The 487,587-nt window shown below is 35.8% G+C and overlaps 3 protein-coding genes and 1 long non-coding RNA gene across 13 annotated transcripts; 1 reads left to right on the forward strand and 3 right to left on the reverse strand.

The window, feature by feature from the left end:
* The first annotated feature begins 134,367 nt into the window (after positions 1–134,367).
* On the forward strand, positions 134,368–482,715 carry LOC102555656 (uncharacterized). Its single transcript, NR_190574.1, is given in 16 exon segments — positions 134,368–135,047; positions 165,834–165,974; positions 268,803–268,908; positions 270,513–270,589; positions 279,371–279,494; positions 281,208–281,347; positions 366,665–366,769; positions 368,385–368,461; positions 377,475–377,598; positions 379,317–379,456; positions 425,421–425,538; positions 458,326–458,427; positions 460,085–460,161; positions 468,950–469,073; positions 470,795–470,934; positions 482,657–482,715. It is a non-coding gene; the product is annotated as an uncharacterized LOC102555656 (long non-coding RNA).
* Positions 222,249–283,459, reverse strand: Tgap1l11 (GTPase activating protein testicular GAP1 like 11). 4 transcript variants are annotated; one of them, NM_001401967.1, is given in 30 exon segments: positions 222,249–223,081; positions 223,774–224,011; positions 225,370–225,556; positions 226,612–226,721; positions 229,185–229,343; positions 230,584–230,726; positions 235,922–236,159; positions 238,988–239,174; positions 240,302–240,411; positions 242,807–242,965; positions 244,218–244,360; positions 249,776–250,010; positions 257,577–257,763; positions 259,383–259,492; positions 261,887–262,045; positions 263,226–263,368; positions 264,297–264,555; positions 265,994–266,183; positions 266,572–266,681; positions 267,647–267,808; positions 268,216–268,394; positions 270,500–270,682; positions 271,251–271,314; positions 272,902–272,979; positions 277,440–277,521; positions 278,099–278,140; positions 279,391–279,540; positions 281,145–281,324; positions 282,621–282,677; positions 283,311–283,459. In NM_001401967.1, coding segments are annotated over 27 exon segments (4,134 nt in total). In that variant the 5' UTR covers positions 281,288–281,324; positions 282,621–282,677; positions 283,311–283,459; the 3' UTR covers positions 222,249–223,081; positions 223,774–223,789.
* Tgap1l3 (GTPase activating protein testicular GAP1 like 3) lies at positions 323,989–385,579 on the reverse strand. Of its 3 annotated transcripts, none has more exons than XM_087637225.1 (30): positions 381,419–381,526; positions 380,729–380,785; positions 379,254–379,433; positions 377,495–377,644; positions 376,199–376,240; positions 375,546–375,627; positions 370,759–370,836; positions 369,107–369,170; positions 368,372–368,554; positions 366,077–366,255; positions 365,508–365,669; positions 364,433–364,542; positions 363,856–364,045; positions 362,160–362,418; positions 361,091–361,233; positions 359,750–359,908; positions 357,244–357,353; positions 355,438–355,624; positions 353,556–353,790; positions 348,097–348,239; positions 346,680–346,838; positions 344,198–344,307; positions 342,885–343,071; positions 339,307–339,544; positions 333,701–333,843; positions 332,303–332,461; positions 329,753–329,862; positions 328,491–328,677; positions 324,965–325,181; positions 323,989–324,239 (listed from the first exon to the last, which is right to left on the reverse strand). In XM_087637225.1, the coding sequence occupies exons 3-29, from the start codon at positions 379,394–379,396 to the stop codon at positions 324,981–324,983; spliced, it is 4,113 nt and encodes a 1,370-aa protein (XP_087493351.1). In that variant the 5' UTR covers positions 379,397–379,433; positions 380,729–380,785; positions 381,419–381,526; the 3' UTR covers positions 323,989–324,239; positions 324,965–324,980. The 3 variants fall into 3 exon arrangements, with proteins under 3 accessions (XP_087493351.1, XP_087493338.1, XP_087493344.1); XM_087637212.1 differs by lacking the exon at positions 381,419–381,526 and adding an exon at positions 385,465–385,579 and having other exon boundaries at positions 323,990–324,242; XM_087637218.1 differs by having other exon boundaries at positions 323,992–324,242; positions 381,419–381,508.
* Positions 413,824–476,564, reverse strand: Tgap1l8 (GTPase activating protein testicular GAP1 like 8). Of its 5 annotated transcripts, none has more exons than XM_087637234.1 (30): positions 476,453–476,564; positions 471,998–472,054; positions 470,732–470,911; positions 468,970–469,119; positions 467,675–467,716; positions 467,004–467,085; positions 462,471–462,548; positions 460,803–460,866; positions 460,072–460,254; positions 457,738–457,916; positions 457,166–457,327; positions 456,093–456,202; positions 455,515–455,704; positions 453,829–454,087; positions 452,766–452,908; positions 451,424–451,582; positions 448,852–448,961; positions 447,057–447,243; positions 443,534–443,768; positions 437,980–438,122; positions 436,559–436,717; positions 434,077–434,186; positions 432,763–432,949; positions 429,180–429,417; positions 423,561–423,703; positions 422,160–422,318; positions 419,599–419,708; positions 418,337–418,523; positions 414,806–415,022; positions 413,824–414,077 (listed from the first exon to the last, which is right to left on the reverse strand). In XM_087637234.1, exons 3-29 carry the CDS (start codon positions 470,872–470,874, stop codon positions 414,822–414,824), a joined length of 4,113 nt encoding a protein of 1,370 aa, XP_087493360.1. In that variant the 5' UTR covers positions 470,875–470,911; positions 471,998–472,054; positions 476,453–476,564; the 3' UTR covers positions 413,824–414,077; positions 414,806–414,821. The 5 variants fall into 5 exon arrangements, with proteins under 5 accessions (XP_087493360.1, XP_087493365.1, XP_087493355.1 ...); XM_087637239.1 differs by having other exon boundaries at positions 413,824–414,074; positions 476,453–476,560; XM_087637229.1 differs by lacking the exon at positions 476,453–476,564 and adding an exon at positions 472,757–472,869.
* Positions 482,716–487,587: the final 4,872 nt, after the last annotated feature.

Here is a 487,587-nt window from a genome sequence, read left to right on the forward strand (position 1 = left end):
GGGAATGAAGAAGTCAAAGTATCACTATTTATAAATGAAATGATAGTATACTTAAGTGACCACAAAAATTCCAACAGAGAACTCTTAAACCTGATAAACAAATTCAGCAAAATGGCAGGATATAAAATTAACTCAAACAAACTAGTTGCCTTCCTCTTCTCAAAGGATAAACTGGTTGATAAAGAAATTAGGGAAACAACATGCTTCACAATAGTCACAAATAATATAAAATAGCTTGGTGTGACTCTAACCAAGCAAGTGAAAGATCTGTATGACAAAAATTTCAAGTCTCTGAAGAAAGAAATTGAAAAGAAATTCAGAAGATGGAAAGATCTCCTCAGATCATTGACTGGTAGGATTAATATAGTAAAAATGGCCATCTTGCCAAAAGCAATCTACAGATTCAATGTAATCCCTATCAAAATTCCAACTCAATTCTTCATAGATTAGATATTACCATTTGCAAATTCATGTGGAATAACAAAAAACAGTGAAAATTATCCGCAGCAATAAAACTAGAGGGGTATCACCATCCCTGACTTCAAACTGTATTACAGAGCAATCATGACAAAAACTGTATGGTATTGATATAAAGACAGGCAGGTAAATCAAGTGAATAGAATTGAAGACCCAGAAATGAACCCACACGCCTAAGGCCACTTGATCTTTAACAAAGGAGCTAAAATTATCCAGGGGAAAAATTATAGGATTTTCAACAAATGGTGCTTATTCAGCTGATAGTCATCATGTAGAAGAATGCAAATTGATCCATTCTTATCTCCTTGAACAAAACTCAAGTACACGTGGATCAAGGGCCTTCACATAAATCTAGATACACTCAAACTAATAGAAGAGAAAGGGGAAGAACCTTGAACTCATGGGAAATGGGGAAAATTTCCTGAATAGAACACCAATGGCTTATGCTCTAAGGTCGACAATAGACAGGTGGGACCTCATAAAATTGTGAACCTTCTGTAAGGCAAAGGATATTCTCAATAGAACAAAACGGCAACCAAAAGATAAGGAAAAGATCTTTTCCAATTCTAAGTCCAATAGAAGGCTAATATACAGTATATACAAAGATCTCAAAAAGTTAGTTTCCAGAAAACCAAATAACCCTATTCAAGATGGGGTACAAAGCTAAACAAAGAATTCTCCACTGAGGAATATTGAATGGCTAAGAAGTACCTAAGGAAGTGTTCAACATCCTTAGTCATCAGGATAACCCTGAGATTATACCTCACACCATTCAAAATGGCTAAGATCAAAATTCAGGTAAAAACAGATGCTGGCTATGATGTGGAAATAGAGAAATACTACTCCATTGTTGGTGGGATTGCAAGCTGGTACAACCACTCTGGAAATCAGTCTGGAGCTTCCTCAGAAATTTGCACATAGTTCTACCTGAGGACCACTCCTGGGCATACACCCAAAAGATGCTCCAACATAAAACAAGGACACATACTCCAGTATGTTGATAGCAGCCTTATTTATTATAGCTAGAAACTCAAAAGAACCCAGATGTCCTTCAACAGAGGAATGAATTCAGAAAATGTGGTACATTTACACAATGGAGTACTATTCAGCTATTAAAAACAGAGACTTTGTAAAATTCTTAGGTAAATGGATGAAACTAGAAAATAGAGTCTTGCATGAGGTAACCCAATCACAAAAGAACACACGTGGTATAAATTCACTGATAAGTGAATATTAGCCCAAAATCTTGGAAAACCCAAGGTACAATTCACAAACTACATGAAGCTCAAACAGAAAGATGACCAAAGTTTGAGTGCTTCATTCTTTCCTAGAAGGGGAAAAATACTCAAAAGAGGAAATACAGAAACAAAATGTTGAGCAGAGACTGAAGGAAAGGCTATATAGAGGCTTTCCCACCTGGGGACTGATCCCATATACAGTCACCAAACCCAGACACTATTGCAGATGCCAAGAATGCATGGTGACAGGAGCCTAATATTGTTGTCTCCTGAGTGTCTCCTCTGCCATAACCTGACAAATTTATAGGCTGATCTCACAGTCAACCATTGGACTGAGAATGTGGACCCCAATGAAGGAATTAGAGAAAGGACTGAAGGACCTGAAGGGTTTTGCAACCCCATAGGAAAAACAATATCAACGAACCAGACACCCCAGAGCTCCCAAGTACTAAACTACCAACTAAAGATCACATGTGGAGTGCCTCATGGCTCCAGCTGAATATGTAGCAGAGGATGGTCTTGTGGGGCATCAATGGGAGGAGAGGCCCTCAGTCCTGTGAAGGCTAGATGCCTCCTTGTAGAGAAATGCCAGGGTGGGGAGGGGGAAGGAGTGAGTGGGTAGGGGAGCACCTTCATAAAAGCTGGAGGAGGAAAAAGGGGTTTACTAGAGGGGAAACTGATAAAGGGTATAATATTTGAAATTTAGAAAACAAAAATATCTAATAAAAATAAAGAAAAATTAAAAAGAAAGTGTTAAAAAAAGTCTGTTTTGGTTATTAGGTAAATATGACTCCTCTCTTTTTTGTCCTAGGTTTCCTTTAGAGATTTAATTTTGTGCTCACATTTCTGTCCATCTCTCCCTGTTTTCTGATTCTTGTTATTTGGTTTAGAAAAATCTTCTTAAATGGCTACAACCAAACACAAGAATTATATAGAATTTCAGAGTAGACATGTTTATTCTAAAAGTGCAGTAACAGTAAAGACATTGGGCTTCTATCTTCCCTTTTCTCTGTGTAGTTTCTGATTCTCTTTGTCATTACATGCCAGACTTGGAGAAAATAAGAGGGCTATTCTTTTTTCAAATCTATCTTTTCCCTCAAATCCTATTAAGCAACTTTGCTGGAATCACAACTTCAGTGATTCTTAAGATCTTTCCATATGTTGCCGGATGTAGATCGCTCCTGAGAGACACAGCCAGAATACAGCAAATACAGAGGCGAATGCCAGCAGCAAACCACTGAGCTGAGAATAGGTCCCCCGTTGAAGGAATCAGAGAAAGAACTGGAAGAGCTTGAAGGGGCTCGAGACCCCAAAAGTACAACAATGCCAAGCAACCAGAGCTTCCAGGGACTAAGCCACTACCTAAAGACTATATATGGACTGACCCTGGACTCTGACCCCATAGGTAGCAATGAATATCCTAGTAAGAGCACCAGTGCAAGGGGAAGCCCTGGGTCCTGCTAAGACTGAACCCCCAGTGAACTAGACTATGGGTGGAGGGCGGCAATGGGGGGAGGGTTGGGAGGGGAACACCCATAAGGAAGGGGAGGGGGGAGGGGGATTTTGCCCGGAAACCGGGAAAGGGAATAACACTTGAAATGTATATAAGAAATACTCAAGTTAATAAAAAAAAAAAAAAAGATCTTTCCATATGTTGAATCTATAGTCTTAGCTTTGTAGATCAACTACATCAGCTTAAGTTTTTTATAATGCTACAAAACAAACAAACAAACAAAAACATTTGCACATGTGATGCTTATGTTGTTCCATAACTTTCTTACTATACAATTGGACTAAAAATAATAAATAACTTTTGCAAACATACTTACTCTCAAACCAATTGTTAAACAAACCTTAAATATACGGTGTATAATATATGAATGTGTCAACTATTGATTATGGTGCAGGTAATTTTGAACACTTAGTGATAATTCAATAAAAATGATATTTTATGAAATATTTGAATAGAAGTTTTTATATTGGAATAGTCTTAAAATAGTAGGGCCATATTTTACAAATTTTATGAAATGGGCTATTCAAATTAATAACTTATCATGAGCTGCACACTATAGCATCATAAATAATCACTCCCAAACTTTATCTGTCTTTACTATTTTTATGGAGTTCATAGGCATAAAGAATTCATAAAATCTAGAATCCAGGGAGTGAAAATCTGGTCTGGTATTATTTTTAACTGGTAATCAAATGAATTTGTAATAATCCACATAAATAAGGTGAACTCCAAATAGCTGTACAAAAATATATTAAGTTGAAAAATAATTATATATTTGCATATAATACAAATAGATTATACAGAAAAGGCTAATATAATTAAGTAAAATGCTAAGAAGGTCATTAGTCAGCAGTTGCTCTGAATGCAAGAATTTTTATTTTAACTAGAATGTAAAGTATTTTATCTAATGGATGTAGGAAGATGCTTGATTCCCTCTCTCCTCCTTCACACACACACTATGTAGTACTTTGATTTAGTTCATATTCCTTTTTATTTCCCCAGTTTTATACTATAAATATTTATTTATAGTTCATTTAAAGATTATAATTTAATTATAATATTTATCCTGCCATTTTCTCCCTCCAAGTACAACCATGTGTCCCTCCCTACCATTCTTCAAAATCATGACCTCTCTTTCACTGTTTGTTATTGCACACACACACAAACACACAAACACACACACACACACACACACACACACACTCCTAAATATAACTTGATCAATTTATGGAGTGTTTCTTGTATGAACGTTTTCAGGATCACTGTTTAGTATTGGAGAGCCTACTGGTGTACTCTTTTCTGAAGAGTACCACCTCACTTGCTCCCAGATTTCCTCAGTTGTCTATAGATATTATGTAAGGTTAAAGTTTTATGTACTTTCACTGTGTAGTTTGGAAAGGTCATTGATGTTGGTTATGTACAAACATGAGATTGAGTGTTTATGCTGGTTAGATTATATGAGTGTTGCTTTTGATAGGAGCAGGCAGAATCTCAAACAAATGCCTTTTTCATCTGGCTCTGAAAATTGCTTACATCCTGACTTCTGCTATGTGTCTGGAATCTTAGATTGCAAGAGTTGTTTCTAGATGTTTCAAGAGGAACTGGGAGCTCAAACTCTCCATTGTGTTTGATCAGATTTTTCTGTAATGGTCTCAGAATTAAAAGCAAAATTTCTGGTTAAAGAATAAAGAGTACACTTACACATGAAAATTAGTCACAGTAATACATTCCTGAAATGATGACCTTCTAACCTCACCCATAAACTCCAAACTGCTAATTAAATAAATAGATTTAAGTCACAATGAACACATGTTACATAAAAATAAAATCCAAGGTAGAAATATGGCTTAAATAGAAAAACAAGTTACCAAAGTACTCAGTATGAATGCATTGATAGACCATGTATTTTATAAAATGTGAAGCTTTAACTGAATATTTTGTTTAATCAAGAATTCCAAACACTTCCTGCATTCACTTTGACCTAATTCCTCATTCATGTGCATAAAGTATCCCTTTCATTTTAATTATTCATGTCCCAAAGTGCTATATGTATAGAATTCCTTATGTGCAAATCAGAAAAAATTATAGTTCTATTTCCTCTGCAATAATACATTTTACTTTCATATTATTAGCAATTTAATCACAGTCAAGGATTGTTTTTGTTTATTTTTTAATTTAGATGTCCTGTTAATATATATATATATATATCATAATAATTCTGCTTTGAAAAAAGAGTTATTTTTCTAACCTACAGTACCAAATGATTAATGTTGATTTTTTGTAATATATGTTTCTAATCTCAGAATTTGGAATGTTGATTTTTTGTAATATATGTTTCTAATCTCAGTTTTGTAATATATGTTTCTAATCTCAAATTCTGAGATTAAAAACATATATTACAAAACATATTAGAAACATATATATGAAAATAGACACAGAAATAAAGAAAATATGGAAAGTTACCTGATTTAAGTCAGAGTATCAAGGTGGAATTCACCTGCCCTTGGGTATGGAATTGACAATATGGTATCTCCTTCATTAGACATCGTTTAGGTGCAAAATGAAATAATTACACAGATTTCTCTTTAAATTATTTTTCGTTTAATTTTTTCCAGTCTACCTGAAACCTACCTAAAAAGGTTCTACCAAGGGGTTGGGGATTTAGCTCAGTGGTAGAGCGCTTGCCTAGGAAGCGCAAGGCCCTGGGTTCGGTCCCCAGCTCCGAAAAAAAGAAAAAGGAAAAAAAAAGGTTCTACCAAAAATATTATCATCAAAGCTATGCCTGCTGTGTCTTTATATCATTGTGTTTATCCACATCCATAATTCATAATCTAAATATATAAATAAAAGACAAAACAAAGAAAAATAAAGTTGATACAGTGTCAAAGATCCCTCAGAGCCTGGTATTGAAACAGTGCATTTTGCTTTTTATGATTCTATTGTCACAAACACATATTGTCAAACCTGTCTTAGTCATTTTTTAAAATATAAAATATTACATTACCTTTATTTTAGTAGGTGAAAAGTCAAGATATTATGTTTACTCATCTTGACCATACATGGTGGTATAAATAAGAATTAATGTTAAGCATTTGGGACACTAAGGCTCATGGTTAGCACCTACTACATTGCTCGGCTGCTGTCCTGTACTTTTCATTCAATGCATGTTTTATTATCCATCAAACATGGTCACTGTTGCCATTCTACCACATTCAGTGCTGTGAAACTCCTTATGAACATGTGAAACAAATTGAAAGATGACATTTAAAAATGTGGTATAGAATTTTTTTTCAAAAAGTTTACGAGTAAATATTTCAAGGTTATTATAGTGCATGTTCAGCTTTGAATGAAGTGTTGAAGTATCATATAAAAGAGGAAAAGGCTGAATAGACAGTTGAATTAGCTCCTTCGAGATCTGTTAAACATATTTATTCATAGATCCAGTATTTTACACAGAACAGTTTAGTAAAAAAAAAAAGGAAAGAAATCAACCTTCATGTCAGAAAAAGATAATAAAAAGCTAAATTTCTGTGCGAGGGACTGCATACATCTGTATCAAAATTTGAAAATTACTGAAGAGCTACAGAACCATATGTTTATAGCTATATAAAATCCATTACAAATGTCTTTTGAAATAAACATAAAGTTAATGATACTCAAATTTGCTCAGAAATAAAATAGTAAGAAATTTGTTGTGCTACACATGTTTGTAGATTAATGATTTTATATAATATTTCCTTAGTTTATATTTTTACAATTAACTTTTTAAATTAAAAGTAAAATAATGATTTTCATTTCACATGATGAATAGCAATACACAAAGGGTAGGAGACTTCAGTATTCCACTGTCCCCAAAAGTCATAACCCAGACAAAAACTCAACACTTAGATATGGAACTAACTGACATAAGTCAAAGAGATCTAACAAATAATTCCAGAGCATCTCACAAATACAAAATATTATACTTCCTTCTCAGCATCTCATGGAACTTTTGTCAAAATTGACCACATGCTTACACCAAAGATTTTTTTCAAAAGATACAAGAAACTTGAAATAATGCCCGGCATCCTATCTGACCACCATGAATTAAAAAATGCCACAACAGAAATAACAGAAATATTATAAAATATTGGGAAATGAAAAACTTACTACTGAATGACTTATGGGTCAAACTGAGATTGAAAGCTTTCTACAATATAATTAAAATGAATACACCACATAAACAAATTCATGGAAAGCAAGGCAGATGTAAAAGGACTGACTAGCATCTTGAAAACTTCTAAAACAAAAGAATAATTCATATGTCAAAGAGGTAGATTGCATGAAATAATTAAATTCAGTGGTTATATCTATAAAATATCTAAAATTAAAGTGAATCAATGAAAGAGAGACTTGACTGAAAAACTCAATAAGACTGAAAAATTTTATCCAAATTAACTAAAAGGCAAAGAAAGAAGATCCAAATTAACAAATTAGAAATGAAAGGGGGAAATAATAGCGGATACCAAAGAAATCTATAGCATCATGTTATAATTTAAAATCTGATACTAAATCAGGTTAGAAAAATCGAAGAAGATGGATAATGTTCTTAAGGCATAAAACACAAAAAAGTTAAGTCTAGACTAGATTAGCAATGTAAACACACCTATTATTTTTAGTGAAATTGAAGTCATAATTAAAAACTTCCCAACCAAAAAAACAAACAACTAAAAATCTCAGGGCCATATGGTTTTCACTGAAAATTTCCCCAGTCTTTCAACAAAGAATTAATACCAATATTCATCAAATTGTTCTAGAATAATATCGACCCATGACTTTAATGTGGTCACACTTACCTTATATTCACTCCACATAAAGAAATAACAGATAAAGAACAATTTCATTTATGAACATAGATGTATAAAATTTCAATAAAATACTTGTAAACCAAATTTAATATCCTTTCAAAAAGATCATCTCCTATAACAAGAAGTCTTTCACTCCAGAGATGGACTAATGATTCTATATATGTAAGCTGATAAATTTAACTAGCTCCATAAGCAAACTGAAAGACAGAAACTACAAGATCATCATAAGATGCAGAAAAGGCATCTTATTTGACAAAATGCAACACCCTCATGACAAAAGTCCTGGAAAAATTAGAGATACAAGGGACATATTTCAGAATAATAAAGCCAGTTACATGAACCCCATAGCATTCAAGAACTTAAATGGGGATAAAATCAAAGCATTTCTCTAAAGTCAGGAACAAGAAAACGTTGTCAATGTTCTCTATACCTATTCAGTATAGTGCCTGAAGTCTTAGCTCATTAGCATTAAGATAACTAAGGAGATCATGAGGAAACCAATCAGAAAGGATGAAGTGAAAGTATCTTTATTTGTATATAATGTGATAACATTCATAAAAGACTCCTAAAACTCCACTAGGAAACTCTTAGAACTGATAGACACATTCACAAAAGTAGCTAAATATCAAAATATCTCACAAAAATCATTAGCCTTCTTATATACAAGTGACAAACAGACCGATAAAGAAATAAGAAAATGGCACCTTTCATAACATCATCAAAAAAGTAAACAAAAGAACTTTGGATAACTCTAACCAATCAAATGAAAGACTTGTATCATAAACGCTTCAAGTCTTCAAAGAAAGAAAAGTAAGAAAATATCAGAAGACGGAAAGGTCTCCAATGCACATGGATTGATAAGCTTAATATAGTAAAAACAAAACAAAAATTGGTGACAACCAAAAGTAATCTGATTCAGTAATTACAATACACAACAAAATTCCAATATAATTCTTCATATCTCTTAAAAGGATAGTTTTATCTTTATATGGAAATATACACACCAGGCTAGTTAAACACGATACTCAATAATAAAAGAATTGCAGGCGGTATCCCCAACCTAAAATTTTAGCACAGATATATACTAAGAAAGCTAGCATGCAGTTGGCACAAATACAGATACATTGATCCCTGGAATTGATGTGAATCTCAGACATAGATCCACACATATATGGACTTAATTCAAAGGGAGTATTTTCAATAAATTGTGCTGGTCAACTGGATGGTTCCATGTAAAATACAAATATATCCAAAATATGAGCCTGCACAGTACTCAAATCCAAATTGAGCAATGACATGAATGTAACATCAAATACATACAGTGAACCTGATAGAAGAGGAAGTTTGGAAATTACCTAGAAGTTATTGGCACAAAAAGTGGCTCTTGGAACAGAATACCATTGGCATAGAGACTAAGAACAATAATTACTAAGTGAGACTTCATGAAACGGAAAAACTTCTGAACAATTCAAAACATACCATTATTAGTACCAAATGCTAGCCTACAGAACATAGAAAGTTTGTTTTATCATTTCACATCTGACTGAGAGCTTATATTGAAAATACACAAATAACTCACAAGAAAGTAGATATAAATAAAACAAATAACCAAATCAAAAATGGAACACGAGCCTAAATAGAATTCCCAAAGGTGGAAACTGAGGAACACATTAAGCAGATCAACATCCTTAGTCATCAGTAATCTACTCAGAGATTTCTTTTCATTTTAAATTCCCATTGATTTATTTATTTATTCATATTACATTATGATTGCAGCTCTCTTCTCCTCTCAGTCCCCCTAACATAGCTGTTCCTCTCATGACCTTTTCTTCTTTTTCCCTGATAAGGGGGAAACCGGCCAGGGGGCACCAACCCAAGCTGGCACATCAAGTCACTGCAAGACTAGGGGCATCCTCTCCTGTTGAGGCCAGACAAGTCAGCCCAGTTCCAGGAAAAGAATTCACAGGCAGGCGACAACGTCAAAGAAAACTTCTGCTTCTGTTGTTGGGAGACCTGCATGAAGACCAGGCTGCACAACTGCTTCATATATAGGGGGATGTGGTGGGCTAGGTCCAGCCCATGCTTGCTCTTGGAAGGTGCCTCAGTCTCTGGGAGCCCAAAGTGTGCACGTTAGACCCTATCCCCTTGAGGTCCCTCAGTCCTTATCAGAACTCTTCCACAAGACTCCTGAGCTCCTTCTAGTGTTTGACTGTGAGTCTCTACTTCTGTTTCAGTTAGCTACTGTGTAGACTCTTAACTTATACATGTCAACATTTCTAAACCAATTAAAAGTTGTAAAACCGAGAGGCTATAAGGTAAGAAAATGGAGCAAGAGGAACAATCACCAATTTGTGGGAACAAAAATTTGCACAGACATTATATAAATCCCTATATAAATCACTATTTAAATCAGGCACTACATAGATCCATAACACCATCTTCCTCAAGATCCAGCTACAGCTTGGCTGTATATTCAAAGAGTGCTTCATCTTACTACAAAGACACTTGCTTAACCACATTCATTTTTGCTCTATTAATAATAGCTCAAAACTATAAAATACTAGATGTGTCTCAATGGAAGGAAGGGTAAAGAAACCGTGTTGCATTTACAAAATGAAATACTTCTCAGCCACAAAAATAAATAGATAGTAGATAAATGAGAGATAGAGCAATCGATGATAGATAGAAAGATAGATAGATAGAGAGAGAGATAGATAGATAGGCAGACAGTTGATAGAAAAAATGGTGCCATATAATTTGCCATAAATTATTGAAACATAAAATTATCTATTCATGTAAAACTATTTTTTTCTCTTCCTGAAGAGGCTTGCAACAACATAAGAACAACAATGTGAACCAACCAGAGCTTCCAGGGACTAAACCACTACCCAAAGACTGTACATGGACTGACCCAGGGCTCCAAATGCATATGTAGCAGAAGATGGCCTTGTTGGGCACCAACGGAAGAAGAAGCCCTTGGTCCTGCCAAGGTTGGACTCCTAGTAGAGGGGAAGGTTGGGGTGTGGGGTGGGAAGGTGGGTTGGACTGGGAGGGGAACACCCTTATAGAAGAAGGAAAGGGAATGTGATAGGGGTCTTATGTTGGGGAGACCAGGAAAGGGAATAACATTTGAAATATAAATTAAAAATTCCAACAAAAAATCTGCTTGTGCAGAGTCTGCTCAGAGATATGGGAAGCAGAGAGCCAGGAGCCAGACTTGCTCATAGCCCAGGCAAATAATGCTCATAGCTGGGACACAGCTTTACTCCAACAATTGCTGGGTTGCTGTGTCAGACTTGGCAAAAAAATTGTCTTGAATGAAGCAACATACATCCATAAAAATAAATATCATGAGACCCTCCAGAATGTACCAGAGACCTAGGAGTTGAGAGAATCTCAGGAGTCAAGGGGGTTACCCTAGATGAAAGGCTTTAAAATGGGTTGATGGAACTTGTTGAGCCCACCTCCAACAGAAAGACACTACATCAAGTGAGGGACACGGTTACCATCCCTCAGGCAATACTCTTACCCATAATTTTTCCTGTCTAAAAGAACTACTGAGATAGAAAAGGAGAAGAGCCTGAGAAATGAAGGTCCAAAAACAGGTCCAAAAGTAGGATCCAGCTCAAGGGGAGGCCCCAAGACCTGACCATTACTTAAGTTATAGGGTGCTCACAACAATGGACCTATCCTTACGGCTCTCCAAAAGCCCCACAAGCAGCTGAAATAGTCAGATAATAGTCAGATGCAGATATGTGCACCCAACCAAGGAACAGAAGCTGCTCACTGTTCTGGTTGAATTATAGAAAAGTTGGAGGAAGCTGAAGAGGAGGGCTACCCTGTAGGAGGACCAGCCATCTCAATTTACCTGGACTCCCGAGTTCTCTCAGACACTGGATCACCAACCAGGCAGCATACACCAGCTGAGATGAAGCCCCCAAAATATATACAGCAAAGGACTTCTAGGTCTGCGTTCAGTCAGAGACGATGCACCTAACACTCAAGAGACTGGAGGCTCCAGGAAGTTTAGAGGTCTGGTGGGGTGGTGTGGTGGAACATCCTCGTGGAGACAGGGTGGTGGGGAGGAGGTTCCGGAATATTGAACAGTTGCAGGTTGGACGGAGAGGGGAATAAAATCTGTGTGTAAAAATAAATTTAAAAACAAAAGAATAATGACACTATAATCCACAGATACAGAGAGGCTAAGTAACAGGAGGGTTCGAAAGCTGATTAACTGGTTTTCCTGGAAAGAATAAGAATAGAGTTTGTGTGTGTCTGGGGGCAAATGGAAATGTGAACCAGAGGGATCAGAAGGAGAAAAAGAACACAGAGAGTGATGATTAGGATAGAGAGCATTTAGGGAGAGATATGGAAGCCTAGCACAGTGCAAACTTCCGGAACCTATGAAGGTGATCTCAGGAAGGACTCCTAAAAACGGAGGATACAGAGTCTGAAGTAGCTAACTTTGGTAACCTGACAAGAATCCAAGGGGTCAGACAAGAGACATCAACCTAACCACAATACTTTCAACCCAACATTTCCCACCGGTAAGATGTGCAGGTGCAATGCCTCAGAGCACATGAGAGCGCCCAACCAATGACAGGTCTGCCAGGGACCATCCTTAGCATTGGAGAAGGGTACTGAGAAAAGCGGTGTCTCTGAATGGTGAAAACAAAGAACTCGAAGTCAAATTGTGCCTTAGTCAATATGCATATTAGAATTGTTTATAAAATACTATTAATATTTTGCAAATAGTACCAAGAATCCTTAATGCTTAAGGCATGATTCAATATTCTATGTCAACTGATAGCTAATGTCATGAATAAATGTCACACATTCCTTCTTATAAGAATAAGTGAGTAGGGAAAGGCGGATTATAATCACTAATTTAATGTTTTCCACATATGGAATAATTGATACTTACTCTTCATCTCTTCCATATGTTTTTGGTTGTGAACATATCTTTTAATGCTTGGGCCATCTCTCCAGTCCTTCTCCTTCATCTTTATGTATTTCTGTTTTTTCTTCTGTTCTTAATTCTTTTGTCAGTTACCTGTCCAAAGTGACAAAACTTTTCCTAACAACTTACATCAGTTTTGAAATGGATTCATCTGAACACTGGCTTTTCTTAAAAATATGCTGCTAAAATTCTCTCATGATATGCTTAAGATTGAGCTCATATCAAAATATTGATATTTTTGGATGTTCTTTGGTGTCCCACTATTAATTGAGAAGTATGAGGCAGTTTTATGATAGCTAATTATTAGTCAATTGCACTTTACAAGCTTTATTACAAAACATTTAATTTTGTAACAGATCTGTGGTTCAGAGCCTCAACCCTCATTTCAAAACCAATACAATATTAGATAATATCTCCCAAGATATTTTACAGTGTACGTACAAGTTCACACTAAGAAAGAAAAATCTCCAGAACCTATAAATGAAAAGGAAACTCAAACACACAACATTTAACAGTTATTAAATTCAAACAGTGAAGCTAGGGATTATCGTCAGTCCTGAACCCTGGGCTTCTTTCAACAATACCCAGGGAGGAAGGAGGTGAAAATGAATCTACAAAAACGTGTGTGCCCTGAAGGGGTAAGGACAGAGAACTGAAGCAAACTGACCTCCTCAAGACTTGGGTAGCTTACAAACCACTTCAAAAAATTGGAAAATATGGGATGTCTCTGAAACTCAAGTAAATGGAAGCTTCCTACCAAAGTAGCACAACTATAAATGAGTTAGTGTCAGATTAAAAAAACAAAGCAACAAAAAGCTGAATGAATTCTTGAAGAAGGAAAAAGGCAAAAGGAAACAAAAAATAAGTTTTAATTACAGAAATTATACCTTCAGGGAAAATATGCTTAAAGGGTACTTGCATATTTTTTTCTGTTTAGGAAAAATAGATATATGGACATAAAATACAATTGTTAAAAAGAGGTAATTAGTTAATAAACAGACTAATATTTTCAAAAGATTCTTTTAAACCTGTGGATAAAGTATGCACATTAACAGCAGAAATATTTGGCAATATATTTTAATATTATACATTGTGAAAATTTGAACTCATCATGATGTCACATGCCATAATAAAACTTAGGAGGCAGAGGCAAAATGATTTTTGTAAGTTTCAAGTGAATCACTAGGAAATTTTGGAATCATGTCTCAAAAAGTATATGTAAATAGTTGATTATTGAACAACAGCAGGTGGTCAGTCCAGAATATATGCATACAAGTAAAATTACACTGAATGAGACTTAATATTTTAAAATATGTATGTATACACATATAAATGTTAGTATGAAAAAAAACAATTAGTTAAAAATGTTTATGGATATGAAAGAGCACAAAGATGGCTACACCAGGACAGCTAAAGGGGGGCAGGAAATGAATGACTAATATATAATTATATTTAACCTCCAAAATAAAGAAGTAACTTTAAAAAGAATCTAGAAATCTATTTCTTAGTCACAATTTTATTTTGTTTATTATTGCTAAAGAATGTAGTATTTTAAAACCACTTATAAATATCAATAAATCGTTGCCAAAAATTATGAAAATATCCTTAATTTTAAAAGGTAACTAAATCCATAAACATTATACAGAACCTATCGAAACAGGATAAAATTAATTCTAAGCTTGCCAACAAGGCTGACTCTCCAAAATATAAGAGTCGTGACAAAACTTCAAATCTATACAATTTAAAAAGTAAGAAAACAAAACAATGCTTTAATATTTGAACCTTTGCCTAGCATTCATAAAACCCTGGATTAAGCCTCAGACATGAAATCTTATAGGCATGTATGGGAGCACACACACACACACACACACACACACACACACAGAGACACACACACACACGCACACATAGACACACACACACAGACACACACACAGACACACACACAGAGACACACACACACACACCACTCACACACACACTTTAAAATTAATTAAATTCCTTCTAAAACATAAAAATTTTGATTCTTTTTTTGGACTCACTCAGGTGGCCAACTGCAGAGAATAATTCCCCAACTCCTATTATCAATTAGTATCCAACTGTGTCTGAATTAGGGAACAGGACTCCTTAATTCTTATCTTATCCATGCTAGATTTTTGAGGTACAATTCTTTTGCAGACACAGTATTTACAATTGCAGCTTGGGTGAGATCTTCACAGCAATCCTCATGTCTTTCCAAGTAGATAAACAACTTTTAAAACTCAGTTCTCTATCTTCTTGTTCTTATATTATTTCTACTGCCTCTTCCCCAGTGTTCCCCAAACCTTAAACAGGAAAGGACAAATGTCTTGTTTAGGGCTTACATCAGCCATCAGTCTGTATTTATTTCTATTCATTAGACATAGGTAAGAATCCTTTGTCTATGAATATATGAATATGCCTGTGAATAGGCAACTTTATATTATGTCCACCTAGAGGAGTGAAAGTATTAAGTTTTGTTATAGGTCCTCTGACCTCTTTGCCTATGGGTTTTTTACTTTATTTACACTAGCATGCATAGACTCCCTTCTTTGGAGAAGGTCTCAAATTCAATCATAAAATAGCTCATCCGTCCCCATTATTGCTGGGCTCACAGGTATGGATATTCTGCGAGCCTGGTTGCTATTGTATGTCAAAGTGTTTACAGTTGAAAGAGTTTTGAAAATTCATAACGTTATGGAAAAATCAGGCTGATGATTGGACTAACATTCTGTGAATCGTCCAGTCCATGTAAAAACCCACAAGACTGTCATTTGTTTTGGTCAAATGTTTGCACAAGAGTCTGAAAAACCTGGATGGTCTGTTTGAGATGGATTTCCATATATTTTACTTGTGGAGGCCATGTGTACATCGATCAACCTAGCTTACATTTAGCATCCCTCTTCCTAAAGGGCTGAGTGTAGTGATATTGAACTGCAGTTTAGTCTATGTCTTCATAGAAACATTTCAAAATTTTGTGATTGTAAAATTATCTGCATTGGTAGTACTTTATTTTTGTTATGTAAATTTAATTTCTTATACAACTCCCTCAAGTTTTATTCACTAAATAAAGAATACAAAATTTTTGCACAGTTTGATTGAAGGTTAATGCAAATTTTGTGAAAAAATTCAAAAGTGTCAAGTATTGTAGACTTGGAAGTACGATGAGTAGAAGGGATGGTATTTATTTCTAAGAGTCTGGAAGCTTTGGTTCTTTAAACAGTCAGGCATTTCGTCATGTAATAATAAGTGTGGAATTAATATTTTGAGTAATCTTTAAGTCACATTTTCTAATTTAGTCAGTTTTGGAGAATATTATATTTTACTATTATGTGTTAATTTTGGCCAGACTTTCAGCATTTTGATGCTTGTAGATGAGGATATTCATTCCTTTTTCATTCTTCTATTTTCTTTTATAAATTTGTTTTTCCTTGCGGTATTCTTATGGCCCTTTTCGGATTTCTCAGGTTTACAAGGCTTCTGATACACAACATATTGTAGTCTGTGCTTGTATCTGTCAATGTTCATACTTACAAGGGATTGTTTATATCTAATAATGGTTTACTTCTTTTTTCAGTTTCACATAAATCAAAAAAGTAGTTCAACTGCATGATATTTTCTGATATGGGGATGGATTTATGAATAGTTCACATTGAGAAAAAGGCCTATATTGTGTAAGCTTGTACCCACCCAACTGTCATACCTTATTGGTGAAATAATAGCATAAATAGTGTTTAATTGTCATATATATATTTTTTTAACGAGACCAATTTATTCTGCTATTGATTTCAAGATCAACTTTTCATCTAGCCAGGAAACATAGCAATACCATTTTCATATTTTCATATGCAGTGTCTCTTAACGGTCATAATTTGTATGTCCTTCCTTTAATAAGGTAATATGTGTAATCTATCAAAGAATTGTTTTTCTCCCAACAGCACAAATTCTGAGAGCATGAAAAAAGCATTTGAATATATTTTATGTTTGTGATAATACTGCACTATGAATCTAGAGACCAGCCAGTGAGCTGTAAAGAAGCAATTAATTGTGTAGAAAAGATATAGAAAAAAAGGTATATCATTGTTTCATTTCCCTAATTGTTCTGAGGGCAACTTATCCTGACAGCAGCTTCCAAATGAATTCCCAGGCATTGTCTATCCACCCACGCCCCCACGCCCTGGTCAACTTCAGGGAGGTCTAGAAAGTATTTGCTGTTGTTTCCAAATTCTCTCCTTTTTATTTTATTTTTTAATTTTACTTTACGTTTTTGTTTTAGTGAGACAGAATTTTCATAGCCTAAACTTGTAAAGAAAAGGGAGGCTCGGAAGGGAGATGATATGTTCACATACCCATAACACACACTTATTGCATCTGATAATCTTCATATTGGACTCAAACAAAATGAGGTTAGGAGATTGATGCAGGACTTGGGAAGTTAGTAGGGACCAGAAACCTGATCTCCCATATGCCAGTTTTGCTTCCCAAGTGGATGGATGGGTTTTGTCCTTGGTTCCTGCTGTCTTCTCAATTGTTACGCACTTCCCTTTTAGGGCTGGTGCTTTCCTATCCCTTCCATTCTTTCTTTGTAATTCATGGAAGAATGCTCCTGAGATCCATGATGGACAAGAAAGCAGGTACCTCAAAATGACATGAATGTTCCACAAAAACCTCAGGTCTCCCGAAGTGACCACTGTATCACTAGTTTAAAATCGCATGTTCTGTTAACTAGAAGCAGCATTATTTTTCTTTCTGTTGTTGGTTTTTTTATTTAATTTTGATTTAAGTTCTGCTTTATTGAGAAGTTACTTTTTTTTTACATTCAATCCTGCATTTAATACCTTTTTTTTTTTTATTAACTTGAGTATTTCTTATATACATTTCGAGTGTTATTCCCATTCCCGGTTTCCAGGCAAACATCCCCCTCCCCCCTCCCCTTCCTTATGGGTGTTCCCCTCCCAACCCTCCCCCCATTGCCGCCCTCCCCCCATAGACTAGTTCACTGGGGGTTCAGTCTTAGCAGGACCCAGGGCTTCCGCTTCCACTGGTGCTCTTACTAGGATATTCATTGCTACCTATGGGGTCAGAGTCCAGGGTCAGTCCATGTATAGTCTTTAGGTAGTGGCTTAGTCCCTGGAAGCTCTGGTTGCTTGGCATTGTTGTACTTTTGGGGTCTCGAGCCCCTTCAAGCTCTTCCAGTTCTTTCTCTGATTCCTTCAATAGGGGACCTATTCTCAGTTCAGTGGTTTGCTGCTGGCATTCGCCTCTGTATTTGCTGTATTCTGGCTGTGTCTCTCAGGAGAGATCTACATCCAGCTCCTGTCGGTCTGCACTTCTTTGCTTCATCCATCTTGTCTAATTGGGTGGCTGTATATGTATGGGCCACATGTGGGGCAGGCTCTAAATGGGTGTTCCTTAAGTCTCTGTTTTAATCTTTGCCTCTCCCTTCCCTGCCAAGGGTATTCTTTTTCCTCATTTAAAGAAGGAGTGAAGCATTCACATTTTGATCATCCGTCTTGAGTTTCGTTTGTTCTAGGGATCTAGGGTAATTCAAGCATTTGGGCTAATAGCCACTTATCAATGAGTGCATACCATGTATGTCTTTCTGTGATTGGGTTAGCTCACTCAGGATGATATTTTCAAGTTCCAACCATTTGCCTACGAATTTCATAAAGTCGTTGTTTTTGATAGCTGAGTAATATTCCATTGTGTAGATGTACCACATTTTCTGTATCCATTCCTCTGTTGAAGGGCATCTGGGTTCTTTCCATTTTCTGGCTATTATAAATAAGGCTGCGATGAACATAGTGGAGCACGTGTCTCTTTTATATGTTGAGGCATCTTTTGGGTATATGCCCAAGAGAGGTATAGCTGGATCCTCAGGCAGTTCAATGTCCAATTTTCTGAGGAACCTCCAGACTGATTTCCAGAATGGTTGTACCAGTCTGCAATCCCACCAACAATGGAGGAGTGTTCCTCTTTCTCCACATCCTCGCCAGCATCTGCTGTCACCTGAGTTTTTGATCTTAGCCAATCGCACTGGTGTGAGGTGAAATCTCAGGGTTGTTTTGATTTGCATTTCCCTTATGACTAAAGATGTTGAACATTTCTTTAGGTGTTTCTCAGCCATTCGGCATTCCTCAGCTGTGAATTCTTTGTTTAGCTCTGAACCCCATTTTTTAATAGGGTTATTTGTTTCCCTGCGGTCTAACTTCTTGAGTTCTTTGTATATTTTGGATATAAGGCCTCTATCTGTTGTAGGATTGGTAAAGATCTTTTCCCAATCTGTTGGTTGCCATTTTGTCCTAACCACAGTGTCCTTTGCCTTACAGAAGCTTTGCAGTTTTATGAGATCCCATTTGTCGATTCTTGATCTTAGAGCATAAGCCATTGGTGTTTTGTTCAGGAAATTTTTTCCAGTGCCCATGTGTTCCAGATGCTTCCCTAGTTTTTTTCTATTAGTTTAAGTGTGTCTGGTTTGATGTGGAGGTCCTTGATCCACTTGGACTTAAGCTTTGTACAGGGTGATAAGCATGGATCGATCTGCATTCTTCTACATGTTGCCCTCCAGTTGAACCAGCACCATTTGCTGAAAATGCTATCTTTTTTTCCATTGGATGGTTTTGGCTCCTTTGTCAAAAATCAAGTGACCATAGGTGTGTGGGTTCATTTCTGGGTCTTCAATTCTATTCCATTGGTCTATCTGTCTGTCCCTGTACCAATACCATGCAGTTTTTATCACTATTGCTCTGTAATACTGCTTGAGTTCAGGGATAGTGATTCCCCCTGAAGTCCTTTTATTGTTGAGGATAGCTTTAGCTATCCTGGGTTTTTTGTTATTCCAGATGAATTTGCAAATTGTTCTGTCTAACTCTTTGAAGAATTGGATTGGTATTTTGATGGGGATTTCATTGAATCTGTAGATTGCTTTTGGTAAAATGGCCATTTTTACTATATTAATCCTGCCAATCCATGAGCATGGGAGATCTTTCCATCTTCTGAGGTCTTCTTCAATTTCTTTCCTCAGTGTCTTGAAGTTCTTATTGTACAGATCTTTTACTTGCTTGGTTAAAGTCACACCGAGGTACTTTATATTATTTGGGTCTATTATGAAGGGTGTCGTTTCCCTAATTTCTTTCTCGGCTTGTTTCTCTTTTGTATAGAGGAAGGCTACTGATTTATTTGAGTTAATTTTATACCCAGCCACTTTGCTGAAGTTGTTTATCAGCTTTAGTAGTTCACTGGTGGAACTTTTGGGATCACTTAAATATACTATCATGTCATCTGCAAATAGTGATATTTTGACCTCTTCTTTTCCGATCTGTATCCCTTTGATCTCCTTTTGTTGTCTGATTGCTCTGGCTAGAACTTCAAGAACTATATTGAATAAGTAGGGAGAGAGTGGGCAGCCTTGTCTAGTCCCTGATTTTAGTGGGATTGCTTCAAGTTTCTCTCCATTTAGTTTAATGTTAGCAACTGGTTTGCTGTATATGGCTTTTACTATGTTTAGGTATGGGCCTTGAATTCCTATTCTTTCCAGGACTTTTATCATGAAGGGGTGTTGAATTTTGTCAAATGCTTTCTCAGCATCTAATGAAATGATCATGTGGTTCTGTTCTTTCAGTTTGTTTATATAATGGATCACGTTGATGGTTTTCCGTATATTAAACCATCCCTGCATGCCTGGGATGAAGCCTACTTGATCATGGTGGATGATTGTTTTGATGTGCTCTTGAATTCGGTTTGCCAGAATTTTATTGAGTATTTTTGCGTCGATATTCATAAGGGAAATTGGTCTGAAGTTCTCTTTCTTTCTTGTGTCTTTGTGTGGTTTAGGTATAAGAGTAATTGTGGCTTCGTAGAAGGAATTCGGTAGGGCTCCATCTGTTTCAATTTTGTGGAATAGTTTGGATAATATTGGTATGAGGTCTTCTATGAAGGTTTGATAGAATTCTGCACTAAACCCGTCTGGACCTGGGCTCTTTTTGGTTGGGAGACCTTTAATGACTGCTTCTATTTCCTTAGGAGTTATGGGGTTGTTTAACTGGTTTATCTGTTCCTGATTTAACCTCGATACCTGGTATCTGTCTAGGAAATTGTCCATTTCCTGAAGATTTTCAAATTTTGTTGAATATAGGTTTTTATAGTAAGATCTGATGATTTTTTGAATTTCCTCTGAATCTGTAGTTATGTCTCCCTTTTCATTTCTGATTTTGTTAATTTGGACGCACTCTCTGTGTCCTCTCGTCAGTCTGGCTAAGGGTTTATCTATCTTGTTGATTTTCTCAAAGAACCAACTTTTGGTTCTGTTGATTTTTCTATGGTCCTTTTTGTTTCTACTTGGTTGATTTCAGCTCTGAGTTTGATTATTTCCTGCCTTCTACTCCTCCTGGGTGTATTTGCTTCTTTTTGTTCTAGAGCTTTTAGGTGTGCTGTCAAGCTGCTGACATATGCTCTTTCCTGTTTCTTTCTGCAGGCACTCAGCGCTATGAGTTTTCCTCTTAGCACAGATTTCATTGTGTCCTATAAGTTTGGGTATGTTGTATCTTCATTTTCATTAAATTCTAAAGTTCTTAATTTCTTTCTTTATTTCTTCCTTGACCAGGTTATCATTGAGTAGAGCATTGTTCAATTTCCACGTTTATGTGGGCATTCTTCCCTTATTTGTATTGAAGACCAGTTTTAGGCCGTGGTGGTCCGATAGCACGCATGGGATTATTTCTATCTTTCTATACCTGTTGAGGCCCGTTTTTTGACCAATTATATGGTCAATTTTGGAGAAAGTACCATGAGGAGCTGAGAAGAAGGTATATCCTTTTGCTTTAGGATAGAATGTTCTATAAATATCTGTTAAGTCCATTTGGCTCATGACTTCTCTTAGTCTGTCGACATCACTGTTTAATTTCTGTTTCGATGATCTGTCCATTGATGAGAGTGGGGTGTTGAAATCTCCCACTATTATTGTGTGAGGTGCAATGTGTGTTTTGAGCTTTAGTAAGGTTTCTTTTACGTATGTAGGTGCCCTTGTATTTGGGGCATAGATATTTAGGATTGAGAGTTCATCTCGGTGGATTTTTCCTTTGATGAATATGAAGTGTCCTTCCTTATCTTTTTTGATGACTTTTAGTTGGAAATTGATTTTATTTGATATTAGAATGGCTACTCCAGCTTGCTTCTTCTGACCATTTGCTTGGAAAGTTGTTTTCCAGCCTTTCACTCTGAGGTAGTGTCTGTCTTTGTCTCTGAGGTGTGTTTCCTGTAGGCAGCAGAATGCAGGGTCCTCGTTGCGTATCCAGTTTGTTAATCTCTGTCTTTTTAGTGGGGAGTTGAGGCCATTGATATTGAGAGATATTAAGGAATAGTGATTATTGTTTCCATTTATATTTATATTTGGATGTGAGGTTATGTTTGTGTGCTTTCATTCTCTTTGTTTTGTTGCCAAGACGATTAGTTTCTTGCTTCTTCTAGGGTATAGCTTGCCTCCTTATGTTGGGCTTTACCATTTATTATCCTTTGTAGTGCTGGATTTGTAGAAAGATATTGTGTAAATTTGGTTTTGTCATGGAATATCTTGGTTTCTCCATCAATGTTAATTGAGAGTTTTGCTGGATACAGTAACCTGGGCTGGCATTTGTGTTCTCTTAGGGTCTGTATGACATCAGTCCAGGATCTTCTGGCCTTCATAGTTTCTGGCGAGAAGTCTGGTGTGATTCTGATAGGTCTCCCTTTATATGTTACTTGACCTTTTTCCCTTACTGCTTTTAATATTCTTTCTTTATTTTGTGCGTTTGGTGTTTTGACAATTATGTGACGGGAGGTGTTTCTTTTCTGGTCCAATCTATTTGGAGTTCTGTAGGCTTCTTGTATGCCTATGGGTATCTCTTTTTTTAGGTTAGGGAAGTTTTCTTCTAATATTTTGTTGAAGATATTTACTGGTCCTTTGAGCTGGGAGTCTTCACTCTCTTCTATACCTATTATCCTTAGGTTTGATCTTCTCATTGTGTCCTGGATTTCCTGTATGTTTTGGACCAGTAGCTTTTTCCGCTTTACATTATCTTTGACAGTTGAGTCAATGATTTCTATGGAATCTTCTGCTCCTGAGATTCTCTCTTCCATCTCTTGTATTCTGTTGGTGAAGCTTGTATCTACAGCTCCTTGTCTCTTCTTTTGATTTTCTATATCCAGGGTTGTTTCCATGTGTTCGTTCTTGATTGCTTCTATTTCCATTTTTAATTCCTTCATCTGTTTGATTGTGTTTTCCTGGAATTCTTTCAGGGATTTTTGCGATTCCTCTCTGTAGGCTTCTACTTGTTTATTAATGTTTTCCTGTGTTTCCCTAAGTGTGTTCATGTCTTTCTTGAAGTCCTCCAGCATCATGATCAAATATGATTCTGAAACTAGATCTTGCTTTTCTGGTGTGTTTGAATATTCCATGTTTGTTTTGGTGGGAGAATTGGGCTCCGATGATGGCATGTAGTCTTGGTTTCTGTTGCTTGGGTTCCTGCGCTTGCCTCTCGCCATCAGATTATCTCTAGTGTTACTTTGTTCTGCGATTTCTGACAGTGGCTAGACTGTCCTATAAGCCTGTGTGTCAGGAGTGCTGTAGACCTGTTTTCCTCTCTTTCAGTCAGTTATGAGGACAGAGTGTTCTGCTTTCGGGCGTGTAGTTTTTCCTCTCTATAGGTCTTCAGCTGTTCCTGTGGGCCTGTGTCTTGAGTTCACCAGGCAGCTTTCTTGTAGCAGAAAATTTGGTCTTACCTGTGGTCCCGAGGCTCAGGTTCGCTCGTGGGGTGCTGCCCAGGGGCTCTCTGCCCCGGCAGCAACCAGGAAGACCTGTGCCGCCCCTTCCAGGAGCTTCAGTGCACCAGGGTTCCAGATGGTCTTTGGCTTTTTCCTCTGGCGTCGGAGATGTGTGTGCAGGGAGCAGTCTCTTCTGGTTTCCCAGGCTTGTCTGCCTCTCTGAAGGTTTAGCTCTCCCTCCCACGGGATTTGGGTGCAGAGAACTGTTTATCCGGTCTGTTTCTTTCCGGTTCCGGTGGTGTCTCAGGCAGGTGTCCTGCTGCTCCTTGGCCCTCCCCCACGGGAGCCCAGAGGCCTTATACAGTTTCCTCTTGGGCCAGGGATGTGGGCAGGGGTGAGCAGTGTTGTTGGTCTCTTCCGCTCTGCAGCCTCAGGAGTGCCCACCTGACCAGGCGGTTGGGTCTCTCTCTCACCGGGTCTCGAGTAGTTACTTTTTTAATTGCCTATTTCCTGCATCTATTTCATTAATGTCAAGTTTAAAATATCGATAAAAGTTAAACTTTCAGTAAGATGCTGTTAACTGTTAAAAATAAATTCAATGTACTTAATAAACTGTATTTTAATTTTAACTAATTATGACCCAGGTGTTTTTCATTAAATAAATATGATAGTCACAGTAACATTTGATCAAACCTATATATGAGGAAACATACAAATTATTATTTATTTTGAGCCACTTTTGTGAGTGAAATACAGAAATTCTTGATAGACAGTATTTGAAATAATATTTTAGCTACATGTCTGTAAACTCATGCTCTTTTATACATGTATTGTTGATACATGCAAATTATAATTGAGTCAACTTATGTATGTTTTATAACATATATAAAAAAGAATACATTGTAATTTCAATGAAAGTAAAATTCAAAACCCAGATTATAGCATTTTTCAATATTAAGGCAGAAATAAATCAAATTATTATCCTTTTATAACTATTTTCATATCTACAATTGCATATAATTCTTTCCTACTAATATTTTAAGAATATATTTTTGCACAGAGTTCTTTTAAATCTCATTTTGCCTGAAGTATTTAAATATTTCCTGACTAATGATAAACATTTTTAATTGACTCCTTTTGGTCTGAAGTTAATACTTTGAGAAAACAATCTCACCTTTAAGTGTTAAGTACAGAGTAAATTCTGTTAGCTATAGTTGATTAATATTATCCGTTATTTTGTCATTTTTTATTTTTGAATATGCATGTATGCTAAACTAACCATTTTAAGGATATTGCATTTTTCTGCAGTTCTTAATATTTTTATATAACACTTCTTAAAATACCAAAACTCATTAAAACTCTTGTCTATATTTAAGATACTTTGAATATTTGCCAAACCAAAAGGTTCCACAATCAGAGCCTTTCTAAGTTTAATTCCATCCTACTACATAATGTAAATGTTTCTAGTGCAAACGGGTGCTTCCTCCTGTGAGTTTTTCCAAAGGTTAAGAAACTAATTAAAACAAGTATGCAATTTCAAAAGAAAGTCGTGCATTCCATTGCAGATTTTGTCATTTATTATAGTCGTCTTCTCTCTTCCTTCAGTATAAACAAACCTTAATGTCTTGTTTTATAATCTTTAATTTCAATGATTGCAATGCTCTGAAACTTAGAATCCTAAAAAAGTGGATGTTTCTATTAACTAGGTTGTTTTGAAAGTTCCAAGTGATTTTGAACAAAAAGTTTAAATTTGGAGATTCATTAATATTTAATGTCCACGCAGGTTGTTCATAAGCTTATTAGCCGATTTTCTAGTTTATTAATTTTAGTTAGGAGTTGTAGGTGTATTTTTGACAATAGTAGCCTCGATTTTAATAGTTGAAGCTTACGGTTTCACATTTATATAGTACTACATCTAATTTTCAGTATGTTATTGTTCTCGAGGAATCTTAGTTTACAAAAAAGGGGGGTATACATGCTGATGAAATTTGACCAGTGTTAACTAATTGTGTTCTTCAAGGCAAGGACGTTTTCCTTCAAGATCATACATTTTACCTGAGTTTTCAGAGGTATTTATAGTAATAGAAAATGGTTCATAACTGCAGAAAGAACATTCAGGATTTGCTCTATGGACATCCACAACAGTATTGAGCTATTATTGGAATTAACCTGCAATCTCTTTGTAGAAAATGTAATAGAACCTATTAGATAAATAGCAACTTATTCTGCTAAAGGCACCAAATGTTTACAGGTACACTGTGTGTGCAGATGTTAATGGGAGTGTTAAACAGTAATTTTATTGTTGTTGTTGTTGTTGTTGTTGTTGTTTTCTTCATCTTTATTAACTTGGGCATTTCTTTACATTTCCATTGTTAATCCCTTTTCCATTTTCCAGGCCAATATCCCCCTAACTCCTCCCCTTCCCCTTCTATATGGGTGTTCCCCTCCCCATCCTCCCCCCATTACCGCCCTCCCCCCAACAATCACGTTCACTGGGGGTTCAGTCTTGGCAGGACCCAGGGCTTCCCCTTCCACTGGTGCTCTTACTAGGATATTCATTGCTACCTATGAGGTTGGAGTCCAGGGTCAGTCCATGCATAGTCTTTGGGTAGTGGCTTAGTCCCTGGAAGCTCTGGTTGGTTGGCATTGTTGTTCATATGGGATCTCGAGCCCCTTCAAGTAATTTTAATTGTAAGTAGCATTAAGATGTACCATGTTGGTCTGCATGAAAGAAAAGAATGGTTCCGTCTTCCTGAAGAACCTATGACAACCTATACCTGCAGAGATTTTGGGATCTAGCACACCTTTTGGGATCCGCCTCCTCTATGTTTGAGGAAAAACTTGTTTTTCCCGGGAGCATAATGCCATTAACCTAGATCTAGTGTCCCCGAATTGTTTGGGGATCTCTGTAAACTTGAAACTCCTCTTTCTGCCATTCTTTATTCTGGGCAATTGTTTCTTCTGAGATTTTCTTTGCCATATCTAAATTAAAAATCTCTGAAACTGCAGATTTTGCCCCACTTCTTCTATTAGGAACTGCATCAATTTCCCATCGGAAAAAGCTGAATACACAGTACCTCAGGGAACAACTGCTTTGAAGACAAAATATCTGAAGATGTGAATAATGTAGCTTTAGCTAGACCATAATCTACAATAACTAGCACACGGAAAGCATGCTTGCCATAGGAAAGCATAGCGTAGCATCATGAAGCTCCTTGAGAAGAGACATGTCTAAATTACCAACCCCTGTGAACAACATGAATTTGGATTCACAGCTTTAACATCTGTGACAAAACACATCTCAGTTCTTTAAAGGGTGATTTTAAATTAAAATATAATATCTTTTCCCCATCTTTCTTCTCCCTCAAATTCATGAACTCTTCTTTTTAATGGTTATTTTTTCATTGAAACACACAACATAAAAAGATATAAACTCTCACCCCATCTCTCTTCTTCTCTTAGCCACAAACACGCACACACACACACACACACACACACACACACACACACACACACACACACACAATATACTGAGTCCATTTAGAGCTAAACACTTGGGATTGAATAACTAAATAACCAGCATATCCCTGAGGAAGACTGATTTTTCTTCCTCACTGGACTTCAAATGATAATAGTTTCTTCTTCAAGGGTAGAGGCCATGTTGACTTGTCAGCTGGTGTTATCACTGTTTATATATTGTTAGGTAGCCATCGTGCAGAAATTTCTTGGGTAGAGTTTTCCTGTCAAAGCTAGAAGGAACAATCTCACAGTTAAATGATGTTCCATATAAATAAAAACGTTTTACAGAAGAATATTTAACTACATTTTCCACAGCAGTTCACTTTGAACAATAGTCCTAAGTATAATTTCACTTTGGTGACTGGAGGTTTTAAAATAGATGTACATTCATCACCAACCAATTATATAATCAGTGATGTCTCTGGATTTGTCGGTTAGGTAACAAATGTCAGTAAATATTTTGGGCAAATTGCATGTGAAAATCAACTTTCTTAAGAAACAAACATTTGGTAGTTAAGCAAGTACTTTCCCCTTTAAAAAACAACTTATGTTTACTAGTACTTTCAAGTTTATTTTAAATTAAAGCAATTTTGTCTAATTAAAATTTCTGTCATATGGAAGCTAGACTTTCTGGCCACTCTGTCTATGCCTTGCATAGTTTCCCCAAACTCTGTCTCATATTTCCTTTCTCTCATTACTCAGGGTCTTCACATACCTTAGAAGCCCTTAGGCCACTGAACAAGGTTGTTTAGCAAGGAGCTTGCAGAAGCAACACCAGCACTACGTAGTGTTCCTGAAACACTCAAGTTGAACCAGATTGCTTGCTTGACGAGCTAACAAATTCAGCCTTACTTGGGCCAATTCTAGAGCACCTCACATGTAAAATTAAGAACACGACATATGAAAATAGTATCAAGGCTGCTTTTCAGTCTGTAGTTATGCTGAAATTATAAAGCAGTTCATTATCAAACATTTCCATGTATAACTAGCTATTAACACTGGGTAAATGCAATTTATTAAATCCATAGTTACTTAGTGTTGTAGTTATTAATAAAGGTACCTTATTAAAGTAAAATTTATGCAGAAGAGGAGTATAAGATAGGTTAAGAGGGGCTGGAGAGATGGCTCAATGGATAAGAGCACTAGCTGCAGATATCCTGAGTTCAATTCCCAGCAAACACTTGGTAGCACACAGCCATCTGTAATGGAGTCTGATGCCTTCTTCTGGTGTGGCTGAAGACAGGAAGAGTGTATTCACATACATAAAAAATGAATATTAAAAAGTAGTTTAAAGGAGTCTGCCTTCCACCTTTTTATATCTCCTTTTTGCTCCTGAATCTTCTTTTTTCTTCTGATAGCTTCGATTCCCTTAGGAAAACTTTCTTTCCATGTAACTAATGTGCCAGGGCAATTATCAAATCCTTTTCTTCAGCTCTGTCTCATAATATCAATGAGTTGATCTTGTAATATTTATTCATAATGGTATCTTCTGTTTTCTATTTAAAGAATTCTCTGCTTTTCCACAGTGTGCAACATTTTTCCTAAACTGAAAATATCACTGTGCTGTCATTTAATTTATTCTATAACAATTTCTCTGATGCAAGTAGATTCAATGGCTATCCATCTACCACCTTGTTGTACGAGATGTTTTCTCCATCTCCATGTAACATGCAACAATATTGAATATTGCATCTTAGCTATTGAAATTATCTATCAAATATATTACAAATAAACAGATATCAGGTGGACAAATTGTAATAAAGATGTTTTAAAATTAATCAATCATCAAAAAGTTAATTTTGTGATTTGATAAAATATTTTTTAATAATTTTATTTTTCTTAGATATTTTCTGAATTTATTTTCCAAATGTTATCCCTTTTCCCCCTCTCCCATACCCCCTACCCCTTTCCCCTGGTTCTGTGAGAATGCTCCCACTCCCAACCACCCATTCCAAACTCTATGCCCAGGTATTGGGGAAACAAGCCTTCACAGGACCAAGGAATTTTCCTCCCATTGATGCTGGACAATGCCATCCTCTGCCACATATGTGGCTGGAGTCATTGGTCCCTCCATGTGTAATCATTGATTGGTGGTTTAGTCCCTGGGAGTTCTGGTGCGGTGTGGTTGGTTAATATTATTGTTCTTCCTATGGTGTTGCAACCAACTTCATCTCCTTCAGTCTTTTCTCTAACTCCTCTATTGTGTCTCCTTTTTCAGTCCAATGGTTAGCTGCAAGCATTCTCGTCTGTATCAGTAAAGCTCTGTCTGGCAGAGCCTCTCAGGATACAGCCATATCTCGCTCCTGTCAACAAGCACTTTTTGGCACCAGCAGTAGTGATTGGGTTTGGTGGCTGCATATGGGAAGGATCCCCAGGTGGTACAGTCTCTGGATGACCTTTTCTCCAGTCTCTGCTTCACTCTTTGTCTCTGCATTTCCACCCATGATTATTTTATTCTCCCTTCTAGGAAGGAATGAAGCATCCACATTTTCGTCTTCCTTCTTCTTGGGGTTCATGTGATCTGTGATTTTTTTTCTTAGGTGAATCTTTTGTGCTAATATCCACTAATCAGTGAGTACATACCATTTGCATTCTTTTGTAACTGGGTTACCTCACTTGGGATGATATTTTCAATTCCAACCATTTGCCTAAGAATTTCATGAAGTCATTGTTTTTCATAGCTTAGTAGTATTCCTTGGAGTAAACATACTACATTTTCTGTATCCATTCCTCTGCGGAAGGACATGAGGGATCTTTCCAGTATCTGACTATTACAAATAAGTCTGCTATGAAATTAGTGGAACATGTGTCCTTGTTATATGTTGGAGCATCATTTCTGTATTTGTCCAGGAGTGGTTTATCTGATCTTGACTTAATTTTGGTTCCTGGTATCTATCTAGAAAATTGTCCATTTCCTTCAGATTTTCCAGTTTTGTTAAGTATAGACTTTGGTAGTAGGATCTGACTTTTTTTTTTTAGTTTCCTCTGTTTCTGTTGTTATGTCTCCCTATTCTTTTCTGATTTTGTTTATTTGGATATCGTCTCTCTACCTTCTGGTTAGTCTGGCTAAGGATTTATCTGTCTTGTTGATTTTCTCAAAGAACCAGCTCCTAGTTTTGTTGATTCTTTGTATAGTTCTTTCTGTTTCTACTTGGTTGATTTTAGCTCTGAGTTTGATTATTTTCTGATGTCCACTTCTCTTGTGTGAATTTAATTCTTTTGGTTCTAGAATTGTCAGTCATGCTCTCAAGTTGTTACTTTATGCTCTCTCCATTTTTTTTTAGTCACTCAGAGCTTTGAGTTTTCCTCTCAGCAGTGCTTTCATTGTATCCCATTAGTTCGGGTTTGTCATGCCTGGTTTTCATTAAATTCTAAAAGGTAGTCATTTCTTCCTTGACCAAGTTGTCATTGAGTAGAGTGTTCTTCAGCTTCCAAGCATGTGTGAGCTTTCTGATGCTTTTGTTGTTATTTAAGACCAGCCTTAGTCTATGGTCCAGAATGCATGGAATTATTTCAATCTCCTTGTATATATTAAGGCCTGTTTTGTGACCAATTATATGGACAGTTTTTGAGAAGGTACCATGAGGTGCTGAGAAGAAGGTACATTCTTTTGTTTTAGGATGAAATATTCTATAGATATGTTAAGTCCATTTGGTTCATAATGTCTGTTAGTTTCACTGTGTCTTCATTTAGTTTCTGTTTCTATGATCTGTCCATTGATGAGAGTGGTGTATTGAAGTATCCTTCTACTATTGCCTGTGGTATAATGTATGGTTTGAGCTTTAGTAAAGTTGCTTTTATGAATGTGGGTGCCCTTGCATTTGGAGCATAAATGTTCGAAATCGAGCATTTATCTTGGTAGATTTTTCCACTGATGGGTAAAAAGTGTTCATCCTTATCTTTTTGGATAACTTTTTGTTGAAAGTCAATTTTATTTGATCTTAAAATGGCTTGTTCCTAAGGATCATTTCCTTGTAATATTGTTTTCTAGCCTTTTAATCTTGGGTATTGTCTTCATTTGTCACAGAGATATGTTTCCTGGGTGCAGCAAAATGCTGGGTCTTGTTCATGTATGCAGTCTGATAGCCTCTGTCTTTTTATTGGGCAATTGAGTCTATTGATTTTAAGAGATATTAAGATACAGTGATTCTTTCCTGTTATTTTTTATGTTAGAGGTGGATCTATGCTTGTGTAGCTGTCTTCTTTGGGGTTAGTTGCATGAAGATTACTTTCTTGCTTTTTCTAGGGTGTAGTTTCCCTCTTTGTATTGTAGTTTTTCATCTATTACCTTTTGTATGGCTGTATTTGTAGAAGGTTTGTGTCGTTTCGGGTTTGTCATGGAATATCTTGGTTTCTCTATCTATGGTAACTGAGAGTTTTGCTGAATATAGTAGCCTGGGCTGTCATTTGTCTTCTCTTAGGGTCTGTATGACATCTGTCCAGGATCTTCTAGCTTTCATAGTCTCTGGTGAGAAGTCTGGTGGAATTCTGTTAAGTCTGCCCTTATATGTTATTTGACTTTTTTCCCTTACTGTTTTTAATATTCTTTCTTAGTTTTCTATATTCAGTGTTTTGACTATTATGTGTCGGGAGGAATCTCTTTTCTGGTCCAATCTGTTTGGAGTTCTGTAGGTTTCTTGTATGTTTATGGGCATCTCTTTCTTTAGGTTAGAGAAGTTTTCTTCTATAATTTTGTTGAAGATATTTACTGGCCCTTTAAGTGGGAATGCTTCATTCTCTTCTATAACTATTATTCTCAGATTTGGTCTTTGCATTGTGTCCTGGATTTTCTTTTGCTTTTTTCGTTTTCTTTGACTATTGTGTCAATGTTTTCTATGGAATATTCTGCTCCTGAGATTCTCTCTTCAATCTCTTGTATTAGCTTGGTGATGCTTGAATCTATGACTCCTGATCTCTTTCCTAGCTTTCCTATCTCCAGGGTTGTCTCCCTTCTTGATTTCTTTATTGTTTCTATTTCCATTTTCAGATCCTGGATGGTTTTGTTCAATTCCTTCACCTATTTGGTTGTGCTTTCCTGAATTGTTTAAGGGGTTTTTGTGTTTTCCTCTCCAAGGGCTTCTACCTGTTTTCCAGTATTGTCCTGTATTTCTTTAATGGAGTTATTTATGTTCTTCTTAAAGTCCTCATCATCTTCATGAGATGTGATTTTTAAATCCAAACTTGCTTTTCCAGTTTGTTGGGATATCCAGTATTTGTTGTTGTGTAAGAACTGGGTTCTGATGATGCCAAGTATTCTTGGTTTCTGTTGCTTAGATACCTGTGCTTGCCTCTCTGAATCTGGTTATCTCTGATGTTAGTTGGTCTTGCTGTCTCTGACTGAAGCTTGTTTCTCCTATGGGCTTCTGAGCCTGTGAGCTTTTGTGTTGTGAACCTGTGATCTTGGAATGAGAGCGATCCTGGCAGACCAGCTTTCTCTTGGCAAGTTTTTGGATTTGAGTGCTGTGGGACAGCCCCTGGGTGCAGATGGAGTCCTGAAGGTCTTGTCCTAGGCTACTTTGTGGTTCCTGCTCCCTGTGTGCTCCTGACGTGTCTCTCCTTGGACAGTCCATGGGGAGAAAGTGGGAAGAAAGTGGTGTCACTCCTATGGGCTGTGGACTTAGGAGACAGAGTGCTCCTTGCAAACCAGTTCTCCATGAGCAGATTTGTGTCTGAGGACTGTGGAACACTCCTGGCTCTGGGTGCAGATAGAGAATGGATGGCAACTTGATAAAATATTAAGTATTTATTCTTATAATTAATTCACAACGATGATTTTCTAGTAGTAAATGTTCATTTATGTGTATTTAATTCTTTTTGTTGGTTATTTTTATTTATTTTCATTTCTAATGTTATTTGCCTTCTTTATTTCCTCTCTGTAAACTTCTTATACCATCACCCCTCCCCTCAACTTCTATGAGGGTGCTCCCTAACCCACTAAGGAATCCTGCCTTACTGCCCTAGCATTTCCCTATACTAGGGCATTGAGCCTCCATAGGACCAAGGGCCTCCCTTCCCATTGATGCCAAATAAGGAAATCTTCTCCTACATATGACTCTAGAGCCATGTGTTATCTTTGGTTGGTGGTTTAGTTCCTGGGGTGTCTTATTGTTTGATATGTTTTTCTTCCTATGGGTTGCAAACCCCTTCTGCTCCTTCAGTCCTTCCCCTAATGCCTCCATTGGGGTCCCCATGCTCAGTCAGATGGTTGGCTTCATATATCTGCCTCTTTATTGGTCAGGCTCTGGCAAAGCCTCTCAGGAGACAGTTATATTAATCTCCTGTCAGCAAGCACTTCATGGCATCAGCAATAGTTTCTGAGTTTGGTGTTAGCTGATGGGATGAATCCCTAGTTCAGAACATCTCTGGATGCCCTTTCCTTCAGTCTTTTTTCTACACTCTGTCCCTGAATTTCTGTTAGACAGGAGCCATTCTGAATTAAGCAAACTAAGATTGCTGGGCAATCTTACTTACTTATTTACTACTATATCTTTTCTTAAATGTTGGTTGTTGTTGTTTAGTCAAGATTGTGTTTCTGTGAGTAATTCTAGCTGTCCCAGAATTTACTTTGCTAACTATACTGACACTGATCTCTCAGAACTCCACCTGCCTCTGCTTCCTTAGTGCTGGGATTAAAGTATTTGTCCCCATGCCTGGCTTTATTAGTATTTCTAACTGAAGTTTTAGAATTTATATTTAGAATTATAGGGTTTAAACCCCAGTGCATGCAAGTATTTTGCAGTAAATGACAATGAATTAGTGTGGCATCAAGTTTTGTTGGAGTATTATATGATAATATCTAAATGTTTATTGACTACTATTAATTAAAAATAATGCAAAAATCATTCTTACTTTAACTAGGGGTTACAATAGCCAGGAGTATAACAGTCTAAGAGAATTTAATGGTTAAGAAAATTGCTTCTTTGTAGAGCCAAGGAGATGGCTCCGTAGGTGAAGCACTTACAGTGCAAAGACCAGAGTTCAGATTCCCAAAACCTCTGCAAGCATTTGCGTGGGTTTGCTTGGTCCCTTGTAATAAGAACTCAGAAGGCAAAGACAGATGGTATCAGCTACCAGGATTAAATTCACTAAGATAGCCCTTCATTCAACTGAAAAATACTGACTCTATTAATAAGGTTGGGAGAAATCAAGGAAAATACTTACATCATTAGCCTTATACACATATGTATACATTAGCATATGCATCTTTCCCACAAATGTCCCCATACTAATGCAAACAAGCAGATACATCCATAGTACACACACGCATATGTCATTCTCTTTGTAATTCTTTAATGAAACCCAGAGATTAAGCATGAAAAATACTCTACTAAAATCATCAACCACCCTAAAGAAAACAAGAACAGGAGAGTCTAGAGTATGAGGACAGATTGAATGAACATCTTTAAAGAAAGCAAGAAGTAAGAAACCAAGTCTGGAGAAGAAGAGAGGAGGAAGAAGAGGAGGAGCAAGGAAAGAGAAAAATGAAGATTAAGAACATTAATCCACTCTAAATTGCGAAATATCCTAGCATCTACTAAAATTCAATACGAAAATTGGCGATAGTTTTTTCAGATAATAACTCATGTTTTATTTGTTTTTTAAAAGAAACATTTAAACACCAAACTTCATAAATCTAATCTGGCAATGTTTTGGTCTCCTGAAATATTCTGCCTAGAAAGGTTAAAGAAATGGCATGACTTACTAAACCTATCAAGCTATATCATCCTCCGACTGGTGCTAAAATAGAATAACAGTTCTGTCTAGTGAACTGAGCGTATTTGTAGGGACACAGATGGTGTTTTTATCTCATTTTTCTACTAAGAGTATGACATTGTAAGTGAAAGGAGTATATGAAAATGAAGCATTGGCTAGGTAGATGGTGTTGAAGATCTGAATTTGGTTTGAGAGTCTTGGCAGAGATTAGACACTTCTCACATAGCCCAGGAAGAATGGTTCTGGCAGGAGCTGGTGATCTAATTAAAAGCATTGGCAGCAAAAACAAGGATAAAAGGCAGTGTAAAAAAAAGAAGGTATACAGTTAAGAATCAAAACTCTGTAAAAACTGTCAGTTGAATAGAAAAAGAAGAGGAAAAGAAACGACAAATGCTTGTGAAGAGGTAACTGTCATTTCAGACATTTACACAATCCATATTATTAAGTAAAATCATGTCATTCTTCACTAATGCATTTATTCTATTTAATTAAAACATACCAACATTTTGGTGAGCGCATAGAGATTCATAAGAAAGGAACAAAACATTAATATGAAGGGCATTTACAGATTGACATATAAATGATTTTTTTTAATGTCCCAAGTTTTAGGAAGAGTAGGATTTCTTAGCAAGAACTGTCTGCCACATCTGAAGACTTGAGTTCTATCTCCAAAATCCAAATGGCAAAATTAGGGAGTTTCAAATTTCTTTCTGAATCTGAATTCTGCATGCTTTCCATAAAATAAAATACACACACACACACACACACACACACACACACACACTGCACACACACACACACACTGCACACACACACACACAAAACTATATACACATGTGCATACTTTAAATAAAATAATGTACCATATTAGAATAAAAGAGCTTTGGTCATGTCATTAATATTACTGTATGATATTTAGAACATTCATACTTATTTCAATTTAGTTTTCCACACAGTCTATATTCTGTAACACATTTACTATGTAAATATGGGTATTTTTCTTATAGAGTCAGAGAAAAAATAACAGGTAACTTTTACCTAGAATTTATAGAGATATCTTTAAAATGTTGGCTTTTTTATTTTCTATTTTCTTTTTTTTTTTCAGAGCTGAGGACTGAACCCAGGGCCTTGCGCTTGCTAGGCAAGTGCTCTACCACTGAGCTAAATCCCCAACCCTGGCCTTTTTATTTTCAAAGACCTGTTTTTCTCAAATATAAATGTAAGCACTATTTCTCTTTTCATGAAGGGTAGATATAAACTATCTATGTAATCTGACACTGTTGACATGCCCAGCATACCTCACTGTAACTGACTCCTTGTAGAGCTGCTTGGTATCACAACTCCTGGAGTGACTCCGCATTCAGCCTTCTTATATGTTGTGCATCAAGCACATTCTATACGCTCGTTTACAGATCTGACTGGAATACTTGGAACGTGACTATTGTCTGAACACTGAATCTCAGAGGGTGACCTAGTTAGAATGTGAAGAACCCTTCACACTGGTCAACTTCAAATTCATCTTACAAGATCATACAAGAACCATGACTCACAGCATCACCGATTCCTGTGAGTTGCTCCGAAACTGCTCCTAGAGCTGTTAGGCTGTGCCAGGCACCATCTCTATGCCCACTTTATACATATAAATAATAAACTTTACCCTTCCCATCCAAAAAAAGAAAAAAAAAGAAAAAAGGAAGAAACTGTTCCTTCATATACTTTTGAATTTTTTAAGCATAGAGTTGATTCCTGACAATGCAGTTAGTTGGTTTTGGAGAAGAGATTTGTCTTTGTTTCTAAGTCTATCTTGTTTGTCCAATAATTCTTGAATTATTGGAATAATCAAGAATCAATAGTCAATCATCAATAATCTTTGAATTCATATTCAAGCTTGATTTAATTATTGTTTTATAATACCCCACATTGATTGATACAGATATATTCATGCGGAGAAATTATGTCACCTAAATAAATGAGCAGGGCACTTATAATTCACCTTTATCTGAGCAGGAAAAATTGGAAATTTTTAAATACTTTTGCCCTGCTGAAGGAGTAAAATTGGTCCTGTGGTACTTGGATAAAAGTGGAGCTCTGTGGAGTTCAATTATTCACTGTTTAATTAAGAATTCCTAGATTTTCTAGGTATTTAAGTTTCTCTTCCAGTTGTTTTGTTTTATTTATTTATTTATTTATTTATTTATTTATTTATTTATTTATTTATTTTACTTCTCTCATGCATCCTCTCATTATTAGTCTCCTTACATTTCCTGTTTCCTTTTTTGGTGTGTGTGTGTGTGTGTGTGTGTGTGTGTGTGTGTGTGTGCGCGCGCGCGCGCGCGCGCACATTTGTGTGTGTATGTGCGTGGGTTGCTGTCTTATTTTTGTTTTAATTCTTGGGCTGAGATACTTCTCAAGGAATTTCAAACAGACTCCCATAGGATTTTCTGTTTGATTAACTTTCACTTTGTGTTTATATTATATATTTATTTGATTCCCACATAATATTTCATCACTATCCTGAAAGTTGGAATGTTTATTTAAATCTCTTCCAGCTTTACTTTATGTCACTTGACGAGTTACACATTTATTAGATTATTATTATACTTAACTACTGGAGTTACAGTCACAGAAGCAAAATTTGATGATTTTATTTTTTTAAAAGTTTAGTCAGAGTTTATTTCACTCTATTATTCTTTCCCCTTCTGCTCTTTCCTCTCCCATTCACATCTGTTAGCCCTCCAATGCCCCTTTTCCCCATCTCTGTGCTTTTATTTTGTTTTCTGAACTACTGAGTTTACCCGGAACGTTTGTGTCATGAATTTGTAAGGATCCATTGGAGACTGTGCCATGTCTGTCTCTGCCTCCAGAATCCATTAGTTGCCAAAAGTTCAGCAGGAAGAGTTAAGGCTCCATGAACTCATCCCTAATGCACTGACAGCTGTGACCAGGCCTAATTGTGTGCACACCCAGCACAGGCAGCTTCCATTGCTGTGGAATTAAATCACAATGGCTTTGCCATTTGCTGGTTATCAATGTGGTTCATAACTATTAGAGATAATAGTTTCCCTCCATTGATAGATTTGCATAACTTCTATTGTTGTAGCTTAAGAACCTAGACCCCATTAACAGTAATCTCTGTAGTTTTCCCAGCATCCTGTTGCATACACTGGGTCTTTACTACTACAGTGCACATGGGAGGTGCGACTGGACATTACACAGAGAAGCAGCAGTATTCAGCTAGATTACACAATGTCTTTATCACCTGATCTGTAGATGATGTGATGAATTATGTGATTTAATTTAGATTTTTTCCATAAAATTAGGTCAGTTGTATACAAGATTTGCCAATTGTGAGCAGATTACAAACAATGCTAAAAAAGAAAAGAACAAATAATGATTATCACTAAGAAATTTAAATGTTTATTATGTTTCCTAATCATTATTTATAGTAGCTTAACATCAAAAGCATATTTCCTATATGCCTTATGCAGACTGAAGCACCCTCATTAATTCATGCACTATTTATTCAAGAACTTTCCTCTCATACAATAAAGGACCGCCAGAGTTATTATGAATATAAAGAGGTATATAGATACGTTTCTGTGTAATTCATACAGTCAAGTCAAGTAGTTTACTTAATTAATTATTAATTTTAATGCAATAGATAATGAATATGGAGTTGAAAGATATATGAATAACAGTATATTATTAACTCATTCATGAACAAAAGGTTAAGGCCCTATCAAGTAATACGCAGTACTGTAAATTAACTTCCAATCAGTAAGACTTCTTCAAATGGATAGAGCGATGATGAACCGTTTTAAGCATGTACATGAAATCAGAGAATTCTAATAAAATAATTTGAATCAATAATATTTTAAAAATAATAATAAGCTGCTATTATCAACTGAGCAGAAACATTGCCAAATTTCAAATGCATTCATGATTAGAAAACTACATTAGGTTTCTTATGTATTAAAATAACTAAGTACTTATTTGTAAGCACAGTAATTGTTCTTATTAATGTAAATAGATAATTGCTTTCTGAACATAGAGGAAGACTCTAGAATATGTTAGAAAGTATTAATTATATATTTATTTTTAAATAGAAAAATAATACAATAAATAATTTGTAGCATCACACGCTATTGAAAATTCATTTAAATTATATATTTGAACATTGGACTTTTATTAAATGTAAGTTCTACTTAATAGAATTATGTAACATTTATTAGATGTAGAAATTACATCTAATAAATGTTATATATAAATTGAATTAGCTGGGTGGTGGTGGCACATACCTTTCCCTTGGGAGATAAAGGCTGAAGGATTTCTGAGTTCAACGCAAGACTTGCCTACATGCTGAGTTCCAGGACAATCAGGGCTGTAGAGAGAAAACTTGTCTCAGAAAAGCATTCATAAATAAATAAATAAGCAAATAAATAAAATTAATTGTGTCAATTTATATGTTAAATAATCTTTAACTGACATTAAAATTTTAGGTAACCAGGAAAACATAGTCTTATGGCACTAATAGTTTTTAAATTGACAGAAAATATATTAGGTAAAAATAAAATAAAAACACTTTTATTTAATATTACTTTTCTGTTTTTTTTTTGTTTTTTTTTTGTCATACATATTTATTCCTTAAATCTTAAAAGAAGTCACACTATAAAGAGGTAGCAATGCCTCTCACAGATACCACTACTATTTAAATAAAGGGCCAATAACTGTGTATGGAGATCCTTTTTTTTTTTTATTAACTTGAGTATTTCTTATATACATTTCAATTGTTATTCCCTTTCCCGGTTTCCGTGCAAACATCCCCCTCCCCCCTCCCCTTCCTTATGGGTGTTCTCCTCCCAACCCTCCCCCCATTGCCGCCCTCCCTCCATAGTCTAGTTCACTGGGGGTTCAGTCTTAGCAGGACCCAGGGCTTCCTCTTCCACTGGTGCTCTTACTAGGATATTCATTGCTACCTATGGGGTCAGAGTCCAGGGTCAGTCCATGTATAGTCTTTAGGTAGTGGCTTAGTCCCTGGAAGCTCTGGTTGCTTGACATTGTTGTACTTTTGGGGTCTCGAGCACCTTCAAGCTCTTCCAGTTCTTTCTCTGATTCCTTCAACGGGGGACCTATTCTCAGTTCAGTGGTTTGCTGCTGGCATTCGCCTCTGTATTTGCTGTATTCTGGCTGTGTCTCTCAGGAGCGATCTACATCCGGCTCCTGTCGGTCTGCACTTCTTTGCTTCATCCATCTTGTCTAATTGGGTGGCTGTATATGTATGGGCCACATGTGGGGCAGGCTCTGAATGGGTGTTCCTTCAGTCTCTGTTTTAATCTTTGCCTCTCCCTTCCCTGCCAAGGGTATTCTTTTTCCTCATTTAAAGAAGGAGTGAAGCATTCACATTTTGATCATCCGTCTTGAGTTTCGTTTGTTCTAGGGATCTAGGGTAATTCAAGCATTTGGGCTAATAGCCACTTATCAATGAGTGCATACCATGTATGTCTTACTGTGATTGGGTTAGCTCACTCAGGATGATATTTTCCAGTTCCAACCATTTGCCTACGAATTTCATAAACTCATTGTTTTTGATAGCTGAGTAATATTCCATTGTGTAGATGTACCACATTTTCTGTATCCATTCCTCTGTTGAAGGGCATCTGGGTTCTTTCCAGTTTCTGGCTATTATAAATAAGGCTGCGATGAACATATTGGTATATTTTATGAGTATTAGTATTTTGCCTCCATGTATTATAAATACCATGTGCATTCCTGGTGTTCATGTTTACAAGAATAAGGTGTTATATAGCATGTGGAACTGTATTTGAAAATGTTGGTGAGTTGCCATGTGGATGCTGATGACTGAACACAGATCATCTACAAGGGTATCACATGCTCCAAAATACTCAGCAATCTTTCTATCTACTTTTCCATGTTTTTTGTTTTAACTTTGGTATTTGTGTATATGCCTATGGATGTACATGTGTGCATGCATGTGTATAGAAACTATCTCCCAAACATAGGTGTTCTTCACAATATCCAACAACCTTTCTTTGTTCTTTGAGGAAAGATCTCTTGGTGGGTTGTGTGGATTCCCACTTGGGCTAGTCTGGCTGTTGAAAGAGCTAAAGACAGCCTGGAGTCTCCATCTTCTACTAAAGACAGTTCCATCAGGCATCGTCCTGAGTGTTATTTTCCAAAGGCTCTGGGCTTCATCTTGAGCACCAAGCACTTTACTAATTTAATGATCTCCTCATTCCCACTCATCTCAGTTTTTATCGTTCAAATAGATCTTACTAATTTCATATTTTACATGAATGGATATAATGTTTACAGGTACAGATGGATTTGTAGACATTAGGTTTAAGTGAGCAAGTTAATAGTAAAACAATTGTACAAAGAAGATGAGATTAGGAACTTGTAAATCCTGATGAGATGTACCCATGACAAACTCTCTTAGGTTTTTAAACTAAGTAGTTGATCTTTCTGCCTTATGTTATATAGACCTCTTTGTTTTCTTATACTGAGGATGATTCTAGACTACCATAGGTCTCTGGCTCCTTTCCTCAAAGGAAAGAAAAACATGAAGCAAACGATTTTAAATATATTCCAGGAATTCAAGCAGCATGTAAAACCTGACAAATCCCCATGGATATTAAAGGCTGTTTTGAATTAATATATGCATGGAAATTGAGTTGCTACAGCTGAGATAAAAGTGATTCCAGAGGCGCATTAAAGAGAAATGAATTGGAATGAAACTTTTAAAAAGGATTCTCTTCTCTGTTCTCCATGCTCACCCTGATGTGCTTTACTGAATTCCTACAGATACTATCAATGCAGCACTAAACCTGTGTGTGGAGGACAAGCAAAAGATAGTATTTAATGACCACATATCCTCAGGCCCTCTCTGTCACAGCTCCTTAAGTGGAGCTTCAAGACTACTGGATGCATGTGGTGCAAGCATTCTTCCTGGCTGCTCCTCAGTTGAAATGATAACCAAGTTTAATGTTTTCTTCTTCCACATGGGCCATATTGGCCTCCTTAGAACTATCCAGAGAGACAGACTGGACATTTTTCTAACATTTAAAAGAAATGGCCAAGAAACCACTTTCTAGAGCTCACCTCTCAACTCTTTAGATAGAATTTAGTCAAATTGATGACTCTTAGTCATCATACTAATAGTACACATACATCAATACTAGGGAAAATATGAGCACTGTAAATATTTGCATTTTTTAATTGTGAAAGAAAAAGAAAGGAAACATTATTTGTACACATAATCATTTAAATAAACACTACAAAGTTTACTCATCATGAACCAGTTGTCTTTGCTTCGCTGTGTCCTACTCCAATTTCAGGTTCTTGGAATTATTTGGTTAACTGTAAGCTTAGCTTGTCTCCTTATAGAATGTCAAAAATACTGCCCTGTGTTAGATATCTCTGAAATATTTATTTTTGACCATTCACAGATCTCACACACAGCAGGTATTTCTATCTGGCTGGTTGTGGTTAATTTCTGTTTCTAAGAATTTTTGTCCTATGTCCTCTTATGATTTCATCTGAGACAGCACTGGAGAACTGGACTCTACAAATTTTCCTGACTTTCTGCTACTAACACTTATTTAGCAGAGTGAAATTGAAAAATGTTACAAACCTGGGATAAATGAATGTGTTAGTAATACAAACTAAACAACACTGTGGCTCCCATTGCCGCATTTTAAATATCACAGGCCTGGAGATTAGATCTTTCCAGTATTTGAAAATCATACTCTGTTTCAACAAAGAAATCACACCCAGTCAATTTCAAAATCTTAACACATGGCTTTGCTATTTCATTTTTATCTTGCTTGTTAATGTAAAGAAAATATCAACCAACTTTCATGTCAAAACCACACTTGCTGCTCTGCTGGAACCAGAAGTTGTCTAATGAGTGTGTGTCAGAACTTGCCACCCTCAAATATGCCGTTCTGCATATTGACTATTTTGAGAAAGAGAAGATGCAATAAAACATTATTTCATCTTCTCTAAATAAGCAAGAGATAAAATTCTCCCATACAATTCTTTCTTCTTTCCTTAAACAGAATAAAAGTGACAATCTTACCTTAAGGACAAGAATTGAAAGTTGAAATGCTCTGTATAGAAAGTACAACTGCTTTCTTAACCTCACCTTAACTCGCAATATCTACAATCAAAGTGCTCTTTCTCATATTTCTTTTCCTAAGGCAAATTTCCCTGGGAATTAAGTTTTTTTCTCAAATAAATATTTAACTGTTCATGCATAAATAATCTTCACAAAGGTATTCTGAAGATATCTTAGCAAAGATGATCCACTGAACATGTTCTAATACATCTTTTCATATTTTTTCTCTTAAAATTACCTGTAATCGCTTCATGATCTGTTCATTGCATTGTGAGTATATAGGCACATACACATATGCATATGTACATATCATGCTTAATAAGCATTTACATTCGTAATTACCTTTAGAAGAATCATACTCTAAGTCTGAAAAGAAAGAGATTCCATCCTCTTTCTCTCTGGTGCATGTTTGTATTTTCAATTCCAGTCACACAGAAAACTATTGTGTGCTAATGTTTAAGAGATGCACAAATTATTCTTGCTAACCATGTACTTTGTTTAAAAAGGTGGCTTATCCCTACTTTTGTCTTTTTTGGTCTTCATATGGTCTGTGAGTTTTATTGTTCTACTAAAAAAGGTGAAGAAAATAAGCACAAAAGGTACAGGGATCGATCAAGTGATCTGGGAGTGAGAGAGGGGAAAAGAAAATGGAGGTAGGATCACATGCAGGAGGAGCTAGGGGAGAAGCACATAGGGTCAGGAATTTTAATGGAGCTGTATAGTAGTAGAGGAGAGGAACTGGGGTAGCTAGATGCTGGGAACACAAAAAGTCCCCAGGAACCAACAAGGAGGACATTAGCCAAAATACCCAATGAAGGGGAAATGGAATTTCTAGAGATAATATGGAGTGGAACAAAATGGACCCTGGTTGAGGGATAGGGCCAACCACCCATCTCAAAAATATGAATTCAGAACTGCTCCTGTCAAAAGGAAATACAATGGCAAAGAGTGGAGCAAAGACTGAAGAAAAGGCTATCCGGAGACTGCCTGTGATATTTTATAAATGCTTGGCCCAGGGAGTGGTACTATTAGAAGGTATGGCCTTGTTGAAGTAAAAGTGTCACTGTGGGCATGGGCTTAAGGCACTCATCTTAACTACTCAGAAGTGTGTCTTCCGCTAGGAGCCTTCAGTTGAAATGTAGAACTCTCAGTTCCTCATGCACCATGCCTTTCTAGATGCTCCCATGATCCTGCTTTGGTGCTACTAGACTGACCCTCTGCATCTGTAAGGCAGACTCAATTAAATGTTGTCTTTCGTAAGACTTGGCTTGGTCACGGTGTGTGCTCACGGCAGTAAAACACTAACTAAAACAGAAGTTGGTACCAGGGACTAGAGTATTTCTGTAATAGACCCAACCATGCTTTTGTTTGGAAGAATGTGGATTTGGGGACTTTGGATTTGGAAAGCAGTGGAATGCTTTAAATGGGGCTTAAGAGGCTCTTCTAGAAGGAATATAATAGACTTTGTTACTAAGAGTGATTTGAACTGTTCAAATGTGGCCCAAGACAATTCAGTGGAGAAGAATTTCACTATGTGGCCTAAAGACTGTTTTTGTGGTATTTGGGGGGAAATGTGGCTGCTTTTTGCCATTGTCTGGAGAGGCTGCCTGAGGCTAAAGTGAAGAGACTCAGGTTTCTTGCTTTGAGAAAGGACATTTCAAAACACCACAATGTAAATTCGGTTGTGTGATTAATAAAATGCACTCTTATGAAGAGCTTATAATGAAAAGGAACAAGCTGAGAAAGAAAAAATACAAAACATATAGTTCCAGTACTAAAGATACACCAGAAAGTAAAATAGAGCTGAATCCTGTGTTCAAGGATATTAAATTGAATCAAGAGAGTAGTGATTTGGGGTAAGCTCCTACCCAGGTAAGTTAAGATCTACACATGGTGATGCACACCAGGGCACAGGCATGCAGATCACTGACCTGGGAGAGAGCAAGTTCTAGGTGAAAAAAAGCTCAAATTGAGGTGTGGTGATACACACTTTTAATTCTAGGAGACAGGCATGCAGATTTCTGAGTTCAAGGTCAAGATCCAGGATAGCCATGCTTAGGCAGTGAAAAAACTAGAAAACTAACAAACAAACAAACAAACAAAAACTGGTGATAATGAAATAGAACAAGAGGCCATGTTGTAGCCCCAGCAAGTAGCGAAACTCAGAAGCTTAGGCCATGTAGCTATCACTTTATAGTCAAGAGGAGAAGGAGACTAATGGGAAAACTGAGTCTGGTTAGCTACAGCTAAGAAATTAGTGGTGATTAAGAAAAGACAAGCATCATTGAAGTGAAATCTTCTGAGAAGTGTTTTCTGAGAGCAAAAAGAAGCTGTGTTCCAGAGATAGCCACGGTTGTACCTCCTGCAGCATCTGTACTTAGTAATGTGTAAGAGTCACTGAAGTAGAACTGGTTTTGAAGGCATGAAGAGGTCGTGAAGAACAGCTAAGGCTTGACACTATGAGAGGCCATGAAAGGCCATTGGTGAAAGTGCAGCCTCAGTTGTCATTGATAACCCAGGACTGAAGGGGTCATGCAAAGGAGTTGAGGCTTGACACCACAAAAAGAGCCTATAAGAGGCTATTGGTCAAGCCTAGTTGCAGTAGAAGACCACATTGTATTAGAAATGACAGTACCATTGGTTGACCACTAGAACAGCAGTGGCAGTGGACACCAGCCCTTTGGAGAATCCCAGAAGATCATGTGTAGATCCCAGAAAATGGAAAAAGAAAATGTAACATTGAAATTTCCTTGGAGACACCAAGATGTTCTAGATGCCAGAGCCGTGGGTTCTCTGCTGAGGAAAGCTGCCAAGGAGGAAGAAGTTTGTTGTGTCAATAAAGAGGCAAAAGGAGTTGGAGAACTTAATACTGCTTTGCCATCAGCCTTGGAGATGCAGCCTTTGGAGTTTGCCCAGATGGTTTCCTGTCTTGTTTTATGGACTACACTCTCAGTGATTGGATGGATCTCAGAGGAGACTTTGAACTATGGACTTTTAATGGTGAGACTGCTGTAGAGTATTGGGCTTTGAAAGTTAGACTTAATGCACTTTTTTTTTAATGCTAAGGCTAGATATGTCACCCATAGACTTACATGTTTGAAATCAATGGGGGTCAGGGAGTGGAATGTGATTGTTTGTATATGCTTGACTGAGGGAGTGGCACTCTTAGGAGGTGTGACCTTGTTGGAGTAAAAGTGTCACTGTGGGCGTGGGCTTAAGACGCTCATCCCACCTGCCCAGAAGTGAGTCTTCCACTAGGAGCCTTCACATGAAATGTAGAACTCTCAGCTTCTCCTGCACCATGCCTGACCTGATGCTTCCATGTTTCTGCCTTGATGGTACTGGACAGAACCTCTGAATCTGTAAGTCAGCCCCAATTAAATGCTGTCTTTTATAATACTTGCCTTGTTCATGGTATCTGTTCACAGCAGTAAAAACCTAAGACATTGCCCCACTTAGGAATCCATCCCATCTGCAGATAAAATATTCACACACTACTGCTGATGCCAAGAGGTTTGCTGACAAAAGCCTGATATAGCTGTCTCCAGAGAGGTTCTACCAGAGGTATAGATGTTCCCAGCCAACCACTGAACTAAGCACAAGGACCCCAACGGAGAAGTTAAAGGAAGGACTGAAGGACCTGAAGGGAACTACAACCCCATAGGAAGAAGAACAGTATCAACCAATCAGACCCACAAAGCTCCCAGGGACCAAACCACCAATCAAAGTGTACACATGGATCCAGTTGTATGTGTAACACAGGACTGCCTTATCTGGCATCAATGGGAGGGCAGTTCCTTGGTCCTGTGGAGACTTGATGACCCAGCATAGGGGAATGCTAGGGCAGTGAGGTGGGAGTGAGTAAGTGGATGGGGAAGAACCCTCATAAAGTAGAGGGAGGAGAGATGGGATAGGAGGTTTGGGAAGGGGAAACCAGGAAAGGAGATAACATTTGAAATGTAAATAAAATAACCAATAAAAAACAAAAACAAAGCAAAACAAAATGTTGCCTATCTTCCTTTAAAGGTTTAAACATGAAGTATAGTCCAGAAGATTTAGGCATAGTTCTCCAAAAAACTGTGACATAGCTGGGTGGATAGGGTCTCCTGGTTCTTCCTTTCTCCTTTCTATGTGCAAATTGTTACAACTGTAGTTATTTGAGCATTAATGGCCTTTAGTTACAATGCCTGATGTTCAGAAAGACATGAGCAAAAGCTCTATTCTCTATGGTTATTAACTGTAATTTTTGTCATGCATGGTCATTTACCAGATTATTTTTCAAGGAGAGAAGATTAAATTCCTAAATTATAATGGCTGCTTTACTATTCATTTATAAATCAAATCAGTAATGAGCATCTCAAGAGTTATTTTAATAATATCAAAATATAAGATGAAGAATTTAGAAAGCAGAAATTTTAACATTTTATCAGCTAATAAAATCACTTAGATGGCTAGTACACTTTGTATTTTTTAAATACTTTTCAGTTGTAAATACATTAGAAAGCATGGGATAGAGGTGTAATTCAGCAACAGAGAGCTTGTTTAGTATGTGAGGAACTATGGGAATTATCCACAATACCATAACTAATTAATTAATTAGCTAATAATTAAGGAAAAATGCATTCTGAATCTCCCTCTCAATTACAGAATGGGTTCACCATCATCAAGAGCAACAGGACAGATCCTTTTTCATCTAATCATTTCATGAAAAAGTAGATTTCTTCTTTATGTGTAGATTTTGTGCCCATACAGAAAAGATAAACACATCTCTGGGTCTACCAATCACTACAAAAATTCGTACCAGAAATATTCGTACCAGAGCTGCTATGAACACAGTGGAGCACATGTCCTTGTTGTATGAAAAAAGTCCTTCGGGTATATACCCAGGAGTGGTATTTCTGATAAAGCTGGTTCTTGAGGTAAAACTATTCCCAGTTCTCTGAGAAAATGTCAGATTGATTCCAGAGTAGTGGGCATTTCTAGGATGAGAGTTGAGATGTGGGAGGATGGGAATAACCATCGCTGAAACTCCTAGAAGTAGAAATATGGAACCTGAAGAAGTCACCTCCTGTAGCCAGGAAGGACCACAAGTGGAGGGATAAGGGCACCAACCTACTCATAAACCTTTGACCTCAAATTTGTCCTATATACAAAATATGTAGGAACAAATATGGAACACAGATGGAGGGATTGGCCAACCAATAACTAACCCAACTTGAGACCCATGCCTGATACTACTAATGACGGTTTGTTATGCTTACAGACCAGAACCTAACATAAAGCTATTCTGACAAGCTTCAGTCAGGAGCTGACTGAAACAGATGCAGAGACACATAGCAACACAGCAGATACAGCTTGGGGACTCTTATGGAAGAGTTATGGGAATGATTGAGGGTCCCCAAAGGGATACAAATTCCACAGGAAGATCAATAAGGTAAATTCACCTGAACTCTTGAGGTTTCTGTCTCAGATATTGAACCAGCAACCAAAGACCATACAATGGCTGAACCTAGGCATTCAGAACATCCTAGCAGATGTGCAGCTAAGTTATCATGTGGGTCCTCCAACAGCTGGAGCAGATGCAGTTCCTGAAGCTGTTGGCTGCCTGTGGATCCTGTTCCCCTAACTGGGCTGACTTGTCTGGTCTCAGCAGGAAAGGATGTACTTAATCCTGCAGAGAGTTGATGTGCTATAGTGTGGGTATTCCACCCTTCCAGAGAAGAAGAGTGGGGGGTGGGGTGAAGAAGGAAATAAATTAATGAAAAAAAAAAGAGGAATGCAAGATGGGAATTAACAAATCCCATAATGCAATAATGAAACTTATTACTTTGAATATTGTTTTTAATAAAGAAACAAATGTATCCAGCTTTTTCTTAAAACAGGACACAACATAATTTGAATTGTGCATAATTATCACTAAGGACAAAGTATGTATTATTGGAAAATGACATTTAATAATGTGGGTTCTACCACAAATTGAGTATTAGAAAAAAAGAGTTTTATTAATGTGTGTTTACATGTAAAAGGATGGATTGTGTGCGTGAATATATGTGTGAAGACACATGCAAGTTTGCATTATGTATATTTAATGTAATTTTTTAAAATTTCATGTCTGTGACCTTGATTAGGATTTTTCCAGATCTCAAGGCAATGGTTAGCGTCATTTAATTGCAACTTCTTCTATCTTTCCTGAAGATGATATGAGGCTTTCTGATATTTACAACCTGTCAACATGTTCCCATTTGGTAAGACAATTTTTCTTTTGCTTTATTTGCTTCTTCGAAAACTGAGTTCTACAACAGGAATGTTCATTCTTTTCTCAATCATATGTTTTGCAACTTAAATCTAGTGGAATCTGAGCAAAGAAAATTAGAGTTAAACAAAGTCCTACAAGGTTTCCACTTGCCCTTTTATGAGAATGCTATTTCTAGCAGGATAAGAGTTCTTCTCTCGCATCCTTCCTATATCCTGTTAATTTGTATCGTTAACATAATGACTTCCCATCACCATACCAGTGTGAAGAAAACACTTTGCGTTGCTGAATAACAGATGAGTACAAGCAGCTAAGATGCTTTCTGTACATGACAGTAATAGCGAACTTAAGGCTTTAACAGAAAAACTTGGTCATGACAGTATGTCCAAGTATCTTCTTGGTAATTTTAAAAGTCATGTGGCTATTAATATTTGCAGTATAATATTTTTATATAAGAACATTATCATTTTATACTTACAATTCATCTATTGATGAGAAAGAATCAAGAGTTTTTTTTTTTTTAACTAATGCCTGACAATTCTGCTATTGTTGAATTTCAGTATTTCTAAATTTGGCATAAAGTTTTTTAACTTTTGAAATCTACCATTATCTAATTTTTGTTTACTCTATGTGAAGAGAAAAATTATTACTTTTTCATAGAATCTCACCTAAGGTAATATTTGGAGAGAGGATAAATAGGATTCAGTGAACAGTGATAGTATACTTTCATAGTTAGACTTGCATACTTAATGGATCTGACATCTTCACTGATCTTCACATCGTTGAAAGAGGTGAGACACAGAATTTCCCTAGGTACCTTGGCTGGTTCTAGTTGCTCCCATTGACTTCTGCAGAGGCCTAGTTGTTTCTGCTGGATTGTGCCACTGCTGCTGATTTTTGTTTGGTATCCTGACACTAATGAACTGGACTGCTGCTATTCTGACAAATGGAAGTTGGAATCACCCTAAGGAACTACTTCTAAACAGCCCACATCCACTGTCCTATTTATCATCCTTTCTCCCCTACCTTTGGATGGCGGGCTAGAAGGGGGTTGGAATCATTTAAGAACCCTTATTAAAAGAAAGTTTAATAAAATTAAGCCTTCATATTTATTATTAAACTTAGTATAGATAGGGAAACTTCTATATTAGAAGTTCTGACAAGGAAAATATACTTTTGACTGGTAAGAAGAATAATTACTAGATTTGCATTATTGAATTAACATGAATGATGACATATTTGAAAATTAGTTGGATTTAAAACAATAACTATAGTCTAAAAACAATAACTTTTTCAATGATAAAAGAAGATTAAACAAAATGAAGTCTGCAATATTAAAGATATAAAGACACACTGGAGATCGACTACCCCAAATGTACAAAGGATAACTATGATAATGAAGGCTCAGATACAAGTATGTTTGACTTATGATAAAAACTCAATTTCTTTTACTATTCTCCACAGACATGTATTTAGTATAATTTCTAATTTGAGAATATAGAATGGAGTCTTCTTTCCTGACTTTTCTTCTGAAAATGTCTCCACGGAACAAAAATAGGTTCCAGAGAGAGCAGTACTAACTTTGATAGTGACACAAAAATAGATTAATGTAAGCTTTTGATTCACAACTGTTCTAATTATTAGGAATACAGCTGAACCATCATGACCATTAGACTTCACAGTGACCTATCTTTCCGAAAGTTTTCCTTAAGTTATAGGACAGCAAGAATTCCTCAGGTGAAAATTTTCAGAGGACTGGTTTTGTGGCTTTTTGGACCCCTACCAGTCATTGGTAGTCTTTAACTGTATTATGTTGTCCCAGAGTTGGTACATCATACACATTCTGGCAGGTGCGAAGTGGAAATTTCTGGCCCTGTTGGAGATCCAGTTGTGTCATTTGAGGTTTTTCTCTCCTTTCTTTCTTTCTTTCTTTCTTTCTTTCTTTCTTTCTTTCTTTTTTTTGGGGGGGGGAAATGTCTTATGAGATGTTATGGTGAGAACAGAGACATGATGTTTTTCTAGAGCCTCCCTGGTGAAAAAGGGCATGTAATGTTTTACTGGAGGTGATGCTTGAAAGGACATGTGATGTTCGGAAAGAGTATAAGTGCAATGTAACAGAAAATGGACAATGTTCTTACAATGGTTCACCTTGCAGCATTGACTGGTCTTTGGTGATCTTTGATTTTTATGATTTTTTTTTTTTTAGATAGAAACACACCAAAGAACTTCTTTTTGTATTCTGGCTGCTTAGGTGGATCCTCACAAGTTCTTCCGGATCAAGCCACTGCTGTTCATTCGTGTTTGGTGTTTGCTGAGTGGACTGGATTCCCACTGCTGACTTGTGTTTGGTATTTTCCGGTAGACTGGATTGCTGACAATGAAGATTGTAATCTCCCCAAAGAACTATTTCTAAACAGTTTACAAATCCTGTGTCCTATTAACCTTTCTTTTGCTATATCTCTGGTGATGGTGGGCTAGAAGAAAGGTTGAAGCATTAAAGAACCAAAATTAGAAAAGGTTGTGGAAAATCTAAGCAAACACAGATGTTACATATCAACAATTGTAACAAATGTTAAAAATAAAATATTTATTATGCTTTACACTCTAAGTTTTATTCCAGTCTAAGCACTGAGAAACAAAAATAAATTTTTATTTATTTTCCACTCAAATAATTATTGAAAACTTGACCAGAGTCTATATATAATGTATGATATATATAGTAACATAATTATATATAATATTATATATACATTTTCATAAATTATAAATATTTATGCTTACATTTAAATATTTATGTAAATATACAATTTTTGAACTTCAAAATACATATATTTGAAAGCATCAAACTAGAAGAACTTAGTACTTATTATTTAAACAAATAATATATAAGAATTTTTTGGAATAATTTAAGGAATTTTGTTTCACATAGAAATCCATAACAATTCAAAATACAAACATATTATCAAATAAAAGAAATCAATCATGAATTGCCATTTAGAAAGACAAAAGTATTATCAAGGAGAAATAAAAATGTCACATTATATGAATAGTAAAAAAAATAAAAAAACATTTTGTGCAGAAACAATAGCACAAAGAGTAGTTGCAGGTTTCTTTATAAGACTTAACACACCAAATGCCCTGGTTAGTGTTAATAAATAGGGACAATAAGGACTTGCTGGAAATCACACCCACACATTGAGAACTGGTTATCAAAATTGAAATTGAAAGACACAAAAATCTCTAAGAACAGCAAAATGTTCATTCATTGAAGAGATATTTCCACAGTAATGACCCTGTGTCAGCCACTCCCCCAGGTTCTGGAAAGGGTTTGTTAAAGTGAATAAAAGAACACTTAAAAGACAGAAAATCTGATTATCTTACCCTTGCTTTCTATTTCTTATGAAAACTGAAGAGATAAGATAGTTTGAGAGGCTTAGGGCTGCACGTTAAGATTATCATAAAATTTCTTCCCAAAGTCAAATGTATTAATGTAGAACCTGACATGTGGTTAAAGCCAAGCAAATACAGAGAGAAAGCTATCCACCAATATGTCAGGTACTTTGGAACTTCTGTGTTGAAAAGCACAGACTCCTCTCATGTTCCTCCTTTGCTTTAAGCCAGACTAAGCTTAATTGCACATGAACATGTCAATCATTCAGTCTGACTTCCTAAAAGCAGATGATACATAAGATTTCAAGATTAAGTACAGAAGAGTAAAAGCAAATGATGCTGCTTTCTGTTCATTTAAATTCCATTTCACTGAATTATGGCAAGCTATGTGAATCTGTCCAGTGATTGTTTAAAATTACATTCATGAAACCCAGATCTGAGAAGCGACTCAAGGACTGAGAACAGAGGGAAGACCAACTTTTTTGCTCCAAAGAACTGCCTGGTGGACTCAGGACTCACAAAGGCAAAATTGCTCTGGGACCTGGCACTTCTGGTTTCTATCTTGAGCCCCAACCTTACTGATCCTGGCCCATAGCTCCTTGCTCCCAAACCCTGTGGGAGAGAGAGCTCACCACCCAGACAGGTAGGCATTCCTGAGACTGCAGGGCAGGACAGACCACTAGTACTGCCCACTACTCCCCACCCCTGCACACATACCTGGCCCAGTAAGAAACCTTATAAGGCCTCTAGGAACAGGAAGATAGGGGCACTAATCTCTGCAGTCCAGACACCGCCAAGATCTGAAGGGACACAGTCAAAGAGCTCCCTGCACCCAAATCAAATGGGAGGAAAAGCTATACCTTCAGAGGAGCAGACATGTCTGGGAAGCCAGAGGAGACCACTCTCTGCCACATTCCTGACTCTAGAGGAAAAAGCCTAGCACCATCTGGGACCCCTGTGCACAGGGTCCCGAGTGAAGGCGGGACAGGCCCTTCCCCTTGCTGCCCTCATGGAAAGCTGAAACCCGGATCTGAGAAGCGACTCCAGTCCTGAGACCAGAGGCAAGACCAACTTTTCTGCTCCAGGTGACCTGCCTGGTGCACTCAGTACACACTCACACAGGAGCACCTGAAGACCAGAAGACAGGAACGACTACACGCCTGAAAGCAGAACACTCTGTTCCCATAACTGGCTGAAAGAGAACAGGAAAACAGGTCTACAACACTCCTGACACAAAGGCCTAACCACTGTCAGAAATAGCAGAACAAGGTTAATACCAGAGACAATGTGATGACAAGAGGCAAGTGCAGGAGCCCAAGCAACAGGAACCAAGGCTACATGGCATCATTGGAGACCAATTCTCCCACCAAAGCAAACACTGAATATCCAAACACACCAGAAAAGCAAAATCTAGATTTAAAATCACAGTTGATCATGATGATGGAGGACTTAAAGAAAGACATAAAGAACTCCTTTACAGAAATGCAGTAAAACACAAATAAACAAGCAGAAGCCTATGGAGAGGAAATGCAAAAATCCCCGAAAGAATTACAGGAAAAAACAATCATACAGGTGAAGGAATTAAAAATGGAAATAGAAGCAATAAAGAAGGCACAAAGGGAGACAACGCTGGATACAGAAAACCAAAGGAAGAGACAAGGAGCCGTAGATAGAAGCATCACCAACAGAATGCAAGAGATAGAGAATATCTCAGGAGCAGAAGAGTCCATAGAAATCATTGACACAACTGTCAAAGATAATGTAAAACAGAAAAAGATACTGGCCCAAAACATACAGGAAATCCAGGACACAATGAGAAGATCAAACCTAAGGATAATACTTATAGAAAAGGGTGAAGACTCCAACTCAAAGGACCAGTAAATATCTTCAACAAAATCATAGAAGAAAACTTCCCTAACCTAAAGAAAGAGATGCCCATAAACATACAAGAAGCCTACAGAACTCCAAATAGATTGGACCAGAAAAGAAACTCCCCCCGTCACATAATAGTCAAAACACAAAATGCACAAAACAAAGAAAGAATATTAAAAGCAATAAGGGAAAAAGGTCAAGGAACATATAAAGGCAGACCTATCAGAATTACACCCGACTTCTCACAAGAGAATATGAAAGTTAGAAGATCCTGGACTGATGTCGTACAGACTCTAATAGAACACAAATGCCAGCCCAGGTTACTGTATCCAGCAAAGCTCTCAATTAACATTGATGGAGAAACCAAGATATTCCATGACAAAACCAAATTTACACAATATCTTTCTACAAATCCAGCACTACAAAGGATAATAAATGGTCAAGCCCAACACAAGGAGGCAATGTACAACCTAGAAAAAGCAAGAAACTAATCGTTTTGCAACAAAACAAAGAGAAGACAAGCACAAACATAATCTCACATCCAAACACGAATATAACAGGAAACACCAATCACTATTCCTTAATATCTCTTTACATCAATGGACTCAATTCCCCAATAAAAAGTCACAGATTAACAAACTGGATGCGCAATGAGGACCCAACATTTTGTTGCTACCGAAAACACACCTCAGAGACAAAGACACTACCTCAGAGTAAAAGGCTGGGAAACAACTTTCAAAGCATATGGTCTGAAGAAGCAAGCTGGAGTAGCCATTCTAATATCGAATAAAATCGATTTTCAACCAAAAGTCATCAAAAAAGATAACAAAGGACCGTTCACATTCATCAAAGGAAAAATCGACCAAGATGAACTCTCAATCCTAAATATCTATGCTCCAAATACAAGGAAACACAATCACCTACATATATAAAACAAACCTTACTAAAGATCAAAGCACCCATTGCACCTCACACAATAATAGTAGGAGATTTCAACACCCCACTCTCATCAGTGGACAGATCATGGAAAAAGAAATTAAACAGAGACATAGACAGACTAAGCGAAGTCATCAAACAAATGGATTTAACATATATTTATAGAACATTCTATCCTAAAACAAAAAAGATATACCTTCTCACCACCTCATGGTACTTTCTCCAAAATTGACCATATAATTGATCATAAAACAGGCCTCAAAAGGTAGAGAAAGATAAAAATAATCCTATTTGTCCTATCAGACCACCACAGGCTAAAGCTGGTCTTCAATAACAGTAAGGAAAGAATGACCACATATACATGGAAGTTGAATAATTCTCTACTCAATGATAAACTGGTCAAGGAAGAAATAAAGAAAGAAATTAAAGACTGTTTAGAATTTAATGAAAATGAAGGTACAACATACCCAAACTTATGGGACACAATGAAAGCTGCGCTAAGAGGAAAATTCATAGCGCTGAGTGCCTGCAGAAAGAAACAGGAGAGAGCATATGTCAGCAGCTTGACAGCACACCTAAAAGCTCCATGATAATCACACACGTGCTAATTAATGTAATCAGCCACATGCTTGTACATATGTACCAAACAAAAATGCTCTGAGAACTAAACAGTCCCCTTAAACAACAAAATATTCTGTACCATTTTGCAAACTTAGGACTCAGATAATACAAACTAGATACTCTCTTACCCTTGATAGCTTAAGTCAGTATATTTCTATCCAACTACCCATTTTTTCTTTTTTTTCAATGCTAGAAACTGACAACTTAATTGTGGCTAGAATTTTTTTCATATATTCTCTCATTTTTTGTAATTCACACATGTTTATAAAGATCTGAAACTGGAAAAGTTTTACAAAATCCTCTCTGTAAACTACAAAACAAGTAAATTTATTAGAAAATATTCAACTCCATGGCTTCCCTTAGTTGTAGAAATACAGAGATAAATGGTAAATAGAATTGTCTCTATATTCAAAAACATGACATCCCATATATAAAGATGTAGCTGGATCCACATTCAGGATGAGTCCCTGATCATAAATATTTCCTTAACCTCATATATGAACGTCAAGAATTTTTGTGGAGGAAAGTGACGAAATAATAATGTGGAAATCTTGCAAGACTATAAAACAAAAGCTGAATGAAAAAAAGGATAATATCAAAAAAGAAGGTGGGAATAAAATGAAGTGGAGAGAAAGAATCAAGTGATTATCATAAACCCATTGGTTCACTTAATGCGAGTCTCTTCAGTGTTCTCTTCAGAGCAAGCTTGACATCCTTATTTCTGAGAATGGGATGAAGCCTACCCATTTCTTTTAGTAAAAATTAACATGTAAACCAAGAGGAGTAGTTAAGAGCACTTATTGATCTTTAATAGAACTCTGATTAAGTTCCCAGCACTGACATTATGTCTACAATAAAACACCAGTTTCAGAACAGCAAATAGCCTTTTCTAGCTTCTCTTTTCACAAGCCATATATGTGATACATATACAAACATGCAGGTAAATACTGATTCTAGTTTAATAAAGAAAAAAGGAAGAAATGAAGGAAGGAAAGAAGGAAGGAAAGAAAGGAAGGGAAGGAAGGGAGGAAAGGAAGGAGAGAAGAAAGGAAGAAAGAAAGGAAGAGAAAGAAAGAGTAAGGGAGGCTGAAAGAAAGGAAAAAGAGAAAGTAAAAGGAAAGAAGAAGGAAGGCAGGAAGGAAAAAAGGAAAAAGAAAGAAACAGGAAAGAAGGATAGAAGGAAAGAAGAAAGGGAAAGGAAAAAGGAAGGAAGAAGCAAGGAAGGAAGAGAGAAAAAAGAAATAGAAAAAAGAAAGAAGGAAAGGAAATAGAAAAAAGAAAAGGAAGAAAGAAAGAGGAGGGAAGTAAAAAAGGAAAGAAGAAAGAAATATAAAGAAGAAAGGAAGGAAGAAGGAAAGAAGGAAGAGGAAAGAAGGAATGAAAGAAAGAAAGGAAGAAAGAGAAGGAAGGAAAAAGAAAGAGAAAGAAGGAAGAAGGAAGGAAGAAAGGAAGACATACAGAGAGAGAGAGGGAGGGAGGGAGAGAGAGAGTGAGCAAGCATATTGCAAACAAGGAAGTAAACAAGTAAGCAAGCTGTTTTGTAAAGCTCGTGTCAGTAAAGTTCAAATGGTCTAAGATATGCTGCTTTCCTCTGTGGTCATTTCTTTTAAATACTTTTTGTCATTCATTATAAGTTTTCATCTTTTAATTTTAGGGCCATTGGCATTTTCAGACATTTAGTAGCAAACTCAGTCCTTTGATCTATAACTCAGGTTGTAGCAATAAACAAATAACAAAGGAGAATAAATAGATAAATTTTTTAAAAGGAATTTCCCAATTTTTTTAAGACTTGTAAATTTTAACCTAATAAGCACAAAGCCCATGCAGGAATATTGAATAACTTTAAAAAAAGAAAAATGGGATTATATAGGCCATTTCATACACTTATAAAAGTAGTAAGTCTATTACGAGTTTTTGTTTTATTATACTTATATGTTGGATACAATTATCAAAAATATATACTTTTCTAGAAAAACACAAATAATTCGGAATTCGTATAAAGCCAATAAAATTTAATAGATCAAAAATAAGTTTTGAGTAAATTTTAAAATTAATCAATAATTTATTTTTTCTGTTATTGTAGAAAATGGTTATATTTGTAGCCCCTGATGGCCTACAGCTCACAATGTACACCAGATCCCCTAACTCTGTCTCCCCAGTCCTTGGATTAAATGTTGATCCCACTACACTCAGTTGTTCGTAAGGTTTTTTTTTTTTTCCATCTTTTTCACTTGGGTATTTCTTATTTACATTTCGGTTGTTATTCCCTTTCACTGTTTCCAGGCCAACATCACTCTAACCCCTCCACCTCCCCTTCTATATCGATGTTCCCCTCCCCGTCCTTCCCCCATTACCACCCTCCCCCCAACAATCACGTTCGCTGGGGGTTCAGTCTTGGCAGGACCAAGGGCTTCCCCTTCCACTGGTGCTCTTACTAGGCTATTCATTGCTACCTATGTGGTTGGAGCCCAGGGTCAGTCCATGTGTAGTCTTTGGGTAGTTGCTTAGTCCCTGGAAGCTCTGGTTGGTTGGCATTGTTGTTCTGATAGGGTCTCAAGCCCCTTCAAGCTCTTCCAGTCCTTTCTAAGATTCCTTTAACGGGGGTCCCATTCTCAGTTCAGTGGTTTAATAATGGCATTTGCCTATGTATTTCCTGTATTCTGGCTGTGTCTCTCAGGAAAGATCTACATCTGGTTCCTGTCAGCATGCACTTCTTTGCTTCATCCTTCTTATCTAGTTTGGGCCACATGTGGGGCAGGCTCTGAATGGGTGTTGCTTCTGCCTCTGTTCTAAACTTTGCCTCCCTATGCCTGCCAAGGGTATTCTTGTTCCCCTTTTAAAGAAGGAGTGAAGCTTTCACATTTTAGTCATTTTTCTTGAGTTTCATGTGTTCTGTGCATCTAGGGTAATTTGAGCATTTGGACTAATATCCACTTATCAATGAGTGCATACCATGTGTGTTTTCCTGGGATTGGGTTCCTCACTCAGGATGATATTTTCCAGTTCCACCCATTGGTCTATGAATTTTGTAAAGTCATTGTTTTTGATAGCTGAGTAGTATTCCATTGTGTAGATGTACCATATTTTCTGTGTCCATCCCTCTGTTGAAGGGCATCTGGGTTCTTTCCAGCTTCTGGCTATTATAAATAAGGCTGCTATGAACATAGTGGAGCATGTGTCTTTTTTATATGGTGGAGCATTTTTGGATATATGCCCAAAAGAGGTATAGCTGGATCCTCAGGCAGTTCAATGTCCAATTTTCTGAGGATCCTCCAGACTGATTTCCAGAATGGTTGTACCAGTCTGCAATCCCACCAAAAATGGAGGATTGTTCCTCTTTCTCCACATCCTTGCCAGCATTTACTGTCACCTGAGTTTTTGATCTTAGCCATTCTCATTGGTGTGAGTTGATATCTCAGGGTTGTTTTGATTTGCATTTCCTTTATGACTAAAGATGTTGAACATTTCTTTAGGTGTTTCTCAGACATTTGGCATTCCTCAGCTGTGAATTCTTTGTTTAGCTCTGAACCCAATTTTTAATAGGGTTATTTGTTTCCCTGTAGTGAACTTCAATCTGCTGAAGAAAGAATTTGAAGAAGATCTCAGAAGATGGAAAGATCTCCCATGCTCATGGATTGGCAGGATTAATATAGTAAAAATGGCCATTTTACCAAAAGAGATCTACAGATTCAATGAAATCCCCATCAAAATACCAATCCAATTCTTCAAAGAGTTAGACAGAACAATTTGCAAATTCATCTGAACTAACAAAAAACCCAGGATAGCTAAAAAATATCCTCAGCAATAAAAGGGCTTCCGGGGGAATCACTATCCCTGACCTCAAGCAGTATTAAAGAGCATTAGTGATAAAAACTGCATGGTATTGGTACAGAGACAGACAGATAGACCAATGGAATAGAATTGAAGACCCAGAAATGAACCCACACACCTATGGTCACTTGATTTTTGACAAAGGAGCCAAAAACCATCCAATGGAAAAAAATAGCATTTTCAGCAAATGGTGCTTGTTCAACTGGAGGTCAGCATGTAGAAGAATGCATATTGATCCATGCTTATCACCCTGTACAAAGCTTAAGTCCAAGTGGATCAAGGACCTCCACAACAAACCAGATACACTGAAACTAATAGAAGAACAAGTGGGGAAGAATCTTGAACACATGGGCACTGGAGAAAATTTCCTGAACAAAACACCAATGTCTTATGCTCTAAGATCAAGAATTGACAAATGGGTTCTCATAAAACTGCAAAGCTTCTGTAAGTCAAAGGACACTGTTGTTAGGACCAAACGGCAACCATCAGATTGGGAAAAGATTTTTTCCAATCCTACTACTGATAGAGGGCTTATATCCAAAATATACAAAGAACTCAGGAAGTAAGGTATTTTAAGACAGAGGCATTAAGGCCTTAAAATTTGTTTTGTGATCCAAAAGGGGCAGTTTGTAAGTAAAAGCAATTTTTTAAATCATTTATTTGATTTTTTAATCTCCAAAAATAAAGTTTTCTAGAAATATTATTCAAGAAATAAAGAAAAATAAGAAGGAAGTGAAAGAAGCAAGGAAGGGAGGAATTGTCTATAAGCCAGAGTAGAAATTGGAAAAAATAATACTATTAGCTTTTGCTGAGAGTCTGTCAATACCTATACATAGTATATCACATATCTTACAATTTATTCCACATACCTTTGCCCAGGGGATACATATAAAATATCAATTTCAGTTGCATTTTGCAAGATGTCATTTCCTCATTCCTACATAAGCCATTTGATTATAGACTATCTTCTATTCTGTTTTTCTTAACATAAACTTAACGAACATTTTATGTTAATAAAGAGTTATTTGCAACATAAATGATATCTATCCTGAAATTTATCTTTTATACTGTAGCTAACACAGCTTCATACAGCTTAAAATAGCTTCACCCTAAATAAATAGGAGCTATTGAAGGGATACAAATAAGTGATTATTAATTGTTCAAAAAAGATCCATTTACTTTATTTTCCGTGTCCTACTTGCAGAAAATAGTAAAGAAATTAGAACATTGTTGAACATATGTCTTACCAATAATGTATTCTTTATCTGGGATATTATGTATCTAGGAACTAATAAGTCTTATAATGCCAAAATGGAATATTGAAGACAATTCATAGACAATACAAAGTTTCTATAAAAATGTATCAAGCAAAAAACATTGCTATGGTGCTATGGGGGTTGTGATAAGTATATTAAATTGGCAAAATTTCAGGAATATTTAATTAGAATGGCTGCCAAAGTAATTATAATATTATGGATTCAATGCACTTAAACACTAGCTCCGACCTGGTTTTTCTCCCAAGCTATTTCTGATCCTTTTTCTATTTACCAAGTCCTTATTCTAAAGGCTTCCAATTAGTGTTTTGATGAGATAAACAGACAGACTGCAATATTATAGAAAAGCTGAATTTACTTTCTTCATTCACAAAGGAAAGGAATAGATCGACCCTTTACTTTTGACTGCTCATATTTTCAAGAAAGGAATTTATTTCTATACAGTAATGCATCTGTTCTTAAAATTACTCTTATACAAAATAATCTTTAATAATTCTAAGTTCTACATATCCATTCCTGCATCAAATTTTTATGTGACTATCCATTCACATGGATATTTAAGGAAAATACTTCATGTTTCAATAAACGACATTATCCATTGGCATTGGGCTTATTCTACTCTTGATTCCTGACAGATAAAACTGCTATGCAGGTCATAAAAATACTATTAGAAAAAATTGTAATTTTGTTTTTGCATATGATTACCCATATATGTAAATGAAGCCACACCAAGTTGTATGTTTGCTCAAGAAGGCTACAGTCTTATTGATTTCCAGTTTTGTCTTTAGTTTGGCTAATGAATCAGTACTCCTCGAATTGTTTATCAGTTTTCCCCCCCCAAATTCCCTTAAATGTTATAATCTGTTGTCATCACTCTTGTCAGAAACCAGATCTTGAATATAAAATTGCACACTAGATGCTTGAGTCAGAAGGGGAACCTGGAAGCTTCACCTCTAGTGGCTAGAATTGATAGAACTAATAAATGCAGTATACACTGCTGTAAGAAAACATAATCAACCTATCCAACTGGGAACCCTGAAAGCCAGGCTTCCTCCTACCATGTACCTGAGGATGAGTTGATCACTTGATTCTCCTATAAAGATTAGAAGTCTGTGCCACCACACACTGTTTTATGGGATGCTTTGGACCAACCCCAGGTTTCTATAAATGCTGTCATTGATATATTAATCTACAGCCATAACCTTGGTCATATATGTGTGTGTGTGTGTGCATGATCATATATATATTATATATAAATTATATATAATTTACATACTATACAAATATTTAATAATCATGATGATGATAATAATTATTATTATTTCAAAGAAAAATTCCTGAAGGAAAGATTACTCTCTGGCTTCATGATAAAAAGCTCACAGCATTTATATCGTAGCTGAAATCATCTAGAAACTTGTATCCCCCAATTTATTATTTAATTAGTGTGATTTTTCACTCCTGTTTTGTAGATGTTAACATCTATGTACAATCAAACCGTTGTCAGCTTCTAATTAATGCAGTCAGGTTAACAGAGCAAAATGATCTATTGTGTCTTGGATGGAAATTTTTAAAATAATTTTCTAATCTTGTTATGCTGTAATTACCAACTACTAGCCATGGCATGTCAACAAGATGCAACGTGAACCTTCTGCTAATTCTGCAGCAATGGTGTTGGTGTGCCTCGCTGACCTTTTCAACAGTCTTCTCTGTCAGTGTTTCCTAAACCATTTCTACACAGACATAAAGAATAAACAACAAAAGGTCATTGTTGGAGGCTATTTTTGATAAATGATTAAAGGAAAGAAGTATTATTTCTTCTGCATTTTATACATGATATTTTTTAATTTAAACTTTTCTCATGATTTTTTATTATGTGAAATGCTAATTACATTTACAGAATAACAGCAGCATTCTGTCGAAGCCCTGGGGTCAGCTGCTATAACTTTTGTCTTTGATGGGTTATACGCTGTCCTTGAATCCTACAGACATGAAGATATAAATTTTTATAGTATAATTTTGGAAGTAATGTTTCCAAAATAGTATTTTTTAATAAATCTGTATCAAGGCAAGATGAATTATCTTGATATGTTTTTAAGAGAGCAATGTAATATTATCTTGCTGGCAAATTATAAAATACCTGGATATTTCACATACTTACAAAATATATTCCTACAAAATTCTAAAAACAGGAATCCTGTAAATTTTGAATATCTGCCAACTCAGAGATACTCACTTTATCTGAGAATTATTGTATTATGGAAAAGAAAATGACATAAACTTCAACTCATACAAAACTACTTTCATTTGAAGACCAAAAGAGTTATACCTGAATACAATAATTCTTATATACAAATACACACTTATATACTTTCATATGTGTATTTTATTTGTGTTTATATAATGTTCTTTTCTTCATTTTCTTTGGATTTTAATATCTCAGCATTTTATATGTGGCATATTTTATATACAGATTGAATTTTTTACAATTTCAACATTGACCTTTGTTAAGTTTAAAAACAATTTCAGTGCAATCCCTATCGAAATCCCAATATGATTCTTCAAAGATATCAAAAGAGGAATTCTCAAATTCATCTGGAAGAGCAAAAATCCCAAACTAGCAAAACCAATTCTTAACAATAAAAAAAACTTCTGGGGGAATCACCATCCCTGACCTCAATCCATACTACAGAAAAATAGTAATAAAAACTCCAGCATATTCATACAGAGAAAGACAAGTTGACCAATGGAATTGAATTGAAGAGCCAGAATTAATACCACATACTTAACAAACACTTAATTTTTAACAAAGAGGCCAAAAATATGCAATGGAAAAAAAGAAAGCATCTTCAATAAATGGTGCTGTTCTAACTGACAGTCTGTATGTAGATAAATGAAAATAGAACCATATTTATCACCTTACACAAGCTCAAGTCCCAGCAGATCAGTGACCTCAACACAAAAACAGATAGATTTCATCTAATAGAAGAGAAAGTAGGAAAGAGCCTTGAACTCATTGGCACGGGGAAATTTCCTAAACAGAACTCCAATGGTTCACACCCTGATAAATGGGACCTTATGAAACTGGAAAAGTTCTGTAAGGCAAAGGACATAGTCAATAGGACAAATGGGCAACCTACAGATTGAGAAAAATTCTTCACTAACCCCACATTCTATGGAAGACTAATATCCAAAATATATAAAGAACTCAAGAAGCTAAGCACCAAAAATGCAAACAAACCAGTCAAAAAATGGGTGTAGAACTAAACAGAGAATTCACAGGAGAGGAAACTTGAATGACTGAGAAGCGCCTAAAGAATCTTTCTAAGTCCTTAGTGATCAGCAAAATTCAAATCAAAATGACCCTGAGATTCCACCTTATACCAATGAGAATGGCTAAGATCAAAACCTCAGCTGACAGCACATGCTGGTGAGGATGTGGAAAAAGAGGAACACTCTTCCATTGCTGGTGGGATTGCAAACTGGTACAACCACTCTGGAAATCAATCAGGATGTTCCTTATAAAATTTGATATAGATCAACCTGAAGACCCAGATAACCACTCTTGTGTATATACCCAAAAGATGTTCCACCATGCCAGAAGGGTCTGTTTTCCACTATGTTCATAGCAGCCTTATTTGTGATATCCAGAAGGTAGAAACAACTGAGATATCCCACAACACAAGAATGGATACAGAAAATGTTGTTCATTTACTAAATGGAATATTACTCAACTCTTAAGTATGAGCACAGCATGAGTTTTGCAGGCAAATGGAAGGAACTAGCAAATATCATCCTGAGTGAGGAAACTCAAATTCAAGAGTACATGCATGGTATGTACTCACTAGTAAGTGAATATTATCAAAAAATAAAAAAAGTACATAAAACCCAAGATACATTAAACAAAACTCAAGAAGCTTAAAAAGCCAGATGGTCCATGTGAGGATTCCTCAATCCCACTTGGGAATGCAAACACCAATCACCGGAGAGGCAAAGGAGGGAAGGACCTGGTGGGAAAGGGGACAAGGAGGAGAAGAGGGAAACATGATCAGGTATTCAGTAGGGATAACAGGACTGAAGACCTGAGGGCCAGCAGCAGAATGAATGGAAACAGGCAAACTCAGGAGGTAAGAGATAGGTGGACCCTCCAAAATGTACCAGAGACTTGTAAGGTAAGAATCTCAGAACTTAAAGGGAAAGACCTTGATGAAATGACCTAGAGTGGGAAGAGGGAACTTATAGAGTCCTTTCCTGTAGAAAGACAGGGCATCAGTGGTGGGCTGTGGTTGGTATGTCACATTCCAAAACGCTGACCCAGAATTTTCCTGTCTGAAAGATTTGCAGGGAAAAAATGGAGATGTGCGTGAGGAGGTCCAGTACAGGCCCAAATTGAGATCCAGCTCAAGAGGAGGTCCCAAGGCCTGACAATTACTGAGGCCATGGAGCACTCACCAAAAGGAGGCTATAATGACTGCCCTCTGAAAGATGCAACAAGCAGCTGAAAGAGTCAGAGGCAGATATTTATACCCAACCAATGGACAGAAGCTAGTAACTCCTGTGGTTGAATTAGGGAAAAGCTGGAAGAAGCTGAGGAGAAGGGCAACCCTGTAGGAGGACCAACAATCTCAACTAATCTTCACCCCTGAGTTTTCTCAAATACTGGATCACCAACCAGGTAGCATACACCAGCTGATACGCCACTCCCAACACATGTACATCAGAGGGCTTCTGGGTCTGGGCTCAGTCAAAGAAGATGCTCCTAATACTAAAGAGTCTTGAAACTCTTTAGTTTCAAGGGAATGTGGTCTGGTAGGGTAGGGGTAGAGAGGTGAGGTCATCCTCCTGGAAGTAGGAGTGGGCAGGAGGGAAGTATGGGACGTGGAACAATTAGAGGTTGGACCGGGATGGGGATAAGGTCTGGACTATAAAAAACCAAAAAGATTAAAGAAAAGAGGAAAATAAATTGCAGACTAGAGTGACTAACAGCAGAACTCTCCTTTTGTTGAAGGTAGTGAGACCTGAGGATGCTCTGATAGGTCCATAGTAGAGAGCATGATGTATGGTGGTACAGTAGATGATCTCAAAAATATACTAGGACCAAACTGTATAATGACTTGTAACTCAAAGAAAAACCCTTGGCTTCCTAACACTGGCATTTTTACAGGTTTCTCACACTGTTTCTTAGGATAACAGAGGGGATGCTCTGTTAACTGTAAAGGGGGAACAGGGAAGATAGAGAGTCTTAAGGGCACATCTGAACAAGTAAGGTCATTTAGGGTGTAAGAATTATCCCCGGTCATATGTGTGTGCAGAGGAAGTTCCAAAGAGTACTGATCTGGGGACTTCCCATTATTTAGTGGTAGCAAACAAGAAAGAGAAATTGCCTTATCTATTACAGGAAACAACTCAATAAAGCAGTAGCCACTAATTTTAAAACTTTGCTCTAATTTAAAAGATATTTCAAATTCTCAGCTTTCCCAGCTCCTTGCTTGCTTGGATGCTGCCAAATTTCCAGCCTTGATGAAAATAGACTGAACCTCTGAACTTGTAAACCAGCCCGGATTAAATGTGTGGCTCTGTAAAAGTTGCCTTGGTCATGATGTGTCCTTGTAGCAATGGAAACTGTAACTAAAACAAGGGTGAAGAATTAAACACTTTCTACAAAATAAATAATAATAATAATAATAACAATAATAATAAAGATACCTTCAGCCTAGCATGTGAATGTCAATCTTTCCACAGCTGCATCAATTATTCTAAAAAGGCACAGAATAGCCTCAGTTAGATTAAAATGTAACTTTTTCAGGGAGGACAAATAACTGAGAAAATAATAATGTCTAGTAATTTGGGAAATTAGGAAAAATCAGATGGTAAATAGTGCTCTAAATGGTACATCTTCATACATTTTTGAAGTTTAAACAAGAAAACTAGATTGTTCATTCAAAATTAAGACATCTTTTGTGCCATAATAATAGCCTTAATGTCAATGCTTGTTGATTTAAAACAAAGGATAACCAATAGCTTTAACAACTTGCACAACAACTGAATGAAAAGTAATTCTGACCACAATTTACTTTTAAAATTTTTGATACTGTTCTATGTGATTTATCCAACATTAAAAGATTTACACCTTGAAAGTTAATTTAACTTTTTCGGCTCCCCCAGTTACCTTCTCTAGTAGTATATATTCTATTAAATTTCCACTGCATAAATAGTAGCAGAAGTACTGTATGTAGCTTTTTCTGTGTGAGATTATTTTAAAGTCAACCTGCTTGGCCCTGTTGGTTTTTGCTTTCTCCACCTTTAGAACCCTACTGCTAACTGTTTACCATATAAAAGATGGTGCTATCCAATAAATGGCGGTCTTCTTGCTTTGTTTTTATACTTCATTAACCACCAAGAAAGCAGCAGGAGCAGTCTGAAGTTCCTGGATCTAACTAGCTTCTGAATGGCCTTATATTTATACATACTTAGGTGAAGGTGTCTCTCCTCTGAAGAAAGCAATTATGTAACCCAAAGATCAGTAACTGGTAGGTTAACCCCTTGCATTAGAGAACTCAATGTGAAATGGCTTTTAGGTCTCCACGTGCCTTTTGTTTACGAACTTGATCTCTAACATGTATTTCCCTGTGTTAAGTTTACCTAAGGTAAGGTATTCAGCATGAATGCTTATTCCGTATAGTGTCTGGTTCTTTTGTGTTATACTCTTTTTACATAATTGGCATTTCCAACAACAGAGAGTATGCAATATATTGTGTGGACTAAATACTGACATTTAAAGAAATGAAAACTCTGTTTGGAGATGTCTCAGATAAAGAAACCTAAGTTAATTTTCAAGAGTTTTGAATTTCAAATGTAATTTAGAATTTAAATTACTAAGTAAGTTATGCAATATTCTCAATTAGATGGAAACCATAGTTGTTACTGGAAAACAAAATAATCACTCAGCATAGTGAAGTCATGGCTATTAAAGGAGAATCTGCATCCATTGAGCTACTAAATCAGCACATTTCCTAGGATTTTTTATGAACATCTGCCCTTATACTCACAGATAAGTGTAGCTGTTGCCCCTTAAAATGGAAACTTCCTTTGCAGAGCAAATGCAGAATACTACAGAAAAGCACAAAATCAAAATGGAGAGTTGTGGAGCCCAGTGCCAATGGATATATCTACAGAAATTTTCAACACCTAAATCTCCCAAAACATTGGGAAAAAGAGGATAGAAAGATTAAGAAACACATGATCAGGTAGTTTGCTGTGAGATTTTTCTTAGTAATGGCAAAAGTTATAAAGTCTCACTAATCTGACTATCTGAATCTGAACTGTGAGCAATACACGTGAGTATTTGAAAATAATGGGAATGTCAACAAGGCCTTAACCCTTCAAAGAACTATAGGCAACTAAAGAAAACTAGGAGTGGGAGAGTTTGGCTTTTTCAAGGAAGTGTCTACCAATTAATTCTTCAATGCAAAATGGTCGGACCTGAAAGTAAATATTACATTCCAGTAGCATTATGTACACCTCAGGTTTTATGTATGCATATATGTGTGTATATATAAATATATTCAAATGCATGTACATTGATAACAGTTAATGAAAGAGAGAGGCCATCCATATGAAGGAAAAGAGTATATGGTATATGTGAGCATTTGCAGGGACAGAATGAAGAGATATTATTAAACTATAAATGCAATTTTTTAAAAGTAAAAAAGAATGTTTAATTAAATGGTTGCCAACCCATGAGTCATAGTCTCTTTGAGGTCACATATCATTTATCTTGCATATCAGGCATTTACAATGCAATTCATAACACTAGAAAACACAGTTGGAAAGTAGCAAGGGAATGAATGATTTTATACTTAGAGGTCACCACAGCATAAGCAACTGTTTGAAGAAAGACATTGATACCAAAATTTTGATATCACAATAACTCGCAGATGACTGTTGGTTTGGGGAGCACTGTGCAAGAATTAAGAACTTTGGATATGGAAAAACCACAGAGTGTTCAAAGCCTAGTGTACTCTACTGAGAAATACCCAAATAATGCTGAGAGCAGTAGAAATTGTGAGGTTTCAGAAAAAAAAAATGCTTGTGATTCCCTTAAAATGACTTTGTCAGGTATGTTTGATATTTTGAACTTAGAAACTATGGTCAGCTAGGGTAGAAGGTATGATAAGGACTAACATGAAACCCACAGAATTGAGGTAAAACACTGAACGCATTTCATCAGGTCAGTACAGTGAAGCTGTAGTCCAGACGTAGTAGTGCTGTGCCTCGTACTGGCAGCTGAACTTGGTAATGACTTATCATCTCAAGGTGGTGAAGGCATGAATGGAAAGCAGATGAGGCTGGCACCGGGACAGGCCAGTGAAAGGCACTGGGACCTCAGATGTGCCACATAATTGAAGGGTTCACGGAGAGATATTGAAAATTGTCACCATGTGGAAGACCAAAGACCCTGAAGGGCTGCTTACCGAAAGCTACTGTTCAGAGAGTCCCCATTGTTTCAGAGGTGAATCTTGGCATATTGGCAGTGCTATAATCACGAGATACAGCTAAGGACAGCAGTGACTTCAGAGACTGAGCTTGCCTGGGCAATCAGATATATCCATATGCTGTGGCAGTTCCTCTGGGGCCTGGAAGATCCTGAGTCCTGGAAGCTAGGCACTGAGCTTTTACCCTTTTGGACTTTGGGTGTCCTTCCAAGTGATTGGACTATGTCCTGTGTCTACTTCTTAATGTAAGAAAATACTTAAATTATATTTGGTTTTATAAAAGCCCACAGTTTTAAGACTTAACTTTTACAATGATTGTATATTTGAGAAATTTTGGTAAATTCAAATGCACAGTTCTTTGAAAAAGATTCTGGATATTCTAAAGAAATGGAATTTTTTATTGGATATTTTTATTTACATTTCAAATGTTCTTTTTAGTGAGTTTATTTTTCCTTTTAAAAGGGCCTTATTTGCTTTTTGTTTTATTAATTTTTCATATATTTCATCTGAAAAACAGTTTCCCTCCAAGTCCAACATCCACCCATAACACTTCCTCTCCCAGATCTACATCTTCTCCAATGAGGGCTTTTAAATTTAGAGGATTTTACATGTAATATTAATATACAACTTTGGAGGCAAATGAGAAAGAAACGATTATAGTTAAAGAGTGATCTGTTTTTGTTTTAAGTTGGAAATGGTTAAGCCATGCTGGAAAATACTAGTTTCATAAAGGTAGCATAAGCTGAAATCATTTAGAAAGAAGGAAACGCAATTGAGAAAATACTCTCGACAAAATTGACCTGTGGGAAAGCATGTGCGGCATTTTCTTGATCATGGATCCTGTTGGTGGGACAGCTCATTTGTGGTAGTGCTACTCCTGGGAAAGTCGTTCTAGATGGAATAAGGAAACAGGCTGAGCAAAACATGGAGAGCGAGCCCATGAGCAACACTTCACCATGGCTTCTTTTTCAAGAGTTGCCTCCAGATCCCTGCCTTTTTTGAGTTCCTCTCCTGACCCCCTTAGTTATGTAATATGATCTGAGAGTTATAAAGTGAAATGTTTCCTTTGTACCCCAAGTTACTTTGGGCACAGTATTTTATCACAATTGAACTAACTATAAGGAAAACACTACAAACCCCCCATGATTTTAAAGGATGGATCTTTTTGTGTATTTTAATAAGCCTATGATCCCCAGCATATGACTATTGAAATTACGAACTTGGTTTCACTACTCACATTTGTAACTGAAAGGTGGAAATGACATTTAAATGTATTGCAAAGCTGTAGAGATGAAGAGCCATATGAATTATGTAAAAACAGAGTAAAGCTTTGGAGGAAGGAAGAAGGAAGTTTCAGGAAAGGTTATTAGAATAAGTGTTACCAAGAGTCAATTTGGGCAAATAAAGGGGGAAAATTAAGGTCACAGTGAGGGATGTCAGAAAGACTTTCACTGGTATCAGTTAAAAGAACAAGAAAATGATTGCAATGATATTGTGTAGGGACAGTTTTATAAACTGTGCAAAAAAATATGTCTTCAGGGTGCATTAATAATAGTGCAAATAAATTTGTGGAAATAGTAAAAATAAGGTTTGTGAGGATTTAGTCATTGTTACATGAAAGATGAACCATTTATCCACAGCTTAATTTTAAACGAAGCAAACAATTTTTTTCTCCATCATCAAATGTGTGAGAATATGGTATTCGTACACCTGTGTATGTATGTTTATAAATATTTGGTGCATGTGGAGTAAGTGGAGGCTAAAGGTTGACATCAAGAACTTTCTTTAATTTCTCTTTCAGTCCTTTCTTTGAGGAAAAAATCAAATTAACTCAGAGTTCGCTCTTTAGCTCTTTAAGCCAACTCACTCTATGGATTATTTGTGTCTACGTATCAGGGTTGACATGACAGTGTGCGTTTGTGTGTATGTGTATGTGTTTCCATATTTTTTCTACCTAAAACTATACTGTTATCTAATATATTGTTCTTGTACTTAAAATGTACTCAAAATTACCTTTAGCAATATTGACTTCATATTATCTTAATAGAGCTGTATTAGTCAATATGATATATATTTTACTGGCTACATAAAGACAGTGCCTGCCTTGCATGCTTTCTAGAAAGTCTCAAAGTCTTTTCTGCCTCTTTTCATAGTCTCTTGTTTCCCCCGGGGTGAGAACATTTCTCATCATTTCAATATGAAGTCACTTGCTCTCTAGCCATGAATTGTTAAGATTAAGTCAAATATACTTGATTCAATATGAGAAGGATATTTCCTCTGTAAAAATAAATTGAAAATTAACAGCATAATATCCAAAGTTGATGTTAGGCAGAAAGAAAAAATTAATCATTTGCTTTATCAATATTCATTACTGTTCCTTGAACATTCTTTGAGTGAAAGGTAAAATTACATTTTTCATAAAATAGATATATATTGTTTAGAGTTGTGGTTTAGGAATCAAGAACTATAGTAACAATATATTTTAATGTATAATTTCAGGAAATGAGAAATTTGGTTTGAAGGAAGTAATCAAAGTGATAGACCTATTGTTTCAAAAAATGAATGAACAAAATAAAATAATGGCTGAAGGAACTCCACATGACTCCCTCATGTAAAGGCCATTGCTCAGCACATTAAGATTATGTACAAGTGAGGAATTAGTAATATTTCTTCCTGTTGTGTGATACCTGGCAAGGACAGGAGTCAGAGACTGAAAGAGGTTCCCAAGGAAACAGCATTTTCTTTAATTTAGACTACAACTAAATTTCAGAAATTATTAGTAAGCAATATGAGAAATGTGAATATTAAAATATAATAAGATTCCTGATTATGGCTACTAGAATCCCTCCATTTACTCATTTCTTTTATTTCTAATATTTATTCAATCTTTGTCTTTTTTTGGTTGTGGTTTGGTTTTTTATTTATTCACTTATTTTCAGTTTTTTTTAAATTATTTAATACTTAATAATAATTCTTTGGATTCCGGGAAAACATCCCCCTCCCCCCTCCCCTTCCTTATGGGTGTTCCCCTCCCAACCCTCCCCCCATTGCCGCACTCCCCCAAACAGTCTAGTTCACTGGGGGTTCAGTCTTAGCGGGACCCAGAGCTTCCCCTTCCACTGGTGCTCTTACTAGGATATTCATTGCTACCTAGGTCAGAGGTCAGAGTCCAGGGTCAGTCCATGTATAGTCTTTAGGTAGTGGCTTAGTCCCTGGAAGCTCTGGTTGCTTGGCATTGTTGTACATATGGGGTCTCAAGCCCCTTCAAGCTCTTCCAGTTCTTTCTCTGATTCCTTCAACGGGGGTCCTATTCTCAGTTCAGTGGTTTGCTGCTGGCATTCGCCTCTGTATTTGCTGTATTCTGGCTGTGTCTCTCAGGAGCGATCTACATCTGGCTCCTGTCGGTCTGCACTTCTTTGCTTCATCCATCTTGTTTAATTGGGTGGCTGTATATGCATGGGCCACATGTGGGGCAGGCTCTGAATGGGAGTTTCTTCAGTCTCTGTTTTAATCTTTGCCTCTCTCTTAATGCCAAGGGTATTCTTGTTCCCCTTTTAGAGAAGGAGTGAAGCATTTACATTTTGATCATCCGTCTTGAGTTTCATTTGTTCTAGGCATCTAGGGTAATTCAAGCATTTGGGCTAATAGCCACTTATCAATGAGTGCATACCATGTATGTCTTTCTGTGATTGGGTTAGCTCACTCAGGATGATATTTTCCAGTTCCAACCATTTGCCTACGAATTTCATAAACTCGTTGTTTTTGATAGCTGAGTAATATTCCATTGTGTAGATGTACCACATTTTCTGTATCCATTCCTCTGTTGAAGGGCATCTGGGTTCTTTCCAGCTTCTGGCTATTATAAATGAGGCTGCGATGAACATAGTGGAGCATGTGTCTTTTTTATATGGTGGGGCATCTTTTGGGTATATGCCCAAGAGAGGTATAGCTGGATCCTCGGGCAGTTCAATGTCCAATTTTCTGAGGAACCTCCAAACTGATTTCCAGAATGGTTGTACCAGTCTGCAATCCCACCAACAATGGAGGAGTGTTCCTATTTCTCCGCATCCTCGCCAACATCTGCTGTCACCTGAGTTTTGGATCTTAGCCATTCTCACTGGTGTGAGGTGAAATATCAGGGTTGTTTTGATTTGCATTTCCCTTATGACTAAAGATGTTGAACATTTCTTTAGGTGATTCTCAGCCATTCGGCATTCCTCAGCTGTGAATTCTTTGTTTAGCTCTGAACCCCATTTTTTAATAGGGTTATTTGTCTCCCTGCGGTCTAACTTCTTGAGTTCTTTGTATATTTTGGATATAAGCCCTCTATCTGTTGTAGGATTGGTAAAGATCTTTTCCCAATCTGTTGGTTGCCGATTTGTCCTAACCACAGTGTCCTTTGCCTTACAGAAGCTTTGCAGTTTTATGAGATCCCATTTGTCGATTCTGGATCTTAGAGCATAAGCCCTTGGTGTTTTGTTCAGGAAATTTTTTCCAGTGCCCATGTTTTCCAGATGCTTCCCTAGTTTTTCTTCTATTAGTTTGAGTGTATCAGGTTTGATGTGGAGGTCCTTGATCCACTTGGACTTAAGCTTTGTATAGGGTGATAAGCATGGATCGATCTGCATTCTTCTACATGTTGACCTCCAGTTGAACCAGCACCATATGCTGAAAATGCTATCTTTTTTCCATTGGATGGTTTTGGCTCCTTTGTCAAAAATCAAGTGACCATAGGTGTGTGGGTTCATTTCCGGGTCTTCAATTCTATTCCATTGGTCTATCTGTCTGTCTCTGTAACAATACCATGCAGTTTTTACCACTATTGCTCTGTAATACTTCTTGAGTTCAGGGATAGTGATTCCCCCTGAAGTCCTTTTATTGTTGAGGATAGCTTTAGCTATCCTGGGTTTTTTGTTATTCCAGATGAATTTGCAAATTGTTCTGTCTAACTCTTTGAAGAATTGGATTGGTATTTTGATGGGGATTGCATTGAATCTGTAGATTGCTTTTGGTAAAATGGCCATTTTTACTATATTAATCCTGCCAATCCATGAGCATGGGAGATCTTTCCATCTTCTGAGGGCTTCTTCAATTTCTTTCCTCAGTGTCTTGAAGTTCTTATTGTACAGATCTTTTACTTGCTTGGTTAAAGTTACACCGAGGTACTTTATATTATTTGGGTCTATTATGAAGGGTGTCGTTTCCCTAATTTATTTCTCGGCTTGTTTCTCTTTTGTATAGAGGAAGGCAACTGATTTATTTGAGATAATTTTATACCCAGTCACTTTGCTGAAGTTGTTTATCAACTTTAGTAGTTCTCTGGTGGAACTTTTGGGATCACTTAAATATACTATCATGTCATCTGCAAATAGTGATATTTTGACCTCTTATTTTCCGATCTGTATCCCCTTGATCTCCTTTTGTTGTCTGATTGCTCTGGCTAGAACTTCAAGAACTATATTGAATAAGTAGGGAGAGAGTGGGCAGCCTTGTCCTGTCCCTGATTTTAGTGGGATTGCTTCAAGTTTCTCTCCATTTAGTTTAATGTTAGCAACTGGTTTGCTGTATATGGCTTTTACTATGTTTAGGTATGGGCCTTGAATTCCTATTCTTTCCAGGACTTTTATCATGAAGGGGTGTTGAATTTTGTCAAATGCTTTCTCAGCATCCAATGAAATGATCATGTGGTTCTGTTCTTTCAGTTTGTTTATATAATGGATCACGTTGATGGTTTTCCGTATATTAAACCATCCCTGCATGCCTGGGATGAAGCCTACTTGATCATGGTGGATGATTGTTTTGATGTGCTCTTGAATTCGGTTTGCCAGAATTTTATTGTGTATTTTTGCATCGATGTTCATAAGGGAAATTGGTCTGAAGTTCTCTTTCTATCTTGTGTCTTTGTGTGGTTTAGGTATAAGAGTAATTGTGACTTCATAGAAGGAATTCGGTAAGGCTCCATCTGTTTCAATTTTGTGGAATAGTTTGGATAATATTGGTATGACGTCTTCTATGAAGGTTTGATAGAATTCTGCACTAAACCTGTCTGGACCTGCGCTCTTTTTGGTTGGGAGACCTTTAATGACTGCTTCTATTTCCTTAGGAGTTATGGGGTTGTTTAACTAGTTTATCTGTTCCTGATTTATCTTCGGTACCTGATATTTGTCTAGGAAATTGTCCATTTCCTGTAGATTTTCAAGTTTTGTTGTATATAGGCTTTTATAGTAAGATCTGATAATTTTTTGAATTTCCTCTGAATCTGCAGTTATGTCTCCCTTTTCATTTCTGATTTTGTTAATTTGGACACACTCTCTGGGTCCTCTCATTAGTCTGGCTAAGGGTTGATCTATCTTGTTGATTTTCTCAAAGAACCAACTTTTGGTTCTGTTGATTCTTTCTATGGTCCTTTTTGTTTCTACTTGGTTGATTTCAGCTCTGAGTTTGATTATTTTCTGCCTTCTACTCCTCCTAGGTGTATTTGCTTCTTTTTGCTCTAGAGCTTTTAGGTGTGGTGTCAAGCTGCTGACATATGCTCTTTCCTGTTTCTTTCTGCAGGCACACAGCGCTATGAGTTTTCCTCTTAGCACAGCTTTCATTGTGTCCCATAAGTTTGGGTATGTTGTACCTTCATTTTCATTAAATTCTAAGGAGTCTTTAATTTCTTTCTTTATTTCTTCCTTGACCAGGTTATCGTTGAGGAGAGCATTGTTCAACTTCCACGTATATGTGGGCATTCTTCCCTTATTGTTATTGAAGACCAGTTTTAGGCCGTGGTGGTCTGATAGCACGCATGGGATTATTTCTATCTTTCTGTACCTGTTGAGGCCCGTTTTTTGACCAACTATATGGTCAATTTTGGAGAAAGTACCATGAGCAGCTGAGAAGAAAGTATATCCTTTTGCTTTAGGATAGAATGTTCTATAAATATCTGTTAAGTCCATTTGGCTCATGACTTCTCTTAGTCTGTCTACGTCTCTGTGTAATTTCTGTTTCCATGATCTGTCCATTGATGAGAGTGGGGTGTTGAAAACCCCCCCCTATTATTGTGTGAGGTGCAATGTGTGTTTTGAGCTTTAGTAAGGTTTCTTTTACGTATGTCGGTGCCCTTTTATTTGGGGCATAGATATTTAGGATTGAGAGTTCATCTTGGTGGATTTTTCCTTTGATGAATATGAAGTGTCCTTCCTTATCTTTTTTGATGACTTTTAGTTGGAAATTGATTTTATTTGATATTAGAATGGCTACTCCAGCTTGCTTCTTCTGACCATTTGCTTGGAAAGTTGTTTTCCAGCCTTTCACTCTGAGGTAGTGTCTGTCTTTGTCTCTGAGGTGTGTTTCCTGTAGCAGCAGAATGCAGGGTCGTCGTTGCGTATCCAGTTTGTTAATCTATGTCTTTTTATTGGGGAGTTGAGGCCATTGATGTTGAGAGATATTAAGGAATAGTGATTATTGCTTCCTGTTATATTCATATTTGGATGTGAGGTTATGTTTGTGTGCTTTTCTTCTCTTTGTTTTGTTGCCAAGACGATTAGTTTCTTGCTTCTTCTAGGGTATAGCTTGCCTCCTTATGTTGGGCTTTACCCTTTATTATCGTTTGTAGTGCTGGATTTGTAGAAAGATATTGTGTAAATTTGGTTTTGTCATGGAATATCTTGGTTTCTCCATCTATGTTAATTGAGAGTTTTGCAGGATACAGTAACCTGGGCTGGCACTTGTGTTCTCTTAGGGTCTGTATGACATCTGTCCAGGATCTTCTGGCCTTCATAGTTTCTGGCGAGAAGTCTGGTGTGATTCTGATAGGTCTCCCTTTATATGTTACTTGACCTTTTTCCCTTACTGCTTTTAATATTCTTTCTTTATTTTGTGCGTTTGGTGTTTTGACTATTATGTGACGGGAGGTGTTTCTTTTCTGGTCCAATCTATTTGGAGTTCTGTAGGCTTCTTGTATGCCTATGGGTATCTCTTTTTTTAGGTTACGGAAGTTTTCTTCTATGATTTTGTTGAAGATATTTACTGGTCCTTTGAGCTGGGAGTCTTCACTCTCTTCTATACCTATTATCCTTAGGTTTGATTTTCTCATTGAGTCCTGGATTTCCTGTATGTTTTGGACCAGTAGCTTTTTCTGCTTTACATTATCTTTGACAGTTGAGTCAATGATTTCTAAGGAATCTTCTGCTCCTGATATTCTCTCTTCCATCTCTTGTATTCTGTTGGTGAAGCTTCTATCTACAGCTCCTTGTCTCTTCTTTGATTTTCTATATCCAGGGTTGTTTCCATGTGTTCTTTCTTGATTGCTTCTATTTCCATTTTTAATTCCTTCAACTGTTTTATTGTGTTTTCCTGGAATTCTTTCAGGGATTTTTGTGTCTCCTCTCTATGGGTTTCTACTTGTTTATTTATGTTTTCCTGGAATTCTTTCAGGCATTTTTGTGATTCCTCTCTGTAGGCTTCTACTTGTTCTCTAAGGGAGTTCTTCACGTCTTACTTGAAGTCCTCCAGCATCATGATCAAATATGATTTTGAAACTAGATCTTGCTTTTCTGGTGTGTTTGGATATTCCATGCTTATTTTGGTGGGAGAATTGGGCTCCGATGATGCCATATAGTCTTGGTTTCTGTTGCTTGGGTTCCTGTGCTTGCCTCTCGCCATCAGATTATCTCTAGTGTTACTTTGTTCTGCTATTTCTGACAGTGGCTAGACTGTCCTATAAGCCTGTGTGTCAGGAGTGCTGTAGACCTGTTTTCCTGTTTTCTTTCAGCCAGTTATGGGGACAGAGTGTTCTGCTTTCGGTCGTGTAGTTTTTCCTATCTACAGGTCTTCAGCTGTTCCTGTGGGCCTGTGTCTTGAGTTCACCAGGCAGGTCACTTGCAGGGGAAAAGTTGGTCCTACCTGAGGTTCCGAGGCTCAAGTGTGCTCGTGGGGTACTGCCTAAGTCCTATCCGAGGCGGCAGCAACCGAGAAGATCTGCGCCGCTCTTTCCAGGAGCCTCCGTGCACCAGGGTTCCAGATGGCGTTTGGTGTTTTCCTCTGGCGTCTGGATGTGCGCAGAGTGCAGTCTCTTATGGTTTCCCAGGCGTGTCTGCCTCTCTGTAGGTTTAGCTCTCCCTTCCACGGGATTTGGGTGCAGAGGACTGTTTATCCGGTCTGTTTCCTTCAGGTTCTGGCGGTGTCTCAGGCGCAGGGTTCCTGCAGCTCCTGGGCCCTCCCCTACGGGAACCCAGAGCCCAGTGGCCTTATACAGTTTCCTCTTGGGCCAGGGATGTGGGCAGGGGTGGGCAGTGTTGGTGGTCTCCTCCGCTCTGTAGCCTCAGGAGTGCCCACCTGACCAGGCGGTGAGGTCTCTCTCCCACGGGGTTTGGGGGCAGAGAGCTGCTGCGGGCTGGGTTCCGCGGGTGTGGGACTTCTGGTAAACACAGGAAGTGCCTGGTCCTAGAGGAATTTTGCCTCTGTGTGTCCTGAGTTCACCAGGCAGGTTTCTTGCAGGGGAAAAGTTGGTCCTACCTGAGGTTCCGAGGCTCAAGTGTGCTCGTGGGGTACTGCCTAAGTCCTCTCCGCGGCGACAGCAACCGAGAAGATCTGCGCCGCTCTTTCCGGGAGCCTCCGTCTCACTTTATATTCTGCTCATTGCGCCCTTCCTCGTCACTCCCTCCCATAATACATTCCCCCATCCCCTATCACCCACACCTCCTCTTCCTTAGAGGATGGTGTGTCCCATGGGTAACCTCTCACCCGGGCACTTCAATTCTTTATGAGGCTAGTTACTTCCTCTCCCACTGAGACCAGACAAGGAAACCCAGCTAAAAGAATATATCCCACGTATAGGGAATAGCTTCTAATAGTCCCTGCTCCAATTTTTGGAGTCCACTTTAAGACCAAGGTGTACATATGCTATATATGTTCAGGGAAGCCTAAGTCCAGCCTGTGTATGCTCTATGGTTGGTGGTTCAGATTCTGAGAGCCTAAAGAGTCTAAGTTAGTTGACTCTCTTGATCTTCCCGTGGAGTTTCTATCCCTTCAGAGATGGCAATCCTTCTTCCTAGTCTTCCATAAGAGTCCCCAAGCTCCATCCACTATTTGGGTTTGGGTCTCTATCTGTCAGCTGCTGGGTGGAGCCTCTCAGAGGACATGTTCCTGTCTGCAAGCATGACAGAGTATCTCTAATAGTGTTAGGGATTTATGCTTGCCTGTGGGACAGGTTTCAATTTGGACACGGTATTGATTGGCCATTCCCTCATTGTCTGCTCCATTCCCCGTGCTTGCTTTTCTTGTAGACACATAAATTTGGGGTTGAAAGTTTTGTGATAGGTTGGTATTTCTCTTACTACCCTGGAGTTCCTGACTTGCTATAGGAGGTGGCCTTTACAAATACCATATTTTCAAAGTAGTGAGTCAGAGCTAAGGACACCTTCATTGATTCTTGGGTGTTTCTCATATCCCATATCTTTGACACTTCCTGGAGATTCACTCGACCTCCTCAAATATATCAGCTGCAGATTTTAATTCATTCTCATGGTCATTTTGATGAGATATAGAAATTTTGTCTTGAAGCTGATTTTAAATATTATTGATAATAATCTCAACTTCTTTTTGTCTTTGTCATTTTTTCCTTTTATAAGAAAAACATTAGTTTATATATTGTGTTGTATTTTACTGGTCTTATTTGAAACATCTATGAAGACTTCTGTTATGTCTATAATGACTATTTCAAACTAAGTTTACATAATTGTGAGTATATTGAGAATCATTTTGAGTGAAAACGTACAATGTTTTAAACCTGACAGAAACATGTAATGTGTAAATATGAAAGTGTGGTGCTTTCTAATACCATAGCCAGTAGCTAAGAGGGTTATTTGATGTATATCAATTAAAATTAATCAAGTAATAAAATAATTGTTCGACACACCATCCTTAATTATGCCACATATTCTTACTGATTGTGAACTGAACAAATATTTTTACCACAGATGGCTGTATTGCATACCACATCTCTAGAGCCTCAATATTTTATAACTTTCATTGAATATTGTTCTGTGTGGATATTTCTGACTCTTTCAACTCATATCTGTTAGTGTTATTACAGAGTTGTTTAATAACATTACCTAAAAGGACCAGGCATAAAGCTGGTCACATCTCACCATTTTAGGGTATATTTCCATGCTTGCAGGCACATGATAGGTTAGTACTGGCATCCATAGTATCCCTGAGCTGTGAAAGGTGTCCCTGGGATCAGGAATTCTCATTTTTCATCATGAACACAAATGAATCTTATTTAAATGATGTTATTGTTCTCTGTGTTAAAGTATGAGAATATGTATTTCACAGGAAACACAACACAGATGAAACATTCATTCAGGTCATGTTTCCAAAACAAAAAAAAATGCCAATAGAATATATTTCAAGGTTTAAGAAGAAAAACCACATGATCATCTCTATAAATATAAAGTAACACTTCAATGGTGAATATAAGTGCTATGTATATTTTGTCTTGCTTTTCCAAACACACTGATTAAAGCATGTTCAATGCTATCTCTTCAAAGAACATATTTACTTTTCATTGTATGTGTATTAGTACACTGGGTACATGTACAGCACGAGAGAGAGAGAGAGAGAGAGAGAGAGAGAGAGAGAGAGAGAGAGAGAGAATGAATTTTCATGTCTTAGTGAGAATATGGTTATTGGAGAACAACTTTTGTGAATTCTGTGAATTTGTTCTTTTATCTTAACAAGAAAATGTCACTTTTATTTTTGCCCTATTGTGTTATCCAGGCTTATTTACTTAGTTATATACATGCCCTCTCCCAGTACCCCTCACAAAGTCCCTCCCCCATCACCCTTCTCTTCTTCACTGAAAGTATGGGGACCCCAGGGTATTCCCCCACCTTGGTACATCAAGTCTAATTTAGACACGACATCTTCCACTGAGTCCATCAAGGCATCAATGTTGCGGAACAGATTCCACAGTCCAGACTACAACTTTAATGATAGCCATTACTATGGGGGGACCCACGTGGAGATTGAGCTTTATGTCCACTACATATGCAGTGAGGCCTGGGCCTAGCTAGTATATGCTCTTTGGTTGGTGGCTCTGTCTCTGAGAGATTTCAGGGGTTGATTCAGTTGGTCTTCCTGTGGGGTTCCTATCCACTTCAGGACATTCTGAGGGAATGTTCTACATCTGATCCCATTTTGCCTTAGAAAACCTGAAAATAGATGAGTATCAATACACTTATTTTTTTTTATTTGTTTTAAATGATTCAATGTCTCAGGCTTGCACTGAAGCACTCTTACCTATTGATTAATCTTGCCTGACACTCACCACTATTTCTCAGGATGGTAGAAGAAAGGAAGTAATCTAAGTAGTTTTCAATACAAATCATTTTCTACACAGAAGATTGTAGAAAGAGGATGCTATTTATAGTTCTTAGCATGCAACAAGCCATGGAAGTTTTCCATATGATAAAATCACATTCTAACTATAGAGTTATGAAGGGAAGGATCTATTTCAATTTGGGCAGTGCAATGAGTATTCTTTAAACTTTAGATAACTGCTTAATTTATCTTAAACCTAGTATCCTCATTTGTAAGGTAATGATAATATTGTCTTTGTAATTGATCTATAATACTTAAAGAAGGTAATGAATTCAAATCATGTAGAAACTGCTCTGCTACTAGTAAGATATATGCAATAAGATTCAGTCTACATTTGGGCAAACAACAATTTTTTAAATTGGAATATTTATAAAGTCTTTATTGCTAAAACAATCACTCACGATTTGTATATGTTTTATTTGAACACATGATTTTCTAGCAAATATAAAAAAATCATTTTTTGAGTGATGTAAAGTTTTTGGGAATAAAATATTTGGGAATTAGAAAGAAGCAGGTTATGCCATACCTTGGTTTGAGCCTGTTTGACAGGTAAATCAGGTACTCCTTAATCCTACCAAGGTCATTTCTTCATTTCTGCTTTGTACTTGGCATTTGGGCTTACAAGCCACCCTTTGAAGTTATACATGCACCTTCTTCTTGATAGATCTTAAGCTTCTTTTAAACTGTTCTGAAGTTTGGGCAACATTTCTAATCAGCAAAGAATTTTTTTTTCCCGAACAGTGTGCTTTTCCCACTCATTTCACAGGCTTCCTAATATACTATAAAGGGAGAATGAAATGCTTTTCATGTGTATTATTCATGAGAAGACTTACTTAAATTGACAGAGTTTTGAAAATTCCATCTTTTCTTAAATGATGTTTTCAGGGAAAGAAAAAGAGATATTGGTTCAAATGATGACTTCCACTATTATACAAAGCAAAAGAAATCACAAATGAACATGCTCATACCGGCAGCCACACAAAATAAGTACACACAAGCACACACATGCATACAGACCCCCTGTAACATATGCACACACTACCAGCAACACTTTTACATATATGTACATTTAAACTGTAAAACACACATGAACTCATACATAATTATGTGCATGCACAGGCAATTAAATTTTTCCCGTAAAAATAAAAGATGTCGAATTTTCCAATAATGTTAATATTAACTTAGAAACAATGAATAACTCTCGTGTTTTCTTTGTCAATGTGCCTTGGAACATTGATAACAGCAAACAATTCCTCAAAATGTCATCTTTGAACTGAGTTTTAGGCTATAAGTCATTATTAATGTAGGTTTTGTTTCAATTACTTAAGTATCCAGAAGAGAATACCAGCAAACACTCAAGATTGTATTAAAAATATAGAGTAAAATTAAAATCTGATCTTAGCATATACATGTCTATCAACTTTGATACTGTGTGGCAAGTCAAAACTAATTACCTTTAATTACTTCTGTTAATTTCTACTGAAAGAATTGTAACATTTTGAAATCTGAGCAACTGTATCACAAGATATTTTTTCTCATAGTCTTGTCAATATTTGTTAATAAGTCATTATATAGGTCAATCAGGGACCAATACAAGTTAATGTTTTTTTAAATTGTACTCATTTAGAAATGATGCACCTAACACACACACACACACACACACACACACACACACACACACATATATATATATATATGTATATATATATGATCATGAAAAATGGAAAATTCAATAATGTATGTCAAGTTTTATTTTATTAATATATTATTTTTATATTCACATTTTCAGGTAATATTTTTTGAGAATTGCCATACATATATTGACCAGTCATTTTATTCCCTTATCACCATTTTATATGTAATCTTTTATGAGTGCACATATCTATGATCAAACCACAGGGAATGCAGAGGCAACAACATTAGAAGTTCAACATCAGCCTGGGCTACATGAGGGTCACAGGGCAAACCTGTGCTCTAAATACCTTGTGTCAATAATAAATTTAAAAAGTAGACCAATGAAAATCAAGAGATTTTATACTTATTCCCTATTGTCTTAGTATCTTGCAATGAACTATGAAAAATCCATTTAGTAAGCAAATGAAAGTTAAACAGTAGCATATAAATGTTTGTTAAATTGTATGTGATCTACTAGTATGTGAAAAGTTTGTTCAATCATTAAAAGTAACATGAACAATGCTAGGAATGCAGAAGTTGGAGCCCTGTTCTTGTTGTATGGACTCAGAGTATAGTAACAACTGCTTTATCTGCTTAGGGCAAAGAAGTGATCTAGTGTGAACTTAACAAACTTTTGACTTTCTTTTCTAACTCTCAAGGAAACTTGCATTAACTACCTTAATTTCTTTGACTTCCTAGTAACTACATTGAAGGATATCTATTTATTCTTTTATATTCCAGTGGAATTTTTTTTCTTTCTTTCTTGAGGTAGAAGTATTATGGGTGTGTCCACGGGGAAAGCCCAGATTCAGGAAAATTGAACTTACTCCATAAGCCTCAATACCATACTCGGTCATATAAATGTGGGTGTGCATACTCAAAATCTTCAGGGATGAATCATTTTTTATCTTTCTACGGAAGTTTAAACTGACTATATTCAACAGTAAAATCAACTAAGCACATGTTTGTTAATTTCAGTATTCTTTCCACTTATCTCTAATCATTAGAGAAAGAAGGAGACCTATTCCTTATCCTGCCAATAATGTAAGTAAAACTACAAATTCAGTACAGTCCAATGTCAACAAAAGTATGCTTGCTTATTGACAAACTGATAGCAAAGCAAGTGTGTTTATTCAAACACTGATTCTTGTACGGTTCAATAAAAACTAAACGTATCAACAATGAACATAATCCTCTTAAGTTGCTTGATAATAGCTTCTGACATTGACATTTGTGGTCTCATAACCTCTCTTCCTGAAGATTCCAACAAGCTTGGCAATGTTTCTCAAGCATACTCTAAATGGCAAAGCAAACAAAGGGATTACTATAACACATTCAAAATAAATATGCTTAACACTACACAAGTGTACATGATAGAAAGCAAAGAAGTAGTTGCATCCAATTGAAACTACATTAAAAATTTAGGTGAACAGGATTATCCACTCTGGACTGTGGCCAATAGAAGGAAAAAGTATTCAGATTTAGCACAAAGAAATAATGTTTAAATAGTAAGAGCTAACCCAGAACATAAATTTTAGTTATTAAAATCCCTCTGTTGATTCAAGTCTCTGCAGACCACTATTAGACATGCTGATTTCTGTAAGCCTGAGCCCTTTCTCCCACTTCATCTCCATCCATCTGGACCTCCAGTACTGGGGGCGAATCTTTCCTACTATCAATTTCAGTCTTTCCTCTCAGGCCATCTCATTCCTTTATGACTCCTAGAGGACTGACAAAACCATTGTATACTAGGAAGCTAGTATAGTTTTCTTTGGAAAACAACCAAAAGTGCACAAGCTATAAATAATTGTAGAACAGTAAATCAAAGGAGGTGTGCAAATACACATAGCAACAAAGTGTAGGAATCACTAAACAGTGTTCACTTAACTTTCAATATTAATATTCTCAATTCCCTAATGAAAACACAAGACTGGCATAGCAGATTACAAAACAGGATCTGCATATCTGGGGCAGTCAAGAAACATGGAACACATATCATAGTCAAGAACAGATGTCACCTTAAATTACATGGATAGAAAAAGCTTTTCCAGTGAAACCACGAAGGAAGCAAGTATAAATATTTGAATATCTGTCAGAATAGTCTTCAAACCAAAATTATTGGTAAAGCCAGCAAACAACACTAAAGGAAAAATCTACCAAAGGTGTTATAATCCTAAACATTAATGTTTCAAATACAAGGCCACAAAAGATAAAAAAAACTACTACACTAGCTAAAATTACATAGTGTACCTCACAAAATGGATGATTTTATTATCACATACTCACCAATTCTCAAATCATAAAATCAAAAAGTAAACACCAATATGATGAATTTAATTAAAATCTTAAATCAGAAAGACATAGTATACATCTATAGTATATTCCACCTAAACACTAAGGAATATGCTATCTTCTCAGTAGGCATGCTACTTTCACGAAAACTGGCCACCTACTAGACATAAATCAAGACTCCACAGACTTAAAAAACTGAAAATTTCAACTGGTATCTTATCTGACCACCATGATTTATAGCAAGATATCAGCAAGAACAGAGACAACACAATGCATCCAAATTCATGGAAGCTGAACAACTCTTTCCAAATAAGAACAAGTTAAGAAAGAAATTAAGATTTGGAGTTGAATGAAATGAATATGAAACATAAGAAAGCATGCAGGACACAATGAAGGTAGTTCTATAAAGCAAGGTCAGACTTTGTTACTTTCAAAAAATCAAACATGTGTGTTCCAGTTTCATAATTATAGAGAGATACATATTAATGTATTGCAATATAACTCTTACCATTACTTCTCCACTTTCCTTTCAAGAAAGATTGATTTTTAATTTTTGTTATGAGCATTCTGCTTGCATTTGTGTCTATGTAATGCAGATATTCTACTTCCCATGGATGTCAGAAAAGAGTGCTAAATACCCTAGGACTTTTGCTATAGAATGTTTTAGGCCACCATGTGGCTATTGGAGATCAATCCTCACTCTTCTCAAGAGCAATCAGTTTACTTAGCCACTGAGCCAACCATCCAGCTTTCACATCCATGCACTTTTGATGATTCATGTCTTTAATATTTGTGTCTATCCTCTCTCTTCTCTCTTTGTCTCTCTGTCTTTGTCTCTTTCTGTGTGTCTCCCTTTCACTGTCATTTTGTTTTTTAGCCTATCTCTGTCTCTCTCCATTTCTCTGTCACTGTCTCTGCATGTCTCTCTGTCTCTTTTGTTACTGTCTCTTTTTCTTGTCTCTGTCTCTGTCTCTGTTTCTCTCTGTCTCTCTCTCTCTCTGTGTTTGTGTGTGTGTAGTGTGTGTATAGACACACACATACATGCACATGTACAGGTGTTTATACATGCAGATGCAGTACTTGTGTAGATTGCCATAGCTAATATAAGATCACATTCAACATTCAGTCCATATCCGACAGTCCCTTTTTACAAAATTCCTTTCTATTCAGTGACTCTATTTCACCTCCATGATGTTCCTTCAGTATTTGAAGGAATGATACAGATGTCTTGATCAGGGATAAGCAACCAAAAGATACATAGTCAGGAGAGTCATGTAGACTTGTTTAGGCATTTTAGAAGATGATAAAATCAAAATTCTATGCTGAAAGACACAGAGAAGAGTGGGATAATAGATCTATGATAGAAATATAATATACAATGTTTAATTGATAAATTCCTACTGTGATAACTTCTTGCAGTAATTATCGTCCATCTGTGGGATGACATAAGGCCACCTACTCTTTTGAGAGAAGCATTATATCATGTAGACTCCTATGAGCTTATTATCAATGTATTATAATTCATAAAGCCATCTAAGGCTAAATAAATCTTAGGGATATTATAAAACTGGCAACATAATGAAATGACTTACAAGAAGTTACTATAAATGGTTTTCAGTACAGGAAGAAAATACGAAGAATTTTATTAGTGAAACTCTCTGGCTAGTATACATCTTATATTTTGTGTCACTTCTTAAAAATAATGATCTTGAAAGGTTCTTTTCTTCTTTTGACACAGTTACAAGATTAAGTTCAATTTTTGACACAGAAAAACAGTAATTTTGTCTTCTGTAGTTTGAAGAAATTAAAAACGGAACACTAATGAAAATATACATTAATTTGTGGGCTAAAATAACTATGTCTTAGCCACAGTGGGCTATTTAAATCTGACAAATTTCAAGCTGGTTGTTATTGTACAGTTATGGCAAAAACATCTTTTATAACATAACCTTTTTTGCCAATTCTTTATTACAAACTATTGTAATACATAACACAAGCAAAAAATAACCTTTCTTAGATTTTTTTATAATTGTTATGGAAATATATTGACATGAAAATATGTCAACATCATTGATAAAAATAATCAAGTGATTAAATTAAATTGTCAAGGACAGAAGACATGTATAAAACATAATCTACCCCCAAACAGTAGCCAGCCTATTATTTCATAGTTTGTAAAATCTAATTAGGTCATGGCACACTTTCTGTCCTGTGAGTGACATAAATCTATGCTATGCAAAGATTCTGCTGTGAACAGATGGCATGAAAGTGAAATTTGAATTATTATTGTCAAATAGAATATTTGTATTAACAGAATGAAATTTTCTATTGTAATTAATGACATATGAATAAATACAGGTGCTATTGTAGTCACGTCACCCAAAAATAATTATATATTACAATAAATAGGGCTTTAGGCTATGTTGGTCCAAAACATATATAGTAGTATACTTCAAGTATATCATTACCAGTATCACTGGCATATTATGGATGATGGTTATTGTTGTGATTATGAAAAGATAAAGAGTGGGGGGGATGTTCTATAGAGGTATAATGAGGTATGAGTCAAGGGGTGCCTATGTGGGCCCATGTTGAGGCATATTTTCCCCCTGAGGGACCAGCCATACGATGGGACATTATAGAATAGTGTTTATTCAGGGCATGAGGAGGTGGTCCTATTCGAAGTTCAGTTGTTTGCTGCTAGCATTTGCATCTGTACTTGACATGTTCTAGCTGTGTCTCTGAGGAGAGATCTATATCCCGTTCCTGTCAGCATGCACTTCTTTGCTTCATCCGGCTTATCTAGTTTTGATGGCTGTATATATATGGGTCAAATGTGGGGCAGGAACTTAATGGCTGTTCCTTCAGTCTCTGCTCTAAACTTTGCCTCCCTATCTCCTCCTATGGATATTTTTGTTCCCCTTTAAGGAGTGAAGCATGCGCATTTTTGTCATCCTTCTACTTGAGCTTCATGTGGAACATGGATTGCATATTGGGCAATTTAAGCTTTTGGGCTAATCCACTTTTCAGTGAGTACATACCATGTGTGTTTTTCCTCACTCAGGATGATATTTTCTAGTTCATTCCACTTGCCTATGAATTATATAAAGTCATTGTTTTTGATAGCTGAGTACATTATGTCGATGTACCACATTTTCTGTATCTATTCCTCTCTTGAAGGGCATCTGGGTTCTTTCCAGCTTCATAAATAAGGCTGCTATGAATTTAGTGGAGCATGTGTCTTTGTTATATGTTGCGGCATCTTTTGGGTATATGCCCAAGAGAGGTATAGCTGGGTCCTCAGGTAGTTCAATGTCCAATTTTCTGAGGAACCTCCAGACTGATTTTCAGAGTGGCTCTACCAGTTTGCAATCCCACCAACAATGGAGGAGTGTTCCTCTTTCTTCACATCCTTGCCAGCATCTGCTGTCACCTCAGTATTTTTTAAAATTTTTTGTTAGATATATTTCTTTAGTTACATTTCAAATGTTATTCCCCTTCCTGGCTCCTGTCCATAATAAGGAATTCCCTCCCCTTCCCCTCCTCCATATCAGTGTCCCCCTATACATCCCCCTTATTGCCCCCCTATATTCCCCTGCACTGGGGGGATCCAATCCTGTCAGAACCAAGGGCTTCCCCTTCCCCTGGTGCCCCAACAAGGCTATTCTCTGCTACATATGCAACAATGCCAACCAGACAGAGCTTCCTGGGACTAAACCACTACCGAAAGACTATGCATGGACTGACAGACAGAGGGCTCCAACTGAGTTTTTTATCTTAGCCATTCTGACTGGTGTGACGTAGAATCTCAGGGTTGTTTTGATTTGCATTTCCCTGATGACTAAGGATGTTGAACATTTCTTTAGGTGCTTCTTAGCCATTTGATATTCTTCAGCTGTGAATTTTTTGTTTAGCTCTGTGCCCCCATTTTTTATATGGTTATTTGGATTTTTGGAGTCTAACTTCTTGAGTTCTTTGTACATTTTGGATATTAGCACACTATTGGATCTATTGCTCTAGCTAGAACTTCAAGAACTATATTGAATAAGTAGGGAGAGAGTGGGCAGTCTTGTCTAGTACCTGATTTTTGTGGGGTTTCTTCAAGTTTTCTCCATTTATTTTGATGTCAGCTACTGGTTTGCTGTATATGGCTTTTACTACGTTTAGGTACGGGCCTTGAATTCCTGTTCTTTCCAGGACAATGATCATGAAGGTGTGTTGAATTTTGTCAAATGCTTTCTCTGCATCTAATGAAATGATCACGTGGTTTTGAGATTGTTTATATTGTGGTTTATGTTAATGAATATCCATATATTGAACCATCCTTGCATAACTGGGATGAAGCCTACGTGATCATGATGGATGATCATTATGATGTGTTCTTTGATTCAGTTTGCAAGAATTTTATTGAGTATTTTTGCATTGATATTCATAAGAGAAATTTGTCTGAAGTTCTCTTTCTTTGTTGGGCCTTTGTGTGGTTTAGGTGTGATTGTAATTCATAGATTGAATTTATTAGTGCTCCATCTGTTTCTATTTTGTGGAATACTTGGGACAGTATTGGTATTAGGTCTTCTATGAAGGTCTGATAGAATTCTGCACTAAACCCACCTGGTCCTGGGCTCTTTTTGGTTGGAAGACTTTTAATAACTGTTTCTATTTTTTAGGAGTTATGGGGGTATTTAGATGGTTTATCTTTTCCTGATTTAACTTTGGTACATTTTGTTTGTCTGAAAATTGTCCATTTCCTCCAGATTTTCAAGTTTGGTTGAATATAGGCTTTTGCAATAGGATCTGATGATTTTTCGAATTTCCTCAGATTCTGTTGTTATGTTTCCCTTTTCATTTCTTATTTTGTTAATTTGAATATTCTCTCTGTGCCTTCTGATTAGTCTGGCTAAGGGTTTATCTCTCGTTGATTTTCTCAAAGAACCAGCTTTTGGTTTTGTTGATTCTTTGTATAGTCCTTTTTGTTTCTACTTGGTTGATTTTAGCCCTGAGTTTGATTATTTCCTGCCTTCTACTCCTCTTGATTGTATTTGCTTCTTTATGTTCTAGAGTTTTTAGGTGTGCTGTAAAACCGCTGATATATGGACTCTCCTGTTTCTTTTGGCAGGCACTCAGAGATATGAGTTTTACTCTTAGCACCTTTTTAATTATGTCCCATAAGTTTCAGTATGTTGTGCCTTCATTTTCACTAAATTCTAAAAAAATTATTTATTTTTTCCTTGACCAAATTATCGTTTATTGGAGCATTGTTCAGCTTCTATGTTTATTTGGGCTTACTTTTGTTTTTGTTAAATTTGAATGCCTTCCTTAGTGTGTGGTGATCTGATAGGATTGATGGAATTATTTCAATGTTCTTGGATCTGTTGAGGCCTATTTTTTTGAGTTATGTTTTAAAATTTCATTCATTTACAATGAAGTGTAAATGTTGGCAATAGAGTAGAAAGAAATACATATTTAAAGAATGAGCATATTTAAATCTGTAGCAGATTGTTTCTTCCATGTAGTTGCCTTAGTTTTATATGAATATGTGTAGGGTATGGGTACCTATTGAACTGATGGACTCTCTTTTCTTCTGCTTATGCTATGACATAGTGGAAATTACATCTGATGTTCATCGGAGCTGTCCCTACCTTCATGTTTTCATTCTTTGCACAACAGGGTCTAGGCAGGATACACTTAACAATGTATTTTTAGGTTCCTGAGACATTTTCTTAATACTTCCCCATGTGTAATGAATATTTTAAGTGGTTTGTGTTTTTCAAGCTCATTGGGAGTTTGTAGTACAATTAAAATTTTTTTCTGTAACTGATTAAAATGAGCATGACTAAACCATACCTGATATAAAGTCTTAATACACATTTTCCTTTTTAAAGATATTAAAATTAGTGTTTGATAATTTGTGAAAATGGCCCAGAAACTAACAGGATAATTTGAAATATGTTATCCTTACTTAATAAAGTTTCATCTAGCTGAGATTTATACAATTCTTCTTGGCCATCTCTCTTCCATATCTCTCTCTCCCCCCCCTCTCTATGTATGTGTTTGTTTGTCTGTCTGTGTGTGTGTGTGTGTGTGTGTGTGTTTGTGTGTTTGTGCACACATTCATTGACTCTAAACATTATCTCTGAACATTTGAACTTTAAACTGTGTGTTCCAAAAGGTCTTTGAATTATCTGCTGTTGCACACATTTTAATATGTAAGGCAGAAGGCTTCTAAAAACTCCAAGAGTTTCACAAACATGGAAACAACAGTTAAATTGTTCTTATACGTAGCTGTTTCCCTTCATCACCAAGAAGAAAGCAGGATTTGCTTAGCTTCAGCAGATGCCCTCTTCTATATTCAATCCATTCAGGTGAGAAATAGGTTTGAGAATGAACCAATATGGGGTACAGAGAAAGTATTCAAAAGAAAAAAATGGCTTTGCCCAACTACTATTCTATCTCTCATTTCTCATTCTAGGTAATTCTGAACATCTTCTTCAGACTCAGTTTTAGTTTTCTGATATTGATTGGAAAAGTTACCTAAAAATAGCATTGTATGGACACAAATATATCACAAAAGAAAAACCAGAACTACAACCTCTGTTTTTTATTAAAGAAATAAAGAATTTTGGTTTGTATTGACTTGGAAATAGCTAGACATTTTAATCAAAGTATAAGTCTACAGTGAAATGTGTACATTGTCAAAGCTTAGAAAGATTTCTAGAAGAATAAGCAAATTCAGAACCATAAAACTGAGTAAGTTTCTCTCTTACATCAAGAGAATATATTTGCATGCACAAGCTGTGTTATCATAAAGATCTCCTTTAAATAGTAATTTCTTTTAGTTTATTTATTTTTTCCTTTTATCTTTTATTGGATATTTTCTTTATTTACATTTGAAATGCTACCCCCTTTCACAGTTTCCCCTCCAATAATCCCCTATAGCACCCAACCTCAACCTACTTCTTTAAGTGTGCTCTCCCAACCACTCACCAACTCATTCCCTCCTTTCTCCCACCTTGGCATTCCCCTATACTGAGGCATCAAGCCTTCACAGGACAAAGGACCTCTCCTTCCACTGATGCCCAACAAGGCCATACTCTGCTCCATGTGCAGCTGGAGCCACCAGTCTCTTCAGGTATATTCTTTTGTTGGTGGTTTAGACACTGGAAAATGTAGGGAGTGTCTGGTTGGTTTATATTTTTGCTCTTCATATGGGATTGCAAATCCCTTCAGCATTTTCAACCTTGCCATAAAGTTCTTTCACTTCCTTTTTTAAAATGAAACCAAATTATTTTATATTATTTGTGATTATGGTGAAGGGTGTCATTTCCCTAAATTCTTTCTCAGCCTGTTTATCCTTTGAGTAGAGGAAGGCTATTGATTGAGTTAATTTTATAACCAGCCACTTCATTGAAATTGTTTATCAGGTTTAGAATTTCTCTGGTGGAATTTTGGGGTCACTTAAGTATACTCTCATATCATCTGCAAGTAGTGATATTTTGTCCTCTTTCTTTCCAATGTATTCCTTTGACCTCCTTTTGCTCTGTATTGTTCGGGCTTGGACTTCGAATACTACATTGAATAGGTATGGAGAGAGAGGACAGCCTTGTCTAGTCCTTAATTTTAGTGGGATTGCTTCAAGTTTCTCTCCCTTTAGTTTGATATTAACTACTGGTTTGCTGAATATTGTTTTTACTAGGTGAGAAGTCTGGTGTGGTTCTGACAGATCTGCCTTCATATGTTATTTGACTTTTTTCCCTTTCTGCTTTTAATATTCTTTTTTTTGTGCATTCGGTGTTTATTATGTGACAGGAGGAATTTCTCTTCTGGTCCAATCTATTTGGAGTTCTGTAGGCTTCTTGTATTTTTATGGGCATTTTTTTCTCTAGGCTAGGGAAGTTTTCTTCTATAATTTTGTTGAAGATATTTACTGGCCCTTTAATTTGGGAATCTTTACTCTCTTCTATTCCTATTGTCTGTAGGTTTTGTCTTTTCATTTTGCCCTGGATTTCCTGGATATTTTGAGTTAGGAGCCTTGTCCATTTTGGATTTTCTTTGTCTGTTGTTTCAATGTTTTCTGTGGTATCTTCTACCACTGAAATTCTTCTTTGTCTTGTGTTCTGTTGGCGATGCTTGCATCTATGAATTCTGATCTCTTTTCTTGCTTTTCTCTCTCCATGCTTGTCTCCTTTTGTGGTTTCTATTTGTTTCTATTTCCATTTTTAGATCCTGGATTTTTTTATTTCCTTAACCTTTTTTTTGTATTTTTCTATAATTCTTTAAGGGATTTTTGTGTTTCTTCTTTAAGAACTTCTACCTGCTTGCCTATGTTCTCCTGTATTTCTATGAGGGCATTATATTTGTCTTCCTAATGTCCCCTATCATCATTAGTAGATGTGATTTAAAGTCCCAAACTTGCTTTTTCCAATGTGAAATGCTGTCCAGGAATTGCTGTTGTGGGAGAACTGTGTTCTGATAATGCCAAGTTTCCTTAGTTTCTTTTGCTAATGTTCTTCTCCTTGCCTCCTGCCATCTGGTTGACTCTAGTGCTACCTGATCTTCCTGTCTCTGACTGGAACTTGTTGCTCCTGTTATCCTGGTTGTGTCAGAACTCTTCAGAGTCCAGCTGCCTCTGTGATTCTGGGATCCTGTGATCCTGAGATCCTGGGTATGTCAGAGCTCCTGGAAGTCAAGCTTTTTTAGAGTGTTTAAGGAATAGGTGGGGTGTCAGAGCCTTGGGTTTTCTCTGGGCACTTGTGCAAGCTGGAAGGAACCCATGCCTCTGTCTGAGCGGGGGATTCTGTTTCCCTGATTCCTGTTAGATTTCCAGTTATGCTAGGTGTTGGGAAAGATGTGGCCTCAACTGTGATCTTGAGTGTGTCAGAGCTCCAGTGCTCCTGATTATGTCCTGTCTCTTGGGGGTCAAGATTCCTTTGTATTCCTGTGACCCTGGGTGTTCCAGAGTGCCTGGGAGTCAGGCTAATTTTGTGTATTTTAAGAGTAGATGCAGATCCAGCACCGAAGGTCTGCTCTGAGTCCAGGTGCAGACCAGAAAGAACCCATGCCACTGGTTGGGCAGAAGTTCCAGGGTCCCGGGATCCTGGGGGACCCAGTTACTCTGGGTGTTGGGCAGATGTTGTGGCCTCTCCTATGCTGGTTTCAGAGCACCTGGGAGTCAGGTTTCCTCTGAGAGTTGTGGGATTAGGTGGGGAGCCAGCACCAAAGTTCCGTTCAGGGCACTGTTTCAGACTGGAGCTGTTGATTTATTTTTTACTTATTCACTTTTCATCCAGCATCCTCCCTCCCCTGTGTTCAACCCCTCCCACAAACCATCAATCATACCCCTCTCTTCTTCTCTTATGGAAGAATAAGAGGGTTTCAGGCCCCAAACAGAATCGAAACCCCAGAGGAAAACCAACAGAACCAACTAACCTGGATTCTTGGGGCTCTCAGTGTCTGAACCACCAATCTAAGAACGTATACAGGCTGGACCTAGACTTTCACAAATAAATGTAGCAGACAAGAAGTTTGATCTTCATGTGGGTGCCCAATAACTAAGTAGTAATTTCTTAATCTCAAAGGGCTACTGGCAAATGGATGGAACTAGAAAATATCATCCTGAGTGAGGTAACTCAGACCAAAAAGGACATGCATGGTATGCCAAAAATTATAAAATACAGATTTCCTAGGATATGACCTACAGACTGTAACAGCTGTAACAAACAGAAATACCTAAGTGAGCAGGCTTCAATCCCACTTATAAGGGGGAATGAAATAATTATGGGAGGCAGAGTAATGGATGTATCTGGGTGGGAAAGGGGAGAGGAGGGAAAAGGAGAACAGGATCAGATGCAGGGGGTAGCAGACAGGAGGGAAGCCTAGAGGGCCAAGAGAATGAATGGAAATAAGGAGTCTTGGGCAGTGGGAAATGGGGTGGCCCTCTAAAAAGTACCAGAAACCTTGGAAGTGAGACACTCCCAAGACTCACTGGGTTGGGTGATCTTAGCCAAAATTCCCAACATTGGGGAAAGGGATCTGCAAGAATTGACCTCTAGTAGTTAGACAGAACCTCAAATGGAGGGACTGGGTTACTAACCCGCTGTCAATATTCCTGACCCAGAATTGTTACCATCTAAAAGAACAGCAGGGTCAAAAATGGAGAATAGATTGAAGGAAAGGAAGTCCAATGACCGGCCCAACTTGGGAGCCACAATATGGGGACAAGTGGCCCCATGGACTGACTACTATGCTATGATATGTTTACAGACAAGAGCCTAGCATGGCTGTCCTCTAACATGCCCTACCAGCAACTGACTGAGACAGAAGCAGATACTTGCACTCAACCATTGGACTGAAGTTGGAGACCTCTGTGATTGAATGGAAATGTAGTTGCAAGGGTTGGGAGTGGGGGAATTCTTAGGAAGCTTCAGGTACATGGGATGCGGGAGACTCTCTGGAATCAATGAGCATGACTCTATTTAGAATGGCCAGAAGTGGGGATATGGAACCTAAAAAAAAAACACTTCCAATAAGCAAACAGTACCTCCAGTGGAGGAGTGGTGACACCAATCCACCTATAAAACTTTTGACCCAAAATTGGTCCTCCATAAGTAAATATATATATATTTACTTATATATATATATATGTATGTATATATATATGTATATATGTATGTATATATGTATATGTATGTATATATGTATGTATATATGTATATGTATATTCATAATAAGCCTTTAATACATTTTTACAACATTTAACTTTTGTTATTATTTTATTTATTTATTTATTATTGAGTACATGCACATATAGAGAAAATAATTACCATCTTATTGAAACATCATTCTATTTTAAGAGTATTAAAGCACTATATTCTTAGATGTGTTTAACATTAAGTGTCTTTACTGTCCTTTTCTAAATTTTGTAACTAATTTTCACAACAAGCAGTTCCCAGGGGAAAAATGAAAAATGCTTACTGCTGTAAGCAAAATTGAAATGAGTACAATATGTACTTCATGGTGGATATTTCAAGATCACTGGTATCTTTTTGTATAGAGAATGAATACTGATCTAAACAGGTTCAGCTAACTTTGTGTCCTTCAACATTATTTACATGGTCTGTTATTCTTTCAAATACTGTAAGACTTTCTGACTAGAAGTGTTTTTTAACTAATTCTATTTTTCTTTTACTGAATTTGGGTAAATTCATTTCTTATTCAAGGATAGAACTAACTGATTCTTCATGTCTCTAAGTTTCTTCTAGTCATCTTGGGTCTTAACATCTGCATGGGTCTCTGATACGGAGCACATTTCAAGCCACTCATATATTTTCTTTCAGAGACATAGTCAAGGCCAGCTCTCCTTTCTCTTATTCATTCAGATACTCTTCACAGATATCAAAATAATCCAGCCTCTCTAGATTTCATAATTATGGAAATAATCATATGCATGAGGCTATATATTTTTTCCATCTAATCCTGAAATAAATTCTTTGGTGTCTGCTAATTTCTCTACTTTAAAAGAAAGAAACTTTCACATGAGAAAGGTGTCCATGTGTTTGTGCATAATGTACCACTCTTAAAAACAAATCATACCATATTTTTACTGGATAAGCAAAAGTTCTTGGAGAAATTTGGAGGGGAATGTCTTAAAAACTAATTGAAAAATGAGAATGATTCTTGATGCCCATATGTCAAACCTATCTAACATATTTAGCAAAGTATTTCTCTCTAACTCTCTCCATTCATTTTTTTAAGATGTCACTGTCTTTTAATGCATGAATTAAATAAAATAAATTGAATAAACCAAATAGATTTGGAACATATGTCATATATGTCATATTATGGAAAGCTGCCTGGGTATCCAAGTATAAGGGACACTAGCTTCACTAGCAAACATTTCACAGTAATTGACAGAAACTTGACAATGAAAGTAAAATATCTGTGTCACATTTACACAAAGGCACTTTTTAAGGCAATTGAAATGTGAAGTCTGAAATTGAATTATAGTAATCTGTGGAGAAGATTAAATTAACAGCAGGATTTCTTTCACTTTTATTGAAAACTGTGTACACAAAGCCTGAGAGCACCCTAATTTTTGTATCTACATCTTTTCATTTCATTGCTGACTTTTTCTACTAAAGAGGGACCCAGCAGCAGGTTCATAGTTTTCCTCCCTGTATTATAGCATTAACAGGCTTTCTTCATATTAAATTTATCCTTGTTTTCTTGTAATTTCAGTTTTGATTAAGAGGTTCTTTCTTTCTCATCTAATTTGCAAAGTCCTGATCCTTGGTTTTATCTTCTTGACTTAGAATCACACACACACACACACACACACACACACACACACACACACACACACACACGCTCTTCACATTCTAATTTATATACTTTTTTATCTTAGCAGGTAATTTGTTTGTCTCTGGAGAAAGATAAGTTATGTTACCTTGATTTTGATAACAGAAGTTGATAGACTAAGTTACTTTGATTTAAGCCACCATCTGAATTGTAATCCAGAGAAGACACTTTAAAATAATTTGATCAAATTACAAACTCAAATTTACATGTGGGAAAATCTGCACTTTATTCAAGCCAGGAAGTATTCATTCATTCTGAGAAAGTCCTTCTGTGTACTTGAGAGTGGGTAGAAGAGCATTTTCCTCAGAAATCTGTGGACAATGAAATCAGATAATTTGTGGATGCTGGGAAGATAACTTATATGGTCCAAGTAATACTGCTTCATTTGATGAAAGACTTGTAAAAGTAATATAATGGTTATTTTGATAAATGTACCAAGGATAGTCACGGATAACTCTAGGCAATTACCAATAATATTGGTCATTCTCAGTATTTGTGTAATGTACTTTTCCTTAAGAAAATAATGTAATCAGCTAAATTTACTATCATAGTATTTTCTTGTGTACTTTAATGACATATCATAATAGTCATGGTTATTCTTCTGAACTAAGTGTGCATTGTCCATCTGAAAAAGGGTTTAGGAAATGGTATCAAGTTAATCTTTAAAAACAGTTTAAAATTTTATACGTTTTACTCATTGCAATACTTCTGCATTGCCTTGACAGAATCTCCATTCAGCAGCAAAAAATATTTCATTTTTATATTAAATATCACTATAAACCTAACTCATAATCTATTTAAAAATTTTTACTACACCTCACATGAAGATTGTGAAATATATGTTCTTTATTTTAAAATATTTGAAAAGTATATAACATGTTTTAAAAACATTGCCACTTAGTACTAATTTAATAAGAAAAAGCATAGACATGCATTAATGTTCTACATTGTTAAGGATAATATGGAAAACATACAGCGTGACGGTCTACACAACCTGGAAAATAGCCCAGGATACTTTATATTTTCTTCACTATATTAAACAAAAACATGTAAGTACAATCTGGGCTATAGAAGACCATGCTTCAAAGTAAGTAACCAACTGAATGATTAAGTAATTACATACATGAAAAAATATCAGAAAGAGAGAGATATCAACTGATCTTAGAAATAAGGAAACAACTATACTTGGTAACAGATTTTCTTATTTGAATATAGCAGACATTCTTTAAGTTTTAAAAAATGAAGGGATATTTATTATTTTGTGCAGTCAAACTGTTGAAAGATAAAGTCATAAGCTGCTCTCAAAATGACCAATAATCAGATTCTTCTCTTAATTTGTTGTCTAATGATGGGAAGAGTTCTAAGTAGAAGATAAAGTACATCAATACTTATATGTATCATATGATACATAACTCCTGTAGTTGGTTAGGGCTAACAGCCTCTGACTTTTTCTTGTTGAGTAGGAACTTCCTTTCTTTTCAAATGTGCCTATATTAGCCAGAAGAATAAAAGTCAGAGTTTTTCTTGGTAAGAAAAGAGTTGGCAAAGTATTGTTTTGCAGTCATTCATTTTAACATGTAATTTTAGTTTGAAAATTATCCTAAACTGATAATTTCACATAAATGTGGATGCACATGTACTATTTTTAACTACAGAGAAAAACTCTAATTCTACAGAAGTAGACAGTTAATTTTCCCATTTTTATCAATATACACCTTATAAGTGACAACATTAACAAAGATTATTACAGGTATGGATCAGTGTACATGGCCGACATTTATTTTTCTTTTTTGATTGAATATTTTAATGCTAGGTACAGTCAACTTCCCCTGGCATTCTATTTCAATTCTTATAATGCACTTGATTCCTCAGAACTTGTCTTTTGTACTCTTTTATATAACACAGAGTCAACATTATTTGCTTCTTTTTCCCACAAAGGGTGAGAGAAATTTTATTTTCCAGTAGAAAAACAACCAATTTGTCACCTTCTTGTAAACATAGGTCAGTATGAGAATGTTATTTTGATTAGTCTTCTAAAAACACCACTTTAAAAATCAGTTTTTAAAAGTTATTTTTCTGTTACAAAGTATGAAAGTAGGAGTCGGGTCTCCCTCCAATCGCTAGGTTAACCGTTTTGCTCGCCCTGCCTCCATTATCCTCTTAAGGACTGGGTTTTAAACAGCCTACTAATATGCTTGCCCGGCAGAGCTTCATTTTTCTTTAGAATTCAGTTCTAAAGGCAGAACTTGAGTTTCAACACTGAACAATGGACACTTGATGGTCGGCACAGATAATAGTGCCCAGGCAAGATTTGAAGGACTTTACCATGTCTCTCTATGTCCCCTTTAACCCAGAACCTGACAAGCAAGTTTCAGAGAGGAAAACACAGACATAAATGGGGTCAGGAAAGGTGAGCTACTGACTAGCCCAAGTATTCAGAAAATGAGTAATCAATGAGAAAAACACTGGTTTTGTAGCTTCAGAGATACACAGTTTCTTAAGGCACTAATGTGATTTTCTTACAACACACACATGGTTTTATGAATAATTGAATGCCAAACAGTAGAGATATTGTCATATTCAAATCAACCATGCTTTCACATAACAGTATAGTAACAACCTGGAAATGAGCTTTGCAATATTGTTAAAATTTGACATATAATTCTTTAAGTCATCCTAATTTAGTATGTAATCAAAATGTCTTTACGAACTCTCATGGTACTCCTTTGCAAGTTTTGAAACTGAGAGCTTCAGTGAATACTATGGTTTTTACTTTATTTTATTTTTTTATTGGCTGTTTCATTTATTTATATTTCAAATATTATTGCCCTTCCTGGTTTCCACCTCCACAAACCCCATCCCTCCTCCTCCTGCCTCCTTCCTCACTGTTTCTATGAGGGTGCTCACCCACCCACCCACCCACTCACCTACCCAGTCCAGTTTTACTGCCCTAGCATTCGCTACACTGGGGCATTGAACCTCCACCAGACCAAAGGCCTCCCCTCCCATTGATGCCAGTTAAAGCAGTCAATTCTCTGCTACATATGGAGCTAAAGCCAGGGATCTCTCTATATGTACTCTTTGCTTATGATTAATCCTTGGGAGCTCGGGGGGTTATTGTGGGTTGATATTGTTTTTCTTCTCATGAAGTTGCCAATTCCTTCAGCTCCTTCACTTCTTCCCATAAATCCTCCCTTTGGGTCCCCGTGCTAAGCATGATGGTTGCCTTAAATATCCATCTGCCTCTGTATTGGTCAGGTTCTGGCAGAGCCTCTCAGGAGACAGCCATGACAAGGCTTGTCTTCTTAAGTCATTTGTTCAGGTGAAGTTTAACTTCCCTGTAAGCTTGATTCTGCTATTGTCAAAGGTAGCTATTATATTTTGAACCAGTATCATCAACCAAAGGTGATAAAGAAGAAAACACACACAGACAGACAGACAGACTGACAGACAGACTGACAGACAGACACACATACACAGTTTTACAAACTAATTCTTGCCTCTTTAACATTGCGGATATCTCTTACGAAATCCAAATAATTCCATTAAAGGTAGATATACAGTATAAACTAGTATAAACACTAACAGACTGGGTAAAAATATAGTCACAAAACATTTATTTAGTCTCTTATTCTCTCTCTCTCTTTCTCTCTCTCTCTCTCTCTCTCTCTCTCTCTCTCTCTCTCTCTCTCTGTGTGTGTGTGTGTGTGTCCTCTCTTTCTCTCTCTTTGTTTTGCACTACTTTTTCTTAATCCATTTTCTCAAGAATTATTCCCGCATGTTTATTTCCTCTAATGATACTTGTTCTCAAGTGAATAGATCCAGAAAGGAGACCTATTGCATATAATAATGAAACTCCCATACATATATTAGCTCAATACAACACTCTCAATTGCTTTGTTTGGAAAGGGAGGCGTTGCTTTTAAAATTATCTTCAACACTCTCATCACTGTCCATATGAAACCAACACTGCTTCATTGCTTTGTCTCCTCCATGCTTTTCAGCCTTCACCTTGTCAATAAGAGGCATGATTGAATTCATTCTTGTTTCTGGAAAGAGTACCTTGTCAATACCTGTGATTTGACATTACTAACAAGTGGTGAAGAAGAAAGCTAATTTTTCTATTATCCTATAGCTCTCTTACTTAAAACTACTCCTATACCAATGAGTGATTTTAGTTCCAACAATTTGCTGAGTATATGCTGCGAGAGTCTGAAAAGTATGTTCTAGATTATTATTGTAGGTAAGACTTGACCTTAGACTGAGGAGATCATAGCACTGTCCTTAGGTCTGAAAAAGTATAAGATATCTCAATCATGAATTAAACCATCTAGAGTCTGAGTACTGAAGAAACACCTTCCTATATGTCAAGAATGACAGATCCCTCTGTGACTGTAACATTTTACGGTTGTAATAGCATAAACCCTTTTTGAAAATAGACCCAATATGAAAATATCCAAGTGTTTGATGATTTGCATTTTGGCATTGGCATTTTCTCAAATTCTTGGGTAGAAGGAATGGACAACAGATGAAGCTCCCATCATGTTGTTTGATATTTGACAACTGTTCCCTGACTAAAAAACACCTCCAGAATTTCTATGAGTAAGCTTTTTATGGATTTCAGTTTAGGTTGTACATTCATTGTTTGCTGATTTGTTTTGCTTTTCCAGTGATGACGAAGTTTTAGATAACATTTTTGAAGTTTTCTAAAAAAATGAATTTATTATTAATTTTGTGTGTCTCTTTCACTATTTTCCTTCATGCAAAGAAAGTATCTTTTATAAATACCATCAAGATGTTTTTATTTTGTTTGTTTGCCTGAATGAATTTATATGTATCAAATGTATACCTCCTAGCTGCTGAGGTAATAATAGGGCATCCCAATTCCTTGGACCTAAGTTCCAGGCTTTGTGAACTGCCTGTTATGAGTGTTGGAACTGAGCCCAGTTCCTCTGCAATATAGCATGTCCTCTTAATCACTGAGCTATTTCTCCAGGCTCTCCATTAAGGTAAGTTTAAATTGCAATTATACAGTTAACATGTGATTTCACAGAACTGTTTATCAAAGAATCTTAAATCCATTGAAACATTGCCGAATTAAGATTTGCTATTCAAGGGCTCATAGAGGTTAGTCAATTCACTCAGTCTTAGCTCAAATTCAAACATTTAAGATCAGTGGAGGATGAAACAGAGGGAGAAAAGGATATGATTATATTTTAGTTAAAAAATAATGATTAGCTCATAAAACATATGAACCTGAGAAAAACAAACAAACAAAGAGAAAACAAATAAGAGGTAAAAGAAACAGCAGATGTGATGCCCAAAGTAAATTCTGAAACAATATGAAATGTAAATTGGATCCTTAAGCTAATTGCACATACAAATTCTCTATCTTTCATTTTATAAATTTTAAGATATTTACTTTTCTTCTTTTTTATGTGTTCAGATTCTATACATGTTTATGTCAGATAAAACTGCAATTATTAATAAAATATCTGAAATCACTTCTTTTTTTTTTTTTGGTTCTTTTTTTTTTTTTTTTTTTGGTTCTTTTTTTTCCGGAGCTGGGGACCGAACCCAGGGCCTTGCGCTTCCTAGGTAAGCGCTCTACCACTGAGCTAAATCCCCAGCCCCTGAAATCACTTCTAAATATGTATTTAGAAACGATTTCACTAGACCAAAAATTGTGTATATTTTCCTTAGGGTTCATTTTTTCTATTATTACATTTTAAAAACAATACCACTAAACTGTTAGTTTTAGTGTCATTCGGCATCTAATTTATCCCTATTTATTTATTTTATTTATTTCTATATATAACATAGATATCTATTATGATGATAGCATTAATAATTAGCATGTACACACCTTATACATTATCCAGTGCTACATATTTTGTTAGCAAACAATACGACATAAGATGATCTAAGGATTTCTGAGTTTGACAGCAGTACCTAGAAATTTTTGTGTTAAACAGGAAAGACTACCCAGGTTCTGAGAGTATTTCCATAGATGCTACAGTATAAATAATATTTATAAGGTTGTCTATAACTCATTTAATCTAAGAAATACAAGTTGGTCTAGAATAGACAGAGGGACAAGAAGAAGAAGAAGAAGAAGAAGAAGAAGAAGAAGAAGAAGAAGGAGGAGGAGGAGGAGGAGGAGGAGGAGGAGGAGGAGGAGGAGGAGGAGGAGGAGAAGGAGGAGGAGGAGGAGGAGGAGGAGGAGGTGGAGGAGGAGGAGGAGGAAGAGGAGGAGGAAGAGAAGGAGGAGGAGGAGGAGGAAGAGAAGAAGAAGAGGAGGAGGAGGAGGAAGAGGAAGAGGAAGAGGAAGAGGGGAAGAAGAAGAGGAAGTAAAGCCATCTAATGGCTACAGATGGAAACTCCCTTTGCAATGCACACAAAATAATTGGAACATTCTGATCCTGGCTTTCAATATCTATAGGGCATTTTCCTTGAAGTGACACTCTGCCTTCTAAACATATTTGTCTCATGATTTTTCTTTCTTGGTGTCTCTCTTGTAACACTGCTTCCAGGACAAACATTCTGAACGTTATAAGACTGCTAAGAACATCTTTAATCTGAAATTGACCAAATGATATACTCCATCACAAAGAAGCAGGATATATGAACTAGCAATTATACCTATGATATTTATCCTTAAAGAATTAGAACCAGTGTTCAAGTATAGTCTTTAGATTGATTGCCATAAAAGCTTAAAAATGAAATAAAATAAACATCTTTGGCAGGTGTACGAGGAAAAAAACTGCAACCCTGCTTACTCACACCATGGAGGACCTTTCGCCAGTGAGAAGTCACCATGTGTTTGCTGTATTTACACCATGGAGGACATTTCATCAGGGTTCAGTTAACATATGTCTTCGTGAAAGATGTCTTGAAGAAGTAGAAAAAGCCAATCTATAAGCTCATAAAACATATGACTATATTTATATGAGACTTTCAAATTGATTATGTTACAGAGATTATAACCTCCCAGGGATGAGTACTGTTAAGCAGATAGTTGCAACTCTGATGAAACAGCATTATGAGTTGTGTTATAGGAATATTCAATTTCATTTACACTTAAAATTTCATATAATTAACATACATGAAGATGCAGACAGTTGCTCAAACATTTATTTATGACTAGTCATCAGAAATTCTCGGCTACCCTAGTGTGATAATGTGTTACACCTTTCTTAGATGATATTACTCTTGAACAAAGCTTAATGAAAGCATACAAACTTTTTGATTATGAGTTCTTAGGGCTGTATGTTAATTCAACATCTTATAATCAAATGACTGCACAAAGTAATAAATTATTTTTATTGATTGTTGTTGGAGAGTTATTTAGGCTGTATGACCACAGTATAGTTTCAAAGATTATTTGCAAAATAGAAACTGTAACAAAACACAATATGTTAACTTAAATATTTAAACACTTAAATACTTGGGCCATTCAGTTATCCAGGCCAATACATTTCATGGTGGTTTGAGTCATATTTTCACATATATGCTCCTTTTTTCTTCCAGATTGTTATGGCCTTTGGACTAGGGACAGATTTGGCCAAATAGGCCCTTGAATATTTAAGAGCTGATGCTTGGCTTGTCACATCTGCCAGTGTCCTTGGCATGATAATAGCCATGCCCTCTGCAATCCATCTGCCATACTATTTGAGAAAACAAGAAAAGAAACTGAGCCAAACAAGGGTGAAGCAGACTTAGACCAAATGAACATCAGGAATACCATACTGAGAGAAAGAAGAGAGAGAGAGAGAGAGAGAGAGAGAGAGAGAGAGAGAGAGAGAGAGAGAGAGAGAGAGGGAGGGGGAGGGAGGGGGAGAGGGAGAGGGAGGAGGGAGGGAGGAGGGAGGGAGGGAGAGAGAGAGGAAATGAAATGAAATAGTCATAAGAGCTATGTGGAAGGAGGGAACTGGGGCCAGGGCCAGGAGGTGAGAAGGAGAATGGAAGGTTCAGGTTCAGGTGTGGGGAAGGAAGGAAAAATGGGTAGATGGTGGTGGAATAAATGGAAATCTGTGCCTGAGGGGCATGAGGAGGTGGGGGCATCTCTTGAGATAAGGAATCTGAAATCAGGGATGCACCCCAGAATTAATGTGAGTGACTTTAGCTGTTACTCAATATTGACATTATGGAACCTCAAGGGGCCACCTCCTGTAGACAGACAGGAACCCTCGTGGAGTAATAGAGACATCAAACACCAACCAACCCACAAAACTTTCTACCCCAAATTCATCTTGTCTACATGTAATGTAGGCAAGAGGGTTGGAGCAGAGACTAAGGGAATGGCCAACCAACAACCTGACAGCCATCTCATGGGCAAGCAAAATTCCATGATGCTTGATATTGGAACAAGTTGTCCTCTGAAAGGCTACACCCAGCAACTGACTCAGACATAAACAAATACCTACAGCTGAACAGTGAGTGGTGTTAGTGGATTCTTATGAAAGAATACGAGGAAGGATGTTGGTCTGGAAGGGGATAGGAACTCCACAGGAAGACCAATGGTGCCGACTAACCTGGATCCTTGGGACTCTCTGAGATTGAACTACCAACAAAAGAATATACATGGGCAGGACCTATGCCTTTCTGCACATATATAGCAGATGTGCAGTTTGGTCTTCATGTGGCTCCAAAACTACTGAAACGGGGGCTATCCCAAAATTTGTTACCTATCCATGGGATATGTTCTAGCTGGGATGCGTTGTCTGGCCTCAAAGAAAGAGGAACTACTTAGCTTCTCAGAAACCTGAAGTGATGGGGGAGAGGGGGATAAACAGGGGATGAGGAGAGGAAGAAAAGAGGAAGGTGGACAAGGGAAGGGTTGTAGGAGGGAGTGACTGGGAGGGGCAATGAGCAGGATATAAAATGAATATTTAAAGATAAATAAATAAAATTAAGCAAAAATTCAGAGTGTTTCAAAGAAATTAAATATGGTCACAGATGGAAAGTATATTTTCATTTCAAGAAGATTTAATAGCAACTTACATCTTGCAGGTGTAAGATTATCTATCATAAGCCCTGGAATTTGAGTTACAGACAGTTGTGAGAGTTGTTAAATGGTTGCTGGGAAATGAACCGGGGTTCTCTGGAAGAGCAGCCAGTGCTCCTAACTGCTGAGCCAGTTACATACTTATTTTGGTCTAAATCTGTCTATCCTTGTATAACCCACAAAGAAAACAAAACAAAACAGAACAAAAATATTTGTCGTTTTGTGGTCTGAACTGGTAACAGTAAATATCCATTTAATAAGGAAAAACATACACTAAATGAGTGCTCACTTCGTTTTATCTCTGTTCCTCTTGAAGACCTACTGAGGTGATTTTATTTGTCTCTTCAAGATTTAGTGCTACTATGTGTTCATTGCTTATAGAATTGTGTTGAATACTTTTGTGTTAACTTATACTATTCTTATAGGACACTTCTTTTCAATTCTTGATTGAATGAAAACAGGCAATTATTTTGTAACAAATGGTAGCAATTTTATCCATGAATTAAAAAAAAATTTCTGGCTTTGTCTTGACATAATTTACTGTTGAGAAATTCTAAATTTATAATGTTAATAAATATATAAAAAAACTAATCCCTATTAAAATATTCTTTTAAATTGTAGGCTGCAAAAGTGTTGACCCAGCAAAATATTTAAAAATAATCAAGATTAGAATCCTTCACCTTAAATAATGTTTTATTAATAACCAGAGTTTGATCATTTTTAATCATATTAAAGGGCTGAGAATGTTTCAAGTGCTTTACCACAACTGAAATGTATAAAATTTTGTACAACACTAATTTGGAATTGTGCTTCTCTGTAAAAAAATAAAAGGAAGTTTTGATAATGAATAAGTAATAATGCTATTTTTTATAAATAGTTAAATATCCTTCAAAACAATCTTGGAGAAAAGGCATGTACATGGACAGGATTAGGCTGGCTGATATAAGATGCGACATTTTAACACAGGAAAAAGTAAAAAAAAAATCTTAAAAGAGCCGTGTCCTCTACAGGGAGAAAGAGGAGTGCACACACATTTGACTACCACCCAATAAAGTGTTGAGACTTAAATACTGAGCAAATGCCTATCCTGAGGTAAGTCCAGAATAATGACACAGGGGTTAGGTCATAGAAGCCCATGTCATGATCTGAGATTCATTACAGGTGCAATGGAAATAAACTGAAGACTATGAAATGAGAAAATTCGATTATTTTATTTACTCTAAAACCTTTATGCTTTCTCTGGTGGTAAATGGTTGAAATAGAGCAGGAGAGGAAGAACTCTGATCACCCAGATCACCAGCCAGTGATGAGCAACCAAGACTGAGGGAACATCTAATTCATAAAGTGTCGCTGAAATAAAATCGCAATGGAGAAATCTTTTTGTTGTTGTTTTGTTGTTGGCTTTGTTTTTTTTTAATATTGAACATTATAATATATTTGATGTAATAAACAATAGCAACACTTACTCCTTACAGAGCAAGAGTGAACCAATTAAAAGATAAACTAAAACTTAATGCTTCTAACATCTGAGGGTTCGCATCTTGGTCTTGCAATGACACAGGCAGGTGGCACATTGCTAAGCTTTATTGTGTTTACTGTCCATATTCAGTTCGGCTCAGCACAAACGGTGAAGAGTTTGAAGAAATATGAAGAGCTCTGAATTCTATCATGTGACAGACTGTTTAACTCGGAGTAAATGTATCCTTCCAATACTCCTCCCTATCCCCTCAACCACTAGTTCCTTCTCTCTGTCTGCTTTCTATAACTATTTTATTCCTTCTTCTAAGTGAAATTCAAGCAGTCTTGCTTGGGCTTTCCTGCTTTAGTTTCATTGTATATGCATATCCTGTACTTTATGGCTAATATCCACATATCTTTAGTTTTAATGTTCTTTCCCACAATTTTAACTTTAACTATTTAATAACAGGAATTCATTTTCTCAGCTCCACAAAGTGGAAGGAGCGAGCGAACTGCCATAGGATTCACATACACACTGTGACAACCATTCTTTCTGTAGACACACATGCATGCGAGCACGCATGCACACACACACACACACACACACACACACGTTTAAAATGTTAAGTATTAGAATTTAAATAATAAATTTGAACTGGGTACAAAAAATTATAATACAAATCACACTTTAGATATATTTGGAAGAATTCCCCAAAACTTGTATTTCTGAAGTTAATCAAAACATACATTGATGAAAGGTATTGTTAACACAATTTATCAGCTTCACACCGGTGTTATGTTATATGCATTCACATAATTATATTGGTTTACTGATTATTATACTTTATAATTATTATTAGCTAAACATGTAGTTGCATACACTGATTATATTTGCAAAACTAACTTTAGAATATAGAAATAAAATTACCATTAACTCTATCAGAAGGAACATTTATTACCAAAGCATAAGCAATAGTTTTGTCCCTGGATTGAGAAATAAGCAGATGAAATGCTAGTGTCTGCAATAAAGTAAGACATCCTAAAGTACACATCATATCTAGACTATTATATAACAATAAACTTTATTCAGTACAGTAAAATAATTGAATTAGTCTCAAGTTACAGAGTGTTAAGGACCTCAGTTCAGAGACTTTATCCGAAGACATTCAGCAGAATCTCATAGTTCACTTTGCTTAAAGTTCAGGTTATTTCCTACAGGTGCAAGTGATTCAACTTAGTATGAAAGTAAACCCTCAGGGGTTGGCTGTTCCCGTAAAGGAGGGAAATGTAGAGTCAATCTCAACCAGGAGATTAAAATAAATTGCTTAGACTATATTCCCATGAAATGGCATTTGAGTCCCTATCACACTGAATTTCATAATAGGGAAGTGAGTAAGGTATATTATCTAGCTAAGCAGTTTAGAGTATCTCTATTAGCAATTTTGACAGATGGATGTGTACACATTCATTTTTTTCAGCATGATTAATCTAATTTAAATTTCATACTTATTTCTTGGAAACACATGAAAATGTATATGCTATTAATAAAAATATACTTTCCTGTGAACCTGAGCCTTCTTATATACTGACAAAAACAATGACTTTCTTTGTAAAGAGCTACATAAATTTCCCCCAGAGTCTGAAATATTTTATTTTTATTCTTTTTTCATTTTAAAGTGCCTTTATTGTTTGTATTTGTTTACTTTATTCTTTTTAAAAGTTTTATTAGATGTATTTCTTTACTTACATTTCAGATGTTATTCTCCTTCCTGGTTTCCTGTCCATAAGTACCCATCCCCTCCCTTTCTCCTCCCCCATACGGTTCTTACCCCCATACATCCCCTTTACTGCCCCCCTTATTCCCCTGCACTGGGGGTCCAACCTTGGCAAGACCAAGGGCTTTCCCTTCCACTGGTGCCCCAACAAGTCTATTCTCTGCTACATATGCAATTGGAGTCTCGGGTCAGTCCATGTATAGTTTTTCGGTAGTGGTTTAGTCCCTGGAAGCTCTGGTTGGTTGGCATTGTTGTTTTTATGGGATTGTAAGCTCCTTCCACTCTTTCAATACTTCCTCTAATTCCCCCCAAGGGGGTCCTATTCTCACTTCAGTGGTTTGCTTATTTTTCTTCTTAATATAAAATTATTAAATTGATGATAATCTCATCAGTTTTGTTAATGAAACTACCAAACTTTCATTGAGAAATTCAGGATCACAAGGTTATTAGTGATATTTAGGTAGTTCTATGGATTTGAGACACAAAAAGTGGTTTGAATCCACACATTCTCCCTATCATTTATCTATCTATCTATCTATCTATCTATCTATCTATCTATTCATCATTCATTTAATTTACATCTTGATCATAGCCCCCTCCTCTCCTCCCAATTCCATTCTATCATCCCTCTCTTTCGATTCACCCCTCCCCTTCTCAGGGAAGGGAAAAACACCCATACCAACCTGCCCTGGCACCTCAAGTCACATTAGGACTAAGTGCATCCTTACTGTTGCCAGACAAGGCAGCCCAGCTAGAGGAAAGGGAGCCGAAGCCTGGCAACAGAGTGTGAGTCATAGACGGTTCCTCCTCCAATTTTAAGGGAACCCACATGAAGATCAAGCTGCACATTTGTGTAGGGGGTCTAGGTCCAGATCATGCATGTTCTTTGGTTGGTGGTCCAGGGTCTGTCAGCCCCCATGGGCCCAGGCTTGTTGACTCTGTAGATCTTCATATGGTGTTCTTGACCCTTTCTGCTCCCTCAATCATTCCCAAGACTCCCTGAGCTCTGTGTCTGTTTCCATCAGCTGCTGGATAAAGCCTCTGAGATGGCTGTTATACTAGGCTCCTCTCTTTCTGGGTCTAGGTTACCTCAATACGGTATTTTCTAATTACATACATACTAAAAATTTCATGATATCTTTGTTCTTCATATCTGAATAATATTCCATTGTGTAAATAAAAAGAACAATACAAGAACCATCATGTCTTTCTTTAAACTTATTATCTCTTTGAGCACAAGCCTTGGCCCAGCATTAAGTTTCTTGGTATTCTTTTTCTCTTCAAACTATAAAGTTTGTATTTTCTCCCTACCTTCCCCCATTGCTCTTTTTCATGGTAAATGCACATAAGCGGAATCACTAATAATCACAAGGTGTAGTCAACATTTGACTGTCTTGAAACAACTTCTGCTAATGAATGAAATAAATCCAATTCTCTGAAATTTTGACTCAGACAGATTCTTAGGATGAGAGCAAAAAGTACATTCTGCACCAAAATAAAAGAAGAGTGGTCTCTAGCAGAGTTACTAACATTTGTCCTTCTGAAACCTTTTGGGTTGGCTCTCCACAGTCCCCACTGCTCTCAGCACTACTGTCTTCCAAGCTCCTGCAAGGATGAACTATTAAGCCTCACAGCTTTCAATCAATTTTCTAGTCCAAAGTCCTAAAGTCCCCCAAAAGCAACATGGTCATGCCTGTCACAGAAATACACCACTCTCTAGTATCAACCTCTGTATTACTTACTGTTCTATTGCTATGAAGAGACACCGTGACCAAGGTAACTTATAAAGGAAGTATTTAATTGGGGGCTTTGTCAAAGCTAGAGGGCGAGCACATGACCAACACAGGAGTAAACATGGCTGCATGCAGGCAGGCATGTCACTGAAGCAGTAGTAGTTAAGCACTTATGACTTATCCACAAATTCTCCCATTTTCCCATCGTAGGTTACACTTCTAGTAGTAGATGGTCAAAACAAAATGAACTCTACTGAATCTCTGGAGGTTCTTTGGCTCAAAAAGTTAATGCAAGACAGCTAGCTCTGTGCATTAACCACTGTGTCTTTCTCCTGTGATGCTCTGGGTTACTGATGCTCACAAGACCATGTGTCTTTTTCTAGAAACACTGAATTACTTTCTCTTCTCATGCTAGTCTCTCTTTTTTCTAATGCCTAATGTTTATTTTACCATGATTATAATTCAGATATATAATTGGGTTAAAACAAATGAATATTTATTTATGTCATCAGCTTATATCCAAACTGCACATATATGGTTTCGTTATAGTGCCTTCAAAGTGAAGTACAACTAATCTGACCTATATATTCATATCAAAGTAAAACTAAATAGGAAGAAATACTGTTAAACATCACATGCTTTATTGTACCTATTTTATAACTATACTTGGTTAAAGATCGCATCTTGTTTCTATGTGTACACATGAACACTTGAGGATCAAGTACCAACTTTGAAAAGAAATTTTATACGTTGGATTGTAATGATGTTTGTCATCATTTCGGTGTTTCATCATGTATAAATGATTCCAAAATAGTTATTACTAAACTTATTGTTATAATATTGATCACATTTTTAGAGATTAATTTTCAAATCTGCTAATCAATAGTAGATTAGTAATGCCTTTGGAGATGATTTTCTTCTCTGTAGCTGAAATAATTTCACCATGCTGCATCTTGGTGGCTCTCTTTGTTAAATGGACATTCACAGCTATTTGAATGCATAAATTGATAACTGAAGATGTATTCCTTTTCTCAATGACTGATTCATGAGGCAGCTTTGGAACCCCTGGGATATCACACTGAACTAATGAATTTTTCATTAGAGATCCTATTATAAACGTTTTATCTCCTGAGCAAATACCTAAGTGAAAATCTAACATTCACTGAGCAGCCTACTGTTCGTTCTTATGTTAATGAGGAGGCTAATTGCAAATTTCCCTAGGTAATCTCAATGTCAATTATTCATGAACTTCTGACAACCAATATGACATTTCTGAATGACAGCTCTCAATTCTTTTGCTTACAAGTTCAAAAATATGTGCAGGTATTTTATAGATCATTAAACATTAAGGTTACTAGAAATGTGGTTTAAGAGCAAAAATTCAATTCTGAAATTAGAAAATACAAAGTGTTGCTTTTGAATTTATTTGTAGCTAACAGTTTGAAACAAAAGTTGCTTCAAGGGAAAATTGAAAACATTTTTTCTGACTTTCCATAATTATGTTATTGTGTTAGTACACTCGGGTAAGAAGCATGCATTTTTCAAGAGGATTCTACCTGATTGAGGTAGATAATTATGCCCTTTCTTTCTTGAATAATAAGTAAGATTAAATTGCAATGTAAATTAATATGAGATCACTAAGTGCATTGTGAAGCCATGATATTCTCATATCTCTAGTCACGTGTGGTTCTTTTAGTATCTTTTTCTCTTTGCTACTTGTGATCACTTTCCTCTTGGTCAATGATTCCTGATCTTCCTTTAAGCTGAGGAACTTAACATCACTGGTAGTATGGTTGATACATGGCAGCATTGTGTATTTGCATCTCTGAAAAGGCAATTTCTTTGTGAATATCCCTGGAGTTTCTCGGTTCCAAAGCATATTTTAATTATTCAATGGTTTAGAGGCTTTCAGGCATTGAATTCAAAATATGTCCTCTACACTTCTGTATTTTGATGAATAACATTTTTCACTTTTTACAGAAATATATTAGTGAGGAGATATTTTCTTGTCTTTCTGATATCTGTTTCCAGAAGTCCTGTAATTCAAACATTTGTCAATTAATCTGAGCTTAGAGCCCATAACATATTTTTTGAAAAGTGATTATAGCATGTATTATTAAGTTGTGAAAAGTTTCCTATGAAAGCTATCTAAGGAGAAAAGTGGAAAGATCATAAATGCGGAAAGGGACAAATTCTTCTCTAAGTGCAGAAAAACAAAGATTTTAGTAAGGGAAAAATTCTACTCTTCTCTTTGTCCTCAGTACTTATAGATCTTTCAGAATACATGATTACATGTTACAAAGTTCATCACAAGTTCATACAAAAATACCAAATCAGAAGTTGAAATAGAAGTTTACAACAGAGAATGCTTATATGCATATCCATTAGCATAATTATCTGGCTAAACATCCATCACCTGTCTCAGTTCCACAGGTTCACTGAAGGTTTAAAACTATAAGTAAATTCTTAGTGAAGTTTTGTATAAATAAACACAGTCAATATTTTTCTTTTTTTTCTTTTATTGGATATTTTCTTTATTTACATTTAAAATGTTATCCCCTTTCCAAGTATCCCCTCCAGAAACCCCTTGTCCCATCACTCCTCCCCCTGCTTCTATGAGGGTGCCCCCCACCCACATACTCCATCCTGCCTCCCTGCCCTGGCATTCTTCTATGCTGGGGCATCGAGGAGCCTTCACAGGACCAAGGACCTCTCCTCCCATTGATGCCAGACAAGGCCCATCCTCTGCTACATATGGGTCTGGAGCCATGGGTCCCTCCATGTGTATTCTTTGGTTGTTGGTCTAGTCCCTGAGAGCTCTGGGGTGTCTGGTTGTTTGACATTATTGTTCCTCCTATGGGGTTGAATAATATTTTAAAGTAGGTTAAAGCACAGGAAGAAATATTAAACATATTAATATAAATTGCATTGCCAATGATACAAATGAATAAATAAAGGATACAAGAAAGAGAAAATAGTCATGGAGCATCAATTTCTTCTTTAGTCAAACAATATTCCATGACCACCATGAATTCATCTTTATGGAACTTCCTCACAGCTTAGTGTGTATAATATTTCCTTTCTACTATTTTACAAAAAGCAGAAAATGCATATTCAACATTAAGACACATACTAAATGCATTTTGTTTTATAAATACTTTTTACAAATATTCTCTGTCTGTGGAGTTTAGAGAATAAAATAAATAGAAGAGCAGACAGAATAAATATGATTTTTTCCTTTGATGGTCATTTTTATTTTTAAAACCTTCTTTGAGTGGCTGGAGAGATGGGTCAACGACTAAGAACTTTAGCTGCCCTTCTAAAAATTTCAAGTTATTTCTTGTCCACATTGTACAGAGCAGCCATCTTTATCTTCAGTTCTAGGGTATCTGGCACATGCATCATTTATAGCCTTTGTGAACATCACATATGCAAGCAGTACACACATATATATTAAAGAATTATAATGAAAAAATCTGGTGTTCATTGGTATACTGTTATAATAATATGTTTTAATCTTACCAGAAATATAATTGTATATAAAAATCTTTTTCTCTTAAAAGTCATTTATTCACATCTTGATAATCTCTTCGGCATCCAGGTTTCATGGCCAAGATGTATGTATGTATATATATATATATATTTTTTTTTCCAACTTTGGTATAGGATTAAAAGTTTTTTCAAATACCTATGAAACTTCTGTATCCATCATGTTCTGTTCTTCTATTACTACTACTACTACTACTACTACTACTACTACTACTACTACTACTATTACTTTTATTTTTTACAGTCTAGACATTATTCCCAAGTCCTCCCTCCCACAGTTCCTCATCCCATCCCTTCTCCCCCTGACTCCCCCACCCCTGGAAGGTCTCCCTACTCCCTGGGGCCTCAAGCCTTTCAGGGTTAGGCTCATCTTCTCTTACTGATGACAGATCAGGCAGTCCTAATCTATGTTCTTAGCTGTAGTAAACATTTTCTTTGGCAGTATCTATGTCCTTCTCAAGGGTTATGTAGAGAGAAACATTGCTCATTTGACAGTTCTACTATGCTTGCTTCTATTTGATTCCAATAAAGGAATTACAAGGCTTTCTATGTGAAGTTTTCTGTTTATTTTATTTTTGTGCAAAAGCATGAGGATAGAAAATAATATTGAAGACTGTAAATTAAAATGTTTCTTTTCTTGACCTTCGTTATAACTGAGAAAACAAGGAAAGGAAAGTACAGTAGAGGCAGATAAATTATTCAGACCTACTTGAAATAATTTCAGTCAACTAAACCAGCACACATACCAAAAAATTGCCTGTGATGTTATAACCAATTGTATATGTGTTCCATTGCCATTCATATTCCTGAATCCTGCAAACATTTAAGCATTGTGGGGATAGGCAGTTTTTGCTGATACAAACAATTTCACTTCAGTTACACTGAAGACAAATTTCATCAGATCCTATGCTTCAGTAGATGATTCACAAACTAAGTCTCGATAGCCCTGAGACCTAAGATAGAAACACACACACACACACACACACACACACACACACACACACACACACACACACACAAAATCTATGAAATGGTATTATGCTCCACTCATACACCAGAGCGAAGCATGATCAATCATCAGCAGAGAACTTTTGTCCAGCAACTGATAGAAGTAGATGTAGAGACTCACAGCCAAGTGACATCATAAGAACATCATATGACAGTCAAGGACATCATAAGAACAAGGTCCTCACAATTATTAATCAAACAGTGCTCATAGGAGCTCACAGAGACTGAACCAAAAATCAGGGAGACCACTGAGGATATGAGATAGGTCCTCTTCATATGTGTGTTTTTCTATATCTGGTGTGTGTGTGTATGTGTGTGTGTGTGTTGTGTATGTGTGTATTTTTGTATGTGTGTGTATGTGTTTATATTTGTGTGTATATATATGTAGTATGTGTTTGTATGTGGTATATGTAGTATGTTTGTGTGTGTGGTATGTGTGAATGTGCATGTGTATGTATGTGGTATGGTGTGTGTGTGTGTGTATGTATGTGTGTGTATGTGTTGTGTGGTGTGTGTGGTATGGTGTAGTATGTGCATGTGTGTGTGTTTGTGTGTTTGTGTGTGTGCGTTTGTGTGTGTGTGTTTTATGGTTGTATAGCTTGGTGGTGGTGTGAGACTATTAACAGAGGGTGCAAGGGGGTTTCTCTGACTCTTTAGTCTGCTTTGGGAACCCATTTCCTCCTAGTCCTCTAGCCTTAATGTGAGAGTAGATGTCTAATCTTACTGTAACTTGTTATACCATGTTAAGTTTATACCCCTGGGAGGCCTCTGTATTATGAAGGGAAAGGATCTGAGGTCAGATTGGGTTCCACGGAGGGAGTATAAACTGATGTTGGGGTACAAGATAAGAGAGAATAGATTTTTAAAACTGGGAAATGAAGCAGAAACAATAAAAACTACAAGTAAAATCCATCTTTACTTAGTTCATTTGTTAAACAACATTCACTATTCAGTGAAATTAATTTCTATGTTACCTACATTAAAAGGTTTGGGATTTTGCATCCACATCATGCATGGTGTTTTTGAGCATTTTTTGAGCATTCAGACAAATTTTCTTATAATAAAGATTTCTTGTCATTTTTAAAACTGGCTATGCTAATATACATGAAGGGACAAAAGAAAAGCAACCCCAACTTTCTATTTGAGGATGAACACTCTTGTAGCCCATTTGAATCGTGATGTAAGGATGCTGCAGTAGCTAGTATGTTACGTATGACTTCATCTCTCACACCAGGAAGACTATGATTCAGGTCTTCCCTGCATATGATCATTTATAAACTGTATCTCAGTAAATTTATATTGGTTGACTGTATGAATTATGCCATCCCATCTCATCATTCCTCCCTGTCTGTACCTGTGTTTGCAGCTTAACTGGTTATTATTTTGCACTGTTTGCCCAGACATCCAACTGCTTGCAACTGGCTTCCCTGTGGGTAGACTGATACATCACCCTATGTCTGCTTGTCTCAATGTTGTACTGTAAATTTTTCCAACTGCTCATTAATAATTCCCAGAGCTTTGTGGAATTTAACCTTTGGCATAGAACCACAGATTTAATTACCTCACTCTTCACATTAATGGTCTTCCAGGGAGTGCTCACTGACCAGAGTGCTACAAGGTTGCGCACTTTTCAGTTTGTATACATTAAGTAGATTTACAGAACTCTGTGGCTGCCCTGATAAGTAATCAACATGTAGTCACTCTATATTTTATGACAATAAAATAAAATATCACACTAAATGTGGTTATAGAGAGAAAGATTAGACAACTTCCCATTCTAATTTCTCTATTTGGAAACTAAAATGTGTACTTATATGCATGCAAATGCATTCACACATGCACACTTTCTTACTGTGTTGCATTGTCAGTGAGTAAATACTGCAACATGTGTGTGTATGTGTGTGTGTGTGTGTGCGCGCACATGCGCAGGCACACACACACGTGCCTATTCTTGTATGTGTGTGTTTGTGCATATGTTTTGTTGTTGTTGTTTTCTAGGTTGTTTTTTGCGGTAAAAATCATTGTTTGAGGACAAGAAGAACCAGGTTCTGAGGAAAGGTAATGCTGTCTTATCTCTATTAAATGTTGTTTCTGTTCTCCTTTCTTAGAGGAAATGAAGCATCCACATTTTGGTCTTCTATCTTCTTGACTTCATATGATCTGTGAATTTTTTCTTAGGTATTCCAAGTTTATCAGTAAGTGTGTACCATGTTTATTCTTTTGGGACTCTGTTACCATACTCAGGATGATATTTTCTAGTTTCATCCATTTTCCTAAGAATTTCATATAGTCATTGATTTTAATAGCTGAGTAGTACACCATTGTGAAAATGTACCACATTTTCCGTATCCCTTCCAAAGTTGAAGGACATCTGGTTTCTTTCCAGCTTCTGGTTATTATAAATAAGGCTACTATGAACATCGTGGAGCATGTATCTTTGTTGTATGTTGGAGTAACATTTGGGTATATGCCCAGGAATGGTATAGCTGGATCCTCAGGTAGTGTAATGTCCAATTTTCTCTGCAACCTCCAGACTGTCTTCCAGAGTAGTTGTACCAGCTTGCTATGCTACCAACAATGGAGGACTGTTCCTCTTTCTCCAGATCCTTGCCAGCATCTGTTGTCACATGAGATTTTGGTCTTAGGCATTCTGACTGGTGTGAGGTGGAATCTCAGGGTTGTTTTGATTTGCATTGCCCTGATGACTAAGGATGTTGAACATTTCTTTAGGTGCTTCTCAGCCATTAGGTATTTCTCAGTTGAGAATTCTTTGTTTAGCTTTATACCCCAGTTTTTTATACGATTATTTGATTCTCTGGGGGTCTCAATTCTTAAGTTCTTTGTTAGATATTAGACCTCTATCGGATGTAGGATAGGTAAAAACCTTTTCCCAATCAGGAGAACAAAATAATCATGGCAGGATATACAAGGACAAAGAATGAAGTGGGGACTGAAGAAAAGGTCATCCAGAGACTGCCCCACCTGGGGATCCATCCCATATGCAGCCACCAAACCCAGTCACTATTGCTGATGCTAGGAAGTGCTTGCTGATAGGAGCTAGTTATGGGTGTCTCCTGAGAGGCTCTGAAAGAGCCTTACTGATACAGATGAGGATGGTTGCAGCTAACCATTGGACTGAACAAACGGACTCCAAGCAGGAGTTAAAGAAAAGACTGAAGGAGCTGAAAGAGTTTGCATCCCCATAGGAAGAACAGCAATACCAACCAACCACACCCTGCCAGAGCTCCCATGGACTAAACCACCAACCAATGAGTACACATGTAGGCACCTATGACTCCAGCCACATATGTAGCAGAGGATGGCATTGTCCATCATCAATAGGAAAGAAAGCCCTCGGTCCTGTGAAGGCTCATTTCTTCAATGTAGGGGAATGTCAGAGCACTGAGGTTGTAGTGGGTGGGTGGTGGTAATGGAGCATTCTCAAGGAAGCAGGGTGAGGGCAGAGGGTGTGTGGGAGAGGGAGAAAAGAGGATAACATTTGAAATGTAAATACATAAAATATCCAAGAAAAATAAAATTAAATGTTGCTTCTGTTTCTCTATTTTCTTTTCTAAGCAAGTGTCATTTGTCAAATTGTTTCTGTGGTGTTAAAGAACCTTTAACACTTTTAACAATGGATCTGTGTTACATTAGCCTTATTAGTTCTGTAAAATAAGCCTGTATTCTTGTATTTTAGCAGCTTGGTTCAAGGATGGGGCCACATTGACCTCAATTTAAGTGTTGGCTCTGGTGCTCAAATGTTTTGTGGCCTTGGAAAATGTTCCTATTTTTTTTTATGTTTCCTCACCTAAGTAATTGAGGTTCTTATAATAGTAATCTTCACACTGGGTAACCCTGAAGGAAGCATGAAGGCAATAGAAGGGAAACACAGCCAGGAAACAATTTCCTGATACTGACTCCCCTTGAAGTACTCATACCTAAAATTAGTCCAGTTACTTAATTTCCTCTTATCCACCTTAAAAGAGAATTTAATACACCTCACCTCTTTGGAATCTTACCCTGTCATATTGCTCCGAGGTATAGAATCTGCAGGTCATTAAAAGAGTCAGTGGGAAATACCGCTGCCCCCTTTGATTAAAGCCCCGCATGTGGCCATATTCATCTTATTAAGTGAGGCATTTCACTATGCCTTCACTTTAAGTTATTTAATGATTTATTTGAATGGGAATGTATGTATAGATTTGAAATATTATATCATAGCAGATCATACTATAAAGCCAACTACTTTATAGCCAACCTACTTCCTTGAAATTTAGAGAGTATTCATTCAATTTTAGTACAAAATTTTGCTTCAAAAACGTGTGTTACAGTGGTTGACACTCAAACATAAGAACAGAATTTTTTGGAAAGATTTCTAATGACATTATATTAATTTTAGTTATAGATATGTGTATACATCTATGTAGACATTGAACATTAGTGTGCATATCCTTGGAGGCTCCTCTTGTTATTGGACCTCAGGATTTGGAGTTACGGATGACTGTAAGCCATCGGATAATCTAGGGACTTATTTCAGTTCTTTTACAGGAGAAGTAAAGGTTGTTAAACACTGAACATCTTTTTAGCCACTTAATAACACTTAACAAGAAAATTAAAGCATATAGTTATTAATCACTAACTAGTTTGTCATTTATGTTTAAAGTACTGATTATTATTGTATGCCATGATACTTACACTTAATTATACATTTTATTATAAAAATGGCAACTCCTGTTTAGCTCTCTCAAAGATTTTCTGTTATGGTATGTAAGTGCATTTCCAGGGCAGAAGCCAGACTCTGAAGATCCTAATGTCCTGTGGTCTCTTGTTCCATTAGAAAAGTAGTCAGGGGAGTTGATGGTGAATAAGGAATTACTTGAATTACTAGAATGCCATCAGCTACACTACAAAACTTCTTTCAGAATAGAAATAGGAGGCTTGTGTTTACATGGGAGAAGTAAAAAGTCAAGGAATGAGAGTACACAGCATATTACTACTCCCAAAGCAGGTGTCACAGTCTGGTGGGAATGTCTTTATTTCCTTTATAGAATGATCATTTATAAGACTTGTAATTTTAGAATTTAAGCGATTGGAAGAAAGAACAGCTCCGGAAAGAAAAACAGAGAGAGAGATGAGTAAGTTAACCATTAATTATACACTTCTCTTATATGGTGCTGTGATGCTTTGTATATACTTGGCCCAGGGAGTGGCAGAATAAGAAGGTGGGCCCTGTTGGAGTAGGTATGTCACTGTGCATGTCAGCTTTAAGACCCTCATCCTTGCTCCTGGAAGCAAGTATTCTGCTAGCAGCCTTAAGTTTAAGATATACAGCTCTCAGCTCCTCCTGCACTATGCCTGTCTGGATGCTGTCCTGTTCCTGCCTTGATGAAAAGTGAACCTCTGAACCTGTAAGTCAAGTCCAATTAAATGTTGTTCTTTTAAGAATTGCCTTGGTCTGACCCTGAACTCTGACCTCATAGGTAGCAATGAATATCCTAGTAAGAGCACCAGTGGAAGGGGAAGCCCTGGGTCCTGCTAAGACTGAACCCCCAGTGAACTAGATTGTTGGGGGGAGGGTGGCAAGGGGGGGGAGGATGGGGAGGGGAACACCCATAAAGAAGGGGAGGGGGATGCTTGCCAGGAAACCGGGAAAGGGAATAACACTCGAAATGTATATAAAAAATACTCAAGTTAATAAAAAAAAAAAAGAATTGCCTTGGTCATGGTGTCTTTTCACAGCAATAAAACTTTAACTAAGATAGGTTCCATGCATACAAATTGAATAACATGAAGTGCCTGTGACTACAGGCTTTCCCACCCACTCATAAGTTCCTTGAAATGATAAGTCTTAAAAATAATGATATTTATGAATACATGCTTATGTCATAAACTTGGACTAGTTCATAACTTAATTGTCCTGTTTATTCTATCCTATGTCCCACCACATGGCTGGCTACCTTGTCCTCAGTTTCATGTTACCATCTTCCTCTCTGTCAAGGCAAATTTCACAGTGCCTGATTCAATTCCAGAATTCTATCTCTGTGCCAGATATCCCACATTCCAATCCTCCCTCCTCAGCTTGTTGGCCCTAGGCTTGTATTGACAGGTGAATGGTTTTACACAGTGCACAAGAGATATATTAAATTTCCCCTTTTAGTTCAATGAAAGCCTCTTTCTTTTACAATAATAAACTATATACAATAATGACAATTATGAAAACTATCAAGGAAACCTTACTTTCACAATGTCCAGTCCATATTAATTTGGCAACTTCTGAGAAACCAGCAGCTTTCAAAGGGACTAGAGCATAATATTGAATTTTTAAGATAAAGATACAATACCTTAAAAAGAGTTGATACATAGTATATTGTAACTAAGTGTAACCTTGCTTTGTATCAGTAGACAAGGATACATACCAATGTATCCAGTTATAATCTTAGTTTTGTATAAGTTTACAATGCTCTTTACCAATTTAAGTTTTTTGGCTAGTAATAATAGCTTTACCATTTAAGAGTAGATTCAGTAACCTTTATTCTTATATTATTGCTATATACCTTTCCCTTTTCATCCCTTTACTCCCTTTCCTTTTCCCTAACACTAGAAAGCAGAGAAAGCAGGATAGAGGAAAGAAAAAGGAGAAAAGTAAATCCCTGAAACTAACTTCCTTATTTTTCTCCCTCCTTGATCAAGACCATAGTAACTTGTAACCACCCTCTTTAAATGATGACAAGCCTCCATCATTCATTGAACAACCAAAAACCATCCATCCCATCTCTTGGGAATAGGGGTATCACTCTTTTACAAATGCTTCTTCCTGATTTGGGGCAACATTCGCCTTTGGGGTGCCTACAAACAATTGAGATGCTGGTCAGTCTTAAGAAAGCTAACTGTAGCACTTGCTGTCAGTTTCTATATGCTCTGTATGAGAAAGTTAAAGGCTTAACTGAGACAGCCTATGAAGCCAGATGACCTAGCTAGCTGTTTTGAAGCTGTCCTGAAAGCAAGATTTGTTAAAAGACCTAATGAGGTAGTATGAAGTTGGATGAAGCAAGATGCTAGAATAAATATGTCTCAGAGTATCAGTATACTTCTACCATTCTCAAGACTTTTTAAGGCTCCTTTTCTGGTTATTTTTCTCTGTCAACATTCAGGTAATACTCAATGTTAAATTAATATATGTATAGAATGTGTAGTATAAACAATTTAGCCAAGATGATTCTCTGCTTTCTGCTTAAGGAGACAAGTTATGTCTTTATAAGTTAGTTTGGAATATATAAACAAACTGCAATATAAATTTCTATTTATGCCTTTTGAGAGGATAGCATAAGTCTTGAGAATTCTGTAGCCGACAATATTTATTGGTTATGCTTACCTGAATTCAAGGCTGGAGACACTTTCATGTCTCAGTCAGGCAATAATTTTTCTATTTGACATTTTGGTTCTATTTAATACATTTTAGAATTTATTTTACTCAAGATTATGTTCATTTCCTAGGTGCTGTATAAATACAATTTGAAGTGGCCAAGTTGGATCCCAGGAATCTTGAGAAATTGTTATATTTGCCTCTGTATTCATTAAGCATTTACTTTTAATCTCATATATTTATAAATTTAATTTTGCTCTCCTTTACAGCAGTTTGCCAAAACATCCGTTTTCATTGTTGTTTTATTTTATTTTTGTTTGCTTGTTTTTCTTCATATCTTTAAATGTCTTGTTTAATATCTTTGGCTCTTATATTTTGGTTATTGTATATCAGCTATAGACTACCATTTTGCAGTCTTGTTAGCCATACTAGCAAGGTGCTAGTATGACTTCTGGTCTTTTTTCCTCTGTCTCTAATTATCTTCCTCCCTTTTATTTATACTTTTTCCAATTTTATTCCAAGGCTTCTCTCCAATTTGATCTTTTTTCCTTTTATGTATCTCTACCATTTTAGTATTTTCATTCTAATTTAAAAACTTTTATACATTTTCTTCTAAGGTATTTTCTGGATTTTTTTTTCCTTTTTCTTGTCTCTCGAAAATGCATTTCCTTGAGAAGGCATAAGAAGTCATCAGAGTCTCGAGATTAAAACAAGGATTATCAATGTAATTGTAGCCCTAAGTAGTAATGTGTCTTTCTCTTTGGTTTCTATCTTTAAGCCATTTCAAAAGGCACTGTATAGTACCCAACAGCTCTGCATCACTATGCCTCTTATGTCTATATTTCTTATTTCTTTAAATGTATTTATCTCTCTGAGGACTTAATTTTACCAATTTAAACCAGTTTCTATGACTATTTATATAGTTTCTTTTCTCTATTATTGTTTTTCTTTTTAATAACTTACAAGCTCAGACATTTGGGGCTTTCAGGACTTGGCCTACTTTACCTATAGATCTTTCTACTGTCAGTAGTTGGCATCTCTCTTCCACTCAGCTAGCACATTGTCCTGGCTGCTATCTCCTTGCTCTGGTCTTCTCAGTTCTGACTCTAGGTAGTTGTAGACTTGTCCTGCATGGACCCAAGTTTGGTCTTTCTCTATCATGTTTTTTCTTAACTTTTCTCTGGAACCCTGCACTACTTAGAAGAAACTGTAGCTACTGAAACTTCGGGCTCTGGTTGATAGTACTGGAAGTTCTAGCCAGAGCAATTAGGCAACAAAAGGAAATCAAAGGCATACCAATTAGAAAGGAGAAAGTCAAGATATCACTCATTGCAGATGATACAATAGTGACCCAAAAAATTCATGAGAGATAAACAACTTCAGCAAAGTGGCTGGATACAAAATTAACTCAAACAAATCAGTAGCCTTCCTTTACTCAAAGTATAAACAGGCTGAGAAAGAAATTAGGGGCACCAGTGGAAGGGGAAGCCCTGGGTCCTGCCAAGGTTGAACCCCCAGTGCAGGGGAATATGGGGTGAAGTAAGGGTGATGTATAGGGGCAATACCGTATGGGGAGGGGGAGGGGAGAGAATGGGGGCTTATGGACAGGAAACCAGGAAGGGTAATAATAATATTTGAAATGTAAGTAAAGGGATATATCTAATAAAAAATTTAAAAAAAGAAATTAGGGGAAATGACATTTCACAATAGTCATAAATTATATTCAATATATTGGTGTGATGCTAAGCAAGCAAGTGAAAGATCTGTATGACAAAAACTTCAAGTCTCTGAAGAAAGAAATTGAAGACTTCAGAAGATAGAAAGATCTCCTATGCTCATGGATCAGCAGGATTAACATAGTGAAAACAGCCATCTTACCAAAAGCAATCAACAGATTCAGTGCAATTCCCACCAAAATTCCAAAGAGACTGAACTTCAGCCTCTACATGCTGCCCCTCTGCAGATTTGTTTGTAAAGTGGTAGGTTTCTCTTAAAGGAGCTGCACCTGGGAAATACACTTTAGGAACCTGCTCTGTTTCTGAGGAGTGCTTGATATGCCTTCCACACCTGGAACTTTTCAGGATCTAAGCCTGGTTCTTTTTTTTTTTTTTTTTTTTTTTATTAACTTGAGTATTTCTTATATACATTTCGAGTGTTATTCCCTTTCCCGGTTTCCGGGCAAACTTCCCCCTAATCCCTCCCCCTCCCCTTCGTTATGGGTGTTCCCCTCCCCATCCTCCCCCCATTGCCGCCCTCCCCCCAACAGTCTAGTTCACTGGGGGTTCAGTCTTAGCAGGACCCAGGGCTTCCCCTTCCACTGGTGCTCTTACTAGGATATTCATTGCTACCTATGAGGTCAGAGTCCAGGGTCAGTCTTTAGGTAGTGGCTTAGTCCCTGGAAGCTCTGGTTGCTTGACATTGTTGTACATATGGGGTCTCGAGCCCCTTCAAGCTCTTCCAGTTCTTTCTCTGATTCCTTCAACGGGGGTCCTATTCTCAGTTCAGTGGTTTGCTGCTGGCATTCGCCTCTGTATTTGCTGTATTCTGGCTGTGTCTCTCAGGAGCGATCTACATCCGGCTCCTGTCGGTCTGCACTTCTTTGCTTCATCCATCTTGTCTAATTGGATGGCTGTATATGTATGGGCCACATATGGGGCAGGCTCTGAATGGTTGTTCCTTCTGTGTCTGTTTTAATCTTTGCCTCTCTATTCCCTGCCAAGGGTATTCTTGTTCCCCTTTTAAAGAAGGAGTGAAGCATTCACATTTTGATCATCCGTCTTGAGTTTCATTTGTTCTAGGCTTCTAGGGTAATTCAAGCATTTGGGCTAATAGCCACTTATCAATGAGTGCATACCATGTGTGTTTTTCTGTGATTGGATTACCTCACTCACGATGATATTTTCCAAGAAAGTGTACTAATGCAATAGGTAATAGAGCTGATTTCAAAATCTACTAATCAAAACAAACTCATTTTGGGATTCATATTATAAAGATTTTCAATATTTATACAAAAATATTTGCATTGTGGAGGGATTCCTCGTTGCTGGACCAGAAGAGTATGCCAGCATTGTCTTCCCAAAGTGAATTATACCACCAAGTGTTGGATCCTTACTAGATCACCATTATTTACTTGAATCAGTTGTTGAAATTAGAAATTTCTGATAGGAGGCAGTTGATTCACTCACTTCACCTTCAATAATACACTGTAATTAAGTGATTACAAAATGAATTAGGAAATCAAATATACGTAAGGTAGTCAAGTTGAGGAATAATTAAAAAATTTGTAGTTTACCTATCAATCAATGCTACGTTTCAACAACAAAATACAGAAGGTCAGAGCTATAATACATTCATGTCTGCCAAATTTCAGGCTGAATAATTACTGATTAATAGAATAAAAGCAATGCAATACTATGGAAACTCAACAGGAAGAACAAACTATTGTGTTATTCTTAGTCTATGGCCAACTAATTATGTGTTTTGGTTAATCTATTCAATTTGTGGTTAGAACTAAAATTGTTGGTATCAAAATATACAACTGTCTCGAATAGTGTCTCGAATTCACTATTAAACTTCTTTTATACAGTGGCAGATAACCAAGATAATACTACCTTTATTTTGTTAAAAATTTACTTTAGTGTGTGTGAGTGCTTGTTGTGCATTTATATGTATACGTGTGTTCAAATATATGTGTGTGCACATGCTTGTATGACATTTGTGTGTGCATGTGTGTGCAGATTCATTTATTTGTATGATATTGACATGTATTTGTTCAAATGAACGTATAGATGCACATATGTGTATATAGTTGCATTTGTATATGTTATGGGCATGTATTTGTACATGTGAAATGCATACAGGCATGTTTGGTGTAATTGTATATACATGTGTGTGTGGGGGTGTGTGTGTATGTGTGTGTGTGTGTGTGTTTATGTGTATGCATGTGAGAGTCATTTCACTTTGGATTTCTTACTTGATTACTCTCTACCTTGTTCATAGATACACCATGTCTTGAAAATAAGAGTTCAACATTTAGAAAGAGTTGAGAGATGCAGCTTACCCAGGGTCTGGAGTGCTGGGATTGCACTTGGCTGTCTTCTATGTATGATTTTAACAAGTGTTCTGAAGGTCAAGTTTGGTTTCATTCTTGGTCAGGGAAACGAACCATTTTCCAAGTCTCTGAATAACAATCTTTGAAACCAATACCAAGTGGTCAAACATAGTAATAGATACAGGATTACGACTGAAATTATTAATGAGAAAGAACATCAAGGACCTAACTATATTTATATTTTGCCAATTAGTTAAAATACTGATATAAATTTTAATATGATCCTGAGTTAGGTTGCAGATTAGGTGTTTTCATGTGATGCATTCAGGAGTATAAGTAGTTTTTAGGAATAACTGAAGTTTCTAAGTAAATATTAATTTTTACGTGTTAGCTAAAATATTATAACTACCAGTATGTCATAAATCCATCAAATGTGTCTTGAAAAATAACATTGCTTCATTATTTTAAATAGTACTTAAATCTTATTTTTTAATTTAAACAAATTACCAGTTTAAACTTTATGTAGTCTTGATGTTTCCCTTTGGTGATTTTTATATAATTATTTCAAGCATACTCCTCTCTTAGTATTAAATATACTTGTTGCAAGTACCACTTTATTTCACTCTTTGAACCCAACACGTATATTCCAGCTTCACTATTCTATGCTTTTACTTGCAATCTGGGCTGAGACTAAATTAGAACTATTCTTCAAATTTTCAAAATGCATTTCTTCCCAGGTGGTATGGTATTCTCTTAAGACCTGGGTAGAGCGGCAGCCTCCTGCAGGTCCACGTCAATCACTGTTGCATCAAGTTAAATAAACAGTACTATTTTTACACTGCAGATTCCAGTGCATTGCTTTGTTAAATTATGATACTCAGTAGGTGAGCAATATTAAAGGTCTTTTCAATTTACACTGAGTTTATTGATACATAATCCTATCATATATCTGAGTATCTGTTTAATATTTCCCTTAGGTGAAAAGACTCTTTTTCCTAAGCAAATAGATAATGCAAATCATTTTAATTGCTTCCTATACAGAGAAATCTGTTCCTCTTACTAGCCTAATTGGTAAAATGAAAGCTGTCCTAATTACATTATGTTTACAAACCTCTGCCTAACCTGGCATTCAGATGGAAATCTTTATTTAGTATCAAGAGAAAACAATAGCAAATGTTTCTTAATTGCAAAGACATATAGTAGTGTATTTCAGAATCTGGATCTCTAAAGGAGTCTCCAGTATTGTTGCAAATATGGTATTCAAACTTCTGTTATGGTTAAATATTTTCCCAGAAAATTGAAATCTCGGAAAATTGTAGAGTATTCAGAAGAATCTTAAGAAAGATCTGCGAGAGAGAAGAAAAGAAGCATTAATTTTTGTACATTTTTAAAACATTGACTTGATATCAGTCCACTGAAATGACTTACCCTTCCCCAACATAAACAGGAAATAAAATTGTAGATTATATAAAAACAAACCACAACCAAAAAAACAATCAAACATACAAACAAACAAAAAGCATTGTCTAGGTAAACAAAAAAGAATCACCTTTGACCAGAAATGCTGTCAATATTTAGACTGGAAAATTTTGTTTATTCCCAAGATGATGGTAAAGAAACCAATTGAGAAATAAACATAGGGCAAAACCTCTCCCTTCTTCTAATCCACACGTACACTTAACTGAGAGGCTAATAGCACAAGCATTTTAGGTGTTCACAGGGGTGACCACTGTAGTACTCAAGACACAATATGTAGCTAGGTGTTATTCTTTTGACACATTCACGTTTAGTATTTATTATAATTCAGATAAATGATATTTATTTCTGTATAGAGACAATTGCATCAAAGAGTAGGTCACATATGACACGATTAGAACCTAGTAAAACGGCCAGTCATATAAGAATATTATTAGTCATGATTCAGATGCAACATAGGAACAGAAAGAAATATGAAAGAAAACAGTGATATTTTATTTAAAAGAAATGATTACAGGAAAGAGAGATACTTCAGTCAAGTGCTTACTGTTCAAGAATGAACACATAAGATCAAATTTTATATTTACACAAAAAACAAATCTAAGCTGGTAATCCATCTGTAAGTCTCCTGTCGACAAATAAGAATTTATGTACAAGAATGCCTGAGATTTTCTTACCATCCAGTCTACCCAAATTGTCATGCTCCAAGTTCAGTAAGAGTGTTTTTAACAAAATAAAAGTGATGGGACATAAACACAGGTGCTTACACAGTTTCATTATATATGCATTTAAATATGTATAAATATAGACAATTAAATATGTATATACAACACACACAGGAACACACATAAATGATGAAGAAAGTATTTAATATCCTTCATTCTTTTAAGAATTTCTCAGAAATATGTGAAAAACCTAAAAATCATTTTCAGAAACTATTTCAGCCAGAAATTTATGAAAGAATGAAGCTTTATGTAAACATGAAATATCATTATACTTAATCTGGAAATTTTTGCATGATATTTACTATGGACAAAAATTACATTTTTGGTTCTGCAGTTCTGCTTTAAAATGTTGCATGCTTATGACTGAATGCTAATCAGTTTCTAAAACGTATCATTTGCAAGCAGTTCAAGTACTCTTCGTAGTTTATTATGTTTGGCAATACTCCATAGCATGATTTTCTAAAGAAATTCAATATCCTGATGAAAATGTCTGCAGCAACAACAATGACAATATTCTTATGAGATGTACAAAGAATCTTTATAAGTAGAATAGATAAGAAATTGAACACTGCTGACAAGACATCCATCTTCAATGTCAGATATGATTAGTTGTCCATTGCTGCCGCATTGAAGGTTGCCGAGAGCATAAACTTACGTTAAAATACTAGCAAAAAGCTTTTAGGGTGTCTGAATCTGAGAATTATAGAATTATCTAGACTCTCTGGTCTCATATAATATGATAAAAAGAAAATACATCTGCTTGGCTGACATGTCATTTTAAGCTCAACAGGGTAAATGAATTTATCTTTGCTCTGGAAAAATAGGAAGGTTTCTATGGATTTGGATTTTCCTAATGAGTCTTGCATCCTCTTATTACATTTTCATGTGCAAAAACATAATTAATGCCATCAATTGTCCCAATATCAATTTTAAATTGATTAATTAATTAACATCCCAAATGTTTCTCCCTGTCCCCCGTCTTAGACTACTTATCCCATTTCACCCACACTCTGCCTCACATTTGATGGGGTAGACACTCCCCTTACTTCTCCATTCTGCCAATCAAGTTTGGGCATGATTAGGCACATCATCTTCTGCTGAGGCCATATATGGCAGCCCTGTGTTACATATGTGTTGTAGGTCTCGGAACAGCATATGTGTTGTAGGTCTCGGAACAGCATATGTATGCTCTTTGGTTGGTGTCTCAGTCCCTGGTAACTCCAACGAGTCCAGGTTGGTTGACACTGTTGGTGTTCCTGTGGGGTTGCCAATTAGAATGACTGAGATATAAAAACACTTATATATGCATATGTGTTAGGTAATAACATGAATTTTCCTAGAAAAATAACTCCTTGAGATGAGAAAATAACCTGAGAAAATTACTGAAAGTTTGAATAAACTTAAGGTCTTCATCACTGGGAACTAAACCCATAATAAACTTTGAGAGAATTTAGTCAGACTTAACCACAGAGATGATAATTAACCCTGAGCCAGGAAGGAAATGGCTCAGGACTCATTAAAATTTTAACACCTTGATTTTTTTTCAATGTTAGAGTTCACAGAAAAGATGTGCTGTAGAATACAGCTGAGCCTATAGATGAACTTACAGCTACTGCTCTGAAGAGAACACTGATATGCTGCAAACATTCAGTTAAATTCATATTTAGAATTTGTAAGTAAATGAAGTACTTATTTACAGAAAATGTTCAATATTCTTCAGCATTATTCAGCAATTAAGTGTCATGTTATTCTAATAAAAACATTTAAGTATTAATAAAATTAAACATAGCACTTAAAATAGCTTTTATTTCAAGAGCAGATCTTAATTTTCCACACCAAGTAAATGGCACAGCTCATACAATGTATTTTGTGATTCTCATTTTTATAGACACAGGAGGATACAAAAATTAAAATAAAATACAGCAAAATATAATGAACATTTGTAAAGTAAGGAACTCAGATACTGGAGCAATTCATGCATTATTCTAATTCATTCCACTGGGGGAACTCAGAAGAAACTTGTTCATTCAATACAGCTGAATGGTAGAAATACTGAGATAAAATCACTTATTAACTCACTAATATCACTCTCACTTTCTTAGCAATGAGACAAACTTGTAGAGGTTCTGACACGTAAATATATAAACAATTTAAAATCCCAAATGAAATATCATTGCAATAACAGCTAGTTTTTTTTTTTAAAGCATAAAACCTGACCACCATAGCCCTCCATCTTTTGCAGGCTCTCCATCAAAGGGTGAGACCTATTTCTTTCCCAAATCTCAGTGTTCAATCTTGCATGCTATTAAGACTTACTTCATTCAATTATGAAGAACAAGCTAAATTAAATTTTCCAGCCTACTTATCAAATGTTTGAAATTTTAACTATTGCTAAATTGCTGTGAATGTCTCATGTGGTGAAGTCATTGTGTGTGTGAGTGTGTGTGTGTGTGTGTGTGTGTGTGTGTGCATACGTACATCTGTGTGTCAGAGACATAGGGAAAGAGAGAGATTTTCAGAGAGGAAAAGGTTGGGAAAAAGAGATACACAGAGAAAAGAAAAATATAAGGGAAAAAGAGAGACTGAGAGAGAAAATAGTATAATCCAGAGAATACAGCTAAAAGCATGTTCCTATTCAGGTTCTGTGTATTTTCTAATGACAGCAACTGAATGAACACCCAAAATAGTAATGAGACACATTAGAAAAATTTAGAATCCAAGTATTTAGTGTATTTCATTAGCAGCTCTTGGTAATAGGGATAATTGCTTGGAAAAGTACTAAGTGTTCTGATATAGTATCGTTGAAAACTGCATTTGTTTGCCAAAATCACAATGTGGGCAATATTTTGTAATTGATCACTTTGTCTTACCCTACTTCTAAGTGTTTTAGAAGTAAGCACTCCAGGACTACTGAAGGACTGTGCCTTATTTAGTTCCATGTAAGTCAATATACGGGATTATTAAATATTTGATACCACAAAATTGTTATTTTGCCTTCAGAATACTAAAATATAAATTTCAACCATACACATGCCATTTTAGAAAACAGGGATTTTTGTAACAACCTTCCTTCAGAGTGAGATAATTTGGCTATATATCCAGTCTGCTGTTGTCATAGAATTAACTTACATAGACCTGAAGCTGTTCACTGAAATCAATACATGTCCAACCATGAGAATGAAACTGTCATTATTATTCTACATGTTAAGTGGTAGTATCTGGTCCCTTAAACTGACTGGAAGCAGAATGCACCAGTCAGTATGAGCAGCACCATATGCATGTGAAGAACACAACAGACTTTAGTGTTTGCACAGGAAAGGTGTCACAGGGAGACACAAATGTTCTTATCTGAGCCTAATCAGATGACCCAACCATACAAGTATGTACAGTCTGACCTTGACATAAATCTTTCATATGTGGCATGTGATTGCATTATTGACATTTGTAGCAAATTATGCAGAAAATATACGTATATGAATTTAAGTGTGTTTTCTGCGACTTACTTTTCAAGGCCAACATCTTTGGTTTTAAGAGTTGTAGCCTTTATTTCCTAACTTGTGTCTCTGATTAAACTGACTAAACTGGTAACGTTGAGGGGAACGTCAAAGAGAATAAATTTCATATCTTTATTTGATTTTTATGACCTGTCTTTGGCTTCAACCTTGGCTGGGAAAGCAGTAACAGAAGTGGTGGCAGTCACCACAGAGGAACAGCCTCAAATACAGGTTGAACATTCAAGAAGGCCTTGACTTTTTCAGCAAGTGGGAAGGGTTTCTCAGTCGCTACAAACAATGCCTGGACCTTTTTGTGTCCGCTGATGATAGAGTATGATACTGAGGGAATAGCCGAGCAAACAATTGGGTGAAAAACGCTGGCGAGAAAATAGGACACTCTTTATGAAGTGAGAGTGAAAAGTGCGATGTCTTCTGTGTTAGAATTGCTTTTGCCTAACATTAGGTCATTGGCCCAAAATTGAAAGGGCAAAGGATATTCATCAATGTGACTTTACTGGCTTCCAGTTTTTCTCCAGATTTTATCTCATGGATATCATTCAGCGGTTTCCCTGGAGATTATAATCGTGATGTCTAAAGCTTAGAGAGAAAGGTTTTCTCAGGCCCTTAGACCAGTGCTCTGGGCTGGCGGAGTGACATCATATGGAGCAACGGCACCAGCACTAGTGACAGTTGGCTCTCTACCGGCCAGCATTGTTTTCCTAACTTTGGTGAAATCCTCCTTGATAAACAAAATCAAAGCTCACATTCCCCCGATATGAGGCTCCAGTTTCCCAGACGGCCTTGCTGTCTCAACAATCATCCTCATAAGAGTCGCATCGTCTTTAAACCCTTCGTGGCAATCCCTGATGCCTAGGAAAGACACCAAGACCTGTAAGTCCAACTACTTCCTTACTTCGTTATAGAATCTGAAAATATGGGCTCCAAGCAGATCCTGCAGATCTGAATGTGTTTGAATGTCTCTGAGAGAGAAGGCCATGATGTTGATGGATTAGTTCAATATCTTAATATTAGTCTAGGTTAAGTAATTCTGATTTAGTTATTAGAAATTGGATTGGAGGCTATCTAACATCTAGTTACCTTAATATCAATTGCATATATTTAATGATATATTTATAATATGCGGGAAGCCCAAAAGAATGTAAGAGGAAGTGCATGCATGCATCAAGCCATTAAGACAGAAATCAAGAATCCTCATTACTTTTTACAGACCAAATTTAATTTTATTCTCTATTTATTTATTTGGCATGAGTAAGAAGAATGTTAAACAATAATGTGATGAAAATTGGCCAAATGCATGTCATTCCCAAACATAATTGCTTAAAATATTTAGCAAATATTCCATTTGATAGAAGATGATCTAAAAGCTTGTTACTTCTTTGCATGCCATGCATGATTACCAAATGTTTCATAGAAGCAGGTCCATCAAAGTGTAGCTGCTTTGAAAAACATTGAAATTAATTTCTTCTTGCATTGATGAAAACTAAAACATTTAATTACTGAGATTGTTAAAATGATATGTATCATAGTGTATGGAAATCAGTACTAAATTTCTTAGCAATGACAAATATTTAAAATATACTTAGTTAATTAATTCTTAGTAGTGAGCAGACATCTAATGCATTTGTAGTAATCTGGTTAGAAAAAAAAATCTGTGTTTAAAGTGACCTCTTCCAAGAGTAGCCGTTATAACTGTCTAGGAATGAAGGGAACATAAAGAAAACTATGTTATTTTTAATATGATAAATTATTTCCTCTACATAAGATACTTTTGTTGATTTATGTATACATAATATACAGATATAAAATATTAATATCACAAAATCTGCAAACTAAATTCTCTCTCTCTTGATCTCTATGAAATATAGCATGTGCTATGACTGTTAATTACTTTTCTTACTATTTATTGCATGATGCATTGATATGTTGACATTCGAGCTACACAGAGTACTGATTTATATCAGTGTTTTATTGAAGTTAGCCAGTTGCATATAATACCCTTACTATATATTGTGAACGATTTCCAAAGGTAAACTGCCAGAGGGTTATCTGCTATTTTAGTATTAACTTTGTTTATGAGTAAGCATATAAATATTAAATATCGACATAATTTCTTCAATAAACCTTATTTCAATATTCTTTTCCTGATGTTTACAAGTGTTGTTTCACTACTTAAATATAAATATATGTAAATGAATCAATTGCACAAAAAATGATTCCTCTAAGCATGGAATGAGAAAGCTCTTTACGGTTCTGCCTCGTTTCCTCTTCCTCCTCCTCTTCACTTGCTTCACTTTCTCTTCCTCCTCCTCTTCACTTGCTTCTTTTCCTCTTCCTCCTCCTCTTCACTTGCTTCGTTTCCTCTTCCTCCTCCTCTTCACTTGCTTCTTTTCCTCTTCCTCCTCCTCTTCACTTGCTTCTTTTCCTCTTCCTCCTCATCTTCACTTGCTTCTTTTCCTCTTCCATTTTTTAAAAGACAGGATTCTTTGTGTACCCCTGGTTGTCCTGAATATTGCTCTGGAGATCAGGCTGGCCTGAAACTCAAACTGAAACTCTCCCTTGTGTTGGTATTAAAGGCATGCCTGGGTAGAAAGCAGTTTGCTTCTCAGCATGATGTGGGAAATAGATTTCACAGGACAGGAAAATTAATTTAACATGCTTAATTGGACAAGAAAACAATAATAGAGATTTCAAAGTATAAAGTGTTCTGGGAATTAAAGCTACTAGCATTTACTAATCTTCATACCTATGAACTGCTGTATATTCCGTAGAGAACATTGTAAGACTGATGATTTCACAACAATAGTTAGAATGACTGTGAGTCAGTTTATGAGGAAAGCAATATATATTATAAACGGAAGTAGATTTCAAAGATCTGAGACCATTACCAATGTGTCCATGAGATAACATTGAATATATTTAGTCAGATAAGCCTTATCACAAAATTAACATTAAACCTCAGGTACCTTTTTTTTTTTTTAGCTGAACAATCTATGATGTGCAAGCGTAGAATTACCTTAAAGCATAGAATTATCCAAGTAAATGTACACCATTCTATTTAAAAATCTTCAAAACCATAAAAGGACTCTTTAATAGGAAGATGACGAGCATCAGATCATAGAATCAACTACTAAAATTAAGAGAGTTTTAGATATGACTCGTGGTTTACAGACACTGTTGAAAAGCTCTGAAACTGGAAAACTGGCAAGATGAAGTATATTAGGATGTACCACCTGGAAAATCTCATACGAACTGTTACAATTGCACCGTTATTTGAAAACTTTATGATTTTTGAATCACAGTGCAGGAAGCACAGATGGAGGAAATGATAAGAAGGCAAATTCTCCCTCTTGAAGCAGCTTAAGTTCACCCATCACACGGTTTTCTAATGTATACGAGCACACTCTAGGCAGTGAAGGCAGCCGCTCGGCTCTCAGTGATAAGTGCTGCGATTTTGTGTATCATTTCATCTCATTTTGGATGTTGGCAGGATGTAATAATTTGATAATAAATGGAAACATCTTTAAGCACATAGTTGGAGGCAAACAGCAATTGCTCGTCTTCCATGTTTATTGCATTTACTCCATTTATCGTTGCACTTGTAATCAAGGAGACAGACAGCAACTGATGAAGCCGGGGCCAAAATAACAGCACACTGCAGAAAGTATTGGGGTGTTTAAACAAATCAGAATGTATTTAAATGTTAGTGCTCCCAAAAAAGTATTTAAAACTCATTCATTGGTAAATTAGAAAAATCTAGTGAAAATATGAAATCAAATAGAAATTTTTCTCCAAATATGCTGAGTAAATTCTCATATTTACTGTAATTGGTCTATGAAATATGCTTCTCACTGAATATAGAGGCTGCAAAACAGCTTTATGCATTTCTTTAAAATGCAAAGTGATGGAACTAGACAGTATTAAGGAGAAAGTCACTTGAATCAGAATAAATAATAATCCCAATTATTGGCCTCACTCAGAGTTTTATGTTTTGTTAGGGCTGTTTTCTGCCATACTGAAATGTATTGCTTTTCCTGGTTCTGGTACAGAAAGCCAATTTACATAAAAACACATTGTGCTTAATTGAGCAGCTAATTATATGAAAATGACTGTCAGTCAGGCAATAGTAATTGGCTATTTTCAAAGTAAACAATGGTTTAGTGAATTTCACTACCTTTTTTCATTGTGGTTTTTCCCTGAACACAATTCCATAATTGCTCTCTATATATTTGATGCATATTCAAGATATACTCATCACATGGTATGAAGATTAAAAGAAAATTTAACATATTTGGCTGAATTATAGTTAATTAATAATAGACATCACTACATGTAACATCATTATAATAGACACTTTTCAGATATATTCATTTTTACACCAGCACTTGGTGGTGCCCTAATATAAATTTCTTGCATTATACAGAGATTAACACAGACACCCACAACTGGAAAATGTGCAGACAGGAAGAGATTTTGAAGATCTCAGTCCTATATAGATTGCCTTCACTGATCAATCCCCTCCCTTTGGGGCTCAGGGATCCATGAGGAAAACAATTAAAAAGACTGTAAGAGTCAAAGATGATGGATAAGTCCAAGGAAACAGTATCTTCAAGACACAATAGCACTGATGGACATGTGAACTACAGAGGTTTATACCTGCACAGCTTCAAGACACATACTGTTCAATACTGAGAGGACAGAGTGGATATGGGGTCCTGCCCGTAACCATGAAGCTATGTACAATTGATACACATTGGGAGAAGGAAAAAATAATGCTTCTCTATGGCAGTGACTCTGGAAAATTGCCAATTAAACTTCAGCAGCGTCTTCATATCCAGAAGCAGTTGGTCAGCACAAAGAAGATTCTACATATTTGTGTGTGATTGTAGGAGATGAGGGCTTTTTGTTTGTTTGTTTTGGTAATTTTTTGGATTGTCTTTTACTATATTCATTTTTGTTTTTGAAAAGAGCAAGTGCAAGAGAGCGAGATTGAGCTAGAGCAAGAAAGGGAGAGCGAGCAAGAGCAAGAAAGGGAGAACGAGCGAGAGCAAGAGAGAGTTGTATCGAAAGAGAGAGAGAGAGACAGAGAGAGAGAGAGAGGAGAGACAGAGAGAGACAGAGAAAGAGTCAGAGAGAGACAGAGACAGAGGCAGAGAGAGTTAGAGAGAGTGCTTTGGGGTTTTAGGGACCTACAAAGGTGGTTCTGGGAGGAGAAAATCTGGAAATTGTCAGACAGTTAAATGTTATCAAAATATACAGCATGAAAAAAGTTTTCTAATGCAAATAACTTAAAATAACTTTAAAACTACAAACTACTTGCTTTTTTTCTCGATCTTTATTAAATTGGGTATTTCTTACTTACATTTCAATTGTTATTTCATTTCCCGGTTTCCAGGCAAACATCCCCCTAACTCCTCCCCCTCCCCTTCTATATGGGTGTTCCCCCCCCCATCCTCCCCCCATTACCACCCTCCCCCCAACAATCACATTCACTGGGGGTTCAGTTTTGGCAGGACCAAGGGCTTCCCCTTCCACTGGTGCTCTTACTAGGATATTCATTGCTACCTATGCAGTTGGAGCCCAGGGTCAGTCCATGTATAGTCTTTGGGTAGTGGCTTAGTCCCTGGAAGCTCTGGTTGCTTGGCATTGTTGTTCATATCGGGTCTCCAGCCCCTTCAAGCTCTTCCAGTCCTTTCTCTGATTCCTTCAACAGGGTTCCTGTTCTCAGTTCAGTGGTTTGCTGCTGGCATTCGCCTCTGTATTTGCCTTATTCTGGCTGTGTCTCTCAGGAGAGATCTACATCCGGTTCCTGTCGGCCTGCACTTCTTTGCTTCATCCATCTTATCTAGTTTGGTGGCTGTATATGTGTGGACCACATGTGGGGCAGGCTCTGAATGGGTGTTCCTTTAGCCTCTGTCCTAAACTTTGCCTCCCTATTCCCTCCCAAGGCTATTCTTGTTTCCCTTTTAAAGAAGGAGTGAAGCCTTCGCATTTTGGTCATCCTTCTTGAGTTTCAAGTGTTCTGTGCATCTAGGATAATTTGAGCATTTGGGCTAATACCCACTTATCAATGAATGCATGCCATGTGTGTTTTTCTGTGATTTGGGTAGTGGTTTAGTCCCTGGGAGCTCTGGTTGGTTGGCATTGTTGTTCTTATAGGGTTGCAAGCCCCTCCAGCTCTTTCAATCTTTTCTTTAATTCCTCCAAAGGGGTCCCGTTCTCAGTTCAATGGTTTGCTGCTAAGCATTTGCCTCTGTATTTGACATGCTTTGGCTCTGTTTCTCAGGAGACATCCATATCCAGTTCCTGTCAGCATGTCTTTCTTAGCATCATCAATTTTATCAAGTTTGGTGGCTGAACATATATGGACCGTATGTGGGGCAGGCTCTGAATAGTCGTTCCTTCAGTCTCTGCTCCAAACTTTGTCTGCGTATTTCCTCTTATGGATATTTTTGTTCTTCCTTTAACAGACTGATGCTTCCTCACTTTGTTCATCCTTGCTTTGCATGGTCTGTGTATTGTACCTTGGGTGATTCAAGTTGTAGAGCTAATACCCACTTATCAGTGAGTGCATGCAATGTGTGTTTTTCTGTGTTTGCTTAAGTCACTCAGGATGATATTTTCCAGTTCCATCCATTTGCCTATGAATTTCATGAAGTCATTGTTTTTGATAGCTGAGTAATATTCCATTGTGTAAATGTATCACATTTTCTGTATCCATTCCTCTGTTGAAGGGCATCTGGGTTCTTCCCAGCTTCTGGCTATTATAAATAAGGCTGCTATGAACATAGTGGTGTATGTGTCTTTGTGGTATGTCATTTTACTTTCTTCAACCAATGATTATGTTAATTCTTCTTAGTCGGAGATGAACAGTAGAAATTATTTGTTGATTTTCACATGTCATCATAAGACCTTATCTCTATTATAATTTTTAAAAGTAAAATAGTATTTAGTTAGTCTGCTTTTATGGAGGAGTTTCAGCATAACCTTGGACATTTAGAGACGAAAGATTTTACTGTCACTTTCAGTTTCAAAACGTGATCCCATGTCTTTTATAGCCAGACATATAACAATAACAGGGAGGCAGCATGATATTGGTGCAATAGCTGAGGGATTACACGTATCTAAAAGCAATAGGCAGAGATAGAGGTAGGGGTAGAGGTAGAGAGATACAGGTTGTGGTAGAAAGAGAGGGGCGTGGATATGGATAGGTACATGTAGGACTTAGATTTAATAGATGGATGGATGGATGGATGGATGGAAGGATGGACGGATGAGTGGGTAGATGTATGTATGTATGTATGTATGTATGTATGTATGTATAGATGGATGGATGGACAGATAGCGAAAGCTAAAGAAAAATGGGAGTGGCATGGACTTTTCAACAGTCAAAGCTTGCCCCCAGTGACAAACTTCCTCTGCAAGATAATAACACAAGTCCTTTCCAAAATGTTCTCCAAATTAGAAATAAAGCATTCAAATATATAAGCCTGTGTAGTCTCTACTTTTCAATTACATTTTTCTTTTAGTACTTAGTGATACCTATCAATACAGATGACAGAGATATAGACATAGATATAGATAACTATCACAATGTTGGAAACGATCCAAAACAGTGTCTTATGAATTTGGCTCCTATATCAAAGTGTGTACCCAGCACAGCCAGGATATGTTGCTGATTCTCACTGCTGAAGGAAAAGGCATTGAGACAATAGGACAGGGTGTCCTTAACACCATATTCCAGCTTATAGTTTAATTACTAAACGCAATAAAACTGATTGTTACCTTTTTAATATAACTCAAGAACAAGCCATTTAAAAGCGAAATTTGCACAGCTCTACAAGATGTTCTAAGTGCCATTCTTCTATGGGAATTGTGACTAACTCTTCTTCTATTTCCACTCTTTAGGGTAGTGATAGAAGAATGGGAAGCCAGGCAAGGATGAATTACACACATCCTTTTCTGTTTTCATACTCCAATTCGTTGTCCTTGAGGGCATATATGAACTTGCTAGGATTTTTCTACCCACATTTTAAGCCTATGAGTCCCTGATTATGTTACTTGTGAAGGGTGTTCTCCCATATCTTCTCTAGACAGTAGCTGTCAGAACAATTTTTCCTCTAGACAAATTCCTGAGACAAGATTTTGGTATGTTTTCAGTTGCATAATCTTGAGGGCAGCAGGAAACTTTTGCCTTTTTATCTTGCCAAAGGCTGAGAGGACCCCTGCAACATACTGAAGCTGACAGCCTGGACAGCCTGGCCTCTATTTATTGTATTAAAGGTAATGCCTTATTTTTATTAGGGTATACAGAAAATAAGTAGATGAAATTAGTAAACAAAACTCAGTATAAAATGGATGAAGGTACTTAATGGCTTCATGAACAGATTTTTGCATCAATCATGTGTGTGCGTGTGTGTGTGTGTGTATACATTCACCTACCTGTAATTTTTAGTGTACTATGACACAGTGAATTGCTTGAATGTGAATGGTGTAGCATGAAATTACTGTTCATTATAGTTATGAAAGAAAATAAATAGGGAAAATAAAGCCATCTACTGGACTTATTATTAAATTAATGATAAATTTAAAGATATCTAAATCTTTTTCAAAATATTGCTCCCACTGTCATGAAATAATACTTATCTCAGGTTAGATCATTTCCAAAATTTCCGATGAAGTGTCACTTTAATGAGTTAATTTACCCTCTCTTAGACAAGTAATTCCTATTTTTGTACCTCATAACACATTATTTCAGCCTTACTGAAAATCCCACACGTTTTGTAAACACTGAGATCTAGTGATGTTTAAACAAGCCACTTACCTTCCTGATACAGATAGCAAACACTAACTGACTCCTGAAATGATTATGAAAATAGACTATTAAAAATAGACTATTTCTTGAGTGTCTCAAAAGTTTAAACTATTACCGAATGTTTGAAATTAATAGTGATTTGATTTTTTAATCCCAAAAATTCAAGAACTGTAAGAAAAGGTTAATATGTTGAAAATTACAATGTTGTTCAAATAATACTTGGAAAAAGAAAATATTCTCAATGAAAAACCAATTATGAAAAAAAAGAAAAGAAAAACCAAATACAGAGAATTGACTGTAAAAAAATAAGAATAATAAACAACATGGAATCTCAAGTGAAAATTATGCTAATGTGCAATATATACAATGAGACTTCTGATGTGAGATTGAAATAGAGAAAATAATTTATGCATCAAATATACCCTCAAAGGATGAGTTCTTGTAAACTTAGTGGCATTTCTGGGTGTGCCTACTTGTGAACAGATGAAATAGAGACATTTGTACTCTTACTTGTTATAAATAGGAAAAAGCTTTATTTCTCCCATGCCCTTAAAATAGATGTATTTTATTCATAAAAGAATTATAAAAAACTAAAAGCAATAACTCTAATACCATCCAAATGGCTTACCTTAAATACTTTCTGTTTATGGTTCTTTAGGTGATTGATAATATTATTTACATCTTTGGTAAAGTTTTCTTTGTTTCTGCAAAAATTGCTATAATTTCTCAGTCACTGATCTGTAGAATTATTACATTTTCTCTTGAAACTTTGGATTGAACTTTTCCATCTGAAAATTTTAAGGATTTTTGTGTGTAAAAGTTTCAAAGATTTGTTTATGCAATATATTCTAGTATATCAGCCAATTAATTCTACTGAGCTCTGCAAGGATATCTGAAACATTTAAATTCAGCTTCAAAAGGAATAGGGCCACTGTTCTCTTAAGATCCTCAATACCGGTAGTTAATTTATATTTGTTACACCTCCTATTATTCAAAAACTCTTAACCTTTGCTAATTTTCTTTAGACATTATTTTAAATAGACCAACTTACACTTCATATATACTACAAACTTCATATATCTTATTTTTGTTTTGTTTGGCTTTTGTTTCTGTGTTTTAAAATAAAGAAAATTATATGCTGCAGACTCTTAACAATTTTTCTTGGGTATTTTTATCATAGAAATTGACATCATCAAATATTTTAATAGAGTATGTTTTTAAATGTGGAAAATGCTGAATACATTAGCAGTATTTCAAAGCAATTAACTGAGGAAACATAGCAACCAAAGCACTCCATTATGTAATCACCCTGCCATTCAGAGCTGATTTGTATGGAGGAATGACATCAGATTCCAGCTGAGGAAATGAAGATAGAGGAGGCATGGACTGATAAAGCGCCATCTTATTACAGTGTAATTTTGTAAATAATGAGACTCTCATCAGCCTCATTAAAAATTAAAATCATTTTGTAGGTATTGAACAGTATTGCCTGTATCCATGACAGGGACCAGAGGGAAAATTATCAGTTACCTTTTACAATAATTTGTCAGGGAAAAATCTAAACTGACATGTATGATGCCATGCACAATGGGATTGGTAGATAACATCCTCTAAATAAGAAAAAATTGCAATTAATTATTGCCAAAACTTCAAGGGATTGAGTTATTCATGTGGCCTATACATGGTAACTGAAGAAGTAATTTTAAATGCGGTGAGCATCAAAAGATTGGAGCATATATATTTATATTAACTAAAAAATCTGTCATCACAATATGCTATATTATTCTTCTCGATTCATTAATCTAAGTTTTCCATTTATTGTAAAGATATTTCAAACAATTGAACATATGAACATAGTTAGAAAAGAGTTACTTGCTGTTACTATAAGAAAATTGGTCTAAAAATTGAAAATTGGCAAATTTAAAGGATGTCAAAATTTTGATTCATAAAGTATACAGCTTTGGATTACCTACTTGTCTAGTCATTCTATAGTTTATCATAAGTTTTAGCATTTTTTCTTTACTATCACCATGGTTATGTTGAATTGAATATTCGTCACTACTAGGGCATGTCTACTTACACCCATGCCTAAATATCAAGGATGTGTCTTAAATATAGTTCAAATTCTTATGGTATATTTTGTTCATTTAACAAACTATGCCTTTCTAGGCTGTTGTAAAAGGATAGTGGAGAGTGATATGTAGTAAGATATCAGGTCCATCTGAGACATAATTGAAAGAATATAAACAATCATTACCTTTCAAAGAACAGGAACTAATGCATGAAGAAAAAAGATAATCCAAAACATCTGATGATTTCTTCTTAAACACTCATTATCATAAACCATTCCTCTTTACATTAAAATTAATTCAATCGAATGCCAATATGATGTTTTCAATATTTTATTACTCTTTCCTTCTCCCTGATTGCTTCTTCCTTTGAAGATAAAAGAGGCATTTTAATTAGGATGCAATGGGAATAAATTTGGAATTAGCATATGATGGTATTCAATAAAAGCAGCTTTAATTATAACCTTTTTCCTGTTTATCTCACAGATTCAAGGGGAAAACATCACAGGCAAAATAAGTGTTCTTTTAAATATTACATTTAATTATATAATGCCTAAGACTTTATTTTGATGTGGAAGTACCTCTTAAGTTTTAATAAAAGCCATAAGTTTTCTAGACAAGAAGAAATACACAAATATTTAGAAACTACTCATTGTCTTACTTGAGAGAATGAATCTCTACCCTAATATAGACAAGATATCCTACTTTATAAAATTCCTAAAATTAGTCAATGCTTCAGATAGGCACTTTGACAAATTAAAATCCCACGATCAAGATGATTGTGAATGCTCTATAAGAACAACAATACCAACCAGTCAGAGCTCCAGGGAGTAAACTACTAAAGAGTACACATAGACAGACCCATTGCTCCAGCTGCACATGTAGCAGAGGATGGCCTTGTTGGGTACCAATGGGAAGAGAAGCCCTTGGTCTGCCAAGGTTGGACTCTCCAGTGTAGGCGAATGTCAGAACATGAAGCTGGATTGGTTGGGGAGAGGGAACACCCTCATAGAAGAAGGGATAGCAGGAATGGACTATGTGGCTTATGGATGGGAAACTGGGAAAGGGAATAACATTTGAAATGTAAATAAAAATATAAAGAGAAAAAAGAGATGAACATGAATCTCATAATTGAGTCTGTTTATCTAATGACTTAATGAAGTTTCTGCTGACTGAGCAATAAGATATAGACATCTTTTTCTTGATTTTCATTCAAATAATAATAAAGAGAAATCAACAGTTTCTTCTAATTTCAGAATAACTCAAGAAGTTTTTCACAATTTTAAGAAATTGTTAGCTTATTTGCATTTACTATGTGAAATTATTTTTATTAGGATATATATAATGCTAAGTTTATACTTAAAAATAATTTTTATTTGTATATAGAAAGCAACTCTGTATTATATTCATATTTTCATTTCCAAGTCTATGTAAACATCTAGAATCTTATCTCCAATTTAATTTTTCTTTATATTGGTCTCCAAAAAGCTTTATGAATATTCTTTTGTATTTTGTTATGGTGCATCTTATGATTACTTAATAGTTGTAGAGGGAAGTGTTTAACAATTAAACAATGAGAGATGGCACAGTGGTTAAGAGCATCCTCTGATATTCCAGAGGATCCAGGATTTTCATCATTGTCCAGGACACATATGGCAACACACAACACTGTCAACACTAGTTCCAGGGGATGTGTTGCTTTCTTCTGACCTCCACAAATTTTTCAAAAACATGGTGTTCACTCATACATTCAGTACAAACACTTGCACACACAGAAATATTATAAACACATTTTTTGATTTTATAGTTATATTTTTTCTGAAAATATTTTAGCAACTGCCTTATAAATGCACATGCCAAATACAGTAATATAAACTTAGATCTATGAAGCAATATATACCAATGACTCACTATTCTATTGAACTAATTTACGAATGTTGGATTTAGTTTCATTCATTATGGGATTAAAATTTAGGAGGTACTCCTGACACAAAAAAATGTGATGTTTCTAGGGATTCTCGTTTGGTAATTGCTTAGTATGGTAGCTGAAATGTCAAAAGCCTTAAGTAAAAGCAGTAAAAAGAATACAAATTCAATATTATGAAAAGAATATTGGAAGCAGAGAAAGGAATTCAAATTCAGTAGATGAGTAGTATTCCATTGTGTAGATGTACCACATTTTCTGTATCCATTCCTCTGTTGAGGGACATTTGGGTTCTTTTCAGCGTTAGGCTATTATAAATAAGGCTGGTAGGAACATAGCGGAGCATGTGTCCTTGTTATATGTTGGGGCATCATTTAAGCCCTTGGTCCTGCCAAGGTTGGACCCCCAGTGTAGGGAAATGTCAGGCCAGTGAGGCAGAAGAGATGGGTGGTTGGGTGGAGGAACACCCTCATAAAAGAAGAGGAAGAGGGGATGTGATAGAAGGTTTATGGATAGAATAATAGGAAAGGAGATAACAATTGAAATGCAAATAAAAATATACAATGAAAAAGAAGAAGCTCAAGAAGAAGGATAACCAAAGTGTGGATGGTTCAGTCCTTAGAAGGGGGAAGAAAAATGTTAGTAGAAAAAAAACAGTTCACCAGATGAAAATAAGCTGTAAAACTAAATCTAGGAAAGGTTTTCATAAGAAATCTTCTGGAGTACATGTTTCATGTATGTATGTTTAGTTTTTAAACTTAAAACTAATAGATTTTATTCATATCAACTTAAGACATAATTATCCAATATCTTCCATTATTTTTGCATGTCAAATATTATATAACACAGGTTTCATGTATTTATGCATATACACATAGATAACCTTTTAATAAATAAGAGATATATCAATTGATATAAAATGATAAATATATAGATAATAGACATACAGATAATAGAAGGGGACAATGTAGGTAGAGGTGAGATCATATGACAATGTTGTCCATGAGTGGATAGAATGCATTTTTACTTATGTTCTGTTAGCATGCCTGAAAATAATAAAGAGTTAATTTGTGAAATTATAAGTTTACAGCATTGTGGGAGAAACTATTCTCTCTAAGTAACCATTTTCATTTCTCCTTCATTTTGCCAGATATTAGTTAGAATTTCATCATTGTAAGGTAATATCTGTGTTTGTACCTCATCAATTTGCTACTTAGCTCCAAACTCTGATCTGTCTCAGAGACAGAGAGAGAGAGAGAGAGAGAGAGAGAGAGAGAGAGAGAGAGACTGTTTGAGTCTTTTGTACAAGTACAAGATGGGGGAGGGCAGCACATGACAGAGTCAACTGCTCATTTCAATCCCAGGAAGCAGAGAAATGATGGTTTAGAGTCATACATTTCCCTTCAATGATGTACCTCAATAACTTAAAACCATCTTATGAAGATTCACTTCCAAAATGCTTGGAAAACCTAAGCGTTACACCACTCTGGGAACTTAAGTGGCACTCAGGCTTTCAATTAAGGTGTTCAGGTATTCTAAGATACTTCATAGAAAAAACGAAAATGACAAAGAGTTCATGAGATAATCTGACCTAAATTAGTCAGAGATAATTTCAGCCAACCTCTTGAACATTTATAACATCAATTTTTACAATCCTGTTAAACAATAATATTTAAGAACTCCATAGTATAGTGATGTATTGAATAATATTTGTTTTTAATCAATCAAAACCAGGAAAATAAGATACCTGTTAAACATGTAACAGATATCATATGAAAATGTGAATCGGCTGCCGCCGCAGAGAGCTCATGGGCAGCACCCCGCGAGCGAACTTGAGCCTCCAGACCACAGGTAAGACCAACTTTTCTGCTGCAAGAGACCTGCCTGGTGAACTCAGGACACACAGAGGCAGAATTCCTCTAGGACCAAGCACCTCCTGTGTTTACCGGGAGTCCCACACCCGCGGATCACGGCCCGCAGCAGCTCTCTGCTCCCAGACCCCTTGGGAGAGAGACCCCATATAATTGGTCAAAAAACAGGCCTCAACAGGTACAGAAAGATAGAAATAATCCCATGCGTACTATAGGACCACCACGGCCTAAAACTGGTCTTCAATAACAATAAGGGAAGAATGCCCACATATACGTGGAAATTGAACAATGCTCTACTCAATGATAACCTGGTCAAGGAAGAAATAAAGAAAGAAATTAAAGGCTTTTTAGAATTTAATGAAAATGAAGATACAACATACCCAAACTTATGGGACACAATGAAAGCTGTGCTAAGAGGAAAACTCATAACGCTGAGTTCCTGCAGAAAGAAACAGGAAAGAGCATATGTCAGCAGCTTGACAGCACACCTAAAAGCTCTAGAACAAAAAGAAGAAAATACACCCAGGAGGAATAGAGGCAGGGAATAATCAAACTCAGAGCTGAAATCAACCAAGTAGAAACAAAAAGGACCATAGAAAGAATCAACAGAACCAAAAGTTGGTTCTTTGAGAAAATCAACAAGATAGATAAACCCTTAGCCAGACTAACGAGAGGAAACAGAGAGTGTGTCCAAATTAACAAAATCAGAAATGAAAAGGGAGACATAACTACAGATTCAGAGGAAATTCAAAAAATCATCAGATCTTACTATAAAAGCCTCTATTCAACAAAACTTGAAAATCTACAGGAAATGGACAATTTCCTAGACAAATACCAGGTACCGAAGTTAAATCAGGAACAGATAAACCAGTTAAACAACCCCATAACTCCTAAGGAAATAGAAGCAGTCATTAAAGGTCTCCCAACCAAAAAGAGCCCAGGTCCAGACGGGTTTAGTGCAGAATTCTATCAAACCTTCATAGAAGACGTCATACCAATATTATCCAAACTATTCCACAAAATTGAAACAGATGGATCACTACCGAATTCCTTCTACGAAGGCACAATTACTCTTATACCTAAACCATACAAAGACCCAACAAAAAAAGAGAACTTCAGACCAATTTCCCTTATGAATATCGATGCAAAAATACTCTATAAAATTCTGGCAATCCAAATCCAAGAGCACATCAAAACAACCATCCACCATGATCAAGTAGGCTTCATCCCAGGCATGCAGGGATGGTTTAATATACGGAAAACCATCAACGTGATCCATTATATAAACAAACTGAAAGAACAAAACCACATGATCATTTCATTAGATGCTGAGAAAGCATTTGACAAAATTCAACACCCCTTCATGATAAAAGTCCTGGAAAGAATAGGAATTCAAGACCCATACCTAAACATAGTAAAAGCCATATACAGCAAACCAGTTGCTAACATTAAACTAAATGGAGAGAAACTTGAAGCAATCCCACTAAAATCAGGGACTAGACAAGGCTGCCCACTCTCTCCCTACTTATTCAATATAGTTCTTGAAGTTCTAGCCAGAGCAATCAGACAACAAAGGAGGTCAAGGGGATACAGATTGGAAAAGAAGAAGTCAAAATATCACTATTTGCAGATGATATGATAGTATATTTAAGTGATCCCAAAAGTTCCACCAGAGAACTACTAAAGCTGATAAACAACTTTAGCAAACTGGCTGGGTATAAAATTAACTCAAATAAATCAGTAGCCTTCCTCTACACAAAAGAGAACAAGCCAAGAAAGAAATTAGGGAAACGACACCCTTCATAATAGACCCAAATAATATAAAGTACCTCGGTGTGACTTTAACCAAGCAAGTAAAAGATCTGTACAATAAGAACTTCAAGACACTGAAGAAAGAAATTGAAGAAGACCTCAGAAGATGGAAAGATCTCCCATGCTCATGTATTGGCAGGATTAATATAGTAAAAATGGTCATTTTACCAAAAGCGATCTACAGATTCAATGCAATCCCCATCAAAATACGAATCCAATTCTTCAAAGAGTTAGACAGAACAATTTGCAAATTCATCTGGAATAACAAAAAACCCAGGATATCTAAAACTATCCTCAACAATAAAAGGACTTCAGGGGGAATCACTATCCCTGAACTCAAGCAGTATTACAGAGCAATAGTGATAAAAACTGCATGGTATTGGTACAGAGACAGACAGATAGACCAATGGAATAGAATTGAAGGCCCAGAAATGAACCCACACACCTATGGTCACTTGATTTTTGACAAAAGAGCCAAAACCATCCAATGGAAAAAAGATAGCATTTTCAGCAAATGGTGCTGGTTCAACTGGAGGGCAACATGTAGAAGAATGCAGATCGATCCATCCTTATCACCCTGTACAAAGCTTAAGTCCAAGTGGATCAAGGACCTCCACATCAAACCAGACACACTCAAACTAATAGAAGAAAAACTAGGGAAGCATCTGGAACACATGGGCACTGGAAAAAATTTCCTGAACAAAACACCAATGGCTTATGCTCTAAGATCAAGAATCGACAAATGGGATCTCATAAAACTGCAAAGCTTCTGTAAGGCAAAGGACACTGTGATTAGGACAAAACGGCAACCAACAGATTGGGAAAAGATCTTTACCAATCCTACAACAGATAGAGGCGTTATATCCAAAATATACAAAAAAACTCAAGAAGTTAGACTGCAGGGAAACAAATAACCCTATTAAAAAATGGGGTTCAGAACTAAACAAAGAATTCACAGCTGAGGAATGCCGAATGGCTGAGAAACACCTAAAGAAATGTTCAACATCTTTAGTCATAAGGGAAATGCAAATCAAAACAACCCTGAGATTTCACCTCACACCAGTGAGAATGGCTAAGATCAAAAACTCAGGTGACAGCAGATGCTGGCGAGGATGCGGAGAAACAGGGATACTCCTCCATTGTTGGTGGGATTGCAGACTGGTACAACCATTCTGGAAATCAGTCTGGAGGTTCCTCAGAAAATTGGACATTGAACTGCCTGAGGATCCAGCTATACCTCTTTTGGGCATATACCCACATGATGCCCCAACATATAAAAAAGACACGTGCTCCACTATGTTCATCGCAGCCTTATTTATAATAGCCAGAAGCTAGAAAGAACCCAGATGCCCTTCAACAGAGGAATGGATACGGAAAATGTGGTACATCTACACAATGGAATATTACTCAGCTATCAAAAACAACGGCTTTATGAAATTCGTAGGCAAATGGTTGGAACTGGAAAATAACATTCTGAGTGAGCCTACCCAATCACAGAAAGACATACTTGGTATGCCTTCATTGATAAGTGGCTATTAGCCCAAATGCTTGAATTACCCTAGATGTCTAGAACAAATGAAACTCAAGACAGATGATCAAAATGTGAATGTTTCATGCCTTCTTTAAAAGGGGAACAAGAATACCCTTGGCAGGGAAGAGAGAGGAAAAGATTAAAACAGAGACTGAAGTAACACCCATTCAGAGCCTGCCCCACATGTAGCCCATACATATACAGCCACCCAATTAGACAAGATGGATGAAGCAAAGAAGTGCAGACCGACAGGAGCCGGATGTAGATCTCTCCTGAGAGACACAGCCAGAATACAGCAAATACAGAGGCAAATGCCAGCAGCAAACCACTGAACTGAGAATAGGTCCCCCGTTGAAGGAATCAGAGAAAGAACTGGAAGAGCTTGAAGGGGCTCGAGACCCCATATGTACAACAATGCCAAGCAACCAGAGCTTCCAGGGACTAAGCCACTACCTAAAGACTATACATGGACTGACCGTGGACTCTGACCTCATAGGTAGCAATGAATGTCCTAGTAAGAGCACCAGTGGAAGGGGAAGCCCTGGCTCCTGCTAAGACTGAACCCCCAGTGAACTAGACTGTTGGGGGGAGGGCGGCAATGGGGGGAGGGTTGGGAGGGGAACACCCATAAAGAAGGGGAGGGGGGAGGGTGATGTTTGCCCGGAAACCAGGAAAGGGAATAACACTCGAAATGTATATAAGAAATACTCAAGTTAATAAAAAAAAAAAAAAAAAAAGTCTTCATGAACAACTTGCCATGGTACTTGGAGAGGAGTTTTTTTTTGTTTCTTTGTTTGTTTGTTTTCTATATCAATTGATTTTGAAAATCTAGAAGGCATGTTGCCCTAATCTGTCTCTGTCTCTGTCTCTGTCTCTGTCTCTGTCTCTGTCTCTGTCTCTCTCTCTCTCTCTCTCTCTCTCTCTCTGTGTGTGTGTATGTGTCTTCCTAATGCAGTCACACACTGAAAAAAAAGACATGAGAAACAACTTGAAGAAACAAAAAAGACTTACTTAACCATAGAAACCTAATAAAACATCAAACTGAATCTTAACAAACTGATACCCAAATTAATTTATAACCATCATAACAGATGCTAAGTGATTTCACTAAAATGGTGAGTAGGTAAATACACATAATAAAGTTTCCCTGACAAAAAAATCCTAGAGAAGATAAGGAATTTGGGCACTGAAAAATTCCCTAGAGTAATAGAGACCTAAAGATGCATAAATAACATTTAGTACAGGTGGAAACAGGCCACTTCACACACCCCAAGAAGCACCATGAAAAGAAAAATGGGAGAAAGCGGAAATCCTATGTACCTTCTAAGACAACCTGAACCAAGACAGTGTACTCATGAGAGGTACAATCAGTGTGGTATGTGTGTTGTGCGTGATATCGTTATGAGGGGTGTGCTTGTGTGATGAGTTTGATGGGAGATATAGGTGGGAATGTGTGTGTGATGAGTGTGAAGGTGTGATATATGTGAGGCGTGTGATGGGTGTGATGGGTATGAGGTGTATGAGGGGTATGATGGGTGTGATGGGTGAGATAGGTGTGGTAAGTGTGAGATATGTGATAGGTGGGAAGGGTATGAGGGATGAATTCAGTGTGGTGGGTGAGAAGGGTATGAGGGATATGATGGGTTGGATGGGTGTGACAGGTGTGAGGGGTGTAAGGGCTGTGATAAGTGAGAAGATGGGTGTAATGCTTATGAGGGTAAGATGGGTGTGAGAGATGAGATAGGTGTGAGGGGTGAGATGTGTGTGATGGGTATGAGTGGTGTGAGGGGTGAGGTGTATGTGATGCATTTGAGCGGTGAGATATGTGTGTGTGCGTGTGTGTGCGTGTGTGTGCGTGTGTGTGTGTGTTTGTGTTTGATGGGTGTAATGTGTTTGAGGGTTGTGATGGGTGTGAGGGTTGACATGTGTGTGATGGGTGTGAAGTGTGTGATGGAAGTGATGGGTTCAATGGGAGAGAGACTTGTGGCGGATGTGACATGTGGGAGAGGTGTAAGGAGTGTGATAAGTGAGAAGATGGGTGTGGTGGGTATGAGGGGTATGAGGGATGTAATAGGTATGATGGGTGTGATGGTGTGAGGGGTATGAGGGATGTAATAGGTATGATGGGTGCAATGAGCACCTAAAGACAAGAAGTGGCAAAAGACAAGTCTTATTTAAAGGATCTATGACTATAAAATCGTCAGATATGTGAGGAATCTTTGTGATTCTGATTAAATAACTCAGAATAATTTTAATAAATCCACATATATAGATATTATGGACAATTAGGTGAAAGGTAAAGGCAGATCTTTGAAGTAGAAAGAGAAAAGCAATGTTTATATATGTTTATATAGTAATTTCTATTAGGATATAACGATTTATTTCTCAGAAAAGATGTTTTAGGTGAAAAGGGAGTGAATAATTTGATCAGAAAATTAAGAAAACCCAGCAACGAGCAACTTTTCAAGGCCTGAGCATTAATACTGTGTAATCCTATATGAATCAAAACTTGACACATCCCAAGAGAGCCAAAACTTATCAGTACTAAAGTGACACTGAGAAAATGACTGAAGAAGCCTTTCAAGTGGAAATTGCAAGGTTCTAAAGAGCAGCGGAAAGGTAAAGAAAAAAAAAGTTGTTCTAGTGGTAAATATACAGTGAAATAAATGTTATGCTATTCTTCCAGTGGTGTGTAAATCACCTATCACATATAACTCAAAATAAAAATGAATAAAGATATCTCAAATATTATCATGAAAACACAGTGCAAAGAGAAATGATTTTCAATAGCAATGACACAATATTTTATAGCAGTAAAATTGAGAGTGAGGGATTTGATTTAGATTATCAGCTTAAGAGAAAGAGTTACAAACATAAGATTAAAAAGACAAAGCACGAGACACTAAAAATCTATGCACCAAATGTACAGTGAACCAAACAAGGTACAAAGAGTGCTAAAGCAGAAGGACTCTGAACAAATTAGAACTTTATCGGATATAGCATGAATGGACTACAACAAAACAGATAAATAATAAAATGAATAAATTATCTGTAAAACAATGAGTAGTTTATGACTCATTTGCTGTACTTGAGAATAATTAGTATTTTGTCTTAGTGTTTGTCTCGAAGATTAAGGCAACGAGCTGTAGAGATACCACAGCTATCATCTGAGAACATGAGTACATTCCCCAGCACCACATATCATTTTACAGACTTCTATAACTCCAGCCCAAGAGATTAAAATCTCTATGCTGACATCTGTAGGCACCAGATTCACACATGGTGCACACACACACACATATACATCCAGGCAAAAGTTTTATACACAACTGAGAAATCTAACAAAGACAACCTGTAAAAAAAATGCTAAAATTTCAGTTTTGCAGACTCTCTCTCCCTCCCTCCCTCCCTCCCTCCCTCCCTCCCTCCCTCCCTCCCTCTCTCTCTCTCTCTCTCTCTCTCTCTCTCTCTCTCTTTCTCTCTCTCTCTCTCTCTCTCTCTCTCTCTCTCTCACACACACACACACACACACACACACACACACACACACACAATATCCAGGATTGTGAGTTAAAGGGAAGGCATAGACTCTGTGTTACATGGCCTCCTAGGAGATCTATAAGAAATAAATTTGGTTTAGATTGTTCTTTCAAAGTGAAAGTGCAATACATTTCACGATTGTCTCCTTTTCTAATAAATAAATTGTGTTGTGAAATATTAATGTAACTCCCCAGATGTTTCACAGATCGCAAGATCTAGAAACATTTTGAGTTCCCTACTGTAATTCTCTTAGAAACTACAAACGTTTCCCAGAGTTCAATTTTACAGTGGGGAAGTACATAATGAGGACACACGTGACAAATTGGACAACTCATATTCTGGTTATGATACCTTTTGAAATAATTTCTCAATTTTTTGGCATCAACCTATTAATGTGTGTTTTTCAGAGATCATTTTTAAAATATTGAAAACTAAAGCATGCTGCTTGGATTACTTTTGGAATCATGATTTTGTCATTTACTGAAACTATGGTATGAAATTTTCTGATCACCTTTATAAATCATCTTTGTGGCTTAATAGAGCTAAAACTGGGAAGAACTGAAGTTAGGTTCCTACACTGCCTCTCCTGAGAACTTTGCACACTATTACCAGGAGCATCTCATTGTACGAAATGATTCTATTTCCTGAGTATTGTTCAAAGTTTTAATAACTTAAATGAATTAACCAGCTTTCAAAGGTCACTTTTCCAATAAATGGCAAATAAAAAAGGTTAATAAAATGATTCACAGACATGTATTGTTACCTACAAGGGTTATTTTGTCTGACATCTATATGTGCATAATTATTGCCAAGCTGTAAAATCATAGAAAAAAAGCTTTCTCCTTTTTTCCCAGTCAGCAGAGCAAAGATTACACCTAATGTGGCATTTTCACAGAGTTGAGAGCAAGCTCTCTCATAAAATGTGCAGCTGATCTGCTGGAGAAGTGGTGTGACTGCTGGTAGATTTTTTTCTTCTTTTTTAGTTTAGTTTTCATATAGACATCTAAAAGAAAATAAAAACTTTAGAATGATTTTCAATTTTTTGAAAGTGGGTTTAGCCTACAGCTCATGATGGTATATTGCAATCAGGACACGACTTTCAAAGAAAAATTAAACAAATATCAGCATGATTCTTATCAGAGATAAATACAATATAAACCTAATATTCAAATAAAAGTACAAGAAATAATATTTTGCTTGTTTGTTTTCCACTGGGGTAACACCTGGGTGTTTGAATTAGTAATGAGGTTAGCTACATTGACTGTAGTGGATGGACATTAGTAAGTGCTTGGATTTTAAATGTTCTTAAATTTTAAATTAGAAATTTGGAAAATTTACAACACCATGTCTTCCTTAGGATATTACTGCTGTGAACAGACACCATGTACAAGGCAATTCTTACAAAGGACATTTAATTGGGCCTGGCTTACAGGTTCAAAGGTTTAATCAATCCAGTATCATCAAGGTGGGCACATGGCAGCATCCAGGCAGGCATGGTGCAGGAAGAGCTGAGAGTTCTACATCTTCACCTGAAGGAGCCAAGAACATCCTCAGACAGCTAGGAGAAAGGTCTCAAAACATACCTGCAGAGTGACACACTTCCTCTAACAAGGCTATACTTTCTAATAGTGCCACTCCCTGGGACAAGCATATTCAAAACATGAAATTGTGGGGTTTTTGGTGTGGTGGTAATTGTAAATTTTATTTTTCTTGGATATTTTATGCATTTACATTTCAAATGTTATCCCCTTTTCCCCATCTCACATATACATTCCCATCTCCCTTTGCTTCTATGAGGATGCTCTAACTCCCCCCCGCCCCCCGCCCACTCCACCCTGAACACTATGGCATTAACCTACATTGGGGAAATGAGCCTTCACAGACCAAGGACATTTCCTCATATTGATGTTGGACAGTGCCATTCTCTGTTACATTTGTGACTGGAATCATGGGTCCCTCCATGTGTACTCAGTGGTTAGTGGTTTAGTTCCTGGGAGCTCTGGTAGTGTCTGGTTGGTTGTTGTTCTTCCTATGGTGTTGCAAATTCCTTCAAGTCCTTTAGTCTTTTCTCTATCTCCTGCATTGGGATACCCTCGTTCAGTCCAAAGGATAGCTGCAACCACGCTCGTCTGTATCAGTAAGGCTCTTGCAGGGCCTCTCTAAAGACACCCATATCTGGCTCCTGTCAGCAAGCGCTTCTTGGTATCAGCAATAGTGAGAAGTTTTGGTGGCTGCATATAGGATGGATTACCAGGTATGGTAATCTCTGGATGATCTTTTCTTCAGTCCCTACTCCACTCTTTGTCCCTGTATTTCCTCCCATGATTATTTTGTTATCTCGTTTAAGAAGGAATGAAATGTCCATATTTTTGTCTTCCATCTTCTTGCGCTTCATATGATCTGTGAAGTTTTTCTTAGGTATTCCAAGCTTTGGGGCTATTATCCACTTATCAATGAGTGTATACCATGTGTTGTGTTTTATGACTGGGTACCTTACTCAGGATGATATTTTCTAGTTCTATCCATTTGCCTAAGAATTTCATGAAGTCATTGTTATTAATAGTTGAGTGGTACTCTATTGTGTAGATGTACCACATGATCTGAATTCATTCCTCTGTTGAAGGGCATCTAGGCTCTTTCCAGCTTCTGGCTATTATACATATGGCTCCTATAGACATTTATGTCCTTGTTATACGTTGGAGCATCGTTTGAGAATATGTCCAAGAGTGGTATAGCTGAGTCCTCAGGTAATGCAATGTCCAATTTTCTGAGCAGCCTCTAGACTGATTTCCAGAGTGGTAGTACCAGCTTGCAATTCCACCCAAAATAGGGAGTGTTTCTTTTTCTCCATATCATCACCGGGATCTATTGTAATCTGAGTTTTTTTTTTTTATCTTAGCCATTCTGACTGGTATAAGGTGGTATCTCAGGGTTGTTTTGATTTGCATTTCCTTGATGACTAAGGATGTTGAACTTTTCTATAGGTGCTTCTCAGCCATTCTGTATTCCAGCATTCCTCAGTTGAGAATTCTTTGTTTAGCTCTGTACCCCATTTTTTAATACTATTGTTTGATTCTCTGGAGTTTAACCTCTTGAGTTCTCTCTCTCTCTCTCTCTCTCTCTCTCTCTCTCTCTCTCTCTCTCTCTCTCTCTCCCTCCCTCCCTCCCTCCCTCCCTCCCTCTCTCCCTCTCATATATGTATGATATAGTAAAGATCTTTTCCGAATTTGTTAGTTGCCCTTTTGTCCTTTGCCTTTTGCAATTTTATGAGGTCTCATTTGTCAATTCTTGACCTTATAGCATAAACTTTTAGTGTTCTTTTCAGAAAATTTTCTCTTGTGCCTCTGTGTTCGAGGCTCTTCCCCACCTTCTCTTCTATTAGTTTCAGTGTGTCTCTTTTGATGTGCAGTTCTTTGATATTGGAAGATTTTAGCTCCATTGTGAGAGATCAAGTGACCATAGGTGTGTGGGTTCAAATCTGGGTCTTCCATTCAATTCCATTGATCTATCTGCCTGTCTCTGTACCAAAACCATGCAAGTTTTTAAACATAATTGCTCTGTAATACAGCTTGAAGTCAGGGATGGTAATTCCTCCTGAAGTTCTTCTATTGTTGAGAGTAGTTAAGCTATCTGGCACTTTTGCTTTGAATTTCCAAATGAATTTGCAAATTGCTCTTTCTAATTCTAAGAATTGATTTGGAATTTAGATGTAAATTGCATTGAACAAGTAGATTGCTTTTGGCAAGATGGCCATTTCTGCTATATTCATACTGCCAATCCATGAATATGGGAAAACTTTCCATTTTCTGTGATTTTCTTGGTTCTTTCTTCAGAGACTTAAGTTCCTGTCATACAACTCTTCCAACTGCTTGGTAGAGTCACACCAAGATATTTTGCACTATTTGTGGATATTGTGAAGGGTGCTATTTCCTTAATTTCTTCCTCAGCCTGTTTAGCCTTTAAGTAGATGAAGGCTATTGATTTGCTTGAGGTAATTTTATATCTAGCCACTTTGCTGAAGTTGTTTATCAGCTGTCAGAGTTCTCTGGTGGAATTTTGGGGGTCATTTAAATACATTATCATAACATCTGCAAATAGTAATATTTTGACTTCTTCCTTTCCAAATTGTATCACTTTGACCTCTTTTTGTTGTCTAATTGCTCTGAGGATGTCAAGTACTATACGGAATAGGTAGGGGGAGAGTTGGCAGCCTTGTCTAGCCTGATTTTAGTGAGATTGTTTCACATTTCTCTCCATTTGATTTGATGTTGGCTACTGGATTGTGGTATATTGCCATTACTATATTTAGGTATGGCCATGATTTCCTGATCTTTCCAAGGCTTTTATCTTGAAGGGGTATTAAATTTTTGTCAAATGCCTTCTCAGCATGTAATGATGTTGAGTTTCTTTTCTCCTTGAATTTGTTTATATAGTGAATTGCATTGATGTATTTTCATATATTGAACCATCATGCATCTCTCAGATGAAGCTTACTTGATCAGGGCAAATGATTATTTTGATATGTTCCTGGATTCAGTTTGGAAGAATTTATTTCATTGAGTACTTTTGTATCAATATTCATGAGGGAAATTGGTCTGAAGTCCTCTTTCTTTATAGGGTCTTTGTGTAGTTTAGGTTTACGTGTAATTGTGGCCTCGAAGAATGAATTGGGTAGTGTTCCTTCTGTTTCCATTTTGTGGAATAGTTTGACGAGTATTGGTCTTAGTTCTTCTTTGAAGGTCTGATAGAATTCTGCACTAAACCCATCTGTTTCTGGCTTTTTTTTTTTTTTTTTTTTTTTTTTTGATTGGGAGACTTTCAATGACTGCATCTATTACTTAAGCAGTTGTGGGAGTGTTTACATTGTTTATCCAGTCCTAATTCAAGATTGGTATTAGTAACTGTCTAGAAAATTGTCCATTTCCTCCACATTTTGCAGTATGGTTATATATAGGCTTTCTTAGTAGGATCTGGTAATTTCTTTGAATTTCCTTACTTTGTGTTGTTATGCCTCTTTCATTTCTGATTTTCTTAATTTTGTTAATGTTTCTGTTCCCCTTGGTGGATCTGACTAAGGGATTATCTGTCTTGTTGATTTTCTCAGAGAACCAACTACTGGGTTTGTTGAATCTTTGTATGGATTTTTTGTTTCTACTGGGTTTATTTCAGCTCTGAGTTTGATTATTTCCTGCTGTCTACTCCTCTTGAGAGAATTTGCTTCTGTTTGTTCTAGAGGTTTTAGGTGTGCTGTCAAGCTCTTAATGTATGCTTTCTCCAATTTCTTTTTGGTGGCACTCAGAACTATGAGTTTTCCCTTAGCATTGTTTTTTGTTTTGTTTTTTTGTTTGTTTGTTTGTTTTGGGGGGTTTTTGTATTCTGTAAGTTCAAGTATGGTATGCCTTTATTTTATTAAATACTAAAAAGTCTAAAAAGTCTTTAATTTCTTTTTTATTTCTTCATTGACCACATTGTCATTGAGTAGTGTTGTTCAGCTTCTATGTGTACTCGGGCTATTTGTTGTTTTAGTTGTTTTTGAAGACTAGCCTTGTCCGTGGTGAACTGATAGGATGCATGCAATTATTTCAATCTCCTTGTATCTATTGATGACTGTTCTGTGCCTAAATATATGGTAAATTTTTGAGACAGTAACATGAGGTATTGCAAAAAAGAAATATTCTTTTGTTTTAGGATGATATGTTCTATAGATATTTGTTAAATCCATTTGGTTCATAACTTCTGTTAGTTTCACTGTGTCTCTGGTTAGTTTCTGTTTCCATGGTCTGCCTATTGATGAGAGTGGGGTGTTAAAGTCTCCTAATATTACTGTCTATTGTGCAATGTATGCTTTGAGCTTTAGTAAAGTTTCTTTTGTAAGTGTACATTTGGTGCACAGATGCTCAGAATTGAGATTTCATCTTGTTACCTATTTCATTTGATGTATTTGAAGTGTCCTTTCTTATTTTCTTTGATAACTTTTGGTTGAAAGTCGATTTTATTTGATATTAGAATGGCTACTTCAGTTTGTTCTTGAGGCCATTTGCTTGGAAATTTTTACCCAGCCTTTTTCTCTGAGGTAGTGCTGTTTTTGTCACTGAGGTGCATTTCCTGTATGAAGCAAAATGCTTGGTCCTGTTTTTGTTTCCAGGCTGTTAACCTATTTTTTTTAATTGAGGAATTCAGTCCCTTCATATTAAGAGTTTTTAAGGAATAGTGATTGCTGTTTCCTGCGGTTTTTGTTTGTTTGCTGTTTTTTATTTTTGTTTTTTTGTTTGTTTGTTTTTTGTTAGAGGTGAAATTATGTTTGTGTGACTCGCTTCTTTCACTTTGGTTGCAAGATCTTTGTCTTGCCTTTTCTAGGGTTTGTTTCCCCCTGTCTGTTGGAGTTTTGCATCTATTATCCTCTGTGAGTCTGCATTTGTGGAAAGGTATTTTGTAAATTTGGTTTTGTCATGGAATATCTTGGTTGCTCATCTATGGAAATTGAGAGTTTGCTGGCTCTAGTAGCTTGGAATGTATTTGTCTTCTTTTAGGGTCCGTATGACATCTGTCCAGGATCTTCTGGCTTTCATAGATTCTGGTGAGGAGTTCAGTGTAATTCTGATAAGTCTGCCTTTATATGTTATTTAACCATTTTCCCTTACAGCTTTTAATATTCTTTCGTGTGTGTGTGTGTGTGTGTGTGTGTGTGTGTGTGTGTGTATGTGTATTCAGTATTTTGACTGTTATGTGATGGGAGGAATTTCTTTTCTGGTCCAATCTGTTTGTAGTTCTATAGGCTTTTAGTATGTTCATGGGCATGGGTATATCTTTAGGTTATGGAATTTTTCCTCTATAATTTTGTTGAAGATATTTACTGTCCCTTTAATTTGGGAAGCTTTGTTTTCTTCTACACCTATTATTCTTAGAATTGGTCTTCTCATTGTGTCCTGGATTTCCTGGATGTGTTCGGTTAGGAGCTTTATGCTTTTTGAATTTTCTTTGACTATGGTGTAAATGTTTTATATAGTGTCTTCTGCCTCTAAGATTCTCTCTTCAATCTCTTGTATTTTGTTGGTGACGCTTGTGTCTATAACTCCTGATCTTATTCCTAGGTTTTCTATCTCCAGGATTATCTCGATTTGTGATTTCTTTATTGTTTCTATTTCCATTTTTAGACCCTGGATGTTTTCTTCAATTCTTTCACCTGTTTGGTTGTGTTTTCCTGTAATTCTTTAAGTGATTTTTGTGTTTCCTCTTTAAGAACTTCTACTTATCTACTTGTATTCTCCTGCATTTCTTTAAGGGAGTTATTTATATCTTTCTTAAAGTCCTCTATCATCACCATGAGATGTGATTTTAAATTCAAGTCTTGTTTTTCTAGTGTGTTGAGATATCCAGAATTTGCTGTGGTTGGAGAACTGGTTTCTGATGATGCCAAGTTGTCTTGGTTTCTGTTGCTTATGTTCTTGAGCTTGCCTCTTGCCATCTGGTTATCTCTGATATTAGTTGCTCTTGCTGTCTCTGACTGGAGCTTTTACCTCCTGTGGGCCTGTGAGCCTGTGAGCCTGTGAGCCTGTGAGCCTGTGAGCCTGTGGGCCTGTGAGCCTGTGAGCCTGTGTACTTTGCAGTGAGAGTGCTTCTGGCAGACCAGCCCTCTGCAGTCAGATTTTGTGTCTGAGGGCTGTGGGATGATCCCAGCTCTGGGTGCAGATGGAGACTGAATGTGACAACTGTGTTTTTTAAGTAACAAAGTTTTATTAGCTCTTCAACAGTGTCATACAATGTATCATGATGATATGAAGAGCCCACATCTACCTCCAGTTCCTCTCACCAGCCCTACCTTGTCCCTCACAGTACTCTTAATTTCTAACTTCATATTCTTTTATTTATTTCCATTTTTCTTTATTACTGCTTCATTTTAAAGAGACTGTCAGCTGTCTGGAAACATATTTCTTAGTGTTCTGGCTCTTAAAATATTATTATGCCTATGTTCTTTGCTATTCTCGGAGCCTCAGAAGAAGGCATTGCATTGTAGTATATTAATTTGAGATGAAAATCTATGATCAGATGATGTGTACATTTTGACCAATTGTGATTTTTTTAAATGATTTCTTTCTACAATAAGATTCTTGGATGAGAGTTAAAAACAATATTATCTGTGTATAGTAAGAATGCAGTTAGAGATTTTTACAGGTTAAAGAAATAGGTAGCAATTTTTTTCCTACATTCAACAACCAAACAAGGTATAGACAATTGGATAAAGTTATTACACCAATTTTGAATTCCCTCCTAACAAGCAGGCCATCATCAGGTAGAAATATAAGTATTTTAAAAGTACTTTTTAAAATGGTTTGACTTGCTTGTCATTGCTGTGGTCTGTAGGCTTTATTGCAGCCTAGAACTATACATTGTTCTTTGCCATTGAAAGCTTTCAGAGCTCCTACAAATATCTTGGAATCTATCTCTCAGTGTAGAGGCTTTCTGTCATTTTCAACTCAGTTGCACCAAGTCCTTTGTTGATGTTGGTGCAGCACTATAAAACTATGTAATGTCCTCAGAAATAGAGTGTAAGGGTAGGGCATTAACCTATACTGTTTCTGGGGTCTGCTACACTCAACTGATCAGTAATTCAAAGTCCAGTCTCCCATTCCTGCCATGGAGATTTGTCTATATGTTTGAGGGAAAAGTATTATCATCAGAATTGCTTACTTCAATTATACAATTAAACTATAATATATATATATATTACATATATATCCTTATCCCTTTGTATATCTTTAGTGTTATTCATCCCTCATCGTTTTCTCTCTCTTTGTGTGATACCCATTCTTTCATCAATTGTTAAGTCTTCTTTACCCAATTTTGTGCTAATTTTACCCCTCTCTGTCACCCTGATGTTTGGGTGAACCTAGAAATTTATTCATTTGTTTAAGACAAATTTGTAATTTGAAGGAATATACATCTGTGGTGTGTGTTGTAATTCTTCCCTATTCAACTCTGAATCTATTAATTTGGGTCGGGTATTTCTTTCTTTTGATTATCTAGATCAAAAACCTGGTATGTGCTTCTTCAAAGAACAACCTCTTTGACCTGCTGATTTTTCCCCCTTTGACTCTATTCCATTAACTTCTACTCTGACTTTTATTATAAATTGCAGTTGTGGGGGGAGCTTGGGTTTCTTGTTTTCCAAATTCTTGAGCTGCATTATTAAATAATCTAGTTGTGCTCTTTCTCATTTTTGATGTTGGTGCAGCACTATAAAATTCTCACTTGGGCTTGCTCATTGTCTACAAGAATTTTTATTGTGTTGTAGTTCGAATTTCATACAGTCTCAAGAATTCTTTGCTTTCCTTTTCAGTGCCCTCTTGGAATCATTTGTCCATTTGTAATATGTTGTTTAATATCCATGAAAGTGATCTTACAATAGGTATGATTGATGATAATATTAAGTTTTATTGCTTATCTTCAGACAGGATACATGGAGTTATTTTAATTTCTGGAATTTGTTTAGATTTCTTTGTGGTCCAGGACATGGTGTACTTTAGAGACTATTGCATGCTCTATTAAGTACAAAGAATATTCCTTATGTTTGGATGGAATAGTGTAAAATATTCATTAGACCATCGGATGATTGAAATCATTTGATTTTCAAGTTTTTCTGTATTTCTCTTGAGATGACATTCTTGTTGGACAAAGTGGGGTACTAGAATTACCTACTATCAGGGAATGAGAAATAATCTGTGCCCTTAAATTCAATGAGATGAAAATCAAAGATGGTACCAAAATGCATTATTGAATATAAGTCAGAATTTAAGTTATATGTTTGGCACGCATTTCAAGAATACTATTAAGAAAAATGGGAATGAAAGCAGAGACAGCTGGAGAATGCTATACATGCTAATTTGTTGTTCCTAATAATGAGCCAATTAAAACAGAGATTATAAGAAAGCAGAATCCATGATTTTTAATGATTTATAAATGTACTGGATTGACTAATATTTATATTTTAAAATATCAATAATAATTTTTTCTTTCATCAACACTCTTTCAAAGAAATAGCACCAAACATAAAATGAATGTACATACTCAAAATGTTCAAAATTTGACTTCACTTTCAGTTGGCTTGACTTGGTGGCAGCAGCAGCAGCAGCAGCAGTGACAGCGGTGGCCATAATCCAATATTCAACATCCAGCATCACAATTCATCAAAGCATAAGAAAACAATGTCACTTGCTTGACAGAATGGTACAGATTGTGGGGTAAGAACCAGACTAGAAATGAGAATGAACAAGACTTTGGTGAAAATTAATGCTGAGAAGTTATTAATAGCAGAGTTTTAGTTGGCTTTTATTTTTTTGTTTGAATGTTTGGTTGCTTGCTTTTCTTTTGTTTGACAACATACAGTCTCAAGACTGACCTCCAAATCACTGGACAGTTAGAAACGGACATTGAATATCCATTTTTCTTGCTTGTACTTCACAAGTACCAGGGTCACAAGTATGTATCACCACACCATTGCATACTTTAGCTTCATACTTTAAACCATAGTTTAATTTGGTAAAATACCCATATTAGCAAGCCATTTAAATAATTATTTTTGGATTAAATGTGATATCATTTATTATTCATTATTTTTTTCAAAATGTATGTTTTTAAAATATCTTTGGTTATCAGAATTTTAGACTTCCTGAGCTTAAGCCAATCATCAGTATGTTGCAAATACATAGTTCTCTAGGTGGATATCATAAAAAGCATTTTATGTTTGTTCTTTTCAGCATATTTCCTAGTGTGCCCACACTGTCATCTATCTACAGTTTTCACAGTGCTATTTCTTGTTCTGGTGCTACCCTGTTAAGAAAAATCTCTGTTTTCCTTCCCATCTCATCACTAAGCTCTAAGCACAGAAAAGTCACTGCCTGTGACTTTTCCCCATTTGGAGACTTTGTGTTGGTCAATTCTGGCCACTCCTGCATTATCCTTGTTTATAGCTATTCTTCATATATGTCATTATTTTTATTATTATCGTCATCATTTTATGTTTCTTGCCAATGAAGAACAGTGTACTTAAGAAAGAACTAAAGTTTATATATAACTACTTTTGTCCCTAATTGTACTCCTGTGAAAACATATGGGAACATTGTCAGCAGTGTTATTTTGAATACAAAATATCAGCTCAATTGCTTTGAGTGGAAAATCACTGCTCATTATATGTGTGTATGTGTTTGTAACCAGCAGTTTTCTTGGGTACATTGACTAATAGCACTAATAACCATAACGACAGCAAGTGTATACAAGACAGTTTTAAAAAGAAGGAAATGCAGTGTGGCCATTCTCAAAGTTCTATCTTCTACCATTTACAATCATTTTGGAAAGAAGATGAAACCAGGCAAAGAGAGTTCAGAGTGATAAGTTAGAATGCATTAAAAAGGTGGAAAGCATATGTTTAAATTCCAGTCTTATAATTAAAAAATAATTTAACTACTGACATATATTCTTCTATTTTATAATTTAAACAGGAAAAAATTGGTTCATTAAAACATTTAGAAATACAAAATGTAGATTTATTTTTAAATTTAATAAACTTATGTTATATGTTTAAGATATTTAATATGTATATTGAATTATAAAACTCTGGAAATTTCTGAAAATAGGTTTTTACTAGTAAATTGTAGATTATATATATATATATATATATATATATATATACATATATATATATATGTGTGTGTGTGTGTTGATTACTGAAGAAAAGTTCATTGTTGAAAACTGACTTGAAATTAAATATTGAAAATTTCACTTATTATATTCTAATAAATATCCACAGGAAAATGCTACAGGACCATTACCTGACATAAAATGCAGGCAAGGAAAACCCTAAAATCCTTAATCAGAAATATATATTTTATTTATGTATATTGGATTGCATATTTCATTTTTCTGTTTAAATATGAATCCTTTAACATCAATTTCATACTTATTCAAAATAACTCTGTTAATTGCCAAATCTCGTGTTATAAGGACAAGTCACAAAGCATAGTGCAGAATTATGATGCTTGGCCCCTGGTGATTCTGTTCCTACTAAAATGTGAATCAATTTGTAGAGGAAGACAGATTTTTGCTAATTTCTTTTTAACCATGAATGGGATCTAAATCTTTAAGAGGTGTTAGAACTTGAGAAACCTCAGGGTTTTATTTGCATTATTATGAGATTGCTCTTACATCAAGTTAACTCATTTTAATAAACCTTGAAAGCCCAGTTAACCAAAAGAGGAGATTTGTCCAGTTTTTGTACATTCTAAACTCTTTTCTTTAAAGACCAAAGCCATCTTTACTTCTGTGATTCAACGATGCTCTGACCAGGATATTGTACTGATGAATACTGTAAGGACATAACTTCTTTACAGTTCTGCAACCTGAGTACAGTGGACAGCAGTGACCAAGAGCTTAGTTGGAACATGGCTTCCCCATAATAAACTGAAAAGGGTGGTTTCATGTCTTTCCTATTACTACTCACATGCTTGGCATTATATGGCAGGAGAGGTTTACTTTGGACACCCAAAGGTTCACATTCAAAAGTCCACATATTAATTGTTCTTAAATGTATTATACTAAGTGACTATCACCTTCATTCTTGTATATAATTCATTGGACCATATTTTTTCTTTATTTTTCTGTCTTACCCTATTTCCCACTCTCAAACATTGGATAATCTTCCACAGTTGTCTTCTTTCTACACAAATTTATAGTTTTAGGACATAACTATATTACATATTATAGGAAAGATGTCTCTGATTTTTGCTTATTTAGCCTCATAATCTCAATATATATACATTTTTATACAAACATATAATTACATTTGCCTTATGACTAATGAACTCCATCATATTTGTGTGTGTTTGTGTTTGTATGTGTATGAAAGAGAAACAAAGACAAAGGAGAAAGACAGAGACACATTTTCCTTTTGCTTTTTCATCTGTTCCTTTTTTCCCAGTTGAATTCATAATGGTGATATTAGAATAACATCAACATAAACATGGATAGAGCAGAAACTTTTCCTAGCTTTATGATTTTCAAAATGTTATTTTTATTTATCTCTAAGATTATGTTAAAAGACTCATTTCTACCCCTATTATCAACATATCAAATTCATATAACAATATTCTCATTAAAGTTTCATCCTAATATTATGCAGTCATGTCTTACTATATTCTTTATCTTTAGAAAAGAAGCAGATCCCATATAAGATATACATCCAAACTAAATTATTTTACAATTTGCAAATGCATAGTATTTGGGGAGGTCTATAAAATCTTTTCATTTTAACTCTTTAAAAATTACTTCTTTCCATTGCTCTCGGCCTTTGGGCTAAGATCAAGTGCAAAATTACTACTTTCCAAATCTATTACAGATTTTTAATGCAATTGAATATGCATGAAAGTGAACAGAGAAAAGAAGCCATTACACTGAACCAGAATTAGAATAAGATGGGCATAGTAAAGACTAAATGGGAAAATCAGATATTCACATTCATATAATTTCATTAACATTTGAATTTCATTTATAATGGACCTAGTGCAGTTTTCTTAGTTCTTTTGTTTTAATATAAAAGAAGTTCACTTCAGGTTTTTATATTCCCTAGTCACTTCAACTTTATGAGAAAAACAATCAAATGTATTTTAATACTTTTTTTTTACGTTTTAGATTATGTGTGTGTGCATGTGTGTGTCCACAAGAATGCAGGTACCTGCTTAGGCCAAAAGTTGTTGCTTTTCTGGAGCTGTAGTTCTAAGCCACTGTAAGACTCCTGATGTCAATGCTGGGAGCTAAAGAGGGATCTCCTGCAAGAAGAGAATGTTCTAATTACCCAGTCACCTCTCTATCCCACCTCAAACATATTCTTTATTTGAACTCATGAGCCCAATGTTTCAAAGTTCATACAGAAAAACCTGGTCAGTAAATCTTGTTTAAAGATAAGTGTGTACATGTGCTGGAGAGATAGCTCAGCCATTCAAAGCTAGGCTGTGATAAATAAGAAAACATTCTCAGATACAGTATTCACATTCAGAGCATCAATAGCTAAAGATTGAGATTTCTCCTAGGTATGTGTTTTGCTTCAGAATTTAGTATTTTTTTCCTTTTTTTATCCTATAGATAAAAACAATGAATGAGAAACAATTTCTATATGCTTTCTTCAAGTTTCTATATTTATCCATGTTAGGAACTGTAGTGGAGTACATAAGGAGTATAGATGACAACTTGTATAGTTTTGTTGTGTGCATTCAACAGAATGACATAAATTGTTAGGCTTGGTTGCAAGTGTCCTTACCCACTAAGCCAGCTCATTGACCTAGATTTTACTGTTTAAATACCTTTGTTACACTTTTTTTTCTTTCTATATTTACTACCAGTGAACTGTGTGCATATTTTTATTATTTAATGCAACATTAAAAATTAATTTATGTCTCTTTACAAACACACAAACACAGATACTACACTAAATAAATATATATTACACTTTAGTATATTATTCTTTAAAACGATGACATAGATACAAAAAGGAATGGAATAAATTTCAGAGACAAGCTACTAGGTAAATGGAAGAGCTGAATATTGAATTAAACTCAGTGCTTAGGAATGCCCTGAGTACCTTCAGAACCAGCCCTCTAACAATGGAGAATACTGACAAATTGAATGTCTGTCAGTTATTGCTCTTAGAATGATCAAGAAGCATAATAAAATAATAGAAAATTGTTATCAAATAAGAAAAATTACACTTTGCAATTTAGTCCATAAATAAAGTTTAATAATTCTATAAATATGCTTTAAATCTAGAGAAAATGGATTTGCTAGCATTTTACATAATATAGTGGAGACAGAACAGAGAGAATATAATTGTGGTGACATAAGTCACGAGAAAAAGTTATGTGTTTTTTTTTGTTTTGTTTTGTTTTTTTCCTGTGTTATCAGAAGCAATCTAGGAAAGACTACTGCATCCAAATACATTTTCTAGAGATGGCCCACCCTTTTGCATTGGTTGCAGTTGCTGAGTTCTAAGATGCAGAGTGCTTGGTGTCTTCATCCAAGTACTGTTCTTCCTGCACAAATGTCTTTCTCTTCGGTGTTACATAGCTTAATGATTCCTGGGCACCATATTGGGCAAATCCCCTGCAGATCAACATGATGGTGAACTTTTGTAAATAAATGCTGTTTAGATGAATTAATGACTTTATACAGTTTCTTATTTGATTCAAATAATTTTAAGAAGAAAATCTCATGAGATAGTTTCAATCATTTTGCGAGAAAGATGTAACAAAGTTGGGACGAAGAGTAGAATGTAAGCTACCATGTGGTTATTGGGAATTGAATCCAGAACCTCTGAAGATCAGTCAGTAAGTGCTCTTAACCACTGAGTCAAGCTTCAGAAAAAAAGATGCAAGTCTCTTGAAGCAGACTTCTTGAAGCAGCTTGCTGATAAGTAGGAGCATGAGAAAGAAGTGCTCTAGAAAGCCATCGAGAAGAACAACAACTTCAGCAAAATGGCAGACAAGAAACTGACCCACAAAATGGAGGCTCACAAAGAGAACTGGGAGGTGCAAACGGCAGACAAGCTGGAGCCTTTGCATGGAAGAGGTGCACTAGAACAAAGAATCCAAAGATCCTGCAGACAAGACGGAGCCTGGGAGGCTGACTATTTGTTCCGAGAACTGACTTTCTCCCTGACTCCGTCCTAAATATCCAAAGACTGTACTGGCTAGTGTCGTTTACTTTTTCCCTCCTGATAAATGTTTTGAAAGCTGATATTGCACCATATAAGTAGATCAGACTATGAGATGTTTTAAAGGCTCAAGGGGATAAACTGAAAGTGTTTTGCTCTTTTTAAAAATAAGTGTTGGTCTTTCTAACATAGCTATTTTTCTCGTTGCATCTTTTCCACTCTGGTGCACTCGGTGTGCTGGGTTAATGGCTAGTACTGTATTGACTGTGGAAGATGTTTGTGAAGAGTATGTAGTGGCTTCGTCCAACTTGTTAGATGCTGAATATTCGTTCACTTTGCGATCCCAATTCTGTTCCCAATCTCGCCAGACGCTACTGAACTTGAATGGTTAATAAACTGCACAGTGCTTTTAAAAAAAAGGGTGGAATGTGCCCCCTTCTTGTCGATTACTAGGTAAAAGTTGCATAATAAGGAAAACAATAAGTCTTCAGAATTACACTAATGAAAGAATTAGACTTGTGACAAATTTGTGATCAAGGAAAATGATTCTAGGTCAAGTCCAAGGATGAATTCACAGGTGTGCACTATGATAAAATAAAACCATGTGAAAATGTTACTTTGAAATTATAATATGCTTATAGAATGAATCACTGCTTTGAACTTACTATGAACACCCTTCTGTAACTCCCCTTTTATGTAACATCTTATCTATAAGGAAATCTGCTAAAGAACTTTTTGTCTAAGAGGATATATAAAAGGCCAATGAAGAGAAATAAATTGGTCACAAATTGGGGCCACTGCCCCATCTATCAACATATATATGAAAATATCTGTTTGGCTATATGTATGAACATGTATATGTATATAAATATATATGTGAATGTATTCACCTATGCATGTACACTTATGGAGATGAGACAAGTGGTCATGCCCAACAAGCATGTGTTAGGTGAATAAGTGTGTATATGTGTGTGTGTGTGTGTGTGTGTGTGTGTGTGTGTGTGTGTGTGTGTCTGTGCGTGATGTCTGTGTAAATGATTTTCTTTCTTTTCCATTCTTTCCGCTCCCCTTACCTTTCCTCTCCAGTTCAGGAAAAGTTAAGTAACATCTCACCTGGCAGCAAGAGGTCCCTGAGCCAGAGAGATTAAAGTCCTGGCAATTAAGTCTTTTTTTTTTTTTTCATCTTAATTCCCTGCTGTTGTCAGCAGGAACTCATTACTAGAAACCAGTAGCATTTAGCTACAGAATAGTAAGTAACAAGTGTTTATTAGCACAATATAGTAAGAGAAAAATAACCAGTGCTTATTAATACAATATAGTAAGAAAAGTGAACCTGCACTTACTAGAATAAACAGTAGTTTCCAGAGACCATCAGCTTCTGGACCTCACAATAAGATAGAGTTACAAAGCCAGAGATTATCAGTCTTTGACCTTGCTCAAGTGCTGTGTCCCACCTAATGCCATTCATTCTAAAGGCTAAGTCAGGCCCTCAGCTCAGTGTGTAGGGTAAAAATTGCAAGCTCAATATTATGAGTTCAACAAAGCCAGCAACAATAGACATGCCAAAGTGAATGCAAAACCCACAAAGCTTTAGCCTTACACAAAGAATTTCAGGCAACTAAGGAATCCTGAGTGTGAGAGAATAATGTTCTCCAAGAAAGAGTATAGCAATTGGTTGTCATATACCAAACGCTCAGACATAAGGGCATATACAGAAGTGGTACAGGTCAGACTGAGCACAATATGTTTGGAATATGTGTGTAGGTACATAAGCATATGCATTATATATTGTATACATATATATTACACATACATATCATATTACATATACATGTATGCTTATAGCAAAAATGAGAACAAACACAGGCCATGAATTTAATAGAAAAAGGATTCATGTACAGTAGTTTTGGGGATAAGTAACTGAAATGGAAAATGATGTAATTATAATTGCAAAAATAAAAGAAATACTATAAATTAGCAGTAACTAATATAACTTTTCTCGCTTTCTCCCGTCCTTCCCTTCCTCCCTCCTTTCCTCCTTCATTCCCTCTTCCTTCTTTCCCTTTCTTTTCTCCCTCCCTCCCTTCTTCCTTCTCTTCCTTCTTGCTTTCCTGTCATTCCTCTACCCTTCTTTTCCAGTCCCTTCTCTTCCCTTCCTTTTCTTTTCTTCTCTTCCCTGCTACTCCATTCCCCCCCAAAAAATAATTAAAATAATAGTACTGATAAGTGGATATTAGCCCAAAAGCTCGATTACCCAAGATACAATCCATAGACAACATAAAGCTCATGATGCTTCAGTCCTCCTTAAAAGGGGGAACAAAAATATCCATAGGAGAGGAAATGGAGACAAAGTTTGGAGCAGAGATTGAGGAATGGTCATTCAGAGCCTGTCCCACCTGGGTATCAAGCCCATATATATACAGCCACCAAAACTAGACAATATTGATGAAGCCAGAAAGTGCATGCTAACAGGAGCCTGATATAGCTGTCTCCTGAGAGGATCAGTCAGAGCATGTCAAATACAGAGGTGAATGTTAGTAGCAAACCATTGAACTGAGAAAGGGTCCCCATTGGAGGAATTAGAGAAAAGATTGAAGAAGCTGAAGGACTCGCAACCCCATAAGTCCAACCATACCAATGAACCAGAGCTCCCTGGGACTAAACCACTACCCAAAGACTACACATGGACAGATCCATGGCACCAGCTGCATATATAGCAGAGTATGGTCTTGTTGGACACCAATGTGAGAAGAAACCCTTGGTCCTGCCAAAGCTGGAACCCCCAGTGTAGTGAAATGTCAAGGTCGGGAGGCAGGGAGGAGTGTGGTTCGAGAGGGGGAAACACACTTATAGAAGAAAGAGGGGGATGGAATAGGGGGTTTACAAATGTGAAACCAGGAAAGGAAATAACAGTTGCAGTGTAAATAAAAAAATCCATTAAAAAACAGTATTTACTGGACACAATGAGACCATTTTATTTTTACCATTAAAAACAGTAATAGTAATAAGTCTTATTAAATACTTATAAATAAGAACAGTACTTTATAAGCTTTTTAGAACTATTAGCTTTTAGCATCTGTCTAATGGAAAGAGAGTCTTCTTTTCCCCCTCTGGTAAAGTAGTAGAGTTCAAAGAGTTGTCATTTGAATATCTCTCTGTAATTTACTACAACGGGTTTTATAGGATGTGTTTGATCAGCTGTATTGGATGGTGGGCGAGGAGAAGATAGAAAATAAAGTTTAAAATGTTATTTTATGTGAGAACATAAAGAGATTTTGATGTTATAATATGCAAATAAACTTTCCTTGAACATAAAAGGCAGTAAAGTATGTAGCAGAAATATGACTCACTCATATTGATCCTCCAAAACATATTTGGAATTAAGGTGCAGACAGGTATGGTAGGAGTTACTAATTTGACAGCAATCGAGGGGTCTTTAATTTTTGGTGACCTGCCACAAATGAATAATGAAGGAAGAGAAGGTAAAACTATTAGCACATGTTGTAAAGGTTGATAATGTAAATAATGAGAATGAAAGGTTTTCTTAGTCTTGTTGTATTGAAATTGCCATGGATGGTAAACCTGAGAAGCCAGCCACTGTACTTTGGAAGCATGATTCCCATAATGTTGGGATTAGGGTTCTCATAGTATTTGTGTACAGTTATTTTATATTTTAGTGAATTCATAAAAAACAGTTTTCTAAGAGTGATGTCAATTTCAAAATATTAGGGCTGGAGATATGGGTGTGTGAGTAAAGGAGATGCTCTGGTGATGCAGAGTTCAGCTCCGTGCACTACAATCACACACAACCATATGCAACTCAGCTTGACAGAATCCAGTGCTGTGCCTGGATCTTTGTGGTTGCTCCTTAACGAATCATTGCTTATGTGTACCCTTGTGTCCAGCATTAATTGCTCCCTTGAAACCTCAAATTCAACATATTTTATCTTTGTTAAAAAGGTGAATTTTTTTCATTTAAGTTGAAATTTTTGTACACTGAAAATCATCTGTTTTTATTCATTGTGTATGTGTCTACCTTCTAGTCTGCTTGTGTACTGCATGCATGCAGTGCCTGTGAAAGCGCGATGGTGGTATCAGGCACCCTAGTTTGTCAACTACCACAGTTTGTGAGCAAAAGCAGGTGTAAAACAGAACACTGACCCACTGAAAGAGCCTCCAGCTCTCCTCAGTGCTTAACTCCATTTTCTTTTATTTTTAAGGTCACTAGAAGAAATTTAGAAAACCTTACATTATTATATTTTTGTGTGATTTACTAAATAAATATCAAAACTGAAATTTCCCAAGTGTTAGCATAACATTTTCTTACATTTTTATATAAAATTACTTGAGTACCTCTCAATGACTCCCTGGCATGTAGCTCCACTCTGTCAGGACTACCTTCCAAAAAAAAGAAAAGAAAGAAAAGGAAAAGAAAAAAAGAAAGGAAGGAAGGAAGACAAGGAAGGAAGGAAGAAAGAAACAAAGAAAGAAACAAGGAAAGAAAGAGAAAAGTGCAGTATCTCCAAGGACCATAGTGCTCTATGATAAGCATCTATTGTTTTATATACAATCCTTCCATTTCTGATGATTTCAGACATTTGCAGTTATTGCCCCAGACTCTAGCACAATTTGTAACACAATTGTACAAAACTCCAGCATGGAAACCTCTGAAACTCCCTATCTTCTCTAAGATTTTCATTCCCTCAATGCCATAAGAGCTACATGTGTGAGATGCCCTGCTACACAGAAACCAAATGGTCATCTCCTATAAAATATAGAAAAACTGCAGCTGGGGATGGAAAAGACACAGCTTGCTCAGTTTTCCTGAGTCTACTCCTTGAAAGTCTTAAACTGGCTTTTACACAACACAATGGTGGTAGCCATTGTATAAAGTCATGTTTGTTTATTTTTCTTAAGGTTTTCCTTTCCCACTTGGGGCTCCCATATCATGTAAAGCTCACACTGAAAAAAAATCTCTGTGAAGTGCCCTTGATAAAGGATATTTTTAATAGGATCCAAAAAATAGACCTAACAAAATAGTTATTTTTATATTTATATTGAAAAATTTTAAACCAGTATCTGTCACCACTTGCAAGTCAGAGAAAATGCTTACTAAAACTGGCATTTAAGTCGACAATTGGATAGGAAAGTAGAGATGACTTGGTGTTTGAACACACTGAGAAAAAGTTTCAGCTCAGGTTAGACATTTTAAATATAAAAAATAATGATTAGATAGAATAGACAGCAGACATAGCAAAACAAACACATGAGTGCATATGTGTACACACACACACACACACACACACACAACTATTAGTGCAGTTCTGGCAAAATAAAAAAAAGGAAAGAAAGAAAGGAACAAGATGAAATATGCCTTTAGGGTTTGGGTTTTTACGAGAATCCGATGTACACAAAAGTGTGTTCTGTATCTACGTATGTTTCTTTGTCTTTTTTTTTCTTGTTTCATTATTTTGTTCTATTTCTCTTTGTTTGACATTGATTTATTGCATTATATTTTATTTCATTTGATCGTTTCTTTGATGTCTGTTTGTTTCTAATGAGACAGAAAGGATGTGAATCCAGATGGGAATGGGGAGGGAATAAATTGGCGGAGTAAGGAAGAAGCAAAACATTAATCAGAATATATCACCTAAAAATTTCATTTTCAGTAAAAGAAATAAAGGAAGAAAAATACAAATAAAGTTTTATTTTATTATGGGACATTGCCATAAATGGCAGTTGCAACACCATAATATTGTGACTACAGGAATTTGGAAAATAGGAATAAATCTGGATGGTCACTGGGAAATGAGAGAGGCCAGGCATTTAAAGTGATGCAGTGACTTATAGCATTCATTACACATAGCACTCTATGCAGGGGAAGAGCTGTGTAAGCTTACACTATATCTCTAAGAAATTTGAATTTAAACAGAATGAAGACAGTAAATAGTTGTAGGCTTTCCCTCACCTCTGAGAAAGAATGGATGTGTTTTTGAAATTTCTAAGGAACCTAACTTTTTGTTACAGTCCCCCATCCTAGTCTGCCTTCCCCCATTTCTCCTCCACCCATGTCTTCAAAACGATGTCCCATCCCATTCCACCTCACCCTTCAAGGCCTCCCTCAAGTCTCTGTGGTTAGGGAAGTCTTCTCCCACTGAGGGTAAACCAGACAGTCCTCTGCAGCATATGTCTCATATCAGCCAGTGTATGCTGCCTGGTTGGTGACACGGTGTCTGAGAGATCTCACGGGTCTGGGTTAGATGAGACTGCTGGTCTTTCTATGGGGATGCCATTCTTCACAGCTTCTTCCAGCTTTCCCCAAATTTAACCACTGGGTCCCCTGACTTCAGTCCATCAGTTGGGTGTGAGTATCTGCATATGTTTGAGTCAGCTTTTTGTCAGGCCTCTCTTGGACGACAGCTATGCTAGGCTCCTGTCTGTAAGCACATTATAGCATCAGTAATAATATCAGGCATTGGAGTCTCCCCTTGAGATGAATCCCAAGTTGGGCCAGTCACTGGACCTCCTTTCCTTAAGACTCTTCTCTATTTATGTCCCTGTAGTTCTTTCAGACAGGAACAATTTTGGGTGACATTTTTTGAGTGTGAGATGGCAACAACATCGCTCCACTTGATGTCCCTGTCGTTCTACTGGAGGTAGACTCTTTGATTTCACTCAGCCCACTGCTGGGCATATCATCTGGGGTCCCTCTCTTTGAGTCCCTCTATGAAGATATTTGGGAAATAGCTGCTCACTTTCCTGAGAGTTAGCATTCACTATAATAATAATGATGTATTTAGATATTTTGAAAAGTGTGTGTTTTAAAGTATCCCAATTTCATTTGAAGCATGTTCTTATAAATAAATGTAAAACTAGAATGATTTTTCATGTTTAATTATAATTAGTACATGAATCAGTTCTTTGTGCCTGTTATGTCTTCCTAGGTAGCAGAAACAGTATACTTTTTTCTGTCACTAGAGTATTAACGCAGAGCAATTTAAAAGAAACTTAGGAGATAAATAAGCAAGTGTGGACATAGAGAAGCTGTGTTAGTAACTTTGAAAGTTTCAGACAGAAAGAAAAAAATTGAAATAAAGTTACATTAATGACATCTTTTACCATAGCTACTGAGAGAAGAAAACATGATGTGAAAATGTTCCTACTTAAGAGATTTAGTATCAAGTAAGATATATTGTTGAATCTATTCCTCATAGCAAGACTCCTTGTAGATGTATTATAAAGTGTACACAACAAAGACTATCATTATATTATGTAATATATAATACATTATATACTATGATATAATTATATTCTAAAACACTTTAATATCAAGGGCTGTATCTAGGTTATATGGTGCTTTCAGTGAGAGCAAAAGGACTTAACTTCAGGTCCCTAATATGCACATAAAAAAGACAGGTATGGCTGTGTCTGACTGTGATACCTACACTCTCCAGGGGGACAAAGGAGAACACTAATCTCTGTTCTTGAACAAGAAAACTTAACTGGTGGGCTCCAGTGTTTAGTAATCGTATCTTAAGTGTAATATAGAGAACAGCTGAGGAAGAAGATGACATGGACTTATGATCAACATACCTACACATATATCTATGTATGCTAACTTGCATGAGCAAAAAATATAAGATGTATGCAATTTAGCAACATACAGGTTAGTATATACATACATTTAAATAATTTTTCACACATATACATATATAATTATATAATATACATATACATGTATATATACATATAAAATACTCATTGTATTTTCCACCACAAGTAATTGTTTCACATCAATAAAAAAGACTGATAAAGTAAGTCTCCTTAGAGTAATTTAATCATTAGTAACCCAGGATTATATCATTTTGTAATCTTAATTGGCTTACTTCAATAAATAAATATTTTCATTATCATGAAGAGTAAGTAAAGAAATGTTCAACATCCTTAGTCATCTGGGAAATGCAAATCAAAATAACCCTGAGATTCCACCTCACTGCAAAAAGATTGGCTAAGATCAAAAACTCAGGTGAAAACAGATGCTGGCAAGGATGTAGAGAAAGAAGAACACTTCTCCATTGTTGGTAGGATTGCAAACTGGTACAACCACTCTGGAAATCAGTCTAGAGGTTCCTCAGAAAATTGGACATTGCACTACCTGAGGACCCATCTATATACCACTCCTGGCATATACCCAAAAGTTGCTCCAATGTACAACAAAGACACAGATCCACAATGTTCATAGAAGCCTTATTTATAATAGCCAGAAGCTGGAAAGAACTCAAATGTCCTTCAATAGAGGAGTGGATACAGAAAAAGTGGTATAACCACACAATGGAGTACTACTCAGCTATTAAAACAATGATTTCATAAAATTCATAGTCAAATGGGTAGAATTAGACAATATCATGCTGAATGAGGTAACCCAATCACAAAAAAACCCACAAATAGTATGCACTCATTGATAAGTGGATAGTAGCTCAAAAGTTCAGATAACCCAACATACAATCCATAGAACACATGAAGCTCAAAAAGAATGACAAAAGTGCAGATTCTTCAGTTCTTCTTAGAAGGGGGAACAAAAATATTTGCAGGAGAAAATATGGAGACAATTTTTGCTGCAGAGAATGAAGGAATGGCCATTCAGAGCCTGCCCAACCTGGGGATCCAGCCCATATACATAACAGTCATCAAAACTACAATATTGATTAAGCCAAGAAGTGCATGCTGACCAGAGCCTGATATGGCTGTCTCCTGAAAGGCTCAGTCAGAGCATGACAAATATTGAGGGGAATGCTAGCAGTCAACGATTGAACTGAGAATGGAGTCCCCATTAGAGGTGTTAGAGAAAGGATTGAAGGAGCTGAAGGGGGTTGCAAACCCATAACTGCAAAAATACCAACCACCTGGAGCTCCCAGGGACAAAACCATCACCCAAAAGAATACACATGGACAGATCCATAGCTTCTGCTACATATGTAGCAGAGGATTGGCCTTGTTGAGCAACAATGGGAGGAGAAGCCCTTGGTCCTGCCAATGCTAGACCCCCTGTTGTAGTGAAATGTCAGGGCACAGAGTTGGGAAGGGGTGGGTTGGATGGGAGAACATCCTCATAGAAGAAATGGGAGAGCACATGGGATAGGGGCTTTATGGAGGGAAACTGCGAAAGGGAATAACATTTGAAATGTACATTAAAAAATCCAATAAAAAAGAATAAATGCAAAATATTGAGCACACAGAGAAAGCATTTTAGATGGGGAAGTCATCTGCATTCCACATTTTGTATAAATAAATATTCAAATAAGGAAAAAAGGAAAAAAAAAGAAAGATCTAAGGAGAGTTTACTTGCTGGAAACAAATAAAAAATGCATATGATCAACAAAAAATATAAACATTTGTCTCCCTAGAAAAATAAGATTTAAAAACAGGAAATTATGCACCATTGTAGATAATATGTTGAAACAAAATAAATGACATTTGCTAGGGCTGTGGTTTCCAGAATTTGTGATTTTATTGCCACTCATATTTGGCATCTCTTTAATTGCTTAAATGTAGGGCCTACCTTTTACTCTTACTTTTGTATGTTTATTTTCCTCTATAGTACAGCATTTTCAAATATATATTAGAATATAAATATATATATATAAAATTCTGCTCTCAAGGTGGTACACTACTGAGACAGACAACTAGTAACAGAACAGAAGTGGCCTTGTTATATACATGTTTTATATATATATATATATATACAGGGTACATTTTCATAAGAGACTTGTATAACTTAAAATAAAATCTTTGTTGGTAAAGATGTCTTCCTACTCAAGCAGTTTATAAGGGATGGGCAGAAAGAAAAGTACCTGAAGCAAGACAGGAATGAAGAGGGGATTGAGGGGGATGGACACAGGGATAAAACCATTGCTAAACACATTTTGTTCACAGTTTCATATAGCTATCTAACTGTAATTTTAAAACTATTCTACAAAATTCTAGAATTTACCATCAGTAAAGAATAAGATCAAGCAGTTGTTCAACCCCCTTGGTTCTTGTTTCCTCAGCAGTGCAAGATCAAGCAGAGCAATTTGTTTCCTCTCTTTTTCCTGCTCTTCTTTGGAATGAACATAGTTTGGTCTATGCACTCAGACTTAGAAATTTCACAGGAACATCTCAGAGATTATAAATGTCTTCTATGATCAAAATTGTCTTTTAAGCTCCTCAGTACAGTTCTTGCTTGGCTACACCAAAACAAGGCCACTTCTGTTACTGGTTGGCTGTCTCAGTAGTATATCACCTTGAGAGTAGAGCTTCACTGCTACTGCAGTTTCTAAGTTGAGTTCTGAATAAAATCTGTTACCTGAAAGTCACAATAAATACTTTCAGTGACGCATAAAATGAATGTAAAATACTGATATGAGAAATATACCTTATAGAGTTCAAAATAGGTCATTTTTCTTTTTTACCTCTGAGACTGGTAGGTATCATTCCTAACACATCACAGTGGGAAAATAGAGATGCCAATGATTCCCAATGAAATCCTGCTCTCTCGGAAAGATGTCTTTCTACAGGAGTGGCAATTTACAACTCTCATGTACTCTATGATTTAATTTCATTATTTCAAACATGTATACTGTTCGTTGCTTTGACAATATTTGGCTATTTCGACTATTTAAGGGTAATCTATTAAAGTTCATACCTGAGCACCTGAAAGTAATTAAATTGATTTGTCAATATTGCAAGCATCGAGTTTGAAGTTTAACCTCCGAGGACAGCTCTTACAATGTTCTGGATTTGGTATTTTATATTGAAAAAAAATTTATGACTGGAAAGAAGGACTAGTAATAGATTAGGTATTTAATAGTATTTAATAAATAAGATAATACTAGATAATCAGTACTTCATACAGCTTTGAAGAGGACCAAAATTCAGCTCCAGAACCTGTGTTAAATGGCTCACAACTGCCTGAAATCCCATCTGTAGGACATCTATCACAGTTCATTTTTCTTGTATCCATACATAGCTGTACCTAGTTTATAGAGTGACAGAAAGACGTGCAAAAATGTAATTAAGAGAAAAACAAATCTTAACATAAAAATCAAAATCCAGCAAAAATTAATACCTACAGAATTTTAAAATGGCTTTCTTTTGATTTCTCTATCTCAACTATATATTGATAAAATAATAAAGAATTATCTTAAAAAGAAATCATTGTTGTGATCATAGAGTATATATCTTAACAAAATACTGCATGCTCCATTTACATAATAGCATTAAAATTCTCACAATATAAATATATTTAGGTTTTGTAGAGTAAAAGTGTTAGTCTAATTATGAAATGAGCAATGTGTTGAACAGGTTTCCCATGGTTTTCTCTTAAAGTTCTGGGAATTTTTAAAGGTCAGCAACCAGCTGGCTTGTCATTTGATACACAGGTGACTTGAAATAAATCAAAACAAGAATTGGAAAATATTTTTAAATGAGAATTGTGCAGTGGAAATCCAACAGAGAAGCCTTTATGGCTTTAGGTCCCAGAAAATATAAGGGGAGGTAAATGTTTTGAAAAACATCTGTAGGGTGCTCAAAGGTAATACAGTGCCAAAATATAATTTGTAAAATATGACACAAAAGATTTATGTAGCATTCATAATGTAGCCCTTTATCTTATGAGCAATTACCCAATGCCTAGGGCAGTTCTGTAAAAGGCCTAAGTCCACATAATGGGACCCCTGTTGTGCTTTTTGAGAAGAGAAATCTCCTAGCACTATGAAATAAAGGGACAAAGCCTTTTCACTTGGAACCTTGAAAATATCTAACTTGGTAGATTAGTTTTGACTCTTTTTTTCTGGGCCTGTCACCATGGGTGCCAAGATTTGAAAAGACCTCTAGTATACTGATTTAAGAATATATAACCACATCAATGTTCAGGGTGTCAGACACCTAGAAGCAGCTCTTCTTCAATTGAAAGGAGAAAAATGAGACTGAATTTATCATATTGTAATACAAATGCAAGTGTCAAGGAGTTGAACTATTTAAACTAAAGCACTGAAATCAGAGAGTTCTCAGTTAAATAGTCTATGTAATATTCTTACTTACCCTTGTGTGAACGTTGGTGTGTACATTGGTGTATACATGTGTATACATGGATGCAGGAGCTGTGGAGGCCAGAGGAGGATGTCAGGTCCCTTGGAGCTGAATGTTAGGTAGTTGTGAGTTGCAAGATATGGGTTCTGGAAACTCAAGTGGTTCTCTGAAAGAGCAGGAAATGCTTTTAATTGTGAAGTCATTTTTCCCTTCTTTAGACATGATTGAAATTTATCTATGTTGGGCCATTCTATGAGTCATTTCAAAATTCATGCTACTTAAGTTTCAGGACTGTTAATTCTAGGAAAAAATATATATCTGTATATACGTAGACACACACACACACACACACACACACACACAGAGTTACTTTAATTACTTGTCTTTCCCTAGGCAATCCACATTACATAGCTGGAAACCATACCATCTTAGAGTCAAGTCATTCCTTTTAGTCTGTGAACTGACAAGAAAAATTTCAACACCCTCACTTGAAATTGTTGTTTTCTCTAGTGACGAACACAAAGAACATAGAATAAACATATGTCATAACTTTTTTCCTATTCAATTGGTCAGTCACACAAGAAATGACTTCTGTCAGAATTATGTTGGGTTCAGTCACTCATTTAATTTTAAGAAAAACATTCCTCAAATATGTGAATTGAGAATAATTTTCAAGAGTTGAATTTTCTTTAATGTGCTTATTTGAATTGCAGTACTTCATAATTGTATTGATGTCCGGTGAATAAAAGGTTTGATATTATCAGAAAATTAGGAACTTGTACTTATTAATACTATGCACAGTGTTGATTTTTAATATTTATTACTAATGACAAATATTTTGTCATTTTCCTTTTCAGTCTTCAATAGACTTATGATGGTAAAACATTTTGATGGAATGTGCCCATTACATAGTTAGTACTAATGCAAAAGTACTTAATAAGACTTATGATAGTGAAATATTTTAATGGAATACTGCCATTACATAGTTAAGTCCTAATACCTACTACTGATTTGCAAATAATTCTGTGCTAAGTGCATCTAAATTTGTAGAAACATTAAGTAGTAGTTGCCTCATAATGTCAGAAAAATCCCTTCTTTATTCCAAGGTTTTATTCCATCCACCTGCAACAAAAATCTGGTGCCATTTTTCATTAATATTTTCAATCATCAAATTAAGTAAAGCAATGCCATGAATTGGACTAATCGGTGCTCCTTAGTGCAGGATATATATGGTTATGAGTGTGTGTTAAACATCATAATATTTTAACATATGATTATAATTTATTTATATATATATAAAAAAGTTTATCAAACATTTCTAATTTTTCATAATATTTGCATGGTGTATCAATATTTCATGTAATTTTAATGAGCATGTAGTAACATTTGACAATAACAAACAGTCAACAAGCTCAGTTGTCCGATGATACAATGGAGAGAATGGTATATCAGAGAGCCAAGGAGATGATAGTATTCACACTTTACTTTGCCTTGCTGGTTTATAGTTCAGTAAGTAGTTCCATTTTCCTGCTTATTTTGTGAGTTGTTAATTGAAGGTCTCACACTCTGATGTCCACTAAAAGATAACATATTAGCAAACATTACAAGAGAATCTACATAAAGTTATATTAAATGATAATTCAGCATGGAATTACAATTGAAGTTTTTAAAATGGAGGGTTTTTTTTTTCATATGGAAATAACTGGGAAGTTAATTATACAGCTTCCAGAAGAGTAGAATCTCCAAAGGAAGTATTTTACCTGAAAGTAAAGATATGATAAATATTTCAAACTCTAGTTTACTGGAGCCATACAAAAATATTTGTCATTCATTAAATATGAAAAATAATCTAACTTAACATAAACTCAGAAATTTTTAAATTCAAACAAATATGCCCATTGTTGATTCTTCTCATCTGCTTATTTCTTCCTGTTCTCCCTTCTATTCTGGTTGATGTCATCTGGATAATATCTTTCTTTGGTCCATGCAAATTCTGCTATTCTCCTGCCTCTGACATTTATCTCTTCCCCCTTTTATTTCTTTCCTTTTTTCATCTCTTTTTGTCTTCTATTCTGTTCAGTCATTCTTTCATTCTGACCTTCCTTCTACCTATTTACTAAAATATTATGGTTTTGAATTTCCTATCCTCCCATGTAAATCCACTATGCTGAGATCACAGTCATGCCCCAAAATGCCTATCTTGAGCCACCAACAACTGAGTCACATCCCAGGATCCTGGTTTGTTGCTTAACAATACAAGAGCCTTTCTTATTCATAGTGTGTGGAATATCTAGTGTTAATATATGATGTTCACAGTATGTCATTGATACGTATTCGCTTCCAAGAGTAAGCATAGAACACAATCCAAAGGAAGAGTAAAGATTAATAGAGAGAAAGAGTCACCACAGAAAATGATATGGTAAAGGACTACTGCTCCTCCTGGAATATATTTAAATTTAAAAAGAAACAAAGCTTTTTTTCTTCTGGATAAAGGATATGGTAAAAATTATCAGTCCATCTTTTACAGTCTTGTTTTTCTTTACTCAAGAAAAGAAACCAAAGTTTATGGTGTTTATAGATTTGTGCAGTGCACATGAGTAAGCACTCTGATTCCCTTGGGATTATGGGCGATCTGACAGTATAGGTTATTCTTTTCTGCAGTATGCTTTCTCTTTTTCAGCTGCATTGTGAATAAATTATGACTCTAGCTTATCTACTTCACTCTTCACCGACTTTCCTTTCAGAGAACAATTTTGATCACAGGTGATTTCTGTCATTCTTAAAAAGCACAACAATAGCAAAAGAAAACAAAGAGTCCAATGTCTACATCCTGTGAATATTCTTCAGAAATACTTGTATGTAAGGTGATTTCCCCATTTAGTGTGGTCATCATTTTAGTAAGTACAGGTAACAATACTCGAAGCATGGAAACAACATGACTTGATCATATATTAAAAGATTGTGACATTTACAATGTTTTGCGGGTATTATTATTTTGTAACTATTTATACTAGCATTTATCCTTCAGATAAGAATAGAATAGAATAGAGTAGAATAGAATAGAATAGAATAGAATAGAATAGAATAGAATAGAATAGAATAGAATAGAATAGAACTTGTCACATGGGGGCTATTAATGTCAAATGAAATGGATATTAATGGGACCCACACATCAAATCTGAGCACTCAGGAGAAAGAAGTGGGCAGATCTCTGTGTATTCAAGGTCAGCCTATTAGTTCAAGGAAAACATAGGCTAGACAAAGAAACTGTTTTGAAAAACAGTATCTATCAACCAATCCAGCCCTACAGAGGATCTTGGAAGGAAAACTCCAACACAAGAAAGATACAGACACCAAAGAAAAGACAAGAAATTAAGGATCTCACAACAAAGCCAAAAGGAGAGAACCACAAGTACATAAAGTCACCTAAAAAAAACAAATATAACAGGAACACGCAGTCATCTGTCTTTAATGTCTCTCAATATTAATTGACTCAACTCACCTATTAAAAGACATAAACTAACAGACAGGATATGAAACAAGATCATTGCTGAATAAAAGGAAGATACTTCAATAACAAAGACAGCAACTATCAGAGAGTAAAAGGATGGAAAAAAGGTCTTACAAGCAATTAGTCCCAAGAAGCTGGCATTGCCATCTCAATATCCAATAAAATAGAATTTCAACCAAAAATTATCAAGTGGAATGAGGAAGGACACTTCACATTTGTCAAAGTGAAAATCCACCAGAAGAAAGTCTAAATTCTGAACATCCTTGTCCTAAAGACAAGGACATTCACATTCATAGAAGAAACTTTACTAAAGCTCAAAACACACATTAAATACCACACAATAATAGTGGGAGATTTCAACACTTCGCTCACTCCAATGGACGTCATTGAAACAGAAACTAAACAGAGACACAGTGAAACTAATAGAGTTTATGAACCCAATGTGTTTAACAGATACCTAAAGAACATTTTACCCTAAAACAAAAGTATATACCTTCTTTTCAGCACCTCATTTACCTTCTCCAAAGTTGACCATACAATTAGTCACAAAACAACCCTCAACCGATACAAGAAGATTGAAATAATGCCATGCTTCCTATCAGACTCCATAGCCTAAAGCTGTTCTCCAACAACAGCAAAAGCAACAGAAAACCACACATATATGTGGAAAATGAACAACTTTCTACTCAGTACTAATTTGGTCGAGGATGACATGAAGAAAGAAATTAAAAAATTCGTGGAATTTAATGAACATGTTGACACATCATACCCAAACCTATAGGCCACAATGAAAGCAGCACTAAGAGGAAAATTCATACCTCTAAGTGTACTGTTAAAGAAACTAGAGAGATCTTACATGAACAACTTACTGAATGGCTGAAAAGTACATAAAGAAATGCTCAACATCCTTAGTCTTCAAGGAAATACAAATCAAAACAACCCTGAGATTTCACCTTACACCAGTCAGAATGGCTAAGATAAAAAGTTCAGGTGACAGTAGATGCTGCCAAGGATTTAGAGAAAGAGGAACACTCCTCCATTATTGGGATTGCAAACTGATACAACCACTCTTGAAATCAGTCTGGAGGTTCCTCAGAAAATTGGACATTGAATTACCTGAAGACATAGCTATACCACTCCTGAGCATATACCCCAAAGATGCTCCAACATACAAAAAAGGCACATGCTCCACTAAGTTAATAGCAGCCATTTATAATAGCCAGAAGCTAGAAACAAACCAGATGCCCTTCAACAGAGGAATGGATAGAGAAAATGTGGTAAATCTACACAAAGTTGTACTACTCAGCTATCAAAAACAATGACTTCATGGAATTCATAGGCAAATAAATTGAACTAGAAAATATCATCCTGAGTGAGTTAACGTAATCACAGAAAAGCACACGTGGCATGTACTCACTGATAAGTGTTTATTAGCCCAAAAGCTCTAATTACCCAAGATACAATCCACAAACCACATGAAGCTCAAGAAGAAGGATGACCAAAGTGCAGATTCTTCAGTCCTTCTTAGAAGAGAGAACAAAAAATATTCACAGGAGGGGATATGCAAGCAAAGTTTGGGGCAGAGACTGAAGGAATGGCCATTCAGAGCCTGCTGCACTTGTGGCATATATATATATATACATATATATACATGTATATATATGTATATATATATATATGTGTGTGTGTGTGTGTGTGTGTGTGTGTGTGTGTGTGTGTGTGTGTGTGTGTTTGTATACAGTCCTCAGAACATACAAGATCAACAAGCTGAAGGGCCCAAGTAAGGATGCCTCGGTCCCACTTGCTGGGGAGATGAAAACAAACACAAGGGGGGAGGGAGTGAGAGACAGGAGAGGGGGAGAAGGGAACATGATCTGGTATTGTGTGTGTGTATGTGGGGGGGGGAGGAGGAATGAAGCCCTGAAGGCCAGCAGATTGAATGCAAACAGGTAACCTTAGGAGGAAAGATGTTGGGAGGACCCTCCAGAATGTATGAGACTCTGGAGGTAAGAATCTCTCCAGATTCATAGAGGGGAACCCTAGATGAAATGCTGTACAGTGGGGAGAGGGAACTGGTAAAGCCCACCTCCAGCAGAAAGACAGGGCATAAAGTAAGGGATGAGGTTGCTACCCTATAGCCAAAGCTCTGATGCATAACTTTTCCTGTCTGAAAGAATTTCATGGATGGAAATGGAGAAAAAAACCTGAAGAAAAGAAGGTCCAGCAACAGGCCCAAAGTGGGATCTAGCTCAAGGGAAGTCCCCAAGGCCTGACACCGTTACTGAGGCTATAGGGTGCTCACAAAAGGGCCTATCATGACTGCCCTCCAAAAGACCCAACAAGCAGCTGAAAGAGTCAGAGGCAGATATAGGCACCCAACCAATGAACAAAAGCTGCTGACTCCTTTGAGAAGGAGGGTGACCCTATTGTCTCAACTGATCTGGACATCCCTCTGAGATCTCTCAAAAACTCATAACCAACCAGGCAGCATACACCAGCTGAGACAAGGCCTCCAACACATATACAGCAGAGGACTCCTTGATTTGCATTCAGTCAGAAAAGATTCACCTAACCCTCAAGAGACTGGAGATCCCTGGGAGTTTATAGGTCTGGTAGGGTGCATGGGGTGGGTACATCCTCATGGAGACAGGCGGTTGGGGTGGAGGTGTGGGATCTGGAATAGTTGGAGGGTGAACTGGGAGGGGAATAAGAACTGGAGTGTAAAAATAAATAAACAAACAATTAATATAAAAACAAAAATTATCTCATATACAATTATTAAAGAATTAGCCCCCCATTTAGACTCTTTGTGTTTGGAGATCCTATTTTCAAGATAAAACATATTATCTGAAAAATTAAATACAATCAACTGTGAGCTCATAGGAGGAGAGATTTGGGATACTGAGAATGAAACATTAGGAGTACTTTTGGACAAAAGATTATGTGAGAACAGTGACAATATTAATATCTGCAAGCCAAGTATAAAGAATTCGGAAATACACAGATAAGTTGAACTTGTACTGTCCAGAATGGAATACTCTCAGCTGATTAAGTCTCGGTTTCAAGGTGTTTGTTAAACAGTTCTGATAGACTAATGAATGTTAAGCAGAAAAACTGGACTGAACAGCTCCTAATAAATTTTACTTGTTAGTTTGTATTTTGTTGCTGTTGTTGTATCAGTTCCTACATGACAGGAGAGAATTACCTTTTACTGAGAATTGACAACCAGCACCTGAAATGGTGGATTAGGAATGACGCCTACTCCATAAGCCCAACTACATTTGAGTTTGATTCTTGGGACCCAAAGAAAGGTGGAAGAAGAGAACTGACCAAATAATTGTCCTCTAACCTATCATATCATAGTATGAGTGTACACACAACACAATGTTACACACCACACACACACACACACACACACAAACATACACAGCATAACAATAAGAGTTAAAAATTAAAATTAAGGCAAATATTACTGAAAATACAGGAAAACAAAATCAGAATATGTTTCTAAAGATGTAATTCCAATTACTCAAAATGAGACCGAGGCACTTGAAATGTTTCAATGAGGTTCATTTTGCTCATTGTATGACACCATAAATATCCATCTTAGACAATGCACAGTACCAGCTTCTAATCCTCTTGAGTTCCAATGTTTGTTCATGATAAAACATTGTAAAAGCAAAATCTGGACCAATGATAGTTTATCACATGAATATACATTCTACCATGCCCAGCCACTTCTATTCTATCCCCAGGACCTACAGTAGAGTAAATAACTGTTTTAGCAGGCTATGTTTTGACCTCCAGACTTGCACTTGTAGAATTAGTATCTTACACATAACATACATACATACATACATACATACATACATACATAAACAGAAAATATCAAGTCTAGGGAAAAGTGGCTTTACATTATATCCAGGGCCAGTTCAAAATGAAAATCTGGGCCCCATGTTTTAAGCACACTGGCATTTCGATATGGCAGCAGTTGATAAATATCTTGCTTTTGGTGGTGAAGGTTTTGTATGGAGTTCCATATAGAAAATCCATATCTGTAAAGTGAAAAGACAGCCGTTTCAAGCATACTCAGTAAAGGATGTCATCAATGGTTTTGTTTTTGTGGTATTTTATTTTATTTTATTTTATTTTTCTAAGTGTATGCCTTTTTTCAGGCTAGAGTTTCTAACCTGGTGATGATTGCTGCCCATCATTTTCTGTCCTTTCTCATTAGTATGGTTTTCCTGCAAAACATTTCCAGATAAACAAGGAAAAGTTCCATTCCTTTTCACAAAGGACGATACTATCCAGGGAATGCTAGGATCCAACTAGCTCTTATTTCTATGTAGGTTGTATGTATGAGTACTACAGAAAACACTTCATCAGCAGTCAGCTCTGTGTTATATAAATATGATAGACACTAGATTATATATAACACCATATTCGTGTACATTCTGTACTTTTGATAGAATAACTCAGCTTCTACAGTTTATTCCTTTTTAATATTTAATGGTTTTAAAATTCTAAAAAGTCATAATTTTAATTTTAATATTGAATTTATTAGTTGAATATATTATATAATTTGAACATTTAATCTTCCTTTTCTAATGCCTCTCATGACCACTTTCTTCTGTCCCATCCATGACACCTAATTTGAAGATTTATTTTTTTATTTTTTCCCCAGTTAATCCAGTCTGTGTTCACAATGGGTTTTAGAAGGAAAGCCTACTCTTATATGCAATTTACCTACTAGTCAAGATATCATTAACAGAAATTTTGTCTCTCACCCAGGAGGTATTAAAGCTGTGCTAGCACCACTAATCAAGAATCTTTCTTGTCAGAGCTTTTACAGGACTTGAGGCAATTCAGTTGGTTAGACATTCTTCTCTCCCTCTCATTCCTAGCTGATTATATAAATTTGCAAATGGTTCTTCTGACTCTTGAAAGCTTCAGTAATTTCATGAGTCTTGTGAGTTCTTAACTTTTAACTTTTACTGAATCTCAATCCATGATAGAAAGTTTCAATCCAGAAACAATTGTTACAGGATACAGGTACATCTCCTGACCTTACCTGGTATAAAGATGGCAGAAAACAATTCTTTGCATAAAAAAGTTACTTTAAAAGGAAGCCCTGTCGGTACAGGGATTTACCTTGAGTGCTGACAATCCAGCTGTAGGACACTATGCTCAGTTATTATTATACCAGTTATTATTATCTAATTCTTTATTATTTTCAGGCACACAACATTAAACACACACCAGTTATAAAATGGTATGCACTAGTTCTGTGGAAAGAAATACAATACTTCATAATGACCTTAAATTTCAATTCTAATCCCATTACAAGTGCTAGTCAGAGACCTTGTAATTATGTTGGTATGCTTTGTCTTTCAGGATATTTCTCTTAAGACGTTCCTCCTCCCGGTTGAAGGAAAGAAAACAAATCTCATAAAAAATTAGACTGGCAAATGCAATCCCAGGAAATAAAACTTACTAGCCAGATCACTCTACCCAAAAAGTGGTTGTTTTCATTTCTATCTTCCTAGATTGTTTCTGGGGAAAATGGCTATATTGTAAGCTTCCTGAATGTGATGCAAAAACATAGTTAAAACCATTGTTTTAATTTATATGACATTTTTTTCTAAAAGGTGAAGTATTGTATGTTCATTGCTTTGAGCATCTTTAACATTGGATTCTCAACCAAATAAACTATAAACAATAAAAAATAAGTGCTGTTCTAGAACTACAAAATATATTTGCATATCTGAGACCCTTAGTATGTTTTATAAAAAGGTCAACCTGCTTGCTTGTTTGATGTTTGTTCTATTATAATTGATTTTCTCTTTTTTGTTTAAAATTATTTCTCTTGTATAACAAGTTTTTGGGTACATACATAACTACACTATATTATTATAACAAGACTTTTCAAAATACTATTTAATTTAGTTGTGTGTACTATTGTCTATTTTTCTATTTGCAAAGTTGGCTATTTTCTATAAACTTTTAATTTTCTACCATTTAGAAATCAAACTTCTAATTTTCATATTATAAAGTATGAATTCATTGATATAAATTCTCTTTAAAAGCTTTATATAGCATGACTGCAATGCTATTGATAGAGTGCGATTTCAAATGACTTCTTAGTATTATAAAATATCTCACAGATATTTGCAATTCTTTACTACAAATATGGGTTTATGTTAATCTATTTTGATTTGATTTTGTGTCCCAGTGTTCACTCTGTTTTATTTCTCTTTATTTTAAAATTATAGTATTTTCAATACGTTTTTTTGCAGGAATTAATTGTCTATCATTAGGAACATGAGACAAAGAGAATTATCCATGTGCAGTAAGCTAGTTCTTACTGTCTATAAAATTCAAAGTTAAACATATACACACTTCAGATAGAGAACACCTTGAAGCTGCATGTCTGAATTCAAATGATAATTGAATTTCATGGGCTTTAACTTTTTCTTGGACGATGACTATTTCATATTCAGAATAATAATTATAAAGTAAATGAAATAATTACCTAAGCTAAGCACAAATTGATTTAATTCCCTTTTGGCTTAAATGAACATACCAGTATACACATAAGACTGTATAATAAGAAAATTACTTTGGATAAAGGAAATATTAAAATAGAATGGTATTATAATTCAAAATAAGAAAATTAGAATGGTTTTTAATAATTAACTCATATTCTGATGTTCTTAACTTTTGTGTATGATAGACTTTAAGATTAAAAATTGCACAAAGATGTTTTAGTAGCTTTCCTTGCTGAATTTTTTTATAATAGATGATAATGAAAAAGTAAATCAGGGGAAAAATAAATAAGATTAAAACATTTTACCACCTTATAAATTACATTTGTTTTATTAAAGTCCCACACACATAATGCTACTATTTTAAGTATCAGTTCTTCAATATCTACCCTTCCTCAAGAGCTCATACTTTCTGTCCTATGCCACCTGAACTTATCATGATGCACAGAGAATATCGGTTTGTGTCCACATGCATTCTAATTTGTTCCTTTTGTACTCCTTTTTGTTTTTGTGCATGTGAAGTTAGAGGGTTACTCTTCCTTTTCAGCTGTCGGTGATGAATTAGCTCTGAAACCACAACATGTTCTTGTAAAAGATCATAAGGTTTTCTATTTGGATACTGGGTGAATAGTGTCATCTAAAATGAATCAACAAAGGAAACAGATGTTTGAATGTGATACACCAACATTGTGGTTTAGGTTTAGAAACCTAAACTGTATAAGTGAAGAGGATAGCTCAATGGTACAGTCCTCACAAAGGATAATGAGCATCTTCAGTTCAGATTCAAGTACTCAAAAACAAAAAATAAAAATAAAAATAGAAATAAAAAATAAAAAAATAAAAAGCCGGGGTTGGGGATTTAGCTCAGTGGTAGAGCGCTTGCCTAGCAAGCACAAGGCCCTGGGTTCGGTCCCCAGCTCCGAAAAAAAGAAAAGAAAAGAAAAAAAATATATATATATAAAATAAAAAGCCAACTGACTTTAACCCACTCACTGGAAGAACATGGAGGCAGGTAAATACATGGAACTTCTTAGCTATCCAGTCTAAACACAAACTGAGAGCTTATTCAATGAGAGATCATTTATGGAAATGCATGGAACATTGTGAAAGGGGAATGGAAAGATGACAAGAGCCAGAGAATCAGTGAGATTTCTTTGAGACTGTGTCTCCTACAGATACCAAAGAAAATCTCACAAACATTACTGGACAGATGTGAGCTAACCAAGGAGCACAACAATGAACATTACAATGTTTGAGGACAGCACAAGAAGCTTCAATAATACACAAAGAACTATAGGCAACCTAGGAATATTGGGAGTAGGAGAAGTGGTCTTGCTCAAAAAAGAGCACACCAATTGATTGCCAATACTAAAGGTCATTCAGCCCTGAAAGCATTCACACAAGTAACATAAGATCTCTGAACTGGTTAAATACACACACACACACACACACACACACACACACACACACACACACACACAACAATTAGTGTAAAAGGAGTCCATGCATTTGAGTAGGGGTATACATAAGGGCTGGAAGAAGGTTAGTGAAGGAAGTAAGATTTTAATTATAATCTTAAAGCAACAACAGCAAAAAGGATTAATAAATAAATAATATGGAAGATGACAGAAGAAGAAACCTTATATCAATCTCTAACCTCAAGTGTGGGAATCTGCATGCACACACACAATGTATGAATATCATAAGAAAGAACATTTTTTTGATTGGGCTGAGAAAGCATTTGACAAAATTCAACACCCCTTCATGATAAAAGTCCTGGAAAGAATAGGAATTCAAGGCCCATACCTAAACATAGTAAAAGCCATATACAGCAAACCAGTTGCTAACATTAAACTAAATGGAGAGAAACTTGAAGCAATCCCACTAAAATCAGGGACTAGACAAGACAAGGCTGCCCACTCTCTCCCTACTTATTCAATATAGTTCTTGAAGTTCTAGCCAGAGCAACCAGACAACAAAAGGAGGTCAAAGGGATACAAATTGGAAAGAAAAGTCAAAATATCACTATTTGCAGATGATATGATAGTATATTTCAGTGACCCCAAAAGTTCCACCAAAGAACTACTACGCCTGAGAAAAAACTTCAGCAAAGAGGCTTGGTGTAAAATTAACTCAAACAAATCAGTTAACCTTCGCCTAATTCAAGGATAAAAAGGCTGAGAAAGAAATTAGGGGAACAACACCATTCCTAATAGTCCCAAATAATATAAAATATCTTAGTGTGACTTTAAACAAGGAAGTGAAAGATCTGTATGATACGAAATTCAAGTCTTTGAAGAAATAAATTGAAGATCTCAGGAGGTGGAAAGATCTCCTATGTTAATGGATTGGCAGCATTAATATAGTAAAAATAGCCATGTTGCCAAAAGCGATGTACAGATTTAATGCAATCCCCATCAAAATTTCCATCCAAATCTTCATAGATATAGAAAGAAAAATTTGCAAATTCATAGGGAATAACAAAAACACAGGATAGCTAAAACTATCCTCAACAATAAAAGGACTTCTGGGGGAATCACCGTCCCTAACATCAAGCAGTATTACAGAGAAATACTGATAAAAACTTTATGGCATTAGTACGGAGACAGGCAGATCAGTAGAAGAAAATTGAAGACCGAGAAATGAACCACACACTTGATTTTTGATAAAGGAGCCAAAACCATCGAATGGAAAAAAGATAGCATTTTCAAAAAATTGTGCTGATTCAAGTGGGGGTTAGCAAGTAGAAGAATACAAATCAATCCTTTTTTTTTTTGTTCTTGTTTTGCTTATTTGTGGTTTTTTTTATTATTAACTTGAGTATTTCTTATATACATTTCGAGTGTTATTCCCTTTCCCCGAGCAAACATCACCCTCCCCCCTCCCCTTCCTTATGGGTGTTCCCCTCCCAACCCTCCCCCCATTGCCGCCCTCCCCCCACCAGTCTAGTTCACTGGGGGTTCAGTCTTGGCAGGACCCAGGGCTTCCCCTTCCACTGGTGCTCTTACTAGGATATTCATTGCTACCTACGAGGTCAGAGTCCAGGGTCAGTCCATGTATAGTCTTTAGGTAGTGGCTTAGTCCCAGGAAGCTCTGGTTGCTTGGCATTGTTGTACATATGGGGTCTCAAGCCCCTTCAAGCTCTTCCAGTTCTTTCTCTGATTCCTTCAACAGGGGTCCTATTCTCAGTTCAGTGGTTTGCTGCTGGCTTTCGCCTCTGTATTTGCTGTATTCTGGCTGTGTCTCTCAGGAGCGATCTACATCTGGCTCCTGTCGGTCTGTACTTCTTTGCTTCATCCATCTTGTCTAATTGGGTGGCTGTATATGTATGGGCCACATGTGGGGCAGGCTCTGAATGGGTGTTCCTTCAGTCTCTGTTTTAATCTTTGCCTCTCTCTTCCCTGCCAAGGGTATTCTTGTTCCCCTTTTATTTATTTTTTTTTTAGCTCTTTTTTTTTTTAATTTTTTATCCTTTTATTTTATTTATTTTTTTTTTATTAACTTGAGTATTTCTTATATACATTTCGAGTGTTATTCCCTTTCCCGGTTTCCGGGCAAACATACCCCTCCCCCCTCCCCTTCCTTATGGGTGTCCCCCTCCCAACCCTCCCCCCATTGCCACCCTCCCCCCATAGACTAGTTCACGGGGGGTTCAGTCTTAGCAGGACCCAGGGCTTCCCCTTCCACTGGTGCTCTTACTAGGATATTCATTGCTACCTATGGGGTCAGAGTCCAGGGTCAGTCCATGTATAGTCTTTAGGTAGTGGCTTAGTCCCTGGAAGCTCTGGTTGCTTGGCATTGTTGTACTTTTGGGGTCTCGAGCCCCTTCAAGCTCTTCCAGTTCTTTCTCTGATTCCTTCAATAGGGGACCTATTCTCAGTTCAGTGGTTTGCTGCTGGCATTCGCCTCTGTATTTGCTGTATTCTGGCTGTGTCTCTCAGGAGCGATCTACATCCGGCTCCTGTTGGTCTGCACTTCTTTGCTTCATCCATCTTGTCTAATTGGGTGGCTGTATATGTATGGGCCACATGTGGGGCAGGCTCTGAATGGGTGTTCCTTCAGTCTCTGTTTTAATCTTTGCCTCTCCCTTCCCTGCCAAGGGTATTCTTTTTCCTCATTTAAAGAAGGAGTGAAGCATTCACATTTTGATCATCCGTCTTGAGTTTCGTTTGTTCTAGGGATCTAGGGTAATTCAAGCATTTGGGCTAATAGCCACTTATCAATGAGTGCATACCATGTATGTCTTTCTGTGATTGGGTTAGCTCACTCAGGATGATATTTTCCAGTTCCAACCATTTGCCTACGAATTTCATAAACTCGTTGTTTTTGATAGCTGAGTAATATTCCATTGTGTAGATGTACCACATTTTCTGTATCCATTCCTCTGTTGGAGGGCATCTGGGTTCTTTCCATTTTCTGGCTATTATAAATAAGGCTGCGATGAACATAGTGGAGCACGTGTCTCTTTTATATGTTGAGGCATCTTTTGGGTATATGCCCAAGAGAGGTATAGCTGGATCCTCAGGCAGTTCAAAGTCCAATTTTCTGAGGAACCTCCAGACTGATTTCCAGAATGGTTTTACTAGTCTGCAATCCCACCAACAATGGAGGAGTGTTCCTCTTTCTCCACATCCTCGCCAGCATCTGCTGTCACCTGAGTTTTTGATCTTAGCCAATCGCACTGGTGTGAGGTGAAATCTCAGGGTTGTTTTGATTTGCATTTCCCTTATGACTAAAGATGTTGAACATTTCTTTAGGTGTTTCTCAGCCATTCGGCATTCCTCAGCTGTGAATTCTTTGTTTAGCTCTGAACCCCATTTTTTAATAGGGTTATTTGTTTCCCTGCGGTCTAACATCTTGAGTTCTTTGTATATTTTGGATATAAGGCCTCTATCTGTTGTAGGATTGGTAAAGATCTTTTCCCAATCTGTTGGTGGCCGTTTTGTCCTAAGCACAGTGTCCTTTGCCTTACAGAAGCTTTGCAGTTTTATGAGATCCCATTTGTCGATTCTTGATCTTAGAGCATAAGCCATTGGTGTTTTGTTCAGGAAATTTTTTCCAGTGCCCATGTGTTCCAGATGCTTCCCTAGTTTTTCTTCTATTAGTTTGAGTGTGTCTGGTTTGATGTGGAGGTCCTTGATCCACTTGGACTTAAGCTTTGTACAGGGTGATAAGCATGGATCGATCTGCATTCTTCTACATGTTGACCTCCAGTTGAACCAGCACCATTTGCTGAAAATGCTATCTTTTTTCCATTGGATGGTTTTGGCTCCTTTGTCAAAAATCAAGTGACCATAGGTGTGTGGGTTCATTTCTGGGTCTTCAATTCTATTCCATTGGTCTATCTGTCTGTCTCTGTACCAATACCATGCAGTTTTTATCACTATTGCTCTGTAATACTGCTTGAGTTCAGGGATAGTGATTCCCCCTGAAGTCCTTTTATTGTTGAGGATAGCTTTAGCTATCCTGGGTTTTTTGTTATTCCAGATGAATTTGCAAATTGTTCTGTCTAACTCTTTGAAGAATTGGATTGGTATTTTGATGGGGATTGCATTGAATCTGTAAATTGCTTTTGGTAAAATGGCCATTTTTACTATATTAATCCTGCCAATCCATGAGCATGGGAGATCTTTCCATCTTCTGAGGTCTTCTTCAATTTCTTTCTTCAGAGTCTTGAAGTTCTTATTGTACAGATCTTTTACTTGCTTGGTTAAAATCACACCGAGGTACTTTATATTATTTGGGTCTATTATGAAGGGTGTCGTTTCCCTAATTTCTTTCTCGGCTTGTTTCTCTTTTGTATAGAGGAAGGCTACTGATTTATTTGAGTTAATTTTATACCCAGCCACTTTGCTGAAGTTGTTTATCAGCTTTAGTAGATCTCTGGTGGAACTTTTGGGATCACTTAAATATACTATCATGTCATCTGCAAATAGTGATATTTTGACCTCTTCTTTTCCGATCTGTAGCCCCTTGATCTCCTTTTGTTGTCTGATTGCTCTGGCTAGAACTTCAAGAACTATATTGAATAAGTAGGGAGAGAGTGGGCAGCCTTGTCTAGTCCCTGATTTTAGTGGGATTGCTTCAAGTTTCTCTCCATTTAGTTTAATGTTAGCAACTGGTTTGCTGTATATGGCTTTTACTATGTTCAGGTATGGGCCTTGAATTCCTATTCTTTCCAGGACTTTTATCATGAAGGGGTGTTGAATTTTGTCAAATGCTTTCTCAGCATCTAATGAAATGATCATGTGGTTCTGTTCTTTCAGTTTGTTTATATAATGGATCACGTTGATGGTTTTCCGTATATTAAACCATCCCTGCATGCCTGGGATGAAGCCTACTTGATCATGGTGGATGATTGTTTTGATGTGCTCTTGAATTCGGTTTGCCAGAATTTTATTGAGTATTTTTGCGTCGATATTCATAAGGGAAATTGGTCTGAAGTTCTCTTTCTTTGTTGTATCTTTGTGTGGTTTAGGTATAAGAGTAATTGTGGCTTCATAGAAGGAATTCGGTAGGGCTCCATCTGTTTCAATTTTGTGGAATAGTTTGGATAATATTGGTATGAGGTCTTCTATGAAGGTTTGATAGAATTCTGCACTAAACCCGTCTGGACCTGGACTCTTTTTGGTTGGGAGACCTTTAATGACTGCTTCTATTTCCTTAGGAGTTATGGGGTTGTTTAACTGGTTTATCTGTTCCTGATTTAACTTCGATACCTGGTATCTGTCTAGGAAATTGTCCATTTCCTGAAGATTTTCAAATTTTGTTGAATATAGGTTTTTATAGTAAGATCTGATGATTTTTTGAATTTCCTCTGAATCTGTAGTTATGTCTCCCTTTTCATTTCTGATTTTGTTAATTTGGACGCACTCTCTGTGTCCTCTCGTTAGTCTGGCTAAGGGTTTATCTATCTTGTTGATTTTCTCAAAGAACCAACTTTTGGTTCTGTTGATTCTTTCTATGGTCCTTTTTGTTTCTACTTGGTTGATTTCAGCTCTGAGTTTGATTATTTCCTGCCTTCTGCTCCTCCTGGGTGTATTTGCTTCTTTTTGTTCTAGAGCTTTTAGGTGTGCTGTCAAGCTGCTGACATATGCTCCTTCCTGTTTCTTTCTGCAGGCACTCAGCGCTATGAGTTTTCCTCTTAGCACAGCTTTCATTGTGTCCCATAAGTTTGAGTATGTTGTATCTTCATTTTCATTAAATTCTAAAAAGTTTTTAATTTCTTTCTTTATTTCTTCCTTGACCAGGTTATCATTGAGTAGAGCATTGTTCAATTTCCAAGTATATGTGGGCATTCTTCCCTTATTGTTATTGAAGACCAGTTTTAGGCCGTGGTGGTCCGATAGCACGCATGGGATTATTTCTATCTTTCTGTACCTGTTGAGGCCCGTTTTTTGACCAATTATATGGTCAATTTTGGAGAAAGTACCATGAGGAGCTGAGAAGAAGGTATATCCTTTTGCTTTAGGATAGAATGTTCTATAAATATCCGTTAAGTCCATTTGGCTCATGACTTCTCTTAGTCTGTCGACATCACTGTTTAATTTCTGTTTCCATGATCTGTCCATTGATGAGAGTGGGGTGTTGAAATCTCCCACTATTATTGTGTGAGGTGCAATGTGTGTTTTGAGCTTTAGTAGGGTTTCTTTTACGTATGTAGGTGCCCTTGTATTTGGGGCATAGATATTTAGGATTGAGAGTTCATCTTGGTGGATTTTTCCTTTGATGAATATGAAGTGTCCTTCCTTATCTTTTTTGATGACTTTTAGTTGGAAATTGATTTTATTTGATATTAGAATGGCTACTCCAGCTTGCTTCTTCTGACCATTTGCTTGGAAAGTTGTTTTCCAGCCTTTCACTCTGAGGTAGTGTCTGTCTTTGTCTCTGAGGTGTGTTTCCTGTAGGCAGCAGAATGCAGGGTCCTCGTTGCGTATCCAGTTTCTTAATCTATGTCTTTTTATTGGGGAGTTGAGGCCATTGATATTGAGAGATATTAAGGAATAGTGATTATTGTTTCCCTTTATATTCATATTTGGATGTGAGGTTATGTTTGTGTGCTTTCATTCTCTTTGTTTTGTTGCCAAGACGATTAGTTTCTTGCTCCTTCTAGGGTATAGCTTGCCTCCTTATGGTGGGCTTTACCATTTATTATCCTTTGTAGTGCTGGATTTGTAGAAAGATATTGTGTAAATTTGGTTTTGTCATGGAATATCTTGGTTTCTCCATCAATGTTAATTGCGAGTTTTGCTGGATACAGTAACCTGGGCTGGCATTTGTGTTCTCTTAGGGTCTGTATGACATCAGTCCAGGATCTTCTGGCCTTCATAGTTTCTGGCGAGAAGTCTGGTGTGATTCTGATAGGTCTCCCTTTATATGTTACTTGACCTTTTTCCCTTACTGCTTTTAATATTCTTTCTTTATTTTGTGCGTTTGGTGTTTTGACAATTATGTGACGGGAGGTGTTTCTTTTCTGGTCCAATCTATTTGGAGTTCTGTAGGCTTCTTGTATGTCTATGGGTATCTCTTTTTTTAGGTTAGGGAAGTTTTCTTCTATGATTTTGTTGAAGATATTTACTGGTCCTTTGAGCTGGGAGTCTTCACTCTCTTCTATACCTATTATCCTTAGGTTTGATCTTCTCATTGAGTCCTGGATTTCCTGTATGTTTTGGACCAGTAGCTTTTTCCGCTTTACATTATCTTTGACAGTTGAGTCAATGATTTCTATGGAATCTTCTGCTCCTGAGATTCTCTCTTCCATCTCTTGTATTCTGTTGGTGAAGCTTGTATCTACAGCTCCTTGTCTCTTCTTTTGGTTTTCTATATCCAGGGTTGTTTCCATGTGTTCTTTCTTGATTGCTTCTATTTCCATTTTTAATTCCTTCAACTGTTTGATTGTGTTTTCCTGGAATTCTTTCAGGGATTTTTGCGATTCCTCTCTGTAGGTTTCTACTTGTTTATTAATGTTTTCCTGTGTTTCCCTAAGTGTGTTCATGTCTTTCTTGAAGTCCTCCAGCATCATGATCAAATATGATTTTGAAACTAAATCTTGCTTTTCTGGTGTGTTTGGATATTCCATGTTTGTTTTGGTGGGAGAATTGGGCTCCGATGATGCATTGTAGTCTTGGTTTCTGTTGCTTGGGTTCCTACGCTTGCCTCTCGCCATCAGATTATCTCTAGTGTTACTTTGTTCTGCTATTTCTGACAGTGGCTAGACTGTCCTATAAGCCTGTGTGTCAGGAGTGCTGTAGACCTGTTTTCCTCTCTTTCAGTCAGTTATGGGGACAGAGTGTTCTGCTTTCGGGTGTGTAGTTTTTCCTCTCTACAGGTCTTCAGCTGTTCCTGTTGGCCTGTGTCTTGAGTTCACCAGGCAGCTTTCTTGCAGCAGAAAATTTGGTCTTACCTGTGGTCCTGAGGCTCAAGTACGCTCGTGGGGTGCTGCCCAGGGGCTCTCTGCAGCGGCAGCAACCAGGAAGACCTGTGCCGCCCCTTCCGGGAGCTTCAGTGCACCAGGGTTCCAGATGGTCTTTGGCTTTTTCCTCTGGCGTCCGAGATGTGTGTGCAGGGAGCAGTCTCTTCTGGTTTCCCAGGCTTGTCTGCCTCTCTGAAGGTTTAGCTCTCCCTCCCACGGGGTTTGGGTGCAGAGAACTGTTTATCTGGTCTGTTTCTTTCAGGTTCCGGTGGTGTCTCAGGCCGGTGTCCTGCCGCTCCTGGGCCCTCCCCCACGGGAGCCCAGAGGCCTTATACAGTTTCCTCTTGGGCCAGGGATGTGGGCAGGGGTGAGCAGTGTTGGTGGTCTCTTCCGCTCTGCAGCCTCAGGAGTGCCCACCTGACCAGGCGGTTGGGTCTCTCTCTCACCGGGTCTGGGAGCAGAGAGCTGCTGCGGGCCGGGATCCACGGGTGTGGGACTTCCGGTAAACACAGAATGTGCCCGGTCTTAGAGAAATTCTGCTTCCATGTGTCCCAAGCTCACCAGGCAGCTTTCTTGCAGCAGAAAATTTGGTCTTACCTGTGGTCCCGAGGCTCAGGTTCGCTCGTGGGGTGCTGCCCAGGGGCTCTCTGCAGCGGCAGCAACCAGGAAGACCTGTGCCGCCCCTTCCGGGAACATCAGTGCACCAGGGTTCCAGATGGTCTTTGGCTTTTTCCTCTGGCGTCCGAGATGTGTGTGCAGGGAGCAATCTCTTCTGGTTTCCCAGGCTTGTCTGCCTCTCTGAAGGTTTAGCTCTCCCTCCCACGGGATTTGGGTGCAGAGAACTGTTTATCCGGTCTGTTTCTTTCAGGTTCCGGTGGTGTTTCAGGCCGTTGTCCTGCCGCTCCTGGGCCCTCCCCCACGGGAGCCCAGAGGCCTTATACAGTTTCCTCTTGGGCCAGGGATGTGGGCAGGGGTGAGCAGTGTTGGTGGTCTCTTCCGCTCTGCAGCCTCAGGAGTGCCCACCTGACCAGGCGGTTGGGTCTCTCTCTCACCGGTCTGGGAGCAGAGAGCTGCTGCGGGCCGGGATCCTTGTTCCCCCTTTAAAGAAGGCGTGAAGCATTCACATTTTGATCATCCATCTTGAGTTTCATTTGTTCTAGGCATCTAGGGTAATTCAAGCATTTGGGCTAATAGCCACTTATCAATGAATGCATACCATGTATGTCTTTCTGTGATTGGGTTAGCTCACTCAGGATGATATTTTCCAGTTCCAACCATTTGCCTACGAATTTCATAAAGTCGTTGTTTTTGATAACTGAGTAATATTCCATTGTGTAGATGTACCACATTTTCTGTATCCATTACTCTGTTGAAGGGCATCTGGGTTCTTTCCAGCTTCTAGCTATTATAAATAAGGCTGCGATGAACATAATGGAGCACGTGTCTTTTTTATATGGTGGGGCATCTTTTGGGTATATGCCCAAGAGAGGTATAGCTCGATCCTCAGGCAGTTCAATGTCCAATTTTCTGAGGAACCTCCAGACTGATTTCCAGAATGGTTGTACCAGTCTGTAACCCCACCAACAATGGAGGAGTGTTCCTCTTTCTCCTCATCCAAGCAAGCATTTGTTGTCACCTGAGTTTTTGATCTTAGCCATTCTCACTGGTGTGAGGTGAAATCTCAGGTTTGTTTTGATTTGCATTTCCCTTATGACTAAAGATGTTGAACATTTCTTTAGGTGTTTCTCAGCCATTCGGCATTCCTCAGCTGTGAATTCTTTGTTTAGCTCTGAACCCCATTTTTTAATAGGGTTATTTGTCTCCCTGCGGTCTAACTTTTTGAGTTCTTTGTATATTTTGGATATAAGCCCTCTATCTATTGTAGGATTGGTAAAGATCTTTTCCCAATCTGTTGGTTGCTGTTTTGTCTTAACCACAGTATCCTTTGCCTTACAGAAGCTTTGCAGTTTTATGAGATCCCATTTGTCAATTCTTGATCTTAGAGCATAAGCCATTGGTGTTTTGTTCAGGAAATTTTTCCCAGTGCCCATGCGTTCCAGATGCTTCCCTAGTTTTTCTTCTATTAGTTTGAGTGTGTCTGGTTTGATGTGGAGGTCCTTGATCCACTTGGACTTAAGCTTTGTACAGGGTGCTAAGCATGGATCGATCTGCATTCTTCTACATGTTGACCTCCAGTTGAACCAGCACCTTTTGCTGAAAATGCTATCTTTTTTCCATTGGATGGTTTTGGCTCCTTTGTCAAAAATCAAGAGACCATAGGTGTGTGGGTTCATTTCTGGGTCTTCAATTCTATTCCATTGTTCTGTCTGTCTCTGTACCAATACCATGCAGTTTTTATCACTATTGCTCTGTAATACTGCTTGAGTTCAGGGATAGTGATTCCCCCTGAAGTCCTTTTATTGTTGAGGATAGTTTTAGCTATCCTGGGTTTTTTGTTATTCCAGATGAATTTGCAAATTGTTCTGTCTAACTCTTTGAAGAATTGGATTGGTATTTTGATGGGGATTGCATTGAATCTGTAGATCGCTTTTGGTAAAATGGCCATTTTTACTAAATTAATCCTGCCAATCCATGAGCATGGGAGATCTTTCCAACTTCTGAGGTCTTCTTCAATTTCCTTCTTCAGTGTCTTGAAGTTCTTATTGTACAGATCTTTTACTTGCTTGGTTAAAGTCACACCGAGGTACTTTATATTATTTGGGTCTATTATGAAGGGTGTCGTTTCCCTAATTTCTTTTCGGCTTGTTTCTCTTTTGTGTAGAGGAAGGCTACTTATTTATTTGAGTTAATTTTATACCCAGCCACTTTGCTGAAGTTATTTATCAGCTTTAGTAGTTCTTAACACCCTGTACAAAGCATAGGTTCAAGTGAATCAAGGACCTTCTCATCAAATCATATAACCTCAAACTAATAGAAGAGAAAGAGCGGAAGACTCTCAAATGGGCCTAATCAGTCACAAAACAGGCCTGAACAGATGCAGGAAAATAGAAATAATCCTATGCTTCCTATCAGATCACTGTGGACTGAAGGTTCCATGAGGTGCTAAGAAGAAAGTATATCCTTTTGTTTTAGGATAGAATGTTCTATACATATCTGTTGTATCCATTTGTTTCATAATTTCTGTTAGCTTCTCTATGTCTTTGTTTAATTTCTGTTTCCATAATCTCTCCATTAATGAAAGTGGGGTGTTGTAATGAACCACTATTATTGTGTGAGGTGCAATGTGTGTTTTGAGCTTTAATAAGGTGTCTTTTATGAATGTAGGTATCTGTGCATTTGGAGTATAGATATTTAGGATTGAGAGTTCATTATGGTGGATTTTTCCTTTGATGAATATAAAGTGTCCTTCCTTTTTTGCTGACTTTTGGTTGAAAGTCAATTTTATTCAATATCAGAAAGGCAACTCCAGATTGTTTCTTTGGATCATTTGATGGAAAGTTGTTTTCCAGCCTTTTACTCTGAGGTAGTGTCTGCCTTTGTCACTGATGTGTGTTTCTTTATGCAGCAAAATGCTGGGTCCTCTTTACATATCCATTCTGTTACTCTATGTCTTTTTATTGGGGAATTGAGCCCATTGATATTGAGAGTTATTAAGGAATACTGATTGTCACTTCCTATTATTTTCATTGTTAGATGTGGAATCATGCTTGTGTTTCTCTCTTTTAGTTTATTACAATGAGATTATAATCTTGCCTGTTGTATGGCATAGTTTCTCTCTTTGTGTTGGAGTTTTCCATCTATTATCCATTGTTGGGCTGGTTTTCTAGAAAGATATTGTAAAAATTTGGTTTTGTAATGTAATATCTTGGTTTCTCGCTGAACGTTAGTTTGAGAATTTTTCTGCATATACTAGAATGGGCTTGCATTTCTGTTCTCTTAGGGTCTGTATGACATCTGTCCAAGATTTTCTGGCTTTCATAGTCTCCGGTGAGACATCTATTGAAATTCTTATAGATTTGCCTTATATGTCACTTGATCTTTTTTCCTTAGTGCTTTTAATATTCTTTCTTTGTTTTGTGCTTTTTGGTGTTTTGACTATTAAGTGACAGGAGAAATTTCTCTTCTGGTCCAATCTATTTGGAGCTCTCTATGCTTCTTATATGTTTATAGGCATCTCTTTCTTTAGGTTAGGGAAGTTTTCATCTATAATTCTGTTGAATATATTTATTGGCCCTTTAAGGTGGGAGTCTTTATTCTCTTCTTTTCTCTTTTTCATTTTTTAAAGATGTATTTATTTTATTTATATGAATATGCTGTCACTACCTTCTGAAACACCAGAAGAGGGCGTTGGATCCCATAACAAATGGTTGTGAGCCACCATGTGGTTGCTGGGTCTTGAACTCAGGAACTCTGGAAGAGCAGTCAGTGCTCTTAACCTCTGAGCCATCTCTCCAGGCCTTCACTCTCTTCTGTACCTATTATCCTTACATTTGATCTTCCTATTATGTCCTAGATTTCCTGGATATATTCAGTTAAGAACTTTCTGTGTTTTACACTATCTTTGACAGTTGTAATGGTGTTTTCTATGGTATCTTCTTCCACTGACATTATCTATTCTATTACATGCATTCTGTTGGTGATGCTTATACCTCTGACTCATGATCTCTTTAGTTTTCTATCTTCAGGGTTATTTCCCTTTGTGCTTTCTTTATTGTTTCCATTTCCATTTTTAAATCCTGGACTGTTTTGTTCAACTATATCACCCATTTGGTTGTATTTCTCATAATTCTTTCAGGAATTTTTATGTATCCTCTTTAAGGGTTTCTACTTCATATTTGTGTTGTCATGCATTTCTTTAAGGGAATTATTTACGTCTCTCTTAAAGTCTTCCGTCATTATCATAAAATGTGATTTTAAATCTAAATCTTGCTTTCCTGGTGTGTTTGGATATCCAGTACTTTCTTTGGTTGGAAAACTGGGCTCTGATGATGCCTACTAGCCTTGGTTTCTGTTGCTTAGGATCCTATGCTTGCCTCTTGCCATTGGGTTGTCTCTGGTGTCAACGCCTCTTGCTGTCTCTGACAGTGGCTTGACCCTCCTGTAGGCCTCTGTGTTAGCACTCCTATAGAACTGTTTTCCTGTCTTCTTTCAGCCCTTTCTGGGAATAGGTGCTCTGCTCTCAGGTGTGTAGGCATTCCTTGTGATTGTCTTTCAGCTCTTGGGGCAGGCATGAATCAGGTGGGTATTGCCCCTGACTACTCTTTGTCCCTTGCACCCAGGGGGAACAGCTGGCATTAGGCACTTTCCTCTTGGGTCAGGAATGTGGGCAGAGGATTGTCTCCTTTGATTTCTCAGGAGTTTTTATACCTCTGAAGGTCCAGCTCTCTCCACCATAGAATTTGGGTGCAGGGAGCTGTTTGACTGGTTCAGTTGAGTTCAGCTCTGGGTGCAGGCCAGAATAATCAAAAATCAATCAAAAAATCAAATTTTTTTAATTTATATTTCAAGGGTTGTTCCCTCTCCTGGGTCCCTGTCCATAAGCCACCTATCTTACCTCCCATCCCCTTCTTCTATTAGGGTGGTCCCCCTGCCCATCTACCCCTTTATATCCCCACTAACATTCACCTTCACTGGGGATGGGGGAGTCCAGCCTTGGCAGGACCAAGGTCTTCTCCTCCCATTGGTGTCCAACAAGACCATTCTCTTCTAAATATGAAGCTGGAGCCATGGGCCTGTCCATCTGTAGTCTTTGAGTAAAGGTTTAGTCCCTAGAAACTCTGGTTTATTTGAATTGTTGTTCTTATAGGGTTGAAAGCCCCTTCAGTTGCCTCACTCCTTTCTCTAATTCCTCCAAAGAGGATCCTTTTCTCATTCCAACGTTTGGCTGCTAGCATTCAGCTCTGTATTTGACAGACTTCAGCTGAGCCTCTCAGTACACAGCTATATCAGACTCCTGTCAGCATGCACTTCTTGGCTTCATCAATATTATGTAGTTTTGGTGGCTAAACATATATACCCAGGTGAAGCAGGATCTGAATGGCTATTCCTTCAGTCTCTGCTACAAATTTTGGTTCCATATCCCATCCTGTGAATGTTTTTGTTCTCACTTTTAAGAAGTACTAAACAGAGGGTTGGGGATTTAGCTCAGTGGTAGAGCGCTTGCCTAGCAAGCGCAAGGCCCTGGGTTCAGTCCCCAGCTCCGGAAGAAAAAAAAAGAAAAAAGAAAAAAGAAAAAAGAAGTACTAAACAGTCTATACTTTGGTCGTTATTCTTCTTGAGCTTCATGTGGTCTGTACATTATATTTTGGGTAATTTGAAATTTTCAGATATTATCAATTTATCAGTGAGTAAATATCATGTGTGATTTTTGGTGATTCAGTTACCTCACCCAGGATGATATTTTCTAGTTACATCCATTTGCCTATGAATTTCATGAAGTCATTGTTTATGAGAGCTGAATATTACCACATTGTGTAGATGTTCCACATTTTCTATATACATTGCACTGTTGATGGGCATCTAGTTTCCTTCCTGCTTTTGGCACTTATATCTAAGGCTGCTATAAACATAGTGGACCATGTGTCCTTGTTGTATGTTAGAGCATCATTTCAGGGACATGCCCAAAATGGGTATAGTTGGGTATTCAGTTAATACAATATCTAATTTTCTGAGGAATCTCTAGACTGATTTTCAGAGTGGTTGTACCAGCTTGCAATCCCACCAACAACAGAGGAGTGTTCCTCTATCTCCACATCGTTGTCAACATCTTTTGTCTCCTGGGTTTTTTATCTCAGTCACTCTAATTGGTATGAGGAGGAATCACAGGGTTGTTTTGATTTGCATTAACCTGATGACTAAAAACATTGAACATTCATTTGGGTACTTCTCAGCCATTTGATATTGCTCAGCTGAAAATGTTTTACTTAGCTCTGTACCTATTTTTTAATAGGGTTATTTGGCTCTCTGGAGTCTAACTTCTTAGATTCTTTGGATATTAGTGTTATTTCAAATATAGGATTGGTAAAGATCTTTTTCTGAACTGTTTGTTGTCATTTTATCCTAATGACAGTGTCCTTTGCCTTAACAGAAGCTTTGCAGTTTCCCGAGGTCCCATTTGTCGATTCCTGATCTTAGAGCATAAGCCATTGTTTTGTTCAGGAAATTTTCTCCAGTGCCTATGTGTTTGAGTCTCTTCCACAATTTTTCTTCTATTAGTTTGAGTGTATCTGGTTTTATGTCCTTGATCCACTTAGACTTAAGCTTTGTATAGGGCTATAAGAATTTCTCGATTTTTCATTCTTCTACATGCTGACCTCCAGTTGAACCAGTACTATTTGTTGTTCAACCAGGTGCTTTTGATCCTTTGTCAAAGATCAAGTGACCATAGGTGTATGGGTTCAATTCTGGGTCTTTAATTTTGTTCCACTGATCTACGTATCTGTCTCTGTAAAGTAATATATAGTTTTTATCGCTATCGCTCTGTAATATTGCTTCAGGTCAGAGATGGTGATTTTCCCAGAAGTGTTTTTTATTATTCAGGATAGTTTTAGCTATATTGGGTATTTTGGTATTCCAAATGAATTTTCAATTTGCTCTTCCTAACTCTATGAATAATTGAGTTGGAATTTTGATAGGGATCACATTAAATCCGTATATTGCTTTTGTCAAAATGGCCATTTTTACTATATTAATCCTGCCAATCCATGAGCATGGGAATTCTTTCCAATTTCTGAGATCTTCTTCAAATTCTTTCTTCAGAGACTTGAAGTTCTTCTCATACAGATCTTTCACATGCTTTGTTAGAGTTACACTGAGGTATATTATATTATTTAGGACTATTTTGAGGTGTGATATTTCCTTAATTTCTGTCTCAGCCTGTTTATCCTTTTTGTAGAGGAAAGTTACTGATTTGTTTGATTTAATTTTATACCCAGCCACTTTGTTGAAGTTGGTTATCAGTCTTGGTAATTCTAAGGTGAACATTTGGAGTGATTTAAGTATAGTATTATATCATCTAAACATAGTGATATTTTGACTCCTTCCTTTCAAATTTGTATCCTTTTGATCTCCTTTTGTTGTCTGATTGCTCTGGCTAAGACTTTGAGTAGTATATTCGAATAAGTAGGGAGAAAATGGAAAATGGGCAGCCTTGTCTAGTCCCTGGTTTGGTGGGATTGCTTTAAGTTTCTGTCCATTCATTTTGATGTTGACTACTGGTTTGCTCTATATTGCCTTTAATATGTTTAGGACTTTTTGTGATTCTGTGGTCCTGAGATCCTGGGTGTGTCAGAGCTCCTTGGAATCAAGTATCCTCAAGTGCTGGAAGAATAGATAAGGAGCCAGATCCCTGGGCTCACTCCAGTCACTGGAGCAATGTGGGAGTAACTTGTTCCTCTGGCTGAGCAGGGTTCTGTGTTTCCCTGATTTCTGTGTGGTTCAAGTTATGCTGGATATTGGGAAAAATGTTGTGGCCTCAAATGTAATCTTGAGTTTATCAGAGCTCCAGTGTTCCTGGTTGTGTGAGAACTCCTGTGCGTCAAGCTTCCTTTGTGATCCTGGGATCCTGGGATCCTGTAAACTTCAGAGGCTCTGGGAGTTGGGTTCCCTCTGGGAGTTGTAATAATGGACGCAGAACCAGCAGGCCAGATGTCCTCTGTGTCCAGGTTCAGGCCATGTTCAGCTGTTCCATTGGCTGGGCAGGAGTTCCTATGTCTGTAGGTCCTGGGGGATCCAGTTCCTCGGGGTGTTGGATTACATGTTTGGGCCTCTCTTGTCATCCTGTTCATTTCACAGCACCTGGGAGTCAGGCTTCCTCTGGCCATTGTAAGGGTTGGAGCAGAGTCAATGTTCCCAGGTCTGCTCTTGTGGCAGGTCAAACTGTGAGTCTAGCCATGTCAGATCACCTGGGCTTTGAGATTCCTCTAGGTGTTGTGGGACAGGGTGCAGATCCAGCACACTATGTCTGCTCATTGCCAGCTTATTCCCAATATTTAGGATATGGAAACAGTGTAATTGTTTTTAAACTGATGCACAGACAAAATTGTGATACATATATACTGTAGAAGTCCATTCAATTGTAAAAAACCTGAAACGACACTTGAAAGTAAATTGATAGACCAACAAAATAGCCATTGTTTTAAGTTGGTAAAATTGGTATCCCAAACACATAAAGGCAAATACTGAATATTCCCTCTCATCTATGATTGTTAGCTCCAAATCTTACATGTAAACATAAAAGAAGGAAAACTGGAGGAGTCAAAAAAATAAGAGACTATTTCATATGGTGTAGAGATTCTAGAGAGGGAAACAGCAAGAGAAGTGATAAGAAGCATAAACATCATGTTCGTCTTTTATTTACAGAAATTACATATATTATACATAATTATATATATATATAATTACACACACACACAAACCTACTCACATACACAAAGAGACACATAGAGAAACTAACAGAAGTTATGAACAAATGGATTTAACAGATATTTATATAACATTTCATCCTAACATGAAAGAATATACCTTTTTCTCAGTCCCTCATGGAATCCTCTAGAAAATTGATCATAGAGTCAGTCACAAATTAGTCCTCAATAGATACAAGAAGATTGAAATAATCCTATGCATCCTACAGATAACCACAGAATGAGGCTTGTCTTCAATAACAATATAAACAACAGAAATCCCACTTATACATGACAGTTGAACAACATTCTACTCTACATTCTAATAATTTGGACAAGGAAGAAATTAGAAACAAATTAAAGACTATTTAAAATTTAATGAAAATGAAGGCACAACATACCCAAACTTATGGGACAAAATGGAAGCAATGCTAAGAGGAATACTAATAGATCAGAGTATCTCCAAAAAGAAACTAGAGAAAGCATACCCTACCAGGTTGAGAGCACACCTAATGGCTCTAGAACAAAAAGAAGCAAATATACACAAGAGAAGTAGAAGGCAGGAAAAAATCAATTTCAGGGCTGAAATCAACAAAGCAGAAACAAAAAGAACTATTCAAAGAATCAACAAATCCTGGACTGATTCTTTAAGAAAATGAACAAGATAGATAAACCCTTAGCCAGACTAACCAGAGGGCACAGAGAGTGTATCCAAATTAACAAATCTATAAATCAAAAGAGAGACAAAGCAACAGAATCTGATGAAATTCCAAAAAATTACTAGATCCTACTACAAAAGCCTATATTCAAAATAACTGGAAAATTTGGATGAAATGGACAATTATTCTAGACAGATACCAGGTACCAAAATTAAATTGGGATCAGACAGGCCATCTAAACAGTCCCACAACTCCTAACCACATAGAAGCAGTCATTAAAAGTGACAGTCAAAAAAAGTTCAGGACCACATAAGTTAATGTAGAATTCTATGAGACATTCATAGGAGACCTCATACCAATACTGTCCAACTATTCCACAAACAGAAGGAACATTACCCAATTCTTTCTATGAAACCCAGTTACGCTTATACTTAAACCACACAAGGACTCAACAAACAGATCTTTAGACCAATTTTCCTCTGAATATCGATGCAAAAATACTCAATAAAAATTCTAGCAAACTAAATCCAAGAACACATGAAAATGATCACCCATAATGACTAAGTAGGATTCATTCCATGGATGCAGGGATGGTTCAATATAGGGAAACCTATTAACTTAATCTACTATAAACAAATGCAAAGAAAAAACAAACAATATGATCATCTTACTAGTTGCTCAGAAATTTGACAAATTTCAATACGTCTGCATGATAAAAGTATTGGAAACATCAGGAATACAAGCCCCATGCATAAACATAGTAAAGACAATATACACCAACCAGTACCTAACATCAAACTAAATGGAGAGAAACTTGAAGCAATCCCCATAATACCAAGGACGAGAAAAGGTTGCCCTCTCTCTCTCCCTACTTATTCAATATAGTACTCGAAGTCCTAGCCAGAGCAGTCAGACAACAGTAGGAGGTCAAATGAATACAAATTGGAAAGGAAAAATTCAAAATATCATTATTTGCAAAAGATTAATAATATACTTAAGTGACTCTGAAAGTTCCACCTGAGAAGAACTAAGCCTGATAATAAACTTCAGTAAAGTGCCTGTGTATAAAATGAACTCAAACAGATCAGTAGCCTTCTTCTGCTCAAAGAATAAACAGGCTGAGAAAGAAATTAGGGAAATTACACCCATCAAAATAGCCACAAAGTACACAAATTACCTCTGTGTTACACTAACCAAGCAAGTGAAAGTCTGGATAACAAGAATTTCAAGTCTCTGAAGAAAGAAATTGAAGAAGATCTCAGAAGATGGAAAGACTGTCTATGCTCATGGATTGAGTATAGTAACAATGGCCATTTTGCCAAATGCAATCTACAGATTCAATGCAATCCCCATCAAAATTCCAATTCATTTCTTAATAGAGTTATTAGAAAGAGCAATTTGCAAATTCATTTGGAATAACAAAAGCCTCAGGATAGTGAAAAGTATCCTCAATAATAAAAGAGCTTCTGGGGAATCACCATCCCTGAATTCAAGCAGTATTACAGAGCAATAGTGATAAAAAATAAATGGTATTGGTACAGAGACAGGCAGGTAGATCAGTGCAATAGAACTGAAGACCCAGGAAGGAACCTGCACACCCATCGTCACTTGATTTTTGACAATTGAGCCAAAACCATCCAGTAGAAAAATGATAGCATTTTCAACAAATGGTACTGGTTCAACTGGAGATCAGCATATGGAAGATTGCAAATCAATACATTCTTATTGATATATATAAAGCTCAAGTTCAAGTGGATCAAAGATCTCCACATCAAACCAGATACACTCAAAGTAATAGAAGAAAAAATGGGGAAGGTCTCCGTGGATATGAGTACTGGAAAAATTTCCTGAACAAAACACCAATGGCTTATGCTCTAAGATCAATAATCGACAAATGAGACCTCATAAAACTGCAAAGGTTCTGTAAGGCAAAAGACACTGTTATTAGGACTAAATGGCAACCATCAGATTGGGAAAAGATCTTTACCAATCCTACATCTGATAGAGGATTAATATTCAATATATATAAAGAACTTGTACTCTAAAGATCCAAATAACCATACTGAAAATTGGTATAGAACTAAACAGAATTCTCTAATTAGGAATATCGAATTTCTGAGAAGTACCTAATGAAATGTTCAACATGAAATTCATAGGCAAAAGAAAAAACTAGAAAATATCATAGTGAGTAAGGTAACTCAATAACAAAAATACACACATAGTTTATACTCAATGATAAGTGGATATTATCCAAAAAAATCAAATTACGCAAAATTCAATCCACATTATGTCCACATACAGTAACATGAAGATGAAGAAGTAGAACAACACAAGTGAAAATGCTTTAGTCCTTCTTAAAACGTGGGACAAAAGTATTCATAGGAGGATATATGGAGACAAAGATTGGAGCAGAAACTGAAGGAAAGACCATTCAGATCCTGTCCTACCTGGGATGTAGCCCATATATACACAGTCATCAAAACTAGACAATATTGAAGCCAAGGAGTACATGCTGACAGGAACCTGATATTGCTGTCTCTGAGAGGCTCAGCCAAAGCATAACAAATACAGAGGTGAATCCTAGCTGTAAACCATTGAACTGAGAACAGGGTCCACATTGGAGGAGTTATAGAAAGTACTGAAGGAGGTGAAGTGCCGTGCAAACCTGTAAGAGCAACAATACCAATGAACCAGAGCTTACAGCGACTAAATCACTACCCAGAGACTATACAGACCCATGGCTCCATTGCATATGTAGCAGATGATGGCCTTGTGGGGCACCAATGGGAGGAAAAGACCTTTTTCCTGCCACAGCTGGACCCTGCAGTATAGGGGAATTTCAGGGCAGGGAGATGATATGGGGGGATGGTTGGGGAGGGGGAAATCCTTATAGATTTAGTGGAGCGAGATGGGATAGGTGGCTTAAGGACACAAACTGGGAAAGGGTATAACAGTTGAAATGTAAATAAAAAATATCCAATAAAAAAGTTTATAATTCTCATCCTAGTAAGAGCACCAGTGGAAGGGGAAGCCCTGGGTCCTGCTAAGACTGAACCCCCAGTGAACTAGACTGTTGGGGGGAGGGCGGCAATGGGGGGGGAGGGTTGGGAGGGGAACACCCATAAGGAAGGGGAGGGGGGAGGGGGATGTTAATAAAAAGTTAATAAAAAAAGTTTATAATTCTCTCCCTAAATTATATTTTGATTTTAACTTGCATTACCATCTGAAAATCATCCTATCAAATCTAGAACATCTTCCTTAATGCTTAACATCTTAAATTGGATTATGAGCCTATAACACTTCTTTAACCACATCAGAACTATGAAATTGAATTATATATTATCTGAATATATAAGTAGCCCAAGTATGTATCCTCCAAAAATTATATAATTGGTACAGACAACTACTGCCTTGATAGTGGTCCTTAATTCTCATAAAGTTGGAGCATCTGTCTTTAGCCTTCTGGCCCAGAACCACCTAACAGATATTAAGTGAAGCATAACTTATGACTGGTTAATTTACCTTGTCTTGGCAGAGCTAAGTGTGGTGAGGAAGGAATGTGTGGATGGATTGGGTAGCTCCCTCATAGATGCAGGGTAGAGATGTAGGGATAGGGGGCTTTTGCAGAGATGAAACTGGGAAGGGAGATAGCATTTGAAATTTAAGTATATAAAATAATATATATATATATATTTTATCCTGTATTTGCATGCATCAAAAACTCAGTGCTTGAATGAAGTTCTGACTGGATATGTCTGAAAGCCTGGCTGAAACAAGTTCATCAGGAATCAGCAGCTATTCCTGAGGCTGTTATGAAACAAGTCTCTAGAAACAGCATCAGGAGACAGAGTCAGGCAGGAAGTCTCAACAGTAGGTCTTTTCAGCATCCCCAAGGATGTGTCTTGCCAGAGTAGCAACTTGGTGCTTCTTTCTGCAATATAAAAATCTTACAACCAAAATTTTAGTTATATAAAGATATTCCTATGGATTATACAAAGTACACAGAGCAGTTAAGTATGAATTTTTGCTCCCTGTTTGAGAAGATGAAAGACAACCGTCTCTCTATGAGTTAATTTGATCACTAACCAAATGTAGTAGATCACCATTCATGCTATGTGAAAGACGGCATAATAAATCATAAGGATTCTGTAACCAATATAATTTATTGCATAGTTTTTGCTGAAGTTTTGGCTAGAAACATTTTTTGTGTGTCCAAGCCAGTTTTATGGCTGCTTTTCTGTGAAGGAATCAGGAAAACATGTTACCTGTCCTATTTGGTCTTCTTGAATTTTTCTTTCCTGTTTGTAGTCAAAACCTTCAGGGAGTCTTGCCATATCTTATCTAATCTAATCTATTTTTGGGAGAGATCCAAAGCCTTGTCTTATTTTCTGTTAACACAAATACTGAACCTCTTTCTCAAAATAGCATGCACTTGGCCCAGCAACACAAAATCTTCAAAAGTATAGACTGATTCATATTACAGCCTCCTGTATTTTGGCTTGCTCTATTATCACCTATCTCATAGAAGATTTGTAATACCATAACCACCAAACTTAAAACCATCTGTGTTTTGGAAATTAAAACAATTTAAAGCAATCCTAAACAAATTATTATCTGTTGAGAAAGCAGTCCTCCAAATTACTTAGTGTTTCCCCCTGAGCTTATTTGTAGATCAAAGGCCTGAATTGTTTTATATAGCCATACATAGTTAAAAACAAGAAATTTTCATTCATTCTCCCCTTTGGGAATTAATATTTTTGTGGAGATATAAATATATACTATATCACCTTCCTCTTTATATGAATTGAATTAATATCTTTTTCTACTTAATTTCAATTAAGTGTCTTCTATTAACAATGTAAGCCTATTCTGAAGCTGACAGTGTCCTATGCAATGATAAGCAAGCCTTGGATTCCTGTGGGACTCTTTTTTAAAGAACCCAAGTTTTTGCTATATGATAAAGTCGTAAATTTCCATCAATTCTTCCATTCCTGTATTTTATTTAGACTTGTTCTCAGTGTCCTGCCTTCTCCTCAGCAGGAACTACCTGATATTTGCTGCCTGCCTTCTCCCAGCAGGAGCTTTTAAGTTGCACAACATAAGCTTTTGCAGAAGCTGAGAGTGGTTGAATCACTAGCCCACTGCTCATATCTCTGGGTCGACCTGGGTGTGTCCCAGCCTTAAGGCATGAACCCCAGAATTATTCACGCCAACCTAGCACAGTCTTTGTGGTCCCAGTCCAAAACTCGTGCTGCTAGGGCAAAACTCCTGCAGCTCTGCTAGTAATCCAATTCTTCCCACCCCTTAATCTCAAGGCACAGGTCGTGTTTTACATTCGGGAATATCCAATTAATTTCTAAGAGTGAGTTATTACTTACACATTGAACACCATCTGTTGCTGTACCCAGTAAATCCTGCCCAAGTGATCCCAAAAGTTGAGGGGCTGAGGCACATTCCTCCTACCCACTCCAATGCTTTATATTCTGAAATGAAAGATACATACAAACAGCCTATATTTTTATATGCCTTTAACATCTCAATGGCGAGACCACTTCCTAACCTCCAAGTGCCTAAACTGTCCCCCTGTGATATCCCCACGTTATTACTTGCTAAAGTCTATATTTGTCTTTGTTGCCCTGGACCACATTGGGCAGCCCCTCCTGGGCCGGCTTTTCCACTGTCTCTTCCATGTCAGCTGCTTCTCTGTCCTGAACCTCTCTCCACTGCCTCTGTCCTGGTGAGTCTCCATGCCTCCTTCCTCCCTGGTCCTTTTTCTAAGCATCCTAAACCTGCTGCCTCTGTGTGCCCTGCCTAGACCCTGGCTATCAACATCTTTATTTACCAATCAGAAGCAACTGAGACAGGGTTCCTCATGCATAATTTCAGGACACTACAATAAGGATGAGAATAAAACAGCTACTATAACAATTTGTATAGAGTTTGTCTGAGAACAATTTTCCGGAAATCAGAAAGAGATACATGTTAAAGCATTAGAATCATAGAAAACAACAAGTAGGCACATAATAATCAAAGAGAAACTGAAGAGAGAATTGAAAATACAAGCATTTATGAAAGAAAAAATCCAAGTCACATATAAGGCTGACTACATTAGAACATCACCTGAATTTTCAATTGACATTCTAAAATATAGTTGGGCCTGGATCAACATTCTCTATGTTGTCAAAGAATACAGATGCTATTCTTGACTTTATTACTGAGCCAAAGTATCATTCATATCAACCAAAGAGGAGGAACATTACATAGTGTAGTCACCAGTAAGCCATTTCTCATCAAGAATCTTGTCCTACAAAAGGAAAACAGCAGTCTGAAGATAAGGTACATCTGGAAGAGGAAAAAATGATAAATGACCTTGTAGTCATTCATCAAAAAGGGGGAAAGTATATGGCAACAAAATAAAAAAGACTCATATATACTGCTCATTAATAACTCTAAGCATTAACTGTCTCAAACAAATAGTATACACACTATCAGTTTGGATACAAAAAGGGGTTCCATCTTTCTCTTGCATCAAAAAATTACACTTGTTTTAGATACAATTGCAAATACTTGTTATGATGCAATTGCCTACATTTCTTTGTGTAGGTTTCAGGTCCCATTTAGTTTTACATGTTCCTTGGTGTTGTCGTTGTTCAGTTAATGTTTTGGAAGTCGTGTTGGTGAGAGTTTATATGTGAGGTCACAGGATCATGTTAGAAGACTGGGAGGAAAGTGAGTAAAAAAAAAATCAATTCTTTAGTATTTTTTTCTCCTAACAACATCAAAAGTGTGATAAATTTTATCAAGCTTTAAAAGGATAGAATCATAATGGTATTATAGGGTGGTCTAGATTTTTCACTATATAAATCTTACTGATTTATGTGAATGGGGGAATCTTTCCAATATGTGATAACTCTTCAATTTATAAGATTTTTTTGTTGTTGTCTTGGGTTGTATTTTCTCTCTCTTTTTGTTCTTTCGTTTTTGGTTTCTTTTTTTTTTCCCCGCGCCCCAGTTTCTTTTTTTTTTTTTTAATCAAAAGCTATTTTACTTCTTGGTTAGAATTTCCCCAAGACACTGAATACTTTTGAAGTTTACTGTGAATGATGGTGTTTCATTGATTTACCTTTCAGCAAGTCTGTGATTTTTATAAAGAAAGAATACTCACTTTGTGTGATAATTTTGTATGTTGCTACATATTGAGTTTACAAGATATATGAGCATTTTACGGAATATTTAGGGTCACTTAAGTTTACTATCAAAGAATCTTCAAAAAGAGAACTTTGGCTACTTCAGTACTAATGTGTGTCCCCCCGGCCTCATTCAGGTGTAATATTTTCCTACTTTTTTACAAGTGCTGTATGAAACAAGAGTCCATTGAGTATGAACTAAGATGTGCACAGCAAGCCATTGGTTTCATAATAGTTGATAAGTACCTAGAGGAAGGGCAAGACCCTCTGTAAGGAAACTCTATGTGATAGAATGATTATCATCCTTGCAGAAATAATACCATCATTGCTAATGTTCTTCACTTAAATCAGGTTGGAAAGCATTCTCTTATTACTTGAAATTTCAACTTTTAACATTGCACACTATAGTCAATAAAGGCTAATTTCAGATGTGGAAAGAAGAAAAATGCGTAGCCAAAAATGAAGGAATTGTATATTTATATTTCATTTATATTATACTAGGAAAATGAATTTATCTTGTCATAGAGGAGTGAAATTGTGTGACTTAGAAAAGTGAAAGGACCTCCATGGATGGTCCTGAAGAGAAATGACAAGGCATAAAATGAACTTTAAAGGGGTACTTTGGAATAACATTTTTCTGAGAAAGCAAACAAAAGACCCAGAACAATGTTTAATTCTGTGGAAAAAAATACATTTAAGTATATTAAAAAAGCAGTTGTATACAATTGAACTGTTAGTGTCACTCATTGCACCTATATTGTTATCTTGCCATACTAGTTATTGTCATATTTCATAGGTGCTCAAGGTGGGTACAACTATCAATTGTTTCCCTAACATGCCAACCTGCATAATGTTTTATCTACCTTAGAAACTTGACTTAAAGATAGACATATCCAGCTAGAATCAGTTAACTGCTGATACATCCCTGTAAGATTTATTTGGCACAGGCACTCAAGCCCCCAACCTTGTCAGGAATCCAAGTGCTAACTAAAGCATCATACTTTGGGAAAAGTCACTTGAAATACTTTAACAATTGGAAGAATTTCTCTCAAAAGGATTGAAATCATGACTAGTACGAAAAAATCTAGTCAGATGTATGGGGCTACTGAGGTCATAAACATTAATGTTTATCACATAAATTTATTGTCACCGAGTTCCTTACAGCATTCTAAATATTAGTCTTATATCCACCAATAAGTGGGGCCATCATCCATCGTCAAAGAAGCTTCTTTGTACAGAAAATGGGGACCATTCCAGAAAACAAAATCTGGACACAATGAAGAAATAAGTGCACTGTGGAAAGTCTAGCACCAGTGAATTTATGTACATTATGGCTAAACTCTCTGTAGCCAGGAACATTGTAGAAGAGTGGTTACTGTAAAAGCCAGCATATTTGAAAGTCTGTTTTGAAATTGCCTTTCATAAAAATGGGTGGAAAACCACGACAGGAGTGTCAATGAAGTATTAAGACAATGGTTAAAATTTCATGTTTCAAAGTTATGTGCAGCTAAAGGTTACTGCCAGAATATTTATTTTTCCAGCAAATATCTGCATATGGGTTGTCTAATATACACTGAACATCATGAAAACCATATTTACAAACACAGAAAACAGTCTCAACTTGTATTCATATTTTTAGACACACACATTTATATACATATATATATATATATATATATATATATATATAACAATATTCAAATGAATTTGAGATTGCAGGGACTGAAGGGAGAAAATTCAGCCTGCAGTACTATAATTCAATTTTCAATAAAAATGAAAAATTAGTAGTAAAAAATGAAAACATTTTGAACTAGTAATAACGGGAGTTCAGGAGGGACAAAGAAAAAATAATTTTGGAAATTATCAATTACTTTACTGGAGGTTTTCTCTAAGATTTCCATATCTCCAATGTATTAAAGACCCTTCAGAGATAGACAAACCATGAATAAAGAATATTTCACGTTGAGGTCTCAGATTATGAAGATACAACAAATATGCTGTATGCTTCTGTGCATATCTGTGTATGTAATGCAGCTTTGAGCTTATTGAAGTTTAAGAGTCTCCAGCATTACTCTCTCTCTCTCTCTCTCTCTCTCTCTCTCTCTCTCTCTCTCTCTCTCTCTCTCTCTCTCGCTCTCTCATTCCCCCGCCCCTTGGTCACAATGTCTCTTTTTATCATTACTGAACAACATGTCAGGAAAATCTGGTCAAATACCTTCTGTTAATTTCTGTCGCCAACTCTGATTTCCATCCCGGTAGAAGCTTCTGGTCTAGAGATGCTGGTGCTACAATACCCAGTTTTGCTTGTTTTTTTAATGTATGTTTTTATGACCCAAATTCATGTCACAAAGGCTGTATCTCAATTCCTAAAGCACTTATGCTTTCAGGTCATTTTGTGTATTCTAAAAACCATGATCCACATCTAGTTCTATCAAGTGTTATGATTAATTTTTATTGTTACTGGAATATTATTTAGTTTTTTATGGCACAGAATTCGAGGCATAACTCTAAGAGATTTTTAATGTCATTAGCTTCTGGCCATACTTTGGTAACTGAGGTGTGAAAACTAGTACTAGAAGTGGGCTATAGAGGCTGAGACTGAAAAATGCCATTTTCCAAAGACTATAGAGAATCATGAACAAGGCACACTGTAGTGTAAGCAATAACACAATTTAATAAAATTTATTATAATATCAAACAATATATAAACTACAGCATAATAAGAATAATTAGGGAAACTATTTGTAACTAATATGGTGAAATATAAAGCAGAAGTAGGATCTTGTAATAATATCTTCTGTTATGATTTAGTGGGTGGTAGACAGGAACATGAAAATAGAATGACCTTAGAATGTCTTCAGTCATCCTCTACCACTTATATGTGGTGGTTGTTCTGCTCTGTCCTGCTGAATGAAACAAAAAATGTCATTGTTAGACAAATATTCTCAGATGATAGATTCATGTTACTTCAGATACTGGTAATATTTCAATATATTTTCTTAACTCTATACAAAGAATTACTTGAGTTATCAATGGATATTTATGTGTGTTACTACATAATGATCACGTGTGTTTTAGCCTCTATCATTCTTCACATATGTTTTGTAGTGAATCCAGTGCAATTTAATATTTGTACTAAAGCTAGCTAATCGTTTGGCAAGTTTGTCTGTCATAGGAAATTAAAAAAATTAGTATTTTTGCAATAGGTTAATTGAGCATGTTGACAGTGGTGCAGGGCTTAAGTATGTAGAATGTGTAATGGATATATAAATCAAATAATGTTTCTAAATGATCTTATCAAAAATAATAATTTCATATGGATGATATCCCCTATGACTTAAGGACCATGAGAAGAAAGACAATATTGTGGGATTCTTATAGGTGCTAAATACTCAGTCATACATAACTGTATGTATGTAGATGTACATAAGTATGTGAGTATATATATATATATGCATAATTTAATGAAATTGTTTTTAAAAAATTTCCCATACTCTAATTTTGTTCCCCAATGCTGCTATGAGATTTACAAATTTATGAAATCAGGGAATGATATCATCCTTCCATTCATTTGTTGATTAACTAAATTTTGGCTTACCTATAGGACCTTCCTCTTACAGGATAGTATATGAGATATCTAATTCTTCATCATCATCACAGGTTTTCCCATTGTGGTCACCTATGACTTGTTTCATAATAGGCGATTTTCCTTCAGAATTTATGAAATCTGCATATGTCTTTAGTCCATCAGACCTTTTGTCAATGTCGATACAATATTTATTATCATTTTCAAATATTTGATTATAATTGTCAATCATGACTTGCATAAGAGATATCTGTAATACACAAGGCAAATTCAAGAGTGTCATTTCACATAGTTTGAAATTTAAAAATTAAATCAAAATTATGAGAAAAATAACAATTGCCATAAACAGGAATCCATGAAATGAAGACTCTGAAATGGAGACTCTAAGTTCTTTACATTTTACCAAAACTTGTTAAAGTTTCATACAGATTGCAAGGCGTAGAAGGACTACTCAACCAAAGCAACATTTCAGAACTGACATGCTGCCAAAAACTGTGAGTGAATCAAATTGATGACAGTGGTTTGTTGAATTTTTGGGGCTGTATGTGGTTTCGTTGTGATGAATTGAAAGGGATGCCACTCTAATTCCAGGCATGGCAATACACACTTTTTGACAGATTTCTGGTGGTTTAAGTCCCTTGGCCCCCCTGATGGACGTATGACAATGCTTAGATTAGGGTTACAAAATACAGGTGCCCAATTTCAATGTACTTTCCCTGCTACAGGTTTACTTCCCATGATAAGGGCCATCAGGTCTCAGCTTCCTGTTTGATTGTCCTGCCTTTCCACAGCCATGCTCCTCTGTCATGACATTGAAGGACTATACTCCCTCAACATTTCTAAGTCTCTAAGAAACACTTCAATGAGATTTTCTGGTCATTGTTGTTTTATTTTTTATTTGCTATTTTATTTATTTATATTTCAGAAATTATCCCCCTTCAAGTTTCCTTCCACAAACCCTGTCTCTCCACTCTGGTCTCTATAACTGTGTTCCCATACTGGCCCACCTATACGTCCCTCAACACCCAAGCATTTCCATACCCTGGGTCATCAAGACTCCATAGGACTAAGGGGCTCCCCTCCCAGTGATGCCCAATAAGGCAATCCTCTGCCTTATCAAAAGTAAATTATGAGTGTTGTTCAATTAATTTATATAGCTGTTATATGACCAGCAATTCACTTGATGTGAATATTAAATAATATACTATTCTCACTACTATGAAATATAACTATTCTAAACTCCAAAATAGGACTACACTGGAAAAAACAAACAAACAAACAAAAAAAGGAAATCAAGATTTTTATGAACTTCATTCTAGTCTTTTGTGACTACCATTATACGGGAAACATATTGTTGGCCACAATCAATATCTAAGAAGAAAAAAAGAAAGAACAAAGAAATAATGAAATTATTCACTTACTTTGAACTACATTAACAATCTCCCTTTCCAAATCGTTCTGAAATAGATCAATACATATTCCACCCCACTCCAGAAAAAAATGCAACCCTAGGTTTTCCTTTTACATAAATGATCTTTCCAAAGTGTTCCTAATTCTTGCATCACAATGAGAGTTTTGTTCCCAAAGGCAAAAATCAGATCCTCTTACCTTTTTTGACATATCACTCCCAAACAATGAACCCCTTCTAGTCCGATCCCAAAACGCATAAGGAGCTATGCGGATAGATAATCTCTTACTGTTTAAATTATTCATGGATGAGTCTTTGATTATTACTAATACAGAAATGAGATGGTTTAGTACACTAAAATTTTCTTGTGGGATCCTTAGTAAAAGTCTAAACAAAGAAAAAGGAGAATTTTATGTTAGACAGTCTGAAAACTAATGTTAGTTACAAAACTAACTGCACAGAAAAAAACATGGTAAATATTGTGTAGACCATATCATAATACAATCAGAATTCAAAAGTAAGGATATATAGCTAGAGTATTACATAAAATATTTTCTGAAATCATATATTTTTATTTTAAAACTATGTATGAATTTCTGAATAATAGTTGTATGACTGCAAATGGCAAAAGCCAGAGGAAGGTGTTAGGATCACTGGTACTAGAATGAATGAAGATTATTGTAAATCATGTGTGTTCTGTGTATGAAAACATCCAGTGTTATTAAACAGCCAACCATCTTTCTAGCGCCCATGGAGATACATTTTATATCTAAAGTAGTATGAATCCATGTAACACACTTGTGACAATCTAGAACCTATGGAGCTGAAATAAAACCGGTGAACCTACACAATTCAGTTGTAAAAGCTTCTGCTTCAAGCAAGGCAGATGCAGGGCTCCTGGGTAGCAGTGGGAGCTCAAAGCTCTTGTTACATATGAAATCAGTCTATGGAGTATCACACAGGAAAGTAATTCAAAGAAGTCAAGCTATACCTGTCCCAGACTTCTCTAGGTAGTTATAGTTGAGAAAGAAGAATTCAGTAATAGCTTCATGTTCTAATCAATTACATATTTTTAACAGGTGGAATATTCACAATACCATGGCAACAATACTGGTATGCCAAGAATCCACTGGTAGTATATGCACATACTTTTAATTTATCTCACTCTAGGCTGACATGCACTCAATGTGTTACGTAGACTGTCTTTTAAACCATGACAGTTATAAGGGAGAAGACTGCCAAGTAGGATTACATCCATGATTCTATCATCTAGCTTGAGAAATGAACATGTTTAAAAAGTGGCAATGCATGTCTGGGCTAAGGAAACCTCTTGGCATGAGAGATCATTCCAGCCAATAATCCTGTAAACACAAGCCTATGTACCTTACAAAAGGACTGCTTCTATATTGGTGCAGTTCCCCACATACTTGCTCTATCATTACCTTTGGATGACAGTAATTCTTCCAGCCACAGTCCCTTCATCCATGACGCTAAGCCACTTTTCATATAAATCAGATGTCAGCAAGCTTCCATCTATGTTTTTAATAAAGTCCTTTTTAATGAAAATAAAACAGAAAAGTAATGGGCAATGTACATTGTTGAAAGTACTTGATAAACATTTTTGTTTAATATGAGCAGTTAAGGCCAGTGATTCCCAACTTGTGTGTCATAATCTTTTTTGGGGGTCACATATCATGTATCATCCTTATCAGATATTCTATCCATTTATCATTATAACTCATATCAGCAAAATTTTAATTGTGAAGAGCAGAAAATGATGTAATTGTTAAGAGTCACCAAGCCATGAGGAAATATATTAGTGTTACACTATTAGGGTGGCTGAGAATCACTGGTTGAGAATGTATTTCCATAGAAATTTCCCAAACTGTCATCTAGCCAGAATCTTGGCTCAAACATGGAACCTATATGCAGGATCATGTGTTTTCTTACCTAAGACTAGAAGCAAAGAAACAAAGTCCTGTAGCAAAGAAATAAACCTACTCTTTGTTCAAATTGCTTCTCCTGGATTAAATTCCATACCACAACTTGCAACCATAGATCTGCACTCCACTCCCCATCCCAAAACTCTCTCTGCCTGGAAGGAAGCCAGCACCTATGTGGAACATCAAGACAGGAGACTATCATATCTGCCCTCTGAGAGGCTTTACACAGAGGCTGAATGAAATAGGATATGAAGAGCCACAGTCAATCATTGGATCCTATAGATCAATCAAGAACTTGTGTGGAAGGAATGTGGGAAGGATTCCATGTGATGAAGGAGATAGGCACTCCATAGAAAGAGCTATAGAATCAAATAACCAGGACCACTGGGAGGTATCAAAGGCTGAACTACCAACCAAAAACACCACAGAAGCTGCACCATGACATACAGCACATTTATAATCAAATGTAAAGCTTAATCTCCATGTGAGGCCCCCAACATGTGTCACAGGTGCTCTCTGTAAGCTGTTGACTGTGAAAAACCTTCCCCAACTGGCCTCAAGTGGAGAAGATGTGCTAACCCTGAAGAGGGTTGGAGTGCCAACGTGGGAGTATAACCCATGGGGCCCTATTCGGCTCAGAGAAGGAGAGAAACTCTGTGAGGGGAGAAGAGGTAGAGGGCAGCATACAAGAATTAAAGTGAAAAAACAAATAATTGTAGATGATGATGATGATGATGATGATGATGATGATGATGATGATGATGATGATGATGGTGGTGGTAGTAACTAATAATAAAATCACAAACCAAATAAACCAAAGTCCTATTCTTTGAAAGAGGCAAGTATCAAAAAATGGCAGCACTAGATATAACCTCATCGTGATTGTATAATTTATGAATCTGTATTTTAGCTCACACAGAGTAAAGCTGTAATATATGTGTACACCTATGCTTACAGACCCAGCAGGAATAGTGGTTAAGTTTCTTCCTTGTTTTCCATGAGAGAAGGTCTCAGAGTTTCATATCTTTTTCTTAAAATCTGTAAATATTCATCTATTTAAATTGAGTTGTAAGCTTCAGCTTGTTTGAAGAACAGGAAGTGTCTTTGTTTCTCAAATACCACAATGAACTTTCTTATTGTTCTTAGGCTAGCAAGTCATAAAAATGGAAGAATCCCAGGTCCTCTTGTACCTGGAAATTGCTTTGAATGCACATGGCTAAGTTCAGTCACTGATCATAACTTTTCTCCCCATGATATGGTCCCAGGTTTCTGGCAATGAAGACCAGACACACTTGGCAAACTCAAGGACCAAGGAGCAATCATTTTGTACCTTTGCCTAATGTTAATAAGCATAGTTAATCCCAGAGCATTATCTTTTCTCTTGATGTCTAGGCCATAGATCCACAGTCTTCTGAGAGGCTAACTCAGATCATGGCCCAAACAAGAATAAAACAAAGATATTTGCTCTAGAGTCACTGCAGCTCCCTGACAAATTAAGAATGCTAGACAAGTTAAAAGTAGGTTAGGTTAATTCTTGACTGTTTGACATGGAATTGGGATGGCAATATCTGGCAAACGTGAAAGTGCTGGATTATTTTCTGATTGAGAAGGAAAACAATTTCATATATCTACTGGACAGAGATCAATATCCAACCTGGATAGCCTATTGTAGGTCAGTGGGAGACTAGCCATTTTGAACAGTTATTTGTGAGGGATATTTTTGGAAAGTATTATTTAAGGAAGGCATTGTGTAAAACACACTTTTATCATTATTATAACTTAGCTTTTACTTGACGTGGTATAGTCAGAGGTGAAATCAGTTTGAACATTTGTTAACGGCAAACTAAAGCCCTTCTCATATATGAGGAAGTTAGCTTCCAACAGAAGTTGTTCACAAGTGTCCTTGTGATGAATCTTTGGGTTTGTCAGACTTTTACCTACCATACTTCTTATCAAGAGGGAGTGGGTCCAAAGTTCCAGGAACCAGTCATTTCATTTAATCTCAAGGACAGAAAGCACATATGCATTTCTTGAGGGATGCTTAATGCTGTTGATTCAAAAACCTGCCTTACCTTGAAAACGGATGCTATATCTAGGACGCTTTCTACATTCCAGTCAATGCATTGTTCACTGTCAATCCTATTCCTTAAGGACAAGTGTGAATTTTCATGTATAATTTTGAATAAATCATCTGATTCTTGCCCTTTTTTGGCAATTATGGACAACATATCCTGTGTAAGATAAGGATAAGCTTTCATTATTAGAGATCCACACATCTGAAGCACAACTATGTCTTGTATTGTGAACCTGAACAAAGGAAAGTTGGATGCAGAAATATAACAGAGAGGAACAAAGAAGACATTGAACTTTTTTCTGTTTTAGCTTCCAAATATATTTTCTTGCCTATTCCTTTGTTTCCACAATTTGAAATATCATGTTTTTCTTTTTGGACTTTTGGTCCACAAAACATTTTGGTGAATGGTCCTCTATTGCATTTTGTTTCCCCCTAAGATAATTTTCTCATGCTTGCCATTCGAAGTTACTATTGGGACATTTCCTTTACAGAGATCAAACCACTATTTTACATCCTGTCTGTCCTGGCCTCTATTATGAATCCTAACTTTTGTGTTTTTAAGAGATTTTTTTCAGTACATTTCTGAGATTTTCATTTCCTTTTTTTCAGTTCTTATTTACTAGTATGTCTAAAGATACTGTCACATTTTATAACCCAAGCATACTTCAAACGTTCTTCCACAAATTTTCTCTATAAAAATGAATAACATTCAAGACTTACTTCATTGTCAATTAATTATTTGTTAAAAATATGGTTACCAGAAAATTCTGCTCTAGAATACCTAATAAATTGGCAGTAATGCTCATGTTTCTGGAAGATAAATTTGTTCACAAGGAGCATAAATTAGTAGCACAGCTATAGTTCTAAAATAGATGCTGGAGAGAAAATATAAGTTTCCAAAGAAGTTTACTACCTCATTTAAAAAAGATTAAGCCATATTAGGTGGCATTTAAATATAGTCTGCCATGATCAAAGATGTTAATACTTATCAAATACAGTATGTATACATAATACATTGATAATGTAAAATAAGTCTGTAGAAATATTAATTTAAAAGTTTGAGTAATCTCATAGGAAATGATACTAAGTTATTGACTCCAGAGAAATATGGAGTCATAAAAAAAGCTGGAAGACTTGACATTTGGGCAATCAGCAGGGCACTTCCAGGACCCATTTCCTCCCAGAAGCTAGTCAGTTTGGATCTCTTATGCAAACTGTGCAAAACATGGGAAGACTATTTTCTTTTTTCTTACAATTACATGATTCAAAATACTGTGGAACTTATTTCTATTTTAACATGATCTTACACTCATGGATAGGTTATCTAAACCTTCAACAGTTTGATTGAATAACTTTCTCTGAACAATGGCGATGTAGAAACCCAAAATGATACTCACAAATATTAGACCAGACACCTTTTTTTCTTCAAAAATACTCCTAAGAGTTTTTCCAAACAAGAATTTCTTTGTTGTTTGTGGTGGATTTATGGAAGGTCCTGGTGGGCTGGCACATACACTACTGCCTTGTTGTTTCTCTGAATCTAAGAAAGAAGGGAAATCATTATTGTAGCTGAACTCACTGAGCCCTAGCATACTGTTTCATTGTATAGCCTCCAAATCAGAAAGAGATACCTGTTAATGTACTAGAAGCATAGAAAACATCAAGTAGTCACGTAATAGTCAAAACTAACAAAAAGGAGGAAATACAAACTATGAAGGAAAAAGATCAAGTCACACATAAAGCTGACCACATTAGACAAACACCTGAATTTCAATGGAAATTCTAACATTTAGGTGGGCCTGGATCAATGTTCAACATGTTCTCCTAGAATACAGACACTTGCCTACACTTTACTACTGAGCAAAAGTATCATTTATAACAACAAAAGAAGAGAAACATTTTATAGTGTAATCACCAGTAAGCCATTTCTCTTCAGTGATCTTGGTCTACAAAAGGGAAATAGCAAACTGAAGATAAGGCATACACCCAAGAGGAGAGAAATGATAAATAATCCTGTAGTCATTTATCAAACAAGGGGGAAATATATGGCAACAACAAAATAACAAAGACCGATAAATACTGCTAATTAATAACTCTAAGCATTAACTGTCTCAAGCCAATAATATACTGAGTATCATTTTGGATAAGAAAACAGTTTCCATCTTTCTCCTGCATCCAAAAATTACACTTGTTTTAGAGAAAATTGCATACCCTTGTCCAGGAAGTAATTACCTACATTTTTTGCATAGTTTTGAGGTCCTATTTACTTAGTTTTTCATGTTCATGGTGTTGTCCTTGTTCACTTAATGTTTTCAAAGTCAAGATTTTGAGCTGTGGGGGTGAGGTCAAGGGAACATGGTAGAAGACTGGGAGGAATGTTAGTAAAAAAAAACTCCATTCTATAATATTTGTTCTCTTCATAACATAACAAATCTTACAAGTTTTACCAATCTTTAAAAGGAGAGAATCATAATGTTATTTTAGGCTTTTTCCTATATAAATCTGCTGTTTCATGAGCATGGGGATATATTTAAATTATCTTTTTGGTTGCATCTTTTTTCTTTTTTTCTTTTGCCCTTCGTTTTATGTTCATAAAAGTCTTTTACTCAGTGGTTAGAGTTTCCCCAAAGTAACATAATACTTCAGAAGTTTACTGTGTATGATAGTGTATCATTGATTTAACTTTCAACAAGTTTGTGACTTTTACAAAGAAATAGTACTCACTTTGTGTGATAATTCATATGTTGATAGTTTTTGAAAGAGTTTACAAGAAATATGCTTATTTGTATTTAATATTTAGACTCACTTATGTTTACTATACCATAATCTTCAAAAGGAGATACTTTGACTTCTGCATTTCTAATGTGTATCCCCTTGCCCTTAATCAATTGCAATGTTTTCCCACAATATTACAATCCAGTACAAAACATAAGTCCAGTGAGTATGAACAAATATGAGCACAGCAAGCCATTGGTTCCAAAATAGTTCATAAGTACCGAGATGATGGGCAGCACACACTGGAAGGAAAGTCTAGGTGATAGAATGATTATCAACATTGCAGAATTAAGGCAGCCATTGTTAAATGTTCTTAACTCAGTATGGAAAGCATTCTCTTATTACTTGAAATTTCAACTGCTAACATTTCATACTATAGTCAATAAAGACTAATTTCAGATGTGGAAAGAAGAAAAATAAGTAGACAAAAATGAAGGAATTATATCTTTATATTTCATTTATTTTCTATTATACTAGGAAAATGAATTTATCTTGTGAGAGAGGAGTGAAATTTTGTGACTTGGACAAGTCAAAGTCCTGTACAGATAATTCTAAAGAGAAATAACTAGGAATAAAATATTGAACTATAAAGAGGTATGTGGAATTGCATTGTGTGTGAGAAAACAAATGAAAGACCCAGGACAATATTCAATTATGTGGTAATGAAAATACATTTAAATCTAATCAAAGAGCAGTTGTTTACAACTGACTTGTTAGTATCACGTATTACACCTATACTGATATCTTTCCATACTGGTTATTTTCATACTTTAGAGAGGCTATATGTAGATACAACTTTCATTATTTCCCTAACATATCAACCTGCCTACTATTTTATCTACCTTTGAAACATGACTTAAAGTTAAAATCTTCTAAGACATATCCTGCTACAATCATTTGACCGCTGAGACACCTCTGTAAGATTTATTTGGCAACATGCTCTCAGACAGGAAATCCAAACTTGACATGAATCCAAGTGCTACCTAAAGCATCCATATTTTGTGGAAACTCATATCAAATATTTTAACAATTAGAAGAATTTCCCTCAACAGGATTAAAATCAAGGGTGGTGCTAGAAATCTTGCCAAATTTATGGAGGCTAGACTAGCCATAAACCTTAAAATTTACTACATTAATTTACTAAATCAGCCAAGTTCTTTACAGCATTCTAAATACTAGTCTTATGTCCACAAATAAGTACATGTACATTATAGCTAATTCTCTATAGCTCAGGGAACATTGTAAGAGAGGGATTACAAAGTCTGTAAGAGACAGCATAGTGGAAAGTCTGTTTTGAAATTGCCTCTCAGAAATATAATGGAAAAACCACGATGATAGCAATATCAATGCAGATATTAAATTTATGGTCAATCCTTATGTCAAATTTCATCGGTCAAATTTCATACGGGCAGCTAATGGGTAGCAGAATATCAAATTTTCCAGCAATGATCTGCATATAGATTATCTAGTACACACTGTTTCTCTTGGAAGCAATATTAACAAATACAAGAAAGTGGACTCTTGATGCATCCATATTTTTAATGATAAAAATATATAAATAAACACATAAAATATATCTAAGTGAGTTTGAGAGTGATATGAATGTGATGGAATGAATGGAGAAAAGTCAGGCTACATTGTTATAATTCAATTTTCAATAAAATTTTAAAATAATAATAAATTAAAACTTTTTTAACTTATACTTATGGGAGTTCAGAAGGGAGAAAGAACCAGTCATTTTGGAAATTACCAATTACTTTACTCTAAGGTTTTTCGCTAATATTTCCATATCTCAGATTTGTATTAGGGATCCTTTTGAGATACAAAAACCATGAATAAAGACCATTCACGTTAAGGTCTCAGGTTATGAAGAAAGATAAAACAAGTATACTGTATGTTTCTGTGTTGTGCATTACTGAGTGTATGTAATACATGTAGCTTTGTGGGTTTGTGTGCGTGTGTGTGTGTGTGTGTAAAACACGTGCAGATCACATCACTCGCAGTATATTTAGAGCCTTAAACTTATTTACATTTGAGGAGAGCCTCCAGTGTTGTGCACTCTCTCGGTCTCTGTCTCTGTCTCTCTCTCTGTCTCTGTCTCTCTGTCTCTGTCTGTCTCTGTCTGTCTCTGTCTCTCTCTGTCTCTGTCTCTCTCTGTCTCTCTCTGTCTCTGTCTCTGTCCCTCTCTCTCTCTCTCTCTCTCTCTCTCTCTCTCTCTCTCTCTCTCTGTTACAACATCTTTTTATCATTACTGAACAATATGTCTGGAATATCTGACCAAAAAGCTTCTGTTATTTACTGTCTCCAACTGCCATCTGCTTTCAGATAGAAGCTTTGGTCTCAATGCTTATAAGTCAATATCTAGTCTTGTTTGTTTCTTAAAGTAAGTTTTGATGACCCAAATTCATGTCACAAAGCCAGCATCTTAATAGCTTAAGACACTGGACTATCATTTCAAGTCATCTTGTATAATCTAAAAACCATGACCCACCTCTAATTTCATTATGTGTGATGATTAATTTTGATTGTTAATGAAATTATATTGGGAACTTTGTACTGTATTGGACTCAAGGCAAAACTCTATGGTATTAATCAATGTCATTATCTTCTGGCCATACTTTGGTAACTGAGGTAGGAAAACTAATACGATAATACTGGGCTGTAGAGGTAGAGACTAAAATATGACATTTTCCAAAGACTATGGAGAACCATGAACAAGGCACATTGGAGTGTAAGCAGTAACCCATTTTAATAACATTTTTATAATAGCAAACAATGTAATATACAGCATAAAATAAGTGTAATGTTTGAAAACTATTTGTAACTAATATGGTGAAACATAAAACTGAATTAATAACTTGTAATAATTTCCTCAGCTGTGATAAAGTGGGAGGAAGAAGGGAACATTAAAATTGAATGACGTTAGACATTCTTAAGTCATCCTCTATCATTTATATTTGGTAGTTGTTCTGTTTTGTCATGCTAAATGTAACACAAAATGTCATTGTTAGATAAATATTCTCAGATTATAGGTTCACCTCACCTCAGATAAGAATAATATTTTTGGTATAGTTTCTTCTTTTAATTAATTTATTTACATTATTAGATATATTTTTGCTTATATATTACAAATGGTATTCCCTTTCCCAGTTTCCTGTCCATAAGCCCACATCCCCTACCACTTGTTATTACTTGAGTTAACAATGTATTTGAATATAAGTGTTGCTACCTCTTAATCAGGTGTGTTTTAATCTCTATCATTCTTCACATAGGTTTTGTAGCATTTCCTGTCCAATTTAATATTTATACCAATGCTAAGAACTTGGCAAGATTGTCTCTCATAGGATATTAAACATATATTAGTAGTTTTTTACAAGTATAATAAAGATGGTTTACATTGGTGCGGGCTTTAATATTGCAGAATGTTTAATGGACTTTTAAGTCAAATAAGAATTTCTAAATGACCTTATAAAAAATAATAATTTCATATACAAATACTACTCTGTGACTTAAGGACCATGGAAAGAAAAATGGGAATTAAACAGAAAATATTGTTGGATTCTCTAAATAAAGAGAGTGTCATACATTCCTGTATGTATCACGATTTATGTAAATGTAAGTTTATATATATTATGTATATTTATGTATATATATATTTGTATGTCTATAGAAGAATATCTTTCAGTATAATTTAATGAAGGTGCAATTTAGAAGCTTTACCCATATTAAAATATTTATTATTTTTTTCTTTCTTTTTTTTCTGAGCTGGTGACCGAACCCAGGGCCTTGCACTTGCTAGGCAAGCGCTCTACCACTGAGCTAAATTCACAACCCCATATTAAAATATTATTTTGTGTATTATTGTGTGTCTCAATGCTCCTCTGATATTTACAAATTTATGAAAACAGGGAATGATATCATACTTCCATACATTTGATGACAAAATAAATCTTTCCATACCTGTAGGACCTTTCTTTTTCAGAGCAGCATATGAAATATTGAAATTTTCATCATTATCACAGGATTTCCAATTGTTTCCAACTTTGAATTCTTCCTTAATAGGTGATTTGTCAGAAGACTTTATGGAATATGTAGAGGTCTTTAATCCATCAGGTCTTTTGTCAACGTGTTTACAATATGTTGGATAATTTCCAAATATTAGCAGATGTTTGTCAATCATAATTTGTATAATAGACATCTGTAATACCATGAGGCAAAAACAAGATTGTCATTTCACATAGGTAACAAAATAGAAATTAAAGCGAAGTCCAAAAATATGAGAAAAATAAGTTACCACAAACAGATAGGAACTGATGAAATGAAGTGTCTGAAATAGACTCTAAGTTCTTGATTATGAAAAGTGTTAAAATATCAAATAGATTGCAAGGAATTGAGAACAACATTTCAAAAATGATATGCTGACAAAAACTATGAATGAATCAATTTAATTACTGATGTTTGTTGAATTATTTGGGGTGGTTGTTTTGTTGTGATGGTTTGAATGGGATGCCATTCTAGTTCCAGGCATGGCAATACAAACTTTGTGACAAATTTCTGCTGGTGTAAGTCCTTGGCCCTCCTTGTGAAAGTATGCCACTGCTTAGAATTTGGAGTCACAAAATATAGGTGCCTATTTTCAATATACTGTCTCTGCTTCATGTTTGCTTCCAAAGTTAAGAGCCAGGACTTACTTCTCATTTTGTTGTCCTTCCTTTCTGAAGCCATGCTCCTCTGTGATGTCAGTAAAGAACTATAATCCCTCTGTATTTCTAAGTCCCAAATAAACACTTACTTCAATAAGTTTCCCTGTTCATGATGTTTTACTTTTTATTGTTTTTTTATGTAATTACATTTCATACATTATCCCCCTATTTTCCCCTCCACAAACTCTGTATCTCTATCCCTCCCTCTATGACTGTGCTCCCTCACTTGTCCACCCACTCCTGCATCAACACCCAAGCATTTCTGTACCCTGGGTCATCAAGGAATAAGGGACTCCCCTCCCAGGGATGCCCAATAAGGCAAACTTCTGCTACATATCCAGCTCGAACATTGGGTTCCCCTATGTGCAGTCTTCAGTTGGTGTTTTATCTCCTGATATTTTATCGAGGCAATAGAGAGGTGACTGAGAGAAGAAGTTGGTGAGAAGAGGGAATCTTAATTGAGAAAATTCCTCCATCAGATTGACCTGTTGTATAGGGAAGTCTAACATATATTGTCCTGATTAACCTTGGAATTCATAGGGCCCAGATCTCCAGGATGGTACCACCCCTGAGCTATTAATCAGAAAAATAAAGATACGAGGTACAAGGCAAGAGGCAGAACTCCTTCTCAGCTTCTACTTCAGTTCTTGCCTCTAGTTTCCTGCACTGCTTCATTTTGGGCCCTGATATTTCTTGTAGTTAACTGGTATCTGCAAGTCTATCACACAGTCTAACCTGTCTTGCATAATTTGTTTTCATCAGTGTTTGGTCACAGCAGAAGTAGAAAATTATATTCCTTCTAAATTGTGTAACAGTGATGAGTTACTTTTCTTCTGAGACGATGGCTTAGGTTATGTCAACCCTACACATGCCATATGTTTCTTCCCAACATGCACCTAAGTTTATGTTTGAACTGTGCTGCACAGGATAGGAAAGAAATGATTCTTCGGAAAATCACAGTCACATGACTGTCTTATTTTATATGCAGATTGTACCGAATAGTTTTACTTCATTGTTTTCATACTTGATCATGCAAAAGAATATATTTGAAAAGAATTGTCCATAAAGGAAGAATCATTAATAGCCATTTCATACATTATACCCTTTTGTCCAAACAGCTTTACTTGATCTGTACATTGAAATAAGTCACTGGTCTGCTTCAAATCCTCTGGACTTTTCTACATCCTCAATACTGGAACTCCCCAGACATTCCTCTCCTTCTATATCGTAGTATCTTTTTGTTTCTTTAATCATTGTGCTGCTTCAGCTTTGAATCTGCAGGATCACCCCTTTTTCAGCTCTATTTGCAGGATCTAGATCCCCTTCACACATGTAGCAGATGCAAAGCTTGATCTCAGATACGTTATCTGACTATTGGTGTGGGCACTGGCACTGAGTCTGTTGTCTAGCAATGGATTGCTTTCTTGTAGCTGGGCTGCTTTGTCAGGCTTCACAGGGAGGAGATGCACTTATTCATGTTGTGAGTTTATGTATGAGAGTGAGTTGGTGTGCATGGAAGATATATGCTACTGAGATAAAGGAGAATGGAGGAAAGAAGTCATTGTGAGGATGGAAAGTAGAGGAAGGGAATGCAATCAGAATATAGAGTAAATAATTAGTAGAAAATATTAATGTATGTGGGGTTATAATAAAACAAATAGCTTCATTAAACCTGAGGAACACAAAGTTGTACTTAAAATAGGTTAGTTATAAAATAATGGAAAGTATACAAAATAACATACACCAATTCTTCACACACACGTATATATATATGTGTGTATATATATATACTTATTTATGTGTACACGTATGTGCATATGTGTATATATGTAAATAAATAATGTATATATATAAAATGTTCTTTCATATGACCAGCAATTCACTTTATGTGAATATTTAGTAATATGATTGTCTCATCAATATGAAACACAACTATTATATACTCCAAAAATAGGGCTAGACTGAAAAAAAATCGAACCATAGGTAATTATGATTTTTTTAAACTTCACTCTAGTCTTCTTTGACTACCATTATACGTGAAACATATTGTTGGCCACAATCAATATCTAAGAAATAATGAAAGAAACAAGAAAGAAAGAAAGAAACAAGAATGAAAGAACAAAGAAAATGAAATTATCCACTTACTTTGAACTACATCTCCCTTCCCAAATCTTCCTGATATAGATCAATATATATTCCACTCCAGTCTAGAAGAATGCAGTCCTAGGTTTTCCTTTTACAGAAATGACCTTTCAAAGTGTTCCTAAATCTTGCTTCACAATGAGTATTTTGTTTCCAAAGGTAAAAAATCAGATCCCCTTACCTTTCTTGAGATGTCCTGCAAAAACGATGAGTTCCTTGTAGTCTCATCCCTTAGCAGATAAGGAGCTATGCGGAGAGCTAATCTGTCACTGTCTAAATTATTCATGGATGAATCTTTTATTATTGCTAATACAGAAATGAGATGGTTTAGTAGTATAAGGTTTTCTGTTGGGATCTTTAGTAAAAGACTAAACAAAGAAAAAGAATTTTATGTTAGACCATCTGAAATGAAATGTTAGTTACATAACACACTACAGAAGAAAAAGTAGATATTTTGCAGATCAATTCATAGTATAATCAGAATTCAAAAGAAAGAGTATATAGCTAGAGTATTATTTTAATATTTTCTGAAATCACTTTTCTGTGTGAAATCACTGGAAAATAGTTTAAAATTGAGTTTGAATATCTGTGTACTAGATGTATGACTGCTACCTACAGAAACAAGAGGAAGGTGTTAGGATCACTGGTATTAGAGTGAATGAAGATTGTTGCAAACAATGTGTATTCTATGTATGAAAACATCCAGTGTTACTAAATGCCAAGCCATCTTTCCAGCCACCATGGAGACCCACTTAATATCTAATGTATTATGAATCCATGTAACAGTCTTGTGACACTCTAGAAAATAAGGAGAAGAAATAACACTAGTGACAAGACACAGTGCAGTTATGTGAGCTTCTGCTACAGGCAAGGCAGAGATGCAGTGTAACTGGTTAGCAAGTGGAACTCAAAGCTCCTGTTACAAACCATATCACTCTATGGAGAAACGCACAGGAAAATGATTCCAAGAAGTCAAGGCTATCCCTGACCTAGGGGGAGCTTTAGTTCCCTGGGAACTATAAGTATAGCTATACTTCCCTGGGGAGTTATAGTTCAGAAAGAAGAATTCAGTAATAGTTTCATGTTCTAATCAATGACATATATTTAACATGTGAAATATTCACAAAATTATGGTAATAATACTAGGATACAAATAGCCTACAGGTATTCTACACACAGAGTTCTATTAATTTGCCTTACACAGGGATTAAATCAATACTCTAGATTGACCTTCACATATGTGTTACATAAGCTGACTTCTAAACCATGACAGTTACAAACAAGGACGACTCTGGGAGGGATTACAGACATGGTTCAACCCTCTAGTTTGTGAAATGAAAATGTTTAAAAGCTGGCAATACAAGTCTGAACTAAGGTATCCTCTTGTCCTGGGAGATCATTCCAGCTAATAATCCTGTAATCACAAGCCTATGTACCTTACAAAAGCACTGCTTCTATATTGGTGCAGTTCCCCACATGCTTACTCTATCATTACCTTTGGATGGCAATAAGCTTTTCAATCACAGTTCCTTCATCTAGGACGCTAAGCCAATTTACATATAAATCAGATGTCAGCAAGCTTCCATCAATGCTTCTAATAAAGTCCTTTTTTAATGAAAATAAAACCAAAAAAAGTAATGGTCAATGTAGATTGTTGAAAGTACTTGATAAACATTTTTGTTTAAGACTAGCAGTTAGGTCCAGTGATCCTCAACTTGTGTGTCATAATCCATTTGGTGGTTCACATATTATAAATACTCCATATTAGATATTATATCCATTTTTCAATATATTTCATATCATTAGAAAAATTTTAATTATAAAACGAGCATCAAAATGGTGTGGCGGCTAAGAATCACCAAACCATGAGGAAATATGTTAGTGTTACAGTATTAGGATGGATTAGAATCATTGGTTGTGACTGGACTTCCATAAAAGTTTCCCAATCTCTCATCTGGACAGAATCTTGGTTCAAACATGGAACCTATATGCAGCATTTTGTGTTTTCTTACCTAAGACTAGAATCAAAAAACAGAATCCTAGTTGCTGCAGCAATGGAATAAACCTAGTCTATGTTCATTTTTGCTTTCCTGGCTTATCGTCAACACCACTACCTGCAATCATAGATCTACACTCCACTTCCCCATTCCAAAGGTCTGTCTGCCTTGAATAGGTCCTGCTCCTATGTGGAACTTCCGATCAGGAGCCTATCATACCTGCCCTCTGAGAAGCTCCACCCAGCAGCTGACAGCAGTAGGATGGGAAGAGCCACATCCAATATTTGAATCTCATGGATCAATCATGGACTTGTGTGAAAGGAATGCAGGAAGGATTGCATGCTATGACAGAGATAGGAACTCAGTACAAAGAGCTACAAAATCAAGTAACCAGGAACCCTGGGAGCTATCAAAGCCTAAACTACCAACCAAAAATGCTACACAAACTGCAGCATGAACTATGGCAAATTTATAGCAAATGTAAAGCTTATTCTTTATGTGGATTCCCCCAACATGTTGAAAAGAGGATATCCATAAGCTGTTGACTGTGAAAACCCTTCCCCAACTGGCCTCAGGGAGAGAAGTTGTGCTAACCCTGAAGAGAGTTGATGTACCAGAAAGGGAAGATAACACAGGGGCCCCAACCTGCTTGGAGAAAGATAGAAACTCTGCGGGGGAGAAGTGGTGCGGGGCAGAATACAAGATAGACAATGAACAAATAAATTAGTATAAAATATAATAAAATGATAGCAACTAATAAATCAAAACAAAACAAAACCAAAGTCCTCTTCTTGGAAATAGGAAACTATCAAACAATGGCAGCATCAGAAGTTACCTCATCCTGATTGTATAGTTGGTGAGTCTGTACTTTTAGCTCTCACAGAGTAAAGCTGTAAAATACACACACACCTCTGCTAGTGGTCAAGTTTCTTATTTGTTTTCCATGTGAGAAGGTCCCAGTTTCATATCTTTTTCTTAAAATTTGGAAATATTCAACTATTTGAATTAAGTTGGAGACTTTAGATCGTTTGAAGAACGGAAAGTTACTTTGTTCATGATATAGCACAATGAGGTTTGTGTTGTACTAAGAAAATAATGAAAATGGAAGAATTCCAGGTATTCTTGTACCTGTAAATTGCTTTGAATACACATTGCAACCTTCAGTCACTGATCCTAACTTTCTCCCCATGATGTGGTCCCAGGTTTCTGGCAATGAGAACTAGACACACTTGGCAAGTTCAGGGCAAAGGAGGGATCAATAGGTACCTTTGCCTAATGTTATTAAGCATAGTTAATCCCAGAGCATTATCTTTTCTCTTGATGTATGGTCCATAGCTCCACTATCTTCTGAGAGGCAAACTCAGATCATTGCCCAAACAATAATAAAATAATGTTAATGGCTCTCTAGTCACTGCAACTCACTGGCAAGTTAAGACTGGTAGACAAGTTAAAAGTAGGTTAGGCTAACTCTTGACTATTTGACATGGAATCAGAATCGCAGTATCTGGCAAAAGTGAAAGTGCAGGTTTATTTTTGATTGAGAAGGAAAACAACTTCATGTATCTACTGGACACGGAGTAATATCCAAATTCTATATCCTTTTGTGCATCAGTGATTGACTAGTTATTTTTAACTGTTATTATGTTAGGATATTCTTGGTATTACTTGACATGTATTTTGTAGAACACACTTTTACCGCTATTATTACTTGTTCAGCTATTACTTCAAAAGGAATGGTCAGAGTTGAAGTCAGTGGGAACTTTTGCAATGCCACACTAAATCCCTTCTGACCTATAAGGAAGTTAACCTCCAAGAGAAGCTGTTCACCAGTGTCTTTGTGCTGAATCATTGCGTTTGTCAGACTTTTACCAACCAGGACTCTTATCAAGATGTCATGTGTCCATAATTCCAGGAACCAGTCATCATCATGTAGTGTCAAGGACATAAAGCACATATGCATCCTAGAGGGATGCTTAATGCTTTTGATGGCAAACCTTCCTTACCATTAAAACGGATGCTATAATTATTACACTTTCTTGATTCCAATTTATGTATTGTTCACTGTCAATCTTATTCCTCAAGGACCAGTGTGAATTTTCAGGTATAATCTTGAAGATGTCATCTGAGTCTTGCCCTTTTTCGGCAATTATGGACAACATATCCTGTGTAGGATAAGCATAAACTTGCATTATTAGAGATCAACACATCTGAAGCACAAATATGTCTTGTATTGTAAACCTGAGCAAAGGATCGTTGGAGAGCTATAACAGAGAGGAATGAAGAGGACATTGTACGTTTTTTTGTTTTAGCTTCCAACTATCTTTTCTTCCCTAATCCTTTGTTTCCACAATTTGAAAAATCATGGTTTTTTTTTTTTTTTTTTTGGACGTCTGTTCCACAAAACATTTTTGTGAATGTTCCTCAATTACTCTTTGTTTCCCTCTAAGATAACTTTCTCAGGTTTGCCATTCGAAGTCAATCTTGGGATATTTCCATTACAGAGATCAAACAAATATTTTACTTCCTGTCTGTCCTGGCCTCTATTATGAATCCTAACTTGTGTTTTTAACAAAGCTTTTCTTCAGTACATTTCTGAGACTTTCATTTCCTTTTTGTCAGTTCTTATTTTCAACTATGTCTAAAGATACTGTCACATACACTAACCTAAGCATACTTTAATCGTTCTTCTATAATTTTATTCTATAAAAATGAATACCATTCAAGATTTACTTCATTTTCAATTAATTATATGATTACAATTATGCTTACTAGAAAATTGTGCTCTAGGGTACCTAAGAAATAGACAGTAATGTTCATGTTTCTTATCAGATAAATTTGATCACAAACATCATAAATTACTAGTACAGCTATAGTGCTAAAATAGATGCTGGAAAGTAAAGATATGTTTCCAAAGAAGTTTAATACCTCATTGAAAATATATTAAGCCATATTAGGTGGCATTTAAATATAGTCCACTAGGTCCAAAGATGTTAATACATATCAAGTACAGTGTGTATATCTAATTCGCTGATAATGTAAAGTAAAAATCTATAGATATTTTTAATTTAAAAGATTGAGTAATCTCAGAGGCTATATTATGCGAGACTCCAGAGAAATATGGAGTCTTAAAGAAGTTGGAAGACGTTACATTTGGGCAAGCAGTGGGACACTTCCATAAACCCATTTCCTCCCACAAGCTGAAGGTTGTGGATCTTTGATACAATCTGTGCAAAACATGGGAAGACTATTTCCTTTTTTCTTACAAGTACATGATTCAAAATACAGTGAAACTTCTTTCTATTTTAACATGATCTTACACTCATGGATAAGTTATCTAAGCCTTCAACAGTTTGATTGAATAACTTTCTCAGAACAATGTTTTTGTTTGATGTAGAAACCCAAAATGATACTCACAAATATTAGACCAGACACCTTTTCGTCTTCAAAAATACTTCTAAGAGCTTTGCCAAACAAGCATTTCTTTGTTGTTTGTGGTGGATTTATGGAAGGTCCTGGTGGGCTGGCACATACACTACTGCCTTGTTGTTTCTCTGAATCTAAGAAAGAAGGGAAATCATTGTTGTAACTGAACTCACTGAGTCCTAGCACACCGTTTTCATTGTATAGCCTCCAAATCAGAAAGAGATACCTGTTAACGTACTAGAAGCATAGACAACATCAGGTAGTCACATAATAATCGAAGACTAACAAAAAGGAGAAAAATAAAAACTATGAAGGAAAAATGCTATGTCACATATAAAGCTGACCGCATTAGACTAACACCTGAATTTCAATGGATATTCTAACATTTAGGTGGACTGGATCAATGTTTAACATGTTGTCACAAAATACAGATACTAGCCTACACTTTATTACTGAGCAAATGTATCATTCATAACAACAAAAGAGGAAAAACATTACATAGTTTAAATATCAGTAATTCATTTCTCTTCAGTGATCTTGGTCTACAAATGGGAAATAGCAGAGTGAAGATAAGGTATACACCCAAGAGGACAGAAATGATAAAAATGTGTAGTCATTCATCAAACAAGGGGAAAATATATGGCAACAACAAAATAACAAAGACCCATAAATACTGCTAATTAAAAACTCTAAGCATTAACCGTCTCCAAACAATAATATACAGACTATCAGTTTGGAAAAGAAAACAGGTTCTATTTTTCTCCTGCACCCAAAAATTACACTTGTTTTAGATAAAATTGCATACACTTGTTCAGGAAAAATTTCCCTATATTTCTTTGTATAGGTTTGAGGTCCCATTTAGTTTTTCATGTTCATTGGTGTTGTCCTTTTTCATTTAATGTTTTCAAAGTCATGTGATGAGGCTTTGTGGGTGTGGTGAAGGAACATAACAGAAGACTGGGAAGAAAGTGAGTAAAAAAAAATATCAGTTCTATAACATTTTTACTCCTAATAAAGAGTGTTACAATTTTACCAGTCTTTAAAGGGATGGTGTTATAGGACAGTCTAGTTTTTACTATATAAATCTTACTGATTCATGAGCATGGGGAAATATTTCCATTTTGATATCACTTCAATTCGTAATATTTTTGTAGTGTTTTTTTGAGTTGCTTCTTTTTTCTTCTTTCATTTTTTTCTTTTTTGCTTTTTTTCAAATCATAAAAGTCTGTTACTTAATGGTTAGAGTTTCCCTCAAGTAACATAATACTTTTGAAATTTACTGTGTATGATGGCATTCCATTAATTTCACTTTCAGCAAATTTGTGTCTTTTATAAAGAAAGAGTACTCACTTTGTGTGATAATTTTGTATGTTGACAGTTTCTGAAATAGTTTACAAGAAATAAGAGTATTCATATGGAATATTTAGACTCACTTATGTTTACTATCACATAATCTTCAAAAGGAGATACTTTGTCTTCTGCATTTCTAATGTGTGCCCCCTCCTCCTCATTCAATTTTAATATTTTCCCACTATATTACAAATGAGTCCATTGAGCATGACCAAATATGAGCACAGCAAGCCATTAGTCCCAAAATAGTTCATAAGTATCTAGATGATGGACAGCAAAAACTGTAAGGAAGTTCTAGGTGATAGAATGATTATCAACATTGCATAATTAAGGCAGTCACTATTAAATGTTCTTAACGTGGTATAGAAAGCTTTTTCTTTTTACTTGAAATTTCAACTTTTAACATTTCACACTATAGTCAATAATGGCTAATTTCAGATGTAGAAAGAAGAAAAATACGTAGCCAAAAATGAAGGTATTGTATATTTATATTTCATTTATTTTATATTATACTAGGAATATGAATTTATCTTGTCAGAGAAGAGTGAAATTGTGTGACTTGGATAAGTCAAAGGACCTGTACAGAAAATTCTAAAGAGAAATAACAAGGCATAAAATGTAATACTATGAAGATGTATAAATAATAAGTTTTTGTCTGAGAAAACAAATGAAATACACAGAACTATGTTCAATTATGTGGTAATGAAAATACATTTAAGTCTAATCAAAGAACAGTTGTTTACAACTGACCTGTTAGTTTCAAGTATTCCACCTATACCAATATCTTTCTATATTGGTTATTGTCATACTTTATTGAGGTTATAGATAGGTACAAGTATCATTACTTCCCTAACATCTCAACCTGCCTACTATTTTATTTACCTTTGAAACTTGACTTAAATCTAAAATCTTCTAAGACATATCCAGCTACAATCAGTTGACTGCTGAGACATCTCAAAGAATTTTGGCAACAGGCTCTCAAGCTCCCACCTTGACAGGAATCCAAGTGCTACCTAAAGCATCCATATTTTGTGGAAAGTCATATCAAATATTTTAACAATTGGAAGAATTTATCTCAGCAGGATTGAAATCATGGGTGGTGCTAGAAATCTTACCAGATTTATGGAGCTAGACTAGCCATAAACCTTAAAATTTATTACATTAATTTACTATATCAGCCAAGTTCCTTACGGCATTCTAAATATTAGTCTTATATCCACAAATAAGTGGAGCCTCTGTTCTTCATCAGAGAAGCCTCTTTGTACATAAAATAGTAACATTCTAGAAAACAAACCTGGATACAGTGAAGAGATAAGTGCACTGTAGAAAAGGTAGCATCAGTGAATATATGTACTTTATCACTAAATTCTATATGGCTCAGGGAACATTGTGGGAGAGGCGTTACAAAGACTGTAAGAGCCAGCATACTGGAAAGTCTGTTTTGATGTTGCCTCTAACAAAAATAATGGCAAAACCACAATGATAGCAATAACAATGCAGATATTAAAGCTATGGTCAAATTTCATATGTCACATTTCATAGGTCAAATTTCATATAGGCAGCTAATGATGACTGACAGAATATTAAATTTAACAGCAATGATCTGGATATAGATTGTCTAATACACACTCTACTTCTTGGAAGCCATATTAAGAAACAAGAAAATGGATTCAAGTAGTATTCATACTTTCACAGATAAAATATATAAATACACACGTAAAAAGATATTGACATGAGTTTGAGAGTGTAGTGAATGTGATGAAATGAAATAAGAAAAGTCAGACTACAGTACTATAATTCAAGTTGAAATAAAATTTTAAAATAATAATAAAAACTTTTGGATTTATACCTACAGTAGTTCAGAGGGAACAAGAAACAGTAATTGTGGAAATTACCATTTACTTTAATCTAAGGTTTTCTCTAATATTTTCATATGTCAAATTTGCATTAGGGACACTTTTGAGATAGACAAACCATGAACAAAGACTATTACATGTTAAGGTCTTATGATATGAAGAAAGATAAAACAAGTACGCTGTATATTTCTGTGCATTTCTGAGTGCATGTAATACATGCAGCTTTGGGGGTTTGTGTGTCTGTGTGTGTATGTGTGTGTGTGTGTGTGTGTGTGTGTTTAAAACACTTGAAGATCACATCACTCGTACTATATTTAGAGCTTTAAGCTTATTTACATTTGAAGAGAGCCTCCAGTATTGCTCTCTCTCTCTCTCTCTCTCTCTCTCTCTCTCTCTCTCTCTCTCTCTCTCTCTCTCTGCCACAAGGTCTGTTTTTATCATCACTGAACAATATGTAAGGAATATCTGTCCAAAAATCTTCTGTTCATTACTGTCTCCAATTGCAATCTGCTTTCAGATAGAAGCTTTGGTCTAGAGATGCTTATACATCAATACCTAGTTCTGTTTGTTCCTTAAAGTAACTTTTGATGACCCAAATTCATGTCACAAGCCAGCATCTTAATAGCTTTAGACACTGGACTATCATTTCAAGTCATTTTGTATAATCTAAAAACCATGATCTACCTCTAATTTCGTCATGTGTGATGATTAATTTTGATTGTTAATGGAATTTTATTGAGAACTTTGTATTGTATGGGAATCGAGGCAAAACTCTGAGGGACTATTCAATGTCATTAGCTTCTGGCTATAATTTAGGAACTGAGGTGGGAAAACTAGTACTGTAACTTGGCTGTAGAGGTAGAGACTGAAAAATGCCAATTTCCAAAGACTATGGAGAACCATGAGCAAGGCACATTGGAGTGGAAGCAGGACCCATTTTAATAACATTTTTTATAGTAGCAAACAATGTGTATATACAGCATAAAATACGTATAATGATTGAAAACTGTAACTAATACTGTGAAATATAAAACTGAAGTAATAACTTGTAATAATTTCCTCAGCTATGATAAAGTGGGAGTAAGAAGGGAATATTAAAATCGAATGACTTTAGATATTCTTATATTTTTGGTTGTGAGCCTAGCCTTTAACGGCTGAGCCATCTCTCCAGCCCGACTTTAGATATTCTTAAGTCATGCTCTACCACTTATGTGGGGCAGTTATTCTGTTTCGTCATGCTAAATGAAACATATAATTTCATAGTTAGACAAACATTCTTAGATGATAGATTCACCTCAACTCAGATTAGAATAATATTTCAGTATATTTTCTTTTTTAATTAATGTATTTATTTATTTTATTAGATATATTTCTTTACTTACAATTCAAATGGTATTACCTTTCCCGGTTTCCTGTCCATGAGCACCCCATCTACTCCCCCTCCCCGATTAGAATGTTTGGTTAATTCAGAACAGTCGTGGACACAGAAGAAAACCGCAGGTACTGGCAACGAATTGTTCCTATATTCCTGTGTCCAGAGGCACTGTGCAGTTTCCTCTTGGACCAGGGATGTGGGCAGAGGTCTGCAGAAGTGGCAGTCTGTCCTGAGGTCTCGGGATGTCTGCACTTCTGGGTGTTCAGCTCTCTTCCCCATGGAATTTGGGTCTTTGTATATTTTCTTAACATTGTGCAAAGAATTGGCTGAGTTAACAATGTATTTCAATATAATAGTTAATACCTGTTAATCAGGAGAGTTTTAACCTCTTTATCATTCTTCACATAGGTCTTGTAGCAGATCCTATCCAATTTAATATTTATACTAATGCTAAGCACTTGGCAAGGTTGTCTCTCATAGGAAATTAAACAAATATTAGTAGTTTTTTTTACTAGGATAACAAAGTATCTTGACATTGGTGCAGGGTTTAATGTTGCAGAATGTTAAATGGACTTTTAAGTCTAATCATTATTTCTAAATGATCGTATTAAAAATAAAATTTCATATGCAAAAACTCCTCTGTTACTGAAGGACCATGGGAAGAAAAAGGGGGAAATAAGCAGAAAATATCGTTGGATCCTCTAAATAGTTTGTCAAACATTCCTTTTTGTATCGAGATGTATATAAATATATGTTTATATATATATGAACATTTATGTATATGTACATATTTGTATGTCTATAGAAGCACATATTAAAGTATAATTTAATTAAAGTCCTGTTTAAAAGCTTTACCCATATTCTAATATTTTTATTTCTCAATGCTACTCTGATATTTACAAATTTATGAAAACATGGAATGATATCATCCTACCATACATTTTATTACTAAATAAAGTTTTTCATACCTGTAGAATCTTCCTTTTTCAGAGCAGCATATGAAATATTTAATTTTCCATCATTCCAGGATTTCTCATTGTGTCCACCTATGGCTTCTTTTATAATAGGTGATTTGTCAGCAGACTTTATAGAATCTGTAGAGGCTTTTAGTCCATCCACTCTTTTGTCAATTTGTTTAAAATATGTTTTATTACTTCCAAATATTAACAGATAGTTGTCAATCATGATTTTTATAAGAGATGTCTGTAATACGACAAGGCAAAAACAAGAGATTCATTTCACATAGGTTACAAAATAGAAATTTAAATTAAAATCCATAAATATGAGAATAATAACAGTTGCCACAAAGAGATAGGAACCCATGAAGTATAGTGTCTGAAATGACAACTTTAAGGTCTTTAAATTTATCAAAATTGTTAAAATATCATATAGACTGCAAGGAATAGAAGAACTTTCAGAAATGATATGCTGACAAAAACTGTGAATGAATCAAATTAATGACTGATGTTTTTTGACTTTTGGGGGGGTGGTTTTGTGATGTTTTGTATGGGGTGTTATTCTACTTCCAGGCATGGCAATATCCTCTTTGTGACAAAATTTCTGTTGGTCTAAGTCCTTGTCCCTCCTGGTGAAAGTATGCCACTTTCACAAATCACAAATTACAGGCGCCTATTTCCAAAGTACTTTTCCTGCTACACATTTGCTTCTGAAGAAGAGAGCTATCAGGACTTACTTCCCATTTTGTTGTCCTTCCTTTCTGCAGCCATGCTCCTCTGTAATGCCAGTAGAGGACTATACTCCCTCTGTATTTCTAAGTCCCAAATAAACACTTACTTCAATAAGTTTCTTTGGTCATGTTGTTGTATTTTTTATTGTTTATTTAATTCATTACATTTCATATATTAGAGTCCTTCCTATTTTCCTCTCCTCAAACTCTGTATCTCCTTCCCCTGCCTCCATGACTGTGCTCCCTCACTCACCCACCCACTCCTGCCTCAACACCCAAGCTTTTCCGTACCATGGGTCTTCAAGACTCCACAGGACTAAGGGGCTCCCCTCCCAGGGATGCCCAACAAGACAATCTTCTGCTACATATCCAGCTGGAGTCATGGGTTCCTCCATGTGCACTTTTAATTGGTGTTTTAGCTCCTGGTATTTTATCAAGGCAATACAAGGGAGACTGAGAGAAGAAGTTGAGGAGAAGAGAGAATCTGAATTGAGAAAATGCGTCCATCTGATTGACTTATTGTGTAAGGAAGTTTAAATTATATTGTCCTCATTAACCTTGGATTTCATGGGGCCCAGATATCCAGGATGGTGCCACCCTTGAGCTATTAGCCAGAAAAATAAAGACGTGATGTACAAGGCAGTAGGCAGAACTCCTTCTCAGCTTCTACTTCAGTTCTTGCCTCCAGGTTCCTACCCTGCTTCATTTTGGGCCCTGACATTTCCCAGTAGTTAACTGGTAACTGCAAGTCTATCCCAGAGTGTAACCTGTCTTGCATAATTTGTTTTCATCAGTGTTTCATCACAGCAATAATAGAAAATTATGACACTTCTTAAATTGAGTAACACTGATGAGTTATTTTTCTTCTGAGATGATGGCTTAGGTTAAGTCAATTCTACTCATCACATGTTTCTTCCCAACAGGCACCTAAGTTTATGTTTGAGCTGTCCTGCACAGGATAGGAAAGAAATGATTCTTAGGAACAGTTGCCTTATTTTATATGCAGATTGGACTGAATAGTTTTACTTCATTGTTTTCATACTAGACCATGCAAAGGAATATATTCGAAAAGAATTACCAATAAAGGAAGAATCATTGAAAGCTATTAAGAGTGAAAAATGTATTTATTGCTTCACTTGGAGCTAACATGCAATTTGATACAGGCTTGCATTTTAGGTTTCCAGTAGCTTGGTAATAGAAAGTAACTTAAAAATGTATGATTTTAGTACAAGCCAAGTAGAGCCCTGGATGAGAAGCCTATTCAAGCTGTCCCTTAAGGACACTTCATATTCATCAAAGGAAAAATCAACCAAGATGAACTCTCAATCCTAAATATCTATGCCCCAAATTAAAGGGCACCTACATACGTAAAAGAAACCTTACTAAAGCTCAAAACACACATTGCACCTCACACAATAATAGTGGGAGATTTCAACACCCCACTCTCATCAATGGACAGATCATGGAAACAGAAATTATACAGTGATGTAGACAGACTAAGAGAAGTCATGAGCCAAATGGACTTAACGGATATTTATAGAACATTCTATCCTAAAGCAAAAGGATATACCTTCTTCTCAGCTCCTCATGGTACTTTCTCCAAAATTGACCATATAATTGGTCAAAAAACGGGCCTCAACAGGTACAGAAAGATAGAAATAATCCCATGCGTGCTATCGGACCACCACGGCCTAAAACTGGTCTTCAATAACAATAAGGGAAGAATGCCCACATATACGTGGAAATTGAACAATGCTCTACTCAATGATAACCTGGTCAAGGAAGAAATAAAGAAAGAAATTAAAAACTTTTTAGAATTTAATGAAAATGAAGATACAACATACTCAAACTTATGGGACACAATGAAAGCTGTGCTAAGAGGAAAACTCATAGCGCTGAGTGCCTGCAGAAAGAAACAGGAAAGAGCATATGTCAGCAGCTTGACAGCACACCTAAAAGCTCTAGAACAAAAAGAAGCAAATACACCCAGGAGGAGTAGAAGGCAGGAAATAATCAAACTCAGAGCTGAAATCAACCAAGTAGAAACAAAAAGGACCATAGAAAGAATCAACAGAACCAAAAGTTGGTTCTTTGAGAAAATCAACAAGATAGATAAACCCTTAGCCAGACTAACGAGAGGACACAGAGAGTGTGTCCAAATTAACAAAATCAGAAATGAAAAGGGAGACATAACTACAGATTCGGAGGAAATTCAAAAAATCATCAGATCTTACTATAAAAACCTATATTCAACAAAATTTGAAAATCTTCAGGAAATGGACAATTTCCTAGACAGATACCAGGTATCGAAGTTAAATCAGGAACAGATAAACCAGTTAAACAACCCCATAACTCCTAAGGAAATAGAAGCAGTCATTAAAGGTCTCCCAACCAAAAAGAGCCCAGGTCCAGACGGGTTTAGTGCAGAATTCTATCAAACCTTCATAGAAGACCTCATACCAATATTATCCAAACTATTCCACAAAATTGAAACAGATGGAGCCCTACCGAATTCCTTCTATGAAGCCACAATTACTCTTATACCTAAACCACACAAAGACACAACAAAGAAAGAGAACTTCAGACCAATTTCCCTTATGAATATCGACGCAAAAATACTCAATAAAATTCTGGCAAACCGAATTCAAGAGCACATCAAAACAATCATCCACCATGATCAAGTAGGCTTCATCCCAGGCATGCAGGGATGGTTTAATATACGGAAAACCATCAACGTGATCCATTATATAAACAAACTGAAAGAACAGAACCACATGATCATTTCATTAGATGCTGAGAAAGCATTTGACAAAATTCAACACCCCTTCATGATAAAAGCCCTGGAAAGAATAGGAATTCAAGGCCCATACCTAAACATAGTAAAAGCCATATACAGCAAACCAGTTGCTAACATTAAACTAAATGGAGAGAAACTTGAAGCAATCCCACTAAAATCAGGGACTAGACAAGGCTGCCCACTCTCTCCCTACTTATTCAATATAGTTCTTGAAGTTCTAGCCAGAGCAATCAGACAACAAAAGGAGATCAAAGGGATACAGATCGGAAAAGAAGAGGTCAAAATATCACTATTTGCAGATGACATGATAGTATATTTAAGTGATCCCAAAAGTTCCACCAGAGAACTACTAAAGCTGATAAACAACTTCAGCAAAGTGGCTGGGTATAAAATTAACTCAAATAAATCAGTTGCCTTCCTCTATACAAAAGAGAAACAAGCCGAGAAAGAAATTAGGGAAACGACACCCTTCATAATAGACCCAAATAATATAAAGTACCTCGGTGTGACTTTAACCAAGCAAGTAAAAGATCTGTACAATAAGAACTTCAAGACACTGAGGAAAGAAATTGAAGAAGACCTCAGAAGATGGAAAGATCTCCCATGCTCATGGATTGGCAGGATTAATATGGTAAAAATGGCCATTTTACCAAAAGCAATCTACAGATTCAATGCAATCCCCATCAAAATACCAATCCAATTCTTCAAAGAGTTAGACAGAACAATTAGCAAATTCATCTGGAATAACAAAAAACCCAGGATAGCTAAAGCTATCCTCAACAATAAAAGGACTTCAGGGGGAATCACTATCCCTGAACTCAAGCAGTATTACAGAGCAATAGTGATAAAAACTGCATGGTATTGGTACAGAGACAGACAGATAGACCAATGGAATAGAATTGAAGACCCAGAAATGAACCCACACACCTATGGTCACTTGATTTTTGACAAAGGAGCCAAAACCATCCAATGGAAAAAAGATAGCATTTTCAGCAAATGGTGCTGGTTCAACTGGAGGGCAACATGTAGAAGAATGCAGATCGATCCATCCTTATCACCCTGTACAAAGCTTAAGTCCAAGTGGATCAAGGACCTCCACATCAAACCAGACACACTCAAACTAATAGAAGAAAAACTAGGGAAGCATCTGGAACACATGGGCACTGGAAAAAATTTCCTGAACAAAACACCAATGGCTTATGCTCTAAGATCAAGAATCGACAAATGGGATCTCATAAAACTGCAAAGCTTCTGTAAGGCAAAGGACACTGTGGTTAGGACAAAACGGCAACCAACAGATTGGGAAAAGATCTTTACCAATCCTACAACAGATAGAGGCCTTATTTCCAAAATATACAAAGAACTCAAGAAGTTAGACCGCAGGGAAACAAATAACCCTATTAAAAAATGGGGTTCAGAGCTAAACAAAGAATTCACAGCTGAGGAATGCCGAATGGCTGAGAAACACCTAAAGAAATGTTCAACATCTTTAGTCATAAGGGAAATGCAAATCAAAACAACCCTGAGATTTCACCTCACACCAGTGCGATTGGCTAAGATCAAAAACTCAGGTGACAGCAGATGCTGGCGAGGATGTGGAGAAAGAGGAACACTCCTCCATTGTTGGTGGGATTGCAGACTGGTAAAACCATTCTGGAAATCAGTCTGGAGGTTCCTCAGAAAATTGGACATTGAACTGCCTGATGATCCAGCTATACCTCTCTTGGGCATATACCCAAAAGATGCCTCAACATATAAAAGAGACACGTGCTCCACTATGTTCATCGCAGCCTTATTTATAATAGCCAGAAGCTGGAAAGAACCCAGATGCCCTTCAACAGAGGAATGGATACAGAAAATGTGGTACATCTACACAATGGAATATTACTCAGCTATCAAAAACAACGAGTTTATGAAATTCGTAGGCAAATGGTTGGAACTGGAAAATATCATCCTGAGTGAGCTAACCCAATCACAGAAAGACATACATGGTATGCACTCATTGATAAGTGGCTATTAGCCCAAATGCTTGAATTACCCTAGATCCCTAGAACAAACGAAACTCAAGACGGATGATCAAAATGTGAATGCTTCACTCCTTCTTTAAATGAGGAAAAAGAATACCCTTGGCAGGGAAGAGAGAGGCAAAGATTAAAACAGAGACTGAAGGAACACCCATTCAGAGCCTGCCCCACATGTGGCCCATACATATACAGCCACCCAATTAGACAAGATGGATGAAGCAAAGAAGTGCAGACCGACAGGAGCCGGATGTAGATCGCTCCTGAGAGACACAGCCAGAATACAGCAAATATAGAGGCGAATGCCAGCAGCAAACCACTGAACTGAGAATAGGTCCCCTATTGAAGGAATCAGAGAAAGAACTGGAAGAGCTTGAAGGGGCTCGAGACCCCAAAAGTACAACAATGCCAAGCAAACAGAGCTTCCAGGGACTAAGCCACTACCTAAAGACTATACATGGACTGACCCTGGACTCTGACCCCATAGGTAGCAATGAATATCCTAGTAAGAGCACCAGTGGAAGGGGAAGCCCTGGGTCCTGCTAAGACTGAACCCACAGTGAACTAGTCTATGGGGGGAGGGCGGCAATGGGGGGAGGGTTGGGAGGGGAACACCCATAAGGAAGGGGAGGGGGGAGGGGGATGTTTGCCCGGAAACCGGGAAAGGGAATAACACTCGAAATGTATATAAGAAATACTCAAGTTAATAAAAAATTATAAGCCCGTGGGGGAAAAAAAAAAAAAAAAGAATATCCTCCTCCGTCTTATGGAACATCACTATGTCTTCCTTCCTGTTGACCTAATCCCTGGAAACTACTAGTTAAAATATACCTTGCTTTCTTTCATTTTTTTACCTATATGGTCTTTTACCCTATTCAAAGTATATATCCTTTATTGATTCGCTGACAATTTCTCAATGTGCTTTCAAGTAACTCTCATTTCATTTTTCAGTCCTTCATTATATCCTTTGCTAAAGTCCTCCATACTCTGTACTCCATATGTAATTTCCAAAATTAAAAATTAAATAACATTTAAGTTAAAAATAAATATCAAACTAAAAATAAAAAGCATTTTTAAAAATGTAGTATGGGAGGTATTGGCCCATAAGCTTTTGTTCAAACAGCTTTACTTGAAATGTACATTGAAATAAGTCACTGGTCTGGTTCAAGCCCTTGGGTTTTTCTATATCCCCAATACTGGAACTTCCCAGACATGCCTCTCCTTTTATATCCTGGTATCTTGTTGTTTCCTTTAATAATTGTGATCCTTCAGGATTGAATCTGCAGAATCACCCCTTCATAAACTCCAGTTGCAGGATCTAGGTCCCTACACATATGTAGCAGATGTACAGCTAGACCTCACGTAGGTTGCCTAACTGTTGGTGTGGGCACTGGCTCTGACTCTGTTTTTTAGCATGGATTTTCTTCTTATAGCTGGGCTGCCATGCTTGGCTTTAGAGGGAGGAGATGCACTTATTCCCATTCTGAATTGAAGTATGAGAATGAGTTGGTGTCCATAAAAGTTGTATCCTACTGAGAGAAAAAAAGAATGAAGGAAGGAAAGTGTTGTGAAGATGGGACTTGGAGGAAGGGAATGCAATCAAAATATAGAGTAAAAAAGTAGTGAAAAATATTACTTTATATGAGTTTACAATAAAATTACTAACTACATTAAACCTGAGAAACACAAAAATGGTCCTAAAATAGGATATTGAAACATATACAACATATACATCAATGCTTCATATATATATATATATATATGTATATATATACATATATATGTACACAAATATATATGTACACTTAAATGTATAAATATATTTATATAAAATGTGCTTTCATATGACCATCAATTCACTTAATATGAATATTTAATAATATAATAGTCTCACTAATATTAAACACAATTATATATTCCAGAAATAGTGCTACACTGGAAAAAAGCAATCAAAACCTAGGCAATCAGATTTTTTTAAACTTCTCTATAGTCTTCTTTGACTACCATTATACGAGAAACCTAGTATTGTCAACAATCAATATCTCAAAGGAAAGAAAGAACAAAGAAAGAATGAAATTATCCACTAACTTTGAACTACATCTCCCTTCCCAAATCTTCCTGATATAGATCAATACATATTCCACTCCAGTCTAGAAGATGCAGTCCTAGGTTTTCCTTTTACAGAAATGACCTTTCAAAGTGTTCCTAAATCTTGCTTCACAATGAGTATTTTGTTTCCAAAGGCAAAAATCAGATCCTCTTACCTTTCTTGAGATATCCTGCAAAAACGGTGAGTTCCTTGTAGTCTCATCCCTTAGCAGATAAGGAGCTATGCGGAGAGCTAATTTGTCACTGTCTAAATTATTCATGGATGAATCTTTTATTATTGCTAATACAGAAATGAGATGGTTTACTAGTATAAGGTTTTCTGTTGGAATCTTTAGTAATAGGCTAAACATAGAAAAAAGAATTTTATGTTAGATCATCTAAAATGTCATGTTAGTTACAAAACTAACTATAGACAAAAGAAGTTAGATATTTTGTAGACCAACTCATAGTATAATCAGAATTCAAAAGAAAAAAGAATATATAGCTACAGTATTAGATTTAAATATTTTCTGAAATCATTTTTCTGTATGAAATCATTGGAAAATATTTTAAAACTAAGTTTGGATATCTGTGTACTAGATGTATGACTACTACCTACAGAAAAAAAAGAGGAGGTGTTAGGATCAGTGGTAGAAATGCAGGCCGACAGGTACTGGATGTAGATCTCTCCTGAGAGACATAGCCAGAATACAGCAAATACAAAGGCGAATGCCAGCAGCAAACCACTGAACTGAGAATGAGACCCCCGTTGAAGGAATCAGAGAAAGGAGTGGAAGAGCTTGAAGGGACTCAAGACCTCATATGAACAACAATGCCAAGCAACCAGAGCTTCCAGGGACTATGCCACTACACAAACATTAGACATGGACTGACCCTGGACTCTGACCTCATAGGTAGCAATGGATATCCTAGTAAGATCACCAGTGGAAGGGGAAGCCCATGGTCCTGCTAAGACTGAACCCCAGTGAACATGATTGTTGGGGGAGGGCAGTAATGGGGGGAGGATGGGAAGGGGAACACCCATAAATAATTGGAGGGGCAGGGGGATGTTGGTCCGGAAACCAGGAAAGGGAATAACACTCGAAATGTGAATAAGAAATAGTCAAGTTAATAAAATAAAAAAGATAAAAAAAGAAAAAAAATGAGAAAAAAAGATAGAGTGAATGAAGATTTTTGCAAATCATGTGTATTCTGTGTATGAAAACATCCAGTGTCACTAAATGCCAAACCATCTTTCCAGCCACCATGGAGACACACTTAATATCTAATGTATTATGAATCCCTGTAACACTCCTGTGAGACTCTAGAAAATAAGGAGAAGAAATAACACTAGTGACACTACACAATGCAGTTATGAAAGCTTCTGCAACAGACAAGGCAGAGATGCAGTGTAACTGGTTAGCAAGTGGAGCTCAAAGCTCCTGTTACAAACCATATCATTCTATGGAGAAACAGACAAGAAAATGATTCAAAGAAGTCAAAGCTATACCTGACCTAGACTTCCCTAGGTAGTTATAGTTGAGAAAGAAGAATTCAATAATAGCTTCATGTTCTTATCAATGATATATATTTAACATGTGAAATATTCACAAAATCGTGGTAATAATACTAAGATACAAATAACTGACAGGCATTATGGACACATAGTTCTATTAATTTGTCTATACAGGAACTAAACCAATAGTCTAAGTTGACCTGCACACAATGTGTTACATAGGCTGACTTCTAAACCATGACAGTTATAAATAAGGAGGACTCTGGGAGGGATAACAGACATGGTTCAACCCTCTAGTTTGTGAAAGGAACATGTTGATAAAGTGGCAATACAAATCTGAGCTAAGGTATCCTCTTGGCCTGGGAGATCATTCCAGCTAATAATCCTGTATTCACAAGCCTATGTACCTTACAAAAGCACTGCTTCTACATTGGTGCAGTTCCCCACATGCTTACTCTATCATTACCTTTGGATGGCAATAAGCTTTTCAATCACAGTTTCTTCATCTAGGACACTAAGCCATTTTTCATATAAATCAGATGTCAGCAAGCTTCCATCAATGCTTCTAATAAAGTCCTTTTTTAATGAAAATAAAACCAAAAAAGTTAATGGTCAATGTATATTGTTGAAAGTACTTGATAAACATTTTTGTTTAAGACTAAAAGTTAGGTCCAGTGATTCTTAACTTGTGTGTCATAATCCTTTTGGGGGTTCACATATTATATATACTCCATATTAGATATTATATCCATTTTTCAATATACTTCATATCATTAGAAAAATTTTAATTATAAAAAGAGCATCAAAATGGTGTGGCGGCTAAGAACCACCAAACCATGAGGAAATATATTAGTGTTACAGTATTAGGATGGCTTAGAAACAGTGGTTGTGACTGGACTTCCATAAAATTTTCGCAAACTGTCATCTGGCCAGAAACTTGGCTCAAACATGGAACCTATATGAAAGATCTTGTGTTTTCTTACCGAACACTAGAATAAAAATTCTGCCTCCTAGTTGCTGTAGCAATGAAATAAGCATACTCTATGTTCAATTTGGCTCTCCTGGTTCTCATCATACCACTACTTACAATCATAGATGTAAACTCTACTTCAAAGCCCAAAGTTGTCTGCCTTGAAGAAAGTCAACTCCTTTGTGGAACAACGAGTCAGGGGCCTATCTTAACTGCCCTCTGAAAAGGTCCATCAAGATGCTTCACTGAAATAGGATGTAAAGAGCCACTGCCAATCTATGAATCTTATGGATCAATCATGGACTTGTGTGAAAGAAATGTAGGAAGAATTCCAAGCAATGAAGGAGATAGGAACTCCAAACTAAGAGATAGGGAATCAAATGACTGTGAACCGTGGGGGCTATCAAAGACTGAAATACCCACCAAAAACACTACAGGAACTGCAGCATGACCAACAGCTAATTTATAGCAAATGTAAAGCTTGGTCTCCTTGTAGATCCCTCAACATGTGGAGCAGAAGCTATCCATAAGCTGATGACTGTGAAAACCCTTCCCCAACTGGCCACAGGGAGAAGTTGTGCTCACCCTGAAGAGAGTTGATGTGCCAGGAAGGGAAGATAACACAGGGGCCCCAACCTGCTTGGAGAAAGATAGAAACTCTGCAAGGGAGAAGTGGTGCGGGGCAGAATACAAGATAGACAGTGAACGAGTAAATTAGTATAAAATATAATGAAATGATAGCAGCTATTAAATCAAAACAAAACAAAACCAAAGTCCTCTTCTTGGAAATAGGAAACTATCAAACAATGGCAGCATCAGAAGTTACCTCATCCTGATTGTATAGTTGGTGAGTCTGTACTTTTAGCTCTCACAGAGTAAAGCTGTAAAATACACACACACCTCTGCTAATGGTCAAGTTTCTTATTTGTTTTCCATGTGAGAAGGTCCCAGTTTCATATCTTTTTCTTAAAATTTGGAAATATTCAACTATTTGAATTAAGTTGGAGACTTTAGATCGTTTGAAGAATGGAAAGTTACTTTGTTCATGATAGAGCACAATGAGGTTTGTGTTGTACTAAGAAAATAATGAAAATGGAAGAATTCCAGGTATTCTTGTACCTGTAAATTGCTTTGAATACACATTGCAACCTTCAGTCACTGATCCTAACTTTCTCCCCATGATGTGGTCCCAGGTTTCTGGCAATGAGAACTAGATACACTTGGCAAGTCCAAGGGCCAAGGAGGGATCATTAGGTACCTTTGCCTAATGTTATTAAGCATAGTTAATCCCAGAGCATAATCATTTCCCTTTTTGTCTGGGCCATAGCTCCACTATCTTCAGAGAGGCAAACTCAGATCATTGCCCAAACAATAATAAAATAATGTTAATGGCTCTATAGTCACTGCAACTCACTGGCAAGTTAAGACTGGTAGACAAGTTAAAAGTAGGTTAGGCTAACTCTTGACTATTTGACATGGAATTAGAATAGCAGTGTCTGGCAAAAGTGAAAATGCTGGTATATTTTTTGATTGAGAGGGAAAACAACTTCATGTATCTACTGGACATGGGACAACTTCTAAATTCTATATCCTTTTGTGCATCAGTGATTGACTAGTTATTTTTAACTGTTATTATGTTAGGATATTTTTGGTATTACTTAAGACATGTTTTTTGTAGAACACACTTTTACCGCTATTATTACTTGTTCAGCTATTGCTTCAAAAGGAATGGTCAGAGTTGAAATCAGTGGGAACTTTTGCAATGCCACACTAAATCCCTTCTGACCTATAAGGAAGTTAACCTCCAAGAGAAGCTGTTCACCACTGTCTTTGTGCTGAATCTTTGCGTTTGTCATACTTTTACCTACAATGACTCTTATCAAGAAGTCATGTGTCCGTAGTTCCAGGGACCACTCATCATCATGTAGTCTCAAGGACAGAGAGAATATATGCATCTACGGAGAGAAACTTAATGTTGTTGACGCCAAAACCTTCCTTACCGTTAAAACGGATGCTATAATTATCACGCTTTCTTGATTCCAATTTATGTATTGTTCATTGTCAATCCTAGTCCTCAAGGAATAGTGTGAATTTTCAGGTATAATTTTGAAAATGTCATCTGAGTCTCGCCCTTTTTCGGCAATTATGGACAGCATATCCTGTGTAGAATAAGGATAAGCTTGTATTATTAGAGATCCAAATGTCTGCAGCACAAAACTGTCTTTTATTGTGAATATGAGCAGAAGCAGTTTTGGAAGCAGAGGTCAAACTGAGAGGAATGAAGAAGACATTAAACTTCTTTCTGTTTTAACTTCCAAATACATTATTTTCTGTAATCCATTTTTTTCCGATTTCAAACATCATGGTTTTGTTTTTCCCCCAAACTGGTTGACTGGTCCTCTATTACTTTGTTTCCTTCTATGAATAACTTTCTCATGCATGCTATTGTAAGTAACTATTGGGATATTTCCCTTTCAGAGATCAAATCACTATTTTACTTCCTGCCTGTCCTGAGAGTATTATGAATCATAAGTTTTGCATTTTTAAATAAGATTTTTTTCACTATGCTTCAAAGACTTTTATTCTCCTTTTCTGTGACTTTTTAGTTTTAAATATGTCTAAAGATTCCATCATATTTAAGAACCCAAATATATCTCAATCCTTCTTCCTTAATTTTCCTCTGTGAAAATGATGACTATACTCAGATTTACTCCACATTTCCTCTATTTTAAATTGATTACATATTTACATACATGGTTACCAGAAATTTCTGTTGTAAAATACAGAAGAAATGGGTAGTAATGCTCATGTGTCTGACACGATAAATTTGTTCACTCAGCATAAATTCCTAATTTAAAATAGATTAAGTGGCATTTAAATATAGTCTAATAGGATTACATTTGTTAATATATTGTAAAAACAATGTGTATATCTAATGTGTTGATAACATAAATTAGAGTCTATGAGTATTTTTAATTATAAAAGATTGAGTAATCTCATAACAATGATATTAAGGGATTTACTCCAAAGTAACATGGAGTCAAGAAGAAGCTGGAAGACCTTACAGTTGTGTCGTCAGCAGGGCACATCCACAGATCCATTTCCTCCAAAAAGCTGGTGGGTTTGGATCTTCTAAACAATCAGTGTAAAATATGAGAATACTATTTCTTTTTCCTTTTATTTTTCAATTTCTTTCAAGTACATTATTCCTATTTCAGTGGAACTTATTTCTATTTTAAAATGATCTTACCTTCAAGACAGTTTATCTAAACCTTAATCAGTTTGATTAAATAACTTACTTAGAACAAAGGTGCTGTAGAGGCCCAAAATGATACTCACGATTATTAGACCAGACATCTTTTTGTCTTCAAAAATACTGGTAAGAGATTTCCCAAAATAACATTTCTTTTTTGGATGTGGTAGATTTAGATAAGGTACTGGTGGGCTGGCATATACACTACTGCTTTTGTGTTTCTCTGAATCTAAGAAAGAAGGTAAATCATTGTTGTAAATGAACTCACTGAGCCCTAGCATACTCTCTTCATTCTACAGCCTGCATGCCTTATTCAATAACACAAACACACATAAAATAACTAATTAACATTATAACATTTATAATGACCTTCCTTCATAAGGCACTTTGTATATACTTATATGTGACCCATACTTCAGTATAAAAAATAAGTTCTTGTGTTTGCACTGAAAGCCATGCATATACGTAATAGAATCAAGCAGTCATATAGCAACAATCTCTTCATCCCCCTCTGTGACTTTCTGTCTGACATGGGCAACAATATATGAACAACAGTATCTGTAGCTCACAAGACAACTTGTCTGACTGCATTTCTGTTACACTCCTTGGCTTTCTCCACTGATCTGTGAGTTCAAATCTGAGATCATATCGTCTATGTCAACCATATGGGTATATTATGCTGTACTTTCAGATATTCATAAGAGACTAGCATGGTGGCACATGCCTTTATTCCCAGATCTCAGGAAGCAGAGCCAAGAAGATCTCTGTGAATTTGATGTCAGCTAGGTACACAAAGCAAGTTCAATGACAGCCAGAACTGTTACATAGACAAAATCCAATTGGCTATTGAGTTGCTATTCCCTTTATTTAAGAATCTATGTTAAGACTCGATATTATCACTGTGTAAGTGTCATTTCTTACATATCCTTAATTAATTAATCTCATTTCTGGGATTAACCTGTAACAACACAGGACCAGTGGAAAGAGATTCTAAAATTTGGAGGCAAATTCTAACTATAAGATGATACCTATAACTTACAGCTGAGGTTTCCCTTAACATGGTTTAGCAAATTCTTCATTGTTGTTTGCTATAATTCATATTTTCAGTGCTCAAGGATTACAACTTTAAGTTACGATTGTAGAATAACTATCCATACCTATAATGCCCTCATAGGGAGGATAATCAACTGCACTTCTCGGCAGTGCATCATAGCCAGGAGTGCATGTCTTGCCACTGGGGCAGCTGCTGAGTCCACGTTCTATTTCCTTCATGGTGCTGGTGTTTGTTGCAGTATTCTGGGAATGTGAGGACATCTCTCCGGGAGGATGAAATAGAGATGTTTCATACCAAACCTCAACCAAGTCCTCCCCGAATAGTTTTCGAGCATTTTCAATCATAAATGTTGTCAGAGATATCTTTGAAAAAATATGGCAAACACAGAGGATCTCTGTCATTTTGTATGGATGCAAACAACATTTTACTTATTAGTCTTGGAGGCTAAAAATATGCAGTTCAAAATTCTGAGGAAAAGTTAGCTGTTAAAATATATAGAGGCAGGCTTCGGTCAGAAATTTAAAGGATTGCATGATCAAAGTTTCAAGTGTCATCACCACAGTGCAATGCTATATAAGTGTATGATTTCCAGCTTTTACATTGTGATAATGAGTATGTGATACATACTGTCCACTGAAATGGCTTGGGTTACATTTGATACATACATGTATGAGCATGATTGTAAGGATGCCTATAGAAAGGCAGAGGTAAGGAGGGAAGATGACCTCTGAATGTGGGCCCATCTCTCTGAAAGTTCCCATGGGCTGTCTAAAATGCAAGTGACAGACAAACCTATCTGAGCAGTCAAATTCACATGTCTCAGTTTAGCACAATGGTAACAACTACATCAATATATCAATGTGTCATTTCTTCACATATCCTTAATTACTTAATCTTAATACAGTGATCACTCAGTGCAGATGCAATCGTAACTTCTTGATCTAATGGTTCATTATATTGGGAGGTATGAAATTAGGTCTACATGGAAGAAACAGGATAATTATGGATCTCCAATGGCATGTACTTTGGAACCCCATCTTTTCCTCCTGATCTTTGATTCAACACAATGTGAGAAATATTGTTGTTTCTCAGTTGGGCTGTTTTATAATGTGATCCTTACAGATCCGAGGGCAATTGCTCAATTAATAATGAATCAGAAAGTCAAATACTTAGAGTCAAAATGAACATTTGATTGCTATACTGTATAAACTTTGGTATTTTATTATAGTATTTGAAAGATGGCTAACATAGAAACATGTACTCTATAATTTCTATAAACTGATCATAACCAGCATCCAGAGGCCAATAGTATATTTAATCATACTAATCAGGGTCCTAATAAGCATATCTGATAAAAAAAATCCAAATTGCATTTCCTTTGCTGTGTTGTGGAAACCACCTTGAAAACAGGTACAATTTCACACATTCTACACTGATTATACCAAAATTAAGTCTTGATTGCTCAACCCAGTACCCAGGATTATTATTATTGTTAGTAGCATTTCATAACATTTGTTCTCAATGAGTTAGTCTAAGGATATTCTAAATGACAATGACAAAAGTTTAAGTCATTGATCTCAAATACCCATATATATTTTATTTAAAATGCATCAATGATTCCTCCCTTCAGAAGAACAACTTTCAAAGCTGTAGTTAATTTTTGAATTGAAACAAAAATAAAACAAAACAATAATCACCACCAACAACAACAAATTCTTGAGAATATCTTGAGATACTCCTGTTTTCTGGTCTCATTGTAAAGGCGTAGGAAAGCTAGGCATAAAGTGCTTATCTAATTACCTTTTTGGCAATGTCATTTGTCCCCCCAATATTGCAGGAGCTGGGTATGAATAAGAGACATGGGGCTATCCCACAAGATAGTTGGTAAGAAGACATTCCATTAACCGAAGAATTACTTTTAACTTCAAATAAAATTTGAAAAAGTTGCCCCAGCAGTGCAGCATTTGCAGTTGGCAGTTTTTCTAAAAGACTGAACATAGAGACAATTATTTTAAAACAAGTGTAATCAATGTGTAAAAATTAAGGAAGGGAAAGAGTAATCGTAGCACGTGCAGGATGCTCTCAAAATAAAATGAAAGAATTTGTACTCATATTGTTGCTTACAGTATTTACCTAATTCAGAATAAAAGACAAATATTACTGGAATATGAAGTTAAGATTGTCAGCCTGGGCTACTGTAATTCCCACTCTAACTCACATTTCTGTTGAAAGTGTCTAATGTTTGTGAGCAGTTGAAACCTTTTGTTGTCTGACATTGTTTATAGTAAATTTTTTCGTGATATATAATCTCTAATGCATGTAAGCAAAATATTACTTCTATTGTGATGATGTTGTTCACAGAGTTGGCCAACAATTACCTCTGCACTGCTGCTAATTTCTCTTCCTCGTTGATCTTTTCGGTTACAGCAATCCATTCATCATAGAGCTTTGAAGTCATCAGACTTCCTTCAATGTTTTTTAGGAAGTCCTTATAAAGAGAGGAAAACATATTTTGTGAAAATATTAATCATGGGAATTATTCAAAATACATTCACCGATCAATTTCAGTTTAGTTCCAACTTTCTTCACAGCTCCCAAAATTTCCCCTAGTTAGAACATTCCTTGATATATAGGTCCAGTAAGTTTCATCTATTCAAACTAGAAATCAAAGGACAGATTTTCAGATTTACTTTGACTAGAGAAAAATCTTTCTGTAGCTCAACATGCCTCTAGTGGATGGCTGAGTAAACTATCACATATAAGGGATCAATACTTCAGCTTGAACACTATTTTAAATGATAGAATCATACAATTATTTTAACAACAACAAAGGCAACCATAGGAACTATTATCTGATTTCTCCAAAGCACAAAACCATGTCCGGTATTGGAAGCATGGATGCACATGTGGTCATGGTTCTTAGGGAATGTCATGCCACTATTTCACTAAACTAGTGTGACTCCTACCTGTATTATAAATATTTAACTCAATATTCACAGAAAATATAGCCCTTACCCATCAAAAAAGTTCTCTTTGAAATGGATGGAGACTATTACTGAAAACCACATCTAGTCAAGGTACAAAGAACAAAATATCCTGTGACTCTGAGCTCCAGATTATACATATATATACAAGTCTGAACTGTGGGCTCCAAACATGTGTAAAGAGAGTCAGGAATATTGTACACCTGAGAATAGGACAGTAACATTTGCTATGAGATTTCGGCTCCTAGGAAGGAAGGCAGAGTTTACTTTTGATAATCCAACAATAATGCTGCTTAAACAAATTCCAATCAAAACATCATCCATGTTATTAACCTTGACAGAGGAGACTTGGAGCTTATCAGGTTTCTCTCATACATATCTACTGTCACTCAAGGGAATGCAAAATGAAGAAAACTATTCCCATACTCAGGGGAATCCTGAGCATAGATGAAGGAAGTACTCTCCCTACCTTAAAGATCCAGGCCACTACATGCACAGATTGCTTGTTTATATCCACCTCTTCGTCTGAATCCAATTTGTCCTTTACTGTTTGGCAAAGGGTTACACTCGGAGATACTGTAAAGACACCCTTGGTTGTGGGCCCTTTCCTTTTTAGTAGGGACAGCATGTCCTGAGAAGAAGATTGAGAAACACCTGTCAGGCTTCATGTAGCACAGGGCACGATTGTCTCCTTGAGAAGCAGACCAATGTACATAAGTGTAGTTTAAGGAATGGCATGAACACAGAGGACCTTAAGCTGATTTTGTGCCTCAATCTTTTGTTGTGCACATCCTACCCTAATATTTACCCTTTAAGATCGGACATTTCTTTTTATCACATTTTCCAAAATACTTGAGATTAAATCCAACTTTTCCAATAGACAGTACCTAAATAGCCCTCTCTCATCTTTCTATTGGAAAGCCAAAGATTTGAGACACAATTCTTTTACTCCACATGTTGATAGAAGTGAAGGGATCAGGTATATAAGAAATAGGATTTTGTCTTAGGCGAGCCAGAGAAGAATCATGTGATACATATCAGAATTGCTGAGGGCAGTTTGTTATCATGACAAATGGAACTGAGTTCTCTTCCAAACAGTTTTCCTCCCTTATTAACTCGTGGGCTAGTGCATACTTGGTCCTGGTGGCGCACAGAGCACCTGCGCCACCACGATATTATAGAAGTTTTTGGTTTCTTAAGAGTTTTTCCATTTATATCTGAGGAGGAGATGTGATCATCACATGGGATAGTATAATTTATACAGACCTTTTACAAAACGAATTTCAATTGTAAAATGTCCTTGTTATAATGGGTTAATCATCCTGTTGTGTTTATATAGCCTTCTTACCATATACCCTACACTGTTATTAATCTTAGTTATGTCTCCAAGCCATGGTCTAGTGTTCTCCAGTGGGAATCTCACAAGATGATGCTGTCTAACTCCACACTGTATCATGAAATACTAGATACATAGGTTGAACAAGCTCCCTGAGCTATGTACAGGCTGTTGCTTCTGTAGTCACATCCATTTTCATAGCCACCCTCACTTTATTCATATTAAGAAATTTTCTATTTTCTTCAACTCTCATGGTGAAACTCTTTTCATCCTATGTTTTCTTGTTCAGCATTTTGAAGAACCATTGTCAAGTTTATTTCAGCATCAGCATGTCTCCCTCATGAGAAAATATACATGACTATTTTTGACAGACACTGGACCTGTCTTCCTGTAGTGTAAGTTCAAAGCTGAAATCTAAGTTTCTTTTTCATTTTGAATTTTCTTCAGAATATTGGCAGAAAAATAAAAAATTAAATATGTTACTTAAAACAAATAAATTAAAAGCAAACAAATGAGTCACACAATACAATATAATATAGTATCGTTCACCGTAGAACATATTGTCTGCTGGGTATCTAATGCAAAATCATGAGGGCTGAGAAAGATGTCTAAGTGTGTGTGTGTGTGTGTGTGTGTGTGTGTGTGTGTGTGTGCGCGCGCACGCACATGTGTGTTTACAAGTGTTTTTGTGTTTGTGTGTATGTATATATACATATATATGCATATGTATACATATATATATACATTGATATATATATATATATATATGTAACCAATTTCAAAATATTTGACTCAGAATTGTTTCTGTCTAAAGGAAATGAGGAAATGCAGGGTCCAAAACTGGAGCAGAGACTAAAGGAAAAGTCATCCAGAGATTGCCTTAACTTCTGGTCCAAACCATCCATAGACTCTAAACATGACAATGTGGCTGATTCCAAGACATAGTTGCCGACAGGGAGCATACATCGCTGTCCTCTGAGAAGTTCTACCAGCATCTGACAGAGACAGATGCAGATACTTACAGCCAACCATCCGACTGAACCCTGGGTCCCAAATCGAAGAGTTAGGGGAAGGAATGAATTAGGAAAAAGTGATATCAACCCCATCAGAGGATTAACCAGACCCCTCAGAGTTGTCAGGCCTTAGCCAAACCCCAAGAGCAAACATAGCCAGTCTGCAGGCTCTGCTAGATATGATACAGATGCCTGCCTGTTCTGGCCTCAGGAGGAGGGGATGTATTTGTGTCTGCGGAGGCTTGATGCACCAGGGAAGGGGGTTGCCAGAGGGTTGAGATGGGAGTAGGTAGGTTGATGGGGAGCACCCTTTTAGTGGCTACGAGGCAGGGCAATGAGGTGGGATATTCTTGAGGTGGGACCAGTAAAGGGACAGCACTTCAAATCTAAATATAATAATTAATATAAAAGGAAAAATTTAAAAGAAATCAAGACATGTTAGCGGGAGGTTTTCAAGAAAGGAGAGTAAGGAGCAATTATAAAAGTATTTTATCATTTCAAAAAATATTTTAAAAAAATTCAAAAGCTCCAGGATATCAATGTTAGGGGCAAGTCAACTCTAGATATAGGTCTAAACAATATTTGTTAAGTGATTTGAAATGAGATTAGAGCCTGGGATTCAAGGTTAAGGTGATTTTTATTCAAGCCTGCAACAGATATCTTCAATCCCATACATATAATTTTTCTATGTAGCTTTCATTGAAATAGGTTGTCAAAATGCAGTTCATAACTCATTTTGTGATCTAATCTTGAAACCACTTGATGAAGGATCCATATCCTAGACCTGCAATTATAATGGGACAAACATTTGTGTACACAATATCTTGGCATACCAGTTTATGGTAAATATCTGCTTGGACAAAATGAAATGTTCTCCCTATAAACAAGACTAGACTTCACATCAGAACTTAAAGTTTATGACAAACTGAAATGGGAAGTAAGAAATCCACCTGAAAGAAGATGGCAAACTCACTTTTTTCCTGCAGGATTCTTTCTGAGTCTCTGGGCTTTAAGATGAATTGCCCCTGTGCATCAGATGTTAGATATTTCTTTAACAGCTGAGGTAAGGAATTTATACTTGTAAAATTTCTTAATTCTTGTGGACTGAAGTTCTTTTGAACATTTATCATCATAATGTCATGTGGATACTCATGCCCTATGAGCAAAAAAAACATGAATTGAAACTTAAGTTATTGAATATGGACAACCCTTGTGATACAATTTGGAATGCTTTTCTGTATTTCTCCTCCTACTCATTCTCCCCCTCTATCTCCTCCTCCTCCTCCTCCTTCTCCTCCTCCTCCTCCTTCTCCTCTTCCTCCTCCTCTTCTTCCTCCTTTTCCTCCTCCTCTATCTTCTTCCTTCTCTTTCTTATTCTTTAAGCTAAGAGGATTTTCTCTAATTATAACCAAATAATTTTTTAATTTTTTTAACAGAAACATGATGTCTAGGGTTTTGCTTTGTTTGCCTTTCAGGAAAATTCTGTTTATCAAATAGAAAAGCACTGAAAAATTCCAGTCATTTTTTGTCAGACTTCAGATTGATGCTTATGATCTATTATCCTCTGTCTGAAGTTTATACTAGTTATTAATTATGATTTAAATGAATAAAATTATGTTTATGTCATTTTGCATTAATGTTTGAGTGTAAGACTAAATAAGAAATACATTGAGAATTCGCCAAACTCAGCTAGTCTCTCCTTAGATTTCCCTTTTATTTATTACCTTGGAGTGGTCTTGGAGCTTTCCCATGGCCAGGGCAGAACCACAGCTGATAATCTTCAATGTTCTAGAAGGTAAAAAGAAACAACTGTCACAAATAAACTGTCATAAGAGTCTTGAAGAGTCTAGCAATTTCCTTTACTTAACATTTCTAGCTCTCTGGATGGGAAATTATTTAGACCATTATTAATCATATGTCTTCTTACCACAGATTTGAGTAAACAGGACTGATTTCAGGAGAAAACATTAGGGTACTTGCCTTACCTCTGTGAGGAAGCCTTAATTTACTGATCCACAATGAAATAAGAAATTGCATCCAGCCATTATTACTACCCAATACAAAGATTATTATGAAATTTCTATCATTTGTGCTGACTCTGTGTGAAATACTGAAAATGGACTTAACAATGGACACAACCTAGTGCTCACAGATGCATATATTCATGGTGACTATGATGACTTTATCAAAGAAACATGTGAAAGATATGAGAACTTCAGTAACAGTGAACAAAATAGTCAAAACAGAGTCTTTGAGGTTACCTAGGAGTCAAAACAACCTTTGGCTTTCATTCAGAGATATTCAGTCTGTGGAGATGAAGGACATGTGTCTATCCTGAAAAATAGGCACAATGCTGAAAAGAAGTTCTAGAACATATTTACTGTACATTGTGTTATGGCTCCATTTGAAGCAATCATCTAAACTGAACATTCTGTTGAAATTTTGAGCACCCTCGAGAAGTAGCTCTAACTGGAATTCTTATTAATTTCATTTTCTTGCAGACTTATACTAAAGCCAATGACATTGTCTCCTAGAGTTTTAAGTATTAAGCTGTCAGACAAAAAGCACTCAGGCAGACACACCACCAACCATCCATCTATACCCCAACATACAAAGAGAAGAGATAATGAGACAGAAATAGAAAGACTCAGAGTGAGAGAGGGAGAGACAGAGGGGCATAGAGACAAGAGAAAGACTGACATACAAATTCTCATTGTACAAACTCACAGAGAGTGATAGAGAGGGATACACACAGAGAGAAACACACATACATATACACACACACACACTCACAGTTACACAGAGATACACATGCACATTTGAAAATAGAAAGACAAAGATATACACAGATATGTACACAGAAAAACATAGGAATATAGACACATTTATTAAAGATTTATTAAAAGTTAAAAATAAACACACCAGAACATGTACTCCACACAGAGACATAAAAACAAGTAGAAATTGGAAATAATTACATACCAAATGGGGAATATAGTCTAATTTTCAAGAAAAGAAAGGAAGAAAATTATTCCCTCTAACATTGGCATCCTTTAAATTAGGTGTGAGCATATCACAAATGAATCACAATTTATTACAGTGTATCTCTATTATCTGGTGAAACTAAACATGTAGTTTAAAATATTGGGTTATGAGTTTCATTTCACAGAAAAGTAGACAAGAATTTAAGAAAAATATCACCCTAAGGACTGTTGTTATGTCTTTGATACCTTCAGTTTCAAAAGGATCTATTTGTCCTATACGATTTGTAAAAGTATTGTGATCAAATTTCTTCTGTATTTTCACATTTCCACATATGTGAATCTCAAAAGAATAACTCAAATTTTAACTCAAAGTAGATTAAAAGTAACTTACATGTTTTGTCATCATTGGTAGTAACTTGCTGATTATGTCATTCCCCGTATCGAAGTTTGTTGCTGGTACATATAGAGGCTATAGAATGTACAGAGAGCAAAAATGTCATAAAAAACAGGAAAGCTCATGACAACAAAATTAATATGATATAATCATTATTTAGAATTTATAATCTGTAACAACTTTTCATTTTCTTCCCGTAAGATATATCTGGAAGACACCCAGTCTAACATATTTATCGTAAAATTTAGTACTTGGGACTTGAGAAAACAAACAGAACTACAATAAGTTTTGTAGTTAAAGGGTGACTGAGTTGCCACGGGTACTAGAGCTCAGAATCATAATTTTTCTTTCATTATGGCAGAAGGCAGTCATGGAGGGAACTTAAAAAGAGAGCAGCAATGTTTGCTTCCTCGCTACTGGACTTCCATCGTTCGAAATTACTTCCAAGGGCTACATGTGCACAGTTCTATGGAAATGAGGATGAGAAGCAGCTATGATTTCTATAAAAGTTAAATTTAGTGGGCACTCTCATCATATGAGGCTTTGTAAATATTTAGATGATATACAGATATTGAATGTTGAGATCTTTTATAGTGATAGTTCTAGGAATCCAAAATAGAAACAAGATCCCATTTCTTAGCACTCCCAAGAAAAAACAAGGTATTTGTACTATTAGCTCTCTCCTGCCTCCCACGTATAGAATCTGCTCCAGAGGCCTAGGAAGACAGCAAGAAGAAAAATAGCATGAAATCAAAGCATAGTACTCTGAGAAGAAACCACTGATGTCCTGGAAATCTAATACATAACCAGACAGAGAGAAGATAAGAATATTTTTATGAAGTTAGTTTCTATATTATCAGATATCTGTGATGAGGATTGTTAAGTGTCTAGGAAACAGTTCCTTACAAAAGACACACAGCACAACTGTGTGCCCTGTCACTATCCAGAAAAACAACTTTGAATCAATATCGAAGGAAACCAATTCACGAGCCATTTCTTTCACAGAGGTTTCATTATTTTTACAGTTATTTTTTATTAATCAACTGAGAGGCATAATCTAATACCTTAAATATGATTGTGTGTGTGTGTGTGTGTGTGTGTGTGTGTGTGTGGCTGAAGATACATCCAGACCCTAATGTTACATGTCAGATTAGTAGAATTTTATGAACAAGGAGAACTTATACTAACTTATTTTATATCTTGCTATGCAGAGGTTAACAATTATGAAAGTCATCTTACAATATAAAAAGATATAAAAGCTCTGGTCTTGTGGTTATAATGTAACAAGGAAGGAATCAATGTGAGGTTTTGTTCAGAACGTAAAATTAATCATCTATGGATGAAAATATAGATCAGGGCTCAGAAATCATACATAATAGAAGGAAGTTTGCTTCTTACACAAAAATGCACATTGAAATAAATGCATCCATTCAAATACCACATACTCCCAGGAACTCATACACATGCACACACACACATACACACACACACATACATATTAACACACGCACACACACATACACACACATGCAGAGGAACCCATATACACAAACACACACACACACAAACACGCACATGTATGCACAAGAACACATACACCCATGGACACACACACAAACAAATACACACATGGAGAGTGTGCATAGCACAATTAAAGAAAACTAAAGATTCTGACATTTTGTTGAATATCTGAAAATGTCTATATAATTTTAAGACAGCAAAGTTTTATTATATAGAATTCCACACATGAAAGTGTAATAATTCACATTGGAATTTAATTCACATTATTGTAAAATATTTTTCAGAGCATTAGAAATATATTAAGGTCTAATTAATGATTGCAAAGATGTGTATATCTCTACCTGATGTTGATTTTGTTAATAAAGCAGATTTTAATATAGAGAGAATTTTAAACAAAATATTTCTAAAAATGTTTTAAAGCATGAAAATGAAAATGTAACTGGTAGTTGTATTATGTATGTTAAATTATTTCTTAACTCATGATGAACCACGGAAATATAAGGAACACTTAGGAGAGTTAAATCTTATAGTAGCTTACATGTTCCTTTTATGAGGGATAAAAGGTTTTAATAATTGTTCAAAGGTACATAAGAAATGTGTTTAATGTAAAAAATATTTAACTATACCCTCAAGTAGAAATAAAAATATAAATATTGAAATTTCATATTAATAAACTAAATGGTATTAGTGAGGTGATGCTATAACTAACAGAGTATGAATTTCAAAACAGATCACTTAAAGCCATGTAGGCATGGAGTAAAATGCTGTCCCCAGCCATGGCATAAGCATTGACTCATGAAGACAGTGCAGTTGTTATCTGTACAACATAAAACCAAAAAGTCAATATTTTAAATATTGGTAATTTTAAAAAGTATATGAACTTAGGGAAAGGTTGTGTGAAATCTAGGGGTTGTGTAGGTGATTTGGCAGTGGATTTCTACACTTCTGAGAAACTATCAAATAAAGATAATTCTAAAATCATCTTCGTTGATGTATTTTAAAATAAAAGCAGTGTCTGAGTGACCTACGTTTAAGCTTAAGTGTATGTAAGGAAAAAAGTGACATTAGGAGGAAAAGTCCTAAAGTAAAAATAGCTCAAACATTTTCCAATTTATCTACAGAAAATCTTTACAGGTTTATCTTAAGTATAATGAAATACACTGATTATTCAAAGAATGTTAAATTATAAAAAGAAAAGGCTAAGCAATAAACAAAATCAAAGGAAACCAATAAGAAATTATATATATATATATGTATATATACTTATATATATAAATTATTTCTGAATATTCACTAGAAAACAAGGAGGAAAGAAAATAATGGAGATTATTTATGTAAGTTGAAAGAATGTTTTGATGTGCTAATAATGTCTCTTCACAGACAACAAAGAAATAAACATAGCATAAGATGACTAAAAGCTAAAAATAATCTACTACCAATCTTCTGAAATACACAAAAGATTTTCAATAATTATGGAAGGATGAAATATTAAAGCATAGAGTCGTGGGAAAACATCAGTAAAAATGTCCATTTTAATGGAATTGGATCTAAGTCACAATGGTGTTGAAAGACATCTAGAAGATTGATTATGTAGAACGCTGAGTATTTGCCACAGCTGTAGTCCAACTGCAGAGGCAGGAGAGTATTTCCCTAAGGGATGTTCTGCTCTTCTACTCTTCTCTGTCCTGAGGACACATGTGGTTCAGTCAATCTAGTGAGTGTTCTCCTGATTTATGTCACTGGCTCGAAGTTTCTTTTATATTATTTGTAATTAGTTTTGTATGGCATAGACCTGCTATACATAGGAAATTGCTTGGTGATCTATAATTTCTTCATTTTATAAACCTTTGTACATCTAGTGCAGTATCAACAGTGATATGTTAAAATATTGACTCTAGGTCCACTTTCAAACAATTATCATTTATCAAAGACAGAGACATGGTAATCCTCTAAACTACAGTCTACTCTGCATTACAGTAGGAAATGTTCAATGCTCTCTACATACTACATAACAGTTATATTTTTGATCTGCAATAAACCAAATACTGGGAAGGGCACATTAATAAAAACATTAGAAAAATAGACAATTATTTAATAGATATTTGTGTTTAACTCAATGATAGAACTACTGTATAATACATGTGTGTTTGTGAGTTTTGTCCTGAGCAGCACTGTAAACAATGATGACCACACACACACACACACACACACACAAACACACACAAACACACACACAGAGCATTCTTAAATTTATAGGGGTAATTTCTGAACAGAAGTTATATGCAAAGATACCCTTATGACTAGATTATTCAAATGAGCATGAGGATAAAAAGCAATGATTTTGTAACTGGTGTTCAAATGCAAGTATGAGGATGCACAGTAAGAGACGTAGAGAAAGAGGACAGGATAATGATAAAGAGCTCAAATATCACTGATCAGTTAGATATGGAAAGAAACTAATACTTTACGATAATCTCATATATTTACAATTGTTTATTAGACATAAACATTTTAAAATTAGACATAAAACATTTTAAACATTTTAAAATGTCTGTGAAGAGACATTATCTGCATTTTAAATAAAGAATTGTAGAAACAACACACAAGTCTATATATAAGCAATAAAGACTCAAAAGAGGTCAGTTTAATTGTAATAATAATACTTCACTTGGAAATATATGCTGTTGGAATTATCTGACTAAATTTCAGTGATTAAACAAAAAGTACTTCCCCTTTTCAGATCTCTACTAAATTGATCAGACTTATTTTATGTTGCTTTCTCCATATCACACATGAAAGATCTGTATCTGCACCGAACACAGATATACCTTTTCCATATAATAGTGTCTAAATTCTCTATCTCTCTGTCTCCCTCTCTTTCCCATTCTTCTTCTCTCTCCCTCTCCCTCTTCCAATCCATGCTCTTCTTAGGTCTGCATCTGCTATTACTTTACAAACTGTCCCTCTCCTCGTCATGAACTTGGAATAATAGTTTTGGTTTTGTATTCACATACACTGTCAGAGCATGCAATGTCCTCGGTGAGTATCTGCATGGACAGATCTATTTTGTTCTGCTTCTTGACTTCACGAATGGATCTGCCAAATGCAATAAAGGCATACAACACAGCAAAATTAATTTATTAGTGGCTTATTTCAAGCTAATCCCTGTTACTATTTTTTCAGAATCATCTTAGCATTCAATACATGAAAATAATAAAGCAATATACATTATTCGACTGGCAAACACTCAAAAATATTTCAGAGACAAGGACATGATAAGGGAATAGCATATTGACCTAAGTAGTATAGTCAGTCCTCAAAATGATGTGTCTGAAACCAACAGAAGGGTATAAATCTGCTTGACCTCAAAGGAGGAAGCAGCAGAAGTTTGAATGTGCTTGCTAGGGTGACATCTAATTAGTGGAATTTAAAATAAGAGTTGAGAGTAGTGTTTACTCCAATACAAAGAAGAAATAATAAATACAGAAATTCCTCAAAATTAAAAAAGCAATACACATGATAATTTAAAGTATTATCCATTGTACATCCAATTAACAAATAATTTCATGACCATCATATATATGTATATGTATGTATATATATATATATATATATATATTAAACTAAAACACACTGCCATTCTTATATCACTAATATGAACATAATAAAATACCTTTGTAGAAAGAAGTACCACCAAATAGTCTGTTCCATGGAACTGTAAAATTGGAAGAATTGAGTTGAGATAAATGGTAAGATTTTTAAGGGTATTATGCATAAAAATATCTTATCTCTGTGGCCATCAATTATAGTATAGATGTACTGGGTAGCCTCCACATGACTCTACTTCTAAATGTCCTAATTCTTTGTACTGGAAATACTGTCATGTGACATATTACCATCTCTCAATATAATACTTTTCATATTAGATAAGGGAGCATTCAATAACAATCATTAGAGATTTTACCAGAGGGGCAGAAAATATTCAGGGAACAACAAAAGGCGATCCTGCTCAGGGTCTATGACAAATGCTTTTAACGGAAAAAGGAAAGTCATAAAGGCTAGAAAGCTTATAAAACGTGGGTTTGTGTTATACCAGTCAACTGTGTGATGATGCTAAGACTTTGGACAGAGGAATGGAAAGCATTCAAATTTGGGCTGTGCATGAATATTTCATGTGGAAAAGAAGTATCAATTGCCATGAGCACATGTTCTCATTAAAGATAAGAATGCAAATTTGAACTCTGTAAATTACACCTGACTCTGATGGTCTTATGACACTAGTCCTTCTTCATTGACTACAGACAACAGTGATATTCTACTACACCAACATACAAATATTTGGGTTTTGCATAAGTAATATTTTATAATACAATTAAATGTCAATCTTTAAGAAAATGTGGGAGTGTAGAAAGTATTTGTAAAATTTAAGTATACTACACAATATTATTGGAAAGAGATTCCTGAGTGCACTTTTAAAACACATATAAAATTAGATCATTTTGGGGAGAAGAATGTCTAGGATAGAGTAAGACTTTATACTGTACACATTACTCATAGAAGACAGTGCACCTGTGTTCTGCCCCATAATTTTGTGGAGTCTTAATCAATATCACAGATCAAAACCAGAGGAACCTAGCTACATGTATACATATATAGGGTGAAGAGTCTAGAAAACCGAGGGACATCATAGAAGGGCGAAAGTTCAGTTGGCATGCTATATACAGACATATTAAAATTCATTCTTTTTTGCAAACATTTTGGGATGATTAAAACTTTTTGTGAAAGAAGTTACTAGATATGCACTCTTCCGTGGTCACCAATAGCCATCAGGTTTATCATTTTTTAATTGGAGAATTTTAGAATGAGTATACTCTTACACCGGGAAGTAAATTACACACCATTAAGTTGGCCCACAATTTCTGAAGCTATCCTCCTGTGATCACAGGTCTGAACTCTAGGTCTTACCGAAAGGTTGCCACAGCATTTCCCATTGGCCAGTATAGGTAAATGGACCTGGAAGCAGAGCTGTTGTCTGTCCTGAATATGTCCACTTCATCACCAAGCCACAGGTGAGTCAATGGAATGACATGTTTTATCTTAAACTTTTTCCTTTTCCTAGAAAGAGAATCAAGTATCTATGTTAGTTTAATTGTATTGTAGTTGGAATTGTGGTAAGACCCAGTTCTTCCTGCCTCAGAGCAAAGAATACATCCATTTCTCTCTCCAATCACAGATGCATTTTTAGAAATTGAATGATTTCAGTATTTCTTACCTGGATTTAGTTAAGGAGTAACTATTTTAGTTTGGTTTTTCCACATAATATATGAAGGAAATTAGTTAATGATTTTTTATTTTAATCAATTACATGTAACATTGTTTCCAGCATAAAAAACAAAATATTGCTTCAATAATAAAATTTCATTTTTGTTATCCATCTCCATGTACTAAAAATTTCACATCAGCTCATTCCAGTAGCTCTTTAGAAAAGCCACAAAGTACTTATCACACAAGTAACTAAAATGATGTTTCTTTTTTCCAATAATTTATCCAAATAATTAGAAATATGTCTTTCTATCAAGCATTCTGATATTATTAGTGTTTTTAACAAACAATAATCTTTGAAACCTAAATTTCCTTCTTTTGTGATTCTTTTTATAATTAATTTGCTTTCTGAGAATTCTACATACAAATACAATGTGTTTAATAATTTTTTGTCACTTTCTCCTTTTCATTCTATTTACTGACAGATCTCCCCCCAACATTCATAAATTTTGTATTAGTTTAACCATGTACACAGCTTCATTTAGTCACATCAGTTTTCTCAGGTGTCTGCAAAAATCACCAAGCAAGACCTAGTGCCAGCAGTTTCCTCTGGTTAGTGGAGGAGAGCACCTTCTTCTCATCTCTTCATAGTAATTTGGAAGCTATGAGAGCAGGGTGCTAACATGTGTGGCCCCTTATGTCCAGCCATTTTGTTTCTATAATATTTCTGTAACCAAAAAAAAGATGGCTCTTCTTTTCATGAATTTAATATTTTATTTAGAGAAATGGGTCACTGTATAGTTCACAGGGATCTCATTATGAGTTGCAATACTATTAAGTTAGTTTTAAAAATGCTAGAAATGTGGGCATAGGCTAGCATATCTCTGTCCTTGGTAGCTTCCTTGCTATTCTTTTGCCAAATTCAAACAGCAGAATTATAACTTAAATTAATTTTTTAAATGTGCTAAAATATTGTGTCAAAACAAATTGGAAATAAGTAGGTTGGTTCAATAAACATCAATCCTAATTGGCAAGGTATATGCCACAAAGGAAATTTAAGAATAAGAAAAATTATTCCCTAGGACTATCACACAGATTGGTTATCTAATTCCAAATGTGAAAACACAAATACAAGCAATATTATACAGACTGGGCAAGATATAATTAAGTACTTAGAAACTATACATATATATGTATACATATATCTATTATATATGTGTATCTTTTATTAGCTTCCATATAAAATAATATGCAAGAACAAGTAATAAAAAGTACATAGCCATGATTTAAAACAGAACAAGGATGGTATATGGAAAGACATGTATGGGGAAAACGAAGGAGAATAGTAAAGTAATTATAATCTCAAAAAAATAAAGGAAATTATAAATAGCTTTGTACATTAAGACCTTTCCACAGTGTGGACTCTTATAACAAGGAAGTAAGATGCATATACTTACTGTCTATTAGATACAATCAAAAGATTATTGAGCAAGATGAGATATCGTTTATTACTTTTCCAGCCTCTTTTGAGTATCACGGGGCCTTGGCAAACCACGTGTTGCTGTACTCCTCCCACCTCTTCTGACTCAATAGTTTCCATGTTGAAAAAAATGAATTCTCCTGATAAAGATCGCCACCTAGAAGAACAAATATTCAGTGGGTAAGTTATAAAGCCGATATTCATACTGAGTTTCAAAGGGTGCACGCTGTTAAAATACAGACTCAATTATCCAAGCATGATTCGGCTGGGCTATAGACAACTTTAAAATGTAACAGAAAATATATCATGTATGAAGGAAACTATTTAAACATATTGAAGAACTGGGATCTTTTCAGAAGTGGGACCCTTTTTAGAAGGGTCAAGGGGAATAGTTTGAAGAAGTGTAGTTGGAAGGATCTAGAGAAATGGTTCTCAAACAACAGATGCTGCAATACTTTAATGAACTTCCAAAAGTTTTGGTGATACTGTCCAATTCAATTATTGTGCCGCTATTTTATAACTGATAATTTGAAATATTTTTGAATCCTAATGTAAATATATGTTATACCAGATATGAGATATACTACTCTGAGAAAATGCCATAACTAAACTTTTGTAAGCTAACATAGTAGACGTGAAGGAAATAATCAGGTTATCTTGATGTTTTAGTTAGGCCTCTGGGAGGGTCTCAGAAATGCCAAGCTTGGTCGAGCTCAAGATACAGTATAGAAAAGTTTCTGATGGTTACAAGTTAATAAACAAATAAACAAACAACAAAAACGAACAACAACAAAAATAACAAAAATGAAAAAGAAAGCATTCATCAAAATTTGTGAAATTTTGGTTGTGAGCCTAGCCTTTAACGGCTGAGCCATCTCTCCAGCCACTAGACTGTTGGGGGGAGGGCGGCAATGGGGGGAGGGTTGGGAGGGGAATACTCATAAAGAAGGGGAGGGGGGAGGGGGATGTTTGCCCGGATACCGGGAAAGGGAATAACACTCGAAATGTATATAAGAAATACTCAAGTTAATAAAAAAAAATTTGTGAAATTGGTCTTGTCTAGCAAAGGTAGACATTTATCTTGGCTGTCGAAAAGGGATATGTGGCTCTCCATTAAGTTGTTCATATTAGGATATCAATACCCATTCTGACCTTCTTTATTCCTGAAGGAGGTAAAAATTCCTGTTTTATAATTAACCCCTGCCAGGTTACTGTCTTTTTTCAAACATCTCCGTCCCTTTCTTCACTATACTAACTCCTAACATGTGCTAGAACACTCCACCTCTCTTCATCAGCGCTTTATCATGAAAAGCTATCTCCATTTTTCTCTTCTGATAGTCTTCCTTCTCTTTTCCCAGACTTGGTCATATCAACCCTGTTCTTTCTCTATATTCTGAAACATTCAAGAGTAATCTGAACATTTTTTCTCTTTTATACATAATAAAATTTGTACCTGTAATACTGGAGTGGCTTTCTGTTTTGTTGTTTTCTTTACTGGGCCCTGCTCATTCTGTTTGGATAAGTAAAATACATAATTATTTAAGTGACAACAGTTCAACCCACAACCTATGTTACACCTTTCAAAGAATAGCCACAGAAATGCCATAGCTTTCACTTAGAAAGATACTTGACTCACATGAGTCAAAGAGAGAACAGCCAATAGTTGCCATCATACAACATTAAGCATAATGTAAAGATATGTTTAAAAAATAGTACTACCTCAGTTTCATGATGAACAAAATTGAAAGTAAATGATCATGTCAAGGAACACAAGGTGTCTTGGAAACAATAACAATTTCCTGAAAACCAGAGAATTCTTAGACTCTAGATTAGATTTACCAGTTTCTTTTAAAAAAATCTGCAGTCATAGTGGATAAAACAATTGGGTTGAGTAAAATAATCCTCAGGCTTAACTTGTATGTTTTTTTCAGTTTATAGAAATCAATCTCCTCAAAATATACCTCTCTTCATGTTATAACCTTGTTTCTATAGAAGATTGGTTTTTAATATTGCTACAATGATTACCTTTACAAGAAACTACTCTGAGTTGAGGGTTATTTCACATGATCTGGAAGAATCACGACAGAACACTTCCTGATACTATTAGTCTACCATGAGAATCAAATTAAATATTAAAATATACCTTTTTAGTAGAGCCTGCAGTGAAGAACTTATCAAAGAAAGTGAAATTTTCGTTCGCCTTCCTGCCTCTAAACACCGACCTGGTGCCTTCAGTGGTCAGTAAGCTACTGAAGTCGGAGGATTCTGTAGTTGTCAGGCTGAAGGACATTGTGATGTCAAGATTCTAAGGCTCATGCCATTGGGCAAGAGTGGCATGTGCAGTTTATTTTCTCTCCCTGTGGCTTTAAAACATTATTTCTGAACATAGGTGGAAGCACAATTGTTTGTAATGAATGACATTTTCACAACTATCAGTATACATGAAGATGTAGGTATAACTGTATGATATAAATGAGATAGAAGACAGATACATGGATAGATAGATAGATAGATAGATTAGATAGATAGATAGATTAGATAGATAGATAGATAGATAGATAGATAGATAGATAGATAGATAGATAGATGTAGATATGTGTATAATAAGAGGAATATTGATGTAAAACATTGTGAAATGCATATGCTACCCCAAAGATTGGCTGTCAAGGTTCCATGTGAAAAAGGTAGTATGGAAACTTCATTAACACTATAAAACTCAGATTTGAATACACACAAACTCACAAGGGACGTTAACGTAGAATGTGCTTTACTGAAATAGACTCAGAAATCACCACACACTGAAGCCAGACAGCTTTGAAGGATACAGAGGAGGACACCAGTTATTATTGTATAGTAAACTTTATAGAGTAAAGCCTAGAGGCAAAATAACGTGATTGAAACAACCTGGGACATACTCTATAAATCTCAGAATTAATTATGTAATTAATATACCAGGGAATTGTGACCATCCTAGTAAGATCAAGTAAACTTTGAATGCCTATATCTTTAAAAAATTGGAATTTTGATGATAGTAATAAATTACTCATTCTGCAAACTATATGGTTTAACTGGTATTTGTAATAATTCAGTACTTACTAAGAGCAAAATTTTATCAAATTAAATTTCTTTGTAAAGACTTGCTGCTGCTTAATTCTGATTTTAAATGACTGATAAATTGAAGTATGGTAAATAAGAGAAAATCATAAAGAAATTTATGTATTTACACGCCAAAAATTACCATTTATACATTACATGAATAAATGTGGAGAAAATAGTTTTTAATTAATTATTTAACTAGGTAGGTCTCAAAGATTTTAGATGTCTAGATATCAGACTCAATCTTCCATCTAGATATCTTTCCCTTTCCAAACCTTCCTTTCTATTCTACTGCATGGAAACTCTCAAAACATTCTAGAACATTATTCCTCATGAAGGTGAACTTTATTCTGGCCCAGCTACTTTCAATGTTTCTCGTGATTTTTTTCCCTTCTCTACTAGACAGACTCGGTCACAAAGTTTTTTTCTCTCTGCCCTGAGCTCTGTATATTTGTGCTCTCTCTTCAATAATCATAGCTTTCCCTCTATTAATATAGTGACTACTCATTTGATGGTTTCTCTACTGTGTCTTGCACACACTCTTTGAATATTTAAATATACATTTACTTAAGTGAATAAAATTTTAATTAAATCGTATGTTACCTCTTTCAAGAAATGTCGAGAGACACCATGTGTTTTAGTTAGAAAGCCCTTAGTCTCCCCAAGTATCAGAGTCAAAGAGATACAGCAGCCAATTGCAGTCCTCATATGCACACAACAATAATGTAAAGTTATGGTAAAAAAATAGGAACAATTCAGTTCCACGTTTAACAAATTTGGAAGCAAATAATGCATGGAGTGTTGTTCCTGTCTAATAGTGATAATGTTAAATTTTGAGGAAAACAATATGCAGAAATCCAGAGAGGTCTTATATTTTAGGTTGTAGTCTGAGCTGTTACAAAAAAATCCTTGTAATCATGGTGCACAAAAAACTGGATTGAGCATAAAATAATTCTCACTTCTAACTTGGACTGATATTTTTTGAACGTTTACAGAAACCTTTTTTCCTGTTTAGGTCAATTCATTCTTGTCCTAACATGATAACTCTCTTTCTGTAAGGAATTGTTAGGGAATATTCCTAACATAAATAGTTTCTCAAGACACTAGTGAATTGAGAGTTACTTCACATGATCTGAACAAATCAAGACAGACCACTTCCTAATACTATTTATTAGTCAATCATGAGAATCAAATTTGTTATAGAAATTAACTTTACAATGAGATGTGGAATGGAGAATGTTCAATGAATGTGAATTTTTCTTTTCATTTCAGACACTGAATAACAAACTACTTACAGTACTTAGTAGACCCAAGTACTGAAGTCTGAGGACTCTGTACCAGTCAGGCTGACAGTATTTTATGATATAAGAGTAGAGATCTCATGGTCTATCTGACAATGTGACACATGCATATCATCTCCTTCTACCCTTTGAATTTAAAGCATATATATATATATATATATATATATATACATACATATATATATATATGTGTGTGTGTGTGTGTGTGTTAAATAGAAAGATACATTCATACATTGATACATAGATATAGAGAGAAATAGACACGTTGATAGATTGATGTGTAGATGGTAGGTATCTGCATTTTGAAGGAATATTTGAAAATACTGTATAATATATATTCATATCCAATGTTTCTCACTACCTAATTCATTGAACCTGGGAAAAGTCAACATGAAAATGTCAGTATTCAGGTGCCATTAACACTGTGGCCCTTAATATCTAACAGAGACAAAGCTCCCTAGACTCTTTAAAGAAACATGTGCTTAAGTGAGAAAATCTCAGAATGCTTCCTGCACAGGATGGTCAGACAACTCTGAGGCTTACAACAAAGGATACATGCTTATGAGTATACAGTAACATTTTTATAGTAAACCCTAGAGACATAAAACATGCAGAATGAAACAACCTGGTATTTAATCTGTAATCCTCATAATTAACATAGTATATGTTGTATACATTATATTCATAGAAAGATCATGTAAACTTAGAAGGCTTATGGCTTTAAAATGAAGGAATTTGACTGATATACTAAATTATGCCTTTTGCAAACTGTATTTTCACTGATATGTGTAATTACACAGAAGTAATTAAGATAGCACAATTCTATCAATCAAAAACATTTTTCATGGACATTGTGTGCTGTATAACTCTGATTTTACATAAATACATTACAGTGTTATAAAATAAAGCAATACAGAAGAAAATTCTAGAATTTTCTCCTCTTTATGGAGGCAGTGTTTTTCTTCTGGTCACAGGGCATTATCATTTTTCTACTCTGATATTCTTCATTCTGTACCAGACAGTCTTGGTCATACCAAGTCTGTTTCTTTTTCACTCTGAACACTTCCAGATGCCTCCGAATATTTTTTCTCCAAAGAACATTCTTTCTGATAATAATGGAGTAAATACTCTTTTTAAATTGTTTTTACTGTTCCTTCCCTACTCATATTATTCAACTATTTTATGTATATATTTGGTATGTGAATATCACTATGCCCAAAGCATGTTTTATCTCTCAAGAAATATGTACAAACACACCAAAACATACATAGAAATATTTGAAGATTCCTAACCATCAAAAAGTCAAAAAGAAACATCTGTCAATGGTGGACATCCCACACATCAAAAATAATATAAAAATACTTTACAAAATAGTACCAATATAGTTTCATGGTAAAGAATATTAGAAGTAAATCATCATGTTTGGAACTTTATTCCTTTCTAATCAGAATTGATACATATTACTGAGAAATGTTTTAAAAAATACAATGTATATATTGGAAATAATAACAATTTGCTGAAAATCAGAGATTTCATAGATTTTAGGTTGAAGTCTTACAAGATTACAATAAAATTCTGTGCTTATAGTAGGTAAAGCAATTAGATAGTCCAGAATATAATCCTTTCTCATTAATTAGTGATAGAAGAATTCCAGAAAAACATTCTTTTGGAAACTCAAAGCATACCTTTCCTCACATGATTACTTTGATTTTTTAGAGGATACTGAAAACTGTACCATGAGTAACTTTTCATGACCCCACTGTTGAGGTAAAATTAGTTCACATGATCTGGAGGAATCAAGACAAATCATGTACTGATTCCATTAGACTACTGTAAGAATCAAATTAGTTATTGAAAACATACCTTTACAATGGAGCCTGGAGTGGAGAATGTAGTAATCGTTGTAATATTATCTCTATATTTCCCTGGACTAAAACCAAACTGGTTATTGCAGTTGGTAGACCAACCACTGATATCTGAGGATTCTATAGTAACCACGGTGACAGACCACTGTGAAGTCAATGCTTATGTCATATCTGACAAAGTGACACATATACTTCCTGACCTTCTACTTTTGGCTTTAAAAAATTACTTTTAACAATTTTGAACCACCATATTTTTGTAATGAATAACAGATTTTTAAAACCATATAATAAGGTAGATAAATGGATAGATAGATGATAGATAGGTAGATATAGATGAATCTAGATATAGATATGGATATAGATATTGATATGATATGATATATAATAGAGGTGTAGACATATGATAGGTACTTGCATACATATATGCATACATACATGGATAGATGATATATATTGATCAAAACCAATAGAAATATACTTATGTAAATTATTATACTCCCCAAACTAGACATACAAGTTTATTTTATTTTGCTTACTGTTTTGTAATGAGATATATTCTATAATCTCCATTCATCCTCTATTCATGCCACTCTGACTATGTCATATCACAGCAAATAGCCCCATATCTGGGTCATTACAAGCAATTACCTGCTATGAAAGGAACCCAGACAGGAAGAAAGGGCTTTACTCTCTGAAAATGGTATTGAAGAAAGTACTAAAACTTTCAGTTAAACATTAATCTCTTCAAAAGACAGCACGTTCAATGACGGATATTTCTTGTAAACCTAGTCCCTTAAAAGTGACACTACCTACCAACACTGACATACTTAGAACTACACTTACAGCAGATTAGCTCATAGTGTCCAATCATATACAATAAAAACAGGGGGAACCAAAGTATTAATAAGAGGAGCTATGGAGGCAAAGTTTGAAGCAGAGACTAAAGGAATGACCATTCAGAGCCAACACTAACTGGGGATCCAGCCCAGATATATACACGCACCAAATCCAGACAGTATTGCTGATGTCTAGAAGAACATGCTGACAGAAGCCTGATACAGCTGTCTCCTGAGAGGCTCTGCCATAGCATGACAAATACAGAGGCAGAGGCTCGCAGCCATCCTCCGAACCAAGAAAGGGGTCTGGAGCAGTTATAGAAAGGATTGAAGGAGCTAAAGAAGTTTACAACCCCATAAGAATAACAGTACCAACCAACCAGAGCTCACAGAGATTAACCACTACCCAAAGTGTACACAGGGATAGAACTATGGCTCCAGCTGCATATGTAGAACAGGATAGTCTTGTGGGGCAGCACAGGGAGGAGAAACCCTTGATCCTGCCATAGATGGACTCCCAGTGTAGAGGAATATCAACACAGGGAGATGTGAAGGGGTGGGTGTGTGGGTGGTTGTGGAAGGGGATAACATTGGAAATGTAAATAAAAAAATCTAATGAAAATATATATGTAAAAAATGAAAATGGCCCCACTGGATTTCCAGTGTTGAAATGGATAAAATGGTTGTATGTAAACATCCATATGCTTATCAGAAGACTTTGTGCCATGACAAGTGATTTAGATTTCAAATGTACATAATGTGAGTTAAGAAAATCCAGCTTATAACTCTGAAACAGAATAAACTGAATGTGACACTAAAAAGTCTGAGACTATGGGATTTGTAATAAATTTCTTTAAAGTTTATTTCAGGAGTAATTTCAAGTTGTCTCACTGAGTTCAGATCTCTTGTACTGAGTTCAGTTCCTAGCAATGATATGAAGAAAGTAACTGTCTCCCTTGACTTGTGCTGTGATCTCCACATGTCCTATGAGCACAGGTATGGTTCCATGCTCATTTTTCCAAATAAATACATAGAAATTAAATAGAGTAAAATACAGTTTTCAGTATTTCAACTTCTCAAATTACTCCAAAATTTGAAATTAGGTAATTTGTAAAAACATAACAAAATGCAAAATTGATACAAGTGAAGGCAGAGCAAGAGGGGAAGGAATGGAGGGGATAAATAACTTCATCGTAAGTTATAAATTCAAAATGGTATGCAAAGTAAACAGCTTAGTTCAGCAGTATAGAAAACAATTCTAAGGTAGAAAATTCAATGCCTAGAGAAAAATGTATGAGTTAATAACTGTCATTTGGGGCCTTTAATTAGTGAGGATATCTGCCTGTATAACAGTGTGGTCTAGCATTTTTGATATTATTGAAAAAATATGAATATTAAGGTTGTCTTTAATTTTCCCTCCTTTGTTGTTTTCAAATGTTAATGTAAAATTAACATATTATGATGAGGTCTAAGAATAACAAAGTATAATAAACAATTATATTGGTTAAAATATATTGGTGTTTGAATATTTTCAATTTATTTTTGGCCATTCATGTTTTGGTTTAGTAAGATAATTAATCACAATTGCCAGTTTTTAACTTTACAATTTGGTATTTTTAGCTATAACATTTTGTTCGATACTCAGGTATACATTTTTCTTCGGATAAACTACTTTAAGTTCTTTATTCTGAACTTCATTTTTTTTTTATTTTCTCCATATTGTCTTTTGAAAGAAAATAATTTAATTTTGATGATGCCTGATTTTATAAGTTCTATTATCACTTTTTTATATAGAATTTAAGAAATAGTGTTTATGAAAAAAATCAGCAAGATAGAACATCTATCTAGGTAAACAACACCTTTTAGTATTTTATTATGTTAGCATTTATGCTGAAGGATACGATAATTCTATGGATGGACTTGAGAATATCATCTTGAGTGTGGTAACCCAGTCCCAAAAGGACATACACCCCTTGCAAATGGGTATTAGCCATAAAATACAGGCTACCCATGCTACACTCCACACACCCAAAGTGCTGGACAAGAAGGAAGGCAAAAGCAAGCATGCTTGAGCCTGGGTTGAAAGGGGGAATGGAATGGCAGGGGAAGGCAGATGGTGCGAGAGAGCTGGGTTGGAGCAAGAAACAGGATAGGAGTATGGAATTCTGGTTGGCTATTGGGAGTGGCATGGGGATGCTTGAACACCCAAGAAAGTAAAGAAAAATCTGCAACAAAGGTGGGGATGTGAAGTTGCCTACCATCGATGTGTGGGGCTTGATGTTCAATTTAAGATTTAGTAATGTTTCTTTGACAAATGTAGCAATCCCGTGTATTTTGGGCAGAGATGTTCAGAATTAGTGTTGATAGGTTTTTCCTTTGACGAGTATGAAGGAACCTGTGTCTTTTGTTTAATTTTAGTTGAATGTCTCTTTTATTAGATGTTAGAGTGGCTACTGTAATTGGCTTCATGGGTCCATTATCTTAGAACTCTAGTATTTTCTGCATGACTGGATTTGTGGATAGATATTTTTTAATTTGAGATTTGTCTTGCATATCTTTTTTTTCCATCTATGTAATTGAGAGTTTTCTAGGAATAGTAGTCTAGGTTAATATCTGTGATGTTTAGAGCTTGCAATATGTTTGTCCAGGCTCTTCCTGGTTTAGAGACTCTGTTGAGATATCATTTTTAAGTCTGATAGGTCTACCTTTGTATGTTGTATGGTCTTTTCCTTTGCCACTTTTAACATTCTTTGTTGTCTCTTATTTTTAACTGATAGCCTTTGAAGTTCATTTCCATTGAGAGTACATCAGTAAATTTTACTCCTTGGTTCACTTCAATGGTTCCATTATTGAAGAGAGAAAAATTAATTTCTATTCATGTATTACTTTAAATAATTGTTATATTATGAAAATATAACCTTATCTAAAACAGGAAAGGAAGTCTCCCATACAATTATTTGTTACTGAACTGGTATTAAAATGTGGAGCTGATAATAGAATTTCAGTTTACAGTGATCCATTAGGACATGAATATTTAAAAAATTCTTTCAATTTGTCTATCTTCATATAGTAAACATAACAACAAAAAAACTGAATAAAGAACATTCATGTATAACACATAAGATCTCAGGTCCCATTCTTGATTTTTGTAAGACAGTCAGTAATTTCACTCAAAAGGCACTACTCACCTTGATTACATGTATGATCTTATTAAAACCTTGATCTATGAATCCTGCTATCATATATTATTATAATTACACAGCATAGTCTTAGAATTACATTTGAAAACTGCACAATTAGTTACATTTCAAAGCAAAAGAGAAGTTAAATATTAAAAGAGATGTGTTTAACATATTAACTACCAAAACTCCTTCACTTGCTGTCAGTACATTTACCCTGAAAAATAAATACATATCAACTTTTAGGAAAATAACTATATAGTAAAACAATGAGGTTTTTGAATGTTAAAGAAGTTTCTACAGTATAGAATACATTGGAATTATGGGATTAAATTTATAACATAAATAAAACACCTTTTAAAATATTTAATATTTAAATTGGATACACATATAAATTAAAATTATGTAGATATGATAAATATAATCAATAACACAAAATAGTTACAAGATTTTGGGTATTTAAAGTACATGTACAGGTATCAACAATTTGTCATATATAAATATTCAGTTGAGAACTTACAAGGATTTCTATTAAATCCTAAAGTAGACATTCCTTAGTTTTATTCTGTAAATTTAAGTTAATGTAAATTGTAATAAAGATATGACATAGTCGAGTACTATGTCTCAAACATAGGTTTTAAGTATATGTTTTCTTTTTTTCATGATAGGTTTACTATATGAAGATACACAAATTGAAAGAATTTTTAAAATTATAACAATAATTTAACGTTAATGCATTTTAAGGTGATTTGTCTGCTTTTCTTTATGCCAAGGAATACAAGTCAAAGAATTCCTCAGATTTACTGTAACTGTGCCAATGACTAGTTCTTCTAGGCATGGCCTACTTCAGGGCTGGGAGCTCCTATCTATTCATCCATTTGGCCCATACTAAAATGCAAGAAGGAATTCATACCTCAACTTTGCCAAAATATTTCCCACTGCCAAGTCTACTTAGTCATGATGCTGGAAAAAGCAAACAGTGCTTTTGGAAGACATGATACAGAATATGCTCTATTTTCTGGTGTGTATGCTCATACTTCTCATAAGAAGAAAAGTGTGTGAGAGAGAAAAGATGTAAGAAGTGAGGTTTACATGTGGAGTTTAATTTCCAAGGATTTTAATAATCCATTATATGTAGCAGATACCCAGAGAGACTCTCTGAACACTAGTGAGGAAAACAAATATAAACTATAGTACATTGTATTTTTAAAAACTTTTTATACATAGTAAGTTTTAATAGAAAGTGACTTCCCATTGAAAAATGTAAAAAAGTGGAAGCAATCCTTCCTAAGCATTTTAGAAACCCCAGCTGAGAGTGGTTTGTGAAACTAGAGTAGTTCTGCTGAAAGCTTTCTCCACAGTGCTCAGAAGTGAGATCCAGGACACTTATGACAAGCTGTATAGGTGCTCAACTGAGGAGACTAAAACATGAGCGGGGAGCATTAATTTATCTAGCAAGCCCATTCTTCACTGCAAACCAGCCTCACTGAGCTTCCAGTGATATTCTAAGCATGTTGTAAGTTATAGATTCATTTACTCTTTCCCCTTGCCTGGAATTCTGTTCTAATCTATTGATTACAGTTTACTTCCTTCCCTTCATTTTGCTCATAGTTCTGCTTCACAAATAGCTGTCAATTAATTTCTCTGTATCATAGCTTAAACTGTCTCACTATCCGTTCCTATGTGAATGAGAACTCTTTAAAATGAAGCGGTACCTTCACAGACTAACTGATTAGAATTTCACGACAGGGGAGAGTGCAATGTTGCATGCCAGAGCCCAATTAACTTACCTTGGGGTAAGTTCTGGTTCTCCTAAATAACCATTCCCTGCTAACTATATTTGGGAACTAACACCCTGTGATTAACAGATAGAAAGCTTCTGTGAACTTATTAACTTAGCAGACCACTAGCTTTTATGAAAGGAAATCTAAGAATGTCATCAGATGAGTTTTCCCCTTATAAAATTCCTCCTGCCATCTTCATATAGCTGTTTCTCTCATATACACAGTAATGTGTATTTTAGGACTCTATGTGTCCTGTAAATGTTTGAAACTACTTTTATATAGAAACATTGAATGTACAGTAAACCAAATCTGTGTTCCCGGCTTATGGTCACTCAAAATGGATAAAAATTACTGTAATTTATTGCCTTTAAGATGAGAGAAGATAAGGTAAAGCACAAGAAACCCAGTGGAAGAGGAGAATGAAAGATTGTAGGAGCCACAAGGCACAAGAATATCATGAGAACACAGCCCACAGAGTCATTAACCAGGGTAGGAGAGGCTCAGACAGACTCAAGTGGCAGTCAGGGAGCCTGCGTGGGTATTCACTGGGTCCCCCACATACAACTGTGCTTGGATAGCTTGAGATATTCAGAGGGCTCCTAACAGAGGAAGTAGGGTAATCTACGTTTAACCTGCTCTTGGGATGATTTTCCTTCTATTCAGTTGCCTCGTCCAGATTTGATATGGAAGCTTGTACCTATTCTTTTATTTTTTCATTTAGTAAACACCAATATTTATTTAATATGCATTTTTTCTTTTCACTCCATCTTTATTAAATTGGGTATTTATTTTTTTTAATCTTTATTAACTTGGTTATTCCTTATTTACATTTTGATTGTTATTCCCTCTCCTGATTTCTAGGCCAACATCCACCTAACCCCTCCACCTCCCCTTCTCTATGGTTATTCACCTAACCTTCCTCCCCCCCCATTACCGCCCTCGCCCAAAAAATCACGTTCACTGGGGGTTCAGTCTTGGAAGGACCCAGGGCTTACCCTTCCACTGGTGCTCTTACTAGGCTGTTCATTGCTACCTATGCGGTTGGAGCCCAGGGTCAGTCCATGTATAGTCTTGGGGAAGTGGCTTAGTCCCTGGAAGCTCAGGTTGCTTGGCATTGTTGTTCATATGGGGTCTCGAGCCCCTTCAAGCTCTTCCAGTCCTTTCTCTGTTTCCTTCAACGGGGATCCTGTTCTCAGTTCAGTGGTTTGCTGCTGGCATTTGCCTCTGTATTTGCTGTACTCTGGCTGTGTCTCTCAGGAGAGATCTACATCCGGTTCCTATAGGCCTTCCTTTCTTTGCTTCATCCTTCTTATCTAGTTTGGTAGCTGTATATGAATGGGCCACATGTGGGGCAGGCTCTGGATAGGCGTTCCTTCTGCCTCTGTTCTAAACTTTGCCTCCCTATTCCCTGCCAAGGGTATTCTTGTTCCCCTTTAAAAAGAGTGAAGCATTCGCATTTTGGTCATCCTTCTTGAGTTTCATGTGTTCTATGCATCTAGGGTAACTCAAGCATTTGCGTTAATAGCCACTTATCAATAAGTGCATACCATGTGTGTTTTTCTGTGCTTGGGTTACCTCACTCAGGATCATATTTTCCAGTTCGAACCATTTGCCTACAAATTTCATAAAGTCATTGTTTTTGGTAGCTGAGTAATATTCCATTGTGTAGATGTACCACATTTTCTGTATCCATTCCTCTGTTGAAGGGCATCAGGGTTCTTTCCAGCTTCTGGCTATTATAAATAAGGCTGCTATGAACATAGTGGAGCATGTGTCTTTGTTATATGTTGGGGCATCTTTTGGGTATATGCCCAAGAGAGCTATAGCTGGATCCTCAGGTAGTTCAATGTCCACTTTTCTGAGGAACCTCCAGACTGATTTCCAGAATGGTTGTACCACTCTCCAATCCCACAAACAATGGAGGAGTGTTCCTCTTTCTCCACATCCTCGCCAGCATCTGCTGTCACCTGAGTTTTTGATCTTAGCCATTCTCACTGGTGTGAGGTGGAAACTCAGTGTTGTTTTGATTTGCATTTCCCTTATGACTAAAGATGTTGAACAAATCTTTAGGTGTTTCTCAGCCGTTAGGCATTCCTCAGCTGTGAATTCTTTGTTTAACTCTGAAACCCATTTTTTTTTTATTAACTTGAGTATTTCTTATATACATTTTGAGTGTTATTCCCTTTCCCAGTTTCCGGGCAAACATCCCCCTCCCCCCTCCCCTTCCTTATGGGTGTTCCCCTCCCAACCCTCCCCCCATTGCCGCCCACCTCCCATAGACTAGTTCACTGGGGGTTCAGTCTTAGCAGGACCCAGGGCTTCCCCTTCCACTGGTGCTCTTACTAGGATATTCATTGCTACCTATGGGGTCAGAGTCCAGGGTCAGTCCATGTATAGTCTTTAGGTAGTGGCTTAGTCCCTGGAAGCTCTGATTGCTTGGCATTGTTGTACTTTTGGGGTCTCGAGCCCCTTCAAGCTCTTCCAGTTCTTTCTCTGATTCCTTCAATAGGGGACCTATTCTCAGTTCAGTGGTTTGCTGCTGGCATTCACCTCTGTATTTGCTGTATTCTGGCTGTGTCTCTCAGGAGAGATCTACATCCGGCTCCTGTCGGTCTGCACTTCTTTGCTTCATCCATCTTGTCTAATTGGGTGTCTGTATATGTATGGGCCACATGTGGGGCAGGCTCTGAATGGGTGTTCCTTCAGTCTCTGTTTTAATCTTTGCCTCTCCCTTCCCTGCCAAGGGTATTCTTTTTCCTCATTTAAAGAAGGAGTGAAGCATTCACATTTTGATCATCCGTTTTGAGTTTCGTTTGTTCTAGGGATCTAGGGTAATTCAAGCATTTGGGCTAATAGCCACTTATCAATGAGTGCATACCATGTATGTCTTTCTGTGATTGGGTTGGCTCACTCAGGATGATATTTTCCAGTTCCAACCATTTGCCTACGAATTTCATAAACTCGTTGTTTTTGATAGCTGAGTAATATTCCATTGTGTAGATGTACCACATTTTCTGTATCCATTCCTCTGTTGAAGGGCATCTGGGTTCTTTCCAGTTTCTGGCTATTATAAATAAGGCTGCGATGAACATAGTGGAGCACGTGTCTCTTTTATATGTTGAGGCATCTTTTGGGTATATGCCCAAGAGAGGTATAGCTGGATCCTCAGGCAGTTCAATGTCCAATTTTCTGAGGAACCTCCAGACTGATTTCCAGAATGGTTTTACCAGTCTGCAATCCCACCAACAATGGAGGAGTGTTCCTCTTTCTCCACATCCTCGCCAGCATCTGCTGTCACCTGAGTTTTTGATCTTAGCCATTCTCACTGGTGTGAGGTGAAATCTCAGGGTTGTTTTGATTTGCATTTCCCTTATGACTAAAGATGTTGAACATTTCTTTAGGTGTTTCTCGGCCATTCGGCATTCCTCAGCTGTGAATTCTTTGTTTAGTTCTGAACCCCATTTTTTAATAGGGTTATTTGTTTCCCTGCGGTCTAACTTCTTGAGTTCTTTGTATATTTTGGATATAAGGCCTCTATCTGTTGTAGGATTGGTAAAGATCTTTTCCCAATCTGTTGGTTGCCGTTTTGTCCTAACCACAGTGTCCTTTGCCTTACAGAAGCTTTGCAGTTTTATGAGATCCCATTTGTCGATTCTTGATCTTAGAGCATAAGCCATTGGTGTTTTGTTAAGGAAATTTTTTCCAGTGCCCATGTGTTCCAGATGCTTCCCTAGTTTTTCTTCTATTAGTTTGAGTGTGTCTGGTTTGATGTGGAGGTCCTTGATCCACTTGGACTTAAGCTTTGTACAGGGTGATAAGCATGGATCGATCTGCATTCTTCTACATGTTGCCCTCCAGTTGAACCAGCACCATTTGCTGAAAATGCTATCTTTTTTCCATTGGATGGTTTTGGCTCCTTTGTCAAAAATCAAGTGACCATAGGTGTGTGGGTTCATTTCTGGGTCTTCAATTCTATTCCATTGGTCTATCTTTCTGTCTCTGTACCAATACCATGCAGTTTTTATCACTATTGCTCTGTAATACTGCTTGAGTTCAGGGATAGTGATTCCCCCTGAAGTCCTTTTATTGTTGAGGATAGCTTTAGCTATCCTGGGTTTTTTGTTATTCCAGATGAATTTGCAAATTGTTCTGTCTAACTCTTTGAAGAATTGGATTGGTATTTTGATGGGGATTGCATTGAATCTGTAGATTGCTTTTGGTAAAATGGCCATTTTTACTATATTAATCCTGCCAATCCATGAGCATGGGAGATCTTTCCATCTTCTGAGGTCTTCTTCAATTTCTTTCCGCAGTGTCTTGAAGTTCTTATTGTACAGATCTTTTACTTGCTTGGTTAAAGTCACACCGAGGTACTTTATATTATTTGGGTCTATTATGAAGGGTGTCGTTTCCCTAATTTCTTTCTCGGCTTGTTTCTCTTTTGTATAGAGGAAGGCAACTGATTTATTTGAGTTAATTTTATACCCAGCCACTTTGCTGAAGTTGTTTATCAGCTTTAGTAGTTCTCTGGTGGAACTTTTGGGATCACTTAAATATACTATCATGTCATCTGCAAATAGTGATATTTTGACCTCTTATTTTCCGATCTGTATCCCTTTGATCTCCTTTTGTTGTCTGATTGCTCTGGCTAGAACTTCAAGAACTATATTGAATAAGTAGGGAGAGAGTGGGCAGCCTTGTCTAGTCCCTGATTTTAGTGGGATTGCTTCAAGTTTCTCTCCATTTAGTTTAATGTTAGCAACTGGTTTGTTGTATATGGCTTTTACTATGTTTAGGTATGGGCCTTGAATTCCTATTCTTTCCAGGACTTTTATCATGAAGGGGTGTTGAATTTTGTCAAATGCTTTCTCAGCATCTAATGAAATGATCATGTGGTTCTGTTCTTTCAGTTTGTTTATATAATGGATCACGTTGATGGTTTTCCGTATATTAAACCATCCCTGCATGCCTGGGATGAAGCCTACTTGATCATGGTGGATGATTGTTTTGATGTGCTCTTGAATTCGGTTTGCCAGAATTTTATTGAGTATTTTTGCGTCGATATTCATAAGGGAAATTGGTCTGAAGTTCTCTTTCTTTGTTGTGTCTTTGTGTGGTTTAGGTATAAGAGTAATTGTGGCTTCGTAGAAGGAATTCGGTAGGGCTCCATCTGTTTCAATTTTGTGGAACAGTTTGGATAATATTGGTATGAGGTCTTCTATGAAGGTCTGATAGAATTCTGCACTAAACCCGTCTGGACCTGGGCTCTTTTTGGTTGGGAGACCTTTAATGACTGCTTCTATTTCCTTAGGAGTTATGGGGTTGTTTAACTGGTTTATCTGTTCCTGATTTAACTTCGATACCTGGTATCTGTCTAGGAAATTGTCCATTTCCTGAAGATTTTCAAATTTTGTTGAATATAGGTTTTTATAGTAAGATCTGATGATTTTTTGAATTTCCTCTGAATCCGTAGTTATGTCTCCCTTTTCATTTCTGATTTTGTTAATTTGGACGCACTCTCTGTGTCCTCTCGTTAGTCTGGCTAAGGGTTTATCTATCTTGTTGATTTTCTCAAAGAACCAACTTTTGGTTCTGTTGATTCTTTCTATGGTCCTTTTTGTTTCTACTTGGTTGATTTCAGCTCTGAGTTTGATTATTTCCTGCCTTCTACTCCTCCTGGGTGTATTTGCTTCTTTTTGTTCTAGAGCTTTTAGGTGTGCTGTCAAGCTGCTGACATATGCTCTTTCCTGTTTCTTTCTGCAGGCACTCAGCGCTATGAGTTTTCCTCTTAGCACAGCTTTCATTGTGTCCCATAAGTTTGAGTATGTTGTATCTTCATTTTCATTAAATTCTAAAAAGTTTTTAATTTCTTTCTTTATTTCTTCCTTGACCAGGTTATCATTGAGTAGAGCATTGTTCAATTTCCACGTATATGTGGGCATTCTTCCCTTATTGTTATTGAAGACCAGTTTTAGGCCGTGGTGGTCCGATAGCACGCATGGGATTATTTCTATCTTTCTGTACCTGTTGAGGCCCGTTTTTTGACCAATTATATGGTCAATTTTGGAGAAAGTACCATGAGGAGCTGAGAAGAAGGTATATCCTTTTGCTTTAGGATAGAATGTTCTATAAATATCCGTTAAGTCCATTTGGCTCATGACTTCTCTTAGTCTGTCGACATCACTGTTTAATTTCTGTTTCCATGATCTGTCCATTGATGAGAGTGGGGTGTTGAAATCTCCCACTATTATTGTGTGAGGTGCAATGTGTGTTTTGAGCTTTAGTAAGGTTTCTTTTACGTATGTAGGTGCCCTTGTATTTGGGGCATAGATATTTAGGATTGAGAGTTCATCTTGGTGGATTTTTCCTTTGATGAATATGAAGTGTCCTTCCTTATCTTTTTTGATGACTTTTAGTTGAAAATTGATTTTATTTGATATTAGAATGGCTACTCCAGCTTGCTTCTTCTGACCATTTGCTTGGAAAGTTGTTTTCCAGCCTTTCACTCTGAGGTAGTGTCTGTCTTTGTCTCTGAGGTGTGTTTCCTGTAGGCAGCAGAATGCAGGGTCCTCGTTGCGTATCCAGTTTGTTAATCTATGTCTTTTTATTGGGGAGTTGAGGCCATTGATATTGAGAGATATTAAGGAATAGTGATTATTGTTTCCCTTTATATTCATATTTGGATGTGAGGTTATGTTTGTGTGCTTTCATTCTCTTTGTTTTGTTGCCAAGACGATTAGTTTCTTGCTTCTTCTAGGGTATATCTTGCCTCCTTATGTTGGGCTTTACCATTTATTATCCTTTGTAGTGCTGGATTTGTAGAAAGATATTGTGTAAATTTGGTTTTGTCATGGAATATCTTGGTTTCTCCATCAATGTTAATTGAGAGTTTTGCTGGATACAGTAACCTGGGCTGGCATTTGTGTTCTCTTAGGGTCTGTATAACATCAGTCCAGGATCTTCTGGCCTTCATAGTTTCTGGCGAGAAGTCTGGTGTGATTCTGATAGGTCTCCCTTTATATGTTTCTTGACCTTTTTCCCTTACTGCTTTTAATATTCTTTCTTTATTTTGTGCGTTTGGTGTTTTGACAATTATGTGACGGGAGGTGTTTCTTTTCTGGTCCAATCTATTTGGAGTTCTGTAGGCTTCTTGTATGTCTATGGGTATCTCTTTTTTTAGGTTAGGGAAGTTTTCTTCTATGATTTTGTTGAAGATATTTACTGGTCCTTTGAGCTGGGAGTCTTCACTCTCTTCTATACCTATTATCCTTAGGTTTGATCTTCTCATTGAGTCCTGGATTTCCTGTATGTTTTGGACCAGTAGCTTTTTCCGCTTTACATTATCTTTGACAGTTGAGTCAATGATTTCTATGGAATCTTCTGCTCCTGAGATTCTCTCTTCCATCTCTTGTATTCTGTTGGTGAAGCTTGTATCTACAGCTCCTTGTCTCTTCTTTTGGTTTTCTATATCCAGGGTTGTTTCCATGTGTTCTTTCTTGATTGCTTCTATTTCCATTTTTAATTCCTTCAACTGTTTGTTTGTGTTTTCCTGGAATTCTTTCAGGGATTTTTGCGATTCCTCTCTGTAGGCTTTTACTTGTTTATTAATGTTTTCCTGTGCTTCCCTAAGTGTGTTCATGTCTTTCTTGAAGTCCTCCAGCATCATGATCAAATATGATTTTGAAACTAGATCTTGCTTTTCTGGTGTGTTTGGATATTCCGTGTTTGCTTTGGTGGGAGAATTGGGCTCCGATGATGCCATGTAGTCTTGGTTTCTGTTGCTTGGGTTCCTGCGCTTGCCTCTCGCCATCAGATTATCTCTAGTGTTACTTTGTTCTGCTATTTCTGACAGTGGCTAGACTGTCCTATAAGCCTGTGTGTCAGGAGTGCTGTAGACCTGTTTTCCTCTCTTTCAGTCAGTTATGGGGACAGAGTGTTCTGCTTTCGGGCGTGTAGTTTTTCCTCTCTACAGGTCTTCAGCTGTTCCTGTGGGCCTGTGTCTTGAGTTCACCAGGCAGCTTTCTTGCAGCAGAAAATTTGGTCTTACCTGTGGTCCTGAGGCTCAGGTTCGCTCATGGGGTGCTGCCCACGGGCTCTCTGCAGCGGCAGCAACCAGGAAGACCTGTGCTGCCCCTTCCGGGAGCTTCAGTGCACCAGGGTTCCAGATGGTCTTTGGCTTTTTCCTCTGGCGTCCGAGATGTGTGTGCAGGGAGCAGTCTCTTCTGGTTTCCCAGGCTTGTCTGCCTCTCTGAAGGTTTAGCTCTCCCTCCCACGGGATTTGGGTGCAGAGAACTGTTTATCCGGTCTGTTTCTTTCAGGTTCCGGCGGTGTCTCAGGCGCAGGGGTCCTGCCGCTCCTGGGCCCTCCCCCACGGGAGCCCAGAGGCCTTATACAGTTTCCTCTTGGGCCAGGGATGTGGGCAGGGGTGAGCAGTGTTGGTGGTCTCTTCCTTCTGCAGCCTCCGGAGTCCCCACCTGACCAGGTGATTGGGTCTCTCTCTCACCCGGTCTGGGAGCAGAGAGCTGCTGCGGGCCGGGATCCGCGGGTGTGGGACTTCCGCTAAACACAGAACGTGCCGGTCCTAGAGAAATTCTGCTTACGTGTGTCCCAAGCTCACCAGGCAGCTTTCGTGCAGCAGAAATTTTGGTCTTACCTGTGGTCCCGAGGCTCAGGTTCGCTCGTGGGGTGCTGCCCACGGGCTCTCTCTGAAACCCATTTTTAATAGGGTTATTTGTCTCCCTGCGGTCTAACTTCTTGAGTTCTTTGTATATTTTGGATATAAACCCTTTATCAGTTGTGGGATTGGTAAAGATCTTTTCCCAATCTGTTGGTTGCCATTTTGTCCTAACAACAGTGTTCTTTGCTTGTACCTATTCTTTTTTTTTTTTACCCAAGAGTAGTTTTATTATTATTATTATTATTTTTATTAACTTGAGTATTTCTTATATACATTTCGAGTGTTATTCCCTTTCCCGGTATCCGGGCAAACATCCCGCTCCCCCCTCCATTTCCTTATGGGTGTTCCCCTCCCAAACCTCCCCCCATTGCCGCCCTCCCCCCACCAGTCTAGTTCACTGGGGGTTCAGTCTTAGCAGGACCCAGGGCTTCCCCTTCCACTGGTGCTCTTACTAGGATATTCATTGCTACCTATGAGGTCAGAGTCCAGGGTCAGTCCATGTATAGTCTTTAGGTAGTGGCTTAGTCCCTTGAAGCTCTGGTTGCTTAGCATTGTTGTACATATGGGGTCTCGAGCCCCTTCAAGATCTTCCAGTTCTTTCTCTGATTCCTTCAACGGGGGTCCTATTCTCAGTTCAGTGGTTTGCTGCTGGCATTCGCCTCTGTATTTGCTGTATTCTGGCTGTGTCTCTCAGGAGCGATCTATATCCGGCTCCTGTCGGTCTGCACTTCTTTGCTTCATCCATCTTGTCGAATTGGGTGGCTGTATATGTATGGGCCATATGTGGGGCAGGCTCTGAATGGGTGTTCCTTCAGTCTCTGTTTTAATCTTTGCCTCTCTCTTCCCTGCCAAGGGTATTCTTGTTCCCCTTTTAAAGAAGGAGTGAAGCATTCACATTTTGATCATCCGTCTTGAGTTTCATTGGTTCTAGGTATCTAGGGTAATTCAAGCATTTGGGCTGATAGCCACTTATCAATGAGTGCATACCATGTATGTCTTTCTGTGATTGGGTTAGCTCACTCAGGATGATATTTTCCAGTTCCAACCATTTGCCTACGAATTTCATATTGTCGTTGTTTTTGATAGCTGAGTAATATTCCATTGTTTAGATGTACCACATTTTCTGTATCCATTCCTCTGTAGAAGGGCATCTGGGTTCTTTCCAGCTTCTGGCTATTATAAATAAGGCTGCAATGAACATAGTGGAGCACGTGTCTTTTTTATATGTTGGGGCATCTTTTGGGTATATGCCCAAGAGAGGTATAGCTGGATCCTCAGGCAGTTCAATGTCCAATTTTCTGAGGAACCTCCACATCAAACCAGATACACTCAAACTAATAGAAGAAAAACTAGGGAAGCATCTGGAACACATGGGCACTGGAAAAAATTTCCTAAACAAAACACCAATGTCTTATGCTCTAAGATCAAGAATCAACAAATGGGATCTCATAAAACTGCAAAGCTCCTGTAAGGCAAAGGACACTGTGGTTAGGACAAAACGGCAACCAACAGATTGGGAAAAGATCTTTACCAATCCTACAACAGATAGAGGCCTTATATCCAAAATATACAAAGAACTCAAGAAGTTAGACCGCAGGGAAACAAATAACCCTATTAAAAAATGGGGTTCAGAGCTAAACAAAGAATTCACAGCTGAGGAATGCCAAATGGCTGAGAAACACCTAAAGAAATGTTCAACATCTTTAGTCATAAGGGGAATGCAAATCAAAACAACCCTGAGATTTCACCTCACACCAGCGAGAATGGCTATGATCAAAAACTCAGGGGACAACAGATGCAGGCGAGGATGTGGAGAAAGAGGAACACTCCTCCATTGTTGGTGGGATTGCAAACTGGTACAACCATTCTGGAAATCAGTCTGGAGGTTGTACCTATTCTTAATGCATCTTGTAATGTCATGTTTGGTTGATATCACCAGGTGGCATTCTATTTAATGAGAGGAAGGGTGAATCTGAGAGAGGAGAGTCACGGGAAAACACATGCCATGGAATCAGTGGAAGCACAGAAAACTGTGGATGAGATTTATTTTATACATAAGGAAAAATGAGAGTCGTGGTTTTGCATTGACCACAATAAAGCATCCACCATCTGATTCAGGATGTATAGGACCTTTCTTATCAAATACTTGTCTTCTAAAGAAATAGTCTATCCATTTAGAATCTGATCCTGAAACTACCTAAGTTTTATTGTATAAAATACTCAACATAAATTTATACCTAATAGTAAGTTATTCATAAATGCTGGTCAAGGGACTAAAATGCCTGTTGCATAGAATGACTTATCTGATTTAATGGAAACAACTTCAATTTAATGAGCTTTCTCTCTAAGGATTAGTTTAAGCACACTAATTTATCATGTTTATTCTTTTTCCTCTGTTTGAATGAGTGGATATTACCCAAACCATCTTTTTCATTTATTTAAACAGCACATTAAGTTTTCAGAAATATATTTATCTAAAACAACAGACTTATATATTCAAATATCTCTTAATGTAGTTTATAATCTTTCAATTATTGTTAAAAATAATAGTCTAAAATAATTGCTTAAGTAGGACTCCAAGTATTGGTCAATAATTCCCACTTATTATAACTTTCCTCCTGTTATATTTCCTTTAGACATTTTATATCCTTAAGATTTTTGTTTCCTCTCACGTTTCTGATGTTATTACTCTGGGAACTTTTCTCGGATGCATTTTCTAATAATTAAAATACTTTTACTTGTAGGAACATCCACTGGGTTTATTAGTTGGTTACTAGCTTGATATTCTTAAGCTTCTCACTTATAAAGTCATGATTATCTTCCAAAATTATAAATGAGAAAACATATTCCAATATAAGGAGAGACAAATGTATATTTCATAACTACAGTACAAGGATGTCAATGTCTGTGTCATTAGGACAAAAGTGATTTTTGCAGATCAATAGCTGTGTAAATTTCTACCATATTAATTTAATCTTGAATGCACAGCTCTCCTTTTGACAGTATCTACAATATTACAAAGTAATTTCTTTCTATCTTGGTCACAACTCTTCTTTCTACTATGGTATCTCAGATTTAGCACAGTGATACTGTTCATTTGTTTACAGAGATGTTGATGTAAATGATACTAGATGCTATAAAGTATTTTAGATAACTTGATGCTGGATAAAATGGTTAAGATTAAGTGCAAATGTTTCTTTGATTTTGATCTGTATTCTCTCTGGAACTTTATGTCAAGTATTTACTTCATCATTTTGTTGAATTTCTTCTCTCTGAACTGGACCAACATAACTTAAAATATCTCTTTCCAACCAGAGACCTCCTACATATGATAAATTTCATCACAGTAGCTGGAAATAAAATTAGCTCAAACAAATAATTAGCTTTCACTAAAACATTCTGAGAAAGAAATCAGGCAAACAACACCTATCACAATAGCCAAAATAATCTTAAATATCTTGGTATAACTCTAATCAAACAAGTGAAATATCTGTATGACAAAAATTTCAAATCCCTGAAGAAAGAAATCAAAGAAGATCCCTGAAGATAGAAAGATCTCCCATGCTCATGGATAGTTAGGATGAACATAGTGAAAATGGTTATCTTACCAAAAGTAATATATTAATTTAATGTAATCCCCCTCAAAATTCCAAGACAATTCTTCAGAGACTTGGGGTGAATAATTATCAACTTATATATGGAAAGACAAAACACATGGGATAGCAAAAAGAAATCTCAGCAACACAAAAACTTTGGGGGAATCACCATCTCTGACCACAATCTATAATATATAGCCATAGTAATAAAAACAGCATGATATGTATTGGTACAGAGACAGATAGAGTGATAAAATAGAACTGAAGACCTGTAAATAAAACCACATCCTTATGCACATTTGACCATTGACACAGAGGTCAAAAATATACAGTGGAAAAAAAGGCACCTTCTATAAATAGGGCAGGTCTAACTGGCAGTTGATTTGTATAAAAACGAAAATAAATCTATACTTGTTACCTTGCACAAACCTGAAGTCCAAGAGAATCAATGACCTCAACAAAAAACAGATACACTGAATCTAATAGACTAGAAAGTGGGAAAGAATCTCAAAATCATTGGCACAGGAGGACATTTTCGGGCCAACACTAAAGGCTTGTGTTCTAATATCAACAATCAACAAATGGGAATATCATGAATCTGAAAACTTTCGGTATAGCAAAAAACACTATCAATAGACATATTGGCAACACACATATTGAAAAAGAATCATCACTAAGCCTTTATCAGACAAGGGGATAATATCTAAACTACCTAAAACACTTAAGAAACTAACCTTCAAAAAAGACAAAGAATGATGTATAAAACTTCTCTAGAGTCACAAAACTTATGGGTATACTTATATATAGTAAGAGAATTTTTGATGACTTAATTCTGTACTCCAACTCCTCGCCAATGATCAGCAGCAGTGGCACAGTCCCACAAGGCAGGCAGGCGAAGAGAAAGAGTCTTCCTTCTTCCAATGACCTTATGTATGTCTCCAGCAGGAGGTGTGTCTCCAGATCAAAGGTATGTACCACCATTATACCTGGATCAGAGACTTGCTTTGTGCCAGATGATCTTGAACGCAGAGATCTCCTTTCCTTAGTCTCCTGGGACTCATAGCCACAATGCCACAAGTTCTTCATGCCAAGATTCAGGTCAGAAACTTTTATATCTTAGCCTCAAGATCAGGATCAAAGCTGAGCCTTCCATTGTGGATTGTAGTTTATTCCAGATATAGTCAAATTGACAACTAGGAATCGCCACTACAATTCCCTTGTAAATGTGACATAAATAATATCTCATGTTCAGATGAAACAATAACACTGTCTCAAATATGCCTAATGTGGTATAACTACTGCTCCTACAATTGCAAACATATTTGTAAATTTACAATGGTGCACTATCCCTTGGCAACATCCATTTACTATCAAAATTTAAATGCTAGTAGATGTTAAAGAAATTGGAAGGAAGAAAAATGTGTTCTTAACAAAATAAACAGAAGCATACCTATTACTTTTTAAATTTTTAATATTTATTTAGTATATATTCTTTTTTAAATTTCAAAGATTATTCCCATTCCCGGTTTCCTGTCCATAAGCTACCATACCATTCTTCCTTCCCCATAAGGGTGTTCCCTCACATTCACCGACCCTCAACACACTGTACTGGGGGTCCACCTTTGGCAGGAACAAGGGCTACCCCTACCACTGGTGCCACAACCGGGCTATTATCTGCTACATATGCAGTTTGAGCCCTGGATAGGCTCATTGATGAACGTGGGATGTTGAAATCACTGACTATTATCCTGTGAGGTGCAATGTGTTCTTTGAGCTTTAAGGTTTCTTTTAGGAATGTAGGTGTCCTTACATTTGGAGCATAGATACGTAGGATTGAGAGTTCATCTGGGTGGATTTTTCGTTGATGGATATAAAGTATCCTTGCCTAACTTATTTGATGACCTTTGGTTGAAAGCCAGTTATATTCAGTATTAGAATGGCAACTCCAGACTGTTTCTTCGGAACAATTCCTTGGAAAGTTGTTTTCCAGCCTTTTACTCTGAGGTAGTGTCTGCCTTTATCACTGAGGTGTGTTTCCTTTATGCAGCAAAATGCTGGGTCCCCTTTACATATCCATTCTGTTAATCTATGTATTTTATTGGGGAATTGAGTCTGTTGATATTGAGAGCTATTAAGGAATACTGATTGCCGCTTCCTATTATTTTCATTGTTAGATGCGGAATCATGTTTGTGTTTCTCTTTTGGTTTTATTACAATGAGATTATAATCTTGCTTTTTGTATGGCAAAGTTTCTCTCCTTATGTTGGAGTTTTCCATCTATTATCCTTTTTAGGGCTGGAATTGTAGAAAGATTTTGTAAAAATTTGGTTTTGTAATGTAATATCTTGGTTTCTCCCTGAATGTTAGTTTGAGAGTTTTGTTGCATACAGTAGCATGGGTTGGAATTTGTGTTCTCTTAGGGTCTGTATGACATCTGTCCAAGTCTGTTTCATAGTCTCTGGCAAGACATCTTTTGTAATTCTTATAGGTCTGCTTATAAGTCACTTAACCTTTTTTCCTTACTGCTTTTAATATTCTTTATTTTGTGCTTTTTGGTGATTTTACTATTATGTGACAGGAGGAATTTCTCTTCTGATCCAATCTATTTGGAGTTTTGTATGCTTCTTACATGTTTATGGTCATGCCTTTCTTAGGTTAGGGAAGTTTTCTTCTATAATTTTGTTGAATATATTATTGGCCCTTCAAGTTGGGAGTATTTATTCTCTTCTTTTTTTCTTTTTTTAAAAAGATTTAATTATTTTATTTTTGTGAGTATGTTGTCACTATCTTATGACACACCAGAAGAGGGCGTTGGATCCCATTACAGATGCTTGTGAGCCACCATGTGGTGGCTGGGACTTGAACTCAGGAACTATGGAAGAGCAGTCCGTGCTCTTAACCTCTGAGCCATCTCTCCAGGCCTTCACTCCCTTCCATACCTATTATCCTTACGTTTGATCTTCTCTTTATGTCCTGGATTTCCTGGATGTTTTTGGCAAACAGCTATTTGCTATTTACATTATCTTTGACAGTTGTATTGATGTATTCCTTGGTACCTTCTTCCCCTGAGATTCTCCCTTCTATCACTTGCATTCTGTTGGTGATGCTTGTCTATCTGACTCCTGGTCTCTTTAGGTTTTCTATCTTCAAGTTTGTCTCTCTTTGTGGTTTCTTTATTGTTTCAATTTCCATTTTTAAATCATGGGTTATTTTTTCAAATCCTTTGCCAGTTTGGTTGTATTTTCCTATTATTCTTCCATGAATTTTTGTATATTTTCTTTAAGCGTTTCTACTTCTTTATTTGTGTTGTCCTGCATTTCTTTAAGGGAATTATTTACGTCTCTCTTAAAGTCTTCCATCATTATCATAAAATGTGATTTCAAATCTAAATCTTGCTTTCCTGGTGTGTTTGGATATTCAGGACTTTCTTTGGTTGGAAAACTATGCTCTGATGATGCCAAGTAGTCTTGGTTTCTGTTGCTTAGGATCCTATGCTTGCCTCTTGCCATCCGGTTTTCTCTGGTGTTAGCTTCTCTTGCTGTCTCTGACAGTGGCTTGACCCTCCTGTAGGCCTCTGTGTTAGCACTCCTGTAGAACTGTTTTCCTGTCTTCTTTCTGCCCTTTCTGGGAATAGGTGCTCTGCTCTCAGGTGTGTAGGCATTCCTTGTGATTGTCTTTCAGCTCTTGGGACAGGCATGAATCAGGTGTGTATTGCCCCTGACTACTCTTTATCCCTTGCACCCAGGGGGAACAGCTGGCACTAGGCACTTCCTTCTTGGGTCAGGAATGTGGGCAGAGGATTGTCTCCTTAGATTTCTCAGGAATGTCTGCACCTCTGAAGGTCCAGCTCTCTCCACCACAGGATTTGGGTGCAGGGAACTGTTTGACTGTTTCAGTTGAGTTCAGCTATGGGTGCAGGCCAGAATAGTACTGGTAGGAAGTAGTTGACTGTTCCTATAATCCTGCGTTCAGAAGCACTATGCAGTTTCCATTGGACCAGTGATGTGGCTAGAGGTGGGCAGAAGTGTCAGTCTGTCCTGCTGTCTGCAGCTCTATATGTGCTACTCTCATCCCCATGGTATTTGGGTGCAGGGTCTGTAAGTTCTGATCTTTTTCCTAGTTGTTCTAACTCCAGGACTGTCTCCCTTTGTGATTTCTTTATTGTTGCTATTTAGATTTTTAGATCTTGGATGGTTTTATTAAATTCTTTATCTTGTTTGCTGGTGCTTTCCTGTAATTCTCTAAGGGACTTGTGTGTTTCCTCTTTAAGGGCTTCTACTATTGCTTACAGGTGTTCTCCAGTATATCTTTAAGGCAGATATTTATGTTTGTACTCAATTCCTCTATCATCATCATGAGACGTGATTTTTAAATTCAAATCTTGCTTTTTTGTGATTGGGTATTTAGAATTTTCTTTCTTTTCTTTTATTTTTATCGAATATTTTTTACTTACATATCAACAATTATTCCCTTTCCTGGGTCCCTGTCCATAAGCCACCTATCTTACCTCCCATCCCCTTCTTCTATTAGGGTGCTCTCCCTCCCCAGCTACACTCTTATCTCCCCCCTAACATTCACCTTCACTGGGGGTGGGGGAAGAGTTCAGCCTTGGCAGGACCAAGGTCTTCTCCTCCCATTGGTGTCCAACAAGTCCATTTTCTGGTACATATGAAGCTGGAGCCATGGGCCTGTCCATGTGTAGTCTTTAAGTAAAGAATTAGTCCCTGAGAGCTCTGGTTTATTGGAATTGTTGTTATAGGGTTTCCTAGCCCCTTCAGCTGCCTCAACCCTTTCTCTAATTCCTCCAAAACGGATCCTTTTCTCACTCCAATGTTTGGCTTCTAGCATTAAGCTCTGTATTTGACCGGCTTCAGCTGAGCCTCTCAGAAGAAAGCTATACCAGCCTCTTCTCAGCATGCATTCTTGGCTATATATACATATATATATATACACACACACACACACACACACACACACACACACACACACACACACACGCAAAAACACACACACATATACATGGGTTATATACCCAGGTGGAGCAGGATTTGAATGGCGATTCCTTCAGTCTCTGCTACAAATTTTGGTTCCATATCCCATCCTGTGAATATTTTTGTTCTCAAGTTTAAGAAGTACTAAAGCATCTGTACTTTGGTCGTTCTTCTTCTTGAGCTTCCTGTGGTCTGTGGATTATATCTTGGGTAATTTGAAATTTTCAGATATTATCAATTTATCAGTGAGTACAAACCATGTGTGATTTTTGGTGATTTGGTTACGTTGCCCAGGATGATATTTTCTAGTTGCATCCATTTGCCTATGAATTTCATGGAGTCATTGTTTATGAGTGCTGAATATTACTAAATTGTTTAGATGTTCCACATTTTCTATATACATTTCACTGTTGAAGGGAATCTAGTTTCTTTCTTGTTTTTGCACTTATACCTAAGGCTGCTATGAACATAGTGGAGCATGTGTCCTTGTTGTATGTTAGAGCATCATTTCAGGCACATACCCAAAAGGGGTATAGCTGGGTATTCAGTTAATACAATATCCAATTTTCTGAGGAAACTCTAGATTGATTTCCAGAGTGGCTGTACCAGCTTGCAATCCCACCAACAACAGAGGAGTGCTCCTCTATCTCCACATCTTTTGTCTCCTGGATTTTTGATCTTAGTCCTTCTAATTGATGTGTGGAGGAATCACATGGTTGTTTTGATTTGCATTAACCTGATGACTAAAAATATTGAACATTTCTTTGGGTGCTTCTCAGCCATTTGATACTCCTCAGCTGAAAATGTTTTACTTAGCTCTCTATGTCATTTTTTAATAGGATTATTTGGCTCTCTAGAGTCTAACTTCTTAGATTCTTTGGATATTTTTGATATTAGTGCTCTTTAAAATATAGGATTGGTAAAGATATTTTTCCAATCTCTTGGCTGCCATTTTGTCCTAATGACTGTGTCCTTTGCCGTACATTAGCTTTGCAGTTTCCCGAGGTCCCATTTGTAGATTCTTGACCTTAGAGCATAGGTCATTGTTTTGTTTAGGAAATTTTCTCCAGTGCCTATGTGCTTGAGGCTCTTCCCCACTTTTTCTTCTATTAGTTTGAGTGTATCTGGTTTTATGTGGAGGTCCTTGATGCACTTAGACTTAAGCTTTGTACAGGGCTATAAAACTGTATTGATTTGTGTTGGGGATTTAGCTCAGTGTTAGAGCGCTTGCCTAGCAAGTGCAAGGCCCTGGGTTCGGTCCCCAGCTCTGAAAAAAAAAAAAGAAAAAAAAAAGAAAAAAGAGAAAAAAGTATCAATTTTTCATTCTTCTACATGCTGACCTCCAGTTGAACCAGCACCATTTGTTGTTCTACAGGATGGTTTTTGCTCCTTTGTCAAAGATCAAGTGACCATAGGTTCAATTCTGGGTATTTAACTATATTCCACTGATCTACATACCTGTCTCTGTAAAGTAATATGTAGTTTTTATCGCTATTGCTCTGAAATATTGCTTCAGGTCAGAGATGGTGATTCTCCCAGAAGTTTTTTTTTTTTTAATTGCTCAGGATCCTTTTAGCTATGCTGGGTCTTTTGGTATTCCAAATGAATTTTCAATTTGTTCTTCCTAACTCTATGAATAATCGAGTTGGAATTTTAATAGGGATTGCATTAAATTGGTAGATTGCTTTTGGCAAAATGGCCACTTTTACTATATTAATTCTGCCAATCCATGAGCATGGGAATTCTTTCCATCTTCTGAGATCATCTTCAAATTCTTTCTTCAGAGACTTGAAGTTCTTCTAATACAGATCTTTCACATGCATTGTTAGAGTCACACTGACGTATTTTATATTATTTGGGACTATTTTGAGGGGCGTTATCTCCTTAATTTCTGTTTCAGCCTGTTTATCCTTTGAGTAGAGGAAGGTTACTGATTTGTTTGATTTAATTTTATACCCAGCCACATTGTTGAAGTTGGTTATCAGGCTTGGTAATTCTCTGGTGAACATATTGGGTCATTTAAGTAAAGCATTATATCATCTAAACATAGTGATATTTTGACTCCTTCCTTTCAAATCTGTATCCCTTTGACCTCCTTTTGTTGTCTGATTGCTCTGTCTAAGACTTTGAGTAGTATATTTGAATAAGTAGGGAGAAAATGGGCAGCCTTGTCTAGTCCCTGGTTTTGGTGGGATTGCTTCAAGTTTCTGTCCATTCATTTTGATGTTGGCTACTGGTTTGCTCTATTGCCTTCATTAGGTTTAGGACTTTTTGTAGTGGGAGAACTGTGTTCTGATGATACCAAGTACCCTTGGTTTCTGTTGCTTCTATTCTTGTGCTTGCCTATTGCCATCTGGTTATCAGTACTGCTACCAGCCCATTGCTGAGTATGACTGGAGCCTGGCTCTCCTATGATCCTGGTTTTGTCAGAACTCCCCAGAGTTCAGCTGTCTCTGTGATTCTGTGATTCTCATATCCTGTGATCCTGAGGTCCTGAGATCCTGGGTATGTAGAGGTCCTTGGAGTCAAGTATTCTCACAGTGTTGCAAGAGTAGGTGAGGAACCAGATCCCTGGGTTTATTTCAGTCAGTGGAGCAACTTGGAATTAACCCATTTCTCTGGCTGGGCAGGGTTCTGTGTTTCCTTGATTACTATGTAGTCCTAGTTATGCTGTGTATTGGGAAAAATGTTATGGCCTCAAATGTAATCTTGAATTTATCAGAGCTCCAGTGGTCCTGGTTGTGTGAGATCTCCTGGCCGTCAAGCTTCCTTTGTGATCCTGGGATCCTGAGATCCTGTGAATTTCAGAGCCTCTGGGAGTTGGGTTCCCTCTGGCTGTTGTAATAGTGGATTCAGAGCCAGCACACCTGGTGAGCTCTGTGTCCAGGATCAGGCCATGTTCAGCTGTTCCACTGGTTCGGCCGGGGTTCCTCTGTCTCTAGATCCCGGGGGATCCTATTCCTCCAGGTGTTGGATTACATGTTTTGGCCTCTCCTGTCATCCTGTTGGTTTCAAAGCACCTTGGAGTCAGGCTTCCCCTGGGTGTTGTGGAACAGGGTGCAGAGCCAGCACACAATGTCTGCTCATTGCCAGTTTATTCACAATATTTAGGAAATGGAAACAGTGTAATTGTTTTTAGACTATTTCTTAGACAAAATTGTGATACACATATACTGTAGAAGTCCATTCAATTGGAAAAACCTGAAACGACACTTGAAAATAAATTGATAGACCTACAAAAAAGCCATTGTTTTAAGTTGGTAAAGTTGGTATCCCAAACACATAATGGCAAATACTGAATATTCCCTCTCATCTATGATTGTTAGCTCCAAATCTTACATGTAAACATAAAAGAAGGAAAACTGGAGAAGTCAAAAAAAAAGAGAGACTATTTCATATGGTGTAGAGATTCTATAGAGGGAAACAGCAAGAGAAGTGATAAGAAGCATAAAAATCATATTTGTCTTTTATTTGCAGAAATTACATATATTATACATAATTATGTATATATATATATATATATATATATATATATATAAACACACACACACACATACTCACATACACAAACAGACACATAGAGAAACTAACAGAAGTTATGAAGCCAATGGATTTAACAGATATTTATATAACATTTCATCCTAACATGAAAGAATATACCTTTTTCTCAGCCCCTCATTGTACCTTCTAGAAAATTGACCATAGAATCAGTCACAAATTAGTCCTCAATAGATACAAGAAGATTGAAATAATCCCATGCATCCTATCAGATAACCACAGAATGAGAATTGTCTTCAATAACAATATAAACAACAGAAATCCCACTTATACATGAAAATGGAACAATATTCTACTCAATGGTGATTTGGACAAGGAAGAAATTAGAAAGAAATTAAAGACTATTTAGAATTTGATGAAAATGAAGACACAACATACCCAAACTTATGGGACACAATGGAAGCAATGCTAAGAGGAATACTAAAAGATTAGAGTGTCTCCAAAAAGAAACTAGAGAGAGCATACACTACCAGGTTGAGAGCACGCCTAAAGGCTCTAGAACAAAAAGAAGCAAATACACACAAGAGCAGTAAAAGGCAGGAAAAAAACCTCAAAGTCAGGCCTGAAATCAACAAAGTAGAAACAAAAAGAACTATACAAAGAATCAACAAAACCTGGAACTGGTTCTTTAAGAAAATGAGCAAGATAGATAAACCCTTAACCAGACTAACCAGAGGGCATAGAGAGTGTATCCAAATTTAAAAAAATCATAAATCAAAAGAGAGACAAAACAACAGAATCTGATGAAATTCCAAAAAAAATTACTAGATCCTACTACAAAAACCTATATTAAAAAAACTGGAAAATTTGGATGAAATGGACAATTATTCTAGACAGATACCAGGTACCAAAATTAAATTGGGATCAGACAAGCCACCTAAACAGTCCCACAACTCCTAACCACATAGAAGCAGTCATTAAAAGTGACAGTCAAAAAAAAAATATCAGGACAACATAAGTTAATGTAGAATTCTATCAAACATTCATAGGAGACCTCATACCAAAACTGTCCAATTATTCCACAAAATAGAAACAGAAGGAGCATTACCCAATTCCTTCTATGAAATCACAATTATGTTTATATGTAAACCACATAAGGACTCAACAAAGAGAACTTTAGACCAATTTCCCTCTTAATATCAATGCAAAAAACTCAATAAAATTCTATCAAACTAAATCCAAGGACACATGAAAATGATCATCCATAATGACTAAGTAGGATTCATTCCATGGATGCAGGGATGGTACAATATAGGGAAATCTATCAACTTTATCTACTATATAAACAAATTCAAAGGAAAAAACAAACATGAACATCTCATTAATTGCTGAGATAACATTTGACAAAATTCAACACCCCTTCATGATAAAAGCCTTGGAAAGATCAGGAATACAAGCCCCATACCTAAACATAGTAAAGGCAATAGACAGCAAACCAGTACCTAACATCAAACTAAGTGGAGAGAGACTTGAAGCAATTTCACTAAAACCAGGGACTAGACAAGGTTTCCCTCTCTCTCACTACTTATTCAATATAGTACTCAAAGTCCTAGCTAGAGCTGTCAGACAACAATATGAGGTCAAAGGGATGCAAGTTGGAAACGAAAAATTCAAAATATTATTTGCAAAAGATTAAGAGTATATTTAAGTGACTCTGAAAGTTCCACCAGAGAAGAACTATGCCTAATTAACAACTTCAGCAAAGTGCCTGGGTGTAAAATTAACTCAAACAAATCAGTAGTCTTCCTCTGCTCAAAGGATAAATAGGCTGGGAAAGAAATTAGGGAAATTACACTCTTCAAAATAGCCACAAATTACATGAATTACTTCTGTGTTACACTAACCAAGCAAGTGAAAGTCTGGATGACAAGAACTTCAAGTCTCTGAAGAAAGAACTGAAGAAGATCGCAGAAGATGGAAAAATCACCCATGCTCATGGATTGAATATAGTAAAAATGGCCATTTTGCCAAAAGCAATCTATAGATTCAATGCAATCCCCATCAAAATTCCAATTCATTGCTTCCTAGAGCTATTAGATAGAACAATTTTCAAACTCATTTGTAATAAAAAAAGTCCCAAGATAGTGAAAAGTAACCTCAACAATAAAGGAGCTCCTAGGGGAATCACCATCCCTGACCTAATGCAGTATTACAGAGCAATAGTCATGAAAACTAAATTTTATTGGCACATAGACAGCCAGGTAGATCAATGTAATATAACTGAAGACCCAGAAAGGAACCCACACACCTAAGTTCACTTATCTTTGACAAATGAGCCAAAATCATCCAATGGAAAAAGATAGCATTTTCAACAAATGGTGCTGGTTCAACTGGAGGTCACCATATAGAAGATTGCAAATAAATCCATTCTTATTGCCATATGTAAAGCTCAAGTCCAAGTGAATCAAGGATCTCCACATCAAATCAGATACACTGAAAGTAATAGAAGAAAAAATGGGGAAGGTCTCCGAGGATATGAGTACTGGAAAAATTTCCTGAACAAAAAATCAATGACTTATACTCTAAGATCAAGAATCAATAAACGGGACTTTATTAAACTGCAAAGGTTCTGTAAGGCAAACAAAAACAAACAAACAAACAAACAAACAAAAAACACTGTGATTAGAACTAAATGGCAACCATTAGATTGGGAAAAGATCCTTACCAGTCCTCCATCTGATAGAGGGCTAATATCCAATATATACAAAGAACTCAAGAACTTAGACTCTAAAAATCCAATACCCATACTGGAAATGGGTATAGAGCTAAACAAAATTCTCTGATGAGAAATATTGAATGTCTGAGAACTACCTAATGAAATGTTCAACTTGAAATTCATAAGCACGTGACAGAAACTAGAAAATATCATACTTAGTGAGATAACTCAATCACAAAAATGCACACATGGTTTATACTCAATGATAACTGGATATTAGCCTCCAAAAAATCAAATTATACAAAATAAAATCCACAGAGTACATGAAGAACAAGAAATAGAACAACCCAAGTGAAAATGCTTCAGTCCTTCTTAAAAGTCGAGACAAAAGTACTCATAGGAGGAGCTATGGAGACAAAGATTGGAGCAGAAACTGAAGGAATGGCCATTCATATCCTGTCCTACAGGATCTAGCCCATACATATACAGTCACAAAAGTAGACAATATTGAAGCCAAGAAGTACATGCAGACAAGAATCTGATGTAGCTGTCACCTGAGAGCCAAAGCATGACAAATACAGAGGCGAATCCTAGCTGTAAACCATTGAACTCGGAAGAGGGTCCCCAATTGAGGAGTTATAGAAAGTATTGAAGGAGGTGAAGTGCCTTGTAACCATATAAGAACAACAATACCAATCAACCCGAGCTCTCAGGGACTAAATCACTACCCAAAAAATAAACATGGACAGACTTATGGCTCCATTTACATTTGTAACAGAAAAATGGCCATGTTGGGCACCAACGGGAGGAAAAGATGGTTTTCCTTCTACAGCTGGACCCTGCAGTATAGGGGAATTTCAGGGCAGGGAGATGGTATGGGGTGGGTTGTTTGGGGAAGGGAAAACCCTTATAGAAAAGTGGAGCAAGTGTAAATAACAATATCCAATAAAAAAGTTTATAATTCTCTACCTAAATTATATTTTGATTTTAACATGCTTTATCACCAGAAAATCATCCTGTCTAATCTAGAATATCTTCCTTAATGCTTAACACCTTAAATTGGATTATGAGACTATAACTCTTCTTTAACCTCATCAGAGCTATGAGATTGAGTTAAATATTGCCTGAATATGTAAGTAGCACATATATGTTGCTTCCAAAACTTATATAATTAGTACAAATAGCTAACTGCCTTGACCATGGTCTGTATTTCTTATAAAGTTGGAGCATCTGTCTTTAGCCTTCTGGTCCAGAACAATATGATAGATATCAAGTGAAGCCAAAATTATGAATGGCTAATTTACCCTGTCTTGGCAGAGCTAAGTGTGGTGAGACAGTAGTGTGTGGATGGGTTGGGAAGCTCCATCACAGATACAGGGCAGAGGGGTAGGGACAGGGGCGTTTGCAGAGATGATACTGGGAAGGGAGATAGCATTTGAAATGTAAGTATATAAAATAATACATATATTTTATGCTGTATTTTCATGCATAGAAAATCTAGGGCTTGAATAAAGTTCTGATGATCTTTCTGAAATCCTGGCTGAAACAAGTTCATCAGAAATCAGTAGCTATTCCTGAAGCAAGTCTCTAGAAACAGCATCAGGAGGCAGAGTCAGTCAGGAAAACTCAAGAGTAGGTCTTTTCAGCATCCCCAAGGATGTGTCTTGCCAGAGCAGCAACTTGGTGTTTCTTTCTGCAATATAAGGATCTTACAACAAAATTTTTAGTAATATAAAGATATTCATATGGATTGTGCAAAGTACGCAGATCAGTTAAGTGTGAATTTTTGCTCCCTGTTTGAGAAGATGAAAGACAACTGTCTTTTTATGAATTAATTTGAACACTAACCAAATGTAATAGATCACCATTCATACTATGTGAAATACAGCATGCTAATTCTTAAGGATTCTGTAACCAATGAGATTTATTGGATAGTTTTAGCTGAATTTTGGCTAGAAACTTTTTTTTTTTTTGGTTCTTTTTTTCGGGGCTGGGGACCGAACCCAGGGCCTTGCGCTTCCTAGGTAAGCGCTCTACCACTGAGCTAAATCCTCAGCCCCTAGAAACTTTTTTTTATGTGTAAACAGTTTTATTGCTGCTCATGTGAAGGAATCAGGATATCATCTTACCTATCCTGTTTGGTCTTCTTGAATTTTTCTTTCCTGTTTGTAGTCAAAATCTTCAGGGGGTCTTGCTATATCTTATCTAATTGTATCTCTTTGGGAGAGATCCAAAACCTTTTCTTATTTTCAGTTAACACAAATATGAAACCTCTTTCTCTAAATAGCATGTCCTTGGCCCAGCCACACAAAATCATTAAAAATATAGATTGATTCATATTAGCAGCCACCTGTTTTTTAGGCTTCCTCTATCATGACTTCTGTCACAGTAGATTTGTAATACCATAACCACCAAACTTATAATTATCTTGGTTTTAGAAATCAAAACAATTTAAAGCAATTCTAAACAAATAATAATATCTGTTGAGAAAGCAGGCCTCCAAATTTCTTGCTGTTCCACCCCTAACTTATTTGTAGATCAAAGGCCTGAGTTGTTTTATTTATGCATACATAGTTAAAAACAAGGAATTTTCATTCATTCTCCCCTTTGGGGATTAATATTTTTGTAGAGGTATAAATATATATTTTATCATCTTCCTCTTTACATGAATTGAATTAATACCTTTTCCTACTTAATTTCAATTAAGTGTTTTCTATTAACTTTATAAGACTATTCTCAAGCTGACAGTGTCATATGCAATGATAAGCAAGCCTAGGATTCCTGTAGGACTCTCATTTAAAGAACCCAAGTTCTTGCTAAGGATAAAGTCTTAAATATCCATCAACTCCTCCATTTCTCTATTATATTTAGATTTGTTCTCAGTGTCCTGCCCTCTCCTCAGCAGCAACTGCCTGATATTTGCTGCCTGCCTTCTCACAGCAGGAGCTCTTAGCATTCACAACATAAGCTTTTGCAGAACCTGAGAGAGTGGATGAATCAATAGCCCACTGCTCATATCTCTAGGTTGACCTGGGTGTGTCCCAGTCTTAAGGCATGAACCCCAGAATTATTCATGCCAAGCTAGCACAGTCTTTAGTCCTAGTCCAAAACCCATGCAGCTAGGGCAAAAATCATGCAGCTCTGCTAGGAATCCAGATCTTCCCACCACTTAACCTTAAGGAATAGGTCATGTTTTACATTCAGGAATATCCAATTAATTTATAAGAGTGAGTTATCACTTACACATTGAACAATATCTGTTTCTGTACCCAGCAAATCCTACTCAAGTGATCCCAAAAGCTAATGGGCTGATGCACATTCTTCCTACCAACCCCAATGCTTCCTATTCTCAAGTGAAAGACAGATACAAAGAGTCTTTGTTTTTATATGCCTTTAACATCTCAATGGCGAGAGGACTTTCTAACCTACAAGTGCCTAAACTGTCCCCTCTGATATCCCCACGTTATTACTTGCTAAAGTCTATATTCGTCTTTGTTGCCCTGGACCCCATTGGGCAGCCCCCCCTGGGCCAGCATTTTCTCTGCCTCTTAAATGTCAGCTGCTTCTCTGTCCTGAACCTCTCTCCACTGCATTTGTCCTGGTGAATCTCCATGCCTCCTTCTCCCTGGTCCTTTTTCCAAGCATCCTAAATCTGCCTAGACCCTGGCTATCAACATCTTTATTTACCAATCAGAACCAAGTAAGACAGGGTTCCTAATTCCTAAGTTCAGGACACTACAATAATCATGAGAATAAAACAGCTACTATAACAATTTGTATAGGGTTTGTCTGAGAACAATTTCCCCCAAATCAGAAAGAGATACATACATTGTAAACTATTAGAAGCATAGACAACATCAAGTAGACACATAATAATAAAAGACTAACTGAAGAGGGAATGAAAATTGGAAAAATTTGTGAAAGAAAAAAATCCAAGTCACATATAAAGCTGACTGCATTAGAACAACACCTGAAATTTCAATTGACATTGTAAAATATAGTTGGGCCTGGATCAACCTCCTCCATATTGTCAAAGAATACAGATACTAGCCTAGACTTTGAGCCAAAGTATAATTCATATAAACCAAAAGGGAGAAACATTACATAATGTTTTTGTTTCTTTCTTTTTTTTTTTTTCGGAGCTGGGGACCTAACCCAGGGCCTTGTGCTTCCTAGGTAAGCGCTCTACCACTGAGCTAAATACCCAGCTCTTGAAACATTACATAATGTAATTAACAGAACGCCGTTTCTCATTAACAATCTTGGTCTACAAAAGGAAAACAGCAGTCTGAAGAAAAGGTATATACTGAAGAGAACAAAAATGATAAATAACCCTGTACCCATTCATTAAAAAAGGGGGAAAAGTATGGCAACAAAATATCAAAGACTCATATATACTGCTCATTAATAACGCTAAGCATTAACTGTCTCAAATCAATAATAAACAGACTATCAGTTTGGATTCCAAAAGGGGTTTCATCTTTCTCCTACATCCAAAAAATACACTTGTTTTAGATACAATTGTATACACTTGCTCACTATGTAATTGCCTACATTTCTTTGTGTAAGTTTCAGGTCCCTCTTAGTTTTACATGTTCATTTGTGTTGTTCTTGTTCAGTTAATGTTTTTAAGGGAACATTTAGGGTCACTTTTGTTTACTGTCAAAGAATCTTCAGAAAGAGAACTTTGACTACTTAACTACTAATGTGTGTCCCCTGGCCTCATTCATGTGTAATATTTTCCCACTTGTTTACAAATGCTATACGAAACAAGACTCCATTGAGTATGACCTAAGATGTGCACAGCAAGCCATTGGTTCCATAATAGTTGATAAGTACCTAGGGATGGGCAGCACACACTTTAAGGAAACTCTAGGAAATAGAATGATTACCATCCTTGCAAAAATAAGGCCATCACTGCTAAACGTTCTTCACTTAACTCAGGATGGAAAGCATTCTCTTATTACTTGCAATATCAACTTTTCACATTTCAGACTACAGTCAATGAAAGCTAATTGCAGATGTGGAAAGAAGAAAAATAAGTAGCCAAAAATGAAGGAATCATATATTTATTTTATATTATACTAGGAAAATGAATTTATCTTGTCATAGAGGAGTGAAATTGTGTGATTTGGACAAGTGAAAGGACTTACATGAATAGTCTTAAAGAGAAATATCAAGACATAAAATGTTGAAATTTAAAGGGGTACTTTGGAATAACATTTTTTTCTGAGAAAGCAAATGGAAGACCCAGAACAAAGTTCAATTCTGTGGAAAGGAAAATACATTTAAGTCTATTCAAAGAGCAGTTGGTTACAATTGATTTGTTAGTGTCACTTATTGCACCTATACTGATATCCTACCATACTAGTTATTGTCATATTTCATAGGTGTTCAAGGTGGGTACAACTATCAGTTGCTTTCCTAACATGCCAACCTACATACTGTTTTACCTACCTTAGAAACTTGACTTAAAGATAGAGGTTTCTAGACATATCCATCTAGAATCAGTTGCCTGCTGAGACATCCCTGTAAGTTTTATTTGGCAACAGGCACTCAAGCCCCGAAACTTGACAGGAATCCAAGTGCTAACGAAAGCATCATATTTTGGGAAAAATCACTTGAAATATTGAACAATTGGAAGAATTTCTCTCAAAATGATTGAAATCATGGCTAGTACAAAAAAATCTAGTCAGATTTAAGGAGCTATTGAGGTCATAAACCTTAATATTTATCACATAAATTTACTAAGTCACCAAGTTCCTTACAGCATTCTACATATTAATATTATTTCCATCAATAAGTGGGGTCATCATCCATCATCAAAGAAGCTTCTTTGTACCGAAAACGGAGAGCATTCCAGAAAACGATGAAGAAATAAGGAAATTGTGGAAAATCTACCACTAGTGAATTTATGTACATTATGGCTAAACTCTCTGGAGCTCAGGGAACATTGTAGAAGGGGGGTTAGTGTAAAAGTCAGCATACTTGAAAGTCTGTTTGGAAATTTCCTTTCATAAAATTAGGTGGAAAACCACAATAACAGCAGTATCAATGTAGTATTAAGGCAATAGTTAAAATTTCATGTTTCAAAAGTTATGTGCAGCTAAAGGTGACTACCAGAATATTAATTTTTCCAGCAAATATCTGCATATTGATTGTCTAATACACACTTAACTTCATGAAAACCATATTCACAAACACAGGAAAATGTTCTCAACTCGTAATCATATTTTTAGATGCAGATATATATATAAATAAATACATATATAAAACAATATTCAAATGAATTAGAGATTGCAGGGAAGGAAGACAAAAATTCAGCCTACAGCGCTATAAATCAATTTTCAATAAAAGTGAAAAAATAATAGTAATAAATGAAAACATTTTGAACTTAAAATAATACTCCTATCAGGAGGGACCAAGAAGCAGTAATTATGGAAATTATGAATTATTTTACTGGAGGTTTTCTCTAAGATTTCCATATCTCCAATGTATTTAAGACCCTTTTGAGATAGACAAACCATGAATAAAGAATATTTCATGTTGAGGTCTCTGGTTATGAAGAGAGATACAACAAATATGCTGTATGCTTCTGTGCACTTCTGAGTGTATGTAATGCAGCTTTCAGCTTATTGAAATTTAAGAGCCTCCAGCGTTTTTCTCTCTCTTCTCTTCTTCTCTTCTCTTCTCTTCTCTTCTCTTCTCTTCTCTTCTCTTCTCTTCTCTTCTCTTCTCTCTTCTCTCTCTCTCTCTCTCTCTCTCTCTCTCTCTCTCTCTCTCTCTCTCTCTTTCTGTCACAAGATCTCTTTTTAATCATTACTGAACAACATGTCAGGAAATTCTGGCCAAATGCCTTCTCTTAACTTCTTAATGTCTCCAACTCTACTCTCCATCCAGGTAGAAGCTTCTGGTCTAGAGATGCTGGTGCTACAATACCCAGTTTTGCTTGTTTCTTAATGTATGTTTTTATAACCCAAATTAATTTCACATTTCAATTGCTAAGGCACTTATGTTTTCAGGTCATTTTGTGTATTCTAAAAACCATAATCCACCTCTAATTTCAACAAGTGTGATGATTAATTTTGTTAATGGAATTTTATTTAGTTTTTTATGGCACTGGATTCGAGGCATAACTCTGAGAGATTTTTAATGTCATTAGCTTCTGGCCATACTTTGGTAACTGAGGTGGGAAAACTAGTACTAGAAGTGGGCTGTAGAGGCAGAGACTGAAAAATGCCATTTTCCAAAGACTATGGAGAATCATGAACAAGGCACACTGTAGTGTAAGCAATAACACAATTTAATAAAATTTATTATAATAGCAAATATATAAACTACAGCATAAAATAAGAATAATTAGGGAAACTATTTGTAACTAATATGGTGAAATATAAAGCAGAAGTAGGATCTTGTAATAATATCTTCTGCTATGATTTAGTGGGAGGTAGACAGGAACATAAGAATAGAATGACCTTAGAACGTCTTCAGTCATACTCTACCACTTATATGTGGTGGTTGTTTTGTTCTGTCCTGCTAAACGAAACAAAAAATGTCATTGTTAGACAAATATTCTCAGATGATAGATTCATGTTACTTCAGATACTGGTAATATTTCAATATATTTTCTTAAGTCTATACAAAGAATTACTTTAGTTATCAATGGATATGTATGTGTGTTACTACCTAATGATCACGTGTGTTTTAGCCTCTATCATTCTTCACATATGTTTTGTACTTGATCCCATGCAATTTAATATTTGTACCAGAGCTAATCTTTGACAAGTGTGTCTCTCATAGGAAATTAAAAAACATTAGTATTTTTGCACTAGGCTAATTGAGCATGTTGACGGTGGTGCAGGGCTTAAGTATGCAGAATGTGTAATGGATATATAAATCAAATAATTGTTTCCAAATGATCTTATCAAAAATAATAATTTCATATGGATGATATTCCCTATGACTTAAGGACCATGAGAAGAAATACAATATTGTGGGATTTTTATAGGTGCTAAATACTCAGCCATACATAACTCTGTGTATATAGATATATATAAGCATGTGAGTATATATATGTGCTTCAATATATATTTATTAAATATATATATATAAGCATATTTTAATGAAACATTTTAAAAAATTTCTGTACTCTAATAAAATTTTGTGCCCCAATGCTGCTATGAGATTTACAAATTTATGAAATCAGGTAATGATATTATCATTCCATTCATTTGTTGATTAACTAAATCTTGGCTTACCTATAGGACTTTCCTCCTACAGGATAGTATATGAAATATCAAATTCTTCATCATCACAGGTTTTCCCATTGTGGTCACCTATGACTTCTTTCATAATAGGTGATTTTCCTGAAGAATTTATGAAATCAGCAGATGTCTTTAGTCCATCAGAGCAATATTTATTATCATTTTCAAATATTGGAATATAGTTGTCAATCATGATTTGCATAAGAGATATCTGTAATACACAAGGCAAATTCAAGAGTGTCATTTCACATAGTTTACAAAATGGAAATTTAAAAATGAAATCCAAAATTATGAGAAAAATAACAGTTGCCACAAACAGATAGGAACCCATGAAATGAAGTCTCAGAAATGGAGACTCTAAGTTCTTTGCATTTTACTAAAACTTGTTAAAGTTTCATATAGATTGCAAGGAATAGAAGGACTAATCAACCAAACAAAATTTCAGAACTGACATGCTGCCAAAAACTGTGAGTGAATCAAATTGATGACAGTGGTTTGTTGAATTTTTGGGGCTGTATGTGGTTTCGTTGTGATGGATTGAAAGGGATGCCACTCTAATTCCAGGCATGGCAATATACACTTTTTGACAGATTTCTGGTGGTTTAAGTCCCTTGGCCCCCCTGATGGACATATGACAATGCTTAGATTAGGGTTACAAAATACAGGTGCCCAATTTCAATGTACTTTCCCTGCTACAGGTTTACTTCCCATAATACGGGCCATCAGGTCTCAGCATCCTGTTTGATTGTCCTGCCTTTCCACAGCCATGCTCCTCTGTCATGACATTGAAGGACTATACTCCCTCAACATTTCTAAGTCTCTAAGAAACACTTCAATGAGATTTTCTGGTCATTGTTGTTTTATTTTTTACTTGTTATTTTATTTATTTACACTTTGGACATTATCCCCCTTCCCAGTTTCCCTTCCACAAACCCTGTCTCTCCACCCCGTCTCTATGACTGTTCTCCCTCACTGGCCCACCTACTCCTGCCTCAACACCAAGCATTTCCATACCCTGCGTCATCAAGACTCCACAGGACTAAGGGGCTACCCTCCCAGTGATGCCCAATAAGGCAATCCTGTGCCTTATCAAAAGTAACATATCAGTGTTGTTCAATATAAGAAGTGTCATAATTTTCTATCAAGCTGGACCTATGGGTTCCCCTATGTGCACTCTTTTGCTGGTGTTTTTGCTCCTGGTACTTTAGTAAGGCAATAGAAAGGGACTGAAAGAATAACTTGGTGAGAAGGAGTCTTAATTCAGAAAATGCCTCCATCAGATTGATGTATTTTATAAAACTCTAAGGTATATTGTCCTGATTAAACTTGCAATTTGTAGGGCCCAGATCTCCAGGATGGTGCCACCCTTTAGCTCTTAGTCAGAAAAAGAAAGATGTGAGATACAAGACAGGAGAGAGAACTCCTTCTCAGCTTCTACTTCTGTTCTTGCCTTCAGGTTCCTATCTTGTTTCATTTTGGGCCCTGACATTTCTCTGTAGTTAACTGGTAACTGCAAGTATATCACGCAGTGTAAACTGTCTTCTATAAGTTGCTTTTCATCAACGTTTGTCTCAGCAATAAGAGAAAATTATGACGCTTCTTAAATTGACAACACTGATAAGTTACTTTTGTTCTGAGATGATGGCATAGGTTAAGTCAACTCTACTCATCACATATGTTTCTTCCAAAGATGCACCTAAGTTTATGTTTGAGCAGTTCTGCACAGGACAGGAAAGAAATGATTCTTAGGAAAATCACAGTCAGAGGATTGTCTTATATTATATGCATATTTTAGAGAATAGCTTTATTTCTTTGTTTTCACACTTGATCATGCAACAGTATATATTTGAAAGAATTGTCCATAAAAGTTATTAAAAGTGAAAAATGTATTTATTGCTTAATTTAGACCTAACATGCAATTTGATATAGGCTTGGATTTTAGGTTTCCAGTAGCTTGGTAATTAAAAAGTAACTTAAAATGGTATGTTTCTAGTCCAAGCCAAGTAGATTGCTGGATGTGAATCCTATTCATGCTGTCACACAGGCTCTCCTCATCCATCTTGTGTAACATCACTATGTCTTCCTTCCTCTGGACCTAATCCCTGGGAAGTATTAGTTAACATGTACCGTGCTTTCTTTCATTTTTATCTGTTTATTGCCTTTTATCCTTTTCAAAATATATGTCCATTATTTATTCTCTGTAAATTTCACATTATACTATTAAGTAATCACATTCCATTTTCAGTCCTACCATATATCCCTTGGTAATAATACTCCATCCCTAATTTCACAGATTAAAATTAAATTGTAGGTTTAAATTAAAAATTAAAAAAACTAAAATTAGAAAACATTTTCAAAAATGCACTGTGTGAGACATGATGTGCCATAAGGTGTCAGACATTATAGCCTTTTGTCCAAACAGTTTACTTGCAGATGTACATTGAATTAAATCACTGGTCTGGTTCAATCCCTCTGGATTTTCACTCCCTCAATACTTGCAATCCTTAGAGATGCCTCTTCGTCTATATTCAGGTACCTTGCTGTAGCCTTTAATCATTGTGATCCTTCAGCTTTGAATCTGTAGGACGTCCCCTTCATCTGCACTAGCGGCAGGATCTAGGTCCCCTAAATATGTAGCAGATGTGCAGCTTGATCTCAGGTAGGTTCCCTAAATTTTGGTGTGTGCACTGGCTCTGACTTTGTTGTCTACCACTGGATTACTTTCTTTTAGCTGGGCTTCTCTGTCTAGCTTCCAGGGGAGGTGAATTTATTCCTCTTGCGAATTTATATATAAGAGTAAGAATGTCACGTCTAAATTCTTGCAGTAAAGGAGAATGGAGGTAGGAAGTGGTTGTGAAGAAGGGACTTAGTGGAAGGGCCTGAAATCTCGATATAGAGTAAATTAGTGAAAATGTTAATGTATCTGTTTATCATAAATTAATAGGTACATAAAACCTGAGTGTTTAAAACTGTACTTAAAATAGGTTAGTTCTAAAATAATGGAAATTACACAAAATAACATACACACACCAGTTCTTCATTTACACACACACAGAGACACACAAACACACACACACACACACACACACACACGACCAGCAATTCACTTGATGTGAATATGAAATGATATAATATTCTCACAACTATGAAATACAACTATTCTAATCTCCAAAATAGGGATACACTGGAAAAAATAATTAGGAAATACGGATTTTCATAATCTTCACTCTGGTCTTCTTTGACAACCATTATACGTGAAACATAATATTGGCCACAATCAATATATAAAAAGAAAAAAGAAAGAACAAAGAAATAATGAAATTATTAACTTACTTTGAAATACATTATCAATCTCCCTTTTCAAATCTTCCTGAAATAGATCAATATATATTCCACCCCACTCCAGAAAAAAATACAACCCTAGGTTTTCCTTTTACAGAAATGATCTTTCCAAAGTGTTCCTAATTCTTGCATCACAATGAGAATTTTGTTCCCAAAGGCAAAAATCAGATCCTCTTACCTTTATTGACATATCACTCCCAAACAATGATCCCCTTCTAGTCCGATCCCAAAGCGCATAAGGAGCTATGCGGATAGATAATCTCTTACTGTTTAAATTATTCATGGATGAGTCTTTGATTATTACTAATACAGAAATGAGATGGTTTAGTACACTAAAATTTTCTTGTGGGATCCTTAGTAAAAGTCTAAACAAAGAAAAAGGAGAATTTTATGTTAGACAGTCTGAAAACTAATGTTAGTTACAAAACTAACTGCACAGAAAAAAACATGGTAAATATTGTGTAGACCATATCATAATATAATCAGAATTCAAAAGAAGTAAGAATATATAGCTAGAGTATTACATAAAATATTTTCTGAAATCATATTTCTGTGGAGGATCTTGGAAAATATTTTAAAACTATGTATGAATTTCTAAATAATAGTTGTATGACTGCAAATGGCAAAAGCCAGAGGAAGGTGTTAGGATCACTGGTACTAGACTGAATGAAGATTATTGTAAATCATGTGTGTTCTGTGTATGAAAACATCCAGTGTTATTAAACAGCCAACCATCTTTCTAGCCTCCATGGATATACATTTTATATCTAAAGTAGTATGAATCCATGTAACACACTTGTGACAATCTAGAACATATGGAGCAGAAATAAAACTGGTGAACCTACACAATTCAGTTGTAAAAGCTTCTGCTTCAAGCAAGGCAGATGCAGGGCTCCTGGGTAGCAGTGGGAACTCAAAGCTCTTGTTACATATGAAATCAGTCTATGGAGTATCACACAGGAAAGTAATTCAAAGAAGTCAAGCTATACCTGTCTCAGACTTCTCTAGGTAGTTATAGTTGAGAAAGAAGAATTCAGTAATAGCTTCATGTTCTAATCAATTACATATATTTAACAGGTGAAATATTCACAATACAATGGCAATGATACTGGTATGCAAAGAATCCACTGGTATTATATGCACATAGTTTTAATTTATCTCACTCTAGGATGACATGCACTCAATGTGTTACGTAGACTGTCTTTTAAACCATGACAGTTATAAAGGAGAAAACTGCCAGGTAGGATTACATCGATGATTCTATCATCTAGCTTGACAAATGAACATGTTTAAAAAGTGGCAATGCATGTCTGGGCTAAGGAAATCTCTTGGCATGAGATATCATTTCAGCTTATAATCCTGTAAACACAAGCCTATGTACATTACAAAAGCACTGCTTCTATATTGGTGCAGTTTCTTACTTGCTTGCTCTATCATTACCTTTGGATGGCAGTAATTCTTCCAGCCACAGTCCCTTCATCCATGACGCTAAGCCAATTTTCATATAAATCAGATGTCAGCAAGCTTCCATCTATGTTTTTAATGAAGTCCTTTTTAATGAAAATAAAATAGAAAAGTAATGGGCGATGTACATTGTTGAAAGTACTTGATAAACATTTTTGTTTAAAATGAGCAGTTAAGGCCAGTGATTCCCAACTTGTGTGTCATAATCTTTTTTGGGGGTCACATATCATGTATCATCCTTATCAGATATTCTATCCATTTATCATTATAACTCATATCAGCAAAATTTTAATTGTGAAGAGCAGAAAATGATGTAATTGTTAAGAGTCACCAAGCCATGAGGAAATATATTAGTGTTACAGTATTAGGGTGGCTAAGAATCACTGGTTGAGAATGTATTTCCATAGAAATTTCCCAAACTATCATCTAGCCAGAATCTTGGCTCAAACATGGAACCTATATGCAGGATCTTGTGTTTTCTTACCTAAGACTAGAAGCAAAGAAACAGAGTCCTGTAGCAAAGAAATAAACCTACTCTTTGTTCAAATTGCCTCTCCTGGATTGAAGTCCATACCACAACTTGCAACCATAGATCTGCACTCCACTCCTCAGCCCAAATCTCTCTCTGCCTGGAAGGAAGCCAGAACCTATATGGAACATCTAGACAGGATTCTATCATATCTGCCCTCTGAGAGGCTTTACACAGAGGCTGAATGAAATAGGATATGAAGAGCCACAGTCAATCATTGGATCCTATAGATCAATCAAGAACTTGAGTGGAAGAAATGCGGGAAGGATTCCATGCGATGAAGGAGATAGGCACTCCATAGAAAGAGGTATAGAATCAAATAACCAGGACCACTGGGAGGTATCAAAGGCTGAACTACCAACCAAAAACACCACAGAAGCTGCACCATGACATACAGCACATTTATATCAAATGTAAAGCTTAATCTCCATGTGAGGCCCCCAACATGTGGCACAGGGAGTCTCTGTAAGCTGTTGAGTGTGAAAAACCTTCCCCAAACTGGCATCAAGGGGAGAAGATGTGCTAACCCTGAAAAGAGTTGGAGTGCCAAGGTGGGAGTGTAACCCAGGGGGTCCTAATAGGCTCAGAGAGGGAGAGAAACTCTGTGAGGGGAGAAGAGGTAGAGGGCAGCATACAAGAATTAAAGTGAAAAAAAATAATTGTAGATGATGATGATGATGATGATGATGATGATGATGATGATTTTGGTAGTAACTAATAATAAAATCACCAAAACAAACAATCCAAAATCCTATTCTTTGAAAGAGGCAAGTATCAAAAAATGGCAGCACCAGAAATTACTTCATCGTGATCGTATAATTTAGGAATCTGTATTTTAGCTCACACAGAGTAAAGCTGTAATATATGTGTACACCTATGCTTACAGACCCAGCAGGAATAGTGATTAAGTTTCTTCCTTGCTTTCCATGAGAGAAGGTCTCAGAGTTTCATATCTTTTTCTTAAAATCTGTAAATATTCATCTATTTAAATTAAGTTGTAAGCTTCAGCTTGTTTGAAGAACAGGAAGTGTCTTTGTTTCTCAAATACCACAATGAACTTTCTTATTGTTCTAAGGCTAGCAAGTCATAAAAATGGAAGAATCCCAGGTCCTCTTGTACCTGGAAATTGCTTTGAATGCACATGGCTAAGTTCAGTCACTGATCATAACTTTTCTCCCCATGATATGGTCCCAGGTTTCTGGCAATGAAGACCAGACACACTTGGCAAACTCAAGGACCAAGGAGCAATCATTTTGTACCTTTGCCTAATGTTAATAAGCATAGTTAATCCCAGAGCATTATCTTTTCTCTTGATGTCTAGGCCATAGATCCACAGTCTTCTGAGAGGCTAACTCAGATCATGGCCCAAACAAGAATAAAACAAAGATATTTGCTCTAGAGTCACTGCAGCTCCCTGACAAATTAAGAATGGTAGACTAGTTAAAAGTAGGTTAGGTTAATACTTGACTGTTTGACATGGAATTGGGATGGCAATATCTGGCAAACGTGAAAGTGCTGGATTATTTTCTGATTGAGAAGGAAAACAATTTCATATATCTACTGGACAGAGATCAATATCCAACCTGGATAGCCTATTGTATGTCAGTGGTAGACTAGCCATTTTGAACAGTTATTTGTGAGGGATATTTTTGGAAAGTATTATTTAAGGAAGGCATTTTGTAAAACACACTATCAATATTATAACTTAGCTATTACTTGACGTGGTATAGTCAGAGGTGAAATCAGTTTGAACATTTGTTAACGGCAAACTAAAGCCCTTCTCATATATGAGGAAGTTCTCTCTCAACAGAAGCTGTTCAAAAGTGCCCTTGTGGTGAATCTTTGTGTTTGTCAGATTTTACCTACCATACTTCTTATCAAGAGGGAATGGGTCCAAAGTTCCAGGAACCAGTCATTTCATTTAATCTCACGGACAGAAAGCACATATGCATCTCTTGAGGGATGCTTAATGTTGTTGATTCAAAAAGCTGCCTTACCTTGAAAACGGATGCTATATCTAGGACGCTTTCTACATTCCAGTCAATGCATTGTTCACTGTCAATCCTGTTCCTTAAGGAAAAGTGTGAATTTTCATGTACAATTTTGAATAAATCATCCGATTCTTGCCCTTTTTTGGCAATTATGGACAACATATCCTGTGTAGGATAAGGATAAGCTTGCATTATTAGAGATCCACACATCTGAAGCACAACTATGTCTTGTATTGTGAACCTGAACAAAGGAAATTTGGATGCAGAACTATAACAGAGTGGAATGAAGAAGATATTGAACTTTTTTCTGTTTTAGCTTCCAAATATTTTTTTCTTGCCTATTCCTTTGTTTCCACAATTTGAAATATCATGGATTTTTTTGGACTTTTATTCCACAAAACATTTTGGTGAATGGTCCTCTATTGCATTTTGTTTCCCCCTATGATAACTTTCTCATGCTTGCAATACTAAGTTACTATTGGGATATTTCCTTTACAGAGATCAAACCACTACATTACTTCCTGTCTGTCCTGGCCTCTATTATGAATCCTAACTTTTGTGTTTTTAAGAACGATTTTTTCAGTACATTTCTGAGATTTTCATTTCGTTTTTATCAGTTCTTATTTTCAACTATGTCTAAAGATACTGTCACATTGTATAACCCAAGCATACTTCAAACATTCTTCCACAAATTTACTCTATAAAAATGAATAACATTCAAGACCTACTTCATTGTCAATTATTTGTTAAAAATATGGTTACCAGAAAATTCTGCTGTAGAATACCTAAGAAATTGGCAGTAATGCTCATGTTTCTGGAAGATAAATTTGTTCACAAGTAGCATAAATTAGTAGCACAGCTATAGTTCTAAAATAGATGCTGGAGAGAAAATATAAGTTTCCAAAAAAGTTTACTACCTCATGTAAAAAAGATTAAGCCATATTAGGTTGCATTTAAATATAGTCTGCTATCATCAAAGATGTTCATACTTATCAAATACAGTATGTATACATAAGAAATGGTTAACGTAAAATAAAAGTCTGTAGATATTATTAATTTAAAAGATTGAGTAATCTCATGGGAAATGATACTAAGTTATTGACTCCAGAGAAATATGGGGTCATAAAAATGGTGAAAGACTTTTCATTTGGTCAATCAGCAGGGCACTTCCATGGACCCATTTCCTCTCAGAAGCTGGTCAATTTGGATCTCTTATTCAAACTGTGCAAAATATGAGAAGACTATTTCTTTTTTTCTTACAATTACATGATTCAAAATACAGTGGAATTTATTTCTATTTTAACATGATCTTACACTCATGGATAGGTTATTTAAACCTTCAACAGTTTGACTGAATAACTTTCTCAGAACAATGGTGATGTAGAAACCCAAAATGATACTCACAAATATTAGACCAGACACCTTTTTGTCTTCAAAAATACTCCTAAGAGTTTTGCCAAACAAGCATTTCTTTGTTGTTTGTGGTGGATTTATGGGAGGTCCTGGTGGGCTTGCACATACACTACTGCCTTGTTGTTTCTCTGAATCTAAGAAAGAAGGGAAGTCATTGTTGTAACTGAATTCACTTACCCCTAGCTTACAGTTTTCATTGTATAGAAATATAATGAAATACAAAGAGATACCTGTTAATGTACTAGAAGCATAGACAACATCAAGTAGTCATGTAATAATCAAAACTACCAAAAAGGAGGAAATACAAACTATGAAGGAAAAAGATCAAGTCACATATAAATCTGACCACATTAGACAAACACCTGAATTTCAATGGATATTCTAACATTTAGGTGGGCCTGGATCAATGTTCAACATGTCACAGAATACAGATATTAGCTTACACTTTATTACTGAGCAAAAGTATCATTTATATCAACAAAGGAGGAGAAAAATTACATAGTGTAATCACCAGTAAGCCATCTCTCTTCAGTGATCTTGGTCTACAAATGGGAAATAGCAACCTGAAGATAAGGCATACACCCAAGAGGAGAGAAATGATAAATAACCCCATGGTCATTCATCAAACAAGGGGAAAAATATATGGCAACAACAAAATAACAAAGATCGATAAATACTGCTAATTAAAGTTTTAACTGCTTCAAGCCAATAATATACTGACTATCAGTTTGGATAAGAAAACAGTTTCTATTTTTCTCCTGCATCCAAAAATTGCACTTGTTTTAGAAAAAATTGCATACCCTTGTCCAGGAAGAAATTGCCTACATTTTTTTTGCATAGTTTTGAGGTCCCATTTACTTAGTTTTTCATGTTCATTGGTGTTGTCCTTGTTCATTTAATGTTTTCAAGGTTACGTTTTTGAGGTGTGGTGTGAGGTCAAGGGAACATGGCAGAAGACTCAGAGGAATGTGGGTAAAAAAAACTCCATTGTATAATATTTGTTCTCTTAATAACATCAAAAATCTTATCAGTTTTACCAATCTTTAAAATGGAGAGAATCATAATGTTATTTTAGGCTTTTTACTATATAAATCTTCTGGTTCATGAGCATGGGGATATATTTAAATTATCTTTTTGGTTGCACCTTTTTTCTTTTTTTCTTTTGCCTTTTTTTTTATTTTCGTAAAAATCTTTTACTTGTTGGTTAGTGTTTCACCAAAGTAACATAATACTTCTGAAGTTTACTGTGTATGACGGTGTATCATTGATTTAACTTTCAACAAATTTGTGACTTTTATAAAGAAATAGTACTCACTTTGTGTGATAATTCATATGTTGATATTTTTTGAAATAGTTTACAAGAAATATGATTATTTGTATTTAATATTTAGATTCACTTATGTTTACTATCCCATAATCTTCAAAAAGAGATATTTTGTCTTCTGCATTTCTAATGTGTGTCTCCTTGCCCTCAATCAATTGCAATATTTTCCCATAATATTACAACGCAGTACAAAACCTGAGTCCATTGAGTATGAACAAATATGAGCACAGCAAGCCATTGGTTCCAAAATAGTTCAAAAGTACCTAGAGGATGGGCAACACACACTGGAAGGAAAGTCTAGGTGATAGAATGATTATCAACATTGTAGAATTAAGGCAGCCATTGTTAAATGTTCTTAACTCAGTATGGAAAGCATTCTTTTACTACTTGAAATTTCAACTTTTAACGTTTCACACTATAGTCGATAAAGACTAATTTCAGATGTGGAAAGAAGAAAATAAGTAGACAAAAATGAAGGAATTGTATATTTGTATTGCATTTATATTCTCTTATACTAGGAAAATGAATTTATCTTGTCAGAGAGGAGTGAAATTTTGTGACTTGGACAAGTCAAAGGACCTGTACAGATAATTCTAAAGAGAAAGAACAAGGAATAAAATTTTGAACTACAAAGAGGTATGTGGAATAGCATTGTGTGTGAGAAAACAAATGAAAGATCCAGGACAATGGGCAATTATGTGGTAATGAAAATACCTTTAAATCTAATCAAAAAGCAGCTGTTTACAACCGACCTGTTAGTGTCACTTATTACACCTATACTGACATCTTTCCATACTGGTTATTGTCAGGGGCTACAGGAAGATACAACTTTCATTATTTCCCTAACATATCAACCTGCCTACTATTTTATCTAACTTTGAAACATGACTTAAAGCTAAAAATCTTCTAAGACATATCCAGCTACAATCAGTTGACTGCTGAGACATCTCTGTAAGATTTATTTGGCAACAGGCACTCAAGCCCTCAAACATGACAGGAATCCAAGTGCTACCTAAAGCATCCATATTTTGTGGAAAGTCATATCAAATATTTTAACAATTAGAACAATTTCCCTCAACAGGATTGAAATCATGTGTGGTGCTAGAAATCTTGCCAAATTTATGGAGGCTAGACTAGCCATAAACCTTAAAATTTATTACATTAATTTACTAAATCAGCCAAGTTCTTTACAGCATTCTAAATACTAGACTTATGTCCACAAATAAGTTGAGCCACCTTTCTTCATCAGAGAAGCCTCTTTGTACATAAAATAATAACATTATAGAAAACACACCTGGACACAGTGAATTGTAGAAAAGGCAACACCAGTGAATACATGTACATTACAGCTAAATTCTCTATAGCTCAGGGAACATTGTAAGAGAGGGATTACAAAGACTGTAAGAGACAGCATAGTAGAAAGTCTGTTTTGAAATTGCCTCTCACAAAAATAATGGCAATACCACAATGATAGCAATATCAATGCAGATATTAAATCTATGGTCAATTCTTGTGACAAATTTCATAGGTCAAATTTCATATAGGCAGCTAATGATGACTGGCAGAATATTAAATTTTCCAGAAATGATCTGCATATTGTTTGTCTAATACACACTGTACCTCTTGGAAGCAATATTAACAAACACAAGAAAGTGGAATCAAGTTGTATTCATATTTTTAAAGATAAAAATATATAAATAAACACATGAAATATATCTAAGTGAGTTTGAGAATGATATGAATGTGATGGAATGAATGGAGAAAAGTCAGGCAACATTGCTATAATTCCATTTTCAATAAAATTTTAAAAAAATAATAAATTAAAACTTTTTGAACTTATGGGAGTTCAGAAGGGAGAAAGAACCAGTCATTTTGAAAATTACCAATTATTTTACTTTAATTTTTTTTCTAATATTTCCATATCTCAGATTTCTATTAGGGACTGTTTTGAGATACAAAAACCATGAATAAAGACCATTCACGTTAAGGTCTCAGGTTATGAAGAGAGATAAAACAAGTACACTGTATGTTTCTGTGTTGTGCATTGCTGAGTATATGTAATACATGTAGCTTTGTGGGTTTGTGTGCATGTGTGTGTGTGTGTGTGTGTGTGTTAGGGTGTGTGTGTGTGTTTGTGTGTGTGTGTGTTTAAAACACCTGCAGATCACATCACTCGCAGTATATTTAGAGCTTTAAACTTATTTACATTAGAGGAGGGCCTCCAGTATAGGTCTCTCTCTCTCTCTCTCTCTCTCTCTCTCTCTCTCTCTCTCTCTCTCTCTCTCTCTCTCTCCCCCTCTCCCTCCCTCCCTCCCACTCTGCCACAAGGTCTCTTTTTATCATTACTGGACAATATTTCAGGATTATATTACCATAATGTTTCCATTAATTACTGTCTCCAACTGCCATCTGCTTTCAGATAGAAGCTTTGGTCTAGAGATGCTTTTAAGTCAATATCTAGTTTTGATTGTTTCTTAAAGTAAGTTTTGATGACCCAAATTCATGTCACAAAGCCAGCATCTTAATAGCTTTAGACAGCGGACTATCATTTCAAGTCATTTTGTATAATCTAAAAACCATGACCCACCTCTGATTTTAATATGCATGATGATTAATTTTGATTGTTAATGAAATTTTATTGAGAACTTTGTACTGTATTGGACTCAAGGCAAAACTCTGAGGTGTTAATCAACGTCATTAGCTTCTGGCCATACTTTGGTAACTGAGGTAGGAAAACTAATACTATAATACAGGGGTGTAGAGGTAGAGACTAAAAAATGCCAATTTCCAAAGCCTATGGAGAACCATGAACAAGGCACACTGGAGTGTAAGCAGTAACCCATTTTAATAACATTTTTATAATAGCAAGCAATGTAATATACAGCATAAAATAAGTGTAAAATTTGAAAATATTTGTAACTAATATGGTGAAACATAAAACTGAATTAATAACTTGTAATAATTTCCTCAGCTGTGATAAAGAGGGAGGAAGAAGGGAACATTAAAATTGAATGACTTTAGACATTCTTAAGTCATCCTCTACCATTTATATTTGGTAGTTGTTCTGTTTTGTCATGCTAAATGTAACACAAAATGTCATAGTTAGACAAGTATTCTCAGATTATAGGTTTCCCTCACCTCAGATAAGAATAATATTTTGGTATAGTTTCTTCTTTTAATTAATTTATTTATTTTATTAGATATATTTCTTTGCTTATATTTCAAATGATATTCCCTTTCCCAGTCTCCTGTCCGTAAGCCCACATCCCCCTCCCACTCCCCATTGAGAGGGTTTTTGGTTGGTTCAGTACAGTCCTTGCCACAGAACAGAACCTCAGGTTCCTGCAAATGATTGTTCCTATATCCCTGTGTCCAGAGGCGCCGTGCAGTTTCCTCTGGGATCAGGGATAGGGGCGAGGTCTGCACAAGTGGCAGTCTGTCCTGCAGTCTCAGGATGTCTGCACTTCTGGGTGTTCAGCTCTCTTCCCCATGGAATTTGTGTCTTGGTATATTTTCTAACACTATACAAAAAATTACTTGAGTTAACAATGTATGTGAATATAAGTGTTACTACCTCTTAATCAGGTGTGTTTTAATCTCTTTATCATTCTTCACATAGGTTTTGTAGCAGATCCTGTCCAATTTAATATTTATACCAATGCTACGAACTTGGCAAGGTTGTCTCTCATAGGATATTAAACATATATTACAAGGATAATAAAGATAATTTACAGTGGTGCAGGGTTTAATATTGCAGAATGTTTAATGGATTTTAAGTCAAATCATTATTTCTAAATGACCTTATCAAAAATAATAATTTCATATACAAAAACTCCTCTGTGACTTAAGGACCATGGGAAGAAAAATGGGAATTAAACAGAAAATATTATTGGATTCTCTAAATAAAGAGAGGGTCATACATTCCTGTATGTATAGAAATGCATGTAAATATATGATTATAGATATAATATATATTTAGGTATATATATTTGTATGTCTATAGAAGCATATCTTTAAGTATAATTTAACTAAAGTACTATTTCAAAGCTTTGCCCATATAGGGACATTTTTTTCTTTCTTTTTTTCTGAGCTGGGGACCTAACCCAGGGCCTTGCGATTGTTAAGCAAGTGCTCTACCACTGAGCTAAATCCCCAACCCCATATTAGAATATTATTGTGTGTCTCAATGCTCCTCTGATATTTACAGATTTATGAAAATAGGGAATGATATCATACTTCCATGCATTTGATGACTAAATAAATCTTTTCATACCTGTAGGACCTTCCTTTTTCAGAGCAGCATATGAAATATTGAAATTTTCATCATTATCACAGGATTTCCCATTGATTCCAACTATGAATTCTTCAATAATAGGTGATTTGTCGGCAAACTTTATGGAATCTGTAGAGGTCTTTAATCCATCAGACCTTTTGTCAATGTGTTTACCATATGTTGGATAATTTCCAAATATTAGCAGATAGTTGTCAATCATAATTTGTATAATAGACATCTGTAATATCATGAGGCAAAAACAAGATTGTCATTTCACATGGGTTACAAAAGAGAAATTAAAGTGAGGTCCAAAAATATGAGAAAAATAACAGTTACCACAAACAGATAGGTACCGATAAAATGAAGTGTCTGAAATAGACTCTAAGTCTTGATTATGAAAAATGTTAAAATATCAAATAGATCGCAAGGAATTGAGAACAAAATTTGAAAAGTGATATGCTGACAAAAACTGTGAATGAATCAATTTAATTACTGATGTTTGTTGAATTTCTTTGCGGGCATTGTTTTGCTGTGATGGTTTGAATGGGATGCCATTCTAGTTCCAGGCATGGCAATCCAAACTTCGTGACAAATTTCTGCTGCTATAAGTCCTTAGCCCTCCTTGTGAAAGTATGTCACTGCTTAGAGTTTGGAGTCACAAAATATAGGTGCCTATTTTCAATGTCTCTGCTTCATGTTTGCTTCCAAAGTTAAGAGCCAGGACTTACTTCTCATTTTGTTGTCCTTCCTTTCCGAAGCCATGCTCCTCTGTGATGCCAGTAAAGGACTATAATCCCTCTGTATTTCTAAGTCCCAAATAAACACTTACTTGAAATAGTTTCCCTGTTCATGATGTTTTCCTTTTTATTGTTTTTTATTTAATTACATTTCATACATTATCCCCCTATTTTCCCCTCCACAAACTCTGTATCTCTATCCCTCTCTCTATGACTGTGCTCCCTCACTTGTCCACCCACTCCTGCATCAACACCCAAGCATTTCTGTACCCTGGGTCATCAATGACTAAGGGGCTCCCCTCCCAGGGATGCCCAATAAGGCAAACTTCTGCTACATATCCAGCTTGAACATGGGGTTCCCCCACGTTCAGGCTTTAGTTGGTGTTTTATCTCCTGATATTTTATCGAGGCAATAGAGAGGTGACTGAGAGAAGAAGTTGGTGAGAAGAGGGAATCTTAATTGAGAAAATTCCTCCATCAGATTGACCTGTTGTATAGGGAAGTCTAAAATATATTGTCCTGATTAACCTTGGAATTCATAGGGCCCAGATCTCCAGGATGGTATCACCCCTGAGCTATTAATCAGAAAAATAAAGATATGAGGTCCAAGGCAAGAGGCAGAACTCCTCAGCTTCTACTTCAGTTCTTGCCTCTAGTTTCCTGCACTGCTTCATTTTGGGCCCTGATATTTCTCTGAAGTTAACTGGTAACTGCAAGTCTATCACACAGAGTAACCTGTCTTGCATCATTTGTTGTTATCAGTGTTTGGTCACAGCAGAAGTAGAAAATTATGACCCTTCTAAATTGAGTAACACTGATAAGTTGCTTTTCTTCTGAGATGATGGCTTAGGTTATGTCAACCCTACACATGCCATATGTTTCTTCCCAACATGCACCTAAGTTTATGTTTGAACTGTGCTGCACAGGATAGGAAAGAAATGATTCTTCGAAAAATCACAGTCACATGATTGTCTTATTTTGTATGCAGATTGTACCAAATAGTTTTACTTCATTGTTTTCATACTTGATCATGCAAAAGAATACATTTGAAAAGAATTGTCCATAAAGGAAGAATCATTAATAGCCATTATGAGTGAAAAAAATGTATTTATTGCTTCACTTGGACCTAACATGCAATTTGATATAGGCTTGGATTTTAGGTTTCCAGTAACTTGGTAATTAGAAAGTAACTTAAAAAGGTATGTTTCTAGTCTAAGCCAAGTAGATTCCTGATGAGAAGCCTATTCAACCTGTCACTTACGCTATCCTCCTCCATCTGGTGTAATATCACTATATATTCTTTCCTCTGGCCCTAATTCCTGGAAACTAATAGTTAAAATAAACGATGCTTTCTTTCTTACTTTTTACCTGTTTATTGCCTTTTACCCTGTTCAACATATAGGACTATTATATTGATTCTCTGTAAATTTCTCAGTGTGGTACCAAGTAACCCTCATTTCATTTTTCAGTCCTTAATTATATCCTTTGCTAAAGTCCCCCATACTCAAATTTCAAAAATTAAAATTAAATAATGTTTTAAATTAAAAGTAAAAATCAAACTAAAATTTAAATGCGTTTTAAAATAATTCATTGTTTGAGGTATTTATTGGCGCATAAGTTTTAATACATTATACTCTTTTGTCCAAACAGCTTTACTTGAACTGTACATTGAAATAAGTCACTGGTCTGCTTCAAATCCTCTGGATTTTTCTACATCCTCAATACTGGAACTCCCCAGACATTCCTCTCCTTCTATATTGTAGTATCTTTTTGTTTCTTTAATCATTGTGCTGCTTCAGCTTTGAATCTGCAGGATCACCCCTTTTTCAGCTCTAGTTGCAGGATCTAGATCCCCTTCACACATGTAGCAGATGCAAAGCTTGATCTCAGATACGTTATCTGACTATTGGTGTGGGCACTGGCACTGAGTCTGTTGTCTAGCAATGGATTGCTTTCTTGTAGCTGGGCTGCTTTGTCAGGCTTCACAGGGAGGAGATGCACTTATTCATGTTGTGAGTTTATGTATGAGAGTGAGTTGGTGTGCATGGAAGATATATGCTACTGAGATAAAGGAGAATGGAGGAAAGAAGTCATTGTGAGGATGGAAAGTAGAGGAAGGGAATGCAATCAGAATATAGAGTAAATAATTAGTAGAAAATATTAATGTATGTGGGGTTATAATAAAACTAATAGCTTCATTAAACCTGAGGAACACAAAGTTGTACTTAAAATAGGTTAGTTATAAAATAATGGAAAGTATACAAAATAACATACACCAATTCTTCACACACACGTATATATATGTGTATATATATATTTATGTGTACATGTATATGCATATGTGTATATATGTACATAACTAATGTATATATATGAAATGTTCTTTCATATGACCAGCAATTCACTTTATGTGAATATTTAATAATATGATTGTCTCACCAATATGAAACACAACTATTATATACTCCAAAAATAGGGCTAGACTGAAAAAAAAGTCAAAACATAGGTAATTATGATTTTTTAAACTTCACTCTAGTCTTCTTTGACTACCATTATACGTGAAACATATTGTTGGCCACGATCAATATCTATGAAATAATGAAAGAAAGAAAAAGAAAGAAATAAGAAAGAAAAAACAAAGAAAATGAAATTATCCACTTACTTTGAACTACATCTCCCTTCCCAAATCTTCCTGATATAGATCAATACATATTCCACTCCAGTCTAGAAGAATGCAGTCCTAGGTTTTCCTTTTACAGAAATAAGCTTTCCAAAGTGTTCCTAAATCTTGCTTCACAATGAGTATTTTGTTTCCAAAGGCAAAAAATCAGATCCCCTTACCTTTCTTGAGATATCCTGCAAAAACGGTGAGTTCCTTGTAGTCTCATCCCTTAGCAGGTAAGGAGCTATGCGGAGAGCTAATCTGTCACTGTCTAAATTATTCATGGATGAATCTTTTATTATTGCTAATACAGAAATGAGATGGTATAGTAGTGTAAGGTTTTCTGGTGGGATCTTTACTAAAAGACTAAACAAAGAAAGAATTTTATGTTAGACCATCTGAAATGAAATGTTATTTATATAACACACTACAGAAGAAAAAGTAGATATTATGCAGATCAATTCATAGTATAATCAGAATTCAAAAGAGTAAAGAATATATAGCTAGAGTATTATTTTAATATTTTCTGAAATTACTTTTCTGCGTGAAATCACTGGAAAATATTTTAAAATTGATTTTGAATATCTGTATACTAGATGTATGACTGCGACCTACAGAAACAAGAGGAAGGTGTTAGGATCACTTGTATTAGAGTGAATGAAGATTGTTGCAAACAATGTGTATTCTATGTATGAAAACATCCATTGTTACTAAATGCCAAGCCATCTTTCCAGGCACCATGGAGACACACTTAATATCTAATGTACTATGAATCCATGTAACAGTCTTGTGACACTCTAGAAAGTGAGAAGAAGAAATAAAACTAGTGACAAGACACAATGCAGTTATAAAAGATTCTACTACAGGCAAGGCAGAGATGCAGTGTAACTGGTTAGCAAGTAGAGCTCAAAGTTCCTGTTACAAACTATATCATTCTATGGAGAATCACACAGGAAAATGATTCCAAGAAGTCAAGGCTATCCCTGATCTAGGGGAGCTTTAGTTCCCTGGGAACTATAAGTATAGCTATACTTCCCTGGGGAGTTATAGTTCAGAAAGAAGAATTCAGTAATAGTTTCATGTTCTAATCAATGACATATATTTAACATGTGAAATATTCACAAAATTATGGTAATAAAACTAGGATACAAATAGCCTACAGGTATTCTACACACAGAGTTCTATTAATTTGCCTTACACAGGTATTAAATCAATACTCTAGATTGACCTTCACATATGTGTTACATAAGCTGACTTCTAAACCATGACAGTTATAAACAAGGACGACTCTGGGAGGGATTACAGACATGGTTCAACCCTCTAGTTTGTGAAATGAAAATGTTTAAAAGCTGGCAATACAAGTCTGAACTAAGGTATCCTCTTGTCCTGGGAGATCATTCCAGCTAATAATCCTGTAATCACAAGCCTATGTACCTTACAAAACACTGCTTCTATATTGGTGCAGTTCCCCACATGTTTACTCTATCATTACCTTTGGATGGCAATAACTTTTTCAATCACAGTTCCTTCATCTAGGACGCTAAACCAATTTTCATATAAATCAGATGTCAGCAAGCTTCCATCAATGCTTCTAATAAAGTTCTTTTTTAATGAAAATAAAAACAAAAAAAGTAATGGTCAATGTAGATTGTTGAAAGTACTTGATAAACATTTTTGTTTAAGACTAAAAGTTAGGTCCAGTGATTCTCAACTTGTGTGTCATAAATCCATTTGGGGGTTCACATATTACAAATACTCCATATTAGATATTATATCCATTTTTCAATATATTTCATATCATTAGAAATGTTTTAATTATAAAAAGAGCATCAAAATGGTGTGGCGGCTAAGAATCACCAAACCATGAGGAAATATGTTAGTGTTACAGTATTAGGATGGATTAGAATCATTGGTTGTGACTGGACTTCCATAAAAGTTTCCCAATCTCTCATCTGGACAGAATCTTGACTCAAACCTGGAACCTATGTGCAGCAAGTTGTGTTTTCTTACCTAAGACTAGAATCAAAAAACAGAATCCTAGTTGCTGCAGCAATGGAATAAACCTAGTCTATGTTCATTTTTGCTTTCCTGGCTTATCGTCAACACCACTACTTGCAATCATAGATCTACACTTCACTTCCCCATTCCAAAGGTCTGTCTGCCTTGAATAGGTCCTGCTCCTATGTGGAACTTCTGATCAGGAGCCTATCATACCCGCCCTCTGAGAAGCTCCCCACAGCAGCTGACAGCAGTAGGATGGGAAGAGCCACATCCAATATTTGAATCTGATGGATCAATCATGGACTTGTGTGAAAGGAATGCAGGAAGGATTGCATGCTATGACAGAGATAGGAACTCAGTACGAAGAGCTACAGAATCAAGTAACCAGGAATGCTGGGAGCTATCAAAGCCTGAACTACCAACCAAAAACCCTACACGAGTTACAGCATGAACTATGGCAAATTTATAGCAAATGTAAAGCTTAGTCTCTATGTGGATTCCCCCAACATGTTGAAAAGAGGATATCCATAAGCTGTTGACTGTGAAAACCCTTCCCCAACTGGCCTCAGGGAGAGAAGTTGTGCTAACCCTGAAGAGAGTTGATGTACCAGAAAGGGAAGATAACACAGGGGCCGCAACCTGCTTGGAGAAAGATAGAAACTCTGCAAGGGAGAAGTGGTGTGGGGCAGAATACAAGATAGACAATGAACAAATAAATTAGTATAAAATATAATAAAATGATAGCAACTATTAAATCAAAACAAAACAAAACCAAAGTCCTCTTCTTGGAAATAGGAAACTATCAAACAATGGCAGCATCAGAAGTTACCTCATCCTGATTGTATAGTTGGTGAGTCTGTACTTTTAGCTCTCAGAGAGTAAAGCTGTAAAATACACACACACCTCTGCTAGTGGTTAAGTTTCTTATTTTTGTGCCATGTGAGAAGGTGACAGTTTCATATCTTTTTCTTAAAATTTGGAAATATTCAACTATTTGAATTAAGATGGAGACTTTAGCTCGTTTGAAGAACGGAAAGTTACTTTGTTCATGATAGAGCACAATGAGGTTTGTGTTGTACTAAGAAAAGAAAGTAATGAAAATGGAAGAATTCCAGGTATTCTTGTACCTGTAAATTGCTTTGAATACACATTGCAACCTTCAGTCACTGATCATAACTTTCTGCCCATGATGTGGTCCCAGGTTTCTGGCAATGAGAACTAGACACACTTGGCAAGTTCAGGGCAAAGGAGGGATCAATAGGTACCTTTGCCTAATGTTATTAAGGATAGTTAATCCCAGAGCATTATCTTTTCTCTTGATGTATGGTCCATAGCTCCACTATCTTCTGAGAGGCAAACTCAGATCATTGCCCAAACAAAAATAAAATAATGTTAATGGTTCTAGAGTCACTGGAACTCACTGGCAAGTTAAGACTGGTAGACAAGTTAAAAGTAGGTTAGGCTAACTCTTGACTATTTGACATGGAGTCAGAATCGCAGTATCTGGCAAAGGTGAATGTGCTGGTTTATTTTTGATTGAGAAGGAAAACAACTTCATGTATCTACTGGTCATGGGGTAATATGCAAATTCTATATCCTTTTGTGCATCAGTGATTGACTAGTTATTTTTAACTGTTATTATGTTAGGATATTTTTGGTATTACTTAAGACATGTATTTTGTTCACCTATTACTTCAAAAGGAATGGTCAGTGTTGAAATCAGTGGGAACTTTTGCAATGCCACACTAAATCCCTTCTGCCCTATAAGGAAGTTAACCTCCAAGAGATGCTGTTTACTAGTGTCTTTGTGCTGAATCTTTGCGTTTGTCAGACTTTTACCAACCAGGACTCTTATCAAGATGTCATGTGTCCATAGTTCCAGGAACCAGTCATCATCATGTAGTCTCAAGGACAGAAAGCACATATGCATCGTAGAGGGATGCTTAATGCTGTTGATGGCAAACCTTCCTTACCATTAAAACGGATGCTATAATTATCACACTTTCTTGATTCCAATTTATGTATTGTTCACTGTCAATCATATTCCTCAAGGACCAGTGTGAATTTTCAGGTATAATCTTGAAAATGTCATCTGAGTCTTGCCCTTTTTCGGCAATTATGGACAACATATCCTGTGTAGGATAAGGATAAACTTGCATTATTAGAGATCAACACATCTGAAGCACAGATATGTCTTGTATTATAAACCTGAGCAAAGGAAAGTTGGATGCAGAGAACTATAACAGAGAGGAATGAAGAGGACATTGAACTTTTTTCTGTTTTAATTTCCAAATATCTTTTCTTCCCTAATACTTTGTTTCCACAATTTGAAAAATCATGTTTTTTTTTTTTGTTTTGGACTTCTGTTCCACAAAACATTTTTGTGTATGGTCCTCAATTGCTCTTTGTTTCCCTCTATGATAACTTTCTCAGGCTTGCCATTCAAAGTCAATTTTGGGATATTTCCATTACAGAGATCAAACAACTATTTTACTTCCTGTCTGTCCTGACGTCTATTTGAATCCTTACTTTTGTGTTTTTAATAAAGATTTTCCTCAGTACATTTCTGAGACTTTCATTTCCTTTTTGTCAGTTCTTATTTTCAATTATGTCTAAAGATACTGTCACATACACTAACCCAAACATACTTAAATAATCCTTCAATAATTTTATTCTATAAAAATGAATACCATTCAAGATTTACTTCATTTTCAATTAATAATATGATTACAAATATGTTTACCAGAAAATTGTGCTTTAGAGTTCCTAAGAAATAGACAGTAATGTTCATGTTTCTTATCAGATAAATTTTATCACAAACATCATAAATTACTAGTACAGCTATAGTGCTAAAATAGATGCTGGAAAGTAAAGATATATTTCCAGAGAAGTTTAATACCTCATTGAAAATAGATTAAGCCATATTAGGTGGCATTTAAATATAGTCCACTAGGTTCAAAGATGTTAATACATATCAAGTACTGTGTGTATATCTAATTCATTGATAATGTAAAGTAAAAATCTATAGATATTTTTAATTTAAAAGATTGAGTAATCTCAGAGGCTTTGATATTATGGGAGACTCCAGAGAAATATGGAGTCTTAAAGAAGCTGGAAGACGTTACATTTGGGCAAGCAGTGGGACACTTCCATAAACCCATTTCCTCCCACAAGCTGAAGGTTGTGGTTCTTTGATACAATCTGTGCAAATCATGGGAAGACTATTTCCTTTTTTCTTACAATTACATAATTCAAAATACAGTGAAACATTTCTATTTTAACATGATCTTACACTCATGGATAGGTTATCTAAACCTTCAACAGTTTGATTGAATAACTTTCTCAGAACAATGTTATTTGTTTGATGTAGAAACCCGAAATGATACTCACAAATATTAGACCAGATACCTTTTCGTCTTCAAAAATACTCCTAAGAGTTTTTCCAAACAAGCATTTCTTTGTTGTTTGTGGTGGATTTATGGAAGGTCCTGGTGGGCTGGCATATACACTACTGCCTTGTTGTTTCTCTGAATCTAAGAAAGAAGGGAAATCATTGTTGTAACTGAACTCACTGAGTCCTCGCACACCGTTTTCATTGTATAGCCTCCAAATCAGAAAGAGATACCTGTTAACGTACTAGAAGCATAGACAACATCAAGTAGTCACGTAATAATCGAATACTAACAAAAAAGAGAAAAATAAAAACTATGAAGGAAAAATGCTAAGTCACATATAAAGCTGACCGCATTAGACAACACCTGAATTTCAATGGATATTCTAACATTTAGGTGGACTGGATCAATGTTCAACATGTAGTCACAGAATAGATACTACCCTACACTTCATTTCTGAGCAAATGTATCATTCATAACAACAAAAGAGGAAAAACATTATATAGTTTAAATAGCAGTAATTCATATCTTTAGTGATCTTGGTCTACAAATGGGAAATAGCAGAGTGAAGATAAGGCATACACCCAAGAGGATATAAATGATAAATAACCGTGTAGTCATTCATTAAACAAGGGGAAAATATATGGCAACAACAAAATAACAAAGACCCATAAATACTGCTAATTAATAACTCTAAGCATTAACCGTCTCCAAACAATAATATACAGACTATCAGTTTGGAAAAGAAAACAGGTTCTATTTTTCTCCTGCACCCAAAAATTACACTTGTTTTAGATAAAATTGCATACACTTGTTAGGGAGAAAATTGCCTATATTTCTTTGTATAGTTTGAGGTCCCATTTAGTTTTTCATGTTCATTGGTGTTGTCCTTTTTCATTTAATGTTTTCAAAGTCATGTGATGAGGCTTTGTGGGTGTGGTGAAGGAACATAACAGAAGACTGGGAGGAAAGTGATTAAAAAAATCTGTTCCATAACATTTTTACTCCTAATAAAGTAAAGAGTGTTACATTTTACCAGTCTTTAAAGGGATGGTGTTATAGGACAGTCTAGTTTTTACTATATAAATCTTACTGATTCATGAGCATGGAGAAATATTTCCATTTTGATATCACTTCAATTCGTAATATTTTTGTAGTGTTTTTTTTTGAGTTGCTTCTTTTTTCTTTCATTTTTTTCTTTTTTGCTTTTATTTCAAATCATAAAAGTCTGTTACTTAATGGTTAGAGTCTCCCCCAAGTAACATAATACTTTTGAAATTTACTGTGTATGATGGCATTCCATTAATTTCACTTTCAGCAAATTTGTGTCTTTTATAAAGAAAGAGTACTCACTTTGTGTGATAATTTTGTATGTTGACAGTTTTTGAAATAGTTTAAAGAAATAAGAGTATTCATATGGAATATTTAGACTCACTTATGTTTACTATCACATAATCTTCAAAAGGAGATACTTTGTCTTCTGCATTTCTAATGTGTGTCCCCTCCTCCTCATTCAATTTTAATATTTTCCCACTATATTACAAATGAGACCATTGAGTATGACCAAATATGAGCACAGCAAGCCATTAATTCCAAAATAGTTCATAAGTATCTTGATAATGGACAGCACAAACTGTAAGGAAGGTCTACGTGATAAAATGATCATCAACATTGCATAATTAAGGCAGTCACTATTAAATGTTCTTAACTTAGTATAGAAAGCCTTCTCTTTTTACTTGAAATTTCAACTTTTAACATTGCACACTATAGTCAATAAAGGCTAATTTCAGATGTGGAAAGAAGAAAAATACATAGCCAAAAATGAAGGTATTGTATATTTATATTTCATTTATTTTATATTATACTAGGAAAATGAATTTATCTTGTCAGAGAAGAGTGAAATTGGGTGACTTGGACAAGTCAAAGGACCTGTACAGAAAATTCTAGAGAGAAATAAGAAGGCATAAAATGTTGTATGAAGATGTATAAACAATAAGTTTTTGTCTGAGAAAACAAATGAAAGACACAGAACTATGTTCAATTATGTGGTAATGAAAATACATATAAGTCTAATCAAAGAACAGTTGTTTACAACTGACCTGTTAGTGTCACGTATACCACCTATACTAATATCTTTCCATATTGGTTATTGTCATACTTTATTGAGGTTAAAGATGGGTACAACTATCATTACTTCCCTAACATGTCAACCTGCCTACTATTTTATCTACCTTTGAAACTTGACTTAAATCTAAAATCTTCTAAGACATACCCAGCTACAATCAGTTGACTGCTGAGACATCTCGAAGAATTTTGGCAAAAGGCTCTCAAGCTCCCACCTTGACAGGAATCCAAGTGCTACATAAAGCATCAATATTTTGTGGAAAGTCATATCAAATATTTTAACAATTGGAAGAATTTCTCTCAACAGGATTGAAATAATGGGTGGTGCTAGAAATCTTGCCAGATTTATGGAGCTAGACTAGCCATAAACCTTAAAACTTATTACATTATTTTACTATATCAGCCAAGTTCCTTAAAGCATTCTAAATATTAGTCTTATATCCACAAGTAAGTGGAGCCACTGTTCTTCACCAGAGAAGCCTCTTTGTACATAAAATAATATCATTCTGGAAAACAAACCTGGATACAGTGAAGAGATAAGTGCACTGTGGAAAAGGCAGCATCAGTGAACACATGTGCATTATCGCTAAATTCTATATGGCTCAGGGAACATTGTGGGAGAGGGGTTACAAAGACTGTAAGAGACAGCATACTGGAAAGTCTGTTTTGATGTTGCCTCTCACAAAAATAATGGCAAAACCACAATGATAGCAATAACAATGCAGATATTAAAGCTATGGTCAAATTTCATATGTCACATTTCATAGGTCAAATTTCATATAGGCAGCTAATGATGACTGACAGAATATTAAATTTAACAGCAATGATCTGGATATAGATTGCCTAATACACACTCTACTTCTTGGAAGCCATATTAAGAAACAAGAAAGTGGATTCAAGTAGTATTCATACTTTCACAGATAAAAATATATAAATACACACGTAAAAAGATATTGACATGAGTTTGAGAGTGTAGTGAATGTGATGAAATGAAATAAGAAAAGTCAGACTACAGTACTATAATTCAATTTGAAATAAAATTTTAAAATAATAATAAAAACTTTTGGATTTATACCTACAGTAGTTCAGAGGGAACAAGAAACAGTAATTATGGAAATTACCATTTACTTTAACGATTTTTCTAATATTTCCATATGTCAAATTTGCATTAGGGACACTTTTGAGATAGACAAACCATGAACAAAGACTATTTCATATTAAGGTCTCAGGATATGAAGAGAGATAAAACAAGTATGCTGTATACTTCTGTGCATTTCTGAGTGCATGTAATACATACAGCTTTGTGGGTTTGTGTGTGTGTGTGTGTGTGTTTAAAACACATGCAGATCACATCACTAGCAGTATATTTAGAGCTTTAAACTTATTTACATTAGAGGAGAGTATCCAGTATTGCGCTCTCTCTCTCTCTCTCTCTCTCTCTCTCTCTCTCTCTCTCTCTCTCTCTCTCTCTCTGCCACAAGGTCTGTTTTTATCATTACTGAACAATATGTAAGGAATATATGTCCAAAAATCTTCTGTTCATTACTGTCTCCAATTGCAATATGCTTTCAGTTAGAAGCTTTGGTCTAGAGATGCTTATACGTCAATACCTAGTTTTGTTTGTTTCTTAAAGTAAGTTTTGATGACCCAAATTCATGTCACAAAGCCAGCATCATAATAGCTTTAGACACTGGACTATCATTTCAAGTCATTTTGTATAATCTAAAAACCATGACCCACCTCTGATTTTAATATGCATGATGATTAATTTTGATTGTTAATGGAATTTTATTGAGAACTTTGTATTGTATGGGAATCGAGGCAAAACTCTGAGGGATTATTCAATGTCATTAGCTTCTGGCTATAATTTAGGAACTGAGGTGGGAAAACTAGTACTGTAACTTGGCTGTAGAGGTAGAGACTCAAAAATGCCAATTTCCAAAGACTATGGAGAACCATGGGCAAGGCACATTGGAGTGGAAGCAGGACCCATTTTAATAACATTTTTTATAATGGCAAACAATGTGTATATATAGCATAAAATAAGTATAATGATTGAAAACTGTTTGTAACTAATACTGTGTAAAATAAAACTGAAGTAATAACTTGTAATAATTTCCTCAGCTATGATAAAGTGGGAGTAAGAAGGGAATACTAAAATAAAATGACTTTAGACATTCTTAAGTCATGCTCTACCACTTATGTGGAGCAGTTATTCTGTTTCGTCATGCTAAATGAAACATAATTTCATAGTTAGAGAAACATTCTTAGATGATCGATTCACCTCACCTCAGATTAGAATAATATTTCAGTATATTTTCTTTTTTAATTAACGTATTTATTTATTTTGTTAGATATATTTCTTTACTTACAATTCAAATGGTATTACCTTTCCCAGTTTCCTGTCCATGAGCCCCCCATCTACTCCCCTCCCCGATTAGAATGTTTGGTTGATTCAGAACAGTCGTGGACACAGAACAAACCGCAGGTACTGGCAATGAATTGTTCCTATATTCCTGTGTCCAGAGGCACTGTGCAGTTTCCTCTTGGACCAGGAATGTGGGCAGAGGTCTGCAGAAGTGGCAGTCTGTCGTGAGGTCTCGGGATGACTGGACTTCTGGATGTTCAACTCTCTTCCCCATGGAATTTTGGTCTTTGTATATTTTCTCAGCATTATGCAAAGAATTGGCTGAGTTGACAATGTATTTCAATATAATAGTTACTACCTGTTAATCAGGAGAGTTTTAACCTCTTTATCATTCTTCACATAGGTTTTGTAGCAGATCCTGTCCAATTTAATATTTATACTAATGCTAAGCACTTGGCAAGGTTGTCTCTCATAGGAAATTAAATAAATATTAGTAGATTTTTACTAGGATAACAACGTTTCTTGACATTGGTGCAGAGTTTAATATTGCAGAATGTTAAATGGACTTTAAGTCAAATCGTTATTTCTAAAGGATCATATTAAAAATAAAAATTTCATATGCAAAAGCTCCTCTCTTACTTAAGGACCATGGGAAGGAAAAGGCAAATAAGCAGAAAATATCGTTGGATCCTCTAAATAGTTGGTCAAACATGTCTTTTTGTATTGAGATGTATATAAATATATGTTTATATATGTATATATGTGAACATTTATGTACATATACATATTTGTCTGTCTATAGAAGCACATATTTAAGTATAATTTAATTAAAGTCCTGTTTAAAAGCTTTACCCATACTCAAATATTATTGTTTCTCAATGCTACTCTGATATTTACAAATTTATGAAAACATGGGATGATATCATCCTTCCATACATTTGATGACTAAATAAATTTTTTCATACCTGTAGAACCACACTTTTTCAGAGGAGCATGTGAAATATTTAATTTTTCATCATTCCAGGATTTCTCATTGTGTCCACCTATGGCTTCTTTCATAATAGGTGATTTCTCTGCAGACTTTATAGAATGTGTAGAGGTTTTTAGTCCATCTACTCTTCTGTCAGTTTTTTTTAAATACGTTTTATCATTTCCAAATATTAGCAGATAGTTGTCAATCATGACTTGTATAAGCAACGTCTGTAATACAACAAGGCAAAAACAAGAGATTCATTTCACATAGGTTACAAAATAGAAATTTAAATTAAAATCCATAAATATGAGAAAAATAACAGTTGCCACAAAGAGATAGGAACCCATGAAATATAGTGTCTGAAATGACAACTTTAAGGTCTTTAAATTTATCAAAAGTTGTTAAAATATTATATAGATTGCAAGGAATAGAAGAACATTTCAGAAATGATATGCTGACAAAAACTGTGAATGAATCAAATTAATGACTGATGTTTGTTGACTTTTGGGGGAGTGGTTTTGTGATGTTTTGTATGAGGTGTTATTCTACTTCCAGGCATGGCAATATCCTCTTTGTGACAAAATTTCTGCGGGTCTAAGTCCTTGTCCCTCTTGGTGAAAGAATGCCACTTTCACAAAACACAAATTACAAAATCAAACTAAAATTAAAAAGCATTTTTAAAAATGTAGTATGGGAGGTATTGGCCCATAAGCTTTTGTTCAAACAGCTTTACTTCAAATGTACATTGAAGTAAGTCACTGGTCTGGTTCAAGCCCTCTGGGTTTTTCTACATCCCCAATACTGGAACTTCCCAGACATGCTTCTCCTTTTATATCCTCGTATCTTGTTGTTTCCTTTAATAATTGTGATCTTTCAGGATTGAATCTGCAGAATCACCCTTCATAAACTCCAGTTGCAGGATCTAGGTCCCTACACTTATGTAGCAGATGTACAGCTAGACCTCAGGTAGGTTGCCTAACTGTTGGTGTGGGCACTGGCTCTGACTCTGTTTTTTAGCATGGATTTTCTTCTTATAGCTGGGCTGCCATGCTTGGCTTTAGCGGGAGGAGATGTACTTATTCCCATTCTGAATTGAAGTATGAGAGTGAGTTGGTGTCCATAAAAGTTGTATCCTACTGAGATAAAAAAGAATGAAGGAAGGAAAGTGTTGTGAAGATGGGACTTGGAGGAAGGGAATGCAATCAAAATATAGAGTAAAAAAGTAGTGAAAAATATTACTTTATATGAGTTTACAATAAAATCACTAACTACATTAAACCTGAGAAACACAAAAATGGACTAAAATAGGATAGTTCTAAAATATTGAAACATATACAACATATACATCAATGCTTCATATATATATATATGTATATATATACATATATATGTACACAAATATATATGTACACTTAAATGTACAAATATATTTATATAAAATGTGCTTTCATATGACCATCAATTCACTTAATATGAATATTTAATAATATAATATTCTCACTAATATTAAACACAATTATATATTCCAGAAATAGTGCTACACTGGAAAAAAGCAATCAAAACCTAGGCAATCGAGATTTTTTTAAACTTCTCTATAGTATTCTTTGACTACCATTATACAGGAAACCTAGTATTGTCAACAATCAATATCTCAAAGGAAAGAAAGAACAAAGAAAGAATGAAATTATCCACTTACTTTGAACTACATCTCCCTTCCCAAATCTTCCTGATATAGATCAATACATATTCCACTCCAGTCTAGAAGAATGCAGTCCTAGGTTTTCCTTTTACAGAAATGAGCTTTCAAAGTGTTCCTAAACCTTGCTTCACAATGAGTATTTTGTTTCCAAAGGCAAAAAATCAGATCCCCTTACCTTTCTTGAGATGTCCTGCAAAAACGGTGAGTTCCTTGTAGTCTCATCCCTTAGCAGATAAGGAGCTATGCGGAGAGCTAACTTGTCACTGTCTAAATTATTCATGGATGAATCTTTTATTATTGCTAATACAGAAATGAGATGGTTTAGTAGTATAAGGTTTTCTGGTGGGATCTTTAGTAAAAGGCTAAACAAAGAAAAAGAATTTTATGTTAGATCATCTGAAATGTCGTGTTAGTTACAAAACTAACAATAGAAAAAAGAAGTTAGATATTTCGTAGACCAACTCATAGTATAATCAGAATTCAAAAGAAAAAAGAATATATAGCTACTGTATTAGATTTAAATATTTTCTGAAATCATTTTTCTGTATGAAATCATTGGAAAATACTTTAAAACTAAGTTTGGATATCTGTGTACTAGATGTATGACTACTACCTACAGAAAAAAAAGAGGAAGGTGTTAGGATCAGTGGTAGAAATGCAGGCCGACAGGAATTGGATGTAGATCTGTCCTGAGAGACATAGCCAGAATACAGCAAATACAAAGGCGAATGGCAGCAGCAAACCACTGAACTGAGAATGAGACCCCCGTTGAAGGAATCAGAGAAAGGAGTGGAAGAGCTTGAAGGGACTCAAGACCTCATATGAACAACAATGCCAAGCAACCAGAGCTTCCAGGGACTAAGCCACTACACAAAGACTAGACATGGACTGACCCTGGACTCTGACCTCATAGGTAGCAATGGATATCCTAGTAAGATCACCAGTGGAAGGGGAAGCCCATGGTCCTGCTAAGACTGAACCACCAGTGAACGTGATTGTTGGGGGAGGGCAGTATTGGGGGGAGGATGGGAAGGGGAACACCCATAAATAATTGGAGGGGCAGGGGGATGGTGGCCCGGAAACCAGGAAAGGGAAAAACACTCGAAATGTGAATAAGAAATACTCAAGTTAATAAAATAAAAAAGATAAAAAAAGAAAAAAAATGAGAAAAAAAGATAGAGTGAATGAAGATTGTTGTAAATCATGTGTATTCTGTGTATGAAAACATCCAGTGTTACTAAATGCCAAACCATCTTTCCAGCCACCATGGAGACACACTTAATATCTAATGTATTATGAATCCCTGTAACACTCGTGTGAGACTCTAGAAAATAAGGAGAAGAAATAACACTAGTGACACCACACAATGCAGTTATGAAAGCTTCTGTGACAGACAAGGCAGAGATGCAGTGTAACTGGTTAGCAAGTGGAGCTCAAAGCTCCTGTTACAAACCATATCATTCTATGGAGAAACAGACAAGAAAATGATTCAAAGAAGTCAAAGCTATACCTGACCTAGACTTCCCTAGGTAGTTATAGTTGAGAAAGAAGAATTCAATAATAGCTTCATGTTCTTATCAATGATATATACTTAACATGTGAAATATTCACAAAATCGTGGTAATAATACTAAGATACAAATAACTGGCAGGCATTATGGACACATAGTTCTATTAATTCTCTATACAGGAACTAAACCAATAGTCTAAGTTGACCTGCACACAATGTGTTACATAGGCTGACTTCTAAACCATGACAGTTATAAATAAGGAGGACTCTAGGAGGGATAACAGACATGGTTCAACCCTCTAGTTTGTGAAAGGAACATGTTGATAAAGTGGCAATACAAATCTGAGCTAAGGTATCCTCTTGGCCTGGGAGATCATTCCAGCTAATAATCCTGTAATCACAAGCCTATGTACCTTACAAAAGCACTGCTTCTATATTGGTGCAGTTCCCCACATGCTTACTCTATCATTACCTTTGGATGGCAATAAGCTTTTCAATCACAGTTTCTTCATCTAGGACGCTAAGCCATTTTTCATATAAATCAGATGTCAGCAAGCTTCCATCAATACTTCTAATAAAGTCCTTTTTTAATGAAAATAAAACCAAAAAAGGTAATGGTCAATGTAGATTGTTGAAAGTACTTGATAAACATTTTTGTTTAAGACTAAAAGTTAGGTCCAGTGATTCTCAACTTGTGTGCCATAATCCTTTTGGGGGTTCACATATTATATATACTCCATATTAGATATTATATCCATTTTTCAATATACTTCATATCATTAGAAAAATTTTAATTATAAAATGAGCATCAAAATGGTGTGGCGGCTAAGAATCACCAAACCATGAGGAAATATATTAGTGTTACAGTATTAGGATAGCTTAGAAACAGTGGTTGTGACTGGACTTCCATAAAATTTTCGCAAACTGTCATCTGGCCAGAAACTTGGCTCAAACATGGAACCTATATGAAAGATCTTGTGTTTTCTTACCGAACACTAGAATAAAAACTCTGCCTCCTAGTTGCTGTAGCAATGAAATAAACATACTCTATGTTCAATTTGGCTCTCCGGGTTCTCATCATACCACTACTTGCAATCATAGATGTAAACTCTACTTCAAAGCCCAAAGTTGTCTGCCTTGAAGAAAGTCAACTCCTTTGTGGAACAACGAGTCAGGGGCCTATCTTAACTGCCCTCTGAAAAGGTCCATCAAGATGCTTCACTGAAAGAGGATGTAAAGAGCCACTGCCAATCTGTGAATCTTATGGATCAATCATGGACTTGTGTGAAAGAAATGTAGGAAGAATTCCAAGCAATGAAGGAGATAGGAACTCCAAACTAAGAGATAGGGAATCAAATGACTGTGAACCGTGGGGGCTATCAAAGACTGAAATACCCACCAAAAACACTACAGGAACTGCAGCATGACCAACAGCTAATTTATAGCAAATGTAAAGCTTGGTCTCCTTGTAGATCCCTCAACATGTGGAGGAGAAGCTATCCATAAGCTGATGACTGTGAAAACCCTTCCCCAACTGGCCACAGGGAGAAGTTGTGCTCACCCTGAAGAGAGTTGATGTGCCAGGAAGGGAAGATAACACAGGGGCCCCAACCTGCTTGGAGAAAGATAGAAACTCTGCAAGGGAGAAGTGGTGCGGGGCAGAATACAAGATAGACAATGAACGAGTAAATTAGTATAAAATATAATGAACTGATAGCAGCTATTAAATCAAAACAAAACAAAACCAAAGTCCTCTTCTTGGAAATAGGAAACTATCAAACAGTGGAAGCATCAGACGTTACCTCATCCTGATTGTATAGTTGGTGAGTCTGTACTTTTAGCGCTCACAGAGTAAAGCTGTAAAATACACACACACCTCTGCTAGTGGTCAAGTTTCTTATTTGTTTTCCATGTGTGAAGGTCACAGTTTCATATCTTTTTCTTAAAATTTGGAAATATTCAACTACTTGAATTTTTGGAGACTTTAGCTTGTTTGAAGAACGGAAAGTAACTTTGTTCATGATATAGCACAATGAGGTTTGTGTTGTACTAAGAAAAAGAAGTACTGAAAATGGGAGAATTCCAGGGATTTTGGACCTGTAAATTGCTTTGAATACACATTGCAACCTTCAGTCACTGATCCTAACTTTCTCCCCATGATGTGGTCCCAGGTTTCTGGCAATGAGAACTAGACACACTTGGCAAGTCCAAGGGCCAAGGAGGGATCATTAGGTACCTTTGCCTAATGTTATTAAGCATAGTTAATCCTAGAGCATAATCATTTCCCTTTTTGTGTGGGCCATAACTCCACTATCTTCAGAGAGGCAAACTCAGATCATTGCCCAAACAATAATAAAATAATGTTAATGGCTCTAGAGTCACTGCAACTCACTGGCAAGTTAAGACTGGTAGACAAGTTAAAAGTAGGTTAGGCTAACTCTTGACTATTTGACATGGAATTAGAATAGCAGTGTCTGGCAAAAGTGAAAATGCTGGTATATTTTTTGATTGAGAGGGAAAACAACTTCATGTATCTACTGGACATGGGACAACTTCTAAATTCTATATCCTTTTGTGCATCAGTGATTGACTAGTTATTTTTAACTGTTATTATGTTAGGATATTTTTGGTATTACTTAAGACATGTTTTTTGTAGAACACACTTTTACCGCTATTATTACTTGTTCAGCTAGTGCTTCAAAAGGAATGGTCAGAGTTGAAATCAGTGGGAACTTTTGCAATGCCACACTAAATCCCTTCTGACCTATAAGGAAGTTAACCTCCAAGAGAAGCTGTTCACCACTGTCTTTGTGCTGAATCATTGTGTTTGTCATACTTTTACCTACAATGACTCTTATCAAGAAGTCATGTGTCCGTAGTTCCAGGGACCACTCATCATCATGTAGTCTCAAGGACAGAGAGAATATATGCATCTACGGAGAGAAACTTAATGTTGTTGACGCCAAAACCTTCCTTACCGTTAAAACGGATGCTATAATTATCACGCTTTCTTGATTCCAATTTATGTATTGTTCATTGTCAATCCTATTCCTCAAGGAATAGTGTGAATTTTCAGGTATAATTTTGAAAATGTCATCTGAGTCTTGCCCTTTTTCGGCAATTATGGACAGCATATCCTGTGTAGGATAAGGATAAGCTTGTATTATTAGAGATCCAAATGTCTGCAGCACAAAACTGTCTTTTATTGTGAATATGAGCAGAAGCAGTTTTGGAAGCAGAGGTCAAACTGAGAGGAATGAAGAAGACATTAAACTTCTTTCTGTTTTAACTTCCAAATACATTATTTTCTGTAATCCATTTTTTTCCAATTTGAAACATCATGGTTTTGTTTGTCCCCCAAAGCATTTTGGTGAATGGTCCTCTATTACTTTGTTTCCTTCTATGAATAACTTTCTCATGCATGCTATTGTAAGTAACTATTGAGATATTTCCCTTTCAGAGATCAAATCACTATTTTACTTCCTGCCTGTCCTGAGAGTATTATGAATCATAAGTTTTGCATTTTTAAATAAGGTTTTTTTCACTATGCTTCAAAGACTTTTATTCTCCTTTTCTGTGACTTTTTAGTTTTAAATATGTCTAAAGATTCCATCATATTTAAGAACCCAACTCTATCTCAATCCTTCTTCCTTAATTTTCCTCTGTGAAAATGATGACTATACTCAGATTTACTCCACATTTCCTCTATTTTAAATTGATTACATATTTACATACATGGTTACCAGAAATTTCTGTTGTAAAATACAGAAGAAATGGGTAGTAATGCTCATGTGTCTGACACGATAAATTTGTTCACTCAGCATAAATTCCTAATTTAAAATAGATTAAGTGGCATTTAAATATAGTCTAATAGGATTACATTTGTTAATATATTGTAAAAACAATGTGTATATCTAATGTGTTGATAACATAAATTAGTCTATGAGTATTTTTAATTATAAAAGATTGAGTAATCTCATAGCAATGATATTAAGGGATTTACTCCAAAGTAACATGGAGTAAAGAAGAAGCTGGAAGACCTTACAGTTGGGTTGTCAGCAGGGCACATCCACAGATCCATTTCCTCCAAAAAGCTGGTGGGTTTGGATCTTCTAAACAATCAGTGTAAAATATGAGAATACTATTTCTTTTTCCTTTTATTTTTCAATTTCTTTCAAGTACATTATTCCTATTTCAGTGGAACTTATTTCTATTTTAAAATGATCTTACCTTCAAGACAGTTTATCTAAACCTTAATCAGTTTGATTAAATAACTTACTTAGAACAAAGGTGCTGTAGAGGCCCAAAATGATACTCACGATTATTAGACCAGACATCTTTTTGTCTTCAAAAATACTGGTAAGAGATTTCCCAAAATAACATTTCTTTTTTGGATGTGGTAGATTTAGATAAGGTACTGGTGGGCTGGCATATATACTACTGCCTTTGTGTTTCTCTGAATCTAAGAAAGAAGGTAAATCATTGTTGTAAATGAACTCACTGAGCCCTAGCATACTCTCTTCATTCTACAGCCTGCATGCCTTATTCAATAACACAAACACACATAAAATAACTAATTAACATTATAACATTTATAATGACCTTCCTTCATAAGGCACTTTGTATATACTTATATGGGACCCATACTTCAGTATAAAAAATAAGTTCTTGTGTTTGCACTGAAAGCCATGCATATACGTAATAGAATCAAGCAGTCATATAGCAACAATCACTTCATCCCCCTCTGTGACTTTCTGTCTGACATGGGCAACAATATATGAACAACAGTATCTATAGCTCACAAGACAACTTGTCTGACTGCATTTCTGTTACACTCCTTGGCTTTCTCCACTGATCTGTGAGTTCAAATCTGAGATCATATCGTCTATGTCAACCATATGGGTATATTATGCTGTACTTTCAGATATTCATAAGAGACTAGCATGGTGGCACATGCCTTTATTCCCAGATCTCAGGAAGCAGAGCCAAGAAGATCTCTGTGAATTTGATGTCAGCTAGGTACACAAAGCAAGTTCAATGACAGCCAGAACTGTTACATAGACAAAATCCAATTGGCTATTGAGTTGCTATTCCCTTTATTTAAGAATCTATGTTAAGACTCCATATTATCACTGTAAGTGTCATTTCTTACATATCCTTAATTAATTAATCTCATTTCTGGGATTAACCTATAACAACACAGGACCAGTGGAAAGAGATTCTAAAATTTGGAGGCAAATTCTAACTATAAGATGATACCTATAACTTACAGCTGAGGTTTCCCTTAACATGGTTTAGCAAATTCTTCATTGTTGTTTGCTATAATTCATATTTTCAGTGCTCAAGGATTACAACTTTAAGTTACGATTGTAGAATAACTATCCATACCTATAATGCCCTCATAGGGAGGATAATCAACTGCACTTCTCGGCAGTGCATCATAGCCAGGAGTGCATGTCTTGCCACTGGGGCAGCTGCTGAGTCCACGTTCTATTTCCTTCATGGTGCTGGTGTTTGTTGCAGTATTCTGGGAATGTGAGGACATCTCTCCGGGAGGATGAAATAGAGATGTTTCATACCAAACCTCAACCAAGTCCTCCCCGAATAGTTTTCGAGCATTTTCAATCATAAATGTTGTCAGAGATATCTTTGAAAAAATATGGCAAACACAGAGGATCTCTGTCATTTTGTATGGATGCAAACAACATTTTACTTATTAGTCTTGGAGGCTAAAAATATGCAGTTCAAAATTCTGAGGAAAAATTAGCTGTTAAAATATATAGAGGCAGGCTTCGGTCAGAAATTTAAAGGATTGCATGATCAAAGTTTCAAGTGTCATCACCACAGTGCAATGCTATATAAGTGTATGATTTCCAGCTTTTACATTGTGATAATGAGTATGTGATACATACTGTCCACTGAAATGGCTTGGGTTACATTTGATACATACATGTATGAGCATGATTGTAAGGATGCCTATAGAAAGGCAGAGGTAAGGAGGGAAGATGACCTCTGAATGTGGGCCCATCTCTCTGAAAGTTCCCATGGGCTGTCTAAAATGCAAGTGACAGACAAACCTATCTGAGCAGTCAAATTCACATGTCTCAGTGCAGCACAATGGTAACAACTACATCAATATATCAATGTGTCATTCCTTCACATATCCTTAATTACTTAATCTTAATACAGTGATCACTCAGTGCAGATGCAATCGTAACATCTTGATCTAATGGTTCATTATATTGGGAGGTATGAAATTAGGTCTACATGGAAGAAACAGGATAATTATGGATCTCCAATGGCATGTACTTTGGAACCCCATCTTTTCCTCCTGATCTTTGATTCAACACAATGTGAGAAATATTGTTGTTTCTCAGTTGGGCTGTTTTACAATGTGATCCTTACAGATCCGAGGGCAATTGCTCAATTAATAATGAATCAGAAACTCAAATACTTAGAGTCAAAATGAACATTTGATTGCTATACTGTATAGACTTTGGTATTTTATTATAGTATTTGAAAGATGGCTAACATAGAAACATGTACTCTATAATTTCTCTAAACTGATCATAACCAGCATCCAGAGGCCAATAGTATATTTAATCATACTAATCAGGGTCCTAATGAGCATATCTGATAAAAAAATCCAAATTGCATTTCCTTTGCTTTGTTGTGAAAACCACCTTGAAAATAGGTACAATTTCACACATTCTACACTGATTATACCAGAATTAAGTCTTGATTGCTCAACCCAGTACCCAGGATTATTATTATTGTTAGTATCATTTCATAACATTTGTTCTCAATGAGTTAGTCTAAGGATATTCTAAATGACAATGACAAAAGACTAAGTCATTGATCTCAAATACCCATTTATATTTTATTTAAAATGCATCAATGATTCCTCCCTTCAGAAGAACAACTTTCAAAGCTGTAGTTAATTTTTTAATTGAAACAAAAATAAAACAAAACAATAATCACCACCAACAACAACAAATTCTTGAGAATATCTTGAGATACTCCTCTTTTCTGGTCTCATTGTAAAGGCGTAGGAAAGCTAGGCATAAAGCGCTTATCTAATTACCTTTTTGGCAATGTCATTTGTCCCCCCATTATTGCAGGAGCTGGGTATGAATAAGAGACATGAGGCTATCCCACAAGACAGATGGTAAGAAGACATTCCATTAACCGAAGAGTTACTTTTAACTTCAAATAAAATTTGAAAAATTTGCCCCAGCAGTGCAGCATTTGCAGTTGGCAGTTTTTCTAAAAGACTGAACACAGAGACAATTATTTTAAAACAAGTGTACTCAATGTGTAAAAATTAAGGAAGGGAAAGAGTAATTGTAGCACGTGCAGGATGCTCTCAAAATAAAATGAAAGAATTTGTACTCATATTGTTGCTTACAGTATTTACCTAATTCAGAATAAAAGACAAATATTACTGGAATATGAAGTTAAGATTGTCAGCATGGGCTACTGTAATTCCCACTCTAACTCACATTTCTGTTGAAAGTGTCTAATGTTTGTGAGCAATTGAAACCTTTTGTTGTCTGACATTGTTTATAGTAAATTTTTTCGTGATATATAATCTCTAATGCATGTAAGCAAATATTACTTCTATTGTGATGATGTTGTTCACAGAGTTGGCCAACAATTACCTCTGTACTGCTGCTAATTTCTCTTCCTCGTTGATCTTTTCGGTTACAGCAATCCATTCATCATAGAGCTTTGAAGTCATCAGACTTCCTTCAATGTTTTGTAGGAAGTCCTTATAAAGAGAGGAAAAAATATTTTGTGAAAATATTAATCATGGGAATTATTCAAAATACATTCACCGATCAATTTCAGTTTAGTTCCAACTTTCTTCACAGCTCCCAAAATTTCCCCTAGTTAGAACATTCCTTGATATATAGGTCCAGTAAGTTTCATCTATTCAAACTAGAAATCAAAGGACAGATTTTCAGATTTACTTTGACTAGAGAAAAATCTTTCTGTAGCTCAACATGCCTCTAGTGGATGGCTGAGTAAACTATCACATATAAGGGATCAATACTTCAGCTTGAACACTATTTTAAATGATAGAATCATACAATTATTTTAACAACAACAAAGGCAACCATAGGAACTATTATCTGATTTCTCCAAAGCACAAAACCATGTCCGGTATTGGAAGCATGGATGCACATGTGGTCATGGTTCTTAGGGAATGTCATGCCACTATTTCACTAAACTAGTGTGACTCCTACCTGTATTATAAATATTTACCTCAATATTCACAGAAAATATAGCCCTTACCCATCAAAAAAGTTCTCTTTGCAATGGATGGAGACTATTACTGAAAACCACATCTAGTCAAGGTACAAAGAACAAAATATCCTGTGACTCTGAGCTCCAGATTATACATATATATACAAGTCTGAACTGTGGGCTCCAAACATGTGTAAAGAGAGTCAGGAATATTGTACACCTGAGAATAGGACAGTAACATTTGCTATGAGATTTAGGCTCCTAGGAAGGAAGGCAGAGTTTACTTTTGATAATCCAACAATAATGCTGCTTAAACAATTTCCAATCAAAACATCATCCATGTTATTAACCTTGACAGAGGAGACTTGGAGCTTATCAGGTTTCTCTCATACATATCTACTGTCACTCAAGGGAATGCAAAATGAAGAAAACTATTCCCATACTCAGGGGAATCCTGAGCATAGATGAAGGAAGTACTCTCCCTACCTTAAAGATCCAGGCCACTACATGCACAGATTGCTTGTTTATATCCACCTCTTCGTCTGAATCCAATTTGTCCTTTACTGTTTGGCACAGGGTTACACTCGGAGATACTGTAAAGACACCCTTGGTTGTGGGCCCTTTCCTTTTTAGTAGGGACAGCATGTCCTGAGAAGAAGATTGAGAAACACCTGTCAGGCTTCATGCAGCACAGGGCACGATTGTCTCCTTGAGAAGCAGACCAATGTACATAAGTGTAGTTTAAGAAATGGCATGAACACAGCGGACCTTAAGCTGATTTTGTGCCTCAATCTTTTGTTGTGCACATCCTACCCTAATATTTACCCTTTAAGATCGGACATTTCTTTTTATCACATTTTCCAAAATACTTGAGATTAAATCCAACTTTTCCAATAGACAGTACCTAAATAGCCCTCTCTCATCTTTCTATTGGAAAGCCAAAGATTTGAGACACAATTCTTTTACTCCACATGTTGATAGAAGTGAAGGGATCAGGTATATAAGAAATAGGATTTTGTCTTAGGCGAGCCAGAGAAGAATCATGTGATACATACCAGAATTGCTGAGGGCAGTTTGTTATCATGACAAATGGAACTGAGTTCTCTTCCAAACAGTTTTCCTCCCTTATTAACTCGTGGGCTAGTGCATACTTGGTCCTGGTGGCGCACAGAGCACCTGTGCCACCACGATATTATAGAAGTTTTTGGTTTCTTAAGATTTTTTCCATTTATATCTGAGGAGGAGATGTGATCATCACATGGGATAGTATAATTTATACAGACCTTTTACAAAACGAATTTCAATTGTAAAATGTACTTGTTTTAATGGGTTAATCATCCTGTTGTGTTTATATAGCCTTCTTACCATATACCCTACACTGTTATTAATCTTAGTTATGTCTCCAAGCCATGGTCTAGTGTTCTCCAGTGGGAATTCTCACAAGATGATGCTGTCTAACTCCACACTGTATCATGAAATACTAGATACATAGGTTGAACAAGCTCCCTGAGCTATGTACAGGCTGTTGCTTCTGTAGTCACATCCATTTTCATAGCCACCCTCACTTTATTCATATTAAGAAATTTTCTATTTTCTTCAACTCTCATGGTGAAACTCTTTTCATCCTATGTTTTCTTGCTCAGCATTTTGAAGAACCATTGTCAAGTTTATTTCAGCATCAGCATGTCTCCCTCATGAGAAAAATACATTACTATTTTTGACAGACACTGGACCTGTCTTCCTGTAGTGTAAGTTCAAAGCTGAAATCTAAGTTTCTTTTTCATTTTGAGTTTTCTTTAGAATATTGGCAGAAAAATAAAAAATTAAATATGTTACTTAAAACAAATAAATTAAAAGCAAACAAATGAGTCACACAATACAATATAGTATCGTTCACCGTAGAACATATTGTCTGCTGGGTATCTAATGCAAAATCATGAGGGCTGAGAAAGATGTCTAAGTGTGTTTGTGTTTGTGTGTGTGTGTGTGTGTGTGTGTGTGTGTGTGTGTGCACACGCGCGCCTGTGTGTTTACAAGTATTTTTGTGTTTGTGTGTATGTATATATACATATATATATGCATATGTATACATATATATATAAATTGATATATATATATATATATATATATATCAAAACCAATTTCAAAATATTTGACTCAGAATTGTTTCTGTCTAAAGGAAATGAGGAAATGCAGGGTCCAAAACTGGAGCAGAGGCTAAAGGAAAAGTCATCCAGAGATTGCCTTAACTTCTGGTCCAAACCATCCATAGACTCTAAACATGACAATGTGGCTGATTCAAAGACATAGTTGCCGACAGGGAGCTGACATCGCTGTCCTCTGAGAAGTTCTACCAGCATCTGACAGAGACAGATGCAGATACTTACAGCCAACCATCCGACTGAACCTTGGGTCCCAAATCGAAGAGTTAGGGGAAGGAATGAATTAGGAAAAAGTGATATCAACCCCATCAGAGGATTAACCAGACCCCTCAGAGTTGTCAGGCCTTAGCCAAACCCCAAGAGCAAACATAGCCAGTCCGCAGGCTCTGCTAGATATGATACAGATGCCTGCCTGTTCTGGCCTCAGGAGGAGGGGATGTATTTGTGTCTGCGGAGGCTTGATGCACCAGGGAAGGGGGTTGCCAGAGGGTTGAGATGGGAGTAGGTAGGTTGATGGGGAGCACCCTCTTAGTGGCTACGAGGCAGGGCAATGAGGTGGGATATTCTTGGTGTGGGACCAGTAAAGGGACAGCACTTCAAATCTAAATATAATAATTAATATAAAAGGAAAAAATTAAAAGAAATCAAGACATGTTAGCGGGAGGTTTTCAAGAAAGGAGAGTAAGGAGCAATTATAAAAGTATTTTATCATTTCAAAAATATTTTAAAAAAATTCAAAAGCTCCAGGATATCAATGTTAGGGGCAAGTCAACTCTAGATATAGGTCTAAACAATATTTGTTAAGTGATTTGAAATGAGATTAGAGCCTGGGATTCAAGGTTAAGGTGATTTTTATTCAAGCCTGCAACAGATATCTTCAATCCCATACATATAATTTTTCTATGTAGCTTTCATTGAAATAGGTTGTCAAAATGCAGTTCATAACTCATTTTGTGATCTAATCATGAAACCACTTGATGAAGGATCCATATCCTAGACCTGCAATTATAATGGGACAAACATTTGTGTACACAATATCTTGGCATACCAGTTTATGGTAAATATCTGCCTGGACAAAATGAAATGTCCTCCCTATAAACAAGACTAGACTTCACATCAGAACTTAAAGTTTATGACAAACTAAAATGGGAAGTAAGAAATCCACCTGAAAGAAGATGGCAAACTCACTTTTTTCCTGCAGGATTCTTTCTGAGTCTCTGGGCTTTAAGATGAATTGCCCCTGTGCATCAGATGTTAGATATTTCTTGAACAGCTGAGGTAAGGAATTTATACTTGTAAAATTTCTTAATTCTTGTGGACTGAAGTTCTTTTGAACATTTATCATCATAATGTCATGTGGATACTCATGCCCTATGAGCAAAAAAACATGAATTGAAACTTAAGTTACTGAATATGGACAACCCTTCTGATACAATTTGGAATGCTTTTCTGTATTTCTCCTCCTACTCATTCTCCCCCTCTATCTCCTCCTCCTCCTCCTCCTCCTTCTCCTCTTCTTCCTCCTCTTCTTCCTCCTTTTCCTCCTCCTCTATTTTCTTCCTTCTCTTTCTTATTCTTTAAGCTAAGAGGATTTTCTCTAATTATCACCAAATAATTTTTAATTTTTTTTAACAGAAACATGATGTCTAGGGTTTTGCTTTGTTTGCCTTTCAGGAAAATTCTGTTTATCAAATAGAAAAGCACTGAAAAATTCCAGTCATTTTTTGTCAGACTTCAGATTGATGCTTATGATCTATTATCTTCTGTCTGAAGTTTATACTAGTTATTAATTATGATTTAAATGAATAAAATTATGTTTATGTCATTTTGCATTAATGTTTGAGTATAAGGCTAAATAAGAAATACATTGAGAATTCGCCAAACTCAGCTAGTGTCTCCTTAGATTTCCCTTTTATTTATTACCTTGGAGTGGTCTTGGAGGTTTCCCATGGCCAGGGCAGAACCACAGCTGATAATCTTCAATGTTCTAGAAGGTAAAAAGAAACAACTGTCACAAATAAACTGTCATAAGAGTCTTGAAGAGTCTAGCAATTTCCTTTACTTAACATTTCTAGCTCTCTGGATGGGAAATTATTTAGACCATTATTAATCATATGTCTTCTTACCACAGATTTGAGTAAACATGACTGATTTCAGGAGAAAACATTAGGGTACTTGCCTTACCTCTGTGAGGAAGCCTTAATTTACTGATCCACAATGAAATAAGAAATTGCATCCAGCCATTATTACTACCCAATACAAAGATTATTATGAAATTTCTATCATTTGTGCTGACTCTGTGTGAAATACTGAAAATGGAGTTAACAATGGACACAACCTAGTGCTCACAGATGCATATATTCATGGTGACTATGATGACTTTATCAAAGAAACATGTGAAAGATATGAGAACTTCAGTAACAGTGAACAAAATAGTCAAAACAGAGTCTTTGAGGTTACCTAGGAGTCAAAACAACCTTTGGCTTTCATTCAGAGATATTCAGTCTGTGGAGATGAAGGACATGTGTCTATCCTGAAAAATAGGCACAATGCTGAAAAGAAGTTCTAGAACATATTTACTGTACATTGTGTTACGGCTCCATTTGAAGCAATCATCTAAACTGAACATTCTGTTGAAATTTTGAGCACCCTCGAGAAGTAGCTCTAACTGGAATTCTTATTAATTTCATTTTCTTGCAGACTTATACTAAAGCCAATGACATTGTCTCCTAGAGTTTTAAGTATTAAGCTGTCAGACAAAAAGCACTCAGGCAGACACACCACCAACCATCCATCTATACCCCAACATACAAAGAGAAGAGATAATGAGACAGAAATAGAAAGACTCAGAGTGAGAGAGGGAGAGACAGAGGGGCATAGAGAAAAGAGAAAGACTGACATACAAATTCTCATTGTACAAACTCACAGAGAGTGATAGAGAGGGACACACACACAGAGAAACACACATACATATACACACACACACACTCACAGTTACACAGAGATACACATGCACATTTGAAAATAGAAAGACAAAGATATACACAGATATGTACACAGAAAGAACATAGGAATATAGACACATTTATTAAAGATTTATTAAAAGTTAAAAATAAACACACCAGAACATGTACTCCACACAGAGACATAAAAACAAGTAGAAATTGGAAATAATTACATACCAAATGGGGAATATATTCTAATTTTCAAGAAAAGAAAGGAAGAAAATTATTCCCTCTAACATTGGCATCCTTTAAATTAGGTGTGAGCATATCACAAATGAATCACAATTTATTACAGTGTATCTCTATTATCTGGTGAAACTAAACATGTAGTTTAAAATATTGGGTTATGAGTTTCATTTCACAGAAAAGTAGACAAGAATTTAAGAAAAATGTCACCCTAAGGACTGTTGTTATGTCTTTGATACCTTCAGTTTCAAAAGGATCTATTTGTCCTATACGATTTGTAAAAGTATTGTGATCAAATTTCTTCTGTATTTTCACATTTCCACATATGTGAATCTCAAAAGAATAACTCAAATTTTAACTCAAAGTAGATTAAAAGTAACTTACATGTTTTGTCATCATTGGTAGTAACTTGCTGATTATGTCATTCCCCGTATCGAAGTTTGTTGCTGGTACATATAGAGGCTATAGAATGTACAGAGAGCAAAAATGTCATAAAAAACAGGAAAGCTCATGACAACAAAATTAATATGATATAATCATTATTTAGAATTTATAATCTGTAACAACTTTTTATTTTCTTCCCGTAAGATATATCTGGAAGACACCCAGTCTAACATATTTATCGTAAAATTTAGTACTTGGGACTTGAGAAAACAAACAGAACTACAACAAGTTTTGTAGTTAAAGGGTGACTGAGTTGCCACGGGTACTAGAGCTTAGAATCATAATTTTTCTTTCATTATGGCAGAAGGCAGTCATGGAGGGAACTTAAAAAGAGAGCAGCAATGTTTGCTTCCTCGCTACTGGACTTCCATCGTTAGAAATTACTTCCATGGGCTACATGTGCACAGTTCTATGGAAATGAGGATGAGAAGCAGCTATGATTTCTATAAAAGTTAAATTTAGTGGGCACTCTCATCATATGAGGCTTTGTAAATATTTAGATGATATACAGATATTGAATGTTGAGATCTTTTATAGTGATAGTTCTAGGAATCCAAAATAGAAACAAGATCCCATTTCTTAGCACTCCCAAGAAAAAACAAGGTATTTGTACTATTAGCTCTCTACTGCCTCCCACGTATAGAATCTGCTCCAGAGGCCTAGGAAGACAGCAAGAAGAAAAATAGCATGAAATCAAAGCATAGTAATCTGAGAAGAAACCACTGATGTCCTGGAAATCTAATACATAACCAGACAGAGAGAAGATAAGAATATTTTTATGAAGTTAGTTTCTATATTATCAGATATCTGTGATGAGGATTGTTAAGTGTCTAGGAAACAGTTCCTTACAAAAGACACACAGCACAACTGTGTGCCCTGTCACTATCCAGAAAAACAACTTTGAATCAATATCGAAGGAAACCAATTCACGAGCCATTTCTTTCACAGAGGTTTCATTATTTTTACAGTTATTTTTTATTAATCAACTGAGAGGCATAATCTAATACCTTAAAAATGATTGTGTGTGTGTGTGTGTGTGTGTGTGTGTGTGGCTGAAGATACATCCAGACCCTAATGTTACATGTCAGATTAGTAGAATTTTATGAACAAGGAGAACTTATACTAACTTATTTTATATCTTGCTATGCAGAGGTTAACAATTATGCAAAGTCATCTTACAATATAAAAAGATATAAAAGCTCTGGTCTTGTGGTTATAATGTAACAAGGAAGGAATCAATGTGAGGTTTTGTTCAGAACGTAAAATTAATCATCTACGGATGAAAATATAGATCAGGGCTCAGAAATCATACGTAATAGAAGGAAGTTTGCTTCTTACACAAAAATGCACATTGAAATAAATGCATCCATTCAAATACCACATACTCCCAGGAACTCATACACATGCACACACACACATATACACACACATACATATTAACACACGCACACACACATACACACACATGCAGAGGAACCCATATACAGACACACACACACACACACACACACACAAACACGCACATGTATGCACAAGAACACATACACCCATGGACACACACACAAACAAATACACACATGGAGAGTGTGCATAGCACAATTAAAGAAAACTAAAGATTCTGACATTTTGTTGAATATCTGAAAATGTCTATATAATTTTAAGACAGCAAAGTTTTATTATATAGAATTCCACACATGAAAGTGTAATAATTCACATTGGAATTTAATTCACATTATTGTAAAATATTTTTCAGGGCATTAGAAATATATTAAGGTCTAATTAATGATTGCAAAGATGTGTATATCTCTACCTGATGTTGATTTTGTTAATAAAGCAGATTTTAATATAGAGAGAATTTTAAACAAAATATTTCTAAAAATAATGTTTTAAAGCATGAAAATGAAAATGTAACTGGTAGTTGTATTATGTATGTTAAATTATTTCTTAACTCATGATGAACCACAGAAATATAAGGAACACTTAGGAGAGTTAAATCTTTTTTTTTTTAATCTTTTTTTTATTTTTTTTTATTTTTTTTTATTAACTTGAGTATTTCTTATATACATTTCGAGTGTTATTCCCTTTCCCGGTTTCCGGGCAAACATCCCCCTCCCCCCTCCCCTTCCTTATGGGTGTTCCCTTCCCAACCCTCCCCCCATTGCCGCCCTCCCCCCATAGACTAGTTCACTGGAGGAGAGTTAAATCTTATAGTAGCTTACATGTTCCTTTTATGAGGGATAAAAGGTTTTAATAATTGTTCAAAGGTACATAAGAAATGTGTTTAATGTAAAAAATATTTAACTATACCATCAAGTAGAAATAAAAATATAAATATTTAAATTTCATATTAATAAACTAAATGGTAATAGTGAGGTGATGCTATAACTAACAAAGTATGAATTTCAAAACAGATTACTTAAAGCCATGTAGGCATGGAGTAAAATGCTGTCCCCAGCCATGGCATAAGCATTGACTCATGAAGACAGTGCAGTTGTTATCTGTACAACATAAAACCAAAAAGTCAATATTTTAAATATTGGTAATTTAAAAAAGTATATGAACTTAGGGAAAGGTTGTGTGAAATCTAGGGGTTGTGTAGGTGATTTGGCAGTGGATTTCTACACTTCTGAGAAACTATCAAATAAAGATAATTCTAAAATCATCTTCATTGATGTATTTTAAAATAAAAGCAGTGTCTGAGTGACATACGTTTAAGCTTAAGTGTATGTAAGGAAAAAAGTGACATTAGGAGGAAAAGTCCTAAAGTAAAAATAGCTAAAACATTTTCCAATTTATCTACAGAAAATCTTTACAGGTTTATCTTAAGTATAATGAAATACACTGATTATTCAAAGAATGTTAAATTATAAAAAGAAAAGGCTAAGCAATAAACAAAATCAAAGGAAACCAATAAGAAATTATATATATATATGTATATATGTATATACTTATATATATGAATTATTTCTGAATATTCACTAGAAAACAAGGAGGAAAGAAAATAATGGAGGATATTTATGTAAGTTGAAAGAATGTTTTGATGTGCTGATAATGTCTCTTCACAGACAACAAGAAAATAAACATATCATAAGATGACTAAAAGCTAAAAATAATCTACTACCAATCTTCTGAAATACACAAAAGATTTTCAATAATTATGGAAGGATGAAATATTAAAGCATAGAGTCGTGGGAAAACATCAGTAAAAATGTTCATTTTAATGGAATTGGATCTAAGTCACAATGGTGTTGAAAGACATCTAGAAGATTGATTATGTAGAACGCTGAGTATTTGCCACAGCTGTAGTCCAACTGCAGAGGCAGGAGAGTATTTCCCTAAGGGATGTTCGGCTCTTCTACTCTTCTCTGTCCTGAGGACACATGTGGTTCAGTCAATCTAGTGAGTGTTCTCCTGATTTATGTCACTGGCTCGAAGTTTCTTTTATATTATTTGTAATTAGTTTTGTATGGCATAGACCTGCTATACATAGGAAATTGCTTGGTGATCTATAATTTCTTCATTTTATAAACCTTTGTACATCTAGTGCAGTATCAACAGTGATATGTTAAAATATTGACTCAAGGTCCATTTTCAACCAATTATCATTTATCAAAGACAGAGACATGGTAATCCTCTAAACTACAGTCTATTCTGCATTACAGTAGGAAATGTCTTCAATGCTCTCTACATACTACATAACAGTTATATTTTTGATCTGCAATAAACCAAATACTGGAAAGGGCACAGTAATAAAACCATTAGAAAAATAGACAATTATTTAATAGATATTTGTGTTTAACTCAATGATAGAACTACTGTATAATACATGTGTGTTTGTGAGTTTTGTCCTGAGCAGCACTGTAAACAAAGATGACCACAGACACACACACACACACACACACACACACACACACACACACACACACATACACATACAAACACACACACAGCGCATTCTTAAATTTATAGGGGTAATTTCTGAACAGAAGTTATATGCAAAGATACCCTTATGACTAGATTATTCAAATGAGCATGAGGATAAAAAGCCATGATTTTTTAACTGGTGTTCAAATGCAAGTATGAGGATGCACAGTAAGAGACATAGAGAAAGAGGACAGGATAATGATAAAGAGCTCAAATATCACTGATCAGCTAGATATGGAAAGAAACTAATACTTTACGATAATCTCATATATTTAGAATCATTTATTAGACATAAACATTTTAAAATTAGACATAAAACATTTTAAACATTTTAAAATGTCTGTGAAGAGACATTATCTGCATTTTAAATAAAGAATTGTAGAAACAACACACAAGTCTATATATAAGCAATAAAGACTCAAAAGAGGTCAGTTTAATTGTAATAATAATACTTCACTTGGAAATATATGCTGTTGGAATTATCTGACTAAATTTCAGTGATTAAACAAAAAGTACTTCCCCTTTTCAGATCTCTACTAAATTGATCAGACTTATTTTATGTTGCTTTCTCCATATCACACATGAAAGATCTGTATCTGCACCGAACACAGATATACCTTTTCCATATAATAGTGCCTAAATTCTCTATCTCTCTGTCTCCCTCTCTTTCCCATTCTTCCTCTCTCCCCCTCTCCCTCTTCCAACCCATGCTCTTCTTAGGTGTGCATCTGCTATTACTTTACAAACTGTCCCTCTCCTCGTCATGAACTTGGAATAATAGTTTTGGTTTTGTATTCACATACACTGTCAGAGCATGCAATGTCCTCGGTGAGTATCTGCATGGACAGATCTATTTTGTTCTGCTTCTTGACTTCACGAATGGATCTGCCAAATGCAATAAAGGCATACAACACAGCAAAATTAATTTATTAGTGGCTTATTTCAAGCTAATCCCTGTTACTATTTTTTCAGAATCATCTTAGCATTCAATACATGAAAATAATAAAGCAATATACATTATTCGACTGGCAAACACTCAAAAATATTTCAGAGACAAGGACATGATAAGGGAATAGCATATTGACCTAAGTAGTATAGTCAGTCCTCAAAATGATGTGTCTGAAACCAACAGAAGGGTATAAATATGCTTGACCTCAAAGGAGGAAGCAGCAGAAGTTTGAATGTGCTTGCTAGGGTGACATCTAATTAGTGGAATTTAAAATAAGAGTTGAGAGTAGTGTTTACTCCAATACAAAGAAGAAACAATAAATACAGAAATAGCTCAAAATTAAAAAAGCAATACACATGATAATTTAAAGTATTATCCATTGTACATCCAATTAACAAATAATTTCGTGACCATCATATATATGTATATGTATGTATATATATACATATATATTAAACTAAAACACACTGCCATTCTTATATCACTAATATGAACATAATAAAATACCTTTGTAGAAAGAAGTACCACCAAATAGTCTGTTCCATGGAACTGTAAAATTGGAAAAATTGAGTTGAGATAAATGGTAAGATTTTTAAGGGTATTATGCATAAAAATATCTTATCTCTGTGGCCATCAATTATAGTATAGATGTACTGGGTAGCCTCCACATGACTCTACTTCTAAATGTCCTAATTCTTTGCACTGAAAATACTGTCATGTGACATATTACTATCTCTCAATATAATACTTTTCATATTAGATAAGGGAGCATTCAATAACAATCATTAGAGATTTTACCAGAGGGGCAGAAAATATTCAGGGAACAGCAAAAGGCGATCCTGCTCAGGGTCTATGACAAATGCTTTTAACGGAAAAAGGAAAGTCATAAAGGCTAGAAAGCTTATAAAACGTGGGTTTGTGTTATACCAGTCAACTGTGTGATGATGCTAAGACTTTGGACAGAGGAATGGAAAGCATTCAAATTTGGGCTGTGCATGAATATTTCATGTGGAAAAGAAGTATCAATTATGCCATGAGCACATGTTCTCATTAAAGATAAGAATGCAAATTTGAACTCTGTAAATTACACCTGACTCTGATGGTCTTATGACACTAGTCCTTCTTCATTGACTACAGACAACAGTGATATTCTACTACACCAACATTCAAATATTTGGGTTTTGCATAAGTAATATTTTATAATACAATTAAATGTCAATCTTTAAGAAAATGTGGGAGTGTAGAAATTATTTGTAAAATTTAAGTATACTACACAATATTATTGGAAAGAGATTCCTGAGTGCACTTTTAAAACACATATAAAATTAGATCATTTTGGGGAGAAGAATGTCTAGGATAGAGTAAGACTTTATACTCTTCACATTACTCATAGAAGACAGTGCACCTGTGTTCTGCCCCATGAATTTTTTGGAGTCTTAATCAATATCACAGATCAAAACCAGAGGAACCTAGCTACATGTATACATATATAGGGTGAATAGTCTAGAAAACCTAGGGACATCATAGAAGGGCGAAAGTTCAGTTGGCATGCTATATACAGACAAATTAAAATTCATTCTATTTTTGCAAACATTTTGGGATGATTAAAACTTTTTGTGAAAGAAGTTACTAGATATGCACTCTTCCGTGATCACCAATAGCCATCAGGTTTATCATTTTTTAATTGGAGAATTTTAGAATGAGTATACTCTTACACCAGGAAGTAAATTACACACCATTAAGTTGGCCCACAATTTCTGAAGCTATCCTCCTGTGATCACAGGTCTGAACTCTAGGTCTTACCGAAAGGTTGCCACAGCATTTCCCATTGGCCAGTATAGGTAAATGGACCTGGAAGCAGAGCTGTTGTCTGTCCTGAATATGTCCACTTCATCACCAAGCCACAGGTGAGTCAATGGAATGACATGTTTTATCTTAAACTTTTTCCTTTTCCTAGAAAGAGAATCAAGTAATCTATGTTAGTTTAATTGTATTGTAGTTGGAATTGTGGTAAGACCCAGTTCTTCCTGCCTCAGAGCAAAGAATACATCCATTTCTCTCTCCAATCACAGATGCATTTTTAGAAATTGAATGATTTCAGTATTTCTTACCTGGATTTAGTTAAGGAGTAACTATTTTAGTTTGGTTTTTCCACATAATATATGAAGGACATTAGTTAATGATTTTTTTATTTTAATCAATTACATGTAACATTGTTTCCAGCATAAAAAACAAAATATTGCTTCAATAATAAAATTTCATTTTTGTTATCCATCTCCATGTACTAAAAATTTCACATTAGCTCATTCCAGTAGCTCTTTAGAAAAGCCACAAAGTACTTATCACACAAGTAACTAAAATGATGTTTCTTTTTTCCAATAATTTATCCAAATAATTAGAAATATGTCTTTCTATCAAGCATTCTGATATTATTAGTGTTTTTAACAAACAATAATCTTTGAAACCTAAATTTCCCTCTTTTGTGATTCTTTTTATAATTAATTTGCTCTCTGAGAATTCTACATACAAATACAATGTGTTTAATAATTTTTTGTCACTTTCTCCTTTTCATTCTATTTACTGACAGATCTCCCCCCAACATTCATAAAGTTTGTATTAGTTTAACCATGTACACAGCTTCATTTAGTCACATCAGTTTTCTCAGGTGTCTGCAAAAATCACCAAGCAAGACCTAGTGCCAGCAGTTTCCTTTGGTTAGTGGAGGAGAGCAGCTTCTTCTCATCTCTTCATAGTAATTTGGAAGCTATGAGAGCAGGGGGCTAACATGTGTGGCCCCTTATGTCCAGCCATTTTGTTTCTATAATATTTCTGTAACCAAAAAAAAGATGGCTCTTCTTTTCATGAATTTAATATTTTATTTAGAGAAATGGGTCACTGTATAGTTCACAGGGATCTCATTATGAGTTGCAATACTATTAAGTTAGTTTTAAAAATGCTAGAAATGTGGGCATAGGCTAGCATATCTCTGTCCTTGGTAGCTTCCTTGCTATTCTTTTGCCAAATTCAAACAGCAGAATTATAACTTAAATTAATTAATTTTTTAAATGTGCTAAAATATTGTGTCAAAACAAATTGGAAATAAGTAGGTTGGTCCAATAAACATCAATCCTACTTGGCAAGGTATATGCCACAAATGAAATTTGAGAATAAGAAAAATTCTTCCCTAGGACTAGCACACAGATTGCTTATCTAATTCCAAATGTGAAAACACAAATACAAGCAATATTATACAGACTGGGCAAGATATAATTAAGTACTTAGAAACTATACATATATATGTATACATATATCTATTATATATGTGTATCTTTTATTAGCTTCCATATAAAATAATATGAAAGAAAAAGTAATAAAAAGTACATAGCCATGATTTAAAACAGAACAAGGATGGTATATGGAAAGACATATATGGGGAAAACGAAGGAGAATAGTAAAATAATTATAATCTCAAAAAATAAAGGAAATTATAAATAGCTTTGTACATTAAGACCTTTCCACAGTGTGGACTCTTAAAACAAGGAAGTAAGATGCATATACTTACTGTCTATTAGATACAATCAAAAGATTATTGAGCAAGATGAGATATCGTTTATTACTTTTCCAGCCTCTTTTGAGTATCACGGGGCCTTGGCAAACCACGTGTTGCTGTACTCCTCCCACCTCTTCTGACTCAATAGTTTCCATGTTGAAAAAAATGAATTCTCCTGATAAAGATCGCCACCTAGAAGAACAAATATTCAGTGGGTAAGTTATAAAACCGATATTCATACTGAGTTTCAAAGGGTGCACGCTGTTAAAATACATACTCAATTATCCAAGCATGATTCGGCTGGGCTATAGACAACTTTAAAATGTAACAGAAAATATATCATGTATGAAGGAAACTATTTAAACATATTGAAGAACTGGGATCTTTTCAGAAGTGGGACCCTTTTTAGAAGGGTCAAGGGGAATAGTTTGAAGAAGTGTAGTTGGAAGGATCTAGAGAAATGGTTCTCAAACAGTAGATGCTGCAATACTTTAATGAACTTCCAAAAGTTGTGGTGATACTGTCCAATTCAATTATTGTGCCGCTATTTTATAACTGATAATTTGAAATATTTTTGAATCCTAATGTAAATATATGTTATACCAGATATGAGATATACTACTCTGAGAAAATGCCATAACTTAACCTTTGTAAGCTAACATAGTAGACGTGAAGGAAATAATCAGGTTATCTTGATGTTTTAGTTAGGCCTCTGGGAGGGTCTCAGAAATGCCAAGCTTGGTCCAGCTCAAGATACAGTATAGAAAAGTTTCTGATGGTTACAAGTTAATAAACAAATAAACAAACAACAAAAACGAACAACAACAAAAATAACAAAAATGAAAAAGAAAGCATTCATCAAAATTTGTGAAATTTTGGTTGTGAGCCTAGCCTTTAACGGCTGAGCCATCTCTCCAGCCACTAGACTGTTGGGGGGAGGGCGGCAATGGGGGGAGGGTTGGGAGGGGAACACCCATAAAGAAGGGGAGGGGGGAGGGGGATGTTTGCCCGGAAACCGGGAAAGGGAATAACACTCGAAATGTATATAAGAAATACTCAAGTTAATAAAAAAAATTGTGAAATTGGTCTTGTCTAGCAAAGGTAGACATTTATCTTGGCTGTCGAAAAGGGATATGTGGCTCTCCATTAAGTTGTTCATATTAGGATATCAATACCCATTCTGACCTTCTTTATTCCTGAAGGAGGTAAAAATTCCTGTTTTACATTTAACCCTTGCCAGGTTACTGTCTTTTTTCAAACATCTCCGTCCCTTTCTTCACTATACTAACTCCTAACATGTGCTAGAACACTCCACCTGTCTTCATCAGCGCTTTATCATGAAAAAGCTATCTCCATTTTTCTCTTCTGATAGTCTTCCTTCTCTTTTCCCAGACTTGGTCATATCAACCCTGTTCTTTCTCTATATTCTGAAACATTCAAGAGTAATCTGAACATTTTTTCTCTTTTATACATAATAAAATTTGTACCTGTAATACTGGAGTGGCTTTCTGTTTTGTTGTTTTCTTTACTGGGCCCTGCTCATTCTGTTTGGATAAGTAAAATACATAATTATTTAAGTGACAACAGTTTAACCCACAACCTATGTTACACCTTTCAAAGAATAGCCACAGAAATGTCATAGCTTTCACTTAGAAAGATACTTGACTCACATGAGTCAAAGAGAGAACAGCCAATAGTTGCCATCATACAACATTAAGCATAATGTAAAGATATGTTTAAAAAATAGTACTACCTCAGTTTCATGATGAACAAAATTGAAAGTAAATGATCATGTCAAGGAACACAAGGTGTCTTGGAAACAATAACAATTTCCTGAAAACCAGAGAATTCTTAGACTGTAGATTAGATTTACCAGTTTCTTTTAAAAAAATCTGCTGTCATAGTGGATAAAACAATTGGGTTGAGTAAAATAATCCTCAGGCTTAACTTGTATGTTTTTTTCAGTTTATAGAAATCAATCTCCTCAAAATATACCTCTCTTCATGTTATAACCTTGTTTCTATAGAAGATTGGTTTTTAATATTGCTACAATGATTACCTTTACAAGAAACTACTCTGAGTTGAGGGTTATTTCACATGATCTGGAAGAATCACGACAGAACACTTCCTGATACTATTAGTCTACCATGAGAATCAAATTAAATATTAAAATATACCTTTTTAGTAGAGCCTGCAGTGAAGAACTTATCAAAGAAAGTGAAATTTTCGTTCGCCTTCCTGCCTCTAAACACCGAACTGGTGCCTTCAGTGGCCAGTAAGCTACTGAAGTCGGAGGATTCTGTAGTTGTCAGGCTGAAGGACATTGTGATGTCAAGATTCTAAGGCTCATGCCATTGGGCAAGAGTGGCATGTGCAGTTTATTTTCTCTCCCTGTGGCTTTAAAACATTATTTTTGAACATAGGTGGAAGCACAATTGTTTGTAATGAATGACATTGTCACAACTATCAGTATACATGAAGATGTAGGTATAACTGTATGATATAAATGAGATAGAAGACAGATACATGGATAGATAGATAGATAGATAGATAGATAGATGTAGATATGTGTATAATAAGAGGAATATTGATTTAAAACATTGTGAAATGCATATGCTGCCCCAAAGATTGGCTGTCAAGGTTCCATGTGAAAAAGGTAGTATGGAAACTTCATTAACACTGTAAAACTCAGATTTGAATACACACAAACTCACAAGGGACTTTAACATAGAATGTGCTTTTCTGACAGACTCAGAAATCACCACACACTGAAGCCAGACAGCTTTGAAGGATACAGAGGAGGACACCAGTTATTATTGTATAGTAAACTTTATAGAGTAAAGCCTAGAGGCAAAATAACGTGATTGAAACAACCTGGGACATACTCTATAAATCTCAGAATTAATTATGCAATTAATATACCAGGGAATTGTGACCATCCTAGTAAGATCAAGTAAAATTTGAATGCCTATATCTTTAAAAAATTGGAATTTTGATGATAGTAATAAATTACTCATTCTGCAAACTATATGGTTTAACTGGTATTTGTAATAATTCAGTACTTACTAGGAGCAAAATTTTATCAAATTAAATTTCTTTGTAAAGACTTGCTGCTGCTTAATTCTGATTTTAAATGACTGATAAATTGAAGTATAGTAAAAAAGAGAAAATCATAAAGAAATTTATGTATTTACACGCCAAAAATTACCATTTATACATTACATGAATAAATGTGGAGAAAATAGTTTTTAATTAATATTTAACTAGGTAAGTCTCAAAGATTTTAGATGTATAGATATCAGACTCAATCTTCCATCTAGATATCTTTCCCTTTCCAAACCTTCCTGTCTATTCTACAGCATGGAAACTCTCAAAACGTTCTAGAACATTATTCCTCATGAAGGTGAACTTTATTCTGGCCCAGCTACTTTCAATGTTTCTCGTGATTTTTTTTCCCTTCTCTACTAGACAGACTCGGTCACATAAAGTTTTTTTCTCTCTGCCCTGAGCTCTGTATATTTGTGCTCTCTCTCAATAATCATAGCTTTCCCTCTATTAATATAGTGACTACTCATTTGACGGTTTCTCTACTGTGTCTTGCACACACTCTTTGAATATTTAAATATACATTTACTTAAGTGAATAAAATTTTAATTAAATCGTATGTTACCTCTTTCAAGAAATGTCGAGAGACACCATGTGATTTAGTTAGAAAGCCCTTAGTCTCCCCAAGTATCAGAGTCAAAGAGATACAGCAGCCAAATGCAGTCCTCAAATGCATCCAACAACAATGTAAAGTTATGGTAAAAAAAAAATAGGAACAATTCAGTTCCACGTTTAACAAATTTGGAAGCAAATGATGCATGGAGTGTTGTTCCTGTCTAATCGTGATAATGTTAAATTTTGAGGAAAACAATATGCAGAAATCCAGAGAGGTCTTATATTTTAGGTTGTAGTCTGAGCTGTTACAAAAAAGTCCTTGTAATCATGGTGCACAAAAAACTGGATTGAGAATAAAATAATTCTCACTTCTAACTTGGACTGATATTTTTTGAACATTTACAGAAACCTTTTTTCCTGTTTAGGTCAATTCATTCTTGTCCTAACATGATAACTCTCTTTCTGTAAGGAATTGTTAGGGAATATTCCTAACATAAATAGTTTCTCAAGACACTAGTGAATTGAGAGTTACTTCACATGATCTGAACAAATCAAGACAGACCACTTCCTAATACTATTTATTAGTCAATCATGAGAATCAAATTTGTTATAGAAATTAACTTTACAATGAGATGTGGAATGGAGAATGTTCAATGAATGTGAATTTTTCTTTTCATTTCAGACACTGAATAACAAATTACTTACAGCACTTAGTAGACCCAAGTACTGAAGTCTGAGAACTCTGTACCAGTCAGGCTGACAGTATTTTATGATATAAGAGTAGAGATCTCATGGTCTATCTGACAATGTGACACATGCATATCATCACCTTCTACCCTTTGGATTTAAAGCATATATGTGTGTGTGTGTGTGTGTGTGTGTGTGTGTGTGTGTGTGTGTGTGTGTGTGTGTGATAAATAGAAATACATTCATACATTGATACATAGATATAGAGAGAAATAGACACGTTGATAGATTGATGTGTAGATGTAGGTATCTGCATTTTGAAGGAATATTTGAAAATACTGTATAATATATATTCATATCCAATGTTTCTCACTACCTAATTCATTGAACCTGGGAAAAGTCAACATGAAAATGTCAGTATTCAGGTGCCATTAACACTGTGGCCCTTAATATCTAACAGAGACAAAGCTCCCTAGACTCTTTAAAGAAACATGTGCTTAAGTGAGAAAATCTCAGAATGCTTCCTGCACAGGATGGTCAGACAACTCTGAGGCTTACAACAAAGGATACATGCTTATGAGTATACAGTAACATTTTTATAGTAAACCCTAGAGACATAAATCATGCAGAATGAAACAACCTGGTATTTAATCTGTAATCCTCATAATTAACATAGTATATATTGTATACATTATATTCATAGAAAGATCATGTAAACTTAGAAGGCTTATGGCTTTAAAATGAAGGAATTTGACTGATATACTAAATTATGCCTTTTGCAAACTGTATTTTCACTGATATGTGTAATTACACAGAAGTAATTAAGATAGCACAATTCTATCAATCAAAAACATTTTTCATGGACTTTGTGTGCTGTATAACTCTGATTTTACATAAATACATTACAGTGTTATAAAATAAAGCAATACAGAAGAAAATTCTAGAATTTTCTCCTCTTTATGGAGGCAGTGTTTTTCTTCTGGCCACAGGGCATTATCATTTTTCTACTCTGATATTCTTCATTCTGTACCAGACAGTCTTGGTCATACCAAGTCTGTTTCTTTTTCACTCTGAACACTTCCAGATGCCTCTGAACATTTTCCCCAAATAACATTCTTTCTGATAATAATGGAGTAAATACTCTTTTTAAATTGTTTTTACTGTTCCTTCCCTACTCATATTATTCAACTATTTCATGTATATATTTGGTATGTGAATATCACTATGCCCAAAGCATGTTTTATCTATCAAGAAATATGTACAAACACACCAAAACATACATAGAAATACTTGAAGATTCCTAACCATCAAAAAGTCAAAAAGAAACATCCGTCAATGGTGGTCATCCCACACATCAAAAATAATATAAAAATACTTTACAAAATAGTACCAATATAGTTTCATGGTAAAGAATATAAGAAGTAAATCATCATGTTTGGAACTTTATTCCTTTCTAATCAGAATTGATACATATTACTGAGAAATGTTTTAAAGAATACAATGTATATGTTGGAAATAATAACAATTTGCTGAAAATCAGAGATTTCATAGATTTTAGGTTGAAGTCTTACAAGATTACAATAAAATTCTGTGCTTATAGTAGGTAAAGCAATTAGATAGTCCAGAATATAATTTTTTCTCATTACTTAGTTATAGAAGAATTCCAGAAAAACATTCTTTTGGAAACTCAAAGCATACCTTTTCTCACATGATTACTTTGATTTTTTAGAGGATACTGAAAACTGTACCATGAGTAACTTTTCATGACCCCACTGTTGAGGTAAAATTAGTTCACATGATCTGGAGGAATCAAGACAAAACATGTACTGATTCCATTAGACTACTGTAAGAATCAAATTAGTTATTGAAAACATACCTTTACAATGGAGCCTGGAGTGGAGAATGTAGTAATCGTTGTAATATTATCTCTATATTTCCCTGGACTAAAACCAAACTGGTTATTGCAGTTGGTAGACCAACCACTGATATCTGAGGATTCTATAGTAACCACGGTGACAGACCTCTGTGAAGTCAATGCTTATGTCATATCTGACAAAGTGACACATATACTTCCTGACCTTCTACTTTTGGCTTTAAAAAATTACTTTTAACAATTTTGAACCACCATATTTTTGTAATGAATAACAGATTTTTAAAACCATATAATAAGGTAGATAAATGGATAGATAGATGATTGATAGGTAGATATAGATGAATCTAGATAGAGATATGAATATAGATGTAGATATGATATGCTATATAATAGAGGTATAGACATATGATAGGTACTTGCATACATATATGCATACATAAATGGATAGATGATACATATTGATCAAAACCAATAGAAATATACTTATGTAAATTATTATACTCCCAAACTAGACATGCAAGTTTATTTTATTTTGCTTACTGTTTTGTAATGAGAAATATTCTATAATCTCCATACATCCTCTATTCATGCCACTCTGACTATGTCATATCACAGCAAATGGCCCCATAACTGGGTCATTACAAGCAATTACCTGCTATGAAAGGAACCCAGACAGGAAGAAAGGGCTTTACTCTCTGAAAATGGTATTGAAGATAGTACTAAAACTTTCAGTTAAACATTAATCTCTTCAAAAGACAGCACGTTCAATGACGGATATTTCTTGTAAACCTAGACCCTTAAAAGTAACACTACCTACCAACACTGACATACTTAGAACTACACTTACAGCAGATTAGCTCATAGTGTCCAATCATATATAATAAAAACAGGGGGAACCAAAGTATTAATAAGAGGAGCTATGGAGGCAAATTTTGAAGCAGAGACTAAAGGAATGACCATTCAGAGCCAACACTAACTGGGGATCCAGCCCAGATATATACACGTACCAAATCCAGACAGTATTGCTGATGTCTAGAAGAACATGCTGACAGAAGCCTGATACAGCTGTCTCTTGAGAGGCTCTGCCATAGCATGACAAATACAGAGGCAGAGGCTCGCAGCCATCCTCCGAACCAAGAAAGGGGTCTGGAGCAGTTATAGAAAGGATTGAAGGAGCTAAAGAAGTTTACAACCCCATAAGAATAACAGTACCAACCAACCAGAGCTCACAGAGATTAACCACTACCCAAAGTGTACACAGGGATAGACCTATGGCTCCAGCTGCATATGTAGAACAGGATAGTCTTGTGGGGCAGCACAGGGAGGAGAAACCCTTGGTCCTGCCACAGATGGACTCCCAGTGTAGAGGAATATCAACACAGGGAGATGTGAAGGGGTGGGTGGGTGGGTGGTTGTGGAAGGGGATAACATTGAAAATGTAAATAAAAAAATCTAATGAAAATATAAATGTAAAAAATGAAAATGTCCCCACTGGATTTCCAGTGTTGAAATGGATAAAATGGTTGTATGTAAACTTCCATATGCTTATCAGAAGACTTTGTGCCATGACAAGTGATTTAGATTTCAAATGTACATAATGTGAGTTAGGAAAATCCAGCTTATAACTCTGAAACAGAATAAACTGAATGTGACACTAAAAAGTCTGAGACTATGGGATTTGTAATAAATTTCTTTAAAGTTTATTTCAGGAGTAATTTCAAGTTGACTCACTGAGTACAGATCTCTTGTACTGAGTTCAGTTCCTAGCAATGATATGAAGAAAGTAACTGTCTCCCTTGAGTTGTGCTGTGACCTCCACATGTCCTATGAGCACAGGTATGATTCCATGCTCATTTTTCCAAATAAATACATAGAAATTAAATAGAGTAAAATACAGTTTTCAGTATTTCAACTTCTCAAATTACTCCAAAATTAGAAATTAGGTAATTTGTAAAAACATAACAAAATGCAAAATTGACACAAGTGAAGGCAGAGCAAGAGGGGAAGGAATGGAGGGGATAAATAACTTCATCATAAGTTATATATTCAAAATGGTATGCAAAGTAAACAGTTTAGTTCAGCAGTATAGAAAACAATACTAAGGTAGAAAATTCAATGCCTAGAGAAAAATGTATAATAACTGTCATTTGGGGCTTTCAATTAGTGAGGATATCTGCCTATATAACAGTGTGGTCTAACATTTTTGATATTATTGAAAAAATATGAATATTAAGGTTGTCTTTAATTTTCCCTCCTTTGTTGTTTTCAAATGTTAATGTAAAATTAACATATTATGATGAGGTCTAAGAATAACAAAGTATAATAAACAATTATATTGTTTAAAATATATTGGTGTTTGAATATTTTCAATTTATTTTTGGCCATTCATGTTTTGTGTTTAGTAAGATAATTAATCAAAATTGCCAGTTTTTAACTTTACAATTTGGTATTTTTAGCTATAACATTTTGTTCGATACTCAGGTATACATTTTTCTTCGGATAAACTACTTCAAGTTCTTTATTCTGAACTTCATTTTTTTTTATTTTCTCCATATTGTCTTTTGAAAGAAAATAATTTAATTTTGATGATGCCTGATTTTATAAGTTCTATTATCACTTTTTTATATAGAATTTAAGAAATAGTGTTTATGAAAAAAATCAGCAAGATAGAACATCTATCTAGGTAAACAACACCTTTTAGTATTATATTATGTTAGCATTTATGCTTAAGGATACGATAATTCTATGGATGGACTTGAGAATATCATCTTGAGTGTGGTAACCCAGTCCCAAAAGGACATACACCCCTTGCAAATGGGTATTAGCCATAAAATACAGGCTACCCATGCTACACTCCACACACCCAAAGTGCTGGACAGGAAGGAAGGCAAAAGCAAGCATGCTTGAGCCTGGGTTGAAAGGGGGAATGGAATGGCAGGGGAAGGCAGATGGTGCGAGAGAGCTGGGTTGGAGCAAGAAACAGGAGAGGAGTATGGAATTCTGGTTGGCTATTGGGAGTGGCATGGGGATGCTTGAACACCCAAGAAAGTAAAGAAAAATCTGCAACAAAGGTGGGGATGTGAGGTTGCCTACCATCGATGTGTGGGGCTTGATGTTCAATTTAAGATTTAGTAATGTTTCTTTGACAAATGTAGCAATCCCGTGTATTTTGGACAGAGATGTTCAGAATTACTGTTGTTAGGTTTTTCCTTTGACGAGGATGAAGGAACCTGTGTCTTTTGTTTAATTTTAGTTGAATGTCTCTTTTATTAGATGTTAGAGTGGCTACTGTAATTGGCTTCATGGGTCCATTATCTGAGAACTCTAGTATTTTCTGCATGACTGGATTTGTGGATAGATACTTTTTAATTTGAGATTTGTCTTGGATATCTTTTTTTTCTATCTGTGTAATTGAGAGTTTTCCTAGGAATAGTAGTCTAGGTTAATATCTGTGATGTTTAGAGCTAGCAATATGTTTGTCCAGGCTCTTCCCGGTTTAGAGACTCTGTTGAGATATCATTTTTAAGTCTGATAGGTCTACCTTTGTATGTTGTATGGTCTTTTCCTTTGCCACTTTTAACATTCTTTGTTGTCTCTTATTTTTAACTGATAGCCTTTGAAGTTCATTTCCATTGAGAGTACATCAGTAAATTTTACTCCTTGGTTCACTTCAATGGTTTCATTATTGAAGAGAGAAAAATTAATTTATATTCATGTATTACTTTAAATAATTGTTATATTATGAAAATATAACCTTATCTAAAACTGGAAAGGAAGTCTCCCATACAATTATTTGTTACTGAACTGGTATTAGAATGTGGAGCTGATAATAGAATTTCAATTTAAAGTGATCCATTAGGACATGAATATTTAAAAAATTCTTTCAATTTGTCTATCTTCATATAGTAAACATAACAACAAAAAAACTGAATAAAGAACACTCACATATAACACATAAGATCTCAGGTCCCATTCTTGATTTTTGTGAGACAGTCAGTAATTTCACTCAAAAGGTACTACTCACCTTGATTACATGTATGTTCTTACTAAGACCTTGATCTATGAATCCTGCTATCATATATTATTATAATTAAACAGCATAGTCTTAGAATTACATTTGAAAACTGCACAATTAGTTACATTTCAAAGCAAAAGAGAAGTTAAGTATTAAAAGAGATGTGTTTAACATATTAACTACCAAAACTCCTTCAGTTGCTGTCAGTACATTTACCTGAAAAATAAATACATATCAACTTTTAGGAAAATAACTATATAGTAAAACAATGAGGTTTTTGAATGTTAAAGAAGTTTCTACAGTATAGAATACATTGGAATTATGGGATTAAATTTATAACATAAATAAAACACCTTTTAAAATATTTAATATTTAAATTGGATACACATATAAATTAAAATTATGTAGATATGATAAATATAATCAATAACACAAAATAGTTACAAGATTTTGGGTATTTAAAGTACATGTACAGGTATCAACAATTTGTCATATATAAATATTCAGTTGAGAACTTACAAGGATTTCTATTAAATCCTAAAGTAGACATTCCTTAGTTTTATTCTGTAAATTTAAGTTAATGTAAATTGTAATAAAGATATGACATAGTCGAGTACTATGTCTCAAACATAGGTTTTAAGTATATGTTTTCTTTTTTTCATGATAGGTTTATCTTCATATATGAAGATACACAAATTGAAAGAATTTTTTAAATTATAACAATAATTTAACGTTAATGCATTTTAAGGTGATTTGTCTGCTTTTCTTTATGCCAAGGAATACAAGTCAAAGAATTCCTCAGATTTACTGTAACTGTGCCAATGACTAGTTCTTCTAGGCATGGCCTACTGCAGGGCTGGGAGCTCCTACCTATTCATCCATTTGGCCCATACTAAAATGCAAGAAGGAATTCATACCTCAACTTTGCCAAAATATTTCCCACTGCCAAGTCTACTTAGTCATGATGCTGGAAAAAGCAAACAGTGCTTTTGGAAGACATGATACAGAATATGCTCTATTTTCTGGTGTGTATGCTCATACTTCTCATAAGAAGAAAAGTGTGTGTGAGAGAGAAAAGATGTAAGAAGTGAGGTTTACATGTGGAGTTTAATTTCCAAGGATTTTAATAATCTATTATATGTAGCAGATACCCAGAGAGACTCTCTGAACACTAGTGAGGAAAACAAATATAAACTATAGTACGTTGTGTTTTTCAAAACTTTTTAATACATAGTAAGCTTGAATAGAAAGTGACTTCCCATTGAAAAATGTAAAAAAGTGGAAGCAATCCTTCCTAAGCATTTTAGAAACCCCAGCTGAGAGTGGTTTGTGAAACTAGAGTAGTTCTGCTGAAAGCTTTCTCCACAGTGCTCAGAAGTGAGATCCAGGACACTTATGACAAGCTGTATAGGTGCTCAACTGAGGAGACTAAAACATGAGTGGGGAGCATTAATTTATCTAGCAAGCCCATTCTTCACTGCAAAGCAGACACACTGAGCTTCCTGTGATATTCCAAACATATTGTAATTTATAGATCTATCTACTCTCTTCCCTTGCCTGAAATTCTGTTCTAATCTATCGATTACAGTTTACTTCCTTTCATTTTGCTCATAGTTCTGCTTCACAAATAGTTGTCAACTCTTTTCTCTGTATAATAGCTTGAACTGCATCACTATCCATTCCTATGTGAATGAGAACTCTTTAAAATGAAGCGGTACCTTCACAGACTAACTGATTAGAATTTCACGACAGGGGAGAGTGCAATGTTGCATGCCAGAGCCCAATTAACTTACCTTGGGGTAAGTTCTGGTTCTCCTAAATAACCATTCCCTGCTAACTATATTTGGGAACTAACACCCTGTGATTAACAGATAGAAAGCTTCTGTGAACTTATTAACTTAGCAGACCACTAGCTTTTATGAAAGGAAATCTAAGAATGTCATCAGATGAGTTTTCCCCTTATAAAATTCCTCCTGCCATCTTCATATAGCTGTTTCTCTCATATACACAGTAATGTGTATTTTAGGACTCTATGTGTCCTGTAAATGTTTGAAACTACTTTTATATAGAAACATTGAATGTACAGTAAACCAAATCTGTGTTCCCGGCTTATGGTCACTCAAAATGGATAAAAATTACTGTAATTTATTGCCTTTAAGATGAGAGAAGATAAGGTAAAGCACAAGAAACCCAGTGGAAGAGGAGAATGAAAGATTGTAGGAGCCACAAGGCACAAGAATATCATGAGAACACAGCCCACAGAGTCATTAACCAGGGTAGGAGAGGCTCAGACAGACTCAAGTGGCAGTCAGGGAGCCTGCGTGGGTATTCACTGGGTCCCCCACATACAACTGTGCTTGGATAGCTTGAGTATTTAGAGGGCTCCTAACAGAGGAAGTAGGGTAATCTAAGTTTAACCTGCTCTTGGGATGATTTTCCTTCTATTCAGTTGCCTCGTCCAGATTTGATATGGAAGCTTGTACCGATTCTTTTATTTTTTCATTTAGTAAACACCAATATTTATTTAATATGCATTTTTTCTTTTCTCTACATCTTTATTAAATTGGGTATTTCTTTTTTTCATCTTTATTAACTTGGTTATTCCTTATTTACATTTTGATTGTTATTCCCTCTCCTGATTTCTAGGCCAACATCCACCTAACCCCTCCACCTCCCCTTCTCTATGGTTATTCCCCTCCCCTTCCTCCCCCCCATTACCGCCCTCGCCCAAAAAATCACGTTCACTGGGGGTTCAGTCTTAGCAGGACCCAGGGCTTCCCCTTCCACTGGTGCTCTTACTAGGCTGTTCATTGCTACCTATGCGGTTGGAGCCCAGGGTTAGTCCATGTATAGTCTTGGGGAAGTGGCTAAGTCCCTGGAAGCTCTGGTTGCTAGGCATTGTTGTTCATATCGAGTCTCGAGCCCCTTCAAGCACTTCCAGTCCTTTCTCTGTTTCCTTCAACGGGGATCCTGTTCTCAGTTCAGTGGTTTGCTGCTGGCATTCGCCTCTGTATTTGCTGTACTCTGGCTGTGTCTCTCAGGAGAGATCTACATCCGGTTCCTGTAGGCCTTCCTTTCTTTGCTTCATCCTTCTTATCTAGTTTGGTAGCTGTATATGAATGGGCCACATGTGGGGCAGGCTCTGGATAGGCGTTCCTTCTGCCTCTGTTCTAAACTTTGCCTCCCTATTCCCTGCCAAGGGTATTCTTGTTCCCTTTTAAAAAGAGTGAAGCATTCGCATTTTGGTCATCCTTCTTGAGTTTCATGTGTTCTATGCATCTAGGGTAATTCAAGCATTTGCGTTAATAGCCACTTATCAATGAGTGCATACCATGTATGTTTTTCTGTGATTGGGTTACCTCACTCAGGATCATATTTTCCAGTTCCAACCATTTGCCTACAAATTTCATAAAGTCATTGTTTTTGGTAGCTGAGTAATATTCCATTGTGTAGATGTACCACATTTTCTGTATCCATTCCTCTGTTGAAGGGCATCAGGGTTCTTTCCAGCTTCTGGCTATTATAAATAAGGCTGCTATGAACATAGTGGAGCATGTATCTTTGTTATATGTTGGGGCATCTTTTGGGTATATGCCCAAGAGAGCTATAGCTGGATCCTCAGGTAGTTCAATGTCCACTTTTCTGAGGAACCTCCAGACTGATTTCCAGAATGGTTGTACCACTCTCCAATCCCACCATCAATGGAGGAGTGTTTCTCTTTCTCCACATCCTCGCCAGCATCTGCTGTCACCTGAGTTTTTGATCTTAGCCATTCTCACTGGTGTGAGGTGGAAACTCAGTGTTGTTTTGATTTGCATTTCCCTTATGACTAAAGATGTTGAACAAATCTTTAGGTGTTTCTCAGCCGTTAGGCATTCCTCAGCTGTGAATTCTTTGTTTAACCCTGAAACCCATTTTTAATAGGGTTATTTGTCTCCCTGTGGTCTAAGTTCTTGAGTTCTTTGTATATTTTGGATATAAACCCTTTATCAGTTGTGGGATTGGTAAAGATCTTTTCCCAATCTGTTGGTTGCCGTTTTGTCCTAACAACAGTGTTCTTTGCTTGTACCTATTCTTAATGCATCTTGTAATGTCATGTTTGGTTGATATCACCAGGTGGCATTCTATTTAATGAGAGGAAGGGTGAATCTGAGAGAGGAGAGTCACGGGAAAACACATGCCATGGAATCAGTGGAAGCACAGAAAACTGTGAATGAGATTTATTTTATACATAAGGAAAAATGAGAGTCGTGGTTTTGCATTGACCATAATAAAGCATCCACCATCTGATTCAGGATGTATAGGACCTTTCTTATCAAATACTTGTCTTCTAAAGAAAAAGTCTATCCATTTAGAATCTGATCCTGAAACTACCTAAGTTTTATTGTATAAAATACTCAACATAAATTTATACCTGATAATAAGTTATTCATAAATGCTGGACAAGGGACTAAAATGCCTGTTGCATAGAATGACTTATCTGATTTAATGGAAACAACTTCAATTTAATGAGCTTTCTCTCTAAGGATTAGTTTAAGCACACTAATTTATCATGTTTATTCTTTTTCCTCTGTTTGAATGAGTGGATATTACCCAAACCATCTTTTTCATTTATCTAAACAGCACATTAAGTTTTCAGAAATATATTTATCTAAAACAACAGACTTATATATTCAAATATCTCTTAATGTAGTTTATAATCTTTCAATTATTGTTAAAAATAATAGTCTAAAATAATTGCTTAAGTAGGACTCCAAGTATTGGTCAAGAATTCCCACTTATTATAACTTTCCTCCTGTTATATTTCCTTTAGACATTTTATATCCTTAAGATTTTTGTTTCCTCTCATGTTTCTGATGTTATTACTCTGGGAACTTTTCTCGGATGTATTTTCTAATAATTAAAATACTTTTACTTGTAGGAACACCCACTGGGTTTATTAGTTGGTTACTAGCTTGATATTCTTAAGCTTCTCACTTATAAAGTCATGATTATCTTCCAAAATTATAAATGAGAAAACATATTCCAATATAAGGAGAGACAAATGTATATTTCATAACTACAGTACAAGGATATCAATGTCTGTGTCATTAGGACAAAAGTGATTTTTGCAGATCAATAGCTGTGTAAATTTCTACCATATTAATTTAATCTTGAATGCACAGCTCTTTTTTTGACAGTATCTACAATATTACAAAGTAATTTCTTTCTATCTTGGTCACAACTCTTCTTTCTACTATGGTATCTCAGATTTAGCACAGTGATACTGTTCATTTGTTTACAGAGATGTTGATGTAAATGATACTAGATGCTAGAAAGTATTTTAGATAACTTGATGCTGGATAAAATGGTTAAGATTAAGTGCAAATGTTTCTTTGATTTTGATCTGTATTCTCTCTGGAACTTTATGTCAAGTATTTACTTCATCATTTTGTTGAATTTCTTCTCTCTGAACTGGACCAACATAACTTAAAATATCTCTTTCCAACCAGAGACCTCCTACATATGATAAATTTCATCACAGTAGCTGGAAATAAAATTAGCTCAAACAAATAATTAGCTTTCACTAAAACATTCTGAGAAAGAAATCAGGCAAAGAACACCTATCACAATAGCCAAAATAATATTAAATATCTTGGTATAACTCTAATCAAACAAGTGAAATATCTGTATGACAAAAATTTCAAATCCCTGAAGAAAGAAATCAAAGAAGATCCCTGAAGATAGAAAGATCTCCCATGCTCATGGATAGTTAGGATGAACATAGTGAAAATGGTTATCTTACCAAAAGTAATATATTAATTTAATGTAATCCCCCTCAAAATTCCAAGACAATTCTTCAGAGACTTGGGGTGAATAATTAACAACTTATATATGGAAAGACAAAACACATGGGATAGCAAAACGAAATCTCAGCAACACAAAAACTTTGGGGGAATCACCATCTCTGACCACAATCTATAATATATAGCCATAGTAATAAAAACAGCATGATATGTATTGGTACAGAGACAGACAGAGTGATAAAATGGAACTGAAGACCTGTAAATAAAACCACATCCTTATGCACATTTGACCATTGACACAGAGGTCAAAAATATACAGTGGAAAAAAAAGGCACCTTCTATAAATAGGGCAGGTCTAACTGGCAGTTTATTTGTATAAAAATGAAAATAAATCTATACTTGTTACCTTGCACAAACCTGAAGTCCAAGAGAATCAATGACCTCAACAAAAAACAGATACACTGAATCTAATAGACTAGAAAGTGGGAAAGAATCTCAAAATCATTGGCACAGGAGGAAATTTTCGGGCCAACACTAAAGGCTTGTGTTCTAATATCAACAATCAACAAATGGGAATATCATGAATCTGAAAACTTTCGGTATAGCAAAAAACACTATCAATAGACATATTGGCAACACACATATTGAAAAAGAATCATCACTAAGCCTTTATCAGACAAGGGGATAATATCTAAACTACCTAAAACACTTAAGAAACTGACCTTCAAAAAAGACAAAGAATGATGTATAAAACTTCTCTAGAGTCACAAAACTTATGGGTATACTTATATATAGTAAGAGAATTTTTGATGACTTAATTCTGTACTCCAACTCCTCGCCAATGATCAGCAGCAGTGGCGCAGTCCCACAAGGCAGGCAGGCGAAGAGAAAGAGTCTTCCTTCTTCCAATGACCTTATGTATGTCTCCAGCAGGAGGTGTGTCTGCAGATCAAAGGTATGTACCACCATTATACCTGGATCAGAGACTTGCTTTGTGCCAGATGATCTTGAACGCAGAGATCTCCTTTCCTTAGTCTCCTGGGACTCATAGCCACAATGCCACAAGTTCTTCATGCCAAGATTCAGGTCAGAAACTTTTATATCTTAGCCTCAAGATCAGGATCAAAGCTGAGCCTTCCATTGTGGATTGTAGTTTATTCCAGATATAGTCAAATTGACAACTAGGAATCGCCACTACAATTCCCTTGTAAATGTGACATAAATAATATCTCATGTTCAGATGAAACAATAACACTGTCTCAAATATGCCTAATGTGGTATAACTATTGCTCCTACAATTGCAAACATATTTGTAAATTTACAATGGTGCACTATCCCTTGGCAACATCCATTTACTATCAAAATTTAAATGCTAGTAGATGTTAAAGAAATTGGAAGGAAGAAAAATGTGTTCTTAACAAAATAAACAGAAGCATACCTATTACTTTTTAAATTTTTAATATTTATTTAGTATATATTCTTTTTTAAATTTCAAAGATTATTCCCATTCCCGGTTTCCTGTCGATAAGCTACCATACCATTCTTCCTTCCCCATAAGGGTGTTCCCTCACATTCACCGACCCTCAACACACTGTACTGGGGGTCCACCTTTGGCAGGAACAAGGGCTACCCCTACCACTGGTGCCACAACCGGGCTATTATCTGCTATATATGCAGTTTGAGCCCTGGATAGGCTCATTGATGAACGTGGGATGTTGAAATCACTGACTATCATCCTGTGAGGTGCAATGTGTTCTTTGAGCTTTAAGGTTTCTTTTAGGAATGTAGGTGTCCTTACATTTGGAGCATAGATACGTAGGATTGAGAGTTCATCTGGGTGGATTTTTCGTTGATGGATATACAGTATCCTTGCCTAACTTATTTGATGACCTTTGGTTGAAAGCCAGTTATATTCAGTATTAGAATGGCAACTCCAGACTGTTTCTTCAGAACAATTCCTTGGAAAGTTGTTTTCCAGCCTTTTACTCTGAGGTAGTGTCTGCCTTTATCACTGAGGTGTGTTTCCTTTATGCAGCAAAATGCTGGGTCCCCTTTACATATCCATTCTGTTAATCTATGTATTTTATTGGGGAATTGAGTCTGTTGATATTGAGAGCTATTAAGGAATACTGATTGCCACTTCCTATTATTTTCATTGTTAGATGCGGAATCATGTTTGTGTTTCTCTTTTGGTTTTATTACAATGAGATTATAATCTTGCTTTTTGTATGGCAAAGTTTCTCTCCTTATGTTGGAGTTTTCCATCTATTATCCTTTTTAGGGCTGGAATTGTAGAAAGATTTTGTAAAAATTTGGTTTTGTAATGTAATATCTTGGTTTCTCCCTGAATGTTAGTTTGAGAGTTTTGTTGCATACAGTAGCATGGGTTGGAATTTGTGTTCTCTTAGGGTCTGTATGACATCTGTCCAAGTCTGTTTCATAGTCTCTGGCAAGACATCTTTTGTAATTCTTATAGGTCTGCTTATAAGTCACTTAACCTTTTTTCCTTACTGCTTTTAATATTCTTTCTTTATTTTGTGCTTTTTGGTGATTTTACTATTATGTGACAGGAGGAATTTCTCTTCTGATCCAATCTATTTGGAGTTTTGTATGCTTCTTACATGTTTATGGTCATGCCTTTCTTAGGTTAGGGAAGTTTTCTTCTATAATTTTGTTGAATATATTATTGGCCCTTCAAGTTGGGAGTATTTATTCTCTTCTTTTTTTCTTTTTTTAAAAAGATTTAATTATTTTATTTTTGTGAGTATGTTGTCACTATCTTATGACACACCAGAAGAGGGCGTTGGATCCCATTACAGATGCTTGTGAGCCACCATGTGGTGGCTGGGACTTGAACTCAGGAACTATGGAAGAGCAGTCTGTGCTCTTAACCTCTGAGCCATCTCTCCAGGCCTTCACTCCCTTCCATACCTATTATCCTTACGTTTGATCTTCTCTTTATGTCCTGGATTTCCTGGATGTTTTTGGCAAACAGCTATTTGCTATTTACATTATCTTTGACAGTTGTATTGATGTATTCCTTGGTACCTTCTTCCCCTGAGATTCTCCCTTCTATCACTTGCATTCTGTTGGTGATGCTTGTCTATCTGACTCCTGGTCTCTTTAGGTTTTCTATCTTCAAGGTTGTCTCTCTTTGTGGTTTCTTTATTGTTTCAATTTCCATTTTTAAATCATGGGTTATTTTTTCAAATCCTTTGCCAGTTTGGTTGTATTTTCCTATCATTCTTTCATGAATTTTTGTATATTTTCTTTAAGCGTTTCTACTTCTTTATTTGTGTTGTCCTGCATTTCTTTAAGGGAATTATTTACGTCTCTCTTAAAGTCTTCCATCATTATCATAAAATGTGATTTTAAATCTAAATCTTGCTTTCCTGGTGTGTTTGGATATTCAGTACTTTCTTTGGTTGGAAAACTATGCTCTGATGATGCCAAGTAGTCTTGGTTTCTGTTGCTTAGGATCCTATGCTTGCCTCTTGCCATCCGGTTTTCTCTGGTGTTAGCTTCTCTTGCTGTCTCTGACAGTGGCTTGACCCTCCTGTAGGCCTCTGTGTTAGCACTCCTGTAGAACTGTTTTCCTGTCTTCTTTCTGCCCTTTCTGGGAATAGGTGCTCTGCTCTCAGGTGTGTAGGCATTCCTTGTGATTGTCTTTCAGCTCTTGGGACAGGCATGAATTAGGTGTGTATTGCCCCTGACTACTCTTTATCCCTTGCACCCAGGGGGAACAGCTGGCACTAGGCACTTCCTTCTTGGGTCAGGAATGTGGGCAGAGGATTGTCTCCTTAGATTTCTCAGGAATGTTTGCACCTCTGAAGGTCCAGCTCTCTCCACCACAGGATTTGGGTGCAGGGAACTGTTTGACTGTTTCAGTTGAGTTCAGCTATGGGTGCAGGCCAGAATAGTACTGGTAGGAAGTAGTTGACTGTTCCTATAATCCTGAGTTCAGAAGCACTATGCAGTTTCCATTGGACCAGTGATGTGGCTAGAGGTGGGCAGAAGTGTCAGTCTGTCCTGCCGTCTGCAGCTCTGTATGTGCTACTCTCATCCCCATGGTTTTTGGGTGCAGGGTCTGTAAGTTCTGATCTTTTTCCTAGTTGTTCTAACTCCAGGACTGTCTCCCTTTGTGATTTCTTTATTGTTGCTATTTAGATTTTTAGATCTTGGATGGTTTTATTAAATTCTTTATCTTGTTTGCTGGTGCTTTCCTGTAATTCTCTAAGGGACTTGTGTGTTTCCTCTTTAAGGGCTTCTACTATTGCTTACAGGTGTTCTCCAGTATATCTTTAAGGCAGATATTTATGTTTGTACTCAATTCCTCTATCATCATCATGAGACGGGATTTTTAAATTCAATTCTTGCTTTTTTGTGATTGGGTATTTAGAATTTTCTTTCTTTTATTTTTATCGAATATTTTTTACTTACATTTCAACAATTATTCCCTTTCCTGGGTCCCTGTCCATAAGCCACCTATCTTACCTCCCATCCCCTTCTTCTATTAGGGTGCTCTCCCTCCCCAGCTACCCTCTTATCTCCCCCCTAACATTCACCTTCACTGGGGAGGGGGGAGAGTTCAGCCTTGGCAGGACCAAGGTCTTCTCCTCCCATTGGTGTCCAACAAGTCCATTTTCTGGTACATATGAAGCTGGAGCCATGGGCCTGTTCATGTGTAGTCTTTAAGTAAAGAATTAGTCCCTGGGAGCTCTGGTTTATTGGAATTGTTGTTATAGGGTTTCCTAGCCCCTTCAGCTGCCTCAACCCTTTCTCTAATTCCTCCAAAACGGATCCTTTTCTCACTCCAATGTTTGGCGTCTAGCATTAAGCTCTGTATTTGACCGGTTTCAGCTGAGCCTCTCAGAAGAAAGCTATACCAGCCTCTTCTCAGCATGCATTCTTGGCTATATATACATATATATATATATACACACACACACACACACACACACACACACACACACACACACACACACACACGCAAAAACACACACACATATACATGGGTTATATACCCAGGTGGAGCAGGATTTGAATGGGGATCCTTCAGTCTCTGCTACAAATTTTGGTTCCATATTCCATCTGTGAATATTTTTGTTCTCAAGTTTAAGAAGTACTAAAGCATCTGTACTTTGGTCGTTCTTCTTCTTGAGCTTCCTGTGGTCTGTGGATTATATCTTTGGTAATTTGAAATTTTCAGATATTATCAATTTATCAGTGAGTACAAACCATGTGTGATTTTTGGTGATTTGGTTACGTTGCCCAGGATGATATTTTCTAGTTGCATCCATTTGCCTATGAATTTCATGGAGTCATTGTTTATGAGTGCTGAATATTACTAAATTGTTTAGATGTTCCACATTTTCTATATACATTTCACTGTTGAAGGGAATCTAGTTTCTTTCTTGTTTTGGCACTTATACCTAAGGCTGCTATGAACATAGTGGAGCATGTGTCCTTGTTGTATGTTAGAGCATCATTTCAGGCACATACCCAAAAGGGGTATAGCTGGGTATTCAGTTAATACAATATCCAATTTTCTGAGGAAACTCTAGATTGATTTCCAGAGTGGCTGTACCAGCTTGCAATCCCACCAATAACAGAGGAGTGCTCCTCTATCTCCACATCTTTTGTCTCCTGGATTTTTGATCTTAGTCCTTCTAATTGATGTGTGGAGGAATCACATGGTTGTTTTGATTTGCATTAACCTGATGACTAAAAATATTGAACATTTCTTTGGGTGCTTCTCAGCCATTTGATACTCCTCAGCTGAAAATGTTTTACTTAGCTCTCTATGTCATTTTTTAATAGGATTATTTGGCTCTCTAGAGTCTAACTTCTTAGATTCTTTGGATATTTTTGATATTAGTGCTCTTTAAAATATAGGATTGGTAAAGATATTTTTCCAATCTCTTGGCTGCCATTTTGTCCTAATGACTGTGTCCTTTGCCGTACATTAGCTTTGCAGTTTCCCGATGTCCCATTTGTAGATTCTTGACCTTAGAGCATAAGTCACTTTTTTGTTTAGGAAATTTTCTCCAGTGCCTATGTGCTTGAGGCTCTTCCCCACTTTTTCTTCTATTAGTTTGAGTGTATCTGGTTTTATGTGGAGGTCCTTGATGCACTTAGACTTAAGCTTTGTACAGGGCTATAAAACTGTATTGATTTGTGTTGGGGATTTAGCTCAGTGTTAGAGCGCTTGCCTAGCAAGTGCAAGGCCCTGGGTTCGGTCCCCAGCTCTGAAAAAAAAAAAGAAAACAAAAGAAAAAAGAGAAAAAAGTATCAATTTTTCATTCTTCTACATGCTGACCTCCAGTTGAACCAGCACCATTTGTTGTTCTACAGGATGGTTTTTGCTCCTTTGTCAAAGATCAAGTGACCATAGGTTCAATTCTGGGTATTTAACTATATTCCACTGATCTACATACCTGTCTCTGTAAAGTAATATGTAGTTTTTATCGCTATTGCTCTGAAATATTGCTTCAGGTCAGAGATGGTGATTCTCCCAGAAGTTTTTTTTTTTTTTTAATTGCTCAGGATCCTTTTAGCTATGCTGGGTCTTTTGGTATTCCAAATGAATTTTCAATTTGTTCTTCCTAACTCTATGAATAATCGAGTTGGAATTTTAATAGGGATTGCATTAAATTGGTAGATTGCTTTTGGCAAAATGGCCACTTTTACTATATTAATTCTGCCAATCCATGAGCATGGGAATTCTTTCCATCTTCTGAGATCATCTTCAAATTCTTTCTTCAGAGACTTGAAGTTCTTCTAATACAGATCTTTCACATGCATTGTTAGAGTCACACTGACGTATTTTATATTATTTGGGACTATTTTGAGGGGCGTTATCTCCTTAATTTCTGTTTCAGCCTGTTTATCCTTTGAGTAGAGGAAGGTTACTGATTTGTTTGATTTAATTTTATACCCAGCCACATTGTTGAAGTTGGTTATCAGGCTTGGTAATTCTCTGGTGAACATATTGGGTCATTTAAGTAAAGCATTATATTATCTAAACATAGTGATATTTTGACTCCTTCCTTTCAAATCTGTATCCCTTTGACCTCCTTTTGTTGTCTGATTGCTCTGTCTAAGACTTTGAGTAGTATATTTGAATAAGTAGGGAGAAAATGGGCAGCCTTGTCTAGTCCCTGGTTTTGGTGGGATTGCTTCAAGTTTCTGTCCATTCATTTTGATGTTGGCTACTGGTTTGCTCTATTGCCTTCATTAGGTTTAGGACTTTTTGTAGTGGGAGAACTGTGTTCTGATGATACCAAGTACCCTTGGTTTCTGTTGCTTCTATTCTTGTGCTTGCCTATTGCCATCTGGTTATCAGTACTGCTACCAGCCCATTGCTGAGTATGACTGGAGCCTGGCTCTCCTATGATCCTGGTTTTGTCAGAACTCCCCAGAGTTCAGCTGTCTCTGTGATTCTGTGATTCTCATATCCTGTGATCCTGAGGTCCTGAGATCCTGGGTATGTAGAGGTCCTTGGAGTCAAGTATTCTCACAGTGTTGCAAGAGTAGGTGAGGAACCAGATACCTGGGTTTATTTCAGTCAGTGGAGCAACTTGGAATTAACCCATTTCTCTGGCTGGGCAGGGTTCTGTGTTTCCTTGATTACTATGTAGTCCTAGTTATGCTGTGTATTGGGAAAAATGTTATGGCCTCAAATGTAATCTTGAATTTATCAGAGCTCCAGTGGTCCTGGTTGTGTGAGATCTCCTGGCCGTCAAGCTTCCTTTCTGATCCAGGGATCCTGGGATCCTGTGAATTTCAGAGCCTCTGGGAGTAGGGTTCCCTCTGGGTGTTGTAATAGTGGATTCAGAGCCAGCACACCTGGTGAGCTCTGTGTCCAGGATCAGGCCATGTTCAGCTGTTCCACTGGTTCGGCCGGGGTTCCTCTGTCTCTAGATCCCGGGGGATCCTATTCCTCCAGGTGTTGGATTACATGTTTTGGCCTCTCCTGTCATCCTGTTGGTTTCAAAGCACCTTGGAGTCAGGCTTCCTCTGGGTGTTGTGGAACAGGGTGCAGAGCCAGCACACAATGTCTGCTCATTGCCAGTTTATTCACAATATTTAGGAAATGGAAACAGTGTAATTGTTTTTAGACTATTTCTTAGACAAAATTGTGATACACATATACTGTAGAAGTCCATTCAATTGGAAAAACCTGAAACGACACTTGAAAATAAATTGATAGACCTACAAAAAAGCCATTGTTTTAAGTTGGTAAAGTTGGTATCCCAAACACATAATGGCAAATACTGAATATTCCCTCTCATCTATGATTGTTAGCTCCAAATCTTACATGTAAACATAAAAGAAGGAAAACTGGAGAAGTCAAAAAAAAAGAGAGACTATTTCATATGGTGTAGAGATTCTATAGAGGGAAACAGCAAGAGAAGTGATAAGAAGCATAAAAATCATATTTGTCTTTTATTTGCAGAAATTACATATATTATACATAATTATGTATATATATATAATTACACACACACATACTCACATACATAAACAGACACATAGAGAAACTAACAGAAGTTATGAAGCCAATGGATTTAACAGATATTTATATAACATTTCATCCTAACATGAAAGAATATACCTTTTTCTCAGCCCCTCATTGTACCTTCTAGAAAATTGACCATAGAATCAGTCACAAATTAGTCCTCAATAGATACAAGAAGATTGAAATAATCCCATGCATCCTATCAGATAACCACAGAATGAGAATTGTCTTCAATAACAATATAAACAACAGAAATCCCACTTATACATGAAAATGGAACAATATTCTACTCAATGGTGATTTGGACAAGGAAGAAATTAGAAAGAAACTAAAGACTATTTAGAATTTGATGAAAATGAAGACACAACATACCCAAACTTATGGGACACAATGGAAGCAATGCTAAGAGGAATACTAAAAGATTAGAGTGTCTCCAAAAAGAAACTAGAGAGAGCATACACTACCAGGTTGAGAGCACGCCTAAAAGCTCTAGAACAAAAAGAAGCAAATACACACAAGAGCAGTAAAAGGCAGGAAAAAACCTCAAAGTCAGGCCTGAAATCAACAAAGTAGAAACAAAAAGAACTATACAAAGAATCAACAAAACCTGGAACTGGTTCTTTAAGAAAATGAGCAAGATAGATAAACCCTTAACCAGACTAACCAGAGGGCATAGAGAGTGTATCCAAATTTAAAAAAATCATAAATCAAAAGAGAGATAAAACAACAGAATCTGATGAAATTCCAAAAAAAAATTACTAGATCCTACTACAAAAACCTATATTAAAAAAACTGGAGGGTTGGGGATTTAGCTCAGTGGTAGAGCGCTTGCCTAGGAAGCGCAAGGCCCTGGGTTCGATCCCCAGCTCCGAAAAAAAAAAAAAGAACCAAAAAAAAAAAAACTGGAAAATTTGGATGAAATGGACAATTATTCTAGACAGATACCAGGTACCAAAATTAAATTGGGATCAGACAAGCCACCTAAACAGTCCCACAACTCCTAACCTCATAGAAGCAGTCATTAAAAGTGACAGTCAAAAAAAATATCAGGACAACATAAGTTAATGTAGAATTCTATCAGACATTCATAGGAGACCTCATACCAAAACTGTCCAATTATTCCACAAAATAGAAACAGAAGGAGCATTACCCAATTCCTTCTATGAAATCACAATTATGTTTATATGTAAACCACACAAGGACTCAACAAAGAGAACTTTAGACCAATTTCCCTCTTAATATCAATGCAAAAAACTCAATAAAATTCTATCAAACTAAATCCAAGGACACATGAAAATGATCATCCATAATGACTAAGTAGGATTCATTCCATGGATGCAGGGATGGTACAATATAGGGAAATCTATCAACTTTATCTACTATATAAACAAATTCAAAGGAAAAAACAAACATGAACATCTCATTAATTGCTGAGATAACATTTGACAAAATTCAACACCCCTTCATGATAAAAGCCTTGGAAAGATCAGGAATACAAGCCCCATACCTAAACATAGTAAAGGCAATAGACAGCAAACCAGTACCTAACATCAAACTAAGTGGAGAGAGACTTGAAGCAATTTCACTAAAACCAGGGACTAGACAAGGTTTCCCTCTCTCTCACTACTTATTCAATATAGTACTCAAAGTCCTAGCTAGAGCTGTCAGACAACAATATGAGGTCAAAGGGATGCAAGTTGGAAACGAAAAATTCAAAATATTATTTGCAAAAGATTAAGAGTATATTTAAGTGACTCTGAAAGTTCCACCAGAGAAGAACTATGCCTAATAAACAACTTCAGCAAAGTGCCTGGGTGTAAAATTAACTCAAACAAATCAATAGTCTTCCTCTGCTCAAAGGATAAATAGGCTGGGAAAGAAATTAGGGAAATTACACTCTTCAAAATAGCCACAAATTACATGAATTACTTCTGTGTTACACTAACCAAGCAAGTGAAAGTCTGGATGACAAGAACTTCAAGTCTCTGAAGAAAGAACTGAAGAAGATCGCAGAAGATGGAAAAATCACCCATGCTCATGGATTGAATATAGTAAAAATGGCCATTTTGCCAAAAGCAATCTATAGATTCAATGCAATCCCCATCAAAATCCCAATTCATTGCTTCCTAGAGCTATTAGAAAGAACAATTTTCAAACTCATTTGGAATAAAAAAAGTCCCAAGATAGTGAAAAGTAACCTCAACAATAAAGGAGCTCCTAGGGGAATCACCATCCCTGACCTAATGCAGTATTACAGAGCAATAGTCATGAAAACTAAATTTTATTGGCACATAGACAGCCAGGTAGATCAATGTAATATAACTGAAGACCCAGAAAGGAACCCACACACCTAAGTTCACTTGATCTTTGACAAATGAGCCAAAATCATCCAATGGAAAAAGATAGCATTTTCAACAAATGGTGCTGGTTCAACTGGAGGTCACCATATAGAAGATTGCAAATAAATCCATTCTTATTGCCATATGTAAAGCTCAAGTCCAAGTGGATCAAGGATCTCCACATCAAATCAGATACACTGAAAGTAATAGAAGAAAAAATGGGGAAGGTCTCCGAGGATATGAGTACTGGAAAAATTTCCTGAACAAAAAATCAATGACTTATACTCTAAGATCAAGAATCAATAAACGGGACTTTATTAAACTGCAAAGGTTCTGTAAGGCAAACAAAAACAAACAAACAAACAAACAAACAAACAAGCAAAAAACACTGTGATTAGAACTAAATGGCAACCATTAGATTGGGAAAAGATCCTTACCAGTCCTCCATCTGATAGAGGGCTAATATCCAATATATACAAAGAACTCAAGAACTTAGACTCTAAAAATCCAATACCCATACTGGAAATGGGTATAGAGCTAAACAAAATTCTCTGATGAGAAATATTGAATGTCTGAGAAGTACCTAATGAAATGTTCAACTTGAAATTCATAAGCACGTGACAGAAACTAGAAAATATCATACTTAGTGAGATAACTCAATCACAAAAATGCACACATGGTTTATACTCAATGATAACTGGATATTAGCCTCCAAAAAATCAAATTATACAAAATAAAATCCACAGAGTACATGAAGAACAAGAAATAGAACAACCCAAGTGAAAATGCTTCAGTCCTTCTTAAAAGTCGAGACAAAAGTATTCATAGGAGGAGCTATGGAGACAAAGATTGGAGCAGAAACTGAAGGAATGGCCATTCATATCCTGTCCTACAGGATCTAGCCCATACATATACAGTCACAAAAGTAGACAATATTGAAGCCAAGAAGTACATGCAGACAAGAATCTGATGTAGCTGTCACCTGAGAGCCAAAGCATGACAAATACAGAGGCGAATCCTAGGTGTAAACCATTGAACTCAGAAGAGGGTCCCCAATTGAGGAGTTATAGAAAGTATTGAAGGAGGTGAAGTGCCTTGTAACCATATAAGAACAACAATACCAATCAACCCGAGCTCTCAGGGACTAAATCACTACCCAAAAAATACACATGGACAGACTTATGGCTCCATTTACATTTGTAACAGAAAAATGGCCATGTTGGGCACCAACGGGAGGAAAAGATGGTTTTCCTTCTACAGCTGGACCCTGCAGTATAGGGGAATTTCAGGGCAGGGAGATGGTATGGGGTGGGTTGTTTGGGGAAGGGAAAACCCTTATAGAAAAGTGGAGCAAGTGTAAATAACAATATCCAATAAAAAAGTTTATAATTCTCTACCTAAATTATATTTTGATTTTAACATGCTTTATCACCAGAAAATCATCCTGTCTAATCTAGAATATCTTCCTTAATGCTTAACACCTTAAATTGGATTATGAGACTATAACTCTTCTTTAACCTCATCAGAGCTATGAGATTGAGTTAAATATTGCCTGAATATGTAAGTAGCACATATATGTTGCTTCCAAAACTTATATAATTAGTACAAATAGCTAACTGCCTTGACCATGGTCTGTATTTCTTATAAAGTTGGAGCATCTGTCTTTAGCCTTCTGGTCCAGAACAATCTGATAGATATCAAGTGAAGCCAAAATTATGAATGGCTAATTTACCCTGTCTTGGCAGAGCTAAGTGTGGTGAGACAGTAGTGTGTGGATGGGTTGGGAAGCTCCATCACAGATACAGGGCAGAGGGGTAGGGATAGGGGCGTTTGCAGAGATGATACTGGGAAGGGAGATAGCATTTGAAATGTAAGTATATAAAATAATACATATATTTATGCTGTATTTTCATGAATAGAAAATCTAGGGCTTGAATAAAGTTCTGATGATCTTTCTGAAATCCTGGCTGAAACAAGTTCATCAGAAATCAGTAGCTATTCCTGAAGCAAGTCTCTAGAAACAGCATCAGGAGGCAGAGTCAGTCAGGAAAACTCAAGAGTAGGTCTTTTCAGCATCCCCAAGGATGTGTCTTGCCAGAGCAGCAACTTGGTGTTTCTTACTGCAATATAAGGATCTTACAACAAAATTTTTAGTAATATAAAGATATTCATATGGATTGTGCAAAGTACGCAGGTCGGTTAAGTGTGAATTTTTGCTCCCTGTTTGAGAAGATGAAAGACAACTGTCTTTTTATGAATTAATTTGAACACTAACCAAATGTAATAGATCACCATTCATACTATGTGAAATACAGCATGCTAATTCTTAAGGATTCTGTAACCAATGAGATTTATTGGATAGTTTTAGCTGAATTTTGGCTAGAAACTTTTTTTTTTTTTGGTTGGTTCTTTTTTTCGGGGCTGGGGACCGAACCCAGGGCCTTGCGCTTCCTAGGTAAGCGCTCTACCACTGAGCTAAATCCCCAGCCCCTAGAAACTTTTTTTTATGTGTAAACAGTTTTATTGCTGCTCATGTGAAGGAATCAGGATATCATCTTACCTATCCTGTTTGGTCTTCTTGAATTTTTCTTTCCTGTTTGTAGTCAAAATCTTCAGGGGGTCTTGCTATATCTTATCTAATCGTATCTCTTTGGGAGAGATCCAAAACCTTTTCTTATTTTCAGTTAACACAAATATGAAACCTCTTTCTCTAAATAGCATGTCCTTGGCCCAGTCACACAAAATCATTAAAAATATAGATTGATTCATATTAGCAGCCACCTGTTTTTTAGGCTTCCTCTATCATGACTTCTGTCACAGTAGATTTGTAATACCATAACCACCAAACTTATAATTATCTTGGTTTTAGAAATCAAAACAATTTAAAGCAATCCTAAACAAATAATAATATCTGTTGAGAAAGCAGGCCTCCAAATTTCTTGCTGTTCCACCCCTAACTTATTTGTAGATCAAAGGCCTGAGTTGTTTTATTTATGCATACATAGTTAAAAACAAGGAATTTTCATTCATTCTCCCCTTTGGGGATTAATATTTTTGTAGAGGTATAAATATATATTTTATCATCTTCCTCTTTACATGAATTGAATTAATACCTTTTCCTACTTAATTTCAATTAAGTGTTTTCTATTAACTTTATAAGACTATTCTCAAGCTGACAGTGTCATATGCAATGATAAGCAAGCCTAGGATTCCTGTAGGACTCTCATTTAAAGAACCCAAGTTCTTGCTAAGGATGAAGTCTTAAATATCCATCAATTCCTCTATTTCTCTATTATATTTAGATTTGTTCTCAGTGTCCTGCCCTCTCCTCAGCAGCAACTGCCTGATATTTGCTGCCTGCCTTCTCACAGCAGGAGCTCTTAGCATTCACAACATAAGCTCTTGCAGAACCTGAGAGAGTGGATGAATCAATAGCCCACTGCTCATATCTCTAGGTTGACCTGGGTGTGTCCCAGTCTTAAGGCATGAACCCCAGAATTATTCATGCCAAGCTAGCACAGTCTTTAGTCCTAGTCCAAAACCCATGCAGCTAGGGCAAAAATCATGCAGCTCTGCTAGGAATCCAAATCTTCCCACCACTTAACCTTAAGGAATAGGTCATGTTTTACATTCAGGAATATCCAATTAATTTATAAGAGTGAGTTATCATTTACACATTGAACAATATCTGTTTCTGTACCCAGCAAATCCTACTCAAGTGATCCCAAAAGCTAATGGGCTGATGCACATTCTTCCTACCAACCCCAATGCTTCCTATTCTCAAGTGAAAGACAGATACAAAGAGTCTTTGTTTTTATATGCCTTTAACATCTCAATGGCGAGACGACTTTCTAACCTACAAGTGCCTAAACTGTCCCCTCTGATATCCCCACGTTATTACTTGCTAAAGTCTATATTTGTCTTTGTTGCCCTGGACCCCATTGGGCAGCCCCCCCTGGGCCAGCATTTTCTCTGCCTGTTACATGTCAGCTGCTTCTCTGTCCTGAACCTCTCTCCACTGCATTTGTCCTGGTGAATCTCCATGCCTCCTTCTCCCTGGTCCTTTTTCCAAGCATCCTAAATCTGCCTAGACCCTGGCTATCAACATCTTTATTTACCAATCAGAACCAAGTAAGACAGGGTTCCTCATTCCTAAGTTCAGGACACTACAATAATCATGAGAATAAAACAGCTACTATAACAATTTGTGTAGGGTTTGTCTGAGAACTATTTCCCCCAAATCAGAAAGAAATACATACATTGTAAACTATTAGAAGCATAGACAACATCAAGTAGACACATAATAATAAAAGACTAACTGAAGAGGGAATGAAAATTGGAAAAATTTGTGAAAGAAAAAAATCCAAGTCACATATAAAGCTGACTGCATTAGAACAACACCTGAAATTTCAATTGACATTGTAAAATATAGTTGGGCCTGGATCAACCTCCTCCATATTGTCAAAGAATACAGATACTAGCCTAGACTTTGAGCCAAAGTATAATTCATATAAACCAAAAGGGAGAAACATTACATAATGTTTTTGTTTCTTTCTTTTTTTTTTTTTTCGGAGCTGGGGACCTAACCCAGGGCCTTGTGCTTCCTAGGTAAGCGCTCTACCACTGAGCTAAATACCCAGCTCTTGAAACATTACATAATGTAATTAACAGAACGCCATTTCTCATTAACAATCTTGGTCTACAAAAGGAAAACAGCAGTCTGAAGAAAAGGTATATACTGAAGAGAACAAAGTGATAAATAACCCTGTACCCATTCATTAAAAAAGGGGGAAAAGTATGGCAACAAAATATCAAAGACTCATATATACTGCTCATTAATAACACTAAGCATTAACTGTCTCAAATCAATAATAAACAGACTATCAGTTTGGATTCCAAAAGGGGTTTCATCTTTCTCCTACATCCAAAAAATACACTTGTTTTAGATACAATTGTATACACTTGCTCACTATGTAATTGCCTACATTTCTTTGTGTAAGTTTCAGGTCCCTCTTAGTTTTACATGTTCATTTGTGTTGTTCTTGTTCAGTTAATGTTTTTAAGGGAACATTTAGGGTCACTTTTGTTTACTGTCAAAGAATCTTCAGAAAGAGAACTTTGACTACTTAACTACTAATGTGTGTCCCCTGGCCTCATTCATGTGTAATATTTTCCCACTTGTTTACAAATGCTATACGAAACAAGACTCCATTGAGTATGACCTAAGATGTGCACAGCAAGCCATTGGTTCCATAATAGTTGATAAGTACCTAGGGATGGGCAGCACACACTTTAAGGAAACTCTAGGAAATATAATGATTACCATCCTTGCAAAAATAAGGCCATCACTGCTAAACGTTCCTCACTTAACTCAGGATGGAAAGCATTCTCTTATTACTTGCAATATCAACTTTTCACATTTCAGACTACAGTCAATGAAAGCTAATTGCAGATGTGGAAAGAAGAAAAATAAGTAGCCAAAAATGAAGGAATCATATATTTATTTTATATTATACTAGGAAAATGAATTTATCTTGTCATAGAGGAGTGAAATTGTGTGACTTGGACAAGTGAAAGGACTTACATGAATAGTCTTAAAGAGAAATATCAAGACATAAAATGTTGAAATTTAAAGGGGTACTTTGGAATAACATTTTTTTCTGAGAAAGCAAATGGAAGACCCAGAACAAAGTTCAATTCTGTGGAAAGGAAAATACATTTAAGTCTATTCAAAGAGCAGTTGGTTACAATTGATTTGTTACTGTCACTCATTGCACCTATACTGATATCGTACCATACTAGTTATTGTCATATTTCATAGGTGTTCAAGGTGGGTACAACTATCAATTGCTTTCCTAACATGCCAACCTACATACTGTTTTACCTACCTTAGAAACTTGACTTAAAGATAGAGGTTTCTATACATATCCATCTAGAATCAGTTGCCTGCTGAGACATCCCTGTAAGTTTTATTTGGCAACAGGCACTCAAGCCCCGAAACTTGACAGGAATCCAAGTGCTAACGAAAGCATCACATTTTGGGAAAAATCACTTGAAATATTGAACAATTGGAAGAATTTCTCTCAAAATGATTGAAATCATGGCTAGTACAAAAAAATCTAGTCAGATTTAAGGAGCTATTGAGGTCATAAACCTTAATATTTATCACATAAATTTACTAAGTCACCAAGTTCCTTACAGCATTCTACATATTAGTCTTATTTTCATCAATAAGTGGGGTCATCATCCATCATCAAAGAAGCTTCTTTGTACCGAAATCAGAGAGCATTCCAGAAAACGATGAAGAAATAAGTAAATTGTGGAAAATCTACCACTAGTGAATTTATGTACATTATGGCTAAACTCTCTGGAGCTCAGGGAACATTGTAGAAGGGGGGTTAGTGTAAAAGTCAGCATACTTGAAAGTCTGTTTTGAAATTGCCTTTCATAAAATTAGGTGGAAAACCACAATAACAGCAGTATCAATGTAGTATTAAGGCAATAGTTAAAATTTCATGTTTCAAAAGTTATGTGCAGCTAAAGGTGACTGCCAGAATATTAATTTTTCCAGCAAATATCTGCATATTGATTGTCTAATACACACTTAACTTCATGAAAACCATATTCACAAACACAGGAAAATGGTCTCAACTCGTAATCATATTTTTAGATGCAGATATATATATAAATAAACACATATATAAAACAATATTCAAATGAATTAGAGATTGCAGGGAAGGAAGAGAAAAATTCAGCCTACAGCGCTATAAATCAATTTTCAATAAAAGTGAAAAAATAATAGTAATAAATGAAAACATTTTGAACTTAAAATAATAGGAGATCAGGAGGGACCAAGAAGCAGTAATTATGGAAATTATGAATTATTTTACTGGAGGTTTTCTCTAAGATTTCCATATCTCCAATGTATTTAAGACCCTTTTGAGATAGACAAACCATGAATAAAGAATATTTCATGTTGAGGTCTCTGGTTATGAAGAGAGATACAACAAATATGCTGTATGCTTCTGTGCACTTCTGAGTGTATGTAATGCAGCTTTCAGCTTATTGAAATTTAAGAGCCTCCAGCGTTTTTCTCTCTCTTCTCTTCTTCTCTTCTCTTCTCTTCTCTTCTCTTCTCTTCTCTTCTCTTCTCTTCTCTCTCTCTCTCTCTCTCTCTCTCTCTCTCTCTCTCTCTCTCTCTCTCTCTCTCTCTCTGTCACAAGATCTCTTTTTAATCATTACTGAACAACATGTCAGGAAAATCTGGCCAAATGCCTTGTCTTAACTTCTTAATGTCTCCAACTCTACTCTCCATCCAGGTAGAAGCTTCTGGTCTAGAGATGCTGGTGCTACAATACCCAGTTTTGCTTGTTTCTTAATGTATGTTTTTATAACCCAAATTCATTTCACATCTCAATTGCTAAGGCACATATGTTTTCAGGTCATTTTGTGTATTCTAAAAACCATAATCCACCTCTAATTTCAACAAGTGTGATGATTAATTTTGTTAATGGAATTTTATTTAGTTTTTTATGGCACTGGATTCGAGGCATAACTCTGAGAGATTTTTAATGTCATTAGCTTCTGGCCATACTTTGGTAACTGAGGTGGGAAAACTAGTACTAGAAGTGGGCTGTAGAGGCAGAGACTGAAAAATGCCATTTTCCAAAGACTATGGAGAATCATGAACAAGGCACATTGTAGTGTAAGCAATAACACAATTTAATAAAATTTATTATAATAGCAAATATATAAACTACAGCATAAAATAAGAATAATTAGGGAAACTATTTGTAACTAATATGGTGAAATATAAAGCAGAAGTAGGATCTTGTAATAATATCTTCTGCTATGATTTAGTGGGAGGTAGACAGGAACATAAGAATAGAATGACCTTAGAACGTCTTCAGTCATACTCTACCACTTATATGTGGTGGTTGTTCTGTTCTGTCCTGCTAAACGAAACAAAAAACGTCATTGTTAGACAAATATTCTCAGATGATAGATTCATGTTACTTCAGATACTGGTAATATTTCAATATATTTTCTTAAGTCTATACAAAGAATTACTTTAGTTATCAATGGATATGTATGTGTGTTACTACCTAATGATCACGTGTGTTTTAGCCTCTATCATTCTTCACATATGTTTTGTACTTGATCCCATGCAATTTAATATTTGTACCAGAGCTAATCTTTGACAAGTGTGTCTCTCATAGGAAATTAAAAAACATTAGTATTTTTGCACTAGGCTAATTGAGCATGTTGACGGTGGTGCAGGGCTTAAGTATGCAGAATGAGTAATGGATATATAAATCAAATAATTGTTTCCAAATGATCTTATCAAAAATAATAATTTCATATGGATGATATTCCCTATGACTTAAGGACCATGAGAAGAAATACAATATTGTGGGATTCTTATAGGTGCTAAATACTCAGCCATACATAACTCTGTGTATATAGATATATTTAAGCATGTGAGTATATATATGTGCTTCAATATATATTTATTAAATATATATATATATATTTAAGCATATTTTAATGAAACTTTTTAAAAAATTTCTGTACTCTAATAAAATTTTGTGCCCCAATGCTGCTATGAGATTTACAAATTTATGAAATCAGGTAATGATATTATCATTCCATTCATTTGTTGATTAACTAAATCTTGGCTTACCTATAGGACTTTCCTCCTACAGGATAGTATATGAAATATCAAATTCTTCATCATCACAGGTTTTCCCATTGTGGTCACCTATGACTTCTTTCATAATAGGTGATTTTCCTGAAGAATTTATGAAATCAGCAGATGTCTTTAGTCCATCAGAGCAATATTTATTATAATTTTCAAATATTGGAATATAGTTGTCAATCATGATTTGCATAAGAGATATCTGTAATACACAAGGCAAATTCAAGAGTGTCATTTCACATAGTTTACAAAATGGAAATTTAAAAATGAAATCCAAAATTATGAGAAAAATAACGGTTGCCACAAACAGATAGGAACCCATGAAATGAAGTCTCAGAAATGGAGACTCTAAGTTCTTTGCATTTTACTAAAACTTGCTAAAGTTTCATATAGATTGCAAGGAATAGAAGGACTAATCAACCAAACAAAATTTCAGAACTGACATGCTGCCAAAAACTGTGAGTGAATCAAATTGATGACAGTGGTTTGTTGAATTTTTGGGGCTGTATGTGGTTTCGTTGTGATGGATTGAAAGGGATGCCACTCTAATTCCAGGCATGGCAATACACACTTTTTGACAGATTTCTGGTGGTTTAAGTCCCTTGGCCCCCCTGATGGACATATGACAATGCTTAGATTAGGGTTACAAAATACAGGTGCCCAATTTCAATGTACTTTCCCTGCTACAGGTTTACTTCCCATGATAAGGGCCATCAGGTCTCAGCATCCTGTTTGATTGTTCTGCCTTTCTATAGGCATGCTCCCCTGTCATGACATTGAAGGACTATATTCCCTCAACATTTCTAAGTCTCTAAGAAACACTTCAATGAGATTTTCTGGTCATTGTTGTTTTATTTTTTACTTGTTATTTTATTTATTTACACTTTGGACATTATCCCCCTTCCCAGTTTCCCTTCCACAAACCCTGTCTCTCCACCCCGTCTCTATGACTGTTCTCCCTCACTGGCCCACCTACTCCTGCCTCAACACCAAGCATTTCCATACCCTGCGTCATCAAGACTCCACAGGACTAAGGGGCTACCCTCCCAGTGATGCCCAATAAGGCAATCCTGTGCCTTATCAAAAGTAACATATCAGTGTTGTTCAATATAAGAAGTATCATAATTTTCTATCAAGCTGGACCTATGGGTTCCCCTATGTGCACTCTTTTGCTGGTGTTTTTGCTCCTGGTACTTTAGTAAGGCAATAGAAAGGGACTGAAAGAATAACTTGGTGAGAAGGAGTCTTAATTCAGAAAATGCCTCCATCAGATTGATGTATTTTATAAAACTCTAAGGTATATTGTCCTGATTAAACTTGCAATTTGTAGGGCCCAGATCTCCAGGATGGTGCCACCCTTTAGCTCTTAGTCAGAAAAAGAAAGATGTGAGATACAAGGCAGGAGACAGAACTCCTTCTCAGCTTCTACTTCTGTTCTTGCCTTCAGGTTCCTATCTTGTTTCATTTTGGGCCCTGACATTTCTCTGTAGTTAACTGGTAACTGCAAGTATATCACGCAGTGTAAACTGTCTTCTATAAGTTGCTTTTCATCAATGTTTTGTGTCAGCAATAAGAGAAAATTATGACGCTTCTTAAATTGACAACACTGATAAATTACTTTTGTTCTGAGATGATGGCATAGGTTAAGTCAACTCTACTCATCACATATGTTTCTTCCAAAGACGCACCTAAGTTTATGTTTGAGCAGTTCTGCACAGGACAGGAAAGAAATGATTCTTAGGAAAATCACAGTCAGAGGATTGTCTTATTTTATATGCATATTGTAGAGAATAGCTTTATTTCTTTGTTTTCACACTTGATCATGCAACAGTATATATTTGAAAGAATTGTCCATAAAAGTTATTAAAAGTGAAAAATGTATTTATTGCTTAATTTAGACCTAACATGCAATTTGATATAGGCTTGGATTTTAGGTTTCCAGTAGCTTGGTAATTAAAAAGTAACTTAAAATGGTATGTTTCTAGTCCAAGCCAAGTAGATTGCTGAATGTGAATCCTATTCATGCTGTCACTCAGGCTCTCCTCATCCATCTTGTGTAACATCACTATGTCTTCCTTCCTCTGGACCTAATCCCTGGGAAGTATTAGTTAACATGTACCGTGCTTTCTTTCATTTTTATCTGTTTATTGCCTTTTATCCTTTTCAAAATATATGTCCATTATTTATTCTCTGTAAATTTCACATTATACTATTAAGTAATCACATTCCATTTTCAATCCTACCATATATCCCTTGGTAATAATACTCCATCCCTAATTTCACAGATTAAAATTAAATTTTAGGTTTAAATTAAAAATTAAAAAAACTAAAATTAGAAAACATTTTCAAAAATGCATTGTGTGAGACATGATGTGCCATAAGGTGTCAGACATTATAGCCTTTTGTCCAAACAGTTTACTTGCAGATGTACATTGAATTAAATCACTGGTCTGGTTCAATCCCTCTGGATTTTCACTCCCTCAATACTTGCAATCCTTAGAGATGCCTCTTCGTCTATATCCAGGTAACTTGCTGTAGCCTTTAATCATTGTGATCCTTCAGCTTTGAATCTGTAGGACGTCCCCTTCATCTGCACTAGCGGCAGGATCTAGGTCCCCTAAATATGTAGCAGATGTGCAGCTTGATCTCAGGTAGGTTCCATAAATTTTGGTGTGTGCACTGGCTCTGACTTTGATGTCTACCACTGGATTACTTTCTTTTAGCTGGGCTTCTCTGTCTAGCTTCCAGGGGAGGTGAATTTATTCCTCTTGCGAATTTATATATAAGAGTAAGAATGTCACGTCTAAATTCTTGCAGTAAAGGAGAATGGAGGTAGGAAGTGGTTGTGAAGAAGGGACTTAGTGGAAGGGCCTGAAATCTCGATATAGAGTAAATTAGTGAAAATGTTAATGTATCTGTTTATCATAAATTAATAGGTACATAAAACCTGAGTGTTTAAAACTGTACTTAAAATAGGTTAGTTCTAAAATAATGGAAATTACACAAAATAACATACACACACCAGTTCTTCATTTACACACACACAGAGACACACAAACACACACACACACACACACACACACACACACGACCAGCAATTCACTTGATGTGAATATGAAATGATATAATATTCTCACAACTATGAAATACAACTATTCTAATCTCCAAAATAGGGATACACTGGAAAAAATAATTAGGAAATACGGATTTTCATAATCTTCACTCTGGTCTTCTTTGACAACCATTATACGTGAAACATAATATTGGCCACAATCAATATATAAAAAGAAAAAAGAAAGAACAAAGAAATAATGAAATTATTAACTTACTTTGAAATACATTATCAATCTCCCTTTTCAAATCTTCCTGAAATAGATCAATATATATTCCACCCCACTCCAGAAAAAAATACAACCCTAGGTTTTCCTTTTACAGAAATGATCTTTCCAAAGTGTTCCTAATTCTTGCATCACAATGAGAATTTTGTTCCCAAAGGCAAAAATCAGATCCTCTTACCTTTATTGACATATCACTCCCAAACAATGATCCCCTTCTAGTCCGATCCCAAAGCGCATAAGGAGCTATGCGGATAGATAATCTCTTACTGTTTAAATTATTCATGGATGAGTCTTTGATTATTACTAATACAGAAATGAGATGGTTTAGTACACTAAAATTTTCTTGTGGGATCCTTAGTAAAAGTCTAAACAAAGAAAAAGGAGAATTTTATGTTAGACAGTCTGAAAACTAATGTTAGTTACAAAACTAACTGCAAAGAAAAAAACATGGTAAATATTGTGTAGACCATATCATAATATAATCAGAATTCAAAAGAAGTAAGAATATATAGCTAGAGTATTACATAAAATATTTTCTGAAATCATATTTCTGTGGAGGATCTTGGAAAATATTTTAAAACTATGTATGAATTTCTAAATAATAGTTGTATGACTGCAAATGGCAAAAGCCAGAGGAAGGTGTTAGGATCACTGGTACTAGACTGAATGAAGATTATTGTAAATCATGTGTGTTCTGTGTATGAAAACATCCAGTGTTATTAAACAGCCAACCATCTTTCTAGCCTCCATGGATATACATTTTATATCTAAAGTAGTATGAATCCATGTAACACACTTGTGACAATCTAGAACATATGGAGCAGAAATAAAACTGGTGAACCTACACAATTCAGTTGTAAAAGCTTCTGCTTCAAGCAAGGCAGATGCAGGGCTCCTGGGTAGCAGTGGGAACTCAAAGCTCTTGTTACATATGAAATCAGTCTATGGAGTATCACACAGGAAAGTAATTCAAAGAAGTCAAGCTATACCTGTCTCAAACTTCTCTAGGTAGTTATAGTTGAGAAAGAAGAATTCAGTAATAGCTTCATGTTCTAATCAATTACATATATTTAACAGGTGAAATATTCACAATACAATGGCAATGATACTGGTATGCAAAGAATCCACTGGTATTATATGCACATAGTTTTAATTTATCTCACTCTAGGATGACATGCACTCAATGTGTTACGTAGACTGTCTTTTAAACCATGACAGTTATAAAGGAGAAAACTGCCAGGTAGGATTACATCCATGATTCTATCATCTAGCTTGACAAATGAACATGTTTAAAAAGTGGCAATGCATGTCTGGGCTAAGGAAATCTCTTGGCATGAGATATCATTTCAGCTTATAATCCTGTAAACACAAGCCTATGTACATTACAAAAGCACTGCTTCTATATTGGTGCAGTTTCTTACTTGCTTGCTCTATCATTACCTTTGGATGGCAGTAATTCTTCCAGCCACAGTCCCTTCATCCGTGACGCTAAGCCAATTTTCATATAAATCAGATGTCAGCAAGCTTCCATCTATGTTTTTAATAAAGTCCTTTTTAATGAAAATAAAATAGAAAAGTAATGGGCGATGTACATTGTTGAAAGTACTTGATAAACATTTTTGTTTAAAATGAGCAGTTAAGGCCAGTGATTCCCAACTTGTGTGTCATAATCTTTTTTGGGGGTCACATTTCATGTATCATCCTTATCAGATATTCTATCCATTTATCATTATAACTCATATCAGCAAAATTTTAATTGTGAAGAGCAGAAAATTATGTAATTGTTAAGACTCACCAAGCCATGAGGAAATATATTAGTGTTACAGTATTAGGGTGGCTAAGAATCACTGGTTGAGAATGTATTTCCATAGAAATTTCCCAAACTATCATCTAGCCAGAATCTTGGCTCAAACATGGAACCTATATGCAGGATCATGTGTTTTCTTACCTAAGACTAGAAGCAAAGAAACAGAGTCCTGTAGCAAAGAAATAAACCTACTCTTTGTTCAAATTGCCTCTCCTGGATTGAAGTCCATACCACAACTTGCAACCATAGATCTGCACTCCACTTCCCAGCCCAAATCTCTCTCTGCCTGGAAGGAAGCCAGCACCTATATGGAACATCCAGACAGGATTCTATCATATCTGCCCTCTGAGAGGCTTTACACAGAGGCTGAATGAAATAGGATATGAAGAGCCACAGTCAATCATTGGATCCTATAGATCAATCAAGAACTTGAGTGGAAGAAATGCGGGAAGGATTCCATGCGATGAAGGAGATAGGCACTCCATAGAAAGAGGTATAGAATCAAATAACCAGGACCACTGGGAGGTATCAAAGGCTGAACTACCAACGAAAAACACCACAGAAGCTGCACCATGACATACAGCACATTTATATCAAATGTAAAGCTTAATCTCCATGTGAGGCCCCCAACATGTGGCACAGGGAGTCTCTGTAAGCTGTTGAGTGTGAAAAACCTTCCCCAAACTGGCATCAAGGGGAGAAGATGTGCTAACCCTGAAAAGAGTTGGAGTGCCAAGGTGGGAGTATAATCCATGGGGCCCTAATAGGCTCAGAGAGGGAGAGAAACTCTGTGAGGGGAGAAGAGGTAGAGGGCAGCATACAAGAATTAAAGTTAAAAAACAAATAATTGTAGATGATGATGATAATGATGATGATGATGATGATGATGATGATGATGATGATGATTTTGGTAGTAACTAATAATAAAATCACCAAAACAAACAAACCAAAATCCTATTCTTTGAAAGAGGCAAGTATCAAAAAATGGCAGCACCAGAAATTACTTCATCGTGATTGTATAATTTATGAATCTGTATTATAGCTCACACAGAGTAAAGCTGTAATATATGTGTACACCTATGCTTACAGACCCAGCAGGAATAGTGATTAAGTTTCTTCCTTGCTTTCCATGAGAGAAGGTCTCAGAGTTTCATACCTTTTTCTTAAAATCTGTAAATATTCATCTATTTAAATTAAGTTGTAAGCTTCAGCTTGTTTGAAGAACAGGAAGTGTCTTTGTTTCTCAAATACCACAATGAACTTTCTCATTGTTCTTAGGCTAGCAAGTCATAAAAATGGAAGAATCCCATTGTACCTGGAAATTCTTTGAATGCACATGGCTACGTTCAGTCACTGATCATAACTTTTCTCCCCATGATATGGTCCCAGGTTTCTGGCAATGAAGACCAGACACACTTGGCAAACTCAAGGACCAAGGAGCAATCATTTTGTACCTTTGCCTAATGTTAATAAGCATAGTTAATCCCAGAGCATTATCTTTTCTCTTGATGTCTAGGCCATAGATCCACAGTCTTCTGAGAGGCTAACTCAGATCATGGCCCAAACAAGAATAAAACAAAGATATTTGCTCTAGAGTCACTGCAGCTCCCTGACAAATTAAGAATGGTAGACAAGTTAAAAGTAGGTTAGGTTAATTCTTGACTGTTTGACATGGAATTGGGATGGCAATATCTGGCAAACGTGAAAGTGCTGGATTATTTTCTGATTGAGAAGGAAAACAATTTCATATATCTACTGGACAGAGATCAATATCCAACCTGGATAGCCTATTGTAGGTCAGTGGTAGACTAGCCATTTTGAACAGTTATTTGTGAGGGATATTTTTGGAAAGTATTATTTACGGAAGGCATTTTGTAAAACACACTTTATCACTATTATAACTTAGCTATTACTTGACGTGGTATAGTCAGAGGTGAAATAAGTTTGAACATTTGTTAACGGCAAACTAAAGCCCTTCTCATATATGAGGAAGTTCTCTCTCAACAGAAGCTGTTCAAAAGTGCCCTTGTGGTGAATCTTTGTGTTTGTCAGATTTTACCTACCATACTTCTTATCAAGAGGGAATGGGTCCAAAGTTCCAGGAACCAGTCATTTCATTTAATCTCACGGACAGAAAGCACATATGCATCTCTTGAGGGATGCTTAATGTTGTTGATTCAAAAAGCTGCCTTACCTTGAAAACGGATGCTATATCTAGGACGCTTTCTACATTCCAGTCAATGCATTGTTCACTGTCAATCCTGTTCCTTAAGGAAAAGTGTGAATTTTCATGTACAATTTTGAATAAATCATCCGATTCTTGCCCTTTTTTGGCAATTATGGACAACATATCCTGTGTAGGATAAGGATAAGCTTGCATTATTAGAGATCCACACATCTGAAGCACAACTATGTCTTGTATTGTGAACCTGAACAAAGGAAAGTTGGATGCAGAACTATAACAGAGTGGAATGAAGAAGATATTGAACTTTTTTCTGTTTTAGCTTCCAAATATTTTTTCTTGCCTATTCCTTTGTTTCCACAATTTGAAATATCATGGATTTTTTTTTTTGGACTTTTATTCCACAAAACATTTTGGTGAATGGTCCTCTATTGCATTTTGTTTCCCCCTATGATAACTTTCTCATGCTTGCGATACTAAGTTACTATTGGGATATTTCCTTTACAGAGATCAAACCACTATATTACTTCCTGTCTGTCCTGGCCTCTATTATGAATCCTAACTTTTGTGTTTTTAAGAATGATTTTTTCAGTACATTTCTGAGATTTTCATTTCGTTTTTATCAGTTCTTATTTTCAACTATGTCTAAAGATACTGTCACATTTTATAACCCAAGCATACTTCAAACATTCTTCCACAAATTTACTCTATAAAAATGAATAACATTCAAGACCTACTTCATTGTCAATTATTTGTTAAAAATATGGTTACCAGAAAATTCTGCTGTAGAATACCTAAGAAATTGGCAGTAATGCTCATGTTTCTGGAAGATAAATTTGTTCACAAGGAGCATAAATTAGTAGCACAGCTATAGTTCTAAAATAGATGCTGGAGAGAAAATATAAGTTTCCAAAGAAGTTTACTACCTCATTTAAAAAAGATTAAGCCATATTAGGTTGCATTTAAATATAGTCTGCTATCATCAAAGATGTTCATACTTATCAAATACAGTATGTATACATAAGAAATTGTTAATGTAAAATAAAAGTCTGTAGATATTATTAATTTAAAAGATTGAGTAATCTCATGGGAAATTATACTAAGTTATTGACTCCAGAGAAATATGGAGTCATAAAAAAGCTGAAAGACTTTTCATTTGGTCAATCAGCAGGGCACTTCCATGGACCCATTTCCTCTCAGAAGCTGGTCAATTTGGATCTCTTATGAAAACTGTGCAAAATATGGGAAGACTATTTCTTTTTTTCTTACAATTACATGATTCAAAATGCAGTGGAATTTATTTCTATTTTAACATGATCTTACACTCATGGATAGGTTATTTAAACCTTCAACAGTTTGACTGAATAACTTTCTCAGAACAATGGTGATGTAGAAACCCAAAATGATACTCACAAATATTAGACCAGACACCTTTTTGTCTTCAAAAATACTCCTAAGAGTTTTGCCAAACAAGCATTTCTTTGTTGTTTGTGGTGGATTTATGGGCGGTCCTGGTGGGCTGGCACATACACTACTGCCTTGTTGTTTCTCTGAATCTAAGAAAGAAGGGAAATCATTGTTGTAACTGAATTCACTTACCCCTAGCTTACAGTTTTCATTGCATAGAAATATAATGAAATACAAAGAGATACCTGTTAATGTACTAGAAGCATAGACAACATCAAGTAGTCATGTAATAATCAAAACTACCAAAAAGGAGGAAATACAAACTATGAAGGAAAAAGATCAAGTCACATATAAATCTGACCACATTAGACAAACACCTGAATTTCAATGGATATTCTAACATTTAGGTGGGCCTGGATCAATGTTCAACATGTCACAAAATGCAGATATTAGTTTACACTTTATTACTGAGCAGAAGTATCATATCTACAAAGGAGGAGAAAAATTACATAGTGTAATCACCAGTACGCCATCTCTCTTCAGTGATCTTGGTCTACAAATGGGATATAGCAAACTGAAGATAAGGCATTCACCCAAGAGGAGAGAAATGATAAATAACCCCATGGTCATTCATCAAACAAGGGGAAAAATATATGGCAACAACAAAATAACGAAGACCGATAAATACTGCTAATTAATAACTCTAAGCATTAACTGCTTCAAGCCAATAATATACTGACTATCAGTTTGGATAAGAAAACAGTTTCTATTTTTCTCCTGCATCCAAAAATTACACTTGTTTTAGAGAAAATTGCATACCCTTGTCCAGGAAGAAATTGCCTATATTTTTTTTGCATAGTTTTGAGGTCCCATTTACTTAGTTTTTCATGTTCATTGGTGTTGTCCTTGTTCACTTAATGTTTTCAAGGTAAAGTTTTTGAGCTGTGGGGGTGAGGTCAAGGGAACATGGCAGAAGACTCACAGGAATGTGGGTAAAAAAAACTCCATTGTATAATATTTGTTCTCTTAATAACATCAAAAATCTTATCAGTTTTACCAATCTATAAAATGGAGAGAATCATAATGTTATTTTAGGCTTTTTACTATATAAATCTGCTGTTTCATGAGCATGGGGATATATTTAAATTATCTTTTTGGTTGCACCTTTTTTCTTTTTTTCTTTTGCCTTTTTTTTTTTTATTTTCGTAAAAATCTTTTACTTGTTGGTTAGTGTTTCCCCAAAGTAACATAATACTTCTGAAGTTTACTGTGTATGATGGTGTATCATTGATTTAACTTTCAACAAATTTGTGACTTTTATAAAGAAATAGTACTCACTTTGTGTGATAATTCATATGTTGATATTTTTTGAAATAGTTTACAAGAAATATGATTATTTGTATTTAATATTTAGATTCACTTATGTTTACTATCCCATAATCTTCAAAAAGAGATATTTTGTCTTCTGCATTTCTAATGTGTGTCTCCTTGCCCTCAATCAATTGCAATATTTTCCCATAATATTACAACGCAGTACAAAACCTGAGTCCATTGAGTATGAACAAATATGAGCACAGCAAGCCATTGGTTCCAAAATAGTTCAAAAGTACCTAGAGGATGGGCAACACACACTGGAAGGAAAGTCTAGGTGATAGAATGATTATCAACATTGTAGAATTAAGGCAGCCATTGTTAAATGTTCTTAACTCAGTATGGAAAGCATTCTCTTATTACTTGAAATTTCAACTTTTAACGTTTCACACTATAGTCGATAAAGACTAATTTCAGATGTGGAAAGAAGAAAAATAAGTAGACAAAAATGAAGGAATTGTATATTTGTATTGCATTTATATTCTCTTATACTAGGAAAATGAATTTATCTTGTCAGAGAGGAGTGAAATTTTGTGACTTGGACAAGTCAAAGGACCTGTACAGATAATTCTAAAGAGAAAGAACAAGGAATAAAATTTTGAACTACAAAGAGGTATGTGGAATAGCATTGTGTGTGAGAAAACAAATGAAAGATCCAGGACAATGGGCAATTATGTGGTAATGAAAATACCTTTAAATCTAATCAAAAAGCAGTTGTTTACAACCGACCTGTTAGTGTCACGTATTACACCTATACTGATATCTTTCCATACTGGTTATTGTCAGGGGCTACAGGAAGATACAACTTTCATTATTTCCCTAACATATCAACCTGCCTACTATTTTATCTAACTTTGAAACATGACTTAAAACTAAAAATCTTCTAAGACATATCCAGCTACAATCAGTTGACTGCTGAGACATCTCTGTAAGATTTATTTGGCAACGGGCACTCAAGCCCTCAAACATGACAGGAATCCAAGTGCTACCTAAAGCATCCATATTTTGTGGAAAGTCATATCAAATATTTTAACAATTAGAACAATTTCACTCAACAGGATTGAAATCATGTGTGGTGCTAGAAATCTTGCCAAATTTATGGAGGCTAGACTACCCATAAACCTTAAAATTTATTACATTAATTTACTAAATCAGCCAAGTTCTTTACAGCATTCTAAATACTAGACTTATGTCCACAAATAAGTTGAGCCACCTTTCTTCATCAGAGAAGCCTCTTTGTACATAAAATAATAACATTATAGAAAACACACCTGGACACAGTGAATTGTAGAAAAGGCAACACCAGTGAATACATGTACATTACAGCTAAATTCTCTATAGCTCAGGGAACATTGTAAGAGAGGGATTACAAAGACTGTAAGAGACAGCATAGTAGAAAGTCTGTTTTGAAATTGCCTCTCACAAAAATAATGGCAATACCACAATGATAGCAATATCAATGCAGATATTAAATCTATGGTCAATTCTTGTGACAAATTTCATAGGTCAAATTTCATATAGGCAGCTAATGATGACTGGCAGAATATTAAATTTTCCAGAAATGATCTGCATATTGTTTGTCTAATACACACTGTACCTCTTGGAAGCAATATTAACAAACACAAGAAAGTGGAATCAAGTTGTATTCATATTTTTAAAGATAAAAATATATAAATAAACACATGAAATATATCTAAGTGAGTTTGAGAATGATATGAATGTGATGGAATGAATGGAGAAAAGTCAGGCAACATTGCTATAATTCCATTTTCAATAAAATTTTAAAAAAATAATAAATTAAAACTTTTTGAACTTATACTTATGGGAGTTCAGAAGGGAGAAAGAACCAGTCATTTTGAAAATTACCAATTATTTTACTTTAATTTTTTTTCTAATATTTCCATATCTCAGATTTCTATTAGGGACTGTTTTGAGATACAAAAACCATGAATAAAGACCATTCACGTTAAGGTCTCAGGTTATGAAGAGAGATAAAACAAGTACACTGTATGTTTCTGTGTTGTGCATTGCTGAGTATATGTAATACATGTAGCTTTGTGGTTTTGTGTGCATGTGTGTGTGTGTGTGTGTGTTAGGGTGTGTGTGTGTGTGTGTTAGGGTGTGTGTGTGTTTAAAACACCTGCAGATCACATCACTCGCAGTATATTTAGAGCTTTAAACTTATTTACATTAGAGGAGGGCCTCCAGTATAGGTCTCTCTCTCTCTCTCTCTCTCTCTCTCTCTCTCTCTCTCTCTCTCTCTCTCTCTCTCTCCCCCTCTCCCTCCCTCCCTCCCACTCTGCCACAAGGTCTCTTTTTATCATTACTGGACAATATTTCAGGATTATATTACCATAATGTTTCCATTAATTACTGTCTCCAACTGCCATCTGCTTTCAGATAGAAGCTTTGGTCTAGAGATGCTTTTAAGTCAATATCTAGTTTTGATTGTTTCTTAAAGTAAGTTTTGATGACCCAAATTCATGTCACAAAGCCAGCATCTTAATAGCTTTAGACAGCGGACTATCATTTCAAGTCATTTTGTATAATCTAAAAACCATGACCCACCTCTGATTTTAATATGCATGATGATTAATTTTGATTGTTAATGAAATTTTATTGAGAACTTTGTACTGTATTGGACTCAAGGCAAAACTCTGAGGTGTTAATCAACGTCATTAGCTTCTGGCCATACTTTGGTAACTGAGGTAGGAAAACTAATACTATAATACAGGGGTGTAGAGGTAGAGACTAAAAAATGCCAATTTCCAAAGCCTATGGAGAACCATGAACAAGGCACACTGGAGTGTAAGCAGTAACCCATTTTAATAACATTTTTATAATAGCAAGCAATGTAATATACAGCATAAAATAAGTGTAAAATTTGAAAATATTTGTAACTAATATGGTGAAACATAAAACTGAATTAATAACTTGTAATAATTTCCTCAGCTGTGATAAAGAGGGAGGAAGAAGGGAACATTAAAATTGAATGACTTTAGACATTCTTAAGTCATCCTCTACCATTTATATTTGGTAGTTGTTCTGTTTTGTCATGCTAAATGTAACACAAAATGTCATAGTTAGACAAGTATTCTCAGATTATAGGTTTCCCTCACCTCAGATAAGAATAATATTTTGGTATAGTTTCTTCTTTTAATTAATTTATTTATTTTATTAGATATATTTCTTTGCTTATATTTCAAATGATATTCCCTTTCCCAGTCTCCTGTCCGTAAGCCCACATCCCCCTCCCACTCCCCATTGAGAGGGTTTTTGGTTGGTTCAGTACAGTCCTTGCCACAGAACAGAACCTCAGGTTCCTGCAAATGATTGTTCCTATATCCCTGTGTCCAGAGGCGCCGTGCAGTTTCCTCTGGGATCAGGGATAGGGGCGAGGTCTGCACAAGTGGCAGTCTGTCCTGCAGTCTCAGGATGTCTGCACTTCTGGGTGTTCAGCTCTCTTCCCCATGGAATTTGTGTCTTGGTATATTTTCTAACACTATACAAAAAATTACTTGAGTTAACAATGTATGTGAATATAAGTGTTACTACCTCTTAATCAGGTGTGTTTTAATCTCTTTATCATTCTTCACATAGGTTTTGTAGCAGATCCTGTCCAATTTAATATTTATACCAATGCTACGAACTTGGCAAGGTTGTCTCTCATAGGATATTAAACATATATTACAAGGATAATAAAGATAATTTACAGTGGTGCAGGGTTTAATATTGCAGAATGTTTAATGGATTTTAAGTCAAATCATTATTTCTAAATGACCTTATCAAAAATAATAATTTCATATACAAAAACTCCTCTGTGACTTAAGGACCATGGGAAGAAAAATGGGAATTAAACAGAAAATATTATTGGATTCTCTAAATAAAGAGAGGGTCATACATTCCTGTATGTATAGAAATGCATGTAAATATATGATTATAGATATAATATATATTTAGGTATATATATTTGTATGTCTATAGAAGCATATCTTTAAGTATAATTTAACTAAAGTACTATTTCAAAGCTTTGCCCATATAGGGACATTTTTTTCTTTCTTTTTTTCTGAGCTGGGGACCTAACCCAGGGCCTTGCGATTGTTAAGCAAGTGCTCTACCACTGAGCTAAATCCCCAACCCCATATTAGAATATTATTGTGTGTCTCAATGCTCCTCTGATATTTACAGATTTATGAAAATAGGGAATGATATCATACTTCCATGCATTTGATGACTAAATAAATCTTTTCATACCTGTAGGACCTTCCTTTTTCAGAGCAGCATATGAAATATTGAAATTTTCATCATTATCACAGGATTTCCCATTGATTCCAACTATGAATTCTTCAATAATAGGTGATTTGTCGGCAAACTTTATGGAATCTGTAGAGGTCTTTAATCCATCAGACCTTTTGTCAATGTGTTTACCATATGTTGGATAATTTCCAAATATTAGCAGATAGTTGTCAATCATAATTTGTATAATAGACATCTGTAATATCATGAGGCAAAAACAAGATTGTCATTTCACATGGGTTACAAAAGAGAAATTAAAGTGAGGTCCAAAAATATGAGAAAAATAACAGTTACCACAAACAGATAGGTACCGATAAAATGAAGTGTCTGAAATAGACTCTAAGTCTTGATTATGAAAAATGTTAAAATATCAAATAGATCGCAAGGAATTGAGAACAAAATTTGAAAAGTGATATGCTGACAAAAACTGTGAATGAATCAATTTAATTACTGATGTTTGTTGAATTTCTTTGCGGGCATTGTTTGCTGTGATGGTTTGAATGGGATGCCATTCTAGTTCCAGGCATGGCAATCCAAACTTCGTGACAAATTTCTGCTGCTATAAGTCCTTGGCCCTCCTTGTGAAAGTATGTCACTGCTTAGAGTTTGGAGTCACAAAATATAGGTGCCTATTTTCAATGTCTCTGCTTCATGTTTGCTTCCAAAGTTAAGAGCCAGGACTTACTTCTCATTTTGTTGTCCTTCCTTTCCGAAGCCATGCTCCTCTGTGATGCCAGTAAAGGACTATAATCCCTCTGTATTTCTAAGTCCCAAATAAACACTTACTTGAAATAGTTTCCCTGTTCATGATGTTTTCCTTTTTATTGTTTTTTATTTAATTACATTTCATACATTATCCCCCTATCTTCCCCTCCACAAACTCTGTATCTCTATCCCTCTCTCTATGACTGTGCTCCCTCACTTGTCCACCCACTCCTGCATCAACACCCAAGCATTTCTGTACCCTGGGTCATCAAGGACTAAGGGGCTCCCCTCCCAGGGATGCCCAATAAGGCAAACTTCTGCTACATATCCAGCTTGAACATGGGGTTCCCCCACGTTCAGGCTTTAGTTGGTGTTTTATCTCCTGATATTTTATCGAGGCAATAGAGAGGTGACTGAGAGAAGAAGTTGGTGAGAAGAGGGAATCTTAATTGAGAAAATTCCTCCATCAGATTGACCTGTTGTATAGGGAAGTCTAAAATATATTGTCCTGATTAACCTTGGAATTCATAGGGCCCAGATCTCCAGGATGGTATCACCCCTGAGCTATTAATCAGAAAAATAAAGATATGAGGTCCAAGGCAAGAGGCAGAACTCCTCAGCTTCTACTTCCGTTCTTGCCTCTAGTTTCCTGCACTGCTTCATTTTGGGCCCTGATATTTCTCTGAAGTTAACTGGTAACTGCAAGTCTATCACACAGAGTAACCTGTCTTGCATCATTTGTTGTTATCAGTGTTTGGTCACAGCAGAAGTAGAAAATTATGACCCTTCTAAATTGAGTAACACTGATAAGTTGCTTTTCTTCTGAGATGATGGCTTAGGTTAAGTCAACCCTACACATGCCATATGTTTCTTCCCAACATGCACCTAAGTTTATGTTTGAACTGTGATGCACAGGATAGGAAAGAAATGATTCTTCGAAAAATCACAGTCACATGATTGTCTTATTTTGTATGCAGATTGTACCAAATAGTTTTACTTCATTGTTTTCATACTTGATCATGCAAAAGAATATATTTGAAAAGAATTGTCCATAAAGGAAGAATCATTAATAGCCATTATGAGTGAAAAAAATGTATTTATTGCTTCACTTGGACCTAACATGCAATTTGATATAGGCTTGGATTTTAGGTTTCCAGTAACTTGGTAATTAGAAAGTAACTTAAAAAGGTATGTTTCTAGTCTAAGCCAAGTAGATTCCTGATGAGAAGCCTATTCAACCTGTCACTTACGCTATCCTCCTCCATCTGGTGTAATATCACTATATATTCTTTCCTCTGGCCCTAATTCCTGGAAACTAATAGTTAAAATAAACGATGCTTTCTTTCTTACTTTTTACCTGTTTATTGCCTTTTACCCTGTTCAACATATAGGACTATTATATTGATTCTCTGTAAATTTCTCAGTGTGGTACCAAGTAACCCTCATTTCATTTTTCAGTCCTTAATTATATCCTTTGCTAAAGTCCCCCATACTCAAATTTCAAAAATTAAAATTAAATAATGTTTTAAATTAAAAGTAAAAATCAAACTAAAATTTAAATGCGTTTTAAAATAATTCATTGTTTGAGGTATTTATTGGCGCATAAGTTTTAATACATTATACTCTTTTGTCCAAACAGCTTTACTTGAACTGTACATTGAAATAAGTCACTGGTCTGCTTCAAATCCTCTGGATTTTTCTACATCCTCAATACTGGAACTCCCCAGACATTCCTCTCCTTCTATATCGTAGTATCTTTTTGTTTCTTTAATCATTGTGCTGCTTCAGCTTTGAATCTGCAGGATCACCCCTTTTTCAGCTCTAGTTGCAGGATCTAGATCCCCTTCACACATGTAGCAGATGCAAAGCTTGATCTCAGATACGTTATCTGACTATTGGTGTGGGCACTGGCACTGAGTCTGTTGTCTAGCAATGGATTGCTTTCTTGTAGCTGGGCTGCTTTGTCAGGCTTCACAGGGAGGAGATGCACTTATTCATGTTGTGAGTTTATGTATGAGAGTGAGTTGGTGTGCATGGAAGATATATGCTACTGAGATAAAGGAGAATGGAGGAAAGAAGTCATTGTGAGGATGGAAAGTAGAGGAAGGGAATGCAATCAGAATATAGAGTAAATAATTAGTAGAAAATATTAATGTATGTGGGGTTATAATAAAACTAATAGCTTCATTAAACCTGAGGAACACAAAGTTGTACTTAAAATAGGTTAGTTATAAAATAATGGAAAGTATACAAAATAACATACACCAATTCTTCACACACACGTATATATATGTGTATATATATATATATATTTATGTGTACATGTATATGCATATGTGTATATATGTACATAACTAATGTATATATATGAAATGTTCTTTCATATGACCAGCAATTCACTTTATGTGAATATTTAATAATATGATTGTCTCACCAATATGAAACACAACTATTATATACTCCAAAAATAGGGCTAGACTGAAAAAAAAGTCAAAACATAGGTAATTATGATTTTTTAAACTTCATTCTAGTCTTCTTTGACTACCATTATACATGAAACTTATTGTTGGCCACAATCAATATCTATGAAATAATGAAATAAAGAAAAAGAAAGAAATAAGAAAGAAAGAACAAAGAAAATGAAATTATCCACTTACTTTGAACTACATCTCCCTTCCCAAATCTTCCTGATATAGATCAATACATATTCCACTCCAGTCTAGAAGAATGCAGTCCTAGGTTTTCCTTTTACAGAAATAAGCTTTCCGAAGTGTTCCTAAATCTTGCTTCACAATGAGTATTTTGTTTCCAAAGGCAAAAAATCAGATCCCCTTACCTTTCTTGAGATATCCTGCAAAAACGGTGAGTTCCTTGTAGTCTCATCCCTTAGCAGGTAAGGAGCTATGCGGAGAGCTAATCTGTCACTGTCTAAATTATTCATGGATGAATCTTTTATTATTGCTAATACAGAAATGAGATGGTATAGTAGTGTAAGGTTTTCTGGTGGGATCTTTACTAAAAGACTAAACAAAGAAAGAATTTTATGTTAGACCATCTGAAATGAAATGTTATTTATATAACACACTACAGAAGAAAAAGTAGATATTATGCAGATCAATTCATAGTATAATCAGAATTCAAAAGAGTAAAGAATATATAGCTAGAGTATTATTTTAATATTTTCTGAAATTACTTTTCTGCGTGAAATCACTGGAAAATATTTTAAAATTGATTTTGAATATCTGTATACTAGATGTATGACTGCGACCTACAGAAACAAGAGGAAGGTGTTAGGATCACTTGTATTAGAGTGAATGAAGATTGTTGCAAACAATGTGTATTCTATGTATGAAAACATCCAGTGTTACTAAATGCCAAGCCATCTTTCCAGCCACCATGGAGACACACTTAATATCTAATGTACTATGAATCCATGTAACAGTCTTGTGACACTCTAGAAAATGAGAAGAAGAAATAACACTAGTGACAAGACACAATGCAGTTATAAAAGATTCTACTACAGGCAAGGCAGAGATGCAGTGTAACTGGTTAGCAAGTAGAGCTCAAAGTTCCTGTTACAAACTATATCATTCTATGGAGAATCACACAGGAAAATGATTCCAAGAAGTCAAGGCTATCCCTGACCTAGGGGAGCTTTAGTTCCCTGGGAACTATAAGTATAGCTATACTTCCCTGGGGAGTTATAGTTCAGAAAGAAGAATTCAGTAATAGTTTCATGTTCTAATCAATGACATATATTTAACATGTGAAATATTCACAAAATTATGGTAATAAAACTAGGATACAAATAGCCTACAGGTAGTCTACACACAGAGTTCTATTAATTTGCCTTACACAGGGATTAAATCAATACTCTAGATTGACCTTCACATATGTGTTACATAAGCTGACTTCTAAACCATGACAGTTATAAACAAGGACGACTCTGGGAGGGATTACAGACATGGTTCAACCCTCTAGTTTGTGAAATGAAAATGTTTAAAAGCTGGCAATACAAGTCTGAACTAAGGTATCCTCTTGTCCTGGGAGATCATTCCAGCTAATAATCCTGTAATCACAAGCCTATGTACCTTACAAAAGCACTGCTTCTATATTGGTGCAGTTCCCCACACGCTTACTCTATCATTACCTTTGGATGGCAATAACTTTTTCAATCACAGTTCCTTCATCTAGGACGCTAAACCAATTTTCATATAAATCAGATGTCAGCAAGCTTCCATCAATGCTTCTAATAAAGTTCTTTTTTAATGAAAATAAAAACAAAAAAAGTAATGGTCAATGTAGATTGTTGAAAGTACTTGATAAACATTTTTGTTTAAGACTAAAAGTTAGGTCCAGTGATTCTCAACTTGTGTGTCATAAATCCATTTGGGGGTTCACATATTACAAATACTCCATATTAGATATTATATCCATTTTTCAATATATTTCATATCATTAGAAATGTTTTAATTATAAAACGAGCATCAAAATGGTGTGGCGGCTAAGAATCACCAAACCATGAGGAAATATGTTAGTGTTACAGTATTAGGATGGCTAAGAATCATTGGTTGTGACTGGACTTCCATAAAAGTTTCCCAATCTGTCATCTGGACAGAATCTTGGCTCAAACCTGGAACCTATATGCAGCATTTTGTGTTTTCTTACCTAAGACTAGAATCAAAAAACAGAATCCTAGTTGCTGCAGCAATGGAATAAACCTAGTCTATGTTCATTTTTGCTTTCCTGGCTTATCGTCAACACCACTACTTGCAATCATAGATCTACACTTCACTTCCCCATTCCAAAGGTCTGTCTGCCTTGAATAGGTCCTGCTCCTATGTGGAACTTCCGATCAGGAGCCTATCATACCCGCCCTCTGAGAAGCTCCTCCCAGCAGCTGACAGCAGTAGGATGGGAAGAGCCACATCCAATATTTGAATCTGATGGATCAATCATGGACTTGTGTGAAAGGAATGCAGGAAGGATTGCATGCTATGACGGAGATAGGAACTCAGTACGAAGAGCTACAGAATCAAGTAACCAGGAACGCTGGGAGCTATCAAAGCCTGAACTACCGACCAAAAACCCTACACGAGTTACAGCATGAACTATGGCAAATTTATAGCAAATGTAAAGCTTAGTCTCTATGTGGATTTCCCCAACATGTTGAAAAGAGGATATCCATAAGCTGTTGACTGTGAAAACCCTTCCCCAACTGGCCTCAGGGAGAGAAGTTGTGCTAACCCTGAAGAGAGTTGATGTACCAGAAAGGGAAGATAACACAGGGGCCCCAACCTGCTTGGAGAAAGATAGAAACTCTGCAGGGGAGAAGTGGTGTGGGGCAGAATACAAGATAGACAATGAATAAATAAATTAGTATAAAATATAATAAAATGATAGCAACTATTAAATCAAAACAAAACAAAACCAAAGTCCTCTTCTTGGAAATAGGAAACTATCAAAAAATGGCAGCATGAGAAGTTACCTCATCCTGATTGTATAGTTGGTGAGTCTGTACTTTTAGCTCTCAGAGAGTAAAGCTGTAAAATACACACACACCTCTGCTAGTGGTCAAGTTTCTTATTTTTGTTCCATGTGAGAAGGTGACAGTTTCATATCTTTTTCTTAAAATTTGGAAATATTCAACTATTTGAATTAAGATGGAGACTTTAGCTCGTTTGAAGAACGGAAAGTAACTTTGTTCATGATAGAGCACAATGAGGTTTGTGTTGTACTAAGAAAAAGAAGTAATGAAAATGGAAGAATTCCAGGTATTCTTGTACCTGTAAATTGCTTTGAATACACATTGCAACCTTCAGTCACTGATCATAACTTTCTGCCCATGATGTGGTCCCAGGTTTCTGGCAATGAGAACTATACACACTTGGCAAGTTCAGGGCAAAGGAGGGATCAATAGGTACCTTTGCCTAATGTTATTAAGCATAGTTAATCCCAGAGCATTATCTTTTCTCTTGATGTATGGTCCATAGCTCCACTATCTTCTGAGAGGCAAACTCAGATCATTGCCCAAACAAAAATAAAATAATGTTAATGGTTCTAGAGTCACTGGAACTCACTGGCAAGTTAAGACTGGTAGACAAGTTAAAAGTAGGTTAGGCTAACTCTTGACTATTTGACATGGAGTCAGAATCGCAGTATCTGGCAAAGGTGAATGTGCTGGTTTATTTTTGATTGAGAAGGAAAACAACTTCATGTATCTACTGGTCATGGGGTAATATGCAAATTCTATATCCTTTTGTGCATCAGTGATTGACTAGTTATTTTTAACTGTTATTATGTTAGGATATTTTTGGTATTACTTAAGACATGTATTTTGTTCACCTATTACTTCAAAAGGAATGGTCAGAGTTGAAATCAGTGGGAACTTTTGCAATGCCACACTAAATCCCTTCTGACCTATAAGGAAGTTAACCTCCAAGAGAAGCTGTTTACTAGTGTCTTTGTGCTGAATCTTTGCGTTTGTCAGACTTTTACCTACCAGGACCCTTATCAAGATGTCATGTGTCCATAATTCCAGGAACCAGTCATCATCATGCAATCTCAAGGACAGAAAGCACATATGCATCGTAGAGGGATGCTTAATGCTGTTGATGGCAAACCTTCCTTACCATTAAAACGGATGCTATAATTATCACACTTTCTTGATTCCAATTTATGTATTGTTCACTGTCAATCTTATTCCTCAAGGACCAGTGTGAATTTTCAGGTATAATCTTGAAAATGTCATCTGAGTCTTGCCCTTTTTCGGCAATTATGGACATCATATCCTGTGTAGGATAAGGATAAACTTGCATTATTAGAGATGAACACATCTGAAGCACAAATAAGTCTTGTATTATAAACCTGAGCAAAGGAAAGTTGGATGCAGAGAACTATAACAGAGAGGAATGAAGAGGACATTATACTTTTTTCTGTTTTAACTTCCAAATATCTTTTCTTCCCTAATCATTTGTTTCCACAATTTGAAAAATCATGGGTTTTTTTTTTTTTTGTTTTGGACTTCTGTTCCACAAAACATTTTTGTGAATGGTCCTCAATTGCTCTTTGTTTCCCTCTATGATAACTTTCTCAGGCTTGCCATTCAAAGTCAATATTGGGATATTTCCATTATAGAGATCAAACAGCTATTTTACTTCCTGTCTTTCCTGACCTCTATTTGAATCCTTACTCTTGTGTTTTTAATAAAGATTTTCTTCAGTACATTTCTGAGACTTTCATTTCCTTTTTGTCAGTTCTTATTTTCAACTATGTCTAAAGATACTGTCACATACACTAACCCAAACATACTTAAATCGTCCTTCAATAATTTTATTCTATAAAAATGAATACCATTCAAGATTTACTTCATTTTCAATTAATTTTATGATTACAAATATGTTTACCAGAAAATTGTGCTCTAGAGTTCCTAAGAAATAGACAGTAATGTTCATGTTTCTTATCAGATAAATTTTATCACAAACATCATAAATTACTAGTACAGCTATAGTGCTAAAATAGATGCTGGAAAGTAAAGATATATTTCCAGAGAACATTAATACCTCATTGAAAATAGATTAAGCCATATTAGGTGGCATTTAAATGTAGTCCACTAGGTTCAAAGATGTTAATACATATCACGTAATGTGTGTATATCTAATTCATTGATAATGTAAAGTAAAAATCTATAGATATTTTTAATTTAAAAGATTGAGTAATCTCAGAGGCTATGATATTATGGGAGACTCCAGAGAAATATGGAGTCTTAAAGAAGCTGGAAGACGTTACATTTGGGCAAGCAGTGGGACACTTCCATAAACCCATTTCCTCCCACAACCTGAAGGTTGTGGTTCTTTGATACAATCTGTGCAAATCATGGGAAGACTATTTCCTTTTTTCTTACAATTACATAATTCAAAATACAGTGAAACATATCTATTTTAACATGATCTTACACTCATGGATAGGTTATCTAAACCTTCAACAGTTTGATTGAATAACTTTCTCAGAACAATGTTATTTGTTTGATGTAGAAACCCAAAATGATACTCACAAATATTAGACCAGACACCTTTTCGTCTTCAAAAATACTCCTAAGAGTTTTTCCAAACAAGCATTTCTTTGTTGTTTGTGGTGGATTTATGGAAGGTCCTGGTGGGCTGGCATATACACTACTGCCTTGTTGTTTCTCTGAATCTAAGAAAGAAGGGAAATCATTGTTGTAACTGAACTCACTGAGTCCTAGCACACCGTTTTCATTGTATAGCCTCCAAATCAGAAAGAGATACCTGTTAACGTACTAGAAGCATAGACAACATCAAGTAGTCACATAATAATTGAATACTAACAAAAAAGAGAAAAATAAAAACTATGAAGGAAAAATGCTAAGTCACATATAAAGCTGACCGCATTAGACTAACACCTGAATTTCAATGGATAATCTAACATTTAGGTGGACTGGATCAATGTTCAACATGTTGTCACAGAATACAGATTCTAGCCTACACTTTATTACTGAGCAAATGTATCATTCATAACAACAAAAGAGGAAAAACATTACATAGTTTAAATATCAGTAATCCTTTTCTCTTCAATGATCTTGGTCTACAAATGGGAAATAGCAGAGTGAAGATAAGGCATACACCCAAGAGGACAGAAATGATAAATAACCGTGTAGTCATTCATTAAACAAGGGGAAAATATATGGCAACAACAAAATAACAAAGACCCATAAATACTGCTAATTTATAACACTAAGCATTAACCGTCTCCAAACAATAATATACAGACTATCAGTTTGGAAAAGAAAACAGGTTCTATTTTTCTCCTGCACCCAAAAATTACACTTGTTTTAGATAAAATTGCATACACTTGTTCAGGAGAAAATTGCCTATATTTCTTTGTATAGTATGAGGTCCCATTTAGTTTTTCATGTTCATTGGTGTTGTCCTTTTTCATTTAATGTTTTCAAAGTCATGTGATGAGGCTTTGTGGGTGTGGTGATGGAACATAACAGAAGACTGGGAGGAAAGTGTGTAAAAAAAATCAGTTCCATAACATTTTTACTCCTAATAAAGTAAAGAGTGTTACAGTTTTACCAGTCTTTAAAGGGATGGTGTTATAGGACACTCTAGTTTTTACTATATAAATCTTACTGATTCATGAGCATGGGGAAATATTTCCATTTTGATATCACTTCAATTCGTAATATTTTTGTAGTGTTTTTTTTGAGTTGCTTCTTTTTTCTTTTATTTTTTCTTTTTTGCTTTTATTTCAAATCATAAAAGTCTGTTACTTAATGGTTAGAGTTTCCCCCAAGTAACATAATACTTTTGAAATTTACTGTGTATGATGGCATTCCATTAATTTCACTTTCAGCAAATTTGTGTCTTTTATAAAGAGTACTCACTTTGTGTGATAATTTTGTATGTTGACAGTTTCTGAAATAGTTTAAAGAAATAAGAGTATTCATATGGAATATTTAGACTCACTTATGTTTACTATCACATAATCTTCAAAAGGAGATACTTTGTCTTCTGCAATTCTAATGTGTGTCCCTTCCTCCTCATTCAATTTTAAGATTTTCCCACTATATTACAAATGAGTCCATTGAGTATGACCAAACATGAGCACAGCAAGCCATTAATTCCAAAATAGTTCATAAGTATCTTGATGATGGACAGCACAAACTGTAAGGAAGGTCTACGTGATAGAATGATCATCAACACTGCATAATTAAGGCAGTCACTATTAAATGTTTTTAACTTAGTATAGAAAGCATTCTCTTTTTACTTGAAATTTCAACTTTTTTTTTGGTTCTTTTTTTTCCGGAGCTGGGGACCGAACCCAGGGCCTTGTGCTTCCTAGGCAAGCGCTCTACCACTGAGCTAAATCCCCAAACCCCTGAAATTTCAACTTTTAACATTGCACAGTATAGCCAATAAAGGCTAATTTCAGATGTGGAAAGAAGAAAAATACATAGCCAAAAATGAAGGTATTGTATATTTATATTTCATTTATTTTATATTATACTAGGAAAATGAATTTATCTTGTCAGAGAAGAGTGAAATTGGGTGACTTGGACAAGTCAAAGGACCTGTACAGAAAATTCTAGAGAGAAATAAGAAGGCATAAAATGTTGTATGAACATGTATAAATAATAAGTTTTTGTCTGAGAAAACAAATGAAAGACACAGAACTATGTTCAATTATGTGGTAATGAAAATACATTTAAGTCTAATCAAAGAACAGTTGTTTACAACTGACCTGTTAGTATCACGTATGCCACCTATACTAATATCTTTCCATATTGGTTATTGTCATACTTTATTGAGGTTAAAGATGGGTACAGCTATCATTACTTCCCTAACATCTCAACCTGCCTACTATTTTATCTACCTTTGAAACTTGACTTAAATCTAAAATCTTCTAAGACATACCCAGCTTCAATCAGTTGACTGCTGAGACATCTTGAAGAATTTTGGCAAAAGGCTCTCAAGCTCCCACCTTGACAGGAATCCAAGTGCTACCTAAAGCATCCATATTTTGTGGAAAGTCATATCAAATATTTTAACAATTGGAAGAATTTCTCTCAACAGGATTGAAATAATGGGTGGTGCTAGAAATCTTGCCAGATTTATGGAGCTAGACTAGCCATAAACTTTAAAACTTATTACATTATTTTACTATATCAGCCAAGTTCCGTAAAGCATTCTAAATATTAGTCTTATATCCACAAGTAAGTGGAGCCACTGTTCTTCACCAGAGTAGCCTCTTTGTACATAAAATAATAACATTCTGGAAAACAAACCTGGATACAGTGAAGAGATAAGTGCACTGTGGAAAAGGCAGCATCAGTGAATACATGTACTTTATCGCTAAATTCTATATGGCTCAGGGAAGATTGTGGGAGAGGCGTTACAAAAACTGTAGGAGACAGCATACTGGAAAGTCTGTTTTGATGTTGCCTCTCACAAAAATAATGGCAAAACCACAATGATAGCAATAACAATGCAGATAGTAAAGCTATGGTCAAATTTCATATGTCACATTTCATAGGTCAAATTTCATATAGGCAGCTAATGATGACTGACAGAATATTAAATTTAATAGCAATAATCTGAATATAGATTGCCTAATACACACTCTACTTCTTGGAAGCCATATTAAGAAACAAGAAAATGGATTCAAGTAGTATTCATACTTTCACAGATAAAAATATATAAATACACACGTAAAAAGATATTGACATGAGTTTGAGAGTGTAGTGAATGTGATGAAATGAAATAAGAAAAGTCAGACTACAGTACTATAATTCAATTTGAAATAAAATTTTAAAATAATAATAAAAACTTTTGGATTTATACCTACAGTAGTTCAGAGGGAACAAGAAACAGTAATTATGGAAATTACCATTTACTTTAAGGATTTTTCTAATATTTCCATATGTCAAATTTGCATTAGGGACACTTTTGAGATAGACAAACCATGAACAAAGACTATTTCATGTTAAGATCTCAGGATATGAAGAGAGATAAAACAAGTATTCTGTATACTTCTGTGCATTTCTGAGTGCATGTAATACATGCAGCTTTGTGGGTTTGTGTGTGTGTGTGTGTGTGTTTGTGTTTAAAACACGTGCAGATCACATCATTCGCAGTATATTTAGAGCTTTAAACTTATTTACATTAGAGGAGAGCATCCAGTATTGCGCTCTCCCCCCCCCTCTCTCTCTCTCTCTCTCTCTGCCACAAGGTCTGTTTTTATCATTACTGAACAATATGTAAGGAATATATGTCCAAAAAGCTTCTGTTCATTACTGTCTCCAACTGCCATCTGCTTTCAGATAGAAGCTTTGGTCTAGAGATGCTTATACATCAATACCTAGTTCTGTTTGTTTCTTAAAGTAAGTTTTGATGACCTAAATTCATGTCACAAAGCCAGCATCTTAATAGCTTTAGACACTGGACTATCATTTCAAGTAATTTTGTATAGTCTAAAAACCATGACCCACCTCTGATTTTAATATGCATGATGCTTAATTTTGATTGTTAATGAAATTTTATTGAGAACTTTGTACTGTATGGGAATCGAGGCAAAACTCTGAGGGACTATTCAATGTCATTAGCTTCTGGCTATAATTTAGGAACTGAGGTGGGAAAACTAGTACTGTAACTTGGCTGTAGAGGTAGAGACTGAAAAATGCCAATTTCCAAAGACTATGGAGAACCATGAGCAAGGCACATTGGAGTGTAAGCAGGACCCATTTTAATAACATTTTTTATAATAGCAAACAATGTGTATTTACAGCATAAAATAAGTAAAATGATTGAAAACTGTTTGTAACTAATACTGTGTAAAATAAAACTGAAGTAATAACTTGTAATAATTTCCTCAGCTATGATAAAGTGGGAGTAAGAAGGGAATACTAAAATAGAATGACTTTAGACATTCTTAAGTCACGCTCTACTACTTATGTGGGGCAGTTATTCTGTTTCGTCATGCTAAATGAAACATAATTTCATAGTTAGAGAAACATTCTTAGATGATCGATTCACCTCACCTCAGATTAGAATAATATTTCAGTATATTTTCTTTTTTAATTAATGTATTTATTTATTTTGTTAGATATATTTCTTTACTTACAATTCAAATGGTATTACCTTTCCCGGTTTCCTGTCCATGAGCCCCCCATCTACTCCCCTCCCCGATTAGAATGTTTGCTTGATTCAGGACAGTCGTGGACACAGAAGAAAACCGCAGGTACTGGCAACTAATTGCTCCTATATTCCTGTGTCCAGAGGCACTATGCAGTTTCCTCTTGGACCAGGGATGTGGGCAGAGGTCTGCAGAAGTGGCAGTCTGTCCTGAGGTATCCGGATGACTGCACTTCTGGGTGTTCAACTCTCTTCCCCATGGAATTTTGGTCTTTGTATATTTTCTCAGCATTATGCAAAGAATTGGCTGAGTTGACAATGTATTTCAATATAATAGTTACTACCTGTTAATCAGGAGAGTTTTAACCTCTTTATCATTCTTCACATAGGTTTTGTAGCAGATCCTGTCCAATTTAATATTTATACTAATGCTAAGCACTTGGCAAGGTTGTCTCTCATAGGAAATTAAATAAATATTAGTAGATATTTACTAGGATAACAAAGTTTCTTGACATTGGTGCAGAGTTTAATATTGCAGAATGTTAAATGGACTTTAAGTCAAATCGTTATTTCTAAATGATCATATTAAAAATAAAAATTTCATATGCAAAAACTCCTCTGTTACTTAAGGACCATGGGAAGGAAAAGGCAAATAAGCAGAAAATATCGTTGGATCCTCTAAATAGTTTGCCAAACATGCCTTTTTGTATTGAGATGTATATAAATATATGTTTATATATGTATATATGTGAACATTTATGTACATATACATATTTGTCTGTCTATAGAAGCACATATTTAAGTATAATTTAATTAAAGTCCTGTTTAAAAGCTTTACCCATATTCAAATATTATTGTTTCTCAATGCTACTCTGATATTTACAAATTTATGAAAACATGGGATGATATCATCCTTCCATACATTTGATGACTAAATAAATTTTTTCATACCTGTAGAACCTCCCTTTTTCAGAGGAGCATGTGAAATATTTAATTTTTCATCATTCCAGGATTTCTCATTGTGTCCACCTATGGCTTCTTTCATAATAGGTGATTTCTCTGCAGACTTTATAGAATGTGTAGAGGTTTTTAGTCCATCTACTCTTTTGTCAGTTTTTTTTAAATACGTTTTATCATTTCCAAATATTAGCAGATAGTTGTCAATCATGACTTGTATAAGCGACGTCTGTAATACGACAAGGCAAAAACAAGAGATTCATTTCACATAGGTTACAAAATAGACATTTAAATTAAAATCCATAAATATGAGAAAAATAACAGTTGCCACAAAGAGATAGGAACCCATGAAATATAGTGTCTGAAATGACAACTTTAAGGTCTTTAAATTTATCAAAAGTTGTTAAAATATTATATAGATTGCAAGGAATAGAAGAACATTTCAGAAATGATATGCTGACAAAAACTGTGAATGAATCAAATTAATGACTGATGTTTGTTGACTTTTGGGGGAGTGGTTTTGTGATGTTTTGTATGAGGTGTTATTCTACTTCCAGGCATGGTAATATCCTCTTTGTGACAAAATTTCTGCTGGTCTAAGTCCTTGTCCCTCCTGGTGAAAGAATGCCACTTCACAAAACACAAATTACGGGCGCCTATTTTCAAAGTACATTTCCTGCTACGCATTTGCTTCTGAAGAAGAGAGCTATCAGGACTTACTTCCCATTTTGTTGTCCTTCCTTTCTGCAGCCATGCTCCTCTGTAATGCCAGTAGAGGACTATACTCCCTCTGTATTTCTAAGTCCCAAATATACACTTACTTCAATAAGTTTCTTTGGTCATGTTGCTTTATTTTTTATTGTTTATTTAATTCATTACATTTCATGCATTAGACTCCTTCCTATTTTCCCCTCCTCAAACTCTGTATCTCCTCCCCCTGCCTCCATGACTGTGCTCCCTCACTCACCCACCCACTCCTGCCTCAACACCCAAGCTTTTCCGTAACATGGGTCTTCAAGATTCCACAGGACTAAGGGGCTCCCCTCCCAGGGATGCCCAACAAGACAATCTTCTGCTACATATCCAGCTGGTGTCATGGGTTCCTCCATGTGCACTTTTATTTGGTGTTTTAGCTCCTGGTATTTTATCAAGGCAATACAAGGGAGACTGAGAGAAGAAGTTGAGGAGAAGAGAGAATCTGAATTGAGAAAATGTGTCCATCTGATTGACTTATTGTGTAAGGAAGTTTAAATTATATTGTCCTGATTAACCTTGGATTTCATGGGGCCCAGATATCCAGGATGGTGCCACCCTTGAGCTATTAGCCAGAAAAATAAAGATGTGATGTACAAGGCAGTAGGCAGAACTCCTTCTCAGCTTCTACTTCAGTTCTTGCCTCCAGGTTCCTACCCTGCTTCATTTTGGGCCCTGACATTTCCCAGTAGTTAACTGGTAACTGCAAGTCTATCCCAGAGTGTAACCTGTCTTGCATAATTTGTTTTCATCAGTGTTTCATCACAGCAATAATAGAAAATTATGACACTTCATAAATTGAGTAACACTGATGAGTTACTTTTCTTCTGAGATGATGGCTTAGGTTAAGTCAATTCTACTCATCACATATGTTTCTTCCCAACATGCACCTAAGTTTATGTTTGAGCTGTCCTGCACAGGATAGGAAAGAAATGATTCTTAGGAATATCACAGTCAAACGATTGTCTTATTTTATATGTAGATTGGACTGAATAGTTTTACTTCATTGTTTTCATACTAGACCATGCAAAGGAATATATTCGAAAAGAATTACCAATAAAGGAAGAATCATTGATAGCTATTAAGAGTGAAAAATGTATTTATTGCTTCACTTGGAGCTAACATGCAATTTGATACAGGCTTGCATTTTAGGTTTCCAGTAGCTTGGTAATAGAAAGTAACTTAAAAATGTATGATTTTAGTACAAGCCAAGTAGATCCCTGGATGAGAAGCCTATTCAAGCTGTCCCTTAGAATATCGTCCTCCGTCTTATGGAACATCACTATGTCTTTCTTCCTGTTGACCTAATCCCTGGAAACTACTAGTTAAAATATACCTTGCTTTCTTTCATTTTTTTACCTATATGGTCTTTTACCCTATTCAAAGTCTATGTCCTTTATTGATTCTCTGTAAATTTCTCAATGTGCTTTCAAGTAACTCTCATTTCATTTTTCAGTCCTTCATTATATCATTTGCTAAAGTCCCCCATACCCTAAATTCCAAAATTTAAAATTAAATAACTTTTTAAGTTAAAAGTAAATATCAAACTAAAATTAAAAAGCATTTTTAAAAATGTAGTATGGGAGGTATTGGCCCATAAGCTTTTGTTCAAACAGCTTTACTTGAAATGTACATTGAAATAAGTCACTGGTCTGGTTCAAGCCCTCTGGGTTTTTCTACATCCCCAATACTGGAACTTCCCAGACATGCCTCTCCTTTTATATCCTCGTATCTTGTTGTTTCCTTTAATAATTGTGATCCTTCAGGATTGAATCTGCAGAACCACCCTTTCATAAACTCCAGTTGCAGGATCTAGGTCCCTACACATACGTAGCAGATGTACAGCTAGACCTCAGGTAGGTTGCCTAACTGTTGGTGTGGGCACTGGCTCTGACTCTGTTTTTTAGCATGGATTTTCTTCTTATAGCTGGGCTGCCATGCTTGGCTTTAGAGGGAGGAGATGCACTTATTCCCATTCTGAATTGAAGTATGAGAGTGAGTTGGTGTCCATAAAAGTTGTATCCTACTGAGATAAGGAAGAATGAAAGAAGGAAAGTGTTGTGAAGATGGGACATGGAGGAAGGGAATGTAATCAAAATATTGAGTAAATAATTAGTGAAAAATATTACTTTCTATGAGTTTACAATAAAATTACTAACTACATTAAACCTGAGAAACACAAAACTTTACCTAAAATAGGATAGTTCTAAAATAATGAAACATATACAACATGTACATCAATTCTTCATACATATATATATACATATATATGTATACAAATATACATATGTACACTTAAATGTATAAATATATATTTATATAAAATGTGCTTTCATATGACCATCAATTCACTTAATATGAATATTTTATAATATAATAGTCTCATTAATATTCAACACAATTATTATATACTCCACAAATAGTGCTACAGTGGAAAAAAGCAATCAAAACCTAGGTAAACAGGATTTTTTTAAACTTCTCTATAGTCTTCTTTGACTACCATTATACGTGAAACCTAGTGTTGTCAACAATCAATATCTCAAAGGAAAGAAAGAACAAAAAAATGAAATTATTCACATATATTAAAGTAAGTTAACAATCTATTTTCCCAAATCTTCCTGATATAGATAATACATATTCCACTCCAGTCTAGAAGAATGCAGTCCTAGGTGTTCTTTTTACAGAAATGATCTTTCCGAAGTTCCTAAACCTTGCTTAACACTGAGTATTTTGTTTCCAAAGGCAAAAAATCAGATCCCCTTACCTTTCTTGAGATGTCCTGCAAAAACGGTGAGTTCCTTGTAGTCTCATCCCTTAGCAGATAAGGAGCTATGCGGAGAGCTAATTTGTCACTGTCTAAATTATTCATGGATGAATCTTTTATTATTGCTAATACAGAAATGAGATGGTTTAGTAGTATAAGGTTTTCTGTTGGAATCTTTAGTAAAAGGCTAAACAAAGAAAAAGAATTTTATGTTAGATCATCTGAAATGTCATGTTACTTACAAAACTAACTACAGAAAAAGAAGTTAGATATTTTGTAGACAAACTCATAGTATAATCAGAATCCAAAAGAAAAAAAGAATATATAGCTAGAGTACTAGATTTAAATATTTTCTGAAATCATTTTTCTGCATGAAATCATTGGAAAATATTTTAAAACTAAGTTTGGATATCTGTGTACTAGATGTAAGACTACTACCTACAGAAACAAAAGGAAGGTGTTAGGATCAGTAGTAGGAGTGCAGGCCGACAGGAGCCGGATGTAGATCGCTCCTGAGAGACACAGCCAGAATACAGCAAACACAGAGGCGAATGCCAGCAGCAAACCACTGAACTGTGAATAGGACCCCCGTTGAAGGAATCAGAGAAAGAACTGGAAGAGCTTGAAGGGGCTCGAGACCCCATATGTACAACAATGCCAAGCAACCAGAGCTTCCAGGGACTAAGCCACTACCTAAAGACTATACATGGACTGACCCTGTACTCTGACCTCATAGGTAGCAATGAATAGCCTAGTAAGAGCACCAGTGGAAGGTGCTGCCTTGGTCCTGCCAAGACTGAACCCCCAGTGAACTAGGTTGTTGGGGGGAGGGCGGTAATGGGGGGAGGATGGGGAGGGGAACACCCATACAAAAGGGAAGGGGGAGGGGTTAGGGGGATGTTGGCCTGGAACCCGGGAAAAGGAATAACAATCGAAATGTAAATGAGAAATACTCAAGTTAATAAAGATAAAAAAAAAGAAACAATGAGAAAAAAAAGATAGAGTGAATGAAGATTGTTGCAAACCATGTGTATTCTGTGTATGAAAACATCCAATGTTACTAAATGCCAAACTATCTTTCCAGCCACGATGGAGACACACTTAATATCTAATGTATTATGAATCCATGTAACACTCTAGAAAATAAGGAGAAGAAATAACACTAGTGACACTACACAATGCAGTTATGAAAGCTTCTGCGTCAGACAAGGCAGAGATGCAGTGTAACTGAGTAGCAAGTGGAGCTCAAAGCTCCTGTTACAAACAATATCATTCTATGGAGAAACAGACAAGAAAATGATTCAAAGAAGTCAAAGCTATACCTGACCTAGACTTCTCTAGGGAGTTATAGTTGAGAAAGAAGAATTCAATAATAACTTCATGCTCTAATCAATGACATATATTTAATATGTGAAATATTCACATAATCGTGGTAATAATACTAAGATACAAATAACTGAGAGGCATTATGCACACATAGTTTTATTAATTTGTCTCTTACATGAACTAAACCAATAGTCTAAGTTGACCTGCACACAATGTGTTACATAGGCTGTCTTCTAAACCATGACATTTATAAATAAGGAGGACTCTGGGAGGGAGAACAGACATGGTTCAACCCTCTAATTTGTGAAATGAACATTTTGATAAAGTGGCAATACAAATCTGAGCTAAGGTATCCTCTTGGCCTGGGAGATCATTCCAGCTAATAATCCTGTAATCACAAGCCTATGTACCTTACAAAAGCACTGCTTCTATTTTGGTGCAGTTCCCCACGTGCTTCCTCTATCATTACCTTTGGATGGCAATAACTTTTTCAATCACAGTTCCTTCATCTAGGACGCTAAGCCAATTTTCATATAAATCAGATGTCAGCAAGCTTCCATCAATGCTTCTAATAAAGTCCTTTTTTAATGAAAATAAAACCAAAAAAGGTAAAGGTCAATGTACATTGTTGAAAGTACTTGATAAACATTTTTGTTTAAGACTGACAGTTAGGTCCAGTGATTCGCAACTTGTGTGTCATAATACTTTTGGGGGTTCACATATTATATATACTCCATATTAGATATTATATCCATTTTTCAATATAGTTCATATCATTAGAAAATTTTTAATTATGAAAAGAGCAGCAAAATGGTGTGGTGGCTAAGAATCACCAAACCATAAGGAAATATATAGTGTTACAGTATTAGGGTAGCTTAGAAACAGTGGTTGTGACTGGACTTCCACAAAATTTTCCCAAACTGTCATCTGGCCAGAAACTTGGCTCAAACATGGAACCTATATGAAGGATCTTGTGTTTTCTTACCGAATACTAGAATAAAATCTAAGCATCCTAGTTGCTGTAGCAATGAAATAAACATACTCTATGTTCAATTTGGCTCTCCTGGTTCTCATCATACCACTCTTGCAATCATAGATGTAAACTCTACTTCAAAGCCCAAAGGTGTCTGCCTTGAAGAAAGTCAACTCCTTTGTGGAACGAGTCAGGAGCCTATCTTAACTGCCCTCTGAAAAGCTCCATCAAGATGCTTCTCTGAAATAGGATGTAAAGAGCCACTGCCAATCTGTGAATCTCATGGATCAATCATGGATTTGTGTGAAAGAAATGGAGGAAGGATTCCAAACAATGAAGGAGATAGGATCTCTACCCTAAGAGATAGGGAGTCAAATGACCGTGAACCCTGGGAGCTATCAAACACTGAAATACCCACCAAAAACACTGCAGGAACTGCACCATGACCAACAGCTAATTTATAGCAAATGTAAAGCTTGGTCTCCTTGTGGATCCCCCAACGTGTGGAGGAGAAGCTATCCATAAGCTGATGACTGTGAAAATCCTTCCCCAACTGGTCACAGGGAGAGAAGTTGTGCTCACCCTGAAGAGAGTTATGTACCAGGAAGGGAAGTTAACACAGGGGCCCCAACCTGCTTGGAGAAAGATAGAAACTCTGCAAGGGAGAAGTGGTGTGGGGCAGAATACAAGATAGACAATGAACAAATAAATTAGTATAAAATATAATAAAATGATAGCAACTATTAAATCAAAACAAAACAAAACCAAAGTCCTCTTCTTGGAAATAGGAAACTATCAAACAATGGCAGCATCAGAAGTTACCTCATCCTGATTGTATAGTTGGTGAGTCTGTACTTTTAGCTCTCAGAGAGTAAAGCTGTAAAATACACACACACCTCTGCTAGTGGTCAAGTTTCTTATTTTTGTTCCATGTGAGAAGGTCACAGTTTCATATCTTTTTCTTAAAGTTTGGAAATATTCAACTATTTGAATTAAGATGGAGACTTTAGCTCGTTTGAAGAACGGAAAGTAACTTTGTTAATGATATAGCACAATGAGGTTTGTGTTGTACTAAGAAAAAGAAGTAATGAAAATGGAAGAATTCCAGGTATTCTTGTACCTGTAAATTGCTTTGAATACACACTGCAAACTTCAGTCACTGACTTTAACTTTCTCCCCATGATGTGGTCCCAGGTTTCTGGCAATGAGAACTAGACACACTTGGCAAGTTCAGGGCAAAGGAGGGATCAATAGGTACCTTTGCCTAATGTTATTAAGCATAGTTAATCCCAGAGCATTATCATTTCTCTTTTTGTCTGGGCCATAACTCCACTATCTTCAGAGAGGCAAACTCAGATCATTGCCCAAACAAAAATAAAATAATGTTAATGGCTCTAGAGTCATTAACATTATTTAAGTCTGCAACTCTAGAGTCTAGTTAATGGCTCTAGAGTCATTAACATTATTAGAGTCTGCAACTCACTGGCAAGTTAAGACTGGTAGACAAGTTAAAAGTAGGTTAGGCTAACTCTTGACTATTTGACATGGAATCAGAATCGCAGTATCTGGCAAAAGTGAAAGTGCTTGTTTATTTTTTGATTGAGAGGGAAAACAACTTCGTGTATTTACTGGACATGGGGCAACTTCCAAATTCTCTATCCTTTTGTAGGTCAGTGGTGGAGTAGCCATTTTAAATGTTATTATGTTAGGATATTTTTGCTATTACTTAAGACATGATTTTTGTAGAACACACTTTTACCGCTATTATTACTTGTTCAGCTAGTGCTTCAAAAGGAATGGTCAGAGTTGAAATCAGTGGGAACTTTTGCAATGCCACACTAAATCCCTTCTGACCTATAAGGAAGTTAACCTCCAAGAGAAGCTGTTCACCACTGTCTTTGTGCTGAATCATTGTGTTTGTCATACTTTTACCTACAATGACTCTTATCAAGAAGTCATGTGTCCGTAGTTCCAGGGACCACTCATCATCATGTAGTCTCAAGGACAGAGAGAATATATGCATCTACGGAGAGAAACTTAATGTTGTTGACGCCAAAACCTTCCTTACCGTTAAAACGGATGCTATAATTATCACGTTTTCTTGATTCCAATTTATGTATTGTTTATTGTCAATCCTATTCCTCAAGGAATAGTGTGAATTTTCAGGTATAATTTTGAAAATGTCATCTGAGTCTTGCCCTTTTTCGGCAATTATGGACAGCATATCCTGTGTAGGATAAGGGTAAGCTTGTATTATTAGAGATCCAAATGTCTGCAGCACAAAACTGTCTTTTATTGTGAATATGAGCAGAAGCAGTTTTGGAAGCAGAGGTCAAACTGAGAGGAATGAAGAAGACATTGAACTTCTTTCTGTTTTAACTTCCAAATACATTATTTTCTGTAATCCATTTTTTCTCCAATTTGAAACATTGTGGTTTTGTTTGTCCCCCAAAGCATTTTGGTGAATGGTCCTCTATTACTTTGTTTCCTTCTATGAATAACTTTCTCATGCATGCTATTCTAAATAACTATTGAGATATTTCCCTTTCAGAGATCAAATCACTATTTTACTTCCTACCTGTCATGAGTGTATTACAAATCATAAGTTTTGTATTTTTAAATAAGATTTTTTCACTATGCTTCAAAGACTTTTATTCTCCTTTTCTGTGACTTTTTAGTTTTAAATATGTCTAAAGATTCCATCATATTTAAGAACCCAACTCTATCTCAATCCTTCTTCCTTAATTTTCCTCTGTGAAAATGATGACTATACTCAGATTTACTCCACATTTCCTCTATTTTAAATTGATTACATGTTTACAAACATGGTTACCAGAAATTTCTGTAGTAAAATACCTAAGAAATGGGCAGTAATGCTCATGTGTCTGACACGATAAATTTGTTCACTCAGCATACATTCCTAATTTAAAATAGATTAAGTGGCATTTAAATATAGTCTAATAGGATTACATTTGTTAATGTATCATAAAAACAATGTGTATATCTAATGTGTTGATAACATAAATTAGAGTCTATGAGTATTTTTAATTATAAAAGATTGAGTAATCTCATAGCAATGATATTAAGGGATTTACTCCAAAGTAACATGGAGTCAAGAAGAAGCTGGAAGACCTTACAGTTGTGTCGTCAGCAGGGCACATCCACAGATCCATTTCCTCCAAAAAGCTGGTGGGTTTGGATCTTCTAAACAATCAGTGTAAAATATGAGAATACTATTTCTTTTTCCTTTTATTTTTCAATTTCTTTCAAGTACATGATGGTCATATTTAAGTGGAACTTATTTCTGTTTTAATGATCTTACCTTCAAGACAGTTTATCTAAACCTTAATCAGTTTGATTAATAACTTACTTAGAACAAAGGTGCTGTAGAGACCCAAAATGATACTCACGATTATTAGACCAGACATCTTTTTGTCTTCAAAAATACTGGTAAGAGATTTCCCAAAATAACATTTCTTTTTTGGATGTGGTAGATTTTGATAAGGTACTGGTGGGCTGGCATATATACTACTGCCTTTGTGTTTCTCTGAATCTAAGAAAGAAGGTAAATCATTGTTGTAAATGAACTCACTGAGCCCTAGCATACTCTCTTCATTCTACAGCCTGCATGCCTTATTCAATAACACAAACACACAGAAAATAATTAACATTATAACATTTATAATGACCTTCCTTCATAAGGCACTGTGTATATACTTATATGTGACCCATACTTCAGTATAAAAAGTAAGTTCTTGTGTTTGCACTGAAAGCCATGCATATACGTAATAGAATCAAGCAGTCATATAGCGACAATCTCTTCATCCCCCTCTGTGACTTTCTGTCTTACATGGGCAACAATATATTAACAACAGTATCTGTAGCTCACAAGACAACTTGTTTGACTGCATTTCTTTTACACACCTTGGCTTTCTCCACTGATCTGTGAGTTCAAATCTGAGATCATACCGTCTATGTCAATCATATGGGTATATTATGCTGTACTTTCAGATATTCATAAGAGACTAGCATGGTGGCACATGCCTTTATTCTCAGATCTCAGGAAGCAGAGCCAAGAAGATCTCTGTAAATTTGATGTCAGCTAGGTACATAAAGCAAGTTCAATGACAGCCAGAACTTTTACATAGACAAAATCCAATTCGCTATTGAGTTCCTATTCCCTTTATTTTACGAATCTATGTTAAGACTCGATATTATCACTGTAAGTATCATTTCTTACATATCCTTAATTTGTTACTTAATCTCATTTCTGGGATTAACCTATAACATAACACTGGACCAGTGGAAAGACGTTCTAAAATTTGGAGGCAATTAGGATGATACCTATAACTCACAGATGAGGTTTCCCTTAACATGGTTTAGCAAATTCTTCATTGTTGTTTGCTATAATTCATATTTTCAGTGCTCAAGGATTACAAAATGAAGTTATGGTAGTAGAATAACTATCCATACCCGTAATGCCCTCATAGGGAGGATGATCAGCTGCACTTCTCGGCAGTGCATCATAGCCAGGAGTGCATGTCTTGCCACTGGGGCAGCTGCTGTGTCCACGTTCTACTTCCTTCATGGTGCTGGTGTTTGTTGCAGTATTCTGGGAACGTGAGGACTTCTCTCCGGGAGGATGAAATAGAGATGTTTCATACCAAACCTCAACCAAGTCCTCCCCGAATAGTTTTCGAGCATTTTCAATCATAAATGTTGTCAGAGATATCTGCAACAAATGACGGGGTCTCTGTCATTTTGAATGGTTGTAAACCACATTTTATTTATTAGTCTTGGAGGCTAAAATATGCAGTTCAAAATTCTGAGGAAAAGTTATCTGTTAAAATATATAGGGGCAGGCTTCTGTCAGAAATTTAAAGGATTGCGTGATCAAAGGTTCAAGTGTCATCACCAGAGTGCAGTGCTATATAAGAGTATGATTTCCAGCTTTTACATTGTGATGGCCACTATGTGATACATACTGTCCACTGAAATAGCTTTGGTTACATTTGATACATACATGTATGAGCATCATTGTAAGGATGCCTATAGAAAGGCAGAGCTAAGGAGGGAAGATGGCCTCTGTATGTGGGTATCATCTCACTGAAAGTTCCCATGGGCTGTCTAAAATGCAAGTGACAAGCAAGCCTATCTGAGCAGTCAAATTCACATGTCTTAGTGCAGTACAATTTTAACAGCTACATCAATATATCAATGTGTCATTTCTTCACATATCCTTAATTACTTAATCTTAATACAGTGATCACTCAGTGCAGATGCAATCGTAACATCTTGATCTAATGGTTCATTATATTGGGAGGTATGAAATTAGGTCTACATGGAGGAAACGGGATAATTATGGATCTCCAATGGCATGTACATTGGAACCCCATCTTTTCCTCCTGATCTTTGTTTCAACAAAATGTGAGAAATATTGTTGTTTCTCAGTTGGGCTGTTTTACAATGTGATCCTTACAGATCCGAGGGCAATTGCTCAATTAATAATGAATCAGAAACTCAAGTACTTAGAGTCAAAATAAACATTTGATTGCTATACTGTATAGACTTTGGTATTTTATTATAGTATTTGAAAGATGGCTAACATAGAAACATGTACTCTATAACCGATCTCATAACCAATCATAACCAGCATCCAGAGGCCAATGGTATATTTAATCATACTAATCAGGGTCCTAATGAGCATATCTGATAAAAAAATTCAAATTGCATTTCCTTTGCTTTGTTGTGGAAACCACCTTGAAAATAGGTACAATTTCACACATTCTACACTGATTATACCAAAATTAATTTTTGATTACTGAACCCAGTACCTAGAATTATTATTATTGTTTGTATCATTTCACAGCATTTTTTCTAAATGAGTTAGTCTAAGGATTTTCTAAATGACAATAAAAAAGACTAAGTCATTGGTCTCAAATACCCATTTCTATTTTATTTAAAATGCATCAGTGTTTCCTCCCTTCCCGAAGAACCCTTTCAAAGCTGTATTTAATTTATGAATTGTAACAAAAATAAAACAAAGCAATAATCACAACAAGCACCAACAAATTCTTGAGAATATATTGAGATATTCCTATTTTCTGGTTTCATTGTAAAGGCGTAGCAAAGCTAGGCATAAAGTTCTTTTCTAATTACCTTTTTAGCAATGTCATTTGTCCCCCCATTATTACAGGAGCTGGGCATGAATAAGAGACATGGGGCTATCCCACAAGATAGTTGGTAAGAAGACATTCCATTAACCGAAGAATTACTTTTAACTTCAAATAAAATTTGAAAAAGTTGCCCCAGCAGAGCAGCATTTGCAGTTGGCAGTTTTTCTAAAAGACTGAACACAGAGACAGTTATTTTAAAACAAGTATACTCAATGTGTAAAAATGAAGGAAGGGAAAGATTAATTGTAGCAAGTTCAGAAGCTCTCAAAATAAAATGAAAGAATTTGTACTCAAATTGTTGCTTACAGTATTTACCCAACTCAGAATAAAAGACAAATATTATTGGAATATGAAGTTAAGATTGTAAGCCTGGGCTACTGTAATTCCCACTCTAACTCACATTTCTGTTGAAAGTGTCTCATGTTTGTGAGCAATTGAAACCTTTTGTTGTCTGACATTGTTTTTAGTAAATTTTTTCATGATATATAATCTCTAATGCATGTAATTACTTCTATTACTTCTATTGTGATGATGTTGTTCACAGAGTTGGCCAACAATTACCTCTGCACTGCTGCTAATTTCTCTTCCTCGTTGATCTTTTCGGTTACAGAAATCCATTCATCATAGAGCTTTGAAGTCATCAGACTTCCTTCAATGTTTTGTAGGAAGTCCTTATAAAGAGGAAAAAATATTTTGTGAAAATATTAATCATGGAAATTATTCAAAATACATTCACCGATCAATTTCAGTTTAGTTCCAACTTCTTCACAGCTCCCAAAATTTCCCCTAGTTAGAACATTCCTTGATATATAGGTCCAGTAAGTTTCATCTATTCAAACTAGAAATCAAAGGACAGATTTTCAGATTTACTTTGACTAGAGAAAAATCTTTCTTTAGCTCAACATGCATCTAGTGGATGGCTGAGAAAACTAGCACATATAAGGGATCAATACTTCAGCTTGAACACTATGTTAAATGATAGAATCATACAATTATTGTAACCACAACAAAGGCAACCATAGGAACTATTATATGATTTCTCCAGAGCAAAAACATGTCCGTTATTAAAAGCATGGATGCACATGTGGTCATGGTTCTTAGGGAATATCCTGCCCCTATTTCACTAAACTAGTGTGACTCCTACCTGTATTATAAATATTTAACTCAATATTCACAGAAAATATAGCCCTTACCCATCAAAATTTCTCTTTGCAATGGATGGAGACTATTACTGAAAACCACATCTAGTCAAGGTACAAAGAACAAAATATCCCGTGACTCTGAGCTCCAGATTATACATATATATACAAGTCCTGAACTGTGGGCTCCAAACATGTGTAAAGAGAGTCAGGAATATTGTACACCTGAGAATAGGACAGTAACATTTGCTATGAGATTTGGGCTCCTAGAAAGGAAGGCAGAGTTTACTTTTGATAATCCAACATTAAGCATTACTGCTTAAACAATTTCTGAGCAAAACATCATCCATGTTATTAACACTGACAGAGGAGACTTGGAGCTTATCAGGTTTCTCTCATACATATCTACTATCAATCAAGGGAATGCAAAATGAAGAAAACTATTCCCATACTCAGGGGAATCCTGAGCATAGATGAAGGAAGTACTCTCCCTACCTTAAAGATCCAGGCCACTACATGCACAGATTGCTTGTTCATATCCACCTCTTCGTCTGAATCCAATTTGTCCTTTACTGTTTGGCGCAGGGTTACACTTGGAGATACTGTAAAGACACCCTTGGTTGTGGGCCCTTTCCTTTTTAGTAGGGACAGCATGTCCTGAGAAGAAGATTGAGAAACACCTGTCAGGCTTCATGCAGCACAGGGCACGATTGTCTCCTTGAGAAGCAGACCAATGTACAAAAGTGTAGTTCAAGGACTGGCATGAACACAGCGGACCTTAAGCTGGTTTTGTGCCTCAATCTTTTGTTGTGCACATCCTACCCTAATATTTACCCTTTAAGATCAGACAACGTTTCTTTTTGTCAGATTTTCCAAAATACTTGAGATTAAATCAAAGTTTTCCAATAGACAGTACCTGAATAGCACTGTCTCATCTTTCTATTGGAAAACCAATGATTTGAGACACAATTTTTTTACTCCACATGTTGATAGAAGTGAAGGGATCAGGTATATAAGAAATAGGATTTTGTCTTAGGCAAGCCAGAGAAGAACCATGTGATACATACCAGAATTGCTGAGGGCAGTTTGTTATCATGACAAATGGAACTGAGTTCTCTTCCAAACAGTTTTCCTCCCTTATTAACTGGTGGGCTACTGCATACTTGGTCCTGGTGGCGCACAGAGCACCTGTGCCACCACGATGTTATAGAAGTTTTTGGTTTCTTAAGAGTTTTTCCATTTATATCTGAGGAGGAGATGTGATCATCACATGGGATAGTATAATTTATACAGACCTTTTACAAAACGAATTTCAATTGTTAAATGTCCTTGTTATAATGGGTTAATCATCCTGTTGTGTTTATATAGCCTTCTTCCCATATACCCTACACTGTTATTAATCTTAGTTATGTCTCCAAGCCAAGGTCTAGTGTTCTCCAGTGGGAATTCTCACAAGATGATGCTGTCTAACTCCACACTGTATCATTAAATACTAGATACATAGGTTGAACAAGCTCCCTGAGCTCTGTACAGGCTGCTGCTTATGTAGTCACATTCATTTTCCTAGATACCCTCACTTTATTCATATTAAGAAATTTTCTATTTTCTTCAACTATCATGGTGAAACTCTTTTCATCCTATGTTTTCTTGTTCAGCATTTTGGAGAACCATTGTCAAGTTTATTTCAGCATCGGCATGTCTCCCTCATGAGAAAATATACATGACTGTGACCGACACTGGACCTGTCTTCCTGTAGTGTAAGTTCAAAGCTGAAATCTAAGTTTCTTTTTCATTTTGAGTTTTCTTTAGAATATTGGCAGAAAAATAAAATTTTAAATATGTTACTTAAAACAAATAAATTAAAAGTAAACAAATGAGTCATACAATACAATATAATATAGTATTCTTCACTGTAGAACATATTGTCTGCCTGGGTATCTAATGCAAAATCATGAGGGCTGAGATCACAAGTAATAGAATATAGACTGAGAAAGATGTTTAAGTGTGTGTGTGTGTGTGTGTGTGCGTTTGTATGTATGTATATATATATATATATATATATATATATATATCTCAAAACCAATTTCAAAATATTTGACTCAGAATTGTTTCTGTCTAAAGGAAATGAGGAAATGCAGGGTCCAAAACTGGAGCAGAGACTAAAGGAAAAGTCATCCAGAGATTGCCTTAACTTCTGGTCCAAACCATCCATAGACTCTAAACATGACAATGTGGCTGATTCAAAGACATAGTTGCCGACAGGGAGCTGACATCGCTGTCCTCTGAGAAGTTCTACCAGCATCTGACAGAGACAGATGCAGATACTTACAGCCAACCACCCGACTGAACCCTGGGTCCCAAATCGAAGAGTTAGGGGAAGGAATGAATTAGGAAAAAGTGATATCAACCCCATCAGGGGATTAACCAGACCCCTCAGAGTTGTCAGGCCTTAGCCAAAAACCCAAGAGTAAACATAGCCAGTCCACAGGCTCTGCTAGATATGATACAGATGCCTGCCTGTTCTGGCCTCAGGAGGAGGGGATGTATTTGTGTCTGCGGAGGCTTGATGCACCAGGGAAGGGGGTTGCCAGAGGGTTGAGATGGGAGTAGGTAGGTTGATGGGGAGCACCCTCTTAGTGGCTACGAGGGAGGGCAATGAGGTGGGATATTCTTGGTGTGGCACCAGTAAAGGGACAGCACTTCAAATCTAAATATAATAATTAATATAAAAGGAAAAAATTAAAAGAAATCAAGACATGTAAGCGGGAGGTTTTCAAGAAAGGAGAGTAAGGAGCAATTATAAAAGTATTTTATCATTTCAAAAAATATTTTAAAAAAATTCAAAAGCTCCAGGATATCAATGTTAGGGGCAAGTCAACTCTAGATATAGGTCTAAACAATATTTGTTAAGTGATTTGAAATGAGATTAGAGCCTGGGATTCAAGGTTAAGGTGATTTCTATTCAACCCTGCAACAGATTATCTTCATATAAATGCATATAATTTTTCTATGTAGCTTTCATTGCAATAGGATGCCAATATGCAGTTCATAAGTCATTTTGTGCTCTGGTCATGAAACCACTTGATGAAAAACTTATCAGGATCCATGTCCTAGACTTGTAATTATAATGGGACAAACGTGTGTACACAATGTCTTGGCATACCAGTTTATGGTAAATATCTGCCTGGACAAAATGAAATGTTCTCCCTATAAACAAGACTAGACTTCACATCAGAATTTAGAGTTCTCCTAAGATGGACCTGGAATATAGTGTTTTAATTTTCATATTGTTTTTTAGAGTGCCCCTCTCCCAGGCAAGAGAATGATAGAATATTATGATATTTTATGACAAATTAAAATGGGAAGTAAGAAATCCACCTGAAAGAAGATGGCAAACTCACTTTTTTCCTGCAGGATTCTTTCTGAGTCTCTGGGCTTTAAGATGAATTGCCCCTGTGCATCAGATGTTAGATATTTCTTGAACAGCTGAGGTAAGGAATTTATACTTGTAAAATTTCTTAATTCTTGTGGACGGAAGTTCTTTTGAACATTTATCATCATAATGTCATGTGGATACTCATGCCCTATGAGCAAAAAAACATGAATTGTAACTTAAGTTACTGAATATGGACAAGCCTTCTGATACAATTTAGAAAGCTTTTCTGTATTTCTCCTCCTACTCATTCTCCCCCTCTTTCTGCTCCTCCTCTTCCCCTTACTCCTCCTCCTCTTCCTCCTCCTCTTCCTCCTCCACTATTCTCTTCCTTCTTTTTCTTCTTCTTTTAGCTAAGAGGATTTTCTCTAATTATCAGCAAATAATTTTTAAAAAATTTTTATCAGAAACAAGATGCCTAGAGTTTTGGGGGGGTTTTTTGCCTTTCAGGCAAAATTCTGTTTATCAAATAAAAAAGCACTGAAAATTTCCAGTCATTTTTTTCTCAGACTTCAGATTGATGCTTATGTTCATTATCTTGTGTCTGAAGTTTATACTAGTTATTAATTATGATTTAAGTGAATAAAATTATGTTCATGTCATTTTGCATTAATGTTTGAGTATAAGACTAAATAAGAAATACATTGAGAATTCACCAAACTCAGCTACTGCCTCCTTAGATTTTCCTTTTATTATTACCTTGGAGTGGTCTTGGAGCTTTCCCATGGCCAGGGCAGAACCACAGCTGATAATCTTCAATGTTCTAGAAGGTAAAAGAACCAACTGTCACAAATAAACTGACATCAGAGTCTTGAAGAGTCTATCCATCTCCTTTACTTAACATTTCTAGCTCTCTGGATGGGAAATTATTTAGACCATTGTTAATCATATGTCTTCTTACCACAGACTTGAGTAAACAGGACTGATTTCAGGAGAAAGAATTAGGGTACTTGCCTTACCTCTGTGAGGAAACCTTAATCTACTGATCAACAACAAAATGAGAAATTGCACCCAACCACTATTACTACCTAAGACATATATTATAATGAAATTTCTATCATTTGCGCAGACTCTGTGCGAAATACTGAAAATGGACTTAACAAGAGCACACAACCTATTGCCCTCAGATGCATATATTCATGGTGACTATGATGACTTTAGCAAAGTAACATTTGAAAGATATGATAACTTCAGCTACAGTGAAGAAAATAGTCAGAACAGAGTCTTTGAGGTTAACTAGGAGTCAAAACAACCTTTGGTTTTCATTCAGAGATGTTCAGTCTGTGGAGATGAAGGACATGTGTCTATCCTGAAACATACGCCCAATGCTGAAAAGAAGTTCTAGAACATATTTACTGTACATAGTGTTATGGATCCATTTCAAGCAATCATCTAAACTGAACATTCTTTAAAAAATTTGAGCACCATCCATAAGTAGCTCTAACTAGAATTCTTATTAATTTAATTTTCTTGTAGATTCATATTAAAGCCAGTGACATTGTCCCCAAGAGTGTTAAGTATTAAGCTATCAGACAAAAAGCACTCCAGCAGAAACACCACCAACACCCATCTATACCCCCAACATACAAAGAGAGGAGATAATGCGAGGGAAATAGGACGACTCAGAGTGAGAGAGGGAGAGACAGAAGGGCATAGAGATGGAGAGGAAGACTGACATACAGATTCGCATTGTACACACACACAGAATGTGATAGACAAGGACACACACAGAGAGAAACACACACACATACACATAAACATATAAACACACACTCACAGTTACACAGAGATACACATGCACATTTAAAAATAGAAAGAAAAATATATACAAAGATATGTACACAGAAAGAACATAGGAATATTGACACATTTATTAAAGATTTATTAAAAGTTAAAAATAAACACACCAGAACATGTACTCTACACAGAGACATAAAAACAAGTAGAAATTGGAAAGCTGACATAATTACATACCAAATGGAGAATGTAGTCTAATTTTCAAGAAAAGAAACGAAGAAAACTATTCCCTCTAACATTGGCATCCTTTAAATTAGGTGTGAGCATATCACAAATGAATCACAATTTATTAGAGTGTATCTCTATTATCTAGTGAAACTAAACATGTAGTTTAAAATATTGGGCTATGAGTTTCATTTCACATAAAGTAGACCAGAATTTAAGAAAAAATGTCACCCTAAGGACTGTTGTTATGTCTTTGGTGCCTTCAGTTTCAAAAGGATCTATTTGTACAATATGATTTGTAAAAGTATTGTGATCAAATTTCTTCTGTATTTTCACATTTCCACCTATGTGAATCTCAGAAGAACATCTCAATTTTTAACTCAAAGTAGATTAAAAGTAACTTACATGTTTTGTCATCATTGGTAGTAACTTGCTGATTATGTCATTCCCCGTATCGAAGTTTGTTGCTGGTACATATAGAGGCTATAGAATGAACAGAGAGAAAATGTCATAAAAATCCTGGAAAGCTCATAAATACAAAATTAATATGATTTAATCATTATTTAGAATTTATAATCTCTAACAACACCTTTTATTTTCTTCCCATAAGATATGTCTGGAAGACACCCAGTCTAACATATTTCTCGTAAAATTTAGTACTTGGGACTTGAGAAAACAAACAGAACTACAACAAGTTTTGTATGTTAAAGGGTGACTGAGTTGCCACGGGTGATAGAGCTCAGAATCTTGATTTTTCTTTCATTATGGCAGAAGGCAGTTGTGGAGGGAACTTAAAAAGAGAGCAACCACGTTTGCTTCCTCCCTACTGGACTTCCATCGTTAGAACTTACTTCCATGGGCTACATGTGCACAGTTCTATGGAAATGAGGATGAGAAGCAGCTATGATTTCTATAAAAGTTAAAATTAGTGAGCACTCCCATCATATGAGGCTTTGTAAATATTTAGATGATATACAGATATTGAATGTTGAGATCTTTATAGTGATAGATCTAAAAATCCAAAATGAATATTTTAGAAACAAGATCCCATTTCTTAGCACTGCCAGGAAAAAACGAGGTATTTGTACTATTAGTTCTCTACTGCCTCCCACATTTAGAATCTGCTCCAGAAGCCTAGGAAGACAGCAAGAAGAAAAATAGCATGAAATCAAAGCATAGTAATCTGAAAAGAAACCACTGATGTCCTGGAAATCTAATACATAACCAGACAGAGAGTAGATAAGAATATTTTTAGGAAGTTAGTTTCTATATTATCAGATATCTGTGATGAGGATTGTTAAGTGTCTAGGAAACAGTTCCTTATATAAGACACACAACACAACTGTGTGCCCTGTCACTATCCAGAAAAACAACTTTGAATCAAGATCGAAGGATACCAATACACAAGCCATTTCTTTCACAGGTTTCATTATTTTTACAGTTATTTTTTATTAATCAACTGAGAGGCATAATCTAATACCTTAAAAATGATTGTGTGTGTATGTATGTGTGTGTGTGTGTGTGTGTGTGTGCCTGAAGATACATCCAGACCCTAATGTTTCATGTCAGATTAGTTGAATTTTATGAACAAGGGAGAACTTATACTAACTGATTTTATATCTTGCTATGCAAAGGTTAACAATTATTCAAAATTATCTTACAATATAAAAAGATATAAAAGCTCTGGTCTTGTGGTTATAATGTAACAAGGAAGGAACCAATGTGAGGTTTTGTTCAGAATGTAAAATTAATCATCTATGGATGAAAATATAGATCAGGGCTCAGAAATCATACATAACAGAAGGAAATAAACACCTGTAAGTTTGCTTCTTACACAAAAATGACACATTGAAATAAATGCATCCAATCAAATAACACATACTCTAATACACGTGCACACACACATACACACACACACACACACACATACACACACACATACATATTAACACAAACACAAAGACACACACACATGCACAGGAACCCATACACACATGCACAGATACACACACGCACAGACACACACACACACACACACACACACAAACACATGGGCACACATACACAAACACACACACATGCATGCACAAAAACACATACACCCATGGACAAATACACAAACACATACACACACAGAGAGTGAGCATAGCACAATTAAAGAAAAGTAAAACATCTGACATTTTGTTGAATATCTGAAAATATCTAGATAATTTTAGGACAGCAAAGTTTTATTATATAGAATTCCACACATGAAAGTGTAATAATTCATATTGGACTTTAATTTACAGTATTATAAAATATTTTGTGTTCAGAGCATTAGAAATATATTAAGGTCTAATTAATGATTGCAAAGATGTGTATTATCTCTATCTGATGTTGATTTTGTTAATAAAGCAGACAGATTTTAATATAGAGAATTTTAAACAGAATATTTCTAAAAAATAATGTTTTTAAAGCATGAAAATGAAAATGTAACTGGTAGTTTTATTACATATGTTAAATTATTTCTTAACTCATGATGAACCACAGAAATGTAAGGAACACTTAGGAGAGATAAATCTTCTAGTAGCTTACATGTTCCTTTTATGAGGGATAAAATGTTTTAATAATTGTTCAAAGGTACATAAGAAATATGTTTAATGTAAAAAATATTTAACTATACCATCAAGTAGAAATAAAAACTATAAATATCGAAAATTCATATTAATAAACTAAATGGAGCTAGTGAGTTGTTGCTATAACTAACAGAGTATGAATTTCAAAACAGATCACTTAAAGCCATGTAGGCATGGAGTAAAATGCTACTCCAACATGGCATAAGCATTGACTCATGAAGACTGTGCAGTTGTTATCTATACAATATAAAACCAATATGTCAACATTTTTAATATTGGTAATTATTGAACTTAAGAGAAGAAAAGAATATGAATTTAGGGAAGGTTTTGGGAAATCTAGGGATTATGTAGGTGATTTGGCAGTGGATTTCTACACTTCTGAGAAACTATCAAATAAAGATAATTCTAAAATCATCTTTGTTGATGTATTTTAAAATAAAAGCAGTGTCTGAGTGACATACGTTTAAGCTTAAGTGTATGTAAGGAAAAAAGTGAAATTAGGTGGAAATGTCCTAAAGTAAAAATAGCTAAAACATTTTCCAATTTATCTACAGAAAATCTTTACAGGTTTATCTTAAGTATAATGAAATACACTGATGATTCAAAGAATTTTAAAATATAAAAAAAAGCTAAACAATAAACAAAATCAAAGAAAACCAATAAGAAATGTATATATATATATACGTATATACAAGAAAATGTATATATATGAGGAAAATGTATATATATATATGCATTATTTCTGAATATTCACTTGAAAACAAGGAGAAAAGAAAATAATGGAGGATATTAATGTAAGTTGGAAGAAAGTTTTGATGTTCTGATAATATCTCTTCAAAGACAACAAGGAAATAAACATATCATAAGCCGACTAAAAGGTAAAAATTACCTGTTACCAATCTTCTAAACTAAACAAAAGGTTTTCAATAATTATGGAAGGATAAAATGCTAAAGCACTAGAGTCATGGGAAACATCAGTAATAATGTTCATTTTTTTTCTTTTTTCTTTTTTTTTTTATTAACTTGAGTATTTCTTATATACATTTCGAGTGTTATTCCCTTTCCCGGTTTCCGGGCAAACATCCCCCTCCCCCCTCCCCTTCCTTATGGGTGTTCCCCTCCCAACCCTCCCCCCATTGCCGCCCTCCCCCCATAGACTAGTTCACTGGGGGTTCAGTCTTAGCAGGACCCAGGGCTTCCCCTTCCACTGGTGCTCTTACTAGGATATTCATTGCTACCTATGGGGTCAGAGTCCAGGGTCAGTCCATGTATAGTCTTTAGGTAGTGCCTTAGTCCCTGGAAGCTCTGGTTGCTTGGCATTTTTAAGGAATTGGATCTAAGTCACAATGGTATTGAAAGACATCTAGAAGACTGATTATGTACAATGCTGAGCATTTGCCACAGCTGAAGTCAAACTGCAGAGGCAGGAGAGTATTTCCCTAAGGGATGTTCTGCTCTTCTACTCTTCTCCGTCCTGAGGACACAAATGGTTCAGTCAATCTAGTGAGTGTTCTCCTGATTTATGTCACTGGCTTGAAGTTTCTTTTATATTATTTTTAATTACTGTTTTGTATGGCATAGACCTGCTATAAATAAGAAATTGCTTGGTGATCTATAATTTCTTCATTTTATACACCTTTGTACATCTAGTGCAGTATCAACAATGACATGTTAAAATATTGACACTAGGTCCATTTTATACCAATTATCATTTATCAAAGACAGAAAGATGGTGATCCTCTAAACTACAGTCTATTCTGCATTACAGTAGGAAATTTCTTCAATGCTCTCTACATACTACATAACAGTTAGGTATGGAAAGAAACTAATTCTTTATGATAATCTCATATATTTAGAATTATTAGACACAAATATTTTAAAATGAATAAAGAATTGTAGAAACAACACACAAGTCTATATATAACCAATAAAGACTCAAAAGGGGTCAGTTTAATGGTAATAATAATACTTCACTTGGAAATATATGCTGTTGGAATTATCTGACTAAATTTTCAGTGATTTAACAAAAAGTACTTCCCCTTTTCATATCTCTACTAATTGGATCAGACTTGATTTATGTTGCTTTCTCCATAACACACATGAAAGACCTGTATCTGCATGGAACACAGATATACCTTTTCCATATAATAGTGCCTAAATTCTCTGTCTCTCTCTGTCTCCCTCTCTTTCCCTTTCTTCCTCTCTCCCCCTCTCCCTCTTCCAATCCATGCTCTTCTTAGGTCTGCATCTGCCATTACTTTACAAACTGTCCCTCTCCTTGTCATGAACTTGGAATAATAGTTTTGGTTTTGTATTCACATACAGTGTCAGAGCATGCAATGTCTTCGGTGAGTATCTGCATGGACAGATCTATTTTGTTCTGCTTCTTGACTTCACGAATGGATCTGCCAAATGCAATAAAGGCATACAACACAGCAAAATTAATTTATTAGTAGCTTATTTCAAGCTAATCCTTGTTAATATTTTTTCAGAATCATCTTAGCATTCAATACATGAAAATAAATAAAGCAATATATATTATTCGACTGGCAAATACTCAAAAATATTTCAGAGACAAGGACATGATCAGGGAATAACACATTGACCTAAGTAGTATAGTCAGTCCTCAAAATGATGTGTCTGAATCCAACAGAAGGGTATAAATCTGTTTGACCTCAAAGGAGGAAGCAGCAGAAGTTTGAATGTCTTGCTAGAGTGACATCTAATTAGTGGAATTTAAAATAAGAGTTGAGAGTAGTGTTTACTCCAATACAAAGAAGTAATAATAAATACAGAAATTCCTCAAAATTAAAAAAGCAATACAAATGATAATTTAAAGTATTATCCATTGAACACCAAATTAACAACTGATTTCATGACAGAGTATTATATATGTGTGTGTGTGTGTGTGTGTGTGTGTGTGTGTATTAAACTAAAACACACACTACCATTCCTGTATCACAAAGGAATTAATATATGAACATAATAAAATACCTTTGTAAAAAGAAGTACCACCAAATAGTCTGTTCCATGGAACTGTAAAATTGGAAAAAAAAGAGTTGAGATAAATGGTAAGATTTTTAAGGTTATTATGCATAAAAATATCTTATCTCTGTGGCCATCAATTATAGTATAGATGTACTGGGTAGCCTCCACTGACTCCACTTCTAAATGTCCTAATTCTTTTCACTGGAAATACTGTCATGTGACACATTACCATCTCTCAATATAATACTTTTCATATTCGATAAGGGAGCATTCAAGAACAATCATTAGAGATTTTACCAGAGCAGAAGAAAATATTCAGGGAACAACAAAAGCTGATCTTGCTCAGGGTCTATGACAAATGTTTTTACAGGAAAAAGGAAAGTCATAAAGGCTAGAAAGCTTATAAAATGTGGGTTTGTGTTATACAAGTCAACTGTGTGATGATGCTAAGACTTTGGACAGAGGAATGGAAAGCATTCAAATTTGGGCTGTGCATGAATATTTCATGTGGAAAAGAAGTATCAATATGCCATGAGCACATGTAATCATGGAAGATAAGAATGCAAATCTGTACTCTATAAATTACATCTGATTCTGATGATTTTCTGACACTAGTCCTTCTTCATTGACTACAGACAAGAGTGATATTCTACTACACAGACATTCAAATATTTGGGTTTTGCATAAGTAATATTTTATAATACAATTGAATGCTAATCTTGAAGAAAATGTGGGAGTGTAGAAAGTATTGGTCAAATTTAAGTATACTACACAATATTATTGGAAAGTGATTCCTGTGTGCACTTTTATAACACATATAAAAGCAGATCATTTTGGGGAGAAGAATGTCTAGGATAGAGTAAGACTTTATACTCTTCACATTATTCTTAGAAGACAGTGCACCTGAGTTCTGCCCCATGAATTTTGTGGAGTCTTAGTGAACATCACAGATCAAAACCAGAGGAACCTAGCTACATGTATAAATATGTAGAGTGAAGAGTATAGAAAATCTAGGGACATCATAGAAGGGCAAAAGTTGAGTTGGTATGCTATATACAGATAGATTAAAATTGATTCTATTTTTGCAAACATTTTGGAATGATGAAAACTTTTTGTGAAAGAAGTTACTAGATATGCACTCTTCCGTGGTCACCAACAGCCATCAGGTTTATCATTTTTTAATTGGAGAATTTTAGAATGAGTATACTCTTACACCGGGAAGTAAATTACACACCATTAAGTTGGCCCACAATTTCTGAAGCTATCCTCCTGTGATCACAGGTCTGAACTCTAGGTCTTACCGAAAGGTTGCCACAGCATTTCCCATTGGCCAGTATAGGTAAATGGACCTGGAAGCAGAGCTGTTGTCTGTCCTGAATATGTCCACTTCATCACCAAGCCACAGGTGAGTCAATGGAATGACATGTTTTATCTTAAACTTTTTCCTTTTCCTAGAAAGAGAATCAAGTATCTATGTTAGTTTAATTGTATTGTAGTTGGAATTGTGGTAAGACCCAGTTCTTCCTGCCTCAGAGCAAAGAATACATCCATTTCTCTCTCCAATCACAGATGCATTTTTAGAAATTGAATGATTTCAGTATTTCTTACCTAGATTTAGTTAAGGAGTAACTATTTTAGTTTGTTTTTTCCCCATAATATACAAAGGAAATTAGTTAATGATTTTTTATTTTAATCAATTACATGTAACATTCTTTCCAGCATAAAAACAAAATATTGCTTCACTTAATAAAATTTCATGTCTGTTATCCATCTCCATGTACTAAAAATTTCACATTAGCTCATTCCAGTAGATCCTTTAGAAAAGTCACAAAGTACTTATCACACAAGTAACTAAAATGATGATACTTTATTCCAATAATTTAGCCAAATAATTAGAACTATGTCTTTCTATCAAACATTCCGATGTTATTATTAGTTTTTAACAAACAATAATCTTTGAAACCTAAATTTCCTTCTTTTGTGATTCTTTTTATAAGTAATTTGCTCCCTGAGAATTCTACATACAAATACAATGTGTTTAATAACTTTTTGTCACTTTCTCCTTTTCATTCTATTTACTGACAGATCTCCCCCCAACATTCATAAATTTTGTATTAGTTTAACCATGTACACAGTTTCATTTAATCACATCAGTTTTCTCAGGTGTCTGCAAAAATCACCAAGCAAGACCTAGTGGCAGCAGTTTCCTCTGGTTAGTGGAGGAGAGCAGCTTCTTCTCATCTCTTCATAGTAATTTAGAAGCTATGAGAGCAGGAGACTGACATGTGTGGCCCCTTATGTCCAGCCTTCTTGTTTCTATAATATTTCTGTAACCAAAGAAAAGATGGCTCTTCTTTTGATAAATGTAATATTTTATTTAGAGAAATGGGTCACTGCATAGTTCACAGGGATCTCATTATGAGTTGCAATACTAATAAGTTAGTTTTAAAATGCTAGAAATATGGGCATAGGCTAACATATCGCTGTCCATGGTAGCTTCCTTGATATACTTTTGCCAGATTTGAACAGCAGAATAATATCTTAAATTAATTCATTTTTAAGTGCGATAAAATATGGTGTCAAAACAAATTGGAAATAAGGTTGGTCCAATAAACATCAATTCTACTTGGCGAGGTATATGCCACAAAGGAAATTTGAGAATAAGAAAAATTCTCCCCTAGGACTATTGCACAGATTGTTTATCTAATTCCAAATGTACATCTCTGAAAACACAAATACAAGCAATATTATACTGACTGGGCAAGATATATTTAAGTACTTAGAAACTATACATATATATGTATACACATATCTAATATATATGTGTATCTTTTATTAGCTTCCATATAAAATAATATGTAAGAACAAGTAATAAAAAACACATAGCCATGATTTAAAACAGAACAAGGAGGTTATATGGAAAGACATGTATGAGGAAACGAAGGAGAATAGTAAAGTACTTATAATCTTAAAAAATAAAGGAAATTATAAATAGCTTTGTACATTAAGACCTTTCCACAGTGTGGACTCTTATAACAAGGAAGGTAAGACACATATACTTACTGTCTATTAGACACAATCAAAAGATTATTGAGCAAGATAAGATATCGTTTATTACTTTTCCAGCCTCTTTTAAGTATCACGGGGCCTTGGCAAACCACGTGTTGCTGTACTCCTCCCACCTCTTCTGACTCAATAGTTTCCATGTTGAAAAAAATGAATTCTCCTGATAAAGATCACCACCTAGAAGAACAAATAGTCAGTGGGTAAGTTATAAAACCGATATTCATACTGAGTTTCAAAGGGTGCACGGTGTTAAAATACAGACTCAATTATCCAAGCATGATTCGGCTGGGCTATAGACAACTTTAAAATGTAACAGAAAATATATCATGTATGAAGGAAACTATTTAAGCATATTGAAGAACTGGAATCTTTTCAGAAGTGGGACCGTTTCTAGAATGGTCAAGGGGAATAGTTTGAAGAAGTGTAGCTGGATGGATCTAGAGAAATGGTTCTCAAACAGTAAATGCTGCAAGACTTTAATGCACTTCCAAAAGTTGTGGTGATACTGTCCAATTAAATTATTTTGCTGCTATTTTAAAACCGATAATTTGAAATATTTTTGAATCCTAATGTAGATATATGTTATACCAGATATGAGATATGCTACTCTGAGAAAATGCCATAACTAAACCTTTGTAAGCTAACATAGTAGATGTGAAGGAAATAATCAGGTTATCTTGATGTTTTAGTTAGGCCTCTGGGAGGGTCTCAGAAATGCCAAGCTTGGTCCAGCTCAAGATACAGTATAGAAAAATTCCTTATGGTTACAAATAAATAAACAAATAAACAACAAAAAAGAACAACAACAACAAAAATAACAAAAATGAAAAAGAAAGCATTCATCAAAATTTGTGAAATTGGTCTTGTCTAGCAAAGGTAGACATTTATCTTGGCTGTGGCAAAAGGGATATGTGGCTCTCCATTAAGTTGTTCATATTAGGATATCAATACCCATTCTGACCTTCTTTATTCCTGAAGGGGGTAAACATTCCTGTTTTATATTTAACCCCTGCCAGGTTACTGTCTTTTTTCAAACATCTCCGTCCCTTTCTTCACTATACTAACTCCTAACATGTGCTAGAACACTCCACCTCTCTTCATCAGCGCTTTATCATGAAAAAGCTATCTCCATTTTTCTCTTCTGATAGTCTTCCTTCTCTTTTCCCAGACTTGGTCATATCAACCCTGTTCTTTCTCTATATTCTGAAACATTCAAGAGTAATCTGAACATTTTTTCTCTCTTATACATAAAAAAATTTGTACCTGTAATAATGCAGTGGCTTTCTGTTTTGTTGTTTTCTTTACTGGGCCCTGCTCATTCTGTTTGGATAAGTAAAATACATAATTATTTAAGTGACAACAGTTCAACCCACAACCTATGTTACACCTTTCAAAGAATAGCCACAGAAATGTCATAGCTTTCACTTACAAAGATACTTGACTCACATGAGTCAAAGAGAGAACAGCCAATAGTTGCCATCAGACAACATTAAGCATAATGTAAAGATAGGTTAAAAAAAATCGTACTAACTCAGTTTCATGATGAACAAAATTGAAAGTAAATGATCATGTCATGAAAGTTGTGCATATCAAATCTGACTCAATGTTAAATTCTGAGAATTAGATTCCAATGAACACTAGGTGTGTTGGAAACAATAACAATTTCCTGAAAACCAGAAAATTCTTAGACTGTAGATTAGATTTACCAGTTTCTTTTAAAAAAAATCTGCAGTCATAGTGGATAAAACAATTGGATTGAGTAAAATAATCCTCAGGCTTAACTTGTATGTTTTTTTTTTCAGTTTATAGAAATCAATCTCCTGTGTAGCTCAAAATATACCTCTCTTCATGTGATAACCTTGTTTCTATGGAAGATTGGTTTTGAATATTGCTATAATGATTACCTTTACAAGAAACTACTCTGAGTTGAGGGTTATTTCACATGATCTGGAAGAATCAAGACAGAACACTTCCTGATACTATTAGTCTACCATGAGAATCAAATTAAATATAAAATTATACCTTTTTCGTAGAGCCTGCAGTGAAGAACTTATCAAAGAAAGTGAAATTTTCGTTCGCCTTCCTGCCTCTAAACACCAAACTGGTGCCTTCAGTGGCCAGTAAGCTACTGAAGTCGGAGGATTCTGTAGTTGTCAGGCTGAAGGACATTGTGATGTCAAGATTCTAAGGCTCATGCCATTGGGCAAGAGTGGCATGTGCAGTTTATTTTCTCTCCCTGTGGCTTTAAAACATTATTTCTGAACATAGGTGGAAGCACAATTGTTTGTAATGAATGACATTTTCACAACTATCAGTATATATGAAGATGTAGATATAGCTGTGTGATATAAATGAGATAGAAGACAGATACATAGATCGATAGATAGATAGATAGATAGATAGATAGATAGATAGATAGATAGATAGATAGATAGATAGATAAAGATATATGTATAATAAGAGGAATATTGGTGTAAATATTGTGAAATGCATATGCTACCATAAAGATTGTGAATTCTTATTTTTTCAGTCTGTCAAGGTTCCATGTGAAAAAGGTACAATGGAAACTTCATTAACACTGTAAAACTCAGAGCTGAATAGAAACAAACTCACAAGGAACTTTAACTTAGAATGGGCTTTACTGACATAGACACAGAAATCATCACACACCAAAGCCAGACAGCTTTGAGGACACCCAGTTATTATTATAAAGTAAACATTATAGAGTAAAGCCTAGAGACAAAGAAATGTGATTGAAACAACCTGGGACATATTCTATAAATCTCAGAATTAATTGTGTAATTAGTATACCAAGGAACTGTAACCATCCTTTTAAATAGTTAAAATTGTGATGATAGCAATAAATTATTCAATCTGCAAACTATATGGTTTAACTGGTATTTGTAATAATTCAGTACTTATTAAGAGCAAAATTCTATCAAATTAAATTTCTTTGTAAAGATTTGCTGCTACTTAATTCTGATTTTAAATGACTGATAATTTGAAGTATGTTACATAAGAGAATATCACAAAGAAATCTATGTATTTACATGCCACAAATTACCATTTATACGTTACATAAATAAATGTGGGGAATATAGTTTTTAGTTAATTATTTAACTAGTTATTTCTCAAAGATTTTAGATGTCTAAATGCCAGACTCAATCTTCCATCTAGATATCTTTCCCTTTCCATACCTTCCTGTCTATTCTACAGCATGGAAACTCTCAAAACGTTCTAGCACATTATTCCTCATGAAGGCGAACTTTATTCTGGCCCAGCTACTTTCAATTTTTCTCATGATTTTCTCCCTTCTCTACTAGACAGACTCGGTCACATAAAGTTGTTTTTCTCTCTGCCCTGAGCTCTGTATATTTGTGCTCTCTCATCAATTATCATAGCTTTCCTTCTATTAATATATTGACTACTCATTTGACAGTTTCTCTACTGTGTCTTACACACACTATTTGAATACTTAAATGTACATTTCCTTAAGTGAATAAAATTTTAATTGAATCGTATGTTACTTCTTTCAAGAAATGTCGAGAGACACCATGTGTTTTAGTTAGAAAGCCCTTAGTCTCCCCAAGTATCAGAGTCAAAGAGAGACAGCAGCCAATTGCAGTCCTCATATGCACACAACAATAATGTAAAGTTATGGTAAAAAAAATGGGAACAATTCAGTTCCATGTTTAACAAATATGGAAGCAAATGATGCATGGAGTGTTGTTCCTGTCTAATCATGATAATGTTAAATTTTGAGGAAAACAATATGCAGAAATCAAGGGAGTTCTTATATTTTAGGTTGCAGTCTGAGCTGTTACAAAAAAATCCTTGTAATCATGGTGCACAAAAAACTGGATTGAGCATAAAAAATTCTCACTTCTAACCTGGACAGAAATTTTTGAATGTTTACAGAAACCTTTTTCCTGTTTAGGTCAACTCATTCTTCTCCCAACATGATAACTCTCTTTCTGTAAGGAATTGTTAGGGAATATTCCTAACATAAATAGCTTCTCAAGACACGAGTGAATTGAGAGTTACTTCACATGATCTGAACAAATCAAGACAGACCACTTCCTAATACTATTTATTAGTCAATCATGAGAATCAAATTTGTTATCGAAATTAACTTTACAATGAGATGTGGAATGGAGAATGTTCAATGGATGTGAATTTTTCTTTTCATTTCAGACACTGAATAACAAACTACTTACAGCACTTAGTAGACCAAGTACTGAAGTCTGAGGACTCTGTACCAGTCAGGCTGACAGTATTTTATGATATAAGAGTAGAGATCTCATGGTCTATCTGACAATGTGACACATGCATATCATCTCCTTCTACCCTTTGGATATATATATATATATATATATATATATATACACATATCCTAACTCTGAGGCCTACAATAAAGGATACATGCTTATGAGTATACCGTAAAATTTTTATAGTAAACCCTAGAGACATAAAACATGCAGAATGAAACAACCTGGTATTTAATCTGTACTCCTCATAATTAACATAGTATGCATTTTATACATTATATTCATAGAAAGATAATGTAAACTTAGAAGGCTTATGGTTTAAAGTGAAGGAATTTGACTGATAGTAATAAATTATGCCTTTTGCAAACTGTATTTTCACTGATATGTGTAATTACACAGAAGTAATTAAGATAGCACAACTCTATCAATCAAAAACGTTTTTCATGGACATTGTGTGCTGTATAACTCTGATTTTGCATAAATACATTACAGTGTTGTAAAATAAAGCAATGCAGAAGAAAATTCTAGAATTTCCTCCTCTTTATGGAGGCAGTGTTTTTCTTCTGGCATTACCATTTTTCCACTCTGATATTCTCTATTCTGTACCCAACAGTCTTGGTCATACCAAGTCTGTTTCTTTTTCTCTCTGAACACTTCCAGATGTCTCTGAACATTTTTTTCTCCAAATAACATTCTTTCTGATAATAATGGAGTAAATTCTCTTTTTAAATTTTTTTACTGTTCCTTCCCTACTCATATGATTTGAATATTTCATGTATATATTTGGTATGTGAATATCACTATGCCCAAAGCATGTTTTATCTTTCAAGAAATATGTACAAAGACACCAGCATATACATAGAAATACTTTAAGATTCCTAACCATCAAAAAAAATCAAAAAGAAACATCCATCAATGTTAGTCATCACACACATTAAAAATAATATAAAAATAGTTTTCAAAATAGTACCAATGTAGTTTCATGATAAGGAATATTAGAAGTAAATAATCATGTTTGGAACTTTATTCTTTTCTAATCAAAATTGATATAAATTATTGAGTGATGTTTTAAAGAATACAATGTATATATTGGAAATAATAACAATTTGCTGAAAATCAGAGATTTCATAGATTTTAGGTTGAAGTCTTACAAGATTACAATAAAATTCTGTGGTTATATTAGGTAAAGCAATTAGATAGTCCAGAATATAATCTTCTCTCATTACTTAGTTATAGAAGAATTCCAGAAAACATTCCCTTGGAAGCTCAATGCATACCTTTCCTCACATGATTACTTTGATTTTTTAGAAGATTGGTACTGAAAACTGTTCCATGAGTAACTCTTCATGACCCCACTGTTGAGTTAAAATTACTTCACATGATCTGGAGGAATCAAGACAAAACATGTCCTCATTTCATTTGAGAATCAAATCAGTTATTGAAAACATACCTTTACAGTGGAGCCTGGAGTGGAGAATGCAGTAATCGTTGTACTATTACCTCTATATTTCCCTTGACTAAAAACCAAACTGATTATTGCAGTTGGTAGATCAACCACTGATATCTGAGGGTTCTGTAGTAACCACGGTGACAGGCCACTGTGATGTCAATGCTTATGTTATATCTGACAAAGTGACACATATACTTCATTACCTTCTACTTTTGGCTTAAAAAATTACTTTTAACAATTGTGAACCACAATTTTTTGTAATGAATAACAGATTTTTCTAACCATATAACAGGTAAATAGATCAATAGATAGATATAAATAATATAGATATAGATATAGATATGATAGGTATGATACATAGTAGAGGTATAGATAGATGATAGGTACATGCATACCTATATACATACATTCATGGATAGATAGATATTGCTTAAAATCAATAGAAATATATTTATGTAAACTACTATACCCCACAATTTAGAAATACAAGACTATTTTCTTTTGCTTACTGTTTTGTAATGAGAAATAGCCCATAATCTCCTTTATTCATCCTTTCTTCATGACAGCCTGACTTTGTCACATCACAGCAAATGGCCCCGTGGCTTACGTACTAAAACTTTCAGTGGAGGATTAATATCTTCAAAAGACAGCACTTCCAATGACAGACGATATTGCTTGTAGACCTAGTCTCTTAAAAGTGACACTACCTACCATTACTGACTTACTTGGAGCTACACTTACAGCAGATAAGCTCATAATGTCCAATCATATACAACCAAAACAGGAGGAACAAAAGTATTAATAAGAGGAGATATGGAGGCAAAGTTTGAAGCAGAGTCTGAAGGAATGGCCACTCAGACCCTGCCCTACCTGGGAATCCAGTCCATATACACACACACACACACAAACACACACACACACACACACACACACACACACACACACACACACACACACACATACAGGTGTGAAATCCAGACAGTATTGCTGATGTCTAGAAGTACAGGCTGACAGGAGCCTGATATAATTGTCTCCTGAGAGGCAATGACCTAACATGACAAATTGACAAATACAGCCAACCATGGAACCAAGAAAGGGGTCCCCATAAAAGCAGTTATAGAAAAGATTAAAGGAGCAGAAGGAGTTTGCAACCCATAAGAATAACAGTACCAACCAACCACAGCTCCCAGAGCTTAACCACTACCCACAGTGTACACTTGGGTAGAGCCATGGCTCCAGCTGCATATGTAGAAAAGGATTGCCTTGTTAGGCACCACAGGGAGGAGAAACCCTTGGTCCTGCCAAGGGTGGACTCCCAGTGTAGAGGAATGTCAATTCAGGGAGGTGGGAAGGTGTGGTGGTTGGTTGGGGAAAGGGGATAACATTGGAAATGTAAATAAAAAATATCTAATAAAAATATAAATGGAAATAATGAAAATGGCCCCACTCGATTTTCTGTGTTAAATGGATAAAATGATGGTATGCTTTTCCTTATGCTTATCAGATGACTGTGTATCAGGTCAAGTGATTTAGTTTTCAAAAGTACTAAATATGAGTTAGGAAAATTCAGCTTACAACTCTGAAACAGAATAAACTGAATGTGATGTTACAAAAATCTGAGACTATGGGATTTGTAATAAATTTCTTTAAAGTTTATTTCAGGAGTAATTTCAGGTTGACTCACTGAGTACAGGTCTCTTGTCAATTCCTAGCAACTATATGAAGAAAGTAACTGTCTCCCATGAGTTGTGCTGTGACCTCCACATGTACTGTGTGCACAGGCATGCTTCCATAATCACTTTCCAAATAAATTCATAGAATAAAATATAGTAAAATATAGTTTTCAGTATTTCAACTTTTCAAATTACTTCAAAATTTGACATTAGATAATTTACAAAAAAAAATAACACAATGCAAAAATTGACACAAGAGAAGGCAGAGCAAAAGGGAAGGACTGGGGTATAAATATCGTTATCATAAATCATAAGTTCAAAGTACTATGCAAAGTAAACAGCTTAGTTCCTCAGTATAGAAAACAATATTAATGGTAGAAAATTCAATGCCTAGAGAAAAATGTATGAGTTAATAACAGTGATTTGGGGCTTTCAATTAGTGAGGAAATCTGCCTATGTTACAGTGTGGTCTAGCATTTTTGAAATTATTGAAAAATATGAATATTAAGGTTGTCTATAATTTTCCATCCTTTGTTGTTTTCAAATATTAATGCCAAATTAGCATTTTATGATGAGGTCTAAGAATAACAATGTATAATTAACAGTTACATTGGTTAAAATATATTGGTTTTTGAATATTTTCAATTTATTTTTGGCCATTCTCAAAATTGCCAATATTTAACTTGACCATTTGTTATTTTGAGCTAAACCTTTCATTCAATACTCAGGTATACATTTTTCTTTGGATAAATTACTTAAAGCTCTTTATTCTGAACTTCATTTTTTTATTTTTTTCCATATTGTCTTTTGAAACAAAAGATTTTAATTTTAATGGTGTCTGATTTTATAAGTTTTGTTATTACTTATTTTCGTATAGTATTTAAGAAGTAGTGTTTATGAAAAATCAGCAAGATTGAACATCTATCTAAGTAAACATCATCTCTTAGTATTTTATTATGTTAGCATTTATGGTTCAGGATATAATAATTCTATGGATGGACTTGAGAATATCATCCTGAGTGTGGCAACCCAGTCCCAAAAGAACATACACCTCTTTTTTTTTATTAACTTGAGTATTTCTTATTTACATTTCGAGTGTTATTCCCTTTCCCGGTTTCCGGGCAAACATCCCCCTAATCCCTCCCCCTCCCCTTCTTTATGGGTGTTCCCCTCCCCATCCTCCCCCCATTGCCGCCCTCCCCCCAACAATCTAGTTCACTGGGGGTTCAGCTTAGCATACACCTCTTGAAAGTGGATATTAGCCATAAAATACAGGCTACCCATGCTACACTCCATATACCCAAAGTGCTGGACTGGAAGGAAAGCAAAAGCATGCATGCTTGAGCCTGGCTTGAAACGGAGAATGGAATGGCAGGGGAAGGCAGACGGTGGGAGAGAGCTGGGTTGGAGCAAGAAACAGGAGAGGAGTATGGAATTCTGGTTGGCTATTGGGAGTGGCATGGGGATGCTTGAACACCCAAGAAGTAAAGAAAAACTGCAACAAAGGTGGGGATGTGAAGTCACCCACTATTGATGTGTGGGGCTTGATATGCAACTTGAGATTTAGTGATGTTTCTTGGATAAATGTAGCTATCTTGTGTATTTGCTGCATAGATGTTCAGAATTACTTTTGATAGATTTTCCCTTTGACGAGTATGAAGGAAACTGCATCTTTTGGTTAACTTTACTTGAAGGTTTCTTTTATTAGATGTTAGAATGGCTACTGTAATTTACTTCTTCAGTCCATTATCTTAGAAATCTAGTGTTTTCTGCATGACTGGATTTGTGGATAGATATTTTTTAATTTGAGATTTGTCTTGAAAATCTTGTTTTTTCCATCTGTGGTAGTTGAGAGTTTTCCTAGGCATAGTAGTCTAGGTTAATGTCTGTGGTGTTTAGAGCTTGCAAAATGTCTGTCTAGACCCATCCAGTTTTTAGAGTTTCTGTAGAGACTTCACTTGTAAGTCTGATAGGTCTGCCTTTATATGTTATATGGTCTTTTCCTTTACCACTTTTAATATTCTTTCTTTGTTATCTTTTATTTTTAACTGATAGCCTTTGAAGTTCATTTCTATTGACAGTACCTCAGTGCTTTTTACTCCTTGTTTCACTTCAATGGCTTCATTACTGAAGAGAGAAAAATTAATTTCTATTCATGTATTACTTCAAATAATTGTTATATTATGAAAATATAACCTTGTCCAAAATAAGAAAGGAAGTCTTCCATACAATAACTTGTTACTAAACTGACACTAGAAAATCAAACCAATGATATTCAGTGTAAAGTGATCCAATAGATCAGAATACTTAAAAAAATTCTTTCAATTTGTATATAGTAAATATAACACCAAAAAAACTGAATAAAGAACACTTATATATAAAACACATATGTTCTCAGATCCCATTCTTGATATTGTGAGATAGTCAGTAATTTCACTCAAAAGACATTACCTGTCTTGATTATATGTACGTTCTTTTTAAGAACTTGATCAATGAATCCAAATATCTTATATATTTATAATTACACTTCATAGTCTTACAATTACATTTGAAAACAGCACAGTTGTTTACATTGCAAAGCAAAAGAGAAATTAATATTAAAATTTTTATGTTTAACATATTTACTATCAAAACTCCTTCTCTTGCTATCAGCATATTTATATTGAAAAATAAATACATACCAATTTTTAGTAAATATAATTATACAGTAAAACAATGAGGTATTAGAATGCTAAAGAACTTTTTTACAGTATAGAATACATAGAAATTATGTGAATTAATTTATAACACAATTAAGACACCTGTTAAAATATTTAATGATTTAAATTGAATACACATATAAATGAAAACTATACAGATATGAAAATATAATCAATTACACAAAACAGGTACACGATTTTTGTGTATTTGAAGTACATGTACAGGTATCAACAATTTGTCCGATATAAATATCCAGTTGAGAGCTTACAAAGATTTCTATAAATACTAAAGTAGACATTCCTTAGTTTTATTTTGTTCTATAAACTTTAATTTAATGTAAATTATAATAATCATAAGACATACTCAAATACTATGTCTCAAACACAGGTTTTAAGTATCTGTTTTCTTTTTTTTTTATTTTGATCATAGGTTTACTGCATCAAGTAAGATACACAAATTGAAAGAATTTTTAAAATTATGACAAAACTTTAACTTTAATGCATTTTAAGATAATTTGTTTGCTTTTCTCCATGCCAAGGAATCCAAGTCAAAGAATTCCTCGGATTTGCAGTAACTGTGCCCATGACTCTTTCTCCGAGGCATGGCCTTCTCCAGGGCTGGGAGCTCCCAGCTCTTCACCCATTCGGCCCATACTAAAATGCAAGAAGGAATTCATACCTCAACTCTGTCAAACATTTCCAACTGACAGTTCTACTTAGTCATGATGCTCCTTTTTCTGGTGTGTATGCTCATACTTCACATAGGATGTAAAGTGTGTGAGAGAGAAAAGATGCCAGAAGTGAGGTTTTCATGTGGCATTTAATTTCCAAGGCCTTAAAAAATCCATTATATGTAGCAGATACCCAGAGAGAAACTCTCTGTACACTAGTGAGGAAAACAAATATAAACTATAGTACACTGAGTTTTTCTCATTGAAAAATGTAAAAATGTGGAAGCAATCCTTCCCAAGCATTTTAGAAACCCCAGCTGAGAGTGGTTTGTAAAACTAGAGTAGCTCTGCTGAAAGCTTTCTCCACAGTGCTCAGAAGTGAGATCCAGGACACTTATGACAAAGCTGTATAGGTGCTCAACTGAGGAGACTAAAACATTAGTGGGGAGCATTGATTTATCTAGTAAGCCCATTCTTCACTGCAAACCAGACACACTGAGCTTCCTGTGATATTCCAAACATATTGTAATTTATAGATCTATCTACTCTCTTCCCTTGCCTGAAATTCTGTTCTAATCTATCGATTACAGTTTACTTCCTTTCATTTTGCTCATAGTTCTGCTTCACAAATAGTTGTCAACTCTTTTCTCTGTATAATAGCTTGAACTTCATCACTATCCATTCCTATGTGAATGAGAACTCTTTAAAATGAAGCGGTACCTTCACAGACTAACTGATTAGAATTTCACGACAGGGGAGAGTGCAATGTTGCATGCCAGAGCCCAATTAACTTACCTTGGGGTAAGTTCTGGTTCTCCTAAATAGCCATTCCTTGCTAACAATGTTTGCTAACTAACACCCTGTGATTAACAGATAGAAAGCTTTTGTGAATTTACTAACTTAGCAGACCACTAACTTTTATGAAATCAAAACCTAAGAATGTCATCAGATGAGTTTACACCTTATAAAATTCCTCCTGCCATCTTCATATAGCTTAATATGTACACACTGACATATATTTTAGGACTCTATTTGTACAGTAAAGGTTTGAAACTACTTCTGTACTGAAACATGGAATTCAGAGTAAATGAAATCTGTGTTCCTGGCTTATGGTACCTCAAAAATGATAAAACAAATTAGCTGTATTTTTTTGCCTTTAAGATGAGAGAAGAGACCGCCGGAACCTGAAAGAAACAGACCGGATAAACAGTTCTCTGCACCCAAATCCCGTGGGAGGGAGAGCTAAACCTTCAGAGAGGCAGACAAGCCTGGGAAACCAGAAGAGACTGCTCCCTGCACACACATCTCGGATGCCAGAGGAAAAAGCCAAAGGCCATCTGGAACCCTGGTGCACTGAAGCTCCCAGAAGGGGCGGCACAGGTCTTCCTGGTTGCTGCCGATGCAGAGAGCCCGTGGGCAGCACTCCACGAGCGAACCTGAGCCTCGGGACCACAGGTAAGACCAAATTTTCTGCTGCAAGAAAGCTGCCTGGTGAGCTTGGGACACACGGAAGCAGAATTTCTCTAGGACCAGGCACATTCTGTGTTTACCGGAAGTCCCACACCCGCGGATCCCGGCCCGCAGCAGCTCTCTGCTCCCAGACCTGGTGAGAGAGAGACCCAACCTCCTGGTCAGGTGGGCACTCCTGAGGCTGCAGAGCAGAAGAGACCACCAACTCTGCTCACCCCTGCCCACATCCCTGGCCCAAGAGGAAACTGTATAAGGCCTCTGGGGTCCCGTGGGGGAGGGCCCAGGAGCGGCAGGACCCCTGCCTGAGACACTGCCGGAACCTGAAAGAAACAGACCGGATAAACAGTTCTCTGCACCCAAATCCCGTGGGAGGGAGAGCTAAACATTCAGAGAGGCAGACAAGCCTGGGAAACCAGAAGAGACTGGTCCCTGCACACACATCTCGGACCCCAGAGGAAAAAGCCAAAGACCATCTGGAACCCTGGTGCACTGAAGCTCCCGGAAGGGGCGGCACAGGTCTTCCTGGTTGCTGCCGCTGCAGAGAGCCCGTGGGCAGCACCCCACGAGCGAACCTGAGCCTCGGGACCACAGGTAAGACCAAATTTTCTGCTGCAAGAAAGCTGCATGGTGAACTCAAGACACAGGCCCACAGGAACAGCTGAAGACCTGTAGAGAGGAAAAACTACACGCCCAAAAGCCGAACACTCTGTCCCCATAACTGACTGAAAGAGAGGAAAACAGGTCTACAGCACTCTTGACACACAGGCTTATAGGACAGTCTAGACACTGTCAGAAATAGCAGAACAAAGTAACACTAGAGATAATCTGATGGCGAGAGGCAAGCACAGGAACCCAAGCAACAGAAACCAAGACTACATGGCACGATCGGAGCCCAATTCTCCCATCAAAACAAACATGGAATATCCAAACACACCAGAAAAGCAAGATCTATTTTCAAAATCATATTTGATCATGATGCTGGAGGACTTCAAGAAAGACATGAAGAACTCCCTTAGAGAACAAGTAGAAGCCTACAGAGAGGAATCGCAAAAACGCCTGAAAGAATCGCAAAAATCCCTGAAAGAATTCCAGGAAAACATAAATAAACAAGTAGAAGCCCATAGAGAGGAGACACAAAAATCCCTGAAAGAATTCCAGGAAAACATAAATAAACAAGTAGAAGCCCATAGAGAGGAGAAACAAAAATCCCTGAAAGAATTCCAGGAAAACACAAACAGTTGAAGGAATTACAAATGGAAATAGAAGCAATCAAGAAAGAACACATGGAAACAACCCTGGATATAGAAAACCAAAAGAAGAGACAAGGAGCTGTAGATACAAGCTTCACCAACAGAATACAAGAGATGGAAGAGAGAATCTCAGGAGCAGAAGATTCCATAGAAATCATTGACACAACTGTCAAAGATAATGTAAAGCGGAAAAAGCTACTGGTCCAAAACATACAGGAAATCCAGGACTCAATGAGAAGATCAAACCTAAGGATAATAGGTATAGAAGAGAGTGAAGACTCCCAGCTCAAAGGACCAGTAAATATCTTCAACAAAATCATAGAAGAAAACTTCCCTAACCTAAAAGAAGAGATACCCATAGACATACAAGAAGCCTACAGAACTCCAAATAGATTGGACCAGAAAAGAAACACCTCCCGTCACATAATGGTCAAAACACCAAACGCACAAAATAAAGAATATTAAAAGCAGTAAGGGAAAAAGGTCAAGTAACATATAAAGGCAGACCTATCAGAATCACACCAGACTTCTCGCCAGAAACTATGAAGGCCAGAAGATCCTGGACTGATGTCATACAGACCCTAAGAGAACACAAATGCCAGCCCAGGTTACTGTATCCAGCAAAACTCTCAATTAACATTGATGGAGAAACCAAGATATTCCATGACAAAACCAAATTTACACAATATCTTTCTACAAATCCAGCACTACAAAGGATAATAAATGGTAAAGCCCAACATATGGAGGCAAGCTATACCCTAGAAGAAGCAAGAAACTAATCGTCTTGGCAACAAAACAAAGAGAATGAAAGCACACAAACATAACCTCACATCCAAATATGAATATAAAGGGAAGCAATAATCACTATTCCTTAATATCTCTCAATATCAATGGCCTCAACTCCCCAATAAAAAGACATAGATTAACAAACTGGGTACACAATGAGGACCCTGCATTCTGCTGCCTACAGGAAGCACACCTCAGAGACAAAGACAGACACTACCTCAGAGTGAAAGGCTGGAAAACAACTTTCCAAGCAAATGGTCAGAAGAAGCAAGCTGGAGTAGCCATTCTAATATCAAATAAAATCAATTTCCAACTAAAAGTCATCAAAAAAGATAAGGAAGGACACTTCATATTCATCAAAGGAAAAATCCACCAAGATGAACTCTCAATCCTAAATATCTATGCCCCAAACAAGGGCACCTACATACGTAAAAGAAATCTTACTAAAGCTCAAAACACACATTACACTTCACACAATAATAGTGGGAGATTTCAACACACCACTCTCATCAATGGACAGATCATGGAAACAGAAATTAAACAGTGATGTCGACAGATTAAGAGAAGTCATGAGCCAAATGGAATTAACGGATATTTATAGAACATTCTATCCTAAAGCAAAAGGATATACCTTCTTCTCAGCTCCTCATGGTACTTTCTCCAAAATTGACCATATAATTGGTCAAAAAACGGGCCTTAACAGGTACAGAAAGATAGAAATAATCCCATGCGTGCTATTGGACCACCACGGCCTAAAACTGATCTTCAATAACAATAAGGGAAGAATGCCCACATATACGTGGAAATTGAACAATGCTCTACTCAATGATAACCTGGTCAAGGAAGAAATAAAGAAAGAAATTAAAAACTTTTTAGAATTTAATGAAAATGAAGGTACAACATACCCAAACTTATGGGACACAATGAAAGCTGTGCTAAGAGGAAAACTCATAGCGCTGAGTGCCTGCAGAAAGAATCAGGAAAGAGCATATGTCAGCAGCTTGACAGCACACCTAAAAGCTCTAGAACAAAAAGAAGCAAATACACCCAGGAGGAGTAGAAGGCAGGAAATAATCAAACTCAGAGCTGAAATCAACCAAGTAGAAACAAAAAGGACCATAGAAAGAATCAACAGAACCAAAAGTTGGTTCTTTGAGAAAATCAACCATATAGATAAAACCTTAGCCAGACTAACGAGAGTACACAGAGAGTGCGTCCAAATTAACAAAATCAGAAATGAAAAGGGAGACATAACTACAGATTCAGAGGAAATTCAAAAAATCATAAGATCTTACTATAAAAACCTATATTCAACAAAATTTGAAAATCTTCAGGAAATGGACAATTTCCTAGACAGATACCAGGTATCGAAGTTAAATCAGGAACAGATAAACCAGTTAAACAACCCCATAACTCCTAAGGAAATAGAAGCAGTCATTAAAGGTCTCCCAACCAAAAAGAGCCCAGGTCCAGACGGGTTTAGTGCAGAATTCTATCAAACCTTCATAGAAGACCTCATACCAATATTATCCAAACTATTCCACAAAATTGAAACAGATGGAGCACTACCGAATTCCTTCTACGAAGCCACAATTACTCTTATACCTAAACCACGCAAAGACACAACAAAGAAAGAGAACTTCAGACCAATTTCCCTTATGAATATCGACGCAAAAATACTCAATAAAATTCTGGCAAACCGAATTCAAGAGCACATCAAAACAATCATCCACCATGATCAAGTAGGCTTCATCCCAGGCATGCAGGGATGGTTTAATATACGGAAAACCATCAACGTGATCCATTATATAAACAAACTGAAAGAACAAAACCACATGATCATTTCATTAGATGCTGAGAAAGCATTTGACAAAATTCAACACCCCTTCATGATAAAAGTCCTGGAAAGAATAGGAATTCAAGGCCCATACCTAAACATAGTAAAAGCCATATACAGCAAACCAGTTGCTAACATTAAACTAAATGGAGAGAAACTTGAAGCAATCCCACTAAAATCAGGGACTAGACAAGGCTGCCCACTCTCTCCCTACTTATTCAATATAGTTCTTGAAGTTCTAGTCAGAGCAATCAGACAACAAAAGGAGATCAAGGGGATACAGATCGGAAAAGAAGAGGTCAAAATATCACTATTTGCAGATGACATGATAGTATATTTAAGTGATCCCAAAAGTTCCACCAGAGAACTACTAAAGCTGATAAACAACTTCAGCAAAGTGGCTGGGTATAAAATTAACTCAAATAAATCAGTTGCCCTCCTCTATACAAAAGAGAAACAAGCCGAGAAAGAAATTAGGGAAACGACACCCTTCATAATAGACCCAAATAATATAAAGTTCCTCGGTGTGACTTTAACCAAGCTAGTAAAAGATCTGTACAATAAGAACTTCAAGACACTGAGGAAAGAAATTGAAGAAGACCTCAGAAGATGGAAAGATCTCACATGCTCATGGATTGGCAGGATTAATATAGTAAAAATGGCCATTTTACCAAAAGCAATCTACAGATTCAATGCAATCCCCATCAAAACACCAATCCAATTCTTCAAAGAGTTAGACAGAACAATTT

The sequence above is a fragment of the Rattus norvegicus genome, chromosome 2 (assembly GCF_021556685.1).
Source record: "Rattus norvegicus strain SHRSP/BbbUtx chromosome 2, alternate assembly SHRSP_T2T, whole genome shotgun sequence".
NCBI classification, from domain to species: Eukaryota; Metazoa; Chordata; class Mammalia; order Rodentia; family Muridae; genus Rattus; species Rattus norvegicus.

What these genes read in the sequence shown, in the direction of transcription:
- Tgap1l11 (XM_087619341.1), bottom strand. Translation starts at nt 281,371, where the DNA reads ATGAATATCGGCTTTATAACTTACCCACTGAATATTTGTTCTTCTAGG. An exon ending in TAGTGGCCTGGATCTTTAAG is followed by an intron (nt 266,682 to 267,646) that starts GTAGGGAGAGTA and finishes TCTCTTTATAAG; the next exon opens with GACTTCCTAAAAAACATTGA. An exon ending in TGCAGGATATCTCAAGAAAG is followed by an intron (nt 250,011 to 257,576) that starts GTAAGAGGATCT and finishes GTCGTATTACAG; the next exon opens with ACATCTCTTATAAAAATCAT.
- Tgap1l8 (XM_087637234.1), bottom strand. Translation starts at nt 470,874, where the DNA reads ATGGAAACTATTGAGTCAGAAGAGGTGGGAGGAGTACAGCAACACGTG. An exon ending in AAATTAGCAGCAGTGCAGAG is followed by an intron (nt 455,705 to 456,092) that starts GTAATTGTTGGC and finishes CTCTGTGTTCAG; the next exon opens with TCTTTTAGAAAAACTGCCAA. An exon ending in CAAATGACATTGCTAAAAAG is followed by an intron (nt 454,088 to 455,514) that starts GTAATTAGAAAA and finishes CATTTGTTGCAG; the next exon opens with ATATCTCTGACAACATTTAT.
- Tgap1l3 (XM_087637225.1), bottom strand. Translation starts at nt 379,396, where the DNA reads ATGGAAACTATTGAGTCAGAAGAGGTGGGAGGAGTACAGCAACACGTG. An exon ending in AAATTAGCAGCAGTACAGAG is followed by an intron (nt 364,046 to 364,432) that starts GTAATTGTTGGC and finishes CTCTGTGTTCAG; the next exon opens with TCTTTTAGAAAAACTGCCAA. An exon ending in TTATAGCATCCGTTTTAACG is followed by an intron (nt 357,354 to 359,749) that starts GTAAGGAAGGTT and finishes TCATTAAAAAAG; the next exon opens with GACTTTATTAGAAGTATTGA.